This window comes from Tripterygium wilfordii, chromosome 6, assembly GCF_013401445.1.
Source record: "Tripterygium wilfordii isolate XIE 37 chromosome 6, ASM1340144v1, whole genome shotgun sequence".
Classification (NCBI taxonomy): domain Eukaryota; kingdom Viridiplantae; phylum Streptophyta; class Magnoliopsida; order Celastrales; family Celastraceae; genus Tripterygium; species Tripterygium wilfordii.
The window spans coordinates 339,792-824,870 of NC_052237.1; the positions used below are offsets into that span (position 1 = coordinate 339,792).

The 485,079-nt window shown below is 38.2% G+C and overlaps 94 protein-coding genes, 3 long non-coding RNA genes, 2 other non-coding genes and 7 pseudogenes across 146 annotated transcripts; 48 read left to right on the top strand and 58 right to left on the bottom strand.

Annotated features, from left to right (window-relative positions):
* The first annotated feature begins 8,082 nt into the window (after positions 1-8,082).
* On the top strand, positions 8,083-11,136 carry LOC120000046 (annotated as a pseudogene).
* Positions 11,137-13,199: 2,063 nt separating this feature from the next.
* LOC120001134 (SNW/SKI-interacting protein-like) lies at positions 13,200-14,697 on the bottom strand. Of its 4 annotated transcripts, none has more exons than XM_038849400.1 (3): positions 14,538-14,697; positions 13,488-14,156; positions 13,200-13,457 (listed from the first exon to the last, which is right to left on the bottom strand). In XM_038849400.1, the coding sequence occupies exon 2, from the start codon at positions 14,127-14,129 to the stop codon at positions 13,488-13,490; it is 642 nt and encodes a 213-aa protein (XP_038705328.1). In that variant the 5' UTR covers positions 14,130-14,156; positions 14,538-14,697; the 3' UTR covers positions 13,200-13,457. The 4 variants fall into 4 exon arrangements, with proteins under 4 accessions (XP_038705328.1, XP_038705327.1, XP_038705329.1 ...); XM_038849399.1 differs by having other exon boundaries at positions 13,200-13,445; positions 13,476-14,156; XM_038849401.1 differs by having other exon boundaries at positions 13,200-13,427; positions 13,458-14,156.
* Positions 14,698-16,605: 1,908 nt separating this feature from the next.
* Positions 16,606-20,804, bottom strand: LOC120001130 (GDT1-like protein 3). Its single transcript, XM_038849395.1, has 9 exons — positions 20,413-20,804; positions 20,262-20,330; positions 19,930-20,061; positions 19,508-19,606; positions 19,240-19,312; positions 18,765-18,850; positions 18,041-18,124; positions 17,836-17,895; positions 16,606-17,032 (listed from the first exon to the last, which is right to left on the bottom strand). The coding sequence occupies exons 1-9, from the start codon at positions 20,509-20,511 to the stop codon at positions 16,844-16,846; spliced, it is 891 nt and encodes a 296-aa protein (XP_038705323.1). The 5' UTR covers positions 20,512-20,804; the 3' UTR covers positions 16,606-16,843.
* A 1,921-nt stretch (positions 20,805-22,725) lies between these two features.
* On the top strand, positions 22,726-28,446 carry LOC120000318 (zinc finger CCCH domain-containing protein ZFN-like). Its single transcript, XM_038848344.1, has 7 exons — positions 22,726-23,136; positions 23,638-23,795; positions 24,508-24,570; positions 25,254-25,373; positions 25,492-25,779; positions 26,858-27,184; positions 27,881-28,446. The coding sequence occupies exons 1-7, from the start codon at positions 23,040-23,042 to the stop codon at positions 28,166-28,168; spliced, it is 1,341 nt and encodes a 446-aa protein (XP_038704272.1). The 5' UTR covers positions 22,726-23,039; the 3' UTR covers positions 28,169-28,446.
* Positions 28,447-29,428: 982 nt separating this feature from the next.
* LOC120000319 lies at positions 29,429-30,800 on the top strand. The gene is made up of 2 exons (XM_038848345.1): positions 29,429-30,220; positions 30,378-30,800. Exons 1-2 carry the CDS (start codon positions 30,125-30,127, stop codon positions 30,633-30,635), a joined length of 354 nt encoding a protein of 117 aa, XP_038704273.1. The 5' UTR covers positions 29,429-30,124; the 3' UTR covers positions 30,636-30,800.
* A 1,895-nt stretch (positions 30,801-32,695) lies between these two features.
* TRNAE-CUC lies at positions 32,696-32,768 on the top strand. The gene has a single exon. It is a non-coding gene; the product is annotated as a tRNA-Glu (tRNA).
* An 81-nt stretch (positions 32,769-32,849) lies between these two features.
* Positions 32,850-38,190, bottom strand: LOC119999557. Of its 3 annotated transcripts, XR_005468471.1 has the most exons (15): positions 37,794-38,190; positions 37,072-37,194; positions 36,761-36,820; positions 36,578-36,673; positions 36,395-36,478; positions 36,183-36,301; positions 35,983-36,084; positions 35,291-35,404; positions 34,685-34,753; positions 34,236-34,302; positions 33,897-33,950; positions 33,713-33,802; positions 33,529-33,567; positions 33,134-33,324; positions 32,850-33,080 (listed from the first exon to the last, which is right to left on the bottom strand). XR_005468471.1 is itself a non-coding variant. In XM_038847182.1 (14 exons), exons 1-14 carry the CDS (start codon positions 37,809-37,811, stop codon positions 33,220-33,222), a joined length of 1,131 nt encoding a protein of 376 aa, XP_038703110.1. In that variant the 5' UTR covers positions 37,812-38,190; the 3' UTR covers positions 32,850-33,219. The 3 variants fall into 3 exon arrangements, 2 of the variants coding, with proteins under 2 accessions (XP_038703110.1, XP_038703109.1); XM_038847182.1 differs by having other exon boundaries at positions 32,850-33,324; positions 37,072-37,185; XM_038847181.1 differs by having other exon boundaries at positions 32,850-33,324.
* Positions 38,191-38,902: 712 nt separating this feature from the next.
* On the bottom strand, positions 38,903-46,100 carry LOC120000047 (COBRA-like protein 7). The gene is made up of 3 exons (XM_038847917.1): positions 45,587-46,100; positions 44,131-45,494; positions 38,903-39,301 (listed from the first exon to the last, which is right to left on the bottom strand). Exons 1-3 carry the CDS (start codon positions 46,098-46,100, stop codon positions 39,131-39,133), a joined length of 2,049 nt encoding a protein of 682 aa, XP_038703845.1. The 3' UTR covers positions 38,903-39,130.
* Positions 39,289-43,271, bottom strand: LOC120000013 (CBS domain-containing protein CBSX6-like). Its single transcript, XM_038847878.1, has 3 exons — positions 42,759-43,271; positions 42,280-42,644; positions 39,289-40,376 (listed from the first exon to the last, which is right to left on the bottom strand). Exons 2-3 carry the CDS (start codon positions 42,621-42,623, stop codon positions 39,449-39,451), a joined length of 1,272 nt encoding a protein of 423 aa, XP_038703806.1. The 5' UTR covers positions 42,624-42,644; positions 42,759-43,271; the 3' UTR covers positions 39,289-39,448.
* A 308-nt stretch (positions 46,101-46,408) lies between the features above and the next one.
* On the top strand, positions 46,409-55,014 carry LOC120000048 (annotated as a pseudogene).
* A 1,795-nt stretch (positions 55,015-56,809) lies between these two features.
* LOC119999439 (probable galacturonosyltransferase-like 7) lies at positions 56,810-58,777 on the bottom strand. Its single transcript, XM_038847003.1, has one exon. It carries the CDS (start codon positions 58,227-58,229, stop codon positions 57,135-57,137), a length of 1,095 nt encoding a protein of 364 aa, XP_038702931.1. The 5' UTR covers positions 58,230-58,777; the 3' UTR covers positions 56,810-57,134.
* A 7,704-nt stretch (positions 58,778-66,481) lies between these two features.
* Positions 66,482-66,904, bottom strand: LOC120000049. The gene has a single exon (XM_038847918.1). It carries the CDS (start codon positions 66,902-66,904, stop codon positions 66,482-66,484), a length of 423 nt encoding a protein of 140 aa, XP_038703846.1.
* Positions 66,905-69,562: 2,658 nt separating this feature from the next.
* On the bottom strand, positions 69,563-70,452 carry LOC120000544 (leucine-rich repeat extensin-like protein 3). Its single transcript, XM_038848659.1, has one exon. It carries the CDS (start codon positions 70,308-70,310, stop codon positions 69,810-69,812), a length of 501 nt encoding a protein of 166 aa, XP_038704587.1. The 5' UTR covers positions 70,311-70,452; the 3' UTR covers positions 69,563-69,809.
* Positions 70,453-71,192: 740 nt separating this feature from the next.
* LOC119999768 (leucine-rich repeat extensin-like protein 6) lies at positions 71,193-72,478 on the bottom strand. The gene has a single exon (XM_038847507.1). The coding sequence runs from the start codon at positions 72,087-72,089 to the stop codon at positions 71,463-71,465; it is 627 nt and encodes a 208-aa protein (XP_038703435.1). The 5' UTR covers positions 72,090-72,478; the 3' UTR covers positions 71,193-71,462.
* A 111-nt stretch (positions 72,479-72,589) lies between these two features.
* On the bottom strand, positions 72,590-73,797 carry LOC119999766. Its single transcript, XM_038847506.1, has 2 exons — positions 73,538-73,797; positions 72,590-73,258 (listed from the first exon to the last, which is right to left on the bottom strand). The coding sequence occupies exons 1-2, from the start codon at positions 73,718-73,720 to the stop codon at positions 72,719-72,721; spliced, it is 723 nt and encodes a 240-aa protein (XP_038703434.1). The 5' UTR covers positions 73,721-73,797; the 3' UTR covers positions 72,590-72,718.
* Positions 73,798-74,973: 1,176 nt separating this feature from the next.
* LOC120000529 lies at positions 74,974-76,802 on the bottom strand. Its single transcript, XM_038848644.1, has 3 exons — positions 76,357-76,802; positions 75,884-76,261; positions 74,974-75,645 (listed from the first exon to the last, which is right to left on the bottom strand). The coding sequence occupies exons 1-3, from the start codon at positions 76,760-76,762 to the stop codon at positions 75,278-75,280; spliced, it is 1,152 nt and encodes a 383-aa protein (XP_038704572.1). The 5' UTR covers positions 76,763-76,802; the 3' UTR covers positions 74,974-75,277.
* Positions 76,803-78,684: 1,882 nt separating this feature from the next.
* LOC120000431 (importin subunit alpha-like) lies at positions 78,685-84,214 on the bottom strand. Its single transcript, XM_038848517.1, has 11 exons — positions 83,876-84,214; positions 83,323-83,419; positions 83,154-83,245; positions 82,908-83,039; positions 82,604-82,789; positions 82,311-82,474; positions 82,134-82,212; positions 81,696-81,824; positions 81,294-81,421; positions 80,788-81,162; positions 78,685-79,156 (listed from the first exon to the last, which is right to left on the bottom strand). The coding sequence occupies exons 1-10, from the start codon at positions 84,092-84,094 to the stop codon at positions 80,790-80,792; spliced, it is 1,599 nt and encodes a 532-aa protein (XP_038704445.1). The 5' UTR covers positions 84,095-84,214; the 3' UTR covers positions 78,685-79,156; positions 80,788-80,789.
* A 1,775-nt stretch (positions 84,215-85,989) lies between these two features.
* On the top strand, positions 85,990-89,348 carry LOC120001060 (methionine aminotransferase-like). Of its 2 annotated transcripts, none has more exons than XM_038849293.1 (9): positions 85,990-86,298; positions 86,396-86,526; positions 86,604-86,689; positions 86,782-86,876; positions 87,550-87,646; positions 88,226-88,340; positions 88,539-88,693; positions 88,826-88,951; positions 89,054-89,348. In XM_038849293.1, the coding sequence occupies exons 1-9, from the start codon at positions 86,051-86,053 to the stop codon at positions 89,276-89,278; spliced, it is 1,278 nt and encodes a 425-aa protein (XP_038705221.1). In that variant the 5' UTR covers positions 85,990-86,050; the 3' UTR covers positions 89,279-89,348. The 2 variants fall into 2 exon arrangements, with proteins under 2 accessions (XP_038705221.1, XP_038705222.1); XM_038849294.1 differs by having other exon boundaries at positions 88,539-88,728; positions 89,054-89,123.
* Positions 89,349-89,657: 309 nt separating this feature from the next.
* On the bottom strand, positions 89,658-90,795 carry LOC120001061. The gene has a single exon (XM_038849295.1). The coding sequence runs from the start codon at positions 90,587-90,589 to the stop codon at positions 89,996-89,998; it is 594 nt and encodes a 197-aa protein (XP_038705223.1). The 5' UTR covers positions 90,590-90,795; the 3' UTR covers positions 89,658-89,995.
* Positions 90,796-93,328: 2,533 nt separating this feature from the next.
* On the top strand, positions 93,329-94,160 carry LOC120000462 (serine/threonine-protein kinase SRK2H-like). Its single transcript, XM_038848553.1, has one exon. The coding sequence runs from the start codon at positions 93,463-93,465 to the stop codon at positions 93,991-93,993; it is 531 nt and encodes a 176-aa protein (XP_038704481.1). The 5' UTR covers positions 93,329-93,462; the 3' UTR covers positions 93,994-94,160.
* Positions 94,161-95,151: 991 nt separating this feature from the next.
* LOC119999714 (CTP synthase-like) lies at positions 95,152-102,093 on the bottom strand. Its single transcript, XM_038847431.1, has 22 exons — positions 101,692-102,093; positions 101,298-101,377; positions 101,020-101,106; positions 100,895-100,945; positions 100,657-100,774; positions 100,494-100,550; positions 100,179-100,243; positions 99,946-100,029; positions 99,496-99,546; positions 99,350-99,412; positions 99,189-99,235; positions 98,790-98,859; positions 98,641-98,703; positions 98,082-98,171; positions 97,963-98,001; positions 97,402-97,551; positions 97,176-97,253; positions 96,986-97,071; positions 96,378-96,426; positions 96,219-96,299; positions 95,871-95,964; positions 95,152-95,512 (listed from the first exon to the last, which is right to left on the bottom strand). Exons 1-22 carry the CDS (start codon positions 101,819-101,821, stop codon positions 95,448-95,450), a joined length of 1,698 nt encoding a protein of 565 aa, XP_038703359.1. The 5' UTR covers positions 101,822-102,093; the 3' UTR covers positions 95,152-95,447.
* An 841-nt stretch (positions 102,094-102,934) lies between these two features.
* LOC119999629 (cell wall protein RBR3) lies at positions 102,935-106,684 on the top strand. Its single transcript, XM_038847312.1, has 4 exons — positions 102,935-103,374; positions 103,620-103,717; positions 105,401-105,984; positions 106,357-106,684. Exons 1-4 carry the CDS (start codon positions 103,228-103,230, stop codon positions 106,368-106,370), a joined length of 843 nt encoding a protein of 280 aa, XP_038703240.1. The 5' UTR covers positions 102,935-103,227; the 3' UTR covers positions 106,371-106,684.
* A 1,275-nt stretch (positions 106,685-107,959) lies between these two features.
* On the bottom strand, positions 107,960-110,549 carry LOC119999781 (annotated as a pseudogene).
* Positions 110,550-113,483: 2,934 nt separating this feature from the next.
* Positions 113,484-115,578, bottom strand: LOC120001022 (myb-related protein 308-like). Its single transcript, XM_038849235.1, has 3 exons — positions 115,421-115,578; positions 115,202-115,331; positions 113,484-114,502 (listed from the first exon to the last, which is right to left on the bottom strand). Exons 1-3 carry the CDS (start codon positions 115,551-115,553, stop codon positions 113,665-113,667), a joined length of 1,101 nt encoding a protein of 366 aa, XP_038705163.1. The 5' UTR covers positions 115,554-115,578; the 3' UTR covers positions 113,484-113,664.
* A 5,284-nt stretch (positions 115,579-120,862) lies between these two features.
* Positions 120,863-125,275, top strand: LOC119999584 (dnaJ protein ERDJ3B-like). The gene is made up of 10 exons (XM_038847247.1): positions 120,863-121,186; positions 121,270-121,418; positions 121,516-121,645; positions 122,941-123,055; positions 123,696-123,812; positions 124,019-124,105; positions 124,279-124,338; positions 124,419-124,496; positions 124,601-124,672; positions 124,791-125,275. Exons 1-10 carry the CDS (start codon positions 121,116-121,118, stop codon positions 124,947-124,949), a joined length of 1,038 nt encoding a protein of 345 aa, XP_038703175.1. The 5' UTR covers positions 120,863-121,115; the 3' UTR covers positions 124,950-125,275.
* A 3,369-nt stretch (positions 125,276-128,644) lies between these two features.
* LOC120000430 lies at positions 128,645-131,608 on the bottom strand. The gene is made up of 3 exons (XM_038848516.1): positions 131,337-131,608; positions 130,805-131,220; positions 128,645-130,161 (listed from the first exon to the last, which is right to left on the bottom strand). Exons 1-3 carry the CDS (start codon positions 131,400-131,402, stop codon positions 128,949-128,951), a joined length of 1,695 nt encoding a protein of 564 aa, XP_038704444.1. The 5' UTR covers positions 131,403-131,608; the 3' UTR covers positions 128,645-128,948.
* Positions 131,609-139,660: 8,052 nt separating this feature from the next.
* On the bottom strand, positions 139,661-140,664 carry LOC120001042. Its single transcript, XM_038849255.1, has one exon. The coding sequence runs from the start codon at positions 140,331-140,333 to the stop codon at positions 139,749-139,751; it is 585 nt and encodes a 194-aa protein (XP_038705183.1). The 5' UTR covers positions 140,334-140,664; the 3' UTR covers positions 139,661-139,748.
* A 1,060-nt stretch (positions 140,665-141,724) lies between these two features.
* Positions 141,725-142,488, bottom strand: LOC119999708. Its single transcript, XM_038847421.1, has one exon. The coding sequence runs from the start codon at positions 142,425-142,427 to the stop codon at positions 141,945-141,947; it is 483 nt and encodes a 160-aa protein (XP_038703349.1). The 5' UTR covers positions 142,428-142,488; the 3' UTR covers positions 141,725-141,944.
* A 755-nt stretch (positions 142,489-143,243) lies between these two features.
* Positions 143,244-145,072, bottom strand: LOC120000434 (GTP-binding protein SAR1A-like). The gene is made up of 3 exons (XM_038848520.1): positions 144,802-145,072; positions 144,323-144,454; positions 143,244-143,933 (listed from the first exon to the last, which is right to left on the bottom strand). The coding sequence occupies exons 1-3, from the start codon at positions 144,928-144,930 to the stop codon at positions 143,613-143,615; spliced, it is 582 nt and encodes a 193-aa protein (XP_038704448.1). The 5' UTR covers positions 144,931-145,072; the 3' UTR covers positions 143,244-143,612.
* A 146-nt stretch (positions 145,073-145,218) lies between these two features.
* Positions 145,219-147,178, bottom strand: LOC120000433 (DNA mismatch repair protein MSH6). The gene is made up of 2 exons (XM_038848519.1): positions 146,241-147,178; positions 145,219-145,906 (listed from the first exon to the last, which is right to left on the bottom strand). Exon 1 carries the CDS (start codon positions 146,939-146,941, stop codon positions 146,249-146,251), a length of 693 nt encoding a protein of 230 aa, XP_038704447.1. The 5' UTR covers positions 146,942-147,178; the 3' UTR covers positions 145,219-145,906; positions 146,241-146,248.
* Positions 147,179-147,340: 162 nt separating this feature from the next.
* Positions 147,341-149,656, top strand: LOC120000302 (pentatricopeptide repeat-containing protein At3g62470, mitochondrial-like). The gene is made up of 2 exons (XM_038848325.1): positions 147,341-147,635; positions 147,796-149,656. Exon 2 carries the CDS (start codon positions 148,061-148,063, stop codon positions 149,423-149,425), a length of 1,365 nt encoding a protein of 454 aa, XP_038704253.1. The 5' UTR covers positions 147,341-147,635; positions 147,796-148,060; the 3' UTR covers positions 149,426-149,656.
* Positions 149,657-152,298: 2,642 nt separating this feature from the next.
* LOC119999420 (ribosomal RNA small subunit methyltransferase-like) lies at positions 152,299-154,479 on the bottom strand. The gene is made up of 2 exons (XM_038846971.1): positions 154,065-154,479; positions 152,299-153,265 (listed from the first exon to the last, which is right to left on the bottom strand). Exons 1-2 carry the CDS (start codon positions 154,377-154,379, stop codon positions 152,522-152,524), a joined length of 1,059 nt encoding a protein of 352 aa, XP_038702899.1. The 5' UTR covers positions 154,380-154,479; the 3' UTR covers positions 152,299-152,521.
* A 145-nt stretch (positions 154,480-154,624) lies between these two features.
* Positions 154,625-156,757, top strand: LOC120000507 (probable small nuclear ribonucleoprotein F). Its single transcript, XM_038848602.1, has 5 exons — positions 154,625-154,782; positions 155,091-155,178; positions 155,309-155,346; positions 155,608-155,672; positions 156,488-156,757. Exons 1-5 carry the CDS (start codon positions 154,777-154,779, stop codon positions 156,555-156,557), a joined length of 267 nt encoding a protein of 88 aa, XP_038704530.1. The 5' UTR covers positions 154,625-154,776; the 3' UTR covers positions 156,558-156,757.
* Positions 156,758-157,363: 606 nt separating this feature from the next.
* On the top strand, positions 157,364-173,536 carry LOC119999582 (bromodomain and WD repeat-containing protein 3). Of its 3 annotated transcripts, none has more exons than XM_038847243.1 (25): positions 157,364-157,515; positions 158,614-158,988; positions 159,702-159,856; positions 160,562-160,801; positions 162,513-162,622; positions 162,718-162,795; positions 162,878-162,984; positions 163,233-163,324; positions 163,411-163,541; positions 163,657-163,760; positions 163,834-163,908; positions 164,054-164,132; positions 164,419-164,587; positions 165,799-165,869; positions 166,959-167,039; positions 167,139-167,209; positions 168,793-168,889; positions 169,021-169,080; positions 169,272-169,326; positions 169,410-169,810; positions 169,882-170,687; positions 170,863-171,781; positions 171,872-172,438; positions 172,538-172,596; positions 173,061-173,536. In XM_038847243.1, the coding sequence occupies exons 2-25, from the start codon at positions 158,636-158,638 to the stop codon at positions 173,254-173,256; spliced, it is 5,076 nt and encodes a 1,691-aa protein (XP_038703171.1). In that variant the 5' UTR covers positions 157,364-157,515; positions 158,614-158,635; the 3' UTR covers positions 173,257-173,536. The 3 variants fall into 3 exon arrangements, with proteins under 3 accessions (XP_038703171.1, XP_038703173.1, XP_038703172.1); XM_038847245.1 differs by having other exon boundaries at positions 157,386-157,515; positions 158,651-158,988; XM_038847244.1 differs by having other exon boundaries at positions 157,389-157,589.
* Positions 173,537-173,711: 175 nt separating this feature from the next.
* On the bottom strand, positions 173,712-180,108 carry LOC119999583 (DNA replication licensing factor MCM7). The gene is made up of 15 exons (XM_038847246.1): positions 179,950-180,108; positions 179,802-179,869; positions 179,468-179,527; positions 179,165-179,388; positions 178,533-178,710; positions 178,145-178,267; positions 177,947-178,036; positions 177,388-177,530; positions 176,587-176,764; positions 176,218-176,409; positions 175,751-175,923; positions 175,361-175,564; positions 174,755-174,920; positions 174,251-174,472; positions 173,712-174,162 (listed from the first exon to the last, which is right to left on the bottom strand). Exons 1-15 carry the CDS (start codon positions 179,978-179,980, stop codon positions 174,058-174,060), a joined length of 2,157 nt encoding a protein of 718 aa, XP_038703174.1. The 5' UTR covers positions 179,981-180,108; the 3' UTR covers positions 173,712-174,057.
* A 432-nt stretch (positions 180,109-180,540) lies between these two features.
* LOC120000075 (vacuolar protein sorting-associated protein 51 homolog) lies at positions 180,541-189,053 on the bottom strand. Of its 2 annotated transcripts, none has more exons than XM_038847948.1 (20): positions 188,665-189,053; positions 187,879-188,018; positions 187,732-187,798; positions 187,488-187,595; positions 187,046-187,144; positions 186,777-186,854; positions 185,779-185,856; positions 185,401-185,541; positions 184,710-184,810; positions 184,498-184,565; positions 184,223-184,296; positions 184,040-184,106; positions 183,725-183,837; positions 183,208-183,465; positions 182,960-183,076; positions 182,201-182,272; positions 182,051-182,101; positions 181,713-181,943; positions 181,443-181,619; positions 180,541-181,288 (listed from the first exon to the last, which is right to left on the bottom strand). In XM_038847948.1, the coding sequence occupies exons 1-20, from the start codon at positions 188,833-188,835 to the stop codon at positions 181,169-181,171; spliced, it is 2,331 nt and encodes a 776-aa protein (XP_038703876.1). In that variant the 5' UTR covers positions 188,836-189,053; the 3' UTR covers positions 180,541-181,168. The 2 variants fall into 2 exon arrangements, with proteins under 2 accessions (XP_038703876.1, XP_038703877.1); XM_038847949.1 differs by having other exon boundaries at positions 187,744-187,798; positions 188,665-189,052.
* Positions 189,054-191,108: 2,055 nt separating this feature from the next.
* On the top strand, positions 191,109-192,425 carry LOC120000077 (bZIP transcription factor 53-like). The gene has a single exon (XM_038847950.1). The coding sequence runs from the start codon at positions 191,603-191,605 to the stop codon at positions 192,041-192,043; it is 441 nt and encodes a 146-aa protein (XP_038703878.1). The 5' UTR covers positions 191,109-191,602; the 3' UTR covers positions 192,044-192,425.
* A 577-nt stretch (positions 192,426-193,002) lies between these two features.
* On the bottom strand, positions 193,003-193,758 carry LOC120000078 (calvin cycle protein CP12-1, chloroplastic-like). Its single transcript, XM_038847951.1, has one exon. It carries the CDS (start codon positions 193,693-193,695, stop codon positions 193,303-193,305), a length of 393 nt encoding a protein of 130 aa, XP_038703879.1. The 5' UTR covers positions 193,696-193,758; the 3' UTR covers positions 193,003-193,302.
* A 2,431-nt stretch (positions 193,759-196,189) lies between these two features.
* LOC120000074 (histone-lysine N-methyltransferase EZA1) lies at positions 196,190-204,707 on the bottom strand. 7 transcript variants are annotated; one of them, XM_038847941.1, is made up of 17 exons: positions 204,578-204,707; positions 203,986-204,096; positions 203,131-203,411; positions 202,408-202,569; positions 201,430-201,514; positions 201,144-201,299; positions 200,978-201,025; positions 200,830-200,901; positions 199,274-199,929; positions 198,814-198,964; positions 198,399-198,619; positions 198,142-198,273; positions 197,432-197,519; positions 197,282-197,329; positions 197,077-197,205; positions 196,815-196,892; positions 196,190-196,748 (listed from the first exon to the last, which is right to left on the bottom strand). In XM_038847941.1, exons 1-17 carry the CDS (start codon positions 204,614-204,616, stop codon positions 196,557-196,559), a joined length of 2,649 nt encoding a protein of 882 aa, XP_038703869.1. In that variant the 5' UTR covers positions 204,617-204,707; the 3' UTR covers positions 196,190-196,556. The 7 variants fall into 7 exon arrangements, with proteins under 7 accessions (XP_038703869.1, XP_038703870.1, XP_038703872.1 ...); XM_038847942.1 differs by having other exon boundaries at positions 203,986-204,087; positions 204,578-204,701; XM_038847944.1 differs by lacking the exons at positions 203,986-204,096; positions 204,578-204,707 and adding an exon at positions 202,799-202,983 and having other exon boundaries at positions 202,408-202,574; positions 203,131-203,272.
* Positions 204,708-206,369: 1,662 nt separating this feature from the next.
* Positions 206,370-209,922, top strand: LOC119999591. 8 transcript variants are annotated; one of them, XR_005468477.1, is made up of 9 exons: positions 206,370-206,425; positions 206,498-206,536; positions 206,796-207,040; positions 207,184-207,223; positions 207,682-207,741; positions 207,915-207,974; positions 208,364-208,436; positions 208,639-208,693; positions 209,476-209,922. It is a non-coding gene; the product is annotated as an uncharacterized LOC119999591 (long non-coding RNA). The 8 variants fall into 8 exon arrangements; XR_005468480.1 differs by having other exon boundaries at positions 207,688-207,741; XR_005468475.1 differs by lacking the exon at positions 207,915-207,974 and having other exon boundaries at positions 206,492-206,536.
* Positions 209,923-209,939: 17 nt separating this feature from the next.
* Positions 209,940-214,510, bottom strand: LOC120000050 (DELLA protein RGL1-like). The gene is made up of 7 exons (XM_038847919.1): positions 214,479-214,510; positions 214,052-214,184; positions 213,854-213,952; positions 213,315-213,332; positions 212,629-213,030; positions 211,172-212,520; positions 209,940-209,982 (listed from the first exon to the last, which is right to left on the bottom strand). The coding sequence occupies exons 1-7, from the start codon at positions 214,508-214,510 to the stop codon at positions 209,940-209,942; spliced, it is 2,076 nt and encodes a 691-aa protein (XP_038703847.1).
* A 102-nt stretch (positions 214,511-214,612) lies between these two features.
* LOC120000290 (FACT complex subunit SPT16-like) lies at positions 214,613-220,495 on the top strand. 4 transcript variants are annotated; one of them, XR_005468604.1, is made up of 4 exons: positions 214,613-214,779; positions 215,695-218,923; positions 219,566-219,636; positions 220,412-220,495. XR_005468604.1 is itself a non-coding variant. In XM_038848309.1 (3 exons), the coding sequence occupies exons 1-2, from the start codon at positions 214,628-214,630 to the stop codon at positions 218,915-218,917; spliced, it is 3,375 nt and encodes a 1,124-aa protein (XP_038704237.1). In that variant the 5' UTR covers positions 214,613-214,627; the 3' UTR covers positions 218,918-218,923; positions 219,272-219,489. The 4 variants fall into 4 exon arrangements, 3 of the variants coding, with proteins under 3 accessions (XP_038704237.1, XP_038704236.1, XP_038704238.1); XM_038848309.1 differs by lacking the exons at positions 219,566-219,636; positions 220,412-220,495 and adding an exon at positions 219,272-219,489; XM_038848308.1 differs by lacking the exons at positions 219,566-219,636; positions 220,412-220,495 and having other exon boundaries at positions 215,695-219,232.
* Positions 220,496-221,053: 558 nt separating this feature from the next.
* On the top strand, positions 221,054-222,582 carry LOC120000292 (probable WRKY transcription factor 69). Its single transcript, XM_038848313.1, has 3 exons — positions 221,054-221,433; positions 221,542-221,679; positions 221,892-222,582. The coding sequence occupies exons 1-3, from the start codon at positions 221,351-221,353 to the stop codon at positions 222,424-222,426; spliced, it is 756 nt and encodes a 251-aa protein (XP_038704241.1). The 5' UTR covers positions 221,054-221,350; the 3' UTR covers positions 222,427-222,582.
* Positions 222,583-223,584: 1,002 nt separating this feature from the next.
* Positions 223,585-227,869, bottom strand: LOC120000291. Of its 2 annotated transcripts, none has more exons than XM_038848312.1 (7): positions 227,394-227,869; positions 225,800-226,518; positions 224,736-225,366; positions 224,544-224,644; positions 224,357-224,446; positions 224,131-224,258; positions 223,585-223,953 (listed from the first exon to the last, which is right to left on the bottom strand). In XM_038848312.1, exons 2-7 carry the CDS (start codon positions 226,448-226,450, stop codon positions 223,938-223,940), a joined length of 1,617 nt encoding a protein of 538 aa, XP_038704240.1. In that variant the 5' UTR covers positions 226,451-226,518; positions 227,394-227,869; the 3' UTR covers positions 223,585-223,937. The 2 variants fall into 2 exon arrangements, with proteins under 2 accessions (XP_038704240.1, XP_038704239.1); XM_038848311.1 differs by having other exon boundaries at positions 223,585-223,982.
* Positions 227,870-228,385: 516 nt separating this feature from the next.
* LOC119999664 lies at positions 228,386-229,742 on the bottom strand. Its single transcript, XM_038847363.1, has 2 exons — positions 229,652-229,742; positions 228,386-229,000 (listed from the first exon to the last, which is right to left on the bottom strand). Exons 1-2 carry the CDS (start codon positions 229,725-229,727, stop codon positions 228,618-228,620), a joined length of 459 nt encoding a protein of 152 aa, XP_038703291.1. The 5' UTR covers positions 229,728-229,742; the 3' UTR covers positions 228,386-228,617.
* On the bottom strand, positions 229,426-235,918 carry LOC119999663 (receptor-like serine/threonine-protein kinase ALE2). 2 transcript variants are annotated; one of them, XR_005468493.1, is made up of 9 exons: positions 235,419-235,918; positions 234,208-234,630; positions 233,599-233,970; positions 232,495-232,707; positions 231,047-231,418; positions 230,669-230,912; positions 230,439-230,586; positions 229,858-230,334; positions 229,426-229,693 (listed from the first exon to the last, which is right to left on the bottom strand). XR_005468493.1 is itself a non-coding variant. In XM_038847362.1 (8 exons), exons 1-8 carry the CDS (start codon positions 235,444-235,446, stop codon positions 229,957-229,959), a joined length of 2,178 nt encoding a protein of 725 aa, XP_038703290.1. In that variant the 5' UTR covers positions 235,447-235,917; the 3' UTR covers positions 229,572-229,956. The 2 variants fall into 2 exon arrangements, 1 of the variants encoding a protein (XP_038703290.1); XM_038847362.1 differs by having other exon boundaries at positions 229,572-230,334; positions 235,419-235,917.
* Positions 235,919-237,365: 1,447 nt separating this feature from the next.
* On the top strand, positions 237,366-242,484 carry LOC119999665 (DEAD-box ATP-dependent RNA helicase 24). 2 transcript variants are annotated; one of them, XM_038847365.1, is made up of 6 exons: positions 237,366-238,133; positions 238,546-239,774; positions 241,076-241,115; positions 241,489-241,894; positions 241,989-242,074; positions 242,364-242,484. In XM_038847365.1, exons 1-5 carry the CDS (start codon positions 237,536-237,538, stop codon positions 242,038-242,040), a joined length of 2,325 nt encoding a protein of 774 aa, XP_038703293.1. In that variant the 5' UTR covers positions 237,366-237,535; the 3' UTR covers positions 242,041-242,074; positions 242,364-242,484. The 2 variants fall into 2 exon arrangements, with proteins under 2 accessions (XP_038703293.1, XP_038703292.1); XM_038847364.1 differs by having other exon boundaries at positions 242,234-242,452.
* Positions 242,485-242,898: 414 nt separating this feature from the next.
* Positions 242,899-244,124, bottom strand: LOC119999668. The gene is made up of 3 exons (XM_038847370.1): positions 243,947-244,124; positions 243,732-243,820; positions 242,899-243,287 (listed from the first exon to the last, which is right to left on the bottom strand). The coding sequence occupies exons 1-3, from the start codon at positions 243,974-243,976 to the stop codon at positions 243,140-243,142; spliced, it is 267 nt and encodes an 88-aa protein (XP_038703298.1). The 5' UTR covers positions 243,977-244,124; the 3' UTR covers positions 242,899-243,139.
* A 25-nt stretch (positions 244,125-244,149) lies between these two features.
* On the bottom strand, positions 244,150-247,835 carry LOC119999667 (beta-carotene isomerase D27, chloroplastic). Of its 3 annotated transcripts, none has more exons than XM_038847366.1 (9): positions 247,685-247,835; positions 247,503-247,595; positions 247,295-247,399; positions 246,772-246,871; positions 246,555-246,646; positions 246,351-246,431; positions 246,176-246,244; positions 245,523-245,654; positions 244,150-244,348 (listed from the first exon to the last, which is right to left on the bottom strand). In XM_038847366.1, the coding sequence occupies exons 1-9, from the start codon at positions 247,811-247,813 to the stop codon at positions 244,298-244,300; spliced, it is 852 nt and encodes a 283-aa protein (XP_038703294.1). In that variant the 5' UTR covers positions 247,814-247,835; the 3' UTR covers positions 244,150-244,297. The 3 variants fall into 3 exon arrangements, with proteins under 3 accessions (XP_038703294.1, XP_038703296.1, XP_038703295.1); XM_038847368.1 differs by having other exon boundaries at positions 247,503-247,556; positions 247,644-247,813; XM_038847367.1 differs by lacking the exon at positions 244,150-244,348 and adding an exon at positions 244,939-245,171.
* Positions 247,836-248,263: 428 nt separating this feature from the next.
* On the top strand, positions 248,264-249,118 carry LOC119999670. 2 transcript variants are annotated; one of them, XM_038847372.1, is made up of 2 exons: positions 248,264-248,614; positions 248,681-249,118. In XM_038847372.1, exons 1-2 carry the CDS (start codon positions 248,407-248,409, stop codon positions 248,932-248,934), a joined length of 462 nt encoding a protein of 153 aa, XP_038703300.1. In that variant the 5' UTR covers positions 248,264-248,406; the 3' UTR covers positions 248,935-249,118. The 2 variants fall into 2 exon arrangements, with proteins under 2 accessions (XP_038703300.1, XP_038703301.1); XM_038847373.1 differs by having other exon boundaries at positions 248,699-249,118.
* Positions 249,119-249,279: 161 nt separating this feature from the next.
* LOC119999669 (peptidyl-prolyl cis-trans isomerase CYP21-4-like) lies at positions 249,280-252,538 on the bottom strand. The gene is made up of 8 exons (XM_038847371.1): positions 252,344-252,538; positions 251,871-252,061; positions 251,351-251,390; positions 251,038-251,088; positions 250,757-250,842; positions 250,244-250,381; positions 249,981-250,131; positions 249,280-249,555 (listed from the first exon to the last, which is right to left on the bottom strand). Exons 2-8 carry the CDS (start codon positions 252,020-252,022, stop codon positions 249,469-249,471), a joined length of 705 nt encoding a protein of 234 aa, XP_038703299.1. The 5' UTR covers positions 252,023-252,061; positions 252,344-252,538; the 3' UTR covers positions 249,280-249,468.
* A 1,052-nt stretch (positions 252,539-253,590) lies between these two features.
* LOC119999671 (ribonucleases P/MRP protein subunit POP1) lies at positions 253,591-258,448 on the bottom strand. Of its 2 annotated transcripts, none has more exons than XM_038847374.1 (10): positions 257,900-258,448; positions 257,683-257,779; positions 257,156-257,263; positions 256,848-257,078; positions 256,403-256,521; positions 255,803-256,324; positions 255,358-255,466; positions 254,693-255,279; positions 254,146-254,313; positions 253,591-254,028 (listed from the first exon to the last, which is right to left on the bottom strand). In XM_038847374.1, exons 1-10 carry the CDS (start codon positions 258,343-258,345, stop codon positions 253,830-253,832), a joined length of 2,586 nt encoding a protein of 861 aa, XP_038703302.1. In that variant the 5' UTR covers positions 258,346-258,448; the 3' UTR covers positions 253,591-253,829. The 2 variants fall into 2 exon arrangements, with proteins under 2 accessions (XP_038703302.1, XP_038703303.1); XM_038847375.1 differs by having other exon boundaries at positions 257,679-257,779; positions 257,900-258,219.
* A 1,783-nt stretch (positions 258,449-260,231) lies between these two features.
* On the bottom strand, positions 260,232-264,991 carry LOC120000191. Its single transcript, XM_038848133.1, has 8 exons — positions 264,644-264,991; positions 264,464-264,531; positions 263,994-264,060; positions 263,735-263,889; positions 263,545-263,615; positions 261,909-261,977; positions 261,104-261,204; positions 260,232-260,732 (listed from the first exon to the last, which is right to left on the bottom strand). The coding sequence occupies exons 1-8, from the start codon at positions 264,902-264,904 to the stop codon at positions 260,439-260,441; spliced, it is 1,086 nt and encodes a 361-aa protein (XP_038704061.1). The 5' UTR covers positions 264,905-264,991; the 3' UTR covers positions 260,232-260,438.
* A 2,347-nt stretch (positions 264,992-267,338) lies between these two features.
* Positions 267,339-280,091, top strand: LOC120000009 (nodal modulator 1). Its single transcript, XM_038847871.1, has 27 exons — positions 267,339-267,676; positions 267,930-267,995; positions 268,123-268,209; positions 269,225-269,281; positions 269,409-269,473; positions 269,597-269,766; positions 270,079-270,140; positions 270,289-270,372; positions 270,767-270,926; positions 271,976-272,091; positions 272,630-272,758; positions 272,894-272,965; positions 273,186-273,281; positions 273,359-273,436; positions 274,076-274,204; positions 274,605-274,781; positions 274,984-275,187; positions 275,285-275,398; positions 275,509-275,759; positions 275,888-275,933; positions 276,024-276,269; positions 276,478-276,708; positions 277,139-277,230; positions 278,338-278,566; positions 278,874-279,230; positions 279,501-279,574; positions 279,694-280,091. Exons 1-27 carry the CDS (start codon positions 267,578-267,580, stop codon positions 279,797-279,799), a joined length of 3,597 nt encoding a protein of 1,198 aa, XP_038703799.1. The 5' UTR covers positions 267,339-267,577; the 3' UTR covers positions 279,800-280,091.
* An 809-nt stretch (positions 280,092-280,900) lies between these two features.
* On the bottom strand, positions 280,901-282,359 carry LOC120000051 (probable pectinesterase 29). Its single transcript, XM_038847920.1, has 5 exons — positions 282,121-282,359; positions 281,841-282,003; positions 281,496-281,702; positions 281,074-281,311; positions 280,901-280,974 (listed from the first exon to the last, which is right to left on the bottom strand). The coding sequence occupies exons 1-5, from the start codon at positions 282,357-282,359 to the stop codon at positions 280,901-280,903; spliced, it is 921 nt and encodes a 306-aa protein (XP_038703848.1).
* Positions 282,360-283,565: 1,206 nt separating this feature from the next.
* LOC120000052 (probable pectinesterase 55) lies at positions 283,566-286,575 on the bottom strand. The gene is made up of 7 exons (XM_038847921.1): positions 286,388-286,575; positions 285,588-285,649; positions 284,839-285,106; positions 284,550-284,712; positions 284,201-284,413; positions 283,831-284,078; positions 283,566-283,728 (listed from the first exon to the last, which is right to left on the bottom strand). Exons 1-7 carry the CDS (start codon positions 286,573-286,575, stop codon positions 283,566-283,568), a joined length of 1,305 nt encoding a protein of 434 aa, XP_038703849.1.
* Positions 286,572-288,372, bottom strand: LOC120000054 (basic proline-rich protein-like). Its single transcript, XM_038847922.1, has one exon. It carries the CDS (start codon positions 288,162-288,164, stop codon positions 286,572-286,574), a length of 1,593 nt encoding a protein of 530 aa, XP_038703850.1. The 5' UTR covers positions 288,165-288,372.
* A 3,144-nt stretch (positions 288,373-291,516) lies between these two features.
* LOC119999515 (stachyose synthase) lies at positions 291,517-294,891 on the top strand. Its single transcript, XM_038847127.1, has 4 exons — positions 291,517-293,340; positions 293,427-293,604; positions 293,696-294,063; positions 294,137-294,891. The coding sequence occupies exons 1-4, from the start codon at positions 291,859-291,861 to the stop codon at positions 294,701-294,703; spliced, it is 2,595 nt and encodes an 864-aa protein (XP_038703055.1). The 5' UTR covers positions 291,517-291,858; the 3' UTR covers positions 294,704-294,891.
* Positions 294,892-299,722: 4,831 nt separating this feature from the next.
* On the top strand, positions 299,723-300,386 carry LOC119999392 (transcription factor UPBEAT1). The gene has a single exon (XM_038846919.1). The coding sequence runs from the start codon at positions 299,753-299,755 to the stop codon at positions 300,152-300,154; it is 402 nt and encodes a 133-aa protein (XP_038702847.1). The 5' UTR covers positions 299,723-299,752; the 3' UTR covers positions 300,155-300,386.
* An 8,200-nt stretch (positions 300,387-308,586) lies between these two features.
* On the top strand, positions 308,587-310,367 carry LOC120001143 (WRKY transcription factor 23). Its single transcript, XM_038849413.1, has 3 exons — positions 308,587-309,057; positions 309,401-309,544; positions 309,702-310,367. Exons 1-3 carry the CDS (start codon positions 308,639-308,641, stop codon positions 310,081-310,083), a joined length of 945 nt encoding a protein of 314 aa, XP_038705341.1. The 5' UTR covers positions 308,587-308,638; the 3' UTR covers positions 310,084-310,367.
* A 1,093-nt stretch (positions 310,368-311,460) lies between these two features.
* Positions 311,461-317,895, bottom strand: LOC120000299 (flowering time control protein FCA). Of its 2 annotated transcripts, XM_038848322.1 has the most exons (14): positions 317,466-317,893; positions 317,228-317,298; positions 316,579-316,657; positions 316,016-316,101; positions 315,820-315,913; positions 315,602-315,669; positions 315,178-315,244; positions 314,610-314,689; positions 314,458-314,522; positions 313,972-314,031; positions 313,564-313,882; positions 312,784-312,939; positions 312,367-312,564; positions 311,461-312,025 (listed from the first exon to the last, which is right to left on the bottom strand). In XM_038848322.1, exons 1-14 carry the CDS (start codon positions 317,692-317,694, stop codon positions 311,972-311,974), a joined length of 1,626 nt encoding a protein of 541 aa, XP_038704250.1. In that variant the 5' UTR covers positions 317,695-317,893; the 3' UTR covers positions 311,461-311,971. The 2 variants fall into 2 exon arrangements, with proteins under 2 accessions (XP_038704250.1, XP_038704251.1); XM_038848323.1 differs by lacking the exon at positions 313,972-314,031 and having other exon boundaries at positions 317,466-317,895.
* A 201-nt stretch (positions 317,896-318,096) lies between these two features.
* LOC120000301 lies at positions 318,097-321,811 on the top strand. The gene is made up of 2 exons (XM_038848324.1): positions 318,097-319,442; positions 321,392-321,811. The coding sequence occupies exons 1-2, from the start codon at positions 318,348-318,350 to the stop codon at positions 321,707-321,709; spliced, it is 1,413 nt and encodes a 470-aa protein (XP_038704252.1). The 5' UTR covers positions 318,097-318,347; the 3' UTR covers positions 321,710-321,811.
* Positions 321,812-322,519: 708 nt separating this feature from the next.
* Positions 322,520-326,228, top strand: LOC120000171. 11 transcript variants are annotated; one of them, XM_038848103.1, is made up of 8 exons: positions 322,520-322,666; positions 322,794-322,894; positions 322,979-323,151; positions 323,518-323,959; positions 324,104-324,109; positions 324,333-324,631; positions 325,266-325,635; positions 325,950-326,228. In XM_038848103.1, the coding sequence occupies exons 2-7, from the start codon at positions 322,855-322,857 to the stop codon at positions 325,608-325,610; spliced, it is 1,305 nt and encodes a 434-aa protein (XP_038704031.1). In that variant the 5' UTR covers positions 322,520-322,666; positions 322,794-322,854; the 3' UTR covers positions 325,611-325,635; positions 325,950-326,228. The 11 variants fall into 11 exon arrangements, with proteins under 11 accessions (XP_038704031.1, XP_038704034.1, XP_038704025.1 ...); XM_038848106.1 differs by having other exon boundaries at positions 322,813-322,894; XM_038848107.1 differs by having other exon boundaries at positions 322,543-322,666; positions 322,774-322,894.
* A 954-nt stretch (positions 326,229-327,182) lies between these two features.
* On the bottom strand, positions 327,183-328,064 carry LOC120000055 (putative ubiquitin-conjugating enzyme E2 38). The gene has a single exon (XM_038847923.1). It carries the CDS (start codon positions 328,062-328,064, stop codon positions 327,183-327,185), a length of 882 nt encoding a protein of 293 aa, XP_038703851.1.
* Positions 328,065-328,741: 677 nt separating this feature from the next.
* LOC119999269 (Werner syndrome ATP-dependent helicase homolog) lies at positions 328,742-329,368 on the top strand. The gene has a single exon (XM_038846749.1). The coding sequence runs from the start codon at positions 328,770-328,772 to the stop codon at positions 329,364-329,366; it is 597 nt and encodes a 198-aa protein (XP_038702677.1). The 5' UTR covers positions 328,742-328,769; the 3' UTR covers positions 329,367-329,368.
* Positions 329,369-331,338: 1,970 nt separating this feature from the next.
* LOC120001070 lies at positions 331,339-334,957 on the top strand. Of its 2 annotated transcripts, XM_038849311.1 has the most exons (5): positions 331,339-331,623; positions 331,719-331,851; positions 331,949-333,050; positions 334,178-334,325; positions 334,459-334,957. In XM_038849311.1, exons 3-5 carry the CDS (start codon positions 332,510-332,512, stop codon positions 334,520-334,522), a joined length of 753 nt encoding a protein of 250 aa, XP_038705239.1. In that variant the 5' UTR covers positions 331,339-331,623; positions 331,719-331,851; positions 331,949-332,509; the 3' UTR covers positions 334,523-334,957. The 2 variants fall into 2 exon arrangements, with proteins under 2 accessions (XP_038705239.1, XP_038705238.1); XM_038849310.1 differs by lacking the exon at positions 331,719-331,851.
* Positions 334,958-336,197: 1,240 nt separating this feature from the next.
* On the top strand, positions 336,198-340,717 carry LOC120000403 (mannan endo-1,4-beta-mannosidase 2-like). Of its 2 annotated transcripts, none has more exons than XM_038848482.1 (6): positions 336,198-336,576; positions 336,762-337,317; positions 338,129-338,326; positions 338,779-338,901; positions 339,532-339,743; positions 339,912-340,717. In XM_038848482.1, exons 2-6 carry the CDS (start codon positions 336,958-336,960, stop codon positions 340,345-340,347), a joined length of 1,329 nt encoding a protein of 442 aa, XP_038704410.1. In that variant the 5' UTR covers positions 336,198-336,576; positions 336,762-336,957; the 3' UTR covers positions 340,348-340,717. The 2 variants fall into 2 exon arrangements, with proteins under 2 accessions (XP_038704410.1, XP_038704409.1); XM_038848481.1 differs by having other exon boundaries at positions 336,201-336,581.
* Positions 340,718-340,851: 134 nt separating this feature from the next.
* Positions 340,852-344,138, top strand: LOC120000406 (annotated as a pseudogene).
* An 81-nt stretch (positions 344,139-344,219) lies between these two features.
* LOC120000404 lies at positions 344,220-345,192 on the bottom strand. The gene has a single exon (XM_038848484.1). It carries the CDS (start codon positions 345,077-345,079, stop codon positions 344,378-344,380), a length of 702 nt encoding a protein of 233 aa, XP_038704412.1. The 5' UTR covers positions 345,080-345,192; the 3' UTR covers positions 344,220-344,377.
* Positions 345,193-345,630: 438 nt separating this feature from the next.
* LOC120000405 (phytohormone-binding protein CSBP-like) lies at positions 345,631-346,771 on the bottom strand. The gene is made up of 2 exons (XM_038848485.1): positions 346,600-346,771; positions 345,631-346,116 (listed from the first exon to the last, which is right to left on the bottom strand). Exons 1-2 carry the CDS (start codon positions 346,769-346,771, stop codon positions 345,833-345,835), a joined length of 456 nt encoding a protein of 151 aa, XP_038704413.1. The 3' UTR covers positions 345,631-345,832.
* Positions 346,772-347,692: 921 nt separating this feature from the next.
* On the bottom strand, positions 347,693-351,692 carry LOC120000402 (arginine-glutamic acid dipeptide repeats protein). Its single transcript, XM_038848480.1, has 3 exons — positions 351,353-351,692; positions 349,652-349,939; positions 347,693-349,149 (listed from the first exon to the last, which is right to left on the bottom strand). The coding sequence occupies exons 1-3, from the start codon at positions 351,509-351,511 to the stop codon at positions 347,989-347,991; spliced, it is 1,608 nt and encodes a 535-aa protein (XP_038704408.1). The 5' UTR covers positions 351,512-351,692; the 3' UTR covers positions 347,693-347,988.
* A 541-nt stretch (positions 351,693-352,233) lies between these two features.
* LOC119999271 (CASP-like protein 1C1) lies at positions 352,234-352,993 on the bottom strand. Its single transcript, XM_038846751.1, has 3 exons — positions 352,827-352,993; positions 352,640-352,742; positions 352,234-352,549 (listed from the first exon to the last, which is right to left on the bottom strand). The coding sequence occupies exons 1-3, from the start codon at positions 352,979-352,981 to the stop codon at positions 352,316-352,318; spliced, it is 492 nt and encodes a 163-aa protein (XP_038702679.1). The 5' UTR covers positions 352,982-352,993; the 3' UTR covers positions 352,234-352,315.
* Positions 352,994-355,145: 2,152 nt separating this feature from the next.
* Positions 355,146-355,908, top strand: LOC120000056. The gene is made up of 2 exons (XM_038847924.1): positions 355,146-355,357; positions 355,516-355,908. Exons 1-2 carry the CDS (start codon positions 355,256-355,258, stop codon positions 355,618-355,620), a joined length of 207 nt encoding a protein of 68 aa, XP_038703852.1. The 5' UTR covers positions 355,146-355,255; the 3' UTR covers positions 355,621-355,908.
* Positions 355,909-357,151: 1,243 nt separating this feature from the next.
* LOC120000905 (GPI-anchored protein LLG1-like) lies at positions 357,152-358,203 on the bottom strand. The gene is made up of 3 exons (XM_038849072.1): positions 357,948-358,203; positions 357,778-357,834; positions 357,152-357,671 (listed from the first exon to the last, which is right to left on the bottom strand). Exons 1-3 carry the CDS (start codon positions 358,027-358,029, stop codon positions 357,304-357,306), a joined length of 507 nt encoding a protein of 168 aa, XP_038705000.1. The 5' UTR covers positions 358,030-358,203; the 3' UTR covers positions 357,152-357,303.
* A 6,337-nt stretch (positions 358,204-364,540) lies between these two features.
* On the top strand, positions 364,541-367,483 carry LOC120000459 (E3 ubiquitin-protein ligase RMA1H1-like). The gene is made up of 2 exons (XM_038848548.1): positions 364,541-364,777; positions 366,489-367,483. Exon 2 carries the CDS (start codon positions 366,535-366,537, stop codon positions 367,258-367,260), a length of 726 nt encoding a protein of 241 aa, XP_038704476.1. The 5' UTR covers positions 364,541-364,777; positions 366,489-366,534; the 3' UTR covers positions 367,261-367,483.
* Positions 367,484-368,952: 1,469 nt separating this feature from the next.
* On the bottom strand, positions 368,953-370,855 carry LOC120000034 (annotated as a pseudogene).
* Positions 370,825-371,612, bottom strand: LOC120000057 (annotated as a pseudogene).
* A 1,462-nt stretch (positions 371,613-373,074) lies between these two features.
* On the bottom strand, positions 373,075-376,309 carry LOC120000033. The gene is made up of 4 exons (XM_038847903.1): positions 374,416-376,309; positions 373,962-374,225; positions 373,489-373,608; positions 373,075-373,386 (listed from the first exon to the last, which is right to left on the bottom strand). Exons 1-4 carry the CDS (start codon positions 375,586-375,588, stop codon positions 373,336-373,338), a joined length of 1,608 nt encoding a protein of 535 aa, XP_038703831.1. The 5' UTR covers positions 375,589-376,309; the 3' UTR covers positions 373,075-373,335.
* A 1,623-nt stretch (positions 376,310-377,932) lies between these two features.
* Positions 377,933-380,405, top strand: LOC120000058 (protein ACCELERATED CELL DEATH 6-like). The gene is made up of 4 exons (XM_038847926.1): positions 377,933-378,539; positions 378,581-378,788; positions 379,061-379,479; positions 379,533-380,405. The coding sequence occupies exons 1-4, from the start codon at positions 377,985-377,987 to the stop codon at positions 380,403-380,405; spliced, it is 2,055 nt and encodes a 684-aa protein (XP_038703854.1). The 5' UTR covers positions 377,933-377,984.
* A 1,180-nt stretch (positions 380,406-381,585) lies between these two features.
* On the top strand, positions 381,586-385,063 carry LOC120000059 (protein ACCELERATED CELL DEATH 6-like). The gene is made up of 3 exons (XM_038847927.1): positions 381,586-382,570; positions 382,881-383,410; positions 384,374-385,063. Exons 1-3 carry the CDS (start codon positions 381,625-381,627, stop codon positions 384,983-384,985), a joined length of 2,088 nt encoding a protein of 695 aa, XP_038703855.1. The 5' UTR covers positions 381,586-381,624; the 3' UTR covers positions 384,986-385,063.
* A 4,617-nt stretch (positions 385,064-389,680) lies between these two features.
* LOC120000060 (protein ACCELERATED CELL DEATH 6-like) lies at positions 389,681-391,233 on the top strand. Its single transcript, XM_038847928.1, has 2 exons — positions 389,681-390,470; positions 390,641-391,233. The coding sequence occupies exons 1-2, from the start codon at positions 389,681-389,683 to the stop codon at positions 391,231-391,233; spliced, it is 1,383 nt and encodes a 460-aa protein (XP_038703856.1).
* Positions 391,234-395,138: 3,905 nt separating this feature from the next.
* Positions 395,139-395,969, top strand: LOC120000010. The gene has a single exon (XM_038847874.1). It carries the CDS (start codon positions 395,200-395,202, stop codon positions 395,797-395,799), a length of 600 nt encoding a protein of 199 aa, XP_038703802.1. The 5' UTR covers positions 395,139-395,199; the 3' UTR covers positions 395,800-395,969.
* Positions 395,970-398,376: 2,407 nt separating this feature from the next.
* On the top strand, positions 398,377-402,778 carry LOC120000061 (protein ACCELERATED CELL DEATH 6-like). The gene is made up of 4 exons (XM_038847929.1): positions 398,377-399,509; positions 399,828-400,354; positions 400,482-401,092; positions 402,190-402,778. Exons 1-4 carry the CDS (start codon positions 398,585-398,587, stop codon positions 402,743-402,745), a joined length of 2,619 nt encoding a protein of 872 aa, XP_038703857.1. The 5' UTR covers positions 398,377-398,584; the 3' UTR covers positions 402,746-402,778.
* A 1,920-nt stretch (positions 402,779-404,698) lies between these two features.
* LOC120000394 lies at positions 404,699-406,548 on the bottom strand. The gene is made up of 3 exons (XR_005468615.1): positions 406,370-406,548; positions 406,164-406,227; positions 404,699-404,962 (listed from the first exon to the last, which is right to left on the bottom strand). It is a non-coding gene; the product is annotated as an uncharacterized LOC120000394 (long non-coding RNA).
* A 1,618-nt stretch (positions 406,549-408,166) lies between these two features.
* Positions 408,167-415,470, top strand: LOC120000062 (ankyrin-1-like). Its single transcript, XM_038847930.1, has 6 exons — positions 408,167-409,147; positions 409,262-409,716; positions 411,969-412,257; positions 412,558-413,577; positions 413,873-414,411; positions 414,650-415,470. Exons 1-6 carry the CDS (start codon positions 408,271-408,273, stop codon positions 415,286-415,288), a joined length of 3,819 nt encoding a protein of 1,272 aa, XP_038703858.1. The 5' UTR covers positions 408,167-408,270; the 3' UTR covers positions 415,289-415,470.
* Positions 415,471-415,560: 90 nt separating this feature from the next.
* Positions 415,561-419,813, bottom strand: LOC120000392 (guanine nucleotide-binding protein-like NSN1). 2 transcript variants are annotated; one of them, XM_038848471.1, is made up of 9 exons: positions 419,673-419,813; positions 419,353-419,597; positions 418,460-418,592; positions 418,196-418,369; positions 417,797-418,014; positions 417,393-417,657; positions 416,775-416,954; positions 416,419-416,627; positions 415,561-416,146 (listed from the first exon to the last, which is right to left on the bottom strand). In XM_038848471.1, the coding sequence occupies exons 1-9, from the start codon at positions 419,689-419,691 to the stop codon at positions 415,769-415,771; spliced, it is 1,821 nt and encodes a 606-aa protein (XP_038704399.1). In that variant the 5' UTR covers positions 419,692-419,813; the 3' UTR covers positions 415,561-415,768. The 2 variants fall into 2 exon arrangements, with proteins under 2 accessions (XP_038704399.1, XP_038704400.1); XM_038848472.1 differs by having other exon boundaries at positions 415,953-416,146; positions 416,400-416,627.
* Positions 419,814-420,897: 1,084 nt separating this feature from the next.
* Positions 420,898-423,506, top strand: LOC120000063 (protein ACCELERATED CELL DEATH 6-like). The gene is made up of 3 exons (XM_038847931.1): positions 420,898-421,869; positions 421,995-422,521; positions 422,687-423,506. The coding sequence occupies exons 1-3, from the start codon at positions 421,059-421,061 to the stop codon at positions 423,326-423,328; spliced, it is 1,980 nt and encodes a 659-aa protein (XP_038703859.1). The 5' UTR covers positions 420,898-421,058; the 3' UTR covers positions 423,329-423,506.
* A 916-nt stretch (positions 423,507-424,422) lies between these two features.
* Positions 424,423-427,581, top strand: LOC120000065 (annotated as a pseudogene).
* An 86-nt stretch (positions 427,582-427,667) lies between these two features.
* Positions 427,668-428,930, top strand: LOC120000393 (mycothiol acetyltransferase-like). Its single transcript, XM_038848474.1, has 2 exons — positions 427,668-428,030; positions 428,591-428,930. Exons 1-2 carry the CDS (start codon positions 427,787-427,789, stop codon positions 428,818-428,820), a joined length of 474 nt encoding a protein of 157 aa, XP_038704402.1. The 5' UTR covers positions 427,668-427,786; the 3' UTR covers positions 428,821-428,930.
* Positions 428,931-429,719: 789 nt separating this feature from the next.
* Positions 429,720-431,413, top strand: LOC120000469. The gene is made up of 3 exons (XM_038848558.1): positions 429,720-429,975; positions 430,178-430,427; positions 430,768-431,413. Exons 1-3 carry the CDS (start codon positions 429,766-429,768, stop codon positions 430,995-430,997), a joined length of 690 nt encoding a protein of 229 aa, XP_038704486.1. The 5' UTR covers positions 429,720-429,765; the 3' UTR covers positions 430,998-431,413.
* Positions 431,414-431,618: 205 nt separating this feature from the next.
* TRNAV-UAC lies at positions 431,619-431,691 on the bottom strand. Its single transcript has one exon. It is a non-coding gene; the product is annotated as a tRNA-Val (tRNA).
* A 293-nt stretch (positions 431,692-431,984) lies between these two features.
* LOC120000573 (tetraspanin-19-like) lies at positions 431,985-436,029 on the top strand. Its single transcript, XM_038848706.1, has 6 exons — positions 431,985-432,295; positions 433,784-433,883; positions 434,563-434,643; positions 434,785-434,889; positions 435,506-435,700; positions 435,818-436,029. The coding sequence occupies exons 1-6, from the start codon at positions 432,129-432,131 to the stop codon at positions 435,827-435,829; spliced, it is 660 nt and encodes a 219-aa protein (XP_038704634.1). The 5' UTR covers positions 431,985-432,128; the 3' UTR covers positions 435,830-436,029.
* A 1,693-nt stretch (positions 436,030-437,722) lies between these two features.
* Positions 437,723-439,840, top strand: LOC120000572 (expansin-B3-like). Its single transcript, XM_038848704.1, has 4 exons — positions 437,723-438,026; positions 438,151-438,451; positions 438,575-438,704; positions 439,334-439,840. Exons 1-4 carry the CDS (start codon positions 437,870-437,872, stop codon positions 439,526-439,528), a joined length of 783 nt encoding a protein of 260 aa, XP_038704632.1. The 5' UTR covers positions 437,723-437,869; the 3' UTR covers positions 439,529-439,840.
* A 1,086-nt stretch (positions 439,841-440,926) lies between these two features.
* LOC120000305 (bifunctional epoxide hydrolase 2-like) lies at positions 440,927-443,000 on the bottom strand. Its single transcript, XM_038848329.1, has 5 exons — positions 442,781-443,000; positions 442,485-442,699; positions 442,068-442,238; positions 441,723-441,958; positions 440,927-441,441 (listed from the first exon to the last, which is right to left on the bottom strand). The coding sequence occupies exons 1-5, from the start codon at positions 442,848-442,850 to the stop codon at positions 441,192-441,194; spliced, it is 942 nt and encodes a 313-aa protein (XP_038704257.1). The 5' UTR covers positions 442,851-443,000; the 3' UTR covers positions 440,927-441,191.
* A 119-nt stretch (positions 443,001-443,119) lies between these two features.
* On the bottom strand, positions 443,120-445,608 carry LOC120000304 (bifunctional epoxide hydrolase 2-like). The gene is made up of 5 exons (XM_038848328.1): positions 445,399-445,608; positions 445,087-445,301; positions 444,320-444,490; positions 443,973-444,208; positions 443,120-443,681 (listed from the first exon to the last, which is right to left on the bottom strand). Exons 1-5 carry the CDS (start codon positions 445,466-445,468, stop codon positions 443,432-443,434), a joined length of 942 nt encoding a protein of 313 aa, XP_038704256.1. The 5' UTR covers positions 445,469-445,608; the 3' UTR covers positions 443,120-443,431.
* Positions 445,609-446,080: 472 nt separating this feature from the next.
* Positions 446,081-447,410, top strand: LOC120000311. Its single transcript, XM_038848337.1, has one exon. It carries the CDS (start codon positions 446,366-446,368, stop codon positions 447,143-447,145), a length of 780 nt encoding a protein of 259 aa, XP_038704265.1. The 5' UTR covers positions 446,081-446,365; the 3' UTR covers positions 447,146-447,410.
* A 165-nt stretch (positions 447,411-447,575) lies between these two features.
* Positions 447,576-449,521, bottom strand: LOC120000310 (bifunctional epoxide hydrolase 2-like). Its single transcript, XM_038848336.1, has 5 exons — positions 449,308-449,521; positions 449,002-449,216; positions 448,420-448,590; positions 448,101-448,336; positions 447,576-448,022 (listed from the first exon to the last, which is right to left on the bottom strand). Exons 1-5 carry the CDS (start codon positions 449,375-449,377, stop codon positions 447,767-447,769), a joined length of 948 nt encoding a protein of 315 aa, XP_038704264.1. The 5' UTR covers positions 449,378-449,521; the 3' UTR covers positions 447,576-447,766.
* Positions 449,522-450,221: 700 nt separating this feature from the next.
* Positions 450,222-453,878, bottom strand: LOC120000308 (probable polyol transporter 4). The gene is made up of 2 exons (XM_038848332.1): positions 453,185-453,878; positions 450,222-452,071 (listed from the first exon to the last, which is right to left on the bottom strand). The coding sequence occupies exons 1-2, from the start codon at positions 453,402-453,404 to the stop codon at positions 450,708-450,710; spliced, it is 1,584 nt and encodes a 527-aa protein (XP_038704260.1). The 5' UTR covers positions 453,405-453,878; the 3' UTR covers positions 450,222-450,707.
* A 652-nt stretch (positions 453,879-454,530) lies between these two features.
* On the top strand, positions 454,531-457,945 carry LOC120000306 (protein STABILIZED1). The gene has a single exon (XM_038848330.1). It carries the CDS (start codon positions 454,584-454,586, stop codon positions 457,656-457,658), a length of 3,075 nt encoding a protein of 1,024 aa, XP_038704258.1. The 5' UTR covers positions 454,531-454,583; the 3' UTR covers positions 457,659-457,945.
* Positions 457,946-458,974: 1,029 nt separating this feature from the next.
* On the bottom strand, positions 458,975-461,289 carry LOC120000309 (protochlorophyllide reductase-like). Its single transcript, XM_038848333.1, has 5 exons — positions 461,150-461,289; positions 460,927-461,025; positions 459,849-460,383; positions 459,323-459,681; positions 458,975-459,242 (listed from the first exon to the last, which is right to left on the bottom strand). Exons 1-5 carry the CDS (start codon positions 461,201-461,203, stop codon positions 459,087-459,089), a joined length of 1,203 nt encoding a protein of 400 aa, XP_038704261.1. The 5' UTR covers positions 461,204-461,289; the 3' UTR covers positions 458,975-459,086.
* Positions 460,221-461,629, top strand: LOC120000313. 2 transcript variants are annotated; one of them, XR_005468605.1, is made up of 3 exons: positions 460,221-460,361; positions 460,434-460,600; positions 460,851-461,629. It is a non-coding gene; the product is annotated as an uncharacterized LOC120000313 (long non-coding RNA). The 2 variants fall into 2 exon arrangements; XR_005468606.1 differs by lacking the exon at positions 460,434-460,600 and having other exon boundaries at positions 460,223-460,361.
* Positions 461,630-461,753: 124 nt separating this feature from the next.
* Positions 461,754-465,129, bottom strand: LOC120000307. The gene is made up of 7 exons (XM_038848331.1): positions 464,864-465,129; positions 464,670-464,753; positions 464,451-464,583; positions 463,918-464,021; positions 463,624-463,795; positions 463,388-463,519; positions 461,754-463,292 (listed from the first exon to the last, which is right to left on the bottom strand). The coding sequence occupies exons 2-7, from the start codon at positions 464,708-464,710 to the stop codon at positions 461,910-461,912; spliced, it is 1,965 nt and encodes a 654-aa protein (XP_038704259.1). The 5' UTR covers positions 464,711-464,753; positions 464,864-465,129; the 3' UTR covers positions 461,754-461,909.
* A 2,568-nt stretch (positions 465,130-467,697) lies between these two features.
* LOC120000312 (NDR1/HIN1-like protein 6) lies at positions 467,698-468,882 on the bottom strand. The gene has a single exon (XM_038848338.1). It carries the CDS (start codon positions 468,415-468,417, stop codon positions 467,713-467,715), a length of 705 nt encoding a protein of 234 aa, XP_038704266.1. The 5' UTR covers positions 468,418-468,882; the 3' UTR covers positions 467,698-467,712.
* Positions 468,883-470,756: 1,874 nt separating this feature from the next.
* Positions 470,757-471,467, top strand: LOC119999318 (protein EPIDERMAL PATTERNING FACTOR 1-like). Its single transcript, XM_038846819.1, has 2 exons — positions 470,757-470,924; positions 471,012-471,467. Exons 1-2 carry the CDS (start codon positions 470,831-470,833, stop codon positions 471,284-471,286), a joined length of 369 nt encoding a protein of 122 aa, XP_038702747.1. The 5' UTR covers positions 470,757-470,830; the 3' UTR covers positions 471,287-471,467.
* Positions 471,468-472,204: 737 nt separating this feature from the next.
* On the top strand, positions 472,205-473,742 carry LOC120000930 (desmethylxanthohumol 6'-O-methyltransferase-like). The gene is made up of 3 exons (XM_038849097.1): positions 472,205-472,386; positions 472,477-473,072; positions 473,323-473,742. Exons 1-3 carry the CDS (start codon positions 472,218-472,220, stop codon positions 473,626-473,628), a joined length of 1,071 nt encoding a protein of 356 aa, XP_038705025.1. The 5' UTR covers positions 472,205-472,217; the 3' UTR covers positions 473,629-473,742.
* A 6,740-nt stretch (positions 473,743-480,482) lies between these two features.
* On the top strand, positions 480,483-481,928 carry LOC119999881 (xanthohumol 4-O-methyltransferase-like). Its single transcript, XM_038847670.1, has 3 exons — positions 480,483-480,803; positions 480,879-481,468; positions 481,538-481,928. Exons 1-3 carry the CDS (start codon positions 480,629-480,631, stop codon positions 481,832-481,834), a joined length of 1,062 nt encoding a protein of 353 aa, XP_038703598.1. The 5' UTR covers positions 480,483-480,628; the 3' UTR covers positions 481,835-481,928.
* Positions 481,929-485,079: the final 3,151 nt, after the last annotated feature.

The following is a 485,079-nucleotide window of genomic DNA, read 5'->3' on the forward strand; positions in this document are numbered from 1 at the left end:
GCGAAGGTTCTATTTTATTTAAAGAGATGGAACAGAAATCGTTCTTAAAATGTGGGAAAGTTGCATCATGATTTGATTTGGAAGCACAATGTTGGAAGCACTTATTAAGGCGGAGAATATAGGGTTTCATGTTCCAGAGTTGTCAAAGCAAGTGAGACTGGTCGACAAACTTCTAGTGCATCAGGTGATGTTGTGAAACTGACTGTCAAGTTCAAAAGGAGTTTGAACTTGACCGGAGTTATTCTCTAGATTTTGACATTCTTTTATTGGAAGAGACAACATGAGGGAGGATGTACACAAGGAATGATGGAGTTTTGTCGTGGCTCAGTTTGATTGGTTTGTTTGCATCTCAGTGGTTGCATTGGTTTGTTCCCACTTAGTAGAGTTTGTTTTTTGTTTTTTGGAGTAGGTGAAGATGGTTGGTTGCTATTTTTTCACCAAGGTGGAAATCTGTGTTTTTTGGCTAAAAAAGAGCCATCTGCTAGTGTTGTCCAGACAGCTCCTCGAACAGCTTGATCGATTTCAGTTACAAATTGCTGCGGTTTTTTGTACCTGTCCAGACCGCTCCTCGAGTCTTCCGGACAGGTGACGCAGATATCAGTTTTGAGAATTTCTCTATAAATAGGCTTTTATTTATAGGGTTTCGTAGGTCGATTTTGGGGAGTCCTTTTGAGTTGCAAACATTGAGAGAGTGTCGTTTAGAGTGAGAGAGAGGGATTTAGGTTAGTTCTTGAGTTCAATAACTTATCTCTTGTATAATATTCATCATATTAGTGTATTTCTTCATTGTTCTTCACCCGATGACGTAGTCAAGCTTGCCGAACCTCATTAAATTGTGTGTTCTTTTTTTTTTTTTTTTTCTTTCTCTCCTTTGTTTTCGTAAGCTTTATATATTTGAATTTTGTTTCGTTATAGCACAACAAATTTGGTGTAAATAAGTATTGGACCTAATCGTTGCACTGTACTTATTTTTTTAGAAAAATTTAAAAAGTAATAGATTGTATTGTATTTAGCATGAAAAATCAAATGGTATATTTTTGTACGAAATGAAAATCAAACTCATCGTGAAAAAATCATAACTTTTAGATCATAGGATATAAGCTCATGACATTTGATTTTAGATCGTGATAAATTAACTATTGTGATTTTTTTGTTAGATTGTGATTTTTTTGTTAGATTGAATGGTGAATCGAACAAAAAAATTTTGCATCAGAAGAATTTTTTTTTTTTATAAAGTTCAGGATATATTGCAACAAAAGAGGTATAATAGGACATTAATATGGATGGCCTAGCAATACATGTAGGATAATAGACTAGTAATTTAAAAATCATAGTGGTAGGGATTCAAGATAAAGGACAAACTGCCTTTTGACTTAATATCTATCTTCTTCATTCTCATTCAAATGTCTAAATTGACTTCTGACCTTAGATCTTCCTAGGCCCGCCCGCTTGTAGAACTCCGATTAGCGGATAAGGTCATGCACAGGCTTGCATTAAACCCAAGCCCCATTACAAGACAAGCCCGACCACCCAAAACCCTCATGATGGGTTCCCGGGAGGAGAGCATAGGGTTCCCGCTTAAACGAAAGGGTTTAGAGGAACTGCAAGGGTTTAGGGCGTTCTCCATTGAAGGTGCAGGGACGGCAGAGACAACTTGGAGGAGACATTCTATCAAGAGCATCTTGGGGTTCGTTCGAAGATGGCATATCATCAGCGGTGCTGGGCGAATCTGCCAGGGAATGTGCTGACCAATATTTCGGGGCGATTGATGAATGTGAGCGACTTCATGAACTTCCGGAGGGTTTGCAAACCATGGAGGACAAAAGTGACCGAGACCAATGTCACCATGCCTGTTTTTGTTGTGTTAAATGGTGATGGTGAGATCGCCAGCATGCTGGACGTAGGTGACCCATCAAGGGATATCTTCCGCCTTCAAGATGGTGATGGGGTGTGTTTCTTGGGTTCCTCGTGGGATGGTTGGTTAGTCATAAAAAATAGAAAGGATCCTTTCAGATGCTGGCTTTACAATCCGTTCAACCAATCTAGAATTGATCTGCCCCCTTGGTCCTCCTCCGGATTTCAGGTCTGCCTGTCATCCTCTCCAACATCACCAGGTTGTAGGGCTTTGTTGATCGGGAAACATTTGCCATACTTCGGGTTCTGTAGTCCAGGAGACCCATCTTGGTCTTCACGGTTTCTCATGTTCGCATCCGTGCTTTTGGCAAACGACTATCCGCATAGTGTTGTAGCCACCTTTGACGGATTGTTTTTCTGTGTATTGACTTATCGGGGCTACTTGGTAACTTTAAATTGTTCTGATCCCCAATTGGAAATTTTTCATGAATCAATAACGCCTGTGGCTCCTGAGTGGCCAAGGAAGAGAGGGTTAGAATATGAGAGAAGGATTATGGTCGTTTTCCGATTAGCAGCAGTCTTCGTTGATGACGTTATTGATGAGTTCCAAGTCTTTGCATTCAGCTATGCAACCAGATCCTGGTCTAGGTTAAATGATATTAAAAGATTCTGATGTATCTTGTTTGTGGGATTCAAGTCATCCTTTGCGATTGCTAGGAGGGATGGATGGGATGACGATGGAGATATTTGGATTCCTGATGATGGAGGGCACTTTAAGTTCAAGTCGTACTGCCTGCGACATAAAACCACGAGGAGATATGTTCCTAGCAATGATTTCGAGAACCCGGGAATGGGCGGCTGGTTGTTGGCCTCGTTTAAGAAGGATGGATGAGTGCGGATAGTTTTTTTTCTTGTATCGGATGGTGCAAGTGCAAATAGTAGTAGGGATTAGTCTTAACATGTTAGATTATGCATATCCTTCTTCAACTATTTTGGATGTGACAAGAAGGATAGTCATCTCAATCAAATATTTTATGGTGCTTTGAATCCAATTTGAGAGTTACATTACAAATGAGGTTTTCGTTCGATCCTAATGTGATGTACAAAGCACTGCAAGGGTCATGGTTTTATCTTTATACATTTATTACCATTTTATGATGTTTGAAATGCCAGTAAACAAAAAACTTACCCAATTGGTGTTGCACAATTGGGCAAAAATCTGTTGGAGGATTAGGATGATCCTGTGTGCTTCAGTTTTACGTGGTTTTTCCTAGTTATGAAACTGGTTGATGCAGTGGGTTTGTTGCTTTCAATTAACTTTATGTTCTTGTTTTCCGCAGCTTATGGTGTTGACATGTTGAACACAATTGGCTACATATACGTGAGGCAGGCAGCCAAAGAGCTTGGGGAAAAGGCAATATATCTAAAGAGGAGAAGCCCAGTCCGTCTACAAAGGCCCAATCTAAGGCCCACACCTAACAAGACCAGCTCAACTATTTCTGTAACCATCTTTAGTTTAGTTCAAACCTATATTAAGTCTCAACGGCTCTCTAGTCAGTTCGCACAGTCTTTGTGCAGTCCTCTCTGTACCTATGTCAGTGTTTTCCAACCGTTACCTCTGTTATCAATCCTTTCTATATATGCTCTGTAATATCAATTGTTTCAAGAAATGAAAATCATCTCTTCATCTTCTTTATGGTATCGAAGCCGTGAAAGCTCCAACGAGTTTCTCACTGACTCAGCCATGGCTTTAACACCTGCATCATCTCTCACTACCACTATTTCCATACCCACCTCTGGCACACCTATTACGGTGCATGTCATCTCTCCCATCCCTACGAAACTAACTTCTACCAATTTTATTTCCTGGAGGCTGCAAATTGTTTCTCTTCTAAGAGCGTATAACTTACTTGGATATGTTGATGGGACAAATCCATGTCCCCCTGCACCTGAGGCAACCTCCACTTCTACTTCTGAGGTTTCATCCTCTACTGCCTCTGTAGCAACTTTGCATCAGACTTGGCTCAGCCAAGATCATTTTATTCTCCACGCAATTGTTGCCTCTATTGATGGAGCGATATTGCCTCTTATCGGTGAAGTTACCCGCAGTGCTGCTGCCTGGGATAAAGTTCATAAATTGTATGCAAATACATCACGCTCGCGTATTATTCAACTCAAGTCACAGCTTTCACGCTGTCTCAAAGGTGACAAAACAATGACCGACTACTTACAAGATGTCCGCCTCCTTGCTGATGAACTCACTCTGGTTGGTCAGCCAGTCGCTCCAGACGACCTTACTCTTTATATTTTGGATGGTTTGGGTCACGAATATGCTGGTATAGTCGGCTCTATTCGCACTCGTGAAACATCTTTCAGTTTTGAAGAGCTGAAGGATGTCTTAGTGGCCCAAGAAGGCTTTCTTCAACGTCTTCTTCCTGTTCACTCGACCTCTGTTGCCACTGCCAATTTTCACCAGAAAAGACCACCCTCAAATAATTCTTCAGGCCGTGGTAACTCAAACTGGCAAGGCTCTAAGTATAATCAAAACTGGACAGGCTCCCGACCTCCATTTAATCAGCATCATGCGAATCGTGGTCGTGGCAAACCACGTCTCATCTGTCAATTATGCGATATCCCTGGCCATCCAGCTTCTAAATGCAGAAAATTTCGAATCTCTGCAGCTCCTCCCCCTGCCTCTGCCAACTATGCTTCCACTACGGCTCCTTCATCTCACAATATCTACTCTCCTGCTCAGACTTGGCTAATGGACTCGGGCGCGAGCCACAACATGACTCACACTCTTAACAATCTTTCAACTCACTCTGAGTATGATGGCTGTGATGAAGTTCATGTTGGTGATGGCACAGGTTTGAAAATCACACACATTGGCACCACTCAATTGCACACTCCTACACGACCCATTCATGTCACTAATACTTTATGTGTTCCTTTCTTACAAAAGAATCTCTTATCTGTTCATGAGATAACTAAAAACAATAATGTGTCAATTGAATTTTTCCCTTCTTCTTGTGTGATTAAGGATCGAGTTTCGGGGGAAGCAATGGCTTGGGGGCATTGCACTGATGGCTTATACCTTTTTCAACCACATCAAATGTCATGTTTTGCTGTCTCTACTGGATCACCAGGCATTAAGACAAGCACTGAAGGATGGCATCACAGATTGGGTCATCCCAATCTTAAACTTTTCACTACTATGATGCATTCTGTTAAATTGCCTTGTACTAATATTGCATCTATTTCTAAATTTACTTGTGAATCATGCAATATGAATAAAAGCCATAGGCAACCTTTTGGTACATCCAGTATTACCAGTGATTCTCCTTTACATATTCTATATAGCGACGTATGGGGACCAGCTCCTGTAAACTCCATTGATAATTTTCGATATTATGTGATTTTTGTTGATCATTACACTAACTATACATGGTTGTTCCCTTTACAGCATAAATCTGAAGTTCACTCTGTCTTCATACAGTTTAAAAGTCTGGTGGAAAAACAATTTCAACACAAGATACGATCTTTATACACGGACAATGGTGGGGAATACCAGAAAATGCACTCATATTTGACTCAAGAGGGCATCAGCTGGTTTACATCTCCACCCCACACCCCTCAACATGTAGCCTTGGCCGAACGCAAGCATCGACATTTAACAGAAACTGCCCGCACACTTCTACACCATGCTAATCTCCCTCTATCCTTTTGGACATATGCATTTCAGACTGCTACCTTTCTTATCAATCGCATGCCTCTGACTTCCACCACTCCCACCACTCCATTTGAGCTTTTATTTCATCAAAAGCCTAACTACCTTAAATTACGTACTTTTGGTTGCAAATGCTATCCTTGGCTGCGGCCCTATACAACAAACAAACTACAACCTAGATCCAAAGCCTGCCTTTTTGTTGGATATTCTACTTCTCAAAGTGCCTATAAGTGTTTTGATCCTACTACCTGTCGTCTTTACATCTCGCGACATGTTGTGTTTCATGAAAATGACTTCCCTTCCTTTGTCCATTTTCCCAATCCTTCTGTTCCACCAATCCCAGCTTCCTCTATTCCCGCCTCTTTGATTGTTATATCTCCCCCCAATCCATCACCGTCCTCCTCTCCAGCAATGTCCGCCCCTAGCTCACAATCTTCCCTTCCCCTCAATTCGCTTCCTACTGATGCACCTTCCTCTACTCCTGACAACTCTAATCCTTCTCTCCCATTCTCCCATCCAGTTGTCACCACTACAACTTCACCATCTCCTCCTCCTGAACATCGCAGTCACCAAATGACTACTCGCTCCATGAATAACATCTTCAAACCTAAGAATATTCATATGACTACCCTACACCCTTTACCTGAAGCTCCCGAACCTCGCACCGTTGCAGCAGCCCTCTCCAATCCTCACTGGCAGAAAGCTATGCAACAAGAGTTTGATGCCTTAATTCACCATCAAACCTGGCAATTGGTTCCTCCATCCGCTGAACACAAACCGATTGGTTCCAAGTGGATCTTTCGCATCAAGCGTCATCCCAATGGCACAGTTGCCCGTTACAAAGCGCGCCTTGTAGCACTAGGCTTCGCTCAACGTCCCGGCATCGACTACACCAATACATTCAGTCCTGTGATTCGTCCTGCAACTGTCAAAATTGTCTTAAGTATTGCTATCTCCTGCCAGTGGTCCATTAAACACTTAGACATCAATAATGCTTTCCTAAATGGGATTCTTCAAGAACAAGTGTACATGAAACAACCAAAAGGGTTCGAAGATCCCACATATCCCCATCATCTGTGCAAACTCCGTAAATCTATCTACGGACTTAAGCAGGCTCCTCGAGCGTGGTACACAGCCTTAAGCGGATGCCTTCAGCAACTTGGGTTTATCAACTCACTTGCTGATCCTTCTCTGTTTATTTTACAAGAGTCTCATCAAATTATGTACATACTTGTTTATGTTGACGACCTTATACTTACCGGTTCTTCTCTTACTCTAATTAACAGAATTGCTACAGCTCTGGCTGCCAAATTCTCACTCAAGGATCTAGGCGATCTTTCATACTTCCTTGGAGTTGAAGTCTTACCGACACCAACTGGTTTATTTCTCTCTCAACAAAAATACACTCGTGACATTCTTGAACGTGCTGGAATGGAGGGCGCTAAATCAGTCCACACCCCTCTACCTGCACACTTCTCAGTCAGTGCTGATGATGGAACCCTTCTGTCTGATCCGTCCATCTACCGTCAACTTATTGGCTCTTTGCAATATCTTAGCCTCACACGTCCCGATGTATGTTTCGCAGTCAATCGTCTTGCTCAATTCATGAGCAAACCCACAGACGTTCATTGGTCTCTTCTCAAGAGAGTCTTACGGTTTCTGAAGGGCACCATCACTCATGGCATCACTCTCACCAAATCTCACAATCTCCAACTTAATGCTTACTCTGACTCAAATCTTCAACTTCATGCTTACTCCGACTCCGACTGGGCCGGCAATCCCGATGATCGTAGCTCTACTTCAGCGTACATCATCTTTTTCGGCAATAACCCCATCTCTTGGAGATCTCAAAAGCAGCGTGCTATCGCTCGATCATCAACGGAGGCCGAGTATCGATCGCTTGCTAGCACTGCCTCTGAGGTTGCTTGGCTCCGGCATCTTCTCACCGACCTTCGCTGGAAACTTCCTCAACCACCTACACTTTATTGTGACAATCAGGGAGCTACTAATCTCAGCCTAAATCCAGTTCTCCACTCACGTATGAAGCACATCGCGGTTGACATTCACTTTGTTCGTTCTCTGGTTCATCAAGGTATCATCACGGTCCGACAAATCTCCACCGAACATCAGCTGGCTGACCTTCTAACCAAGTCTTTATTACGCCGTCGTTTTGAACATCTAAGCTCCAAGATTGGAGTGACTTCCAGCCTCTCCATCTTGAGGGGGTGTAAAGAGGAGAAGCCCAGTCCGTCTACAAAGGCCCAATCTAAGGCCCACACCTAACAAGACCAGCTCAACTATTTCTGTAACCATCTTTAGTTTAGTTCAAACCTATATTAAGTCTCAACGGCTCTCTAGTCAGTTCGCACAGTCTTTGTGCAGTCCTCTCTGTACCTATGTCAGTGTTTTCCAACCGTTACCTCTGTTATCAATCCTTTCTATATATGCTCTGTAATATCAATTGTTTCAAGAAATGAAAATCATCTCTTCATCTTCTTTAATATCTTGGTGTGCCATTTATTGCCGACTGGTTTAGAAACAAAAGGCCACTCCGTTGAATCTCAAGTAACAGCAGCTACAGGTAAACAATGCTATAAGTCTACAATTTTAGTGGCCAATAACCATGTTTAGATTGTGCTCTTTTGTTCCTACTGTGGTCAAATTATGCGCCAGCATCTTTGTCGATTTTCAGGATTGGGCTATGTGCTGCCAACATAATATTGAGTTGGGTGTTTTTCCTTCTCCCATGTATGTGTATAAAGTATGTGAGATCCAAACTGAAAGTTCTGATTTCTGCTTTTGATATATTCTAGCTAGCCAGACTATACATTTAAGTTTATTGTTTTTCGTGGGAACCTGAAGAAAATCCTGGCTCTAGAACTACTTTTTTCTTATTTGGTTTTTTAGTTCAGGAGTACATTATTTTCAGGAAGGGTTCCTTGAATGCGTGTGGGTCAGCATTTGCATGGCCGCTTCTTGGAAATATTCGTTTAAACTTATAGATATGCCTATGTTGTGTAGCAAGGTTGTTTACGGGACCAATGCCCTTCTGTTTGGACATTCATTATGATTGCATCTCTTTCGCTGTTATTGCCTCTCTCTGTCTGCATGGTTTTATGAGTAAGCTTTTTACAAAATTTGTCAGCTGCAGTTCTGCGGTGGAGAGGACGTTTATGCTAATAAAAGTGGATGGAAATAAATCTTGTACACATAAGGAAGCATATCTATAGGCTAATGTTTCACTTCCTTTCTGGCGGTGTTAGGTGCTATTGCTTTGATCCAGCTCCACTGCTCCAGGAAGATATGAAAAAGCAACAGAGTGCAGAAGGAAACTACAGTGAGGAAGAGCTTGAAGAATGCATGCAATCCGACAAGAAGTTAATGATTGATTCCCTGTGGAAGCTCAATGTTGCTGATATTGAAGCCACTCTTTCCCGTGTTTGCCAGGCGGCTGTTATGGTAGTCCATTGTTTGGCTTGTTCTGGATTAAATGCCAAGTCCAAATTGTTTTTCCTTAATTTAATGGTTTGTTTTAGGTCCTTCAAGACAACAAGGCAGAGAAAGAAGAACTCCGTACGTGCACGGGCAAAGGGGTTTATAAAAACTCTTGGGAAAATATTCCAGGTGCTGTTTCTTGAAATTGTTTCATAGTTTGCCCTGAACTCTGAAGAATTATGTTCAATTACATGCTTGACTTATTTTGGGAATTGTCTTATATATATAGAGGACCAAATCAGCCAATGGAAATGAGAGCGAAAGTGTGTTGAGTGGCAATTAATTTCCATAAACTGAATGGAAGCGAACGAACCCATGACGCTACCTCACCCAGCGCATCACCAAAATCTTCAAATCCTGAAGAGCCATCATATAGTACAGTGGCACCACAGGTACCTCTATGTGCTCTGATTAAACTTGTTACTTGTCTGCTCACAACATGGATTGGATGGGGTCATTTGAAATGTTTTTGCTCGCAGTCCACCATTTGACATCTATATCGGTTAACCTGTTGAGCATATAGGTAAAAGCAATGACTGAAACCCTGTTGTAGGAGATTTCTTCTGAGAATTACTAATGGGCTGGAAATATTGTATTGCTTTCTACAACTTGAGCACTTGTTACCTATTTATTTGTGAGATTAGAAAGCTGAGGAGATCTAATGGAGAAGTTAAAAGTCATTTGTGATTGATAAGCCCATCAACCTGCAATACAAGAGACGAGACCCTCAGAAAGAAGCTGGCCCGGCTGCTGTTATTAGTTCAGCTGTCTATCTTTTATTAGTTAATGTATTGTAAGACTGATATTTTGTATTTTGGGGCATTGAGGGGTGTGAGTTATGTTGGGTTTTGTCTGTGAGGGTTCTAGCTCCTGTAAGTGCTAGGTGGATGTGTTTGTGATTGGTACTCTGTTTATCTATTCTGTATTGTGGGTTGGAGATCTTATCAGCGATATACAAGCGATTTTCTTTATGGGAGAAAAGTGGCTGCTAAAGTACCTGGAGTAAAAAGACAGTTTGGTTTTTATCACTTATTGGGAAGGAAGAAAAGAACTAGTGGCGATCAGTTACACGTCCGATTACCTTTTACTTCGTCCATATCATTGAAGTATTGTTTTTCTTCTTCAATTTAACCCTTTTGAATCTCTTGGACATTTTAGGGCCCCTTTGTCGAAGCCCCCCACATATCGTGGGTGCTCAGTTTAACTGTAATTCCCCAATGTCAACTGCACCACCTGGTGCCCAGGGACATCCCTCAACGGGCAGGGATTGAGGAAGGAGAAGCATTGCCCCATCACTGGAAATGCTTGTAGCATAGATAATGTGCCATGTTCTAGCATTTTGGGGAAAGTTTTAGTTCTCAATTTACGGAATCTGTTTTCATCAGCAGAATATCTGGACATCACATCTCAACTTCACGTGCGAGAGAGCAGGCATCTTGTAACGTCTCGAGGTGGCTACCATTGGAATGAACTTTGCTGTATTCTCCTCTTTCTTTCTTTTTCATATGCTCATGTGTGTGATTTGGCTGCACGAGTATGTTTAGAGTCAGGCTTTGGTTGGACATCCTTGTCCAAAATTCCTGGATTATTGATTCTCAAGTAGACAAAACAAACATGATTGCATTATAATGTTTGTTTGAGGATGTTGTCCTTTCGCTATGTTTGATTGAAATCATTCATGTGCAGGCAGCAGGTTATTATAAAAGCCGAGTGCACCAGTGGTCTGATCAAGAATGTTTTACTGATAACGCTGCGTTTTCTGATGGTTTTCCAAGCAATAGTCAACAGAGTATCAATGGTATCGGTATCACTCATGCTGTTGCGCCTGGTCTCCAAGCTTGCCATTTGGATAACTCTTTAAGACAATTAGGGGAGTGAAAGGGGCTCGAATTCGGGATTCGAGATCTCGCCGATTAAGTTACTAGGCGTTTGTACTAGTTAGTAGTCTACCCTCGTCTTTTTAACATTATTATTTACTATGAGATTTTTCCTTAATATTTTGTACTCGGTCTCCTTCCACACAAGACAAGTTATATTCAGTTAGCATTATTTAGTGGAACCATATTACACCGATTCAAAATACGATTCCATTTTACTTTTATGTGATATGTGAAACACATCCAACACTCTATTAATATAGAAGTTAAATGGAAAACTTATTTTGAAAATCTCAAACATTATCTTATTTACTGTTATTGATTTTTTTCCGGGGGCTAGGCCGAGTTATTTGAGCCTCTACTTGTGCCTATGCCCAGTCCCATGTAACTTGTAATGATCCAAGATCGCCCACCAGCCCCATGTACAATGAAATGAATAAACAAGGTTTAATGGGACGAGGTCTTCCAGGAATTGAACATCATTAGAATATTGATGTAAAGTTGTAAACTGTAAGAACATTTTGTTTGTGACCTCATCTATGGTTATGGTACGTACAACCACAATATCCAAAACCTATAAAAGTGTGGTCATCTTCCTATAAACTTTTCTCTAATTTTTTCTTTTCCTAGTACAGCGGTTAAGGTATAATAAACTTCGTCCCTCGGGTATGCGAAACCTAGCGAGGGAAACAAAAACTATAGGAGAATTATGCAACAGAATCAGCATGCCTAAAAAACACTCGAAATCGAAGCGGCTGAAGCTCATGCTCGGGAATAGTAGCACCAACAGGCTCATATGTACCAATTGCACGTTGCCTATGCCTCCAAACCAACCACACCCCTATAATTGACACAGCAACAACCAGAGTTACCAGAACTCCAACAGCCACTGCCAAGAACTGCTGCTTCCACCATGTCCATAAATGTCAAAAACGTCGATGCAGCAAAAGTTACCTATAGCTGAACCCTTGTGAATAAAGGTAACTACAAATACATAACCATTAACTAGAGAAAAACACTTGAAAATTGAAGAATAGGAAGAAAACATACTGCTCCCCCCTTGGAGGCTCTACATTCCATTCAAGCAATTGATAACTCCCAAATCTTTCAGGAAACTGCAGACGATGTTCCTTTAATCGAAGAATTATGCTCTAACGCATTGAAATGACAAAGCATCAGCTGACACATATTCAACACAATTTGCAGAGCAAACCAGTTGCATACTTCACTAAAATAGAATGATTACCGCTGTCGTACTATTTGAGATGCATCTAGCAGATTCATGTGGAAAGATAGCCTATCTAACAAGATATGCATTTTCTTTGAGAGAAAAATTTAACAGATGAACCTGAAGATCAAACATTGGTATAAGTCTTGAGCCCAATTCAGCCGATATAGCTTTCAGGATCAGGATCGAGAAGAGAAGAGAAACTGCTGCTATAATTATATCAATGTTGTAATGTCTTAACCGTACATCAATTGACCTCTCAATATTATGTTTTTATTCACTTTTGACTTCCTACATTGTGTCCTCGAAGGGTTCAATTGGCAGAGGATCATAATGACCTTGCAGCAACTCCAACCCAGCCACCATAACTATATGGAAAAACATCATTGATTTCAGCTGAGTCTTTGCTTTACGTTCCCTCTCTATTGATTCTTTGTATTATCTATTTTGTTTGGCTCATTTAGTTATCTTTTTTTTTGCTTGCAGGCTTTGGGTTACTTTCAATGTGCTTTTTCTTGGTGACTAAGGTAAGCATGCTGTTTTTTGGGCGCTTTTTCTGCATCTCTCTCTTGCGTTTTCCAGTCTCCTCTCTGCGTCGAATGCCTTCCAAAAAACTGTGGTTGTTCGCCTGCTTTGATTAAGTTGCTTTGGGGTTCTGCTGTAGTTACAAGTTATTGAAATTTCCGTCGTGTAGTTGATCCATTGCTTTTGAGGCGATTTTGCCTAATCTTGAATACCATATTTCATCCTGATTTTGTTCAAATGCTGCTATACATGGTTGTTTACAAACCAGTCTCTCTCATTTGTTGTCACTATGTTCTGTTGAAAATGCTTTGGTGTTGTTAAGCTAATCTTTAGATTCTTCATGATTGGCAGATGTGAAGACGACATGGTTGGACGATATGGATTGTATAGTACCTTTTTTTTTTTTTTTTTTTCCTCTATAAAACCAGCCATTGACATTTGCTTCTAAAATTTCTTTGACGCGAAGTGACAGAGATGGCAAAGCAAAGGGAACTACAGTTCTGGACTCGAACAAAATTTCATTGGATTTTGAACAGGATGTCACTATTGACTACACCCCTTTTTTGGTCTCAATTGCTTCATTATCATGCTAAATATAAGGGATTACAAAGAAACACTGGGAGATTTACATCAAGCATCAAACTTATTATTTAAGGACTAGGAGGTGAAGCTAAGTTAAGTAAGAACCAAGATAGCTATCAGGCCCAGCGCTTGCCCTTCCCTCTACCTCTACCTCTACCTCTACCTCTACCTCTACCTCTACCTCTACCTCAACCTCAACTCAAACTCCATACCACCCCAAACCAAATGGATCATCAGCTCCTTCAGCATCATTGTCCACAAACCCACCTACAGACATATCTATATCATCAGCATCTATCCTTGGCCTAGACAAGGTTTGATCCAACACGAACAAACTTCGATCAAACATTGTAATCTTATTATGTCCACCTCTTGCAGCTCCAGCTGAAGCCACGGCAAGGTCAGCCTTCTCACTAATATCACATTCCCTGTCTCTTGTAATCTTACGCCTTTTTCCCATTGCAGCATCTTCGGCCTCCTCTAACCTTCTTTCCCTCTCCCTCTCTTGAGGTTGCTCTTCACAAATTTCCTCCCGCCGTACCTGCTCTTCCCTTTCCTCCCTTGTCTCTTTTGGCATGTCCTTATCCCTCCTCACTGTTTCATAATCCCCTGTCATACTGGCACCATCAATCACACCATTCTCAGATGCAATTGGAATGGCAGATGGGGGAGCCACACCAGTTTTCTCATCAGATTGTGCCTTTGCTGCTAATGCCTGTAATTCTTGCTCCTTCCTCTCCTTCCCCTTCCCCTTCCCCTTCATAAGCATTTCTTTCTGAAATTTAGCGACTGCTTCTTCTCTAGCCTTCTGCTCAGCATCGTAAAGCGCCTCTGATAGCATGGCTAAATTATAATTGATTTGAACGTCCTAAGAAACCACAAAGTGAAAATACAAAACCACCAGGATAAGAACTAATCAGAGGACAGCGTAAACTATTTATAACAAAATTAAAAAAAAAAAAACAAAAAGCAGAGAAAAATGGATTGAAAATCTGCAACGGTGGCAATCTCGGAACAAAGAAAATAGTCGGCTATGAAACAATTAACTAGACAGCTAATATCGAACTATCGGATCAGAACAAAAGGGTTATTGATGAGAACTACATCACATAATCAACTCAAATTTCTTAAATTAATCCAAACACAGCAACTAATTTTGAATTAAACGAACCCTAACCCTAACCCTAACAACAACAAGGCTACCACTATCAAAAAAGAAACCCCAACCCTAACAACAAAAGCTGCATACCTGCAAGGAGATCCGGACACAAGCAACGAAGCGTATCGATCGATAAAGAGACAGATTAGCGATCTGCTTCCTCCTAATTTCGAAGCCGCCTCCGTTTACTTACTTCCGATATCTGTTTTTGTCGAATACATGATGATGGCAGGAGGATGAATATATAGGCATAGATCAAGAGATCTTGACCGTTCAATACTCTTCCACTTTTAAACAGATCCGATGCGGACTGGGATTTAAAAAACGGTAGTGATACATATCCCAACAAAATATATCCCAGAGTATCCCAGTCTATGTGGCAAACACACATCATGTGATATGGAAAGTAGATATTTTGTTATTTTTTAGGGACAAAATTACCCTTCTTTCTTGATTTAATTTCCTTTACTGCTGCTGACATCATCTTATAACATCACATGTTTTTACCTTTTCTTTTTTAAAAGAAAATTCAAAACGTTTTATCTCTCAAAATACATGTTTGATTTCGAAAAAAATTACATATTCGAAATCAACATGTAAAACTATTTCCAACAAGATCCATTGTCGATATGTTTTATTGGATCGTTATTAATTGCATTATTTTGAAAAACAATGCAATTACACTATTTCATTATCATATTGTAATTACATTAATTTTTAGTTACAAAGATTTTTATTACATTGTTTTATTGCTATTACATTGTTTTTGTGTAACTACATTGTTTTAGTAATAATCTAGAAAATTAAAAAATATGTAATTAAAGTACATTTCATTATCAGACTATAATTAAATTGTTTTTGAATTACACATACTATAATTACATTATTTTTGAATTACTCAGATAATAATTACATTATTTTTTTAATTACATGTAATAACAATCTTTAACTATAAAAAATAATGTAATAAAAAAAAAGCAATAATAGGTTGTACTCTTGCTACAGCTTTCTAATTGTACTTTAGCCTTCTCTCCCACAGCTACCTTCGTCCAACCATACCCAATATCCACTTTTTGTTTTGCAGCTCACCACCGCTCACAACTTCAATCAACGTTGTCGTCTTCTTTTTTTTTCCATACACAGTTGACCGTGAGGTGAGGTGAGGCGTGCGAGGAGGAGGGAGAAGAGATAGGGAAGAGAGAGAAATGATAGAGGAAGAAGAGGAAAAGAAAGCAAGGATATGTGGGGAAATAATTTAAAAAATTTAATTAATGTCATGTTTGGCATGTACAGTTAGGATGTCACATAGTATATTGTTGGGATGTAAATTTGTTGGGATATATAACTTTTTCGTTTAAAAAAAATTGAGGCCTAATGGAGTAAATTGAGCTCATGAGAGTCCTGGGCTCAGAAATAGTCCTTTTTTTATTTTTATTTTTTGGAGATTGTTGGCCGGTTCCCTATATTAAAAAATTACTGATCCCAATATATCGGTCCAAACCCTATTGGAAATAAGTCCACTTCGGTGTCATTTAACGAAATAAGTAACGACGTTAAATGTGATACTCTTATGTGATATTCTTCTATGAATCCTTTCTCAATCAGAGTGGGGCACCAATATCAAATTCTTCTTGATATCTGGGACATGCTTAACATTCAGCAGTGCAAGCTTGTTCCTAGAAATGAACTTCAAGATTATCTATCCGACTCCCTCAATGGTGGTTGGAGCAGAGTTGGTCATATAGACCTTTTCACTATTATCTTTCTTCTCGTATGTTGAGAAGAGGCTCTTGTGGACGTAGATATGAGGGTTTGCGCCTATGTCCATCCACCAGTCTTTGGTATTTGTCACCATATTCACTTGAGAAATGATTGTAGCAAAATCTCTTGGTCTTCCTCCTGCTCAACCTGGTGGGCTTGTTTCTTTCCCTTGCTCTTGGCCTTGTCCCTCCTTGTTAGGACGCTTGTTTCTTTCCCTTGCTCTTGGCCTTGTCCTTTTCCTTGTTAGGACTCTTTATGCAATCTTCGGCCGATGTCCAGGTTTTTTTTTTTTTTCCTTTTTCTTTTTTATATGCTGTTTTTTTTTTATAAGCTTCATGTACCTGTTAGCAACAACATACAGAATATCACTGGCCTAAGTCGTAAAAAGAAAACCATCAACAAAAAGGCAACATCTTCCATTGCAGTTTTTACTATCACGCGTGGAAGTTTTGTAGTAAACAACTGAAATATATTTATCTACACTGATTACACAAAAAGAATTTGCTGTAAGATCTGGTGTCAAACATGGGTTCAAAATCTTTGTCTAACATGTGAATAAAAAAAAAGAAGATGCAATTTTTGCAGTATAGAGCATTGAGTACTCTATAAAGAATCTGGTTAGCCTACAAAATCAGTTATAGAGGAGGATAGAAATAAGAAGAAAAAGAAAAGCCAAGGAAAAGCAGGCCTCCGACTGTAGCAACCGTCTTTTGTGAGATCTTAGATGCTAACATGCTTCCACCTATCACCGCCAGTGACGTACAGACAGTATGTCCTATTGTAGCCCCAATGGCGACTCCAACTGCATTTTTGTGTGTTGCCAGCTGCAAGATAAGAAGAAGGAAAACATTACAAGAAGTGTTTTTGAATCTATACAAGAGCTTTCACAAATGCTACAGAATAGGAAATAGTTTCGACTGGGTTGTCACAAAAACATGATGTAAAACTGCAGACTATTCACTCTTGGGCTGTCAATTTTTGCTAGCTGCTAAAGGTGCCCGACTTTTTGCCTTTTCCAGCTTCAGGGGATGGCGCTGAAATAGGTGAGTATTGTTCAACTAGAATGGGTTTTAAGGGACTCAGAAGTCTCAGTTACAGATTATGGAACTGCTACATTTTGCTAGCTGTAGTGCTTATAGGATGCATGAGAAAAGCCCAACATTTCATGCGCATGAGAGTTTTTTTTTCCCCAATAGGCGAAAGTTAGTCATGTTCCACAATAGGATTGTTGTTTCCCCATGCCCCAGTAACAAAGTTGTCATCATCAGTATCATGCAACAAGTTAACCATAAAGGAATTCAAAGTTTCATACATCATCCAGATTCCTCAACCCCCATATGGTCCCACACATTATGCAAAGAAACAAACAAGAATAACACAGGCGACAAAATATACTTAGAGCGGAAAAAATTGGTCGACAACATCTCAAAAGTTGAAAGCCGAACCACATTAACATCTCCAAAAATTCTTACATATCATCTACCATGGGAGTAAGAGGAACAAATACAAAGGAAAAATCACAAAAAGGGACATGGGAAGTTATGAACAAGAAAAATCAGAAAAGAGATAGACTCCTAATAGAAACCAATAGCAACAAACAGACAAACGAAAAAAGCAATCATCTTACCGCAATTGTTGCTATCTGGCTACGATCGCCCCACTCAGCTAGAAAGGTTAGAACAAATGACTGGACAGTGAAAAAGACATGTCAGCTTAGATAGTGATATTAGCTAAACATACTTCATGTAATTGTAAGCTGCTGCCAACAAAATTTTCAACAATTTGATTCAAGCATCTAAATACTACAAAAAGTAAAAAGGCAAATAACACACCTCCAAAAATATGGGGGTGCAGAATCTTGAAAAGAAGCGGCGGAAGGCTGTTTTCCCCTGCCCTGACTCAAGTTTCTCTTCTACCTGAATGATCAACTAGAAGCAATCAGGAAAGTACAATTAAGCTCACAAGTGACAAGTGCAACCTAATGCAATATCCTCCATCAACTAATAATTAATGTTGATACTGTCCTTTAAAGCCCAATGTACATATAGACTATTTAACCTGCGTTGTTTTGATGTTATGGTATTAGAATACCCCTCTAGGATACTATCTCTCGCAAGCTAGAAAAAGGTACAAATATCCCAATCAACCATTTCTGCAATGGAATGCCAGTTGCTTTAGTATGAGTTTCTTTGTCTGCCCTAAGGAGAAATTAGAGCCTCTACAACATCACACAACTATCAGTAAGCAAAAAAAAATAAGTGGAAGGCAGTTTTCTTTTGACACTTGAATCATCTGTATGTGTGTTTGTGTGTATGAGAGTGAGAGTTCTAAGAGTCAGCTACACGCCGTAAGACAGGACAACGGTTTATAAATGAAGGTATCTATAGCAGAAAAGGAATGGCACCTAATAATAGCTGTAAATGAACCAAAAATAGAGAACCAGCAAATATGAACCACCCTGACATCCTAATCAATTTGTTTATTAATAAGTCATGCAAAAAAGTAAAATATGTTTTACTGCAGGAGAAAAATCTTTTGAATACTAGGAAAACATACCTCCTCCATTTCTTTTTTCTGGGAGGATTTTGAATCTGATCTCCAAGCAATATATAGTAATCGCAGCCCAAAAAATGCATAAAGAACTGCGTACAATAAAAAATAATATTTAAAAAAAAAACAAAGCCAGTTTAATCAAATGCCACTAGCTCATATAAGCCATTTTAAAAGTGACGAGGAATTGATGCAATAAAATATTTAAAATTAAAAGGAAAAAAAATCAATATATTTTCCTATCTTGGCATGCATGTAAGAAGGATTTACTTTCTATTAAAAGAAGATGTTCCAAGAAAGTTAAAATTCATGAAGAGAACAGCTACACATTGTAGTGCAACCTACAAAAAAGATGCCTCTAAAGTATAAGAGTTCAAAAGCATAGTAAAACATCAATTTACACCTATTCTAAAGCATAAAAGTTACAATAGACCAGTACCATCCACAAACAAATTACAATGAGCTAAGAAATATACTATACCTGTAGCTGCACTATTTGTATGCTTCCTTGAGATCAAATTCGGCACAATCCTACCTAGTCCAGTGGAAAGTACCTATGTACAACAGCTTTAAGCTTGATCAGATTTGGGAATAAGAGAAAGACCTCGTGTATTGCTGGGGCCATTCACATTACTTCACCATGCAAATGCATTACATTTTAAGAAATAAATAAGCAAAAGGGAGCCAAATAAGAAAGATAATTCTTCTGGTAAAAATTTGAAAAGAGATTGGAGAAATAATTAACTTACTGTCATAACAACCAATGCAGTTAGTGCTCCCGATAATACAGTTGATTTGGGATGACGCATTGCCATAAGAGCCGCTATGATAAAAGTCTCATCTCCAATCTAGCCACATAATTTACGGTTAAAAAATACCCATTAGATGAGCACAGAGTAAGAGGATTTGCAGTAATTATATCAATACAATATCAGCTCCATTAGAATGGAAACTCCCAATATTGGGCTCAATTATAAACTTACTCCAAGAATTTCAATCAGTGATTCCACATTCCAGCACATGATAAAATATAAGTACATCAGAATCAATTTATTTGAGATTTGACAGCCTCGTATAAGCTCATTGGATTAAAATGATCTTCATCAAGAAATCTACCCGTTAATGTTCCGAAATGATCACATCAATTTCAGATATGAGAAAGTGCACACACCTCGCTGACCATAATCATTGAAAAACTTGCAAATAATGCATCAAAAATTCCAAGACCGTGATCCAAATTAATACTTAAATCAATGGAATCCACATTGTTCTTGTTTCTTACACCAAGAGCACTCTTATCAATCTGCACCAAAAATTCTTCCGTTAGTATGCATCCAATAGCAAAAGAAACTAAAATACGGCAAGACCTAGCTGCCAATTCAACTTCATATGAAAAACCATGCACGCAAAAGACTGAATGTAAAACCTAATATCTTGCAACTCTACAAACTGTTTGAGATTTTCATTTCAATTGAAACAATCCAAAAAAAATCCAATTCTCACCATGCCACGCCGGCCCAGATCTTTACCCCAGTCGCTCAATTCGTCCTTCACGGAATCATTCGCAGACTCCTGTAGAGAGCAAGCAATTAGACCGTATCAAAACCCACAATACATAGCAGAAATCCCAACACATAGAGAGAGATTTAGGGACCTGAGCAGATACGCGAACAACAGCCAAGAGCAACAAGCCGGCGACAAGGAGAAGATAGACACAGGAAGTGGGACTCGCACATCCTGAACGAAATCCCATGATAAAAGGAGAATTGTGCAAGTGAGGATATGTTTGGCGAGCCAGAAAATAAGATTGGAAAACTCAGAAACTTGTTAGTTCCTCTGTTTTCTTGGAAAAGTTTGATCTGACTGGAGAAGAAAAGATGTCAGAGATCGAATTGAGATCTGAAAAAGTATCTGCTTCGGTGAAATTACACAATAGAGTACAAGTGGAAACGGTGAGATCTGATAACCGGAGAGAGAGCTCCAGTGAAGGAGCGAAGATCCCAATTGAGAAGCCTTTAATTGGGATATTCGGTCGCTATAGAAAAAACTAATGAATGCGCGTTGAAATTAAATTTTAAGGAACCGGTAAACGATATAAAATTTGGGCTGGCCTATGATTGGGCTTCGTGTAAAATGGGCTACAGAAAGGGTTCCAGGCCCACTATGCATATCCATGTGAGTGTGAGGCCCCTAATCCATGTCAAAGGAAGGGTTAGTTATGTAATATCACATACTCCAATACAAACAAGAACAGCCCCACCCAAAGATCCCTCCACACGTATGTTATGGCTCTCAAGTCTCAACCGTTCTTTTTTTTTTTTTTTTTGCGCTTACTTTTTCATCTTTAAAAAGTATGGAATAAAAGAAAAGACGTTGACGAGTCCCTCTGTCTCTCTCACACTCTCGCAAAGGCAGTGCGTGCAAAAATCCGCCGCTTAAATAGGCAAAACCACGCAGACGACGTTTAATGGTGGTCATCACAACTTACAGATGCGCGTTGATGAAATTTCTGCAGGCCCTCTTAACCCCACAAGTGGGATATATGCGCCTGTTCAAAGGACAAAAGACCACTAATAAGTAATAAGATATGATAACCCTTCAATTCCATTGGTCAATAAGGTTCTGGATTGAAAATTGAAAGAGGAGGACGTAGAGTTAAAAGTGTGAGCGAAAGTTATGGAAGGGATCATATTTACTCACCCTTATTTTGATATGATAGAATGTAAATTATAAAAATATTTTTATTAGAGAGTAAATGAGTGAAATTTTTTATTTGTTTATGGATTATTTAGGAAATTAAAAACAAAATTTTATCTCATCTCACAAACCATCAAAATTGAAGGGTTACAGAATGTTGGGTTAGAGACTTAAGGGGAAACTTCTCTTATCCTGCACGGTTGCACCCCATTTAACTCTCATTATTTCAATCTAAGTAAGATGGAGTTAATCTTCATTTAATTCTATAAAACATCAATTTAAACACGTCCTAAGAGACACTTTCCCTCCATATTTTATAAGGTTGACATTTGTTTTTTTGTCATGTGGGTTTTGATTAAACGTCGTATTAATATTTATTCATTTTGAAAAAAATTTAGAAAATAAAAAAGTTTTGAGCTTCATGCCTCAGTGCTTTAATAATTCCATGTTGACGTGAGTTTTAATTCTTTATCAAAGGATTCAAGAATGCATAGTAGTAAAGGGGTCCACTTTTGTTGGTATATGTAATTATTTACAAAAGTATATCATACACAAGTGCCCCTTTTATTATGTCATTTTGTTACAAACATTTTTATTATGTCACGGGTTGCAATTGTTCAACTCTCTATGAACGATCTTACATTATCAAATTGATTATCTTTAGGGATATAATACTCTATGATCTCGTATAAAAGATTTGAAAATCATCACAAACTTTCCTACGTACGAGAAGGAGTTATAGCTCGTTTACAATATATGATCCATATTTTTAACATGAGAGTTGCTTTGATTCTTCCACGTAATTCTTATGATTGTTTTGTTGTATATGCGTATGGATATATTTTTGTGGGACATAATAGTGGTTAAGCCATGAACATCAAATGGTAAATAGAATAACCATTCCAAACAAAAATAGAATAACAATTTACAAAAGATCGGCAAGGCAAAAATAAATAAATAAATAAATTACCCCGAAATAGTAAAAGCAGCCGTGTGAAGCGATCCGAGTTTCTGGTACCCGGTTTGACACTTCCCACACTCGACAACTATGAACTCGCTTTCCCAACGCAACACGTGTCGGCAATAAAATATGGAATCATCGTTGACGTAAAGCCCAAAAGCCAAGGATTTTCGAAATCAAACGTAAGGCTTCGACTACGTGTCGAGAAAGACAAGAGAGTGGCCGAAAAATTCTATACGCGCGCGATTGGTTGATTGAAGTAATGTCGTCAGTGTTAGTGCAAAAACGCGGGTTTGCAAAAGTTGAGGAAGATAGAGCGAGAGCGAGAGATATGTCTGTGGATGGTTGGCTTTGATTCGCTCTCTCTTTCTCTCTCTTGTTCGTTGTTTTGTGGAGAGGAGGAGGGTGCGTTTTTTTTCTTTTTTTCCTCTATAATTTCCCCTCTCTTTCTCTCTCATTAAAATGACAACGACCCTCTCGTTTATCTCTCTAAAAACTCTCTTCCTTCTCTCTCGGTTTGGTTTTCGGTTCTGGTTTTGGCGGAGGGGATTGATACGGTGACAGAAGTGTGAGGGGGGAGGGAATGGGGAGAGGTGGAGTGAGAGCTTGGTGATGGAGCAGGAATGGAGTTCGACGCCGGAATTCATATGTCCCGTGTTGGTGGTGGTGGAGGAGGAGCTTTCTCTGAGGGAACATCAGTGCCGTCTTCTTTGAACCAAGGTCCTTTTCTATGCCATGCTACTAGTCGGTGTTCTTTTTTTGGTGGTGTGGAATTGTCCATTTTGCCCTCTTATGTCATCGAATTTCCATTCGTCAATGCTTTGATTCTCCAGAACTAACACTTGGGAGATTCAAGTGTTCCAGTGTTGATCAGCTGTTCACTTTTTTTTTTTGGGTTTAATTTTACTTTGTATGCTTTATCTTTTACAAAAGTAAATTGAGCTCGATCATGATCAATGTTGTATTTGGATTTGTCTGAATGATAAGTCAATCAAATTTCGTGAATCGAAATTATGATTTCACGAGCCATCACTATGATCCATGTTGAAAGTATTAATCATCTATGAATCAATTTGTGCCAGAAACATGAACGCCAAGAACAATTTTATTTTTTATTTTTTTGGAATAGATTTTGGATGACATATTTGCGGTGGAACTATTCTACTCTTTTTGATTGGTTTTATGATTGATATTGACCCTCTGGTTTTAATGTATGTTTAGATGCATTATGGCAAATGAGTTTGAGACCAAGTGAAACAATGGAGTCTGGTCCTTATCCTGAGCGTCCTGGAGAGCCAGATTGTTCATATTACATCAGAACAGGCCTTTGTAGGTTTGAGGCAACTTGCCGGTTTAACCATCCCCCGAACAGGAAGCTGGTATGTATTGCAAACATGCATGGAAAAATTTCAGTGAGCATTGATACGACACAAAAAATATTGTTATATACCAAGAGCTCCTGATGCATATAAGTTGGCCTTATTATTGCTGTCGTGGAATCAATAAAAGTGGTTGAAGTGCTGGAGGCGTCAACCTCTGGCCGGTATTGTGCTTGTTTTGTGTAATTCTGCATTAGTGGGTATCATGATTCGGTCAAGTATTAAACCCAAGAAAGCCTTAATGATGGTTATGACTTATGTCGAATACGTGGCTAAAACCCACATCCGTGTATGACATGTAGACTTCATATTCAATTTATCTCCTTTTACTGTTATCTTTCTTATACAACCCTGTGAACGAAAGCATAACAAAAGAAAAAGATTTTGTCGGAAGGAAGAAAACAAATGATGGCAGTTACCTGTTAACTGGCCCTGAACTTGGACGATTGCTATTATTAGGAAATGGATTTCCATTAGTTTTGTTGTCCATTAAACATATATATTTCACTCATCTCTCTTCCTCTGCAAGTGTATGTGTGTGTGGTTTGCTCTAACCCTTTTATCTGCGTATGCTTTGTCAAATAGTAATATTAGGTTGAGAAGCACACTTTGCGCAAAGCATGCTAGTATATTTAAGTTGTCACATTCTTTACTACATGAGAAAAATGATGGTCAAAATGAACTTATTGAGGTAGATTCTGTTGAATTTCAGGCTGTTGCTGCTGCAAGGATGAAGGGGGAGTATCCAGAACGAATTGGACAACCTGAATGCCAGGTAAAAGTCTTCTCCAGTTTCCACATTTCTGGCACCTTAATTGATTTTATCCTTGCTATCAGCATGTGCCATATATCTTTTGCTTCATACCAACACCTCATCCGTGTCTCTTCTTTATTTGTGGTTAAACCTATATGTTTACGTTCTGAGCATTGTATCATCCATGAAAATGTGTTATTTTTATGCCTAAGTTGTTTAGCTTGTTATCGAAATATAATATAGAACTTCAAAGCTCCGCTCGGAGATCTATATTGTAAAGAACATATGTTAGTTTGGTTCTTCTCATTCCTTGCTTCTTCATTTCCTTGAGTGTAATACCACGATGATGGATGATTATGCAGACATTGATTTAGACAGATGACTTAAGGCAACTAAAGAAATAGAGAGACACATATAAGAGGAAATAAGAAGACAGTTACTAGACATATATATTTTGCATATGAATGTTATATGTAGAAAATAGAAATTACGTACTCGTTTGAATCTTTGCTGTTAATATATATTTTTACTTGTTGTATAACTCTGTTAGAGAATCAAGTAAGTTGACTTTCAGTTTGTGATTGTGAGTCATGTTTGTGCTCTTTTGTATTTATTTTCCACGTTTCATGTGGAAGTTCTGCACACTCAACTTCTTGTATATGTGGGGTTTTACAAACTAATTTTTGCTTTGAACCACTGTGCAGTACTACCTGAAGACAGGAACTTGCAAATTTGGGGCCACATGCAAGTTTCATCATCCTAGAGAGAAGGCTGGCATTGCTGGAAGAGTTTCCTTAAACATTTTGGGCTATCCACTTCGTCCGGTTTGGATTTTGTCTCTGGCTGATTTTTTTTTTTATGATTATATGCACTCAACAATGTGTCTTCTTTGATTGATAAAAACTATTTTTTTTTTTCCATTTCCGTTTCTTTTCTTATCAGAATGAGATTGAATGTGCTTATTATTTAAGAACTGGACAATGCAAGTTTGGGAGTACTTGTAAATTCCACCATCCTCAACCGACTAATATGGTGGTTCCATTGCGTGGTTCGGTATATCCTACTGTCCAATCTCCAACAACTCCTGGTCAGCAGTCGTATCCAGGAGGGATAACAAATTGGTCAAGAGCGTCATTTATTACTAGTCCACGCTGGCAGAGTCCTTCTAATTATACACCTCTAATTCTTCAGCAGGGAGTTGTATCTGTTCCAGGATGGAATGCATACAGTGTAAGCCTTTCTTTACCCTGAATGAATTTGGGTACAACAAGCATACTTGTTTACATTAGTTGAGCAGATGCAGTCTTATTCAAAGTAAATATTTGTAATGATTCATTTACAGAGGTTTCTAGTTATGATTGTTTTACTTGTTTATTACTGAAGTTTTTCCAAGTGCTCAGTGCCATGTTTAGATATTTTTATTATCTGTATCCACTTTTCATATTGTCTCCTTTTATATTTATGATGGCATAGAACTTATGCCAGGCAACCTTTTTGCTGAAATGGGACTTGGATTCCTCCAGTGGTAACAACGAGAGAGATTTGCTTTGCTTTCCTGAAATTTGGAAAGAGCATTGGTTTTGATCTGCTTGACTTCCAATTCAATTTTAACCTTCGAATTACATTCCTTGTCTGCCTAATATTGAATCTAGTTAGGCGTTGCTGTATGACAAGAGCCATGATACTTGAAGCTGTAATGGATTGATATGGTTTTGGAGTTTGGACATCAAAAGCCGAGGTCTTGGAACGTGTCTTCATATGGTTTGGATTAAATCAGAATGAAATGTAGAAGTATGGTAAAACATATATCCAGAGCACAGCTTGAAAAGTTTTAGAAATTCACTAAAACAAATTGCTGGCCTGACATTACCGTGGTTATATCTAAGCATTGATTATGAAAGGTCCATTAGCGGCATAGAAGTGAAGTAAACCACTTAGTAGCCTATATATAATTTGAACTTTTATGCCAGTTGGTCGAAATACCATATTATGCAACTTGTAAGAATAGGCATTCTTTGGTATTAGACTTGTTCCTATCTCAGAAAAATTAGTTTTTGTTGGTTTACTTGTGGTTGTAATTTTTTGTCATTTTACCAATAGATTTAAAGATGTTTTGGGTTTAGGTGCCCATAATTGAGTTTTGAGCTTCAACTAGAGGCTCATTAGTATTCTCAGTTCTCCTTTATTGTGCAATTGGTATTTAGTATGCATGTTTTTTTCGTTGAACACTTGAACTTTGGGTCATTTCTGGTTGATTAAACTGGTAAAAATTGAGAAGGGCTGACAGCCATTCTGTCCCTTGGTACAGGGCCAACTTGGGTCAGTCTCATCATCGGATAGTCAGCAGCAAACAATGGGAAACAGTCAGATCTATGGAACATCCCGCCAGAGTGAATCTGGAGTAGGACCTCAAGGCACATATTCTCCTCTGCGCTCTGGCTCTGTCTCAATGGGGTTTTATGCATTGCAAAGGGAAAATGTGTTTCCTGAGAGACCCGGTCAGCCTGAATGCCAGTTTTACATGAAAACCGGAGACTGTAAGTTTGGTGCAGTTTGTAGATTCCATCATCCAAGAGAGAGACTTATTCCTGCTCCAGACTGTGTCTTGAGTCCCATAGGCCTGCCCTTTCGACCTGTGAGTTATATTACCTCCAGGCGTTTTTTTAATATTGTTTTATTAAGCCTTTTGTGTTAATTTTGAAGACTGCTGGTCGAGTTAAAACTGGTCTGTATTTGCATATTCATGTCCCAACTAACCGAGGTTGTTTTTGGACTTGCCTTAGTATTTGTTGCTTGCCTAATGGTAACCTGCTTATGTTCTTAAATTTTTGGACCACTTTCTTAGACATATTGCTTTGTTGGAAAATATTGCTGTAAATATGTCCTTAAGCTGAATGTGACCCTTTTTGCATTTTTTTACTATTTCCTTTATCTTTGGTTTTTGAATAGAGCACCTAGTTGGTAATAAGGCTAGATAATGGTCACAATTGAAGGACAGCACATGCAACTCAATAATGACAGAATGGTTGTTCTTGTTTTGACGAATGTCTTGAGAGACTGTAGGATGATCCAATAATAAAATTGACCAATATTATATTGCGAAGTACTGATAAATTTTCACTCAAAGCCACTTTTCTTGTCAATTCCATTTTACTCTTTGTGAGTGTTTTTTTAGCTTTACTTACCAAAAATACAAATGCTAATGCAATAAAAGGTTTGCCTCACCAAGATGTTTTTGTATGCTCTGTGGTCCTAAGTCCTAACTGGATTGTGTTTATATTTTCATTTTTTGCCACTGAAACTGAGAGTGCCTCTGTTTAATTTTCGACAGGGAGAACCTGTGTGCATGTTCTATTCTCGTTATGGTATATGCAAGTTTGGTCCTAGTTGCAAGTTTGACCACCCTATGGGAGTTTTCACATACAATCTCTCTACATCGTCATCCACTGATGCCCCTGTTCGACGATTGTTAGGGTCATCATCAGGATCTTCAGCATTGAATTTATCATCAGAAGCGCTGGTTGAAGCAGGCCAGACAAAGCCTAGGCGACTTTCACTATCACTATCGGAGCCTAGAAAGCTGCCTTCTAATGATGATAATATTGACTCCGAGGAATGAATGCTGACTCAATATATGGATCAGCCATTTCAATCTCTAGGAGGAAATACAAGAGTTATCTGTAATTCATTTCCATTGTGGAAATGTATAGTTTATGGCAAGTTCGTACTGCAATTGAGTTGACAGATAACTCCTCTGAATTTCTTTTTGTGCCTTGTATAGAAATCTTCAAATATTGTCACATTTGGTAAAGCCTGATGTGAACGTATCATTTGTCTCATTCCCAGCTTTCTTGTTTCTTTCGTTTTATTCAGTATATTTAATGAATTTCCTTGCAATTTTTATGGCTTCACTTTGACTATCCAGAGAATATTTATGCTCTGCTTGCTTTTCACATTTGTGGACTAAACCATCCGCCTTTTTTGTCTTTTTTTTTTCTTCTTCTTCCCGTAACTCTTACTGCTGTTGATGCAGCAAAACTTCCTACAATACAATGGCTTCTGGATCTAGTTACCTGGCATCTGCAAGAAATTTTTTTTTATCTTAAAAAGTTCAGCTCCATTATTTGATTTTCCATTATGGAACTGACGATAAAAGATTAGTGATTGTATTTCCTGTCAAGTTTTGATTTAGTTTTCATACAGGCCTCAGGTGTGGGACGGTGGTAGTATGCCCAGAGAAGTCCGGATTCTAGGTAAGCAAAGTTGGTAGTTTTTTTTTTAATTTTTAATGAGGTTACAGTGTTTTTGAATATTGTCTTGTGGACCTTAACCCTAATAATGCTTCGTCTTATTATAAGTTTTCAATGCGCTAGACTGTTTGATATCTGTGTGAGTTGGAAACTTAATCATGAGATGAGGAATTCATGGTGCTCAAAGTTCCATTTAGAAAAAGCAATTAATATACTATGAGTATGATACAAGTTTCAAATGTATTTCTCAAGTTTCATGAAGCTTGTTCTAGTTTGAAAGTTTTGACATCCAGTTGATGCTGATAAACCTTTCATTGATTGTGAATTGTCTCTTTGTGTTATGAAGGTGAGAGGATCAGTGAGCAGTGAATATATCATTACATTCAGAGTTTTTTCAACATTGTTGCCTTGTGTTAAGTTTCATTCAGATTAACGGACATTTTGCTGTCTATCAGGTTTGGGATCAAGTGTGTGAAATCAGGGTTTTGATTGGTTTATTTGATGGCTTATATATTTAACTTAATTATGACATACATTCATTATCATAATATATTTTTAACTAGATATTTTTGAAAATGGACTATTATTCTATACAAATAATATACAATAGAATTTGGGCTCAAATATCTTGATGAGCTTAATTGAGTGGAATTAGAGGTGGAGTAATAGTTAATCAAGCTGCTGTGCTGGAGTTGAAGAGAGAATCCATCCTAAAATTGAGCTATATCGTGGTTTTTACAGCCTAAAATTGAGCGCAATGGCAAGAGTGGCCGAGCCTTAAAATTTTCCCTAAAAACATATCCCCTCCCAAAAGCAGCCTTTTAGCCAAAGAAATTGGGCCTGGGCTTATAATATTTATTGGGCCTCATGCTTTCATAGTTGAGATGATGTAGCTTTCCTTTAATCAGCAAATGAGGAAGCCTCATATTGCCACGTAGCACCGGCCTTGAAGTCAACAGTAGGGACTAGGGATGGGTAGGTGTGTATCTATACTTCTGTGTACCCCACATTGTCTCCGGTGCTTCACAGTTCACATGATGATACTCACACTTGTAAGAGAGTGAGTGAGTGACGGTGCCAAACCCTCTCTTCCAAAATTCTCAGCGAAGCTGGAGTCCTCTTTTCTCTCATATTCTCTCTCCTTGAATGTATATGCATTTCCCTAATTTAACGCCACCTTAGTAATTGCCAAAATCAGTAGAGCAGAAAAAAGAACCCTTTTTTATGCTCCGACAAATCAAAACAATACTTGGTACGCAGAGCATCGAAGGAACTCAGTCACCAATTCCCACCTATTTAGCAGCCCAGCAGAAGAAGGAACAATCATGTCTTCTTCTGGGTTCAGTTCCTCTTTCTTGTTTCTTATGCTGCTGCTATTTTTGGCGAATGTGTTCAGTCACAGTGAAGCAAGCATAGCCCAAGTGAGTGTCTTTTTAATTATAAAAATATATTATTCTTCAATTTTGGCATCTGGGTAAAACCCATATGTAATTCATAGATCTATGCTTCTTTCTTTTCAAATTGGTCATGATGCAATGTGGGTATTTGTTGGTTGACTCTTGGTTTCTTGATTTGGAGGCAAATGGGTCACTGGTGGAGGCAGAAAAGCTGGTGCCATTGTTGGGGCAAAGGAAGGTAGAAATGGTGTTGAATGAGAGCAGGAGGAAATTGGGGGGCTTCCAGATATGTGCACTTTGCACTTGCTGTGGAGGTGCCAGGGGAGTGTGTGTGCCATCTCCCTGTTGCTATGCCATTAATTGCCACATTCCAAACAGGCCCTATGGTTTCTGCTCTTTCACTCCCAAGACCTGTAATTGCTTTGGATGCCATATATAGTCTAAGTCTTTCTCTCTTTCTCTTTCTCTTTCTTGATATAATTCGCTTTCTTTAAATTGGGGGTAATCTTGATTTTTAAGTGTGAATGGGCAGGAGAATATCTGTTCTTAGATTTATTTGTTGATAAGTTTATTATAATTTATAAAATTATTACTGTTCGATTAAGGTTGTTTTGCTATTTCCAGTTGGAACTGTCCATATGATTTTTTTTTTCAGGAAGTAGCAAATAACAATGCTTAGACATTGCAATGCTAGGGGTAATGTTATATTCGTATTTATGTGACTCGATGATAGAGTTGCAGGGGTGCAGCTAGAAGTCTCATATTTAAGTATGTGCACATTTCATATGTTTCCGATCCCGATCATTGCGGGAGTCTTGTATACGGATGTTGATTGCTGTTTTTACTTGTATTTCTGTAGACAGTTTGACTGGGAAGGAGTATATATGTTCTTAAGATTTGCTTCTAATTTTGTTAAGACTAGTATCATATGAGTATGTTAGTGAACAAATGCTCTTCTCCTATCAAGCAGTTGGGTATGATCTTTTGTTGATAAGCTTAATTTATTTGCTTGGCTAATATATTAATGTTAGTGCTCAGTAGGGTTGCTGGGTTCATGATGACAAGCATTAAAATATGTTTATTATCATGATTAATTAAAGCTTGTCTGGTTACTTTCTTTACTACTTGTCTGTTCTACTAGTGTGGTAAGTAAGACTGCAAGATGTGAAGAACTAATTTTTTTTATAATCAATGTGATTATCTTAATATCCTAGTCTCAAATAGAACTTAAAACATGTGATTGCTGTTAACTTATAAATACTATTATTACTTTCTTAATTACTTGTTGAGTATAGGATGGGTGATCTTGTTTTGAGCAAGTAGAAATAGATATAGATGTGAGTTATGATTGCTGTTGGATAGGATAGATGTGATATTAATGCATGCATTTAGATGTATCCAACTCAGCTCTAGAGACTAAGGTGGGTGGGAGTTGGTGGGGGCAATTAAGCCTATAGCAACAGCTTTGCCAGAGTTGTGTGGTAGTGATATTATACATATATCTTGAATGAACATTAATGTATATACCTCTATATAAGTATATTTAGCCAGAAAAGAAGGAAGGGAATCCAATGAATGAATGCTGAAATGTCACTGGTCATGTGAAGTTGTTTATGTGTTATGTGTGTGGATGTTTTTCTCAATTGTTCAACTGGAGGAGGGGGTTTTCATTGGCAGCAGTAAGGGTTTTGCAGACTCGAATCTGAAATGCCTGGTGCCTTAAGAAGAGTGTTTTGGGGATCTCATTGACTTCATCTGTGTGATGAAACTATGCAACAACCCATGTGCCTCTCTCTCTATTTCTACTTTGTTTTTGTCAATCATATATATTCATAATTGTGGGTGTTTTTCTTCTTGTCCACAGAAATAATTCATGTCAAAAACATTTGTGGATGGAATGAATTCAATTCATGTTGAATGTGAATTCAGATGCAGCTGTTGTGGACACTATGACATTTCATCTCATCTATAATCTATCTGGTTTTAAAAATAAATTGATCTTTTAGATGATATTCATTTACTACCTTATTATTTTGGTGCATGTTTTCAGACTTTCTCCTCGAATATCATTTTCTTGAGGAATAAAACGAAATAATACTTTTCTTTTACATCTACCAAACAACAATGGATAAAGTTGTTTCTTGTCATGGCAACCAAAACATTAACAAAAAAAAAAAGCATATATATCATTACAGGAATTTTTTTATGAATTAATTACTCTATTAATGGATTGATTATCACTCAATTGAGTGCTACTGATGATATGCTTATAGTTGCTTTACTTGTACACTGACAATAGCTTACTTGTCCTTGCAAAATCCGGACAATGATTCTCTTTGAAACATGTATTTTAGGGATTTGCTAAAAAGAATTTTAGGACATCGGTTGAAAAGTTATATATTTTGTGATCTGTAATGAAAATAGGAGAATCTAACCAACTTATATTTTTAAAGCTTAAACAAAGATTATATAACTTAACATGGCATCGTAGCTCAACAATCCGTTGTAGTCTAGTTGGTTAGGATATTCGGCTCTCACCCGAAAGACCCGGGTTCAAGTCCCGGCAACGGAACTTTTTCTTTACCATAATTTTGTTTTTCCCTTTTTTTCTTTATAAATCAAGCCTCAACGAAGCAAACAAACTCTATATTACCATATCAAGAACCATATATCATCTTCCCAGGAATCAAGGTGAGTAGGAAGGTTACTGCAACCAACAGTTAATGATCATAATTCAATTACCACTGGATTTTATTTGTTTTGATAAACCAAATGACTACTTTACAAGACCTGAAAGGAATTGTAGAATATCTATTCACAGCTTCGAATGCTTTTTTACTTATTTCATTCTGAATTTTCGTATAATTTTGTGTGATCAACCTTCCTCATCACTGCCTTGAAATCTCAGTCTATGATGAGAATCATATGAAAACATCCCCCCGGCCCTGGGCTTCTGTCTTGAAAACGTTCACCTATAACTTAATATGGTTACACAATCTGCACAGCTTTTAAACAATCCACTGCTATAATGGTCGTAGAAACGGATCCGTCCAACATTTGTCCTCCTCAGCTGCCTTTTTCCATCGCTGCTCGAAAATATTCAACTCGATATAGGACTGTCTCCTCACCTGCATATATATTAAACACTTATGACTTATACCCAACTAAAGGACACGGTATGTTAGGATAGATCGCTTCGATTGGCTCCTAAAAACCATGCTAGTATTGCATTAACGTTCAAGAGTTTACAATGGCTTTCCATGAAAAAAAAAATCATGAAAGCTATGCTGTTTCAGGCAGTGAACAAAGATAAAGTTGGTTTCGATACTTACATCCAACCTAGGATTTTTATAACGCGAATAAGGTAACGCCTGTAATACAGGAAAAAAAGTCATATACTCAGTCCCAGAAAATTTAAAGTGACGCAATGAACAAATTCTAAACAAATTCCAATGAGAACATAAAATGATTGAAGTATTTGTAATATCAAGATGCGTAGACTGATTGCAATCTCACCTTCTTGTCACTAGTGCCTCCAAGCGTTGGGCGGTTGTGATGGACTATGTACTCGGCATCCACAACACCAACATTTTTAGTTCGATCGCCCTATCAAATGAGGGAACAAAACAAGGCCAAGCAGAGTTAGAGGAGAGGAAAAAAAAATATTAACAAATAGAACACATTTTCGAATAGAGCTTGCCTGTGAACAGTAACCAAGCTGCTTATCGAGACCCCAAGCATGAATCAAGTCGTTCTGTAAACATGATTAAAGATGATGAGACGAAAAGAATCAATGGAATTTAACCTAATATTTAACATTTATATCGTGGACAATAATAAAATGCGTCATTACAGCTCTACAGATGTATTTTCCACTGAACAGCTGATCTATGTATTGTAAAGAATTAGCTATATCCCATTTGACTTCCTTTTAAAGAAACCATTCAAATCAAGTCATTACTTCGACTGCATCTGCATTGCTTTTACATACTTTGTATCCAAATTGACCGCACTTGGTAATATGGAAAGAATAACACACCTGGACCATATACCATACGCAACGCCAGGCAGCTTTAGAGAAAACAGGAGCCATCATTTCTATCCACCTGTAAGATCAAACTCAGTGTTGAGCGTAACGATAGTCTTTGTTTTTTCATTTGTCTTTATCATTTTTGTCATATCAAATCATGAAAGTCTTGTTATGCTAAAAAAACAAAGTTCAAGGAAGAGTGGGTGGAAAGTTTAATCAATTAATCATTGAGTCTTACAGTGGTACCTGCAAACCATAACAGTTTTGAGTATGTGGGAGTGAAGAACTATATCCAATAACCTTGCGTGGTCATAGATTATCAGGTATTAGTAGTTATTTTTTATTTTCAGGGTTTTAATTTCTTCTTCTTCTTTTTTTCCGAATAAAACATAACATAAAGTTGAAACATATCAAATTTAAACAATACATTTCAAACATTATTAAATGAGAACTTTTACCCAGTACAAGGAGGAGCTGTGCTGCTGCTATCACAACCAGTCCCATTAACCATAGTTTTGAAAGTCCTTCTGCCAATGATTAGCCAACCACACAACATACTAAAAGAGTTAATTGATTGCCTCGGTGCATATTATTAAAGCCAACAACATCTAATACAAAGTCGATCAAAATAAAGTGGATGAACTCATGATGGCAGTAAAACCAAAATTGCTTCAACTAAACAATCGTCGTCATCATCCAAGTCTTTATTCTAGAAGTTTAGGCTCGGTTATATAAGTTTATGAAAAAATCAACGGAATTCACAACGTATATTCATTTCCACCATTCATTTCTATCTAGGATCATACTTTTATCATTTCTTATTACTTCAGGTCATGTGTTTTTATGTATTTCACTTAGCATCGTAATATCTCATATACAAATTCTTTCGATTCTTCTCACCTCCATATGTCTTCTCCAAGTTTATAAATACCAAGTGAAATTTTATTTCATTGTCTATATTTTTGTACAACTCCCCAGTTCATAACTATCATCTATCTCTTAGACCTAATTCCTAAAACACCCACAACTAAAACAATAAATGAGGAAATAGACTGAGAGAAAACCTGTGCACTGTTGAGTTCCTTGAGCGCACAGTAAGTTGATGATGCACCTCAGATCTGGGATCAAGTGCTGGCTGTGATATCTCAAGCCCTTCCTTCTTAACAATTGATAAATACCTAAAATGTTTTAACAGACATCAAGAAAATATTCAAGTTCAAGCATCTATAGTGTAAATATCACACAATGTGTATCAACCATAATATTTATATTATTCTGTACACAAATACAGACTTCAGTGGCTGAAAATGTTCAGAAAACTAAGTTCTCATCAGGTTGCTGAAAGGTTGAAGCAAATAAGGGCAGAAAGATTGAAGCATATATAACTACTTCAAGTTATACATCCTGAGCCATGATAGTCCCTTACAGACATGATTCAGGCACCTCTAGCAACACTTTAAGCTCAAGGATGGTTAATCACCACAACATCAACAACAATGAGAAGTACATAATTCAACTATCAAAACATAGAACACAGTGAGTGGTAAATACTTGCAACATGCTAATCTTACTTCTCAGACTTCTTTGAATAATGACACTTTAGAGAGAATAAAAAAGTGTCGCATTCATGGTGACAGACCACTTCATTTCACTCATTTCCCAAATATTGAATCCAGTGACACCCACAATTTCCGAAATTCCAATTAAGAATATGTTTTATTCTTCTATATCAAACAAGTAGTTACAGTTACTTTACCTTCTGGGGTCAAAATGGTTGACTCCAAGATCCTCGTCCCAGAGAAAAATGTAGCTGTATTCTGCAATTATATCAGGATGCAAGAAACGCTTTGCAAACCACCTGTTCATTGCCAAAAGCCAAATTTCCAATAAAGAAAATCCTAGAAGGACATAACTTGATTAGAAGTTGTGATTGGATCAGACAACAACAGAACTTACCATTTAGTTTGATTGGGTACAGAAACATGTATGACATGATCATACCATTCAAAAGTCTTCCATTCATCAACAATACCATCATAGTGGAAAAGCATCACAACGAAACCACTTGATAGAAACTGCAAAATGGAACAATAAGATCAATTGAAGCTATATACAATCAGGAAAAACAAAACATTGCAATTACAATAATTTGTAAGTTTGATAAATACCTTTTTGACCATTCTATTTACAAGATCTTTTTGCTTTATTCCAGCGGGCAATGTGAATAGGTGCTTTGACGCATTTTTATCATCCTGTGAAGAAAAGAAAATGCTAATACATCAACTATATAAAACAACAGCAAAATCAAGGAGACAAGCAAAATTCCTAAAATAAATCATATGGCCCTATACCTCTGGAAAGCCCCATAATGGTCTCATTTTCAAGTCACTAGTCTTCACGGCAATGCCTTCAGGCAATGCCTCGCTTCCCGGAGGCCTGCATTGACTCTAAAGCAGAAAGGAAAACACGAACAACCTAAGACGCTTCATTTGATAGTAAGACTTAAAATTACCAGTTAGGTGGCGAAAATAAACCTTGCATTTTCTCGATTCTGAGTTCTGATAACTATCTTCTCTTGCCCATCTAGATATAATCTGAACAAAGAAATTTAACTTTGGACATCATATCTTTAAAAATATAGGATCTAATAAAAAAAATAAAAAAAATATCTTAATAGAATCTGTTAGAAAATAGAAGTAACTGAAATTCTTCATCAACTTCTAACCTAAGAATTCCGGTTAATGATCCATCACATACAAAAACTGATGTCTTAAATATTGTGGAATCAGAGAAGTAAAAAGAGCATAAACAATGCATGACTGTAAAATTGTGATGCATTACTTACCAGCTTACTGTCCGGGGCTACAAATGCACTTCCAAAAAATAAAACAAGACAGAACAATGAAGCAGCGGGGAAAATTGTGTATATATATGGTCTCCTACTCTTAGGATCTTCGGCCTGAGATACCTGAATAAGTGAATCCAGCAAAAATTGAGAAACAGGATAAGGCAAAGCAATTCAATTAATGAAGGCACAAAGATTGAAACATCAATACAATGGACAACTTCCCTTGTGGCTTCGCACTAGTGATTATAATTAACTAGAAACTCAAACGGAGAACTTTCAGACCATTAATAGTCCTCAGTTACACCGATCATCATGACCAACTGAGCTATTTCACTTTTTCTGAACATTGAAATTGGGATTTTCTTTTTTTAAAAAAAAAAAAAAAACTTCACAACTAAAGACTGCATTTTGAGCATGTTATTTGAACTGGGTGTATATTCAAAATTCACATTGTGGATGTATATGTACAAAGAAGTAATAGAACAATAATCAATCCTCATATACAATTGAAAGACTAAAATCAATGAATTTTCGATCAAATTTAGCCACAAAAACGCCGAAAGATGTTCAAATTCAGCTACCCCTGTATTTCCAAATCGTCTTTTCAATTCTCTTCATTTTCTGAAACTCATCTAATATCCCCCAAAAGAAATATCAAACATGATCTGAATATTTTGTTCCCGCACATATACTGTAATAATGACCGGAAGTCGACTTACCGGATTTTGAGACTTCATATCCTCACAAACCGAAGCAGAGAGCCGAAAAACGACGACGCTCTGTTCAGTCCAAAAGCACTGAAAGTAGGTGCGTGGTTTTGAAAACCACGTTTTATCACAATCTCCCGGAAGAAACTGTCTCCGCCATCAGCACCACAATCTCAGGACCACGAAAGAGAAAGAAAAGGAACGGTTTCGTTTTCTCGGCAGTGGAAACCGAATCAATCGAGAATCGAAACGCAAAAAGAACAAAACACAGAAATCGAAGATGAAACTGTGTCTGCAACGATTTCAATGCGTGTCGTTTGGTTTCGTTTAATTGTGATGTGAGAGAGAGAAGCCCGCGTAGAAATGGAGAATGTGGAGAAGGAATGGTGGGAAGTTCTCCAATAGAAAAATAAATTATACGCAATCCTGTTCCTGTGTTATATAATTAATGAATTATTATATATTTATATATGATAATGCTGTTTCATGGTGTCATGGTCTTCTTTACATGCCAGCCAGCTTTTGATTGGTTGGATATGCTCAAAATTAGATAAATTTGAATCAAATTCTAATTACTCTTTCAATTCAGTTCTTGATTATTGTTATTTTGTTTTTTTTATTTTTAGCCTTACATATACTCTGGAAATTACCTGTGTAATTGCCTCAATCATCTCTAATTAGACTGAATTGGAAGAGAATAAACGATATGGACATCATTTTCAATTTGGTGAACAATTAAAGAGCACCGTTTTTCTTAAATTGGGTTCTTGTTTAATTTGTTTTTAGTGCTTCTAACCATACCCATAAATCTTAATCAACTAATAGCCTTAAAAAGGATTAGGAAAAAAAAAAAAAAGAAAGTGGATAACCATCACATTCATTAAGTGGAGAAGACTTTTGCATAGTGGTTGAAAGTAAAAACATTGCATATTTGCATCCTAATGCTAAAACAAGAGCTGCCATAGCGTGATGAAGGTGGCATTGTATATTAATCACATAATCCATAACAACTTGACATTCAAAAAAAGTTTTAGATTTTGTAATCATATTTTAAGGCAAAAGGCCTTACTTTCATGAACAATATCCATGGATTTATATTAATATTACATTACATATTTAGATGGTCAAAAAAACTAGGTGGCCTTAAATTAATTAATGAATGAAATGATGGAGGAAAAAAAATAAAAGTGACAGCATACAGTATGCCTTAAATAACAACAATGAATGCTCGACCCTCTAGGCTCTGTCTGTGACTATAGAGATTACAAAGAGTGTCCTACGGGACATTTAATATATCTCCAATTTGTGGGGCTTGGACGATTCATAACAATAATTTGGACTATATATTATTATTCTTTTTTTTTTCTTGCCCGGGAAATATAGAGAAAGCCCATCCTCCACACAGGCCTGCCTCGGGGCCCATAATCTTCTGGCTCTTTCTCAAACACAAGGCCCATAGAATAGACATAGTATGAATCAACACATTCCGACATGAAACAAGAAAGCAAGAGGAGAAGCAACTCTGGCAAGTTGCAGGGGATCATTATTCAACGCCACAGCAAGTATTGTGCAATGCAAATGTCTATTTAAATCTTCAAATCCCAACAACAGCATACATAAAGATTCACAATTTTCGTCTGACAGAATCAACAGAGGAGGTAGAGAGTTCAATTTTGAATCTCAGTTGCAAGGGCTTCCACTGATCGATTTGCAGAAATAAAGGCTGCAGGTTGTTTGGTCACAGCAACCAAAATGTCTGCATAACCCACCACCCCAACTAAAACGTCGTCGATTTCATCCTCAGTTACCCATACATGGGTTGCCCTGTGAGACAGCATCTGAGCCATCACTGCAGCCAACGAGCTTGTCATTTTGCATGTCAAGGGTGCACTTCTGCCCCTATACATGCTCCGATTGATGCCATGGGCTGTGCTCGTCGGACTAAAGCCTATACTTCTGCTACTGAACTTCTTCGGTCGCATTGATCCCGACCCATTACTTACTCTACCATCTCCAACCGCAGAATCAACTGAAAAATCGGGGAGTGATCTTGAGGTCACATTATCCTCAACCCCCATGACAAACTGTCCTGCCGAGAGATTGGCTAAGGCACAGGCCACAGCCAAATAATCACATTTCCATAGTTTGGATGCTGAGATCTCTCCTATGATCGTATACTGACCATCTGGAGTGGGCTCCACAACAGCTACTGCACTGGGATCTCCTGGCCGCTGTTTCGTAACTTCAATAGCTGGGAGGGAGGCTTCAATGGATTGATAGTTCGGGTTGATGATTCCCAGAGAGGAAATGGATGAAAGGGGAAGTGGAGCCAGAGCGCCAAGACAACCAATAAGGAAGCGTATAACATCTTCTCTAGAAAGGCAGCAGAATTTGTCACGGATAGATGTGGCGGAAGACGCAGGCCTGTTGATGTTGGCAGTCAGGTTACCATTGCTGCTAGAGGTGTCAATGTTCTTAAGCCACCTCCCATGATATAGAACTGAGAATCGCTTGCTCATGCCTTTCCACACCACACTCTTCGGAACAAGAAGACGCCTAACACCTTGCTTCATCATCTCCAGTGCATCTATCAATCTTGCATCACAACAAGAAACCGGAAACACCATTGATCCATTAGCACTACAAACAAAATCAAACAAGTAGAAGGAACAAAATCGTACATCAACATAGTCAAATGAAAAACTAGTACAACTCTGTATCCTTCAATCTTTTTTCATCACCTATGTGGCTCATGAGGCAAAATGATTTCATTGATCGGCAGATTGCCATCTCATTTTCAACCTTCTCAAAGTGAGAACAATATCTAAAAGAAATCGTAGCTATTTTTGCCATGGTACTCAAATATGTTATTTCCTTATGCCATTATTGACCAATAGATTATTCTGATCCAAATGCGAGCTCTTCGCTAAAGGTACAAATGGAAGCTCCACATTGTAAACTACGACTCTATGACTAACAACTACAGGCCAAGAGGGAAAAAAAATTCTGAGGAAATCAGATAAACATAAATGACGGTAAATGACTGATAATATAGCGGACCATGCATATTCAAAGGAAAAAAGTAATAATCATGTTTAATCAGCTCATCCTCAATAAGGAGCCATGGCCACACTCAATATGAAAGCAGATACAAGGAGGGTCAACCTAAAGTAATTTTATTGCGGGCCGCATTGCACCCTGTAAAAATTAAATGAGCAAAAAACCAAATAAGACCTTCTCTTCTTCCACTCATATGACAAACTAAAACTTACTTCCAGCACATGACCTAGATGGCTGGATAGCTCACAAAGAAAGCATTATATAATTGTGAAACTACAAAGAAATCACAACAAATTAGGCTGATTTAATATGTTACCGACATCAACCTCCAAATTTTCTCCTCCCAAAGAATGAGCATTTAGTGATAAACATTTATAACAGCTTAAAAGATTTTCCTTATATCAGCCAATATTTTAGTAACTTCAGTCCACCAATTACTGATGGCATTAAGCAAAGAAAGAATCATAGGAGTCACCATTATTCTATAGAAGCATGATATGAAAGGAGCTATTATCCCAATCAGCTTGCCCCAAGATGAACATCTATTTTAAAAGGTACCATTTAAACAATTCATGAATGATTATGCATCTCTTCATTTTTACTCACTTATAATTTTCTATGCGCTCCAGACAGGAAAATGAAAAGGAAAATAAGCAATGATTCAAGACTTCTATACTTCTCAAGCACAAAAAACTCAGTCAGCCAAATTAAGCCCACAGACATGCTATTTCACATAAAAGTCACTTTTCAGTATAGAAATCTTAGCAGTTGATCCTCTGTGAATTAGTTAAAGAAAACAAGTTAAAGTGATGCTCGGTCCAACATTTTCCTTTACAGCACTTAAATCATAGCAGAAATCAGAGACAAATATCGGTCCGAGAATAATCATGCATACATACAAGAGAGCATCTCATCGTGCCTCGGTTCATCCCCGAGAACATAAATATTATAACAATTATGTATAAAGCAATCTGTCACAGAACACAGCAAAGGTGAACCAACGCAATCATATCATATCATCTCATCATAACTTCGAAATGACCCATCAGCCTGCGCATGATTCAGTCATCATTCTTATAATATAAATTCTGGAGAAATTTAATAATCTATATTACATTTCGCCCCTCATTACCAATAAAGCAATCACAAGCATCAACCAAATATACGAGAGCAAAAATCTAAGAGGGCTTTTCAAGATGCCCAACTCATCTCATCATCATTTCCAAAATAATCATAACTCGCACGATTCAATCATACACGCAGAATTACCGCCACATTACAAACTGTAACCCCTAATCGCAATCAAGTAACTCTTTCATCGGGCCTTGGCCTTGCCCTTAATCCTCATACATTATACAACCATAGTCATTCAAATCCAGCTAAAAAGAATTGGAATTCTTGAAAGCAAAAAAAATATGGGAGAACAAGAAAAGCTAACCTTGTGCCAGGATCGACCAATCTCAGTAGAGAATTGTTACGAACAACCACCTCTGAGACTGGGGTTTTCAAGGCCTTCTCTTGATCCTCCAGGCACTCGCTCCTGGCCAAGAACGCAACAATATCCAGAGAATTCAGGATACCCACAAACCTCTGCTGCCTCATTTCACTGCTCTCCACCACACCACCAAGTGATCTCCTCTTCCAAACCGGAATACCACACTCGGTGGATTCTCCTATTGCCCGAATAGCTGACTCCAGCGTCTCCATCTCGCAGAATTCCACCAACTCAGGCTTCCCCACCGTCAGATCGCCCACCACGTGGTACAGAAACACCGAGGCCATAGAAGATCTCTGGCTTAGTATCTGAGAAAAAGAAATGGCATTTACAATAAAAAAAAAAAGTAAACATAAATATATTCAATTATTGATTAAAATTATTTTCACAGGAAATTAAATCGTATGAACAGAGAGCATTACCTCAAATCGGATGAATGCCCCAAAAAATATTAATCAATAAATTCAGATCCCACTTTTCCTAGTCGATAAACAGAATGAATGAAACGAAATTGGGAGAGTCTCTGTTCGTCTTCTTTCCTGCCTCACTTTCCCGGGAAGGTATAGGGTTGGAAAATCTGATTGATTTGTCAGGAACCAAACAGAACAAGAGATGTGTCACATGAAAAAGAACCGGTATTGAAAGGAGAGTTATAAGAGGGAATGAAGAAGAATTAGGAGAAGGTGAAGGCCAGTAAAGGGCAATAATCTGTTGAGGATCAAAAGAGAATTGGCCATTCTTCTTGTTGCTTCTGGAGAATGAGAAAATAGAAGCTGAGGCCCATCAAAGATACCTCCAACTGAAAATTCTCTGACTATTGACTGTGTCTGTGTCCTTGTGGCACGCTGAGATCAATTAGAATTGCTAATAATTGAGAGAGAGAGAGAGAGAGAGCCATGGAAAGGGAGAGAAGGTTGACCAGTGTTTGGCTGAGTTGTGGATGAGATTGAGAAGAATTATGGGTAGGCATGTGCGGGGAGGAGTGGGGACCTACTATCTTAGCGGATTGGGCTGATCATTTAAAAACATGGGCCCCCTTGGCAATTTTTTAAATCTATGAGCCCATTTGCGCTATGAAAGAAGTCATGGGCCGCTTTAGGCCCATGGTCCGTAAGAATTCCTAAAGGACCCAAAACACTTGGTCACTTATTATCAAAAGGTCCAATAGTGGCCCATGTTATCAGCGGCCATTTAGCAATCGCATGTTCCGGCCGATTCACCTTCCTCAGCAGAGATCGCCAAACCAGGGACGCTCAGCTACAAAGCTTTGAATCCTGGGATTCACAACCCAGTTCTTCATCAAGAGAAGGTCCTTGATACCTGGAACGAACTATTTCCTAATCCCCTGCTTTAAACCTCTCCTCTTGGCCTCGTAAACCCCCAATTGAGCTGCCAATGCCTCCCCTGTTGTTGGGTCGATAGTTGTTGACAAGTCTGCCATAGCGAAAACTGCCTGGCCTTCGCCGCTTCTGCCTAAAACAGAAATAGCAGAATGATCCTTCGTGAAACTAACCTTTATAATTTTTTTAAAGCTGGGGAGCATATGGAATGTTTCGTTGGACAACTTTCCCTAATAATCATGTCTAATCGTGATAGACCATTACTGCTGTTTATAGCCTGTTTGATCCATCCGTCACTGATAAATTGGTCTCAATTCTGTAAAGGCGCTGGTGAACTTAAAAAAAAATAAAGGAATTACAAAATCAATAGTTTTTTCTTCTGTTAAGAGAATCTGTAATGAATCTACATTATCACTCAAATCATTGATATGAGAGTAAGAACAAGTGGGAGCACTATTGTTCTTATGAATGCTGCAGTCACTCTCCAGCCATCACTTGGGAATATTGCTGGAAGGGCACACTCTTCACCATTGAATATAACTTTGGACGGGAATCCATCCCCTCCTGCCACATCAATGTCTGGAGTCATCTTTTTACTGAACAAGATCACCGATTGCTGCGATCTCGGAACCTGAGGATCTCTTGTTTTGAAATAATCATCGGTTTGTGCAAGAAGATAATTCTGTCCAGGCAAGCCTTGCATAACTATGGTATTGTTCGAACCAGGCAAGAAACTTGCATTGAAAGAATACACTCGTTCAAGCCCTGCCCCTGCTTTCTCCAGTTGAACTGCTGCAAACCAATCCATAACATCTGTTTCACCCCATCTGAAAAGAGACATTCTGACTTGCCAACCACCTCTGTAGTCTTCAAGTAAGTGCCAGTTGATGCTGACTCCACAATTATCTCCACAAGGAAGTGGGTTTGGCACGGAACGGCCTTTCAAACGAGCCCATGCCAATGCTACTTCAGTCCTGTTCTCAAATGGAACTATAAGATCTTTAGGTCTCAAAAGCAGAGCAGGTTCATTAGCACTACATGTTTGGCTTACACTGTTACACCCACAAGCACACGTGCTACAAGGCACAGCAGAGTCATTGTAAAATGCGGAGAATGACACACAACATCTTGGGATCGATCGAGTTATGTTACAGATTACTTGCCAACTAGCAATGGCAGAGGATCCTGAAGCCACCCCATTTGGGTCAGGGAACTGGGTCGGGCTAACTCTAATTGGAGCTCCACATTGGTAATTCGAACCCATTGTTCCATTGATCATCCAGTTCTGTGGCGGCTTTAGTTCTGTCCTGTTCAAGTCCGGTGGCATCTTGTAAACTTGCATTTGAAAAACTGACATAGCCTTGTTTGGATCCACTGAAGGAGGTAAAATCATGCCGTCTCTGCAACAGAATGGGATTCTTCCGAGGTCTGTATCGTTTGCCTTTGTTGGAGGTAAGTCAATGATGGTTGGCCTTCTCGCACAAGTCAAAACTTCAGAGAAGTCAAGGTCTCTGTAATGCTGACCTTGGCTTCCAAACACACACTCCGAAACTTCAAGTGCGGATGGATAAGCTCCTCGCATGGAGTATATGAACTCTTCTCTCATCCAATCCCAGCTTAGTTTCCAATTATCAAGTCTCCCAAAAGGATTGTGGTTTGAAATTGAAACCTGGGCCCAGTAGTTTGACTCGTATGATCTTATCACGTCATACATAATCACAAGATCACCATCTTGCGGAGACAGGAATTCGTCATCTGTAGTGTTGCTTGGTTGTGAATTTAAATCCTTGATGCAGCACACGAGCATCTGATTGTTTCCTAAGAAAAAAAAAGCCCAAGAAAATTAGACCCATTTTCCAGGAAAATGTTATGTACAACAATAGTCCGCGTTGCAGCAACAATTAACGAACCTTGTGTTGTGGGAGCAGAACAAGAATACCCATCATTGGCAAGACCAAAACTAGCAGGCAAAGGAACATTCGGAGCTCCGACTCCAAACTGGGTACCCACCAACTGTACACGAGCCTCCATCTGGTTCCTATCCCCGGCAGTCTCAACCGCCGATTTAAGATCAGTCTGCGGAAACCCAGTCAATACGGTATCGTTTCCAACGTTGGCGGGCAGGGATGTTCCGTCAGCCAACACAGCATTAGTTAGAGAGACCAACATTTCTCTGTGTTGAAACCCAATGGAGACTCTCCACGACTTGAGCTCATCGAGGCCATTGTTGAGCAGGGTCACACTAGACTCGAACCGGTAAGGTTGGTTGGCTTGGTCAGTTGGTGGGATAGGATAGCCTACGGTGTGGGTGTATGATAAGAAGACACCATTACACGAAGTGTTGTTGGGTTGAGAGAGGATGGTGTGGAGATGAAGTGAGAGTAGTGTAATGAAAAAGGGAAGACGGAGTATGGTGGATGCCATGGTTGTTATTCAGAGGGGTTTGTGACTAATTTCATTTCATGACGAAGACAAGTAAAAGAGGGATTAGTTATTTGTAGTAGAATTAATAATACGGTGTGGTGGACATAGTCTCATTCAGACATGGCTGTGGTTCATTATGGTGCGCCGGCTTGAATTGGAGAAACTGCATGAGAAATAGTCTTTGTCTGAACGAGATAGTTAAGTTTACATATAATTAAGTTATATGGTCCGAGAGTATTTGACTAGTTGTTAATGTGTACCTTTTCTGATGAGATGGCCAGCTTGAGTAGGTAACTGGCAGAGCCGGCATGGAAGATCCATTTGTCTGTTAATTAAGGTCCTAATCAAATGACTTAAAAATTCAAGTTTTTGTAATTGAAAGCTCGAAAGTGAAAGAGTTTGCATGGTGTAAATGTGTAATCAAATATACATTTTACCACATTACAGTTCCAAAGGCTACTTGAATGTCAGATGGTTCTCACTGGCCTGGAACTTGGACTTCTGCAGAGAGAGATCACCCCAGAGGAGATCATGCCGGTATTATTCAGGCAATTCCACTAGCATTTGGTTTTTGTAAAATTTTCATGGCCATGAGTTTGATAGAGATTTGTATACTTTTGTTTATGTGGGCAATGGTGGCTCCACCAAATGCAGAACCAGTTTTTGGCTCAGAAGCAGATGGGGAGAATCTGATTGACACAACCGAAGTAGACATAAGAATGTTGGAAAATAATGATATTAAATATCATTAAGTGTAGTTGAATGAAATATACTTCATTCCAAGACACATTTTCCACTCATGTGTAATTCTCATATACATTGGTGCATAATATGACCAATTTAAAGTTAGTTAAGGTCCACCCACAAATTTCTTGGTTTGTTTATGGTCAATGATTAGTGGAGATAATTTCACCATGAAAATGGGTCAATAATGAGTCCTAAAAATCAGTCCATATTGCTGATTTTGTGGACCATTTTGTTGAAATGCTCTACTATAAATAGAGAGCTTAGTTGTAGAGTTGAGAGACTACAAAAACTATTATTCTCCTCTTATTCTTTTGTTCACAAATCTGAGAGTACATTCATTTTCTTGGTTCGAAAGTGTTGTGTGGTATTGTAGTGTCACTTACCTACACAAAAAGAGCGTTGTATCTTGGGAGGTGCTTGTCCGGAAGTGTTGACACCAAACGGCTGGGGCAAATTCACCTTAAGGAGATTCGGTGCACACCGTACCTCGCTCTTCCTTGCTGTTCTCCTATCAATTGTCTTGACGTTTTGATTTGGTATTCTTTAATATAAGCAATTGCATTTATGTGACTGTTTTGTTAATGTATGTTACTGTTTGTGTAACTTGGTCATTGTTTATGCAATTATTACTATATTGACTTATGCATGCTATATATATATCCAACAATCTTAAGGTGAATTTTGGCTTTTGTATCTTTGTTAAATCTGGCATGCTTGCATATATTGAAAGTGTATTGAACGAACTTTGCATCTGTCCATCTTTATATGTACGTGCATATCAACTTGATTAAAAAAACCGATTAGTGCAGAATCAATGAATTGTCATATAAGTTTGTGCATGTGAATTGTCATATAAAATTACTATTGTTGTTGGTTCGGTGCAATTGTTATAGTTGGATTGATTTCATTGGAACAAAGCATGCTATATGCTTAACTGCTTCTCTGCCAAATGAAAAATTAAATTAAATTTTTTTTAACCGTGTATGTCTCAATATATGTGATACACAAATTCAATCAAGTACTATTAATAGGTTTTTATCATTACTTTAGTTATTACAACTGAAAATTTTTGTTAAGTGTTTATTATTGATTCTAGTTCAATATTCTTATATACTGAATTTTGTCATTGTATGCAAATATTTTGGTAATCTTTTTAGTGATTTAACGATGACTAAGCAATGTCTAGAAAGTTCTGTCTAGGAAAGAGGCTATTTAATTGAGCGCCGTAATATACGGAAGGCCCCCTCTTACCTGGAAACGATCTGGTTGCCAAAGTTGTTAGTCTCTAATTTAGAAAGCCGACAAAGCTTTTTTGTGACTTTAAATTCTGTGTTAATTTTGTGGTGTTATATCTTAGAATTATTTGATCTATTTGTGTTACTTACACTACACATTGATTTGTGTAGAAAGACAATGGCTGAAAATCAAAATAATGAGAAATCCACCGTCCTTCCTGGAGGTGATGAGAATACCACTGGTGGTCTGACCCCAGTTGGTTCTGTTGCCCAAGCTGGCGTGACTACTCAAGATAGCCCTGCTCTTCCTACCAACGTGACCGGTATGGTTGGCCCTAGTGGCGTTGGTGTGACCACTCCGATGGCACCCACTATGGGGACAGCTGATCCCGTGACTGGTCGCGTGACTTCTGTGGTTTTGGGAGAAAAACCGGAGAAATTCAGTGGTACTGAGTTCAAGAGGTGGGAACAAAAGATGCAGTTCTACTTGTCCACTTGTGGACTTTCAAAATACCTCACAGAAGTGTGTCCTGCCATAAGTGCGGATGGGTCGGATCCTTCGACTGTTGCTACTGTGCAAGCATGGATGTATGGAGACTATCTATGCAAAAACCATGTCCTTAATGGATTGGTGAACTCACTCTACGGTGTGTATTGCAAGATACCCACCACTAAGAAATTATGGGAAGCTCTTCACAAGAAGTACAAGACCGAGGATGCCGGCACAAAGAAATTTGTGGTGAGTCGGTTTCATGATTTCAAAATGGTAGACTCAAAGTCTGTCGTTGCACAAGTGGAAGAGTTTCAGCTTCTCCTGCATGAAATTGAAGCAGAAGGAATGAATTTGAGTGAGGCTTTCCTAGTAGGAACAGTCATAGAGAAATTACCTCCTGGGTGGAGCGACTACAAGAATCGCTTGATGCACAAAACCAAGGAGATGAATATGGAAGATCTAAGCCTTCACCTAAGGCTTGAAGAGGAAAATATGAAGAAGAGTGGTAAACTTCCAAGGGTGCCCAAGACAAATTTGGTTGAAACTTCCAAGCCCAATGGGAAAAGGAAACGAGATCACCAAGCCAAAGGCAAGCAGTCACAAAAGTTTCAGGGCAACTGCTATGTCTGCGACAAACCCGGACATAGAGCCAAAGACTGTAGAAAACGCTCAAACAACAAAGGAAAGGGCAAGGGAAAACTTGCTAATCAAGCTCATATGACCGAACAAGAAGGTGAAGAAGATGATGAGATGTTGTGTGCTGTGGTCTCCCAGGTGAATCTGGTGACAAATACCAAAGATTGGTATGTGGACACAGGTGCAACTGCTCACATTTGCACTGACAAGAATCTCTTCGCCTCCTATGAAAAGAAAGATGATGGAGAGAAGATCTACATGGCTAATGGTGTTCCTGCCACTGTAGAGGGAAAGGGTAAGGTGATCCTGAAGTTCACATCCGGGAAATCCTTGGCCCTAATGAACGTGCTTCATGTTCCAGAGGTTCGCAAGAATCTGCTCTCAGTCCCTGTACTGATCAAGAAGGGATTCAAGATGGTGTTTGAATCCGACAAGTTCACTATTAGGAAGGGTGAAATGTATGTAGGAAGGGGTTATGCTAGTGATGGCCTTTTTAAGGCTTGTGTTGCTATAATGGATGAAAAATCCAAATTTGTGTACCCGAAGGCTGTTATTGCCAATAATAATAAAGCAGAGTCTTTAGTTTACTTTGTTGTTTCTCCTTGTCTATGGCATGGTAGATTAGGACATGTAAACTATGGTACAATGAAAAAACTAGCAAACTTGGGGCTAATTCCCAAATTTAATTTGGATGACAACCATAAATGTGAAACATGTGTTGAAGCAAAGTTTGCTAAAAAACCCTTTCAATCAATTGAGAGAAGCACTGAGCCTCTAGCATTAATCCACAGTGATTTATGCGATTTGAAATTTATTCAAAGTAGAGGTGGAAAGAAATACTTCATCACTTTCATAGATGATTGTACTCGGTTTTGCTATGTCTATTTATTAGCGAGCAAAAATGAAGCTTTGGACGCTTTTATCAAGTATAAAAATGAGGTCGAAACTCAACTTGATAAAAAGATCAAATCTCTTAGGTCCGATAGAGGTGGAGAATATGATTCTGCCTCATTTGATGAGTTATGTGAAAATTTTGGAATAATCCACCAAACTACTGCACCATACACTCCTCAGCAAAATGGGATTGCTGAAAGAAAAAACAAGACATTAAAGGAGATGGTTAATGCCATGTTAATAAGTTCTGGTTTACCTCAAAACTTGTGGGGGGAAGCAATTTTAACTGCTAATTATATTCTTAACAGAATGCCCCACAAAAAGACAGGCAGTATTCCATATGAAATGTGGAAAGGAAGAACACCTTTTTTCAAATACTTGAAAGTGTGGGGGTGTCTTGCTAAGGTGGCAGTACCTCCACCAAAGCAAATTAAACTTGGACCTAAGACAGTTGATTGCATATTTATAGGATATGCACAAAATAGTAGTGCATTCAGATTTATGGTACACAAATCTGAAATTGATGACATCCATGTTAATACAATCATGGAAACAAGAGATGCTGAATTTTTTGAGGAAACATTTCCTTATAAAAATACAGAAAACTCTCAGAAAAGGGTTAGAGAATCGAATTCTGAGAATGAGAATCAAGAGGCTGATGAAATAGAACCAAGAAGGAGCAAGAGATCAAAAATCTCTAAATCCTTTGGTTCAGACTATCTAACATACATGATAGATAGTGAGCCTCAGACATTCAATGAGGCAATGTCAACTCCAGAAGCTCCATTTTGGAAAGAAGCTGTAAACAGCGAAATAGAATCCATTCTAAGTAATCATACTTGGGAATTGGTTGATCTCCGTCCGGGGAATAAACCAATTGGATGTAAATGGATTTTCAAAAAGAAGCTTAAAGCTGATGGTTCTATAGATAAGTACAAAGCAAGGCTTGTAGCCAAGGGGTTTAGACAAAAAGAGGGTCTAGACTACTTTGATACTTATTCACCGGTTACGAGAATTACATCCATCCGGATGCTAATTGCCATAGCCTCACTATATGAATTGCAGATACATCAAATGGATGTAAAAACTGCATTCTTGAATGGTGAACTCGATAAGGAGATCTATATAGAACAACCTGAAGGGTTTAAGGTCAAAGGACAAGAACACAAAGTATGTAGGCTTGTCAAGTCATTATATGGACTTAAACAAGCTCCTAAACAATGGCATGAGAAATTTGACCAAGTGATGATTCGGAACGGATTCCAAATCAATGAGTGTGACAAATGTGTTTACACCAAAGTCGTTAACGACGAATGTGTAATTGTTTGTCTATACGTCGATGATATGCTAATTCTTGGACGTAATATTGAGATAATCAATAGTACCAAGAAAATGCTATCAAAAAATTTTGATATGAAAGACTTGGGTGAAGCTGATGTGATACTGGGCATTAAAATTTCCAAAAATTCGGAAAGTCTAGCTTTATCTCAATCACATTATATTGAGAAAGTGATTGAAAGGTTTAAAGGACATGGCATCAAGGATGCTAATAATCCTTTTCTCCCTCATCTAGTCTTACATAAAAATACTAGTAACAGTATTGAACAGTTGGAATACTCTCGGGTTATAGGCAGTCTCATGTATATTATGAACTGCACGAGGCCAGACATTGCGTACTCTGTCAATAAACTAAGCAGGTACACAAGCAATCCTGGACATGAGCATTGGAAAGCTCTATTAAGAGTATTAGGGTATTTGAATAAAACCAAGGAGAATGCTTTGCATTATAGTAAATACACGGCTGTTCTAGAAGGGTATAGTGATGCTAATTGGATTTCAGACTCCGAGGAGTCGAAATCAACTAGCGGTTATGTATTCATCCTAGGGGGTGCGGCAATATCTTGGAAATCCTCAAAACAGACGTGCATAGCACGTTCAACGATGGAATCAGAGTTCATCGCTTTGGATAAAGCTGGTGAAGAAGCAGAGTGGCTTCGTCACTTTTTAGAGGATATTCCCATATGGTCGAAACCCATGCCTACAATTTGCATTCACTGTGATAATCAAGCTGCAATTGCGAGGGCACAAAATATGATATATAACGGTAAGTCCAGACATAGTCGTCGTAGACATAATACCGTTAGGCAGTTGCTCTCAAATGGAATAATTTCCATAGACTTTGTGAAGTCTAAAGACAATTTAGCGGATCCGTTTACAAAGGGGTTGAGTAGAGAGCAAATTGACTGCGCATCAAGGGGGATGGGCTTGAAAGCCTTATAATAACGTGTTATCCAGATGGAAACCTAACCTAGCAATTGGAGATCCAATGAACTAGGTTCAAAAGGACAACACAAGTTTGTGTAACTCAAGTGAGTACTTTGGAATTTTAATTCCAACCCATTCCTTGGATGCACTAAGTGTTAAGCGAGTATCAAGGTTAAGCAATGCTTTTAATGATACCTATATCTTGTAAATACAAGTGGAGTATTAGATGATACTCTTGATAGGATATCACCTATGTGAGTGAAGAGTAAGGCCGACTCTATGAAAATCTTTAAAGGCGGGATTTTCTAAAGCACTCACTGAACCCAAGATGTTCAGGGCCGAAATAATGAACACAACCAAGAACCAATTATGAATTGGATTAGTGCTGTGTGAGATTTATTGACTAGGCTTACATAGACAACTGGCAGTTCAAGACATTAGTCCACTGACTAGTTAAGTGAGTCCAATAAGTTTTCACTAAGGAAGGTTCAAAGCCAAAAGTTACCTATCTCGATGCAGTAATTCTCCTAATGTACTCTCAGACTAACTTCCGTGTCTGAATTATCGTCTATTATCATTCAATGTGGGGGATTGTTGGAAAATAATGATATTAAATATCATTAAGTGTAGTTGAATGAAATATACTTCATTCCAAGACACATTTTCCACTCATGTGTAATTCTCATATACATTGGTGCATAATATGACCAATTCAAAGTTAGTTAAGGTCCACCCACAAATTTCTTGGTTTGTTTATGGTCAATGATTAGTGGAGATAATTTCACCATGAAAATGGGTCAATAATGAGTCCTAAAAATCAGTCCATATTGCTGATTTTATGGACCATTTTGTTGAAATGCTTTACTATAAATAGAGAGCTTAGTTGTAGAGTTGAGAGACTACAAAAACTATTATTCTCCTCTTATTCTTTTGTTCACAAATCTGAGAGTACATTCATTTTCTTGGTTCGAAAGTGTTGTGTGGTATTGTAGTGTCACTTACCTACACAAAAAGAGCGTTGTATCTTGGGAGGTGCTTGTCCGGAAGTGTTGACACCAAATGGCTGTGGCAAATTCACCTTAAGGAGATTCGGTGCACACCGTACCTCGCTCTTCCTTGCTGTTCTCCTATCAATTGTCTTGACTTTTTGATTTGGTATTCTTTAATATAAGCAATTGCATTTATGTTACTGTTTTGTTAATGTATGTTACTGTTTGTGTAACTTGGTCATTGTTTATGCAATTATTACTATATTGACTTATGCATGCTATATATATCCAACAAAGAATGCCAATGCTGGTTTATGTATCAAGGGGAGAATAGGCCAGGACCATAACAAATTAACAAGAAAGCTGGGGCAGTGACTGCTCCTGTTTGAACTAGTGCAATCCATGTCTAATGGTCCATTGATCCTTAGTCTTGACTCTTGACTGTGATCATTAGATTCACAACTCTTTGGCTTTGAGGGAAGGAATGTGCTTCATGCTGGATAGGGGAGACGATGAGATCTATTACGTTCAGTTTCCTCAAAGATTCGAGGGGATGGATCCAAATGATCGGTATGCAAACCACAATACAGTGTGTTCTTTGATGTGTGTATGAGAGCTTTAGATGGTTTGCAGGGTCCAATACATGTAGGAACACGCTGTCTTTAGGAGAACTGTTCTGTATGGATTCAGTCCTCCTCAGGCAGCAGAACATCATGGATGGTTTGGTAGGAGGAAAATTAAGTTGTTGAGGAAACCTAAGGTGACAAAGAAGGAAGAGGATGAGATAGCATTGCCTGATAACTTAGACATTTGAGTCTTTACTTCTTCCAAAAAGGTTTGGGAACTCTACAACTCTGGCTGCATCTACTCTGGAAGCAGAATTCCCAGGAAGGCTTCTTCAACATTCTCAAGGAAATGGAAACCATGGTAGGCCAGTCGGTTCACTTGAGCCTCTAGATACTGCAACTGTTGCAGAGGCAATCAGTGTCATCTCTTGCTTCCACGAGGATAAAACTGAGTGGGGCAAAAGGGTTGGTTGGATTTATGGTTTTGTGACAGAAGATGTGGTGACTGGCTATCGAATGCACAATAGACCATGGAGATCGGTGGGTAACTGGCTAGGTCAAGATCTTTTTCTCAAGGAACAATGCATAGAAGAATGAAGTTCTTGCAGAGAGTGGCATATTTCAATGCAGGAATGCGCCCTTTCACATCTTTATTACTCCTAGTCTGCTGCATTCTCCCTGCAATTTCACTCTTCTCTGGGCAATTCATTGTCCAAAGCCACTGTGTGACCCTCCTCATATACTTGTTGGCAATCAGAATCACCTTGTGCACGCTTGCAATGCTCGAAGTAAGATGGTCAGGAATCACTCTCCACAAATGGTGGCGAAATGAGCAATTCTGGTTGATAGGTGGAACAAGTGCTCATCCTGCAGCGGTGTTACAAGGGTTACTGAAGAAAGGGAAGTGCTCCTTATTTCAGAGAAGCCCTTTTGCTGTCTAATTGTATTTGGTTTATCATGATTTAGTTTATATATACGAAGATATCGTGTACAATGTTGTCATATACTATACCATGGTTATCCTTCAACTACATGAAATGTTACAGAAAGTAGAGACAAAAGAAGTCTCTTTCTTTTTCAGCATGAATACTTCCAAAAGTACCACTAATTTACACATTTCCACTTCTTAGAAGCAAAACCAGTAGGTTTGAATTGTTTTGTTGGGCACTATCAACACTGTCCCTTTGTGGGTTCTTAACTTGTTTCATTGTCCCAGTTGAGAGAAGCTAGCTACCCTCTCTTGTTTTCAGTTAACCTTTTAAGAGAGATGCGCAATCTTAAGGGGATTGTGGAACATGGATGGTCAAATGGTCCCTTCTTCCTTCCTTGAATGGCTGTTTCTAGCTGTAAAGATCCTCTCTTGAGGGTTTAAGCCTCCTTTTGGTACTACCCAATACATGTGTGCTCCTCTCTTTTTTCCTTCTTTTGTTCCCATCAGTCACATGTCTAAATGACAAACTATATATGTTTCAAACCTCCCAAAACGATTACGACTTTGGCTTCCACCGAAGTGGATAAACTCCAGAGAAGAGCCCAATCTCATGTGCCTTTCTTTTTTGTCTGTTCATGCACGTGGTTTTGCATTAGAAATACCATATTCTTCCACTGAGGGGACTAATTGATCATGACTTGTAATGAAATTTTTTTTTAAAAAAAATATCCCAACTGGGTCTTAATCAAAATTCGGGCTTGTTTAGTTACCTTAATTTGGGCACATATTGAAATTTTTGTAAATAGAAGCACCAATGATCCAATTTGATAATGACTTTGAGCCAAAGAAACAGGCCCAAGTTGTTTGATGAAAGGGCAAAAGAAATTGGGTCCCAGGCCCAACTTTGGCCCTTTCGTGCGCAACAATTACATCTGTCCGGGTCCCTCCCTCCTCTATCGATACCCCATCTGATCATTCATTACATTCTTATGCAGCCTACACATTAACAACCTTTTTAGTTATTTTAAAAAAAAATTAGTTAAGAATAATGGGTTTTTAATCTACAAAAAAAACAATCATCCAAGTGGGATCAAAAGAGTCTTGTGCGGCCGCCGCCGAAGAAACTCTGTTTTTAGGTTGTTCAATGCCCACACTCCCTAATTTGGGTCGTCAGCCAGCAGAGATACATTGTCCTGTTTAGAAGAAACCATAACAACTCACATGACAATACCAATTTATTATACATTCTTTCAGAATTGGATGTTCATATGGTAATTCTACGTTTTATTATAAGAGAAATGACACCAAAAGGTCAAATTAAGAGGGAGAAGTTTACAATGGATATATCCAGCTGGATTGTTACAATGTGAAAAAGCCAGTCACTGTATCATAAAGTATGACAAAATAAACCAGAACTAACTGAACTAGTAATAATTTCTGCTTCATGAGCGTAAAATGTTACCACTTGGGAGACTTCAAAATATTAAAATTCAGACTAAACATTAAACATACGAGGACTGTAAGTATATATCACACCCACTTATTATGCACAAAGCTGAAGAAACAATGAACACAAAAGGGAAAAAAAAATCAACTCAATTCAATGTTTCAATTTATCTCTGTTTTCGTAAAAACAGAGTTGAGTCCCAAAACCAAAGCAAGTCAACATCATTTGACAGCAATACCCAGATTTCTAAGCACTGGAGGTATGCAGTTCTCCGAAGCATTAAAGATAAATTAATGTCTCAGTTAAAGTTGCTTATTTGCAGTTGAAGCAATTGAATGAAGTAAATTTAAAAACTACCCCACTTGGGCATTCTGGTTCTGGAAAATCTAAAATATATCTGCCAAATACGGCAACTAATACCAATGTACCCACATCTAGGCATCAACTGTTCACCAGAATCTTCACAGACAAACCACTTTTCATTGACCCTAATAGCAACTGGAAAGTGGAATGCTGAAGTCCAAAACAGAGAGAATGCACAACCTTTTCTTTCTCCCTTTTATTTTCGGAGGCTGGAATAATAGAATGAAATAAAATACAAATCGCCTAAGAGATCATATTGAAAGTAAAACTAAAGAAAAGGCAAAATTTAAATAAAAAAAAATCAACAAAATATGCTACTCTGAGGGAAAGTGGAAGAAGAAGAGGACACGAAACAATGGGGAGAACAAATGGAGAATTAAAGAACAATAAGATGATAAAAACAGTCCTGAAGAGGAATTTAGTAATTTACTAATCTTAGTACCAGTTTTCTTTTTTTTTCCTGTCATTTCAATGCCGGTGTCCGTACAAGTCGTATCGTGCCCATAGTCCGTCGAGCGGGCACGGTTCTTTGGAGTCTAGCCTGACCCAAGGCTTGCCGCTACCGGACCAATGTAGGAGGCTAACTGGACCAGGGTGCAAATTACGACAGCTGCCCCTCACACTATCACCACCTAACCCGTGCTGATTCCACCGGTGCTCGATCGGCTCCACGTGTCCAGCAAAAACCAGGAGGAACGGCGGCAATGATCCAAGCTCGTAGATGCGTTCGTTCTTATGGATCTCCATCCACTTCTCGATCCGTTTCGTGTATCCGGCCCGCCTCCACTTAACCAGATCTATGATCATCACTCCAGTGTTGAAGTAGCACTCTTCCCGGCCGTTAAACGTATCGGAAAACCTCTTGTTCGACCAGAAATTGTCGGTGAAATACTTGGTGAAGTTAGCGTGGCAATATTCCGGAGCTCCGATTGTGCTAGAGCCCAGGCTCGTACTCCAGAGCTTCGCAATATCGTCAACCACGACTAGGTCAGAGTCCAAGTAAATTACTCTGCGCACACACGGCTCCAGCAGATCCGCTAAGTAATTCCTAGCATAATTTAGCGGCTGTTCAAGTGCTTGCCTAACCGAAGTGGAGATCAGGTCCCGTACAATCATCGGATCGAAGTAATACACCTTGAATTTCAATTGAGGGAAAGTGGATCTTACTATGGTTTCCAAATTGGTTTCTGAGACCAGAAAATGAAAGAAAATGCTCTCAGGACACAACGAATGCTGCAAAATCGAATGCACAGCGGCTATCGAACCACGGAGATACTCCACATCCAGAGTAATCGCCACATGAACCAAAGAAGGATCGCATACGCCCGTTTTCCCAGACTTAGTGGAGCTACATTCATCTGCATTGCGAAACGCGGAGGCTTTTCTGAATGAAAACCGGTCCATCGAATCTGCGGTGGATTTTTGACCTGGAAACCGTAGAAATCCGTCGAGCTGAGACGATCTAATAGCCTCGGCGGGAGGAAAGGATTGCAGACTAGGTGACACAAGGATCATCACCATCGCAGCAGTGAAGTACCGCGAGAATCGCCTAATCCACAACATTTCACCTGGAAAATCCCTCGCTTCTTCTCTCCTCCTTTTTCTTCTTCTTAGATTAGAAATCGAACCAATCTACTGTAACCGAAAACACAGGCGATAGAAGAAACGCTTAGGTTGTCCGCCAAAGTTGTACAAGGCTCAAAAGAAAATAAATACAGAGGCAAAAAAAAGTGGAATCGATCTTCTTTTTCTCAGTGCGTCAAAGAATATTTGCCGTAGTAACGAAGCGACGGTTTAAGAAAAGAGAAAGCGGTAGAAGAATCCATGGATAGAAACCGAACCAGGGCGCAAGATTAGGCGCCCGTTGCTAACGTGCGCTCTATTCCCCTCTCCCCTATCGATAGTAGTGTGTCTGGTATGGGATGGGAGGGGAGGTAACAGAGAAACAGAGGCAGAGAAGAAGTGCTGCTACGAGGAGAGAGAGACGGGGATAGAGCGACCTTTTCTAAACTCGCGTTTTTCACCATAGAAATAGCATAAAGAAATTATTAATTTTTTGTTGAAAATAGAAATAAATAAGTGAGGGAAAACAAGAGTGGCAGAGCATTGCAGAAGGAAACGCAAGGGAAGGACCAGCTGTGATTGATGACGATTGTATCCCCATACCAGCATGTATATGTACAGAATACAATAATACACTTGGACATCTTAGTTTTTGTACATTTGTTTGGTATACACGTCACTCATTCTACTCTTTCCTTTTGCGTTCATCGGAATGATTTTTTATGGTATAATATAATTTCAAATTAAGCTTATGCATTTAACAAGATGATCTTCTTTTCACCTCTTGTGTTAAGGGATTAATTATTTGTATTTTAGGTAATAATAATTATTATTATTATGTTCCCTTTTGTGTTGAATATTTCACTTAATATGCGTAATTGACAACACCATTGCTTTTTGTATGATGATTAGAATTCTCATGAAGAAAATTTAAAATCTTTAAAACATTTATACAAAACCCAGAGTAACATATAAACAAATGTAAAGTTCATCTCATACCACGAACGCGTTTAAACACGAATCTAAATACTAAGGGGAAAGCCCATAAAAACAATTTTGAGTCCCTTAGATTTTTATCATATACTCTAGGATATTTTCCATTTCATTAAGAAGAAAAAAAAAAGTAAAATATGTTTAGTCAGAATCAATTACTTTATAGTTCTCCACTTTCTTGCTATTAATGTGATTTTGATAATTATATCAATCAAACATCTTTTTCCGATATGCTTTCCCTATAAAATTTCATTGTTCTGATCGTGTTGGTTGTCAAATACAATCTCTAAGTATTTGTGTATATATAGTTGTCATGAACTGTATCAAGATTGAAGATTCAGACCCCTCTACTCACCCTCTTTTTTCGAATTTCTTTTCTTCAATCAACTTAAATTGAATTTCATATTGATTAATTTCCTTTATTGATTTTATTTTTTTTGAGTTATATATATTATATGGGTGATTGTTCATAGGCTAAGTTACTTGTCCATTAGCAATAGATCTTAACATAAAATGTTCTAATTGAAAACACAAACTCACATGGTAAAGGTGCACTAACAATCCCACTGTTGCATGATATTGATTGGTTACATAAACCATAAAGCGTGCCTGCTTGTCCTTATTGTTGTACGTAGTTTGTCCGAAAATTTTCGATTCTGACAAACAAAAAAAACCAAAATTTTCATTAATTCACCAATTCCTCTTAATTTAAGGTAATGATAATTACGTTTAGTCATCAAAATCTCTGGCATTTTTTGTTATGCATAGTGGGCAAAAAACAAGAAAAGCTAGATGGATGGGTCCCGCAGAGCCCCTTGTCTGGGTCTCTCGCAGGAGTTATTGGGGGTTGTTGTACATCAAATTACAGTAGCCCCGTAGCAATTTTGAATATTTATATTATTTTTAAAGATAATTAAAAAAAATTATATAGGTATAGTATTTTGTTTAACGAATCTAACCATAGAGTTTTTTGTTTGAAACAAAAATCAAATTAATCTGAAAAAAGACATAGAAAGTTTTAAGTTTATATCAAACGGTTCAGAATTATTATATATTTTTTATGTTGAATTTGATTTTCGTTTCTGACAAATGATATATCGTTTGATTCGTATAAACGATCAAAATACAAATATAATTTTTTTGAAATTTTAAAAAAATTTACTCTAGACTATAATAGAATTACAGCGGAGGCTGCTATAAAAAAACTACCGCAGCCCCCAATAACTCGTCCTGTAGAGCCCATGGGCCCCATTTGAGTATCATGTTTTTGCCATTTAGCAGGCATTTAACATGTTAATCTAAGTTTTCGCGAAGATCGAGACCAGATTAAACATAAAAGAGTTGGAAATCCAGTGAAGCCATAAATAAAAGGACACATCAGAAAACACCAGAGTCGAGTCGTTTCAGGCAATCAGAATCAGGCCTGATTCAGTCAAACCAATAAAGCTCATCCACGTGGAAATTCGTGGCTACTGGTGTCAAGTCTTATTAGAGGAACGCAGGTGTACGGTGAGCCTGAGCACATATTACAGCTGTCGGTGATGATTAACACATTTACAGCCCCAACCCTACGTATCCTTCCACCAGCCTGGATCCAACTTCAAGTTAAATATCCGGGTTCGGGTCACGGACCACAGAAAACCCGTTTGCCTGTATGGTTACAAGGATCCATTAAAGTATTAGTACTGTATTATTTAATAAACATGAATGGTTCTCCTCAACTAATGTTAGAACTTAGAAGTAACCAAGTTTTCTATATATATATAATCCGATGACATCATACAAGTTTTCCCTTTAAATATCTTATATAAACATAAATCCGAGCCATTAACCTCGCTATCACACAAATTTTTCAGCTGATGACATTGTGAGTTTGGCTAAAACCTAGCACGTAATCACCAGGATGTTACTCATAGTGGAAATCAAATCCAAGAACTCTCGAGTTTATATAGAGTTTAGCTCAAGAGAGATTCACCAATTAAACTATGAGACAAGTTGTTAAGAAGTCACAAGTCATTATCTTTGTTTGCTTGTCACCATTTTTGATGACATATTTTATAGTATTGATAGGTGTTTTTGGTGGTGTAGCAATTCTGGTTGATAAACAAAATTTCTAATCCCAAGTCCCAACAATGTTATAGAATATTTAATTCCATGAACAAGCTAAGTAAAGTATATTTTTATCTTGTTGAATGAGTCATTTGATCATAAGATACCATAAAAAGAAATGTATATTATTTCAAATTATTGGTTGGGTAGAGCTAGAGTTGTAATATAAAAAAAAAAAAGAAACAATAAAAGAATTGAATAAGAATTATTTGTGGTTAAATTAATTACAGAGCTTAATCAACTTGGACAGCCGTTGGTAGAGCAGTCATTGTTACAAATTTGACTCCCATTTTTCAAAACCAAACTCACATATATATATAGCCGTTGGGTGGCCATAGTCGTGGGTCGTCACCACTTTCTTTTGTGCCTCAACTGATCGATATTGACCTTTTCTTGTCAAAAATAAATAAAATAAAATAAAATAAAATAAAAGGTTAATGGATCATAAGTGACCTGAGTTGGGCTTGAATTAATAGTAAAAAAAAAGGTCAATATCTCATAGTTGATAGGCGTGGCAAGTAAGAATATTTTGATTCAATTATTAATTTATGTGAAATCATGCTTCTCTTCTTTCGTCTACTTTTTCTTTTTTCTTACATTTTTATTTTTGGGTGCATTGTGAATTTGAAAATAAGACTTGGAAAGCGATTCCGAAAAGCCTTCGCGTATGCTTAATGCACAAGCAATTCTAGAGAATACTTTTTAGGTGGTCACTGGAGATTGACTCTAATTGTCTTTTCTTTATTTTATTCACAGATTCATCCAATAATCACCTTTCTTACAACCCAAGACTAAGGCATTATGTGCTAAACGAGTACTACATCATCAAGTTATGATAGCGATTGACTCTACTAGGATTTTTAAAACAGGATACGAACTGAAGTTAAAGTATTAATGCTAGGATTTGAAAAGGCCTAACCGAGATGATTTTAGTCTTGTCAATTATTCAAATTGATTGTTAATTTCTTAACATTACTCCAATTTTCAGTTGAGCAAGTCGTAGTACGTAATAATAATCAATTGAATATATATATAAAGACCATCTGGTGGTCAGGGCCAGTTTGTTTGGACGAGCCCAGTATTAGCCCAACTAATGCATTAGAAAAGTTTCCTATTTGGGCCAATATCCCTCTGAATCAAGATCCACCATGACTTTATAAGCCCAGCTCATTAAACCTACCCGTTGGCCGTCAAGGGCGCCTACTCTAAGCATCAGTCATCAGTGAAGCGGCGCAGTATGTTTTGGGCTAATGATCTTGACAGAAGCCCTCGTCATATTGGGCTCAACACGAGCTAAACCATAAGACCCGTTAGTCACTGAAAGATTTGAGTGATTTCAATGCCCAGTTGAATTTGAAGTTAATAGAACAGTTTCAATTCGGTCATCTTGGGGAACAACCCCATTTTTATTCATATAAAACCAATGTATGAAAAAGGGAGAAAGAAAAGACATTAATAATACTATGAAATTGTTATATTCCACCAAATAAAACCACTACCAAATCAATCAACAAAGGATCACTTTTCTGGGTTCTCTGCAAAATTATGTTTTAAGAATATAAATATTACCAAAGCCATATAATTTTTGCCAGCCAAGGGACGGCAACCAAACTAACATCGCCTGACACACCTTGTCCGGTCACCGGTGTTATGGATTTTGAGAATCATCTTCTTGTCATACTCCTTCAGTGGGACCACCCTTCCAGCCTGACCAATCCCACGCGGACACGTAGGTCCATCGCAACCCGTACTAACCCGCGACTCAAACCCCAACATCATCTTCACATACGCGCCACGCAGCCAAGCAAAGAACCTCTTCGGAGAAGCATCTAACTTCATAATTCCAACCTTTCTCTTCACCCGCCACAACCGCCTCTTCTTACCCGACCCGGATTCCAGAACCACCCCTCTACGGCCAGACCCATCGAGCCTTTCGTATCCCGATCTCCTCCGAGCTAGGTGCCTCCCAAGCTGTTCCATTAAAGAGGTGTGTGGCTTAAGCCAATGGATTTGCATTATCTATATATATTGGGATGGTTGGAACGAATTTGCGCATAAATTACAAATATTATATGATTATATGTGTGTTTAATGGGTGATTATTCGTATGGTAAGTTGCTTGTCCATTCCTGATATGTCCTACTTTGTTCTTTTTATTTCTTGTTTGAATATATTGTGACTTATCAAAAAAAAAATTGCTTGCTTGTCCATTTGCATTATGCTTTTTTAATACAAGAATAAAAACAATACCGGCACAAATCCAACACAAACACATGTTTAAAGTGCCGTTTAACTCTTCAATTGTCGTATTAATATATATCGACTGGTAGTGCTGATAAACACTATAATTGTGTCTGTACTCGTCGTCTGGCCTCAAAACTTTTCTTATTGACGAAAACTTCTAGTTTTTCTTATTTTTTGTACCTGGAAGTACTCGCCAACTATTTGGGCCCTGGCTTATATGCTAGTATTAATGACAAAGAAGACGTGGGCTTTAGCCTTTAGGTTGACGAGGTCACTCACATAGTCCGTTCCAATGGACCCATTATACTATATTTCTCGCTCATTTCAAATTTTAAAACAAATTAACATATGGGCCAGCCCCAAAAGACTATTGGGCTAATTAACACAAAAAGTCCCAATCGAATGGGTAAGTTAAAATATACTCCTAAATTTTATTATGAGGGGGTTACATGCAAAATTGAGATTATTGTACGTAAAAATTAAAAAATGAGAACTTATCATTAATATTCGAATTGGATAAAGAATTCCAAGTGGAACCTCCTTGCCCCGTCATGACCAACGACTTGTAGATCTCAATCATCACCTTCTCATCAAAATCCTTGAGTGGGATCTTTCCTTTTCCATCAATCCGATGCCCACACGTGGTCCGTCCGTACCACGAACCTATCACACACGACTCGGCGAATGCCAACATCATCTTCACATAGACACCCCGTAACCAAGCTAACAACCTACTTGGCATCGCAATCAGCTTCAGAATTCCAAGCTCCAAATTTTTTATCCAGAACCGCTTCCTATTGCCCGGTCCGGGTCGGAGGAGCATACGGGGCTCGTGACCTCGTAGCCAGACCGACCCATCTAACTTTCTGTACCCTTGCATAATTTCCATTCAAGAAAGATTTGTGAGAGATAGAATGAATTGACCTCAAATGGAGTTGCCTTGTAATATATAATGGGGTTGCCGGAGACTGCCGGCTGAGACCTTTTGTGGATTTTTGCTAAATTCCATAAATATACAAGGATTTATATATTGATTAATTTATTAAGAATTTTCAACCCATACACATCAACGATATTGCCTTCTCAGGATGTCATCCATTCCAATAGTGCTATCGCAGAAACATGCTTAACTGCGGAGTTACTAAGGGATGTGGTTCATCTCCTTCAATAAAAAGCATTGTTGATGATAATAAACTTAATTTATGTATATATGTTAACATAATTCGGAGTGATTGAATTATTTAGAAAAATTAAAATTGAGATACCCTAGTATTTATTATAAGAGACGGTAGTTTGTATGTAATTTTGTAGATGTAATTTGTAGACGGTTGAATCTAAGCTTGATAACGTATCGATGGAAGCCACCAACAATCTGCAATAACTAAAGAGAATGTGACTCTTGTGAAGGCCTTTGACACCGATATGGTGCAAACCTATGACAACCAAGTTAGTAATGTGACTGAGAATCTAGCTAGAATGAGAGTGGGAATTTAGGAGAGTAGAGAAATCTAAGTAACAATACTTTTCGACTGGGATTCCCTCAAAGTGTGTGGAAGGACCCTTTCTACTTATAGAAGCTCGGTGAGGCCAAATGATGATGCGAGATATGTTGGGGCACATGGAACATTTCAAGCCATGTCATAAGAAAGTTCGATATAGCGGCCGGATGTCAGGGACAAGATGGACGAGCGCTCGAGGTCGGCTCTGTCCTCTCAATCAGTATACGAGATGACAACTTGAGGTGGCGGCTTTGGTGTTGGGCCAAGCGTTTGGGCCCATGGAGTTCATTGAGGCATGTGAGGCTGTTTGTACTTGGGCTTGGAGAGCCATTGGGCTTTTTTCTCTTGTGAAAATTCTTCAGGATGAATTAAGTTTTAACTTTCCATGTGAATATTTTTAAGATCTCATCTGTCATCAGTACAGCTGGATAAGTTGAAAAGCATTGTTGACTGTGAATGTAGATGAACATAATGGAATCAGATGACGTTGAAGATCCCACAAAAGGCCAAAAACTTATGGGAATTTAGTCAACATAGCACTTAAATCAATTATTATGTTCTAACAACCTTCAATGTTATAGGTTGAGAGGTTCTGTTGATGGATTAAAATAGTTATGATCATGAGATGATTCCATCCTTGTCATAAAAAAAAATAAGAATAATTATCATAAATAAGGACGCAATCATTAATCATCATATAATATTAATATATATATGGGTCGCCTTACATGGCTATCCTTGCAAGTTCAACATACACTTATCCATTTAATTCAACATTATCTCTTATTATATTAGGTAAATAACGGTCATACCACGCAAATTAAGGTCACATTTGATATGAGACCAACATTATACTCTAAATGGAATCCTCAATCTATTGGAAACAAATCGAAAATACCAAGGATCTCAATATTTTTTGTCTTAATTATTCAAAATGTTAAGATGGATGTATATGATTTATGTGAAATCGTGAGTTCCATCTTAACATTTGGGATAGGTGGAACAAAAAATACTCATATACATACGAGACTGCTGTAAGAAGAAGAAAAAAGAGAAAAGGAAAGTCTAGTGACATTTTTATAATTATTCAACCATGTCCAAAACCTCTAAAGATAAAAGAAATTGTTTAAAACCAAATTAGTCAATCCATATTTGCTCTATTGTGATAACATCATTTTGTTCCTTAACATTATTTCATAATATAATAACAATCCTGATCACACAATTAATTGGTGTCTGTATTTATTTGGGCAACAATCAATTCAAATTCCAGATAAAATTAACGATGATATTAAGAGTGTAAACCTAATTAACGGGACTACTTATTGCAATCACAATTTGCAAAATTACATTTTCTATCAAGAAAATAAAAGCACTATAACCACCACCAAATTAAGCAACGTACCACTACTCCTCCTCCACCGGCGACAGACGAGACCCAAGTTTTCCGGCCTCACGTGGCACCATCACGTGACCTTCCGCCATCACAATAGACTTATAGATCTCAACGATCATCTTCTCATCATACTCCTTCAGCCGGGCCTTTCCAATCCCGTTCCCATAAGCGGACCCACCATATGATCCCGCACTCACCATGCTCGACTCGGCGAATCTCAGCATCATCTTCTCATACGCGTCGCGTAACCAAACAAAGAACCTCTTCGGACTAGCAACTAACTTCAAGATCTCAATCCTCGGGCGCCTCACCCGCCAAAACCGCCTCCTCTTACCCGAACCGTTAGCAAGCACCACGCTTCTACGGCGACGTCCGTTACCCGACCCGTCTATCCTCCTGTATCCGGATTTTCTTCCGCCGAGGTACCTTGCCATTTCCATTAAAGAGAGAAATGTGAGGGGATTGGGAAATTTAACTTCAATGGAGGTGAGTTGGGTTGGGGAGATAACATATGATGGATGGGGGATGATTAGATCATTGATGGGGCCCAGGAAGAAGAAGGTGAGGGGGGCGTGTGTGTCTCATGACTGAAGAGCGGCCAAATTACGTACACCATTTTTCTTGCGAGAACTGGTTGTCAGTATTGAATGAGCGCGTGTTTCCCACTTGCTAAGTAATCGAAAAGCCTGGCCGTTGGATGTTATGACTTTTCGTCTCTCTGTCATTGGTCAATTGTTGTTTCGTTGGTCTATGGACGGGGGTGTTTTTGACTGAATGAGATTTCATAATTCCGGTGGGCGAAATTTGTAGCCGTGAAAATATATCTGTTCTTATCTGGACTAATTGAGACAAATTTGTCACAACTCAACCACAATAATAATGTAGTTTGTGAATTTATATGGGCCAACCGTATGAAATCGGGAGTTGTTGAGTTGGATTCCAAATGAGAATAATATTTTTGTGGTCACGCGTTGGATTTTGTCTTAATTTATTTTTTTGTCAGGTGAAAATTTTACGGTCCAAATTTAGCTTCATGTATATCGAATGTCCAAAAAAAAAGTTTATATGGTGTGATTTACGATTTTTAAAAAAAATTATAACAATAGCGAGTTTGATAAAGCTACAGCATAATTTATATCAATTTGAGTTTCTGAGTTAATAGGTTTTTTATTAACATGCCATGCACCAAATCACTTCATTGTTAGGGTTTCCTTCTTTAAAGACTTTGAAGTTAATAATTGAACATTTATAGGAAAATATAAGAAAAAGTGAGTGTGATATTTTACCAAATCATATGAGTGACATATTCTATATATGTTTTTATATCATATACATGTCATAGAATGGTCCACTTATATTTATATCTATGGTCGTTAGCTTGGTTGGCGAGCCCTCTCGCTTCATGCATTTGACATTTTGACGTGGAGAAATATTAGGATGGCTCGTGGACTACAATAAGGTAGACTGTGCTTGTGGATAAAATTTTCGGTGCAATTCTTCTCGGGTGGTTCTCAGAGTACATTCCACTTAAAAAAACATCTTAACGAATTAATGTTTTGAAATTTTCAATTCTAATGTTTATATTATACACAAAAAACAAAGTTAAAACTATGTGCACTATGTAATTAATAGATAATGGTCATGACCCTCCTGATCGTAATTTTGGGATTCATCTTAGTCAGTATTAATCCTTTGTTTGTCGGACAAAAAAAATATAGATTAAAAGATAGATTTTTTTAAAAAAAAAAAAACTGATCGAATTATTTAATATGTATAAGCTTGAAAATGCCAAAAAACACAGGTCATGTATTCGCACGTGCTAAACCAGGTGGGGTGCAGGGACCAACGAATTTAATCTACATAAAGTCTAGCTAATGAACTGTAGCTATAAGTGGGGGGTTACATTAAGATTGACTGTGTAAGAGCAACGTTTACTTTAAAGTCATCCTAGTAATTAAAAGTTGGTGTACATTGATTGTTGCAATAATTTCACCTAAAATATTTCCCCCACCATATTTAATGCTCGCTCATTAGTGTGACAAGGAGAGGAGGAGGAGGAGACGCAGCAGAGTACCTAAAAATATGTTGGATGGAGGGATAAAAGGAGAACTTGTTTGGTGAGTTCAGTTGCTTTCGCTATATCTGAAAGCGAAAATTGATGTGGAAAAGGTTTGAAATTCTCAAAAAAGTGACTCCTAATTAATTTGTAGTGTTGGATTGATAAGTGGATCTCATATGTGTATTTTTAATGTCATATAGATTCGAGGGATTTTGAGGGTATGTAACATTGCTCGATGGTGAATTGCATTCATAAGTTTTAAATTCAAAAGGGAACTTTGGAAGAGATAACACAAATGGATTTTCAAGTTTGAAATTATTTTATTTGGGCTTTGCTTTGGTGGCCCCTTCTTTTCATCGCTAGATCTAACTGATATGGGCTGAAACATGATAGTGGGCTTGTTAATTGTAATTTTGTGGGCTGTGGGTCATTCTGTAACTGTGGGCTCGAGGCTGATTCGGAAAGTTCTCTCTCCAACATGCACCCTTTTATGACTATTCATGAATTATTATTATTTTTTAATCCCATGTCATTATTTTCAAGTCTCCATTTTTTCATAATGATTATATTTCTAAGGAATGCCTTGACTATTATCAAGAGTGAAGGCCATCTCCATCAACAACCACAAGGCACATGGGTTGATGTTGATCCCAGACTCCTCCTGTTGCTCATGCCATCTCCCAAAGAAAGCTATCAAAAGCCATATGTAAATTAATCTTTATCCTATAATATTAGTGCATATTGATTTGAATTCCATCGTCTCATAATTGGGAAAGATCATCAATTTCAAGTTCTATACATGTTACAATTCTTGAATATCAAGTTAACAACTCTCTAAGCAATATTCTTGTGGCATAGCCAAGCACTCATCTTTTACCTAATTTATTATTATGTCGTCGGGTGGAGAATTTCTGTGCATGCGGGCTTGACAGCTCAAATTTAGGTGCATATCAAATGCTTAAAAGGATAAATTTGTACAATGTCGCGGTTAACAAGTTGTATAATTTGAGATCCGAGAAATAAGGATAGTATAAAAAAAAACAATAAGCTCAAATTTATTAATCCAAATTACAATATAATTTTATGCATTATCAATAATGTTAAATTGAGTTATAGTAATTCAGTAACATTGTAAATAGAGGTACATTATGATTACTTAGATGAACAAGGCCTTTTGTTGCTTTTCTCAGATCCATCTATATACTTAAAACAAGCAAATTGACAAAATTTGCAAATAAGTAATAAAAACTAAAAGAAAGATAGACAAAATAGTGATTATTTTAGAAAAATAGGAAAAGTGGAAGTAAGAGAGAGACGGAAAAGACTAGATAGTCCCTTATCAGGCTGACAGATTCGGAGGCAGAAGGTGGAGGGTTATAATAGTAATAAGGGAAATACGGAAGTATTGGATTCGGTGGCGGAGGCGCCGGAAAGTTCTCACCAGTTGGCGGTGGATAAAACTCACCACCACCGGCAGGCGGAGGGTAAACGTACTGTGATGGTGGCGGCGGTGGTGGTGAGTAGTAGTAAGTACCCGAACTTGGCTGGGACGGTGGCGACGGGGGGCATTGAGATTCCTGAGCCGGAGGCGGTGGAGGAGTGTAGACCGGTTGTGGTGGAGGTGGTGGTGGTGATGGCAAAGGTTGACATGGATTGTCACACGCATCACACATTGTGCACGATATTTGGTCTTTGGACGACCCTGCATTCATAGCCAATGCGAAGCAGTTGTATTGCAGGGCGAGAAAATAAGCGACGACGATCCAGTTTTGGGTTCTCATTGAACGACGTCGGAACGATCAAAGATTGACAATTGATGGCTTTGTGGTTTGGGAAGAGAAGGGAATGCAGAACCTGCAAGTGTTGAGCACAGAGACTTGTATGCTGAGTCTTATGATCTCCCACGGCTCCATTAAAAGGAATTAGAAAATAACATCCAATTATTTGTTTAATTTGGTCAAGTGAATGAACTGCTTTCGGTTATTTCTTTTTTCCTTGTAATATACGCGTTTTAGGAAAAAGAGAAGGACACCTCCCCCAGAAATGATGATGGAGGCTGGGATTCCAAGGAATCCAAATCAGCAAGGGTTTTAGTGGGGATGTGGTGGCTTTGTAATTATTCGTTGTAAATAATTTGTAATTTGAATTTAATAGTTTGAGAGGTATGTCAAATCACATTATATATATATTTTTTAAATTTGTATGATTTTTTTTCTTACATTAAATGTGACTTGTAAATTTTAAAGAACTGTAGAGTCTCAAATCCTTTATTAGTGTGTAACTTGTAATTGCATCAAAACTGCTTGATTTTACACGTAAAATAAAGTATGAAGTGATTAAAGCTGGTGGAAGATTAGTTATGGTTGTCATTGTTTACTTCCAAACTAATTAGGATGATTGAGTTGGGTTTGACTTCAATATGTACAATGAATTAAGAAGGAAAGTAGTGTTTAGAAGTTGGCACATGCATAACTTTAAATAAATGCAGCAGTTTGCACAAACTTTCTATATATATATATATATAGAATATTGTAGAGAGAGTGAGAAAGTGTATGATAATTAACAAAATACATTGATTGATGATGGATTCGGGCTCTATAATTCTCGTAGTATAATTTTCATCTAATGAATTGAAATTGTGTTACATCACATCATATTTTTGTATTTTCTTTACCAGACTTTATTTTCTTTACTGAATTTAATAAACATAGCTGGAATTGTCTCGTATAGAAAAGCAAATGAAACGGAGAACATGTAACCAGACAAACGTAGTTGTTGCTTGTCTTGGATTTTAGGTATTTTACTAGTGTAATTCTACCAGAAAATAACGCAGCCTTATTCTTCATCAATCTTTCACATGAAGCTTCAGCGTTTCCAACCTTCATTAAACAGCTGAGCAAACTCAAATTACTTGTCAAATTCAACGCGATATCCTAAAAGAAACACAAACAAGCCACCAAGACACAGACCAAAGGCACGATCCGATTCAATTCAAAAGACACAGAAGCAGAAGATGTCGTAGTAGCCGGAGCCTCTAAATGTGGCGGTGGAGGAGGCGGTTGTTTTTCCACAAAGTATCCTGGCGGGGGCGGTGGTTGATTTCTCACGAAGTATCCTGGCGGCGGCGGTGGAGGTGGTGGTGGTGGAGGCGGAGGTGGTGGCGGCGGCGGAGGAGGTGATGGTGGAGGCGGAGGCGGCGGTGGTGGTGGCGGTGGAGGAGGGGGAGGAGGAGATGGTGGTGGAAGAGTTAGCCATGTTTTGCGCTGATCCTGACAATCATAGAACATTGGACATACTTCTCTGTGGGTGAGTAACGAAATTTTTTGCGGTGTGAGTGATGTGCATTTTCTTGAGAATGCAAAGAAGAGCGCGAGACACACCAACACTGCTTCTCTTGAGGTTTCCATTTCTGTTTTCGTTTTTATGTGACCAATTGAAGCAGGAGAAGCAACCCTGGCCAACAACTTTAATGTTGAATTAACTAACAGAGTATCAAACAGAGTCAATGAAAACAGAGCAAGGGAAAACCCATTTTGTTGCGACACATGGACTTCTTTCATCACCAATTTATGGGGAAACAGAGACTGAGAAGGCTAGTGTGTGTTTATGAGCACACATTCTGTGAGACAATTTTTCATCTAATTAGCAATTAGAAAAGCATGGTTCATGAGGGATAGATTTTCACTATGCTGGCTGTGAAGAGTTCTCAGGACACTTCTAAAATCGACATTTTTGTTCCATCTTTCTTGCCTGTCTATCACACAACAAGAGCAGAAGAGAACCAAGATGGAACTAAAAAAACGTGGTCGTTTAAGGCACGATTTTGGTATCTCCGTCAAACCAAAGAGTTGTTCTTGTTATGCAAGAAAAAGACTCCATAGGTGTTAGAAGTACCAACCCACACACATCAACAGATATCCCGCTCTGGGGTGTAGACATGCACAGATATCCACTTTGGGCCATAGACACGCACAAATTTGCTTCTTAGACCGTCTTCATTAGAATCAACTGGTCGGTTATTTTCAAAAAAATTACCACAACAGGCTGATAACACAAGAAATAAATGGACAAGCATTCTCAGGAAGAATTTGTATTCACAACGTCATTTCTCATTCAAAGCGAGAACACAAGAAAAAAATGAAAATTAGTCATTACCATTACACGTTGGGATTAACAATGAAAATAAGTCTCAAAACCACTCCCCTCTCATAACCCTCAAAACCCTCCCGTGCGGCGTATCCGGATCACCTCGCATTGCATTCTCTTTCCAAATCCTGCTCGCTCTCTCTAGTGCCTCCTCGGCAGTGTCGAGCTGCTCCGGCAGCCAAGAAGTCAGAATCCGATCATCCTCTTCATTGGCAGTTCCATCCGTAGCCTGCGTTATAGGCTTTCTGGTGTCAACCACCTGAATCTCCGACAACGGAGATGCCTTGTGATGCCCAAAGTATTCCTTGTCATCCTCTGTTTTGTATCCTCTCTCTGCGTCCTCAGGCCATGGCGTTCCATCTAGCCCTGCACAACTTACCTCTTCAAGTTCTGGGGCCGTCGTGGATTTGCGCTTTTGTTGAATAATTGGTTCGATTGGGATGTTCGCTGGTGTGCTCTCGAGACGAGGAAATGGGGCAGATGGTGGCTTCGGAGGGACAAGTGGATCTATTCCTCCGATTGATTTTTCCTCTGTTTTAGGTTCTTGTTTGGCAGGTTTAGCCTTCGCAACCTTCTCTATTCCCTGTTTTACAGTGCAAGAGAAATATCGCATAAATGAATTATAAATGAATTGAATTATGGTTAAAACCGATTATTTCTAAATATCTTTTGTTGTTGATGGTCGATGGAGCAAAATTGAGGAACATTTTGCTTCATTGATCAAATCAGGCCACCAACTGTTGGTTTTGGTGAGCTTACAAACCAATCACACAAACGAACAACATGCAATTGGCTAAATCACCACCATACTTGTAATTAAATTTTAAGTGCAAAAAGTAACAGAGGAGATAAAAATCATTACCTCAGCTTCCCCATACTCGACGGCTGGATTAAATTCTCTCTCGTCTGTATAGTGAACTGCAGGGTCAGCAGTCCTGCCACTACCGGAGACCGCCGCAAGTCTCCGAAATAGAGACTGATAGTGGGCAGCGGAGACAGCCCAACACGACCTATTTACGGCGGTGGTTGCTAGTCTTGATTGCATTTCTGGAATTCAGAATCGTTTCCCTTCTTCGGTTGTTCGCCTGATTCGTGTGGGAGGAGACAAATAAGCGCGATCTAGAAAAGGCGCTGAGAAGGGCTTTCTAGAGATGGACTAGTGAGGAACACGTGTCAACTACCGCCACGTGGCAGAAGATGACTTTGATTCGTGTTTCTTTCGTATCTATGTAGTTGCCAGATGGACCTAGAAGCATTAAGAACTTGCTACAAGAGTCAACTTGAAGTGTCAAGCAAAATTGGAAACTGGTCAGCTGAAATTATGGTAATGACGTAAGAAGAGACAAGCTTCGGCCCATTGATTCCAGGCCCATATTCGCCGAACAACTAGGTATGGTTTGTTTTTTTTTCCCCCCCTTTGTACTATTGTTTTTGCCTTTTGATGCCTAATCATAAGATCAAGATTCGCTTCTGTCACAACCTTTTCTATTTGACTATTTGTAGATTAAGGGGGAAAAAATTATTCATCATCTGAAATGTAATGGGCCTTTCTTACACAGCCACAAAAAGTCCCATCCAGAAACAGCTTAATTTGTGGCCCAAAATTAAACCACCAACTTACTGGCGCAAGGTATCTTTCTGGATAACCCATTTTTCTATGTCCTCTTACAAGCCCACGAATATGGGCCCGGCCCAAAATCGTAGAACTGGTATCGGCCCAATCAGTCAGTCACAGCTCAAATTAAGTACCTATCAGTCTGTGTTGACGGCCAGCAAGGGATTTGCCTATTTACACCAGACAACGATCTTCTGCGAGACACTGTTATTACAAAAAAACTCACTCAAATCAACAAATATTATTTACTTTTGGTTTATCGATTTACTATGGAATACATCAAGTCTGTACTGTTTTTTTTCTTTGGATCATATCACTTAACTACACTTGAACCTAGAAAATGTCTTTATTGATTGAAAGAAGTTTGAGCTTTTATTATAAAATCCATCACTTGACGTTATAATTTGGCTCAAATCCAATACACTTTGAAATATTGTCCACTTTAGACCCAAAGTCTACACAATTTTATCATTATTTAAAAAACTCGTCGGTGGAGAATGGAGGTTTGGTCTCACACAATAATATTTTATGCTATGAAGCTATGGTTTACCATGTATCAATTGGATTATTCTCACAATTTTGTTCACTCTTTGATCAGGCCTTGTTGATTGAGAGAAGTTTGAGACACATCGTTTGGTGTTCTTCAAAGGATGTGAGATCATAAGCTTAATAAGTGTTGTGGGTTCAATCAATACTCACAAGAGACTCTGAGTACTTAAAACCTTCAACAATTATTACAAGTCCTATCAATACTCACAAGAGACTCTGAGTACTTAAAACCTTTTACAATTATTTGCAAGTCCCGCAAGAATGTTAAACCGAGCCTAAAGTCACCCCACCAAAAGTTCTGCTAAGAGTAGCCAAGCCCACTAATGTCCTATGATGTGGTGTTCTCAATAGTCAATACACTAAAGTTACATATCAACGTTAGTACTACAGCCTACAAGTGAACCATTGAAGTAGTGTTCATCTGTTATTCTTCAATCTTCACAATCGCTTCTTCAATCCATCCCTCGGTCTGTATTTGGAGCACAAATCAGCAAGAAATGCAAAGAGAGCAGCCATACAGCACATTAGACATGAAAAGACAAGCCCAACCCAGTCAATGATGTTTTTCTTTGGGAAATGGTCTCTGTCCGAGATGAGCAATGCCCTGTATACAGCTTCAGCTAAAGCAAAAGCTGTAATTGGGTCTGATTCTTCAGCAAGAAACCCATACTCTGTGAGGCAGACTATGTCATACACTCCATTTGTCTCTGATATGTCCAAACGTTTGCATATTTTGAGCCTGCCATCAATCCTCTCCTCTGTTGTCAACATGTCTCCATGTGTCAGAATCAATATTGGTTTCTCATCTGCACCCACAGACATGAAAACCCAAATTCATTGGTTTACTGATTATGGCCTTATTTCTATTTAGATATAGTGACTAGTTCATTATGTAATAACAGAAGGGAATAATGCTTCTGTTGATTGATGAGAAGGTACCCATGGCACCAATTGATATATCAGATCAAAATATTGGTAAACTAAGAGTAAGGATTACCTTCAAAAGGAAACCAATTATCAAGAAAAAAAAGGGGAAGAACTTACTGCACATTCTGAGAGCACGGGAGCAGAAGAGTTCTCTGGTGGCCTCCAAAGGCTTGGAATCACCAGCTTTCAAGGCTTTATAAATCTCAGCCATGTTAGCCACCACCATTACACAATTCACTCTCCTTACCACGAACTTTGAAGACGATCTCAAATTAACGATTTCTTCATCATCTTTCATCAATTCCTCATCTCCTGACCTCAAGCATAACTGGTTATGGTAAACCCCATCATGCATCCAACTAGACAGTTCCTCCATAGCCTCTTCCAGATTACCATAATCAAACCCCCTTGAATCATATACACAAAACCCATATCGTATTGACCTCATCACATTGTGCTCTTCCAAGTACATTGTTGTGTAATTGGAAGCACTTCCTGAAAAAAGAAAGCATAACCACATATTCAGTGCTTACCAATATTTTTTTTCTCTCTTTCAATTTAACAAACAGTTGGAATGCAATTATACAAACCTGAAGACGTTTGGGAGAAGGGTACTAGACCAGAGCGGCCAAGGACACTGTACATGAGGTTCACAAGCGAGCTCTTGCCAGAACCTCTGAAACCCACCAAGAGAATAGTGTTCACAGGTGGAATGTCCGTGTCTTCCTTTCTGATTCCTCCAATGGGTACCCAAAAATCACCTGAAGCATACCCAACAAGCTTGTGCCGAACCTCGTTCAAACCATCATCAGCAATCAGAGCCAATCTCTCCATCTCTCTCAGAACTCTAGTTCTAGGTGTGAGCCCTGAAATGCCAGGCGGTTCAAGCTTCTGCTTGACAAATTCTTCGAATCTCGCTGCTGATCTCCACCAACAGCACACCATTTTTGAGGAAACAAACTCTTCTTCATCACTGAAAGATATCTGGCTTTTCATGATTTTTCTACTTCCGCAGAATGATGAAGGGGCAGAGAGTTCACGGCCCCGCTGTAGCCCTTTTGGGTTTTAAAATATTTTTTATTTATTTTTTAAAAATTATATATGTGTAGCATTCGGTCTAACGATTCCAACGAAATATTTTTTGTTTGAAACAAAAATCAAATTCATCGCGATCGAAATATTGAATGTTTTGAGTTTATATTCAACGGTTCAGAATTATTATGCATTTTTCACCTTAAATTTGATTTTTGTTTCGAACAAAAAATATGTCGTTGGATTCGTATAAACGATCAAAATATAAATATAATTTTTTTAAAATTAAAAAAAAATCACTTGAAACTGTAATAAAATTACAGCATGGGCTGCTGTAGAAAAACTACGGCAGCCCCCTCTTACCCAGGGGCAGATACGGTAGATTGTAGAATCCCTTGTAGTTGTAGTGAACAGTTTAAAACTTAAAAAAATAGACGTCATGGTGACAAAAGAGTACTGCACAGCTTCGTTGGATACTGAAGTGAAGGTTTCCTAGCTCTTTCTTTTCATGTCTCCGTACAAGTAGAGCCGCGTATAAGGTCGTGTAATTAAAGTCTCTAGCAAAAAACCAACCAGCTGTAAAGGGTATTTCAGACCGTAATGTATACTTATCCACTTGTGGGTTGTCCCATTCCAATGTGGTTTTCTCTGGTCAAATGAAACTACAGTTTTTTCTCTTTTTTGGTAAGGAAAGGAAAACCATCGTTTGTTTCTCGAGTTTTGCCCAATAAAATGAAGAGTGATTTTATTTGCACACCAAGATTTGTTATCTTTATATCGATAATTTTCTTCATGTAAATTTACACCATTATTATCTAAGTTTACATTAGATTATTATTACTAATCCTAAAATACCTTTGATTTAAGTTTTTAATATAGAAACATGTTATCTTTACACACAAATTCTTACTCACTCCTCTAACATTTGCTTCTTTTCTTTTTTTTTTATAAATCTAAATTTATTTTATTTATGGTGACACTTGTTAAACGGGAACTATTGCCAATATTTACAATTGACATCAGGGTCTTTCATGAATCATCAAGAGTTTAAACAATATGAAAGTTGAGTCAAATTCCAACAACAGTGTAAATAACTAACCCCAGACTTCAATTGTCTTCCATGGACGACAAGCGGTTGATGGACACAATGGAGAAGAGAAGATGATAGTGCCATCCCCAACACAAAAAAGGAAAGTAAATATAATTGCAACACTAAAACTACACCATAAAATGACAAGAGGACCGACGCAATAGGCTAACACTCGATCAAGAGAGTAAGCAAGGTGGGTGGATGCAAAATTTGATTTCAAGAGAAGTGATTCCATATAGAATCAACTAAATCATAAACTCCATTGTTCTACATAAATAGAAATATTGGTAACAACGGATTAGCTAATTAAAATAAACATAAATAGGTATTTTTGATTTCTGTTGATAAACATATATTTTTGCTTTTCGTTCGTATACATCCTGCACTTTATCAAAAGAACAATTTCTAGGTTATGTGTACAAACTTACTTTCTAATCCCATATGTTTTTATATATTTAATTTTTATTTAAGGACATATTAAGTATTTTATATAGAGGTATATATGTAAATAAAAAAATTAATACAAATGGTGTAAAGATAACAAATTTTGATCTGCAAATAAAGTCACTCTAAAATGAAATTGAATGAAAAAAGTAAAAGCAGTACCATTACTCGAAATTAGCAACAAATGCTTACGACCTGAACACAATCTTAGTTTCCTTAAGAGTGATCAAATGACATTATCTCACAAACTACAAAAGAAAAAAAAAAAGAATTCACATAACTCATTATAGATATAATAACAGATGATATTACCAAGCAATTAAGAGGAGAAAGAAAAAGTGAAACATTTCACTCAAGTAACGAAAACCCATCTTGGTTTTCAACATCAAATCAGCAACGCAAAGTGAACAAAATTATGTCTTCTCAATTTTTCTTTTTAAAAAGCTAGGAGCTTATCTGTAAGAAACATGGGAAGGGAGCGCATAAAAACAAAAGCTTTAAAAAAAATGACACTTGTATTCTCCTCCTGTTTCTTTGATGTAATAAAACCCAGTTTAAGCATAGATTGGGATTGCTAGCTGCATTCCCAGCCTCAGCCTGTATAAAGAATAGTTGACTAGGGGGGAAAGGGGTAAAAATGCTGTGTTGCCTGCAACCATTCCTAACCATACAAAATCCCAAAATCTGTGACTTCACGTGCGTTTTTATTCAATTACTGTAAGCAAAAGAATAGAGCAGCAACAGTAATAGACCCTCCCTCTCATTGACTCATCCAACATCAGAAGACCGGGACACTAAAGCTTCATTCCAACAACCGAAAGGTCCTGCAAAAACCAAGCATAAAATAAATACAAAAGAGCAACCCACTCAACTTCAAATAATATGTTAATTGATGTCTCACTCAGTGCTCCATCCTCCTATTATAGATACTCGAAATATCAGTTACAACATATAAATATCCTGTACGCATACAAAAGACTTGAACATATTGTATAGGTTATATTATGTTTAGGGTACAGCTGTAATTGCTGTAGCCTCATCCCACTAAAAGTGTACTTGTCTAATACATAGCATCCAGCAGATAGATCAATTCCATGCAATTAAGGCTCCATGAAATATTAACAATGTTTTAAAAGGCGGGTTCGGAAACCGAAGCGCTCGACTTATTTGAGGCGAGGCGTAAGCCTCGGTAAGAATTAATCTAAAATGTATATGTACACATTCAAATAATATAATCATATCAATTTATCAATTTATGAAGACATAACTCCATCTATCATCAATTCAAGTGATCAAGTCTCTAAATAACAACAATAATATTAATATCATCAAAAATCACCTAATAATATCATCAATTCAAGTCTTAACTCTTAACACAGCTCAATCAACAATTATTGCAAATTTTTAATTCAACAAACCGTCACATATCGCATTGAACAAAACCCGTCAAATATATATGATATATCTGACCTGAATGTGTGTAAAAAACAATATAAATGAAAAAATAATCCAATCAATATATAATATGTATATACACTGCACATATGAGTGTATTTGAATATTTGATTGAACTAATTAGATAATGCAACTATGCAAGTAGCCAAGTACAGAATACAGAAGTACAGAACACAACACAGAGAGCACAACTCTGCAGACTCTTCAAAGGATTGAATCGAAGAACACAACAGCAGAAGCAGACAGATTACAGAACACAATGGTACAAGAATATTAGATAGAATAAAGAACCTGAGTCGACCAGCAGACTAGAACAACCGACTAACAGGAACACCTCTAGAACCGATGAAAGAGAACACAGAATAGCTCCAGCAGAGAGTAGAACAAGCGACAGCAAAGAATAGAACAAATAAATAGCACAGAACCGAGTCAAATCCCAGCGCAACAAGCGAAGAACATTCGTATGTGAATTTTAGGGTTCAAGCATCTGCAATTGCAAGGTTAAGTCGTGCAGCAGAGGACTAGAAGAGGGAGTTACTGGGCTGTTGTGATTGGGTCAAAAGAAGACAATTGGGCCAAAAGAAGAAACCGGGGCAAAATAAAGAAATTGGGCCCAAAATAAAGAACTTGTGCCAAAAAATAAAGTGGGCCGAAATAACTCACGCCTCTTACGCCTTGAGGCTTAACTCCTCGAGGCGTCCGCCTCATGCGACTGAGGCGCAAGCCTCTCCGACCTCCGTCAGGGGCGTACGCCCGGAGGCAGCTGGATTGCGCCTCGCCTTTCAAAACACTGAATATTAATACATGCATACTAGATTATAACCCTCGACAACCAGAAACCGATAAACGGGATTATGGCTATTCGTCAAGCATTCAATACCAACGGCAAAAAAATTAAAAAAATAGAGATTAGTCTCCACTCTTCAGAGTATCATTCCTCATAGCCAAGAGGCTCACTGATAATCAATATATTTGACCTTTCAGTAGTAAAGTTCAATACCTTTAATTGAAGTTGAATCCTCCAGAAGGGACAGGAAGTTCACTGCCTCCAAAGTGAAATGCAGGCTGGGCAGCATCACCTGGTGGCAAAGGCTCATCCTCCTCCTCCAGCCAATATGTCTCAAGTATCTTCACTGTTTTCTCATATATGTCATTGTTGTCATGATTCTGAAGACTTTCAATCTTATCTAAACCCTCAGCATCATCAATCATTTGGGCATACAGATTAACATCTCCTGTTTTACCCAAGCTCTTCTCAGCTTCCCCAACCTTCAGAATGTTCTCAAGGCCTTCCAAGCACACAGAGATAATTCTTACATCAGGACAAATCAAGAGATCACACAGTGGCTTAATACATCCCTGGGTTACCAAGAACCTGTGTTTCACAAACAAACAAATATTTTACTTTAAAACATGGGTTAAAAGATGCCAGTATGTCGCTCAAAACAGGAGAGGGGGTGGGGAAATAACGATGTTTAAATAAAAGGATATAAAGAAAGAATATACATGATTTGCTCATGAGTACCACCAGATGTGGCATTTGAAATAGCCCAGGCAGCTTCTTTTTTGATCTCAAACTCGGCATTTTGAAGCAATTGGACAAGCGGAGCAATGATGCCAGCCTCAATCACCGCCTGCACAAATTCAGTGGGCATATACCACAACACGACAAGGCATTAAAAACGACAAAAAATCACTACAAGTTTACAACTCATTAACGCATAAGCATCCCATGCCACTTTTTTTAAAAAAAATTTACAAACTAAACAAAAAGAGAATGCAAAATCTCACCGAGTTCGAACGTTCTAAGAAAAGCTAAAGGAGAAAACAAAAAATGTCACCAAACAATAAATACATCTTAAAATAACAGTGAGAAGTTGTAGTTCATCTGTCACATAGATGAATAACCTGTATTTGATTAACATTTCCAGCTGTAATATTAGAGATTGTCCAGCATGCTTCCTTCTTGATGCTCTTCTTATGATTATTGGTCAGCAGGTTCACAAGGCATGGGAGAGCCTGATGCTCAATCATGCACTGAAAAGAAAAAGGCTAGAAATATCAGATCATTCATTCATAAGATATAGCATTATACAAAGTGAAACTTGAATCAGCCAGTCATTATGAAACATCATTCATTCATTGAACCTCTATTTTCATTGTTGTAAATCACAATAACATGACCGGGGAAAGAAAAACAATACTCATAATTTAAACAACCTGAGCATCATAAATGTGTCAAAACAAATCAGGCGACCCTAAACTGGCATTACCATCTACTAAATTTATCCTGCTAAAAAATAGAAAGAAGTCAAAACAATGGTGATACGGCCCGCATATAAGTACCTGAGTCTGCATATCATCTCCAGTAACAATATTTCCAACAGCTCGCAAGGCAGGAATGAGCACTGTGGGAGATGGATGGCTAAACAATAGATATGTTTAAACGTTCAGTTTTCAGGACAACGACACGGACAAAAATAAAAAAAAAATGCCACATAAGAAAGAAAGTTCAAAACTCACAGAAGAAGATCAACAAGTCGAGGGCAGACTCCTGCATCAATAACAGCTTGGATTTTGTCATTGGTACCATCTGAGAGATATGACAGTGCCCAGCAGGCATCTGTAAGGACTTCCTCATCGTTTGAATGTATAAGTCGCTCCAGAGCTGGGAGAGCAGGCTGTGTCTGCTTAATGAATTTCAAAAGCATGAAGTCACTAGCAATAATATCAACTGTGTGGAGGGTGAGGGTGGGGGAATAGAAGTATTTACGTATTGCTGACAGCAGTTTCGCTTTAGAATCTACTTATCTAACCTGATCAAATGGAGGCTGTGGCTTGCCTCTGCAGAAGTTGGATAATGTCCATGTTGCGTTCCTTAGCATAGAAAGCTTTGCATGCTCATTGAATTGAGCCAACAATGGCATCAAGGCCCCGTGACCAAGGACAAGATTACGACATTCAGGTGAGTCACCTGCAATGTTACCTAATGCCCAAACAGCCTACAACTCCAAAAAAAGAACCATTTAGACAATCAACTAGACAGTTATTAAAGTATTTGTCAAACACAGTACAATATATGAAGTAAATACAGCACCAATGCATAGATGACTGGTTTACCTGTTCCCTGACATCATCATTGGGAGAACTTAGAAGATTAACAAATATCGGGACAGCTCCACTATCAATTACAACCCTGGTATTTAGTGATGTTCCAGAAGCAATATTTGTGAGAGCCCATGCAGCTTCAAACTTCTCAGAAATGAAAATTGAAGACGGCAATTAATAAGGTGAAAAAACAAACATAAACACAAATATATAACTGGATATAACACCAAAACCTAACAACAAGGTATGAGCTCACACCTGAAGCTTCGGCAAGTCATTCTTTGCAAGAAACTGAACAAAACGGGGAACGACGCCAGCTTGTATAACTTCATTAATTGGAGGACTGCGTTCTGAATAAAAACTCGCCATAAGACAAAATTATGCCAGCAAGACAAGAAAGGAAGAGGGTTAAAAAAAGAAAAGGAACCTATGGAAAGAATCTTTCGGAAGTAGGTGGTAGCCTCAAGTTGCGTATTATTGTCTTCTGACCAGATATCAGCAACATTTACCTGGAGACTTTCCAACTGCAATTAAATTATACGTAAGACGTGAGTCCATAGTTTTCAACAAGGATAGATGAATAAACAAATAGACTATGGTCTTTGACAGTAGGAGTTATTCCAATTTATGCGGAATTAGCAGAAGAATTCAATTGATCAGCCAAATACATAATTTAATTTGTTTAAATGCCCCATTCAAAACCAAATTAAAATCCCAGAGTGTACTGCAAAACCTATTATCCAGTAACAACAGAGGTCCTCAAAATTTACGCAATCGCTTCTTCCCCTACTAAATACCCAGTCCTTGCTCTGCAATGGAACAACTATCCAGTTTGTCACTACGAAATTGGGGGAAAAAGAAACTACGAAATAACCCTAATCATCTTAAGGATCACAAGATTCGAAATCAAAGCAATAAAACACATGGAAAACAATATCCAACAAAAAAGTATAATTACTGAGAGATTGAGATAGGGACACCTTCTTCACGGTCGCAGAAGCGGAGTCAGCCAGAGATGAGGGGAGTTGTTGCTGACCGAGGAGTCCTTCCCTTCGCTTCTTCAGCAAGCTCTCTTCCCTCTTGTTCTTCCGGATCTCAACCAGGTTGTCCTCCCTCCTTCTCCGTCCCTCATCGGCGTCCACCGCAACCTTGTACCTGTTCCGTCGGACCTCCGTCCTCTCGCTTGGCCTCAGAGACATGGCTTAATAGAAGCAAAGAAGAGGACAATCGACCGCTAGGGCAACCGAAGCGAAAGATTGATTACTCGCCGAGAGAGGTCGACTGAGGGTAGAAATAATGGTGTATGGAAGTGTCGAAGGGTTTCAACTTTCAACTACATACAGGCAGCGTCGGGAATTTGGGCCTGGATGAGGAACTATTAACGAAAACGCCACTGATTTTGAATTTGAAACTTGGAAGTTCTCTCGCATGCCGTTGCTCTTTAGTTTAAAATTAAAAATATTATATAAATTCCGCCACCGATTTTAAAATATAAAAAAAAAAAACTCATTTTTCAAGTTAAATCTGACAAAGATAAATAATGTTATTTTGGCAATTTGTTTAGTAACAAATTCATCGTTAGCTGGATATTTCTTCCCTGCATGGTTTGCAAATCAATTTTATGTGCAAAATGCTATCAATATCATAGAACAATTAAAACGCAAAAACTTCTTTTTTTTTTTATTTTTTATTCATGAGTAGCAAATGTAGTAGGTTATAGGATATGATTTGGCTCCTAAGCAATTATCTAAGCATGCATAATATACTTGATGATTTTTTTTTTTGCAAAATTTGATGATGGGTTTGAGCCCATACCGGGCTTATATTGTATCCGCCCTTGGAGTGGTTTACCAATTGAGAAACATTGCATTAAAATATTAGAGAGATGGGGTTTAGCTTGATTTAAAGATTTAAATTTCAATATGGCGGAGGTTTATGTAGTAGTTCGAGCACTTACAGTTTAATAACTATTGTATATAAAAATATACAAATGCCACATGATACAATGATGTCGTTTAGTTGACAGAATGAAAACCGATTGAACGGTCAGGTTATGATAGTAATTAGACGAACTGAAAACTTGAGCGAAGTAAATCGACCAAGCAGTTAACATCTAAACCGTAGTACATGACATTTACCTAAACACCTCGAGGAAAGTGGTCAACATGAGAGTTATGGTCCAAAAGAAGTGGAAGAGTATTAGGATGTGGAGAGCATGTGTCAACCTAGGAATGACCATTTATTTAGCACTATTGAGCGGTTAGGAGAACGTGGGACAATTGGCAACAAACCAATGGATCCAATTGTAAATATCAGTGTTAACAATTTTGTAGAACATATATATAATCTTAGATTTTAGATTTTACAAAGGATGATCAATCAAATACTCAAAAAAGAGCATGTAATTTCTGTTTCGTAGCTTTTAATACAATCGCCCTTTTTACTTTTTCTTCCTCTTGTGCTTGCGCCCCTTGGAGGCCACCCTCTTTCTCTCGTTGGCATTCCTTTTTGGGACTTTATTCTAAGAGGTTTGTTCCTGCACACATCGTATGATCTCATTTGTTCGCAACACTCGAATTTCGCTGCAAACAATAACTAATGGAATGGAGAATCACGAGTAGATCAGATGACACTCATGTATGTGGTATCTTATATAGGTATCGAGTTCGAGTCTCCACCTCCTTTGTATTGAAAATAACTAATGGAATGGTTGTTAGGTACATCTCAACTCTTCACATAACAATAGTGTAACATCATAATCATAATTTTGAAATTCCACATGAAAAAGTTTTATGGCAAATCAATACCTTGTTAACAATGGATGTCACATAACCAAATTTTTTTTAATATTGTAAAAATAATATACGAGCCCTTCTTAGTTTTTTTTTTATAAATTTCAAATTTTAAAAAATTAATAAATGATAGATATTAATGATTTTAAATATAATGCCTTATTTTTTGTTAAATATAATAATTTTAACTATGTATTCTTTTTTGAACATTATTAAAAAAAATATTTAAAGAGACCAAAATTGAATTAGAAAGGGCATAAATGCAAATAGGAGGACATAAATGAACGTGCAACTAAATTACAGGGACCATAAAAATCCCGAACAGCAGAACCGAAATCGAAGAAAAACAGGGAAGAGACGAGTATGACCACAACCATAGTTACAGAAGATGAAGAAAGAGCATCTCTCCTCCGAGATTCTGCCAATTACCCTAGTGGGAAGCTATCGAAAGTGGCAAGAACCTTCACGCCTTCACCAATTCAAGAGCTCTCACTCCTCGCTCAGAGAAGCAACGCTATCAACCTAGCCGAAGGCTTTCCAGACTTCCCTGCTCCTCCCCACATAAAAAACGCCGCGGTTTCGGCCATCAATTTCGACTTCAACCAGTACAGGTTGCTCCGTTTATCCGTTTTATTCCCCCAAAGATTGGTTCATGCATAGCTTTTCTTAGAAATTTTAAGTGCCTTATCTTCAATTTCTTATTTCAAGGCATGTGCAAGGGATCTGTGACCTCCTGTCTAGAAAAATGAAGGATAAGCATGGTTTGAATGTGGACCCTTCAACCGATATTGCTATCTGTTGTGGGCAAACTGAGGCATTTGCAGCAGCGGTGTTTTCGAGTACGTTTTCTCTTATTGGGTTTCACTCGAATTTGTATATGTTTTGATTGATGATGTTTTATTGTTTTTTGAGACAGTAATAGATAGGGGGGACGAGGTTGTGCTGTTTGACCCTTGTTATGAAACATATGAAGGATGCATAACCATGGCTGGAGGAGTTCCTGTAAGCGTTTTAGTTCCAATTAGTCCTTCTCAGATTGTTAGTACCAGCAACAATTGCCAGTTGGGTGAGTTGGAAAATTGTTGATATGACAGGTATATGTGGCACTTGACCCACCTCACTGGACCTTGGATCCAGACAGATTCATGAAGGCTTTTACTAGCAGAACAAAAGCTGTAGTATTAAACAGGTTAGTGAGTTTGAGGTATGGAAAGTATGAGTTTGGATCTGAAGTTAGAAGTCCACATAGATGGTGTTATATTAAATAGATAATGCCATGATGGTATGTTGTTGATCATCAGTTCAGTTTAGTGTGGTTAAAAAACTATTAACATTCTTGTCAGCCCCCAATGTTTTGCGTTATGCAGTGATTGTGTTATATATATTAAGCCATAAGTGTGGAATATGTAGGTAAGGGCCTAAAGGCAAACAATTCATGTGCCCGATCTATCCTTTGAGGCAGAATTGGGGAAGAGAAAGATTATTCTCTTTGAAGGAAGGTAGCTATTGCCAGGCTGTGTACTTTTAAAATTATTCGTGGTATATTCATTTTATGTCGAAGTTAGTTATGAAGTTGAGGAAGGACATTAACAGTAAAGATGTGGTAGAGGCACTTAATTATGCTTTTTCTTTATTTTCGTGAGGAATCGAGTGGCCTCATCTATTCAAAGATAACTGGCAAATGACTGCAAAAATTCGCAGATTTTAGATATCTGATTTCAATAGGTATTGACATATACTGCACATGATGTGGTAAATGAAGTCCTAGTGAGCAAATTTTCTTGGGATTTATACCATGTTAATGCACATTTCCAATGATATGTTATGTGTTTGACTAAATCAACTGATATGAAGTGGTGCAGCCCTCACAATCCGACTGGCAAAGTTTTTACTAGAGATGAGCTCGAAATAATTGCTGGAGCTTGCTGCACATGGGATTGCCTAGCCATAACAGATGAAGTACGATAATCCTTTTGCTTGACTTTGGCCCGATTGATGGATTAGTATCACGAACTGACTTTTAGACTCTCGTTCCTTCAATATCTCAATGAAAAACTCAAATTTACATAAGTTTTTTTATCTTCTTTTAATCTATTGGGTATAGTATACCTGTAGAAAGTACATGGAACTCATACAGCATGTTTGCGGAACAGAATTTGTGATGAAACCAGGTGTTGCTTTTGGTTCCTATTCGAGTTATTTTCCACGGTAGTTTCTGAATAAAGCAACATCACTGTAGTAGTATTTGGAAGAAGATGGAGAAATATGCCAAATAGAATGTTTGGTTAATTTTGGGATGCCACTATGGCAAGATATAATTTGTTACCTGGAGAGTCAGTGGAGACCTAGAAAAGGTATCCTTTACGATATATAAACAAGAATTATAGCAACTGAGAAAAGAAAGCATTAGCCAGTTTTTTGCTTCAAAGATTCTGTATTATGTTTCTTCAACATAGAAAAGTAACCTTTGATGATCTTTCTTGTGCTCATAATTGCATGCCTTTCCTACTCAGAAACTCGTTTGCCTTACTTCTGCAGGTATATGAGCACATAGCATTTGACGATGAAAAACATATATCCCTGGCCTCGCTTCCAAACATGCAGGAGAAGACTATCATCACATCTTCTATATCCAAAACATTTAGTGTTACAGGTCTAATACTCAAACTCTGCACCAAGTTTTAAATATCTTATTTTTTCGAATTTACTGTCCTTTTTTGTTCTCCATTGCATCCAATATTCAGGTAATGCTCTGTTGACTGGCAAAGAGTCATTTAATTTTATCTGAAATAGACAACTTCTTTGCTACTTTCGCAATGCAATGTCTCACCATACGTGCATTAATCAATAGGTTGGAGGATTGGATGGGCAATTGCTCCAGCTCTAATTGCTTCTGCAATCAGAAATATTCATGTAAAAGTTACGGATTCTGCTCCTGCACCTTTCCAGGAAGCTGCCTTGACAGCTTTGTCGAGCCCCCCAGAGTTTTATCAATCATTGAAAATAGTAGATTCCAAGACCGAGAAGCTTTACTTCATTCTGTTAAGCTGATATCTTGTTTATCAATACAAGTTTAGTGCATGATGATCGTGCGATTTGCTTTTCATCATTGTTGATCACATTCTTGGTCATTCTCAGGAGTACGAATCAAAAAGAAATTACATTGTGGAGTTGCTTGCCGAGATTGGCTTTCAGATTGAGTTTAAGCCTAAGGGCTCATTCTTTTTATTTGCTAAACTTCCTGATCAATGTGCACTTTCTGATGTAAGTCATTTCTCGAATTAATCATGTTATAGTTCATTCTGATTATCGTCATCATGCTTGTTACGTATTTCGATGGAATATGATTCTTTCTATGGTTTTCAGGTAGAATATGTTAGAGAATTAATAAATCAAGCTGGGGTGGTTGCTGTACCAGGATGTGGATTTTTTCATACAAAAGTGTCTTATGAGAAACCTTCCCTGGAAGATCGTAGCTATAAGGGGAGATACATCAGGTTCGCTTTTTGTAAAAGCATTGAGACATTGACTGCTGCTGCTGAAAAACTTCGTAGGCTTTATCGTACTAAGTGGTATCTCGGTTTACAATAGTTGATATGAAGTTTTGCTGGGGGAAACCAAGATAGAAATTTATGTTATTATATTTAAACTCATTTATGCATAGCCAGATATCTGAAATTATTTTTTCCAAAAAGGTTTTCTTTAAATGTGAAATATTCCATGGAACAATCAAGTTCCATGGTTGCCCATGTCTATTTTCTGGGCACAACCACAAGAGAACCAGTTATGATAGGGATCATGACAGCTGTTGAGTTGTACGCACAAGATTTCATGTAAGACATGTGAAGTCTACAAATTCACTTGGATCTTATGCGTCCAAGTCAACAGCTAGGATGCCAAGGGATGGGATCTTTATCATTTATGAAAGGAGAAATTGGAAGACATGCATGGCTAGTCTATGTTCTTCCTTCCCCAATCTGGAAAATTAGACTAATTAACTCCAACAATTTCTCCTTCATTGACATTGAAACCTAAACGTACAGAAACACAATTGTTGATCAAACAGTTAAAGACAAAAAATAAAAGGAAAAATGGAAAAAAAAGAAAGACCCTTACAAATTGGCGAAATTAACAAACACCAACCCATCATTACAATTACCCCCTACTCCCTGCTCTGCCCAATCCAACTCTTGATTCCTTTATTTTCCACAAAATCACCAAGAAATAAAAAAGTAAAAGAAACCCAGAAGAAAGAACACATAAATCAGACAACGTGAGCATTGCATGAGCCATGCAAATTGACCCTCCTCAACGTAATGACCAATTAGTCCGGTTAGTACATTCCATGTTCTGAAGCCTCATTACTTCATAAAAATGGGCAATAAACTCTTCAGCTTTCTCATCAATCATTGCATCGCCAAGACCATCAGCGTACACTTCCTCCTCGTCATCCTCGCCCTCATCATCCTCGTCACATCGATCGAGCTCTTGAAGGTTAACCGCAGACGCATATTGGCTCATGCCACCATCTACCGAACTGCTCGAGCTAGGAATAGCAGGCGACAACGGTGGTGTGAACGCCTCCTCAATATGCTCAACCACTACATCCAGCGGTGGTGGCATAATTTCGAGAGCCGTGGATGGTAGTGGCGGTGGTGGTGATTGGTCATTGCTCTGGAGATGCAATGGACGCATTGACCCCAACAGTTTCTTCCACAATCCCACATTGCGTGTTGGCTTCGCCCCAGATTTCCTTCGCAGCATATATAATGCTATGCGGAGAAAATTCATCACGCGCCTGCTTTTCTTCTTTGGCTTGCCATTATTATTCTTATTGGCCTGATTTTTGTTGTCGTTCAAATTGGCTGCAGGGATGATGACGGCGGGTGATGAATCCTCCATTCAAAGGAAGAGATAGAGAGAGTCGGAGGTCCCTTGCTCTGATCTATGAATTGTTCTTGTTGTTGTTGCTGCTGTGCCCTGCGAAGAGCAGGGCGAGAAGCGAGAGAAACTTGAGGACAGGAGTTGGGAGATGGAGAGGAATTTATACAAGAAAGAGGTGTATATATAATTTACTAAGAATAGTAATTGTGAAATGAAGAATATTCTGGGGTTAGGGGGTTGCGGTTTAGTCAAAATGACAAAATTACTCCTCAATTTGAACTAATTATTAGTTATAGAACAACCAATCACGTATGGAAACAAATTAAATACTGTTAATTGTCACTCTTTTGGTTATGAAAAAAAAATATATTTTTGATTTATTTACTAAGCATATATACATATAGTTATATAATTGGTTGATGTTTTAATTTGGAGAGAAGAAAAGTCAGTTTTCTTTCATTCATTCATTCATTTTGGTACCGAAAAATTCTCTAATTCATTGATTGTGTACTGGCCATCATTCAACAACAGCCTTGCATGTCGTTCATCCAGAAGAAACAAAATGAAACATAAAAAAAATGCATCCAGAAGAAATAAAATGAAACATAAAAAATTAAAGATTTCCTAATGAAATAAATAATTTTCAAGAGAAATAAATAATTTTCAAATGAAATAAGCAAAAAACATTCGTTTGCATGAACAAATGAACACACCTAGTTTTTGCACTTGCGCGGAGTTCATCACAGCCTCACGAGAAAATATTTAGTGGTTGCTTAGTATCACGTCATCCCTCATACTCACAAATTACACCACTTGCTATTCTTTGATATTGTGCTTTAGCTTGTATTTCCTAAATACAATTAATTATGTCATAATATACAGATTCAAACTAATCATATAGATTCTAATTATTTGCATACTTACATAGCTTTTTAATGAATTTTTTTTTGTTTCCATTCCCATTTCTTTTTTGCCTACCAAAAATGAATTAAGGACAAAAGAATAAAATCTATGCGTGAAAGCAAAGATGTTGTTTTGATTAGCTTTGCACTTTTGCATGTTTTTTTTTTCTTCTTCTTTTTGCAGTGTGCCAAATGATATGTCTTTTTTTGAGCCCGATAACACAATAATTCTAAGGTATGTAGATTATCGCTCTATATTCAATCAAAACTCAAAGTTCCAGGAGTTGAAATTCCCCCTCCCCAATGTAAATATTTGCCCATAAATAAATAAATAAAAATATATATACAAAAATATTTAATAAATGAAAGAGCTGTCACAGCTGTCAACTGGTTGCTTGACATGAGGATTGAGGAGGGGTTGTTTACTAGTCCATTTTTGTTTTCTTATACTATTTCAATTTCACTGCAGCAAAGCTGGAAGTTTGAAGTTTTACGTACGTTTTGGCCATTAAGTTCAGACTTGACGTGTAGTGATATATATCTGGCATGAACCATAAACCAGCTGTACATGCGAGTTAGGTTAAGTTGTGGTAGGGTCCTTGAAAAGAAACAAAAACAAGCCCATCTTCCAATCAAAGCAAAAGTACTCCGGCCAGTTCACTCCAACTGGGCTATGTACCTTGATTGTGATTTATATGTGCCGTTGCTTATAAAGTTTTTTTTTTATATTAAATTTTAGCCCATAAATCCTGTTGCTCCTTTACCTAAGCCAGCTTTTGTTTATTATTGAATAATAAAATACAAACATTTTATTTAGATTTTCTGCTTCTTCTTCTTCTTTTTTTTCTTCTTTTGTTGGGTGGTTAGGACAAGGACTGTACTGTTTGTCTCTGATTGTAAGGAACTAATTAACACAAAACGACACACCAATCTGGATCGGACAACTATAATTAATTAATGTGAATACGAAGTTAATCATAAAAGCTGATCGAGTGGTGGTATCCAAGTCACAAATTATTTGATTTTTCTCTCTACACATCTGCATTGACCAAATCTAGCAGGTCTAGCATTATATTGTACTGGAGTATTTGCTAGGTAACAACTGTCGCTAAGTTTGTCATTTCTTAGAGTGCTACAAGAAGTCTCCCATGTTGATTAGAATATTAAAAACCCAAACCCAATAACAAGAATGAGACCAAATGATTGAGACAACTTGGGATTTTTCCATCTTTAATTGCAACTTTTAAGAATCTGATAAGCAATCGTTTACTTGTACTAATTAAAAGCCCCCAAAAAGGGGATTATATTTCGTAATAACAAAGTTATAATTATATAAACGAAACCGAGTGTTGATTTCATGTTACAGGTTGCGGGCCCTCCCCTTCTTTCCAATCATTTGCTCCAATTTTTCTATATGACCAAAATGACCTTCAACAGCTGATTTTAACATTGAAAATGTTAAGTATCTCAATGTTTTTTGTCCCAATTATCTTTAATAGTGAGATGAACGTACCTGATTTATATGAAATTGTGAGTCTCACATGTTTCATATGATCCATATGAAATCTTGTGCGTGTCTATATCAGTATTTGAGATAATTGTGACAAAAAAACACTAAAATCAAAACAGTTGTTTTGGTATTGGACTTTGAATTTGAGCCCTCCAATCAGTAATAAAATAAACATAGCAGGGATAGATTTGGAAACGTACACGTCCAGGTTGTAAATAACCCGCGTACAGCCGTGTACGGTGTACCCCACAAAGTTCCCACCGCCCACACTCCACATTTTCTAAGATATAACACAACGCGTATCAGCGATTCAGCTGAACAACAAATTCTCAAATATAAATACAAACCATCTCCCATCTCTTCTTTCATCATAAGCTCAACAAGTTCTCATCAAAAAACCAACAAAAACCAACTTCTTCTTCTTCTTATTCTCTTCTAAACAATCACAAATACAAACTCGAGATATATATATAGTCCAAATGGGGAAGAAAAGTACTAGTGATATGGCACAGAAAGCATGGAACGTGGTACGTTTGGCATTGTTGTGGGCAAGAAAAGGTGGCGTGTTCAGGAGGCGTTTGATGATGGATCAGCTACGCCTTGTGCCCAAGTTTCTTAAGAATTTGGGCCACACAAGTACGCCGAGAGGCCAGATTTTCTATCAAGAACGTGAGCTCTCTTTTGACAAGACCCCCATTTTCCACCTCAAAACCCACCGTTTTGCCTCAATGCGGTTTCTCATGTCCTGCATAACTCCACAAGTTGATTTTGAAAGTTATGATTTCAACGCTGATGATGGTGATGATGGAGGTTGTGATCAGTGCGAATATGATGATGATGAGTATGAGAAATGTGGGGATATTAAGGATGGAGAAGAAGAAGAAGAAGAAGAAGAAGAAGAAGAAGAAGAGATTGATACGAGGGCAGAGAAGTTCATTGCTCAGTTTTACGAGCAAATGAGGATGCAAAGACAGATTTCGTATTTGGAATACAATGGAGGCTCTCAGTGATAGTTTTGATTTGCTGTTTAAGTATTTACTTAAAAACACCAGTTCTTTTGATGATTTTTGTAGAGGCATTGCAGATTTTATTGTAAATACCAGAAGCTCTCTATGACTATGAGTGTTTGCAAATTTCTTATAAATAAAAATAAAAATGGCATATATTTGGTGTCGCCCATAGCATGATTTCACTGAGATCTTCGAGTACTAAGAATTGCTAAAGTTGGATGAGAACACAGAGGAGAGGGGGAACCAGTGACGGTGACAAAACTAGTACAGGAGACCAACCAACAAAAAGTCCCATGTTTGGTGACAAGGATTAGTTTGATTCCTGATGAGACATGAATGCGACCCATTCATCAATAATTGCGGTAATTCAAACTTCGATCACAAGATATAACTACTTACCAAGAAACTGCGAACCAAACATGAAACATGTGGGTCTATGTATTAGAAGTTTCAATCACCGATGTTCAGCCTATTTAACCAGTGTGAGGTCCACATAATTTTTTGAATTTGATAAACAGATTGAACATATATGATTGAAACAAACTTCTACTACAGGGGCCCTTGTCCTGAAATATGTGTTTGGACGAGACTGCATATGTACAACGAGTGCTCACCAAATAACATGAAACATGTGGGTCTATGCATTATAACTCACTGTAGTTTCATCACCGATGTTCAACCTATTTATCAATGTGAGATCCACATAATTTTTTGAATTTGATAAACAGATTGAACGTCTATGATTGAAACAGACTTTATTGTAGGGGCCCTCGTCCTGAAATATATGTTTGGAAAAGACTACATATGTACAGCGAGTGCCCACCGCGCGATTCAACTCAATTGATGAGCACTGTAAATCATCCACATTTGCGCCAGATCTGTGTAAAATAGATTGAAAGAGCCGTCTTTCTGTGATGATTTAATAGCTTTACTAGAACTTCAGCAAACAATATAATAAAGCGCCAATAGTGCTATTTTTGATCCAAAACAATTGCGGTCGAGAACAATCTTAAAAACAAGAAGATTGAACCATGCATTTCCCGGCAGTGATCCTAAAGTAGCCACACTTAAGCTTAGAAAAAGGCACAAACACACCAAAGTTGCAGCCTAATGAGCCAATAGACCTTCATTCGATGACAATGATCCTCTAACAAGATCAAAAGAAACAGCTGTAAAAGCTATACCGTTATTTTAATGAGTAAACCCATAAGATGCATTGGGTTTTTTTCGATCTTGTGTACAATACTTTGTCAAACAAGGAAAAATCTACGGCCAACCTGCCTACATTTAATGGCTGACTAAAAATCCGAGCAACGCGGATACAACAAAATCACACTGCCATGTGTATATCACTTAAAGCAAGTGTTTGCTAGGTATCTATCCTCCCAAAATAGTGAAATACGGTTCCCCTTGTAAGAACGATTCTGCAACAATAAGATGGTGGCAGTTGAATATCAACTTCCGTTGCTGTGCCTGTTAAGATATGCTTCCAACTGTCCTGTTGCTGCCAAAACTAGGCCTGCAATAGCAATATCTAAATGTCAACATGGAAAGGAGGTTTAACCAGAACATGAACTTGGAACACTCCATTTGTGATTAATAGTTGCTCAAAGAGCTTTTACAGCCGAAAAAACGAGATATAAAGTATTTGCATTTGACTGAAAATTGCTAAGGGCATGTATAGATCTAGAAAAAAGACCGGTATGATTCTAAATCATTTGTAGCCCGAAGTGTAAAATTACAAAAGATTACCAATTAGCTAAAGGTCATAGAGCTAAAAAATGAGTTGGTTTATCTTCCACACTATGCAATACATCTTTCCTATATCACAGGTTAGTATCTTATTCAACATTGACTAAAAAGTAAGAGATGTGTACCTCTAAATAGAGCTGAAGGCTTCCCAGGCCGGGATTTGAATTCTGGATGGAACTGCACTCCCACATAGAACGGATGGCTCGGGAGCTCTAAAACCTGTTGAGCAAGAGAATCGACGAACTCCAAAATTCAATACTGTTTGCAAGCAGAAAACTAAGTTTTCTTTTGCTGAAAGGTGGGAATTCATGATGTTCAACTGATGGATTTTCAAAGACATGTCGGCAGTGTTGGCTTACAAGTTATGAAAAGTAGGTAATTACTTCTGCAACTATAGACAATTAGATTTTGACACATCTACTAAGACTATGCATAAGCTTCATTGGGGGACAATTATTCAGCAAAAGACCCACCTCCATACGCTTTCCTGTTTCATCCTTCCCAACAAATTTTAGGCCGCCTTCTTCCAGAAGTTCGATCAACTCTGGGTTTACCTGAACCATGGATGCTAAATTATCATACCCATGACCTTGAAAAGGAAATAGGAAAATTCGTTCCTGTTTACAACTAACCTCATATCTATGCCGATGCCGTTCATCCACATACTCTGGATTACAGTACCTAATGACCAAAAGTAGTATGTTGGGTGTAGTGGCAAAGAAAAATATGCAAACATAGTATACACTTCTGAATATGTGACAGGCTAAAGGTTGGACCCCATCAACAAACCTAAATCCAGAAGATCGCGGTAGGTAACTAGTTAAAGCATTATGATATGGAACATAAAAACAGTATGATATGAGAAATAAAAATGGTATGATAAAAGATCGCAGTAGGTAACTTGTTAAAGCGGTATGATAATGGGACATAAAAACAGAGCTGTATCATATGTCTCTCCAAACTATCATTATTCTATATTTCATCTGGCCTTATAAACTACTAGTCCTTGTTAGTGTACATAAGTGGAGGTAACAACAATTCACGTGGTTTCGCAGATGTTGGAATTATCAGCCAAACACATCAATGGAGACACCCCTAAGGTTCATATATGCACAAAACTCCATTTTACATATAATGCACATTACTAACAGACTAAAATGACTTGTTAAGCTATGCTCCAACAGTAAAAGGAGTCCTTTTGGTTTTTGAAATTGTAAATTGCTATTGAGAAAAAACATACAGTTTTGAAGTGATGCAATCGGGGGTTTTGAATAGAGTTCGCCGAGAACCTAGTCTCATCGTGCTTCCCATATGGGTTCTTGAACCCTACACACAAATAGAAAATTCCAAGAGTTAACATCTACAATACATACAGCAGTTGCCTGGAAAACAGCAAGTAGAATTATACGCCAATCACACTAAAGACATACCTCAGGCATGAAAATTACAACGGGATTGGGGGTCTGGTCATCAAACTCTGCGCTGTTTGCTCTTTCCAGACGCAAAACCTTATATAAAATTAGATTAGCAGCTATTCAGTTAATATTGAAAAAAGAAGAAGTTGTTTTTGAATAGAAAAATTTTATGAAGGCACCAACAGGTGCAAACCAGAGATTACACAGATCATTATCATGAAATAATAGAGAAGTCACTCACAGATCTAGCAAATTCAATGACTGAAATTTGCATGCCCAAACAAATCCCTAAATAAGGGACCTTGTTCTCTCTAGCATACTTGGCAGCCAATATCATTCCCTTGACACCACGATCTCCAAATCCACCAGGAACCAAAACACATTTTGCATTCTGCAATTCTATATTTAGTCAAAAACAGCTCACTAAAGTTTCAGTATCAATATTACATATTACTAAAATTTCATCTTAAGAACATGTTGTGCAGTTAAAGAGCCTTTAGCATCATAATGGATTAGCTAAATAAATCCTCAAAAATGGTCTAGCGGTCATATTAAATCTAACATGGATCAAGAAGTTCAAGAACTACTTCTTCTTCTTCTTCCATATGTAATTCAGAACAATGATAAAGTTGTTTCTTCTCTTTAAAAAAAAAGTTACTTAAAAATTTGTCTGTCAAGATAATCGAAATATAAACATGAACACTCAGGCTACTTGAATTTACACAAGCCCAAAACTTCAGAGAAATGTACCAACACTATGGACAACTAAAGACAAATAGAAACAGAAAAAGTTCAAGCTTACCCTCAAAGTACTCCAGGCAGCAGCATGAGCTTCAGGTGCCTGTATGAGATACACAAAGTATTAAGGAAATTCCAGTTATTCAACAAAAACCGCAATTACATGTAAACATTAAGTTCTACCGATGTGGCACTATCATCTTCAAGATCCGAAGCTGCAATCCAGTCAATTGCTGGCTTCAATGAACAAGCAATGCAAGCATGCAAAAGGGCCTGCAAGTAGAATGAAGCAAAACATAACTGGTGGTTGAGATAAAAGTGAAAAAATTATGAACACTTAAACACTCTGTCCAGTAGACCCTCAAAGTAGCAAGAGTTAAACATTCTGATAGGCATATTTTTCAGCAATTAAACATCTTACAATTTTCTAATCAGATCACCATCACCATCACCGTCAAGCCTTTATCCTAACCAATTTGGTTCTGCTGTTTGCATCTATTTATACTCAAATAACTCTCAAAATAAAAGTAAAATGTAGAAATGTGCCATTTTTTTTTACCAAAAGGAGACCACCATTATGCAGCAGATAAAAAAATGGATATTGCATAATCCTTTTCACTAAAGGCATTTATTCTTGAAAAAGGCAACCATACTAACAATTCAATGCAAACAAATTAGTTGCTCTCTCTATTACCCACCCCCCCCTAGACAAACAATTCTCAAATTAAAGCTAGTAGCAAACCTTCACAACAGAAAGATACGAGTCTGTCAGGCCAACATACTTCCCAACCATCGCGATCCTTACCTGCACAAGAGAGAATCTTCTAAATTCCCAAAGAAGAAAGAATATCCCAAAAAAGAACATTACAACCTAGTTAAGATAATACTTACAGAATCTGTGATATTGTCAAATGTCTCAGCCATCTTGGTCCAAGACTGTAACTTGGGAGGTGTAGCAATGCTGGAACAACATTTATGGGCAATTAGTTAACAAAATAAGCCTTCGTGGTTTCAATATCTTCAGTCCAGGTTGATGACACATTTCATCAAGTAGCATTCACAACACTAAGTAAAGATAGAGCATGTGACCATCTGCTTGGCCAATAATTACAAATTTGGGAGAGCGAGCAGCAAACCAATAGTTATCGATGCTCATAAGAAATGAACTGCTCACACATGCTCTTAATAGACTTCGGGCCCTATCTTTATCCCGGTCAACATTATAGCCTTAGGGAAAATAGCAAACTAAGAACGAGAATAAAAACAGTCATTCAGCATAGAGCCACTTACCCGTGCAAGTTCAGCTGCTCTAAAATAGAATAGTGCGCATTTTGGTTCTGAAAAAATAGCGTGCATCAAAGGGTTTTTCAAAAAGAAAAGGGAGGGAGGAGCCTCTGAATAGCTCAAAGAGTTACACCCCAGATGAAATAGAGAACTGCTCTAAAACTCACTCTCAGTAACAGAGGAATATGCCAAATATTTGGAACATCATGAATATTGAGAATATTTTCAGCCTGGAGAAACAAGATAAAAAGGACTGTCAAGAAAACAACATTAATTTGAAACAACTACAAAGCATACTTGAACAATGATTTACCGGAACATGGCAAAACCGAGAAAGTTTCTCCGTGGTACTGTCCAATAAAGGCTGCAATACAATCAGAAGAAGTTGCTTAAATCAACAAGTGGACAGATTTTGAAGATAATCGTCATTAAGCAGTCAAATTAAATAGGGAGGAAACCACAATATTTCAAATGGCTCATTCATGAGACAATAACAATTTGACAACAAACTACACTATAAGTCGTACAATGCAAAAAAGACGAAGTAAACTGGCCAATGCAGTGCAGAAGAAGAATAAAGAGGCTTCAGTATCTGAACAATAGCAATCAAAGAGTGAATATCCCGAAAAAGTCATCCCGGAGCTATAATAACCCACAGAACAACTAAACTGATATCCATCACATACCAACATAACTTTCAGCCAAGACTAACTCGATGGTCTTCTCACACGCTGAAAATAACAGGTCAGAGAAAAAGATATACCTGTGCAGAACGACATGCCAACAGATGTGGCGTCAAACCTAATGCTCTCAACTCCCGGACACTATGTTGTGTAGGCTTAGTTTTCTACAAGTACTCACACAAGGAGACGGGGGAAGAGTTATAACCACTCAAATGCGAGGAAAAGCTCAAAAAAAAGGAGCATAGAAGTTTAGCCTTTATTTATGAAAATTTTGAGCAAAACATAGTATACAGGATAATTAAGGAGTATTTACTTGCTCGCCAACAACACCCAGCACAGGTATGAGGCTCACATGGATGAGGCAAAAATTATCTTGTCCTGAGGAGTAAATTGCAAATTAACATGAGAACTATAATTCAATCAGGGAAACAGTTTCTCATTCTCAATTATTAGCTCTACATCATAGAATGAAATTGCACTCATATATACTAATTATCAATATAGCATTATAACTAACTATCAAAACTTAACAAAAAAACATGATGAGAAAATAATGTTTGAAGAAACAATAGACAATGCTGAAACCTTATAATGTTTGAAGAAACAATAGACAATGCTGAAACCTTACCAACAGAAAAGGATATTTGTCGCAAAGCCTCAATAAATGGCATCGACTCAATATCACCTAAATCAAAAAGGATTTAACTTAGACTATCTATAGACTCTAGCATACAAAATTAAACAAAAGATAAAAGGATGGCACAGACATCTTTCTTCAGAGTGATAGTTACCTACAGTTCCCCCTAACTCAATCACACAAACATCTGCTGGACCCTCCTTTCCATCAACAGGGATGACAGCAACTGATTCAATCCAATCTTTAATAGCATCTGTTATGTGAGGAACAACCTGGATACCAGAAACTTGAGTTTCAAATAATCTTCCCACTTGATAAAAAGTAAAAACAAGCCATTGGAACTACTTGTTACGAAATAAATTTGAAGCATAACCTCAAAGTCAAAAAATCACCTGAACTGTCTTGCCTAGATAATCGCCTTTACGTTCCTTCTCAAGTACAGACTGACCAAGGACGGAAAATTTTAATCATTTGAGCAACTTGGAGGACTCAATTTGAACCAAATAAATTTAAGCACCTGATAAATCTTTCCGGTGGTGATGTTGTTGTCTCTAGTAAGCCTCAAATCCAGGAACCGCTCATAGTTACCCAAATCTAAATCAACCTTTTCCAGGACCCAAAAAAAGAAGTACAAAACAAGTAAAATCCACTAATACAATGATCTTTTTTTTTGCCACAAATTTGCGATATATGCCCCGTCAAAAGTAATGCATTATTATTTCTAACTTCTTTCTTTCATAACATAAAATTTGCGTTGGAAAAAAATAAACGGAGGAAACATGAAAAGGAAAGAACCTCTCCTCCATCATCAAGAACAAACACCTCTCCATGTTCAAAAGGAGACATGGTACCAGCATCCATGTTTAGATAAGGATCTGAAAAACATGAAAAAGTACTGAAACGGAGATTATGAAGAAATTCAAATTTCCTATTGCTGAAAATCAACATTCATAACACTTCAGAAAACCTAGTTAGAAAACAACGTGAGGAAAAATTGCCTGCACCCCACCAAAAAGACTAAAGTTCAGGAGAAAAAGACTATAATTTTAAAAGATAACCAACTGGAGACGACTGCAGGCATTGCCCGAGTTAAATTATTTGATAGGAAACGCATAATCCAATAAAAATACTAATACCACATGCAATAAAAGACAGTGCCGAATGGCGTCAAAAGGGACAGAAAAATAACCAATTTTGATGGAGGTGACGCGAAGGCCGCAAGCTTTGAGGACGACACCTATACTACTAGCTGTGACGCCTTTGCCTAGCCCACTCACCACGCCTCCAGTCACCAACACGTACTTCATTCTCTTCTCCATATATACGTTCCTTTGCCAATCTTTGTCAACTCCTTGTTGCAGGCGAAGTGTTTGTGTTAATGTCCGAGCGGGAAAAGCTTGCCGAGAGCAACAATCCAAAACGTCCAAACGCAACCGTCGTCTTGTGAGTTTAGTCGCTTTCGCTGAGTTTTGTCTTTCGAGTCGGCACACTTTTTAACAAAGTCAATCAAGGATTGACTCACTTTAGGTTTTGGTTCTTGACAACCTTTTTGCCCGCCGCCTGCTGCTCCACAAAGGCACAAACCTTTTCTTTCGCCTCTTTTTTCTTTTTTTTAAATGTCTTTTTATATTGAAAATTGAAATGTGAGTAAATGCATAATAATGATAATATGCACGTAAAAAATAAATGTAACATTCTATTGTTCGAAAAATATTTAGAGGGTCTTTATTTCCTTTGCATGAATAATTAATTACTACCACGTATGGGCATCCTTTTGCTTCATGGGCCGTGTCTATTCGTTCAACTGACTTGACATCTCTTTTTGATGTTTAGATCTTTTATAATTTCGAAGTTTCATGGTCATTACTCATTACTCATTAGGCTTCCATGGTCTCAGACGTGGGAAAAAAAAATCGATTTTTGATTGGAAAATATCACGTGTTTATGAAATATTTATATGTTTGGACCTTAATTCAAATTGAATTTCAAATGTACTTAATTTATCAAATCAGTATTGTTTTAACCCGGGTCGAATAAATTGAATCATCCAAACTGAATAGAGTTTTGACACCCTACGTGCGACTTGGGTTGATAAGGAGTAGTGTACTAGATACACCTGTTCGAGTCCAACCGCTGAGCTATTGGGCCTCTTTGTATTCTTAAACCAGCCAGATAGTCCATTTGGGGTACATTGTTTGGAGCCCAGAATGGCAGAATGTGCGTTTCCTTTTGGGGTACATTTTGTTTGTGGGCCTCTGGCTACATAACGTGGTTAGAGTTCCAAATGGGCCATTGCCCTGTTAGGTGTGAGGTCGGAGTGTCGGACCCATCATTGAAGCTTGAAAGACTCTGTCTCTGTTTGCGACCTTTTCGGCTCTTTGGTCGTTTGCTCCCAACCAGATACAGATAGCGGCATAGCGCTTGTGAAATTTAAATTGGTGGTCCTTTACTACTCGAACTTAAACGACGTCGGTCTATCTCCGGCCCAGCTGCATTTCACGCACCCATCACTCCATCGGTTCATCCGTCCATCGTCGTCACTTCGAAATTACCACGATATCCCTTCACGTTCACGGACACACACCTCTTATACTCTTACCTTCCTCGAATTCCGCATTCCTCTGTTTCAATTTCTTTTGAATTTGAAGTTTAATTAGCAGCAAAAACATTGGTAATATTCATTATTTCTTCTCCGGATACCTGAAATTCGTTCGGGTTTCTATAAATGGGCACTGAATCGAATCCAACTTCTGCACCAGCGTCTGCAACAATTTCAACGCCAACTCCATCGCCGAGTGGGAAGCGAAGTAGAGATCCGGAAGATGAGGTTTATCTCGACAATCTTCACTCTCACAAGCGTTACCTAACCGAGGTTTCTCTCTTCTTTTCTATTTTATAAGCTTTGATTTGAAGTCCTGAAATCTCGCAAACTGTAATCATTTTACTCTTGAAATGCTCATACAAGTCTTTTTTCGCCATTTACACTGCGATTGAGATTCCGGTTCCAGATGGATTTTCTCCAGATCGCATGTACTTTTCTCTTTTGTTGTTCGTGCGAGTTTTTTTTTTTTTTTGCATCTTTTTCTTCGTTTCTTGAAAGGATTTTGTTTCTTCCAGATAATGGCATCTAGCTTGAATGGACTAAGCGTAGGCGACACCCTACCGGATAATCTTATGGATTCTCCGGCCAGGTCAGAAAGCATGTTTTATCTCAGGTGATTTCTTATTTTTCTTGCACTTGATAATGCTTATTTTGCGTATTAATTTGATTTTGGAGTTATTAACCTACCTTGGATTAATTGAATTCTATGTGAATCTATAAAGCTGTGTGTTATCAGAAACAACTGGTGGCCTCATTTGCCTTTGAAAGGTTTTACTGCTATTCCACCAGTAAATTTGAAATTAATTTGTTGCAAGCGTGTCTGGGAGAGTTGATTCAATTAATGGTTTACTCATCTGTAAATGATGTGAGTTTGTAAATGCCATTTTAAATCATGGTGAATCTGCAAATTGTTAGATATCACAAATATTGACCAGTGACTTTAAACTGCAGTTTGCCTCTGCCGTTCATAATAGTCATTCTTTTATTGGTAAGGGAGGAAGATAATGTGGAGTTAGACAGCCTACAAACAGTAATTTACTCGATTAGGTTTTCTGTGTGATCATTTTCAACAACACTTTAAACACATCAACTTATTTCTTACCTAAATTATGATGACTGGATTCTCAGAAAAGGTCCTTGGGCCACCTTATTCTTCAAGCATGCTATGTTAGGGAACTTCAACTTTAGATTATATGACTCATTGGAGCTGCAGAGAAGTTTCCTAACAACTTTTTACTCTTCTGGAGGTCAAAATATGGGCCACTACTTTACTGGCTATCGTCTATTACCCTTATTCATATTGTCATGTTGCCTTAGCAAAGACAAAACCCAGGGTCTACGTGCTCTTATATGAAATTTGCAGTGTTCATAGTTGTACAAAGGTGCATTCATAGTGAGCCTCTACTTCTGTCCAGCAATGTAAGAATCGTACAGTCCAGGAATTGAATTAGCTCCCAGGCATGGAGATTGACAAAGACACCTCTCAACCTTCGTAATTTGGTCTATGTTGCTATTCAAGGATATATTGTGCTGAATTTTATATGCGAGCTCGTTGAATCTTAGGAGACATCAGTATGAGTAGGCTTCTTCTACCAAAGCATTATGTTCATGTTCTTTTTCTACATGCTTATTACTGATGCCTGCTCTGCTCCAAGTGTAGGCCATAAGTGTTATATGTCATATCAAGTTAAGGATGTTTCTTTTTGAAGTTTGTTCTAATCTATGACTCAAATAGGTGATGCCATCTGAGTGGTTACATTTGGCTTGATGTTGTATTGCTTTCAATCCATCTTGTTGGCATGTGGAAAAGGGATCCTATTGGAACTTGCCTAAGTATTCATTATTTGCTAGCTTCCTGATTATCAGACACCAAAACCATTTATCTATTATCCATGGCTGTGAAATGTGAATGATGACTTATAGTAAGTTGAATTGGGGGCAAATAAGTACTTGGAATAGTGTGGAACAGTGGAAGTCATGGAAGTTATGTTTATTCCCTTAATGTGAAAGTTATTATCGTTTCACATGATTAATTGGTTGTTCATCCCGGTATATGTTCGTCTATTTACATATTTCTATAACACGTCTCTATTCTTGTTGCTTGGCAATATAGAGATGTGAATTGTAAATTTGTAATCATCACATTTGATGAGCATCCCTATTCCACACCATCTAGATGGCTTCAATATTTCTCGTTTGTGATTGTTATACCTTTTCCCAATATATTTTCTCCTTCCTAGTCAAAATATCACTTCTTCATACCAATTGACTAATTTCGATTTATCTCTGATCCCAGCAATGATACGCCTCTGCAATACTCACCAATGTCAGAAGACTCAGACGACTCGAGATTCTGTGATACCCCTATAAATACTTGCTCATCTCAGCCTGATAGCCTGTCTTCTAGTCCAGTTTCTCCATATAGGTACCAACGACCACTTAGTGGGTTCCCTCCTACTCCATCCACCAGTTCATACCCTTCATATAGTAGCACAGTCCCCTCTGTCACTGGCTCACAGTCTCGTCATCGAAGCTCAGATACTGATGGTCGATTCCCATCCTCTCCTAGTGACATTTGCCACTCAGCTGACTTAAGAAGAGCTGCACTATTGCGGTCTGTGCAGATGAGAGCGCAACCTTCTGGGCCATCATCATTTGAATCGCCATTCAGGTCTGTGCCGGAGACTGTATCTAATATGGAAGCTGAGGAGCAGCCTTGCTCATTTATGAAGTCTTTAGCTGATGAGAGGGAGTATCAGATTGAGGAGTGTTCTTCTATAGATACCTCAGAGCCTGATTTTGACAAAGAAAAATCATGCACAACGTTGAATAAGTGTATGAAAGTTGATGATGCGGCTGCTCAAATGCATCAGGAGTCAGGTTAGAGAAACAAGCTCTCATCTTATCTTTAAATACGAATACATTGCAGAATTCCCTGGTGCTTGTGGATAGTTTAAACTGATCCGCCCATAATCCCTAGATCTTGCTACTGACTTCTCTCAGCCTCTATTACATGAGGATTGTGCCTGATGCAGGTTTAATACTTGCAATGCCTTTGCAATTCATATTAAGTGTCTTGCATTTAGCCAAGTGAGCACCACTTGAAGGAGTGAAGATTTTAATTGCTGCATTAAACCTTCAAAATGTGAATTGCAAGATTGTTGCATGATATAGAAATTGCAGGGAATATGATGCATTATATGATGAAGTTAGACAATGCATTACTGACCCCCTGCATTGTGAGGATGGCAGACTATGCGTTTTAGCCTCGCATCATGGCTACTAAAGGCCTAATCCCAGGAGGGGGACAAAACCTTCTCGGGCTAATGATGGGATTTATGGACCGAGTTTCTGGTTCAGGTTTGCTCAACAGTAACTTTTTATGGTTCAGTGATGATCGCGAGATGCCACATTAGTTTGTTTGGCCTTCCTGAAAATTGCAGGATGTTTCACCTATGTAGAGTGCACATAAAGAAGTCTGTTCAGGGAGGTTTGAATTTTAGATTTTGATTTGTGTCTTCTCTGAGGTCAAACAAGAACTTTTTGGACTACCATGTCATACATTCAGTTCGGATGGAAAGCAGCCCGCATATTTGAATTGGACCTGGCCGGTTTTTCTGAAATTGGGCTCAGAATGATCAAAATTAATTCCCATCGGCCCATTTTTAATTGGGCCTATCAGGCTCATGAGAGTGGACCTAGAGGCTTAGACTACCATTGCATACATTCAGTTCGGAATCTTCGGATGGATGGCCGCAGCCCACATATTTGAATTAGACCTGGCCCGTTTTTCTTATATTGGGCTCAGGCTGATCAAAATGAATTCTCATGGGCCCATTTTTAATTGGGCCTATCAGGCTCATTAGAGTGGAACTAGAAGCCCATTATCGCCATGATCATCTATATTCAATATCCACGCCACGGGTCCCTCCCTATAAGGCCTCATTACCCCTTTAATTAATATTTAATGGTCGACAAATCAGCCCATTGCATCAATTATAATAATTTGGGCCGCCACCTTAAAAGAAACCTATGACAGACGCAGACCCCAAAAATTGTGCTAAAGAAACCCAAACAGGTATTGGGCCATACCCTTCTGATTGGGCCTCTTAGGCCAATACATTTTGGGCTTCAAAGGCCCATCATCATCAGGTCAAGTCAATCTAAGTCGCTATGTGCTAGCCCAATAATGTTGTTTCCACTTTCAACCGCCCACCTAAGTTGGGACTGACCAGTTCATGCAAATTGGGCCAAGGTGAATCTAAATTGGGGATCGTAGGCCCACCAAAGTTGGACCGTGCTTCAGGTGTGGATCACATCGGATCGCTGATAGGCAGAAGCCCATAATTATATACGGTGCAACATGATAACAATTAACAAGTTAATTTCCTAGAATTGTTAACGACCAAAAGCCACGATCGCAAATCAGAAAATAGGGTCTGGTCATCAGCATGCAAATCTCCTTCTTTGGATAGTCTACGCCTTTCTCCAAACTCCAAAGTACGTCTAGCAGCTTTTAGGTAAATCTTTCCATACCTAGCAAGAACAGGGGAAAATATACTTATTGCTAGGGTCACAAAATAGCTTAGTATTGAATAGAGGTGGGTGCAAAGGAGAGGGACGCTTAAAATTCCCAATACAAACGAGTTCTAAGAATTGGCTAAAGTTCAAATAATATAACAATCAAAAACAACCGATACTTTCAAGCTGTACTGTTGAATTAGGATTGAACTCTGAAGACAGAATAAGTTCAATTATCAATCAGCTACAACTACTGCATACCTTGCGGTGGAATCCTTGAGCTTCTCAACTTCTTCTTCTATACGGGTGAAGAGAGCCTTCTTATCTTCATTGCGAACTCTTTTATCAAGTCATCTAAACTTGCAACTATGCAGCCTATAGACAAAATTAAGCAGTGAATCAAAGATCTAAGCAAACAACTTCAGAAAGCGTCTACCAGTTTCACTGAGTTGGTCACCTATGAAGTGAATTGTCCTTTGCCCCGCACTTTTCATCGATTAAGAGACAAAGTCTTCTAAAGCCTCGTCATCTTCACCAGCTTTGTTGCTCTTTGTCTTTGGAAAGAATTTCAATGTAGGAAATCCATTAACTTCAAAACAATTACTAATATTAATCAGTCACAAAAAAGAGAGTATGCCTGCCATGGTGCATACAACTCTACCAAAGCATCCTTGCTCTCGTCCAGGACCACCTCATTAAAGTTATCACCTGTGAGTACCACTACATCAGACGGTACAGTAGCAATTTCACACTAGTCGCTGAAAAAAATTTAATCAAATTATTATTTGAATATTTTGCAGAAGCTCCATGGCTTATTTAAGTGCAATCAAAACATGAGATAACTTCAACATGGCATTTTTCAGAGAGACATGGTAGTTTAACACTTTGAGACCCGTCAGGACTCAGGATGAAGCAAGTAATAGTCTAACAAGTATATCATCAGAAGAAGGGAGAGCGGACCAAACACAATATTAGAAGGGATGGGTGTGCTTTATAATGACATCCCACTGTCCTCCATATTCATGAATGAGGGCTATTCTGAAATTAATATTAAGATGAAGTTTCCACATGTTGGTATAAGGAAGCACATAAATTCATTACCTCCTTCACCATTCATGAACTCAGCAAGGGCTTCTGATATGCGTCGCCCTTCATACCTATAAGCATGAAAAGAAAATGCATGCATCAAGAGTTTTGTGCATGGTAGGGATAAAATCTGAAAATGACCTAAATGGTATTAAAATAAATGACATCCTCAGTTTATTAAGAAGGTCATAGATTACAAACTGAGTTCAAACTTCAAAATAACAAATTAGCCATTTTTGGGTTCCAGAGTTCCCTTGTGAAACTATTGAAGTGTGGGGTATCCACTCACTGCATATTTGTTGCATAAACTCTTACACTCATCACAGTCCAAATACAACACATGAGTTCAATCAGTATGGTTAAAGAACCAACAGATGTCTGATACACGAAGCTACAATAAAAAGTACCCGAAACTTCAGGGACAGGATAGCTTAAAACCTGACAAGAATGGAATATAATATGAGAAATTTAAGGTACAGTATATTAACGGCATGCAGATGCACACAGCGCCAAGCAATGTGCCAATGTCAATAGATCACAAGTCACAACTGACCTTTCCAATTAAAACACACTTTGCCTTCTTAAACTTTGCGCCAAGCTTCTATAGTGCCCACACCTGCCATATAAAACATAAAATAAATGCAGGTCATAACTGATTAACTTCCATGAACATATTTTGTGAAGAAAACATGCTTTCTGGAAATATCCATAGGCAATTTTACGATGATCCAATGAAAACTTGCAAAGAACACATTCTCTCTCGTCAAGATATGCAAGTTCGTTTGGTTAGTCCAAGTGCATTTCTCAATTTGAATGATACTGAATTCAAATTTATTAGAAACCACAAATTAGAACACATTTACTGATAATTAATGTATTTACATACTCAATTTCTATTTCAAAAACCTATCACAATTCATGCAGAAAACCTCACAAAATCAATTGCAAGACTCAATTGAGGGGAAAAAAATAGTTCTCGACCATCACAGTGCATCTCATTATTTGTTAGTCAAGTGCTATTCTAAGTTTGATTCATATTAAATCAAAAGTTCACAAATATTGGTAACAGTAAGTTGCTTGTCCATCTCATAAAACGTCTCGTAGTTACATTTACAACAACTTAATATGCTTTTCCATGTCTTCAATTTTCTGAGGAGACTTTCGCTAATTCTTTCTCATAAATTGATAAATCAACTAGTCCGACTAAATTTATGAGGTCATACCATGTGAATCTAGATTCAGTTAAACAAAACCCAATCAAGCAACAGCCACTAAGAAATACAAAAATCCGAACAAAGCATATCATCAGAATCAGCAAGTAGAGAACCTAAACAGATCCATATATATAACTATTGATCCTATCATGTCTTTAGGTTTCAAACTATTGCTCATACAAACGAAGAAACTAGATACGCGATAAAATGATAGAAAATGTGAAGGTTAGAGTGAAGGAGATAATCAGATAAATCACCAAGGATCGTAGAACTCAACGAGAGCTCCTCTATCTTTACCAACTTCCTTCTCGAAGTTGTCTTCGGTGAGCACAACGACTTTGTCCGCCAGAGCTGATGACGCCAACAGAGCCATCAACGCAAAGGCCAGCCAGATCTGAGATTTCGCCATTGCTTACTTTCAGAGTTTCATTCTTTCTTCGCTTTCACTCTCCTGTTTGGTGTTGATTTTGTGAGCTCGCGCCGGTTTTGTGGAGGGAGGTAGGACTCTCCTGCGGGAAAAGATCGAGTAAGGAGACCTTCACCCGCATACCCGTCGTCTTAAGTGATTTGGCAGAATATGATAGGTTGTCTGAGTGTTGTCAAGGGTTCCCGTGCGACAAGTTCCATTTTTCTGCTCCTAAGACTTGAGTGATGTTCGGCTGTAATTAAAGTGGTTTGATGATATGGCACGCTGTGAGAGGCAGATTAAGCTTTAAGCCGAAGATAAACGATTTTCCTTATGATTTATTTTTCATTATTCGTTTTCTTCAACGATTCCCAAACATATCATGGGCCGGAGGGCCCTTTATTGCTGCTTTGTTAGAAAACTTTCGGATAATTATCGGCAACAATAAGCCCACTCTAATGAAAGCCCATCCAGTCATCTAAATCAGATTCCAACGGAAAGCCCAATAAAAACAAAAGTTGGGCTCGGCCTGGGCGGGAACTTGTTTAGTTATGTCTAGTTGGTTTCCTTGTTTACCTTTGTCAGTGCTTGTGTTGAGGGGGGGCGTCCGGTCCGCTATTTATTGTATTAATGTCTGGTATTAAATATACATCATTGGATGGGTTAATTGTAATTTTGCCACCAAAAGAAAAAGAAATCAGCAAACTCCTCATCATGCACTGACCAATAAAGTATATAAGGAATCAACTTCTAACTTAATCGATATGGGAATTTTATCCCCTTATAGATCCTGACTTCGATTTTTATCTAAATTCATACATAAAATTACCATGTAAAATATTTCCGTAGAGATCGTGAATTTGATTCCTGTCTAAATTTGTACATAAAATTACAATGTATTTCTTGAATTCGATTTTTATCTAAATTCGTACATAAAATTACCATGTAAAATACTTCCGTAGAGATCGTGAATTTGATTCCTACTTAACTTTGTACATAAAATTACAATGTATTTTACATAACGCACACGTAATTATATGTCACTACACTCCAAGTGTAAAAATTACAGGTTTCAAAAACAACCATAGTCAACAACAATCTTGATTGTGATGCATCCCATCGTACAGGGCAGATAAGTTAATCATGGATTCTTTGAAAGTTGAAACTTGGAAGACATGGCTCTGAGTATGACATCTACATTTGCTTTGGCCACGGAAATGACAGGAACACTTGCCCTATTCTGCTTATCAAAAAAAAACACTCGTCGTTTTGTAACCATTATTTTTTTAAAATCCAAATTTGTTACTTTTTGTTTGTTTGTCTGTGTTGATAAATTCCAAATTCATACATAATCAAATTATCAAACATCCATCCCACAAATATGTGAACATAATCTAAATTAATGGACTATCTTTAATTTTATTTATCTCTAGCTCCCACGTACAAAATGCATGGCACCATCACTCTACATCCATCAAAAAAACGATCACGTGGCAAGATATTTGTGTCCACTTTGTTTTGATCATCTATGGTCCCAATCGCTGATGGCAATAAAATCTATTCAATGTGATTCACATTTCCACGATTCTATGGTAATAAAAAACTGTTTTATGATATATATATATGGTTAAGTAAATTTTTGGTCACCGAAAGATATTTAGGATTTCATTTTGATCACTCAAAGATCAAACATTCTAAGTCAATCACTCCAAAAAAAAATTTTGCTACATTTTTATCACCCGAGTAGATTATGAGTATTTTCGGTCAATCAACACGCTGATGTGTTGTGTTGACTGTTAGAGAACCGTTAATATGGGATGACGTGGCTTGATAGCGTCAATGTTGTATGTACATGTAACATAAAAATAATATTGTATTTAAATGATACAAATTAATATAATAATAAAATTCACTCAAATTAATAACTAATTATCCATAACTCTAAAAAAATCAAATCCATCCATAACTCTAACAAAAAAAAAATCAAACCCAATGTCCGGTGGGATTCCACCGTAGAATCGGGACACTTAATCGACCAAGAAAGAGGTGGAGAAATACCCAAATTCCTCCACCTTTTTTGCACAACAAATTAACTTGTTCATCATACCCGTGGTGTTCCCATCGACCAAGAAAGAGGTGGAGAAATACCCAAAGTCACTCCACTTTCCAATCTTTGAACCCGTGTTGTTCCCGTTGAACCCACCTTATTCTCAACGACGAATTAGAGGCAACTTATTGCGAGCGGGATCGTGGTAGTTGTATTGGCAACAGAAAGTCCATTGAGGAGGTGTGGAAAGAGATCGTGGCGAGCAAGGACCAGAGGCAGCTTGTTGCGGATGTAGTTCCTGGTGAGATGACGTTGAAAGATTTCTTGACCAAGGCGGGACCTTGAGTGAGGAGGATGTTAGGATGCATAATCAGGTGGGTTGGGACTTCGGTTGCCAGAACTGATGATTTTCTTTGTAGGTTTATGTTTGTTCTTTATCATTATATGTAGATTTTTGGTTTTTTTGGGTTTTTAAAGATTTTTTTTAGAATGGGGAAGAAGATAAATGAGGTGTCATACTTAGTTTGTTGACTGATTGAAATACCCATAATCTGTTCGGGTGACCAAAATGTAGTAATTATTTTTTAATAACTAACTTTGAACGTTTGATATTTGGGTGACCAAAATGAAATCTCAAGCATCTTTCGGTTGTCAATATACACCACCAACTGATAGTAGTACTTCAATGTATAGTTCTAAAGGTTCGTAACCCAGATCTAAAATCCAATGTCAATTAGATTTCAACTGCTTAAAAAATAAGCCTTGTCAAAGTGATTCTTTACATCAAAACCACCAACCTTGTTGAAATATGGAGTAGTTGATATTGCAATAACGCCAATGAACCAAATTTATTTCGAGAGACATGAATTTGACCGCAAATATTAATTAGATTTCTCTTTACAAGTAGTAAATTTCTAAACAGTTGTCGTACGTGTAGCACAGCTGGAATATTTAATTCCCACTAAAGTCTAATTAAATATTTCATGTGTAGTACAAAAACCTTGTTTGGTAACGCCGACAGGAATAATTCCCACAGCTTAATAGTTAGCATTGAAAATCAACACAATCATTCTATTAAACGATGAATTTATCCAAAGTAATCCCATTCACACCAACCATGCCAAAAAGATTTTCTAGCAAACATAATATTTTACAAACAAATTGTGGGGACAAAAGTACACAATGAAATCAAAACTTTCGCATACCTAAGAAAAAAAAGAGAGAGAAAACAATCAAGAAAGTAGCCAAGCAGCCAGCCATTGCGTTTTGTTTCTCAACATCTTCACCTAGAAGTCTAGATCTTCCATTCTGAGTTCAGTCTCCCACAACAAAGAAAGCATGGTATCTTGATCATTTTCCTCCGTCTCCAATAATTCATTTCCTTGAAACAAATCGACCCATAAATCATCATCAAACGAAGAGCAAGAGTACCAATCACAAGTAGTACTACTAGTACTACAACCGTCACTATTGGAACTCAAATTATTACCAGTACTCTCAAAGTGAACATTTTCACTTGTTCCCATTTTGTCCGAACTTGAAGCAACCATGTTGACATGATCACTTAATCCCAAATCCCCGTTTGGATCCAGCAGCAATGCAGCTGACCCAGTAGCGGCAGCAGTAGTAGTAGAAGAAGCGTCCATAATGTCATCAAAGAACAAAATCTCTGCATCATTAATGCTCCATAATAATGGTTCTAAAACGTCACCGTCTTTCTCTCCACCACTTGTATTATTACCAAGGCACGGGACCATTGAATGGTCATTCGAATTCCCACGACTGAAGCAGCTACTTGAAGAACCCACCTTATCTTCTTCAATGAGCGGAGTGGAAGGTGGTAATGACACATCTGTAATTACTTCCTCTTTTGAGGGTTCTTCTTCGTTGGTTCGTATTGTTGAGATTGCATTGTCCTTTTTGTTCTTCTTCGCTGTTTTTCTACTCACTCTGCGACCTTTACTTTCAGTTGCCATGGCCTTTCTGGTAATTTGGACCATCATCGGTGAGTCCTCTGTTGATAGCCTTCTAAAGCTGTACATTTTTCTACTCAAGTGAGAGTTCCAATAATTCTTTATTTCGTTGTCCGTTCGTCCTGGTAATTTACTTGCTATCAACGACCATCTACACCCATCAAAATCACAACACTACGTCAACATTTATGAGGAAACCACATAATTTATTTAAGATATATGGTTGAAAATAAGAGTTTATAATCAATGTAGATATTTTCTAATAAAAGTCTGCATTTACTTATATAAAGGAGATTCTTGTAATTAATTTAATTTAAGGAAAAAAATGATAAAGATCTGAACAGTATGTGACACTCTACATTAAATGTGATGACATCATAATAAGAGATTCATTGAAAACAATATTCAATAAATGAGTGTCACAAACTGCTAGGATGTTTTGAGACAATGATTAATGAGATCTCTGACATTGTTGATATAAGAAACATTTAATATTTCACAATATTCATTTTAGTCATAGACGTTAAAGTAAGGTGTCTTCCTAATAAACATGCATGCGGATATCATATAAGTTGAGCTAGACTAAAAGTGTTGCACTGTGTGACAAAAAACGACAATTCTAAGAATCTTAATGTCTTTTATCCATGTTATCTCAAATGTTGATATGGATGCACAAGATGCACAAGATCATTGTGAAATCTTGAATCTCATGTATATCATATAATTCATATGAAATTATGTGCGTCTACCTCAATATATGAGATAGTTGAGGTAAAAAAAAATACTGGGATCCGCATGACTTATGCACAAAAAACAGGTTGAGACAAGTAAATATTTATTTGCGAACAACCTGTTGCCCAAAGAAGCACGCAACTTAACGATAATGTCATCCTCTTCGGCAGTAATGTTTCCTCTCTTCAAGTCATTTCTCAAGTAATTTATCCATCTCAATCTACAACTCTTCCCACATCTCAACAGCCCTGCAAAATCCCAAAACAAAACCCAAATATTTATAAGCATTATGTGGCATAAAGACAAATTAAACCAAGTCACATTTTGCAATAATTACCTGCATTTCTTGGTAGTGATCTCCAAGACCCTTCTCCATGCTCTTGAATGTAGCTTCTCAGCTTCTCATCTTCTTCATCCGTCCATCTCCCTCTCTTCAACCCAACTTTCTCACAGCATGGTGCCCTTCCCATCTCTATAGTAGCTTTTATGTGAACAAAACGAGTTACTCTAGAGCTTCTATATATAAATTTATAAACCTAGAGAAAATATAAACGAGCTACAGCTACTCCGAGTGAGCTTTTAACGCAGTCTACGCAGATAGGTTTAGAGAGTAAATATCTAAGGGAAGGTGGGGCCCATGATTGAGAAATATTTATGGTGTTTGATTTGGCCACGACTGCGATGAAGAAGCAAAGGAGTCGTGGCATTGCCACCGTCGACAAGCTCGTGTTGGGATTTCGATATCCCACGTTGATTAGCTAAGTACGATACACTTTTGTCTTGTCTCCAGCGTGTCCTCTTAAATTGCCCTGATGTTTTTGCCTTAATTTTTTTTTGTCTGAATGTTTTGCGCGCCTTAATTATTTCATCTAAATTACAATCTGGAAAATTAAAAATTAAAATAAGAATATTCAAAGGACAACTTTTCCAGGAAAGAAGAGTTGGAAGAACTCGTCTTTTTGTGAGAAAATGGGGGAAACCATCAAACCAAGGTACCTTCTGAAGTAAAAAGATGATTTTTATAAAAATATATAGACTCTTTAGATGGTGGAGATTTGTTTGTTATAAATTAGTTCGATTGTTAAAAATTTTAGATATTCTTTTTGTTCAGAAAGTTGGCTAGATCTATACACATGTCCTGCTTTTTCTGGGAAAAAATCAATTGGAACTTGTTACTTTTGAGTACCTTTTGTATTGAAGGGCACCCAACAAACCTTCATTGATGAATAATGGCAATCTTTGAAAGGTTTGGGGACAACAATATGAAAAGAAAAATACTCAATGCTCTTGCAGGTGCTATACCAGAACTAACGAGAATGTACAATCCATAGATAATTAGTTGGAAATAATTTGAAATTTAAATTATAATAAACTAACTATTTTCATTCTCTAGTATTTTGATAAATTATTTTTAGTCCCTAATCATTTATGCCATAAGTTTGGAGAACACCAAACGATGCGATTACATGAGTTACGTTTACGTACCAAAACCACTAAATATATCTCCAATATCATAGTCGAATCCCACTTAATTATTTTTGCCGTGAGTGGTCACTGATAAGGCAGCCCTCGCGTTCAGTCTAGTCTTAAATACCCGGACATTTTCCACGTGTGTATTCCAGCACCGGGTGCCACCAAGGCTTGCACACATGGGTTCTATACGTGTTGTCAGCTGGGTAATAAGTACGGCCGTCGTTTTATTTCCAAATAAATATTATGCACTATGGACTATGGTCTATGGAGTATGAGGTATGGACCAACCACCGATCATGAGTTTTCTAGGAAGGCAGGTAAAATGCATGGGCCATGGTCCAGGTTATATAGGGCCCACTGGCCCACAAGAGTGTCATTTCGAAATCTTAATCAATTGGCCTGAAACGTTAGGAGATGGCACCAATCATGCAACCAGGCTATTTATTGCAATTAATGTGAAGCGTTGGATGTAAAATGAGTCTCGCATGTATATTTTCAATCGATAACTAATTTAGTGACAATATATTTAGGGGTCTTTTGGGGTCACATTTTAGGGTATGTAGCATTGCTTAGTTACTAGTTAGTTTTTACATACACCTGTCATAATTTGAAAATGGGTAGAGAATAAAGGTTTGTTCAACAAACACTTGAGGTATTGTCCCACATTGAGTTAAAGGTATATGTGAGTTTTGTTCCTAAAAGGATCTTCAAGTGTTATGAGGTTGGACACCTTTTATTAAGTGAATGGAACTTCCACATCTAACCGATGTGGGTTCCTAACACTCCCTCGCACTTGTGGGCTGATACGAGACTCAATAAGTAAACTATAAGGGTTAGAGTCCATCATGTGCTACCCCTCACCTTGTGGGTGATCCATATTCAAAAGGCCCATAGGTGACCTAAAATGTCATCGGGTGGAGTTCATGATGATCGAGCAAATGCTCTGATACCATGTAATAATTTGAAGAATGGGTAGAAAAAAAGGTTGACCAAACAAACACTTGAGGTATTGTTACACATGTGGGTTTTGTTCCTAAAAATACACTCAAATGTTATGAGATTGGGTATCTTTTATTAAGTGAATAGAACTCTCACATCTATTAACTAATGTGAGATTCCTAAGCACCACCATCGAGTCTCCTTTTCTAGATGGAACCAGTAGGCATGATGTGTAAACATTAGATCTCATATTATAATATTTTCTTTTGGTATCATGTCATTCATCCAAGAAACCACTGCTGCCTTGTCCATTATATTTGATTTGACAATGTTGAGCAAGATCTTAAAAATAACAAAAGACATTTAGAATCGAATTGGAGAATGGATTTACAAAATTAGAGTTGGCCCAATAGATAAACGTGATGGGCCTGTATTAGTATCTTTATGATAGCTCAATGACAAATTTTATCTTCATACAATAAAAACATTATCTTTACACCATTTTTAAATTTTTTTATAGTTTACATAAATATTATGGTATAAAATGACATATAAACCCCTTACACCACTTCATACCCTTTGAAGTCGATCTTCCAACTGGTCCTCAGCCGCCTTCTCTCAATCTCACGTTGGTGAGAGATGGAAATGGCTACTTGCTGCACCTGCAACACCCTAGCACGTGCTCTCTTCTTCTCAGCTTCCAGCAATCCCATTCGTTTTTCTCCGCAGCCATACGACCACAATTTTCATTCAATTTATATCCGAAACATGCAAAAAGGCAATTCATAACACTCGAGAAATTTGATATTTTTTTTATATGCGTCAAAATACTCAACAACTGGGGGTGGGGTCAGGGGAAGGGAGGGAACTGCTCATTCAACACTTGCTTAATCAAGGGCATAACCAATGTCAAAAAAAGTGAATTAGAAAGCTTCAGCTTTTCAAGGACAAATAAGCCTATCAAGATTCACCTTTTCTGCTCAGCAGCATGGAGCTTAGCTTCAAGGTGCTGTCTGAGATCTTCTTCATGAGATGAAGATTGGGAAGGGCTTCTCAACTTTGGTCTTGCCTTGCTTGACACTTTCTTATAAAATTGCCGTACACAAAAATAACAATCACAAATTATTAAATAAATTGAAGGGTAAATTGGTCTTTTCACTACTATTCTATGTGTAGACTAATAATTTTTTGGTATAAACTTATCATGTTCAAAAAGTAGTGTAAAGATAGTGTTTTTGTGGTGTGTAGATAAAATTTTCCTATCTCAATAGCTCATGCCTCATAGCTTAGCAGATCATGGGCCTAGAATGCCAATACCCAACTCTTACCGAGTGTTTTAAACTCATGAAAGGGCAAGCCCAGCCCATTGAAATGTTTATCAAGCCGGTTATTGAATATTCATAGCGTCTACAGTTGCGCCATTGCATCAAGGCTGAATACTTCGACCGACTGCCCATTAACAAATGAGCAGAACGGACCACGGGGCATGGGCTTAGGTTGTCAATATCCAACTAGTGAGTATTTTAATGCCCAATCTCAAGCCCAGCGCATGGAAATGTTAATCACGTTTGTTATTCATTGACTAGTAGGGGTGTTCATCGGGTTGGAGCACCCGGTCCGACCCGGTGACCCGGTCCAACCCGGTGGTTATCGGGCCAGTCCGATAAGGTTTTAATCGGATCGGGTCAGACCCGGCTCGAAAACTATTTTATCGGGCCGGGTTTCGGGTGTTATTTTCCTTATTTTTCGGGTTATCGGGTCACCCAATAACCCGATTGAAAAAATTAAAATAAACAAATTAAAATATATTACACAAACCCGTGAGACACTCAAGACATATTTGGGCCAAAAACTTATTTTTCTTCTCTTCTTCTAGCTTCTAAGTTCTAGCGCACCGCCGTTTGTCATCAAGGTTTCCTACCATCAAAATGATGAAGAAGGCTCAACAATTCATGTTAGAGGAGGTATCGCTTTGCGAGATCAAAAGGACCAAAAGGGATAGAGCTCCTGATCTGCAAGCTTCTCTTCAAGAAATTGGTGAGGGAAAATTTGTTCAAGACTTCAAAAACAGATCTGCAATACTGGATCTGTGGCTTTGCAGGCATGATCGATCTATTTTTTTGTCCTTTTTTTCAACTTTAATCTGAGTTTCAACATGACACGAACAAGAAGAAGGATTTAGGAAGGTGAATCGGGTACATGGGTTAATTCACATTGGCTATGGGATAAGAGAACTATTTGAGGGGTGGTGGTGGTTTCCGTGGCAAATATACTTGTTTTTTTTATAAAAAAATTACTTTAGTTCTTCAAGAAATGGGCTTGGCCTTAAGTATTAAAATGGGCTTGGCCTTAATGTCAGGCGGCACCGTAGCTGTGCAGTAGTCCAGTAGGCAACAGTTACCAAACCGGGTGACCCGGAACCCGAACCCGGTAACCCGATAACCGGGAGACCCGAAACCCGATAACCCGGTAATTCTTAACAGGGTTACCGGACCGGGTTCCTCATCTCTAAAAATCATCGGGTCGGGTCAGACCCGGTCCGATAACCCGGAACCCGGCCCGGTGTACACCCCTATTGACTAGTGAGTAATGACAACTTCAAAGTGTTGGAAATCTAAGTTCAAACATAACAAGTATATTATCCGGTCTGAATCATCGGTCATTTGTCCTAAAATTTTGTTTATGAGTCATGGACATTGATTTCTAGACTTAGGATATGCGTTTTTATGTGAGAGATGCAAAAACTTTACTTTTATGCCAATTGAAATTGGGTTATCCAAATCGGGTTGGGTTAGCCGAAGCATTTGAGTCGTTAGGGCAAATGCAATGGGAATGAATTTGTTGGGCCAACATTTTTGTTGGGCCAACATTTTTATTGGCCCGGTCCCACCTCTATTACACAAAAAGTCAAGTCAAACACGTATTCTAATACAGCCACATCAGTAAAACACAAATTTCTATACACTTTTTCTTCCCACACACTTTCTCTTTCCACCCAACCCAACAACATTCCATTCCTCCATATTATCCACAACAAAACTACACCAAAACATCAAATATCAATACAGCCACATCAGCAAAACACATTTTACAATACAGCCACATAAGCAAAACACATTTTACAATACAGCCACATCAACAAAAGACAACATCTTTGTTGGTCCAATACCACTTCACCATTGCATTTGCCCTTAGCAATTTAGCATAACACTTCTTTAGTAATACCAGACAAAAGTGTCTTCCACGTGGATAGTTTCTGTAGGGAGGAGCACCCTTCTTTGTGGACGAAAGTTTCTTCCACGTGGATGGTTTCTATAGGGAGGAACACCCTTCTCTGTGCCCTCATTGGTCAGTTTCAGCAAGAACACGTTGCAAAAACGGACACACCGGTCAAGTCTTTGTAACTTTGCTGTTGCCTACGGTTGTCAATTTGTCATCGTGTTTAACACTCCACGAGCAGAAGAAAACCAGAGAGGAAGCTGAGATAGCAGAGAAATTATCAGTGATCTCTCACATTTTCGCCCGTCGGAAACCCTACATCTCACAATTTTTCAAACATACAGATTGTCGGTAACCCTAGATTTATTTCGGATTTGGATAGATCCAACCTCTGCTCCTCTATGGCGCATCGAAGAGCGAAGCTCTGTTTCTTCTTATGCGCTCTATTATACGCTCTTACCGTCTCGGCAGGGTATGTTGTATATGTGCTGTTTCAATTATACTACGTACATTTATGCGTATATGTGTGTGCTTATTTGTGGGAAATTGGTGCAGGAAGAGCTATTACGATATATTGCAAGTGCCAAAGGGTGCCTCGGACGAGCAGATCAAGAGAGCTTATAGAAAGCTTGCATTGAAGTACCATCCTGACAAGAACCCGGGCAATGAAGAGGCCAACAAGAAATTCGCCGAGATTAACAATGGTAGTTTTTTTTTTTCTTTGCAATAATATTTTCGCCTTTTATTTTTGTAATTTTGAGAGTTTGAGCTGTTCATTGGTTGTTTGATTAATGTTTCTAGCATATGAGGTGTTATCGGATGGCGAGAAGAGGAGTATATACGACAGATATGGGGAAGAGGGGCTGAAGCAGCATGCGGCAAGTGGTGGCAGAGGTGGAGGAGGAATGAACATTAACGATATATTTTCACAGTAAGTTATTGCTTATGTGCTTGTGCTGTTGTGCTTACTGAGGATTTGGATCATTTTTCTTGTCCCTTGTCAGTATTTGGACGGGATTGAAATTATTAATCCAAGACTGAGATTCATTGATTTAAATTTCATTGATGTCATTGGTGGTTAAGCATAGAACAAGTTTTTAATTTGGTATTATGATCAGGACTTGGATAGTAAGGTGATGTGTTTTTGGTTGTCTTGCAAGGTTGTTTGTTGGGTATATGGACTTTCCTGTTTAGTGATCTGGAGAATAAATATTTCTCTTGAAGTTTTTTCTTTAGCCTTGGTGTTCTCATTTATCTTAGCATCTGCAAGGTGGACTTTCATGCTATTGTGGATGCAGTTTGAAAATTTTCTTCCTGTTTGTTTGCATAGAGAGGTCCTATTCCTATAACTATGCAGCAGTAGCTTTTCTGAATTGTTAAAGAAACGAAAAGAAGGCACCTAATGGATGCTACTCTTTTACAATCAAAAGAAGGCTAAAAGGTTTTCTTAGGAACAGCAACTAGAAAGTGACTTGAATTTATTCAATGAAGAGTATTTGGCCAACTGTTACAAAAGAATGGAACAACAACATTGCGTTACCATACTTCGAAAGATGATTAATTTTTTTCTTCCAAATGGAATAAACGAATTATGACCAGCCTGGCCCTCTTCTCCACGATCAAACTTTCAAGCGTCAAGTTCCTTTTACACTGACCCAGCCACCAGCCACATAGCCCAAGCTTTAATTTTCATTTAGGGTAGAGAATAGCATGTTGTGTATTGTCTGGAACAATTTTTCTATCAAGGTTCAATTGCCAACACAAATGACACAATTCAGTCTTCGATGTTTCATTTTTGTAGATGTTGTGATTCATCACCACCGTCAAAACATTATTCACATAGGTTTTGAGGGTGGTGACATGAATCCTTGGGAAAAAATAGTTAGATCTATTATCGTGGATTCTTTATTTGTGTGAATATCTTCATTACACAAGCAGGATTTGTTTTTGATTCCATATGTTTCTATCCACGCATGCAGGCATAGTAATTTATTACCTGATAGACGATTTTGTCTAAACAATGTCATAGAAAGTGGTATTACTTCCCTACCTTGATGTGATCCTTTACTATGAACCCAATCCATTACTTTTAAGTTGTCGTATACTCTTTGTAATTAGTAACAATGAAAGGCAACGGAAAATAAAATTGCTGATAGTTTATGTTTTTCTGACATTTAAGATTTACCAGTGTGTTGCTAACGACGTGCTGGATTTTCTCTTTCATAGGTTCTTTGGTGGGGGTTCAACGGAAGAGGAGGAGGAGAGAACTGCGAAGGGCGATGATGTAATTGTTGACTTAGATGCGACATTGGAAGATCTATACATGGGAGGTACAATGAAGGTATGCATTTGTCTTTAGATTAATTTATGGGAATTCCAGTACCCAAAATCCAAATGTTAGTCTTGTGATACAATATTCGTATTGTTGGCTATTAGAGTCTTAAGTTATTTGATTGTGTAGATGTTTCAGTTAATACGATAAAACTGGTTGTAGCCTATGTCACTTGAAGTTTTGTGTACGCATTCCATTTTGTGTTTTGGCTGTTAGGTTTGTCTATTTCTCCACACTTACGGTGCCGGATGCCATTTGAATTATTGCTGTGTGCCTTGCTTGAGTTGCTTCTTTGTAACTTGGCGTGTTGCAGTTCTAAGAACCTCAAATCTCTAACATGTCTAAGCACCACAACTCTTTAAGAGACTCCCCTCATCATATCCTTATTTAATAACCGATTAAAAAAGAGCTTTGTGTTCAACATGCTGCTTTTCTTTTTCCAGAAATATGTAATAGTTTGTGATCAAGGATATGCCTCTCGCACATATGTTACATTGTTTGCTCTTGGGATACTCATGTATGATTTACTTGAACTACTTGCCTCATGTTCACTTGTTACCCCTGCTACTTCATATTTTCTGACAGAAATAAGAGAGTGATAAATTTGCTACGTTGTTCATTAATATGGTATTTCATATGTAAATTTCAGGTTTGGAGGGAGAAAAATGTTATAAAGCCTGCCCCTGGGAAGAGACGCTGCAATTGCAGAAATGAGGTCCATCACCGACAAATTGGTCCTGGGATGTTCCAACAGTTCACTGAACAGGTGATTTAATCGCTCAGATAACTTTACAGTGAAAGGTTTTCTGGAGATGTTTATGATGATTAATTCCGTACTTTCGTCAAAACAATAGCAACAGCATGGTGTTATTAGCTGAGGCCTGAGCATAATTTTCTTCTGTTCTTATTATGGTACTGACTACTAGGTTGTCATGCTAATATTTGGTTTCTTTCCTTACTATTTACTCGCAGGTTTGCGAGGAATGCCAAAATGTCAAATATGTAAGGGAGGGATACTTTGTCACAGTTGATATTGAGAAAGGGATGCAAGATGGGCAGGTAAGATTTTGAAGTTTATATTTGCAATAGCTTTTCATGAGGAAATCTTGTGCTTCATAACACCTCCCGCCTATCATATAAGATTCTCAATATTACTTCAACTGCTACGATCTGCACTTTATGTCATTCTTTTCCTTTCAGCCTTAAGAATGATAATTATGTGCATGTTACAGGAGGTGGTGTTCTATGATGATGGTGAGCCTATAATAGATGGAGAGCCAGGAGATTTGAGGGTCAGTCTTTTGGCACTTGTTATGTGATTTTCCCTACATATTGAACTTGTGCAGGCATTAACTCTCACTATATTTCGCAGTTCCGCGTTTGGACCGCGCCCCATGATACCTTCAGAAGGGAAGGCAATGACTTGCACACGACCGTCACCATTACCCTAGTAATTTTTCTTTTTAAATTTTTTTTTTTTGGGATGAATATCTTGAAGGAAAGGGTTGGTCTTTGACATGGAGTTCTACTATCCTGACACTATTTATCTATCAGGTTCAAGCTCTTGTTGGTTTTGAGAAGACTACCAAACACCTTGATGAGCATTTAGTGGATATTGGCACAAAGGTAAGCATGATTATGTTATGCTCTTTGGAGCCCCCCTTCAATTTGTTCTATTGGATGTGATGAATTATTGACCGCGAAATAGAACAAATAAGAAATGATGGCTATATTCATTGAGCAGGGAATTACCAAGCCCAAGGAAGTGAGAAAGTTCAAAGCGGAAGGGATGCCACTTCATTTTAGCAATAAGAAAGGAGATCTGTACGTCACCTTTGAGGTTCTATTCCCGACATCATTAACAGAGGAACAGAAGGCAAAGATTAAAGAAGTTCTTGGCTAGAGTACAGTATTAGACTTTCTTTTCCCCTGGGGTACTAAGGCTTCCCCTAGTAAAATGACGAGGTTCCATACAAAATCGATCAAGTCTTCCAGGTTTTCTTTTTTACATGTCTCAATTATTAACAGAGTAGCTGAGATATATTGCTTTTAGTCCTCTCATGTTTCAACTGTTCTGTGCCGTGAAGGCCCTAATTTTTACATTATTTTTGTCCCCAGTAAGCTCTGTAATAGCTAATCAAAAGAACTGAATTTAACTCATTGGTTTCGTATTTTGTTTATGCTTGGTTTGCCTCCGAAATCTGAAATACAATGATTTCCATTCCAACTTGTTCTCGCTTACAGTGTGTTTGGACGGTATAGAACCATATATTCCTGTCAACTTCAATCTTTGTGGTATCATCTAGAATTAATTAGAAAAAACCAGTATTTCTGGGCTAAGCTGACCTCAAAGCCTTACGTTTATGGCCCGCCATATAGTTGGGCTTTAACATCCCACCAATAAGGCCCATTAACACTGGAACTGGACAAGATCGAGCTGACGGACCTTGATGCATAACCTGTAAGGCCTGCCATGATGAACACACGCGTCTAGTACCACCCTGACAGAGTGTCACATGGCACGAATGAAATTTTTCTTCCGCCAGTACCCGAAATTAAATTCCCCCTAATTAATTCCGACTATCTCTGAGTATTTCTTGTTCGCTGATTTATGGGCTTCATGTTGTTTGGGCCTGAATCAGCTCATTAGCCACTCTCCTGAAGAGATTTTCCACGAGAAGAGAATGGTGAATATTAAGGCCCAATTTCATGGCTTGCCTTGCCTTAAAGCCTTCAAGGTTGCTGACAACATTTTCTACAAGAATTTGCATGTTACCTTATAAACATTATGAACTGAAACATACATTATAAACATTTTCCTGTTCCTTTCGAATTTTACACTACAATGTGGATAACATGGATAGTTTATAAATTTCAGTCCTTTGCTATTATCCTAGAAAACCAATATTCACATGATACCCTCACATGCTGTCACTGATATCATCATATCTGGCCACGACCTTCACCTGCCCTAATTCTCTCACACGCCTAAATTTAAAAGAACTACATGGTCATTACAGAGGAGCAAATTTAGGGTTTTTATATTGGAGTCTTACAGGAATTGCAATGCAGACACAATCTCTGATAATAAAATGGAGTTCACAAATGGTTACCCTCGTGAGAAATCGTGCACAAACCCACCATTTCTTTCTCCACAAGACAATAAAATAAGCTTTGAAATAATAAAATTGAATTTATTATGCCTAGTAAAACAACATCCATATGTTCTTAAATATATTTTGATAGAGGAGCAGCTGAGAACTAATATGTACAAGTCCTTTTTTTTAAAAAAAAAAAAAATGGAGAAGGTGAGAACAAGTACCATTTTTCAACGTTCCATTAAGTACAAATTCTGGCTGGACTAGACAGAAGCAAATTCGTTCGACGGGTTAGTTGGACTAAGTAGAATGCAAATCATTTGAAAATAATTACGTTAGTTTAGAATCTAACTCCCGACTTCCAATTTGATTTTTTACACCTTAAATCTGGAAAGACAATCAATTAGATTATCATAAAGTGATTTAATATGTATTAGGTTCATACCTAAACGGTTTAAAAGAGTCTTAATTGATGGGACAAAAATTTGAAATACCCTCTTTTTGTAAGTCAATTTGTGTAGCCGATGCCATTCATTGATCTCCAATTACAGCCATATATATATACATGTAATTATCAAATATCTATATTTATACAAATTTTGTTTATTTTCTTTCATTGACATAGTCAGCATTGGTTAGTGTTGTGAGTATGATGATGCAAGTCACGCGGAGGCAATGAGTTCATTTGGTTTTGACAGTATAAAGCCATGAATGTAGTCAACAAATATGTTAGTATAAAATAAAGGTTTCAAAAGAACTCAACAGCTATATATTTCTATGTCAACAAATAGAAATGAAATAATGAATTGTAGTTGGAATGGGCTGTGAAACACAACACAAGATAAATTTGCACACAACATGAAAATTGGGTTGTCATAATAATGAAAACATTTGGCATGTTTTTGCATATGATCTCACGAATACTTTTTTTTTTAATATTGATAACGACATTATACAAATTTGCCCATTGGACATTCAATATGAGTTTAAATTCAGGCCATCAAGCTCGCGCACTATAAAAATTTCACATCGAATAATTGGGTAAGTTAGGTCAAAACTCAACACGTTGCTCCCAGTAGATAGAGTAGTACTGGCAGCATTTGTCATCGACTTTAAAAGCTGATGTGTTAATGAATCAATCACTCTCATGTTTTACAACTGTTTAAGAATTGAAAGCAAACCAAATTCATTTCATGTGTTCATACTATTTTTCACATATGGGGATCTTGTGATGGAGGAAAGGTGGTTATTGAGTAGCTTAGAAGAACAAAGCCACAAAGTAATACATAACAAAAAAAAGGGGTTTCAAATTAATCACTTAGAAGGAAAGAAAAGAGAGACAAAAAAAAAAAAAACAATTTAAAAGATGAAGATACCCACTGTTGGAGTGAATTGGGAGGCTTGGGAGACTTTATAAAAAGTATTGAAAAGGTGGCCAAGTATTTAACCAAAGTTTGTATTAGTAGAGGATGCTCCTCTCTCTTTAATGCACATGGTTTTCTTTCTTTTGTTAGATATTCTTATTCAAAGAATAATATTTGAAGCATATTAATTTGTAGTAAATGAAGTGATTTTAGGTCTAGATGTTACAAAGGCAACTAGCTGCATATGGATTTGGGGCTACGTGATTCTCCAGAGTCTCAACCACATAACTGTCAATTTTTTTTCTATATCACATCAGTGTGTCGGATCATTTTAACAACGTAATATGTGAATTTTAGAGTATGTTAATTCCTTCATCCATTCTACATATAATTAATTCTAAATCATTTGTACTAAGAAAGATTATTGTATCATTACATTACTCAAAATTTTGAACTAGGATTACCTAATTTGTTACAAACGTGTACTCCATTATCGTATGATTGTCATCTCTAATTGGCACTGATTAATTAATCCATGATGATAAATATCACCCTACTCACATCAGAATATATTCCATAAATATCCACAACCAAATTCCTTGACAATAATCATGATCTTCTTCTATGGAGCAATCACAGGCTTTATGTTTAAACACATTATTAGGTTTGAGAGGGTTAGAGAGACCACATTGATTCCCTACCCAACAACCTCCCCTTTATGAGATATGAACTTGAAACTGCTTGTTAATAATTGCTTCACGTTCCACTTCTACCAACAACAGTAATTATTATACACCATTGGTACACTGTTGCAGGTGAGAAAGAGAGAAGAAATTAAAGCTGGTACTGTTCTTCATGGTAAAAAAAGCCAAGGCTACGACTATGCCCATTCTCCAAAGCATACTACACAATGATGAATGATGGCAAATGCTTAAATTAGCGGTGAGAATTCAAGTCTCCCTTACTACAATCACACTTTTGTTTTTCTCGTATTGAGTGTAGATGAGAAAGGAACTTTTCCCTTCAAATGGTGTAAATGTAAATGATGACTTGTCAATGTCATCAAACCCCAAGATGGGAAGAAAATGATGGAAAATCTGGTGGGAATGTCAGAAAATACTAGAAAGTTTAAAGACTTGGCAAGAAAATATTAAATGCTATGTTCATATAATACATACAAGAGAAGCCAAAGCCAGCTTCTCTATAGTAAGTAGTCCATAAGACTAAGATAAACCACAAGTGGAGATTTAAGTACTGCAAAATTAAATCCTGTACAACAAAATTAAAATATAAAAGGGGGAAAAAAAGCATAATAGAGTGACAAAATTTCCCGGCAGCAAATTTTTTTCCTTTGTACATGGAGAGAAAATGACCTAGAGATTCGGCTGCCGGTAACGTCTCAAGCAAGTTCTCCAATTTTGAATCCGTAATTACTAGTAATTAGCAGCTTAAAGCCTCGTACTTAACCGGTAACGGCCGGTTAAACCCAACCTGTGACAGTAAGTTCCCAACGGCAGCAATGTCTCGGCAGAAAACTCCTTGGAATGGATTTTGATTAGCAGAAGACGCTGTCGTTTTACTCTCGACCCGAATCTCAACGGTTTGGGTCAATTCGGGTTCTGGCATAGAAACCTGGGTCTGTTGAGCTTGAACTGCTGCCTGTAAAGCAGCCGCAGACTTCCGCTGTCTCTCCGCCGCCTCATCCTCCATAATCGTTGTCATGACACTCGAGTAACCCCTCTGCAACAACCTATAAAGCAACAATGCTGACATCTTTGCTCGGTCCTTGATCGAATCAAGATCACGATCATCAGCAAACACGACCCTTTCCATGAACCCGGTCGCTTTGTCTGGTTTGTGCCGCAACGTTAACAGCAAATGCGCTCTCTCTAATTCTGACCTCGAACAGCCTCTCCTCAGTCCAATCAAAGCATAGTGATCAACATTTGCAGTCTCACCCGATGCGACTCTCTGTTTCAATTGCTGAATCCTTGTTGTCAGAGCACAGAGTCTACCAGGAATTTCACGGCACCTCACGTGGTGGCGCTTCCAAGCTGGACCTGGAAGTTTCCGATCTCGCGATATCGAATTGTACAGCAATTTCAAATGCTCGAGATCGTGCAAACAATCTGGCAAGCACCGGATCGATTCGAAAAGCGAAGCTCTGGTATCAAGAGCCTGAATGCAAGTGGGATCGAGTGCGAGAGTCTTGTTACAGTCCGCGATAGCCTCGGCGATTCTTCCGGATGCTTTGTAGGCGAAGGCGCGGTGCATATAACATTCGGCAAGGAAGCCCTGGGGGGCTGGACGGCGGCCTTCAACTATCTTCGAGAAGTGGCGAATTGCTTCCGAGTAGAGACCGGCGTCGAGGGCCGCGATGGCAGCGGCACGACGACGGAGGAGGAGCTTGATGTGAGAGAGGAGCTGAGATACGTTTTCCGAATCAGCGAGCGCGCGGGGCGGGGACAGAGCGGTAGTGGTCGCAGAGACTTCGCCGGAGATAGATAAGTCCGATAACGAGAAGCTGTCGTCGGACCAGCAGAAGCTCTCCCGACGGAATGCGGCAGAGGCCAAGCGTTTCCCGGTCTGGAGGAGAACCATAGCGTCTTCCATTAGGCCCAAGTGGCAACAAGCTTGGCCCAAAACCAAATACCTGTGCGAAAAACAGAGTTAGCTTGGGGGCGTTTTAGCAAAGATAGTTAATTAATTAATTAAAGTGGTCAATGCAGTGAAAATCTAAAAAGCACATTAATCATTTAAGAAAATGTAAGAAAACAATCTTGTTTTTTCTCTTCTTAATCTAATCCGTGAAGACCATTTTGCAGGATCAACAAAATGCACTATCGGGTCATATCATTTTCTGGGACAAAAAACGAAGGAAAATTAACACAAAGTCAGGAGAAAATGGAGGGGTTTCCTCTAACAATATTGTGCTTTTTATTTTATTTTTTTTATATCCGACTCGTGCACCATAATCTTATAAGTTCCCTACATAAGATTAGGGTAAACCAAGAGCATTTTATCAAACCCAAAATATTTACGAGAGGTATCGAAAATTTACATGAAAGACCAGGAATCCAATAGTATTTCGAAAAGAACCTTTTCTTGAAGGGCTAATTCTACAGGCAAATTAGGGTCAAAAGTTGGACATTCAATGATGGGTTGATGTGCATTTACTGGAACCAATGAAAACATGTCTTCTGATTTACGCAATAACTAATGTCATTAAACCTCTCAACTACCAAAACCTCAAAACAAACACAAAATCAATAGAACTTAGATAACAACGAAATTACCTCCATTGCCCTTCTTTGTTGCAATTTTTACAGAGACCAGTCATCACTTTCTTCTTCAACTCCGAAACAGAGAAGCACTTGAAGATCGGATCCCGACTCGTTGAGTCGGACGACGAGTTATCAGAAGGCAAGAGCTTGACTCGTTCCTTCGATAGCGGCTGCGACGAGCTATCCGACGAAACCGAGCCGGAATCATCGTTAGCCATCTTGAGACTGGGAATGTAGTCTTGAAGCATATCGGCTACATCTCTAAATCGCCTCAGCGAGAGCAGAGATCTCGCTTTGAGTTCCAGAGCGGCTTCGAGACGAGGCGATAGTGCCAGTGCCGCGTCAAGGAGACTCAGAGCCGATGCGATCTCGCTCTGCTCTTGCGTCGCAATAAGGTTCCTAGCATCTTTGATATATTTATCTACAATCTGCGAAGAGCAACGAAGCAAGCGGTTATTGTCATCGTCACCAAAATCGCACAAAATCCATTCGATAAAATGACCAAATGAAGAAACGGACAATGAATCGCAATGAAAATATATACCTTTCTGTTGCTAAGCCACCAGTGCTTCTTTTCAGTACCAGTCAAACAAGGAGAACCAGCAGCCATGGTTGTTCTTTCTCTTCTTCTATAACATCAAACCGTGATAACCACCTCTGCTTCTCTCTCTCTCTCTCTCTCTCTCGTTCTCTGTCCCTTACCCTCTCTCGATATTTCTCCTATAATATGCTCAATTTCCTGCTTATATAGCAAGAGAGGGAAAATGGAAGCAATGTGGAGAGAGCGAGAGAGATGCAATGATAATTTATTTAAAATCTCAATCGATTTGAGGAGTAAATAAGGAAGCTTACGTAGATAACAAAGCCTTTTAATAAGAAGAAGAAAAAAAATCAGGCCAATAAAATAAATTTGCCAGCTTTGACCTTAGAGAAAGCCTTCATAGCTGGCACCACGCCATAGATTCGCTCTCTATAATGTAGGCTTGTGACCCTGATCTTGCTATTACCGCCTGTAGCCGGTGGTCGCATGATTGTTACCAGATATAAACGGTGAACCCGAACCATCACGGGTCCTCGGGGTTCAACTACCGGACGGGAAAAGATAAGAGAATGGCCAGCAATTTGCGCCAAAAGTAAGTTAAAAGATGTTGTAAGAAATATCTTCAGTTATTTATTTCTGACGGCAAGTAATGGACAATTTTGCCTTTCACATCATGAGAAGTTTAGTGTAGTTCACTTGACTCATTAATGTCATCACAGGTTAAATAGGTGTGTAAATAGTATATTACGGTTGTCTTTAAAAAAAATATATTTGACATAAATTTAACTGAATTGATGGACGATTATTGACGGTTATTTTTGTTATGGATCGATTTTTTTGAAAAAATATATATTTTTTAAAATAACCAATCAATCGATTCGGTTATTGATCACATCGGTGTTTTCTTACGACCCTAATTGTGATCATGATTCATTTTTAATTGAAAACGACACCATACAAATTTGTTATTTGCACATTCAATATAAGTTTAAACTTAAATCTTCAGATCCGTGCTCACAAAAATTCCCTCTAACGACATAGTAAATTGGCTAAAGCCTAACACCTAACCACAAATAACCATAATTCACAAATACACTTCAAAATAATATAAAATTGTGTTTGTTTGATTATGCTAAAATTATGGCTTTTTTTTTCCAGGTCTCTTCTATTGACATCACTATTTATTGTATTGGTTATGGGGATTGAGTGACCGAAAAGAAAGAAAAAGTGGCTTTTACCTCATAAAGAAACACAAGTTGATAAGCGAGAATTATTAGAGAATAACATCAAATCAACTAAGAATGATTTACAAAATCCAAAACCTTTATATCAATTGCATCCCAATCAAAACTATGTGATATGTGATTTAAAAGGGTAAATTAGTAATATTAATCAATAGCATATATTTAGAGAGAGAGTGAGAGAGAGAAAGTGACCCTTCTCTCTCGTAAGCCACAAGAATCATGCTTTTGCTTTTTTTGTGGTAAGATTATATTTTGAATTTTTATATTTTCAAAACCCACATTTTTATTAATGAATAGCACATGTATATGGATGGATGGATGGATAAGCCAGATGGGCTTTGGCTTAAAGCGATCTCTCTCTCTCCCTCTCTAAGTTGGCTTTCCTTTTAAGGCCCACCAATCATCCCTTATAAAGGACAGTTCCTACAATCTCGTGCCTTTGCCACGTCAACAACTACAACAAAACCTGTATCCACGTGGCATTTCCTGACGCTGGGCCCCTCTTTTTGGGGCCAGATCAGCCATTGTTGAGCCTTGAGAGCACTTGCCTTGGTTATTGTACTTGTGGTGCTGTCCATAACATTGAACATTTGGATCATACCATTATTCAATCAATTATATAAAGGGTTTTTTCTTTCGAAATGTTAATATTTCCGTATTTTTCTCCTATTTATATGAGATCGTAGGTCTCACATAATTCATATGAAATCATGTTCGTTCGTCTTAACATTTGAAATAGTTGAGAAAAAGAACATTATGATAAAAAGATTATTGTTTTTTTTTTCCTTTCAATTTATTATCAAGTTTGATATTAATTTCTTAAAATATTTCTCGACTAAGAAACAAATTATGTTTTAGAATACTAATTACACATTCATGTTTAAGCATTCACTCAACTAGAAGCTAGCATTCTCCACCATATTTTGCAAAATTACATCTCGGCAAGGGAGACTACAAGGACTAAAATCGAACCATTCACTCTAATTCATTGCAAAACAAATCTCTTCTTGTCCAATAAAAACCAACTAAAACATATTAAAATTTGACTTTGAAGTTATCATAGTACAACAGCACATGAAACCTTAATCATTAACAATATTCCTTGGCAGTATTATTAAGTCCCACCAAGCTTGTGTGTTTCCGTTGTTTTGCTCCAATGGGTTTGGGACCATTAGGACCCATTAACAAGGTTGGGTTGGTTTCTTTCCTTAAAACAGGTCTAGCTTGTTAAGCCTGCAAGCTCTTGTACAGCTAAGGATGTCCAGGTTGTAACAATTGAGTTGAGGGTCCCTTTTATTTCTTGACGAAGACAGGCCTTTTTTATAGGTGGAAATCATCAATTGATGAAACCAATATTGAATGGAATGCTGGATCCCACTCTGCGTTTAATTAGATTGGTATTTGTGAACTACCCTCTTTTTATCTAACTGAAATATTAATCAAAGCCGAAAAATAATAACGTAAACTACTTAAAAAGGGTAATTAATCTAGCAGTGGTTGCAAGATTAAGGAAGGAAATCAATGACACTAATCCAAATATATCGAGATTAGATTGATTCAATTCGTTAATCGAGCTCCAAACTTAATTTATGACCACTTTAATTTGATCTCTTAGTGTTTATGGATGCGATTTCTTGCATCCAATGAATTGTCCGCTCTAGGGGTACCTCTAGCTTAAATGATAATTTGAATACTCGGCTTCTCAAACTAAATAGGTTATATGTTCGATTAAGGTAAACGAGATGATTTCATGAAATAAATCCACGGGAGAGGGTATGAATGCCAATGCAAGTACCTTAGAGTGGATAATCCCTTGGATGCACAAAAGTACTGCATCCACAATACTTTAAATTTTCGAAAATGTGCTCTTCTTTGGTGTGGAGTAAGTACTCATCTTAGCAGGATAGGCTGTTCTGGAGTCTAGAGTACTTGTTTTTTTAGCATGAAAATGGTCCACAAAAATGAATGGAAGAGTGTGAGGGTTGTGCCCCACAAATTGAATTACAATGGAAATTTAGACCAGCATATCATGCTCTTCATATAGGGGCTCTGTTTAGAACACATGCTTTGTCCCTCCTCCTTCTCACATTTAGATAGATAGGTAACTAAGCTTCATTACTAGAGTCCTTGTGAAGGGACAATATAGTCTGCTTTCAAAGGCACACTACCAAGATGACTATAATTGAGTCTTGTTATTTTCTACGTTCTTTTGGGTCTACCTTCTATCCTTTTCTGCTTGCTGTCTTTCCCTATTATTGACAATTATTCATTTTGATGCAGCAGCCAAAACAACATACAACCACAAATTTTTATATATATACACACACACACACATATATTTATTTCTTTATTCCGTATAAAATATATAAATGGTCTACGTAACCCTCCGCACTAGTAACACTTTTGTCTGCTTTGGGCTAGCTCATATTGACTGACACGGTTTTGTCTTCCCAAATTTAGCACCAATCCATATTAGTTTGAGCCCAAGAAAAACGCTTGTTAATACTTTGAAAGTTTGACTTATTATATTGTGTGCTTCACATATTTTCTTAAGTGATGTGGGGTAAGAGGTTTTACCTCATTGTCAATCGATAGTTCACCCGACATCACTAAATTTGATACTGCATATGCTTTCGACCCCGTCCACTCGAGACGGATGCTATAATATATATGTTAGAAAATGTAGATAAAAGTTGACATGAAAATAGGGAAATAAATGCTATGTATCTATCGATACTAATGTCATGTGAGATAATAATTAATTTACATTTGCACATACCCCCAACGCAAGCACACAACTTTCTTTTGTGAATTATGAAATTTACCAAATAAATTGGAATTGTTCAGATCTTTTGATAAACTGCTAATCAGTATGGAATTTGTTGGAGCAAAATTAAGTTAAATTATTGGTAGGTGTACCTCCTCATGATTTGGAAAAGACAAGAAAGCTTAATTGATTTTTAAAAAGATTGGTTTCACCTAAGTACTACGTACATCTATAATTTTCTTTAAGTAGTACATTAATAATTAGCAGGCCTAAATTATTCTCAAAACCTTCGAATCCTATGCTTTTATTCCTTAAAATAATACAACGAAACTATATATAAATATGGGTATCTACTTAATTACAATAATCGAAAGTTTGACTTGGGTCATCTTTTTTCTAATTTAGGTAGCAGAGATACAAGGCACTAAAGGCTACCTATACCGATAATTTAGAATTATTCTCATATTATTTTGATAATCTAAAAATAGTACTTATATATAGTCATAGATTTAATCTAATCTAAATCATTTGACGATAGCTTAGTTGGTAATCTTTTCGGATTTAGAGCGTATAGTGCCCGATGTTAGAAGTTCGAACTAACCGGCCATGATATTTCATCGTGGGATTCTTTGTGCTTGTCCCATTTCCGGGTCCCTATCCATATGGGTTTCAGCTTAGGTTCATGCCCACTCAGCTGTCTGAATGATTGGATTACGTGATTTCTCGATTAAAAGAAATCTAAAATTTGAAAATAATAAAATTTAAAATGAGGTCGCATGATAAAGAAAGGATTAGTGAAGAATAAAAATAAAATAAGAAAATCATAAGGTCCCTCCACCAACTTGCCACTTGCCCTAAACTAACAACAGAAGATCCCTATTAAAAGGGATTTAGAGAATCATGGGATCTCTGTTGAGCTAATCTAAGCAACACATACTGCATTAAAGAAAATAAAATATTATATAATCAAATAATTAATTTTTAAAAAAATTAGGGTTGATGGCATAAGCTCCCATTCTCTATACATGTAACATGTTTGTATGAGAGGGGGCAAAATGGGATGTGAGGCTAAGAAAGATTCTCTCTATTAATAAAAGACAAACATAAACAGATAAGGTTGGTTGTTAATGTGGTTGGCTGTGCACAATTTACATAACCACTTTTGGTATTTTTGACGGCAGAATAATTATTTAATTTTTTTTTGTCTTTATTGTATATAAGTGGATTTACCAATCAACATTGTTGCTTCAACTGTGAATGACCTTTTGTTTTTATAAAATTTAAAAAAAATATTCTCTGCAAAAAGCTCAGAGAGGGCGATGAGGGACGCACGTGCCTTGGATGAGATTTCACGTGATCATGTGCTACTACGTGCAGCTTTATGTACATGATGGTGGTGTCCTAGTAGTGCTTACAATTTATAACCTCCAAAATGGCAAACAAAGCCAGCTTATTCGTGGTGGTCCCTGAAATTCTTTGCTTAAAGCTTAACGAATCAATTAATTATAATAAATAATATTAATCAATATTTACATGTGATAATTTGAAGAAATGAAAAGGGACGAGAAGGAGATGAGAAAGGTTTTAGCCCAATTCACTTGAGGTGTTATATATCCGCACTATGAGTTTAAGGTCTACGTGGCTTTATCCGTCAAAAGATGTCTCCAAACACTGTTTGGAGTTGGATCCACATTTATAAACAATATCGCCGGGTCACATCAAACCGATGAGAGATTTTTTACGAGTCTTAACAACAACACTATATATGTTATATTGGTTTAAGATCTTTGTGTTAATTACTTCTTATTGAATTAAAATCTGGGCTTGTGCAATTGATTTGAATGATTTTCAAATTGGACTTGCAATAAAAAATTACCAATTTGAAATAGAAACGTCGACAATTAACTACACACTTCTAGTTGGGATTGTCTGATTTTAACATGCAAGTTTCTCTCCCTCCAGGCTGAGACATTTGACTGCAAGGGAAAAAATACTATAAAAAAGATTGAACATCAAAACAATGTAGTACAGTAATGAAGTAGAAAGAATATGTGCTAGGGGAGCTTAATGTTCTGACAAAACGTTAACTTCAAGCTTCAAAAATAATTAAGAAATTTTAACATGTTTGTGCGTGTGGATACTACTTTTTAATCGGCCTCTTCTCTCTTTACTTTTTGGCAGAATATGCTTAATTGAAAAATGTTATATTACTAATGCTTATAAATAGAATACAAAAAAAAAAAAAATAGTTTTAAGGCTGAATAAATAAAAGTAATTAATTTATTGGATAAAAAAAAAAGATTAAAAGAGTGAAAAGATTTTTCTGCAATAATTGGCAACGTATTTGCATGTGAAAAAGAGTTCATGAACTGTGAAGCTTTGCTCAATGTCATGGGCTTTCTGCAAGCTCTGAGATTCTTTTCGAGCCCACCACCCTCCTCATTCAGCTTTTTCCGATCAACCTTTCTCATTATTTAACTTACTAATCTTGAAAAAATAAAATAAATAAAATACATATGCATGTATAAAAGATTAAAAAAAAAAATATGTCCCTTTCACATTTAGAAAGAAATTCTTAGTACTTTGAATAGAAGCAAAGGATATAATACTACTTCGTTTGCTTGTGATTCCTCCATTCTGAGCATAGAATTAATTACACATGAATTTCCACTGAAATTACAATTGTTTTGTTTCATATATCATCAATAATTTCTTATAATAGAATTTTTTTTAAAAAAAAAAGAAAAAAAGAAAAAGATGCGAGATGCCTATGACAGTATAGCTATATATATTGAAAAAAGTGTCATGTCCCTTAAGACATATCATAGTCCATGAAAACCAAAAGTGAGTAGTACTAACGTCATGCACCAGAGTGAGGGAAAACGAGAGGCTGGCTGTAGTTGATGATGAAGAATTGTCAGATACAATATTATACATACATACATTGGCCTGGTTGTTGTTTATTGGAGTATTGGATTCTCTGATATTCCTGTCTCAGTTGACGGGTCATGCTCATGAACACAAAAATGTTGAAAATCAGTGCCTTCACAGTTCACACACACATTATTGGTCCTCCTCCCCTCTTTGGGCTTTGCACATGCCAAAGTCAGGCGATTATTAATTTGTGCGTCACATGGAACATGATCTTGTGCAGAACTTATTAGCCTTCCTTGCTTGCTTGCTTGTCTCTACGTGAGAGAGTTTGTGTTTGGGGGGAATGTGGAATTTTTACTTTATTTTGTATAGTTGTATGTATAGATTTGAATTCTCCCGCTTAGTCTCCAATCAGGAATTTGCATAATAATGTACATACAGTACAGCTCATGACATGAGATCCCACAAGCACCTAAAATCTACAGCTCATATGATGTAAAGTGAGGGGTTTTTAAACTCTATTTTGATTAACTGGTTTGGTACTAATTAATGACTGAAGAATGAAGGGTAATCGTGTGTTATGCTGTCATGATGTTCGAACAAGAATTTTAGTGCGATTTCTGTGGTCTATGTGTATGGCCAAACCTCCACATGCTTCTGTAGTCAATGTTTTAAAATTCCAAAAAACTAATGCTGAAAGTCAAAGCGTCCAATAAGAATTTCCATACATGTGTGAGGACATCTTGACCATATCTGTTCCACACAGTACTGAACCACTTGTTGCACAAAGTCATCGGATCCAGATATATTTAAAAATAAAACTAAAATTCTTCATTTTGACGTCATTATGATAGGCAATTGATAGAAGTAGAACCGCACTTCTGGCTTTCTGGGCTGGGCCTTGAGACATTGGGCCATCGAATGTTGTAGGACTGTCTCGGGGCTTCTTATCTTGATGGACCAGGCCTTGCTACCATATGCAGTTTTGGGTCTGCCAAGCTTTTAGCGATTGATTTATGCACCCAAACTAAAATTTGTTAGGTCCACGCATACAGAAGTTTCCCACCTGACCATGCTCTTCCATGCTGGACTATCCTTTTCCTTTGGGTTGGTTAATTTGTGCCAGATTCATCATTTTTCCAGGCCTATGTGATTTTTTTGAGATGAGGCCAGGCCACGCTGTTGGTTCTGACGTTGGGCTATATGCTTAGCAGGTTTGGGCTCGCACAGTTGGGTTCTCTTGGGCCTCATATATATTGGGCCAGATCGGTTCTCTCTGACTGCTGCTTATGAGTTATGATGGCTAGTTTGGGCAGGCCCAGGGCTTCCATTTTCTGTTGAATGACTATATATATATACACGCCAATATAGATTATGGGATGTAATTTGGCGAAATAACGACGTAAAGGTGAATAGTAGTAATCTAACACTGAAAGGACCAATCAAATAAAAATCATATGTTAAAAGATTAAAATTAAAGCATTCAGATAAACATTATAAAGATTCAAGACCAGTAGAATTAAACAGAGTCTAAAACAACCAGTGAGGGACTTTCTTCTCAACCCGTTTTTCCTTAATCGGATCCAAACTAGGCTTCCAACCTTTCCCCGAAATCTGCCTGCTCAAATACTCCGGCCTCTCCTCCATACTTTCTGGCAACAGCTCAGATAATGACACCCACCTATCAATCTCCCCCGATTTCTTCTTCTTCTCCTCTTCACTCCCCTTCCTTTGAACCACAAAATTCCTTCCCTCTCCAACGCTTGCAGAACATATTCTAGCAAACAGTGGAAGGAACCTCGATGTCGATAACAGAGACCTTGTCCTCGCAACATTCAGTAGGATTCTGTGTGCTTGTTCTGCTGGTAATGGCACTGGCTTCCCTCGCTTCACCGGTAGCATTAAATAGACTTTCTTGAAATCGAGCATTTTGTCTGCTGGGAGTGGAATTGGCCTTTTTTGAGTGCGATCAAACTCGACCACTACTTGTTGTGGATGCTCCATCATGAGCTCGGCAACCGTCAATGGCTTGTCGAACTCTTGAATGGATCCGTCCGATAGAATGACTTTTCCGGTGGAGAAGGTTTGAAGACGGTACGTGATGTAGTTGCCCATACCAATCAAACTTATGGACAATTTTCTGGTTCTTTGAACTCAATTTGGTCGATTATGACGATGTTGTAGCGATTTTATGGAGATGGGTTCTTATGAATACGAATTACGAAGTGTTTGTTAAACAGCTCCATAACTGTCATGGTGGGAATTGGTCAGATTGGGTCGTTGGCTTAGTGCCCTTCAAAGTGTTTGGGATATTGTCTCCTAGAACTACTTTATTCACAAAAGTAGGTTTGATCCAATGGTGTGGCTTTTTGGGAGGTAGCTTGGCCATCGATGAAGGGCTGTGATGAATCTATTGTTTCTACCTAATCTGAAATTAAGTCAAGAGAACGGTTCAACTGTAACTAGTTTAACTACTCAATGAATCAAATAGTATTATTATTATATTGTTTGTATATTCAGACTTTGAATACTTCTACAAGTGTTTTCTAAGGCTATGGTCTCAAGGAACTGACTTGTCATATGGGCTAAGAAAAGCATGTGGTTTAGTTCAATTTCATTTCCATATTTTAGTTTGGATTTGATATGAGTAAATAAATATTCCACTGAATTGGGTTTTGATATCTTATTTGATTATGCTTGCCACAATATTAAATTTTCACTGTTTGAATTTAAATTTTATTTGACACATTTTTACGTGTATAGATTGTCGAATGTACGATTGATGATCCATTGAGGGGCATCAGCACCCTGTAGAGTGAAGAGGGAGAACGCCGACATGACTCATGAGTATTTTTGATGTCGGCCAAAAAACCTCTGATGCTCATAGTATTCTCGATCATCTTAGTGAGCGCAACTTTGAATTTGAAGAATGCCTCTGTGATGACCAATGACAGTTTTTAAAATGCGGAACAAGCGAGTTTGGATTGGATTTGATCCTATATCAAATTTGGCCTAAACGAGATGTATCTTAAAAAATATCGGATACATTTTAATTCTATAAGTCAGGTGGGATCCCAGTATTATTGTATCAACTTTCAAGATTCGAGCTCCAACAAAACTGGGAGTTAAATTTTGTATTTGAGATTTTTTTGCGAGTTTCACTTAATTTGCATGAATCATTGATTAATTCGAAACCGGCTAATATTTGCTCGCTCTTTTTTTTCTTCCTTCCCTCCTCTTGGTGGTCGCAATTCAAGATGGATAGAGAAAAAGCCAATGACTCATTTGGGCTGGGCCTCATCAGGGTATAAGCATATAGGTCATGTTGGATTATCCATCTCTTACAAAATTTGGGCCACTCAAGACAAGCCCAGATTGTCCCAAGGTCCATACCAGTCTACCATCACCACTCTCCTCCCACAAGGCTACAACCTTGTAGTGATAAGGTTAAGTGGGTTTTGCTTTTTGAATTGACACTTGGATAGAGATCATAGAACACAACCAAATCAATTGAAACAAAATTCTCCCAAATTGAATGAGAAAACTCTTTAACTACAGAAATTGAATCAACGAATCCCTCAATTGATAGTCATATGAACAATGGTAGCAGATTTTCCTACATTTTTCTCATCAACAATTCCCAGAAGAACCCATAACTTTCTTGCCAGAAGAAGAAATTAAAATTAAATCCTTAAAATTAGAAATTAAAAACTGAATTTACTTTTCTCAAAAGGACTCTGGTATGGGCTCAAGAACTGGATTCCACTGTCGATGGCTCCCCAACCGGTTACCGGGAAACCCCGCATCTCCAAAAACCTTAACATCTCCTTTTCTCTCCTCAATCACAGCCGGCAAAACCTTTCCTCTCCCCCTCCTCTTATTCTTCCCACCACCCGCGGCCGCCGCCGCCTCCACTACTGTCATCTCCGATTCCGAAATCTTACTATGCACTCTTCCCACTGGAACCAGTAAATACAAATTCCCTGCCAAGAGCTCATCGTCGGCTTTCATGGCGGGTACGTGTCGAGTCCGTCGGAGTTCCTCCAGGGGAGAAATCACGTGGCCAGGCTCATCCAGCATCAGCTCCGCTGCTTTCACAGGGACCTTGATTTCTTTAACGTTTCCATAAACGTCAATGAGTTTTGCCGTTTTGGGAGTCACCACGTTCGCCGATGTCGGGCAACAGAAGCACGAGTTCAAGTTTCCCATGTGTTTGGTTCAGAGGATGGAAGAGAGAATGAAAGTAAATGAAGGAGTATTTGTTGACTCCAAAACGTGCTTCATTGGAGTTTTATAGACTTGCCGAATGCCGAGTCGAAAAAGAGTCAAAAAACAGAAAAGAAACGTTGACTGGACTGAAGGGAGTGAAGGACATTATACGCGCAGATTAATGTGGGCCCATTTTTATGTGCGTGGGAGTGGCGACGACGCTGGGCTTTCAGTGTATACCAGCTTAGTGCCATTGATGTGGCAACGACCAATGATTTATCTTTTACTCCAATGATCAAATTCCAGAATGTTCAGTTGATTTATTCACTTGGGAAGGAGTCAAATAATCAAATTACATCTCGTCTACGGAATGGTATAGCTAAGACAATATTGTCTTCTTAGTTGCACATATAATTAATTATTAGAGGCCACAGGATTCAACTTCAGAAATTATATACGCAATTGACAATTAATAAAGGCTATGATGCCTCAATTCAAGGAATTGTTCAAGCAAGCTATGTTGTGATACCGTTCGTTGCTATTGACCTTTTTTGCGGCCATAAACTCAAGGTATTGTTTTAAGTTTTAACTTCACGTGGAAATGATACCTAAACCGTTTTCCATCTTCAGAAAATTGTTCGGTAAGCACTGAACACTATATCCAGATACCATTTCGCAGCTTCTCAGTCAAGAAAGAAGATTCAGTGACTACGAAAAGACTTGAGTTTCCCTCGCACAGAAGAACCAGCATAACCTAACAGGCTAACACATAACTTTTTAATCATAAACAAAGTAAGAAAGCTAATCAGAACGGAGTTCAAGTACAAAAGAATGCCTAATTTGCATGCCATACAATCGTTTTTTGCATATTGTAGTCTTCCATGTATCTTCTATCTCTGCATTTTCATCCTCCTAAGTACAAAAACACATCCCTAAAATTACATCACATGCACCACAACTAGGACAAAGTATTTGCAGACAAAAGTAGCAGAAAAAGACTTGATGCCACAGGCAAATTTTACAGACTTGACGATATTAATTCCTCCTTCCACACAGATCCATAACACAATAGATCGAATTTCAAGGCCATATAAAGACTAGATCAAACATGAATACAACATTCAAGAAGGCCGCGATGAGGTTGGGCTATGTCAGTTGATCTGTTTTACACCTTCGAAAATTGCCTTACTTAATGTATTGTGAGAGCCACTTGAAGCCATCACCATAGCCCATTTTCCGTACAATACTGCACATGAAGACCTCCAATGGACGGACATTTGAGTCTGCCAGGTTTACCTTCCCCTTGCCAGTGGTGAAGTTGGTGAGGCCAAGGTGGTACCGCAACTCCTCCTCCGAAGCAGCATATGGTATGTCTATCTTGTTGCCCAAAATCAGAAATGGAGCATTAGCCACGGCATCATCAGATAGGAGAGCATCCAGCTCCTTCTTTGATTCTGCAAACCTTTCTTTGTCGTAGGCATCAACAAGGTAAATCACAGCATCCACCTTTGACACATCAAACCAAAACCATCACCAAACCATGTCGGCATAATTTTGCACCTTTAATAATCATTTTAATTATTAAAGGCCGAAAACACAAGCCAGACATAATTATCAATGGTGTCCATACACGAATATATATATATTCTCTATTTTTTCATAGCAAATATGGTAGATTGAATTGAAACATGCAACATTTGTGGGAGTGAACGCAGGGCTGTTGATATGCTAATTGGTTGCTTAATTTCACAATGTAAACACTTAATACAGCTGAAGAGTCAGAATACATACGCTGCGCCCAGATACAATAAAACTTGCCAGAAAAATTATTTCACAGGAATTCAGTAACCACCGAACTACTTAATCGTATGGTTTAAGAATATGAGTAAACACACCTTGGCATAGTAATCCTTCCAAACTCTGCGAGCAATCTGGTGACCTCCCAAATCAAATGCCTTGAACTTAATCTTCCCGATGCTAAGCTCTTCTGAAGTAGGGTATTGCGTTGGCTGATGTTGGACCAATCTCTGTAAACAACCTCACGAATAATCAATAGTACTCTATTATAAAGATAACTCTAATTTCTGTTGTTTAAATTGGCCGCAAATCTAATGCTTCCTGATGTTCGAATTTCTGGAAATTGCAATACTAAGTCAATTAAACCAATCAATAGGCCGCCATGAACATTAATTGCTGCTACCTTCGAAGTTCAATTCTCATGTAAATGATTAATATAATCAGATCTAGGGTTACCGCTATCGTCTCCTGATTTTTCAAACGCTAAAAACGCGAATCCATGAGACACCATGATTATAGTCTGGAAAGCAACAAAAACAGAAAAAGCAATTGAAAACAACAAAAACTACAATCGAACCTCGTCTTTCAACATGTGAAGTAAAGTAGTCTTTCCGGCATTATCGAGCCCTAAGAAGAGAATCTTGGCTTCTTTTTGCCAGAGACCGAGGGAAGCTAGGACGCTGTAGAACCAATCGAAGAGAAACATGGCTTCTTATTCAATTTACGAACAAATTCGATCACAATTTCAAGTAGAATCGGCTCTTTCGTAAGACGATCTTAACCTATTGAATGGCGGAAGAGAGAACCAGATCGTCGAATTCAAGTGCCGCTATAAGACGACCTATTCAGTCATTCACGTCCTTAACCGGGCCAGATACAAAAGGGAAACAGATTTGGATCAGCTGACCCATGGGCCTAGCCTTATCCGGTAAATTAAGCCCATCATAAAAGACTACCTTCGTAAATTTTTTTTCTAAAAATCAATTTTGATGGTAGTTCTATTTTTACATAACCCTAATGAATCTCCTATATTTCCTTCAACAGTACCATAGAACCATAATCGGCTAATCGTAACTAGCACTCTGTTCAAGCTTACCATTTCTCTTACCTCCTATCCGGGCCTCTGCTCAGCCTGCTCATGCCCGTAACCTAATTAATAAAATATGTTACATGATTTTAGAAATTGTAGTTTACCCTATTTGTTATGCAAATTGTCGAAATTTCTAACCCAAACACACCAACAATGATTTGGATATACCGGCTCGCTTTAAATAATTGGTTCCGCACAATTTTATTTATCTGAGTCAGGTCAAAAAAAGTGTTCATGTGTGAGGATTGGGGCTTTATTTATAAACCCGATTTATGCCAGGTTTTCTTTTGATAAGCAAAACATGAACTGGGCCAGATTGACGTGGATTTAACTCTTGACATAAACTAACTTGATCAAAAGTTCCCTCTATCTAACAAATAACTAATAGGAGAATGCAAAGTGTATCCACACTATTCTATGGGAAAGTAAGACATTCGCATCGTTTTCATAACAAGAATAGCGTACCAAAAGCAGTAAAGCACATTATGCCAATCCTCGGAGAACTTACTCCCGAGGAAGCGGAACCTTGCAGCTTCACGTAAGCCAATCCTCTCTGTAGCACCATCCTCAAAACCACTAGATACCTTCCCATCTGCATTAGAGCAACGGCAAAAGGATAGGCAGCAACAACAAATACTTTTGAACAGAATTCCACGCTTGTAAAAGGAAATCTTACTGATGAAGACCATAAGTCAATAGAATTTTCAGATGAACGGCAAAATAAATAACGAATCGTGAAGAAACACACATTAGGCACAAGAAACTCCTAAATATGGAAATTCCACTAGTAATATGGTGCACAGGCAAGTCCATTATTTGCAATCCTCTCATGTCTTCAATGAATTCGGCTAGGCGTTCTCAATCATGCCTGAAATAAATCACAAAGCAGCTGGGGAAAAAAAGAGAGCAGAAACTCCATCACTTACTCTCAGCATTATTTAACCTTAAGCCCTCCCTTGCTTGCAATTCCACCACTCTTGCTCTTCTTGACATATCCCAAATTGCCATCCCCGCTCACCTTCCGCTTTCTCGATTGCTTTCCCTCTATCTCTTCCTCCTCATCAATCAAATCTGTATCATCCGCATCGTTATCACTCAGCACCTTCTCTGCATTCTTCTTTCCCCAATCTTCATGACCAGAATCATCGCTGCTATCCTCCAAGTCCTTCACCACCTGGTCCTCTTCTTCCTCAAGCAACAACTTCTTTTCACAAGCCAGAGAAGATCCCCTTCGCAACCTCTTCAATCTCTTGGCACCCTCAGTCCACTGGATCTTCTCCTTCCGCAAATCCAAGAATTCCTCATCGGCATCGTCATGTTGAACCGATTGCTTGCCAGGCTCCTTATCAAAAGACTTTACCGACAGGTTCGGCGCAAGAATAGTGCCACCAACGACCAATAAAGGTTTCTTAGGTTTCGATTGGTCGGGAGAAGGAGTGGTTGGGCTAGGGCTAGGGCTCCGAGTAGGGCTAGGGTTAGGCTTGCGGTTCAATTTTGAGGTTTGTTTGGAGATCATGGGGGATGGAGAAGGCGATGGAGTCGCGGATTTAGAGAAGAAAGCCGTGATTTGGAATCGTTGGTTAACCAAAGGTGTTCGGCCGTTGCTCTGCCGACGTGACGGCGCCATTTGAGAATCTCCCTGCCTTTAAGCTGATGGCGCTGAAGACCTCACAGTTCACAGGGAGGTAACAAAAGCGTGATAATCGAGAATGTCTATGGAGAGAGATTCATCGATGACTTGTTACCACTACGTTTAAGGGTAATTATGCGGGAATTTATGGAATTTTCCCGGGAAAAGTGTCGTGCAATCGGCGCTCTTTGGCGGGAATTAGGGCTATTTCTTTGTTGGGCACAGCCAAAATGCAAATCCCTTGTTCCGCCTGGGCCTTAATTGCCCATGTAACGATTCAGGCCTTAATTGGGCGTTGATTTCTATGGGCCTAGGCCTGATGACCCAACAATAGTCTGATCCAAGTCCAAAATCCAATCCTGGTGATTTGGCAACCACCGTTCGTTGAGACGATTGAAATCATACCTAATTACCAATACATTACTTGGCTAGCCTCCACCCGTCCACCGGAACCACTTCACCGAGTTCTTTCGTCTCCACCGTCCACTGCTCTTTTATGGCCGCTTCATGACTTTTTCTCTAAGGAAATCCATAAGCACTTCAATCTTGCTCCGTCGTCACTGCAAACACCCAAGACTCGGATCAAGTTTACAGAACTTAAATGGCGAACCCACAGAGCTACTCTCTCTCCATCAGAGACAAAACCGAAGAGGAATACGACGTCAAAGAGAGCAAGTGTGCCTTCCTGGCGGTAGCTCTCTGCCCTTGTCTCGTTTGCTTCATTCTTCTTCTAATCGTGCTCTCAATTGTTCTAATCGTCAAATTTCATATATTCTGCCACACTCCTCTTCACTCTATCATCTTCAAGAAACAATGTCACTGATCCTCAGCTCTGGAATCTTTACTTTCAGAGCTTTAGCATCACCCAATCCTGAATTTAGTTTCCAAGTATCGGAATTTACTTCTCGAGGGTTCTGTAGCTTCGGAGTCCATGACGCAGATTCCGATGCCGGAACTGATTCTAATTCTGAAAATGATGAAAGATTTGACGGCGGATGTGAGGAAGATACTTGTGGTGGTGAAACTGAAAGCGATAGGGTGAAGTCTAGCTCAGATCCTGAGGAGGTAAATAGGGTATGCAAGGTGATCGACGAATTGTTTGCGTTGGATAGGAACATGGAGGCTGTTCTTGATGAACTTAGGATCAACTTATCGCATGATCTTGTGGTGGATGTGTTGCAACGTTTCCGTCAGGCAAGAAAGCCCGCGTTTCGGTTCTTCAATTGGGCGGGGCAGAAACCTGGGTTTGCTCATGATTCCAGGACTTACAATGCAATGATGAATATATTGGGAAGGACGAAGCAGTTTGAGACAATGGTGTCTATGCTTGAAGAGATGGCTGAGAAACGGCTTCTGACAATGGAGACATTTACAATTGCAATGAGAGCTTTTGCTGCTGCAAAAGAGAGAAAGAAAGCTCTTGGCATATTTGAGTTGATGAAGAAGCACAAATATAAAGTTGGTGCTGATACTATCAATACCTTGCTTGATAGTCTTGGGAAGGCAAAACTTGGAAAAGAAGCTCAGGCTATTTTTGACAAGTTGAAAGAAAGGTTTACCCCTAATTTGAGCACTTACTCAGTGCTGCTTAATGGTTGGTGTCAAGTGAAGAATTTGATGGAGGCAGGGAGAGTTTGGAATGAGATGATTGACAAAGGTTTTAAGCCTGACATTATTGCTCATAACACTATGCTCGAAGGGCTTTTGAAGAGTAAAAAGAGGTCTGATGCCATCAAGTTGATTGAGGTTATGAAGGCCAAGGGACCTACACCTAATGTTAGGAGTTATACAATTTTGATTCGTAATCTGTGTAAGCAAAGAAACATGAGGGAGGCGGTTGAGTACTTTGTTGAAATGCTGGACTCTGAGTGCCAACCCGATGCTGCAATTTATACATGTTTAATCACAGGGTTTGGGAATCAAAAGAGGATGGACATGGTCCATGGATTATTGAAGGAGATGAAAGAGAAGGGTTGCCCACCAGATGGCCAAACTTACAACGCATTGATTAAATTGTTGACGAGTCAGCGTATGCCAGATGACGCAGTGAAGATATACAAGAAGATGATTCAGAGTGGAATTGAACCTTCAATCCACACTTATAACATGATAATGAAATCCTACTTCCAGGCAAGGAACTATGAAATGGGTCGTGCCGTATGGGATGAAATGAGTACTAATGGTTGTTGCCCTGATGATAATTCGTATACAGTGTTCATTGGAGGGCTTATAAGTCTGGGAAGATCAGGAGAGGCTTGTAAATATCTTGAGGAAATGATAGAGAAAGGAATGAAAGCTCCACAACTTGACTACAACAAGTTTGCAGCTGATTTCTCAAGAGCTGGGAAGCCTGATGTACTTGAGGAGTTGGCTCAAAAGATGAAGTTCTCTGGGAAGTTTGAAGTTTCCAATGTCTTTGCAAGATGGGCTGAGATGATGAAGAAAAGGGTTAGGAGAAGAGATCCAGTTAGAAGTCCTTGACACTGAGCCTACTTTTTTCCTAGATTAAGTCTGGTTTTATTGCAAGACTTGAAAGGGAAGCATCTGGTGTGGTTATGATTATGAACTGCTCACTGAATTTTTTTCGATCTGCATATGAGTGTGCTGTATATTTTTCTTAATGTTATTTCCGTGATTCTCCTCACAAGGCTACTTCTTTTCATTTTTTTTCAGACATTACTGTTTTTATGCAATGCGAGGTATTTCTTGGTTTCTCAAATGGTTTACATTGCCATCCATTCCATGGGATGTGTTCTAGTTCACTTTGAATGGGCTGCGAGTACAAGAAAACTGTTGAAAAACAAGAGAAAACATAGGAATAATCAATGATATTGTTGCTGAAGTATGTACTTTATATATGCAACTGTAAAATATGGGAGTAAATTTCATTATAGGGTTCAAGTATGATGATAGTGTTCATTCTAGAACAAGTCATTCAGACTGTTTAGTGCCAGTTTGGTGAAGTGCGTTGATACTGAAGTAATTTACAGACCAATAAAACGGAGACTACAATGCTCTTTACTTTGTTCAGTGATCAGTTCGAGCAAAGAAGCAGATGAGGCACAAACTTTCGTGCATTTACTCATTATCAAACAACATAATCATATATTGCTAAAACTACATAGGTCTCATTACAAGGAAACAACATAATTCTTCAATATTCATTAAGCATAATAAGCTAAAAACAGGACATTGTGTAAGAATCTGCCTCTCTCGCATACAATGAGGTTTCAAATGCAAATCATGTAAGTTTTGTTTTCTTCGATTTCACATGAGAGTTCTTGGGAATTTCCTCATCCTCTTCAGAGGAGGTCTCAGCGAGTTCATCTGGTACATCGTTGGGTACGTTATGTCTGGTGATGAAGTCTTTCAGTATGCTCATGCTTTCTTCTTTCATCAAAACCAGCTGCTCAGAAAGGGTACCCTTATTGGCAGCATTGATAGGATACGTTTCTGATCCAAGGCGAAGCATGGCTTTGACTCGAGTCCCTGAAGGAGTCTCCATTACCACCTGCTGCATTTTAACCAGTTCAACAATTAAATCTAGATAAACTATAACAAGATGTACTAAACCTATACCGTCTTCAACAGTTCTGTACACATTTTCAAGGGAGTTGGTATGCAAAAGAGCAATATCAGAGTCCAAGAAACAGAATTTAAACAATTTCCTATCATGTTCCATCTGTTAGCATGACTACAGTGACCAATTAAGGGATGTTATGCGTTTCCCACTTCTCTGTTAATTGGAGACTTGGAAAGAATATCCAAAGAGCATCAGATCACTAAAACATCAGAACAAGTCCTACATTATGATAAAGGACAAACAAACCGAAAAAACGAAACAGCACGCTAATGAGTTTTACCTCGCTCATGCTGTGCACAAAGAGGGTAATTGATAATGAAAGGTTTTCATATTCACAAGAACTCAATGCCACAGGCACAAAAGTCCATGTTTTGCATGATATACAGAGGAATGGACACAAATACTGCAGCCCATCGCAGCATTGTTGTCAACGTGGTGCAGAGTATTCTGCCGGCCCAAGGTTTATGCTTTACTCAACTCTCCAAACAGGTTGGGCCGGTGGTTCCTCCTCGGTTATCAAAAAAAAGTGTTCGAGATGTATGACCAGTGCAGCACAGAGAAGGCATCAACTTTAAAACAAGGCACGACTGAAGTTGAGGTTTCTAAGCCACAGAATTAACCACTATTGCAGATCAAAGAAGATTTGGCTGTCAAGTTCCAACACAGACCTTCAAATTATATCAATGAACTCAAGGAGAACCTATCATGCCTAACCCAATACATTCCCGAGACTATCAAACGATATCGAGTTCCACGGGAAGCTTTACATACAAAAGGCAAATACAACATTACCCAACATAGAAGTTGCAAAACAGAGACTTCTTGAGCATACCTGTGCCCAACCGACTAGATTTCTCGCCCAAGTGGTAGAAAAGGCATCGGTTTAAGATCAGTTACATTCATAGACAGTATGCCCATGATACTAAGCTAAGGAATTCCAATTCAAGCGAAAATTGATAGTTCTGTTAGGTTATTTATCGATTCAGGGCTTTCAAATTTCGGATCTCAGAACGTATTACTCTAGAGTATAATAACCAAACCTAGAATACTCGGAGACGAGCAAAAGTTAACTGACCTGTATCGGCTACGGAATAACAGAGGGCCCTGTGAAGCAGAGGTCGGCGGATTGGAGTGTGGAAGTTTCTCCAGTAACAGAGGTTTTTACACACTGTATCCAAATACTTTCATAAATTGCAATTGTCCACATCTATTTTCTCATATTTACACTTGTTCGTAATCTCGTGTTTTTTAATAATACATCAGGCTTTAGGGGTGCCAATGAATTTATTGGGAATAAATTAGATAAGTTACATAATTATAATTCGCAAAAACCATGAATGTTTGATGGAATATGTGAAATAAATGCAGTTGCAGCCTTTCACAGCATTAATAATTCAAAAGGTGCAATTGTTGGATGAAGAAGAAATTCCCACATTAGAAAGTAGAAACTTGTGTTTATGCACATTCATATCTCGACTAACAGAACTATCTAGGAAAATGCCTCAAGCCAACGTTCGAGTACCAGGCCTTACAGCGCTGAAAAAACCCATGCCATATGCCCAGGAAAACAATAGATAACCTCTGCAATTCCTGTTCCTCCCTCTCACTAGTTAATGCAAGGATAAAGAAGTGAAAAAGCAGAGAGATGGGTGTTTGATATCACATCCCATGACCACCATGGGAGCTTGCTAGCAGTACAGCTCTCTGCATAGTAACTCATGACTTCTAAACTTAGCAGTGAAATAAAACTGATTCAAGTTAACATAATGGGAGGGGAAAAGAGAAAGCAGGAATCAATACTTAGATTGATACTCTTTTTGCACGAGCTAAATTACATTATTCTAAAGGGAATCACTCATCAACCTATATCATAGAACAAAAAGAAAAAGGAACATAATTAATAATAATCACTACAAGGGAGAAGTGACAAACAAGCTAGCTAATAAAATTGGGCAAAATTTTGTCCGAAAAGGGAGGGCACAGTTATCCTGGAATCAAGAGAAATGTATGCCAGCCTTGTTGAACAGAGAGAGTAGGTATAAGAACTCCTGTTGTGTGAGCTTAGAAGATCTCTTTTCTTCAAAATTTCCCTCCTTGAGAACATTTAAGACCCTATCTTTGAATTCAGATCCCTCGCACTCTGCATCTCCTTCGTCCATCTCCATTTCATCATCTGATCCATAATCCATGTCCATACTTTGATCCTCCTTTGAACCCCCAAGTCTTGAAATATCCATCTCACTATCAGCATTATCTATAGAGCCACTTTGTGAGGGCTGGAGTGCCTGCAATGTCTTGTAGTTCTTTTCCATCAAAGAGAGGACATTTTTTATTCTAAATATCGAACCAAGGGTTTTATTCTTCCGGATGAAACAGATCCTTATAAATCCGTCCCACTCTTTAGCATTCACTTGGGGGCGTGGCTTCCTGGGTTCAATTCGAACTACAGAGGAATCAACCTTCGGTGGAGGTCTGAAATTATTCTTTCCGACTTTGAGGAGATGGGACACTCGAGCATAGAGTTGAGTGTTCACGGAAAGACGGCAATAAAGATTGTCACCGGGCTGAGCTACCAGTCTCATAGCAAATTCCCTTTGGAACATAATGATGGCACACCGGAAGGCCGGTTGATGGGCAAGCAACTTGAATGTAAGTGGAGAGGAAATTTGATAAGGGATGTTGGCTACACATATATCAAAGTAGGGAAGATCTGTCTTAAGCACGTCACCTTGAATAACCTGCAAGAATCATTACAGTAACATAAGTAATTACTTTCAGACGAACTCCAGAACTACACCGCATTTAGAACCAGAGGTAAAAAAATTGCTCTCAATATAACCATCAGACTAAAAGCACATCATGGAAGCCCACACAGTACCAAATTAAAGTAACATGACCATCGCATTATAAATAATTGCCTAAAAGAATAGCTGAGGAGTTGGAGCACAAATTTTGCAGTTTAAGGGAATTCCTCTTCACAGATCTTCATTTTAGAAAAGAAAATTGACAGGTAAAAGAGACATTCTAATAAGGTTCTTTGACAAGTAATAATTTTTTTTTTCAAAACTAGCAGCTTGCACGATTCTATATAATAACCAGATGAAGTATCAATGGTTGCAGATGGACGGACCACACGAGAAGAAAGAGAACCCTAACATAAATCCAATAGAAGTCCCTTTGAAACAAACCAATATCACCGTAAACAATGACACAAAACCCATTATACAACCGTGGATAAACAATGATATAAACGCGCATAAGATGGATGATCAAAATACACAACCTTCACAATTAACACACACCAGAGGCAACTTTCACAATTATACAAACCACAGGCGGTGGGGTTTGCATAAACACCAATTCCAATCCCAAGATTTCTCACTCAGAATATCATGAATCATAAAACCTTAGTTTATAACACATAAGAACATCAATCAAGGATTCCAACGGCAAAAACTGTAATTTTTTTTTTATCAATTTCCTCACTTTCTCGGCAAATTAAAATAACCATAGTAAGTCATAGTAATAATAGAACACCTTCAAACGATTGGACTGTGGGGTGCCCTGAAACCGGCGCTGCAACTCAAGAACCATGCGAGGGTCGAGCTCAATAGCGATGACCTGCTTTCCGGCTTCTAAGAGCTTCTTGGTCAGGTTTCCCGTTCCAGGACCCACTTCGAGGATCACATCAGTGCTCATGATCCCGGATTTCTGCACAATTGAGTCCACCAGCAAGGGGTTCTTCAGGATATGTTGCCCCTTCGATTTGTGAAATGAAATCCCTCCTTGGTAATGATTCGACGGTGCTCTTGCGCCCTTCGCTTTCTCCTTCTTGATCTTGCCTCCCGCCATTGTTGCAGCGTAACAGTTGCTATGGGGGTTTTAATGTACGATTGTTGAGGAGCTAGGGTTTTGTAGATGAGCAAGAGTGAGGAGGACGGAACCGAAACGTGAATGCAAAATCCTAACAGGCTGTTAAGATTTCTAAACATTATTGGGTTTATAGGCCCAGGTCCATTAAGGTCCATTTGTCCATTAATTAAGAGGCCCAGATTCCTTAGGGCTTCAGCTGGTTAGGACTGAACTGTTCAATAAAAAATAAATAGTCTGGTGGAGCAACATTGGGTTTGTTAAAAACCTCCAATCGTCGCTCAACGGAAACATAAAGCCATCCTTGAGCGCTGATTAGTGTCAGAGACTCAGAGTCGTAGCTGTCGAGGCCCGATAAAGCTTCCCCGTCTAGTTTTCAATGGCTGTGAGTACTCGTTTTTTCTATTAGGGTTCTGTGCATCCGTTCTGATATCTACGTTTTCGCTTTCTAAGTTCTCCAATTTTTCTTTACAGTGCCTTAGTGTTAGGGCAGAGGGATTTCTAAATCTCTTTGGATTGTTTTTGCCGTATCTTTTTGTTAATTATTTTTTTAGGAAGATAGATTAGGCTGATAGATTGGCTCTGTTGCATGCTTTGTTCTTCTCTTACAAGTTTATTGTGGAAAATACAGTGTGCTTCTCCTTCGTTTTTCTTGTTTGACCTGGGATTTTGTGCCCTCATTTGAAATTGCAGACTATACCCGTTAACCCTAAGCCTTTTCTGAACAACTTGACTGGCAAGACTGTAATTGTGAAACTGAAGTGGGGAATGGAATACAAAGGTATTTTGATTGTAGATTTGTAGTCTGTTTAAAATTTTTCAGTTCATCTATAATTTATCTTTCCTTTTTGGTTTCATCAGAAGTTGTGAATTTTGTGATTTAAATATGTATATTTTGTTGGTTGTTTCAGGTTTTCTTGCTTCCGTGGATTCGTACATGAATTTACAGGTACAGCCTTGAATTCAATATTACTTTACTTCCAATGTATTTGATTAATGTGTCGTTTAGATATAGCTTCGTATCTTTTATGCTGCATATCTTCTTTATTAGTGCAATTTTGTTGAGTGTGAACTTGTGGTTCAATGGTTGTGGTAATGCTTGAATCTGGAATAACTCTTATATTGGGGCAATGGTGCTGGTGTAAGCTTTTTGAATGATTGAATCAGCGTTTTTTGCTAACACTCCTTTGAAATGGAACCTTATCTGCAGTTAGGCAATGCTGAAGAATATGTTGATGGGGAATTGACAGGGAACCTAGGAGAGATTTTGATCAGGTAACGAACACCAATTGCCAACACTCTCTCTTTAAATATGCCTGTCTTTGGTAATGAAGTGTCACGGGTTGGCTCATATGTTACAACACATGCTTTGATTAGTACTGTTAAGAAACTACATAAAAGGAAGGAAGACTTGATTTTTAAGTTTCTGGTGATAACGGATGAAAAATGAAAATTTGAGTTTTTTTTTACAAGTAAAAATTTATTTGGGACCGTGAAGGATTCTGTGGTATTTCGTGGCTGGCATATATCTCTGCTTTCTACTCACCGGCCTAGCATGAGGGTGCACAAAGATGAGGTTTCTAACCTTTTGTTAAAAAAATTTCCCTTGCCTTGCCAAACACCTAAGACATAATTTCATGGAGGGTATTCTCCACATATCATTTTTTACTCAAATCATCTTCTATGAAACTATGACAACCTAAACATGTGGGTCTTTCTTTTTTTGATTGTAAACAAACCATAATTCAGGCCTGAAAATAAACAGGCAAAAAACCTTGACAACAAAAGTATATAGTTCCCTAAGTTGGATTGCTTTATCGGAGTTAGTTTGATTCCATGATTGTTTGTGCATAAATGAACTGTCCAAACTATTGCAGATGAAATGCTGTTGCATGTTAAACTCACAATATCTAAAGTTCTAGACTATTTGTCAAAAATTGCTAGTTTATCAGCATTTTTGGTGCTTCTACTGCAAAATACAAGGCTTTCCTTCTTTGATTGGTGTGATGCAAAGCATTATTATATTTTGCCAATTTAGGAGATTTTCATGTTCTGCGTCCTGTTTTTTTTTTTTTGTCTTTTGTATGCAGATGCAACAATGTTCTTTATCTTCGTGGTGTTCCAGAAGATGAGGAGATTGAAGATGCTGACCGCGACTAAAGAACTCGACTTTCGCTACTGTTCAGTGGCATTTGATTATTACGCTTGCTCTTTGTTGCTAGTTTTTTGGACTTGTATTGTACTTTAGTGGAGCGGTATGCCATGAGACTTGGCTTATAGTGTCCCATGTCATCTATTGAGCAAACCTGAGTTAAAACAAATCTTTTCCATTGCAAATCTCATATGATTTTGCTTCTAAATGTGGAGTTAGTACATTTAAGTTTCAGTTCGTCATACTGTGACGTATGAAAAGTAGGGTGAACTGATGTTTTTTTGCTTCGCATCGGACTCTTTTATGTCCAACCGTCAAAGAGTCCGATGGACTGATTTGATTTTACAAGTCTTACTGCCGGGCCGGTTCAGATTGAAGAGCCCAATTCAAGACCTTCAAAAGGCCCATATATCGTCTCAAACAGGTACAAAGAGTCTTAATTCACGCATATCAATCAAACTATAACTGGTAAGATCTTTCAAAATATAGGGTAAATTTTTTTTTTTTTAAAAACAAACTGTTTTGGATAAAATCCAAATTTATAAGTCAACAAAGGGAAAAAATGGTCTGTATGTATTAAATAAATAAATTTAAATTAGAGACATCTGAAAAAAAAAATAAAAAATGGAATTTTTAAATCTAGAACCAAAGAAATGGAAATGTTTAGATAAAGAAAACATATTACTAATTTGGATGGAAAAAATGAATTTTGAATGCTGTTTATAGTATCCACCAACGGTGCCTATATTGTTTTATCGAAAAGACGATATTGGCCTCTCTAATCCTGCGTTAACATAACTCTCTTACCATCTTCCTCTGCATTTCTTCCTTCTTTCTTCCTTTCTTTCTTTTAATTTTTTTTTGTCCAAATCATCTTACTTTCCTCCATTTCTTCTTCTCTTTCGAAGTTCTGGTCTATGGGCTGCTGAACCTGAGTAGAAATCTTCGGAAGCAGAAGAAAAACATGTAAAGTGCTCCTCCATCTTGCTCTATTACGCTTTATCTTGACCTAGCAAAGAAGCTGAAATTGCGGACATATGGTTTGTTCTTTTGCGTTTTTTTGTTTAATTTGCTTTTGATACGGGAATTTGAAGTTTCTGTGCTCCTGTTTGCAATTTCTCAATCAGTTCTGTGAATCGGGGTTCTATATAAGAGGGGGCTTTCTTATTGAAACAGACAATTGTATGATGTAATTGTCTTCATCTTGTTGGCTGTGAATGGAGATTCGATAGATTATACTTAGTTATTTTGCATGTACGTTCTACTGGATCTTTATTTTGTTACATATTTACATATTTAGGGGTATGGTTTTATGGGACTATTTCTTTCACATTTTTAGTAACTGCATTAAGAATTTGAAGTTCGTATTCTGAGTTACAGGTCGCTTGTTTCGTCTCTTTTTTAGTTTTTTTCTTGGTAAGTTTTTTTTTTTTATGCGCGATATTCTTTCATGGCATGTAATCTTCATCTGTGGATTGTCTTTGTGCGTATGCGACTTTTATTCCATAAGTCTTGTATCTTAAAAGAGCTATCAATCAGATTACCGAAGTTCAATAATGGGATATTGCTTATGAGCTTCCCCTTGATAGCTTTTGGCATTAAGTGAAAGTTTGTAGTTAGTGCTTTTAAATATGCTGCTGCAATCCCATTGATTGCTGGTTGCTAAGCTCTAGTGTTTACACACAAACATAACCCGCTATCTGATATGATCTTCTAGATGTAAACCTGTGTTATCTGCATGTCATTGGATTCTCATACTAGGACTGTTTCCATTTCTAGTAATCAATTCTTAACTTTTTCTGTGCTTTTCCCCCCCTCCTGTTATAGTTTTATTGACTGGAGTTTGTGTTACTTTATGATTGTGGTTAGTTAATGCCAATTTAATGAATATCCCCTCAAATAAAGTTATGTATATGCTAGGAAAATTGTTTTAATCTTGTACATTATTCGCATCTCTTTTGAATTTCTACTTAGGATGTCTTAGCTAGGTTCAACTGTGCGGGTAGACAATAAATATTCATCCATTATGGAAAGAATTTGATAAAGTTTCTTTTGTTGTGTCAGACATTCTGACTGTACCACAAATATGGATTTCTTGAAGTTTAAATCTTCAGGTGGTGCTTCTCTTTGTAACGCATCTTCAAATTTCAGTAATACAATGCTTGAGAAGAACCATTTTGAACAACCGGGGAGAATTAGTCATCACGCTGTTGAGACTGATGTGGATGTAGATCTTAGAGAAGTGTACTTTTTGATTATGCATTTTCTATCTTCTGGTCCTTGTCAGAGGACTTTTGGGCAACTCTTTGATGAACTTCTGGCACATCAGCTTCTGCCTAGACGATATCATGCTTGCTATTCAAGTAACAGTGTCGGCAATGAAAATGATGACGGTGATGGGATCTCTCTCCCGTTGAGTTACAGTAAATTGGTGGAAAGGTAGATGCTTCTCGCCATGATCTGCCCTCATCACAATTGGTTTTATATGAAACTTAGAACCAAAAGTAGGAAGCTCTGTGTGGTATTTGTCTGAACTTCCCATTTTCATATTTCCTTGATCTTTTCATTTTTTATGCCTCTCACTTATAATTTGCATAAAATAGACTCTCTTACCATGTATTCTTACTATTATAACAAGAATGTAAAAAATCAGTCTTGATACTCACCTTTTGTTTTCTGAAGACAAACTGACTTCCCAAGGAATGGACTTTTCTTTTTGAAACCAAAACTTCTGCCCCTCTCGGCGTTGATTAAGAAAATTGACTCCTTCCCCAATATTTGGGGAACTTTCTACTGGGACTTTTCACAAAGTGTATCAGGTACTGCCTACATATCGTAATTGGCCTATTCACGAGTTTATTGATGACGTGCAACAGTTTCTCTGTTGAATGAATCTAGTTATAATTGATGCTAACTTGATCACTTAGTTGTTAGAATCAGTAAAAGCAAATGTGAATAACAACCTGAAGTGAAATCCATGTTATTTTCAAAAATTTTGAGGAGTTTTACTAACTCTGTGAAAATTGGTTGCTGTGCTCTTCTCTTCCTATGCAGTGGGACTTGCATTTTGCACTAAATAAATCTTTTCTAAAACTTTCTTTTTGGATGTCTTATCTCATTTTCTTAAATCTGCTATGTCATATTTACATCAGGTATTCTCATATTGAGAAGGATCATTTGGTGAAGCTTCTAAAGCAATTGATAATGTTTACAGCCTCTCCTGGGCATGGCAAGGTTGGAGACAGTGCTCCAAATGCAGCTGATGTTCCTACATTGCTGGGATCTGATTCCTTTTCGCTTCTGAATTGTATGTGAAGCACAATAATTTACTTTACTCAATGCAACTTGTTTGTTAAGGGAAACTATTTGGAAAAAGAAATGAGCAATACACTTCCTATATATGTAAAGTCATCTTGGATAAGAAGGATCTTTGTTTTTTGATCCCTTTCAACTGTTCGTGACACTATATTTTGGAATAAACTATTATATCTTAAGAAATTTGCTTGAATGATTATCCCGAGGCTTAAAAATCACTGCATACCATTCATTTATTCTCTCTCTCTCTCTCTCTATATATATATATATATTTATAGAGAGAGAGAGAATATATATATATAGAGAGAGAGAGATGTTCAAACAAGGGGAATAAAGAATGCAGCTGTGCTTTAATGATAGGTCATGGTTTGAACATTTTACTTCTTTAATGGTATAAGAGTACTTTTGTGGCAATAGCCTGGATGAGATCTCCTCAATATTGATGAGTGATGTTTTTAACTGACTGACAGCTGCAAAAATCCATAGTAATAGCCATAGAGCATGCCAAGTAAGAATATTCTGGAAAATTTATTAAGCCTCTATTTCTGTCAACTGCTCTTCATGTTATTACCCCAAATTACTTAGGTTATGAGCATCTATTTGTTTTTCTATACTAGGAGGTTCCCTAACATTTTTATTCTTGTTCTTCAATATTTATTTATTTCCCTTTGAAGTCCTTTATTTCTTTTTTTCTCAGGTGATAGGAGGGTGGAGAATAAGCGAGTTAAGCCTCTACCTGCATACATGCGGTGGCCTCATATGCAGGCCGATCAAGTGCGTGGGCTTTCTTTGAGAGAAATTGGAGGTGGTTTTACGAAGCATCGTCGTGCACCATCTATTCGTTCTGCATGTTATGCCATTGCTAAACCGTCGACGATGTTCCAAAGGATGCAGAATATGAAGAAATTACGAGGGCACCGAGATTCCGTCTATTGTGGTATAGTTTTTTCATCTAGTTTGAAGTTGACAGGCGATTTTTTTTTTGGAATTAGACAATGCCTACAAATTATGAGTGGATGTTAGAAGCATGCTGTTGCTTTAATTGGTACATGGTTGATTTAGTATTTTTTTCCCTTTAGTATACTTCAATGACACAAATATATCTTTGTGGGGCTTGCTGTAGATTATTCTCTTGAACAGAATACCACATTTAATTAATTTTTGAAAGTAAAAAATAAGTAAATGCATATGATGGCTCTTATGTGTTGGGAAATGTTGACTAGGGTTGGTCGAAAATTATGTAAAACCTTTTTATTTCGGAGGCAATTCACCTGGTAGAAAGTAGAAAATGTCTTACTTGGTATTCTCAAGAGTAAGAGTTAAATTCGTGTACTTTTAAACTCAATGTTAAATAACTGTTTAATTCGTTTTTTAAAATCAAAATACAGTTTTTTTTAGCGTATCATGTACTTTTATTATCTTAAGGATTGTGATATCACAGATATCAATTGCTTTTAAGATGGCATGTGTTTGTGATTTTTGGGCTTATGGGGTAAAGAAAGCGGTGAAAGTTCTTTAGTCCTCTTCCATTCCCCCATAAGGTAACTTTTATTCCTACTTTGGGCTCTTGGGAGCAAACATTACACATGTTGAACATCGAGCTTGAGACACGTCATGGTTAAAGGTGGGCACAATGAGTAAGAGAAAAGAATGATTGAGCTTTTGGGGGGATGTCTATTACCTCATGGTGGTTATTAATTGTAGCATTTTGTAGGTTTTTTAGGGATGTGCTTGAGACTTGAGTTTCAAAGATTTGGATTTATGGGATTTAACTTGTGAAAACCAGTTATGGATGAATGTACGATCCATGATAGAAATAAATGTAGAAAACGAGTACACGTGGTGGATTGCCGTTGATGTTTTCATAAACTCATGTAGTTAACCCCAAACTTTTGGGATAACTTGTGAAAACCAGATCTGATTGTGCATGGAAAATGCACACAGATGCAGTAGATGGAGCAAGACCAATGTTTTTCACAGCATTGCACCTTGACTCATTTGGCTTACTATCGTTGGCATCTTAACTAGGTTTAGAATTGAATATACAATCTTAAAGAAAGCCGCTAGACTAGTGACATTTTTGTGAACGTTTTGTCAATTAGAAAGCTCTTTTTATGTATGTTACCATATATATATAAGAGCGGCTAAGAAAGAGAGTTTTTCTGATATTCCATGGATAGAAATTCCTGATACTAGTAAATGGACTATAAATCAATCTTTCACGTTCAAAACCCGGATAATGCAACTATAGATCCTTTATAATCTATAGTCTATTCTCTCATAGGCCATCATCAGGGCCCACACCAGCAAGTGAAAAGTTTCAAGATATCATTGACAGCTAATAACTAAAGGAAACCTAAATATGCAAAATTAAAAATATTAGTCTAAATGAATATTCCCGAAATTACCTGAAAGATGACCATGTTGAAGAAAATTTTAGAAGTTCATCAAAATTGTAATTTATGATGTTTGAATACCATTTGATTTCTATGTTAAGTATTTTTATTTTTATGTTATACTCTATCTTGTTTACTTTACTGTTTTCGATCTCGGTGCACTTTTTTAGTTTTATACTTCCTTCTTGGGATTTGTTAGATGAATGATTACACATAATAGATCTTGAAGGATTCTATATTGTGCTTCTTCAGCTATATTTGATCGCACAGGGAGATATGTAATTACTGGTTCAGATGATCGTCTTGTTAAGATTTGGTCAATGGAAACGGCTTACTGCTTAACCAGTTGTCGTGGACATGAAGTGAGTTTGAATTGCTTATATTGTTCTAATGCCAGTATATATTTTAATTCATATCCTGCATAACTTGTTTGCCCTTTTCGTTATATGGACTTCAGGGTGACATTACTGACTTGGCCGTTAGTTCTAACAATCTTTTGGTGGCTTCTGCTTCAAATGATTTTGTCATTCGAGTTGTGAGAACATCTGACCTCAACTTCTATATATGCCTGTATTTAATCCTTCGATGACAGGGATTTTCTTTGTGGTATATTGCAGTGGCGAATACCAGATGGAGCACAAATTTCGGTTTTACGTGGGCATACTGGATCTGTTACTGCCATTGCGTTTAGTCCCAGGCCTACCTCTGTCTACCAGCTTTTATCGTGAGCCCTACCCTTTTGTTGCTCCTGTATAGTTATTTTCTATTTCAGCTGCCAATGACCGACTTAAGTCTATTTGGACCTTGTTCCTGTTTGATTTTCAGCTAATTATCATTACTCTTTTGATCCTTTAAAGTGTATTTTTCTAATGTGTTGCATGTCTAGAAGGCAGCGACTATGGATTGCAGAAAATTCTTTTGTTGTAAACTTATAATTCTTTTGGCATTCTCTGTTACTTCATTAATGTGTAGGTCATCAGATGATGGAACTTGTCGAATCTGGGATGTAAGGTCTTCCCAATGCAGTCCACTCATTTACCTACCAAACCCTAGCGCTGCTATTGGTTAGATGATTGTTTCTATATTGTTTCTCGATTGCTAACTGCATTACCAGTGATATCGCGAATTAGTGCTGAGAAGTTTCGTACAGGTAAGAGCAATGGCTCATCTATCCATGGATCCTTATTCAGTAATGGTTTACAGAGCCACCAAATTCTCTGCTGTGCTTATAATGCCAATGGAACTTTTTTTGTCACCGGAAGCTCTGACACGTATGCAAGAGTGAGTATAGACATGGGATATCTTCAAAATTTGCATGATTCGTCAGTTATTCTCTTGCTTTCTGTGGCTAGAGCTTTTATGTGTGACATCTTTACGAAGAATTAGGTATTTCCAGGTCTGGAGTGCTTGTAAACTTAATGTTGAGGACTCGGAACAACCCATTCATGAGTTAGATTTACTATCTGGCCATGAAAATGATGTCAATTATGTGCAATTTAGGTTAGTAAGTCCTTTTTTGTTGATGGTGTCTTTTTGCTGAATCTTGTCTGACTAAACTGCTTCACTTCTGCAGCGGTTGTGCAGTGCCCACAAGATCATCAACTTCTGACATTGTGAAGGAGAACATTCCAAAGTTCAAAAATTCCTGGTCTGTTCATTGTTTGTAGAGTGTTAGGTTCAGCGTGTATTCTTCATTCAATCTGCTCGCAATTTTTTTATTTTTCGTATTTAATAGCACAGCATGTTGCATGCTTCTTGTCTGATAGTTATTCCTTGAATCGAATTGTCCTTAGGTTCTGTCATGACAACATAGTTACCTGTTCTCGTGATGGTAGTGCAATAATCTGGATTCCAAGATCACGTAGATCCCATGTGAGTCCTATTCTATTTGTTTATGTTGACATTTTGGACCTTGGGGGAGCCCCTTACATGAGCCTATAATTGGGAGGCAAGGGGATGGGTGGCCCATTCTTTCTCAAAAGTCATGGCTCATGAGTTGGATCCAAACACTCACCTTATAAGCCACTCACCATCTCCATATTTTTTTTCAATATGGGATTCTTGTGTGGGTTCCAACAGTTTACAATGGAAGTGATTGTCGATAATGCTTTCTTTTGAGGATAAGTGTTCCCTTGAGTTCATCTGTTCATTGTTTTAGGGAAAAATTGGACGCTGGGTACGTGCTTATCATCTAAGAGTTCCACCTCCACCGTTGCCTCCTCAACCTCTTCGAGGAGGGCCGCGCCAGAGATTACTTCCAACACCTCGGGGTGTCAATATGATCATATGGAGCCTGGATAATCATTTTGTTCTTGCAGCTATAATGGGTAAAATAATTGCTATTGGTTTGTGCTTATGTGCTTAAAAAGTTAGTTTAAAGATAGAATGTTTCTAGTCCTAAGATAAAATGTTTATTAGTGTTTTTTCGTCAACTGTTAAGTCAAAAACTGATGGTATATCTTGACTGCCACGGATGCTTACAGAAATTAATTCTTTGTCTAATGATTTATGTAGGGCCAAAACTTGTTATTTGAAAATTAAATGGCTTCCTTTTTCTTTTCTGTTCTTTTCTTTTTTCCCTCTCTTTTACTTTATTATTCGTTCTTGTTTGTGGCCCTTCATCAAAGCAACTGATATTTAATTTCTGCAGTTGGGCCACCTCTAGGACATAATCATGAAGTAATTTGTTAATCTGCCTCTAATTCTATATTGGCAAAAGGAAGTAAACATTAACAGTGTCTGCCATAATTCTGCACCATATGTGATAGATGGCATTCGGGTTCTCTAATAGTGTGGGCTGGGGTTTATGGGATATGGGAGATTATTACCCCAATTTTATTGCCAGGCCAGCGGCTTCCTGATAAACCAAGTAACTTTTTCTTGATAGTTAGTTTTATGATGCAACGTTCTAGAATCTACTACCTGCTTCACCAGTCCAACTTCCCCTCTAACATTATGGGAATGGTTCTTCAAAGACTGACTGCATTTGTATTTAAAGGTCTTTTTTAACCGCCCTCTGGTAAGACACCCAATGTGCTTCAGCCAATTAAGGGAAACAATAAAGCGAAAAACTCGTGCTAAGTGCCTGGTGCTTTGAATTTTTTTAAGAGTAGTAGGCTTGTACCTCTTCAGGAAAAAGGGCTGAGGCTTTTTTTTTGTGGGGGGGGGGTGGGGGGGGGGAGCTCATGGCTGAAGTGATACTTGATTTGAACTTTTTTCGTAACATCTGAGTGTAATGGTTCTTAGACTTTAAAATCCCCATAAGAGAAACACCAAGCATGTGTGGAAATGTTAATGTTGTTGCTAATTTGGATCTGTTACTATTATAGCTCATCGAGAAAAAATGTATCCAAAGTTTTATCTCGATCTACAACCCTGAGTTGACTTTATAAAGACAAAAGGTTGGATACAAATTCTTCTCTTTTGAGAACTTCATCCTTGGATAATCTTTCAGTCAAATTGGTGGTTGTATCTTTCAGGATGTTGGCTTTATAGTTTTCTTTACTTTTCTTCCCTCATATCCTATTATTGGTTGCAGATTGCAGAATATGCGTTTGGAATGCTGTTGATGGTAGCTTAGTTCATTCCCTGACTGGTCACACTCAATCTGTAAGCAGTTTCAAGACTTTTGCTCTATGTATTGTTTTCTCTGTACTTGATGGTTGTCAATATTTTGGGTCAGAAATCTGTGTAGTTAAATTCAACACAATACGATTTTTGACGAAATTGATGATCCAATAGCCAAGGTCCAGTTCTCGTTCATTAACTGATTATAATTGGATAGAAAAAGCTTCAACACTGAATCTGGCAATTAACTAATTATAACTGATTATCTTTGTGTATTTCATTTCATTCTATTCATTAGAATCATATTTTGTTGTTATATATCATGTTACGTGCACTTTCTTTTAGGTTAAGGATATTGCGACAGAAAACTTAGAAAAATGAAATTATCATCTCACAAATATTGTATTTGAGTTCAAGTTTGGAACAAGTTGATGGATTCAAATTCTATATCTGATTCTTATGAAATTTGAATTTGAATTTCAGTTTTTGAATTTGAATCAAATTTGAAATTCTATATTTCAGTTTTAATAATATGATTTGGGTTTTGATATTTTCCAATTTCTTAATGTAAATATAGCTGACTAATGAACCAAATTGCAAATATGTACGGGTTCAACGTTAGTGATGTCATGATCATTACCATATCATATCTAACCTAAAAGCTGGAAAAATAAGTGAAAATATATTACTAATATATATGCTGATATACATATAGGAGGTTAAAGAGTATCAAATAAAATAATTTATGATTGAATATTCTAATCACTTGTATGGATGTCTGTCAATATATGAACTGCTATCCTAAGCTTGTTTTTGCTCATGAATAAGATAAACTGGTTTTCAGGGTGACATTGGGATGTTGGGAACTTGTTGAAAATATATCGCGTGTTCTTATTTTAATATTATGCCATAGGTCAGGTGGTCAAATGCCTTTTAATATGGATTTCATTTTTAAACTCTTGTAAGAATCGTCTTGCTGTCTTGGTTACCAATTGGGATCCCTAGATATATAGCTCTTTATGCATGGTGACATTAATTTATTTGTGCTACTTGTGCTGCTCCAGCGGGATTAAAATTTTGTCCTTGTTTTGCTTTAATGTCTTACTGATATTTTGTTTGAGTTCTTGGCAGTCTTATGTTTTAGATGTTCATCCTTTCAATCCTCGGATAGCCATGAGTGCTGGCTATGATGGGAAAACCATAGTTTGGGATGTAAGCTTTTGTTTCTCTTTAAGTATTTCATGCTGAATGGCTGATATTTTTATTTCATTTCCAACTGTTTTTTAGCACTTTAATTTGCTTTATTTCCAGATATGGGAGGGCTCTCCTATCAGGACATATGAAGTTGGGCCCTACAAGTTGGTTGATGGGAAGTTTTCTCCGTAAGTGGAATGTTGAATATCTTATGATTGGATCCTGTGTTTTCTTTTCTTACTTTAACAAGTAATTCATGACGTGTGATATTTGTGCATTTAATAGTTGTTATTCTTTAGACCTATTATGGTAGCACTCTTAGGGTTAGTAACTTGTCATTTTAGTTGAAGCAGATGGGCCATAAAGCTAGTCATGCACTAATACTTGACTTAATAATAATATAGGTTAAAGGCGGATACCGAATATGTCTCTGCCAGCATTCAAGGAGTCATATGAGCATTTAAGAGTGTTTGGTATCTGTTAGATTAATAGTTAAATAACGGATTCTTTCATTTTTCATTTGCCTTAACTTCTGGAATACATGGTGTTTCACATGTTACAGGGGCCCATGGTCACTGCCAAGTCCTGAGTTCAGCATTTAACAGCTCCCAATTAAAATAAATTGTCAGTTGTTGAGCCTCTCAATTTAAGTGCAAGTTCAGCCCACATCTGAGGCTCAGTGTTAGAATAAATAGTTATCTTAGACAAGTAACATATTCACTACTAGCTTATTGTTAGGTCTCTCAATTTAAGAGCAAGTTCAGCACACACTTGAGGCAGAGTGTTAGAATAAATAGTGATCTTAGACCAGTTCATATTCACTACTTGCTCCATGTTCTCTAATTTGCTTCTGAGTTTTTTTTTTGATCCATTGGCCTTGGAAAAGTGCTATTGCGAGACTTGCTCTAGAGAAGTACATTGAGTTAAATATACGGAAATTTCCCTCTTAGTTCTGGCCTCATATGGTGTAGATAGTAATAAAGCCTGGTCTTCATTCCTTGAACAGCACCAGCCTTATGATTCCTGCCTTTTGCAATAATTGAATATTTATTAAATGTTTTGTGTTTGTGTCGAGCAAATCGCTGATAAATCAAACCTTAGCTTTGCTTTGTTCAGCTGCATCTTGTAATTTTTTATCTAAGAACCATTTTGAGAAATCATCTCTTTTTATTTGAGGGCTATTGTAAGAGCATTTTTATTTGGGTGGACAGAGCTTGATTTTGATCCTGGCACTATACAACATGGACTCACCTAATTTAGTGGAATGTTTATTAATCCATATAATTGGTTTATTTTAATAGGATAATTATCAATATTGGGAAAGATTTATTGGAGGGAGTGTTTTTATTCTTGCTCAATTTCGACCAGAAATCATTGAGCTGTTGCGATATTTCCCCTGAATGTTGTATCATTCAATGCTTGGATCCATTAGCAGTTGAACCTTTGGTTGTTAATGATACAGAATTAATTTATTATGTGACGATCTAATTTGTCTTGGCTATGTGTTCTCTGGATGATGCTTTTTATTCCTGTTTTGGTTCTCTCATCCTCTTTTTTGTCTGCAAAATTTTAATTGATCTTTCAAAGTTGGGTAATTTGATGTCTCCCAGAATTCCCAACCTGCAAACTTTTATATGGATTCTTGACATGGCATTGCTGTATGTCTGTTATTTGCACTGTTAATACATAGTTGTTGCAAGACCTTGGCAGTTAAGGGTCATTAGATGGTAGTGTTGCTTCTTTATGTTAAGAAGTGTTCTCTGTTACATAGGGATGGGACATCGATTGTACTTTCTGATGAGGTAGGGCAGATATATTTACTCAACACAGGTCAGGGTGAGTCTCAAAAGGATGCCAAGTATGATCAGGTACCTACAAATTTTGATCAACTAGTTACCTTCTTTCCCTCGTCCTCTCTTCTTTTCCTTCCTCTTTTATCTTTAAGCATGCTTTATGCAATTGATTTATGATGGTTAGTCATTTGCAATATGTGTGGCAGTTCTTTCTCGGGGATTATCGCCCCCTTATCAGAGACAGTTCAGGAAATGTTCTTGATCAGGTTAGTTTCCGCTCATCACAAGGACATAATTGAATGCCTCTTTTTGTAAATAAATTTTTTATCGGAAACTAAAAATCTCAAGATTTGACATCATTGTGATGGATAATGTCCATTCTTTTTTAATTCTTATTGCAACTGATATTACTTCTCGAGAGTTTTTAATCTTAGTTATGAGCTATGTATTGATGCAGGAGACACAACTTCCTCCTCATCGAAGGAACATCCAAGATCCTCTTTGTGATTCAAGTATGGTTATGGATTTTTCATCAATTCTTTATGCTATTCTTAGAACTTATTGACATCTGTTCTGATATTATTGGAAATTCTAGGTCTAATTCCTTATCCGGAACCTTATCAAACCATGTACCAGAATCGTCGACTTGGTGCCTTGGGTCTTGAGTGGCATCCTTCATCTATAAATCTTGTTGTTGGCCAAGATATCAGTTTAGGCCAAGATTATCTAATGCCTCCTTTGGAGGATTTGGATAGAATTTTTGAGCCACTACCACAGTTTATAGAACCCATGTACTGGGAACCAGAAAATGAAGCTGTGAGTGATGACCCTGATTCGGAGTACAATGTTGCGGAGGAATGTTTCAGTGAAGGCGAGCGAGATAGTTTGGGTTCCCACTATTCTAGTGAACCTGAACGTAGTGCAGATGACAGTGATCCAGTGGCAGGTAATAAAGATGGTCTTCGCAAGTCAAGAAGAAGAAATCATGCCACTGGAGTAAGTAGCTTTCACCTAGTTCACTTTGTGTTTGTGTGCACCGGTGTATATCTGATTCTTTTGATTTTCAGATGGAGATGACTTCAGGAGGATGTGTCAGAAAGAGAAATTCTGATGAATATGATGGCTCTTTATCTGGAAGCAACAGAGTTAAGAAATCAAAAAGTTGGCGGAAAGCTTCCAAGAGGAAGTCCTCCACAAAATCCTTGAGACCACAACGAGTTGCCGCTCGCAATGCTCTAAGTATGTTCTCAAAAATGAATGAAAGGTCTACGGATGGGGATGATGTAGATGATTCTGAAGATGATTCTTCAGACAGTGACTTGGTGCTGCAAGATTCAGGGAGCTGGAAATTGGATAGAAACTTCGAGCATCTGAAGGATACACGCAAAGATCAACCATCATTGGTTGGTTCTGAAGATATAGTAAGGACTTCTGAAGTTTCTGAGTTGCAATTAAATTCTGGAAGCAGGAAGAGATTAGTTGTTAAGTTTACTCGTCCTAAAAAGCCCGTCCCTTCAGAAGAAGGCAGACCAATTAGTGGCAAAGAGGCTGATTCTACGAACCCGTCTTTTCAAGAACATACAGAAGAGCACATGGTTGGTATAAGCTCAAAATATGCAGAGTTATCTTCCTCAAATGGCATGGATGATCAGCCATGCCAGAATCACAAAGGTGTTTACACTGCAGAAGGTAGGCATCCTGATAGGGCTGAGGACTGTGCGGTTGAATGTGCAGGTGAGAAAGGGAAAAAAATCGGATGGAGAGAGGTTAGGATTTGCACCTCAAAAAGCTCACTATTGGAAGGTGGCATGCCATCTGATGCATACACTGAAAATTTTGATACCCAGAAGGAAAGCTCAAGAGACGTGAATAGGTAAGCTTAACGTGTTAGGCTTTTGAATTTTTTTTTCAATTGAGAAATATTTATTATGGAGGTATGCTTTTGTTTCAGGGAATCCGCTTATATCTAATTTCTCTCATGGATTAATGCACCTAACCCTAAATTGTTTGGGGTCAAAGGCTTTAATGACGATGTTGTTGTGATGCAGGGATGATAAGCAATTTGGAAGTGATGCATTGCAGGAAGCAACTGTTGTGGAAATCAGAAAGCCTTCTCCTGATACTGAGTCGTCACCTCTGATTGACTGTAAACAGAAAGCTGATACTTCCACAACCTCACCTCTAATTGACCACAAACTGAAAGGGAAAGCTGATGCTTCCACAGCCTCCGGTACTGAAAATCTCAAAGAGAACGCTCTACCTAAGTTAAAATTTATAATAAAAACGAAAAGTACTTCACATGACTCTAGAAGTCTTTCTAATGTAATAACTGCAGTAGATGAGCAGCACAATGATAGGAGGTATGATGTAATGTCTGGAAGTCACTCATGCATGGTGCATGATCATACTCTGACAGAATCAGAGAAAGGTTCTGGTAGATCAAGTTTTCAGCATTCACTTCAAGCAGATTCAAAGTTGAAGATCGGCAATGTTGTTCAGGAAAAGGAAAAGGCACATGTGGCTAGAACTGATCCATTAGGTTTTTACGGTATTATTGGAGAAGAGACTTCAAGTTTGGCACACTACCATCACTCAGGAACTGATTTATCCGAAGCATCAAGTGACATATTACGTAGGACAAGATCCATGACAATGAAGGCAACTTCGCAAGGGCCAAATTCCAACTGTAGTTTTAAGATGCGAGAAATGCATGGATTCGTGGGATCGTCAAAGAATGAAGGGCGGTTCTCCAAAAAAGCATGTGATCAACAATGGGTATCTGGTTCAAAAGGAGCAGTTAGGTTAAGGTCTTCTAGAAACAAGCAGGGTGACCCAGGCATTTTGACTGGAAAGGAGTCGGAGTCAAATCACGCCATCAGAAAATTATCATGGCTGATGTTGTCAAAGCAGGAGGGGGGTTACTCTTATATCCCTCAGCTTGGTGATGAAGTTGCATATTTAAGACAGGTATTTTCTGATCATTCTCGAATAATTGTTTTATTACTTTCTATTGATTAGTCTTAAGTGTAGCTTTATATATATATAATTGTTTTTCAGGGACATCAAGGTTGTATTAGAATGATTGGCTTACCAGATGTAGGCCCTTGGACTAAGGGTAACGTACGTGCGGTTGAGATCTGCAAGGTTAAAAAGCTTTCTTATGCCACTCTTCCTGGTTCTGGGGACTGTTGCTGTAAAATAACATTGAAATTTGTTGATCCTTCATCTGATTTTTTTGGTCAAACATTCGAGTTGACCCTACCTGACCTCATCAGTTCTCCTGATTTTGTCGTGGAGAAAACATGGTTTGATGATTCCTGCAGTAGAAATTGGGCCAATGGGGATAAATGCTGGGTGTGGTGGAGATCGAATGAGAATGGGGAAGGCGGTAGTTGGTGGGAAGGCAAAATTATCTCTTCATCGGCTATGTCTGATAAATTTCCTAATAGTCCATGGGAAAGATATTGTGTTCAATATGAGGGAGATGATGAGTTCCATCTCCACTGTCCCTGGGAACTTCATGACTCTGTCATTCCATTGGATCATGCACATATAGATTTTGGAAACCGAGACAAGCTGCTGGATCTATTTGCTAAATTGGAGCAGTCAGTGACTAGACACCAGGTTCTTTTGCATTTGTTCCTTTCCTTAAATTCTGAAGGTGCAGTTGGATATGGAGGGCTTCTCAGTTTGATATGCTTGACTCTGCTTTAAACATTGCAGGATTGTTATGGTTTCCAAAAATTGAATGACGCTGCTCAAAAGGTGGATTTTCTCAACAGGTATCTCCATTCTTTAATCAAAGAACATAATCAGACAGGAATATTGAACTGCGGAACTTTAGGCTGGTAATTTGAAAACATGTTATAGCAATTCCTGGTACATCAGCTTGCATTTCTCTGAGTTTTGTCATGTCCTTGTTTGGTCTCTTGTCGTTTTGACTAGCTTTCGTATGGTTGGGAAAGTTCGGAAAGCAATTTAAATTCCTTTTAGTGGATTAGGATCTGGTTCGTTTCATAGGAATTTGGAGTCTATTCCTTTACAATGAATATACGCACTATGGATGTTAATATATCCTACATGGAGGGGCCATGAAAAACTGTTGGGTCTTCTTTGGTTTGATGTAAAGAAAACACTCGTATGTAGAAGAAGGTTTACTTATGCAAAGATTTGTCATAGGAAAGGAACCTTTGAGATATGGTTTCACTCAACTCTAATGATGATTCAAATCTTTTAACTCTTGCAGGTTTGCTGTCCCTCTATATCCTGAAATAATCGAGTTGAGGTTAAAGAATAATTACTACCGGAGAGTTGAAGCTCTGAAACAGGATATAGCTGTGATGCTGTCAAATGCCGAATTATATTTTGCCAAGAGTGCTCAGTTATCTGCGAAAGTGAAGCACCTAAAAGATTGGTTTACGAGGAAACTGTCAAGATTTTGAGGAAGTTATGATGCAGATGTCCTAACTTCTTCATCTTTTTGATTGTAGTTGATTCGGTTTTCATATTTGAACTCGAGGGAGTTTTGTTTTTTTCCACACTTCCTCACGATTGTTGCAATGACCACAGTGATAAAATAGAAGGGAAAAAAGGGGTAGTTTTTTCCATTTTAGCAAAAAAAAAAAAAAAGAAAAGAAAAGAAAGGAGGAATTCTGCATCTGATGTTGAGAACCCTTTTATTCAGATCTCTCGCCATCGGTTTTGTCGGCTTTGTTCTTGCAACTTTCATTGGACTCTCAATTGAGGGCTTGGCTACCTTATTCAGGGAGATGGAGAAGGCCGACTGTGTTGGAACGTAGGAGTCCAACTGTTCAAATATTTCTTTGCCTGAGAAGCCAAGTCCTAACCCTGGAACGTGTACACTTGTTCCCTATCCCCATTGATATCATCTCAAGTCTTAAAACAAGATCGACAGGCCTCTATTTGATGCAAACCTATATGTTCCACAGCTCAAAACCGTATGTGGAACAATTATTATTTTGACACAAGCCAAGGTTGAGTAATAGAAAACTGGAAGCTTAGTCTAACCTTTTCCGGTACAAAGTTCAAATTTGCATAAATTACCAACTGCAGAAACTGTCACAAAGCACGAAGTATGGTTTCTAAAAATTTGACGGTATGCTTGGAAGTCATGTGCAACCAGTAATTCGAAATATATAACTCGAAACCTACTGATATCTTGATTCCATACTGCCCGAAAAATTAGAAAAGGATCAATAAATCTGATATCAAAGCATCACTTGTCAAGCATCAATAAATCTGACATCAAAGGTGTGGGGATGTATCTGCCACACATTTAAGGCTGCATATTCTTCTAAACATTCTTTCAACTGGGGTTCGCTGTACCCCTGTCAAACAAATAAATAAAATCAGGAACTTCGACGAAAAAATGACATAAGGGGAAAATTGGTCAGATTGAGGAACTTCATAACTGACCTTTCTCGAGATCCAATTGAGAGCATGGGCATAGCTGACGTCCATCTTGTTAGCTCTTGCAGCTTCATCCCGCAGGATAGAATAGATATCAGAGATGGCATCCAGACCTGATCTCTGACGATCATCAGAGTACAAAGAAAATTTTGACATCTGCATTAACCTTAAGGCTTCATCAACATCACTTTGGGCCACAGTATCTGAGAATCTGAGTCTAGCAAGGGCCTGCAAATAAATGAAAACAATTTCAACACGCATATTAGACATAAGTCAAGTTATCCTTAGTGAGAATAGTGACTTAATCCTCTGGATCAACCCTTGCCCTAGAAGATTAAATTTGTTAGAACATTAAAAGTGCATAGATAACAGAATCAACCAGAATGTCTCTCCCAATAAAGCTCATAAAGAGCAGATCTAAGTGCCTAAAAACAGGTTCTAAACAACGGGTTGGCCACAGTCTTTGCTAAGGCAAACAGTAGGAGAAAACAAACAAAAATGAGAACTTACAGCTGATATACGGAGAATACTAAGCAGCGTTCTAACAGTGGTGTACGAGTGAGGAGCATTTGATTTAGCTTCATCTTGTCGAATGCTGGAGTAGGCGCTCGCAATGTACTCCTCCAATTCCTTTGGGACACAAGGTGATAATTTCCTAGCAGCCGAAATGTACGCACTACAAAGCATAGTTCAAAATTCATGTACAAATAACAAAAATAAAGTCATAAGTAAATTGCATGAAATTACAAATGCCTATAAGAAAGTTCAGGAGTCCCTAATTAGCCCGAAGAAATTTGGATGCTGAAGACGGGTTAAACTGACAATGCTTGGCAATTCAAACACAGTTCATAACCAGGTATAAAAAGAAAAAAAAACGCATCTATGTACACATAGGAAATGGCAGGAAACACTAAATCTTTTCAACCATATAGCATATATCTGCCTCTTTAATAGCCTATCATGATAACTCGAGTGTTCAGCATATCAACGATAACCCTTAAACAATATAAGGAACCATGACGACTGTAAATAGATAGAGAAATTCTAAAGCAAGTCATACAGAGTACAGAACTAATCACCCATAATCTATTTTCCTACTTTAAAGTCTGTACTTACCGGAGAATAGATGGTTCAAGTGGAGCGAACCCAAGAGCAGGTGATTCTTTATTCTGGTGCACATAAACGATGTGCCTAGCCATTTCAAGATCACTATCCATATCTGCACGATCAAGGATCAACCACAGAAGGTCAAATCTTGACAGAAGAGCTGGAGGAAGGTTTATATTTTCAGCTGGAGTTCTCCGTAGGTCATATCTTCCCCTTCAACATAGATTAAAACACCATCAGTAACTTAAATGTTCATATATGGCTAGTCCATTACAAGATATGAAAACGGGTTTGCTTCAAGCCATAAAGGCAGCCATGTATGTCTCAACCAGGACAAAGCAGCGTCAGCAGAAACATAAGCATACAATAATAATAATAAAGCATCAGGAAGATATATACCAGGCTGGATTTGCAGCAGCAAGAACAGCAGTTCTTGCATTTAGAGATGTAGTGATTCCGGCCTTGGCAATGCTAACAGTCTGCTGCTCCATAACTTCATGGATTGCAGTACGATCAGATTCATCCATCTTATCAAATTCATCAATGGCACATATACCCATATCTGCCAGCACCTGAAACAGATGAATGCCTTTCTATTATAGCTAGAGAAGCTCTAGACAATAACCATATAATATGGGGTTATTTAGACATGTGAAATAAAACTATCAATGCTTACTGACTCAAATGGCAACAGAAAAAGGCATCCTTCAGGAGCAAGCTTTTGTGCTTGGCATTCAATCATTTTACGCAAGAGAAACACAAATTCCGTATGAAAAATTTCCACAATCTTCTATGTAGCCAATAATAAAGTATCAGTGTCTTTTCAGTGAAATAATTTAATGCAGAAAATGAGGTAAGAGTCTCACCAAAGCTCCCCCCTCCAAGACCATCTCATTTGTCACTGGATCCTTCTGAACTGCAGCAGTTAGACCAACTCCACTGCTTCCTCTGCCTGTGGTGTATACTCCTCTAGGCGCTACATTTATTATGTGCTTGAGAAGCTGACTTTTGGCAACCCCGGGATCGCCCATCAAACATATATGCAAATCTCCTCTAATCTGCATTCCAAAAATTAATATACATACAAAAACCATAATGAGCAAAAACCCCATTTTGTCATATTTTGATTGTAGAAGGAGCAAGAGAATACTTGTTGACAAGGCGGAAAAGCAATAACGAAGGAAAAGCCAAAAAAAATGGAAAAGACTAATTATATAGCAAAGCGACCCATTTACCTTCATCCCATCCTTCAACTTCCGGTGAGGAGCACCCACAAGGAGCAGCAGAAGAGCCTTTTTGATATCTTCATGTCCATAAATTTCGGGTGCCAGGGATCGCGCCAGCTTATTATAAATATCACCATCCTCGGCTAAACGGGCGATCTGCTCTTCCTCATCGCCTTGAAGTTCATACCTGCAATAGAACACCACAACGTCCAATGAACACTTTAAACATTACATTCAAGTTCATAAAGAACGCCAAAAGACACCATATCATTTGAGTATATACCACAAAATTTATTTTATCTTACAATAAGCCTCGCACGGCTTTCTTCTATCATTCATTATTAGAACTCATAAAGCTGGATTTCCTTATTTGGATGTTAGAAATTAGTAAGGCTTGTTTTTCAACCAAAAGGTCAGCCATTAAACTTTTGGCACCTAAAGAATTATCAGAGTATTCAATACAATTAGTAGATTCATAAAAGTCCACATTTATTCACAGCTTGTAAAAATTCACTACCAAGTGAAGTGAATTGAAAATTACTACAAAATTCCCTTCGCACTCTTATATCTCACCCATTTTTTCTGTTCCCCATTTTTCCTCATGAATGTAAATGTCAAGAACTGAACAAACAATGATCTCCAGCAGAAGTGCAAAAACTCTTCTATGTCTTGCCTATAAAAGACCATCATTAAGAATTCTTGCATTATAAGAACTATTATATTGAAACTTCTTAACTGGGAGGTAAAATAAACCTACAAACTTCGAGACCACAGTTACAGGGGTAGTTGAGAACAGGGAAAAGGGCTTACTCCTCATATTTTTTCTTAAAGTGAGTTACTGACATCGCCTCCAAGTATGTATCTGCAACTAAGCCAGCACGCAGTGCTCTGAATCCAGTGTAAGGAATAGGAAGAAAGATCCCTGATAATTCAACAACATCTCCTGGAGCAACCTGACAACATACAGAAATAGATATGGAAAATATAAATGCATCACCTGTGACTAATATCTATTTTATAGTGTTAACAATGCAAACTATTTAAACCAACAAATCTTAGAAAGTGAATGAAACAAAATTTTGACTGGAAGTGGATGATGTCAAGTTGCAAGCTGCACTTCCTTCACACGACTCATTTACTTTACAATTAACAAATAACTACACCAAATGTCCCTTTGTATTGTAGCCACGGTGAGAGTATGAGACTGCATAGCACTATAAAGGTAACAAAATTTTTTGCTGCCCATTTATTGGGAAAAGTTGCATTTTAGTTAAAAGTTACTATCAGTGAAATTATGATTATTACTAGCACTGATTCAAAGAACTAATTTCATTCCAATTCATGAAAATTGATGCACTAGATCACCAACCTTTCTGGTGAGTTCTCCTCTAAAATGAATCGTCATTGACCTTGGAATATGGCCTTTTGGAACATGTTCAGCCAACTCTTGTATCTTGGCCTGAAAAAAAAATATCGCTTAAAGTTACAAAATCATGCATAGAGAATTCTTGCTTAGTAGTTAGTACAGCATGCATTTACTGAGTAAAACATCAGACGAAGATAAAACCTCCTGAAACTTCAAAAACTTTGATGCTCTAAGTTGGAGAATGAGATTCCCCTTTGTGTTGTTTGTTTTGCATCTTCTGGATGGGCATTCGAACAAGGGCATGAAGACCCGGGCAGTTACTTCCTGTTTGACATATGAGAGGATCCAATTTTTCCTTTATGTCTTTAGAGAGGAAAAAAGAGAAAGACAGATCATATATTCATGACTTCGTAAAACAAGCAAAATAAATACCTCTCTCTTTTAAACTTCCCAGAAAAATAAATAAACAAAATTTTATAATCAGTAAAAGGGCGCGGGCAACTGTCTAAAATCATATCAAGAAAATTATATTTCTGCAAATTAAATATGAGAGGTTTTTGTACTGTTAAGAAGGATGTGAGCTCAGTACCTGGTAAATTTCAAATCCGCATTCTTCACATGTATATACAGCAACCTGCATCAGTGGCTTAACATCTGAACACCGGGTCACAATACCAGATACTTTAACAAGCTGGCCAATATGGGAAGCCTTCACCTCCCTGATAGTAAATGGTTGCCCCTTTGAAGGTGCTCTGATATAAACTTCACTGCATCAATAATGGATTTTGTGTCAGGCAATTAAGTATTCTCATCATATTAAACAGATACGATTATTACATTTGAAATGGAACATATACTTCACAGATCACATCAAGCATGGAACAAAGTAAAAGGACCAAAAGCCAGCAACAACTGACATGACCATCTGTCTAAATGGAGACCACGTTCTTTGTGCATTGCATTAAACTTATGGGTCATCTGTGCCAATTCCTAAAGATGTAATCCGATGAAAGTATGAAACCATTCAAGCCTTACAATCAAACCTTTAAACTTTAAAGTCGCCAGCCAGATATTCATCCAGTGGGCGTACACAAGTAGGTTAAACAAACTTTTAATTGCCACGAAATGTTGATGAACGGCCTATATAAATGCAAACACTATGTAAAAAGGCAATTAATCACAAAGAACAAAAAATCATGAAGGGGGGCTCTCTAAGCTTACAAATAACGCTTGATCTCTGGAGGCATCTTCTGATGTGGATCAGAACCATCCACATTCTCTGTTCCATCCTCAGTCCTCTGTGTCATCAATATGTCATGATCATCATCTGGAAAAGGCTCTGTGGAATCTGGCAAAAGTTCATCAACAGCAGACGCAAGAATTCCAATATATCTGCGGGTATTCTCAGTAACCCGCCTGAAAAACTCTTCGTCTAAATCCTTGTACTGTAAGAGCAACCCAATAATGCCAAAATTAGGATTTACAAACATCATATTTTCAATTCAAACAAAACATTTAACTTACATTAAACAGGTCCTCCAGATCAACCTGGACGGCTCGGATCTTGTGATTTGCAACGTCTTGCTGAAACGGAAATAAGGACTTGAGATGAGATTTTCCGGCAGAAGAAAAACGATTGTAATGTTAATCTAGCCAAACGAACAACGGAACATTCAATTCACTCGCCTACAACTAATAATAGACTCTAGAACCCTGAAACTAGCCGAAGGTTGAAAACGTTAGGATTCTTTCACTACAATTTTCGGTAACCGAAACGAAGATCTAGGGTTCTTGAATTATGGTAGTTATCTACTTCTACTAAACTGATTAAACTATTGCGAGAATTAAGAGAACTCACAAGTATATTCATGTACTTGGCCTCGCCATTTGCGTCAGCGAAATTCAAAAGAAAATCCTTCGCCAGACCTGTCGCAAATAACAGATCAAACTGTTGACACACGACAGAGAAGGAGAGAGACGAAGAGCAGCTAAATTTCCAGGCTTACCTCTCTCGGCGTCCAAGTCAAGGTCCTTCATGGCTCAACTACACGTGATGAGAAAGAGAGAGTTGCAGCGAGAGAAATAGAGAGGTAGAGGAAGATGAGGCTGAGAGAGATGGATTTGGCGGCAAAGGGGGAGAGGGGAAAGAGAGTTTTGGCGGGAAGTCAGCGTATTATATAAACTGTGACTCGGTGTCTTTATACCAAGCATTGCGGTACGATGATCTACGGTCCTGATTCAAGCTCTTTGATAAAGCATCCAAATTGTGCAGGCCGAGTGAGTGGGTCTCCTAACCTAATTGGACCTTAACCATATGAAGGAGAAGCCCATAAGTGTCGCTTTAATCATTGTTAGTAAAGCCTTTATTTCAAATTTTTTGAAGGTCCAGTAACAGCTACATGAATCCAAGCAATAAATCACTCCCTTAAAAAAATTCATTAATAATGCACTTCCATATAGCTTAACACAAAATTTCAAAAATAAAATTCACAAATACAAATGAAAGATGAAAGTGTATTAACTTCTCAAAAAAAAAAAGTGCATTAACTCAACTTAGAATAGATTAAAAAGTTTTTTTTGGTAACCCAAGGAATCACTGCCGGCAAATACCCTTTGGATAGCTGAATAGACAAACTTTGAGTCACCAAAACATTCCACACCACAGTTCTAACATAAAATTTGACCAAAATCCATACGTATAGAGACCCAAAAGCGAGACAAGCCCGTAAAACCAAGATTTCACAAGAAAAAATCCCAACTGGTGCTCGAACTTCCAACCTCAAGGCACCCAAGCCCTAAATCCAGAGACAAGCCCACAGAACCTTGATTTTACATACAATACTCAGAATATCCATCGCACACACACACAAGAGGTATATTTGTGGACCACAGATACATGTAAAGGAACCACAACAATTCCACACAAGAGGTAGCATCCCCCTGCCCTAACAGTCTAACAACCTGTCACACCACTTTAATTTCTCATACATATACATACACAATCCGGAGAGTCCCCTATTATGCATGACCGCGAGGAAGATATTCCCAAGGTACACAGCTAAGCGAAACAAACAGCCATTCCATCGAATCAGATAAACTGACAAATGGATGCGGATGACCAAGAATGCTTTTTAGTTTGGAGATTAAAGAATAGATCTCTCCATTAAGCTGTGCAGTTGAAGCTATTGCCTGCTGGATTTTAATGACAATTTGGGCCTATTATAATCAGGTAGACACTGGATTCCGTTCCTTCGTTTTTGCCAACTTTGCTTGCATGAGTTTGTCTAGGATGGAGGGCTCCAGAGGAATTGGGTCGAGACAACGCTCTGATGTTCCTACAATCACCTGCATGAAAAAGGGATCCTATTACCATAATTTGTAACCACATATCTAATGTATTGAACACTGAGGATTGCTTCCACTAAGAACGTTATATGTCTGATGAACTCAAAGATTCACCAGTACAGATAAGCTTTTTTTTCCCCTCTAACGGTCTAACCTCATCAAGCAGAAAGTCAACGGCTGCTTCATCTTCAACGGTTTCTTTTAGAGGAGTCCTTAGAAACTGAATGTCCAGCTGGATTTGCTGAAAACCACTTCGGTTAAAAGTCTGGAGTCGGACATATTCTTGCAAGCTTTTAAGACACAGTTTTACTATAGTTGTTATTACAGATTCCTGCACATCAAATGCACAGCCACAGAAGTTAGTTTGCATAATCAACAGCTAATAACTTCTTCCCCCAACATGGTTGAGAAATCAGTCTCCTACCTGTGTATATTCCATTTTCGTAAAAATCTCGACTTTCTGCTTAAATAATTTTGCGAGATGGGTTTCCAGAAGCTGGCTCCTTGCCCGTTGGGTATTTGAACGACTGAGTTTATCATCTCTCAGTGGATTGCTTCGTGAAGAGGTAGTGCTACCATTGCTATCTGACCGATGATGCCTTCGAAGAACCCCTCGAGGTAAAATCTGCTTCACTTCGGTTGCTATGGCTCCCAACTGGTGCAGAAGTAAGCAGAAGTCATCAGTCTCTTCTTTCGTTCCCAATTCTTTCCCAAAACGAAATAACCTAAAAGTTGGGAGAAAAAGAATGGCAGTGCACAAACCTCCTGAAGAAATAAATCTACAAACATATGAACTTCTCTAGGCTCCTTGTGCTGCAAAAAGATTTTAAGTATTAGAGAAGTATGATTTAAAAGTATAAATATTGGATAACATTGAATCATGAGCAGATACTCTGTTATTTATCCACTGACCTTGACCCAATTCGGTGTTGTAAACCTCTTCCTTAGGAGAATTGATATCCGCCGAGTTCTCATATTTACATACTGAATAAAATGCAAATACGACTAAGCATTCAGGATTTAAGTCTAATCCATAACTACGAAATTAAAAATGATTAAAGGAATAAAAAAAATGGCAATCAAATTAAATGACTATTTCACCAGAAATAGCAAAAAGAAAAAAAAAAAAGACATCCTGAGTAAATCCCTAGCTATAAATCCAAAACAAACTTATAGTACAGCCAGTCAGCCACAATGGGGTATAGTAATGAGTGCATTCCACATGCCAATGCTATTGGCTTCACATAAATACATGATTTCCAATGACAAACAAAAATTTATGAAAATCAAAGATAAATAATGGCAGCATCCAATAGTGTACTGGGGGTGGGGTGCAGTGGGTGGGGGGACGAACACAGGAAGTAAACATCTAACAGATTGGATTTCTCTCCATCTCCAAGAGTGCTACAATGAGAATGAATCGGGTGTTCGTAATATAAATCAGTATGAGAAAATCTTTTAGTGCCTAAAGCACATCTCAAAAGGGTTTGACAGATCTAGAAAAACTGGCACAAGGCGTTCACAAAAAACAGACATCTTAAATTGATCAATTCTTTTCAAGACATTGGTAATGGATTGGCTTGACAACGATAAGTAACTGCTATCCAGCTCATAGGAATTAACAAAAATAAACCCATATTCTCAGAAACTAAGAGAGGTCTTAGTTCATACTTGGTTCAGGAACTTCTCACCAGCCGATCGGAACATTCGACAAATTTCTCCAGGTACAAAGGCAGGTCCATTTTCATAGCCTCGAATACCACCTCCAGAGAAAGAAGAAGCTATTTCCTGACAATCAGAAAGAAATAACTTTAACTCGAGCCCTATAGCTTTGGGCAGTTTGGAGAAAGTGACGATTGTGAGTAAACTGTTTTTTACAATAAAAAAAAAGAACATTAAACTGCTAATTAGCTACTTGCCTCAGTAACTCTTGGCACAGCAGTTTGTTCAGTAAAAACAGAAAGTTGAGCCAGCACCAGGACAAGTCCAGGAAGAACTTTGTCAGCCCCCTCAGTCAAACCTTGATGTTGACCCGAATTGTTTCTTCCCGAAAGGGACACAAAGTGATATTCAAGTGTCCTGAAGAAATCTTGAAATCCTTCTTGAACCAAGTCAATAATGAAGTTCCTCAATTTAACTAGTAGTTCTAAGGTAGTATCAAGAAGTTGGTGGAAGTCCTGAAATGGATAGGTTATAATATAAAAGACAGACAAGAGAGATGAGAACATGCATGGGAAATAAAGTGTGTTATCATCAGGTGTAGAAGAATTTCATGATGTACACAGTAAGGAAAAGAGGAACAGAAAAAAAAGGAACTGATAAAATGTGCAAGTGAATCTCGCAGAAATTAATCGAAAGAGCACAACGATACAGTATATGATGGAAACAGAACTGCCATTGGTTTGAAAACGCAGAGTGAAGTACAGTTTTCATTACCATTAAGACTTCCATGCAGCCTTGAAGCAATGCCTTTTTGCTGGCCTCCAGGGCTTCTTGCAAAGGATGTTCTTCCACTCCCCCCTGTACGTTATGGACCTTTGAAAGACAAGCTGCCAATACGATGTAGGTGAAGTAATATGGCATTAAAAAACCATCAAATTACACTAAATTCTAAGAATTTATATCCCACGTCCTTCACAAAAAATACGCATGTACAAAAAAACTAATCCAAACTATTTAATTCATCATATTTTCTTCTTTGACATGAAACAATACAAGTTAAAATTAAAAGCTTTCTAAAGTAGAATGGACCTGAAATCTCATGCAGAAGAAGAGAAAATGTGCTGGTGAGATACTGTTTGATAGCAACCTGACCAGCCTGCAATCACGAATGCTCAATCAGAATATTAATTTCCATTCTTAAGTGTAGGGAAGCATATAATTCAATCCAATTGAAACAAATGGATAACTCATAAAGTCAGGGTGATGGGTGACCTCGAGACAATAATTGGGGAGAGCAGCCTCATGTAACACTTCATCAATCAGAAGCACATCTGTCCATATAATTCCTGTATGCAACAGGTGTTTGGTAAAACAATTCAACAATCACTTCTACACAAAACATTATTGTCAAGCATGATTTGTAATCATCATTTTAGTCTTTAGATGAGACAAATAATCTTAAGAAGTTACATAATAATGTAGTACTTTAGTGCACCAAAGTCAGCATGGTTAAGAGATGATGGCACAGCAAAGTCATTATCACTTACGAAGAACATCAAGAAAATCTGCTGAATTAATCCTTTTCTTTACACACCGCTCAACAGCTTCAAAGTGCCTAAAAGAAGCAACAGCCAATCAAACTACATAAGCGGAGGAAAATGCTTCCATGCTTTTACATTCAATCAACAAAAGGGCATACGGAAAATAAAAGTAGATAAAAGAAACCAATTAGAATACATCGACAAAGATGACGCCTTACCTCCTAATCAGGTCTTGAGAAAGTTGAATCAGTTGCATTTCGGAATCGGGAAATATTACTCGATAAGCTTGGATAGCTTTCGAAAATTCACGAACTGAAGCCTGCTTATAGAAAATAATATAAAAAGGTATTAATTTTAAAAGAAGAGAATGTAGCTGCAAGAAAATAACTAACACAAGCAGAGATAAATACAAAGTGCAAATCCTCTCTTTAGTAAGAAACATGATTTGGGAACAAAAGAAATATCATTCAGTAGAATACAAAGTTTTGCTAACCAATGGAAAAAACGCCCACCAAAATTCTTCAAGACTATTTTCCACTTCGTTGATGGATACAACAAAAGTAATGGAATAAGACCTATATAGCGTCACTATTGTCATCTGGCAAGGATTTTTATTACCATAACCCATTATCACCATAATCTAGGCAAAATATATCTCCTCAGGGCCTAAACTCAAATTATCTACAGAGGGCATCGGTTGAAAATGAAAGATTGAAAACCTATCATGGATATCATCAAACCATTGGCAGCGGCATGATCCAACACATTAAGATGAGTTAACAGTAGAATTTGCTTCATTTTTTGTACGTACTCCTCTATGTTCCTCTCATTCTCTAACTTACAATCCAGTTCCAAATAATCCCTCCCCATGCCAATTTTAAGAAAACACAGCCATTCAGAGCAACTCACCTCATGTTCAGAAGGACTATTTTCTTGTTTGGAAAGATCCTTGACCTCTGCCAAAACATTGGTGATGTCATCTGATTTAAGCTGAAGGTCCGCAATGGACTGTTCTAACTTTTCAAGTAGTTTTGCCTTTAAGCTGTCCACCTAACAGTGAATGGGCCATGAGAAGATAACGGCTCAATAAAACAGATAGATAGAAGAACAAAGTGGAAATGTAAAGGCTCAATTTATATATTAGGAGAAAGTAGACAGAAAGTTATACAATGTTGTGGCAATTACAAGATCGCAGGCATTAACAGAGTCCCCAAAGTAGTTAAATCTCCAGAATGTTGACAAACACATTGAAAATCTGAACTTATAATTAAAAAGTACTAAACAAACCGGGAAATCCAGCTGCTTAAGAAGCACTGCAGCCTCAGCTCTTGCTTGTATTGATTCTGAATCTGAGAACAGTTTTCCCTGGAAAGAAGTAACTGATAGCTTAGTATGAAAGAGAGCACGCCTATTGACTCTTGCAGCTGATCTTTAGCTGGGTCAACAAAATTACACAGGATAAAACCGTATTATAGCATTGCACTAAAGTTAAACCAAGCACTTCTGCCCCCACTATGCAGACAGGGGAGGGTGGATATATGTAGATTTAACAGCATTCCCATTGACAAGGGGAAGTTTATATAGGGTTTGAAGAATGATTTGCAATGATAACAATTTATCCCTGTGTCAAGGTTTATGCTTTCACATAAAAAAAATTTCAAATTCTCATTTTGGAAATGTGCTCTCCTATCAAAAAGCATAGAATTCATCAGATATTTGAGGGTTTGAGGAAGTCATGGAACTCATACATTTCAACAACTAGTGTCAGGATGAAGTAACACATCTATTCAGCTACATATATAATTAGCCACGTAGAAATACGGCACCATCTGAATACATCAAAATCAGTGTCAACATAATAGCACATATTTCACCAAACTTCACTAGTGGATATAACATTAAAAAAATAATTAGAACTAAGTTGCATCCAACATGCCGAATGAATAATCATCATCACCTAAACCTTTATCCCAAAAGTATGAGTTCGGCTACATAAGTCTATGAGAAAATCAACCGGAATCTACTACGTATATTCGTTTCAGCGATTCGTTTTAGTCTAGAATCATACTATCATCAACTCCTATAGAATCCATATCATTTCTTAGTACTTCAAGCCATGTCCTTTTAGATCTTCCTCATCGCTTCCTACTCTCTCCTATACAAATTCTCTCGGCCTTATCGTTGCACCACTATCTCTACGTTATAGATATCCATACCATCCAACAAGCCAATTGAGCAACAGCATTAAAAAAAATCCGGCATATGCCTGATATTGAAATTTATACCTGCAAATTACTAATTATAATGGCCACTGCTTCTTCAGATGCTTTCTTACAGTCCTGAAATGATGAATCCCCGTATGCCTAGAAATGAACACAAAGATTCAACATTTGAAACAATAATTTCTAAAAAGTAAGACAGCTTTCCTCTATCTTGTATTCATGGTAGTTGTACCAAAATAACAACAATAACTCTCTGAAAGAAATAAAGCACACAGAATAATATCAGAAAAGGGTAAAGTGAAACACCAAAAAAAGAGTACAAAATAGCTAACCTTAAAAATTGGCATTGCCCCAATATAAAACCTGACTGCATCAGCATAAGCCTCCGATTTGATACACTTTCCAAGTCTGGCAGGTAGATCATAAATGAACTGCTCTTTTCCACAGAAGATGTAATCCATGTGACCATACATGACCAAAAACCAATCTTATATTTACTATTGGTAAGTAAAAACATGCATAAAAAAAAATGTGTATCAGTATTGAACCCAATGGAAGGATGAATGGAAGCAACCCTTGCATAACCCCGCCCCCACCCCCACCCAAAAAGTAACAAAAGGATGCGGATGAACAAATTTGTGAAATTCCATATTCAACAGCCACAATCTTTCCATGTTACCCAAACACATGGAGGAACAGGGAGGAGGGTATTAAAAAAAAGGAAGTTAAATGGCAGAACACAGAGTTAAAAAAGGTGTGACAGCTTTCCAATACCTGAACTTTACGCAAAAGCGTACGTGTGCGATGTAATTTCTCTATATGTTCTCTCTTCTCAAAAAGAGATGTGTTTACCCCATCGCTTCTGGATTGCACGGACTTTATCTGCAATGAATATCGGATTCAATGATATCTGCAGCGATTTGATTCATCACTATCCTCCGTTTTCGTACTTGTTTTTAAATCAAAAACTGACCGTACATATTCAAAAAACATTAAGATTAAATAAATAAAAAAAAACCTCACGAGAGACCTTGTCAAGGAGTTGCTCAATATTTGCTTCCATGCCGACAATATTATTCTTCATCCTGATTTAGAAAAAATTCTATTACATTAAAGAATACAGATCATGACCACGACAAATCAAAATCCAAATGGAAATTACTACCTTTTAATTGTGTCTGTAGCGCTGATAAACTTGTTGTAGTTTTCATAAACTAACATTTGCAAGTCAGTGTCAAGATTCTTAATCTCAGCAGCCATTTCAACATGCCTCTGCAGTAGCCCCTCCAAATTTGAATTTTCGACCTGCATGTTTTAAGACAGGTTTTAGAAACCAAAATGACCCAATGCCCGATGATTCCTTCAATTGCAGGGTCTCCATGTAAAGTATAGCAAAGCAATTGTATGAGCTTCTGATTTATCTTAAAAATAGGACAATTTGATTGCAATGTGTGGACAAACTTAAGAAACTTGCACCAATTCTAGATAACACGCCACCCAACCCAGAACAGAAAAACTATTAGTCAACCCTTTCTGCATATTGAATCGTGAAAGTTTCAGATCAGCATCAAGACGAATAACATGTCAGTCCCGCCATTCAAAATGCAATAACAATCATTCAGTTACATAAACCCTGTCGTAATTCCTCAACACAAAAAGGGTAATCAAAAGAATCCTCCATAAACAGATTTCTCAACAAAAAAACTATCATATAGATATTCTCCTTCGTAAGAATCACCTGTATCACATATGCAAAATCAAAGGCAAATCTCACGATGCAACAAACTCGGAAACCTTCAAGTTCAAAATTCGGTCATAACACTCACAAGGAACTCGATCAACCGCAGTCAAAACAACACGCAGGTGCACGAGCAAACATATCTACACTACAATAGCCAACATTATAATTCTCTATACAATATATCTACACTACAGCGTAACAACTTCTTACAAGGAGATTCATGTAGTGATCGGGATCAAACGAGACGGTGTTAATGGCATCAAGGGTCCCGTGTTTCGAAGAACCGTTGGCAGACATGGTAGGATCTGTAGAGTAGAAGCTCGATAGTAGATCCCTCATTCTCTTCGCTTTATCATCCAATGGGACGTCGTCCAACGCCATCTCTTCTAATCTATCTGTGCAAGGCTCTCAATCGATTCGCCTCCGCGTACTGTTTAGCTTTTGAATCGAAGACCTGGAGAGTATGAACTGGAAACTTAGAACAGACGAGACTCGAGTGTTTTCGAGCAGTCTACGGACAATGTTGAAGGATCAATTCGTGAACTTTCTCTCTCTGTCCTCTGCGACGCTCTTTCCTCTCCTAATTTAGGCTTCCCTCTCCTAATTAGGAGTTGTAATCTAATTGGACATAAAAATATAGCCCAACACTTGAACAAAAAAGCCGCCCCATAAAAATAAAGCCCGAAACCCTAGACCTAGTGCTTAGTGACCTTCATACCGCCCCAGATAAGTAAAGCCCTAAACCATATATGTAATGGGCTTTATGCCAGGACTCCAACGAGCCCGACACGAACAAAAAAGTCCCCCATATAAAGAAAGCCTGAAAACCTTGGCTCTAATTAGCTTTTTGCAGCCACAAAAGGAAGAAGCCCTAAGCCCTTGGCCTAGTGGGCTTGAGCCGGACCCGATAAGTAAAGCCCTAAGCCCTAGATCTAATGCCCCCAGGGGAACACACGCTAAGCCATGCTCGAGGGGCATGAAGGCCACCACAGCGGATGGAAAACTACCCAAATCCCAAACCCTCCTGGTGAGAATAGAACCCTGGACCTCAAGTTCCTGGGCAAATAATCAGACCAACCAGGCTATCTCCCATTCTCAGCTTCAATACAAGTTATGAAGCCACGTTCACCTGCATTTTTTTGTTAAACATAATAATCTATATAATATCCTAATTAAATTTTTTTAAGTTATGGATTTGGACCATTTGGTTACCAGTAGTGCTAGCTAACTCATGAGAGCTCAAGTATTTTAAACAAAATTTTAAAAATTTTAAAACGTTTTAACTCTTAAAATACATGTTAAATTTTTTAAAAATTACACATTCTGAATCAGCGCATAAAACTCTTTCTAACAAGATCCATTGTCTATGAGTTTTATCAGATGGACCTTAATTCCATTTTTTTTCAATGGAATTTCAAAAACAATGAATTTAAAACTAAAACAATTAATTATAGCTTTAAAAAACAATGTAATTTATATTAAAACAATAAAATTTGGATAATGAATTATATGATGAAATAGTTGAATAAAATTACTCCATTGATTAAATCAATAGAATAAATATGTTGAGCTCTCATGAACTATCAAACTGATAGGTTACATGTCAATTATGTTTGGTTACCTCTAGACTAATAATGTTTGTGGGAAATCACCACTTGGTTCAATGATATAATTTTATTATATTGGTCCAAGTTCAATCCCTGACCCATTCCCCCCTTGATAAATATTAAAGAAAAGGACAAATGGTGGCACTGGTGCATGTCAAGACTATAATATAAAAAGGTTCATTAACTTCTGTTGGCAATGAAAATTTGTACTACGTAAAGACTTCTTGCACCATACAAGATTTGGACAAAAAAAAAAAGGCATATTTATTTTTCATGTTCAATGTCCTAAAAAATGGAATTTAATCCATATTTATTTTTCTTATCATTTATAGATAATTTTAAATTAAAATATATCATTCATCTATTTTCGGAAAAATAACAAAAAGAATAATTTTTTTCTAGAATATAGCTTAATCAAGGAAACTTTTTTGTAAGCAAAAATTTTATACATATCTAAATCAATCCATTGAACTTTATTATTATTTTTTGCTCATAATCCATTGAACTTAATTGATTATATCACATACATTAGGGAATTCCCCAAAAAAAATAATATTTTTCAACATAGACATTGACAATGCCTCCTAATTTTTCGATTTTTTTAAAGAATTTAACTTAATTAGAAAATTCGAGAAGATTTTTTCCTTGAATATATTTTTCCCCAAAATTTCGCCAAATTAGGTGAAGATAATTGTTATCACCAAATTAGGTAAAGTTAATTGTTACTTTCCTTCCAACTTTACCCTTCCATTTGACAAAATTTGGATATTTATATAAATCATAACATGGCTTTCACGTTTGGACCGAGCAAGAGAATCTCCCGAAGAATATTCCAATTTCCCATGAGAGATTTCGTTGGGGTGCCTTGAAAGTTGAACCTTGCACGCGCAGCTGGCGTCACTCTGTACGCCAGCGTTTTACACCTACACCTACACCTACACCTACACCGACACCGACACTATTAGTCCAGCTCAATACCATAGGAAAGGTAAAATGACAAAAGCACCCTTCTTTCTTTATCTATAAAGTCGCCCCTTCCCCTCCTTGTAAAACCTTCCCTCTTTCGCTTCTCTTTTGCGAACCCTTTTTTCTTCTGTCTGCGCGTTTCGTATCTTCGACGCCGCCAGCTAAGTATTTTTCTCTTATCCTGTTTCTTCTCTGGATATCTCCGCCAACGCTTTTTCTGATCTGTGCTCTTCGTTTTGGATCTTCAGATCTGATCCAGATTTAGGGCTTTTGTGTTTGAGATTTTCGTCTGGAATTTTTATTGTCTCCGTTTCTTCGATTTAGGGTTAGAAATTGGGGGTTTTCAGAAAAAAGAACCAATGATTCTTGATTTTCGATGAATTACGCTATCCTTATGTGTCGAATTCGAATTCTGCACTCTTTCTCGGTTGTGTTTCTCTACTGGTTCTACCATATTCTGTGATTCCTATTTGTCTCTGGCAATTCAAATTATTTCGATTAGTTTTAATTAACGATTTAAGGATATAGAATCCGATATATTAAGTAAAAGAGAATTTGAGGAAGAACGGCTGGAAATGGCATCCAAGCAAAGGCCAGCAACCAGCTCCGGATCCGACAGCGATCCTCGTTACGCAATGTTCGATGAAAGGAAGAGGAAGAGGATGATCTCGAACCGTGAATCGGCAAGACGTTCACGAATGAGGAAGCAGAAGCAGCTGGAGGATGGGATCAATGAAGTGAGCCAGTTGCAGAACGAGATCAATAAACTCACACAGACCATCAATACTACCACACAACGGTACGTGGAGATAGAGTCCGCCAACAACATTTTGAGGGCTCAAGCGATGGAATTGACTGATCGGCTGCGGTCCCTGAATTCAGTGCTGCATATTGCGGAGGAAGTCAGCGGGATGGCCCTAGACATTCCGGAGATTCCTGATCCTCTGCCTAACCCATGGCAGGTTCCTTGCCCACTACAGCCCATTATGGCCTCTGCTGAAATGTTCCAGTATTGATGATTGGTCATACTCATTGTTCTTGCCTCTTGGAAGGAAGGAGTATTGCTGTCTTTTTCTTCTTCTTTTTTTGTCTCTGTCAGAGTGCTTTTGTAGGAGTTATGCTTCCCATTTAAGTTGCTTTATGTTGTCTATAAAGTCAAGTCAAAGCTCACCATTCTTCACAAGACATGGTGGATTTGGTTTTTTTCTATCAATGTTTACAACTTGGGTTTTGGTTTTGGTTTTTATTGATCTGTTCCTGATCTCTGCATATTTGCTGTTGTTTTGAATGGATTCAGCATGCTTGTGATATACGTGGTGGGTTTGAATTATCTGGATGTCTATTTGGCGTTGGTTCACATTGGAGACCAGCGATTGTTTAAAGGGAAATGTTAAAGAATCTTTTGATATCTTGCTCTCTCCTCTTTTCATGCCGGACTATAAATTGGATAAGAAATTTACTTGTGTGACAGTGAGTGGTTGGGATTTGGGCGATAAGGATCCCCCTCTGAACTTTCAAATGATCAAATCCTGAAACTAAAACCCATAGGATTGCGCCTACTCAATATGATATCTTGAATCAAATCAAAGTTTAATAGCAAATTCTTGTTGACTAATGAAATCCTAAACAAGAACGAAGAATTTCTCGCATCAATCGTATCATTGGCATATCTGCAAATATCTCACAACATCCGGAATCCTCTCAGTACCATTACCTCATTTATATTAACATCACCGGTTGTGATCATCTGACAATTTTTTCCTTTTTTGGGGTTCACACAGTTACATAATCAGACTTTTGCACATTCATGAGAAAAACAACATCAAACTCTGCAATAAGAAAGCTTTTCTCCATCACTCCGCAATAAGAAAGCTTTTTCTCCATCAACCAACAATTTAGTGAAACCCTCAAAAGGAAAAAAAGAAAAAGAACAATCACCACAGGTAAAATCTCACCCTAAAGTACACGTTCAGAATAGCAAGATTCTTCATAGGGTCCTTGAAGGATTTAGATTCGGTACCATCAATCTTACTGATGAAGGATGTGATTTTCTTTCTGATAGTTTTGTGTTAATCATACATCAAATTACATATTCACAGGAATGTGATTTCAATTCTGATTTAAATTTTACTGTCGGATAACAATCTTATAAGAAGTAAACTACTTATAAAATTTGAAGATGGTATCGTATAAAGAACAGGACCATAATTCCAATAGCATGAACAAAAAAGAGAGAGATTTTACTGAAAAACAACATGCTATTTGAAATTACTAACTAGTCTTCGTAAGTGCGACACTCGACAGTCTCCGGGTTCTCCTTACAGAACTCCTCCAACGGGTCAGAGTCGGACGCCTTCTTCTTCTCCCTGGCGTGACTCGCTGCCGCGCTAAGCTCCTCCACCTCGTCCCACGCCGCCACACACTCACCGCTCACCGGGTCACCCGCGCACGCCTCCTCCGCTTCCTTAATGCTCTTCTCCACTTTCTCTGATATCCCTTCCGGGGCTGCCTTCATGGGTCGCATCTGAATTCGACCCGGTCCGACTTGCCACCTCTTCCATGGCTGGTTAAGAATACATGGACTCCCGAAGGATTGAGCCTTGGCAGAGTCTGGTGTCCTAGCTAGTGCTCTTGGAGTTGAGAGGTTGAGACTAGCTATTGCTGCCATTGTTTAACTGCTAAGTTCGCTGGCAATGGTGGTGTTCGCAGTCCAAGTGATAAGGGGATAACATATAACTGCGGGTTATGATTGTTCTCGAACACAGATCTCTTATCGGGTCACCACCAATTGTTTCCTTCCACGTTAGATCGAGTTTGGGATATTTTATTGGGAAATACCGAAATATCAGTCGAGGAGAAATCGAAGCAAAAGCAATATTTCTACGGCCCACGGCAAAAGAGTGGCCCAATAGCAGACTTCCAATACGGGCCCCTATTTTGCTAAGCCCGAGTCCCTATCTTACACGTAAAATATAGGAGCCGTTAACATACGTGCCCCTATGGCACATCAAAAATGATATGTGTCCCTAAATTTTCCATCCATAAACTTATATAATCTATGTGGCTGTCCAACTCAACATGCCACATAGATATTCAATTAAAAAAATTATAATACTAACACATGATTTTCTTTGTTCTCTATCATCAAGGTTTTGTCTTTTCTTATTCTTATCTTTCTCAACTCCGTCGCAACATTTACCGCATCATATGCGAATAGGTTTAGCTCATATGTAGATACAAGTTCAAAGTACTAATTTGCAATAGATCACATGGCCTCACCCTTTTCCCATTCAAAGTACTCATTCACACGACTCAACTTTATGCAGGTGGGCTTCTTCCATGGCTTTCAGTCTAATTTCACAAGTCAAGCTTCTAAAGTTTCCTTATGCTCCAATTGATTGATTCCCTTATTTTTCAGCTTCTTCAGCCCGAGACTCAAGCCCCAAAGCCATTTTTTTCCCTCTTTGCGGATTCCTCAACAGCATGAGGATAATTGTCAGCATCATCGGAAGGCTCAATCAGAGACTTAGAGAGGCTTAAAACATGGTTGATCGGAGATCAATGAGTCCTTCCAAATCTTGTATTTGATATTGTTCTGATTTGAGCCCCACACTATAAAATATGCCTGGAATGTACTAGATTTCCCCAAAACCAAGTGTCTGATGCTATAATTGAATCCAAAAAAATACATATCATCCCAAACTTAACCATATAAAGTCCATGATTACAAGTCAATGGCCAATTACATTGTGAAAATAGCACAATGTAATAAATTATGTGAACAACGCAATTATTTACACTGTACAAACTCACAATGTAATTAACCCCTGGCTCATATCTATACAGACAACCACAATGGAATGTTCCTATTAAACTGTTCAATTATCCACATGACAAACAAATGTTCCTATTAAATTGTTCAATTATCCACAAGTGGCTTATTACATTAATAGCGTAACTAATTACATTCAAAGTGTAATAAGCTGATACCAAGCTTACTAAGACACCAATGCCAAGTTTAATCACAATACCAAGTTGACTAAGACACCGAGGTGTAGAAAATGCAGAGTTTCATTGAATATTCAAGGTGAGCCTTGTCATGTTGGACAATCATGACAACGTAACTTATTACATTGACAGCGTAACTAATTACATTCAAAGTGTAATAAGTCCCTGTCATCGCCTTCGCCTTCTACTTGGGTCTGGTTCGACAACTACAAAGATGATAGAGGGGTATGTCGTTGTTAAAACTTCTTCATTCGGTGGGTGTTTGTCATTGATTGATGTACCAAACATAAACTTTTTTCACTATCACTCAAGATTACGATTCAACGCAAGAAAGAGGCACATATTTCTAATAAAAAAATGCATATTCGCTAGTTGGGAGCAACTGCTTGGACTGGATGTACGCCTTTAAAGAAAGAAAGTAGATAAAAGCTATCACTTTAGAGTGTAAGGCTATCTCTCAGTAAACAAAGTTCGTCGGAAGTCGAGTGTTCTTCGAAAAATCCATGGATTGGAAGTTTAATCAGACTAGAAATCTTGGATTTCGAAATCGAAAAGCAAGCTTCATCCGAAAGTGTGAATGAATTTCGAGCTTCTTCTGATTTTTGAGAGGGTAAGGCTTTTTAGGTTTTTGTGAAATATTGTTTCTCATGCCTAGTCTAGCGTGTAATGCAATTTTGATTTTTTTTTAAACGAAAACCTATTTGAAATTGTCATGTTGGATGTCCTAGGTGACATGCCACCTAAGTTATGTAAGTTTATGGATGTATAAATTATGGACGTGTTGTATTACCGATGACACATAGATGAAAGTTCAGCAATTATCGGATATGAAATTGGTCGGAATTAGACTGGACCGGAGCCACCCTATAGCTGAAATTCAGAATATTTAGTGACCCAATTTCAAAGGTGTTTTTTTCCCCTTCCAATGACCTAATTACAAATGCCCATATCTTTCCGTCATCTATACGAACTTAACCTCATTTTCAAGTCGAGAAGTCGAGAACTTAACCCAAGGATATTCCCATTTCAAGTCCAGAACTTCCGGTGCTCCTCCCTCATGCCTCTTGACATTCCTCTCGTCTCATGTATATGTGCGTAAAGGGACGAAACCACATCTGAAAGTATAAAATATTTATAAAAGAAACCATAAACAATACCTATAATAATTTCATTTATTATCATTATAATCGGATATAGGTCTTCAACAGTACACTGTACATACAACTGCTATAACATTACAAACCTTTTCCAACAAACAGCTATATACGTTGCTCTATTAGAGTACTGCCAGAAAAATCTCCAGCTTATTGCTAAGTTAAATCACAAAGTTCGATAAACATTATTGCTTGACACCTATGTCTTGAAGAACAATTCAACAATAAATATATAAATGCTTCATGAATAGGTACCGGCTTGCCCACAATGAAGATCTCCATTGCTCGTAGCTGACACAAGTGAGCCAGTAGAATACCGCCAGAAACATGCTCTGAATATATAAAACAAAACATTGTCAGTACCTCGTCAATGCGATTGGTGCTTCTTTGCTCTACCTTGGGACACTGACGAATCATCTCTCTTGGAACCCTCGGGTTTCCGGGCCCATGCAGGGGCTTGATCAGGACCATAGCGATAGTCGTAGAACAGCTCTTCACTGGCTTCAATATGCTCCTTGGCAAAAATCCCAACTCGATGATCTCCAGCCACAAGCATTACCTAAACAAAGCCCACATATTAACCAACAATAACTGACCCTATAGGGGAATAACCAAACATGTATACCTTGGCATAGCAGTTAGGGTTGGACGAGTGGTTTGCAAATTTCAGCTTGTCTCCTTTACGATAAGCATCAAGAACATACTGCACAGAAGGCAGTAGCTTTAAGATCTACAATCACGACACTGATGATCTTGTATGCTAAAGAACTCACATTTTGGACCAAAATGTAGTGTTCCGACAGATCACAATTTATGTAATTTTTCAATCCAATTCTTTTATTTTCATTGGCAGGTCATTGTCCGCATTGTAAATGAGTATCACCTACCTGATCATTCAAGTCAAAAAGGAATGACGAATTTGCACGATCATACATTTTTCCACGCTTATCTGCTTCTCTGTGAGAAATCAGTTCACCAGTGTACTCTCCAAGATAATCATTTTTGTTGACTGGATTCTGAAATCAGATCATGCAGTTCATTAAAGCACCATTGTTAGTCAATTAATGAGAGGTAAGAGAAATTTCCACTTACCTTTAGAAAGGCTCCCCATCCAGCAATGTCGGACTTTGCCAAGAGGATCTAAGATTGGAAAAGAAAAGGGAAAAAAAAGGAGAGGAAACACCACAGCAGAGCTTTTAGTTAACCATAAAATTACCAGAGAAAAGTTTCCGAAGTGCTCACCCTCTGCTGCTGCCTAAGAAGAAGCTGCATGTTGCCACATTGGCCATCTCCTCGCCTTGGTGGCTCACCTAATGAACCATCTCCACAACTGCATAAAAGCATGAATTACATAAAAGCAATGCCAGAGACAAAGGGAACTCCTAACACTCAAAAAAAAAATCAAAATCATCCCAAAAAAAGAAGACAAGGAAAATGGAAAGTATGATAAGAAAAACCTCCATTAAATTATTACAACCCCAGCACACACTACATCAACCCTAAGAAGCGAACATAACTACCTCCACGTGCTGGCTACTAACCTTAGCAGTAAGACCTCATCCACCAACTTGAGCTGATGTGAATGCCTAACATACCCATTAGCAATGTCTCACATCCCAGATAATACGCTTCTAATAAATGCGGTGAAATGCTGGGTCTTATACACAGTAATATCAAATTATTCCTCCATCCATCAGTCCATCTTTAGTTAAATATCAGCGTCAGGGTCTCTGTTTCTAATGAATTTTCAGTTGTTAACTAAGACACGCTCTTTTAGGATACCAATGTAACACATATATGTATATATGCCCATTCTGAAATCCTCGAGGGATATCAAAAACTGCGTGAAACCCATGATTAGCCATGTAATTGGAGGAAAACCTTTTAACATAATGTTCCAAACATCTATTAAACTAGTATTCACAACGTAAGCATGGAGAGAAATTTAATACCTAACCCAGCAGTTTCGACAAACATCCGGGTCACATTCACGTCCAGCAGCAAAACATGGACATTGTCTGCTTCTGCATTGACTCTTTGCACAGTGGCATCCCCGAAATCGGTTTTTACAGCTCTTTGAGCACCTGGTGAATTGTAGCTCGTTGCATAATTCAAAGTTTGATAGCACTCAACAAATTTATTAAAAGAGATGCAAATTTCCTCTTCTACTGAAAAGGATTCTACCTAATTGATATGCAATTCAACATACCCACAATATTTTTCACAGCATGTTCCATTATGTAGACAAGGGCATTGCTTTCCACACATAGACTGGCATCCACATGGGGAGTACTGCTTACATGACTGGCTTTTCCCATCAGCAATTCTTTTCCAAATTGATGGATGGCCTGCAGACTTCCAGGAATATTTAAGCTTTCGTGTTCTGCCCCTTCTACGAAGTAAACGTGACCTTGTTGGCATCTCTTGCTCCTGAAATAGCACAAAGTAGGATGTATAAGTAGCAAAGAATTTGCTTCCCAGAACCGCCTGTGAAATTTAATAATGCGAGGAACACAGATATTGTTTAATATATTGTGCAAACTACAAATAATCTCTAAATGTCTTTTAAAAAGGCCATACGACTTTCTTAAAGGAAAGGACAGGGAAATTATGATAATGCTCACCGTATTGTCTGTTTCACTCTTCCCATATTCTTCCAGAGACAAACTTGGTGCAAGAGATCTATGAGGTGCTGTAGCTCCACTGCTACATATGTAGTTTGATACTTCTATGCAAGTCTTCAAGCCCAAGAGCAAATTCCTGGCTATAAGGCAACTGCAAAAGAGTAAAGTTATATCAAGTAATTACGTGGAAACATATGTTAGCACACAGAACCGCAAGAAAAATGAAACAAAATGTAAAACAACTGTCTGTATCAACTATCAAGTACACCATATGCTTTTGGAGAAATGTCAATTATGAAAGGGGTCCCTGAATGAATAAATCACAATTCACAGGTCTATGAATTCTATTATATTAAAAGAAATCAAGAAAAAGTCAACATTAATTCTCAACCATGATTATCAATGTGCACCTAAGACTACATAAGCAGAGGAAAATGTTGCAGAAATTGGAAACCCATACCTGTTTTTCCCGAACATCTCCACTCCCTTGAAGTATAATTCTTTCTCAATAGGTTTCCACTCAGAACCAACTGCAGTCCCTCCAAGATATCCTCCTGGAGAAGAAGAAGAGCTTGGTTCATGAACTTCTGTAATGTCTTTGGCTCCATTAACATCCACGCTCTCCTTCGACATGTGTGCAGTAGATTCACTTAGAGCGCTTTTTCCAGTCATCTGAAGTTCAATTTTTCCGACAACACCAGTGGAATTGTGATCCAAACTTGGCATAGCTCCACTAGCTGCAGTAACTACATCCAAAGGCAATAGTTTCCTCTGTCTTTTACTCGAAGAATCCTGAAATTCCTTTGGAGCATTTGCTGAAGTATCTTGTGCAGCATTAGCATGTCGTAAGATTTTTCGCTTTCCCACATGTTCTCCAGTGTCTATTACCTCTGCAGTTTCATCCAAATTACTATTAGAAGCTTCAGCAGCATCTTCGGAAGTACTAACAGGTGTCACTGTTTCTGCAACTTGTGTGCAGTTGGTCTCTTCAGCAGCTTTTGGCTTGTCAGCATCACTGGCCATAATCACCCTCCCATTATCTTCTAAAGCCATAACTTTCTTCTCACGCCAGTCAGAGCTAAATGAACCTTCTGACAAGTTTTTAACAACTCTTACCTGCAAACATATTCATGGGCATGAAACTGACAAGACATGCAGAAATCGAACTAAGACACTTATTTCAAAACCATGAGGCAGCTTCAAGAAGGAAATAGTCGAAATACCATGCTAATTTTCGAATCAAAGTATGAACCTGGGTACACGTAATCATTTGATCCCTACAGATTCTTTTTGCCGAATGGCATATGCAAAGTGCAAAGAAGAGTTTTATCTCATGGTTTACTAACACAATAAATTCAGTGAGAGGACGGTCTTGAGACTGTCGAAACTGTTTTATGTGCGAGTACTATAGTCTTATACTAGGCCCTAATTATAAAAAAAGGAGCTTGTATTTTGCAGCAGCTTTGTAATCTGTGATTTTGGCCTTTGGTCATAGTGGAATCCCGCAATCTGTGATCATAGCCCTGTCCTAGGGTGAATCACGTAAAAATCTTATATCTCTGTCTTTATTTTCAATTCTTGGTATTGCTTTGTTCCTAAGAGACGGAAGTAGGGAAATTCCACCTCTTGAATTGGCAGAGAAAACTACAGGATGTAAAGAGCATATTAAATTATTAATCCACAAAATTTCATGGACCAATCTTCTGCACAAACCTTGTTCATATATTTTCTTCATTTCGCAAGTATTTTACCCCTAAACTGTTGTAAATGTGCTTTATTTGATTTCAGACATTCACTGACAAAGTTTTACAAACTCTGCCTGTAAACAATTTGGGATTTCATTTGAAAGATGCTGGCCATATTTTGAATAATGTTAGCAGAAAGATCACAAATCATCATACAAAGAATATTAAAGAGCTATAGATAAGTTAGATGATTAAACATTCAAACCTTAATTTCACAATAAATAAATAAAACTTTCATCTCAATATATCAAAAATAATAAACCATTCATACCTGAAGGTAACACTGATCACTGCAGGGTTTTCTGTCATCTTCGTATTCAGACCAATACGTCTGCTTTTCACTCTGTCAGATGCAGTCTCTAACAAGATTAATGATAAAAGAGACAGGAGACGTAAAACATTACAAATCTGCTACTTACAGGATTCATCAAAGTTTGGGAACAGCCATGCAGTCGACAGTCAAATAACTGTTAGATGCAAATAATAAGCACATTCAGATGTTGCAGTTAGAAATTATCTCAGACACTGTCAAATCATTATCTTAAACAGATAATCTAAGACCAGAAATGGTCAGAGACCCAGTACCAAACAACGACGACAAAAAAGGTTATCAAAAGAGTCTAAAGCAGCACTAAGGCTCTTATCCAACATTATGCTCCTTTCACATCCAGAGTCCCCAGAATCTTTCAAGTTCAGGTCATGTTTCTCATGGAATTTTTTCCTAAGCGTGCTGTAACGCTCCTGCAAATTTCAAATACAATAATCTATAGCAATATGAAAACTAATTCAGAAATTTTAAACTACAAAAAGGTAAAAAAAAAAGTATTAGTGACAGAGACAATAGGAATGCTTTTATGCTATCCCAGATTACCTCAATTTCTGTACTAGTCACTCCAATAAACTGACTCACAATGTTCAGTACTTGCTCATCGAGGCCATGGTCCTCAAAAGCCATCCTGTCAAAAGGGACCAACGAAAATAAAAAATACTTGAACCGGCTCCGATTTAAGTTGGACACCACTAAGATTAGACAATAAACATCTTCTATAGTGATAGCATTTCACTTCTGCTGGAGAAACTTCGTAGCTAGACCGCACATAGTATGGAAGCCCCATAAGTGGTAAATACTAGAATGAGCACACTATCAATGGAATTGATCTCCAAGTATTAAATTATTAATACCATATTTTAGATTTGACCTCTTCACACTCTCTGATTACCTTCCCCGGCTCAAATTTCAATAATTAGAAATAGGTCTTCCTCTTCTGCTTCTTTAAGTTGAACTCTGGAATTCAAACTTCTCACTCAATACTGCAACATCAAATTTTGATAGGCCTACTATAGGCCCCACCATGATATATGAGACTCAATATTGGACTATTAAGAGACAGCATGCTTGAAAAAGAAAAATATTGTGTTCTCTGTGCAGCAACACCAGAATGATATGATAACAAACAAGATTATCTAATCTACATAGTGCTGAAGAAAGCCAATATGAGAGAAAATCATCCAGGATGATCTGGGCAACATATAAATTGTGACAGACTGAAGATTTTAAGAGAAAGAGTAGGAGATACTAAAAAGAGAATAGGAAAGCCAAAAGATACATAGATGAAGTGATAAGAAAGCACAAGAATGGAAAAGGTATATCCAAGTGGTGGATTCCGACTAACTTTCTTACAGATCACGTGATCGGCCTTGAATTGCTTGGGGTTAAAGCATTGATGATGATGATGACAAATACAGTAGCACACCTCTCATATAAATATTTGAAGTAGTAGCTATACAACAATTTTCTTTGTACTAGATTAGATATGATTCTAGCAGTCTAGTATCAATTTATACTTACTGTAGAACACGATCTTCGCCCTCAGTAAATTCGTGTTTTGCTTCTTCTGGCTCTACAAGATCTTCTTCACTGTCACTACAAACAAGTGCCTCGCTACCATGCTGATCATAATAAATGCGTCTCCTACCAACGATAGATTGATCCTCGGCCATTCTCTGATTTCTGTGCTGTGAAAATTATATTTGAGATATATCTTCATATGAAACAAGTAGAGAATAAAGTTAATAAACCACAAAAATCTTCAATCACATCCCCCCTCCCCAAAATTGAAAACTCCCTATGCACTATTCAGTGTCAACCACAAGGAACTCAACTTGGTGTTATCAACTACAGCTGTTCGTTAACAATGATTAACGACTTTGTGTGGGGAAGGTGTAATGACACTGCTTACCCTGCAGATATTTTGGAAATTATATTTCGTGTCATAGTATGAGGCCGCATCACTTGTGTGGGAAAAAAAATACTCATGCTCTAAGTCCTTGAGCATTGTCAATATAAAAGAATCCGAAACCGAATTAATGCTAGCGACTGCATCTGGACCAAATGTATAATGACTAAAGCCTTAATCAAAACTGCCTATAAAAATTGAAAAGGCAACAAGTAACAAGTTAAATCCAGGTCTAAGTTTCAATTCATAGGGAGAGCATTTGGCCCATAATGATCATGTGCAAATTAATTAAGGGTTAAGAACGAGATATAGAACTTTCATTCTTAATCGCATACCGATCCAAGAATATCCAGGTGGTATACGGGGGTATTTTCTCAATATGTGGAAGATTGATACTACTACTAGTAGAGTATACGATTTCATGACCATTCATAAAGTATCCATCTCCTGGTCCTTGAGTAAATCCTCCATACTTGCAGAGTGGATAATTGATTCTTGAAGAAAGTATTCTCCCATGTCCGTTCCATTCTGCAGATGAAACATTATTTCTTGATGTCGCCAGTATAAGCTGGGAAACATGAGTTTCTAACTTCCTCCTGTTCTTCTCAACTTTTTCCTGCATGAATTATTAACATGGCATATCCATCAGAAACTAAAAAACATAATTGACCCTTCATAATGCATCATTTGACTGATACAACGAAGTATGATATGCACTTCAACTTTTCCAATCAATATGAAGTGTGGACAGTAGATCCTCATAACAGAGACAAATACACCTTGAATCCAAGAAGAAATATAACAGGGGGAAATCATCTGAATGGGACCATTATGCTAAATTTAGCTATACAGCTAACTGGCCAAGGCAAGGACTTAATGAAACATATATAGCAACCATTTAGAGAGCTTAAATTTCCATATAACCAAGCACTGGTGAGGCAAACTGTTTTAGGGTGATGGTCACTTTTTTAGGGTGATAGTCACTTTTCTTGCTTTTCACCTTATCAAAGCAAAAAACAAAAAAAAAAAATCAGATTTTATTTATCTGTGGCAGAACATACATTTTTCTATAAGAAAAGGATTTTAAAAAAAATTAACTCAAACTACATTATTTAAGAGGCATTGAAATGTGATACCATGAAAATTTTATAATAGGAAAACATAATAAAAGAAGACCAGATTAGACTCACTTTTACTGCAATAAGCCTCTCCGCTTGAATTTGCTTCTTAAGCTGATTTAGCTTGTGAGACAAGTTCCCAATGCCCTCATTTGAATGTTCTCCATGGGATTTCTGGAAATACTGAAGCAGAGTTCATCAAAAGTAGCAATATCCAATAACATAACGAAATGCAAAATCAGATATACTCACTAATAATCATTAGTAGATCAAGCAAGACTACTAATAATCATTAGATTATGATGTATTATTCCTTTAGATATATTTATCCTAGCTCAGCAAGCCCTAAGCCTCGCAAATTCCTTCCAATTCAGTTATAAATTCTCAATAACCAAACAGGGGATTGGTTCAAGAAAACAATAACTAGAATCCAATTCTCCTGAACAAATTCAAAAATATCTAAGAAAACTGAGATCATCAGTTTGCAGCTCCACCGCAGTGTTCAATTAAAAATAAGGAAAATCAATAGATATATGAGAGGATACTATCTGCGATAAAAGCGAATAATCCATAAGTCTCATAGAAAATTTGACAGAATAGTAAAAACTGCCCTAATTACTATCAAATTCAGCATCGAAAGATATAGATAGGAAGGAAAACAAACTTTGGTTTTAGAGGAAGAGTCGCTTGCTTTGGACACCATGCTTGCTCTGCTCCGCGACACGATCGAAAGAGAGAAACGAAGTTAAAAGTCACTTGGCATGGATTGCACGTGTAATACGAATAATCATTACTTTATTCTATTCTTCAGTTTTTTGGGGTGTTCTCCCGACGAGTTCTCTTCTTTTTTCATACTCTCGCGTGTGTGGATGTTTTCATTTTCATACGGACCGTTGGATTCCTATCACTCTCCTTTCATCCAGGTCGTACACGACGATACATGCACCTTAAATCACGAGCTCCGTCTTCTCTTTCTTCATGTTCACGTTTCACGATTTCAATCCCAACTTTTGTCTTTCTTCGGTTTTGCCTCTGCTTTCTTTCGTTGATTCTATGTGACCTGCAATCTCCGTTGTTCGAGAATATGCCAAATCACAAAATACCTTTTTCCCGTTCATGCATCTTCCCGGTCAGCCTCATTCGGTTTTACCTCTGTCCACAATCGCTCTCAATTTCTCGAATCCTGCTTGCAACGGGTTATTGGGGTGGATTTCGATTATATTGCTCTCAATACTTGCTCCGATTCTTCCGCCGTTACAGGTGATTTGGGTGTGTTTCGACACTTCTACTTTTCATACTTCTCATTTAATTTTGATTTAGTGAATTTCGTTCGTTATAATTTTTTTGTTGTTTGGAGTTTATTTCCCTATTCTAGCAATTTGTTTTCTATCTCTAAATTTTCAGACGATGAAAAGAGTATTTTGCATGCCTGGGTTCTTCGATTTAGGTATACTGTGGTGTACTCCGTTACTTTGATTTTGTTAGCTCTTTCTGTTGGTTTATCGTGCTTTGTTTCTGCTGGTCAAGAAAAAACACTGGATTTGTGCAGTTGTTCTTTTACCTACAGGTTCACTTTTTGCTTTGATGGGTTTGGTGTTTGGTCTTTTATCTGTTCTTCTTCAATCTACACTCCAACTCTGACGGCTGAGGTGATATTTTTTTAAGTTTTTTCCATGTTTAATTTCGCTTAATGCCCTCTGTTTTATTTATCCCCGTAACACTGAATCTGTGCGGTGTCAACCATCCATGTGTTAATACCTAACAATTGGTATGGCAAAACCTAACAATTTAGAAAACATAGGATTTTATCCTCTGTTACCACAATCTCAATGAGATCTTCAAGATTTTATGCTTTTTTTTTTGGTTGATTTTGTAGCTACTACGAATTCTGGTGCGTGGTGTTTTTCTTTCCATGAAGAATTCTATGAATTTGATTTTACAATTAAAATGCGAACTTGCGTTAGTCTTGATGGTGTGGATTGAGATTTTGAAGTTATTGCTCATTGAATTAATAGTCAGATTGTTGATATTTCATTTTTATTTATCTCCTCCTTTGATTGAGGAGGTTCGGCCATTGAAAAGTAAACCAGGTGAAGATGGAAGGGTAATTTTGGTGAAGTTGGATCAAAAGAACTGAATGAGCTCTGCTCAGCTTTGGAGCGCTGACATGGAGTTTGATTAGAGAAAACAAGAGCCAATATCAGAACTCTCACTGATAAAGCCCAAAGCTCCCTTCTTTTTGGGTCTTTTCTTTTTTCATCAATGGCTGCAATTGTTGTGAATATTGTTTTTGCGGACAGAGAAGGAGAGAAACACTTGGTTTATGCTGTCATGTTGTGTAATAAATAAGTAGACTAAATATTTTGCCTCTCTCCTATTGTTGTGGCCTTCATTTTCTTTTTGTTTGTGCGCGTTTCACCTGAGACTAACTGCTGCATTTTCCGATTTGGAATGCAGCATTTTCTACCAACACCATAAGCAAGAATATATCTTCTTTGATCACTGCTATAAGGTATATGATTTGATTTGAATACAGACTACTCATTAAAAGGGATTTCCTAAATGTAAAATTTGCTAGGGCCAGAACTCAAGCATGGGAGTACTAGATCTATGCCTTTCTCTGGTGAGTATTTATGTAAATAGTTATACCTGGTATGGACTGAGTTTATAGGCTTTCCTAGCATTGGGGTTTTTTTCCAGTACCCAATTTTACCTTCATGTCACTACACTGGTTCCGCATTTATGCTAATTTGATTTATTGAAAATTATCAATAATTGTAGGCCAGTGTTGATGTTGTTGTACCCATTGTAAGTAATTGTTTGTCCCATCGGTTCTTTACATTGTTATGCTAAATTGATAATGTATTTTTTGGGTGATTTAGGTATGCATCAGTGGTGGCAATAGAGTCATTCAAGGGTGGACTATGACCAGTGACTTGCATATTGGATCCTATATTCCTTCCTAACTGTTACAGATACTTTCCTTCAATCCATTCTAGAATGGTAATTAGGAACAAAGTTTCTCTATCTATATTTAATTTTCATTTTCTATGTAAGTTTCTTTTCAGGTTTCTCTTTTGGACCTTTTGGTTGGTGGTCTGATTATTTGCATTAGACATTAATACAGGTAAATGCATCTTCATGAGTTAGTTATTGGTGTTCTTTGTCTTTCTTTTGTTTCTTTGCATGCTGCATCAGATCTTGGAATTAAGTTGGTCGTTAAACTTTGGTGACCATGTTCATGTCTTTGTTTTCTATCTTTTTTTACAGCCAGTACTTTGTTAGCATGGATGACTCTATTCCACAAAAAGTAAGTATTTCTTTGCGACAAATAAATCTTGAATTTTGTGGGGCCTGTGATTCTAGCCTTTTGAACTCCACAAATGGGAGTGAACTTAATTTGGTTTAGGAACTTTTGTCGGGTAAGGGAGATGATACATTGTTTTATTTTATTTCAATTTTCTCTATAACCTGTTGTAGCCAATTCAAATATGAAAATCCATACTTTCCCTTGGGGATGGGATAGAATTGATATGGTTATATGCCCTTCTGTGTTTGTCTGTATGCAGTGTATTGTTTTGATTTTGAACTGGGCTGATAAAACATGCTCTTAGTAACCAATGTTGGATTTCACACACTTGCTTTGATGGTGGGGCTTTCACTTGGTATCACTTATTATGACTTTTTATAGATTGCCTGATGATTCTAATATTGTAAGAATAAGGTAACCAATTATCCTTCATCCAACACTACCATTTCCATGCACAGTCACAGGACGCAAAAGGGAAACTTACCATGAACCTCTGCTAAGCAAAAGTCAAAACTATGGTATGTATGTTTGTTTTCCAAGTTTTTTTTACAGCTCTTTGATGGTGGGGCTTTCAATTGGTTTTGTAGTGAAATTTGTTATGACTATTCTATGTAGAACCACAGAGCTATGTCTAAAATATTTTCCTCTTTTATTAGGTGTATTGGTTAATGATATTCTTATCTAATTGCAGTAAATTGTGAGGGGAGGAAGGGATTTGTTCCCTTTGCTGCCAATGCAAAATGCATTCAAGGTTGTTAATGCTTATACTAATTATTGGTTTTAGGATAAGCTGCAAGATGCAGTGGACATGATAAGCTTATGTTTTTTGCTCTAACATTTTAGCTCACCAAATTGTTTACTTAACAATGCATAGAGTTTTCTAGGTTTTTTAAAACTCACTACCAGATTAAATTGATAAGCACAAACTGGACTTAATATTTAGAATTTTCGATTTTGATTTACTTTATGACTGTTTGTTTGGATAGAAAACAAGAGAAAAATCATTGTGCCTTCTCTCTCAAAACTTTATGAAGCATTTCATTTGTTCAGATGTAAATGTGCATTTTTGTTTAATTCCACAATGGATTATACAATAATCCATTATTTTTGTTTTGCTCATATACATATTCTTTTGATTAGGTGGACATGATAACACTTGACAATGCTACAAGGGCATTGCTTGGCAATGGCTACGATTCAACAGCTATGAGAAGTAATGCCTAACCCTCATTATTTTTCTGCTGAATTTTCTTAAGAATGTGAAGCAAAATAAGAATATCTGGAACATAATTCTGGTGTCTGTCTCTGCATATAGATATGCAATGTCGTGGTTGTGGCGAAATTTTTTTATCATATGATGTGAAGCAAAATAAGAATATCTGGAACATAATTCTGGTGTCTGTCTCTGCATGCAGATATGCAATGTCGTGGCTGTGGCCAAAATTTTGAGCGCCTGTGTTAGGATCAAAGGTGAGCTATCATGCTTATGGTATTGTAGTATCCAGAGTAAACTGTCACATCATTACAACATATTGCAGTTGCAGCCTTAAAAATAACAAGGGAATGTTGTGAAGCAAATAATTCCCGTAATTTATATGGAATGGGTTTATATACCGAGAACATAGAAGCTGTGTTTTTCGTCATTTTTTATTTCTCATCTCTACTTTGATTATAAGCTGACATCGTGAGCACTCTAGAATGGATTTATACTTATCGCTCGCTAAAATTACTACTCATTGCCCTTTTGTAAATCCGAGAAGGCTTTTTTTCCATGTTTCAGTGCTTTATTGATAGACTGACAAGTGATATAAAAAAACTATTTTACATTTTTAATGATGTGAAAAATAATTAAAAATTCTGCTCATAATGTCATTCATATATAAAGCTGCTGATGTAACAATGGAAGATACAAAGGAAGCTGATAATCTGCTGTTTAGGTAATTGTGAATTTCTAATTTCGTGCAGATATAACTTTCCCCATGTTTTCATCAGTATGCATATATGGGTGTTTAGTACCTATGTTATTTAGTAGTATTTAATCCCAAGGTTGCTTATGTACCACTCACTTTCGAGTAATGGTTCCTGTGTCTTAGGGTGGAGTCAATGAAGAATAATGATCAAATATCATTTATATAATTGCTTTTTGAGAGAGAATAACTTATACTAATTTTTATAAAGCAAAATACTAATTTTGCTTCATGCTTGATGGTTGCTGTCAATTTCTTACAACTTTTGATCCTGTCAACAAGAAGTTCTGCTGCTGCTGCTAAACAAGAAAAAATATATCAGAAGAAGAAAACAAGTGGTGGGTTAATTTCTTGCAAATAAGAGCCAAACCCAGTTGTAGAAAGATGTCATCACTTGAATTTAAGCATAGAATTAGTCCTCCACACCATACCGTGACTGATCAGCCAGTGAATATTAAGACTCAAGAAAGGAGCAGTCACATTGATATGTGTTTCCATTGTAATGAAGCTCCATCACAAAGAAACATAACATACATCCATTCTAGAGAGCATGTTTTCCCTCCCCTTTGTTACATGAATTTTGAACAGAAAAATTTGTAACTCCTGTTTATAGGTTTTGCAATCGGGAGCAGATGAACTGTAATCCTTAGTTTTTGCAGACTGTTTTAAGTTTCGACTCTTATGACCGTTCATACGTGTCAGTAGTACTTATACCCAACTACTCCAACACAATTTAAGGATAATTTTTGTCACCTCTCACGATCAGTCCCGCCGCAAGGCGCGGGCACTGACCTAGTTAATCCATGATTTTTTGGTTATTGAGTTTTTCTATTAAAATTAAAATTAAAACTAAAAATATTAATAAATTAGTAAATCACTCTAGAGTCTAGATGATGAGATGTTGAAACATTAAGACATAAAAAAATAACTAAAAAAATGATAATCCAAAACAGGTAAATACAATTTGTGAAAAATTAGGATGGTATATAAGCTTTAGTGAAGGAAATTTATCATTTTTATATTTTTTTTAATCGAGACCAACACATATGAATTTACCTTTTGAATATCTAATATGGGTCTAAACTCATATCATCATGCTCATGCGCATATAATTTTTTTCTCATCATGATCAAAGGATTTTATTTTGAATTATATAAATTCACAAGAATAATCAGCGGTAATCTGTCATGCATAATCAATAATAAATTTAAAATATATTTTTATAATTATGTAGAATCCAATTATAATTATCACATAATAAAACAAAAATATTCTATATGTATTATGCTCACCTATTGGGCATCTTAGATATGTGTACATATCTAAGATGAGTTTTTTTTTTTTCCCTTACTTTTTAAAAATGAGTTGAATGAAATATATCATCAAACTATCAAAGATCTTTTAAAATAGACAATGGATCCAATTCAGATTGATAATTTGATCAGGTTTGTTAGAAATTCACAAAATTCATTAGTGTGTTGAGATTGAATTTTACCTTGAGGCTTTGGAAGGTCATCTTTAGGTTTCTTGTCTTCGTATCATTTGTATGGCCACAATTTGATATTCATTGAAATCATTTATCTACAAATTGACATTCTCAAATCAATACTAAACATATATCCTTCAATCGGTTTATCTTTTGAGGGGAAGACCTAATGTTAGGTTAAGGAGTGATGCTTATAACGATATGTGTTTCTTAGAAGTGTAACTCCATGAGATTTAGTTAAATATGTATTCACTTATATTAATGTATATTTTTCAACGGTATTTAAAAAAATATAAAATCATAATAATAAATCAAGCCAGAGTTTGTGACTTATTTGGTGGTTACCTTACCTCAGTATTAAAAAAAAAAAAAAAAAACTACTTTGTAAAATTTATTCATTCTCGTAAGAGAATAGATAAAATAAACAATTAATTAACGAGAAAATAAATATCCAACTATTTTGGATTTTGAAAATTATAATTAAAAAATGTCCGCCGTCTCTCTCTTCCGAACTTCCAAGCAGTAACAGAGTGCAATGGCGTTCCTTTCCACCCAACAATAAAACCCTTGCCGTTGTTTTGAAGGCTAACCGATCTTCCACTCGGAAACTGCTTCACGACCAAGCTCGCTAGGTACAGAGACGACTCGCTAAACCCTATCTCTACCATCTTAAACCTAGCGAAGAACGCCCTCCACACCTCCAACTTAACTTTTCTCGATTGTCTCTCGCTGCCCTCCATCGCGACAATGTTTCGAATTCCACTGCATAAGATCTCTTCGTTTCTGATTCTGTGCGCATTGCTCCGATCCATACATGTTTCGAGATAATCGAAATAAGCACTGTAGAAGAACAAGGCTTCAATGAAACGATTCACGAATGAAGGTGAATTGTGGTTGGCTTCGACCTCTTGAATCACCATTATACAAGGATTGAGGTTTCTGATTACTCTCATTAGATTTTCCAAACATCTCGGCCTGGAAATCAACGTGCTTAGAAAGAATTGGGAATGGACAGCTAATGTTTCGTCGTTTCTGATTTCGAACATTTCTTCTCTGATGTCGTTCACGTCTAGGACATAGACAACCTTGAATGCGAATGGTAAGTTCATGGATTTTGCGAAGTTTGATAGTCTCTTCCCGATGTCTTCTATCTGATGAATTTTTCCTATTGATCCGATTGCAGTAATTTTAAGCAACTGGACTCGGTTGATCTGTTCACGCTCACAAAGCGCGTGCATAAATGCCGTCCAATGAACTCCACTTCTAATTGCAAGATCAATCAAGTGAATCTTTTTAGCCGATCCAACATTATCAATCAAGGATTGAATTGCTGTAAACTGCATTACTTGACTGAAAGGAAGATCTTGGCGATGCTTTAAGATGGACACCTCGTAACCCGACCCATCATTTGATGATAAATTCTCCTGAACCAGATATGATATTCTTGGGAAAATTCCAGTCTCTCTGTCGATTCTCTCCCGGAGTGCAACAGAGAAGTGGTGGACGATTCTCTGCACAGAATTGCCCTGCTGCGATGCAACCCATTCACAACGAGACAGCAGCATGCTTGCTCGTTCAAATTGTTGAGAACCAACCTTCTCTGCTGCATTTAGAAGAAGATGAGCGAGCTCCACATCTCTTGTTTCCTCTTCAGACAGGCCTGATAGAGCGTGCCCAAAAGGGTGCATGAGCATGGAGTAATCATCGTACATCGAGTCGGAAAACTGTATGTACCTTGCTCCAGCTATTCTCATGATTTCTTCTGTTGATATCTTCTTTCGATGATTTTCATTGTTGCTTGTGTTGCCACCTGCTAAAATAAAATATACGAGAATGTCATATTTCTAAATTCTAATAATTGAATTGATTGACAGTTTGTATAACTCTATAGAAAACTAGCACAAATAGGGAAGTTAACATTTACCGAACTGTTTCCCCGTTAACTTCTCGACCCCACTTCCGTAGTTCATAAGAAGCTCTAGACTTGATAGAGAATATGGCAGAGGAGGCGAGATTTCATTTCCGGGTTCTTGATGATCACTTCCTGTTTGGCTAGTTAGAAAATTTGTGGTTTTCTGGATCGGTTGTGGTTGTGGTCGTGGGAAAAATTCAAACAACGCACCCAATTGTTGACAGCATTGGGAGGGTGCTTCCATCAGTTCCATGGAATGACCAATCTGTTGTGCTAAATCTTCGGAAAATAGGTCTTGTTTTCCTTTCATTGCCACCTTCTCTTTCTCACAATTGTCAAAAGGAGGATTATAATCACCTTGAACTCCAATAGTGAAATCAAATGGCGTAAAAGAGAACATATCATGACCAGCCTCAGCCGTAGTAGGAACTAACGAAGTTTGCTCTCAAAATGTAGATAATATCATCGATAATTATATCAACGAGTAAAACAAACATTCCAAGGTATCAATATTAGACATGTATATACAGCAAGGATTGTGAATGTGAGGTTCACTTATCGATGTTTCCAACACAGTCTGCAGCCTGCATTAATCTTTTGAAGGCGGCTTATTGAACTAAGATAATAAGGACTGTTCTTGCATTTATATATATAGAAATATATATGATTATCATGTTTTCATAGATGAAGACAATAAGGGGGCAACGGTGGCAGGGAATTTTGTACCTCGTATGCAGTCCGAATCTGCAATAGAGAAGTAGAGCCAACAAAGAGTAGACAAAGAGAGATTACTGCTTACATGATAGAATGAGACATGATTTGCCGACCAATGCGAACTTGCGAAGTCTAGATCATTAATTAAGTACTATAACAGAGTTGTGCTGTATCTGTTCTGTGTTTTTGCTAATTTATTTTCTTCAAAGACATTATTTTAATCCGATCCAATGACAGTTCTTTCGTTGCACATCAAAACAATCAATTGATGATTCTCACATCTAAAAGCCAGAGAAGCAATTGCTCTATTAACATGCCAGCATCAAATTGTCCCTGAACCAGGGAGCTTGTGGGGTACCATGCAAACAAAGATCTTAGACGTGTAACATATTTTATTTTTCTTAAATCTATTGTTAACTGGTATATGAGTTGGATATTTTTCTTACTTAAGATTCGACATCAACGATTTACTTTCTTTTTTTGTTTAGCATAGAAGAACTGTATTAATACATAACTGTGTCCCTAACTCTTTGTTTTTGTTGCAAGATTACCAGAACATCCCTTTCATTTTTCAAAGCTGGAAGGTGAAGTACAGAATCGAAGAAAACAACTACGGGGATTGTGTTGTATGCATCTACATGAGCCTCTCCCTTAATATGGTTAGGCCCAAGATTAGTGGTAAAATAAGCTCAATTTTTGGGCAGGCCTAAGATAAGGCCAACGGGCAAGTCTTCTGTAAAACTAGCTACACTGGACCTCGATGAGATAAGAAGGTAGAAAAGAGCAGGGTTGGTGTAGAGGATTATAGAGAAGAAGAAGGAGGGTTTGGAGGTGGTGGCAGTGACGGTGATGGTGGTGAGGAGAAAGTTGGCGTAGGAGAGCCTGGAGAGGAAGAAGAATGATAGAGGAAGTAAGAGGCATAGGAGAATGATTGTGGGGACATGGAAGGTGTTTTGTGACGTTTTGTTGAAGCTTTTGGTGCCAATTCTGGTAACCTATTTTTGGCTTTGGATGAAGTAATCAATATAGTGAAGATGAATATGTATTGAGGTTTGATTACATGACAAGAAATATGAGTTTGTCTATATATGTATATATGTGAACAATGATCCATAGTTGGAGCAAGAAGGAATCTAGAGTGGCTACCACGTCCATATTGTTTGTTTTTATGCTTACATCAAATTACAAACCAGATAAGGACCAGCCATCTTCAAAAGCTAATCAACCATGATTAAGAAATAGAAATCAAATAAAAATCCAAAATTAATAATTTAATATCAAGTAAAGAAAAAAAAAATTCTAATAAAGGGATTACAAAAAAAAAAATGACAGATCAGTCCCCGCGCCGCGAAATATCTTTACGAGGACGTATAAAAAGTCCACCAAGGTCTCGTCTGTTCGTTCCATTTCGTGCTTCTGTCGGTAATTGCTCGATTCAAGCTCAACGAAGTACCGTTTATGCGACTTTCTATTCTCCGTAATCCCTCTCCCTCTGCTCATGCATATATGTGTACCACACTTCTTAGATGTTGAAGAGAGATGTATATTTTGCTTATATTTGATTATTTTAGCTTTGAGTGGAATGAATATTGCTTGACCAAAGTTTGAGTGTGTTAGGGTTTACATCTATGGTTTATTTGATATTATTTTTCTTTTTGGAGGGAAAGCCCTAGCCATTGAGCTTCTAATTTTCCTTTTTAAGTATCAGTTATGAAAATAATGTATGCGTGTTCGTATTTATTACTGTTATAATTTAGTTTTTTAAAGGTTAGGGTTCAAAGATTAATCGTTGGGTTTTGATATTTTTTAACTACCAAAGACTGAATGGCATCTACTGGTTTATGTTTGCAAACAACTGGATTGATTACGTTGTAGTTCTTTCGTTTGAGCTCGTTGCAGAATTTGTGGTCCATGAGGGATATTACTGTGTGAAAAAACTGGGTAAAAAAATTTGTGTTTCTTTTTATCATTGCCTCTTGTGTATCACAGATGGGTTTTGTGTACTTTTTTCGTTGATGAAGTGGGATGAAGTTAATAAGCAGCCGTAGTAATATCGGCATTGGACTATGATAAGGATTATAATCACTATTTATATGAATAATATTTTTTTGTTGAATGAATGAAGGGAGGAGTTCAATCATTTTGTATTGTTGTTCTTTATTTATTGTGTGGTGCTTGAGAGAACGGAATACAATATCCAACAATTGTTTAAGGTACAAAAACTCCTTGATAGAGGTTCCTGCTATGGAGTGAGCGGATGTTTAGCATGATTAAAGCTTTGTTATAGGCGTAGAAATGGTTTTATTAACCTTTCTGTTGGCTCTAGTGTTAATGACCTTGTGATTAGTTTTGGTTATTGTGAATTCACTGGTATAAATGTTATGCAGAATAGTTGTAGACCTAATACGCCCTCAATGTTGGATCATCGGAGTGGAAGTAGCCACCCTCCAGATGCAAGAACCTCTGGAGCTGGAAACGCTTACTCTATTAATCTGGACATCTTCAGCAAACGATTGAAGAAGTTCTATTCGCATTGGAGTGAAAACAAATCCAACTTATGGGGATCTAGTGATGTCCTTGCAATCGCAACACCTCCTGCTTCTGAGGATCTGCGGTACTTGAAATCCTCAGCGCTGAACATTTGGTTGCTTGGTTATGAGTTTCCAGAGACAATTATGGTCTTCATGAGGAGACAGATACATTTCTTGTGCAGCCAGAAGAAAGCTTCATTGCTTGAAGTTGTGAAATCATCAGCCCGGGAGGCTGTCGAGGTGGATGTTATCATACATGTGAAGGCAAAGAATGATGATGGGACTGCACTCATGGATTCTATTTTTAGTGTTATTCAGACTCACTTTAAGGAAGACAGTCATAATACAAAGGTTATTGGGTACATTGCAAGAGAAGAACCTGAAGGGAATCTATTGGAAGCATGGGCAAAGAAACTAAAGAAAACAAGTTTTCAGCTTATTGATGCAACCAACGCACTATCCGACCTGTTTGCTGTCAAGGATGATGGGGAAATTTTGAATGTGAAGAAAGCTGCATACTTGACTGTTAATGTGATGAAGAATGTGGTGGTTCCGAAGCTTGAGAATGTCATTGATGCGGAAAAAGAGGTAACACATTCTTCGCTAATGGATGACACTGAGAAGGCCATACTGGAACCTGCCAGAGCTAAAGTGAAGCTGAAGGCAGACAATGTTGATATATGCTATCCTCCTATATTCCAGAGTGGAGGCGAGTTTGATCTAAGGCCTAGTGCTGCCAGCAATAATGAACTACTGTATTATGATTCTGCCAGTGTGATTGTATGTGCTCTTGGATCCCGATATAATAGTTATTGTGCGAACATAGCCAGGACTTTTCTGATAGATGCCAATGGCCTTCAGAACAAGGCTTATGAGGTTCTTCTCAAGGCTCATGAAGCAGCAATCAATGCTCTGAAGCCTGGGACTAAGGTTGGGGCTGTCTATGCAGCTGCACTGTCTGTAGTTGAGAAGGAAGCTCCTGAATTAGTTCCGAACTTGACAAAATCTGCTGGTACTGGCATTGGTATTGAGTTTCGGGAGTCAGGATTGAGTTTAAATTCCAAGAATGATCGGGAAGTGAAAGCAAACATGATCTTTAATGTGTCTCTTGGATTCCACAACTTGCAGAACCATACCAGTAACTCAAAGAAGAGGAACTTTTCTCTGATACTGGCAGATACAGTCATTGTGGAAGAAAAGAAGTTAGATATGGTGACTTCGTCTTGCTCTAAAGCTGTTAGGGATGTGGCTTACTCATTCAATGAGGATGAGGAAGATGACGAAAAGGATAAAGTGAAACCTGTGGCTCATGGCGCAGAAACCATCTCTAAGACTACTCTCAGGTCTGTCACACAAGAGGTTTCAAAAGAAGAGCTTAGGAGACAGCATCAGGCTGAACTTGCCCTTCAGAAGAAGGAAGAAATTGCCCGTCGGCTTGCTGGTGGTGAAACTGGTGCAGGGCATAATCCTGCTGCAAAGTCTTCAACGGACCTGATTGCCTATAAGAATGTTAATGATCTCCCTCCTGTAAGAGATTTAATGATTCGAGTTGATCAGAAGAATGAAGCCATTCTTTTCCCCATACATGGAACAGTGGTACCCTTCCATATTGCTACTGTGAGGACAGTTTCTAGTCAGCAGGACACAAATAGAAGCTGCTACATCCGCATCATATTTAATGTTCCGGGAACTCCTTTCAATCCTCATGATGCTAATTCATTGAAATTCCAGGGTGCTATATATCTGAAGGAGGTATCGTTTCGCTCAAAGGACCCAAGACATATAAGTGAAGTAGTTCAGCAGATTAAAACCCTTCGGAAACAAGTTATGGCCAGGGAATCTGAAAGAGCTGAGAGGGCAACATTGGTCACCCAGGATAAATTACAACTTGCCGGCAACAGATTCAAGCCAGTGAGGTTGCCTGATCTTTGGATCCGTCCTGTTTTTGGTGGCCGTGGAAGAAAGCTATCTGGCACATTAGAAGCTCATGTAAATGGGTTTCGATATTCCACTTCTCGAGTGGAGGAGCGATTGGAAATTATGTATGGGAACATCAAACATGCATTTTTCCAGCCAGCCGAGAAGGAGATGATCACTCTTATTCACTTCCATCTACACAATCACATAATGGTGGGAAACAAGAAAACTAAGGATGTGCAGTTCTTTGTTGAGGTGATGGACGCAGTCCAGACCTTGGGAGGGGGGAGGAGATCTGCCTACGACCCGGATGAGATTGAAGAAGAGCAAAGAGAAAGGGACCGAAAGAATAAGATTAACATGGATTTCCAGAGCTTTGTAAATCGTTCTAATGATATCTGGAGACAGCCCCAGTTCAAGGGGCTTGACATTGAGTTTGATCAGCCATTGAGAGAACTTGGCTTCCATGGTGTACCCCATAAAGCCACATCATTCATTGTCCCAACTTCAAGCTGTCTTGTTGAACTGATAGAGACACCTTTTCTTGTTGTGACTCTTGGTGAGATTGAGATTGTGAACCTTGAGAGAGTTGGCCTTGGACAGAAGAATTTTGACTTGACAATTGTATTCAAGGACTTCAAGAGGGATGTGCTTCGGATCGATTCCATTCCTTCCACATCACTGGATGGTATTAAGGAATGGCTTGACACAACAGACATTAAGTACTATGAGAGCAGGATGAACCTTAACTGGAGACAGATACTGAAGACGATTAACGATGACCCACAAAGCTTCATAGATGAGGGGGGATGGGAATTTCTGAATTTGGAAGCTAGTGATTCAGAATCTGAGAATTCAGCAGATTCGGACAAAGGTTATGAGCCATCAGATGTGGCATCTGAGTCAGTCTCAGACGATGATGATGATTCTGATAGTGAATCGCTGGTGGAGTCTGAGGATGATGAGGAGGAAGTTTCGGAGGAAGGCTCAGGGGAAGAGGAAGGAAAGACATGGGAGGAGTTGGAAAGGGAAGCCAGTAATGCTGATAGGGAGAAGGGGGCTGAGTCGGACAGTGAGGAAGAAAGGAGGCAAAGGAAGATGAAAGCTTTTGGGAAATCTCGAGCTGCTCCTAGCAGTGGCATTCCAAAGCGCTCCAAATTGAGATAGATTGAGGTTGACATTAGTTTTCGTACTGGTTAATATTTGTCTTCGTAGTTGTAACACCTTACTGATGTTACACGCTGCTGCTCTGCTTAGAAAATGTTGTGGTATAGCTCTAGCTTAGAGTGGTTTATTTTGCTGTGTGTTTTTTTTTAAATGTATGTTTATGGCTAAGATGGGATTAGAAAACTTCTCGCGTGTAAAGTGGCATCATTGGTTCACCTGATGCAGTCTAGCTAATGCAGCTTTTATATTTAAATTTGTACTCTTTAAGTATTCTGTCTCTGACTTCATTTTTCGAATTAAATTCTATTGCTTTCATCAATATCTTTCAAATTAAGCTTGCCTTGTGTGTTGCAGGGTCCAAAGCAATTCATCAACATGTAGAAAGGAGAACAGGGTTACAGGAAAACACACCCACCTTCAATTATGAATTTTTTTTGCTTGATAAAACAACGAGAACGCAAAATCTGCACTCATTTAGAGGGATAGGAAGGATTTGTGTATGCATGATTTAACTTTTCATACAATTTAGTTGCATATATGGTGATTAAAAGCATGTGCACTTCGTCAGTATACATTCCTCAGTTCAGTTGCTATTTGTGTTTAAAGTCTAATAGCAATTGCTGTGAATCCTGTACTACCTTGGTGCAGATATTCAATGCAGCCGGAGAAGTTAAGCTTTGGTACTGACAGTGGTATCACAGAATTCTTTCCTTACGCAGGTAGCTCAAAGAGCCATCACTAGAGTTGCTGTTTGAACTATTTTAAGTTTTCTTCTAACGAGTCATTTGTACGCAGGGTTGATGATGCTCTCTCATGAATTTAGCTACCTCAGTCTAGCTTAAATTTGACTTGTTTATAATTCCTAAAGAATAATCTTGCTTGTTCCAGGAGAAATAAATAATGAAAAATAATCTTGCCTTGGAAGAATTTTTTTCCCTCCTGTATATTGACTAGAATGGACACACTCTGTTTGGATAGGTAAAGTAGCACCTATGAAGCTTTGGATCCATCCCTGCCCATTTTGGTGCAAAATCTTTTAAGCCTCTCCACATGTTCCATTGATGTCTAATCAGTTGACTTCCAAGTGCTCCATTGAATGCCTTAAAAGAGCCCATCTGCAGGGACCTTAAAACGATAGTTTTTTCATCGAGTGACTGAGTCACCACTCCCAACTCTTTGAAGCAAGAAATGTGTCTTGTGCGATATGTCAATATCCAGTGACTAGTCTTCAGCCCTCAATTACCCCATATTGTGGGTTAGTTCTCAGAGCTTAGTGACTGGAGGACTGTTGAAGTACTTTTTCCTGGACTCCGGCTCTCCATGCTTGTTTTAATATGGTTGGTTTGCATCTAGAAGCCGTGCCTAATACGATGACGACTTTTTTTTTTTTCTTTTTTTTTTCCTGGGTCAAAATCGCTGAATTTTATCACATTCTCTATGCCTCTTTCTCGACTTATTGTTCATCTCATTGTCTTATTTGTTTGCATGTGTCAGGTTTTTTTTGGTGCCTGACGGAGTTGGAAGTGGATGATCTAGTTTTATTATTTTATACTCTCATGATTCATCTGATTTCTTCTTCTTCCTTGGTGAGTTCCCCCTTCAATTAACTGTTAGCTTTGATCGCTTAATTCATACATTCTTTTGTGTACTAGATAGGAGTGTGAGTTTCATAATCTGACAAAACTTCTTAAGCAATAACCTTATTGATTCCCATTACTAGCTCCATTGAGAGATCCATCCATGATACATACATCATCCATAATTATGAATCCTGAAACAAGAATCTTGCAGATGCCAAAGCAGGATTTTCTGCTTCTCATCATACCTCGCCTAATCTTTGGTTATTTTAGAAATATGTCATGACATAGCCTGATAGCCGCCCCCACCATACGCCCAATCCCCAAGTCCAAATGCATTTCAGATTTGGTGTTTGAAAGTTTCCAAATGTTTGTTGATTCCTCTATTGCATACATAAGAAAGCAATTCCTGCTTTGGCATATTCCGCATGGTAATTCACACGTGGCAACTTGTAGGGGCCCACATCCAATCAAATGGTGCTTGGGCATGCCTTTCCTTGACATGAAATATCTCCACAATTAATCCACATTTATGTGCAACTGTGGGCTGTGAGCTGTGGAGATGTTTTATTTTATTGCAACGTGAAGGGAGTGGGGTCTGATGGTGTTGGGTATTGGATATGGACATATTGTTCATGACTTTGTAAATATTAACTGAGGGAAAAAGAAGCCAGAAAGCAACTTGAAAGCTTTGTCATCTATGCCGAACCTCCTTTGCTTTCCCCTTTCTCTCTCTCTTAATCCTCTTTTTCTGATCTCCCTGCAGAGTTTCTCTCTCCATAACAACTCCCTTCGTCTCATTTATGTTCTTTTGCCATAATATAGTAATAAGAAGCACAGGCAAAGGCAGGCTGTCATGGTCATGGATGGATCTCTCTCCCCAAAATTGGACTCCGAAGTTTCAGAAATCAAACCAGAAACTCAGACATCCAAGAAAAGGTGGGTGGTTCGGTGTATAGTTTTTTTCCCCCCTTTGAATTCTTGGTTGCAATTTTGTTCTTTATGTAACATTGCTTTCTTTGAAACTTCTGCTATGTGCTTTTGCAGGAAGGTGGTTCAGAAGACTGTAGTCACAGTGAGAACTGGAACCCATGTTGGGAAACTAAAGAATGAAGGGCCACCTTCTGATTTCTGGTCTTGGAGGAAGTATGGGCAAAAACCTATCAAAGGATCTCCATATCCCAGGTTTATTTCTCATTTTTTTCATGTGAATCAGTTGACAATTTTGTCTCTTCTTCTTGATGGATGTCTCCTAGACACTTAACTCCAATTGTTCTCGAGTCTCGACTCTTGTAACTTCACTAGAACATGAATATACTTGGTTTTTCAATTGATCAGTTTTTCATTCCTACATAACTTCAAGATTTCTCACAAGTCCTAATTCTTCTTCCTTGCAGGGGCTATTACAAGTGCAGCACATCAAAGGGTTGCTCAGCCAAAAAACAGGTAGAGAGATGCAGTACAGATGCTTCAATCCTGATCATCACATACACTTCCAGCCATAATCATCCAGGCCCTGACATATCCACCACAGCCAGCTTGACCAAACAACCAAAAGAGACTCAAAATTCACCAACTACTGAAGATCACCCCACATCCCCTAAAGAAGAACAGCTGCAAGAGCAAGAACTAGAGGATGAGAGGCAAGAGCAGCCCCTTATGACAACCAGTGATGGAGATACAAGTGAAGATCATTTTCATTACCTACAGTCACCAATAAGTAGTTCTCAAGATCTAATATTGGTTAACCAAGAACCCTTTTTAGAAACCCTGGACAAAACCAGTGACACAGATCTGGGTTTCCTCTTGGACAGAGAAGCCGTCTCCCGTCCTCATCTCGTGACATTTCCAACAGCACCTAGATCAGAAGAAAATGACTTCTTTGATGAGCTTGAGGAACTGGATACATTTCAACTTTTAACTAGCTTCTGATCAAAGTGTTTTTAGTGCTTTCTTTCTTTGCATCCTAGAAAAATGGTACTTTTAGTGTTCATATGTGATAATTTATATAGACCCACTACTCGTAGTTCCACGTGGCATCTTATAGTACTTTTAACTTTCTTTCTTCAATAATAAAAAGTTTCACTACTACGGCAAAAACCAAGTAGTAGAGGTAGTGTGGAGATGATGTTATCTCTAACTGGGTTTCTTGAGACATGGATGTAAATGCTTCTGAAATGAAGATAGAGAAAGGGTCCCTTTTGGTAGTTGATTCATGGCATATACTAATTAAAGAGGGCACGGGGTTCACGAATGAGTGGTAAAAGATGTTATAGAGAGAAGGTTTTTCTTTTCTACTCATTGTCGAGTGGTTGATTTGGTGGAAGAGAGGTTCCACCATTTCGGACTTTTATTGAGGAATTTGTGTTATGTCCCTACTACAAAGGGAAGAGTAGGTGTGTGTTTATTAGCAGTTGTAGATTCCCTTGCAGAAAATGCCAAAACGATACCTCCTTTTGAAGCCTCAATTATCAAAATCCAAATTTATCCACTCCACTGTCCAAATTTATCCATTCTATTGTACGACCTGCAATGGGCATGCGCCGAGTGTGATGTTTGACAAAGAAGCAAATAAACACAAGGGTTGGCCGAGTTGGTTTCTTTAAGTTTGATATCTCTTACCAATACTCTGGTCCGGAAGTTTAGGAGTCATAAGAGACGAAGCTTAAAACCTATGAGAATTTCATAGGAATGAGATCAAAGCTTGGAGTTCGACTAAAATAACAAGAAATGAAGATCTAAATCCCGTCAAGTCGGGTCATTCTATGAGTGATTTTGAACCAAAGAAAGCAAAAAGGTTCCAAAGTATGTCGCTGGCAAAATGAGTAGAGAGATGATGAATGTTTTGATGTTAGAAGACTTCCAACTGAAGGCATTGATCAAAGAGGTCTCTTTCCCCCTTCAATATTAAACCCTTCAATCGAAAACAAAACCAAAAAGAAAAAAAAAAAAAAAAAACACCATTTAAGAGAGACTCAAATGTATAATCTAATTATCTTAAACATATCAGGTAAGCCTCCTAGACCAAAACGTTTCCGATTATTTTGGATTGGATCCCAAACAAAGTAGCATCACAAGTATTTCCTGGCGTTAGAATCCACAAAAAAAGCTATGTTTAATGAAAGATTAACAACATGCATAGCTTGGCACAAAGTAATGTAATGAGCCTCGCTTCACCTTTAGTTCGAAACCTTTCATAAAGGTTGCCATATAATAATATTGGAGCATTCTTTTCTACAATAAGTTCAGAATAAGTTCTAACCTCTGATAAGAAGGTGTGTTATTCACAAGGACGTGCAGGAATGCCTGCACGAACTGACGCAAAGCAAAATTTTGGAAACCCTCAATTGATAGTTTTGGTCAACATTTGTTCCTCAACAGCCTTGTAGCACTTGAGACTGCAAAGAGGAACATTGAGCTTCGAATGCCGGTATTTGTATGGGTTAGCACATGATGGGCCTGCACAAAGTTCACGCGGAGGAGGATAGCTGAACATCCCAAACACAAAGAACTCAGACCATTAGAAAACATGCATCGCGATCACTCACAAAATAGATTCTTCAAATATAATATATACCCTCCCAGGTCCCAGCTCTCAAAGAAAAAAGTAAACAAAACTAGGAGAAAATTCATTACCTCCAGGGTTTGGAGTCGAATATATTGGGGAGGACCATATCATTAGAAAATGTCACCACAGTCCCGGATGGACCATCGACACACCTGATGGTGTTTGGTCCCACCTTAAGTGCATTGGCAGCCTTCTCCTATACAGAAAACCACAAATTTTGTTTAGATATTGAAAGTATGAAAAAACATTGTACTGGGCATTATCGAAAACAGTGTGGCTAAAAATGAAAGGTACCTGTGCCAATTCTTCTTGCCGTTGTTTAATTTTATCTTCCCGCTTCTTCCGACCAGAATCTTGCCCTAGTATTTTTCTAATAGCTTCAGCCTACAAAATTTAATCCAAGATGCCTATTTCAACCTATGCAGACATCAAATGTCAAATAAACTCAATATAGAGTGAAAAAAGGAAAAAAAAAAAAAACCTGAGATTCCTTAGCAGCCTTCTCAACCTGCATTCTACGTCTCTGAGCCGCCTCCGTTTTCTTCAGTTGCTCTTCCCCTACTGAAAGTTTCTCCTTTTGCTCTGTAATTAACAAAATTAAAAGAGACTAGTATAGTTAAATTCCAAATAGATTACTCAGAAATGGTTCAACATGCAGTCATAGAGATAATACTTCTTGATGGAGCAGGTGGTAATCCATCCGGAAACTCAATTAAGCTTGATCCACGTGTAGAAGAGCCATCTTTGTTCGATTGAAGAGCCCGTTGACGTGTTGTGAGAGCAATTTCCCTCTTCCCATCCATCGATGTATCAACAGAGTCCTCCTTCTGCTTCTCATCACTTTCAAGCTCACCATCAGAGACTAGTTCTTCATCTTCCTGGTAATCCACGCCATCAGATGCTCTCTCTGGCCCCAATTTCTTCATCCTATCTTTAACTGACTTGGAAGAACCACTTTCTATGTTACCAACCTTACCGAGTTCCCGCTGTCTCTTGCCTGGCCCTTCCTCTTCTTTATATGAAGCATCAACATTCAATTTGAGTTTCTCCAGGTAACGGATCTCATCATCATCATCTTCCTCGCCAAATTCTCCATCAAACACGCGCCTCTTAGGAACCCGCCTGCTTTTACGAACTGGTTCCAACTTATCTCCTACCTTTCTAGAGGTTTTCTTTCCAGACATATTCACCATTGAAGACTCCTCCTTTCTGAAATTAAAACCACCATGCGAGGAATCCTTCCGACGAATTCCTTGCAAGCCGCTTCTCCTATGTAGCGCATAATGGTCATGCCATAAATCCCCCTGCCATAAAGCAAATTTCAATGAAAAGATTAGGAAGGATTCTGTTTGTTACCAAATTATGCATACAATAGATAAGACATGACAAAAAAAGGTTAACATACCGGATATATATATTTTTTTTTGAATGGAAATTTTTTTTATTGAAACACCAAAGGGGTGCAACCCCCAACAATCACAAAGAAGAACATACCGGATATTATTCCATAAGAGGCAATTAAGATAAAAATTCATATTGAAATCATAGATATCCTTGGGAGTTGGGACCAACATAAATAATCTATTATTACACAAGTAGCTCAGCTAGGAGTTATGTACCCATAATGAAACCTTATGAATAAAGAATAAGTGTAAAACCACACACAAGCAAATATTTAACAAGAACAAGAAGCCACACTATGCTGGTCAAGCTTACAAGAGACGGCTCTAAAAGTACCTGAGGATTCTCTGGCCCTAATCCAGAGGCCTCTGAGGATTGATAATTCTTCGCAGAAGGCATGTCGCCATATGCAACTTTAGATGAGGAGTTGGCATGAAATGTACTTGTGACACCACCAACCTTGAGCTTAACAACCTTTTTCACCTTGTTCTCATTTTCTAATCCTACTGCAATTCCACCATATTTCCCTGAATCCTGACTTTCAACTTTCCTTCCAATGTATATTTCGGCCCCTGCTGTGAGTGGGGCCAAGCCAGCCTTCACCTTGCTTGTGTTTTTACGATTAGCAGAGGCAAGGATACCTTTACCAGATGGTTTGTTCTCACTTTGTCCTTCCTCACAACTGACAACAGCAGTGAATAGTCCATTCTCTTCATTCTCCACATGGGACTTTTCATATTCACCTCCTACAGCACAAGATGGAGAGAAACACTGACTAAGATTGGGCTCTTTCCTCGTAGGATTAATATCAAAACAATTCTCATGACTGGAAACCTTGCTCACATCATCCAAAGATGGGGTAGATGACAAGGATGAACGATCATGAAATTCGAGATATGGCAGTGACTCAGGCCGAGGCCGACGAGAAATTCGACTCCTCTTCTTCCTTGCAGCACCATCAAAAATAGTGCAATCAAACCCTTCCATGGAGTAAAATTTGTTAAAACCAGCAGCTTGTGGTTCTACCACTGGCCAGCCATGAGGATCACACCATGCTTCACAACCCAAGAAAACGATATGTCAGATAAATATGGAAGGTAAGTGCTTGCAGTGGATAATTCATCATAAACAAAATCACTCATACTACTCTGCATTGAAATGCTGAAAGAGATCTCCCATAGTGGACTCCAATTAATTTTCATTACAGATTTCACATGACAGATCTCCACATCTTTGGGTTCAATGGATTGATGATAATGATGACAATGATCCCAGTAAATTACACAGACGGTATAAGGGATCAAGTGAAAGTTGTTGACAAAGGTATAACTCAATGACAACAACATCAACTATCAAGAAAACCTATCACCTCACCTATTACACAATTCACTAGTAGAGGATATTAGGATGTCTACCAATGTGAATAACAAAGAAGCTCATACCCATAAATTTTCTCCAGCTTTAAAACGAAAATTAAATCCACACAGAAACACTAAAATCTCAAAAGTATAGTGATACAGGTACAATTAAGTTGCAATAGAAGATTACAAACATATAAGAGCTAAACATAGTAATTAAAGAAAATTATTTAAAATTTTTGGTAAATACAACAACGAGATTACACATTTAGCAAATTTACAAAATCAAACCCACTAACAACTACGTCAAACAATATCAACACACTGTTAACCAAGGATCACACAAACATCACAACAATCCATGAGAATCAACTTCAAACCTAAGAAACCAAATCCATCAAACAACATCTAGAAGTAAAACCATAACCAAATTCTCCCAATTATGACCAGAATTATGAACAATAAAAATAACCCAAAAGGGCTAAAACCCAGAAAATAAAAATTAAAACTAAAACAAATCATGACTAAATAAATAAATCAACAAAAGAATTATTGAAAGGAAAATTCACTACCTTCATAACATGATCACTCCCCAATACTCCGTGAAAAGAAGAACTCCAAAAAAGGAGAGAACCCGTGCCAGAGAACAAAGAGAGGATGAGAACAGAAAGAAATTAATCGGATACGGTGGTGTCTGGTTATTACGACTCGGGTAAAAGCTATAAATAGAGACAGAAGAGTTAGGGTTAGAGAAGGAGAAGTAACAATGGGAATGTGAGAAACAGGAAGTAAAGTGAGAGAAAGGGCTGTATTGCCAATTATCTTCGTCTTGTTGTTCTCCATATTTGGGTATTGCCACACCAGCCCCAACAAGCGACTCACTCACCCTGTTCTATTTTTTTTCTGAATTTTTTTTTTCCAAAAAAGATTTTTGTAAAATCGGCCACTCGCGTCGTGACTCGCCGTACCAACTCAGTATCCCGTTTGGTCTCTTTTCTCTCTCTAGAAGAGAGTCTCCCTTTTCTTATGCCTCGCGATTTAATTCCTTCCCTCCCTCTTCTTCTACTACTCGGTTACGCTGCAAGTGCGTGCGCAGGTTAAAACCTTGCGCATCTGTTGCTTACGTTAGTGGGAGTCCCTCCGTTGGGGTCTGCTACGCGTCGAGGCTTGAATGGATAAACCATTGAAATATTCAAATGAGTCCTTTTATTTTATTTTTTTATGAATTGGACCACTAGATTCTTTATTTGTTAAAATATACCCTCTATATTCTTATAAGTAGAGACGACTTCATTATTTTATTTTTGGACTGTTGAGGTAATCAAAGTTTCAAACCCCTTCAAATCTTATCTAGTACATTTTAAGCCAATCTGCACTGGCGCATCATATGTTTGTTGTAAGAAAAATATGATGAATATTGTGTATTTATCTAATAAAATTTAAAATTTTTGGTTGGGATGGTGAAATTGAATGTAATAACTCTCGTAAATGATAAAGGTGATAAATTTTTGTGTTATTCTTAATAATTTTGACGTTATTTCTTTATATGGACTGTAAGGCTTTCTTTTTTATTTTTAATGAAGTCATTGCTTAAAGCTTCTTCTTTTTATGCATATGTTCACAAAAGAATGGGTACATTTAATGTATTTTTCTCAGCAATCATACTTTAATCTTCTTAAGGTAAGTTATCTATCCATTGGAGGAGTTTACCAATGGCCAAGCAGTTGCCTGCCAACTTCAGCAGCTTCTGATCAATCTCCCACACCGGCGCCTTCAATCCGGGTACTTGCAACTCCTCAAAGACCGCAAGTAGAAATCCCAGTCAAAGCCGCGCTAAGCTCACTGTTCATCAAGGTGCCAATGTCATGAGCAGCAATGGCTTCCCATGCCTTCTTGAGGCTGTCTTGTGAATCTGTATAACTCTCAACGCAGGCATCAAGGATGTTGGCAATCATTTTATCTGTTGAAGGATCCTTCAAATTTGTGGCATTAGCGATTGCTTGTTCGATTGCTTTGCTGAAGGCTTCCATCTGAAACTTGACAGCAGAGATGACATCCAAGGAGTCATATCCGCTAATGTGTGGAAGGAGGGAGTCCATGCATTCAACAGGGTACGAGGTGGACTCACAGATCTTGTGAACACCAGCGTCAATCGTCACCGGCAATGAAGGCAACAAGGCTGAGACATGAGGGCACCATTAAAGAAACATGTGGGTTCTTGAAAGGACTGGCTACATATCAGGGAATGGTTGCGGGGATTCCATGGGCTGTGAGGATGGGGTGGGAGACAGAGATGGCGCAGAGGTGGAGTTGCAAGGGACACAAATGGCATCGACCGAGAGAAGAGAGGGTGATGAGGAGGAGCAAGAGGAAGGACTTCTGGTGCTCCATGGACATCTCTCCTCTTTGAGAGGAAGAACTGAAGAGAAGAGGCAAAGGGAGAGTTTAGAGGTGATATGAGAGAATAGAGAGACCTAGACGGAAGAAGCAATGCAAGGAAATAGGGGTGGTCCTATTTTAGAATAACTATTTCTTGTGCACAGTTGTTATTCCCAACAATTAGTTTCTTGCACATTCACATTGTTAGATTTTCCAAAGAACAAATACCGAAAATATATCAGGCAGTTAATGTCACAGGGTTTAGGGTAAGAATCAACATAATTAGTGTCATATGAATAGTCTGGGAATGATAATCGTATTCTAGAATGAATAAATTTCACTTTAAACAAAAAATTAGAACAGAAACCCAATTACGATGAGGTTTATATTGTAACTATTTTTGCTTAATAAAACAATAAAGGTCCAGAGAGGGAAAAGGAACTGAGATTACCTGAATTTGGAAAGTAGGACGATGGAGAATCCAACACGCAAGCTACAAGGATTATGTACAAAATTTCATTGAACATGTAGGAAATAATCACTGGCTAGAGGAAAACTGCACAGTGGATTCTCTACAAGTCATTATAATTCCCACCAATCAATACTAGAAACCCTATGCAATTTCAAAGTCGAACAAAAACAAAACCTACTCCATACCTTCGAAGCTTCAATAACAAACTTCCCACCCGAAAGTCGTGTGGCCATAAAAAGCTTCTGATAGGAAATGTTCTTCTGGTTAAACTAATTTTTGAAGTGTCACCTCCCTTCATGGAGATCTTCAGAGAAAACTGCAGTCCGGGAGAGGGTGTCATTTTCAAAGGTGCTCATACCAGAATATGGACCAGATGAGAAGATTGAAGATGTCCCGTCAGACTCGAAAGTGGTAGATGATTGTCTTGGGTTGGGCCGATTATTGGAAGAGGTTAACACAGAATCTTGATATTCTGTGATACGCTGGACCATTTTGAGAGATTGTACCACTTCGCCCATTGTGGGACGTTGGCTTGCTTCAGGGGCAGCACAAGCAGCTGCAATTGTGCATACGCGTAAAAAATCATCTTTTGGGTACTTCCCTCCAAGCTTTGGATCAGCAAGTTCCTCTAGTCGATCCTTGTCCCTGAGAATCGGTCTTGCCTGAAAACAAAATGAACAATTCCTCTTACCTCGCTCAATATAATTATTTGAAAATAAACATAATAAACAAATACATTAAGAATTGTCAGACAGAGCCCGCTTACCCAAGTGACAAGATTCTCCTGCCCAGATGGCTGTGACATATCCACAGGCTTTCTGCCAGTCAGCAACTCAAGGAGGACAACTCCATAACTGTAAACATCACTTTTTACCAGTAAATGTCCCGTCATTGCATACTCAGGTGCTACATACCTATAAGTCGGTTCCAGGTCATTTAAAGCAGATTTAGGCTAGAAATGCAATGGAATTTGCAGGAGGAAGAGCTGAAACTAACCCAAATGTACCCATAACACGAGTGGACAGGTAATTTGCACTGCCTTCTGGAGCCTGTTTGGCAAGGCCAAAATCAGCCACTTTGGCATGGAAGTTATTCTCCAGAAGAATATTGGACGCTTTAAAATCTCTGTGTATAACACAGGGTTGTGAGTCCTCATGAAGGTAGGCAAGTCCACGAGCAGCATCAAGTGCAATCATCATTCTGGTATCCCAATCCAAAGGGCAATTTACTCCCAGGGGACCTAAGACAAAAATGGGCCAAAATGTGCATGAATATTTACATATAAGATTAATGCATCCTCAATGGAATACGCACTTTTGTGAGAAACCAGCTCCAGTTGGAAGAATCTGATAAACATTCAAGAAAGTAAATTACCATGGAGCCATGCCTCTAAGTTTCCATTAGAAACAAGTTCATAACAGAGTAGGTTTTGTGAAGAATCGCGATTGCTATAGTAGCCAACAAGTTTTACAAGATTACGGTGATGCAACCTGCTAAGCATCTCAACCTCAACCAAAAATTCTTTATCCCCTTGTGGCCCTCCATTAGTGAGCCTCTTAATTGCTACAGCTGTGCCATCCCTTAAGACACCCTTGAAAACTCTACCAAACCCACCCTCTCCGAGTATGCTTGCAGATTCAAAGTTATTTGTAGCTGCTTTAAGTTCTTCATAGGCTAAAAACCGTGTACTGGTTGGGTGAGGAAGAGATCCTCCTACAGGACCTCCATCAGTAGTTTTTGGCTTTTCTGGAAAAATGATAAAAAAAAATGAAGCAAGAAAGAAAATGAAAATTGTAAAATATATCAAGTAGAGTTGAACATACTGCAAGTATAAACTCAACTCAATACAAGTACGCTCAACACAAACTAGTAGGCATGTTACCAGACAATTGTCAAGAATTTCAACCAGCATTAAATGTTGATGGTCAACCAGTAAGTTACCCAGTCAAGGCAAGCAACCAACAGGTAGATACGTAGAACAATAATTTACCATTAGGCCGTATGAATTTAATAAATCAAGCATTCATTTTCTTTCACAGAAGTCAAACATAAGATCTTTCCCCAGCTTATGAGTAAAGTTCAAAAAGGCAAACCAAATGAGAAACTGATAAAATTCAGTTTGCAAAATAAATCCAGTTTTTAGAAATGCTGCACCAAGAAAAGCTAGGTCTATTTGTTTTCGATTTTGTGCGAGTTCAAAGTGCCTAGCAATTCCAGAGGAATGGACTTTGGTTTCACCAAAGGAACCAAGGTATTTATTGAATCTTCAAAAGCACAACCTATTCCAACATTAAAAACACAAGAAAAAAACTGAGAATGAAAAAACCAATACGAACTAAAAAAGTTCCATTGTTAAACCTAAAAGAGAAAAAGGAGCAGTGGCAAGATAGGCAGAAGAGCACTTTAAGAAGGCTCCATTCCAATCTCCACATTCGGTTCCCCAGGATATCTTTGCAATTCAGAACCTGGTCCCAACAAAAAAACAAAATCCAAAAAAAAAAACCAAAGCCCATCTTTTAGAGGAATAGGCTCTATGAGAAGTTCTCCGGTCAACTTCCATAACTTCACAAAGTTATCCTTAAGAAATTGATGCCAGTCCTTTCATTGTTCTTCCTTTTCCAGAGGAGGATGTATTCATCAAAATCATTTCTCTAAAATCCTAAAAACTAAAATTCACATACCTTTCCCCCTGTCATTTATTCCACTTGCAAATTTTACAGGGGTCAAGTCAAGTCTACTCAATTACATTCTCGTAGGTCCTTTTTCAAGGGAGACTTGTTGAAAGAAATTAAACAAGTAATCGAAAAAAGTGAAGTATGTACCAGTCTCTTTCGGAAAGCTTTTAGGCTTCGCTTCACGGAACGCACATGACCATATTATAAGCACAGATATAATGAAAATGATCAATATGCCAGCACCAATACCAATAAGAAGAATCAAATTTGAGTGTTTCCCTTTGTCTGGTGCATTATTTGTTGCAGAAGCTGATGATTTATACATTGGAGCTCCCGCAGGAGATGAAGCAATAATAGGAGCTGTACAGCAGATGCAGTGCTATGTCAATATACAAAGATTTCCAGTGATATAACATTTAAAGCTAAAGAAGAGACTTAATAGAAACTACAATATTTTGCCTACAAGTAAAAAGGGGATTTAAATAAAGTGATAGTTACGTAGTTATATTGAAACATGTCATTGAAGTTTAAAGACAACCCTCCCTCTTCATAACTCCTTACCGAGCCCCAGGCTAGGCAAGGGTGATGTTAACAACTAATTCTTATAAAATATCCATTAGGAGGAATCAGAAATTGCGACAGCAGAATTATCACATGTAAGAACCTCGCTTATTCTTAATATTTTTTTAAGAGAAAAACTTATTGATTATTGGAGCAGTAAGGATGGCAGTTGATCTTTTTTTAAAATGGTGCTGCATGCTCATCTGCTTTAAGTGAACACATGTTAGGCATACAATAGCCACATGGAAAATTCATGGTTCCATCAGCCATTCTATGCACCAGTGACTTGGGGAACATTATTTTACACATTGATGCTATATAATGACAAGATACAAATAGTAAATGAAAAGTGAAAAATAGAAAATTATCTAGAAGAAACAACAGATTAAATCTACCAACAATTAACCATCATGAAAGTGAGTTGTACAACAATAATGGTCATGCATCATATGTATCATGTACAACCTGTGTTCTCAAACAAACAATGAAGCATGTACACAAGCAAACAAATGTGAAGACAACACTGTAATCATCTTGAAATGATTCCTATCTAAATGCAAGGAAAAACACATAAAATAGGAAAAACAAAAACGGCATGATCATCAAAGCTTCACATAATTGATATAGCCATACCAGTACAAAGAGACAAATCACAGTTAATGCAAGAATTGAGGTACATTTTGAAATTACCTGGTGATGATGCTGGAGGTTCAAACAAGGTAAAATTGAGTAGTTTGTAATCACCCACCAGTGAAGGATCAAAGTGAACTTTATGTGTGGCAAGAGAAGAGTTTATCTGGGATGCATCAACAACAGAGAAACTGATTCCCGTATGTGGTGTAATATCCATTGAGATATTTAAACTTGATAAGCCGACTACATAAAAGTTTATGATCTCTATTTGAGAATTCTGCAAACTAAGTTGGAATGCTAATTCGTCTAGAAACGTATTCCAGTTACGAGTTTGTGAGACATTCATAAGGAGAAGGTCAAGTTTTACAGGATACACGCAGTGACAACCATGACTCCCTCTTTTTGACACCATATCTGGTTTGCAACAATCTGACAAAACAAGAAATTTACCCAAGTCAATATTTGTACAAAGTACATACAAGTTTGGATAGTTACAATGACTTTATGACAAAGTTCAGCAGTAATTGAAGGTGTTGCCGTACAAGTTTGGTTAGTTACGAAGAATAATCTGCCTTCTATTCCATTGACGAATTTCCACACAAGATGGAAACATAATAAAGGGAAAAGACTAAAAAAGATAGAGAAAAGTATCAGAGAACAACTTACTGGAGTCGTTTGGAGATAATGGTGGTTGCACTAAACCAGGAGCAAATGCACCATCACCAGACTTTGTTGGGGCAACACTTGGAGGCACTGAATTCCTCTTCATTGATGGTTCTGAGAACAATGAACTCCTAGGTGGCTGACCCGAAGTTACCAGCGGGCTATTAAGAGGAGGCTGTGCTGGTCCTACTGCGGCTGCTGGGGTACCACGAGGAGACAAATGTTTTCGTCGATGTCTTTGTAGCGGGGACAGTTTGGCTGGCATGGGATGAACAGGAACAGCCGGTGCAGCCAGAGGTATTATAGTGGGAGATTCTAACGGGGCTTCAGGTAGACGATCAGCCAAAATGGCATCCATAGTGTAAATTATGAAACATGAAATGACCAAAACCTGGAGCAAAACACTTGGGAACCTTTGCAATGACCCTGAAGTTTGTATTCAATAAAATATTTCAATCTACCAAGAGCACCAATCCATACCAAAATTGCAATAAGGTATATGTAAATTTCCATTAGTAAAGAACACCAAAACATGAGATAGTATGCCAATTGCATTATCGAATATTCGCAATTCATCTGTCTTTTAAAAGACATTACAGTGAATCCACTCTAAGCAAGTGTCTACAAGTTTATTAATCTCAATCTCTCTCAATGACCAACAATCAACATATACACTAACTTTTACAAATCTAACAACCTAAAGTGCCGATTTCTAATGTGTCTGATGCATTCGAATGAACAAATTGAGAGTTTTGAATCTTAAATCCCTTAATTAGCCGACAAAACAAAAACTCACAGTAAAGCAATTGTACATCATCTGTTTACCTAAATAACTCTCTACCTTTTTCATATGCTTCTTCTCCTCCCGATTCCACAACCAAATGGAAACCCGATTTTCATATTGCTTATGATTAACATACCTAATCATCAATCCACAAAAATCGTAGCTCAAGCAACTCTAACTTCCGCCAGATAAGCTATCCATATTCGTGCCAAGGAAATGCTCTGCTTATACTTTACAATTAATTACTGTCCATCTTTCACTAAAACAGAAATCCAAGAGTTGTATCCACATTTTCTTTACTCTATACTTCATGGAAATTACAGTATTGAAATATTGAGTTGTTCAATTTCAGAGGGAAAGAAGGAAGCTAAAATTTAAGATCTGATCAACAAGAGCGCGGAATTTTAAATTATTTATTTCCATTTATTACCAGAGAGAACTGAAAACACCGACGCCATTGATCACCACCGACACCTCAGATCTATGAGTCTTCAACAAATCAACGGCGAGATCAAACTCTAACAAATCATAACGAGCAACAAACAACCCTGTAGTCACAACTTATTTCCGACGTCCAATGAAGCAGGATCAAACGGCGGAGACATCATCCCCGAATTCGCAACTCGGAACCCGTGACTCAGACCACGCCCGGCCATAACTGAGTTGAACCCCGGTACTAAAGCTAAGTTATAGCGACAGAATAGAAGTCTTTCAGGTGGAGATATTGTTGGCTTCACTGAGCAATCAGTGCTGGAGAGGCCGTTGGCTTTGCGTTTTAGATTGACTTCTATTTCTATTTCCGTATTTTGTTCTGGTTTTGCTTTCCGATTCGTGACCAGAGAAACGCACGGACTTTTAAGTTTCAACGTGCGCCGTTAACGGTAAAGAGCACATTAACGGCTAAAAAACGCACCGGACGTCGCTGTTCACATGTCTGCAGGTAGGGACAATTAAGGACTCCGCACTGCCGACACATGGTGCTCCCGTGCGCACCCAAATCATATCCGCTCCAGTCAAATAAATCCGACGCCGTTTGGTGAGGTTAAAAATTAGTAAAATAAAATATGGGACACTCGTCCCAAAATATATATGGGACACCAGTCGCAATTGAAATAATGACTAGGTAGGTGTTAAGCAAACTGCACTTTATTTTTTGTTTATCCCCTAAATAATACGACACCTTCTCAATGAAAAGTACGTATTTATTTGTTTTCATGGGAAAATGTGCATGCGTGTCACGTGGGATGGGGCATAGCCATGAATCTTGGACGACTTTAGTTGAGGTGTGGTCCAATTTGACAACTAAATAAGGCATCGTAATCTTTGAAAAAACGACCCTTTGGGGATACTTTGGAAATTGCAATGCATATTGTTAAATATATACGTATTGACAAGGGCATACCCACGTTTGGTCAAGGGTCGGTATGCCCAATTAACGAAGAGGGTGACCAACTGCCCATGGGTTTTTAAATCCGAGAAAATCACTTCATGAGAAAATTTAGGCATGGTTTGATAAAATATTTGTAAAGTAACATATATGTCAGTAGAAAGTTTAGATCCTTAGTGATTATGGCAAGGCAATTGTTTGGACCAAGTCCAATCTGGCTACTTTACGTGTAGAACCCAACTAAGGAAGCGACTGAGAACAAATCCTCTTTATGGAGCTCTCCTTCTCGTGAAACTTGTTTGATCTCTCCTATCATCCTCTTTCTGGAACTCTCATTCTTGTGAATCTTGTACCAACATATCTTCTATTTCTTAGTCTCAGGTAACCACCAAAGTAATTTCATTGATAATCGGTTAGGTTTAATGCAATTATGTTAAAGATTCGATTCCAACCAACATTGTATTTTTTGGTGGCCACCTGCATGTATGTGAGTTTCGGCATGTGCATGGAGACTTGCTAGTGGGTTGTAAATCAACTTTCAATCATTATTTATAATGATTCTATAAACTTCTGAATTTTGAATGCATAGTTAATAAATTATCAAAAAAACAATTATCGCACCCCCATTCCATATCTATTTCCCAACCATCTTATAACACCTCATGCCAATCACAGCCTTAATCCGACAACTCCTCCTATTAAAGAACATATCTTAACGAAGATACTCATGTGTTGATCAATATGATGCACAATTTGAATACACCATACCGCATGCACCATTTGATGGACCCGAGGACAAGATTTATGTTCAGTACACAATTTATTTCATACTGTTTTTTATAATTAATATTCAATTACCTATTCAAGGCCCACGATTTCAAGACCGGGCCCAATTCGTTTCACTGCTGGGCTATATCCACACGGGGCAGAAAACGGGCTAAATGGTAATCATATCTGGCCCAATTAGCCCACACAAGCAAGAGTCGGCAACAGAGTCGCCCACAATTGTGACGCATGAGCTAGCTCCTTCCGGCCAGCGATTCTGGTTTTGGATCTAAAATCCCCAAATCCATGACCGACTATTCCAATTAGGGTTTATATACGCCAATCTAGGGTTTGTTCTGTACCGAAAGAGAGGAAACAGCTGCTGATAATTATACATGTCGAAGAGAAAATTCGGATTCGAAGGATTTGGGATAAACCGCCAAACGACCTACAACTTCGAGCGATCCCAAGCTCCCCAGCGACTGTACGTGCCTCCGTCTTCGCGCGGCCGTGGTCATGACAACTACGAAGATAACGACATCGACAGCATCGAGTATGATGATACCGAACTCACTGTCGACAATAGTGCGCCAGAAAACGGTGGCGTTGAGAATGACGAGATTGACCCTCTCGACGCATTCATGGAAGGCATTCACGAGGAAGTGAGGGCAGCACCGCCCCCGAAACCTAAAGAAAAGATTGAGAAGTACATAGATGACGAAGAGGACGATCCGGTGGAGAGCTTTTTGAGGGCAAAGAAGGACTTGGGGCTCACACTGGCCGCGGACGCGCTGCAGGCTGGTTATGATTCAGACGAGGAGGTTTACGCTGCTGCAAAGGCTGTGGACGCTGGGATGGTGGAGTATGATTCAGATGATAATCCAGTGATCAAGGACAAGAAGAATATTGAGCCAATTCCGGCTCTGGATCATAGTACTGTTGACTATGAGCCTTTCAACAAGGATTTTTACGAAGAGAATCCGTCAATATCTGGTGAGCACTGTGAAGATATAATTTGTGACTCATGCATTAGTAAGGTTTTTAGATGTCATTCTGAGTATCATGGAAATTCTACATTGTTAATTTGTGTGGTTATGTAGCTCTGTCTGTGAATTTTTATAATCTGTGTTGGTTACTGAACCGCCTAGTGTTTGGGAGGAAAAAGTATATACGTATTGAAAAACTTCAAATGCAAAGTTGTGTTTAATAGTGAGGCGGACCAGAAGCTGCAAATTGGTACCTTTAGATGGAGGATAATCAATGAGCAAGAGTAAAAAATCTTGCACTTTCCTTTTTATTTATAGTATTTTCATTATAATGTTCATTTGCATCACTGTCGTTGTTGTTGTTTATCATTTCTTAGTTTTGAGTGAGTGTAATTCTGACTTCGATTGTCCCAATTTAGGAATGAGTGAGCAGGAGGTTGCTGAATACAGGAAGATGTTGGCTGCTCGCGTTTCTGGTTTTGATGTTCCTAGGCCACTTAAGACATTCAAAGATTGTGGTTTTTCTCCTCAATTAATGCACGATATATCAAAACAAGGGTATGAGCAGCCGACCCCAATACAATGCCAATCTTTACCAATTGTACTTTCTGGAAGAGATATAATCGGAATAGCGAAAACTGGGTCTGGTAAAACTGCTGCATTTGTGCTTCCCATGATTGTGCATATTATGGATCAGCCTGAACTTAAGAAAGAAGAGGGCCCGATTGGAGTAATATGTGCACCTACTAGAGAGTTAGCTCATCAAATATACTTGGAGACTAAAAAGTTTGCGAAAGCACATGGAATACGTGTCTCTGCTCTCTATGGTGGAATGTCGAAACTTGATCAGTTCAAAGAACTCAAGGCAGGATGTGAAATAGTTGTAGCAACTCCGGGGAGGTTGATAGACATGCTAAAGATGAAGGCACTTACAATGTTAAGAGCAACTTACTTGGTACTTGATGAGGCTGATCGTATGTTTGACCTAGGATTTGAGCCACAAGTAAGGTCAATTGTTGGTCAGATTAGACCAGATCGTCAGACATTGCTGTTTTCAGCAACGATGCCTCGCAAAGTTGAGAAATTAGCTAGGGAGATTCTCGCTGATCCTGTAAGAGTTACAGTGGGGGAGGTAGGGATGGCCAATGAGGATATTACTCAGGTTGTTCATGTTATTCCATCTGATGTAGAAAAGATGCCCTGGCTTCTTGAGAAGCTACCTGGAATGATTGATGATGGTGACGTTTTAGTTTTTGCTTCCAAAAAGGCAACTGTAGATGAGATTGAGTCTCAACTGGCTCAGAGGGGGTTTAAAGTTGCTGCTCTCCATGGTGATAAAGATCAGGCTTCTCGAATGGAGATATTGCAAAAGTTTAAATCTGGTGTCTACCACATTCTTATTGCAACTGATGTTGCTGCTCGTGGTCTTGACATCAAGTCGATTAAGTCAGTAGTGAACTTTGATATTGCAAGAGACATGGACATGCATGTTCATCGTATTGGTAGAACAGGTCGGGCTGGTGACAAGGACGGGATTGCATATACTCTTGTAACTCAAAAAGAGGCACGGTTTGCTGGTGAATTGGTAAATAGCCTTATTGCTGCCGGCCAGAATGTGTCCACTGAGCTGATGGATCTCGCCATGAAGGTAACTTTGTGTGATTTGTGGTTTTATATATTTTTAATGGATATCGTATTTGCATACTGAAGAGCTTTCTGCCATTTTAGTCCTTTTACATGCTTTCTGGTTGCAGATAAGCATCCAGAAGGTTGAAAAATGGAAACTTGTTGATATGGTTTCTAATATATTTTTGAACGAAATGCCCTTGCTGAGTGACCCTAGCAACTTATTTGATGTGCTAGATTGAAATAATTATTCAAGTTAAAATTTTCTTTAGCATGTCTCAAGCGCGAATGAGGATAAACAATGTACAGTTAGGTAATAGAAAGTTTGAGAAAGAAATGTCTACGGGTGCATGTGCGGCCATAAATAATTATTGTAAAAGGTAAACAACACCCATGTACAAGGCTCCCGATTGGGTAGGGACAGTCAAGATGTAACAGACCTTACCCCCCACAAATGCTGTTTCCAGGAATAATTATTGTAAAAGGCCATAAATAATCATCGTATGCAGACAATTTCTTAACAATTATTGAAGTTAAAATGTTGATGAAGTAAGAAGTTAAGGTGAAGACCCGCCTCTAAAAATGCTGATGTTTGTTCACCTCTCTGGATACTTGGGTTCAGGTTACCATATCCTTGTTCAAAATGTGGGATTTACATTTTGAATATTAGTAAAAGGTCAATGAAGATGCTAAAGTAAGAATAGTTTATCCTTTTTAAAGTGTTCCAAACGGTGAAATACAATAAACAAAAAAATCATAAAGGCATAAACTGGAAACCAAGTCTGGAAGCTCAAATCTATTTAAAAAAAAAAGGTCTGGAAGCTCAAATTCTAAATGCGAACTGAAAGTAGGCTGCCACTGTACTTTCGGTTAAAAGACTTCCTGCCTAGCTGAATGATGTAATAGTAGTTCCAGGCTTCCAGCAATATTAATTTCATACTAGATCACTCTGAAGCCTGCATAATTTATGCTGCATCATGTCATGTTAGATGCAAAGAGTACAAGTTGCACAAGATTGAGAGGTTTGGAAAAAGTAAGCAATGGATTTTTCTAAAGGGTTTTTCTCAAGGATTTCTCCAATTGTCGTTTCTGATCATGTTTCTGGACTCTTGTTTATCTGGTATGGATTACATTGTAGTTCGCTGATTTGGATGTTTGTCCTCTATATTCTAATTAATTATTATTAATCTGGATGGCATAGTCTTGGAGAGCATTCTCATTTAATTTATTTTATTCAATTCTTCCTGTGATATTAATTGATTTTTTAGTTTTGATGTACATCCACCATGATTATTGAGTGACATTTACTTTGTAAATCATTAGGATGGGAGATTCAGGTCCAAACGTGATGGAAGGAAAGGAGGTATGGTTTTTCTACCACGAATTGACACATTGATGACATGAAATTAGTTGCTTGTACAATTGCTGTCGTGTGCTAGAAAATTACAATGCTTTTGTGATCAAGAGAATGACATCTTTTCCCAAAATATCTAAAGGACCTGAACCTATTTGTCAAATATCATAGAAAATTAATTGTCTGATTTTTATTTTTTTTAAGGTTGATTTTAGACTTTTGCTTTATGTTTCAGTCCTGGAGTAAACATATGTTTTGCATATGAACTGTAGTTTTCACTGGTTAATTTGGCTATTCAATTTCATTTGCAATTGATGGAATCTCTTATACTGGATTGAAAAGCTTTATCAACATTTTACATGATATGTAATATCTTGTGCAGGAGGGAAAAAGGGCAAGGGGAGGGGTGGAGGTGGCGGTAATCGAGGTGTTCGTGGAGTGGATTTTGGGCTGGGTATTGGCTATAATCCAGAATCTAGTAGCACTCCATCACATCCCGTTCAAAGTCGATCAGCCGCTGTTAATTCACTGAAGACAGGAGTGATGGCACAATTCAAGAGCAAATTTGTTGCTGCTTCATCAAACTCACAAGGTCAGGGGTTGAGCAATAGCTCGAATACCTATGCCAACAATAGACCATCTTTGCCCGGATTTGTGTCTGGGGGTACTATTGGAGGGGATGCAAAAAGAACTTTGACAACTAGTTCATTCAATTCTCCTATTTCAAAAGTACCTAATAGTGGTGGTCAGAGCTCTGGAGAAAATGAAAGTCGGAAACCTGCAGACAGGTTACTTTGCTTGGCTTTTCCTTGAATCATATGATTTTGCAGATTTTATGTTCTCAAGTGACAAGTGTTTTTAAATGTTTGCTTGTTCATGCAGTTCCAGGGAAAGGGGAAGAGAAAGGCGGAGGTCTTCTGGTTGGGACCGATAATAATCCTGCACGGCTGCACCAATCTCATATGAATGTAATTTTTTCTTCTCTTAAAAGTTTTTGAATGATCTTGTTTTTATAATTATCATGACCGGCAGGTTCCTTCTGAACTTGTTTATTTAGTTTGTAATATAGAATTTACAGCTGCTGGGTATTGAATGATTCTATTTTACTTGTTGACCTTGCTGAGCAGGGAGGGAATGACACTTTTGTTGGATTTCTGGACGAAACACCCACCCAGAGACATATGTTTGGAGTGGAGTATACAGATATTTTGTACAAGTATTCTTCTAATACTTTTTTTATGTTGGTGTGCATTTCAGTTCTGTTTATTGTACCTTGCAAGTTCTACTTTGACTGGATAATCAAAAGGCGCTATACATTAGAACGAATTTCGTTCTGGTTATTGTCACTCTCTCAGCTTTTATTGGAGGATCTTGCACATAGCTTGGTTCGAACACAATTGGTAGATGCACTGTTCCTTCATGTCAGTCACAGGGCCACTTAGATTGCTTCAAGGATAACAAATTTTTTGTCCACGATTTACTTTGTGGACAGGAGAAATTATAATACTGTATTAGAAGGGGATGAGAGCATTCTTTACAAACACTTTAAATTTCACATAAGAAGATGGTGATGATGAAGAACCATGTGTAAATGGTTGAGCTTGATGGAACCTTTTTACCTCCACATTATTGTTATTGCCAATGTATAACACAAAACAGAGAATGAGAAGTAGCTTGGTTGGTCAGGTTGTCTGTCAAGGACCTTGAGGTTAGTTTTTCATCTGTTGTGGTGGTCTTTATATCTCTCGGGCATGACTTAATGTGTGTATGGCATGTGGGCCTTTAAAAAAAATCATTTTTCACATAGAAAAATATAATGTGTAACATAACAGTTCATGAAACTAAAATACTTATATTCAAGCTTCAAATGTTGAAGCAGTGTAGTTTTATTTCACGTCATTTGAAAACAAGTTTATTCTAAATCGAAACCCATTCAGAGCACATCACGGCTCAAACATATGAAATCCAAACCAACCCAGAACCCAGAATCAATTATTCAACTTTGTGCGCGAACAGAAGCAGATGAGAATTAATTATTTAGGATCAGAGAAGGAGCTGTTGAGGGAATGCATGATTTCAGGTGCCCTGCCGCGAACAAACTTTCTCACGGCATGCTCAGCATATCTTTCTCCCTCATCCTGGTTTTCCAGCACTCCAGCAAGCCTGTTCTCTTTGGTCACCCTAAACCCCAAAAATAAAAGAATCAGAAACCCATCATTACAAACAAAGAGAGCAAATAAATAATTAGATAATGTCGAACCCAAAAATATTAAATATTTTAAAATATGAGTGAGAGAGAAGAAAAAAAATGAACAAAATAAGAGAGAGATGCGAGAGAGACAAATGAAGAGATGAGAGAAATGATAAAATAATTTTGTAAAGTAAATCAAAATACATGGATACTGGTTAAGATAATGCTCATATCAAATAAAAACAACAAAAAATAATTTTTTTTCTTGACAAGTCATTATTTTTTTATCAGTTAATTAATCGAAAACTGATTTGCGATCCCATAGATTCAGCAACTAATTAGTCAAAACAGTCTTGTGCCATAAAAAAAAATAGTAAAAACAGTCGAGGTCAAAGTGACCAAATAGCACGAGGAGAAAAGGGGGAGAGGGAGACCTGACTTCAGGGTTGGTGAAGATATTTCGCACCAACTGAATACTGCACATCGTTACAGCAACACCAACAGCCGCAAACAATGGATACACCTATACACACAATATAATAAAATAAATATAGAATCAAATCAAAGAGACGGAAACAATCAGATCTGGCACTATTGAAACAAACAAAAAGGAAAAGGGAAACTGAATCAACAGTAGATCCGGGAAAACCTCAGGCCTGATCCATGGCGAACCACCCATTGAAAGCACTATACGGTCGAAGATCCAATCAAGTGAGGTTAGAAATCGAAGGAAAGATAGGAGACGCGAAGCAGATTTTGTCTTCGAATCTTTGACGTATGTTGGCTAATATACAAGGGAGACAGCCGCCGCCGCTGTCCACATTCATCCACATCGGTATAGCGTCCGAATAGCCAATAATTTGCTGCCATCTGGACGGGAATGTACTGGGAATCATTTAGTTGTCCTGTTATGGTATGATACTATGATGTCATAAGTTGACGTAGAGATTGATGCCGGCCTGGTATGATGTCATAAGTTGGCGTGGAGATTGATGCCAAATTATGGGAATGGGTTACGGATGGCGATCCATCCGGGGGTCCAACCAATGCACTGAAGAATTTTGAAAAAATTATAAATATGTTATATTTAACATGTCGAATTTAATGATATTTTTATTTTCGAAACAAAAATCAAACATAAAAAAAGAAAAAGCATGACAAGTCTAGACAATTGAATATAAATTTAAAATATTTGATTTTATATCACGATAAATTTGATTTTAATTGGATAAAAAACTATATTGACGGATTAGTCATAATAAATATTACACATTCACGATTTTTTTTGAAATTTTTTAAAATATGTTGGTGCACCCATTGGTCCAGTATTTTTCAATACTAAAACTATCCCCCATCCGATGAATGATGGATGAGATTTATAATTTGAATTATAAACTAATTACTTTCACTCTTAACTACCCATGATTTGACATTCTCAACTACCCACGATTTCATCCCCAACTACTTATGATTTGGCATCACCAACTACCCATAATTTGATATCCCAACTTATGTGATATGACATACCAAGACCACCGAATATTTTCTCAGATTATACTACCCAAAGTAGCGTTACAATAGCATATTTATCATGTTCCGTCAATTTCCTTCTGCATAGATAGATTGCCCGTATTTGGTATCAAGTGTTGTTTTGTTTTTTTATTTTTTGTCCACAGCACAACTTATTTTACACACTACCAGTTATTAATTCATTAAATATCGAATAAAAACAACATTGAAATTTTGAAATACATATTTGATGTAGAATCTTATGTTTTAAAGGTGTCAACTTTATTGTCTGGTTAGAAGAGTTCCCTTCATGTATCGGCCCCTCTTCTGAAAGATCTTGTATCTCATGCTGTTTCTTAATATATCTCGTGTTTCATAAAAAAAAAAAGAAAAAAAGAAAAAAAAAGGTGTCAACTTTATTTTAAGAATTCTCAAAAAAATAATTTAATTAATGTACACACGGAACAAATTGAAAAATTAACTTATCGAAACCGCATCAGAAGTATCAAAAAAAAGGGGAAAAAAAATCAAAACGACAGCGGAGTCAAACTTTTGGTATATGTAATATGGCATTATAGTTGACCTTTCGTGTTTAAGCAAATCACATTTAGGTGCTGTCCGGCAATCGGACATTGAACTGCATCATTGATTAACATATGGCAACACGAGCAATCAATGATTAACATATAAATCAAGAATGGGTGAGCAACCTATGCCTTTGGACATTGAACTGCGTCATTTTGTCTTCGGACTTCCTTGCGTCGTCCGGCAATCGGACATATCTCCAGGCAAGGTTCCTTCAGACTGCTATCATTTTCAGGCAGTGGTGGAGGGACCCCAAATTTAAACTGAAATATTAGAGATAGAAGACTTTAGCTGGTTACACAACTTGGATTTCTACCATTGCTTTGATTACCAAACTAAAACATTTAAACAAAACAAAACTGGGTTTGGACTCACACACATCTTTACTCATGGATTTTACTCTAGTTGCCTATGCCATTGGCAATGATTCCTTCCCACCGTCTTTTCCCTGCCGTATTTTAAATGCAGTAGATTATGGAGAAGGAAAGACCGAACAGTAGTACATTGGGTTTGCGGTTTTGGCAAATTAATCACTGTGGTAGTGATGGCAGTAGAGGTTAGCAATCATGCGGCTGAAGCCACTGATGAAGCTTTTGGTCAGAGTTGAAAAGAATTTGATGAAGAATTCCCCTCCACCCTTTGTTAAATATTCTTCAATTTCATTCTCAAGTTTGAAGCAGAATGATGCATGGAGGAATACATCCCAAACTACCATTTAGACGGAATACATGTTTCTAATTAATCAAAATGCCTAAAGGTTTTAATGCAAGCAAATGTTAATTACCTGACAGCTATAATCATTAAAATTTGGCTCCATCAGCAGGGGAACCCCCATGTAATCCTTGAAGAAAGTCTACAAGCCCACATGAAGAGAGTAAGGAAAGTCATGTATGTTGAACGCAGATAAGAAAAGCATGCACACGGATATTGCGTCTGTAATAATTTGAATGATCACTTACCTGTGTTGGAAGCTTACAAGTATTGATACAAATCCCAACACACTTACTTTCCTCCAAGTACTTGCATCTTTCCACAAACACCTAAAGGAAAGACAAAACCAGTCAATTTTAGCAATCCGAACTGCCAATTAGTAGACATACCTTTGATTAGAAACACATATCACGTCAAATCATACCAAAAGCTTGTGAATCTCAGATAATTACCCCACTCTTATATGATGTTCCATCTGGAAGTTCGACATCATTCACTGTGCAAGTGCCCATGAGCCATTGACAAGTAAGAGCAGTCACCCTTGCTTAAAACCATAGAACAGTTAGGTGAGTCCTGGAGCTTACGATATTTTTGAACCTATCTGATTGATATGAAAGAAAAACAGACAGATATAATCTCTCTTTGTAAGCTAAAGGACTCTTAACTTACCAACCATCAATGCAGCTACTTTTCCTCCTCCTATAGGTGCTATGAGCATTTTGTAAAGCTCCAACAGAAGTGGAGGAAACAGCGACTTCAGTATCCTAACCTGTTCTCAAAATTTTCAATAACCAATATACCATAGACCAGAACATACAAAATCAACAAGGCACATAATGAATGGCTTACATTCGATTTACATTTCACACTCAATTTCATATACTCACTTGTCTATATAAAGCTCTCCACAATCACATGAAGCCTTTGTAGGTTCAGGAACAACCAAACAAACGCATGTTCTACTAAATTGCCAAACAAATGTAATCAAAACCTAAAGAACACACAGCTCAGTTTCATATACCTAATTGTCCCTATCAGGCACACAAGCACTTAGATAATTGTCACTGAGGTGCATATATGAAAGCATGTCTTATTAAATCACCAAATACATGCCATCAAAACCTAAATGACACAGACACAAACAGAAGGGGAAAAGAAAAGGAGTGAGAAAAGTGAGTTGTGATTAGGATACCGCGGTGTCTCTGATATCAGAATTGCTCCTGCCCTTGGTCACAAGACGGTTTGCAACATCAATTAGCCCATCGTATCCAGGGTTCTCAGAATCCCATCCAACCTCCTTTACACCCGTTAAAGGAAACAACAATGATAACAATCACAATCACAATCACATAAAATTGCAACAATAGAAAGATAATAATCCGTACTCAGAGCGTGCTCACCTTGATCATTTTGTTCCGAAATAAGCTAAGGAACAGATCATCGATAATTCCCGGCTTGTATTCAGTTTTTGGAGAAGCATCTTCAGAGTTTATCTGAAACAATTGATCTGAAATTGCGTAAGAATCAAAGCAGAGAGTTACCTGCCGAGACGATTGACTCATTTAATATACAGAATTCCCACCGCGGGGGAGCGGATCGAGCAGCAAGAGATACGATAGTTAGGGTTTTGGAGCAGAGGTTTGTGTTTACGGTGAATGTTTGAAGGACAGGAAGGGATAGAGAGAGGACGAAGTAGCGCCAACATCTCCATTTTCACGCACAAATTCGCGAAAAATAACAGGCTGTGAGTATTTCAATAATAAGAATAAAACGCTGCGTTTTGGGAGAAAAAGGAATAGACAAACAGAGAAGCAGTCCGCACTCCTCAGTGAACAACGGGCTCCTATTCTTGGGCTTGGGTTGGACAAACAATTGTAGGAAACAACGGGCTCTTATTTTTGGGCTTGGAGAGGACAAATAATTCTCTTGAATAACGGGCTTGAATTTGTGGGCTTAGTCTCAGAAATAACGGGCTCCTATTGTTGGGCTTGGGATGGACAAACAATTCTCAGAAATAACGGGCTCTCATTGTTGGGCTTGGGTTGGACAAACAATCTTGGAAATAACGGGCTTATATTATTGGGCTTGAATTTATTTGTATTCGGCTTTTATAGATAAAACGCTGCGTCTCAGCGAAAGGAAGAGACGAAAAATTATTGAGAATTAATGGTCATCAGTGACAGTCAGTGATGCAAAATGGCAAAATCCTTATAAAACCCATCAGCTTTACAATGCGACACTGCTGATGATGATGAAGAATCCTGGCCGTCTGGTCTCCGATTCAGCGTCGCTAATCAGAAGGCTATGTACGGTGGCGGCAGTTTATGGGGAAGCGCCGTTGTCAAGGAAGAAGGTAGGGCTGTATCCTTGATTGTCGGCTTTGCCAATCAAGGGAGAGAGCGTGTCAAAGATAAACGAATTCATGAAGGAGGGAAACGCTGTGAGGAAAGACGAGCTAGATACGTGCGTCAGACACCTTCGCAAGTACAAGAGATACCAGCACGCTCTAGAGGTATTGTTATTTGTAGCGTGTTTCTGATTTCTGCTCCATTTGGATTCACTATGATTCATCGTCCAGTTTTCATGATATTCAAAGGGTCAATGATCAATTGCACGTTTGCTGCGTCTACAAAAAATGTCGACGGTGCTGAGGGGTTCTGTAAGATTTTGAGGAATCTTAATGATCTTGATTCTTTTGCCTACCTTATGTTGTTGAAGACTAATGTAGCTGCCAACAAAGAGGCTTCAGAGATGCGCCGGAGGTTAGATGAAGACAACATTGAAATGAGTAGTGAGATTGTCAATTTACTTGAAAAAGTTTGCCCCAAATAGGTTTCATGTTGAGCAGTTTCCACAATAATTTTTTAAGCAAATATCTTGGTGTAGATTTGGAGTTTTAATAGGGACTTTTGACAGTATAATACAGAAAATGTTGTGGCATTCATCATAACAAGCCTAAATTATGAATTTCTATACGAAATTATGCAAACTGTTAAATTTTCCTTCTATAATTTATACAACCACCAAGTGTATCATATTGCAATTAGAATTTCTCTTACACCTTGAGTAGAGTTTTCTCGGAATTTCCTGCACAGTTTGTCAAACATTCCATGCACTGTATGGCAGTTCTGTAAACTGTTAACACGAGAACCTGAAGTGAAAATCAGCTTTAACATGGAGAACCCAAAACCAGCTTTGTTGGACGTATGCCACAAATTTAATAAACCAAATACAAGAATTCAGTACACTTTGACAAAATGATAGTCTGCGTGAATGTCAAAAAGATGAAAAACTGAAAACCAAGCGCACACTAATTATCTATCAGCGTTGGAAAAGCTTCTGATGAGCAGGAGTGCCAGACATCTTTCAGATTTTAAGTTTCAAAGTCACATTGTTGATCCCTACAGGTGATTTTGGTTGATAATGCTCATTCGTATCAACCTCTTCAATTTCCTGGGCAAATACAAATTACATAACACAACCAATATTAGATATGTGTTACACAGAACAATCAGAACAGCTGTAACTACATCAATCATCATTGTTCCCAAACAATTAAAAAGGTCAAACGTGTGTAAACATGAATAAAGTCATAAAGACAATCATCAGATTGAGTTGTTACAATTTCAAATCTGCATAATAGTCACCCGGAAAAGAAAACCCCGCAATTATATCAGGTCCAATCAAATTGCCAAATGAATCATGAAAATTTTGCGCGTAGTCATCTAAAATATGAAGTAGATAAGAAATTATGCTTCTAGTCCATCTGTTTAATGAAAGGTCCAGATTCGCAGTGAACAGAAAACTATGGAAAGCTACAACAATTTCCTCGTGCATATAAACATCACAAATGGAAAGAAACTAACACTAGTGCTCACCTGAACAACATCATCTCCTTTAATGACCCTACCGAAAACTGTAAGCTTCTCATTTAGTATTGGGAGTGGTGCTGTTGTAATGAAGAGCTCAAATCCCTTGCTATCATGTTTAGTCTTAGAGGTTCCAAGCATGAATGCCCCATGTTTTGAACTGGAGAAAAATAGCAAGATTCAATTTTCAGAAAGTTCCAAAAAAAATATAATACCATCATATAGGATTGTGAACAAGAATTAAAAACATGGGAAAAAAAGATGCCGGCCACCTCGTGTCTAGATGACTGTCACGCTTTCCTCTCAAAGTCCACTCTTCTGGCGCCCCTAGATTATTAACACTCCCTGCTCGAATCACCACGTGCTTCATTACATGGTGAAAAAGCATCCCCTTGAAGTGCCCCTTTTGACTGCAGAATCAATAATTAGATTCTTATTATAAAGGATGACTGAGCTTCATATATCATTTGCATTACAAGTACATTTTGTTATCAAATTGACAACCTAGCTATCCATGAACATACAACCACTAGTTATTTAGACAGTAAAAATAGAGCCAGTTAGCAAGATTGTATAGATTTTAGCCTGTACATCTGTAGCAGATAGCCTTATGCACTGGGTTGTCACAATCAAAAACTGAGATAAATAATCATTTAAATGTATGCCGTAGCGGTTCGTAAATAACAAAATGGACACAACATGGTTCATATCAGTAGGAATGCTAACATTAGAAAAAGTAATCTTGAGCTGAATTAAATCTCAAAAGTGGCAATTCCCATACTCACCATGAGTCTATGAATTCAGCAACAACTTCAGGAGAACTATCCTTGAAAAGTTCCACTGTTATAGGGCCTTTTGAGGTATTTATAATCTAGTAACAGAAAAAGAAAATCATAACAATATTAAAATGGAGTTGGTTAAAAAATATTGGGGGACGTATATGCAAGTAATAAAATCCAAAGCAATTAAATGGATAAGAAAAGCCAAAAGTCACATTATGTTCTCTCCCCAAACCAACCATTTTAGACTATACACTAATAGCAATTAACTGCAGGGCCATACGTACAGCATATTCAGGAGGATTGTATTTCTTTGAGCCAGTCAAACGATTTTCGTCCTGCAGAAGAATCACAAAGGAAGAAAAGAAACTAGTTAAAAACGTTTTCTTCTGATGATTTTTTTTGAAAGAGGCAAAGTTGAATGAAACATCAAGCTACTTAAAAGCATTAGTGCGTTTATATACAAAAACATATTTGAACCTGAAAACGTCTTGTGTCAAACATGAAACGAAAACTATGAATGGTAATTGGTTGACAACACAAAGAAATGCCACAATAAATTTAAGAAAAAAATACAAAAGGCTATCGTCAAAATTGTACCTCAAACCCAGATTCTCCAAGTTCTCTCTGATTTCTTGACCTAAACACAAGCCACAAATATCCATTGTTAAAGAATAGTGTATAGTGTACTTATCATTTGCATATACATCTATGTAAAACCCCCACTGTCTTAAAATCTTGGATCATTGTCTAACATCCAACATAAACTGCAGTTATGCAACAGTTGGATGATTATATCGCTAATACAAATGGCCCCAGGACATTGTGAAACACCAAAGCCATTGAGTCTGCCACAAAAACTTGGTGAAACGCGCCTGTAACCATTTCGCTTCTTAACAGTAGGTATACAGGATTGCATCTAAAAACACACACAGTGGCTATATAGGACACCAAACTCGCAACCGGGTTACAACACTATCTAAGCTAAAAGAACTATCAAGTTCAGTCAAAACCAAACTATGGTTATACAACCTAACCAGTTAACTGAGCCAGCAATATGTTTTAAACACCAGAAAGTAACTAAACAGTAGCCATAACAAAAATATAAAGACCAACGAACCTTTGGGACCAATGTCTGTATGTAGCAAAAAGGGAGAAGACAATCAAGACAACAATCAAGCTGTACAAAAGAATAGTAGTGACACTAATTTGACTCGGCACCTTCTTCTTCTTGCTTTGTTGTAGCAAAGCTTGAGGTTTGATCCTTGCCATTAATTGCAGACCTCAAGGAATCTGCAACAAATTCCCACTCTGCAGCATACCATCATTAACAATTCATAGCATATCATCAAAATAATAATAATAAAATATAGCAGTAACAATCGCATATTCAAGATAACGTTCGCCTTCGTTGCTAGGAACTTCAAATTGTTTGGAAATGACTCATTTACGTGATCTGGAGTTTCCAGCATCAATTTCATCGTAATTAGAATATTGGAGCTCAAATCTTCAAACTAAGAGGCAACAAATTCAAATAAATACAAAACCAAAAACTACTACGCTGAATTGAGCCCAAAGAATCGATCGACAAACCTTAGAACAATATCTCACGGTATGAAATCAGTTAGAAACCGAAGTACGCAACCGTAGAAATGCACAATTTTCTCGAGAAAAAATGGAGTATTGCTGGAAAAAGTACGAAAGTATTCAAACGAACAAATCAAATTTCTAGGTTGAAGTTGAAAAGCGAGACGTGGCTTATTTGCTGATTGATTCCCCCGATTCAAGTCAATGAATCCAACGGTTTATGATCTCTGATTCTACATTTCTAATATCATCGATCAGCTGTATAGAAATTGGACCGCCAGCACAAAGCCTGTTTCACCCCGGTGGGCCTAAATTAAGGACCGGGAAGACCATCTTGACTCTTGAGGGCTGGTTAATGATAGCTCACAGTACTAGCTAAAAAATCCAAGTCCTGAAGGGGATTTCCCGGCCCATTGGGCCGATGGTCACTAATAATATTGTTTTAAAAAATAGATATTTTGGTTGATGCAATAAAAAAAAAGAATAGATTATTGTGAAAGAGGGTTTCCTATTATACTACACATAATATTTTGGTCACGTCACATTTTTTGCCATTTTCAACGTTTCTTCTGTAACGTAACATTGTTTGGCGACCGTTACACTTGCTTCCCATATTAAATATGATCTCCACACTACTCTTTTTATTACAAGCAAATATGAGCACTACAAGGGAACGGAAGCAGGGAAAAGAAAAGACATCAATGGAGTCCAAGGCTCTCTCATTGCAAGAGAAAAAAGACTTATTAAATAAGGAAGAAGAGGTTTTGCAGAAGGAAATCGAAGAACTTGCTACATGGGTATGATACATTCAAGTTTAATATATTGTAATTTTTTCTCTAATGAGTTTAATCAACCTTAACAATATTCACTTTTGGCGTATATATATATAGACTGATATGATAGATGGAATGAATGATGAGCAACTGAAGGAGTACCTGCAAAATAGACCTGATAAGTTGAAGACTGTGAAGGTACAGAAGAGCAAGGCAAGAACAAAAGTAAGAGAGAGTTCTTAACTTATAATTTCTTATTTTAATTTTTCAAATTTTGAATTCAATAATGTAACTTATTTTCACCATAAGAATATATATATATTTGCACATTTCGTCGGTTGGATGTGTGTGTGATTTTTAACATCATGCGTGGTGGTTATGTAGGTTCAGAGGGTTGGAAGACCTAAATTATCTAAAACAAATGGAATAATGGCTTCAGTGTTGAAGTTCCACACACAAGATGATGATAAATAGGTGGTCAAGTCTACATAGATTATGAATCAAATTTGTATATGCATTCACTTAATCATATCAATAGACACTACTTATATGATCTTATTTACTTATATATGGTAGCTGAGTTGGGGAATATCTAGTTTATAAGCTGCATAAACATGGCTTTCTTCCCAAAAAAAAAAAAAACAAACAAAACAAACAAAAATTTTGAACACATTCTGTGTCATCTAAATATGTATCTAGAACCAGAGTGAATAAATGTGTCACAGAAATTCCACATCGTCTTCCTGTTGTTCCAGAACAATGGAGGCAAGTGCAAGTCTATATGCTGAAGATTTTATGTTCCTAACAAGAACATATATCTCCTTTCTCCGCCGCTTCACGGGGAAATCATTCCATTGCTCTTTCCTAAGACGAGCTAACATCGATGCCTCACAAAAAGCCACTGCTGCTGGCTTCTTGCTGCAAAAAAGTCAAATGCAAAATCAAATGATCTCTTAGCAGAAAGACATTGATGTATATGACGAGAGAGAAAAACCATAGTTGTCATTCATAATATAACAAGAGTTATTGACTGACCTCCCTCGAACAAATCCAGTTGTGACAAACCCAATTGGCCATCGGTGAGATTCCATTAAAGCAAGGTCATCTGGTATTTGGAGTTCCCATTTACCGGAGGACTGTTCTTTGAAGTATGATCTCACAGCAGACTGAGGCATTTGAAGTTTGCCATCAAAGCTTTCCGAACTGTAGAAGGATACACATCCTTAGATGTACAAACATTTTTGAGTAAGAGATACCACAGATAGAAAGCGGGAGGGCGAGGGGAATTCGTTAATTTCAACATAACTTGTATGACCAATAATAAGGAAGGTGACTTAGAGGCCAAATCCTGCTGATACCATATATCATATAGTGCCAAGCACCTGAATATATATATAATATAACATGCTTTAAAAAATCTTTCAGCTTATCCATCTATCCTATTTATTACTTGGAAATCTATCAAGCTTGTTAGAACTAGAATTAACTTTAAATGGCAAAAAAACCAAAAACCCTAGCACCTTACAAGCTTATAAACAATCAAGTTCATATCAAGTAATAGAAAATTTCGCAAGGAGATTACCTAGATATCCACAATGATATATCACTAAGACGAGGTGCGCAAACAACTGCTTCTTCCTCAAAAGCACCCTCCTTAAATGCATGGATAAGAACTCTAAGAAAACACAACTTATTGCTGCAGTCGATGACAGCTTTTCCATTTTGACCCTGACAAAGCTTACTTTCATCCTTCATAAATTTTAAAAGATCTGCATTGCTATTTGGAGCTTGAGGAAATAAAAGTAACCTATCCCCATGGGTTTCGTTCAAGAAATGAGTAAGCACACAGGATGCCCTTGCCACAATTCCATCAAATGAATTGCCATGATGGTTGATTGATGCCACATCGAAATTATAGTTCGAATTTGATGGTAAATTTCCGTGAACCACATCTTTCTGGCTAGAGGTTTGGGTAATTCCTATCTCAATGCCTCTACTAATAGAGAAACCGCGGACACAATCCCATGGGGGTGGCATAGGAGTTCTGAAAGGTCGTATAGCAGGAGGACGTCTCTCTGCTTTACTGTCATTTGCAGCAGCTTCAGTTGCCATAAGGGACGAGTATGCATTGCAATCAGGGAAATCAGAAGGAAAACATGGCAAGCCAACCTGCAAAACAAGAAAATTAAAGAAGAAATTCAAGGACAACAATATACTCAGCTACATAGATTTACGATGCATACTTACTTCACATGCTATCCAATGTTTCTCACGAAGACCAATTGGATGAGCCCCCTTGGATACAAAACTAGTCCAGAAAACCTTGGCCCAACTTAAGGGGAGCACAAGTGACCACCTGAAACATGAAGGAAGACTAAGTCCACATAAAAACAATAATTTCTTTTCCTTTTGAAAAGGAAGGACAAGAAGCTGACCAATGTATGTGTAATATATATGTAGGCTGCTATTTCCAACCATGACAAGGCAATAACATCAGACTCACTACTGAAGAGCGAAGACAATGATAATAGCCAAGATATAATCACAATAAGTGCCAGTAACTGCTTATGTGTAATAATCCTCTTAAAAGAAAAGAGATAAGAAAAGCAAAGCCAAGAAATTAGATTCGACCTGCAGCAAAAATAAACAAGTTACACAGGAAGCATGAATAAATCAAGGAAAAAGGGATCACCTTGGAAGTGAGCCCTTCTGCTCATAAGTTTTAAGAAGCATAACAGGGCAAGATCGTGAACACTGTGTATTCTCTGATGTCTTTAAGATCGTGGCTTTAGGATCATCGACGCAGAAGGAATCCATGAGTAGGCAATGTCTCTCCAAACAAATAACAGTCTCTTCCACAGGGGGATCTAATCCATTGCAAACATCCCACAAACTTTTTTTGTCAGAAAATCTCTCATTTTCCTCAGGCACTGACTGTGATAGAGGAAATAACCCTTTATTCTCCTCCACAACTTTGGGTACAGAGACATGTCCATCAATGTCTGGCGTATTATTGACTACAGAAGTATTCGGCAAATCTGGATCATCTGAAGTTCTTTTCTGTGGCAATGCACGAGGATCCTTGACGGTTAGAGATAAAACTTCAAGAGAAGAAACGCTCTCCTCATCTTTAAGTATGGAAGAATTCTTAACTTGAGAACATGTATCAGCCTCAGAAGAACAATGCTTCAATTGCCAATAATTATCCGGAACACTGCAAATCCATCAGTTAGTCACCGGCAAATTCTCAACTTGGTTCAAAATGGTCTAAATCTAAGTTGAGGTAACTCACCAAGTAACAGGGTGTAATGTTTTTTGAAGAAGTTGAAATGCATTTGATCCCATAACTTCTATTTTTGCAAGTTGACCCTCAAGTGAGAGACAATTAATCAAGATGCCTCTCTCACCCATCTGAGTAATAGGTATATAGAACTTAGAAAATAGCATACTAGAACTGAGTGCCAAGGAACACACCCCAAAAAAGAATGCTTGGAGCTAAGTTTAAGAAGGATGTATATTCACTTAGCATCATGTTCATACCGGAACAATAGAATCACATTCCCAACAACAAGCATATGCTCAGAAGCTAATAGTCAAAATTTATTGTCCGAATGATACAAATGAAGTATTTCCTTATTCACCACTCCCAAAAACTATGGAAGAATGGTCAAAGACAGTAGCTATAATTAAGTTGTATGCTTCTATACACATATGAAAGACAACAATCAATTATATACCTCCTTTTGACAAGCAATTTTTAGGGTATCATATCCCTCAACAAAAGCAGAAGCATGTATCCACACCCAAAGCTGGCGAAAAGTTGAACAGCAAGCAATCCTCTGTGGTTCCATACTTCCATCAGCAGCAGAGTCATTACCATCATTTTCTCTACTCTGCTGGTGAGAAGGCCGCCACATATAGGTCACAGGAGCAATTGATTGAGAAAGAGGTGCTCCAACATGATGAAGCTGACAAAAGAATGAGTTAATTATAAAATCCTTTGCACATCCTCAGTCATAAGAGAAAAGGCACTTGAGTAACCTACCATGGCTCTTCTGTAGGTAATGCCAGAAAGAACAGACTTCAAATCATCTTCAGATTGAACAGATGGTGAAGGCACCAATGTCATGCTTAGTATTGACATTAATGAATCCTGTGAGCAATATTAATTAAAATCTGTCAGTAACCAAAGTCAATGTGAAATTCCATGCAATTTCAAACACACTTAACATGGAATTCATTTGCAAAACGACTGGAAACGAGTTCGTATGCTGCCTGCTAATTTTGCATTATGGAATTCAATATTTATTGTTCCCAATAATACCTAATAGATACTTTATAACTAAATCCCACATTATTCCAATTACCTGGCCTTGTTTTCTGTAAACAATGTTCTGCAATGAGAGTTGGTCAACTTGGAAGGGAGAGAGGGATTTACGCTATCTTGTTCACTAAAATGTCAGTCTCAATAATATGGAATTAATCTTTCAATCTATTTTAAAGGGAAGGATAACGAAGGACAATTCACAGTCCACAATATGTTAACAGCGCAAGGAAAAAAGGAATACCTGCCTCTGGACCTTCCAACTGAACAGCAACATAGTAGCTAGAATCATGCAAAAGCACTCCATCTTTGAACCACTTCAAGAGTGCCCTAGACCCCCTTCCTCTGCATCACATATACTCGAACTTTAAAAGGCATAGCAAGTTTGGTATTAAACAACACACACCCAAAAATAAACATGCTCATTAATAATCCTAGCAACAGAACAAAAGATATCCTTATTACCTGCCCTGTAAACCCAAAGGAAGGTGGAAACCCCACAGCTTTGTCATAGTGAACCGCTTTGCATGCCAAACATGTGTTCTGAGTCTCTTCGTCCCATCTCCTGAAGTACAGAACCCACTTATAGGATTCCTTCTAAGCTCATATCTCCGACGAACGCGTCGAGAAACCTTCTTCTGGTCCTGTTCCATGGCCAAGTCATTGCTTTTATGGCCAACACCCAACTTCTGCCTCTTTCTACCTCTCTTCTTCCCCGCTTGCTTGTTGTGCGCGGTGGTTCTTCTCCTCTTGTTTCTCCGAGACTTGAAATCACCGTCCAATCGACTTGCTACAATTGACTGAAGAGCCTCAAGCTCAGATCCCCTGGCCTCCGCAAATTTATGCACATTGATCTTTCGAGGTGGAACTGAAGTTGAAACTTGAGAGCATCTGCTTCGATCTGTAGCCATTGAAGAGTTACAGATTTTTTGCTGAGTTTTTTCAGCGAATTAGCTAGAGTCTGGTTTTTTCACTACTTAGGGCTTTTGTTCCGGCGCCATTACATAACCGCGGGAGCGGACAAGTCCGATGGTGAAAAGACTAAACTCCATACGTTATTGGTTATTCAAGGGGTTTCCCCTGCGTGGGCCGTATGATTGGGCCATTAACGGTTAATTGAAGAAGCACGTTGTAAACTTATTGGGCTTCAGTATTGGGCCAAAATTTTCATGCAACAAAATCTCTTTACAGACTAATCAAATAGGCCGCTGTCAGGTTCTACTACCATACAATTGACACTAAAAGCACTTTAAACAAATTAATTGTAAAAAGGTCGTGGGTCTATTTAAAATTGTAAAAAAATATAATTTAAGAGTAATTTGGTCATCTGACTTAAGATATTTTTTGGTTTATACCTACAATACCATTCTTCTTCTTCTTCCTCCAACTATCCAACTCCTCTTTCTCTCATTCTTCTCTACTAAAAGTTATCTCCTTCTTTCTCTCCTTCTCCTTCTTCTGGTTCTCGATCTGAATTGTTCTTCATTGCCTTCTTCTTTGTTTTTGGCCGAGCTTCTCCTCTCTTCATCGCCTTCTTCTTCGTTGCTCGATCTGGACTGCGTCGAATTACTATTGTCTCTGTTTTTTACAGATCTGGACTATGCTTCGTTGCTCAATCTAGGCTGTGCTTCGTTCTCTCTTCTCTCCTTCCCTTCTCTGTCTGGTTTGTACCTGGTTTGTACCTCTCTTGCTTGTTCTAGAAAAATATTTACAGTTGCAGAGATGTACCACTATAGTATCACCAACACTAAAAATCCACTAAAATGATACAATTGAACCAATATTCATACTTCCTCTTCCTAATTACTTTTCATTTTCTTGGTCACCTCTCTTGCTCGTTATGAAAAAACATTTATAGCTGCAGAGATGTATCACTATAGTATCACCAACACCAAAAATCCACTAAAATGATACAATTGAACCAGTATGCATACTTTATCTTCCTAATTACTTATTATTTCTTGGTTTTCTTTTCTTGGTTTGTACCTCTCTTGCTCGTTCTAGAAAAATATTTATAGCTACAGAGATGTATCATTATAATATCAGCAACATAAAAAATCCACTAAAATGATACAGTTGAACTAGAAAGACATGTAATGTAATCAAATTTACATTCCAACATTTGTATAATCATTTTAAGAGCAAAAGATATAAATTGAACACTAAATTTGATCTTCTGTTTAAAAGTATCGCTATTGTATCGCAATTCATGGAGAGAGAAAATCAAATTTGAGGTTATTCTGATAAAAATTGGTCCCCAATGTACTTTTTTAAAATGATGTTTTAATGGTTGTACATTTTTACAATTAAATACAACCTAGTGTACCGATCTCCAAAAATCCCTTCTAGTAACTCGACTCATTAGTCATAGATTAAGCCTCTTCATACAAATAAGAGGCCCATAATTAGAGCATAATGAGATGACATAGTTCATTTCATGAAATTTGTAGTGTACCTACAAAAAAAAAATAAAAAAATAATCGAGAAGAAGAATATGCAAGTTTATCATTTGAACATCCGATATGCATCTAAACTCAAACCGTCAAATCCACACACAAAAATTTCCACCAGATGACAAAGTAAGTTGGTCTAAGAGCCGAGCGTGACCATAAGAATATTGCTCCGAATGGTAATATATGTATACAACCACCTCTCTTAAGAACAATCACATGCAAAAAGCATTATCAACCCAATTTCAGTCATAGCATTCCACATATACATTTTAACAAACTAGTTGCACCTGAAAATTTCTTACTGAACAAAGGGATTCGTTGAGACCTAAAACCAAACAGCCATATCACAAGCCAAATAACAGGTCGTATGTCGATAGGGCACCATTGGTCCTTGCCAAACAAAGATACAGACACTCAAAAAAGTCATTTAAAAGGTGACAATACATTATAGATTTCATTTAAAGAATTTGGAACGAACTAAAGTGATTGTAGTACAAACCTAAGAAGTACAAACCCAATGAATAGTACAATCAAAATCCTTACATGCTACCTTAAAGATTTTCCATGGGCGTAAATGGGACACTCTTGGGTCGCATGACTCGATATCCTGTGTAAACAGAAAGGCACAAGGAGACTACTGACAGTAGAAGGGCAAAAGCACTGCCAACGTCCGTTGAGCTGCCTTCGGCCGACTGGGTCAGCATGGAACTTCCTGAACTAATATCCAACGGCACCCAGTCGCAGTTAACAGAATAATGTCCAGATCCATGCCATGGACTCCCATCGACTGGATACCAGAATGCAACAGACATCTTGCCAGTTCCACCAATTGTAAACTGAGCATCCTGCACACACCAAGTGGGAAGCTCATTTAGATCCTACAGATGTAAGGTACTCTTTTACTACAAAATACAAACTTATTTAGTGATAAAAAAAAAAGAGCAATCAATGAACTGTTAAGAAAAAAGCAAAATGTTATATCCAAATTACAGATGTATTTTTGGCGCCTGATTCTTACAGTTTTGCATGATCAATGTGAATTGCTAAGAAGAGCAAGGATATGCTCGCCAGTTACAAATTTTTTAGTCCAAATCCTATTGTTTTCTAACAAGCAAACAGAAGAGAAATGGGTGAAGCTAGCAATTTATAATAGATCCTCAAAAATTGAACACCAAGAAGCTAAAACTTGGGCATGCAAAAGATAATAGCTCTTAACCTGTTGTAGGCGATCCATGGTTCTCAAAGGCCTTGAGAATTCAAAATAGTATGTCCCCTTATGTCCAGATGATGAATATGGACTATCTTCCTCTACAAAACCTGTCAGAGGTAAATAATAAAAAAGGAAAGATAAGGCTCATTGATTACTCTTATGACTCATGTAGCCGACCTCAAATGATTTGCAATAAGGCACAGATGATGACAATGATGATGATTGACAAAAGAAAGATCGATCTCTAGTTACATAGAAAGGGTGAATAACGGTTAGATATGAGTCATCTTATCAGAAGCACGCACAAGAGGATCTTTTAATGCTAAAAATAAGAAACAACAACCAGGAGACAAAGCACAGCAGGATATAAGAAGGGAGGATCTTTCTTGTTTTTGAACCTATGATGCCTAGATTGCTATGAAACAACATTACCACTACACCAAGGTTCACCCTAAGCACAAAAATCAGAGTGCGCTAATGTATGGAAAATGAATTACTAGATACAGAACAATAATAAGATTAAAGCCGAATGTTCTTCATTGGTCCAAATCAATCTTGTAACCACAAAACATTGCAAACAAAGTAGATCTTGCTTTTCCTTTTCAATTTAAAATAGCAAGTGGAAAACTCGGGTAGATTGGCCTACGCACAACTCGTTAGGAAAATAAAATAGAAACCAGCCACTACTTAAAAAATGCAGGATATTCAAAACAATAGTAATAAACTTGACAACACAACTGATTTAAGCTTCTTTCCATGGCCAAGCAATCTTATACATGGCAATCACTTATATGAGGAAAGAGTCAATTACCTGAAGGAACCGTGAAACTACTGTGCCACCAAGCCCCTTCCCAGTTATTTTGTGCACTTGTATCATTACCTGATAATTGAACAAATCAACTGTCACTTTCGTGCTTCCACTACTTAAATATATAATGTATATAGATGTATGTACGTATGTTATCATAAAGAGAGAAAAGCAGACTATCTTTAACGCGAATGACAAAATGCAAAGTGGAAATTGTGGTTACGTGCATTGCTGAAAAGGGTATTTATTAATGTGTATATATAAGCTCTCCTCCTTAATATACATATATAAAAGATGAAAGATACATGTTCTTCAATTTAAGCATATCACTAATATTCTGACATTTCAAGGTAATAACGCATCTTAACGGTTGGTAAACAATTAATTCCTTTGATGAACCGAAAAATTAGCAATACGAACAAAAAGTCACACTTAATTGACGTCATATTTTTTATAAAGCAGAAAGTTAATTAAGTATTTCCTACTAGAAGGAGCCAGGAAAAAAATATGAGAAAACTTAAACGTACTAGAACAAACAAGACTTCTCAAAATATGAAAAGCTACATGAACAAAAATAAGACTACATTTCAATCAACAGAAACTAGAAGCCTTTCATTTTAGTTTGCAAACATATTGATAGCTGAAAACACTCTCCCTGATTGTGAACAAAAAGCCATACAACCATAAGAAATACAACCTTTACGAAAAGCCAATTTCACTACGAATGAATATAAAAACTCTCCACTATAGAATTTAAAAAAGCAAGGGAACTTCCCCCTCCTGCTCGAGGGCTGACTCACTTCTCCGAGCCTTACTCACTCCAGGAGAGAAAGAAGCACATATATTTACCCAAAAGCTAAAACTCAAAGGTAAACTTATCTTTTGTAAAACCATTCAGAATCTAACCTCAGAGTTGAGAATCTGAAATCTGATAGGACGGAGGTCGGAGAAGGAACATATCTTTTGTAAAACTAGCTCAGAATGCTCTCTGAACTAGTATGTCTATGATATTTTCTTTCGGCACACAAGGATAGAAGTAGAGACAAGAAATTATGAAGTTATGAACCAGGAACATCATCATACTAAGCGGTGGTGTATCGCTGACAAGGAACTCTTTAAAGATTGCTATTGAAAGAGTATGAATCTAAAATAGTTGAGGATGGCTGAAAGAATAAGGAGTAGATGCAGTAAGATTTAACTGCTATAAACAAAGGAAGTACAAAACGTGGAACTAGCCGTCTTTAATGGGCATGAGGGATGGAAATTGTTTAAACTTCATTAAAAAAAATTAGAAAGTGTACTCAAAAAATTAAGGATAATGATGGATGTCCCTCAGAGATTATTTAAGGCTGAATTTATTTTTCTCCTGATAAATATTTAACAATTAGGTTCACTGAATTAATTTATCAATGTCCACTGAAAGTTCAGTGTCTACAAAGCATGAAATTGTCCACTTCATGCTTTAATACTTTGACTGTGTAGGAGACAATTTGTAGTTACTTTCTCTAGTGCCTTTCCCTGTTTCCCACTTTATTTTCTCCCTTAAAGAAAGTCCCATCCCTTTCGCGTCAATGCATCATAAACAGGCCTTTCATATCCTATCAAGAAAGAGCAAATGGATGGTAAATTCTAGTATTACCAGAAGGACCAACTCCATCCAGGTATCTGCAATGCGGGTTCCAGGAGTAAAGATCAACCAAATGACCAAACCTGTTCAAATAGCGAGTGAAGAAGAAATTAAGTATAAATTGAGCAAATTATGTAATTCCAAAACTCCATCCATTTTTGTGGTGATGATCACTGATGAAGATAATGTTTCTCCACTCCACCTGTCACCTCCATTTCCTTCTTTGTTGTCTATTGGATTGCCACCATAGATGCGTCCTGGTATAGCATTTCCAATTGAAAAGTGCATAATGTCAACTTCATGGCCTTTGCAACTCTTCTGGGTGCAAGAGTCGGTACCTTCCTTACAGCCACCCATCTTACAAATAGATTTTCTCAATTATAATCCAAAATTAATAAAGAGAAGACAAATATAATTCACATGAAAAAACCATTGCACAAAAGAAAAACTACGTAACTTACATTATGATAAGTTGCATCACCCCCAATTTGAAACATGAGAGCAACAGATGGGCATTTGCTATTGTCACTGCAATGAATAAGACAAAACCAGAGCATTTTGAGCCCCCCCCCCCCCCCCCAATAAATCAGCAGTCTATAACTGTCCCCAAAAGCATGAAATGACAAATCAAAACAAAAGAAAAAAAAAAGCCAACGAAATAAAGTTGAAAAAAAAAAAACTTACATCGTTATGCCATTCAACCACTTATCTAAGCGATTTACTATGTTGCATAAAAGATTCTCAAAAACAGAGTACAAGAGGTTTTGAATTATGATAACTTTATGTTAAAAATTCAAATGGGTCCATAAGAACTTCACCAAAACAACCATATCATCCCAAAATTATGGAACTACGTAAAACACCCAATACGTCTAACTCAATCCTCAGCTAAAGAGACACTCTAAATCTTTCTTCCCAAAACAGAACTTACCCTTTCGAGTACGCATAGTCCCCATCAACTTGCAACAAGAAGCGTACATCCTTGCCGTCATGTAAAGCCTGCAACAATCATCATCCACACAACATGACCTCACCGAATCAGAAAATACAAAATAATTAAAAATTCAACCAAATATAAATAAACTTGCATGAGATTGGGAACCACATATACCTTAACATTCATTTTACCTCCTTTGTACTCCTTATCCTCGTCAGGATCCAGAGCGGGGAGGAGAGAGAACTCGAATCCTTCAATGTCCTTCCAGTCATCGGGGCGCCCATCGATGGTGACGAGTCCAGGTTTGAACTCAGCCTGCACTCGGATCTCCGAGTCGGAGTCGCAGTTCCACTCGCCCGATTCCTGGTGCGAGTTGACCCGTCCGACGATCAGTGCGCAGCCTAAGACGGATAGCACTGAGAGAAGCCGAAGCATTGTAGAACGGAATCGATCTTCAGGCGCAGGACCGAGTCAATGAGAAGGAATTGCTTGCGTTAACGGAATGGAATTCACGGTTTGGCTTATATAAATTTTAATTGATTACTCCAAAAAATGTAATCTGTTTAAAAACTATTTTTTTAAAAGAGATTACTAATTTTATTTCTTACATCAATTAATTATTTTAACTTTCCTTTTTCCTGCTAATTATTATCATATTATGTCCCATTTTTTAACAACCTGATAGTCATACCATTTTGTTATTTTTCGGGTTGTCATATTATCCGTATCGAAATTTCTCATCCAAAACCCAATATTTGACAACAAGACAATAACATCGATTTTAATAGGAATCAAACTCATGATCATTTGAATCTATACGTTTTACTCGAGAGACATTCACAATTAAATTAGTGTCAAATAATTAATTATTATGTTGCATTTTTTTTTCAATCATCCCTAAATATTTGAAAAAAATTTACTTCTGTTGTACTAATTGTTACATGTTAGTACCAAGTGTACTACAAAACACACGTCATGAGATTGAGATACGACTTGGTCGTATATTAGGAACTCGATAAGGAGTGACATGCTCCTCGAACTTTCTGGACTTCTATTGTTGACCAAAATGGAGATGTTAATGGGTTTTTTCGACTTAAGAAACAAAACTAATGGGCTTTCCAGAACCCAAAACTAAAATACTTAATTTTATCGAATAGAATAAGAGAATCAATGAATCATAATGGTCAATGGACATTGCTCCAGGTCCATTGGACTGAAGTGGCCCATTTACCCACCTCATGGGCTAAACAGTTCACTGAGCGACGCCTTATCGAAACTCCAAGACCAGATTTTCGAATGGTGCCAAACAAGGGAAATGAACGGGCTTGGGCTGTTGGGCCTTTTGTTCCTATCAAAGCTGGCTCTGAAAGAGGTGCGTTTATTTGCTCAATTAATGATTTAATTAGGAGTACTTAACAACCCCATTAAAATGCTTCTTATAAATGATTGAGTTCTCTGGGCCGTTCCATTAATCATAGCTAATAAGGCCCACTCAAACTGATAGGAACCATTAGGATTTAGGATACACTTAGGTCCATTATTTTTGTTCGGTGATGGAAAACCCACTTGAGAATCGGTTTACTCTGAGACCCAACCGTGAATATAATATTAAGAATGGAAACAAACCCAAATACGTGCGTCTAACTCACACATGACAAAATATGCTACGCCACTCAGGTCAATTAACATCTAATTTATTCTCAACTTCCTTTTTATCTTGACAAGGTGGATCTAGCTCAATCTCAACTGATCGGTTTGCTTGATTTATGCCAAGTGAACAAATCAGTGGTGTATGTTAGACGATCAAGATCAGAGCATGATCCGGAAGGGTAGGAAGGTCGTGTGGCTGGGAGGGGGCATTGTGAATTTGTGATCAAAGGTCCGGCCCCGCAAGCGGCTATTCTCGAACACTGAGCCGTTGGTGCCTACTTGACGCACTGTGGTTGGAACTCGGTGCTTGAAGCGCTACTTAGTGGGGGGGCTATTTTGCTCGTGTGGCCAATGCAAGTTGATCACTTCTCCAATACAAAGCTATTCGTTGATGAATTGAGGGTCGCAGTCAGAGTTTGTGAATGCTTGGAGGCTGTCTCCGACTCGGACACATTGACTTGAATTTTGACCGATTTAGTGAGTCGGAATGCACCCGAGAGGATCAAACTTGTGGAGTTGTGAGAAGCACTCGAAACCATTGAAGAAGGTGGAAGCTCTTACAAGACTTTACATGCAATGTAGCAGTGGAAGACTTATACAACCTGTGATTCAAGTAACTCGTTATACATATTTGATTTGCGATTTGTTCTCTTTCGAATAAAGGGCACTACTATTATATATGTAAATACAATTAGGGATGACAAAACTCTGTCATGATGATCAAATTTGTTCGACTCGAATTAAATCAAGTTTAGACATTGGTTATATGTCCGAAATTCAAGTTTAAACACAAAAATATTATATGGTTTAAAATTGAGTCGGGATGACATTTGAATAAATTGGACAAATCGGACAATCCGGAATAAATATGAGTTTTATCAATTAAGCACATTTAAAATTCAATCAAAACTAGGGTCCAAACATATAAATATTTCGTAAACCGTCTAATATTCTTCGGGCCGAAACTTTTTTTCCCCACCCCTAAATGGTAAATACAATACAGGAACAATTTTTCGTTTTTAAAACTGACATGGACATATTGGAGCAAAGACGGCCCATCATATCCAGCCCAATAATGACAAAGAAAGTCCGTTGAAAGACATATAGTTCTAAATCCCTAAAATTTAGGGCCCATCGGGGCCCAGGTGTATATGAGTCAATAACCACTAAAAAAGTCCGTTGAAAAAGTTCGAAACCCATAAAACCTTCCCAAATCCTAATCGGAAGAGGAGTAGAGGGCTAACGAAAGTGTACGTTGAACTCACAATTGGAACCCAATAAAAGCCCTCTAAATACTGATCGCAATAGGAGCGCAAAGGCCCTCCTGTAAATCCTAATCGCAAGAGGAGAGTCGAGGGTTAAGAGCATCGGACAGAGGAGATTTATGGTGCACAAATCTATACACTTCTCACGCTAAACACAGATATCTGTATTCGTCTTCTGAATCAGATCAGGAGAATGAAGATCAGGAATGCGTTATTTCACTTATTGAGTATATTTTACTCGATATCAGTAGCTTCCGCCAATTCAATCGTCGGTTGCGGCGGCTTTGTTGAGGTGAATCGTCAGTGTTTTCAATTTTTTGTTTCGTGAGCTCCGTTTGGTTGCCTGGAAAACGAGAGAAAAGCAAATAAACTGGATTTTTCAAATTTATATTTGAGCTGAGTTTCTCTAAGATTAATGTGGATCTGAACTAGAGGAGCTCCTTAGCGATGTGCTAGTTCGTTTCCCTTCTTTTCATCTCTATTTCGTTGGAAATATATTTTCGATTTGTTGCCGTATAATTTTAGCAGGAGCTGCTCTTATGTAGGCGAGTTCGTCTCTTATCAAGTCGCGCAAGCCAACGGATGCGAAATTGGATTATTCTCATATCACGGTACTTGATTTTGCCTGCGATTTTGTTTCAGTTTCGAGTATCAAATCAATTTGATCCTTAATTTGTTCTATATGCTACTTGGGGATCGAGATTTATTCTAAATCGTACTTTGTTTGTCAAACTTCAGGTTGAGCTTCGCACGGTCGATAATTTGGTGAAGGACAGAACTCAGTGTGCTCCGAATGGTTACTACTTCATCCCAGTATACGATAAGGTAATCATTAGCTATTCTGATGCGATACTTATTGGATTGAGATTTCGGGGGTGGTGAATTTTTCTTGTGATGATTCTTGCTTACTCCTTAAAATTTTCACGAGTCCCTTTAAATTGAAAAATTCTCGTGAAACATGAATGAAGATATTGAAACTTACAAATTATAATGGTAAAGGAACCTTTATGTTGGCCTTAAATCTGCGTGTCTGAAGAAATTTTCGTATGTTGTCGAAATATCGTGGATTTCATAGTGATCTGGATTCTTTTAGGTAGCTGCACATTCTTGGAAGGGAAACTAATTGATGGGGGTTGTGACTTGTCCCTTAACTAGTGGTTTTAAGAGGTGATAGAGTTTGAGTTTACTTAGTGATTTTTCGGGATTGCATGCCAGAGAATTCGGAGCCTGATGATTTCTCCTATTCTTGGAACCAGAAATCTGATTCCACTGTGGTTGATTAAGTTTCCCCTTTTCTATTTGACAATGTAAAATGTAAATAACCTGCTGGAGTTGTTTCACCCTGGAATCTTGTTTTCAGCATTCAAAGATGCACTGTCTTTGTAGATGTTAATATGCCTTTTAAGTTTATTTCCTTGTATTTCACAGAGTCGAACATTGAACAGTTATCTTTATGAGAAATGATCAGGGATAATGGAACATCTAGGTTGTTTTCAACTTATTACCACTAGTTTGTTCCACCCTCATCTTTTGCATACTATTTACTATGAGTTTTAGTATCCTTATGACAAACAGTTTAGAAGAAGTTTGCTTGATGTTTTGATCTTATTTTTGTAACTTAGGTTTTCCACCCTGTACCTTTCTTTGATTAAGTATTTGTGTTGGTAATGCTGCATGCTATCTTGAACATGATCTCACCTTTAGATTGTTGAATTTATGAACATTTCCTTGCATAACCATCTCATAGTGTCATCTACTGATATACATTAATACATGCCTTAACTGACTCTCCTCGTGTGTTATTGGTCGCTTGTGGCCGTCCTATTGTTTTCATTTACAGGGTTCATTTGTATTGAAAATCAATGGACCGAAAGGATGGTCTTGGGAACCAGAAAAGGTCTGTAATTCCATTGTTACTTCGAAAGTTTTCTGTTCCAGAGACCTCTACCTCTCTCGGCACTTTGGCATGTGCTTTACTCAGACCAACTTGATGTCACATCTGACGAAATTCATGCTTTTAATAGGTTCCTGTGATAGCAGATGACAGTGGGTGCAATAATAATGAAGATATTAATTTTCGATTCACAGGGTTTGTTTTCTTGGTCCTTTATCTCTGTTTATTTTGAGTCAACTCTAATGTGGGACCTCTCTTTTTGCTTATGCTAGCTCTTGGGTTCAGTGTAATTATACTCTGCATGTTTATATGTTGCAGCTTCACCATATCTGGTAGAGTTGTGGGTGCTGTTGGTGGAGAGAGTTGTTCCCATAAAAATGGAGGTCCTTCAAATGTAAAAGTTGAACTTCTGTCTTTAACCGATGATCACATCTCTACGGTGTTAACTTCTTCTACTGGCAGTTACTTGTTCAGGAATATCCTTCCTGGTATGAACATAACGTTTTTGATAGAAGCACACACTTTATCTTTTTCCCCTTTTCTCACTCTCTCTATGCAGCAACTTCTTAATAGAGTTCTTCATGTAGCATGAATTGTATATTTGTATTGAATTAGACCTCTTCTTCACTGTAGCCAATGCGGTGACTGAAAGATACCCAATGTTATTGCACTCACAATTATGTACCTGCAACTGGCTTTCGATTTGTCAATTGTTGCTTTTACTACTTTTTTGTCTATATCCTCCATCTTATTAACAATTACTTGATTATCATTTTAACAAAATCTTTTCAAATGCATAGGAAAATACAACATACGTGCTTCACATCCTGATTTGAAGGTTGAAGTTAGAGGTTCCACTGAGGTCGGATTCTTTTTGTTTTACCTTCTTTTTAGTTTTTCTGGTGTTTATATGATGCAAATTGATTCATCCCCTCTCCCTATTTGAGGAGGAAAAAGAATCAACCACTGATTATTGTTGCCATCTTCTTTTTGGAATTTACTTCTTGCAGGTGGAATTGGGGTTTAAGAATGCTGTGATTGATGATGTTTTCTACATACCTGGATATGATATTCATGGATTTGTTACTGCTCAGGTAGAGTTTCCATGTGATTTTAATCATTTTATATGTATTTTCAATTCATGCTTCCCCCCACCGGCCACCATGAAGTTCAAATTTTTAGCATATTAAAATCTATAGCATGCGAAGCATTCCAGCTTATTAACAACACAGTTGCAACATAGTTGGTCTCTTTCCCCCCTTTCCCCCCTTTTCTGTATTTTCTTTTTTTTTGGCTGAGTATGTGCTTGTGATAAGAGAAAGAGTTGTTATTTTAGAGGTATTCTCATGCTAGAGTAGGATGAAAAATTTTCCATTCATTGTGCACCAAGATTAGTTAACCTCTTTCATCCATTTTAGCAAGTAGAAAGAGAATGTATGAAACATTTTTTGATTCGCATATTTGATATTTTCACTACTGTTTTGGTAGGGGAATCCAATATTGGGAGTTCACATTTTTCTCTATTCAGATGATGTCGTTGAGGTAGAATGCTTCCAGGGTTCTGGTAGTGCCCCTGGACAAAGAAAACCTCTCTGCCACGCTGTGTCTGATGCTGATGGGTTGTTCTCTTTTAAGTCAATACCTTGTGGTAATTCCTTTTAGATGTCTGATTGCTCTAGATGTTGCATATATCTGTCTATATATTTGTGAAGATTTTCCATTATGTTCGGAGTTCTAATTTGAACCAGTTTGATCCTTTTCGTGGATAAGCGCGGACAATCTTAAACTGGTGTATGTGCGGGACTTGATTTGAATTATTTCATGGTTGACTATGCCACTAAGATCAATTTCTTCTGCACTTCTCTGTTAGTGTTAGTGTCCTTGTGCTGCTTATCAAAAGTGAGCTGAGATGGGTCCATTTTGATGGCACTAAGGAGTATTGTTAGCTCTGGTCAAAATAATTTAGTTTATTTATATTTCAAGGTAAATTGAATTTGGTTTTACTTGTTGCCTAGCTGTAGGCCTGTAGCAATAATATCACATTTTTCTTATTTAATCAGCATAGTTAATTATATTTATACATCTATTAGATTGATATTTTATCCTATTAAGACATTATTGTGGTCTATAAAGTAAGACTGAGTTATATTGACGATGACTTGTGTGAGGATCTGAAACCCATTGTATGAATTGGCTGCACTTGAGCGAGGAGCATGAGCTCTTGCCCTAACGAGAATTTTTTCTAATTACATAGGACAGTTGCCCTTGGCCTTGGTTGGCGAACTCTTGTTCTTTATTGTAATTTATAAGTGTGTTGCTCTGTTCGCCTTTTTTTTCTTCTTCTAGAGTTCATTTTGGAGCTTTGTTTTCACCATTACAGGGGAGAAGATGCAAGTTAAACTTGGAAGGTTTTGTGAGTTTTACGCCTTGGAGCGTGATAAATATTGGTCATGATGGATGTAAAATTAGTCGCAGAAGTTATTTGGAGAACATTGGATAAAATATTTCACATTTGTTCTGGATTATCTGTGGCTTTTGTTTTCTGTATTATATTTTTGACATTGATGCGTTATCTTTTGTTCCTCTTGCTCATTTCTCCCTTCAAGCTTGCAAGATGAAATGCAGTTTGAAGGCTCTGTGTAGTTGTTTTTTCTATATCCATGAGTTTAGTTCTCAAGTCCTTTATATTACTGACAGGGGTTTACGAGCTTATGCCGTACTATAAGGGTGAGAATACAGTATTTGATGTATCACCTTCAATTGTATCAGTTTCTATGGAGCATCAACATTTAACAGTTCCCCAAAAGTTTCAGGTATGCTAAATTGTTATCCAATTGGTGCAGAATTCACATGTTTTCCTTGTATTGAAGTTTTCTGACATTCTTTTGTCCTAGATTTTCTTTTTATGTAATTATTATGCTTTTTACATACAGATTTTTCTTTTAGCTTAAGAATGTATATGTGGAAGAAGCAAAATCATTGCTTTTGAAGGCCTTTTTTGTTGCGATTCAATTTGTGCTTCAATCTCAAAGTACATATTTTCTCTTTTTTGTGTCTTTGTCTCTAAGTATTAACTATAATTTTAAGAAACTTTTATTAATATCAAGCTTCATACCTCTCCTTCCTTCTTATTTCCTTCCATGGACTTGTTTGCACAATCTGTTCATGGCACATGCGCACTTGAAGTATTTGTTATTTGAACGACTGCTTGTCGCTATGCATTATGTAAATGTCTACAACTATTACTCTGTCGTTTCAACTTTGTCATCACTTTTGCAGTCCTCATTTTAATCCCGCAACCATGTAAATGTCTTCAACTATTACTCTCTTTTCCTCCTTTTTGATATTAAGGTAACTGGATTTTCCGTTGGAGGCCGTGTAGTTGACGGAAATGATGTGGGAGTGGAGGGTGTCAAAATTATTGTTGATGGTTATGAAAGGTCTATCACCGACAAAGAAGGTTATTACAAGCTGGATCAGGTTTGATTTTTTTTTTTTGCTTCAGAAACCAAGTTCAGTATATATGCATAGTTGCAGCTAATTATTTTAAGGTTTATGACATTTTAGATCTAGCTCCTTTGCTGGATTCATAATTGATTATTTCAATACTTATAGGTCACGTCAAATCGTTATATCATAGAGGCCAGAAAGGAGCACTATAAATTCGACAGTCTAAAGGATTATTTGGTAAAGTAGATTATACACAGTCTCTCAACTTTTTATCTTTGATTTTCTTGAGACAGCAACTCTACTTTCTGATGGTTAAAGGGGGAAGTATTCATCCACTTATGCCTGCCTTGTTATGACGTGTACAAAGCCAGCTGTCGGCTGTATTCCCTCGAATATTTTATTATTTTCATTTCTTGTTATTCTTTCTTCTCATTTCTAACTTGCTGTTTTGCTTCAGGTTCTACCAAATATGGCTTCAATTACAGATATCAAAGCAGTCTCCTATGATGTTTGTGGTGTAGTTGAGATGATTACTGCTGGTTACAAGGCAAAGGTAATTTTGAAATGGCATTCCCCTCACTATGTCTCTTGTAATGCACGTTGATGTACCTTTCCACACTTGACTCCTAGGTAGCTTTGACTCATGGACCAGTGAATGTTAAACCTCAAATGAAGCAGACAGATGGAAGTGGAAAATTCTGCTTTGAGGTAAGTCGGCCAGAGGTGAAAGGTTTTACCTTTAATTGCTGCCTTTATTGTTCATTCCTTGTATTTGTGAGAGATTTGGCCCATGATGTCAGTGCTAAACATTCTCTCTCTCTCTCTCCATATTCTTCTTGGAGAATGATGCATTTAAACCAGCAGACATCTTTGTCCCCGTATGTTGATGTCTTGCTATTTGGGATTTGATTATGATCCTTGATTACTGCAAGTGCACGTGCACGTGCACGTGCATCTTGGTGTAAGCAGTTACTCTTATCTGGATGGTTTATTCAAGATGTCTTTGTTGTGAACATGTGGTGTTCTAAAACTCTCGGCTGTTCAGCCTTTGAGAAATCAATCACTCCAGTAGATTTCGAAGCACTTACTTAAGAGGCTTGATAAGCTTTAACGAAACTTTAATACATGTAATTCCATTTATAATTTTGGTGGTTCAGAATTGATGTTGGTGTGATTGTCCTTTACTGCATTGGATTCACAATCGCAAGTTTTCTTGAACAACTTGTTAAAGTTACCAATGATTATGTCTCTTTTTGGTTATTCTTTTTTGTTGTCATTATGTTTTCAATTTATTTTGTCAGCACTCCCCATCTGGATTCCTGTCTTTCCTTTGACATTATTCTTCAGGTTCTACCTGGTGAATATCGCTTATCAGTCTTAGCTGCTACACCAGAGAATGCTGCCGGCCTTCTGTTTTCGCCACCTTTTCTGGATGTTATGGTCAAAAGTCCATTATTGAATGTCGAATTTTCTCAGGTAATATTCCTCACAAAATTTGTTTTAAATGAACTTTGTCATTTTGTGCTATCTTCTTTATTGGAATGCTCTTTGTAGTATTGCATCATTGTCTCCTGGCAATCGCAACACGTGAGCTTGTAGTGTGTGATTGAATAGATTATATTAGTCTTTAGTATCAAGTTAGTAAAGTTGACGCTATAATTACCTAGTGGTTGGATAATAATTTTTCCGTTTGCAATTGAGGCCTAATTTTTTTAATAAACTGAAGTGCAAAACAGGACACGTTGATCATCCAATTTCCATGTTCTTTATTTTGGGTTAGTTTGTAGAGTTATTTTAAGGAGCTCAGATACTTATGGTGATCTGATATTCTCTGCTGTTATTTGAACCATTTTATTGTGTTTTTCTTTTGATGTAGGCCATTGTCAATATCCTTGGCAGTGTAACCTGCAAGAAGAAATGTGGCCCCTCTGTTTCTATCAAGCTTTCGAGATGGATTGATGGACGCAGGAAAGAGGAAAGAACTATTAATCTAACTGATGAAAGTGATCAGTTTTTTTTCCGTAATGTCATCCCTGGAAAATACGGGCTTCAGGTAACTTGTATTGCTGTAATTTCCTTGAAGTGTTATTTTTCCCGTGTATTGTTTTCTTTTGAAATGCAAGTCAATATTTTTGCTTGAAGAGCATATAATTTTATTTTCTGCTGCTGTGTCAACCAAGTCTTGTGCTCTTCAGTTTCTAATTGTGCTGCTTATTTTATGTGGCATTGTCTTTTAATGTTTGTATCTCCTTTAGGTCATGCACAACCCCCCAAACTCCATTGCCGGTTCGGATGTGTGGTGCTGGGAACGGGACTTATTGGAAATAGTGGTTGGAGCTGAGGACGTTAATGGAATTGAATTTATCCAAAAGGGTTACTGCATTAATATCGTCTCCACCCATGATGTCGATGCTTATATGACTAAACCAGATGGTTCACATGTGAATTTGAAAATTATGGTAAATTCTTTCCTTAGAAGTCTTAAATTTTGGAACTATTAAGTTACATCAATCACTTGCATCTTTTTGTGAACTCATTCTCTTACTTGCACTGCAGAAAGGTGCCAAACTTGTATGTGTAGAATCCCCTGGAGTGCATGAGCTCCAAGTTGTCCATCCATGCATTTCCTTTGGGGACTCGTTGAAGACGATTGATACCTTAAACCCATTGGTATGATTCCTTATGGTTTTGCATTTTTTCAGCCTCTCACCTTTTTAAATTTTCCAGCTTTTCTTTAACCTTTTCTGTTTCTGCTTACAATGTACTTTTAATTTCTGTAGCCTATCTACTTGAAAGGAGAGAAATATCTAGTGAACGGACAAATCAGCATTGAGCCAAGCTTAGTTAATGGTTTGTACGAGTTACATCAGAGTATCATTGTGGACATTCTAAATAGCCAGAACAGTTTCATTGGTAGTACCGGAGTCATGCTTGCCTCCGATGGAGGTCATCAGTCCGGGAATGTGGTGTATGAGTATTCTACATGGGCTAATCTTGGTGAAAAGATGACCTTTGTGCCAAAGGACTCAAGGTACTTGTTTTTGGAGAGCTTTTGCTGGGCACGCCATGTTGGGATAAGTTCATAATTTTATTCCATTTTTGAGAAAAGAAGATTACTGGCCCTTTTATGCCCTTAACACTAGCTCCTTACCCTTGCAGGAATAATGGAGAACAGAAGATTTTGTTTTATCCTAAACAACATATTGTAAGCCTGAACAAAGTGTTTCATCTGCAAAATTGATCCGGATGTTTTGTATATCTTTGGTTTCTTATCTGTTTTTCTTTTTATCATTAGGTCTCAGTGACAAATGACGGTTGTCAAGCTTCTCAGCCATTCTTCGGTCGTCTAGGGTTATATATAGAAGGATCAGTTTCTCCCCCTCTTGCTGATGTTTACATTAGAATTGTAGCAGCAGAAGATGGCCACATTTCTTTACTGAAGAAAGGAGAAATAGCACTTGAAACCACAACAGGGATAGACGGTTTGTTTGTTGGGGGTCCTTTATATGATGACATCACTTACAGTGTTGAGGCTTCGAAGGTTTGGAACAATTATTTTATTTTTTGAAATATTGTTTCTTCTATATGATACGATATGAACAGCTTGAGCTTTATTTATTTCTAATGTAGTCAATGTTGTAGGTGATGTTTCTGAATCTTTTGTTCATACAAGATGGTTTTATAGTTTATTCTATTATTATTCTTAATTCATTTCTTTACATTTCCTGATGTTCCTTCCATTCATGCAGGCTGGTTATCACCTTAAACATGTAGGACCTCATTCTTTTTCATGTCAGAAGCTTGGTCAAATTTCTGTACATATAAATTCTAAAGATCATGCAAGAGAGCCAATCCCTTCTGTGTTATTGTCATTGAGCGGCGATGAAGGTTACAGGAACAACTCAATATCTGGGGCTGGCGGAAGTTTTCTTTTTGATAGCTTATTTCCAGGCAGTTTCTATCTGCGTCCGCTGCTAAAGGTACCTTATCAGAATGCCTGCTATTAAAAAAACTACTTTGAATTCAACCTCTTTTTTACTACACTTTCTCTAATTGCTAGATGGTAGTGATAACATTTTGGAGTTTGAATAAAACTTATACAATACATGCAAGTTTTTGTCATTCGGCTAAAGCCATCCTTTTTCTGGTCTTGATTTATAATATGGATGCTTTGACATATATAATATATATTTGACAAGCATATCACAAAGTTTTGAATAACCGCTATCATATTTATTTTTAAAAAAATTATATTCATTGCCTAAAAGCTGGGATTTTGAATGTTGCTTCAAGTGTTGATACTTCTCTTCCAAAAGGAATATAATGTAGCCTCAGTTGTTTGTTTGTATGTGCTTAAAGCTAATGTTATCATTAGTTACCTCTTCTAACAAATCAGTTGTCTTTTTTTAGGAGTATGCCTTTTCTCCTCCAACACTTGCTATAGAGCTTGGTTCGGGGGAGTCTAAAGAAGTCACTTTTGAGGCCACTCGTGTTGCTTACAGGTTTATGTCAACTCCTTACTTCTGCCATTTGTTTCTGTTATTATGATTTACACTAGGATACAATACATGATTTAAATTCTCATTAATCTGCCATTCTTCCCTGGCAGAAATTCAAATATACCAAAACACTAATCCAAGATCGAGTTCTACAATGTGGAAAAATTTCCTGGCATGTGTGTGTTTGTATATTTGAAAGCTGTATCTGGCATATTAAGATATCCTAATTGAAAATGGCAAAGCAAAAAATGCCAATGGGAAAATATGGAATTTTGATTATACAGGAGTGCCAAAAGATTGAAATTTGATATCAAATTGTGTGTCTAAGTATCATTCTTATAGGTAAAGGTAAACAACTCTACAACTGGGTCACATGTTCGCCCGTTCTAAGTATCGTTCTTATGTGATATGGTTTATTTTTTTCTCATTTGCTGCCCCTTAAATGCCGAGATTATTCAGTGGTTGGTTGATTGAAATGCTGATGTAACCTGGACTTTCAGAAATACATCCAGATGATATAGGTGGTGGGTTGTAAGTATGTCGTAGGGTGTTTCATGATTGTTTCCATTCTACTGGATCTTCATCTTTTGTGCAATCAATCATTAATTGATTCCCAGCCTCAAATTATTACACTGCCTTTTATTTATCAGGCATGCATAGCCTAGTTTTTGTTTTTTTTTTGGCCCAATGGTAGAATTGCAGGGGTGCAATCTAAAGGCTACAGTTCAATCTCTGAAAATAGCTTCTCCATTATGGGGGAATGTCTGCATACATTGTCTGTCCCCAACTGCGCAAACTTTGGGAGTTTTGTGCATGGGAGTTGTTAGCCCATTTTTCAAAAAAAGGTTGCCATGGATATTTCCCCTTTTGTCATTTTGTGACAATGCTATTGATGAATATATCTATTATTTGTTGCTAATGGTGCTTAATAATTGTTTTTCTTGTCATCAAGATGACATGATGTGTTATTTTCTTGAGCTTCTTATTCTTTTATAATTTTTATTTTTTTCCCTTTCGACTTGTACTGTCTGGGATGCACCCAATTGGTGCCCAATAATTTTCCGTTTTCAAAAAATTCCTGGATTCTAAGGCAATGGATCCTCTTTGCAGTGCCATGGGTATGGTTACTCTTTTGTCTGGCCTGCCAAAAGAAGGTGTTTCAGTTGAAGCCCGTTCAGAATCAGAAGGCTACTATGAGGAGACAATAACTGATTCATCTGGAAGTTATCGTCTGAGAGGACTTCTTCCGGACATAATTTATATGATCAAAGTAGCGAAGAAGGATGGCTTGGCTAGCTCTGCAATTGAACGTGCATCTCCAGAATTTGTTACTGTTGAGGTCATTCTATTTGACATTGACATTGATTTTTATTTGTTGTGATTACTTTTCTAGGTTTATTCATGGGGCATTTAATGGTTGAAAAACCAACGGCATTGTCTTTTATATTGTTCATTTGATGCAAAAGATCCGAGACTGCTTTGTTTGCTTGTCTGATGTTTTTTATTCTGTTCCATTTATGATAATGTTTTTCAAGGAACATCTTTTATGGACATTTGGATGCAGTGAAAACTATCCTTGTGTAACGTTTTCTGTGGTGTTGTTGTCAATACATGAATCCTGATGTCCATGTTGATTGGTGCTGTAGGTTGGGTCTGAGGATATTAGCGGGTTGGATTTTTTGGTCTTTGAACAGCCGGAAAAGACCATCTTAAGTTGTCACGTTGAAGGAAAAGGAATGGAAGAGTTAAATTCGAATTTACTTGTGGAGATCAAATCTGCCAGTGACACATCTAAGATTGAGTCAGTCTTTCCCCTGCCACTTTCTAACTTCTTCCAGGTAAAAGACTTGCCTAAGGGGAAGCACCTTGTGCAGCTCAAATATAGTATTCCATTAAGCACCCACAAGTTTGAATCAGAAATGATCGAGGTTAACCTAGATAAGAATGCCCAAATTCACGTGGGCCCACTCAGATACAAAGTTGAAGAGGATAATCACAAACAGGTTTGTTTTGCTATCTCCATGAATTTTTTTGGTCTTCCTCTCCTCCCTCTGTTTCTTTCATCCCAAGCATACCGTCAGTGTTTGGTTAATAACATTCTTCAATTACTTGTTGGTTGTTTTTACATAGCCTTATATTACATTTGCTTTTGGGCCTTTGGCTGGTTTTTTGTAACTATGTTTTTCAGTCAATATTAGTAAATAAGAGACAGACAAATGAGCTGATCTTCTTCTTTTCTCATGTTTTCACCCCTTCCTTTTCTAACGCTGCAGGAATTGACTCCAGCACCCGTGTTCCCTCTCATTGTTGGAGTTTCAGTGATTGCCCTTTTTATCAGTATCCCAAGGTAACTTGACCGACTTTTCCCAGTGGTATTTTTTCCCCCCTTCTTCAATGCTTATAGGACTTGAAGAATGGCAACTTACTTTAATTATTTTCGTTATATGATTATTGCATCATGTAAAGATTAAAAGATTTATATCAAGCTACGGTCGGAATACCAACACTGGGATTCATAACTTCTGTTAAAAAGGAAGCTCGGAGGCCAGTTGTGAGGAAGAAGACGTATTAAGATCCCTGTTACCGCTGCAACACTAGGAAGAACCAACATGACCATTGATCTTGTTTTCCGCATGCTGTTCAAGAACTGGTTGATTACAAGGCAAAATTGGATTCTAACGTTGTTACTCTTCAGATTCTTGATGGAGGTTCTTTCCTTCCTTACTTTTACCTCATCCTTCGTTTGTGTTTTTTATGTAGAATTCCCGGGTATTTTCTTTAGGTAGAAAGTTGTAAGGTTTTGGATGGTTTGCAGGATCAAATGCAGTTGTTAATCAACGAATCATTCCTCATTATTTGCTTTATTTCTTTCTTTGGTTGCATTTCATCTTTTCATTAAGAGAATAAGACATGAGAAGCTCAAGGCGAGAGCAAAACTACAGTCATAATCTTCCCAACAACTAGGCATAATATTGAATTAATGGTCATACATAGTGTTTCATCCTTTCGAAACAGACTTGGGCATATTTGTTGGACATATATATATATATATGCACACACGGCGGCAGGAGGCTCTCTCCTACGGTTGCACTATCGGTAGCATTGCTGCATGAGGAGCCCCCTTGGATGAGGGACCATATACAAGTGTCAGCTGTAGTCTCCTTATACAAGTGCTCGTTCTACACTGTAGATACCGTAGTAGACATTGTCTCTGTGCCCACGAGTCTCGACTTAAAGCATGTCTGGATTGTGAGATCCGTAGTGCAATATAGATTTGAAGTTTTTTACCTTATTTTATATGGATTTTTTGGGAAATGGATCTCCGCGTAAAATCGGACTTTGTTTTTTGTTTGCTCTTTTGATTTGGTATATTGGAAGTCTTGCCTATTATTAAGAGAGTGACTCTGAATCTGAATGGGTAAGTGTTGTGAGAATGTATAATTTATCTTGAATGAGATTAAGCTCTTATGTATTCAAGCAGAGTCATGGTTTACATGTGCAATTTTTTGCAAGGTTTACGACCTTAACACGGATTATAAAAACAAGCAAAATTTCTTATTAATCAATTACACTGGAATTACTTATAAATAATTCGGTAAGTTCTTCATCCAGCCTTCTGGATCAACGTACGAAATATCTGTGAAATTTCTCAACTCAGGCCCACCAAGTGTCTTCATCCATGGCACACGATGAGAAGTATCCGCTCCTGCTCCACTATTATCGTACTATACATACTCAATATTGTTTCTGCAACAACAGACACACCAAAAACATGTCAATGGTTAGTTCAGTTAAACGTTTCTGTCAATGTAATAAAGTATAGGTGTCTTTCTTACACTGCTTTACCATAATTCCAAGAATCCCAACCTAGAGGGACAACCACATCTGATAGAACCGAATTGACAATAATTACTCTCGAAAAACCTGACCAAGCTCTCCCAAGATAAGCTTTGCCACTCCCACCAATTCTACACGATTTGAACACAAACCCACTCGTATCTTTTGCTGATACTCTTCCATTTGCAGTTATATAACCAGTTAATTGTGGTTCATATACCCCCATATTTACATTGATTGTACAATCCTGCACCCAAAAAAATGACTAATTAACTAAATTATATCACGGATCTCGTTAACCAGATAGAGAGTCTTTTCAGACTCCAAAGAACCTTTATGTCATTTATCCAATCCCCTAAGACACTGGATAGCATTCTCAATAATTACATACATAAGAATAAGAAAAAGAAAAAGAAAATATATCCACAAACCTCATAAATAGACTGGGCATAGCCAAAAATGAAGTCAATACCACCTTCAATATAGGATTTATAGAAGTAATGGCGACCTGTTGCATCCCACAATGTGTCTTGTAGTCCATAAAATGAACATTCATAGAAAACACTTTTATCTCCATGGATTTCTGCTGCCAATGCTTGCTTTACCGGCGGAGTAACTGGTGGTATATTATGTGTATTCTATCAAAAACATATGTACAAACAAACAAATTAAAAAAAATAAAATAGATTCTTTTTTTTTTAAAAGAAGAACAACGATACCAAACTCATCAACCTATATGTATATATGTAAATATATAGCTACTTTGAATAATTTACTTTGAATGTAATGCCTTTCATTAGAATGTTATCTGGGTATGAAGTGATGGTGCCAGATTTATTCATCATTTCTGGTCCGCTGGATTCAATGATTGTATAATTTTGACCTCTCGATCCTTCAAGAAAAATGCACGGTTTGTCATATGGGATTACGACTTGCTCCCTGCACCAATCAAATAATAATTAGCAAAAAGAAATAAATATGTTCATTAATCAAATTGATAAACATATATACACACACGTATATATACATACATATATATAATATGTCATTAATTACATATATTTTCCAGGAGAAATTTGAACTCGAATCCACCGATTGTTTTGACCAGGAATGGAGTCTATAGCTTTTTGAACTGTTGTGAAATTTCCATGGCCAGACTGATCAACAACGATGGTGTATGCAACTTTGTATGGATTTTTAGGATTTAGGGCACAATCAGGGGAAGAATATACAAAGAAACATTCAAGTAACAATGTTGAAATGAATAATAGAAGAGATTGGTTCATCTTCAACATTTCTGCTAGATTACCACAAAATTCTCTTATGGTATGGAGGAGATTATATTGATCATATATCTTGTGGTTTATATATAGATAGACATTAATTATTTGCTTAGGTGATCCAGACGCTATAATCTAATTTATTTCCATAAACTATTAATTAATATTTTTTTTTGTTTAAGCAATGTATTAATTATACTAGTTGGATACTTGGATTTTATACATGACAGTTGGCGTACACTCATATGCATGCCTTGATGTCCTTCATGCATATCTTGGGTGTGAGAAATGATATAATTTACTTTTTTACGGTCAATTATATGATAGATATCCCAACAGTTGGTATTTCAGTTATCCCAATAGCTGAGTTGTACGTACATGATTTTAAGTGCATCATGTGGCACATATGGAACCCATGAATTTATTTGAATCATGTGCATCCAACTCAGCAGTTGAGATAATTAATTGGGATATCAACTGGTAGGATTTTTATCATTTTCATTTACGTAAAAAAAAATGTGTAAAACTATTTTTGGGAATAAATACATGTTTAATTTTTTTAAAAAAAAAAAACTCTCAATTTTAAAGAATAATTAGTAAATCTTTTTTTAGTATAAGGCCATTATGTTTTTTTTTTTCCCTTTTTCGTGCAAATTATGAGAATTTGGCAGTGATTTTCATGTAAATTTTAAGTACTTAGTTGGACTCAATATAAATAGACATTGTGACTATCAATGGAAACGGATTGGGCTCAAATTCCTCTGGAAGTTTAGACTCTAAAATTGCTTTACATGAGATATTTCAGACATTTTCACTACCTAATTAAGTTTAGCATTTCTTATTTTTGGGTTTTAGTTTGTTTGCAGATTCATGACAGCGATTGTTGAATATGAAGATTGAGATTTTATATGTAATTTGATGATACTTTCGGACGCGACAATTCTAAGAGAATTTTTTTTTTGAAACAGGGATTTGGAGAGGGATAGGATTCGAACCCACGACCTAATAGATGGATGATCCTTTACATACAATGTGATTGTCGTTCAACTAATGGCTCACTTGCACAATTCTAAGGGAATTACAAACCCCAAATCTCAGTGAAACCAACCAGAAAGAGAAAAGATTATTTTTTTTTTATATTCCACGTGTTTTTGGTTTTACATCTGCAATTTTCTGCAAGCCGTCTCATTCTCAGCTCATCCAGCCTTCTCGAAAATTTACTTAGAAATAATTTGGTAACTTCTTCATCCAGCCTTCTGGATCAACGTATGAAATATCTGTAAACTTTCTCAACGCAGGCCCACTAAGTTTCTTCATCCATGGCACTCGATGAGAAGTTCCTGCTCCTGCTCCACTATTATTATACTCCACATACTCAATATTCCTTCTGCAACAGCACACATGAACACCAAAAACATGGGTCAATAATTAGTTGAATTAAATGTTTCTGTTAATGTAATAAATTATAGAGTTTTTTTTTTCTTACACTTCCTTGCCATAATTCCAAGAATCCCAACCTAGAGGGACAACCACATCTGATAGAACCGAATTGGCAATAATTACTCTTGAATAAGCAGCCCAAGCTCTCCCAAGATAAGCTTTGCCACTCCCACCAATTCTACACGATTTGAACACAAATCCACTTGGGTCTCTTGCTGATCCTCTCCCATTCGCAGTTATATAACCAGTTAGTTGTGGTTCATATACTCCCATATTTACACTGATTGTACAATCCTGCACCCCAAAAAAATTGACTAGACTAATTAATGCTCTAACGGCACTGGATGGATAGCATTTCCGATCCGAATAATCACATAGGAGTACATAAGGACAAGAAGAAGAAAAAATCCACAAACCTCGTAAATAGACTGGGCATAGCCAAAAATGAAGTCAATGCCACCTTCAATATAGCATTTATGGAAGTAATGGCGACCTGTTGTATCCCACAATGTGTCTTGTAGTCCATAAAATGAACATTCATAGAACACACTTTTATCTCCATGAATTTCTGCTGCCAATGCTTGCATTACCGGCGGATCCTCAAAAATTGGTGGTATATTATGTGTATTCTATCAAAAACATATGTACAAACAAACAAATTAAATCAAAAAAAAAATAACAATACCAAAGTCACCAACGGTCAACCTATATATATATATATATATGTATATATATTTATATATATAGTTGTTTCAAAAAATTTACTTTGAATGTAATGCCTTTCGCTAGAATATTATCTGGGTATGAAGTGATGGTGCCAGAATTGTTCATCATTTCTGGTCCGCTGGATTCAATAATTGTATGATTTTTTCCTCTGGATCCTTCAAGAAAAATGCACGGTTTGTCATATGGGATTATGACTTGCTCCCTGCACCAATCAAATAATAATTAGCAAAAAGAAATAAATATGGTAATTCTTTCATTAATCAAATTGATAAACATACGCACACATATATACATGCATATATATATATATATATATGTCATTAATTACATATATTTTCCAGGAGAAATTTGAACTCGAATCCACCGATGGTTGTTACTAGGAATGAAGTCTATAGCTTTTTGAACTGTAGTGAAATTTCCATGGCCAAACTGATCAACAACGATGGTGAATGCAACTTTGTATGGATTTTTAGGATTTATTGCACAATCAGGGGAACAATAAACAAAGAAACATTCAAGTGACAATGTTGAAATGAATAATAGAATAGATTGGTTCATTTTCAACATTTCTGCTAGATTACCACAAAATTTATCTCCTGGTATGGAGGAGAATATATCACATACCTTGTGGTTTCTATATATAGATAGATGCAGACAAGAAAATTAATACATCCTTCAAGAACAAATATGCTACAATCTGATTTGTTTCCCTAAACTATTAATTACTATTTAAGAAAGGTATTAATTATATGAATACAGATTTGAGTTAAAACAGTTGACGTACATTCATATGAGAGGGAGGAGAGAAGTTAGGGTTTATTGCATATTTTTGGGTTGTGCTAATAGATTGGTAATATGGTGCCCAAAGTCAAAGAGGCCAAAACCCTAGTTTGGGCTGTTTTAGGATGGGCCGGCCCAGGAAACCAACCAAAAAGAAAATATTTAATTTAAAATGATACAATATTCCATGTGTTTTTTGGTTTTTGTAGTAGTTGACTTGCATCACATTTGCACATCTGTAATTTCATATTATCAATTAAGTAAAGTTAGTGGGAATGTTAGCTGGGCATGCAAAACCTGCTGCACTAACAAGTAGTAGTGGAATCCTTCTTTTGGCTAAGGCCGTAACTCCCGTAGTACTATAGACACGTATATAGTTATATCCACTAACTCAGACACCTAGGCCTCCAAATTAGCATTGCTGTAATGATCTTGCTCCTTCATGAATGAATTGGTGTATTAACTGTATGTGAATACCATGATCTTTCAGGCTACACTGCCACGTTTGTAATTTCATTTTCTTGGTTACCTTATCAAGAAAAGTTAGTGGGAATGTTAGCGTGGCATGCAAAACCCCTGTTGCACTAACAAGTAGTAGTGGAATCCTTCTTTTGGCTAAGGCCGTAACTCCCTTACGGCCTTACTATAAAAACGCATATAGTTATATCCACTAACTCAGACACTTAGGCCTCCAAATTAGCATTGCTGTAATGATCTTGCTCCTTCATGAATGAATTGGTGTATTAACTGTATGTGAATACCATGATCTTTCAGCCTACATTGCCACGTTTGTTTGGTAAGAAAATGAATTGGGTTGGCAGGAAGTGGCTATGGTGGTCGATTTTATAGGTGTCACCAGCTATGGTCTTCCATGTCAAAACGTGTTAGACTTAATTTCGAAGCACTAATGTGATTAATTTATTGTGCTTTCAAGTCTATCATGATTGTGATTAACACGGGCACTTCAAATCTTCTATAAATACATCGTTTTGCAATTGTTATGTGCTATAATGTTAAAGTCAAGCATTGTTAACCATTGTGAGTGAGTGTATCGTGCATATATAGAAGGTAATTAGCGAGTGAAGTTGGTTAGTTACTCTTTTTGAGTTGAGCTTGAAAACAAATTAGCATCAGGAAAATGTGGGGAAATGTTGTAGCCTCTACTCTTGTGATGGTGTTTGTGGCGATGATGATGGTGGAAGGAATAGTAGAAGGAAGGCGGCTGAGGGAAAAATATTATTGTGTCCATGATAAGGGCACTCTTAGTTGCGGAGGAGGGGGTCATTGGGGTGGAGGAGGCGGTGGTGGTGGAGTTGGTGGTGGTGTAGGAGGAGGTATAGGTGGTGGCGGTGGAGGGGTTGGTGGAGGTGCAGGCGGTGGCGGTGGCGTTGGTGGGGGTGGAGGTGGAAATGGTGGAGGTGCGGGTGGTGGCATTGGTGTTGGTGGTGGCGCAGGAGGAGGGATTGGTGTTGGTGTTGGTGGTGGTGCAGGAGGTGTAGGAGGAGGTGGAATTGGTGGAGGTGCGGGTGGTGGCGTAGGTGGGGGAGTAGGAGGAGGTGTAGGTGGTGGCGCAGGAGGAGGGATTGGTGCTGGTGGTGGTGCAAAAGGAGGTGCTGGTGGTGGCGTTGGTGGGGGAGCAGGAGGAGGTGTAGGTGGTGGCTCAGGAGGAGGGATTGGTGTTGGTGGAGGTGCAGGAGGAGGTGTAGGAGGTGTGATTGGTGGAGGTGCGGGTGGTGGCATTGGTGCTGGTGGTGGCGTAGGTGGGGGAGCAGGAGGAGGTGTAGGTGGTGGCGCAGGAGGAGGGATTGGTGCTGGTGGTGGTGCAAAAGGAGGTGCTGGTGGTGGCATCGGTGGGGGAGCAGGAGGAGGTGTAGGTGGTGGCACAGGAGGAGGGATTGGTGCTGGTGGAGGTGCAGGAGGAGGTGTTGGAGGTGCGGGTGGTGGCATTGGTGCTGGTGGTGGCGTAGGTGGGGGAGCAGGAGGAGGTGTCGGTGGTGGCGCAGGAGGAGGGATTGGTGCTGGTGGTGGTGCAAAAGGAGGTGCTGGTGGTGGTGTCAGTGGGGGAGCAGGAGGAGGTGTAGGTGGTGGCACAGGAGGAGGGATTGGTGCTGGTGGAGGTGCAGGAGGAGGTGTAGGAGGTGTGATTGGTGGAGGTGCGGGTGGTGGCATTGGTGCTGGTGGTGGCGTAGGTGGGGGAGCAGGAGGAGGTGTAGGCGGTGGTGGTGCAGGAGGAGGGATTGGTGTTGGTGGAAGTGGAGGCGGGGGTGGAGGGATTGGTACTGGTGGTGGGGTAGGAGGAGGTGCGGGTGGTGGCATTGGTGCTGGTGGAAGTGGAGGCGGGGGTGGAGGGATTGGTGCTGGTGGTGGGGTAGGAGGAGGTGTTGGTGGAGGTGTAGGAGGTGTGATTGGTGGAGGTGCGGGTGGTGGCATTGGTGCTGGTGGTGGCGTAGGTGGGGGAGTAGGAGGAGGGATTGGTGGTGGTGGACGTGGAGGCGGAGGGATTGGAGGAGGTGGTGGTGGTGGTGGGATTGGTGGAGGTGCAGGCGGAGGAATTGGTGCTGGTGGTGGGGTAGGAGGTGTTGGTGGTGGTGGTGGTGGCGCTGTAGGTGGTGGCGTTGGAGGAGGAATTGGCGGAGGTGTTGGTGGAATTGGAGGTGCGGGTGGTGGAGCTGGTGGTGGTAGAGGCGGAGGAGGTGGAGGAGGAGTTGGTGCTGGTGGGGGAGCAGGGGGTGGTTTAGGAGGGGGAGTTGGTGGAGGCGGTGGAGTAGGAGCCGGAGGACGAGTAGGCGGAGGAGTTGGTGGTGGCGCAGGAATAGGAGCTGGTGCTGGGGGCGGCGCTGGCGGTGGGATTGGTAGCCATATATAGGCGTCCATAAATGAAAATGCAATGCAAGAGCCTTCAAATCATTATTTACGTACCCGATTGTAAGGCCATGCAAGTGCATGATAATTATTGTACTAAAAATAAGTTTTGTGTGATGTAGTAATGGGAATAAATTAAATAAACGAAAGGCTAATTAAGTATTGTGTGATGTAGTAATGGGTATAAATTAGTAAATAAACGAAATGCTAATTATTATCATTTTAATTGGTCTAAATTATCTATTTAATTTTCAAATGCAATCATTACTCCTACTTCTAAAAAGGCCACCCTTTCATGATTAGCAATAATAAAAAAAAAAACCCTATTTTCTAGTATTTATTCAAAGAGTGGAAACACATGTTCAGTTGCCCCAATTAATTACATGAATCAGCCTATTCGAAACATGGGTTCTTTCCTTTCTCACAATCCAAAATCCAAATACCACAAAGGAAACTTAAGTAACCTTAACCAAGACCACAAAGGTTTAGGTGCAATTCCGACCCTAAACAGACAAGGCTCTAACGCCTGTTTAAGAAATGGCCCGCAAGAGGCTGTGCTGGGCCTGTTTTATTGAGTTATATGGGCTGAGTAGGATTGAAAAGGCCCAATTTCGTTTATGATCTCATTTTCAAACAAGCCCACCTGAATAGGCCCAGACTAATCGTCAATGATGGGCCTAACTAAAAGTACCAATTTTGGGCCATTGTGTTGTATTCAAAATTGTGGTGAACATCGATGTATTATGATATCATGGGTGCATGTAAGCAACATCAACAAAGTAAAAACAAAGTTAGAAGAAAACAACATTGAAACAAAATAGTTATCTAATACGATTTTACTTGTCCTAATTCCTAAATCATTATCTGTTAAGAGTGTAATGGTCCCTATTGGGCCGACCAAATTGTGAAAAAGGAACGGATAGAATTCCCATCCTAAAATCTTTGAACGCGTGTTTGGACTTGGGATAATGATAATTCCTCTTCGTTTTTCTTTAACTCCTAAAAGCGAAGCGAAGATTGATTGACGGGCTAAACAACAAAACGACGCCGCACTGAATGTCATGCTCCACGTGCCTCCTCACCCCTCTTGCTAGCGATATATACTACCACCTACGCAGCTGTATTCCTTTGGATTATTACACGTAATCCGACACCGTTTTTATTATTCTATGTTTTTATTTCTGTTTTTTATGTATTGGGATTTAGTTACACTCTCTGAATTTCTGAAATAAAATGGATTTAAAAAGGACCCATAAAAGGAGGATTAATTGAGATTCTACAAGGAACCTCAAAAAATGGAAATGAATATACCAAAAGATATTTAATGGGGAATCTTAAAAAACAGGACAACTTTGAGTATAAAGGCTTAATACAGAATCATTTACATGTGTGTGTGTGTATATATATATATATATATATATATACATATATAGATATATATATATATACACGCACACACTCATCTTTTTTTCCAATTGGTTTAGCGAAATTCCATAACCTAAATTCTTTAACTAAAAACAAGGATATAAAAAGAAAACTTTTTCCCCACTTGTTATGAAAATAATATATTCACAGAATCTTCAGGGGCCTAAAATTAATATATTCACAGAATCTTGTGGTCCCAATAAAAAGTTATTTTAGGGGAGAAAAAAGAAAAAGAAATACCAACTTTTTTGAGTTAACAATATTGCTAGAAGAATGGGCCTTAATTAGATTGTTACTATTTCTTAAAATGTTTGAGAATCTTAATTATGATATTATTAAGTATACAAAAAAAAAATATAAATGAAAAGTTAGATTCTCTCGAATTTTTCATGCGAAAAAATAAATAAAAAAAGGAGAACCACAATTTAAAGAATTTCCATGGCAAAACTGTATGCAATATATATGATGGCATGGCATGTCATTAATGTGGCTAAAATTATTTAATTTCTATCAATTGATTAAAGTATTAGATTCTATTATTAAAAAATTATATTGGTCTTTTATTTGCATATTTACGTGGGGCCTCTTAAGGACACCTTATGTTATTGAATAATAAATTAAATATATTATCTTTTATTTTATTGGTTTGATCACTTTCTAACGAAGTCAGAGTTCAACATAATTAACGAGAGAAACTTCAAGAGAAAGTTTTCATTTGAAAAATGAAAATAATTACCGAAGTCTTACAAAAGCCACCACCTACTCCATTGTTCCAGAGGAAAAACCCTTCACACCTACATTCGTTTTTATTAACATTTTATATGATGTTATAATAACATTCGAGATGTGGTTGGATTGACAATCGTTCAGATTAAGTTTATCTTAGCCCAAATTCCATTCAAATGAGAAGTATATTTCTCAATGGTATTTTAAAAAATATATATATATATAATCCATTACAAACCCTAATCCCCAAATAAAGAAATAAATGTACAGAAGATGAGGAAAGTTAATCCCTAAAGACCAGAAAAACTAATGACACAAAATCAGGACAGTAAATCAGTTAAGATAAAGAAAGTAAATCAGTCCTGGTTTCAACTTTCAATGCAAGACCCTACTCTTCTTCCTTAATTAATATATTGTTTGATGAGAATAGGGTGACTGGTTTCTTTTGGGGATAAAGTGGACGGCTCATCACTTCAAATCCCTCAAGAAACTTCTTGTCTCTTGGTTCTCTAATATAAAAAAATCAATGAAACTTCTTTAGATAGTTGATTGTTAGGTTTTGAAACTTAGAATAACTACCTAACGGTCTTTTTGGACATATCAGTCTGAACTGCCTCTGAATTTTCTTAATTTTCAGAAAGAAAACTGCTATTGAATCCAATCACAAATTTATTCTAGAAAATATATAAGATAATTAATGTCAATATATATAGAGATCTCTATATATATGTATATATCTTCAGTATCTCACTGTGGGAGAACTTTCTAGTCATCTATTATTTACCATTTTTAGCATCCTATTTATTCCCATAATCATATAACTTCTTTGAGAAATTATAGCCCCGCAAAATCAGATAATCCACCTTTCAACCCACCAATATACATATACATGTATAATGTATAATATTATATATATATATATATGCATGCATGCATGCATGCATGTCTCACACGTGATTTGCCATTATTTTATAATATATTACTTTTCAGGGAAAAAAATAAATAAAAGAGCTTTCAATTCATCTTTGAAGCGTATCTGATCTGAAAGAATTGAAGCAACTAGTCTCTTGTTTCTCTCGTTCAAGCAAAACACAGAACTAGAAAGAGCACTAACCGCCCAAACTTCTTATCTTGATAGCTTTTCTTTGATTCTTTTCTTAATCAAATTCTTACACTTTTTCTCCCTATAAATTGGATATCCTGCATTTCAGTCTCCGCAACAGAAAATCTTCAGTTCTATCTCCTCTAGTGAAATCTCTCATTGAATCCTCTCTCTATATATGTTATGTGTATCAGAGACTTCTGTAGTTTCCATTTCAGTTTATGATCTCACTTTGATTACTAGTTCCCAGTTTTAGAGTCTTTGATTGATAAAAATCTTCACTGATTGTGATATCCCAAATCGACTTCTTCTCCTTCCACCTCAATATAAGTCCAATAAGTATTCTGTTTTTTCACATTATAAACCAAGTTTTCCTCAAACCCTTTTTGCTCTTTTGCTTTCTGTTCTTGTTTCTGCTCTTCACCTCTCTGTTTTTCTCTGTTTTCCTCTGAGATGGCTCCCCCTAATGACCCAGCAAACCCAATCTTTAAGGTCATCAAATCAAGTATGTTCGACAAGTTATTTGACTTGTCAGAAGGAAAGTTGTCTGTCAAAGGCTTCCCAGTCCTCTCTGATGTTCCAAACAATGTCACTTTCACTCCCTTTCTGTCACTCCGCAAAGCATCTGATGCTCCACTTTCACTGCAACAGAAAGTCCAATCAAACTCTCAAAAGGGTGGGTTTCTTGGATTCACCAAAAAAGAACCCTCTGACAGGTTGGTGAATTCATTGGGTAAATTCATTGGGAGGGACTTTTTGAGTATTTTCAGATTCAAAACATGGTGGTCTACTATGTGGGTTGGGAATTCTGGGTCTGAAATACAAATGGAAACTCAATGGGTTCTCTTAGATGTCCCTGAAATCAAGTCTTATGTGGTAATAATACCAATCATTGAAGAGGGTTTTAGGTCTGCTCTTCATCCTGGCATTGATGGGCATGTCATGATTTGTGGTGAAAGTGGTTCTACAGAAGTGAAAGCATCAGCTTTTGATGCAATTGCTTATGTTCATGTATCTGACAACCCATACAACGTGATGAAAGAAGCCTATAGTGCAATTAGAGTCCATCTCAATACATTCAAAGTTATTGAAGAAAAAACAGCCCCTGCTCTCGTTGACAAGTTTGGCTGGTGCACTTGGGATGCATTTTATTTGACTGTAGACCCAGTTGGTATCTGGCATGGTGTGAAGGACTTTGCAGATGGAGGTATCTCTCCAAGGTTTTTAATCATTGATGATGGATGGCAAAGTATCAATCTTGATGGAGAAAACCCAAATGAGGATGCCAAAAATCTCGTTCTTGGGGGGACTCAAATGACTGCAAGGCTTCACAGGTTCGACGAATGCGAAAAGTTCAGGAAGTACAAGGCAGGCACCATGTTGGGTCCTAATGCTCCTTCTTTTGACCCAAAGAAGCCAAAGATGCTGATCAATAAAGCTATTGAAGTCGAACACGCTGAGAAGGATCGCGACAAGGCAGCTCAATCCGGAGTCACCGATCTTTCCAGTTTCGAATCCAAGATTCAGAAGTTTAAAGCAGAAATAGATGAGATGTTTGGAGTAGAAGAAGAAAGCAACACCACAACCAGCAAAGGCTGTGCGAATTGTTCTTGCAAAGCTGAGAATTCTGGGTTGAAAGCATTTACTAAAGATTTAAGAACAAAATTTGAAGGCCTTGATGATATTTATGTGTGGCATGCACTTTGTGGAGCCTGGGGTGGTGTGAGACCAGGAGCTACTCATCTTGATTCAAAGGTGATTCCAGTCAAAGTGTCTCCTGGACTTGATGGAACAATGACTGATCTTGCTGTTGTGAAGATTGTTGAAGGAGGAATTGGACTTGTTCATCCGGATCAAGCTGAAGATTTCTATGATTCCATGCACTCTTACTTGGCCAAATCCGGCATTACAGGAGTGAAAGTTGATGTCATTCATGTAAGTTTAACTTCACTGATTTCATGCCTCCTATTTTGTTTTTGAAAATACTGTATACTTAGAATGATTGATCTTCTATATTGCAGACTCTTGAATACATTTGTGATGAATATGGAGGCCGAGTTGAGCTTGGCAAGGCCTATTACAAGGGACTTACAGATTCCTTGGCAAAGAATTTCAATGGAACAGGACTCATCTCCAGTATGCAACAGTGCAATGACTTCTTCTTCCTTGGTACAAGACAGATTTCAATGGGAAGAGTTGGTAAGATTGTCCAACCAAACATATATAGTCTTTGAAACTTCTAATCTTGATTTTGTGTTTTAATCAAAAATTGGGTTTTCTTTTTTCACAGGTGATGATTTCTGGTTCCAGGATCCAAATGGGGATCCAATGGGGGTGTACTGGTTACAAGGAGTTCATATGATTCACTGTGCTTATAACAGTATGTGGATGGGTCAGATAATCCAACCTGACTGGGACATGTTTCAGTCTGACCACTGTTGTGCTAAGTTCCATGCTGGTTCGAGAGCCATTTGTGGTGGTCCAGTCTATGTTAGTGACTCTGTTGGTGGTCATGACTTTGATCTAATCAAGAAACTTGTTTTCCCTGATGGAACCATCCCCAAGTGCCAGCACTTTGCTCTTCCCACCAGAGACTGCCTCTTCAAGAACCCACTCTTTGACAGCAAAACAATCCTCAAGATTTGGAATTTCAATAAGGTACCCAAAATTCAATTTCTTTATGTGTTTAATGTCCAAACTGGGTTTTGGTTAATTAGTACTTCTTATGCAGTTTGGAGGAGTGATTGGTGCATTCAACTGTCAAGGAGCTGGTTGGAACCCAAAAGAGCAGAGGATCAAGGGATTCTCTGAATGTTACAAGCCAATGTCAGGGTCAGTTCATGTGTTTGACATTGAATGGGACCAAAAACCTGAACTAGCTGAGTTGGGTAAGGCAGAGGAGTATATAGTTTATCTAGATCAAGCTGGGGAAATTCACTTCATGACCCCAAAATCTGATGCAATTCAAGTCACTATCCAGCCATCTACATTTGAGATCTTCAGTTTTGTGCCGCTGAAAAAGGTCGCCCGCAACGCCAAATTCGCTCCGATTGGACTGACCAACATGTTCAACAGCGGAGGAACAATTCAGGAACTGGAGTACAATCAATCTGGTGGTGTCAAGATTAAGGTTAAAGGTGGAGGCAATTTCTTGGCCTACTCAAGTGTGGCTCCTAAGAAGTGTAGCTTGAATGGTGTTGATGTGGGCTTCCAGTGGCTCACTGGTGGCAAATTGGGCTTGAATGTGCCTTGGATTGAAGAGGCCCTTGGAGTCTCTGATTTGGTTTTTCAGTTTTAAGTAACTAATTATTAACTAATGGAAATAAAGACCATGGGTTTGACAGTTAAAAATATTGTAATGTAATGGATGTGTATAATAATACACATCTCTTCTATTATTAAGTCAAGTAAGCTGCAGATAAATTGCAGCTGCTTTATTATGTGTATTTTTGGTTCAATTTAAATAACAAATTTTCAATTGTATAATCTGCTTCTATCCATCATTGACCGGACGAGCGCCCCTACAATAGAACTGTAGAAATCACTACAGCTTTAATCACAAACATCCAATAGATATGTGTTATTATATCTGTATGAAAATTGCAGTGACTTCCCTATTGTAGAGCTCCTTAATTCCATTATTGACTTGCTTGGAACACGTGGAGCCAAGCTGTCACACTCTCGTATTTAGTAACCGTTATCGTGCGACTTGGCAGAAATTTCGCATCAAAGACAAAACTCTGAACAACACGGTGTCGCATCCTGGTATTCGTCATGAGAAATATGTGAACCAGCTGGCACATCAAACGCCACGTGTGTTTGGCATGCTTGTCGTTTTGTGCTGTGTTGTCCGTCTGCACGTCGGTATCCCGTGGAATGAAGAACAGTTGAACAGGATAATCCAAATTTTCTCAAGACGGACAAAACGCGTTCAAATAACACTTGTGAAGAGGATTTCTATCCGGTTTCCTACTTTAGTCTTGGTCGGCCCAATAGCATTAACTTAGACCAACTACCATAACTAACAAAGTAACTAACAAACAACCATATCTATGACTCTGAAACAAGAATGGTCATTCGTCCCCACTTTGATAACCCATCGAGGTTTATTGTCGGTGGAGTGGATTAGTTTTTTTTCTTGGGGTTTCAATTTCTTTTTCCAACTTTGACCAGGTTAAGTGGTTCCGCATGCATGCATGAGTGGATCGTAATATCGTATTCATCATAATATTCCATGATCAATTACTAAAGAAGGATTATATAAGTTTCCACTACAACACACTTTTTTGCCTGGATGTAATACTCTGGGTAGTGTGTTGTAGTATAGCATTATATCTACTTTAGTTGTATCTCAAAAAAAAAAAAATTACTAAAGAAGGATTAGCTTTAGGGGACAAGAAAATTAATGTTAAAGTAGCGAGAGTGTCGAATCATATGGATATGCCTTGGCTTGAGGGGAAGCGAAAGCGAAAGCTTATCAAAAAATATATGTTTTTTTATATAAATATTGTTCACATATCTCTTAATGAGAGAAAGGAATGCAAAACTGAGAGAAACATCCTTCAAAAATCTAATAACTTCAAGTATACATAAATTCCATTAGGTAAAATTATAGGGCTTTCTGGCTTCCCAAGCCCATAGTTTTAAGTGGATCTTAGCCCATGGGCTTTTTACTCACATCAACCACAAACCCACGAACACTCTTAATTACCCTGATATATAAGTTGCGGAGGATCAACAGATTGTAGAGTCACAGCTTGAACATCACACTCAAAAATTTTGGATTCACATAACTCAATTGAGTGACATATATGCAAAAGTACAAGGGACTTTTGGAGGCCGGTACACCAGATTATACTTAATTGTAAAAAAGTGCAGTCACTAAAACATCCTTTTAAAAAAGTACACTGGGATCATCTTTTACCAAAATAACCTCAAATTTGATTTTCTCTCTCCACGAATTGTGATACAATAGTGATACTTTTAAATAGAAGATCCAATTTAGTGTTCAATTTATATCTTTTGCTTATAAAATGATGATATAAATGTTAGAATGTAAATTTGATTGCATTACATGTCTTTCTAGTTCAATTATGTCATTTTAGTGGATTTTTGGTGTTGGTGATACTATAGTGATACATCTCTGCAGCTGTAAATGTTTTTCCAAAACGAGCAAGAGATGTACAAACCAAGAAAAGAAAACCAAGAAAGGAAAAGTGATTAGGAAGAAGAAGTATGCATATTGGTTCAATTACATCATTTTAATGAATTTTTGGTGTTGGTGATACTATAGTGATACATCTCTGCACTTGTAAATGTTTTTCCAAAACGAATAAAAGAGGTAACCAAGAAAAGAAAATCAAGAAAGGAAAAGTAATTAGGAAGATGAAGTATGCATACTAGTTTCATTGTATCATGTTAGTGATTTTTTGGTGTTGGTGATACTATAGTGATACTATAGTGATACATCTCTGCAAAAAACGAATCAGAGTTCAGATCTGCAAAAAAACAAAGCACAGCCCAGATTGAATAACGAAGCATCGTCCAGATCTGTCAAAAACAAGGCAGAGCAACTCGACGCAGTCCAGATTGAGCAACGACGAAGAAGGCGATGAAGAGAGGAGAAACTCGACCAAAAACGGAGAAGAAGGCAACGAAGAACAAATTCAGATCGAGAACAAGAAGAAGAAGAAGAAGAAGAAGAAGAAGAGAAAGAAGGAGATAACTTTTAGTAGAGAAGAAGGAGAGAGAGGAAGTTGGATAGTTGGAGGGAGAAGAAGAAGAAGAAGAAGAAGGAGGAGGGTATTGTAGGTATAAACTAAAAAATATCTTAAGTCAGATGACCAAATTACCCTTAAATTGTATTTTTTTACAATTTTAAAAATGTTCATGACCTTTTTACAATTAAGTTGTCTAAAGTGCTCTTATTGCTAATTGTCCGAAAGTACAATCATTCTCACACAACCAAAGTGTTTTATGGGCTTAAGAACAGTCATCCAAGAAGAAGAAAATTATGCGGGCTTATGGCCCAAAACATGTAATATCGATTTGTAGTGTTTAGGCTGGATTATCTAACGAAATCTCTTAATTTAACATATTTGTTAACTTCCTAGCTCTATTTTTTACAATTTAAAAAAAAAATTAAAATTTTATTTATTGTTCGCTGAGGATGCATAAATGTGGGCCAAACATAAATGATCTTAATCTCTGAAACCAAAACCAGCTCGACTTGAACTTGGGCCTAGTACTTCAAAAAGGAGACTAGTCCAGATATGAACTCCGGCCCACTAGCACAAAAAGGGCACGAGACGTCAGTAACTCGTGAGCCGTGACCCATATATACATATTTGGGCTCACTGTTCTACAATTGAAAAACCCAAAAGGCCCACGACAACAGTGAAAAAGAAAGAGATGATGATGCATGTGTGTCCACCTCATCATCCATATCAGAAACTTCCTTTTTCACGTGCCATATAGGCATCCACAAAAAACAACATAAAAGAACAAAGACAGCAAGAACAACATCAATAATATTTAATGTAACTAAATTAATTAGAGATAATATTTAATTAGAGATAATGTTGGGTTGGTTAGTCTTTCTAAGCACATGGTGAACATGGTGTGCTAAGGACCAATTACGATCTATGATCAAGCCTTGTATCATCAATTAATTCATCATTTTATCGCACGTGCTACAGCGGTCCAATTGGCTGCCAAGCATATGTCAAATGGGTCACACCATATGGTGGTTACAACTATCACTGACTTGGGTGCTACGCTACTTTTGCAATATCGAATAGAGGAAGAACATGTCAAAATTTGCAATCCACGTTCTATTGACATAACCCACTTGTGTGGAAGTTCAAACACTTCTCTCGTAAAAAACTTGTTTTTTTCTCTGGGCTTAAGTATTACGGGAACGGTTCAGGAGAACAAATCTATGTTGTACGAGACTCAGAACAGACAATATTTGTTGATGTGTTTAGACTTTGATTTCTAACACAAATATTTGTAGATTGGAATTTAATTTTGATTGAACTTTAACACCAGCATCAGATAATTAAGCCACAGAGGTACATTATTAAGGTTTGGAATCGAATCAGTATTCATCGGCTAGAATTCATTCTTATTTCTTAACCAACTCAATTGCCTACTGATCGAGCCCCGACTAGCTTATATTGCTTTTTTTTATTGTAGAAATGCATCGGAAGAATTCGTAAGAAAAATCTAGGGCTTATACAGTGCATGCACCTGTTTACTTACAGGGGTTATACCGTTCATGTACTTATGCTTACATTTATTAATTAATGACATTGCAAGAAATTGAATGGATTATGGATGCCGTGTTTCCTTCTTAGCCACACAGTCACGATTTATTTAACATATATATACTCGCACATAATATTGATCAATATGGAGATACATATGCATGAATTAATGCCTCTTTGTCTCTAAGACTGTCTCGCCGATTCTCATTAGTACATGTACTTAAAACCAGACATGTCAGAACATGATTGCTTGATAAAATCCTTAAAATTATATAACATTCGTCATTCTCTAGGGAAATGTGCACTTGGTTCACGAATGTCAGAAAAAGGAAAATCTACGTTAATCCCCCAAACATGATTTAAGTATCTAATAAGTCTCCGCTGTTCACACAATTGAGTATATATCTATACATCTAAGAATTCATTTCTTATCGTTGTTCTCGCTAGGGTTTTCTGTTTGGAAACATGGGCTGCTAACCACTATTCATGAACTTGTGCAGATTATATATAAATAGATATTTGTGGAAAATGGCTTAGCCCATGTTTATTGATCAGCTGGAATGACGAGAAGTATGTATATATATATATATATATGTAAGGACCCCCATAAACTTAAATTATATATGCATTGAATTTGGAAAGGGAAGAAGAGAATAATCCAGAGTGTTTTGATGAGTTGGTGGTGGTGATGGTTGTGGCTTGTAGAGGGAGTTGGGGTGTGGTGGTGGAGGTGGTGAAGAAGAATCATGTGAGTGCATGTGGATTGAGTTGTGAGAACATGCACTAAAAGCTTATATAACAAATTAAGACCAACACTAACACTTGGCAATTCCTCGTTCACTTATATTTCTCCCCCATTCCTTTGGGAGCTTTAGTGTCCTTCTATGAAGTTGTGTCTAGTGGGTCCCAATCTTTGTATTATATATATTTTGAATTATCCATCCTCAATTCCTCATCGGCTACCAACCCATTAATACCCCTCAAACAACACCCATATTATATAAACCCTAACTAGCTACCTCAAATTGTTACCAAAACATCTTATTTTTCAAGCCTCAATAGCTTTTGAATCAACAATTATGGGAATTAGTTCCACAAATCCTCTTCTTGTGTCCCTTAACTTGAAGGGTACAAGTGTTGATGGAAACAACAAGGAGATTACATGCAAGGCTTTGGAAGCACAAGCAAGGAGAAGGTGGCAAGTGAGGATCATGACCAGAAAGATGAGGCCTAGGACTAGGAGAAGCATCTTGATGAAGAGAAGGGCATGTCCAGACGGAGCGAGATGGCCCAGGCGGAACGGTGTCGAAAAAAGGGTCAGAACCTTGAAGAAGCTAATACCAAATAGTAGTGATCAATCCAATGGTTTGGATGGGCTATTCAGAGAGACAGCTGATTACATATTGTCTCTCCAAATGAGAGTGAAAGTCATGCAGATTTTGGTCAAGGCATTGAGCACTACAGGTTCTGATGATCAGTGATCGACTCATGGTCATCTAGCTCTTCTCTCTTATTGTGTAAATTGAGATTGATGATATAATTCTTTCCATTTGTGATTCATAATTTCTATTTTTTATTTTTATTTATTTATTGTGATGATGATGATTCTTCATACCAAGATCGATCGATCGATCATATGAAGGACCGTAGGAGATTGTTTTTATTACCACTCCAGATGTGCTCATGATGATATGTCTAGCTAGGCTTAACAACTCATCATTTCTTTTGCGTGAAATATTAGTGACTTTGAGAATTGCTGAATTCACTAGCAGTTTCTTTGTTAGTTTTGTCTACGTTGATTTAATTATTTACTCATTAATTAATTATTTTCTTTTATCTGGTCATAATTTGATATAACTCGGTGATAACGTAGCCAGTTATCTCACCGGACTTAGGTTGCTAAAGAATCTCGCCGAAGATCAAGAGTTCGATTATAAATTGGCACAATTATTTTCAAATGGTTTGTATTTTTGTTCTCTACCACATAGCGGGCTCTATAAAGCCTTGTGGTTTTCAGTGATTAGGGCCTGGGTGGGATTCATGGGCTGGGGAAAAAATGGGCCGAGATTAAGCAACACTCATCCAAACCACGCCCAACTAGGGTTGGTTGGCCCATCGGATTGTGATCACAAATGAATTGGTTATTTGGACAGTTGGACTGACCCGAACATGTTAGTCCAGATGTTCTTGGACTGGGGGACTATATGGGCCACGACTTAGATCCAATATGGGCTGCCCTTCGGCCCTTTTACTGTTGCAGGGCTAGTGGCACTACACCGACAAATAACGCACGAGTTGGCAAGGAACCGGCTAGTAAACATATGGTGGGTCCAGGAGACAGTCTTGGCCCAAAAAAAGATTTGTCGGCAGAGCAAAACTCAAATCATAGTGTCAATGGTGTCGACAACATCGTTAAATTTATCTTCTTCATGATCAGTAATTCGATCAGTATTGCAATAAAGTGCAACTTGGCACTCCTTTTCTATTTATTACCAATATCAAAACTTTTTTTTAATCGAAAACGACACTATACAAACTTGTCTTTGAAACATCATATATGAGCATAAACTCGAACTATCAGATATGCTCGCACATAAGTTTTTCACTTGACTACAAGTAAGTTGGATCAAATCTCAACACATGTCACAATGATATTGATCAAATGCTGATGGAACTCAAGGCCTCCAAGTGTTTACCAATATCAACAACCCAATTAACCAAGTATATGAACATTTATTTTGGCTCTTGTACGACGATAAATGTAATGATGATGAAATGGACAGTGCAGGCCTTTATGGCGTTATGTGAAATTGAAGTGTAGGGAATGGAAATGGACACAGACAAATTGGAGAGTACTTTGGTCTTTAAAACTTCCTCTATCTGGGATGTAATAGAGGCAGTTGCAGGCACCAACCAATCAATTTTTGGTCCGCACCAACTTATTTATAACAAATATGACAATTGCATTCGAGCAAGCAATGTGGGCTTGCATTGATATTTTGGGGGTACATGATTCATCAAAGTATGGGCTCATCATGTCTTTTTCACCTTCCTTGTTCAAATCCAGTTCAGGAAGCAAGGTAGGGGGTGCTTTTCTTGTCATTTATTTATTTCATTTATAACAGGAAAATAAAGCATGCCTGTATATGGTTGCCTAGACAATATCCAATTAAGTGGTATATAAGTAAAGTCTTAGCATCTTTCACATAAGTGTCGCGTTTTTTAAATCTAATAACCAAAATGAATGGTCGACGACGGTCCATGAATAACAAATCCGTCGCCTAGCGCGGACAATATACTTAATATATTTGGGCCTAAATTTCCAACACCAATCGAGAACTTGTCAGATACTGCTAGTATATATAGGTTAGCCGTTTAAACCATTAGTACTGCTATTATATATTGAAGAGAATGTCCATGCATACACACATACATGCACTATATTTTTTGCCTACTCTACACATTCACATGCACTATATTTTTTGCCTACTCTACACATTCACATGTACAAAGTGGCCACACACTAACAGAGAGGGTTGAATACATCAATACACACATACATGCACTATATTTCTTGCCTAATGCCTCTACTCAGCACATTCACATCTACAAAGTGGCTCTTGCACTGTGAAGACCCCCCTGGGCCCCCACGCATAATCCAAGGCCCAACCCTCACACCCACGAATGGGCCGGGCTGTGGCCAAGGCTCTCATGGGCAGGGATAGGGGGAAGAGAAGCCCATCCCATGAAAACCTTGGTTATAGTGGGAGGAAGGCTCTCCCACTTATATACTACACTGGCATGCCCACATCTTCCGATGTGGGATCATGACAATACCCTCCCCTTCTAAAGACCAACGTCCACGTTGGTCAGGCACCATGGCCGACCCCTCCGGCAGTACAGTCGGGCCGCAGCCACACACCATACCAGTTTTTCATGGGCTCTGGTGGTCAATACCCCGTGGGTCGAGCACCATGGCTGGCCACTCCGCAGACGCGGCCCCAAGGTCGGGGCACTGGACTCTCAACGAGAGCACCAAATGTGAAGACCCCCCTGGGCCCCCACGCATAATCCAAGGCCCAACCCTCACACCCACGAATGGGCCGGGCTGTGGCCAAGGCAGGGATAGGGGGAAGAGAAGCCCATCCCATGAAAACCTTGGTTATAGTGGGAGGAAGGCTCTCCCACTTATATACTACACTGGCATGCCCACATCTTCCGATGTGGGATCATGACATGCACACACAAACTTATATATTTTCCACCATTGAATGTCGATAATATATATTCAATATCTAATGGGGGTGACTAGAAAGGATTGGATTTTAGAGTTTAGACTGGGGTCACCATTTTTCTTTTTCTTTGACCAACTCACATGGGACATGGCTCACGCCTCACGAGACCAACCTAACATATATACATATATGATACAGGTGTCATATTGGTCAATGGTCATACTCAGCAGTCAACTCTCTCGTGTTGACTTACCCATGTGCGCATTCAAACTTTTAATCCTAGTAATACAAATATGAGGTCAATATTATTGACCATGATTTGCCTCAAAAGTGTGAAACGCATTAGTCACGAATTGGATATATATCGGACCTCGAGCTAGGTTTACTTAGTCAACGTTCGAGAAGGACTCTTTAGCTAGTGAGAATTGAATTGTGTGAAGTTGGCCAAGAGGGTTTTGTTTATATATATATATATATATCATGAACAGGATTACAGGATAAGTTCACGGCTTGAAGTAGGTGAGGATGCAAATAAAAGTGAAGGTTAGGTAGGTTAAGAGACATTAATTATGAGAGAAAATAAAATATGAAATCACGAGCAAACCCCTAACCCTAAAGGAATTATTAGCTTGTGAATTGTGATCCTCCAATAATAGAGGTTGTAAGGAACAACTTTATGCATGGAGTCATGGAGATTTTCTTTTTTTTTTTGATAAGGGGATTAGTTTTATTTATATATATGTATTTATATTTGTTTCTAATAGTCTCGAACCAGTTAAAAATAACCGCATATCATGATATTTAATTTCTTAAAACTATATAATGAATCTAATTTTGACCCATGGATGCAAAATCAAGCTTTCTTATAGAGACAAGATTGTTTTCTGAAATAAATACGTGTATTTCGATGAGAATCGAAAGTGCACAACACCTTAACGAGATTGAAATGTCGCGTAAGAACGTTGTTCTGCATTCACATAACCCAATAAAAATAACATCCAAAAAAGGATAAAAACTTGAGTTTTTATACTACTAAAGTAGTCTAAATTGAAGCCGTATAGTCAATAGAAACGTTTGTAAAAACTTTGACCAAGTTGCTTACAGAAGCATATTAAATACTCCAGATAATGCCCAAAAACGGCCGATTAGGAGCGGAGACTGGCGACTCTCAGTCAATGTCTTGGGCTTTGTGTCCAAAAACGGCCGATAAGGAGCGGAGACTGGCGACTCTCAGTCATTGTCTTGGGCTTTGTGTCCAAAACAAATGCTTTCACAACAAAACAAAAACAAAAAACCTTTAATATCTTTTATTTTAGATGAATTTATTTGTCTTTTTTTGAGCTCCTAAAACGTATCCAAGAAGATACACTAGTCAAACAGTTGCATCTTATCTATATTTATACATTTTTTATTTGTCGTTTTGTATGGTGTCCTTTCTTTCTTGGGTATTCTGTCTCATTGTAATTTAATTGGTTTATTTCTGGCTCTAAAAACAATTTAATATTTTCAAAAAAGGTTCCACCACTAACGCCTATGAATTTGTTTATAGAAGAAGGTTATATATATAAAATCTTGAGAGAGCGTGTGTTAGAAGCAACCCATTAGTATATTCTCAAAACGCGTAAAATCCCTGCATTCTCTCTCCAATTAGTGTCACCCCGTTATCCAGATATCAAGATTGGCTGATTAATAATTTAATATTGATAAATAATATATAGTGATGGTTGCTTTGAAGTTTGAACTGGTATATTATTCAATAGAAGTTTGATAATTTTTCTTTCACATAGATTACTTACGTTATGGCTTCTTAATTGAGGAAATTTTTGGGATCAAATTGTATAGAATTTGGAGGTCCCGAGTTATTAATTCCGACTAGAAACAATATCATCGTGATCACGTGCTGAACTTTGACACAACTTATTATGTCATCAGTTGCGAAACATTTTTGCGCGTGAATCTAATGGTCTGAAATTTAAATCCATATCGAATGTTCAAATACCAAATAACAAACTTGTATTGTGTCCTTATCAATCTAAAATAGTGTTTTGTTTCATTAACTCTCTTTTGCCAAATTGCCAATGGCATCTAAATTAAATAAATTCTATTTGATATCAATTTGTAAACAGTTGGGTTAGGTGTAATTACGCTCAAGGTTCGATTCCAACGGATAACATATCTTCAAACGGTATTTCTTCACAGCGCTTCAATCCAATCAGGTCTGACTCATAGTGGAGATGTAGCTTGACATTTGGATTTGACATAGGGATCACAAAGTGGTGGTTGCGCTGGAGATTTTCCAGGTTATAAAAAAAAAAATTGTAGCGAAAGTTGATCAATTGAAAAATCAGGAGTCCCTCTCATACGGTGCCAGATTGCCTGAACTCGCAGAACAATCAAGGGGCATGTGTGCTATGATGTTACGCAAACACACGATTGATCGTGCGATCCACTGTGTGTGTGGTGACGGCGGCTTCAAGTGGGTCCCACGAGACATGAAAAGAGCACGTGTGCGTTAAAGAGAGGGCAGAGCATCAACAGTCTCTTTTAGGTATCGATGTGTGTCGACATAGCGACCGTCGGCCGCGTATCGTGACTGTGGTTTTGGTTCCATTATGATAAGCTTAACGCGGATTACGCTAATATTTCATTTTGGATTCTTCTTCACAAATTTTTTTTCTTTAATTTGTGTCTCAATCTCTCTCTCTCTCTTCATTATTATAAGAAATCACATGGATAATATATATGAGATGGAGGATTAATTGCTCGATGTCTAGGGATATTATCTCTATACTTTGATTCAGTCTGATGGATATCATGTGGTTTGCTTCTCATCACATCTATCATTGTGTGGAGGATAATATATTTTATAAGGACAAATCCACCCCTAATACAATAACAAGATATTTTCATAGCTACAAATCTCTTCTCACAACTCTCTTCCATTACATACAATTATGTGTGGAGAGAGGTTAATTCTATAGCTCATATTCTTGCAAAACAGGGGGCTCTAAGGAGTGACATGTTCGTAGCTTGGTTAGATTGATCGCTTTGGTGTTTTAGGGCTCTGTTATACTTGGTTGTATTGCTTTTGTGCCATGCTTACCAATAAAATCAATCATTCTATCAAAAAAAAGAGAACATATTTTCATAGCTTAAGTGAGTTGGAGTTTGATCTATGAGTTTCGGTCTGTAGTAATTGTTTAAAGAGGAACAAAGACATGCGGACTTGATGTATCTACAAAAATCGAATAATCTAAAGCGGATAATATTGTTGGCTTGTATGGGGGTGGGTTAAGAAGGAACAAAGTCGTGCGGAGATCGATGTTTTCACAAAAATCGAACAACTTAAAGGGAACAATATTGTTAATTTGTATGAGGGTGTGGATTTGCACAGGAGAAAATATAAAAAGTTTGAAATTCGCATCTAAAAGTATCGTGGCGCCGGATCTAGAAAATATTAGTGCACACCAGCTTTTATAAATGTGAGAAACCAAATAATTTTGAAAAGGTCGTGGTGGATTGAGATAAAGCTAGGTATCGACTCCCATGTCATGCTCATTAATTCGGTCGATGCACGTGCATAAACTTTTTCCATAATCCATACACACCTTCTCACCGAAAGAAATGTGCAATATGATTATTATTCATCCTTTTTTCCCCTTTTCTTTTTTCTCCTTGGATTTTCAATTTGATGCAAAATAAAAGGAAGGAAAAGAAAGGGCAAAATTAAACTTTTCGTCCCTCAACTATACCTCAGGTTTCAGTTTCGTCCCTAAACTATTTTTTTTACCTATTTCATCCTTCAACTATGAATAAATACCCCGTCTGTCCTCAAAGTTATTCCGGCAACCCAAAAATCTGATTTGGCATACAAGTTGGTATTATTTGTACATGTTGGCATCTTATGTCAGATGCCACCTAGGCAAGGGAATACACGTGTGTCAAAGCTCAAAAAAATAAAGAATATTAAATTCTTAAAAATCCCCATTTGCACGAGCTGTATACGTCAAAGCTCAAAAAAATAAAGAATACTAAATCCCTAAATCTCCATTTGCACGAGCCGTATGCGAACACCTCTGCATCTTCTTCCTCTTTGTACCAAACCAGTTCTTCTTTGCGACCCAAGTGGGCAGCCATCAAATGAAGACTTATATTTGAGGCCCAATAATGATGCAGCCTTTAGTGACGCAAAATATGAATCAGACTCGCTTCGAAGTTATGATGGTTCTACAAAAGAAGAGGATGAAGGGGTCCCAAGAGAAGTCAATCCTTTGTTCAAGTCAGTGAAGCACATGGACAAATTCAAGTGGCATCCGGGAATTAGATTTCCATCCAGAGATATCTTTAAGGATGCAGTCGCGACGTATGGAGGGTCGTCCTCAGGTTCTATAGCAGGCTTTGGTTCGCAGGGGTCCGTAAACAAATGATGAAGATGATGAATGACATGGAAGCTGTTTGTTAGGACTTGCTTTCTTTTATTTTATATTATGTTTTATGTTTGTTTGAGTTATGGATGTAATATTTGTAGCAATTGCCAAACAGTAGGGACAAAACAATCACTTTTAACAAAGTTCAAGGACAAATAGTAGACTAATCTAGTAGTTCAGGGACATATCGTTCATAGTGGGCATAGTTGGACACATCAGATTTTTCCGATTTGCCACTTAGGTGCCACGATGGAATTTTCCTTCGTCTTTCTCACTTTGATGATAGACGGGGTACTTATTCATTGTTGAGGGATGAAATAGGTAAAAAAAATAGTTTAGGGACAAAACTGAAACCTGAAGTATAGTTGAGGGACGAAAAGTTTAATTTTCCCGAAAAGAAAGAAATAAAATTAAAGGGATCCGTCTCTAACAAAGCATGCGATTGTTTGTTTATTGTCCCATTTCACACAATTGATTGCACACTCTTTTTCAAGCACATCAATAACTTTCTTAGGAGGAGCTTTTCATGAGATACGTTGGAATCAGTTTCTTATGCGATTGTTCCTCCAAATATACCTAGCTTTATGTTAATGTTTAAATGTTAGACATATAAATATGAGAGATCCAATTCTCCATACTTATTTAACTTAAAATTAGTTGAAAAATATTAGGTGATATGATTTATAAGAAAAGCCCTAGAACCTCTCTTATATAATAAGCATTTTTTTTGTTGGGTATAAGTATCATAGGCGACGGTTTACAAGAACAAAGTCGTATAAATTCGATGTATTCATTTTGAATCGATAAATCTAAAATGGACAATATTATTGATGGGAGACGGGTGAGATTTCTGAAATACTTGTAGAAATAACAAAATGAAACACATATTAAATTAAACAAAAAAAGGAGGATAAAAAGTGGTAGTGAAGAATATATTTAGAGGATTAATTTTTTATCGAACGTAGTTCACATGCACACGAGCGAGGCTTACGTGCTCTCTTTTCACGCCGTAAGAATCTCACGTGCAACAACCCTTTTCACATTGTTATCTAACAACCGGTTAAACTGGTCAACCGGTCAAAATACCAGTATGAAAGCGTCGACCATCTTGTCGGAGTAGTGTATGCTCATGCATTGAATTGCCACCGGAACTGTAATGAGTCCGTACACAATATTGACTTACAATTGTCGGTTAATCCCCTCTCTTTTTAAGTGTCCATTTGAATGCTCACATCGATCTCACTCTTTGCTTCCATTCCCAAAACCCCCCCCCCCCTTTTCTCTCTAGACAATAGTTGTAGATATGGAGATGAAACAAGCGATGAAGATTGGGGGTACAGTTGGATCCTCTTTTTCATTTCTTGATCAAGTTCATCAAGGTGGTTACTTGCAGAGTGTGTTTGATATGTGTGAAGGAGGAGAGAAAGGGGGCTCATTAGGGTTTATGGAGCTTTTGGGTATGCAAGACATTGAACCTTCTTCTTTGTTTGATATGATTCAAGTGCCTTGTATTCCACAGGAAGCTCTCTCTCCTCCTCCTCCCCTTCCAAATCCAACTACTGTTGCAGCAAAGATGGAGTATTATTCCTCATCAGAAATCTTGAATCCTCCTGCAACACCCAACTCTTCATCGATCTCATCGGCATCAAGTGAGGCCTTGAACGAGGAACAAACTAAGCCTGCAGTTGATGAGGAAGATGGGCAACAAAAGACCAAGAAACAGTAAGTGCTTTTGTCTCGTACTCTTGTTTGGGTGAACTATTTGATTTCTTGTTTAATTTGAGTTTTAGGGAGAAAAAAAAGACTGGCATAGATTGTGATGCTGAAATTACGAGATTTTTCATGTTGTCCGGAGTTTATGAACCCAGTTGTACGGTGGATAACTGGGTGATTCCACGTTACAAAAAAAAAAATAGTGATGCTGGGGAACAATGGGTCCATTCCTGTCTATGTACTCCCTACGTTGATTACGGTTTTGGTGATAATTCATTGAAAGATAAAAATGGGTATTATTAATTTGTTATGTTTGTGAATATGAGGATTTAATGGTTTTGTGGGTGTATAGGTTGAAGGCAAAGAAGGCTAATCAGAAGAGACAGAGAGAACCCAGATTCGCATTCATGACTAAGAGCGAGGTTGATCATCTAGAAGATGGCTACAGATGGAGAAAGTACGGCCAAAAAGCTGTTAAAAACAGCTCCTTTCCCAGGTATTAACTTGGATAATTGGGATACCGACTATTGAGATCTTATCATTTTTCGCTCCTCTAACCCATTTTGGTCCCCATCTCTCTATTATGTGTTTTAAAATTCAATCATATTTTAGTCCGAATCTTGATGGGTTTTGTTTGAATTTGTTAATTATAGGAGTTACTATCGTTGCACCACTGCCTCCTGCAATGTGAAGAAGAGAGTGGAGAGAGCATTCAATGACCCAACCATTGTTGTAACCACCTATGAAGGACAACACACTCATCCAAGTCCAGTCATGTCTCGTCCAAATCTTGTCACAAATACACCGGACTCGGTCATAGCCGCCACTACTACTAACTTTTCTATGCCAATGCAGAGTGCTCAACAACCCTATGTGAATGGCTTGTCTAGTACTAATCCTTTGAGTTTTGGTTCAACAAGTGCGGCTGGGTTTCTTCAAGAGAGACGCTTTTGCACCCAAGGGGCTTCTCTGCTGCTAAAAGATTATGGACTTCTTCAAGACATTGTTCCATCTCATATGTTGAAGGAAGAGTAGATGAGAGTAGATGAGAGATTAGAGAACAGGACCAATATCACTGACTTTGTCAATGGTTGTGTAAATGAGAACCCACCCATCGTTGTAATCTAGTAATTTCTTTGCTGACAGGTTAATTATTATTTCTTTTTCTTTGTTTCTTTTTCACTTTTACTAGTTTAAAAATTAGAAGAGGCTGAGGTAAGCCCTTTATGATATATACAAATCCTTATGGAAAATCACTGTAGTAATGGGCTTTTGATTTTGATTCAACGTAGAAGGACTCGTTACCGAGTCTGCTTTTCGATATCTTTCTACCTTTTATGGTTTTGGATTTGTGATTTTAATTTCCCCATAGTTTCATTAGTTTGTCCTATTTGTTTGTCTATAATATAGTAGAAGGAATGTGCATTGATTTCATTAATTGAGATTCCATTCAAGATATGAGGGCTTGGCCTCTAGGGTTTCCTCTATAGAACAATTAATACCCTAGGCCTAGGGCATTTCTTACTTTCAAGCCCATATTCGCCATTTCCTTAGTTTGGAGATTGTGTCCAAGGTGAGAATTTGGTGAAGACAATAAATGTCAAGTCTTTTAAGCGTATTCTGGGAAGGTACAACAAAGAAGAATAAGTCAACTATTACGAACCCACTTTTAACTTTGTCCGATGACCTGGTTCTCTTGTGCATGTCATGCAGCCCAACACGAATTTTGGGGCTCATTAAAGAACGGTGTGTGCTTGGGTTACCCAAAAGGGCAAAAGAACATCGAGAAGAACATGCCTAAATGTGAGAGTAGTGCGATTCTTTGATTCTGACTTTTGGCTGAGAGAGATTAAAGAACAGAGTGAAAGGGTTAAGGGAGGGGGTGCCAAATATGGGTTTGGGCACTGTCTGCAGTCAGTTTGTACATTGGCCATGTAAAGTTGTCATTACAAGGAATATTTGGTGCATATCTGATCCACAGCAAATTAAGAAAGTTGTTACACAGCTATTTTCAAATTGTTTGTGCTAGATTTCAACTCAACTAATCTATCGAGCGAGTTTATGAGTGTCTAGCCCGGTCCAAATTTGGACTTAATGGACTGTCTAAAGTACATGTTTGCTTAGTTATCCTCGTTTACCCTAAAAAGAGAGATAATTAGCTTCCACTTGATGATTCTTAGATTCTCATCACAATGGGCCGACAACTGAGTCACCCGCATAGCAATACACGTTCATAGTGAGTGCACGCAACATAAAATGAAAATGAAATGGAAAATTTCACTCTCAAAAGAATTCCATTCAAATATATGTCTCTCTTATTTTGAGCAATGTGCGGCTGCTCTGTAGTTTATGAAACTAAATCCCTTCACAACACAAAGTCCTCATTGAATATAAGGTTCACAATATATAGCATAGCCAAAGATCTTAATAAGCCAATATAGAAATGTTTTTAATGATTGATGAAGGAAATCAATAATTGAAAACTTCACAAATTAATACTAGTTGTGGCATTGATTGTTTCATACTGTCATACCTGATTCTTGCAGGTTGAAACTCTACTTCACTTGCTGACGCCTGTGACTGTAACCATTCATATGGACTAGGGCAACATTTACTTACTGAGCAAAAAGGAGATAAGGAAACAACCTTACATTTAGCTAGTATCTCATTAATTCAACGACATTAATACTGACACATCACATATATTTCTGGGAACTTCTCTAATGAAAATTATCATGTTAGAGCTAAAAAAGAATTCAAGGTGATAAATAAGAAGACAAAAGCAGCAAATTTTCACAATTGAATTGAAGAACTCTATTCTGATCCACCCCACTGCCCTAGAGCCCCCAAAACCAGTGCCCAGAATAACTAATCCAGTCCCCAACAAATATTAAGTGAATAAAAATTTAACACCTCATACCAATTATACACAGGTAACTGGGCTTCTTTCTGATCTCACTAGGGGATGGTGCATTTCCTGCAAAAGCATTGTGTAATGAAATGAGCAAATTCATACTTAACACCTATTCAATACGCGGGCAGCAACAAAAATCCAAAACTTGCTGATATTATTATAATTATGATCAAGTTTAAGTGTTAAACAATTCAATGAAATGAAAAAGGAAAAGAGCTACGCAGCTCTGACAGCATTAACTTGTACAAATGATCAATGTGGCAACAAAAAGATGAAAGATACAAATCGTTTCTCATATACAGCATGGAAAATTTCTCAGACGGACAGAAGACCATCAATAAAACAAAACGAATGAAAAAGATTTTCCACGAAGTTAAAAAAACAAGTAAAAGAAATGTACTGACCAATGAGGAAGGTTCTTCCAGTTGGTCCTTGAGATTTAGGACATCCATTTCCATCGGAAGCTTCAACTTCTGTGTTTCCACAAGTTGTTGGGCAGAGATATGCAGCAAAGGGGAGTGGAGCAGCTGGCTAGGGTTTTGCAGCTTTTGTTGCTTCTCTAGCTGTTGCTCAAACAAGACAAACTCTCCAGGCTTCTCCCACTGGAAATCAATATTCACAGGCATTGATCATTTCCTCAAGAAGTGTACTATTACCCTTTTTGTTGTTGTTATAATTATTATACTATTTTGGTTATACGACATAGAATACGAGTGAAGATATAAGCTTGGTTCGGAGATTCTTATATCATCCACAAGAAAGATTCATAAACTATCCAAACATCAGGACCCAAAGAAGGAATGAAGGTTGATATAACTTACTTTGCTTTCGCAAGTCATACAATTATAATAGTACTTGCATCCATCAGGACAGGTGTGCTCACTCCAATCACACTCAAGAGAATATGTACTTGTCAGTTGATTCGAAGGTAATCCAATTGTGGAAGAAGTGGCGGCAGTCTGAGGATTGCATACCGTCTGCAAATATTGCAGGAAACACAAAATTTTAATCAAACATTGAGCACCTCTAAATTTAGGAGATGCTGGTAATAAATGGAACAGGTCAAAAATCCCTCCAGAAAATTTCTGATAACCCTTCACTTAAAACACTGAGAAATATGTTGTCAACAAAATCATGGAATAGTTGTGTTTACTTTTCGACCAAAAGTTAGACAAACCTCTTAACTTTCAATTTTGCCAAAGCTTGACAATGTCAATAATACAAGCCCCTAACATCATAATATTTCACTTAAAAAGTCCCTGGAGCAACATTCCCATTCCGCATGTATTTAGACTTAAATGATAAAATAAAGTATGACAAAAGAGAGTTGCATAGTGGATTCAAATGGATAGCAGTTGTAGATTCATGTATTGACCCTAAGTTGTTTGGGTAAAAGGTTTCGATGATGGGGTGACTTGATAAAAAAAAGCACTCACTCTTAGTACCTCGCAGATACACATCCATATAATTTGAATTAATGAATGTAAAACTCATATGTGTCAAAAAGCAACCAGAAAATCACTCATAATTCATTTGAGCCAGCCATGCCTCGAATACTCTCTCTCATAGAAACTAGAGAAACTATGTGTTTATCAAAATACCTCTTGTGCAGCAACCTGTACACTCTGCTGCTGCTTTAAATTTTGAGTTGATATTTGTATTGGATGCGACTGTTTCTGAATCTCAGACATTGATTGTTGAGATGACTGACAACTTCTTGGAGTCTCTATCTGTTGCGGTGCCTTTGGAGTCCACTGTAAAGGTGACTGGAGTGGTGGTTGCACAACGCTAGGATCTGCCATTTTCTGGTTTCCTAAACTGGAAACAGGCTGCAACTGCGAATTCGAGGAATTTGCTACAGAATATGAAGTATTAGGCAGAAAGTGGCCTCCCATTGAATCACCAGTACCAGGTCCCGGCCTTTAACAAGCCAACCAAAACAGAGAGAGAGACAATCATGAACTAGCGTGAATGTAAAGGAAATAAAAGAATGAGGATGCAAAACATACCTGCTAATTGATTCATGTGAAAATGAAGCAAAACTTGGGCTACTAAAAACATAATTGCCCCTGTATGTGTGTGTGTGTGTGAGAGAGAGAGAGAGAGACAGAGAGAGGTCATTGACGGTGTCTGAAACTTAATAGAACCAAAACTTCAAAACTGGCCGTAAGTGTGGTAATCAGAAATTGGTAGCATCTACTATCTAGCTAGTCCTAAGTTAAGTAAGAAGAGAGTAAAGAGCCTAGGCAAAAATAAAAAAAGGAAACATGTAGTCAGCAACTTTGCTCTAGTGAATTTGTGAAGTTTCAAAAGGTAATTCAATAGTGCAGCCAAGTCAAAGTGTAAATGCACCTCTTTCACCAGAACAAAAAAAAATCAGACGCTTGTGTAATCACAAATAACTTATGATAAATAAGTGAAAAAACATAACACAGTTTAATAGTATTCACAGCTAGTCAGCTACAGATAAATTGATGTTGCAGAGGAAGTAGAACCTTGATTCTCCAGTTCTGGGTTTCTTAGGATCTGCAAAACGAACAACCAATGGCTGATGACACCCCTAAATCAGCCAGGAAACAGATGATTAGATAAGATTCAAAGTCACCATTAATGTGAAAGTATATAGCTGTTAAAGTAATACACTTACTCTCATAGTAAAATTTTCGTTCAGAGCTCTTATTGCTGCTAGTGCCATATCTCTATGAGAAAATTTAACAAATCCGTATCCTTGAGAAAAGAAGAAATATCCTCATCAGAAGAAACACATTCAAAAGTTGAACACCTCAAATGAAAATCTCAAATACTGTCGTGGCAGCAAAAGAAGAACAACAAGACAAATCACTTTTGGCTTACAAGTGATGTCATGCAAGCTTGAAAAAAGAATGATGTTAAAACACAAGTAGATACAATTCTTCAGTCTTTATTATCAACCCATTCTGAAGTACTCTTTTGACATTTCTTTGTCTTCTTCTTCTTCCTTTTTCAGGGTTGGGGTGGGAGTTGGTTCAGCCTATTATTTATTACTTCACTCTTAAAGCTAATGATAGAAGCCTCCAACATAAAATGAACTGACACAAAAAAAACATTCCTATTAATTGATATATTCTGCATATTGAAGCTAGCATGGGAGTCCACTGCATATCATCTGTATAGGAAGTGTACTACAAAATCTAGGACAATGGGAAAAGAAGAAGAGCATTAAGCCATTAACATACCACGACTTTGGTTCATCTCATCAACAACAATGTAGATATCTTCCACAACACCATAAGCAGAGAATACCTGACATAGGAACATCAATAGTCAGGAACCTAAAACATGAAACTGAGCATTCAACATCCATAGAAAAGTTAATTTCTCACAACCATATATAGACAAACTCAATTTTCAGTTTTCAGTAAACTAAATTATCGAAATAGAAATGATAAAAGGTACAAGCTCCGGCACAAGGGATGCATGTGGCAAACTCTTTTACATATTAATAATGCTTACAATAAACAAAACACATAAAGCCAATGATCCAGTTGGACAGTTACATGCCAAAGATGCTGGAAGCCTGGAACCTATGCAGTATAATCCATCACACACAACATACATACGCCCCCATAGAAATGAATGCTCAGTAAACAATGTTCATACTTCCTGAATTTCTTGCTTTGAAGTTTGTCGGCTAAGGCCACCAATATACAGATTCTCCACAGATGCCCCTACAAAAATGAACAACAAGAAATAACGTGAAGAAGAAATGTAGGTCTTGAACACTTGTAAAGCTTATCAGTGGTTGATTGTAAATTCCAGATAAGATGTGCAGGTAAAGTGATGATAAGTTCCAAAAAAATAACTAGTCACCTCCTCACCTGTGTACGGTCCGGGTACAGGTGCTCTGGCCAAAGGCTTACTAGCATGTCCCCTTTCACCATCAGCATATTTAACTCTGATAGGAGCCATTTCCTGGATAAAGCAAAGTTTTAAAAGTAGAAAATCGATTACATAATCAATAATAGAATAAGCAAGTAGCTCCATATCTGTCAATATACTAGATAAGAGGCTGACCCCATGAAAAGTATACTGATTGTCCAAAGCCCTAATAGCAGTGTCAGCTTCCTCAGCCGTTGCGTATTTCACAAAACAATATCCTCCTGGAAATGGTATATGCACATATGTAATTATATAAAGCACAGAAATAACAAAACATGGGAAATATTTGTTCCAGCCTTCCAGGAAATGTTCATAGAAAAGTAAAGGAACAAGAACATACAAAATTCTTCTAGAAAATAATCCAGCTCTGAAATGATTCATGCTAAGACATCTTAAATATATCCCCAGCACAGAACCATAACAATGGAGCGAAATATCAGACACAACAGCTGAATTAATATTTAGCCGTTCAGTTGGCAAAACAAATATTTCAGGACTGAAACTTCTCAGATTAACTAGGAATGTGCCCAAATATCATCGGTGCTGAAATTTGCTCCTCAAGGACAGAAGGGATGCACCCAGTCCCACATCATCAACAAGTATAACATAAGCAGGTTGACAACTCAGTCAGGTCCTCAGAAGAAATGGAAAGAGACACTGAGCCAGAAATAATATACAGGCGATAGCAATTTACACACCTAGTCGTTGGTTGGTTCTCTTGTCCCTAGGCAGAATAACCTCAAAGACTCTTCCGTAATTTGCGAACACTGGCCATACCTGACATACAAGATACAAAGTAATCAATGATTCCATTAAAAAAATCAATGATTAAACATTTTAAAAATAAAAAAATACGAGGATAGGGCAAAGTTAAGAATAATATTTCATGGTCATGTTTATTTCAGTCACTTCCTCGGGGTTTAGCATGTGTGAAAATATAAATGCCCAAATAATCAACACTTAACAAAATGATACCTCACAATAAGCCTAGAAAGCCAATTCCCGTGTTTGCATGACCATTAGACATGTAGTAATACATAGTATTTCGATTGTTTGACAAGGATGGGGGAATGGAACTCAACCCTCATGCGAGGAACAGCCCTCATTCATGTACGTATACTTAATCATGTAGTGACACTAGAATTAAAATTTGAGATATTGTTATTAACTAAATATGGATTGTAGTTGAACATCCCTTTAGGTATCTGAGTGTTCCCACGTCAAAATATGCATAGTATTCGAGATCATTAAGAAGTGGTAAATGATTGAAAGAGAAACTGTGATAGCTAAGAAACAACAATTGCATCGTTACTGGAGATATCATAGATTAATGGAAAGCACACTTACATCTTCTTCGTTTGCTGCTCTTGGAACTGGTTGAATATAAAGCTTCGCATGACTGCCACTGTCAGTGTGAGCTAAGGAGCAGATACGAGGAAAAATTGAAGGTTTTAGTAACCTAACTTGCAAAAATTGACTTCAAATTGTGCAGATAGTAACAATTTTAGCTCCCGATATTGATGGGAGAGTATAATGAGATATGATCAATAGCCTCTTTCAAGTTAATGAGAGAGAGAGGGAATACCGTCATTTGCAAAATTTTGCCATCGTCTTTTGCGGAAGTGCGAGCCGAATCCGCCACTTCCACCGTCATATGAAGCAATAGGCTCGTCATTCAAGTGGTGGTGGTGGTGGCCGCTGTGGTGATAATCTTGATGGTTTTGCTGGTAGTAGTCGTAATGGTGGGCCTCTTGGTGGTTGCCAAAGCCGTATCCTCCGTGTCTCTCCATCGTCGCCGACTGCTGATATTCCATTAAAACTAGCTAGACCTAAAATCCAGTGATTTACCTCGGCGAATACGAAGACAAACACCAAGTCGAATAGAATATGGCCGCTGAAGGAGAGGGACCATGTAAGGAGAACGTATGGATACCCGTACCCGATTTCTTCCCACTCGACTTTTCAGCTTTTCGCTACGTTTGAGTCGGTTGAACCAGAATTGATAGGCCAGACCGTCTGACTAACCGGAATGATAGATCAGACCGTTTGACTAAGTTCACGTGATGTGGATTTCATTCATAAAAATAAAAAAAAATATACATGTTCATGTCGTTTGCAGTCTTGTGGTAGTGAAAGTGAGAGTAAAACAACCCTGATATGATAGGCTAAAGTAAATGAAGGCAATGCCCGAGCAAGCGTGTCGGCTGGTCAGCAGCTTCCGGGAAAATGCAGATGGGAAGTTGATGAATTATTTTAAGAGAGTTAAAGTATTGATGGAGCAGGTAAAGTCAGATTAGTCAATTGTTGTTTGTATATTAACGATTAAAAGAAAGACCAAACAATTGAGCACAACTCTTTAAGAAAGCCATGTGCTCAAGGTGTACAATCAGAACTAGTAAGAATCCTCTCCATATTCATCTTTGCTCTGATCTGCCCAGAGCACAAAGGAATCCTCATAAAAAGAAAAATGGCGAAGCCGAAATTGATTTCCATGAAGGGTTTACCATGTACTGGAAAAACCACTCTAGCCAAGAAGTTAGCAGTGGAAAACGATTGCTTGCTTGTCGAACTGGATGACATCCTCTATCCAATTGCCGATGGCTCCCGAAACACACTAAAAGATGAAGTCATCAACGAAATCTCCTACCAAGTCGCCCGCAATATGGTTGCAAAACATCTAAAGATGGCTCACAATGTTCTCCTTGACTGTCCCCTCTCTCATCAATCCCATTTTGATCTCTTGAGACAAGTAGCAGTACACGCGAATGCCGAACTTGTGATTGTTGAATGCAGACCACAAGATTTCAAATGGAAAGAGTGGATAAATCAGCGGCAAGGAACCAGTAGCAGCAGTGGTGCTCAATTCAAGACAGAGACGTGGGAAGAGATCAAGAAGCTAAAAGGTGAAAGGTATGGTGATTACGAGACTGGAAATATAAGAAAAGTTATTGTAGACACTACTATGCCCAGTTTAAAAGCGTTTGATGAACTGCTATCATCAACTTTGCCATCTAGAGGCAAAAATAGCAGGCGATCACCACGATCACGATCACCATCTCATAAAATTAAGAAGGGCGTCCGCATTATTGATAGCAGGTCAAATAGAGATAGCGCAAGGAGGTCAAATAGGGATGGAGATCGTAGGACGAAAAGTGGACCAAGGCAAGTGGGAGCCTTGAACCACCATCATGTCTTAAACATCGTTAACCAACCAAGTCAAGAAACAGATAAAAGAGCAAGTTGCAGTGGCTGCCGGAAATCCATCCCAGGTGATTCAGCCTTTTATCGCTGCAATCAGTGCAGGTTTCAGTTACACAAATCATGTGCAGAGGCACCGGCTAATTTGGAGCGTCAACTTGATGAGAAACTTCCTTTCCTCGACCCAGAGACAAATGACTATCGGTTTCCAAAGAAGTATTGGTGTGGTTCCTCCGAATGCGAAGAAAAGCAGTTCTCCAAAGATTGCTTGGGATGTCTCTTTAAAACCCAACTCAGATGCGGTTTCTTACCGCCCGTTGTCCCGAACCATCCGTGCCATCCAAAACATCCCCTGCTCCTTCACATATTTCGAGGTAGAGACAATAAAGATTTCAAGTGCCGTGCTTGCAGCGAAAGAGGTGACTCTGTCTTCTACAAATGCAAGGCCTGTGATATCTATCTTCACGTTAACTGCACCCTTTTACCACGAATAGTCAAGAGTAAATGTCACATGGACACTCTCAGCCTCTTCAAGTCCTCACCAACTGATGACCCCGACATGTATGATGAATTCTATTGCGATGCTTGCGAACGGGAAAGGAATCCTAAGAACTGGATTTACTATTGTGAAGGTTGCGACTTTGCAACACACTTAGATTGTGCCTTTACTTACACTGATTGAGCTTTTGGCTCCTCCGGGGAAATGCAGACGAGAGGTTAATAAATTATTTTAAGAGAATAAAAATATTGATGGAGCAGGAAACCTCAGATTAGTGAATTGTTGTGTGTTTGTTTTACATATATTGAAGGAATAAGCAATAAAACAATTATACGTTAATGATCAAAGAAATACCAAACAATTGAGCACATGCCGGACTCTTTAAGAAAGCCATATGGTGTCCCGTGTCTGTGCTTCTTAGCGGCTAAAAGACAATAACTTTCTCAAATTAAAAGATTAAAAGAATTATCATTGGCATAACCCAAAACCGATCCGAAAAAATACTTTTTTTTTTTTTTTAATTTGGTTATCATATATATTTCCTAGTTTAGTTACAGGTTGTTAAATATCATAATGGAATCAATTCTGACATTTTGGTTTCAATTAAAAACCGAACCAAAATCTAAATGCACCCAGTGAAAGTGAGAGCAAAACAACCCTGATATGATAGGCAAAGTCACTTGAGGCAACGCCCGAGCAAGCGTGTGGCTGGGTCAGCAGCTTTCCGGGGAAATGCAGATGAGAAGTTGATGAATTATTTTAAGAGAATAAAAATATTGATGGAGTAGGTGAAGTCAGATTAGTCAATTGTTGTACATATATTGAAGGAATAAGCAAGAAAGCAATTATACGTTAATTATTAAAGAAATACCAAACAATTGAGCACAAGACACTTTAAGAAAGCAATCAGAACCAGTAGGAATCCACTCCATATTCATCTTTGCTCTGATCTGGCCAGAGCACAAAGGACTCCTCGTAAAAAGAAAGATGGCGAAGCCCCATTTGATTTTAATGAAGGGTTTACCATGCACTGGAAAAACCACTCTAGCCAAGAATCTAGCTGCGGAAAACAGGGATTACTTGCTTGTCGAACTGGATGACATCCGCTATCCAATTGCTGATGGCTCCCGAAGCACACTAGAAGATGAAGTCGTCAACAAAATCTCCTAGCAAATCGCCTGCAATATGATTGCAAAACATCTAAGGACGGCTCACAATGTTATCCTCGATTGTCCCCTCTCTCATCAATCCCATTTTGATCTCTTGAAACAAGCAGCAGTACACGAGAATGCCGAACTTGTGATTGTTGATTGCAGACCACAAGGTTTCAAATGGAAAGAGTGGATAAATCAACGGCAAGGAACCAGAAGCAGCAGTGGCGCTCAATTCAAGACAGAGACGTGGGAAGATGTGAAGAAAAGTTATGGTGAAAGGTATGGTGATTATGATACTGGCAATATAAGAAAAGTTATTGTAGACACTACTATGCCCAGTTTAAATGTGTTCAATGAATTGATATCGCCATCTTTGCCATCTAGAGGCAGTAATAGCAGGGGATCAGGATTATTATCTCGTACAATTAAAGAGTTGAAAAGTGCACCAATACAAGTGCAAATCATGAACCACCATCATGTCTTAAACATCGTTAACCAGACAGGTCGAGAAACAGATAAAAGAGGTTATTGCTATGGCTGCCAGAAAACCATCGCATGTGATTCAGCCTTTTATCGCTGCAATCAGTGCAGATTTAGGTTACACAAATTATGTGCAGAGGCACCGGGTAATTTGGAGCGTCTCATCCCCTGCTCCTTCACATCTTTCGAAGTAGAGACAATAAAGATTTCAAGTGTCGTGCTTGCAGCGAAAGAGGTGACTCTGTCTTCTACAAATGCAAGGCCTGTGATATCTATCTTCACGTTAACTGCACACTTTTACCTCGAATCGTCAACAGTAAATGTCACATGGACACTCTCAGCCTCCTTGAGTCCTCACCAACTGATGACCCCGATGCGTATGATGAAATCTATTGCGATGCTTGCGAGAAGGAAAGGAATCCTAACAACTGGATTTACTACTGTGAAGGTTGCAACTTTGCAACACACTTAGATTGTGCCTTTACTTACACTGATTGAGTTTTTGGCTTCCCAGGGTTTCAATATTGTTTTCCCATTCCAATAAAGTCTTCGAAACTACCCAAGTATACATTGTTAATCAGTTGTGCAGTTGTGCTTCAGAATGTTGTGGGTATGAGTTACCTTCAATTCTAATTCTAGTTTGTGAGAAGAGGGGAGAGAAGGAGGGTGCTAATTTGTAACGTGAAATCTATCCAACTATCCACCGGCCACCAAATAACTAGCTGATAAACTTGAGTTACATGGAAGATCTTGCATCCTTCATGTATTAATTGAGACTTGAATCGAGACCCAATGGACAATTTGAGACTAAGATCAAGACCCAGTGCGAGAAAATAATGCATGATCAAGTTCATCATCTCATCCAACAAACTATTGGGTGATTGGTGAAGATGATATTGCTAATTGCTAAAACCATAAAACAAATTAAGACTAAACATTTCCCAATTTTCACTCAACTCGAAGGTACTTGGCATCCAAAATATTTTTATTGGGCAGTTAATAAAATTAACTAAGTGTTTATATAACTATAAAAAAAATAAGTTTGCATCACTATCAGACAAGAGAAGAAAAGTTTGATTAACATTGAGACTGATTAAGTGATTATCGTTATTTATCAGGAAAAAAAAACAGATTGATTAACGGTAATTTTAACGGGGAAAGTGAACACTATCTGAAATTAAAGACGCATATACTACATAAGGTTGTGAATGGGCTCCATTTTTTTAAATGGGCCAATGAATGGGCTCCAACTTCTTGTAAATGGGCCTCTTCTCATTCCACAGTCCACACCATTTGGTTTATGCCAGGCATGCTAGGGTTTGGTATTTAGACTATTATCTGGCATCTCGTACCCTCGCGGAAGGGGAAGAAGGAGTTCAGTCGATTTGTATCCGTAAACTTCTAATCAAAATCTTCACCGCAAACTTTCCGCACTGAATCGTGTCTTCATTACTGGTATGCAATTTTTATCTCTGTAACAATTTCATTTCTACTCTGTCTATTTCTCTGTACCGGAACGATTACTGCTTTTGATGCTATCGATACATGCTTAATTAAGACAGCTAAAGCTATGGAAGGGCAGTTTTTATTGATTGAGACAGGAATTCCAGCTCTTCTGGTCTAGTTAGGGTCACGAGGTGTGGATGGCTAATAGACCGGATCCTGACAACGACGACGATTTCAGTGAGCTTTATAAGGAATATACTGGTCCTCCGGGGTCTTCGACGGCACAAGATAGGCCTAATCCAAACAAGCGTTCGAATGCAGGTTCTGACGAGGAAGAGGAACAGCGGGACCCCAACGCAGTCCCCACAGATTTCACCAGCCGAGAAGCCAAGGTCTGGGAGGCGAAATCTAAAGCTACTGAGAGGAACTGGAAGAAGAGGAAAGAGGAGGAAATGATTTGCAAAATATGCGGAGAATCAGGTCACTTCACTCAGGTATTGTTGGCTTGCCCTTTGAAGTTCTTACTTGTTTTATGGTTTGTCTCGAGTATCAGGAACTGGAAACTACGAGAGTGTATAAGTATGTAACCTGTGTCTGCGGATGCATAATCATACTTTATTTGTGTGCCAATTCTGTACTCTAATTGTTGTGATGGAAGGGTGACCAAGTTAATGCCACAATAATGAGAGGCATATGCTCAGGCAGGGGACATGGAGCAAGGGCCAATTACACTATTATTGTCTGTTTTTATGTACATTGAATATATTTGAGCAACATGTACAGTGAAAATTCTAGAGGAGGATTCTGTTTTACACACTTGCTTTTTGTTCAAAATTTTCTGTTATCTGGCACATGTATAGGGTTGTCCTACAACTCTGGGAGCAAACCGCAAGTCCCAAGATTTCTTTGAAAGGGTACCCGCTAGGGAAAAGCATGTAAAGGCACTCTTCACAGGCAAAGTGATCCAGAGGATTGAAAATGACGTAGGCTGCAAAATCAAAATGGAGGAAAAGTTTATAATTGTCAGTGGTAGAGATAGGTTGATTCTGGCCAAAGGTGTTGATGCTGTGCACAAAGTGATCAAGGAGGAGGGTGGTCAAAAGGGTGCATCTAGTTCTCAGACGAGTATGTCTAGGTCACCAGAGCAAAGCCCCAGTGATGGACGATTTCGCCGATCTGAATCCCAAAGGTCTCAGCCACGTGATTCACCACATTTCCAGCAAAGGTTTGGCAGACAAGATAAAGTTGCTGAAGACCGTGTCCGTGAGGATATTCGTAGGTTCCCAAGGGGTTCTCCACAAGGTAGGAACAGCATAGGAATATAGGATATGTTTACGGCATCCATGAAAAGATGGTAATCTCGTGTTCGTAGCTTCTTAGAATACAATTATACTCGCAATTCTGAACCCTCAATAATGCTGCTTGTTGCTTATCATTTGTTTGCAGCAAGAGGTAAGTTCTTATCCTCAAGCATTACGTGTTCGATTGTGAAGTAACTTTCCTGGGTGGATCTGACTTGACCGGATTCTCTACAAGTTGAAATTATTTACTGAATTGCGGTTTGTTTGCAACGGATGAATTCCCTGTATGAGTTTTAGGACAACATGTGTAGTTAGAGCTACCATCTGTGTTGCATGTTAAATCACATGCTTAACATACTCTTGATTTTGTGAAGCTTATGGTAATAATGGAGCTAGAGGTCGCCCAAGCCGCTCTAAATCTCCTGCACGTCCTTATTACGCCGGTAACTCAGTCAATTCATATGATGGTCACAACCCGAGCTTAGGTGGTTATAGGACTGATGGGCTGGATATTGAAAGACGGGGTTCTAATTTACCATATGGCAATCAAGTTGAATACTCCACTATCCCTCAGACCTTAGAAGCTTTAGAGTTGGAGTATAAACGAGAGGCAACAGAGCTTGTAAGAATTTGTGACAAGGAAGAAGATGAAGAGAATAAGAAGCATCGTGAGGTATGAATCTCTCTCTCTTGTTAACCTTTTGCAGCCACATGCATCCTTATAATGATAGAAGACTTTATTTTTAGACGTGTCTTTATTTGATGATTACTTTCAGAATTTTAAGGCTTGATTAATTTTTTCTTTTGATCTTTGATATTTTTTGTTATTTTTGAATTTGCATTGCATTATTTGAGCGACTATCTTGTGTGGTGCACTGTGTCTTGGGCAATATGTGGTTTTTGCTCTTTAAAGAGTCTCAGCTATTGGGGCACTTCAATGTAATTATCTTTTTTGGTTGTTTACATTAAAACACCTTTTCCAGTGTTGATGAGAACTTGGAGGTTGTTATCTGTTGCACTTAGAATGGATGTTGGTTCCCGCTCCTAAATTGAAAAATATGATTGTCTTATGGGACTCCATACTCTGTCATTAGTCTAGACGTGTTAAATTGAAATTTCAACTCTGTGAGTGCTCCAAAGTTTATTTTCCATGTCATGATCGCATCAAAGTTGGTTTGTTTTCCAATTTTTTTTTTCTCTCACTAGGGAGTTTCTTTTGTGCAGTTCTCGAAATTTGGTATTACTTTTGAATTTTTAATTTGTTGATCTTGAATCCTGGTGCCTAATTTCTGGTTCGTGGAATCTAGACTATCAGGGATATGAGAGAGAGTTACATGAATAAACTTGCTTCCTTAAGGGGCATGCATGCAAAACAGTGGGAAGAGTTTCTTCAACTTGACGCCCAAAGGCGTCAACAAGAAGCAGGGACCCAAATGTCTGCGTCAGGTTTTGGTGGTTATAAACAGCATGCTTATTCTGTCTCTGATGGCCCCTCAGTTAATCATCACTATGCTGGGGCTAGTTTTCCTATGGATACAAGGGGAGGATATCCGAATTCTATAGATAGTTATCCTTCAAGGACTCAAGACACGTACAGTGACTTCCAGCGTCCTGGACGTGAGGATTTCAGGAAAGCTTACAACAGATACTAGATTTGTATAAATGAAACTGATTTTGGTGAGTCCGTCTCAACTTCCCCATTAAGTAAAGATTTAGTTGTTGCCTTCTTCTATGATTGCCTTTTAAAACATCCATGATTACCTGTTTTGAGTTGATGCTAAGGCTCAAGCCATTAAAATGCTCTGGTGCCTCACTATCTGCCAAGTATGCACGATTGTAAAGTACTGGTGCAGCTTTTCTTTTCTTTTTTTGTAAATTTTATTAGTTTCTTGGTTGGTTGCAAAGCAGATGCTTGGCCAGTGTTGTGGGTATAACGAATTTTATTTTCATTATTATGCTTAGCTTAAATTTTCACTTCAAAAAAATTTCAGGGTCCAGACTTTGGCTGGATAGAAGTAATGCAGTGGAGCCTCTAATCTAAGGTAAGTTAATGGGGACTCGAATGGGGCTAAAATTCAATGGGATTGACGTGTTGCGTTAGTTACATTTTCAAGTCGGAGATTCGGTTTCTTGCTTTAGTTACATTTTCAAGTCGGAGATTCGGTTTCTTTCTGGACTTTTTTGTTATAAGGTGGCATGTTTTGTTTGAAGTTTGAAGGTCCACTGACTTTGAAAATGCATGAAGTTTGCCTCTTTGAGTTCAGTTTACAGCTAATGATCCCTGGATATGATGTTGTTATGTTTACTGAACTACTTAAAAACTTACGGACAATGCTAGAGACCCTCAAAATAAGACTCTTAAAAGTCTTTCAACTCTATGTGACATTAAAATAGTCACTGATTAAAAATGTACATGTAGAGTTCATTTCACATTCAGTACTCCACATTAAATCGAGGTCATTTTTTTAGTCTCAAGCATTATCCAAAACTTATTGGGAAGAAATGTACAACTAATGGTCACTGGTGATTGCAAACTCTAACCCTTTCTACAATCTTGGAAGTTTATAGATTTAACATCTAATTGAATTGTGGGAATGTTTAAATATCTTTCACGAATTATTAGAACCCATGGGAGCCATCTGTGCTCTGTATATGCGATATCTAATGCATTGTCAAATGCCCACCGGAATCCTTTTGTATTACTGGGAACTGAAGTTGCTGTTGCCCTGGGGAGGAGCCTGACTAATTATCGTGGGCTGGGCTTATAATTATTAATTTGGCCAGGATTATTTTGTCTGAATGCCCGCAATCGCATCATGGGCGGTAGGCCTGCCGACATGGTCAGGTTGCCTTTAAAGTTTAAACAAATAGTTTTCACCCTCGTCGAAGTTGGAATATGCCCTCTTATGACATCTCTCCCCATCCCAACCCCATGATGTTGTTATGGAACTTCATAGATTTGATATCTTTCTCCCCATCCCTCCCCAAAAAGAAAAAGTTTATATTATCCATTTATACACTCTTCGAGGCCGTGCCATTCCTTGGACGGTGACATGGTATGGCAAAAGTACATTGGGGTTTAGATCAAGAACTTGGTTGAGGGAAGGGAAAATAATAACTAAACCTTCTTAAACAGATAATACATAATATAATACTTTTGCTATGACCAAATCTGTGTGTGGGTAACTGGGTTTTTTGAATTCTTTCGAGAGAGAATCAAATACTTATGATGGTGAGAATAGAAACTCGAAGAAACAATCGCAGCACAGCAAGTACATCAATTTGTCCACGATCTTCACAGCTATGGATCCCCTGACCTTATCCATCTTCTTCACTTGGTCAATCTCTTCTCTACAGTCTGACCCATTTACCTCAAAAGCTTCCGCAAGATCCAGGAACAATGCCTTCATAGAGTTGCTTCTCAGTCTCATCTTGAAGTTGCTGAGAATGTTGTTCGCCTGCGAATCAAAATGTTTGGCAACAAAATATTGGAATTGGTCAGGTGGGTTTCTGAGCATATAAAGCATGGACTCATGGGTTCTGGCGAAAAGCTTGCGATTGAATCTACAGATTTCAATGGTAGTGAATGGATGGACACTGTTTGGATCATTCAAATACGGGTTTTCATGCAAAACCAAACCTTGGATCGAAACCAGTACTTGAAGAATTGTTGATTTCTGTGGATTCCAGGCCTCATCTTGATTTCCTGGCCAAGTGTTTATTATGCTGAGACAAACCAATCCGTTTGAATGGAAATTTGGGTTCATGTAGAGACCTGGACGAGGATGATAGACGACAGTAGGAGGGTCGTTTGGGTAGTTGTAAGGGAATCCTATGTCGAAGAAGAAGAGGCCATTGTAGTAAGGAGTGCCCTCTGAACCCACTATTACTGCTCTCATAAGATCAATTCTTGTCTCGAAAGCTCTCACCAGAATTGAGTCTGGTAGACTTGTTTGCAGTATGCTCCATTCTTTGTAGATTGCTCTTGCTAAATTGGGTCGTATTGATGTGGTGGTGGCGTTGTCAGAGAGTGATTTTGGCTTCATGAAGTAGTGGTCCTTTGGAGGGTCAGCGTTTACATCGAAGTTCTTGAACTTGTAATCCATGTTCACAAGTTTTCTCTGACTCTACAGTCTGTTTCTTATGCTTTGAAGATATAAATCATAGTTAAAGTATCAACAATCTTACGGATGCCAGTATTTTTTTTTCAGTTATCCCAAATGCTGAGATGGACACACCATTTCATATGGGGCATGTAGGGCCCACAATTCTACATGGATCATGCACTTCCATTTCAACATTATCAATATAAAATCCTGTACATTCATATCAACATTAAAGATAACTGTGACAAAAAGCATTGAGATTCTTACCATTTTCATTGAAGTATTGGAGTCATATTAGGTTATTCTTTGTGTTGATGAGATGGGCTCTTAAGGCCTGATCTTTAAGCCCAATTACAAGCCCACGAAATGAGATTCAATTATGTTTGTCTGTGAACTGGGCCAGAAACACCACAAGGTTAAAGTGGGCCTTATGAATAGCCCGGCCCCCAATAAAATTATGGTTCAATGCATGTTCTTAACTAATGTGGTAATTACTAATTAATTTCAGTAACTCCAACGATTATAGAATGGTTCCACTTCTTAAGAAGAGTCTCTTGGAAACAACACTATTGATTCTCATACTTCAATTCTCTCTCTCTCTCTCTCTCTCTCTCTCTCTCTCTCTCTCTCTCTCTCTCTATATATATATATATATATATATAGACAACAAACACACACACACTATAGTGATTAATTTAGACTGAGATGGCTAGAACGGCACAATTGGTTTCTTTCTGTGGAAAATTCATTGAAACAACAGTGACAAACAAAGCCTCTGAAGCAGAGAATTGGATGCATGATAGTATGTCGAAGTACACTGACCAGAAAATCATTGTGGGATTCAACTGTAAATGGAGGCCGCATCCTATACCATCATTGAGCAGCAAACTTGCCACATTGCAATTATGCACGGACACCGAGTGTCTAATTCTACAGCTTCTCTACATGGACAGCATTTCTGAAACCATGAAGAATTTCTTCGGAGACAGTAACATAATATTTGTGGGAATTGAGGTTAAGGAGACTCTGTTGAAGCTGGAAACAGAGTATGGGCTCTGCTTCAAGTACAAGATTGATGTTCGAGCACTGGCTAAGATGAATTTCCCACTCAGCTTCAGTGAAAATGCAGGATTGAAAGCACTGGCCCTTCATATTGTGCAGCTTCAATCGTGGAAGCCAAAGAATTTGAGCCTGAATTGTGGTATGGAAGCTAGAATTCTTGGCGTTGAACAGGTTAAGTTTGCTTGTGTCGATGCCTATGTTTGTTATAGAATTGGTCACAGACTTCTCAAAGAGATATAGTAGATACTGTAAAGAGCAAAAAGATAAGAATGCAATAAGATTCAAGATTATTTTTTTTCACTAGTATATAGATTTCACTACAAGATTATATGTATTTACCTGAGAACCACGCGTTAGGTATGTCTTTCAGCCTCTCCACTCACTGTAGATTCTACGAACTCTGAGTATACACAAGTGCAAAGATAAGAAGCTGAAGAGTAGTGTGAGCATTCATGGAGAGTGGATTCTTAGAAGACTGAACGAGCATTAAAACACACCTACAAACATAAATCCAGTTGCCTTTTGGTCTTCCAAAGCATGCATGGGCCTCATATTTTCAGATAATCTATCGCTCCCAGTAACAATTAAATGGCCTCCTTTACAAGACTAATTCAATTCAAAACTTCAAATGTCAACAAAAGGGGTACGTAATCAACGGTCCAAACAACGGCTAGATATTCAAAAGCGCGGGTGAAGCTGGGTTGGGCCTTGTGGGCCTACAAGTAGGGCTGTGCACAATTCGGTTTTAACCGATTAACCGAACCGAACCGATCGACCGTTAACCGAATTTATCGGTTAATGTTAACCAATCGGACGGTTCGGTTAAAGGTTTATGAGTATTTCAGTTTTCGGTTAATGGTTCGGTTAACATAAAAAATTAACCAAATTAACCGAACCGAACCGAAAATATAACATATTATATAAATATATAATATATATAATTATGTTATTAATTTTCCACATATTAATAATTTAACACTTATATTCTTCTAAAAAAATCTATTAATACTTATATAAAAAATTCAAAATAAATATAATATACATCAATTAATAAGTATTAATTCATGTTACCAAGTACCAACTTAGTAACTTACCATGTAATGTAACACCTTCAATATATTATATATTTATATTTATCAAGATTAAATATGATAATGAAATTAATAATATGACAAAACAAATACTATAAAAACCATTAAACCCTAAATTCTAAGGTTAAAGGTCCCAATAATATAAAACCTTAAACCTTTTTTTTTTTGAATGGAAACCCTAAACGCTATAAAATCTTATGAATGTAAACCCTAAACCCTATGAACTATATAACTATAGTCATATTATAAACTTAAACCCTAACTAATAAAACACTAAACCTATAAAACTATACTCTAATAATATAAACCCCAAACTCTAACACTATAAAACATTAAACCGTTTATTTTTTTAAAATGGGAACCCTAAACCATATAAAACCTTGTGAATGTAAACCCTAAACCTTATTAACTATATAACTATAGTCATGTTATAAACTTAAACCCTAACCGATAAAACACTAAACCTATAAAATTACACTCTAATAATATAAACCCTAAACTCTAACACTATAAAACCTTAAACCTTTTGTTTGTTTTTACATGGGAACCCTAAACCCTATAAAACCTTATGAATGTAAACCCTAAACCCTATTAACTATAATATAGTTATAAATTTAAACCCTAAAATTATAAATCATAAACTCTAACATTATAAATCATATTATATGCTAAATTAGTAACATGACTTTGACCTAAAATATTTGGAATTAACCGAACCGATCGAAATTTTAGGTTAACCGAACCGATAGTTAACCCTCTAAAAAATATTGGTTCGGTTAAATGGTTGAAATTAACCGAAAAAATTTGGTTAGGTTAAAATATGTCAATAACCGAACCGACCGACCGATGCACACCCCTACCTACAAGTTCCTTATGCCTGATTTAAAATCACCCATGGCTATCTCTTGGGCCTTGGCAGCGGGCTTCATCAGTAATTGGGTCTTGGACTCAATTCTAGAAGAATGGATTGGGCTGACTGGCACGGGCTATGGGCCTTTGGCTCTTAGGCCTATGTTGTAGCCCATTTAGAGTTTAACTTAAGTGTCAATGGGCCAATCCGTAGAGGTTGCCACGTCTTTGATAAATTACAGGAAACGGGGTAGTTGCCGTCTCAGATCAAAGCTGACACGTTCAAACGTTTCCCACTCGACTTTTCGGTCTCGTCGATCGGCAACAAAACGACAAAACCTGTTTGCCATTTGCTATTCATTGATTTGCTTTACTATTTTAAAATCTTTTTCTTTCCGAATATAACAATCAAATACCTGATTGATTGATTTCATCTTATCCTGGAAAAAAGACGCAGGAATTCGAAATATCTGTCTGTTTCTTTTAAGGTTTATTTTAGTCGGAGAAATCAACGTCGCTCCTCGTTAATAATCTCGTAATTTTGCGATTTTATTCAGGTATACTTCTCCTCTTCGTCTGAATTAAATGTTTTGTCTTACAGTTGTAGTAATTTTTTGGGGGAATTATACTTTCGGTTAATCGCTATCTGAAGCTGCATTGTGCATCTGCGCCGCGTTTGGCTGCCGAGAAAATAAACGAAAGATTTTAGGTTACGGAAATTCGGTGGTATATAGCGTAAGAAATGTTAAAGAAGAACATAATTTCAAGTGCTAGGAAATCAAAAGGTAGTCATGTTTAAATTACAACGTACCTGGAGATTACAGAACATTTTTTTTCTTTCGAATTTCGCTTTTATTTTATGATGCTGTTTGTACATTGCAGAGTTTTTGTTGATTTCATCAACGTTCGGAGGCTTACATGCCATCAAAGTATCCAACTAGGGTTTGTTGACTCGTCGATTTTGCATACTTCATTATTGATTTGGGTTTGTTGACTCGTCGATTTTGCATACTTCATTATTGATTTAGTGTGATGTGGGGGGTTGATTGGACGTGGTTTTGAGTGTTGTTTACGGTTGAGGACTTTGATATACAAAGAGGCGTGTTGTTTGGGAACCTAAAGCAGGAAAGTACATTTTCTCCCTCCGGAATTTCTAAATTTTATTCTTGCAGTTTACGTTTGCAGAATTTAGGTTTTGGATCCCTTTAGATTCAGTTACCGCATGTAGCTCCAAAGTTGTTGCCAACAAATTGAGCTCAAATAATGGCGGAGGGGCAGGTGATTTTTGTTAATGAGGTTTCTGACTAGGGTATTGAATCTATTGATTGATGGGTGGTGTCATGGAAAAAGGTTGGTTTGTGTAGATATGAGTGTTTGACATTTGGGTCCGGATTGAAAAGATTTGTTTGCACAACTTCATTGTCTAAGGTGCGAGAGGGCATCATGTGGTCTAAAATCAGAATGGATAACTTGATTGCACAGGAAAGTGATCTTGAAGTAGACCTTGAAAGTGGCGGGACAACCAGCGAAGAGGATAGAGGCAAAGATTCAGTTTCAAATAGTAGACAAAGGGACCAGTCTCGTAATGTGTTTTGGAGTGGGTCATCGAGTCATGATGGATTGGTGAATTCCTCAAGAGTTTCTGAGGTTGTAGATGGGGATGTAGAGTTGTTGATGGAGAAGAACTCTGAAGGAGAAGAGAATCAAGAGCACAATGTTGCAGCAAAGACACGCGTAGAAGAAAAACGCAAGAAGAGGACCTCTAGAAAGGCTCCCAAGCCACCTCGGCCTCCAAAAGGTCCATCACTTGATGCAGCAGATGAGAAGTTGGTCAGAGAGATTGCTGAGCTTGCCATGAGAAGGCGTGCAAGGATGGAACGGATCAAAACATTGAAGAAGATGAGAGCAGCAAAGTCTTCATCTTTGAATAGCAGCCTTCCTGCCATGGTCATCACACTTCTCTTCCTCGTCATAATCTTTCATGGTATTTTTGCTTCTTAGAGATTTAGTTAGACCCTTTTTTTTAATGTCTTCTACGGTGTATTCTTAGAATTTGCAGTTTGGGCTTTGTTTCCTGAATGGAAGCTGGGGTTGATTCTCATACAAGATTTTGATTACTGACTATAAAAGACTTAATTACAGCAGTTTGCTTAAAATGTTATGTTTCATGATTTCATCTACATATTATTATGCCATCTAATCATATCTCATGAACTATCAGCATCATTACTCTTTCAAGTACGGTCGATCAGCAATATATTTCCTGTCATACTGCGACAATGTTGACTGTCATTTGTGCAAACTGTTACAATTTCAAGCTTATTTTCAATTTTCAGGTTCTGTGAGATACCTTATATGATGCCATAGACCTCCTCCATATACTTCTTGTACCAGGCCCAAATGGGTTCTTCTTTAGTTCAATAAGTCTACTTTTATCTATTTAAAACAGCCAGAGACTTGTATTTCTTTCACAGTTCCCCTGTGTAAATTTTCGCACCAAATTCTGTGAAAGTTGTTCCATTTGTTTATTCTGTCTCTTATTTCTCCGCTCTTTTATTGTAATTCAGTGCTTTATTTGTTTCTTTTGTAATGTAACTTGCGAGTGTTTTCCTTGCAAGCATAATTCTGATGTGGTTTTGGCAAAATGCTGGTTTTGAAGATTGCCTTCTTTTTTCTTTCACCTTGGTTAGTTACTATTGCCATAGGGGACTAGCTGGACTAAACTCTGCATACGTTTTCAGTCTTTGTGGCAAACAAGGTTGGTTTGCATTGATCTCACATGCAAATTTTGTTTGGCCAACTTTCAGTGAAGAAGTGTGCGTCGACATGCTAATGGAAGATGGAAAGGAAATCTACATCTTCCAATAGTCATAGACCATTATGTAGCACATATTGTGGGTGCTGCATAAGGCGGTTCCTTAATGAATTGGGTTTGGAGTGGCGCTTGATATCATTTTGTTATATCTAGGGCCTATTCTTATCTGCGCGAGAAGGCCATAGAACTTTGAACTCCAGGATTCAAACTCTAGATGTCTCTCCTATACAAGATTTTTGAAAGAAATTGACTATACATCACTGCATGATCAATATATGATTGAATCTTCTCTCCAGGAATATGTTCGAGAGGCAGTCCAAGTTCCGGGGCACTTGGATCTCCTGCGCCAGCAATTGCCATGAATGAAGGCTTGATCTCTATTCAATTCCACAAAAACTTCAACATGGATGATGAAAGAAACGGCCCAAGCTTTGGCACTTTTAGGTACATAGCCTCCTCATTTCATGTCTTGGAAAAGATCCTCACCTTGTTTTTTCATGCATTGTGATTGTGAGAAACCAGTAGCGTTTGTTGTATTTCCTATCTCATATCTTTCCTGCACTTGTCGTTGTTGCAGTTCGGCTGAAGAACAGGTCTCTAGTTCAGGATCCACGAAAGAAGTAAGTAGAATCGGGGGCTGATATCAAACTATCGTTGCTGAAGGTAAGAACTCCAATTTTATGTATGTTCAATTTCAGACATACATGCTGCAGCAGTTCAGTTACAAGTAAACAATTCTCTCTCCAATGATATTGGATGCGGAAGCTGTGGTCACCATCCAAATCATTGTATTGACAACCGAATTTCCGGACTTTTTTTAAAATGTTAGTTCTTTAAAGCGGTTTTGAGGGTACTTCCCACTTGCGGATTTGAGATGGATGATGGTAGGAATATTTTGAGATGGATGTTATGATGTTTGTGTATATATTTGTTGAATTTCCTTGCCAAACTATCTTAATAAAGCAAACAGGGCATCCATCTGGAGATGCCTTGATCTGATGTTGGAATGCTGGCATGTAAAGACACAACTTACATGCACTCACCGATATATGGTATGGGAAGATGCTTATCAAGCACCTAAAGCTAATTTTATTTTCTACTAATTTTCCATTTTAGTTCTTGCCGACAAATACAACTACTATTTGGATTTGGAGGTTCACGGGCGATATTGAATCCCTGAATCCCACAGATTTGACAACTCTTGATGTGGGACCATCTTTTGTTTTTCTGCGTTGGTGGGTAATCTTATCTCAACAATGGGTTGGTGGTTGAGATACTGAATTTGACTGTGGTGACTCAACTCTTCATGAGTTCAAGTCTTGTGGGTGTTTCTATTATTGTAATTTATGAGATGAATTCTTGTTCAGCTTAGGTCTCAATTGGTCCATGAGAGTTGTAGGATTTTTCATGTAGCTCGGAATTTCCTAGCCAGTTTCTCTCCTGCATGGATGAATGGTGGTTGTGTTCAGTTGCTCTATCATTTCATATCTTTCACCCAAATATATGAAATTAGTTTGATATGCGAAGATCTTTAGTTAGCTTAATAGCTGGCTATCATTCGATCGTCACTTATTCACTCATGCTACTCTTCTACTCTTCTTTACCATCGTCGGTGGCCTTTGTTTTTATGCTGTCATGCGTTTTTATGCTGTCATGCGTTCATTAGTTTGTGATTGCTTTTTAGGGATAACAATAGGCGTTTGGTGAACAATCAAAGGCTAAAATAGTGGCCACGTAAATGGAGGATTTTATGCAAGTGTCCATACTAATACACTGTATGTGAATCCCTGTATGTTATTGTGTTCGGTTGCCTAATTTCAACTAAGCATGTAAAGCTGACAAGCGATTGTTGATTCTAATCCGCAAATCTCTAAACATACATGTGTACACAATATTTGGCCACGTGCTGCGTTTAAGACAAATTTATTTTTTTGTTGGACGAAAAATTTATGTGTATGCGAGTTTTGACTGAACTAATATAGGTGCATAATGTGTAAAGCAAATTTGCATAGTGTGGATAGTCATGTTACAACTATATTCCTCACTCGGTTTAGCCAGCCAATTAATGATGACTTTTTTGGATGAACGAGAAAGAAGCTAAAAGTTTTTCTTCATGAGAAAAAAGACTCCAAAGCATAATTCCTGTCATTATACTCTTTAATCATACGAATCAATGCCCTTCAAGGCTTCAACCATCCACAAAAAAAGAGAGTGATTGACTCGTTGTGGTACAATTTAGAGATTTGTGTTTATAACCCAAAAGAGAGAAACAAAAAAAGAAGTTAAAAACTACAAGACATGATTTCGGTGGCCTTTGGCCCATTGTCTGCCACTGGCTCTCACATGGCAGCAGTACCGAGACGAGATCTATACAAAACTTTAATTTATCATCCGAAATCATCTGAATAAAGGTGGGAAATTAAAATCATTTTTCACTGATTTATTCTTTTTTCCAAGTTTGACGAAGAGGCAGAGGTTAAGATATCAACAGATGGCCTCATTTGGTGTCGAATTGATTTGATGACTTGACCAGAGTCTGGAAATATTAAAATTAAAGAAAAAGCTTTCGAAATCAGGCGTACTCAGATCCATTTACACAAGCATCACACGGGTTGAAACCAACATTCCACCTCACACAACCACCATCCTCCATATTCTTCTCTGTTGATGCTTTGGCAGTCTTCAAGGGAGACAAGTTAGGTGGGCTTTCTTTTGCTATCGTTTCTAACTTGGCACTCACATGATTTGAACCCTCCTCTATTGCTCATTTATTTACTCTTCTATTGTTGTTTGATGTATTTGTGTGAGAAATTGAGCCTCATTTTGGATTCCTGGTATTTGGGTGCTTTAAAGTGGAATTTTTGTGGCTATTATTTGCAGATAGATCTGGGTTTTTCTTTAAGAATGGCAATTGACACTCTGCTCGAATCTGAGGCCTAAAGTGTTACAAAGCTACTTACTTCTCATCTGGGTGTTCATGGTTCGACGATTTGTGTGAGAAAGGGCCAAAAGTGTATCCGAGAATTACGAGGCATTGTGTTTTTTTAATCATTTGGAGCTCCTCTATTGAGAGATAATGATGGCAGGCAACGGTCTTTTGTATCCAATTATTGGTTTTGCTTCATGTGTGGCTTTCCTTTACATGTCTTTTGGTGACTTGGCTGCTGTTAATTACCATAAACAACCCGAGTTAGATTTTGTGAGAAGGAATGGGACTCATTTTGTGGTTGATGGTCGACCCTTATACGTCAATGGATGGAACTCTTACTGGTTGATGGGTTATGCCGTGGAGGGACATGGCAGACCAAAGGTTCGCGCAATGCTGCAAGCAGGGGCACAGATGGGTCTCACTGTTTGTAGAACTTGGGCCTTCAACGATGGTGCCTACAATGCCCTCCAGATTTCCCCTGGTCGATTCGACGAGCGAGTCTTCAAGGTAAAAGAATTCCTGAATTGTTTGTACTTCACTTCTTTATGCAAATAACTAACCTGAGTTTTGTTCAGTGCACCAATTATCCCAGAGGATTTAGGAAATTGATTGTTTGACATCAAGCTTATTTTGAGCATTGTGAAGTGTCTGTTTGGCATCACTATAGAACTGTTTAATATTTTACGTTTTATTCTACTTGACAAGGTCATTGTTTGTTTTCTGAAATCAATCAGATGTCTCTCTTTTAGCAGAGGTGATATGGCTCCCTGATACTGTTAATAGAAAAGAAACAGAACTAATGAGCATAAAATTGAAAACTATCCAGTTTGTTGTAGCGTTTGGGAAAGAAAAGATTGCTACAATGGCTACCAAAACTTCCCCAGTCTACTTCAAATCAATTGTGCTTATTTGTCCTCGCCTTTTGTGCTTTCCTTGTCAATTAATGAAACTAGGATTAGATTTTTTATGGTTCCATTTCATTTTTCATTTTTTTTGTCATTTTCATTGTATTGCCATTCTATTTTTTTGGGTGATCCTTCTTTCTACCTTGCATCAGCAGGGATGAGTAATTATGGGATTTATGGAAACAAGAAGGGAGTGCATGTGTTCTGTCATGATCTGTGAAATGCTTACATCTTACCTTATAAATGGCATTTTGTATCTTCAAAGTCCTTGGATATCTCAAAATATCATGCTATTAACTGATTGAAAGAGTGGGTTGCCTTTTGTTGCTCTGCATTTTATCCTCTACAGTTTCACTGAATAAAATGCTAAGCTTTTTCCGTTTAATGATCTTGAAAAATTGATGGTGTGTCAGGCCTTGGATTATGTCATTGCAGAAGCAAGACGGCATGGAATCAGGCTGATTCTAAGTTTAGTGAATAACTTGCAAGCATATGGTGGGAAGACTCAATATGTCAAATGGGCATGGGAAGAGGGCATTGCTCTAAGCTCTTCAAATGACTCCTTCTTCTTTGATCCATCGATCCGCAAGTATTTCAAGCATTATGTCAAGGTACCTGTTTATTTATTTTCAAAAAGCAGTGAAGGAAACATATTAAATTGATAACAGAAACATTCATATCATTTGTATTGCACAGGGATCCTTCAAAAATCTAGTTGACATTTTCTGAAGTAGGGAACTCAGCAGATATGAATTTCTTATTGTCATGATAAGAACTTTTTGTGAATATAATTTCGGCATAGCTCTGTAAAATCTACTCTTGTAACCCAACATGTTTTAAGACAAGACTAAGTTACATCATGTGAATATTCATCACCTTGTAGTTAGTACTAAGTTGTTGCTAGGAAAATATGTCAAGTGGTTCCAGCCTTCCAGGTTGATGGCAATGCAGCGGCATGCAGCCTACCAAACAATCACCAATCATTTGTTATTTTGCTATCTTTTTTATTGTCTAGGTGTAGAAAATTTCAATTTTTGAATGTCTTACACTGATCCTTTTGCAGACTGTGCTGACCAGAAAGAACACCCTAACAGGAATTGAGTATAGGAATGATCCTACCATCTTTGGGTGGGAATTGATAAATGAACCCCGGTGCATGTCTGATGCTTCAGGTGACACTCTTCAAGTAAGTTGTGAACTCCTTATTCTTTTACCCTATTATCAACCATTGTACGCCATCTGACCTTTATCGAACATCTAAGCAATCTTAAATCTTAAATATTTTTTCACAACTTAAACCAGGTATTGCTTATATAATAAATATTATATTCAAAGCTACTATTTGTAATTTTATGCAACTATTCCATATCGGTGGGCTGATATGGCTAGCGTTGGTTAATGTTGCCGTTTACTGAGCTCTCTTTTATTAGCAACTTTTAGCATACTTGAATTGCAAGGAACTAACCTAGTTGAGGAAAGGGCCCTCTCTAAACCCACTTCTACAGTTCTACTCCACCTTTTTTCTTCTTCATCGATTTATTTTTTTCTACTGATAGGCACTACATACTCGGGAACAAATCATTAGAAAAACCAAAAAAAGAAATCGGCCAAGGATTCAAAAGACTATCGGGATTGTATAAACTCATTTTAAAAATGTCTTCTATGGTTGGTTGGTCCATTTATGTATTATGCATTCATGTGAAAACTGGCTTATATGTACACTTGAAGGATGCAGTTGCAGTCGGAAGAGTGTAGGCTATGTGTATTGTTATGGTTTTATATGAGTATTCATTAACTGTATGGTGTATAATTGCAGGAGTGGATAGAAGAAATGTCAGCTTTTGTGAAAAGAATTGACAAGCACCATCTGTTAACAGTGGGTCTTGAAGGATTCTATGGTCCTACGAACGCCAAGAGGCTATCTGTGAATCCAGAGCAGTGGGCTTCTACGCTTGGGTCTGATTTTATTCGCAACTCGAAGATACCAAACATCGATTTTGCCTCGGTGCATGTCTACCCTGATCATTGGTATGTATTGGAAGTTAATAAATTAGTGCTTATCAAAAAAAAAAAGTAGTGCTCCAAAATACATGCATAGAAGGGTGCTCTTTACCTCTTTTCATATTTGCAAATCAAAACTAGTTATTTCCTTTGTGCATATCTGACCTATATGCAACTATTTTTTCACCTTTGAAGGTTTCACAACCAGGAATTTGAGGACAGACTGAATTTTGTCTCGAAGTGGTTGCTTTCTCACATTGAAGATGGTGACAACGAACTCAAGAAGCCCATCATGTTTACTGAATATGGATTGTCGAGCGAGAACAAGGACTTCCTACCATCTCAACGAGACCGATTTCACAAAACCATTTTAGACATCATTTACAAATCTGCCAGGCAAAACTGGTCTGGCGCAGGCTCTTTAGTTTGGCAGTTTTTTGCTGAAGGAATGGAAGAGTCTCATGATAGTTTTGCCATAATCCCATGGAAAGATCCATCAACATTTCGATTGACTGTCGAACAATCTTGCAGGTTGGCTAGAATCCTGGGATTAAATCAACAGAAAGTGGATCTTAACGATCTGTGCTCGCTGGCAAAGTGTTCTGAAAAGACATGCCTGCAACTGAAATAGAAGTTTTAACTGTTTTGGTGGGAGATTGGTTGTGAGGCAGAGATGTGTGTTTTATGAATCCTTAACACATTCTTTGTATGGCCACAAAAAAACTGATACCATGCTAGATGAATCAGATATAAGTATACCGGCTGTACTGCACTGCAGCCAATACTACATTGAGTTAGACATGAAGGGGAAAAAGAGTTCAGTATCAGATTGCAGATTCTGATAGCTTGTAATCACTGGTATCATGAAAGGATTGGAGAAGCTATTGGGTCGAGAGAAAACTCCCAAGCTTTGATAATTGTCTTACCATGTTTCAAGTTTGAAGTTACTCTTATTTACCTATTTATTTGAACAATAATATATACAAAGTGTTGTTGATGGATATGATGATTGTTAGATGCTACATTTCCCTGGAGGGAGTTGTGGAAAATGGGCACTGACAGTGAAGAAAGCGTGCATTTGCAAAAGCTTTGATCTGATGGAGAAAATGGGCTTGAATTTGAAATTGACAGTGAATTCGATAAAAAATATTACAATCTCCGACTGCGGTCGATTGGGCCTATACGGCCCGCTAAGAAATTTCGCAATAGACCCCGTTTTGGGGGTTCAGGAAGTCTCTTAGGCCCGCTGTGAAATCAAATAATTTAGCCCACAACGGTTTTGGCCTCTGAATCAGATGGTGTTGGCCATTCTTAGGCCCACTGTAAACAAAATTCTTGGGCCATCAAATTGGAAAATTTGGCCACACGTTGGTCCATATCTGCATTCATTTGGGCTTGCCCCTTCGTTTCTCTTGTCATATGGGATATGGGCTTTTGCAATTTTCTAGAATCTAAGGAAAGAGTCAACAAAATTTACAGTATTTGACTATTTTCGACCTATAGGCAAGTCAAAGTTTAACCGACCCTTTCCCTTTCACTGCTTCACTTCAGTCTTCATAGTTCACCGCTGAACTTCGTCGACGATACACAGATACAGAGTACAGACACCTTCGCTGAACAGCTTCGTCTTCCCTCTTCAGTCTTCAGAGTTCATATTTCTATCAGTTGTGGGGATATGTATCTTTTTTAATCTCTTCATAGTTCATACGACATCATATATCTCTTTATCTGTTTTTTAGCTGGTGTCTACTTGCTGACCCCGTAATCATTTAGCTAGCACTAATTTGTGATTCTATTACAAGCTTTGTATTGGAGCTCGGTTGATTTTGTAGTTATTCATAAGAGAACAAAAAGAAAATGTGCCAGTAGACATGAAAGAAAAGAAAAAGGAATCTTGGAGATAAGATTCTTTCTCCTTTTTTTTTTGATCTCTTTCATGTCTTTACTGGGCACATTTTTATGTTTGTTCTTTTAATAAGACAGGTTGGCTGTGTTTGTTTTGCTGTTGCTTTCCTCTGTCTTATGGAAGGCCATTTGTATACATTTGTTTTTTCCCTGTCCAAGCCTTTCATTGAAACCAGAGTAAAACAGAGAGCAGGAACCAAGAACGATGAGCCCACACCCACTACAGAGTCTGGCATTAATCCTTCTTTCATGCTCTTTTTTCTTGTGCCTTGCCTTGTCTTCACTTTGATCAACTTCCTTCACAAGGTATGGTGGACTCCATTCCGTACACAGTCTCTGATGGCTTCCCAGAGAATCAAAGGTCCTCCTTACAAATTCATGTATGGAAACACCAAGTCCATGGCCAGCATGAAACGAGAATCATCAGCCAGACCCATGAAGCATCTCTCACATGACATACTCTCCTATGTCCAGCCTCACCTACCTTCCTGGTTCAATAAATATGGCAAGATTTCTTCTTCCTTTTTTCTTTCCCCCTTCAATTTCAGTTCCACATTAGTTCTATAACAGTTTTCATTCATTTGTATTTTGTTTTGTTTGTGTGTGTAAATAGGGGTGAATTTTCGTATTTGGTTTGGTCCTCAAGCTTCCTTAGTGGTTTCGGAGGCAGAGCTGATCAAAGAGATGCAGAACAATAAAGATATAACTTATCTAAAAGCGCCCGTTCCTTTCATGAAAAAGTTGCTAGGAGATGGCGTTGCGACAACAAATGCCGAAAAATGGACTAAAATGAGGAAACTCGCCAACCATGCCTTCCATTCTGAGAGCTTAAAAGTGAGAACTTAATTATGATCTTCTACCATTGTTATTACTGTGGTTCTTGCTGTTGCAATAATTTTGCAGAATATGATACCAGCAATGATTGTTAGTACCGAAATGATGCTAGAAAGGTGGAGAAGTCATGAAAGCAAAGAAATAGAGGTGTGTGAAGAATTTAGACTACTTACATCTGAAGTGATTTCAAGGACAGCTTTGGAAGCAGTTACATTGAAGGGAAGAACATTTTTGACAAGTTAGCCAAGTTCATCTTGATAGCATCCAGAAATGGTCTCAAAGTTTCACTTCCAGGCATCAAGTATGCAGATGTCGATACAAATTGGAAACAATATATCAGTTGTGATATCTTTACTGCATTTCCAACTTCAATATCTGGACTATTTTCTTGTTTAATGCATTCATTTTTCTCTTGCAGTAAGATTTATAAAAGTAGAGATGAAATAGAAGCAGACAAGCTTGAGAAAGGAATAAGAGCTTCCATTTTAGAAATAATCAAGAAGAGACAGGAGAAGGTGAGGACAGGAAGAATAGAAGACTATGAAAGTGATTTTCTTGGGGTATTGATGAAGGCATATCATGAAAAAGACCAATCCAAGAAAATATCAGTCGAAGATTTGATCGATGAGTGCAAGACCTTTTATGTTGGTGGACAAGAAACCACAAGCTCCCTGCTTTCTTGGCTTATTATGCTCCTAGCAATTCACACAGATTACCAAGAGGAAGCAAGAAAGGAGGTGCTCGTGATTTTTGGCAACCAGAATCCGAATTCAGATGGCATTCCAAAACTAAAGAACGTAAGCAACTCCATTCAATTGAATGCACAGCAGCAAATCAATCAATATATTGCAGAACCTTCAAAAACCCAGCTACTTCCTCCTTTAATCTCTGCTTGTCTTTACAGATTGGTATGATGATAAATGAAACACTGAGATTATATCCTCCGGTGTTGGGGTTAACCAGAAAACCCAATAGAGAAGTTCGAGTTGGGAAACTCACTCTGCCTGCTGGTATACAGTTGCATGTCCCAATTCTAGCACTTCACCATAACTCTTAAGATATGGGGAGATGATGCTCATCTATTCAAACCAGAGAGATTCTCAGAAGGGGTTGCTAAAGCAACAGACAATAACACAATTGCATACATTCCCTTTGGTGTTGGCCCTCGAAGTTGTGTGGGATTCAATTTTGCAATTGTTGAAGTAAAGATTGCTCTCTCAATGATATTACAGCGCTACAGGCCTACAGCTTCACACTCTCCCCTGCATATGTCCATTCTCCACACCGGCTTCTTACCCTTTGCCCAAAGCATGGAGTTCAGGTTGTTCTTCACTCATTACATAATGCAGATTAGAGTTTGCACTAAAATAAAATCTGCATTCAAGTCTAGAAGATCCCTCAGCAGATGGCATGTAATTCAGAAGCTAATAGATAATGCAACTAAAATTTACCAGCAGTGAAGCTGGCAAATTAGTGACTAAAGGTGAGGATTTCTATTAGATCTGCATATCGAGTTTAACTTGTATATTTTTATCTGCTTATCGCTGTCGAAACTTTCGAATTCAAAGTGTATAACTTAACATAGTAGTTAGAAATCTATTATGTTATCCAGAAATCTATCATGGCCCTAGATCTTTCAAGTTTCAAAGAAAGCAATTAAGAAATCCTCACATTGGCATTTTAACAAGCACATTGTTGGCGCATCCTGCTTCTTTCTCAACTCATTGTTTCAAAAACACTTCACCCATAACAACGATAACCGAGATGCCAATATCAAAATATATGATACTTCATTGAAAACCCAGATCACTGGAACATTCAAATCCACAGCTATTTATACAGCAAAAGAAAGAGGACCAAAGGAAAAGCTGAAAGAACAAAGAAAAGTAGACTACAGTACATAAGACTAAACAACACTGATACTAAGGAGATCTTCGTTTAGCTAATCTTGCTGAAGTCCTTGTCCCACTAACAGAAACAGAGGAAATCTCCTCACCTTCGATCTTGCCCTTCCTTCCACGCTTCAACTTATGGCCCTCGGAATTCTCCTTATTTAATATCTCCACTACCTTCATCACCGCATCACCAACACCGCGACCACTCTCCTTTGCTACACGATCGAAGTCATCCCCGAGCTTCCTCACTGGAAATCTCTCTGTGCGGCGCTTCCCTTTTTCCCCATTTTCTTGTTCCACCAGTTCTTGCTCCCTGTCGCTATCATCGTCGTCCTCGTCCATCAAAGCCAGCCGTCTCCTTCGCTTAATTGCAACTGGAGCCGGAGGAGGCGAATCAGCACTAACCCTCCTTTTCAAAGCTTCTTTTTTGCTTTTTAGATCACTAAAGGCCGGGATTGTAATTTTGGACGGCGGTGATCGTTCTTTGATGCGTTTCTCGACCTCCTTGCGGAGTTTGTCGACGTTACCTTCGATGCGGCCCTGAAGGCGTAGACGGTTGAAGCTGAGCCCACCCATAGACCAATGGGCCTCCCGAGCCCAGGAGAGGAGGGGATCTAGTACAGGTGTCGGGGGATCGACGCGCTCCGGATTAAGTTTGACGTCAGTGAAGAAACGTGGCCGAGGGAGGCCGCGGCCGTAGAACTTTCCCGGGCCCAAAGGGACTACCATGTCTTGTGGTTGAGACGTGGTTAGTTTTCTCTCGGGAATTTTCGCAAACAGATGGAGGTATCGGCTTTAGATGGGTCTTTCAGATCTCCGCGATCTCTGCTATTTTTCGTTTCGGGGAGGTTTTTATGTTATAGGAAAAGAGACTTGGCGGGCTTGGAGTTTTTGGTGGGAAAGATTAGCGCCAATAGTTGGCGCCACTGCTTTTTTGGTTGGGCTTTGGATGATGAGTCGGATCCAGTTGTCCCTTTATGGGCCTCCAGTTTGGGCTTTTGTTTTCATAACGAGACGGCCCAAAAGGTAACAATTATGTGCAAGGCCTTGCCTCGATTAACCTTGGGAAATTAATCGAAATGGCCAAATAAGAGTTTAAGACCTGTACTATTTCCCCCTAAAACAAAGTAACAAACCCTTGTCATTTTGGCGGCAAGTTTCTCACCTAACAATGATAATATAAGTTGAGCAAATACCCAACACATTGTCACTAGAGCATTAATCCTTGTGGGAATCGGAATCAAGATATTTTCTGTTTATACGATTTGATTCCAGAGAAATTCACCACCACAACATTACCCAAATGGTTTTATTATCTCTAACGAGTAGTTTATAAACTCAGTTCTTTCTGAGATTTAGCTTCAAATACAGTACGATATACCCGTGAATGATAGACATAAGCAGCCTTCATGTAGACATAATAAAAGCATATATAGATCGGACACACACACATATATGATTAATGGCTAGCTAACACGTGAGCTAGTAGCTTAGTTGGACCTTGTCAAAGAAGGTGAGGAAGCCTAGAGCAGCATCTCTTGCTTTTTCCGGTGGAGGTGTTGCCAGAGTAAGTGGCCGAAACTCTGCCTTCCACTGAGCAACACACTTGTCCTTCTCTTGTCCTTGAACGGGTGTGAATGAAAAGGTGACTCTGTAAGGATCATACATCTTTGGCAAGTCCCCCCCAACGACATGGTATGTAACAGACCTTCCGATCTCCATTTGATCAATCTTTTGGATCGATTCCTTCACATAGTCTTTCACTGCTGCATGCATACGATCAGTTCAGTTCAGTTGAAAAATTAAGGTGGTGAAGAAGAAAGCTCACAAGAACCAACCCAACTTCCCTACACAGTTCTTTGCCATTTAAAGATATTATCACTGTACAATTCAACAAACCCAAGATACAAACTTTGGTATGCTTTTTTTTTTAACCGACAAAGATACCATACAAACTTATTGTTTGGACATTCGATATGGGCCTAAGCTTAGTTCGTCAAGCCCGTGCGCACATGAATATTCCACCCGACAACATAGGAAGTTGGACCAATGCAAATCAAACTCAAGATCTCTTAAATCCATACAGTTTAGCCCCTGATAGATTCACTACTAGGCTTTGGCATGCATGTTGATGCAACTTATATATCATGAAACTATAAAGGAACTCATTACTCATCCATATTTACACAATTTAGATTGATGCTTGCAAAAGTACCATCTTACAGGAAAGCAGGGAGAGACGTACGTACCAGGTCCAAGCTTGAAAAGCCTAACGCTTCCTGGGCCACCATCTCCTTCGATGAACTTGGCACTGGCTAGCATTTCTGGGTTGATCTTGCTGATGACTTGATCGTTCATGAACATATGCCAAGCTCTCTGTGCAGGGATGTTGAGCACCACTTCTCCTCTCATGCTTTCCATGTCCTCCCTCTCTAGTAGTTTCTTGTGATTATGGTGAGACTATAAATAAGGACCAAGTGAATCCAGAGACAGCCCCTCTTTCCACTTATTGTGAAAAAAAAGAAGAAAAAGAAAATAGAAACAGACTCCCTTTCCATCCCCCCTCTTACCAATTGATTTATTTTAGTGAGTCATAGGTGAGGTCAGGTAGTTGGTGCCTTTAAATGCTTCTAATGTCCATTAGCTATAAACAACAAAAACGAAGGAAGAATTCAACTTGGTTCTTCCTTATCACACTCAAAAAAAGTAGATGCTAATCTCTTCATATCTTCCATATATTAATGAAAAAGATGGTTACTGACCTCATAGACCTTGTGGGTTTGGCCTACAATCCAACATGAGACAGAAAAGCTATTCATTTACAAGATGACACCGATGTGCCACCTAGGAAAAAAAAATCTTGATCTTGAAGGTTCTAAATCCACAACCCAAAACCTAACTGAAGTCATTATCAAGTACCCAAAGCATGTGTATATGGGTCTTCATGAAGAATATATATGCTATCTAATCATATTTAAACACTCCGGAATCGATTAAGTGCATTCCAATTAGAATCTGATGACAAAAGAGAGAGTAAAGAAGTTCAACCAATTAACAAAGACGCACCACGCAATTATAAAAACAAAGTAATGGTGTGATGCTTAAAACAATAATTCCACTGGCAAAGAAAGTGTGTTAGCATGCATGGAGATCTCAAAGAGAAGAAAAATCGGCCTTCATGAAACAAACTGATTAACAGAATTTTATGCAAGCAAAACAAGATTCTGAGTTGCTAACAAATAATACGACTTCTTTTACCTTACTATTGTAGCTATCTGCATCCAAACACACGAGGCCCAGTCAGTAAGAGATTCCATGGCAAGGAGAGAGGAGTTTGAACAATTTAGCGAGAGAAATTTGATGTAAGAAAGTTGTGGTTTCGCTTTGAATACATAACTCTCGGTACCGTAAGAGTTGAGGTGTTATGGGATCTCCCCATGTACAATAATATTCGAACGAAGGGAGAGGAGCCCAACACAAGAGATAAGCAAGCAAGAACCATTAAAATATAGGTAACGCGTGCACAAAATATACAATAAGTATGCACACCGATCTACTAAGAAGTAAGAAGGTGCGCATGACGCCAGACTTTATTCAAACGCTAGAAGCACACAATCACGATCACACCACCTTTCTCTTCACCACCCTCTCTGAGGCTGAGAACTCCCAGAAGAATGCACATTCAGCCTGTCAAGTACAGAATTAAAATCCACAAGCTGGCCGCTCTCCTCCATCCTCTGAATTACACTGACAACATGATCACCCCGGAAACCCATGCTCACCAATTTCTCAATCAATTCATTGAGAGGATGGTTGCGTGTAAATTGCGAATGGTTTGGAGTTTGCACCATAGCAGCTGCAGATGGCTGTGGATTCTGAAGAGATAGATTCGTGGGCGGATATCCACCCTGTGGGAAGTGAGGTTGCTGAGGTTGATGATGTGCTCTAGCTCCTTCACTGTCATACATCATATATGCACTCCCAGGAGGTGGGGGCAGCCCTTGGTGGGGGCCAGCAACTGCATAACCATCACCTGGTTGTACTCCAAAAGGAACCTTCACTTGTTGTGTAGGCTGCTGTGGACCAGTCCTACCTGCTGCAGTATACCCATAAGGCATGGCATCAGCACGGCTGGATACAGGTTGCGGAGTGGATGAAAATGGCACTTGCATTGACATGCTGCTGGGCAGCGTCTCTGGAGATGCATTTGTTGATTGTCCAGTAGGGTAGGAAGGATAAACTGTTGATGATTGGGGTCTAACCTGTGGTTGAATAGAGGGCTGCTGGGGTGGTGGCACCTGCTGAGGTACTTGCTGTGGCCATTGCTGCTGATACTGAGGGAAGGATTGGACGGGCGGTGTTTGATTTACTTGAGATTGTGCTGGCTGCGGTACCCTCGACATCTCCTGCATTGGAGAAGTCCGATATTGAGGATCAGAAGGCAGGTACTGACTCTGGGAGTGTTGGGAATGGGGTACAGGAGTTGGTAGCTGGTTCGCAGTTAAATAATAGGGTTGTTGCTGGATCACATTCTGGGGAGCAGGCTGAGAGGGGAATACTATCGGCTGCTGCGGCGGAGCAACCTGATGAGGCAGGGCAAGAGCTAACTGCTGGTTGTGCACTTCCAGAGAGTTTTCAGTTTTCTTGGCATCAGAGGCAGGTGGTGAATATTTCTCTTCATTGGATTGAGACTGGCTTGAAGAAGATGACTCTTTCTGAACAAGCTGAAGCTTGGCCAATTCTTTCTGAGTATCAGCAAGCTCTTGCTTGTCCCTCAGGATCTGAACAGACCTGTGGACCTGCGGAGAGCATTATCCAACAAGCCTCTTAATCACAAAGGTTAAACTTACATAGTTACCAAGGAACATAGCGGTCAGAAGAATATAGAGGAATCATAGCCCAAGGCAAAACAGACTACCATCCTGCTTAAAGGAACCATTTAAATCTTCCCTTTCCTCCAGCAGTCCAATTTAAAGAATGGAGAGTTATAATGAGTGGGGGGAATATAGATATCCTTTTGTTTCTGGCATAGATGAGCAGATACATGAATCATGAACTTTTTTTGAATGGTGTGAATCAAGAAATATGGTCGTAGAATAGTATCTATTTTCATTTGATGCAGGAAGATACAGGAAAAACCAAACACCATATGAAATGCACACAACTGCATCCCCTTTTTCCCCTTTTTTCCCTTACCAAAAAAGGGGATGCCAGAATTTATATAAATTCATAATGAATAAACATTAGATATAAAACTTCATAGTTTCAATGCACAGAATCACTTTCCTAGATGTAACTCACCTCTTGAAGATGTTTCTCAAGAGATTTAAGCTTTGAATCTGCCTCCTCATGGTCACGAGCTAAATCAGATCGCATTTCTCCAATTGATTTATCAACGTTGTAGCAGTAGAGTTCCAACTGCGAGAGCCGTGAACTGATTCCTTCAAGAAAGCGCATGAGATTGTCAGCATATTTTTTCATGCTTTTTTCAACAATAGAAGATACATCTTGGTTGAAAGAGTCCTCTGGCTGACTATAGGAAGTAGCAGGAAACACTGAAGATCGGGTCATTCTGCTTTTATGAAAATCCTGCCAGAAATTGAATACGGAATTCTCTGGTCAGTGCATCAACACTTAAAAATGCACATGTAAAGAAACAACGAACACCGCCAAATTATACAAATTCAAAATTGAGTCCAGTTGAGCAAACAACCTCACGAGGAAATCATTTGAAAGATTGAGTGAAGTGACCATTACCAAAACATTCAAGGTAGCAAAACAATTTTTAAAAAGTTAAAAATCCATGTCACTGATAATACTATAACAATGGCTCCCCTAAATTATGGCCACCTAATTGTTACCTAAGTTCCCTTCTTTTTCCTGGTCGAGTTTCTGAAGGACAACATTTTAGCATTATGAAGGCAGCACAAAACTAGAGTCATGTGGAAAGAAAAAATATGAACATCATAAACCGAAATAAACAAATGCCAAGGTGGCAGAGCCAACAGAAGAATGGTACCTTAACCAGAAGTTTTAAGGCTAATATAATCATTTTCACTATATTTCTTTAATCTTGGGGTGGGAAAGCACTTCTTATGACCTGATACTTGGCCAGTTATCAATGAATAGTCCAAATCACTTCTTTTTTGCTACCATGCATTTATCAAACATTTTAAAAGGAAAAGACAAAAGAAATGGAGCACTACCCGCTTAATGTAAATACACAAATGTGCAAATCATCATAGGCATAAATGCCTTACAAGCAGTTATCATAATCTCCACTGATCAACTAATATTTGGGTTCTTGTTCCTTCTACAATGAGTAATTTTACTTTCAGAAGGAACAAAATGAAGTGTGTCATGAAAGCATGACATTATACATCAACTCCCGATGCAATGCTCCAAAATAGTCTTCCCAAGTATCATCATTATCAATATGCCATTACAAGCTGAAGGTATCTTTACTCATCTTATTCGAAAAAGACGCTGGACCACAATGAAAAGTGGGATTAAAATTCTCTAAGGCTGATTAGGTACATTGAGTACTAACTAAGTCAATAGATTGAGTGGTTTGGCAACCATTAATCACTTTAAAAAAGGTGGATTTGATAACTCTGCAATCTTCAGACAAACAAACTAACCTACCTTATACCCCTCAGCTTCTTCCCCCTTCAAGCCACCAGGAGTTCTTTGGTTTTCAATTTTACCAGACATTTCACTTCAAATATATCAGAACTATTTATGGATTCTTGTTATACCCAAAAGACTCATAAATCTCCCGACGTCCACACTGAAACTTCAAGACTTCACTTTCCTTTCCTCAAATTTTAGAATTACTAAAAAACAAAATTAAAAGGTCAACGAACTTAAATTGTAACCCATATCAAAACCCTAACCACATATCCGGAAACCCAATCTCCAGATTTCCAAAACCCCCCAACAAAAAACCAAGAACTATACATCAACCACCAAAACCCAACAACGAAACGATCAGCGCAATACCTTGCTGGAATTAGTCCCGACAACAGGATCGGACGAGTGGCCTCCGTTGGAGGCGTCCTGGTTATTAATATAGTCCTCATAAGAACAAAGAACGTCATCAGAAGCGAAATCGAAGCCCTTGGAACCGGAGTTGGGCCGACCCGATGAGCCAGATGCCATTACTCTACGAAGATCGACGGTCAAATAGCAGATCTCGGGTTCGGAGAGAGAAACTGATTACGGTTTCAACACAGAAACTCGTAAAGATATAGAGAGATAAAGATAATGTGAAAGGATATAACACACAGAGAATATACTTGGCTTGAGGGCAAAGGAAGGCTCTTCGTGTTGTGTTGAGTGAGTTGAAGAAAAACGGTTTTAAAGTGAGAATTTGCTCTGCGCGGATAAGGACGAGCCTGACCGACTTTGCTTTTTTACGGTGATGGCCCTGGTGACTATGGGCTTCTTTTTACCGTTAATAAATGGGTTTTTGATTTTGAACTGGGCTGGGCTTATTCACAACGGGTTCGATCTTTTTCGGCTCAGTCTTGGTAAGACTCATCTTGGCCACTTTGCGTTTTGCTGATAGAACGAGTCCTCCAGATTCTTTCATAAATCACGCAGAATGAGTAGGTAGCCCTAATCATACTTATTGGGATAGGCATGCTGCGTGCAACTTTATATTTTTGCTCAAACCCACTCACATTTGAAACCAAATTTTCTTTTGGGGAATTTAGAATATCCAAAAGTTATAAAACTCTGATGTTGGAAGGGGTGAATGTAACTTCCGAAAATCAAAAGAGTTGTCAAATCCCAACTTTATCAACAAATGTTCAACATTTCAATTGAATAATCGAAAATTCAAATTTATTCATATCCAATAACTCCGATAGATCTTTCGACTTTCGGATAATTAACCGGCCCGTTTACAAAGACAAGACATGAACGTCACCATTTCATGCTGGCAAAATTGACATTTAATTGCTAGAACTTAAGAACGAGAAGAGGATTCAGTGCTCCATATATGGAATACAGAAGGAGCACCACATAGATTATGAGTCCAATGAACCCAACAGCTAGAGCTCCAGTTACTTGGTCACAATATTTGGGTACTTGACCACACATGGGCAGCCAACCTGCATGAGAATTCCCCTTCTTCCCCACTTCAGCTATTGCTAATGCCGCAGATATGCTTGACGTCAATATTACAGTGAAGACCTAAATAAAATTCCATCAATGATAGTTAGTGCATAATTGGATTAAACCAGTCAATTAAGATTTTATAAACTAGTGTTTGTAATTAATTACCGCATCGAGAGCAACTACTAATCGCCAGAGCAAGCTCTCCCAAGGAAGAAACAGAACTAATAGTCCATAAGCACTCACTATTGCATTAGCTATCACAAAGAACCTAAACCGAATGAACTTCTTTTAATTTGTTAACTAATCAATACCAATATTAGTTAAGCAGATGAAATATAAGAAATTCACTCACTTTAAGGCTGATGCGTCTGTATACTTAGCTTCAAACGAGAATCCAAGAATGTTGACTCTCTCATGGCTTGTAGCCATGACAATTGTTGCCGAAAGGGTTGCACCGAAGGCCAAGAGCCTCGGCAAAAGGCCCAAGACCCTCTTGATCTTGGTCATGGTGAAAATCCGTTTGTTGAACACCGAGCGAGGATGGTGAATTGGTGGACAAAATATAGGGTGGTGGGAAGGCAGATAGATTGATGTGCTTTTTGTTAGTTGAGATGCGTTCAACTGTCACCAGCACCGTCCACTGCAAAACTACAAAGTTTTTGCTGTTTTTTGTGCTAAAAATGAGGACTTCCGAAGTATGTAAGCTTTGCTTTTTGTGACTTTTGATGTACTGAACTGGTTCTTCTAAGGAGCAGGTAATCAGTATTCATGCTATTTACTTTATTTGATTTGGTTACCTGTATGTTCACGTTGTGCAACCAGTGAAAGGAAGTGCGGAGAAGTATAAGGCCTCTTGCCATATAGAGAGAGAATGCCCAAAATTTGAGGCTGAAAGCCTGAAACGCGCAGAGTGAATTGCATTGCGATTGGAAGGAAGTTGTGCTTCTTTTGCCAATTTTAGGCAAATAGATCACCAATGCCCGCCCATATTAGTCTTGCTTAGTGGGCCTTCAAAAAAATGAAGGCAAACAAAAAGTGTTGGTTCAGCTAAGCCCATAGGGGGTGGGTCATTATGGGCTCGCGGAGCACCGGTCCGTTAACCTTCCACTGCGAAGAGCGGGAGGTAGTCGCTGCTCTGTGAAACCAGCCTGACGCTGTTCCCTCCTCTCCAGGGACCGTGTAACCATGGGCCTTCGCCCAGGTCACACGGCCCAACTCCTAACTTGGAATGGGCGGGCCAGTAAATTGCAACCACAGTCCCGTCCACGCATTATGGGTTAGTGTCCCAACACCTTAGAGCCCCCACTTGGGTTACAAGCTTGCGTTGCCAAGCTCGGCGAACAGTGCTGGCTTATCCAAAGCTTATATTCGAGTTATTTCACTCTCTTTTTATCGATGTGGGACATTTGGATAGAGACTAATTTAATTTGTGTAGTCATCTTCAATCCAACATCAAATGCCCACCGCCCTACTTGCCAATGGCATGGTCATGCCCTCCCACGTCTTGTGGCTTTTGTCGGCATTAACACCATCATCACCACTCCCCAGTGACCAATATGTTATTCTTATACTACTCCTATTATATGATCCAATCATGAATCACCTTCAACTTTTAAATTTCCAAGGATTGATTGATGGCAGTTTTACAGATTATTTTTTTTTCCTTTTGTTTCTTTAACTAACAGTTGATAACTTGATATTGCTTTGACTGAAAAAGACACAAACTTTCATAGCTTTGAAAGGAGAAAACTTCCATGGACAACCACCCATTTATGAACATATTTTTATTCAAAAGATTATTGGTCCATTTTCTCTGGAAAACTCCCTTATTGTTGCACTTTCTGGCGTTGTAAAACATGCTGGATCTCACTCTCTAAGTGGAGCATATATTCAAATATATCTCGAATTCCTTTATATTTTTAACTCAAGAATCTCAGACTATTATTATTATTTAATTTTATTCTTGTGAAGTGGTTTTCCAACTTATCTCTACCATCCACCCGAGCCATTAATTAAATTGATGAAGATGATGTATATCAAGGTTCGAATCCCCTCCCATAAATCCCCAAACCATTTGAAAGGAAATGAATAGTAATTGACATATAGGTGTCATGCATTGAATGGTTGATTGGCATGTGTAGAAGCATCGATAATATCATTTTGGATGGTTGATTACGTACACATGAAGGACTGTAGATGAGTGAAACTGGAAAAAATTCAGATCATAAAACTTCCAAAGGTGTGTATTCCTTGGTATATTCCCAGTTAGGAATGAATATCAAGGCCATTTTCATGCGATTGTGTGAAGGAGATTGTGCTTGCGTGGTGTTATCAGGACCATCCACGTGTTATTCAATTATTGAATGCTACTTCAAAAATATCAGCCTATCAACTACTAACTCCTTTAACGTGACGTCCAGGAAATTTCGCCATCGACATTCCGCGAAGCGCCTTTATTGTATGGGTTTATTACGATGTTACCCCTTTGCGCCACTGAAACTAAAATGTGATAGCGGAGAGGGGTAAAACCGTAAAATGGGAGACAAGTGGAGATAATCGCCGCGTAAATGTTTGAAATTTTTTTTTTCTTTTTTTGAAACAAAGTTTGAGGTCCGGGGTTAAACATTGACCAAACACTCTCCTGTATATATATCCCGTCAATTTTAACATTATTTCCATACTTTCTCTCTTGGTTTAATTCTCTTTCCCATTACGTCTTTCTCTCTCTGTTTCTATTCCCGAGGCTCAATTTTATTTGGCTCACCCAGATTCCCGGAAACGATGAAGAAATCCGGACTTCTCGCTGCCACAGTAGCTGCCGCCTCTGCCTCCGCCATCTCTGCTTCTTCCTCTTCCAATTCCAACTCTCAACGTTCTCAAGCGGTAATTTGATTTTGGACTTTTCTTCTTTATTTTCGATATCCCCTGTTTTGTTTGCTTGTTCACTTTCTTCTGGATCAAAAAGATTTCTTCAACAATTGAATTTAGATTTTTCAATCATATTCCATTAATTTTCTCTGCTTTTAATTTATTTCTTTTAGGAGAACGCGAGAGATCAAGAAAATTCCTCTGCTTTGAAGGATAAATTTGCGCCAAGGTTTGATGGATTGAGGTTTATTGAAACTCTGGTCACCGCTCACAGATAATATATGCTTTGAACTGCTTCTTGGCCTCAAAGGAATGAAGAAGAATCACTAATTTCTCCTATCTTTTCTCGTTATTTTTACATAATTGGTGGAACTTTTTACTTCTTTTTTTTTCCTAATTTGTGGAATTTTATCTTTAGCTGGATAAGTAAGAAGTGAAAAGAGAGAAACTTGTACTTTGCGAGATTTAACGCAAAAGTTAATTATTCTATAGTGTGTTCTTATTCCTCTGTTAATACCATGTGTTTTTTCCCTGATCTTTACTATGCAAAAATCATGTGTTTCTTATTCGTTTATTAAAGTGATCCTTATTTGACTACTGTAATACAACTACAGGGGGAAAAAAGTCTAATGATTGCATCATCTTGGAAGAGATTGGTATGGAATTTTTTTAGTGCTCTGACCAATATTAATTAATGGGGGTCGAAAAGGTGTAGTAAGGGGTGGACGAGGGCTTAGTGGAAGTTACTACGGTAGCCATTATGGATGTCCCGTCTGTAATTAAAATTGCAGAGAAACTGCAGTGATTTTTACGTGAGGATCCTAAACCCGTAGTAAGGGGAGGTTGCCAAAGAACATAACAGTTAGATCTGTCGCGGTTGTAGCCAACTGAGAATTGACATGTTGAGTTTCCAAGCTTGACTCTAACATGTTCTGTTGAGCTTGAAATGGAACAACAACAGCCTAATAAATCATTTCAGGGCACCAAACTTTTCTATAATTATTTGAACCCAGATTCTTCCACGTGAATGGAAAATTTGAGGTCAAAACACATGTATTGGCCATTGCAGTCTTTTGCCTCATTTTTCTTGTTTTTGCTCTGATGGTGTTGGGTGACTTTAAAAAGCAAATCTTGACTAACAACTCTATTGAGATCTAATTTTAGAAAGTGGGATCAAGTTCTGGACTAAGCAATTTTGCTTTCAACATCACTGTTTGATTCCACAAAAAACCCATTTCACATTCAGATTACTATTCCTCATCCTTGACCTTTAATTTTGAATGTGCTGTCTTTTTCGCTTCTTTCGGTGATTGATCTTCCAGAGCCACTCTTGTGGCACTTTAAAGCATGCTCTTTCTGTGCATGACAGAGTATCTACGATGTGGAAATCCAACATAACATGGTGCTATGACCAATTAAAAGAAAACAGAGAGAATAAAAGCTAGTTTTGTTTCCTTTCTCATATATATGTTTTTGGTAATCGAGTAACCACCTAACATGTCATTCGGACAGTTGAGTGAGCATAAATCTCAGGCTATGAGAAAAGTTAACATCGCGTTGACGATAGTTAAGACTGGACCAAAACCCGTGTGAATAGAGTCCCGGAAGTGGGACAAACCCACGAAACCAGGATTTCACAAAGAAATATCCATGCCGATGTGTTCGAACTCTTGATCCATATGCTATACACCTTAAGTCCAGAGCGATAACATACTAAATTGTAGTCCCAGTGGTTTTTCTCATCTTCCACTCACATATTATATGCAGCATATCCATTTAGGCTCAGGATTGTAATACATTTAAATATACAGTCAAGTCCAGACTATGACATTGTATGCATAGGAACCTTGCAATAGAAAGTATGATGAAAGATCACGTAAGATTAACATTGTAGAGCCGTATAGGAGAGGAAGAATAATAGGGAGAGATGCATGCGTAAAAATTTAACCTCATTACATCTTCTAGAACAGCTGGAATACTAAAGCCAGGAAGCCGGCCTCAAGCATCAGCAGTTTGGACAGAGTTGCTGCTATGTGAGCGTTGTTTGATTTGACTGAATTCTTTTGCACCGTTTCTGCATCGCTGCATTTAAGACCCTTATCATCTCCTTTGCACAAATTGGCAAAAAGGCCAGGTGGGTATTTGCCGTAGAGGTTTATGTAGCTGAACATGGTCGAAGCACAATCATTTGTCATGTCGCTTACTTCATCTGCGAATGGGCAAGCAAATTCCTTCAAACCCGAACAACATTTATCGGCTGGGTATTGAGGTCCTTTGCACGTGCTTGTAACAATTGTGTAATTCATACCTTCAAAGTTTACGGGGCATTCTGCAAACCATGAATATGGAAAGATCATCCCAACACTCTTTCACATATCAGATCAATCAAATAATGACTTAAAGGGGTTAAAAATAGAAAGGAAAAGAGGGGTTACTCTTTTTGGCCTGAAGTAGGGAGCGGCCAGAGTGTTTGTCATCTTCAAATGCGCCATCTGCACAAACCCAATTAAACATGATGAGGAAAAAAACAAGAAAACTACCCAATTAAACATGATGAGGAAAATAACAAGAAAACTATGCCAAAAAGAGAGGAGAGGAAACTTACTGGAAATATAAGAAGAAGAAGCGGCGAAACCCGTCAAAAGGAAGAAGCAAAAAAGACAATAGAACAGCGAATTGGAAGCCATTCTGGTTATTGTTTTTGTTTTTCTTGGGAGACCGATTGCTCAATCGATCTCCAGCCAAAACGAAAGAAATGGGGATTTGAATCTCTCTTTTTCTAGCATTATAACAGAAAGGGAGAAAGACACGGAGAATGTAAGGTGAGGCTGTGAAGAAGAGGCAATGTCGTCGGGTACCCACATAACCCGCCTCAACTCAGACGGGTAATTAAAAGGTTGGGTACGGGTATGAGTATTTTTATGGGGAAAATAAGCGGGATAGATACGGGGATGGGTTTGTCAAAATCCACCCCGCTCCATACCCATATATTATTAATTACGTATACATTACATATAATATTTATAACTTATTATATATATTAGTTATAATAAAATATCTAATTTACGATCTTAGTAGAAGTTTAGCTTATTCTACAATGTCTCAATTGGGCTATATCATGTTAGCTTTAGGTCTGGGCTCTTCTCAAGCCGCTTTGTTTCATTTGATTACTCACGCCTATTCAAAAGCTTTCTTTTTGTATGATTGTTAAGTTAAACTTTATTTGTCATATTCATAGGATCAAATTTTTTTTTTTTCAATTTATCAATTTTTTTATTTACAGTTAAAGGTCGCGGGGTGGATAAATAAACGGGGATTACCCACCCCGACGGGTAGAGGATGGGGCAAATATTAAAATATCCGATCGATATTTTAACGGGGACGGGTAAAGATTTATCTAATGAGGACGGGACGGGTAAAGGGGTCCCCGCCCCATTGACATCCCTATTGGCACCTGCCACTCGTGTAATGAAAACGTTAAAATATTGGATTTTCCAATGCCTAATCCACACGCACAAAATATATAAAGGTTTCAGGATATGAAACAAAATATAACTCCAGAAATGTTAGTACTTCGAAAATGATTAAAGTTTATATACCACTTATCCGTGCTGAGTTTGATGCACATGATGAAAAGGTGCTAAACTTTGAAACAAGTTTCAGTTTAGAAAGGAGGCCAGCATGTTGGGCTGTAAGGATGCGATTCCAAGATGGTTGGGTCCTGCCCCAAAAGCACCATGTTCAATATGACTGATTGCTTTCCGTCCCGACCAATTTGGAATAGAAAGTCAAAGAAATATGCCCAAAATGATATCAATTCAATGTGGGCTTGACTTCCACCCTATTATGCTTGCGATAATAGGCCAACAAAATTTTGGGTCAAGCTTAAATGGACAGAAAGTAATTGAACAGGCCTCTCCGTAATGGATTTCTTATAACAAGTAATGTTTAGCTCTATGTCCTTGTCTTTTTGATTGGCAGCTTTGTGTTCTGATGGGCTTTTAGGTAGAATCTCTTCTCGAGGCCCATTCACACATTGACAGGTGACACGCAAGTCTTTAATCGTGATTAACTTTTTCAAAGTTGGGTCTTTGAATGATAACTCTCCAGGCGAACTCTTTGAAATTAGGAAAAATACCACACGCATGAAAAGATGCAATTACCGCATAAGGTAGGCGTGGTGGAATGTGATCATGTTTTTAAAGTTTTTCCTAAAGGAAAATAACAAAAGAGTGAAGAAAGATCAAGGAAGAATGAAGATGCCTTACGAGAGATTGAAGGCATCACAAACCAAGATATATTTTTGGGAATCTTTTTTTTTCCAGGGGAAATTTTGATTTTCCTTTACTTTATTTCATGGACCAATGATACTATGTTATAAAAAAGAAAAAGGTGTAAGCAAAACCACCCAAATACTACAAGTTAATATTGTCAACTCTAGATCTAAATCCGCACGATTTTGTTCTTATGGGTCGTTTCTTATGATATTTAAACTCAGAAAATACATTGGTTATGTGAAAGAGAGTTTATCTTTGTTTATAAATCACTTAGTTATGTCAATTTTGCTATAAATCACTCGATCAGATTATGACATTTCGATCTAAAAGTTTTATTCTTTGAAAAAAAAAGGGCTCGCATCATTATTGGTCTATTGCACTATGGGTGGAAGGCACGTAAAGAAGAATGTTTTTAATGTACACGCAATGGAACTGAAGTATATATAGCAACAAGGGGAAGGCAATTAGGTCGACTATAACCATCAATATATTATGTATTAACTATCATATATATATATATATATATATATATATATATATATATATATATTTACGCATAATTATTGGAAGGTATAATTAATTCTTGTCACCTTTTGGACCATACTTATGAATAATATTGAACTTATTATATGAACATGTATGCCATTCTTTGCATAAGTCGGTACTCGCATGCTATTGAGCTCTTACAATATTAATTTGCCAAGCATCATGATTCATAATAGTCACTCAATAATATTAATTTTGTCCAACTCCAATTAATTAGCAATGTGTATATTTTAGTGGGCGGCAGTTGACTTTCTCGACACCGCCTTCAACAAACCAAATAAAATAGAAGCAGGATAAAATCTCCACTCTCTCCAACCGCCATGATGTTGGGGTGGGGATGATGAAAGTGCATCTATTCTATTCGACTTTGGGATCTCGAATTGTGTCTCGAATTTAATATAGTTTGAGGGTTCTTAAGAAATTTTATCTGCACCTGCATCGTCGCCATGCTTGCTTGGTTTGCACCACAGTTAATTAAAGATAATGTTTGAGACCTCCAAAAAATGATCCCAAAATACTCTCATTTAATGTGGAGGGTTGGATGTGAAGTGAGTTCTACATGTGTGTTTTTTAATCAATAATTATTTAAATGTCACATAGATTTGGGGGAATTTTGAGTGTCTCCGTTAATTAATTACAACGAATCTAGTCCCATATGTATATGAGTAACCTGATATGGGCCAAGCAATTATAAATATATGAGTCCCAATCAATCCAATCCTTCCATATCATATCATATGATTAAAATAGTATCTTTACATATATGCCATATATCCCATGCAATCCTCCACCATACAATGTACATACACCAATAAAATATGCAAGCTTTTCACTGTATATATCTCACACTGAAAGATGGGGAACAATTAATTTTTGTTTATAATAAAAAAAATATATATATATCCTTGTATTCTTCATCTTAAATATAACACAATTATGTTTTAATTTTTTTTTAAAAAAATTGTGAGTCCTACCCCAATCCCACAATAAATTACAAAAAAAAAAAAAAATCCAAGTCAGACCCACATTATATTAATTTAAGCATGATGAAATATTTTTCTCCGGTGATGGAAGACTTTATTAGTGCACATATTTTAATTAATAAAATCAGTGCGCACCCGAATGATAGTGACTACAGATTTAAATTGTAGCTATAACAATGTGTTGGAATGATCTAGTCGTCACGCACAAGCAAAACTAATGTATTGGTTATTTTTTATACAAAGAGGAGAGAAAGTGACTTTGTACCTATCCAACAATATTAGGAAATGTACATTGTGTCTACATACTTACAAAAAGGAAATGGAACCCAACTTTGCAACCCCTTTGTCACCATCACAATCCATTAGTCTACACTATCATCCACCAACCAATATTAATTAGTGTAAATTCGGTCATAATCTAGTTTACTTTCTACTCCAAAATGGACACAAATTCTCATAAATCCAATCGAAGATTCTATGTAGAACAAAAAAAAATCAATGGCTTGTTTGAATCAACAACATTAAAGAGAGAAATTGCCACTAATTCCCCATCAAGTATTAATAAAGTAAATATATTTTCTGCCACGTCAAACGCCTGGTCTATGTTGTCTGTTGACGGTGGAGACTTAACCCCTAAAATTCTGCCATGCATGTTATTGCAAGGAAAAAACACAACAGAAGGAACCCCCCTCGTGTATTATTGTTATTTTTCTGCAATTCAAAGTTTCAGTTGAAATTTATCTTCTAGAAGAGGAAAAGAAAAATTAAGATCCTATTATGTATTAGGATGTTGAAATACAAGTCGAAACACATCAATGATATTGCCCGTTCCCTCCAGGCAAAATGCACGTATGAAGTTGTTCTTCATGGATCGTTGGCATTAGTTCTTAAACCCAAAAAACAAGTACATGTGCAAGAGACAGTGGCGGAATTAGGATTTTGATTTACCTGGGCTGAACTTAAAAGTTGAGGGTTTGGGGGCAGTGTCCCGAAAAATTTTTAGAACTTCAGTAAAATCTCAAAATGGTAAGAACTTACCATGTCTTCCAAGATCATTAGATCTTTTTTTTTGATAAACCTTTAATGTATTAATATATAACAAATTGAAACTTTAAAAATTGTAGTTTACAGGCAGTTCTAACAAAGCCAATCAAGTGTAGGATCAAGGAGGCCAACCCAATCAAATAGTAGTGTACAACAAAATAAAAATCTCATTTGGAGCTTGCCTCTTGTTTGTCTATTGCCAACACAAGTCAAAAACTCAAATACTCTTAAGTTGTACCTTATAACCTCAAGAGAAGAGACGCATGATGAACTTGATAAACTTTAGAACCCAAACAGAACACACAAATGAAGAGAAGAATTAGCAGCAACAGTTATCACGCAATAGCACGAATTGACGATGGTGTGGTGTGGTGTGGTGTGGTGAATGAGAATCAAATCAACCTGTCTTGGGTCAGCCCACCTTAGTGGCATAATGTCTAGGCTGGTGGGCTTAAGTATATTTACTAATTTTTTTTGATTTTTTTTTCACACGGGCTCAAGCCCACCGTAGCCCAGCTGTAGATCCATCCGTGGCAAGAGATGCAATGTTTTTTTGTTTATATATCACTCGATTGAATTATGTTGATACGATGTGATATATTAGTTTTGTCATATTGTAGAACAAATTGATTGCTGACGTTCAAAATGATAATATTATTCCAAAAGACCACCCTCAGTTCAAAGAAAATAACAATGACTAATCTAATATATCAAAGACTGCTGCTACAAATTAAACCCCAGTTAAGACTCATTTGTTCTTGCACATGAGTTATTCTAATATTTAGTCATCTAGAGACATTATTTTGTTTGAAATTTTGACCCATGACTCCTTGTAAATGTTGCACGTGGACTTCCAAAAATCGGGGGTACATCACCAATGAATAATAAAACTATATATTCAGTAAAGTTCTTGTGAACCATATATTCCAAAGAGCTTCTAGATTGAAAAAAGACCCACCAACTAAATTGTCAAATTTGGATGCGCAACCCATGCAGGCTGGCTGGCTGGCTGGCCAGTTCACTGTGGTGGAAAAATAATAAAACACGAGAGAAAAATCAAAGCGGGGAAGACATTTTATTCTCTGCTTCTATACAATTCTACATTTCTGGGGGAATGGTCAACTACTTTTGCCTCTCCTCCAATCAAATCCTGCCGCGTGATAAGGTGAATGAAAGCGCGTTCACTCGTTGTCTTTTTCCGAGTATTCTAGAATTCAGACGCGACAAATGAGAGATGGAAGGAAAAATCTCTCTTCTAGAACAGAATTATTAGGGCCCATTTGGACCGGGCTGGGCCCAGCCACATTGATTGTTCAACTATTTATTTTTAAATTTTCTTTTACTATTTTTGGAGTGGGGAAAATAATATTTTTTTTATAAAATTGTGTACATGGATCTTGCCTGTGCCTCTTCTGTGAATTTTTTTATGATGGAAAAAGCACATGACTCCATCCATATCTTGCTTGCCGTTGATGTACATTGTTTATGTCAACCAATAATTTAAATTATTAAATGAACAATCTCCAGATTCCATCTCATTTGTTTAAATCCAATATGCTGCCCTGTTGCCATGTCATATAACTTTTTTTTTTTTTTATATTTAACTTAAGAGTTTATATTCTAATAAGATTATCTACAATCAACATAAATATGGATAATGTTACAATCCTAAATGCTTGTTTCTTATTTTTACCCCAAATCTATGTAGCATATGTGATATCAATTAGTTATGAACACAACATTTGAGATAATTTGGATAAAAAAATGTTGAGATTCGTAATATGATGTGCATTATATACATACATATATTCTAATAAAAATTTGTATGTTTATTGATAAATCAACACTCTCAATGAATCAATTATTATAATAAATTTAATTATAACAACATATAGTATTACTCATAATGATTGGGACTTTTATTACTTATAATAGATTTTATGAACACAAATTGCAAGTTGTCTAGTAATTAAAATAATAATTTTGATCAGCAAAATCAGTAATAATTCTTTCTCAAATTCAGTTCAGGTGAAACAACCTCACACTATGACAATATTAATGGTAAAAATCTAATAGAATTTTTTTTTTAAAAAAAGGAAAACTCATGTTTTATTTTTTATAATAGCAAGCTTGTTCCTTGTGCTTTCTAATCACCTTCATGAAATAATTTGTACAAAATAATGAAAATGACTAATATAAAATCTATTAAAAAACAAATAAAATTCCCAAATCAACTCACCGCCACGTCACGCTGTAAAGAAATGTGGGATGTTTATCCTGTTCAGTTGTTTGTTTGATTTTTTTTATACAAACACATACATACATGTGTATATATACACTCCTCTGATATCTATCCATCGATAATTCGATAGAACCCAACACCCCATTCCACTCGCCATCTCCTCCCACACTACCAGTCATTCTCATCCGACTCAACTCTTCTTAACGTATTCTTTCTCTCTCTAACGTTCTCTATCGAAGACGCCATTGTCGTTCGTTAAAGCTCTGATTCTAGATTAAAGGCTTCGAGAAACGCGCGGAAAGAGAGTGTTTTGGAGCAAACGCGACCTTTCTTCAGTTTCTCGGTACGTAATCGTGATCCCGTACAGCTAGATTTGGCTACTAGATTTGGCTATGGAGGGTAGGAAGTTTAAATTTTTGAATCTTTATTGTTTGTTTCGTTTTGACATGTTTGTTTTGTAAGGGACGGGTCTCTGTTTTGGGTCATGTGCCCACTCAGCGAATTGATAGCGAGCTGGCTTATTTTGTTGTACTTCATGAGTCATACTTGAACTTGGGATTTGCTGTTTTAGTTGTGAAGATTTTGATATATAATTGTTGTTGTTCTTGATAGCTTTTGGTAAAATCATTCAAATGCTTTCTCTTTGATTGTTGGCAATTGTAGGAGAAATCACGTTGCTTGTGTATTAGCACCTCTGTCTGAGTATAAATTTCTTGATCTCTATCTATTATTTATGCTGTATCCTGTATCATTCAACGGAATATATTTCCTCCATAAGAAGATTTCAATCCATCTGTTCCCGGAATCATTGGCTAAAACTTCGATTCTATGGAGAAATCTGTGTGTGGAATTTGACGGGTCTTGTTTTTTCTTATGTTGAATTGGGATTTTTTTAGGCAAAGAAGAATTTCCAGATTCTTACGCCAGCTTGGCATCTTTCTTTTTCTTTTTTATTCTTCTTCTTTTTCATACTTTTCTTCTGCCTGGCTTCTACCTATGTTCTGGATGTTGTGTCTTCCTATTACTGTGCAATTTCATATGAAAAAGAAACTTCTACTAAGGTGTCTTGGCTGTGTTTCTGAAGAGTAATTCGGCTTCATAGGTCACCAGGACACACCAATAGATGATTATTTTATCCCTCTTAACTGTGGCTGATGATCTCCCTGGAAAGGGATCATCAATTTTTGATAAAAAATGGGAAATTTTGGCATAAAGGCTAGAAGATTGATCATTGTTATCATATTTTCCCAGAAATTAATCAGACTACTTAAATTTGAGATGGCAAGTTAGTTGGATGGTAGCTGGACACCATTAATCAGTGGATGCTTATGTGAATTTTGTTTCCATTAATCAAATCACCTACCAAAATCATGCACTCTTTTACACAATTAGAAAACAAGGATGGTGGGTGACTTGTGTATTTCTGTACAGAGTTGAGCCTTTCTAGAAAGATGTTAGCAGATACCATGTTACAATGTTTTAGACAAATCAATTCTGATTAGAATGCTCATTGATTAGAAGGCATGGGGTCCTCCAATGTCTTATCTGTTTCAACTTTCTCGAGAAATCCAATCCCAATACAGATATGCTTGTACTTTGTGTATGTATGTACATCATTCGAAAAGCATTCAACGATCCTCCTGATCTGCAACTTGCCCACTTGCTCAACTCTCCTGAAAATTGAATTTGGGCCCCATAATATTGATGGTTTAGGTAGAGGTGGGTCCTGTGGGGGATGGAGACTGTGGTCTGCATACGTATGGTTTGTTTGGCGTTTCCTTTTTTGGTGTTAAGTGTGAGCCTTACTTTGGATACAATTTATTCATGCTGGTTATTTGTACATTGGATTCTAGCGCGTAAAGTTCAAGTCGCTCTCTAAACTGATTTCTCAATGGAGACCTGTTTGTCTGCTAGAAACAATATGTTCATTTTCTATCTCCGATGACTTCCATGACCTTGAATAATTTAGAGGGACTCTTCTGTGAAAATGTAGTCTGCTGTGATCAATATATACATAGCCCTAACATTGCTCTGTATATGCTCATGATTTTCAGTTGTCGTAGGTACGGAAAGATATTGTGAATTGTGATTGAGCTTGCCATGGCCACAGATCTGTACTTTGAAGATACTGTTGCTCAGGATAACTTTAACATAGACGAGAAGTCTTTCCCCGGGAAATGGAATTCTGTTCCGGATGATGGTCCCTCTGGTGGTTTTGATTGCAACATCTGTCTAGACTCTGTGCAAGACCCAGTGGTCACACTCTGTGGTCACCTCTACTGCTGGCCTTGCATCTACAAGTGGCTTAATTTCCAGAGTGTTTCTTCTGAAAACCAATACCAGCAACAACAACAGCAATGTCCTGTTTGTAAAGCTGAAGTTTCTCACACAACTCTAGTCCCTCTTTACGGGCGGCATCAAACAACTAAACCCTCCAAAGGCAAAGCACCCCATCTTGGCATAATTGTACCGCGGAGACCTCTTGGTCCTGTGTGCGGGGTGGACTCTACGAGATCACCTATTTCCAGGGGTAATCCACCTTCAGCTCAGCAACTCAATGGTGGCTACCCAGCTTCGGGAATGCTGGGCCCCGGTGGCACGGAAATGAATATGTTTAGTTCAGTGATTGGACCGTATGGAGAGACTTTATATGCAAGGGTATTTGGCAACACAATTACTAACATATATACTTATCCGAACTCTTATCATCTTGAGGGAATCAGCAGTCCAAGAGTTAGGAGGCATGTTATGCAGGCCGATAAATCGCTTGACAGGGTCTCTTTCTTCTTGTTGTGCTGTCTATTTATATGTCTCCTCTTGTTCTAACTTGATCGTCTGTACTTTTTTGCGCAATATATCCCTGTAAAAATATGAGTAGTAGTGTACCACAGCTCTTTAAGAGTCTTAGAAATGTTGAATCTCTCTAGATGTATGAGTTCCATCTTCAATTCATCTGGAGTTTCATATACTAGCTATTTGAAATATTCATTGTAAATCATCATTTCTGGTTATGATCAAAACTTAGGCAGAGGATTCGCCATGTTTCTCACTGTGAAGCTTGAATTTCACTCTAGCCTATGTAGCACGGACACTCTGTTTTGGTCAGAGTGTCGGTGTCCGACACATGTCGGACACGGACACGTCCCGACACGCTCAAAATACGTCTGGGACACGTGAATCTGAGTATCCGAATTTTTTTTTTTTTTTTAATATTGGACACGTTGAGGACACGTTGGGGACACGTTTTTGTCTTTTATTTTTAATTTACTGAAGGATTTTTTAATTTGTTATAAGATATTTGATTTTTTAAATACTTTAATGAGTCTTATATTATGTTTGATTTTTTAAATACTTTAAGGATTTTTTAATTTGTTATAAGATATTTGATTTTTTGAACTATCGTAATTGAATTATATTATGTTTTAATGTATTGTTGTTTTGGACCATATTGATTGAAATGAAATATATGTATATATATAAAAAATATAAAAAAAATCAATCAACGTGTCCGTATCCTACTTTTTGGAAAAATCACGTGTCCGCGTGTCCGTGTCGTGTCGTGTCGCGTGTCCGTGTCCGTGTTCGTGCTACATAGACTCTAGCTAACGGAGCCTCTGAGCTCTTGAAATATGTACTCAATAGTGCTGCCTGCTGGAATGACTGTGTGTGCTCATCTTTTAAGTAAAACCCACAATTTAGCATGTAATATTGGATCAGAGGTCAGGGGTGGAATAATAGCATTGATTTGTTGGTATTCGTTTGATGGGTGTCTGAAGTGGTCATATAAGACCAGCAGCCTCGATTAACAAACATCCAATTGAACATATATATATTATTTGTGTTGTAGTGAAGTGGGTGGTGAACCTGCTGATGGCGGTGGCGGCCACGTGTTAATATGGCGGTGATAGAAAATAACAACCATTCAAAGAAGAAGATATACCATATTGACTATTCGCAAGGTCACCGACGTACTGGCAAATCTTTTGCAAATCGTTATCATCATAATTGCATTAAATAATCACACCAAAAACAATACATACATATATATATAAACATATATATATAATATATATAGAGGGATTCTCAAGTGCGGGATTCCACACTTTATTTAAAGTGTGGGATCCATTTAACACCATTCATGCGTGGGCCCCATCACGTGTGGGGACCACACTTACACATAATGAATGGTGTTAGATGGATCCCTTATTTTAAATAAAGTGAGTATCATCCTCACTTGAGAATTTTCAAATATATATATATATGTGTATATATATATATATATCGGACGGTACAAAGTTCGACGCGACAGAGTCGGGGAATACGGAGGTGAAAGTGGGGTTCAAGGAGGGCTTAATGAACTGGAGAGATAAAAGCCCATACTCACTGGGCCAAGTATGGCCCATTAATAAAAGGCCATAAACGGCTCAGAAAGCCATAAACTATTGATTGGGAACATGTGGTGATAGCAGGCCCATCAATTCCAATCAAAACCAAGAAAAGAATCAAAACCAAGGCATATTTCCACCTCAAACATTCAAACAGTAAATCACAAATTCAAAAGCATAGATTTCCAAATCAGATCCACAATTATTATTCAATGTGAAGAACATTATAAGAAAAATACTAAAATAGCATATCCATGAATCATTGCTGCATTACTTAGCTTCCTACCCTCACAGTTGTTCTATTTATTCCCTCAGTAATCCATGCCAAGAATGCTCCATCATTTGAAGATTTAAGCTTTATATGATGAAGAAACTGAATTCTGATACCAGCTTTGTCCTACAAGAATCAACAATATTACAAAGAAAAAAAATATATGATGAGAATTCATGATGTAAGGAGAAGCCAAATTGAAATGCAGAACACAATGCTTAATTATCCATCACAAGTGAAATACAGTGTACAGTACCTCTGCTCCAAGGGCTATGTTTCAGATAGACTTTGAAGGATTTTATGCGTTTCTTCATCAGGGGTAAAACTATCCATTTTCATCCGATCAAGAATCTCAGAAACTGGTTTGCCAGCTATAATATGGGTTCTCAACAATTTGTGATATATATCCTTTGTCAAAAGCTCCAAATTCCTACAAACTCCTCCATCTCTTCAACATCTCCTTGTTCTACCAAGTAATTCAAACAGCTCGCCAAAGTGTCAGACGCTGGCCTCCACCCTTGTTCAATTAACATTGCTCTCTTCAACATCTCAACTGCCTTTGCCATTTGGTTGGATTCCATATAACCAAGAGCTAACACATTCCACGTACTGGCTTCAGGTGTTCTTTCTTCCACAGCCTTCTTTGCAATTGATTCAGCCTTTTCAAAGAGACCCTTCTTGCAATAAGCACTGAGAAGCCCGTTCAATACTTGAAAGTTGTACACTGTACATCCTGACTCCCACTCCTCAAAAAATTTTTGAGCCCCCTCTATATCATCTAACTCTGCAAGAGATGAAATCATATCAACATAAGAGGTATCATCTAGCTTCTCTGACTTGTATGTGTTCCAAACACGGTAAAGCTCATCCCTATTGCCAGCTCTAGCATATAGAGGAAGAAGAACTGCACAGACGGTTTCTCCTCCTGAAGGAGCATCTTTTCCTCCATTTTCTTTAGGATTGGCAAAGCCTTTTCAACAAATCCACCATTCAGATACCCGGTTGCCACCTGCAAATAAAGAAACCAATCCGTAACAAGTAGGGAATCCTCCTCCTCCATCTGAAAGATCATTTCTATCCCAGAAATGTTAGATACAGCAACATAAACTTTCATTTGATGCTTCAATGTCCACTTATCTTTAGGAATTCCCTTGCTTTCCATTTCTCCGATTAATGCATCAATTTTATCAAATTCTTCCGCTTCAGAGTAAAGGCCCATCAATACATTATATGGTTTTGATGATTTTGCCATGCCCGCCTCTCTAATCTTCTGCATAACAGCTTCAGCTTTCTCAGTAGACCTTCCCTTCACATAAGCGTACATCTGACAAGTCAGCGTAAACTCATTTGCAGGAATTCCCTTCCCTTCCATTTCTTGAATTAATGCTTCAATCTTATCCAATTCTCCCGTTCCAGAGTAAAGACATATTAATGTTGAATAGGGGAATGATGATTCTGCCACACCCAATTCTCTCATCTTCTGCATAACAGCTTCAGCTTTCTCAGCAGACTCTTGTCGCACATAAGCAATCATCTGACTCGTCAATGTAAACTTATCTGCAGGAATTCCCTCCCTTTCCATTTCTTGAATTAATGCTTCAATCTTATTCAATTCTCCCGTTCCAGAGTAAAGACGGATCAATATTGAATAGGGGAATGATGATTTTGCCACCCCAATTCTCTCATCTTCTGCATAATAGCTTCAACTTTCTCAGTAGACCTTTTCTTTGCATAAGCGGACATCTGACTCATCAACGTAAACTTATCCGCAGTAATTCCCTCCCTTTCCATTTCTTGATTTATGCTTCAATCTTATCCAATTCTCCCGTCTAGAGTAAAGATCTATCAATATTGAATAGGGGAATGATGATTTTGCCACACCCAATTCTCTCATCTTCTGCATAACAACTTCAACTTTCTCAACAGATTCTTGTCGCACATAAGCAATCATCTGACTCGTCAATGTAAACTTATCTGCAGGAATTCCCTCCCTTTCCATTTCTTGAATTAATGCTTCAATCTTATGCAATTCTCCCATTCCAGAGTAAAGATGGATCAATGTTGAATATGGGTATGATGATTTTACCATACCCAATTCTCTCATCTTTTGCATAACAACTTCAGCTTTCTCAGCAGACTTTTGTCGCGCATAAGCATTCATCTGACTCATCAATACGTACTTATCTGTGGGAATTCCCTCTCTTTTTATCTCTTGCACCAATGTATCAATTTTATCAAACTCTCCCCTTTTAGAGTAAAGATTCATCATTTGAGCATATGGGTAAGATGATTTTACCATACCCGCCTCTCTCATATTCTGCATAACCGCCTCGGCTTTCTCAGCAGAGTTTTCACGCACATAGCAGGAAAGAAGATAACAATGTGCATCATATATTTTTAAATCATCAGGAATATCACTGAAGTAAGTTTCTGCTTGCTCTAGCCCTTCCAACTCTATGGATTAACCTTAGCCTCATTACAATGTCCGATGTAGATGGTGTAAAATATCCAGAATCAGTCATCTACTTCAATAACTTGAATGCATAACAAAAAATATAAAGATCAATAAGTGGTTGTATAACTATGCTCTAGTATAATTAATGGAATCAATTCAATGCCAAACAAAAAAACACCAAAACAGGGCTTTACATCATATTATTCGAGTCTATGCGATGAAGTTTCCGCATTCTTCGAAGAATAAACGATAAAATTAGAAACATTAAGACGAAATAAAGAATGCATTGCTTTTTGGTACCTCTAAAGAGTGATTGTGGCGTCCGGAGTCGTTGAAAGTCCGAAGCTCTTTCCGCTCGACACTGTTTCCTTCAGTGACCCATTGGTCGAGGACAGGGAGAATCGAGACTTTGGGGTCTCGAATCAGATCAATGCGGTCACAAAGTTTCTCCTTTAAAGGTAAGGTTAGGGTTTGAGTTGAGAAGAGTGATGCCACAACCCTGTAACAGGATCCACGGCTTTGATACATCAATGGAAGAGATTTGTTGCCGAAAAGAAAATTCATCTTCTTCGCCTCTCTGAAATAGCTAGAACGAATAGGGTTTCACCACTCCAATTGCGTATTTAACAATTAACACTGGAGCTAATCTTTTCTTCGTTTGCAAGAAATAAATATTTTTTGTAAAATACGATACGAGTTTCTGTTTTTTTTTTCATAATTGGGATAATTATCGTATATTTTTATATTTTGTAATTAATATTGATTGATATAATCAATCATGACATATGTAACATTGATCAAATACCCTAAAATCAATTAACTACTTATTTATGATTTATTCTTCCTTGTCAAAAATATGATTACAATCAAACTTAAATTCCTTTTGATTTGTTATTTTATCAGTTAGTTATATGAGATAACATTAAATTTGTTTTATATTTTCCAAAAAATAGAGAAAAATTGTAAATCAAGTATGTATAATGAAATCTAACCTAGAACATACATTTCATAGTAATTGCAGGCCTTTCTATACCGAGCCACTATAAACTCTTTTGTCTCTCCTTTTAATATCTTTCATTGTTTATATTTCTATCATTGCCATTCAATTATAAATTTCTTTACAAACAAATCCAATGCATCATCATATAAAACTCAAAAGTCTGAAACTAAACATTGGATTGACATACTCGGATCCTTTGTCGCAGTACCAGACTCCATAGAATATACTCTCAGTTCATATTAGGGATTGGTCCGGACGGCGGGTAAAGTGTTCCAATGCTGGTTTCCTGTGAGCTCTCATATTTGGGTCCTGAAATCAGTGATTCATGAGTCTGTGAAGCAGCAACCCATCCTTGATACAGTGGACGAGCCTGCCAAAGAGCTCCACAGAGAGAGAGCGGAAAAAGCATGGCCAGAGCCATTGTGAAGCATAAACTGTTGCAAAACTAACAAGATAAGTAATAGTAATTGAATAGAGGAGAACATATAATTCTCAAGTAAGAACCTAAATTTTCCACAAAACAGAGGAGTAACGTGCAAAAGAATTCATCGAGTCAAACCATTATCAACAACCCATTCATTCACAATGATATGCAAGTAATGTACAGTGAAATATTCCACTCCATTTGTCAATAAGCCTACACGTTCTTTCATATCAGCCATCCACAGCGGTAATGCATCCATCTTTCTACAAACAGCTTACACACATTTGTTAGTGTTTATATGCTACATATTATCGCCTAATCTGAGTTCCATTTCAGGGTGCCTCGAAGATAAATTTGCCCCCAACTCTACACACCAGCTCTGTAGAAGTGTATCACCTTTAGTGGCACCACCTTTTCCTGCAGCCACAAAGGTTGTAAAAGGGGAAAAGAGAGTGAGAAGGGTGAATTTAACGACTTTAATTAATCACCGGTGAAAGACTTAACCAGAAACCAGAAGACCTGAACAGCCTTTTCAGACGGGGATGGAAAACGAAAACCCGTAGAGCAATTCTGCAGTAGTTCTGGACTTTTCATCCATGCCCTTTGTGCATCACTGATTCTGATCTTATATTTGAACATCTACACTTGGTGAAGAAGACCAAGAGACATTAGAAAGAGAACTGGCAGAAAATTCTATTTGGCTTTGTTTTTTGTAACAGACTATAACTTCCAAAGATGTTTGAAAGGAAAAAAAAATCATCAACAAGATGTTTAAATAACTCGTAAGTCATAACTTCGTCCATTTGGTGTTGAGAAGCAAAATAAATACTTCTTTCACTATAAACTGTAAATTCACTGATGCAGAATAAAAAGGTTTATTCAAAAATTTACATCCACCGCTGCAATAAGGTGCGAATGAGAGAGAACAAGAAAAAAGAAACAGTAATATCGAACATGAACAGGATAAAGAAATTGTTCCAGAAAACACAAACCTCAGAGAGACGGATAGACGGTTCCTCCAGTTCATCTCCTTCAACGATTATACCACTGCCCTGACACTCTGGGCAGAACAGAGAGTTGATTTGGGTTTTCGTAGCCATACTCTCTCCATCCATAGCCATTTCCTTGTTCTTAATACCATTCTTTCTTTTAGATTTTTGTCCCACTTTCGCAGCAACCAACTGATTTGTAAATATTTCATTCTCACAAAGAAGTATCCAATTTATAAGGCAGGATGTGTGAAATACATGAAATGCCTACATCAAATAATTTACAAGGAAAACAACTAATGAAAATATAATACTGACTGAGCAGAGCAACACAAATTCAATTTTTTTATTTTTTTTTACCTCAAAGAAATAGCTCAAAGAAATGTGAGCGCAAGCAAAGCTATTAGCAAAAACAGAAGAAAAAAATCAGAGGGAGAGAGGAAACATAATTTCTTACCCCATTCACATTTCTACTACTGCAAGCAAGTTTCCCTGTCTTCATGTTCAACAGGGCAGCTACATCTTTCTCAGGAAGCATCTTATGCTGACAGATATCACACATTCTTTCAGCTGCTATCCGCTGTTGCCGCCTCACCTCTCGCCTCACATGCTTGTTGGATATGGATCTTGTGTGAAGAAGTTGATCATCAAATCGGTCCAACAGCAACATTGAGGCACCAGTGGAAGCAGAAGATTCCTCCCCGGATGAATCACACTGATTACTCAACGATTCACTAACATCCTCAGGATCAGAAAAAGATTTCTTTCTTTTCCTACTAAATCCCCCACCATTCTCAGATTCTGCCATGGGGTTAGATGTGAGTAAAAGCTTCACATCCTCGAGCAGATCCTTTCTACCTAATTCATAGTTATAAGAGAAAGTAACAACAGCAAAATCATGCTCTGGGACCCTGATAGCACTCTCATCTCTACCCCCCTTTCCTCCCAACCATTCACACCATATTCTGCTAATGCTGTGTGAACCATCATCCTTCTCACAGAACCTTGCAGCAATTTGTCCAAAACCAATGCAGCTCACTTTTAAATTCGAAATTTTGTCTTTAATCAGTACATCTGGAATCAAAAGACCATCATTTCCTCCATTACCGTTCAAATCCTCCACAGAGGGGCTAAAAGCAATATCATCATCTGTCCTAGTAGAATCCAAATCCTCATCACACACCCCATCCAACCCACCATGTTTGTTGCCTTCACCTTTCACATTCTCGCCATATTTGACAATAGAAAGACTGTTACCATCATTTTGAATCTCTACAGACATGTTTCTTTTACCATTTGATATTGCCAAGGGTTTCTCAATCTCTGTTGAATTGCGAAAGAAGTGAACACCATCATTAAAAGGCCACGGGTTAGGTTTTAAGAGAGTAACCTTAGCCGTAGCTAACCTCTCAGTATGTAGACTACCCTTCAAGTGTTCAAACAACACAGAATCACTATAGCATGGAGCAAGACACAATGTACAGAAGAATATGAACCGCCTCCCATCCTCACGAAGTTCCACATAGGTGTGTCCTTGTGATCTTACGTTGTGAAGAGTAGTCCTAGCCATTTGTTCCCTTAAACTAGAAGAGCTCGTCTTCGAAAACCCCAAGTCCATCCTCCCTGCCATTTGAATTTCCCGCAAAAAAAAAACCCTTAAATCCAGTCAATTTCCCCAAACTTCAAAAACCTCCTAGAAATCTTGTTTTAAAGATTCAAAGGAAGCCCTAGGATTCCAAATTTCACGATAACTGCTCGAAAATGCAACGGAATATTGAATTCTTACTGGATCCAACACCCAGAGCGTCCCATATGAACAGGAAACCCTAAGTATATCAAACTCAAACTTCACCGAAACCTGAAATAAAAAATCAACGAACCCGTCCGCCACAAACTTCGACAAATCGTGATACACAAGTGAAATTGACCCTCAAAACTCCACCAAACCCTAGCTAGATCCTTCAAAGTTGATGTCCAAACACAGTAAGATCAAGACAGAAGGGGAAAAAAACACAACCTGAGCGCTTAACAGACTCGGAATTTACATATTCGTAACGTACTCGGTATATGTTTCCCAGGAGACCGTCGAGAGCGTGCATCCTCAGCGAAATCCTTGCAAGCCATGGAGAGAAGAGCATGCGAAAACGAATCTTCAATGGCCATCTTCATCTAGCGCAGAAGAGAAAAAAAAAACTGGAGGCTGTTTGGATTGGGAGAAAGGGGAGAAGGGCGAGAAAATCAGAGAGAGGGAAGGAAAATTAGAACAATAAAACGACTCTTAACCGATTTTTGTCGAGGGATTATATCTTGGTTTATCTAGTGAAGGAGAGAGTCGAACGCAAGAACCGCGAGTTTTGATCCAGTTCTTCTTACAGATAACTACTGTTTTTGATCCAGTGTTGCAGATCTATGGTTACCAAGTATCTAACATGAATTATGGATCGTTCGATGGCCTGTTAATGTTATCGGATTCCAATCTAATGATTGATGAGAAGGGTATATTCGAATTTTGGATTAAAACGGTCCTTGTGTAGAAGTTTATTGCGTAAGCTAGTAGCCAACTGTTATGTTTGTTAGGGCAACAACTTTATAGATAATTATAAAAGCACCTTAAAAAGTTTGTAATGTCAGCAATGACTCCTTTGAATTTTATTAATTAGTTTAGGTGCCATTGCCAAGGAAGTTGCATGATTGGTTTGATTTTTACCAAATAAAACATATAAGAAAAATGTTATAATTAGTTTAGGTACCCTCCCCTCCAACAGATGCTCTCCTGGCTTCCCCAGGTTTTCTCCCACTTTCACTCAAGCCCATATACACAAACACCATGCTTTGGCATTGCTATTGTTAGAAGGATACCGAACAGGTAGTTTTTGATAAACAAAAGTTACAAAAATTATTATTTCATCATCACTAATCCTATTCAAAACTGAATTACAAGGTTATATAGTTCTGACCCAAGTGTCAAGTGGACAAAATTAAATGGTTTTTAATGCTAAATCCTTCTTTGTTGCAAACCCAAGCAAGAACAAGCAAAGAGGTTTAAATCTCTTGATTTAGGAGATAAAAAGGAAGCAAATCAAGTTTGTGGGTTGAACTAGGAGGGGTGGATATAGATATAGATATAGATAGACAGGTGGAGGTGAACAGCCTTTCGTACAGAGGGGGCGCCAAGCATTAAGGTGGGCTTATCTTGGTTTGCGGGCTGAGAAAATCCACGAAACAGCAGATGAAATGGCACGTAACCAAACTTCCTCAATGGGCCGCACGAGTCCAGTGGACTGGTTGCCTCCCCACCGACCTTCTAGAAATGCAGAATATATGGAATAATGTGGGCTCTGTCTAAAACTAAAGCCCAAGCCCAAATAGTTGGTTTCCACAAGGTTCATATTTAATATCTAGGAGTAGGCCAAACATTGTCAGTCTTTAGGTGACCCTTTGTAGTATTTTTAAATTCATTATTCATGTATGTATACATAGGTCTGTAAGTTATCTTTTATGGCTGACAAAAAAAAAAAAAGTTATCTTTTATGGCAATGCAAATCCTTTCTTTAAAATTACTTTTATCAAGAAAGTTAAATTTTCACCTACACACGGCAATATGGCATTGCCTACTTCCTTGGTTCAAAAAGAACGAAAAAGAGAGGGGAAGATATATAGCCCACAAAGAAAGAACAAAGAGTTAAGTATGATGTAAAGGAGTTAGTTAAATAATGCTGTTTTTGTCCTCTAGTGTCTAGAAATATCCCATTGGCCATTACCCAGATTGTGATGGTGCCATGTGTGGTACGTACACAGAACACACGGTTTAAGATTTTTCTTTATCACAATTCATGTCCTTTTTTTCCTGTACAACAATGGGACCATGGACATATGTGATTTATGTTCAACCATGCAATTTTTTTTTAAGTCTTGGTCGGCCTTTAATATCTTCTTACTGTTGAAGTATTATATAAGACTGAGCCAGAGGAGTGTCTGCCATAAACAAACGAAATTGAAGGATATCAACATTTGGATACAAAAAACATGGCAAAGAGCGACTCGGAGATTGATCTGGAGAGGGGTACTACTTCTCCAGGCAGAAGCAATAGCAGCACAACCGACAATCTAAAGACGACAAGATCATTGCCTAGCATGGGTACGACAAGTTCAGTCTCAAGTGGTGAACACATGAACATTGAACTTCAGAAAGCTGCTACAGAGGACGTGGATAAATTCAAAAAGCTCCTTGACGAACTTTCACAGAAGCGGGAGCAAACTATGCCATCAATTTTTGAGACTGTGAGTCCATTTCACAACACATTGCTTCATATAGCTTCATTCCATGGTAGTAAAAACATTGTAGAACTAATAGCTCTATGGTCTCCACCGACGCTTAAGAAGACAAACTTAAGAGGTGAAACGGCTCTTCATACTGCTGCAAAAGAAGGAAAGTCAGACATTGTGTTAAGTCTAATTAAACTACAAAAGGAGTCTGCATCTTCCGATGATGATGAAGATCAGAATTTGTTTAAAATGAGTAATGTGGATGGGAACACAGCTTTGCAGGAGGCGTTGATAAATGGACACCACGGTAAGTGGGTTATAGATTTGATCCCGATGTTTCATTTTGTGTGAACAAGGAAGGTAAGTTTCCTCTGTATCTAGCTGCAGAAGGTGGGTACTCTGAATGTGTTAAAGCTATGATAGAGTCAGAAGCATATAAGACACATACTTGGCCTTGTCAGAATAGTAATACCAATGATGAAGCAACCAAACAAGATGGAGTGCTACAATTGAAGTTACCCATACATGCAGCTGTAGTTCATGCTGCTAACAAAAATAATTCGGGTAATCTATTCTCCAACTATATTATCAGTGACATGTTATTTGTGTAGAAAGGCTTGAAATGATCATGAAATCATATGTTTATAGCAATTAATACCCAAAACTACATCCTCTGTTTTGAACCTCTAGATTATCAAAATATACATGGGTATTTTATAGGGTAGTTCTCCTTGTATATGAGTTGGGAGTGTCAAACCCAACCCATCACATGCTATATATGTATAGATATATGAATTTCCTTGAATCTTGAGTGTTCTTTGTGTTTGAAATGGTAGATCTCCTGAAATATATGTTGAATAAGGATTCAAAGTTCATCGATTTAAGAGATGAATATGGGAGAAGTGCACTTCACATTGCAGCAGCTCGAGGTTATGTTGAAGGTGTCAAATGCTTCCTAAGGAGAGATCCTCAAGCTGCTTTTCAAAGGGACAATGATGGATTCTTTCCAGTTCATTTTGCAGCTGCAAGAGATCATGTTGACGTGATTAAAGAGCTCCGACCCCATCGCCTACATCTTGCAGAGATGCTTAGCCATAATTACCAGAACATTCTACATTCTGCTACAAAGAATGCTTGCTCCAATGTAGTTTCATATGTTCTTAAAACTGAAGAGTTGGAGAAGCAAATAAACCAGAAAGACAAGGATGGAAATACACCCCTGCACTTGACCGCCATCTTTTGTGATGCATTATGCGTCTCTCTTAGCAAGGGACAGCAGAGTGGATAAGAAATTGCTTAACAATGAAGACTGGACAGCACTCGATGCTTGCAAATATCTCAACGAGCGATTTTTCTTTCAGGTATCGGCGAATAAAACTATACTACCGATATTATCAAACCCCATTTCTCTTAGAAGTTCATGCCCTGATAACTGTTGTTCAACAAATATTTGTTACACTACTTAGTTATTCACTTGGTATGTTGCAGCGCTCGACAGTAATGGTACTAAAGAAGTCTGGAGTTAAACCATCTCCAACTGGGAAGCCAATTGACAAAGAAGCAAACAGTACTAACAAAGATGAGGACAAATTTAAGGACATATCAAATGCACCCCTAGTGGCTGCAACGCTAGTCGCCACTGTGACATTCGCAGCAGGTTTCACAGTGCCTGGAGGTTACAATGACTCTAGTGATGAACAGGGTATTGCTACTATGTTGAGACAAGCCACTTTCCACGCATTCCTCGTCTGCGACACAGTAGCCATGTTTAGCTCCATCATTGCTGCAGTGATCTTCACTTGGGCGCAATTAGGTGGGGAACATTTGGTGTCTTTTGCTTATCAATTAGCATTGCCATCGCTGGCTCTCGCATTAAATATGATGTCCTTTGCCTATATTTTTGGTATATATGTGGTGGTAAGTAAACTAAATTGGCTTGCCAAACTTTTTTTGGGTATGGGTTTGTGCTTTCAGTCTATTATCGCGCAGTCATTCCTTCTATTGTGCTTCCTGTTCATTGCAGACTGGAGTCTCATCGTACTCCTTAAGATTTGTAATTGGGTTGCCTCGATAATTATATGCATTCACCGACTCTGGTCGATGATGTTGATGTTTGTAGAGGTTGTGAATGTCTTATGTTTCGAACTCAGATTGTGTAGTTGTAAGATAGATGATATTTAGCTATTGTTACATTGATGTATCAATATACGGAGTGACTGCGTGAATTAAGTTAAGTAGTGTTGTTAGTTCATAATGTAAGATTGTATTGGAATAAACTTATATAGCAATCCTATTGTTCTCTACTGAACTATTAAATTGCTTGCAACTTCGCATGGAACCATCAATGAACAGTGCTAGACTCACGAAACAGCAGATGAAATGGCACATAACCAAACTTCCTCAATGGGCCGCAAGAGTCCAGTGGACTGGCTGCCTCCCCACCTACCTGCTAGAAATGCAGAATATATGGAATAATGTGGGCTCTGTCTAAACACTAAAGCCCAAGCCCAAATAGTTGGTTTTCACAAGGTTCATATTTAAACCAACTATTTGGGCTTGGGCTTTAGTATTTAGACACCATACTCATACGCTAAAGTGGGGGTTTTCGAAGCCATCAAATTTACTGTTCATGAGCGACCAAGAAGATTCCGCCGTCCAAGCCCAAATAGTTGGTTTTCACAAAGAAAGAACAAAGAATAAAAGGAAAATTTCAAGCCGGTACCACTTGTGAAACTTTTGGATACTTAAGTCCAGTCTAAAAAACTTTATCCCTCATAATTACTTTTTTACCCTTATCTTCCTCCCATAACTACACTTCTTTTCTTTTATTACAATAACTTTCTCTCTCCTACTACATCTTTCTCATCACAACAACTTTCTCTCTCCTAATGAATCTCTCTACTACATCTCTCTTTACAACGTCTTTCTCTCATCTCTTTTTATGGCTATCGTTTTGGTCCAAATATGATTGGGCATTATGCGTCTCTATGGGAAGATTATAATGATATGATAGAATTTACCCTAATATAATACCATCCAAGTCATGGCCCATACGCACATGGCGATTCGCATTTTCACAAAGAAAGAACAGAGAATTAAGTATGATGTAAAGGAGTTAGTTGAAAATTGATGTTTTTGTCCTTTAGAGTCTAGAAATACCCCACCACATGGTTTAAGATTTTTCTTTGTTATCCCTACAAGACAATTCATGCCCTTTTTTTCCTGTACAACAATGGGACCATGGACATATGTGATTTATGTTCAACCATACAATTTTTTTTAAGTCTTGATCGTCCTTTAATATCTTCTTACTGTTGAAGTATCATATAAGACTGAGCCAGAGGAGTGTCTGCCTTAAACAAACAAAATTGAAGGATATTAACATTTGGATACAAAAAACATGTCAAAGAGCGACTCGGAGATTGATCTGGAGAGGGGTACTACTTCTCCAGGCAGAAGCAATAGCAGCACAACCGACAATCTAAAGACGACAAGATCATTGCCTAGCATGGGTGCGACAAGTTCAGTCTCAAGTGGTGAATACATGAACATTGAACTTCAGAAAGCTGCTACAAAGGACAACGTGGATAAATTCAAAAAGCTCCTTGACGAACTTTCAAAGAAGCGGGATCAAACTATGCCATCAATTTTTGAGACTGTGAGTCCATTTCACAACACATTGCTTCATATAGCTTCATTCCATGGTAGTAAAAACATTGTAGAACTAATAGCTCTACGGTCTCCACCGACGCTTAAGAAGACAAACTTAAGAGGTGAAACGGCTCTTCATACTGCTGCAAAAGCAGGAAAGTCAGACATTGTGTTAAGTCTACGTGAACTACAAAAGAAGTCTGCATGTTCCGATGATGATGAAGATCAGAATTTGTTTAAAATGAGTAATGTGGATGGGAACACAGCTTTGCACGAGGCGTTGATAAATGGACACCACGATAAGTGGGTTATAGATTTGATTAATGCAGATCCGGATGTTTCATTTTGTGTGAACAAGGAAGGTAAGTCTCCTCTGTATCTAGCTGCAGAAGCTGGGTACATTGATTGTGTGAAAGCTATGATGGAGTCAGAAGCATATAAGAGATATACTTGGCCCTGTCAGAATAGTACTGCCAAAGATTATCAAATCTCACCATCGACCGTTGAGGTTGTAGATGATCAGAAGGACATGAAGCACAAGGATGAGGTTGGAGATGAAAAGAACAACATGAAGAAGGATGATGAGGTTGGAGATTATCAGAAGAACGATGAAGCAACCAAACAGGATAGTGTGCTGCAAGTGAAGTCACCCATACATGCTGCTGTAGCTTATGCTGCTAACAATGAGAATTCAGGTAATATATTCTCCAATTATACTATCAGTAACATGTTTGTGTAGAAAGGCTTGAAATGATCAAGAAATCATATGTTTATATGAAGATCCAACTATATAGATGCTTGTTTTGTAGCAATTAATACCTAAAACTTCATCCTCTGTTTCGAACCTCTAGATTGTCAAAATATAAATGAGTATTTTATAGGGTAGTATATTAGTTGGGAGTGTCAAACCCAATCCAACACAAGCTATATATGTATAAATATATAGATAGATAGATAGATATTATGGATTTCATGAATCTTGAGTATTTGTGTTTGAAATGGTAGATCTCCTGAATTATATGTTGGATAAGGAGTCAAAGTTCATCGATTTAAGAGATGAATATGGGAGAAGTGCACTTCACATTGCAGCAGCTCGAGGTTATGTTGAAGGTGTCAGGTGCTTCTTCGAAGGGAGAGATCCTCGAGTTGCTTTTCAAAGGGACAATGATGGATTCTTTCCAGTTCATTATGCCGCTGAGGGAGATCATGTTGACGTGATTAAAGAGCTCCAACCCCGTTGCCTACATCTTGCAGAGATGCTTAGCCATAATTACCAGAACATTCTACATTCTGCAACAAAGAATGGTTGCACCGATTTAGTTTCATATGTTCTTAAAACTGAAGAGTTGGAGAAGCTAATAAACCAGAAAGACCAGGATGGAAATACACCCCTGCACTTGGCCGCCATGGATTGTGATCCAGTATGCGTCATTCTCTTAACAAGGGACAGCAGAGTGGATAAGAAATTGCTCAACAATACGTACGAGACAGCACTCGATGCTTGCAGAAATCTCAAGGAGCGATTTTTCTTTCAGGTATCGACGAATAAAATTATACTACCGATATTATCAAACCCCATTTCTCTTAAAAGTTCATGTCCTGATTGTTCGGAAAAATGATGGGCAACCATAGTTTGATCATTATTAATTGAAAGCTCAATAATAATTATTGAATGAAATTTATGAGGAATTAATCCTTGTTATAAGGACAATAAATTAGAGTAATTAGTGCGACCAAATCATGTTTTGGTTGAATGTAAAAAGACTCCAAAGTGACCATGATGAGCATGGTGAACATAGTGCAAGAAGTGTGTGTATGGAAATCCCACATTTTATGTGGATATGTAGTTTATAAGCTAAGTGTTGAAGTAAGACTTTGGACCCAAGGGGACCCAAGCTTTTGTAGGAGTGCGAGGCTCCACATTATAGGCTTTGATTAAATGCGCGCGCGAAGAGAAATCCCAACACTTGTTCCTAATTGGGTCGTTTGTACTACCTGTTTTTTAATTGGGTCGTTTGTACTACCTGTTTTGGAGTGTCACTAACAAGGTGGTGAAATGAGCGTTGTATCTTGGAGAGTGATTGCTTGGAGTTGCTCGTTTGTACTACCTGTTTTGGAGTGTTACTAACAAGGTGGTGAAATGAGCGTTGTATCTTGGGAGGTGATTGCTCGGAGTTGCTAGACACCGATAGGCAGGAGCAAATTCACTTTAAGGAGATTCGCGTTAGCGTACCTCGTTACCTCATCTAATTCCGGTTTTGGTATTTTAATTCTAGTATTTATTCTTGTATGTGATACTGTTTTGATCAATAGATGACACTGTTTATGCATGCAATTTGTTATTATTAATGTTACTGTTTGTGTAACTTGGTCATTGTTCATGCAATTACTACTGTTAGTTAATTATATGCATGCACGTTTATATCCAACACTGATAACTGTTGTTCAACAAATATTTGTTACACTACTTAGTTATTCACTTGGTATATATATTGCAGCTCTTGACAGTAATGGTACTACAGAAGTCTGGAGTTAAACCATCTTCAACTGGGAAGCCAGTTGACAAAAAAGCAAACAGTTCTAACAAAGATAAAGACAAATTTAGGGACATATCAAATGCACTCTTAGTGGTTGCGACACTAGTTGCCACCGTGACATTTGCAGCAGGTTTCACAGTACCTGGAGGTTACAATGACTCAGGCGATGAACAGGGCACTGCTACTATGTTGAGGCAAGCCACTTTCCATGCATTCGTCATTTGCGACACAGTAGCCATGTATAGCTCCATCATTGCTGCAGTGATGTTCACTTGGGCACAATTAGGTGGGAAAAATTTGGTGTCTTTTGCTTATCAAATAGCATTGCCATCGCTGGCTCTTGCGTTAAATATGATGTCATTTGCCTATATTTTTGGTATATATGTGGTGGTAAGTAAACTAAATTGGCTTGCCAAACTTATTTTGGGTATGGGTTTGTGCTTTCAGTCTACTATCGCGCTTTTATTCCTTCTATTGTGCTTCTCGTTCATTGCAGACTGGAGTCTCATTGTACTCCTTAAGATTTGTAATTGGGTTGCCTCGATAATATATGCATTCACCGACTCTGGTTGATGATGTTGACGTTTGTAGAACTTTGGTTGTCAATGTCTTATGTTTCAAACTCAGATTGTGTAGTTGTAAGATAGATGATATTTAGCTATTGTTACATTGATGTATCAACATACGGAGTGACTGTGTAAATTAAGTTAAGTAGTGTTCTAAGTTCATAATGTAAGATTGTATTGGAATAAACTAATATAGCAATACAATTGTTCTCTACTGAACTATTAAATTGCTTGCAAACTTCGCATGGAACAATCGATGAACGGTGCTAGACTCGCCCACAGCTAAAAAACTATCATGAGTGTGTGGAAATTGGCTCCTTTTTTTTTTGGTGTTTTTGGTGGGTAGTCTTTTGGGGTTCCGATTATCTTGTGGTGTTGTAGGTAAGTGGGTTTCTTGTCTTTGTTAGTTTCTCCATTGGTTTTCTTGTTGAGAGAGCTTGTAGGAACAAGATTGCACGTAGGGTAGGTTTGTTCTGCATGTATTGGATAGTCTCTCTAGGTTTGTAATTTTTTCCATATAGTGAAATTGAATTCTCTACTGCCCAAGGACGTAGGAAAATTTGTACCGAACCTTGTAAAATCGATGGTCTTGTCTCTTTATTACTTTGATTTGCTTGGATATTGTTGATTCTCTACATACTTGGGTTGGATTAAATGGTTTAGTCAATCGATTTGGTGCTATTGATTTGTGGGTATTGGTGATTATAGCACAACAAAGGGATTGTTGAAGGTACTCCAATTTTCTCGTATATCCCCCTCTTATTTTTTTTGTGTTCGGAAGTACTGCTGTCCAAACTTCTCCTTGAAACAAAAATTAGAGCAATAAACTCAAAGGATTCAAGAAGGCCCACAAACACAGGAAAAAAAGAAGGACTTTTGGAGGCCGGTACACTAGATTATACTTAATTGTAAAAAAGTGCAATCACTAAAACATCCTTTTAAAAAAGTACACTGGGGATCATCTTTTACCAAAATAACCTCAAATTTGATTTTCTCTCTCCACGAATTGTGATACAATAGTGATACTTTTAAATAAAAGATCTAATTTAGTGTTCAATTTATATCTTTTGCTCATAAAATGATGATATAAATGTTAGAATGTAAATTTGATTGCATTACATGTCTTTCTGGTTCAATTATGTCATTTTAGTGGATTTTTGGTGTTGGTGATACTATAGTGATACATCTCTGCAGCTGTAAATGTTTTTCCAAAACGAGCAAGAGATGTACAAACCAAAAAAAGAAAACCACGAAAGGAAAAGTAATTAGGAAGAAGAAGTATGCATATTGGTTCAATTGTATCATTTTAATGAATTTTTGGTATTCATGATACTATAGTAATACATCTCTGCACTTGTAAATGTTTTTCCAAAACGAACAAGAAAGGTAACCAAGAAAAGAAAATCAAGAAAGGAAAAGTAATTAGGAAGATGAAGTATGCATACTAGTTTCATTGTATCATTTTAGTGGTTTTTTAGTGTTGGTGATACTATGGTGATACTATAGTGATACATCTCTGCAAAAAACGAACCAGAATCCAGATCTGTAAAAAAACAAAGCACAGCCCAGATTGAACAACGAAGCATTGTCCAGATATGTCAAAAACGAAACAGAGCAACCCGACGCAGTTCAGATTGAGCAACGACGAAGAAGGCGATGAAGAGAGAAGAAACTCGACCAAAAACGGAGAAGAATGCAACGAAGAACAAATTCAGATCGAGAACCAGAAGAAGAAGAAGAAGAAGGAGGAGGAGGAGGAGAGAAAGAAGGAGATAACTTTTAGTAGCGAAGAAGGAGAGAAAGAGAGGACACACTAGAGTTGGATAGTTGGAGGGAGAAGAAGAAGAAGAAGAAGGAGGAGGGTATTGTAGGTATAAACTAAAAAATATCTTAAGTCAGATGATCAAATTACCCTTAAATTGCACTTTGTTACAATTTTAAAAATGTTCATAACCTTTTTACAATTAAGTTGTCTAAAGCGCTCTTACTGCCAATTATCCGAAAAAAGAATGCAAAAGGCTAAGGGAGGGTAAGATGACCCACAAATAAGAAAGCCCGATAAGCCCGAAAGGGGAAAAAAGCCCAGGAGCAAGGGGAAATAAGCCCAAGAGCAAAGGGAAAGCCGAAGTGGAGCATAAGTGGTTATTTTGCAAGCAGGAGAATTTTGGAGGAGAAGTCGGAAAATTACAAGAAACATTATTTTTTTTCTCTTATTTAAGGCTTCGAACCAAAATGATATATGTCCATAATTTTTCCATCCATAAACTTACATAATCTAAGTGGCAAGTAAAAAAGGCATACCACATAGATTAAAAAAATAAACAAACTTTATTAAAAAAGTCACATAGACATGCCACATGTTTATGTAAGTTTATGGATGTTTATTTTATAGATGTGTAGTGTTTTCGATATTCGGAAGGACCCAAAAAAAAAGAATGGGTCACGACGTGATGTAGTACATGCGACTAAGGTTATTTGATGTTGCGCTGGTATTATCACATTAAGGTTATTTGTTTGATTTGGGTTCTTTGTGTTATTGGGCTGAGCTACATCAGTTGGGTCCGGTTTTCATCGACCTGGTCCACAATTCATTCAAACAGCACATAATTTGAACTTTATATTATTTCATTTATTTTGTAATATCATAACACCACATAAGAACGGATGTATTCAAGTGGAAGCAATTTTTGATAGAGGCATGTCGGTTTTAAGGGGAAGGCCCGACTATGTCATATGGTGGAATTTCGGGTTTCGGTTCGGCTTAGAATTGAAGTCTATGATATCAAAAAATATTGGTTTGACCTTATTGCAAACTGAAAATAAAACTAAAATTGAAATTTAGGGTTTTTGCAATTAAACACGAAAATACTCTAATTTTTTTTAGAAAATCGAGTATTCCATCGTTCGGCCCATCAACTTGTCAACCAGGTTTAACAGGGGATAACGATAGATTCTTTCCATCGTTAATATATGCATTCACTGATTCCGGTTAATGCAGATGTTTGTATAAACTATAATGTTGGTCGTGATTGTCGTTTGCCCCAAATTTAGATTATGTAGTTGTAACATAGATGATATTTTAGGTATCGTTACATTGATGTATCAACAAATAGAGTGACCATAAATTAAGTAATGTTCTTAGTTCGTAACGTAAGATTGTATTTCAATAATCATCTTCTTCTTTTTCCTGTACTAAACTATTGAATTGCTTGCAACTTTGCGTGAAACAACCAATGAACTGTGCTAGACTCACCTACAGCTAAAATCTATCACAATCTATTGTTGAACTTATTCCAATTTTCTCATATATCCCCCTTCTTTTTCATTTTGTGCTCGGAAGTTCTTTCCAAACTTCTCCTTAAAGCAGAACTTAAGAGATAAGCTGAAAGGATTCAAGATATGCAGAGGTGGCCCTACAATCTATCATTTACTCTTTTTGCTGATGACGGAGTCCTTTATGGAGCATCTACAGTCAAAAGAAGCTAGTTCTTTCAATGTTTACTAGCAATAACAGCTGTAGTGGTCAGGCCGGAAGATAAATATTAGTAAGTCCCTACAAGAGCCAATGACCAAATCTTCCATATGCTTTAATTAGAAGAACATTCCTCCTAAGGGTAGATACTTAGGTCTTCCCTTCAACATGCATGCAAGGGAGGATAAAAGACCAACGACCTACATAGTTGGAATTAGAGGTGTGGGTCCCAGGAAGATCTAATTTACTAATCTTGCATTGGTGTTAAAGCTCTTTGGGCAGGTTGCTACAAAAAAGGAAAGATTACAGGTTGGGGTCAATGCTTGGTGGCTAAATATTCGCAAGCTAGGCCCTCTTTGATAATATCATGGTTATGACTGTTTAATCTGGAAGGAGATGTTTAGTATGGGGCGAAGCTTAATCAATCACGACATGGAAATAATGAGTTTTGTGGCTACAATCTTGAGGATAAGATTGTTTTGAAGGGGATGGAAATGTTAAGTATGGGGCTCCATGTATTTTAATGTGTATGATATGGGTATTGAGGGTATTAGTTGGGTAATTATTAGGTTAATCTAGGGTCTTTTCTGTCTTTTGGGCTTGTGTATTTAGCCTAACTTTTCTCTGTGTTTGGGAATCAATCAACCAAAACTTTGTAACTCTTCTCTTTAGAGAATTCTCACGATCGATCCTCCTTGGATCGTATCAGGAGACAATTGCATGAAAAAATATACTTCAACAAGGGCCGTGCTAGCAGATTAATAATGGAAATGTATGGACATCTCCCTAGATACCGAGTCAACGCAATTTCTCTCCTTCTCCAATCTTGAAACTAGGTCTTTAATTGTTGCGGTCAAAAATGGTACACGGCCCATGACCGAAGCTAAACTCTCAAGACTAGCTTACACAGCCCATGCGACAATCAATATTTGGACAGTCAACGTGTCACACATACAGTATGACTGTCTCAAAGTGTTTCAATGACATATTTTCTCACTTTGAGACAGTCATACTGCATATTTGACACGTTGACTGTCTCAAAGTGAGAAAATATGTCATTGAAACACTTTTTTCATTGGGTGATCAAATTAAAATATTTTAAATAACAGTCTACAAATTAAAACATTAATTATTTTTCGGTGTGTAAAAATGATATTAACCCCCTCTCTCTATATACCATTGTCTCACCCAATATTCTACAAGAGAAAATAAACAACATTTATGAGCTCAATGGGTTATGTTGAGCTAAATATGGAAGATTCAAATCGGGGAAGATGGAACCCAAGAATAGAGTACCTAAAGGAAACAGTGTTCCCCACCACGACCTCTTGGGCTATCGAAACAATGGAACCTACGCTATATGAAGCTGTGGTAGCAGGCGATATTGATGGCTTCATTGAAAGGCTAGAAAGGTTCGTGGGGGAGAAGCAACTGGCTGCAATTGTCATTCTCGAGCAACCGAGCTTGATAGGGAACACATTACTTCATGTTGCAGCAGATTCAAGCAATGTTGAGATTACTCAACTCTTAGCTCATCACTTCCCGAGTCTACTTACTAAGAGAAATGAACAAGGTGATACTGCACTTCATCTTGCTGCTAGAGCTAAAATGCCTAAAACGGTTAAGGTTCTCGTCAACATCGCAAAGACTCTTCCTCCTCCGTCTAGTGATGATGATGCATTTCTGAGGATGAAGAATGAGAAAGGAAACACTGCGTTACATGAGGCAGTGATGCAAGAAAGTCAAGAAGTAGCAGCCTCCTTTCCTTTACCTGAGGCAATGATGCAAGAAAGTCAAGAAGTTGCATATTGCCTTCTTCAAGCAGACTATGAAGCAGCTTATTGTGTCAACAACGATGGTAAATCTCCTTTGTACGTGGCTGCAGAGCTTCGCAACACAAACATCCTGACGCGGCTTTTGGAAGACGAAATAGCTGCCGATGGCCACCCAGTAGCAGTACTGGAAAAGTTAAGAGGAGAGAAGTCCCCCGTTGATGCAGCTCTTCTGCATAAAAACTCAGGTAATCAATCAACCAATATATACATGTGCATTAAGGATACAAGTACACTTGATAATGTTGAAAAAATAGCTTGGATGACCGTGGAATAGATTATGTTCTTGTCATGTATGGCTCTTAATTTTAAGTATCAATGATGTAAACCTATTCAATTTGTACTTTCCACATTTCAGATATGCTGATAGAAATAGCTTCCAAAACGCCTGAACTCCTACACAGCATTGAGAAAGAAGGGAAGAGCCCAATTCATTATGCAGCATCCATAGGTTATGTTGAGGGAGTCAAATTCATCTTAGAAAAAAAGCAAGGCAGTGCCCTGGTAAGGGACAATAATGGCTTCTATCCGATCCACGAAGCATGCAAAAATGGTCACGTTCAAGTTGTCATGCTGTTGCTTGAACGGTGGTTTGATCCAAGAGAGTTTCTCACTAGGGAAGGCAAAAATATTTTTCATGTTGCGGCCGAGAGAGGAGAAGATAGTGTGGTGAAGTATCTACTCCGTGCTCCACGGCTCGCAAAATTTGTGGCGCAGCCGGTGAACCAGCAGGACAAGGAAGGAAATACACCTTTGCATTTGGCGACTTTACATGCCCGTTCTAGGGTAGTGTTTGGGCTGGTGCGACACGACAATATTGTTAACGTCAGAATGAAAAATGGTGCAAACTTGACTGCCTATGATCTCGCTGTGGAGAAATCAAGGATCGCAGCTATGTGGAGCTCGGAAAAACCCAAGTTAGAAGCAAAGGTAAAGCTAGCTAGCTATTAATTTGTCATTGTTCCTTCTAATTAGTCCTAGCTATAACCCTAAACCCTATATATATATATAATTACTACGACTCGTGCAGTTCTAGCCAACAGAGTCGGAACTTCAGGATCATAAAACCTGGATGGTTGAAGATGATCAGAAGAAATTGATGCAAGCAGAGTATGGGTCTTCAACAGCACAAAGAAATTGGTCCAACTAACAGCTGATATATATATATGTGGATAACAATTCCAAAGGAATTACAAGACAGATAACTCAAATACAACCAAGAACTGAGACTCTCTCTCAGGAAGATGAGATTCACTCTCATGAAAGATAGGTCGAGAATCACTCTCAGAAGGAAAGCTAAACAGTAATAAAGAGAACGAAAATTCAAGCATCATCCAAAGTGCCCTATTACCAGTCTTCAGGTTGCATATATTGCTATTAGCTTGGACTGGGCTTGGCTTCTAGAGAAGCTTCATGGGCTTCTGACTTGGACCCATAGCAACTCCTATTCCAACTCCCATCTGCATCATTCCCTCCCTCCCAATTGAATTCGACTCGGTCGAATTTGGACTGCAAACTCCGCCGGGGTCCCATTGTAGTGTTCCAGGAATGAGAAACTTTAGAGATAGAGGAAACATACCCATAATGCCATCAAACTCACTATCAAGAACTTCACATACAAGTTTCACGCCATGATGGCCAATAATCTTGATAGGTACCTCCGATTGACTCAGCATTGTTGGGAAAATGTCATTTGCAGTGATCCTCTCATACACTTTAGGAAAAGCCTCAAACTTAAAGAATGAAGCCCACAAATGAGCGCTACTGATCAACAGTCTCGGATTCCTAACATAAAGAGTAACAACAGCGCAAGCCCTTCCACTTGGGCTTCCTATTTGCACCCTTCCCACCACCCTTGAAACATTCGTCTCCGGTGATTGATAGTCAAGATATTCACTAAGCCATACTTCGATCGGACAAATGCAAGGCCTCAACAGAACACCACCACCCAAATCAAAAAGGAATGTGTTTACAGCCGCGACTTGTTTCACCAGATTATGAGAAGCACCAACTTGAACTTGATTCACCCATTTGGGTTTTAAAACAGAGCTATGTTTCTCTCCCAGAAGGCAGACTTGAGTTCTATGATGATGCACCACCTTGCCTTCACTGTACACACAACGCCTCACTTGTGCAAACCCCAAGTACCTTTTTGGTGAAGCAACAACCATAAACATATTTGTTATAATAGCCTCACTCCCCTCAAGAAAAGTATTAACACTTTCCATTTCCCGGAAGTACATATCAAATTCAAGAATGAATTCTTCACAGCTACAAGGTAACACCAACGCACCACATTTATCAATTCTTTCAAACAAACCAACCATATGAGTGGTCCCTAGAGAAACCACAAGGAAAGTATGACCACTAACATAGCCACCAAAACATGCTTCCAGAGTTGCAAGCCTTCCACTTTTGCCTTCAAAAAGATAGTTGGACCATGGACTCACGTCCAGGACATGTAAATTCTCATAATTTGCAAGGTATGGGATTAGTTCCCCACATGTGTAATATTCATAAGTCCAAACGTTGCCTCCTGGCTCCCATTGATAGGATATCATTTCATCCAAGATGTGAAGTAGACCAATGAAACATAGATCAAACAAAGCCAAATTGACTAACAGATGGGTACCATGCATACTCATGCCATACTCAATCATACAAGGATCTTCATGCCTTATGAAAACAACTAGAATAAGGAGTGGGTTTAGCATGTTCTCAGAGTTCAAGTCATCTCCAGAAACAACAAAGTTCCAAAGAACTAGGACTTGATAAAACACAGAGCCGGAAGTAAAGAAAACACATGGATGCAAGGCTAACTTGTCTTTCCTAAGATCACATGCAGTCCACTTCTTAATACCACTTGTAAGCAATGCTATTTTGCCTGGAGCAGGACCCACAATGCTATTACAAGCAGTTGCCAAAGATATTGGCTTAGCCGGCACAGACAAGTTAGTAATCCCAGAAGTACTTGACTCAACATAAGTAGATATCCCATTACTTTGCAACTTAAGATCACAACTTACGTCAACAAATCCGTCACAAATAGTATTTACACCAGCAAGGATTCTTTTCTTAGGTTCCCTAGAAAGAGGATATATCACCCACAAAAAGTTGTTAAGAGAATGGCAGAGTACCGTACTGGTGCTTTGATGAATGTTTTTGCTAGTGGTGACTGTAGCTTCTGTCCAAAGCAAAGCAAAAATTACACCAATCTTGTCAAGAAATAATGCGACCCCCTCCCCTATCTTCTTAGTCACAGTAACATCAACTTCATCCCCAATCTCTTCAAAGCACAAATCATAAGAGAATGCGAAAGTCCTACTATAGGCGAAGTTTACGAATTTTCCCACAAGCAGCAATGTCATGGTAATTAATTCTCCACCAAATAGAAAATGAAAATAAGTGTCAGATTGCAGAACCTCAACTCCCAATTCACCTAAATTTACTTCCTCCCCAACAATACGGCTACCAAGAAACTGTGTTAAGTCCTTTGTCCTAAAAACTTGAAAACCTTTTGAAGAGGCAACTTCACAAACTATTAGCACTAGAACACCCTCTAGAAACTGGTTTGTAGCGTGACAGTTCTTTCGTCGAGAAATACTTTCTGCAACATTTTCCATGGCAGTTAAAAATTCTGAAATTGGCATTATCAAGTGCAGACCTTCAACATGTATACTCATGAATTGCAGCCAACGTTTGGGGATATCGCATTTTGCTTGTGTACCAGGATCAAAAGTAGGGGGTAAGAATCCTCTTTGACCCTCATATTGCACATAATACATAAAGGAAATTGTACAAGGTTTCATACCCAGTTGAGGCCATTCGTCGAAAACCTTGTGTGCACTTGGTAGCAACTCAAAAGGTAACTTAAAACATTCAAACTTTTTACCGTGATCTATTGTTAGAGTGGTACCTCGAGTGTATGCAGCTTCCAAACGGTCCTTCTCACCATCAACAAAAGGTGTACTAAACCCCTCATTTGGAGAAGAAAGCTCATCCTCAACGCTGCCCCCTTTTAGTTGAGTGGAGGACTCCACCGCAAAATCTTCATGGAGCAATGGACCTTGAACACCAGAGGCAGAAGGAAAAGTATGCTCCCATAAAATGTCGACTTTTTCGGACAACAGGTCCAGTCGTCGGACCAGGGCTTCAAGGCACTGCTCAATGTGCAAGTTGTTTGCGTCATATGACCAGCTGCGGCGTGTGGTACTCATGGCAAGCACACGCTAATGCTTCGATACCAAAATTGATGCAAGCAGAGTATGGGTCTTCAACAGCACAAAGAAATTGGTCCAACTAACAGCTGATATATATATATGTGGATAACAATTCCAAAGGAATTACAAGACAGATAACTCAAATACAACCAAGAACTGAGACTCTCTCTCAGGAAGATGAGATTCACTCTCATGAAAGATAGGTCGAGAATCACTCTCAGAAGGAAAGCTAAACAGTAATAAAGAGAACGAAAATTCAAGCATCATCCAAAGTGCCCTATTACCAGTCTTCAGGTTGCATATATTGCTATTAGCTTGGACTGGGCTTGGCTTCTAGAGAAGCTTCATGGGCTTCTGACTTGGACCCATAGCAACTCCTATTCCAACTCCCATCTGCATCAGAAATCTACCTCATCAGGATGGAAACTCCGAGAATCATATGAGAGGGTATGCAAGATCTTGTTATTAACATACTAGTCATAATGTTTTAATTGTTAGAATATAAAAAAAGTAAACAACTAAACCCTTATAGTAGATGCAGCCACGTAATTCTACCATTGGGTCACGTGCTCACCTGTGCAGCAATCATACTATTAGAGTATGATTATAAATTCTCCCTTACTCGATGAGGTAAGAATTGACAATTTAGTACTACTTGATTACATGATGTTGCCTAAAACTAACCTTTTTTGTGCAGATGATGACTCTATCTATCTTACAATATGCGGCTCCTCCTGTACCTTTATCTGATAACCTACGCATTCAAGCTCAGCCACCAAGTAAGGAAGAGGTTTCAGCAAAGATCAACAGTCTTATTGTTGTAGCAACAGTAGTTACTGGTGCAACATTTACTGCTTCAGTCGATGTACCTGATGGCGATTCAGAAAAAGAAACAAAAAAATGGAGATATGCATTTGTGATTTGCGACACTATAGCTATGAATATGGCCTTAATTGCAGCAATGACATTGTGTTGGGCGCAACAAGTTGATATTAACACAGCATCTCTGGCGGCTTGGGCTGCCTCATGCCTTGTTGGAGGTTCACTCTTCATGCTTTGCTTCGCATTCTTAGCTGCAGTACTTACAGAATTTAACAAATACCCAACATTTCAATCAATTGTTGTTATCATAGAAGCCTTGTCTATTCCTTTCCTCTCGGTGGTTTTGGTTCCACTGGTTATGCCATCCAGGATCAAGCATATGCTCTTACGACTCTTTTACATGGCTGTATTTCTTGTATGCTACATTGTTGAAAACTTTGGGAAAGGATTTGCTCTTCTGAGGCAAAAAAAATAACAGCAACAATAGAAAGACTTGTTGGATCAATATGATCAAGTGGCTGTAACATTAATTGCATGCGTCTGTTTGAGTGTTTATTCGGGTCTACGTACTTGAGAATTGTATTCATTCAAGTTGTATTGCTCTCATCAGCACCATTGATGTGGAATGAAAACAACATTTTAATATTTCATCATCTACAATACTGCACTGTTTATCTCCAATGATTAGCTGGGTGGATTACGTTAAAAAAAAAACCCACAATAATATATTCGATATCAAACCCTTCGTACTGTGAGGGAGGTGAGGTCAATCGAGACAAAGAGTCACATGGAGGTGAACAGCCTTTCGTACACAGAGGGAGGAATTATTAGAGAGTCACATAGAGATGAACAGCCTTTCGTACAGAGAGGGAACAAAATGGTCTGGAGATGAACGGCCTTTAGCACACAGAGGGAGGAAAATGATACAGAGACTAATTATTAGAGTCACATGGAGAGGAAGGTGATTTAGTGTTACAGCTGCGAGTTGCATCAATGGAGTGAGCAGTATAGACATTGAGTTGCCAAATTGAAGCGATGAAAGAGACTGAAATTTGCATCGCTGTAGGCAATCAATCACCCAAATTTAGGGAGAATCTAAATACTGATTTATTTTTACTTTCTTTAGACCTATACTAATAGATACTAAGCTTTCTTTTGGAACTCCCTATAAAATAATATAATTTTTTTTATCTAATATATAATTTAATCATTATATAAGTTAATGTATAATTTAATCCTATCCAATATTTGAAAATAATATGATATTATGCTTTTATAGTATAAGATTTTTGATAATATGTCTGGATTACCCTCAATTAAAATGAAAGTAAGGGTATTTTTTCTCATTTGCATGTTATTTTTTATACTAAACGCTTCGTATAAAATAAAAATGAATTGGAGGTGTTTTAATATTATACGATCGACATCGTATAAGAACCACTTTTGTATAAAGCTATACTATCTCGAGTATTTTAAAAATCGTCCAAACACCCAATAAATTTGTTAAAAGATAATTTTATACTATACAAAGTTGTATCCGCTCATCCAAACGGAGCCTAATATGTTTAAAGTGATATACTAGTCTTCAATAATCTCTATTACATCAAATGGAGTAATTACATAAAAAATAATTATTAAGATTGTACTTTGTACATGTCTTTTGATTTGATGTATTTGTTTGTTTCAACTATTCATTCAAGTGTTCTTTTTATTTGATTTTTCATATCCGGTTTTTATCTGTACATATTCAATTATTTGATGTAATTATACATATTTGTACTAAAAATAGTGAAATTTGTCTTAATTATAATTAGTGGATCGCAATCCATGGCGTTTCTTCTATTGTGTGTTTCTACTGTACAGTTAGATTCAGATTAGTATTTTATATGGAGGAGTATTTCCACTCATACGCAATATTAGTTATTAAATAAAAATAATCAATTTTAACATTTATGGCTGCAAAAATAATTGATGTTTCAATTCTTGGACCTTTAACAGAGTCGTGTCGTCAAAACTCAAAAGCGTTAAGGTGGGCTTATTTGCCCATAAGTAACCTTGCTCAATGGGCCTTGAGAGTCCAATGGACTGGTTGCATCCCCACCCACCCGCTAGAAATGAATAATATATGGAGTAATGTGGGCTCTGTCTAAACAAATCCCATCTAAACACCAAAGCTCAAGTCCAAATCATATTTAATATCTAGGCCAATCATTGTCAGTCTTCAGCAGACCCTTTGTAGTCTTTTTAAATTCATTATTCATTATTCATGTATGTGCTATGTAGACGTAGGTCTCTAAGTCATCTTTTATGGCAATGAAAGTCCTTTCTTTAATATTACTTTATCTGAAAGTGGAATTTCCACCTACACAATGGCATTGTCTACTTCCTTAGTTCCAAAAGAGAGGCAAGACAGCCCACAAAAAAAGAAAAAAGTTTAATCATGATTTGAAGGAGTTAGGTAAATCTTGGTGCTTTTTTCCACTAGAATCTAGAAATACTCATTACCCAGATTGTGATGGTCCCATGTGTGGTACACATAGACGGGTGTTTGGGGGCTGCCGTAGTAAAAACTACAGCCGCCCCGTTGTAGCACATTTGAGGTAGTAAAAAAATTTTATTTATTTTTTAAAAATTATATATGTGTAATATTCAGTCTAACGAATCCAACGATATATTTTTTGTTCGAAACAAAAATCAAATTCATCGTGATCGAAACATCAAATGTTTTGAGTTTATATTCAACGGTTTAGAATTGTTATGTCATTTTTATGTTAGATTTGATTTTTGTTTCGAACAAATGATATATCGTTGGATTCGTATAAACGATCAAAATATAAATATAATTTTTTTGAAATTAAAAAAAAATCACTCGAAACTGTAATGAAATTACAACATGGGCTGCTGAAAATCTACAGCAGCCCCCTCTTACCCTACATAGACCTCCTTGCTTTAAGATTTTGTCTTTGCTATACTACAGGACAGTTCAATCATGCAATTTTTTTAAGTCTTGGTCGTTCTATAATATTTTCTCTTGGTCGTTCTATAATATTTTCCCATGTGTGGTACATACAGACCCCCTTGGTTTAAGATTTTTCTTTGCTATACTACAAGACAGTTCAATCATGCAATTTTTTTCAGTCTTGGTCGTTCTATAATATTTTCTTACTGTTGAAGTATTATATAAGTCTGAACCATGAACCAGAGGAGTGTCTACCTTAAACAAACAAGATTGAAAGATATCAACATTTGGGTACCAAAACATGGCAAAGAGTGACACAGAGGTTGATCTTGAGAGGGGCAATAGCAGCACAACCGAGGATCTAAAGACGACAAGATCATTGCCTAGCATGGGCGTGACAAATTCAGTCTCAAGTTGTGATTACATGAACATTGAACTTCAGAAAGCTGCTACCGAGGACAATGTGAAAAAATTCAAAGAGGTGCTTGATGAACTTTCAGAGAAGCAGGAGCAGACTATGCGATCAATTCTTGAGACTGTAAGTCCATTTCACAACACATTACTTCATGTAGCTTCAATCCATGGTAGTAAAAACATTGTAGAACTAATAGCTCCACGGTCTCCACCAACGCTTAAGAAGACAAACTTAAGAGGTGAAACAGCTCTTCATACTGTTGCAAAAGCAGGAAAGTCAGACATTGTGTTAAGTCTAATTAAACTACAAAAGGAGTCTGCATGTTCCGATGATGATGAAGATCAGAATTTGTTTAAAATGAGTAATGTGGATGGGAACACAGCTTTGCACGAGGCGTTGATACATGGACACCACGATAAGTGGGTTATAGATTTGATTAATGCAGATCCGGATGTTTCATTTTGTGTGAACAAGGAAGGTAAGTCTCCTCTGTATCTAGCTGCAGAAGCTGGGTACTCTGAATGTGTGAAAGCTATGATGGAGTCAGAAGCATATAAGAGATATACTTGGCCCTGTCAGAATAGTACTGCCAAAGATTATCAAATCTCTCCATCGGCCGTTGAGGTTGTAGATGATCAGAAGGACATGAAGAACAAGGATGAGGTTGGAGATGAAAAGAACAACACGAAGAAGAATGATGAGGTTGGAGATTATCAGAAGAATGATGAAGCAACCAAACAAGATGGTGTGCTGCAAGTGAAGTCACCCATACATGCTGCTGTAGTTTATGCTGCTAACAAAAAGAATTCAGGTAATATATTCTCCAATTATACTATCAGTAACATGTTTGTGTAGAAACGCTTGAAATGATCAAGAAATCATATGTTTATATGAAGATCCAACTATATAGATGCTTGTTTCATAGCAATTAATACCTAAAACTTCATCCTCTGTTTCGAACCTCTAGATTATCAAAATATAAATGAGTATTTTATAGGGTAGTTCTCCTTGTATATGAGTTGGGAGTGTCAAACCCAATCCAACACAAACTATATATGTATAGGTATATAGATAGATAGATAGTCTGGATTTCCTGAATCTTGAGTGTTCTTTGTGTTTGAAATGGTAGATCTCCTGAACTATATGTTGGATAAGGAGCCAAAGTTCATCGATTTAAGAGATGAAGAAGGGAGAAGTGCACTTCACACTGCAGCATATTTTGGTTATCTTGAAGGTGTCAAGTGCTTCCTAAAGAGAGATCCTCAAGCTGCTTTTCAAAGGGACAATGATGGATTCTTTCCAGTTCATTCTGCAGCAGCAAGAAATCATGTTGACGTGATTAAAGAGCTCCAACCCCATTGCCTACATCTTGCAGAGATGCTTAGCCATAATTACCAGAACATTCTACATTCTGCTACAAAGAATGCTTGCATCAATGTAGTTTCATATGTTCTTAAAACTCAAGAGTTGGAGAAGCTAATAAACCAGAAAGACAAGGATGGAAATACACCCCTGCACTTGGCCGCCATCGGTTGTGATCCAGTATGCGTCATTCTCTTAACAAGGGACAGCAGAGTGGATAAGAAATTGCTCAACAATAAAGACTGGACAGCACTCGATGCTTGCAGATATCTCAACGAGCGATTTTTCTTTCGGGTATCGGCGAATAAAACTAAACTACCGATATTATCAAACCCCATTTCTCTTAAAAGTTCATACCCTGATAACTGTTGTTCAACAAATATTTGTTACACTACTTAGTTATTCACTTGGTATGTTGCAGCGCCTGACAGTAATGGTGCTAAAGAAGTCTGGAGTTAAACCATCTCCAACTGGGAAGCCAATTGACAACGGAGCAAACAGTACTAACAAAGATGAGGACAAATTTAAGGGCATATCAAATGCACTCCTAGTGGTTGCAACGCTAGTCGCCACTGTGACATTCGCAGCAGGTTTCACAGTGCCTGGAGGTTATAATGACTCAGGCGATGAACAGGGTATTGCTACTATGTTGAGGCAAGCCACTTTCCATGCATTCATCGTCTGCGACACAGTAGCCATGTATAGCTCCATCATTGCTGCAGTGATCTTCACTTGGGCGCAATTAGGTGGCGAAAATTTGGTGTCTTTTGCTTATCAATTAGCATTGCCATCGCTGGCTCTTGCGTTAAATATGATGTCCTTTGCCTTTATTTTTGGTATATATGTGGTGGTAAGTAAACTAAATTGGCTTGCCAAACTTGTTTTGGGTCTGGGTTTGTGCTTTCAGTCTACTATTGTGCTGTCATTCCTTCTACTGTGCTTCTCTGTCATTGCAGACTGGAGTCTCATCGTACTCCTTAAGATTTGTAATTGGGTTGCCTCGATAATATATACATTCACCGACTCCGGTTGATGATGTTGATGTTTGTAGAACTTTGGTTGTGAATGTCTTATGTTTCAAACTCAGATTGTGTAGTTGTAAGATAGATGATATTTAGTTATTGTTACATTATGTATCAGCATACGGAGTGATTGCCTAAATTAAGTGGTGTTGTTAGTTCATAATGTAAGATTGTTTTGTAATAAACTTATATAGCAATCCTTTTGTTCTGTACTGAACTATTAAATTGTTTGCAACTTCACATGGAACAATCGATGAACTGTGCTAGACTCACCCACAGCTAAAAACTATCACAAGTGATTGTTGAACATACTCCAATTTCCTCATATATACCCCTCTTATTTTTTTGGGATAAGTATGAAATTGGCCCTCGTACTTTGTCTTTTGGTTCAAAAAAGTCGTTCAACGTTGTTTTGGATCAAAAAAACCCTTGTACTTACAAGAATGATAAATGTCAATCCTTCTATTAAAAGCCTGTTAAAAATAACTGATTTCGCAGTTAAGTATATTTTTTTTTATTTCTTCATTTCTGATGTGGCGTGCATATGGATGTAACCTATCGAATGGTGACACATGACTATTTTTTTTAAAAAAAAATCTAGATATGCCTCTGCCTCCGACAATTATCTCCGACAAAAAGACTCCATCTCCGACGAAATTCCTAGAAAACATGGCTTCTTTGCCTGCTCATCAAATTTCGCGATTGTTTAAGTAACGTTATATTGAAAGTTTGAAATATAGGAATCATTCAAGAAAGGCAGATAATGGAGCATAAGAATCTGGATAAAAAATGGAGGGATTCGACATATTCAACAATTAAATGAAAAACAAGCCCTTGGTAGGGACGGCTAATGGAGCTTTAGTTCCTGTTCAAGGAGTTGGTTCTATTTCCTTTCCCTTTATCTTTTGATTTCAATCCCTCCCCATCACCCTTGAAATCCCAATTCCACTAAACCTAGATTTTCAACAGCATATTGACTTGAAATCAACGTATTGTTAGAAGGTGAAATTGCTCATTTTGATTCAAATCCCTTTTCCCTAGTAGCAGATGGGAGCATACAAAAGGAAGCCCATACCCTAACATAACTTGAATGGTGAGAACATCAAGTGGATCGACCCAAAATGCAACAACAACAGTACTAACAAAGAAGTCTGGAGTTAAACCATCTCCAACTGGGAAGCCAACCAACAACGGAGCAAACAGTACTAACAAAGATGAAGACAAATTTAAGGACATATCAAATGCACTCTTAGTGGTTGCAACGCTAGTCGCCACGGTGACATTCTCAGCAGGTTTCACAGCGCCTGGAGGTTACAATGACTCAGGCGATGAACAGGGCATTGCTACTATGTTGAGGCGAGTCACTTTCCATGCATTCATCGTCTGCGACACAGTAGCCATGTATAGCTCCATCATTGCTGCAATGATCTTCACTTGGGCGCAATTAGGTGGGGAAAATTTGGTGTCTTTTGCTTATCAATTAGCATTGCCATCGCTGGCTCTTGCGTTAAATATGATGTCCTTTGCCTATATTTTTGGTATATATGTAGTGGTAAGTAAACTAAATTGGCTTGCCAAACATATTTTGGGTTTGGGTTTGTGCTTCCAGTCGACTATTGCGCTGTCATTCCTTCTTCTGTGCTTCTCGTTCATTGGAGACTAGAGTCTCATCGAATTCTTTACGATTTGTAACTGGTTTGCCTCGTTAATATATGCATTCAACGACTCTTGTTGATGCTGATGTTTGTATAAACTATAACGCTGGTCGTGATGGTCGTCTGCTTTGAATTTAGATTATGTATTTGTAAGATAGATGATATTTTAGATATTGTTACATTGTTGTATCAGCAAACGGAATGACTACCTAAATTAAGCAATGTTCGTAGTTTCGTAATGTAAGATTGTATTCCAATAAACTTACATAGCAATAATCATCTTCTTCTTTTTTCCACTACTGAATTATTGAATTGCTTGCAGCTTTGCATGAACACAATCAATGAATTGTGCTAGACTCATCTACAGCTAAAATCTATTGTTCAACTTACTCTAATTTTCTCATATCCCCTTTATTGATTTTGTGCTAGGAAGTACTGTCCAAACTTCTCTTTAAAGCAGAACTTAAAGAGTATAAGCTGAAAGGATTCGAGATGTGCAGAGGTGGCCCTACACAATTTACTCTTTTTGCTGATGACAGAGTTCTTTATGGATGTGCTGGCACATGAATAGTGGAATTCAATTGATATACATACGGAAATCTCCCTGGATACCGAGTCAACACAATTTCTGTCCCTCTTCAATCTTGAAACTAGTCTTTGTTGAGGCCAAAAATGGTACACGGGCAATGACCCAAGCTCAATACTAGCTTTAAGATAGTCCATGACCCAAACTAGAGACTCCACGGGTCAACAATCAACGTGATGGGTCAATTGCGATTTACGCCATTGCTGTCCAAGGCCCAATTTTTGCCTATATAGGCCCATGGCCTAGACAAACTAAAGAACCAATAAGGGCCCACAGCCCCAATGCTCACAAGCCTCAGGCTCAACGATTCAGCCCGAGCACCAAGGTTTGCCTCAACAAATCGTGAGATTCTAGAATTGGGTCAGATCCATAAAGCCCAAGAAAAACCCTAGCCCTTCAACTTTTAAACAACCAAAATTAACAAGCCACCGAAGAAAATTGAGCTAGCCTCACATGAATGTTGAGCGAAACTTCCCTCAATTTCAATGGGAAGCCGAGAGACCGCGGGCCAATGAGGATATCGATTACTTATTGAAGTCACTGCTCCGTGCTATCCTCAGACTTTTTCCCGTCGTTCGTCCCTACTCTAATTTCTACAAAGGAAACGACTTGGCTAACTGTTGGTGGTCCTCATCAAGATAACACGGCAGGAATCAAACTCCTGATTTCAAATTTTGGTTCTTGGATTCAATTCCCAACTCGGGCAACAAAGGGTCGGCCACAAAATTGGAATCAATATTGTGGGACAATTTAGTTCTAGATGATCACAAAGTAGTAGGTATGATGGGTCAGAACTCAGAAGCTTTGATCTTGTGCAAGCCCTGAAAGCTATTGGTGATGACTGATGAATTAGCAAGGAATGGCTGTCCTTGATGAGAGAGAGTTCACACCTCTGAAGACTGATGAGTCTGTGGGCCCAAATTTGTATTCTTAAAACCCAATAGTGGTTGGGCTTCTAAATGCCCTGAAGCCCACATGCTTGCAAATATCCAACAATAGCCCAAAACGCACAACATTACTCCCTCCGTTCTCTTTCAATAGCCTTCCAAGAAACATTTTTCTTTTTCATTTTTGTTAACCCAACCTCATCTTCACTGTTAGCAAGTGTGCATGCACTACTCCTCGTAATGTAAAGTAAACAGTACATTTATGTCCAGATATTACAAGGACAAACCTTGCTTTTCTTTCCCCACTAGATATTTGATATTTCACACATGATGCTCCGTGAAAGCTACATAGATCCACCGGATTTAAGATTCTTTTTTGGAACTGTCACGCCCCGTTTTGGGTGGGGTCGTGAGATAGGAAAAACACATATACAAATTCGACAGACGGGGCGCAACTTTATAGAACAATGCGCCATCCTGCACAACAATAAACAATTGTCCTAAAGAGGACTCCAATGGCATTAAGCCTCCATAACACAATTCAATACTACCATACTAATTAAGACCTCAATGGTCCATATCGTAGCGGAAACAAGCAATTGCTCAAGTCGAAGGTGATTGAGTCATACATGACATTCAACAATTTAAACGTCTAACCATCCTAAATAAAGGTAAGGAAATAGACATCTAGTAAACACAGGCTACACCGCACTGTCACGCCTCCGGCAGTCGATCTTGAACATTTTCCTGACCTGAGGGGGGGAAGAAAAGAAAGAAAAGAAGGCATGAGCGAAAGACCCAGTAGAGAAATAAAAATAGAACGATAAACAACGAGCTATAGAAATACAATACCAGAAGGAACCGTACTAGATTCGGGCCCCCATAAAGATTCACAACGCTCAAAGTGCCATAGAAAATAAACATGGCACATGACAACAAGAATATGGATAAATGGTTACAAGGTACAATATCGAATATGCAACAATGAATGCAATTTACAACATATATATACATTTAAAATATTGTATATATTTAAAACAACAGGTAGAACAATTGAGGCACACCAAACACCGAAGCACTCGTTGACCAAGTGTATACAAGTACACGTAAGGTCCAATCACACACAAGGGAGGATCCATTTAAGGAAAGTGTACTCCCCAAACAACAAGGATATCCGGACACCTAAACCGATAATGGGTTGTACACCCCACACCGAACAATGTGATTCAAGAACAACACAACCAACAATTGTCCACAAAACTTGGCTCAATATATGCCACATTACAATACATTTCAAAACATTTACCAATGATATAATTTTTATATCATTACAAGAATTTACTTTAGCAACACCATTACAACTAGGTTGTACCCAAAACAGTTTACAATACAGTTTTCTAAAATCTCCTCTTGCGGTCCAATAAACTTGGGATCCTCCTAGGAGTCGCACAATGTCCAGGCCGAAACCCCGGCGTCACTCCCGACCCCTCATCCATTGAACTCCACAAGGGTGTAAAATATGCAAATTATTTGCTTGAATAAATTTACAATTTTCCTCTTTAATGCATTAAAAGAATTTGATGCAAATAAAAGTATTTATACAACATCTTTGTTACGAAAATTCATACTAAAACATGATAGATGCAAGACGGTCTAAACCCACAAGAATGGCTTAGGCCACAACATGTCCATGGAGGAAGACAAAGAATAATAGAGGTCAACAATTATCCATGGACAACAATCAAACAATTGTAGGAACAAGGAATTTAAGAATTTAGGAAGTTCCTACAATGATTCAATACAAGGAATAAAAGAATTATCAAAGAGAATAGAAATTTTCCTAAAAGGATTAAATACAAGATATACAAAGAATTATTAGAGAGGGTGGTAGTTTCCCTACAATTAATACAAGGCATAGAAGGAATTATCAAGGGGGGTAGAAGTTTCCCCTACCTCTTGTAGAAACAAACTTCACAAGCTCAAACAATTAACGTCAAATAATATCCAATGAGCCAACCTAGTCATAAATAACATATTATGACTTAATTTATCAAGTCTAATATTAATTTAACAAAAACCCCAAATTGGTTCAAATACCCTAAATTTGTAATCTAACAAATTTTCAATTAACTTGTATATAATGAGATCATAGTTCTTACCAACTTCTAAAGACCTTCAAAGATGGTTCCGGAGAGTGGTGGTTGCCGGTGGCTGGAGGTGACTGGTATGGGTGGCTGGTCGGATGGGGTTGTGGTGATGGTGGAGAAGAGAGTCACGGCTGCACAAGTAATTTAGGAGAAAAGAACAAAAGAACAAAAGAAGAAGAAAATAGAGTGAGGGAGGGGTTCGGGCACTGTAGGTTTAGGTTTTAATATTTTTTTTTTCAAAGACTATTATGACCCTTCTGTATTTACTATTCTGCCACTTGCATAATTACAATCCGGCCATTATGTATTATGTTGAATATTCTTATGATTAATCCCTTTTATTTTTAATATTCTAAGTTTACAATTACCACATCTATAACACTATATGGCTCAATGGATGATACTACTAAAGATACTTGTCCGCTTTAACGGTCTCACAAATACGGGGTATTACATCCTTCCCCACTTAACAAAAATTTCGTCCTCAAAATTTATACAGCTATCTAAACTTAAACACTCGTAAATAACAATACACAACACTACATGTTCACCAGTAAAGAGTTTACCATATAAAAATTTGTAATATTTGGGGTGTAACAGGAACTCTATGAGATGAATTATTTTTGTAAATTTTGTCTTGTCGAACAATAAGACCATTAAGTTTAATTATGCAATCGTTTTAAGTCTTGGTCATTAAAAAAAAATAAAGTCATTGCCATTGATTAATATGGCATCCCTTAATAGTTAACGTTGGCCTTCCAACTTGGTCCACTTGGGAAGTTTTAATTAATTAAAAGACAAGAACAACCAATCAATCCAATTAGTCTACTTATAAAAATGATTTCAAGTTTCAACAACTACACGCTATTGTGTGGTCATTTTTTTAAAAAAAAGATATGAAACCAATCAATCCAATTAGTCTACTTATAAAAGTGATTTCAAGTTTCAACAACTAAACACTATTGTGTGGTCATTTTTTTTTTTTTAAGAGATCTGAATCGTTGAATATATTCAAGAGCCTTAGCAGGAGGGTAAAATAATTAGATGTCAAAATAGGCACTCGGGCCACCAAAACGGTGGAATGAGAATGATACAGCTACAATAATAACAAATCTAGACTCAAACTACACGAAGAGTTCTAAGAAAGACAAACATGAAGAAAACAATTAAGAAGAAGAAAATTTTAAGGACAGAGCAGAAAACAGTTCTAACAAAGATGAAGACAAATTTAAGGACATATCAAATACACTCTCAGTGGTTGTGATGCTAGTCGCCACGGTGACATTCGCAGCAGGTTTCACAGTGCCTGAAGGTTACAATGATTCTAGCGATGAACAGGTTATTGCTACTATGTTAAGACAAGCCACTTTCCACGTACTCCTTGTCTGTGACACAGTAGCCATGTATAGCTCCATCATTGCTGCAGTGATCTTCACTTTCCACGCATTCATTTGATTATTTGTCTTCAAGGGCTTTTGATTATCATACTAACTTGAGTGTCGGAGTGTTTTGACAAGTACCACATTGCTGCTCAAATCTTTTCTGGATTCTTCTGTCCATATCAGAGATTGCTGATGGCTCAATAATACAAAGTTTTTATTGTAAATTCTACCCTCTACATTTGGTACAATTTCGGAAGGACCCCACGAAATAAGAATGGGTCACGACCGTCCCGTGTAGTATATCTCATATGCGACTTTTTCTTTAGATTGACAATTTCGAAAGGACCCACATATATCACCTTCGCTAATAACTGTCATATTTGAACAAGTCAACAAGCTCATCAGATAAAAATATTTAGTTTTCTTTCTAAAATTTCAGACATCTTAATCCTTGATATTCCCGTTCCAATTCTCCTTCCCGATCCCGTTGTAAAAGAAAGAAAACCTTGTTATACCCTCTCAATATTGGAGATGCTTATTGATTATGAGATTCGTTTAGCACGAAGGAGGATGTGTAGGACTAATTCTACATTAAAATTTTCACTTCCCAATAGGCGCATCAACAAATCAATCGCAGAACAGGGAATATGGGGTTTAAATGGTCCAGAGTTTGATGCATCCGATCCGTACTTGAACCAACCGCTCGCCACAAGTTCTGATTTGCTGGATCATGAAGAGGAAGTCACTTCTATGGACATGGAACTGTTCCAGGCAACAACTTCCGATGTCAATGACTTCATTGTTGTCCTTGAAAGGGTATCAAGGCGTATGGATCGAACTTGTTCTGACATTTTTGAGAGCTTATGTATCTCAGGCAATACACTGCTTCATAAAGCGGCAAGCTATAGAAATGTAGAGATTGTAAAGCTGATAGCTGATCAATCTCCATCCATCCTGACCAACATGAACTCTGAAAATGGCGATACGGCTTTGCATCTTGCTGCCAAAGCTGGACATCTTGACATAGTATCAACTCTCATCGAGTATGATAATCGGAATTATGGTGGAGGAAGAGGGACGGATTCAGAGCTGGGTCAGGACAACAGTTTACTTAGGATGGATAATAACGACGGAAACACCGCCTTGCACGTGGCCTTGATCAATGGACACCAAGATGTGGCTCAACTTCTGAGTAATCAAGATCCTGAAGTTTCCTTCTACTTAAACAAAGATGGCAAGTGCCCTTTATATCTTGCCGCTGAAGCTGGGTTTATGCAGTGTGTTGCTGCCATGTTGGCTAATTGGCCTTTTACCGTTAGCGAAGATCGTATACAGCCTTTCATTAATCCAGATCAAAGCCCTAAACCCAAGTCTCCAACACATGTTGCAATGCAAAGGGAGCACATAGGTAATTCGATCCACTGAAATCTATTGTCATATGACTCGTTTTAAATAGTAGAATTTCATCCCATTGAATTCATATATATCTTACATGATCTTCAACAACTTTAAAAAATGACAGAGATCCTGGATTACATGCTGAACAAGGAGCCAAACTTTATTTATTTAACGGATGAAGGGGGGAGAAATTTAATCCACTATGCAGCATGGAGTGGTTATCTTCAAGGTGTCCAATACTTGCTAAGCAAATACCCAGCCTGTGCTTCCCAAAGGGACAAAAAAGGATTATTTCCTATCCATATGGCATCCATGAAAGGTCATGTCAATGTGATCCAGGAACTGATACCTTATTGCTCGTATCCTGTTGAGATGCTTTGCCACAACAACTGGAACATCCTTCATGTAGCTGCCATGAATGGAAGACTCAATGTAGTTCGCTACATAATCGATATTCTTGAAACATCGCAGCTGGAGAGCCTAAAAACCCAGAAGGATACTTATGGGAACACACCCCTGGACTTGGCCATTCGTTACAGGCGTACCAAAATCGTCCATCTTCTTAGGGCCAGTGAAGCTTGAAAGAGGATGATTCAAGTTACTGCGTCTTTAGCTCTGTCTTAGTATATATCCTCGCTTGTGCTTTTCTGTCCGTTTGATTACAGAAACAGTTTTAACTTTCAAGGTGTGATCTGGAGAGATGATATAGACGTTATGTATCGACTTCAGATTTTGCATTTGACTTCCTTTTATCTTCCTAGTTCATCAATAAAGATTTATGCATGTTAATTTGAGTTTCTGCAGCAGAACTTATGTTTTTGTTTTTGAGTCTGAGTCTGGTATAAAATACAGAAATTTAGTGCACTCGGTAAAGGTTTCATGAAATACATAAGACGCGAAGAATGCAAAGGAAAGAAAACTCACCTTTCTTGCTTCTATTACTTCGATCAAAGGCCCCATATAGCTCATATTTCGATCAAAAATTACTTAAAAACACATGGATCGCTGATAGCTCATTGAAAAGTCAAATTGGAGCAAATTATCTTTGAAGGAGACTCTGAGATTTGCATTGCTGCATATTGGAATGTAGAGCCAGGATTCAAAATGAAGGGGCATTGGACGAGTTCGGGGTAGTACCCCTGAATTATTTTTTTTGTTTTTTGTTATTTATACGTTGTTTGTCATTAAATTTAGAATACTGTATATCAAAAATCATAGCACAAACATCAATCATCATCCAAAATTTTCAAACAATAATATGTCTAAATCCATACTAATTAATATAGGATAATACTTGAGATCCTTAAAAAGTGACCCCCAAAATCCCTCATTTAATGTGTAGTGTTGAATGTGAATTGGGTCATATATATTTGTTTGTAATGAATGACTATTTTAATGCCACATGTGTTTGAAGAATTTTTTAGGATCATATTTTGGAGGTTTCTAGCATTGTCCTTCGTGGCAAAGAGTGGTTTTCCTTTCATGACTTCTTCGCATGATAATCCAACTATCCAAACAAAAATTCAAGAAAAAATCCAATTTTCCATTCCCGAAATAAAATACGTTAAAAATTGAAAACACAAATTTTATTTTTAGCTGTAGATATTTTTTGAAAGGGTTAGTTAAAGATGAACACTATTTGCACCCGATTTTTTGCTAAGTACACATCAATCTAGTGTGTTGTCAAAAGGTAAATAAGGTGTACTTAACAAAAAATCGGGTGCAAATAGTGTTCATCCTAGTTAGAGTGTCCTTTGTTGCCAATTTTTCTTCGAGTTAATATAATGTATCATCACCAAAAGATGATGAATCTTATTTGCACCCAAACTTTTGCTAAGTACACCCTGAAAATCATAAAAACTCATCATCTATTCACACTCCTCTTGACCCTACCATTCCCCTTTACTATTTCTTTTTTTCCTTCGTTTTCCTCGTCTCTCTTCTGCTTTGGCTTTGCCCTCTGCAACACCTCATCAACAGTGCTTGTTCTCCTCCTCAAAGCCATGCTCCTCAAGCTACCACTTCCCCATTTTGCAACAACATCACCTTGCCTCACCTTATCCCCACCATGATCTTTCTCCTTCAAATCCCCATTTTTGTTGCGGTCAACCACTTTTCTACTCAAACCAACACTACCCATTTTATTTCTCGATCTCAAGCCACCAATTACCTCACCAAGATCATCACTTACTTTCCGCTTTGAACCCACACTGCTCCTCGGTCTCTTACTCCAAACCCTCCTCCTTTAACAAATTATGCCCCAAATACCTCCTCTCAAACTGGTGCAACAACCTACACCTCGAGACTCTCGGTTGTATACTTGCCTGTGATGACCTCGTGCACAACTTGGTGAGCACCGGAGGTCAAGTGAGCACCGGAGGTGAGAAGGTTGGGAGGGTAGAGAAATGGCTGCCACTACAATGGACAGGGTGCAAGTAGTAAAATCTAAAAAAAAGAGAAAATGGAGTGAACTTATAATTGTTTTAATTTAAATTGAGGTTTATTTAGAATATGATGTATTTAGCAAAAGTAAGGGTGCAAATAAGGTTCATCCCAAAAGATAGGATTTTTTTTCTTCCATTTCAAACATTTCAAATCACTCACAATAAAATTTGTTTCAACTTCATGACTCAAGCAGAATCTCTCTGTTTGGGTCGGTCTTTCCCCTCTTTTTCAAGCACCAAGCCTCTCCTCAAACCCTAGTTTGATGTGAACAAGCACTGCAAGGCGAGAAAGAGAAGCGCGATCCGAACCAACCAAACAGTTTGGGGCCGAAAATCTCCGATTGGGATGAGCATAACTTTTTGTTGACCTTCAGCGACTGCTGAAAGAGAGTTTCAACTGTTGGTGCTGCAGATCAGAAACCCATGGAAATGCAGGACGCAGAGGAAGATGTTGAAATGGGTATGTATTCGACCAGTGGGGAGACAGAAAGGCGAATGGAAAGTAGAGATTTTGCAGGAACCAAACAGTCCATTATAAGAAATATGCAGAGTTCACATTCCAATATTCAGTTAGGAAAACAGAAGGTAGACTGGAATCCTTCCAAACCAGTCTCCAACTTCGACAACAATGCATCAGCCTCGACCTTCGAGTTTGCCGCACAAGATGATGAATCAGGTACGTAATGAAGATTTGCTGGCGAACTTTCTTGGACTGACTCATTTTAAACATTGATGAACATATTCACTGTGTAGGAGAAATTGGCTTCTATAGGCTTTTCATTTTGACTTCACTAGAAATAATCCACTACGCATAGCACTTAAGTACAAGAACTTGATTGACTTGAAAGGTTATATATTTGGAGTGCTCTTCCATTATATTATAAGCTGATTATATTCTTAAATGATTATAGCAGTGAAATAATTTGTTTTTCATCTTTCGGGAGGTGGGCTTAATTGACAGTACCTTTTGATGCAGGAAGAGTTGCTAAGGAGAAGAACCGGAAAATCGAAAGTGAAAACTGGAGCACTACTTCTGGAAATATCCCAACTTGGGGCTCTTCCAAAACACCTTCTGCAGAGAATTTCCAAAACTCGAATCCCTGGCGTTCAATTTTTCATCCATCCAGTAAAGAGTCAGCCTCAAAGTTCAACGGACGGTCATCTCCCAGTTTAGTTGTTAAGCCTAGAGAAGAAGAAGCTAAATATATGGACATTGAAATGTACCAAGCTGCTACGAAGAACGATGTGGTTGCATTCAATGATGTCCTGAAGAAAGTATGTGGGAGAAAGAATCTAACTGTATCTGACATTCTTCAGAGTGTAAGCCCCTCCAGCAATACACTGCTTCATGTAGCCGCAAGCCATGGAAATGCAGACATTGTAACAATGCTGACAGGTGATGATTATCCAGACATTCTCAAGAAAACCAACTCAAAAGGTGATACGGCTCTACATGTTGCTGCCAAAGCTGGACATAATACTATTGTTGAAACGCTCATCCAACAAATTAACAAAAGGAAAGAACTCATTCATGATCAAACAAAGAATCAGCATCTGTCTTCTGGTCAGGATAGTTGTCCAGTAAGAATACCTAATAAGCAGGGGAACACTGCTTTGCATGAGGCATTGATAAATGGCCACGAACCTGTGGCTCAGTCTTTGCTCAAGGGTGACAGTGAAGTCGTCTTCTTTCTAAACAAAAAAGGTGAGTCCCCATTATATCTCGCGGCTGAAGCTGGGTATATGTCATGTATTAGAACTATGTTGGAGTCTCGGCCTCGTTCAGGAACAGGAGATCCTTTATCTAATGCTGAGGTGCTGGCCAAGTCACTGAATCACACTGCTGTTCTTAATGCTGCCAACAAAAAGAGGAAAACAGGTAATCCCAATCATAACCAGATTTCTTCTTCTGCCTTTGCTAGGAATGCAGTGTTGAATTCAAAGTCACCAATTCATGCCGCTGTTGTGAATGCTGCCACCAATAGGAGAGAAACAGGTAATCCCACTCATCAACATATCTTTCCTTTTGCCTATGTTAGGAATTTAATTACTCATTACCTGCATGTGGTGGTGTCGAATTCATAACATATAGGCTTTTATGGTTCTGTTATTTGAAATAAGAAAGACCATGTCCATATATGAGGGAATTTTCTAACTAGAAAAATGTATAATGGGAATTGGGAAACTTATTCTGGTAACATGTTTCTCATCTCACATTATTTACGTAACTTGGAGACATGATATATTGTATAATCTTGGTCCAAAATCCGAATCCTTATTATGCTTCCAAGTGCCAGATATCCTGAAGTACATGCTGAAAATGGTACCGCCTATCATCGATTTAAGGGATGACGCTGGGAGAACTGCACTTCACTGTGCAGCGTGTCTTGGTTATGTTGAGGCTGTCAAATTTTTTCTCGGAGAAAATGATCATATTGCTACTCAAAGGGACAACAATGGGTTCTTTCCACTCCATATAGCGGCTATAAAAGGCCATGTTGATGTGATTAGAGAGCTTCTAAAATTTTGTCCAGATCCTGCAGAGATGCTTACCTATAATGAGCAGAACATTCTTCATGTTGCTGCAAAGAACGGAAGAGTCAAAGTAGTCCGCTACGTTCTTGAAACCTCAGAGCTCGGTAGCTCAATAAACCAGAAGGACAAGAATGGGAATACACCCTTGCATTTGGCCACCCTGCACTGGCATCCCAAAGTGGTCAGTGTTCTAATATGGGATAAGAGAGTGGATCTTAAATTGACCAACAATGAAGGCTTCACAGCCTTGGATGCTTCATATGCGTACATCGGCGAAATGCCCTCCTTCAGGAAGGTATGCAGCTAATTAAAACTAAGCGACTCCAGAATGTTCTTGACATCCATATGTTTATATAGGATTCAAGACTATAAGGAGACAGATCAATAGACGTGCCCCGGCATTTTTTGTTTTTACTTAATGGGGTGGTTGTGCTAGTTTCGTTCCTCATCTTAGAGAATATTTCAAATTTTAGTGACAATACAAAAGAATAATGGCTGCACTTCTTAATTAGATCTTTTCGCAACATTTGCAGCGACTAACTTGTATGGCATTAAAGGAGTCAGGAGCACCACGAGCTCCAAGGTGGAATGTAATTGAAGAAAGTGAAGAGATTTATACAAAGAATGACCAGAGACAGCCACCCAAGATTGATGGTGTTAAGGACAGAGTAAACACTCTTATACTGGTTGCAACGCTTGTTGCCACCGTAACATTTGCTGCAGGATTCACAATGCCTGGTGGATACAACTCGGATCTAGATAAGGGCATGGCAACTATGCTGAGACGCAGCATGTTTCACATGTTCATTTTCTGTGACACAATAGCTATGTATAGCTCCATCACCGTTGTTGTTGCCCTCATTTGGGGGCAACTGGATGATCTGCGTTTGTCAGTCAATGCCCTTAAACTTTCTATGCCATTGCTGGGAGTTGCGATAGCTTCGATGTCCTTGACATTCATGTCTGGTGTTTATATTGTAGTTAGCAGACTCAATTGGCTTGCCAATGCTGTTCTGATTGTGGGTTCACTCTTCCTTGTGGTTCTGTTCATGCTGTTCTATCCTCTGTTTCCTAAAGTTTCTTCACGTCACGTCATCCTTCGCTACCTGTTCTACTACACCTTTTGTCTACTGCTATTTGCTACTGGGAATGGAAATACTGCCAATTATTGAGACGAGTAATTGGCTATGGTTGTGCGTCATTTGTTTTGTATTAATAGAACTAAATCTGTGTTAAAATGAAAGAGTTATCTGTAGAGATTTCATAAACACAAATCTCTCAATTATTGGAATTTGTTAACATTTGATATCGTTCACTTAATTTTATTTTCTGAAGATTCTGAGCTTGAAACAAAGACAAAAGTAAAGTATGAGTGCGGAAATGCAGATTGTTTGGCAAGTATTCCTCTTTTCTTTTATTCTCACTATGCCTGCTAGTTTGAGCCTTTGAACATGATTTGAGTAAATATGATTGATCAGGTTCCTAGAAAAAAAACTCCAGATATCCTATCAGGATGTTCAGGTTTTCCCCTCCCTACTCATTTAAGAGGGAAAAGTATAAATTGTCTCACAAAGTTTAACATGTGTAACATCAAACTTGCTCAAAACTGAAATGGCAAGATTAATGTTTGACTAAATAGGTGATGGCTTCTGTCACTCATCATCAAAGTTGACACCAGACATGGGGACCTCCGCAGCGATTTGAGTATCCTCATTTTCCTCTTCGTATCCATCTCCAACATCCATATCAGAACCTTTCTTATTGAAATAATCCACTGTAAAGTCATAGTTATCATCATCCATAGCATCCGCTTGATTCGTCTTTTTCCTTCTTTTCTTCTCTGCTTTTTTCAGCTTCGTATTAAGTATCCCTTCTGCTGTGTATAGCTTCTCATTTTGCCTGCTGCTAGCAGTCTTTGCCCTGGCATCACCTTTTTGTTCTTTTTCTTCCATTGGCTGGTCACCAACATCATCAGCCACATCTTCAGGTCTCTGGTCACCTTGAGTTGATGGCTGGGGTTTATCATTCACCTGAGGTAGGACCAATTCAAAATTAACAAGGTGCAATAAAATTCAAGACTTGGTGATACAACAAAAAATGACAATACAATGAAATACCTCACAACGATCTTTATTCCGAGAGCTAAGTAACTTCATAACTCATTCAAAATTAATCAAAATTGCAAACCCAAATATTACTTAGTCCTTCGCAAACAATTAACAGACATGGATTCCAGGCAGTAAGCCACAATTAACAATACTTTCAAGACCAAACAATTCTTACCGTGAGACACTTGACTAACCTCTAGCATATTTTCATCAAAATTGAGAGGGCAACTAGGAGGAACTTCAACAGGATTGAAGTCCTCAACAGATTTGAGACTTCCGATGAATGAAGATTCAATGTTATAAACTTCATCGATGTTGAACTCCTTCCCAAGCTCTGAAACTATGTTTGCCTCTGAAGGTTCTTGTTTCCTAGTTGGAGGCATCGTGAAATATGGAATTTTACCTGAAAAATGTCATAAAATTTGTGTCACTTCTAACTGATTAATGAATGTCTTGGGGATAAACTCTTGTCTTAATGTTTCCATTTCCCTGTCTCTGTTGGAGTATAAACAGGTTAGACAAACTGCCAGAGTTAGACACAACAGCATACCCTCATTCCAGTCATGGAGAACAATTCTTGCAGCAGCCTCCACATCCACAATGCCACCCTTTTTGAGCTTACCCCTGACAGTAGCCACCTTGTATAAGAAATCATCTACCAAATCAAAGCTGGGGATTTTGTACAGGGTTACCAACAATGTGGCAGGGCAAAGCTTGAGAATTTCCTTCACTGCGTGGTCCACAAGGAATTTTAGTTAGTAGATTAATCAAGCTCCAACCACAATGATCACTATAGTGACAACTTCAAGGACTTATTCAAAGAAAAACAGTAACTATAATCCTAATCACAGCAGTTTTCTCACAGAAATGAATTGCCACATAGAAAAAGAAAGCTCACTTAGCAGCACCAATGGAGGATTTAGTGAATATCATAGCATAACCTTATCTCAATTCTTAAAGCTAATGATATAACATCCAGAACAATTTCGAGGAGCCACCATATCATTGGCATTTATCAAAGTGCAAGAATAATTTCCTCACAAAGGGAAACTTACACACAAAAATCACCACCTGGGGTTGAAGGGAAGAGGAAATACAGAACAACACCCATCCACCTTTTTTGCACACAGAGAAGCCAAGACATGAGACAAAGAAGAGGTTCATATACCAGGACCAACGGGATCGTCTAGCTTCTCAATTCTTTTACAGTTGCGTAGCGCTATAGATGCATCATTCTCTCCTGATCGAAGCATTACAACACCCGGGCAATCCAACAATTTAACATTCTTGTCCAAGTGAACTTCTTGCATCGATCTAGTTAGTCCTGGAGTAGCACCAACATTGACAACGTGGCTCCTCTTCAAGCTATTGATTAGACTACTCTTACCAACATTTGGCAGACCAATAACACCAACTGTAATAGAAGTCTTGATCTGCAATAGACCAAGATACACAACAAAGTCAGACTTGTAAAAATTTCAGTTAATAGTCATATCTAGTGAGAAACAGAAATGAATAGCTGCAACCCCCAACCCCACAACAAAAAAAAACGAATAAAATAAAGAAAACTACCTCGTGACTTCTTGAATAATTTTTCAGCAATTTAATTAGAGTTTCAGCGCCAAGACAATCACTGGTTTGCAAAAGAGTGCTCGCCTTTGCTGCCTTTTTTGAAGATTTCCACCCTAAGTTTGACCTCTGCTCCTGTGTGCTGCACTTAAAAGCAACTGTCGGTAATTCTTCTCTAAGATACTTGAGCCATTTCTCAACAGCTTCCCGAGGCACAAGGTCTGAGATACAAGCATTAATTAAAGCAAATTTTAAGTCAGAGAATGCAGGTAACAGGAAAAGTGAACTGCCCAATAATCCGCTGTTAACAAAGCAAATAGTCAAAGCCCTCTACCATCTAATCATATCAAGACAGTTCAATACCACTTCGCCCAAGGCCACGATATTAGAGCAGGGAAATACCAATTTTATTTAGAAGCAACACAAGGTGCTTATTAGGACCCGACTTCATCACCATCTTTTCCATATCAACACAACGGGTCCCAAGGGGATCTCGTGCATCAAGAACTTCCAATATGACATCTGATGCTTCAATGACTTTAGCCAACTCCTTGTAGAATGCCCTATCGGAGTTGTCTGAAATGAAGGGGAAAATAAATTAAGGCAAAGAAAATGGGAGATTATATGCGCTTATCTACATAACTTTTCAATTAAGCTATCATGTACCCCATTTTTTTCCAATGGCAATGTATTCAGCATTTTCGCTTTCCTTAGCAAAAAGCTGCTCTTTCATAGCCGCTATATCATCCACCTTGGAGATATCACCATCGTCCAGTGAGCCCAACTTCCTTTTTCGAGCCTACAGAAGTATCACCGATAGGAAATCAATGTTTACTAACCTACTTTATCATGAGATTCTATGTTAGAGATTGACTAGCGTTGAAGACTAAAATTCAAGTTCATCAAAATGATAAAACTGATGTGTTGCACAAAAAAGCTTCAAATCAAAATCCGGGAACCAAACCATCCAAGTATTTAATTAATGACTGGAGATTCTAAATAAGGTAAATAAATACTCAAACTTCTGGAAAAAAAAATGATGCAGAAGTGAAGCTATAACCATTACCTAGCTTTAGCAACAAGGCACAATAACATCAGCTGGCACAATTGGTGGAGTAAAGTCAAAAGTATCAACAAACTAACAATATGAATATGTTCCATCTAAGCTCAAATTGAAAGACCTACACCATGTGATTATTTTCATACTTAGGCAGTAGGCACGAGTTCAACATCCTTATTTTTACTAGCTTTGGCTCATCTCTGCATACCTTTGCACTGCTTCCCTTTTATTTCAAGCATAAGCAATCAAAGTAAAAGTCCAAAACTCAACTTTAGATTGTTACCACGTGATCCAAATTTCCCCCCACAATACTTGCATTTCACATCCACATATTAAAGCCCTCAGATGAAAAGGCATACTAATTTACCCTAGATATGTAAATTCCGACCCCAAGCTCCAACATTAAAGAAAAGGCCGACTCACCATGCCACACCATACAATTAGAAAACCCAAAAACATCAATTAATGATCATTATTAGGCAAAACTGAAAACGAATACCCTCTCTTTGCGAGCAGCTTTCTTTTGCTCCAACTCCTCGACAGCACGGGCGCGGCGCTCTTCGAGAGCCTTGAGTTCCTGTTCTTTGAAGGGCCAATCATTGGGAATACCTGGGTCCTTCTCGACCTTCCGCTTGTGATTCAATCCCAGTTTCTTGGCCTCCTTGGCTTTCTTCTTGTGGTGCTCCTTTACCTTCTTTATAACCTTGTACTTCTTCTTCAGCGACACTCTCTTGCTCTTGCTCTCTGTACAGCACAAAACACAAATTAAAATTTTTGAACAGTTAAAAAAATCAAACGAAAACGAAACTAGCAACTCACTTTTGCTCTTCTTCACCATCTTGTTTTCTTCGGGAAATTTTCAGTGGGAGACACAGATTGGGGATCTCTTCACGGGTTTAGGGTTTTGGAGGAAATTGGAAAAACGAGAAGGGCAGAAGGGCGGTAGTCCACGTGTTTTTAAAAAAAATATTAATTTAGTGATGGAATTAGGATTTAACTCGGCCCAAAGGGTTAGGTACCTTAAGCCCATGGATCCGATCCAGCAGTATTCTCAGCCCAGTGAGTTGATTTATGATCGAAAGCCCAGTAGAGTCCAATCCATGAGGATCAGGCCCACTTGTGGGTCCGCGTACTTTGACTGTTTGACCTTTGTTGCTGTTTTTTCAAATTTGTAATCGTTACAGAGGCTCAACGGCTAGTCTGTAATCTTGGGTTGGGGAAGTAGATTGGACTATCTGTGCAAACTTGTCCTCTGAGTAGATATGCCTCTGTTTTTAGTTTTTGGGTTAATAGTTCATGTCTTCATGAATTGAAAGGTTCTTCTTGGCAATCATTCTTTGTTTTATTGTTGCTATTTTTCATTATATTCTGGTTATTGTGGTCGTCCTTGCAGTTGCAGTACAATCTTACATCAAAAGTAGCTTCCAAGCAAGACATATATAAACAAGAGGAAATAACTTCTTCCTAGCTTGCAATTATAGAACCCTTTAGAAGCATCGTTGTTTCAGTGGCAAGAATTTCTTTTTCTTTCTTTGATCTTTTTCTTGGTCTGGGAGAAAAGGAACAGTAACACTAATAAGACTCTGTCTGCAGAGATAGTTGTGATTGCGATGTGATCCACGTTCACCCCAACTTGAGTGAACTGAAGAATCTATTGAAGAAAGAAAAGCTAAATATAGAATATATTGACAAGAAATAAAGTAGGTGTGCAATTGTGTATGATAAGATATGCGTGCATCCTGTTCCGGATTCTATCCACTCAAGTGTATGAGAGTTGAACTATTTTCATGTGTTCCACATAATATGCTAGCTTAATCTTTAAGAAGAATAATCTAAAGCCATTAGTACGACAAAGTAGCAAACTTATCAATGAGTGAGAATTACATTTTAAGAACTTGGTTCCCAGGTGAATCCAATCAAAGGAAGTCTCACACTGCCTAGTGTACTGTATACTATGTACTCCCTCTCTATATATAAAACATGCACACATTGTATGCACCATTGTCTCTACCAATTCTACAAGATATATTTGAATCAATAAAAAGAGAGAATCAACAACATTTTTGAACACAATCATGCAATCTTTCTAAGTCTTGGTCATCCACTAATATCTTTTACTGTTGAAGTATTATATAAGACGGAGCAAGAAGAGTGTCTATCTTACACAAACAAAACTAGAGGACACCAACAATAGGGTGCAAAAAAATGGCAAAGAGTGACACGGAGGTTGATATGGAGAGGGGTATTACTTCTCTTGGCAGCAGCAGCAGCACAACTGACAATCTCAAGACCACAAGATCCTTGCCTGTCATGGGTGTGACAAGTTCAGTCTCAAGTGGTGAATACATGAACATTGAACTTCAGAAAGCTGCTATAGAGGACAACGTCAAAGAATTCATAGATGTCCTTGACAAGCTTTCAGAGAAGCAGGAGCGGAAAATGCTATCAATTTTTGAGACCGTAAGTCCATTTCACAATACATTACTTCATGTAGCTTCACTGCATGGTAGTCTAAAGATTGCAGAACTAATAGTTTCACGGTCTCCACTGACTCTTAAGAAGACAAACTTAAGAGGCGAAACGGCTCTTCACACTGCTGCAAAAGAAGGAAAATCAGACATTGTGTTAAGTCTAATTAAACTACAAAAGGAATCTGCATCTTCCGATGATGAAGATAAAAATTTGTTTAAAATGAGTAATGTGGATGGGAACACAGCTTTGCACGAGGCGTTGATTAATGGACATGAATCGGTGGCCAAAGCTTTGATTGTGGCAGATCCTGATGTTTCATTTTATGTGAACAAGGAAGACAATTCTCCTCTGTTTCTAGCTGCACAAGCTGGTTACCTTGAATGTGTTAGAGATATGATGGAGTCAGAAGCATATAAGATATATACTTGGCCTTGCCAGAATAGTACTGCCAATGATGAAGCAACCAAAAAAGATGGAGTAGTACTGCAAGTGAAATCACCAATACGTGCTGTTGTAGTTTATGCTTCTGACAAAAAGAATTCAGGTAATCCATTCTCCAACTATACTATCAGTAACATGTTATTTGTATAACCTAACTCATCAACTGATGTATATATATATAGTATGGATTTCCTGAATCTTGAGTATATTTTGTGTTTGAAATGGTAGATCTCCTGAATTATATGTTGGACAAGGAGTCAAAGTTTATCGATTTTAGAGATAAAAAAGGGAGAAGTGCATTTCACGTTGCGGCATCTCGTGGCTATCTTGAAGGTGTCAAGTGCTTCTTAGAGAGAGATCCTCAAGTTGCTTTTCAAAGAGACAATGATGGACTCTTTCCCGTTCATTTTGCAGCTTTAGGAGATCATGTTGACGTGGTTAATGAGCTGCGACCCTATTGCCTACATCTTTCAGAGATGCTTAACCATAATTACCAGAACGTTCTACATTCTGCTGCAGACAATGCTGGCTCCCGTGTAGTTTCATATGTTATTAAAACTAAAGAGTTGGAGAAGCTCATAAACCAGAAAGATAAGGATGGCTATACTCCCTTGCACCTGGCCGCCATCAATCGTGATCCATTTTGTGCCATTCTCTTGACAAGGGACAGAAGAGTGGATAAGAACTCGCTCAACAATAAAAACTGGACAGCACTCGATGCTTGCAATTATCTCAACCAGCAAAATTTCCGCAAGGTATCCGCGAATAAAACTAAACTGCTGATATTATCAAACACACTGCACTTCTCTTAAAAGTTCATGCCCCGATAACTGTTGTTAGACAAATATAAACTAGGGAATGATAGGCATGGTTGTGTTGCTTTCGTTACACTACTTAGTTATTCACTTGGTATCTTGCAGCACTTGACAGTAATGATACTAAAGAAGTCTGGAGTTAAACCATCTCCAGTAATGATACTCAAGAAGTCTGGAGTTGAACCATCTCCAACTGGGAAGCCAATTGACGAAAAAGCAAACAGTTCTAAGAAAGATAACGACAAATTTAAGGACATATCAAATGCACTTCTAGTGGTTTCAACCCTAGTCGCCACGGTCACCTTCGCAGCAGGTTTCACAGTGCCTGGAGGTTACAATGACTCTGGCGATGAACGGGGTATTGCTATTATGTTGAGACGAGTCACTTTCCACGCATTCCTTGTCTGCAACACAGTAGCCATGTATAGCTCCATCATTGCTACAGTGATCTTCACTTGGGCGCAATTAGGTGGGGAAAATTTGGTCTCTTTTGCTTATCAATTAGCATTGCCATCGTTGGCACTTGCATTAAATATGATGTCCCTGGCCTATATTTTTGGTGTATATGTAGTGGTAAGTAAACTCAGTTGGCTTGCCAAACTTATTTTGGGTGTGGGCTTGTGCTTCCAATCGACTATTGCGTTGTCATTCCTTCTTCTGTGCTTCTCGTTCATTGCTGACTGGAGTCTCACCGTACTCCTCAAGATTTCTCCCTTGGACTCTCGTGCAAACTTGTCCTCTGAGTAGATATGTCTCTGTTTTGTGTTATTGGGTTAATGGTTATTGAATTGAAAGGTTCTTATAGGCAATCAATCTCTGTTTTATTGGTGCTATTTTCATTATACTCTGTTTATTGTGGCCATCCTTGCAGTTCCAGTACTACAATCTTACATCAAAAGTAGCTTCCAAGCAAGACATAAACAAACAAAAAAGGGCGGAAATAACTTCTTCCTAACTTGCAATTGTAAAACACTTTAGAAGCATCATTGTTTCAGTGGAAGGAATTTCTTTTTCTTCCTTTGATCTCTTTTTTGGTCTGGGAGGAAACAGTAACGCTAATAAGACTCTTTGTATGCAGAGATAATTGTGATTGCAATGTGATCCACGTTCACCCCAACTTGAATGAACTGAAGAAGCTATTCAAGAAAGAAAAGCTAAGTATAGAATAAATTGACAAGAAAGAAAGTAGAGGTGCAATTATGAATTATGTAGGGTAAGATCTGCGTGCATCCCGTCTATCTCAAATTCTGTCCATTGCCAAAGTCTTGTGGATGAGAGTTGTTACCTTTATTTATTATATTTTCTTGTGTTCCACAACGTGCTAGCTTAATGTTTAAGAAGAATAATCTAAAGCCATTAGTACGGCAAAGTAACAAACTTATCAATGAGTCATAATGACATTTTTAGGAACTTGGTTACCTAACATAAGGAGGGTCCATCAAACGCTTATTGTTGAATGATCGAATCATGTTAAATTGTAACGCCAATGCTTCATTCATTAATCTTAGTCTTTGCATGTGCATGACTTCCCCTCTCTCCCTCTCTCTTTTCCCTGGCCTTTTTTGATTCAATTGGTTTAGTACTCCCTTAGCCAAAGTATATAGTTTCTTAATTGGCGTCTTTTTCTCGAAAGTACTCTCTCTTTGATAGAAGGTTGAATAGAGTAAAATGGAGTTAAGGTATTGTTGCAGGTGATCAACCCAATCAAAGTAAGTATCACACTGCCTAGTGTTCTCCCTCTCTATATATATACATCATACATGCACACATATTGTATGGAGCATTGTCTCACCAATTCTACAAGAGAAAATAAACAACATTTTTGAGCTCAATGGCTCATGTTGAGCTAAATATTGAAGATTCAAATCGGAGAAGATGGAACCAAAGTATAGAGTCCCTAAAGAAAAAAGTGTATCCCACCATGACCTTTGGGGCTAGCGAAACAATGGAACCTACGCTACTTGAAGCTGTGGTAGCAGGCGATATTGATGCCTTCATTAGAATGCTTGAAGGGATCATGTCGGAGAAGCAACTAGCTGCAAATGTCATTCTCGAACAACTGAGCCCGATAGGGAACACATTACTTCATGTTGCAGCAGATTCAAGTAATGTTGAGATTACTCAACTCTTAGCTCATCACTTCCCGAATCAAATTACTTAGAGAAATGAACAAGGTGATACTGCACTTCATCTTGCTGCTAGAGCTAAAATGCATGCAATAACAAATCATCAAGTTAAGACTGCGCTTTATCTTGCTGCTAGAGCTAAAATGCTTGAAACGGTTAAGGTTCTCGTCAACATCGCAAAGACTCCTCCGCCTAATGATGATGATACATTTCTGAGGATGGAGAATGAGAAAGGAAACACTGCGTTACATGAGGCAGTGATGCAAGAAAGTCAAGAAGTAGCAGCCTCCTTTCCTTTACCTGAGGCAATGATGCAAGAAAGTCAAGAAGTTGCATATTGCCTTATTCAAGCAGACTATGAAGCAGCTTATTGTGTCAACAACGATGGTAAATCTCCTTTGTACCTGGCTGCAGAGCTTCCCAACACAAACATCCTGACGCGGCTTTTGGAAGAAATAGCAACCGATGGCCATGCAGTAGCAGTACTTGAAAAGTTAAGAGGAGAGAAGTCCCCAGTTGATGCAGCTCTTCAGCATAAGAACTCAGGTAATCAATCAACCAATATATATACATGTGCATTAAGCATACTAGTACACTAGATAATGTTGAAAAAATAGCTTGGATGACCGTGGAAACTGGAATATATTATATTCATGTCATGTATGGCTCTTTTAAGTATCATTGATATTAACCTATTCAATTTGTACTTTCCACATTTCAGATATGCTAAGAGAAATAGCTAGTAAAAAGCCTGAACTGCTACACTACATTGACAAAGAAGGGAAGAGCCCATTTCATCATGCAGCATCCATTGGTTATGTTGAGGGAGTCAAATTCCTCTTAGACAAAAAGCAAGGTGGTGCCCTGATAAGGGACAATAATGGCTTCTATCCGATCCACGAAGCATTGTTGTAAATCCACACCCCCATACACACCAACAATATTGTCCGCTTTGGGTTATCCGGTTCCCATGGATACATCGGGCCCGCACGGCTTTGTTTCTCCTTAGTCCCAAGCAGGTGGGCTAGGCCCAACCCACTCAAGCCTAGGAAAAGGCCTTGATTGGTTGTAAGAGGGTGTGGATTTACAACATGGTATCGAAGCAATTCGTTCCTGTTGGACATGACCTCTACTCCACTTGTTGGGTCTGGCATAACCCAACCCACAAGTGCGGGGGAGTGTAAAAGTCCCACATCTAAAGATGTGGGCACTCATGCCTTGTTTATAAGGCTAAGCCCACCTCTTACCACCATCAAGGCCTTTTCCTAAGCTTGAGTGAGTTGGGCCTAGCCCACCTGCTTGGGCCTAATGAGAAACAAAGCCGTGCGGGCCCGATGTATCCATGGAAACCGGACAACCCAAAGCGGACAATATTGTTGGTGTGTATGGGGGTGTGAATTTACAACAGAATTGTCACGTTAAAGTTGTCATGCTGTTGCTTGAAAGCTGCGGGTTTGATCCAAGAGAGCTTCTCACTAGGGAAGGCAAAAATATTTTTCACATTGCGGCAGAGTGTGGAGAAGAAAGTGTGGTGAAACATCTACTCCATGCTCCGAAGCTCGCAGACCTTGTGGCGGAGCTGGTGAACCAGAAGGACAAGCAAGGAAATGCACCCTTGCATCTAGCGACTTTACAAGCCCGTTCTAGGGTAGTGTTTAGGCTGGTGCAGAACCACAATGTTAAAATCAAATTGAAAAATGGTGAAGACTTGACTGCCTATGATCTTGCTGTGGAGAAATCAAGGATGGAAGATTCCGGAAGCTCGGAAAAACCCAAGTTAGAAGCAAAGGTAAAGCTAGCTATTTGTCATTAACTGTTCCTTCTAATTAGCCGTATCAGTACTATATATTTACTGTGACTGGTGCAGTGCAAGGCAACAGAGTCGGAACTTCATCAGGATCATAAAACCTCGGTGGTTGAGGTTGATCAGAAGACATCTACCGTATCAGGATGGCAACTCCGAGAATCATATGAGCGGGTATGCAAGATGTTGTCCATTAACATTCTAATCATAAATTCTCCCTTCCTCAATGAGCTGAAAATTGGCAATTTAATACCACTAGCCTAGGTTACATGATGTGGCCTAAAACTACTCTTTCCTGTGCAGATGATGACTCTATCAATCTTACAATATGCGCCTCGTGCACCTTTATCTGATAAACTACGCATTCAAGCTCGTCCACCAAGTAAGGAAGTGGTTTCAGCAAACATCAGCAGTCTTATTGTTGTGGCAACAGTAATTGCTGGTGCAACATTTTCTGCTTCAATCGCCATACCTGGTGGGAATTCAGAAGAAGAAACAAAAAATTACAGATATGCATTTGTGATTTTCGACACTATAGCTATGAATATGGCCATAATTGCAGCAATCATAGTGTGTTGGGCACAACAAGGTGATATTAACATAGCATCTCTGGCTGCTTGGGCTGTGTCATGGCTTGTGGGAGGTTCACTCTGCATGCTTTGCTTCGCATTCATAACTGCAGTACTTATAGCATTTAACAAATACCCAACATTTGCTTGGATTGTTGTCGTCATTGAAGGCTTGTTTATTCTTTGCCTCATAGTGGTTTTGGTTCCACTGGTTATGCCATCCAGGCTGCGGCATATGCTCATACTACTCTTTTACTTGGTTGTATTTCTTGCACGCTACATTGTTCAAAGCGTTGGTAAGGGATTTGCTCTTCTGAGGCAAAAAAAGTAACAGCAATCCTAGAAAGATTTGTTGGATCAATATGATCAAGTACTGACTGTAACATTAATTGCGTCTGTTTGAGTGTTTATTTGGGTACGTACTTAGCTTGAGAATTGTATTCATTCAAGATGTATTGCTCTCATGAGCACCATTAATGTGGAATGAAAAGAACATTTTAATAGTTTATCATCTACTATAATGTACGGTTTTATTAGACAGTTGTCCGATGAGCCACTGGATGAATTGAGTTCTACGTTAGGAAAAACTACAGTAATGCAAAATATTCACGGTTGGACTTGAATTGGGCGCTATATAAAATCCATAGGAGAACAGAACAGAAGAGATAGACAATAACATATCCGATATCACAGTGGCACTGTAGCGATGGGAAGCGTAGCGGTGATGGAGCTCCAAGAATACTCAAGAAACCGGGCTAACATAGTGAAAGAGATAGTGAAGCTGGAGAGAAAGATGTTCCCCAAGCATGAATCCCTCGCTAGATCCTTTGATGAAGAACTCAAGAAGAAGAACTCCGGATTGCTGTATGTGGAAGTTGAGGGAGAGATTGTAGGCTATGCTATGTATTCATGGCCTTCTTCGTTGTCTGCTTCCATAACCAAGCTTGCAGGTTCTATCCCTGGTTCTTGGTTTTACTACCACTTTTGTTAATGACTCCATATTGAAATTGATTTGCGAAAGTTCAACGATCTTGTTTAATTTTTTTTTTCTGTATGATCGTCATGTGATCACTCTGGTTCACCGTTGGAGGGCTCATAACCTGTTTGATAAAAGTACCCAAAGAACTTTCTTTATGACCCTGACAATGTTTTAGATACCCACTCCCTGAAAATACATGGATGCGGTCCTGTGTCCCTGAATTGTTCAGAAAAATACATGGATTCTTTCCTCTTTTTTTTTTTTTCCTTTTTTTTGACATATGGGTGTTTACTCTGGTTCATCGTGGCATGAATGGGACTATGAGAGTTTTATTGGAGGGCTCATAACCTGTTTGATAAAAGTACCCAGAGAACTATCTTTATGACCCTTACAGTGTTTTAAATACTCACTCCCTGAAAATACATGGACGCGGTCCTGTATCCCTGAATTGTTCAGAAAATTGATTCTTTCTTCTTCCTTTTTTTTGACATATGGGTGCTTATTTTCTCATTTTTCGTGATCCTCGTTTAGTGAAAGAAAGCTGTAGGAGGCAAGGGCATGGAGAGGCGCTGCTGAAAATGGCAATCAGTAAATGCAGAACAAGAAACTTGCAGCGTATAATGCTCCACGTCGATCCCTTGAGGACTCCTGCCTTGAGTCTCTACAAGAAACTGGGTTTCAAAGTGGACAATCTTATAGAAAGTTACTACTCTGCTGATCGAAATGCCTACAGAATGTACTTGGAATTCGATTGTGCTTAGCCATTTGTTGACTAAATGAATCTACGTTGCTTGTGTAAGAACATCATGATGAAATTATCGAGCTTTGGCATACTTTTTGAAGATTTTGAAAGAAAATATACTGCTATATCAACAACGTACATGTCTGTTCTATGCGCTAAGGAAACTATACAAAGATTTCTCAGAACTTCCAGTTATCAACACGATTAAGCAGCAAAAATCAAGAACAAGCACTTGATTCACAGTAAAGAAGAATTCACAGTTCCCAGTATGATTCAGTGATTCACAGTAAAGAAAAGAAATAGAAGGGCAAAAAGAGCTTCAGAGCTTTAGTTCACGTTCAGCCCAACCTGGGCGTTGAACTTAAAAGCCCCGAATTAGCCCAGAATGTGTTGGGCCTTGGGATTAAGTTACTTTCATATTCATATTTTGTTGGGCCTTCAAAGTCCAGCTCAATGTGACTAAAGTTCCCCACAAGAAAGAGATGGTCATTGGCGAGGGTCGGAAAAAGTGTGGCTGTAGCTATTTTGGCCCTAAATCCCTCAAAAAAAAGTGTTCTTTTTGTTATTAGGATTTACAAGTTATGATTTATTGTTTAGAGTTCATGATTTAGGATTCAGCGTATGGTTTAGAATCTAGAGTTTAGGGTTTTAATATTTAGTATTTAGATTTTATGATTTTTTTTTAAATCATCTACATTCTAACATTATTATGATGATTCAAAATACTAAATAATATAAAAATAATTAAAAATAATATAATTTTGAGGGGATTTAGGGTAAATTATATTCTGGTTGGTCAGGTTGTCTCTCCAAAACTTTGAGGTCTAAAGTTCTATTCTCATTTTTTATCCGCTGTGATGATCTTCATGCCCTTATGACATAAAAGTCAACCAGGGAAAATTATTTGCCCAGTTGTCTTGAGACTTGGGAGGCACGCTCCTCCTTTTCTGTGTGTCTGACTAGAATGGAGAAACAGGGGTTTGGGGTTTCTGCGTTCCTTTTAAGCGACAGAGAAAAAGGCTCGACGCAATCTAGTATATCTTTGAAGAAAGGAGAAGTGAAGCAAGCCATCAAACTCGTCTCATATTATCATATCCTGCTCGAGATGTTGACTCAACCACCAAACTCGCCAGTCAAATTGATACACGATTCAGCCGATACATTGAAATCGGAGGTAATTTCTTCTTCGAGACACCGATTTCGGATGATTGTAGTTTTCTTTATGATTATCTGTGTTTAGGTATTGAATTTTAGGCTATCTTCAGGCTCAGGGTACTGTTGTCTAAATTATTGGTTTGAGTTTTGAGTAAGTAATCAAATAAATCCCATTTTTTGGAAGTATATGCCCAATGATTAATTTGAATATTGTATTTCAGGCGACGGAGAATGGAGTGGTGGTGGTGGATCTCCAAGAAAACGCAGCCAACTGGGCTGAGGTAGTGAAGGAGGTTGCGAAACTGGAGACAAATATCTTTCCTGGGTACGAATCACTATTTACATACACTGAGGAACAACTCAGGCACAAGAAATCTGAATTACTCTATGTGGAGGTTGATGGAGAGATTGTTGGCTATGTGATGTATTCTTCTCCTCCTTCATTGTCTGTTACCATACTCGAACTCGCAGGTTCTATACAGATACTTTGTCCTTAAAAATTCATTCTTTCAAGATATTCAATATGGTTGTTTTATGGTTGATAGATGCAACTCCAGGGGAAAGAAAAAAAGAAAGCAGATTAGTTGAAGCCTTGGAAATCAAACTATGTTCTTATATGAGGATATATATATATTTATTAATGAGTCCAAAAACAAAATCTGAGATGCTGTATCTTGGATTTCTTCTGGATTCAAAGTCTACCAATCAAGTGTCTGATTAAAGTCTCCAAAGAGTAATCTTTTAGATTACGAGATTGCTTTAGTTTGCTATATCTTTGTTTGTTTACTAATTGTTGGAAATCTTAATTTAGTGAAAGAGAGCTGTAGAAGGCGAGGTTATGGAGAGGCATTGCTGAAAGCTGCTATCAGTAAATGCAGAGCCAGAAATGTTAAACGTGTATTGCTCCAAGTCGATCCCTTGAGGATTTCCGCTATGGAGCTCTACAAGAAACTTGGTTTCCAAGTTGATACCTTCATAAAAGGATTTTACTCTACTGGTCAAGATGCTTACGCAATGTACTTGGAATTTGATTCTGATTAGCAGGTTATAATTTCGGTTTATTGTTTGAAGTGATCCATTCATGCACAACATGGATTTGAACTTGTATGTTGAGGTCACGATAACATGACCATGTAATAAACCATGTATTGAGCTCCCAAAGTTGGGCACTGAAAAAGCATTTCGTCTTCATCTTCCAACCCTTTTAAAGAGTTCCATCACATTTTAATGCAGAGGAGCAGCAAGAATCGGGAAGAAATAATAAACATAATTATGTATAGAGAATGGAAACTGGGCTTCCAAATTGATACCTTCATACAAGAATATTACTCTGCCGATCGAGATGCCTAGGCAATGTACTTGGAGTTTGATTCTGATTTACAGGTTATTGTACACAATTTCAGTTGCTTGTTTAATAAACCATGTATTGGGCTCCCAAAGTTGGACACTGATTAGCATTTCGTCTTCATCTTCCAACCCTTTTAAAGAGTTCCTTTACATTTTAATGAAGAAGAGCTGCAAGAATCAGGAAGAAATGATAAGAAAATGGAAGCTAATTTCTCTTGGTTTGTTCTGTAGGCAAAATAGCAAAAACCAGGAAGACGTAGTGAGACATACAAGGTAAAAAAAGGTAAAGAAGGATGGTTTAAATGAAGAAAAAAATGTTGCTGCCCAGGATCGAACTGGGGACCTTCAGTGTGTAAGACTGACGTGATAACCACTACACCACAGCAACTGCGATGAAATGCGTCTGTCGCCTATATTATAGAAACCTAGTCTGGATAAAACTTGAGGCTCTGCAGTCGCAAAAATACTGCAGCCCCCCTCATCCCAGACAAGCGAGAAAACTCAAATGAAAAATAGCTATTGAGAATGCAGCCAACAAATCCCCCAGCTGAGGCCCATTTATGTTAGAAGCAGACCAAGGCTGAAGCCCATGCAACAACTGCCAGGCTTCAATGATGGGTTCCTCCGCAGCCCATTAACGAAATAAATACAAGGTTTAAATCAGCAAAATCTTAAAACTGAAGATCAATTACCATAGTTGAATTGTTGGTGACGACATCCGCGGTTCTCCAACCTCCTGTGCCCAAGCCCTAAATCATTCGATTTGATTTTCTGGAAATTGTTAGTCAATTGGGTTTGGGCATTGTCATAGTAACGTAGAACAAGATGGTGAGGGTGGTGAGAAGTTGCGTACAATCGCTGTTGAAGTTCGTGAATTCTCTGATAGGGATGGTTGGGATCGCCATGATTTTGTATTCGGTTTGGTTAATTAGGAATTGGCAGAGGCACACTGGTGATTGGCCCTTTCCTGCCTCTGATCATCCCGCTCCATGGTATCGTTGGTTTTTTGAGTTGTGTATGTTTGTCTCTTTGCTTTTTGGGTCTATTTGTGGAACATGGAAATGAAAAGGAAAAGATTACAGTTTGGCACTTGGGTAACTTTCTTTTTGCTATGAGCTTATGTGGGGTTTTTCGGGCTTCTGGAAAAGTATTAGACATTATGATTTTTGGGTATAAAGATATCTGGGTTTTTATTGCTCCGAAATTAGTCCATTTGAGATTTTGAGTATATCGGTTTTCATTAGTCTGGTTTCTGAGCAGCTGTGGGTTTCAGCCTTTTAGGTTAATCAATTTTTTCTTGTATTAACCTTTTTGGATTGGCCGGTTTACTTTTTGCAACAAATTCTGTTTTTTTTCCCCTTCCTGTTTACATTTTTGTGCCCTTATTTGACTATTCCATCTCTTTGGCGCTTGACTATTGGTTGGTTCTGAAGTGAATAATGGGATAGATTAACACTTTGAATTCCTACTTTTTTCCAAAAGAGAATGAAAAAAAACATTTTCTAATTGTTTTGTGTGTGGTGGTGCTGCTTGTGGGTATGGGTGGGCAAGGTGGGTCTGCTGCTCAGGGAGTGTTCAGAGTTGTCTTTTTTACTAGCTTAATTGGAATGCCGGAGGTGCTGTATGTTTGAAAGAACAAATATGATTTAATTTTGGTTAGAAATGGCAATAAATAACAATGTCAATTACCTAGGAGGGCAAGTGAACTGATGGAAAATTGCATCAATTTCTATTGTTTGAATATCAAAGTAGAAAAATGAGGGGAAGTTTTTAATCTCACTCCAAATCATTTATAATTTCTATATTAAGTGGAGAAAAACAGAGGAAAATCATGGGCAATAAGAAAATAGTGCTGAGAAGTTCGTCTTAGTAGTCAACCATTCGTTCTTCCCTTTCACTAAATGATAATGGCTTGCATGCTAATTCTTGGGAAGATTAGTGGGAAGAAGATGTTCCATTATTTTGTTAAGATGCAATAGCTGGGTGTTGGGCTCTAGATAAGTCTGCAACACTATCCTGTAATTACAGATTAATAGGATTAATATGCATAATTTGTTGTGAGGGAGACCTATACACCATGGATTGGGGCAATGGATTATGCTTTTGTGTTAGTGATGATTGATGAGAAATGGAATTGTGATGAACATTTTGATGATTTTCTAGTGACTAATATTGGGGTATTTAGTTGGACGAATGAGATAAGGTGGTTATAGTGTTTCTATATATTTCCATTTGGTTTAGTGAACGGGAGGGGGACAACAGAACTTTCAAGGCTCAATATCTGTATCTGCAATTATTCTGGGAAATATATTCTTTTTCTTGCTTCTCTTTGCCATCATGCTTTTGAATGTTCTAAAGGAGTGTTGGTAGATGACATTTTCAAAATGCATCTCCCTCTCTCTCCCTCTCTCATTTCCCCTCTTGTCCTGCTTCTATATGAATTAGTTTTAAGTGACTACATCATTATGTTTCAATTGCAGGTTCATTTACACTTTCCTTGGCCTTGGAGTCACTTTGTGTGTGATCACATGCTCAGGTCATGTAGCTGCTGAAACTGCAAATGGTTGTTGCCTTTATATTGTATCCTTTTCTGGATCTGTGATGTGTGTATTACTAGCCCTCCATTGGAATCTAAAGTATGTACTTTAGTTTTCTGGATGTTGTATCTATTGCATGTCGTTGCAAGCCTAATGGTGTATTGGTGTGGTTTTTAAACTTTGTCTGTTTGCTTTTTAACTTTTGCATTCTGTTTCTTTACAGTTGTGCATATCAGTTTGAGTTTGTACTATAATATCTTCACCACCCCCCACATGAACTTACGCTCATTTGCTTGTTTAATCTAATGGTTGTTGAGATGGATTAATGCATAACTGCTGGAATTCAGCAGGTTTTTTCTGAAGGAACAACTATATTATCAATATGGTTATCTTTCTTTTGGTAGTGAACTTGCATTACCAATATTTTATGGCATTGCACCATAAGGTTTTGTCGTTAATCCCGTGTCCTTTTAAAATATATGGCTTATTTGTGAAAGTTCAATTTTGAGTATTGCCGAATTCTTTGATTTTAGCAGTTATAGCCTTATAGGATTATGTTTCTTGATATTTCATTTACAATATCTAGCAATCATTAATATTTCTTTTGTACTTATTATTATGATACAAATGTTCTTTGAAGACCTTACTTCTCGTTTTGTAGTCCTTTGCTTCTGAAATACATTAAATATATTTAGTCAGCTGTTTAGCCTTAATTTATCCAGTATATGATGTTCGTCTTCTTGCTTCTTATGCTGGAGGCTGGAGTTATTGCAGATGTTTTCCTAAACCCCAACTGGGAGGAGGTAAACTAGATTCATGAACACTTGCTCATTGAATTTGTCATATTCTTATCTGGTGACTTAGGAGTTACAGCTTACTAAAGATGCCTACTAAATATTGTGTTGGTAACCGGTAACTTAACTGGTTTGTTCCAACCTCTGCAGGACTTTCCAGAAGACCCAAGTGGCAGTTTTCATAAATTTAAGCGCTTTGTTCAGTCAAACTTTGAGATATGCAAATGGGTAGGCCTATCAATTCTGTCCATTCAGGTAACTCTCCAACCTTGTTATTTCTCTCACTGGGCATGAATGTGCGTCCAATGCAACATGTAGCAAGTCTAAAACTGATGAAAATGCCAGAACTACCTGAACAAATTGAGAGAAGCGCAATATGTACAGATTATAATCACAGATTGGATTTTTCAGAACCAGTGTAACTGAGTTCTGGATAATCTGTATTCTCATTTCATCAGAATAACTTTATTCTGGATTCTCTCTGTCTGGGCTTAAGACATCTTTGTTATCTGGTAGATCTTGCTCACTAAGTTTATTTTGAAGCAAATGAGATACAATACCAACAATCAAATACAAGTATGGACTTAACATAGATGTACATAAGTATCTTACCACCATAACCCCACCTCTCTATCACTTTTTTAGTGATTATATTTTCAATGAAAGCCTGATCCTAGGGTTCAATGAAAATATGTAAAGTTGTGCCGAAAAGTAAAGCCATGGTTTTAAGAGGGGTTTAGCTTGATGTAATTGATATGTTTTCTTTTCTTTGGTGTTGACGAGCAGAATTGTACATTCTTAAATTTAGAGTACCTTCTTGACTACTCTTTGATCCTCAGTATGATTGACTAGTAATGCCATCCATCTGCAGGGACTATCTTTTTTATTGTCAATGGTGCTCAAAGCTCTTGGACCGCATAGATATTATGACAGCGACGATGAATATTATTCTCCTGATAGGGTTCCTCTCCTGAACAATGCTGTTGTTCATTCGCCACGTTGTGTTGTCGGTGACCCTGTCTATGGATCCAGAAAAGATGCATGGAGTATCAGGATTAATGACAAGGTATAATGCTTTTCATTTGGAAGATGATTACTTTTCACTCACAAATATTAGGTTCTGATGTTACTTTTGCCTAATTACTCTTTGATTTTTCTTTCTCAATTTTCTGCTCTTAATCAGATAAACAGGTGATTGGCTTAACTCAAGAATGGTTGGGTCATGGGTGTGAAAAGGTACAAGCAATCAAAAATGAGCATCAGAGTCTGAAGACCAAAAAGGCATGTACATGATTGTTCCTCGCCAACTTTTATACGTAAAAGTTATAACAGTACTCGTGAATTTGCAAACCTTCCTATGATTATTGATTCTTAAGAGAGTTTAGTATACTGGTGGTATATGTGTCGTCACTTATATGAGCTATGTGTTCTTCTGTTGTTCTACTAATCATGCTTGTGAATTATGTTCTAAGAATCACGGCTGTCTTAGTGTCATTCAGTTCAAAGCATGTGTTCTGTATTTGAACAACCTAGCATTTCAGTTCTTACAACCCCTTTAAGCCTCCATAACTCTTACCACACCATTCAAGAAAAACTAATGCCCAACAAAAATATTGAAAGATAAAGCCTGAGGAAAAAATTATGGACTTTGTGGAAGCTCTTTCTCTGTCTTATGTGTATTAGGCTTTGTAAAAGCAGGGATTCAGAATCTTCAGAGACTCCCATGCTCCTCCTCTCTTCCATACAGCATACAATTACACACCCAATAAACTGAATTGTTAATTTGCAGCATAATAATGGAGAAAGTTTGCGTCTTTGTGCGCACTTTTGACTACTTTAACCACCAAATGTTATGACTCTGTGAGTGCAAAATCAAAACGATCTTCTTTAATGTTTATTATTTTGATTGTCTGTTTTTTGAAAAGCTATGTAGTGCATGCTTTTGTGTAGTATTTATATATTTGTCGACATATGGTCCCCATAAAGAAGAGACTTGGAGAGGAGCGTGGGAAGTAGTATTAAACTATGCAACTATCTTTACACATAATGATCGATCTCTTGCTCTCTCAGTCGTTGAGTTTTGTTGGTGTAGAAGGGTCATGGCGGCCGGCAAGTGACTGATCACATGCATTGTCCAATGAGTCATTTTCCACACTATCCTATCCCTTATCGGCTTAAATATGTTAGATTAGATTATAATTAGATGGGAGAAATTAGTGGAGATTCCTTTCCAATCAAATAAATTCATTCATATCAATGTTCTAGAAATGTTCCTAAAATCAAATCAATTGGTCATTGACAAACCTCTACCCCGTAATTTTCTCACATTAACTTTTGTCTTCACAATGCATAAAATAGGATATATATATATGTATGTATGTATTTTGAAACCGCAATCCACAAAAAATCAAAGAATATCTTGAAAAACTTGCAGTCCTTTATTAGAATTGACAATTCACATGTATGTATCCAGGATCCTTACATTTTTCTCTTATGGCCCTTCACTTTTTTGCTACCTTTGTCAACACATTTTTCTTAATGAGTACTTATTTATGTCCAATAAGTCAAATTTATACATGCATAAAAGTAGTATGCAGTAAATATCAGTTTGATTGATGATCCAGTCAGTATTCAATTATCATTGCAGAAGCTCAGTACTACCACCACCGACACACGCCAAACTAGAAATAGTTATATTTTTTTGGCGCCAAAACTGACATTGATTTCCGGGGAACACCAACCAAAAAGACGACTGACTCTGTCAATAAAAACGGCTCCCCCTGCATTCATACCTGACGCGCGGACCAAAAACGACGTCGTGCAACTGACTTCACCAGTTCACACTTCACATGGCTCGGGAAGAAGAAAACAATACTAACGGTATGTAAATCATAGAATGACAAAAACACCCCCGGACCTTTTTCTCCAGGCCCAAACAAACCAATACGGATGCGGGATTAACGCCTTAACTGTCGGTGGGCCCCCAGAAAAGACCTAGTGGCAAACCCCGTAAATAACACCCAAACCAACGGCTCGAAAAGGTAGAGCGGCCTCTGTTGTTCTATATAGTATTACTCGCACCTGACACAGGCTTCACACACCACAGTGACTTAACAAAGCAGAACTGTCGGCAGAGGCAGAGTGAGCTTGCTTGCTTTCCTTGCTAACAGTTTTTCTCGGAGCCTCCGCCGGGCGGAGGATAGTCGGTTGAGTTAATTAGAATCATAAGAACACAATGCAGTACCGCAGTGACTACCGTTGGTTCGTTAGCGTATTCTTTTTGGTTCTGTGGACGTGTTTGGTGGTGGTGTCGGCTCAATTAGCGGCCGACCTCCGTTGGAAGTCTGGCGTAGCCACCTGGTACGGAGAGGCCGAAGGGGACGGCAGTGTTGGTAAGTATCACATTCTCAATTTCTCTCTTAATTTTGTAAGATTAATCTTCGGAATGTTGACTCAGTAGTAGTCCGAGTCAACTCGGTAATTAGGGCTTAAATTAATCGTGGGGTTTTTGTGAAGGTGGAGCGTGTGGGTACGGGACAATGGTGGATGTTAAGCCATTGAGGGCTCGAGTTGGTGCGGTGGGTCCATTGCTGTTCAAGAACGGTGAGGGCTGTGGGGCCTGCTATAAAGTGAAGTGCTTAGACCGGAACATATGTTCGAGGAGGGCCGTGACCATAATTGTGACCGACGAGTGCCCGGGGTGTCCTATTGGGAGCACCCACTTTGACCTGAGTGGTGCAGCCTTCGGTCACATGGCTATATCAGGTGAGGGTGGCCAGCTCAGGAACCGAGGCCAGCTCCCTGTCATTTACCGCAGGTACCTATATTTTCACTGCTTTCTGTTATTTCTCTGTTTTGGCTCCTTGTGCTTAACAGTTAGTTAATTAGCAGTCATGATTAGTGGTCACTTTTTCATAGTTCGATGCATTGACTATTGCAGGACTCCGTGTAAATATCCAGGGAAGAACATAGCTTTCCATGTCAATGAAGGTTCCACAGACTACTGGCTGTCCCTACTAGTGGAGTTTGAGGATGGAGATGGAGATGTTGGGTCAATGCACATCAGAGAAGTAAGTGTGCTCTTCTCCATTTTTTTTACAGCTTTTAGGACTTAAATTATGAATCTATGTCCAATAAAGTAAAGGTAAAATTTAAAGGAACAGAGAAAGTTAAAGTTGCATCCTTTGCAACTACACGGGCCCAACGTTACCTTATTAGTGTTGCACTTTCTCACTAACCTAAAAAGACCAGGAGCACAAAAGTGGTGTCAAGGCAGGGGGTAATGGGTCATATTCCTTGAAAAATGATGCACAGTATTGTACTTTTTGTGTCATTTTAGTTGTTGTCGAGAGCAGAGAATTCCCCATAATTGCGGATATGTTCTTCTAATTGTGGCATAATTGTCCCACAGATGTGACCTTTGTTAATTAAGGTAATATTTATAGGGTCACAAGATTGAAGATTCTTTGATTTCATATGTTATTGGACAAGGGTCATTATCTTCCGGTTTTGACTGACTGCATGTGACAAAGTGGGGAAGTCACCGTCTAAAGCGGCCTATTGAGAATTGTCCTGACAGGGGTGGCCATTCCTTTTGTTTGTAGGAAATTGAAGGCAACCCTTTCTCTTAAAAGAATTGATAATAAAAGAAAATTTCATCCATTTCTAACAAAGTTTTGATTATTTTTTATATTGGCAGGCAAGTTCTAGCCAATGGCTACAGATGAACCATGTATGGGGTGCTAATTGGTGCATTACTGGGGGGCCATTAAAAGGTCCATTCTCAGTGAAGCTAACAACACTTTCAAGAGGAAAAACACTATCTGCAACAGATGTCATTCCCAGGAACTGGTCTCCAAAAGCCACTTACACTTCTCGCCTCAATTTCTTCTAATACACATTTCAAGGGTCTTTCAAGTTAAAATTTAGACTATTGGTGGGTTTTCAAAAGAAGGGCAGCCGTTGGATTGCAAATATATATGTGTTGCATCCAAGGCTCTTTCTTTTTTTCTATTTTTTTCCCGACTTTTGTAGCGTGAGAGTGTAGATCCATCTGTGTAGCCCTCTCCAAAGGAGAGAGAGCGAGTAACTTGGTTATCATGTTTTTTGTTTTGTTGCAAGTGTGTGGGTCGTTCCAGCCTTTAATGGGTTTGGACTGTTGAAATCTATTACTAATGAAAGTCAGTTTGGTTATCATCTTCTCTAATCAACTGTGGACATATCCTTTGATCATTGGTTGGATTGCCAAACTCTGCTTTTTTAAGTTTGAAAACAAACAAAAACAGAGAATTAGATCAGAGAGATTTCTTCTTGGCAACAGAAACAAAAGCGGAAGGCTGAATCCCCATGTGATTGATGGAACTCATCAGAAGTTGCACATTTATGTTTGTGGTCCTGTGAACTGGTCCACATGTCTTTGATGTTCCAAGATTAATGGTGATTTGAGTGGACAAGAAAGAGACGAAGAAGAAGAAGAATCAGGTGGGGATCAAGTTTGCGGATTCGGTCACATGCAGAGTTATAGAGACAAACCCAGTTCTTTGTGTTGGTGTGTGAATGGTGACAAGAGACCGTGAAGGCCTTGCACGTGGTGGAGGTCCCATACATTTATTGACTTCACTTCTCTTTACCCTCTATAATGTGTATGGATATCGACTTGCTTGCTGCCTCGCTCCAACTACCGACAGGAGCTATCTTTGCCATATCAATGCTTGGTCGTTTGCATTTGTTATGCATTCCTTATCCCGTTTAATTGGTCAAAAACAGAGGTCAGAGGGTAGTTAGATAGTTGATCGCTATCACATTTGCCTATCTTTAATCTCATGTATTCACATTTTGTTTCTGGATTCTCATTACATTGAGTTGGGCTTGAACTTGATAACTTAAGACTGAAAATTTCACGATATAACTCAACCGAGTGGTTTATAAATAAACTTCAGCTCCTCCTCTTATAAGTAAACTCCAGCTCCTCTCACATTGTAGACGTGATTTCTGGACTTAAGAATCAATTACGATAACCCATAAAAAACAAATTCGTGTGGATCTATAATCCAAGGTAGACGATATCTTCAAATGTTTTTAAGCTGAGAAGTTCAACAAATCTGTGTGGACCTGTGGCCCATAGTGAACGATATCATCAAATGTTTTTGAGGGGACAGAGAAGCTGAGGGCAGCTCAAACTTCTCTGCTTTCAGATAAGTTGGTACCTACCTAAAATGGTCTAGAATCTAGATGACAAACTAGGATCCTATTACATGAATATTCACAGCAATTCCGAATTAGCAAAAAGAAGTCAACACCACCCAATGCATGAACTTTTAACAATGTAAGCATAATAAAAAAAAAATTACTGTGCTTGCCATTGATGAAGCAATAGCTTCATCTTTCATGGCATCTCTAGATAGAATGCATAGTAGCATGAGCGGTATAATGTGCACGAGTGCGAAATCTTCATCAGTCACGCCCTCTATTTTATTCTGACTCACAAGACTTAAAACACCTCAAAATAAAGAAAATTTATTCTGCCTTGTTTTTTGGGTTCAAAGGGATCATCTTCTTCAGTTGCTATGTTTGTTGAGGAAGCTGATAATGAGTGGATTCACCTGCTCTGGAAGTTGTTCATGAACAAAGTGGCCCCCTTCTGCAAGGTAGGTGATATCCAAGTCTGGCACAAAATGCTTTACTTGTCCGCTACGAATGTAGTCCCCCATCCCCGGAAATTTCAGGAAATAGTCCTTCTCACCGACGATTAGCAGTGCTGGAGCTGTGACTTTTGGATCAGTTGTTTCAAACTCTGATTTAATGCACCTGTACAGAATGATAGATATATCAAAAGCCTGATATTTGATGAATTTCATCATCTCCGGTGATGATATTGGCATGATCAACACAAATATTGATTTGATACAATGCTTTTAGTGCTTGATTTTGCTCATATCCTACAAATTGAAGATTCAACTTACTGACAAAAACGCGGAGTGATTGCTTCAAATACCACAATGAAACAACTTGTCAAATTTCTCATTCAGGAATCATTTCAAGGTTAGTTCTCAGCAGCATTCTTGCCAAGTCAATGATTTATCTTTTACCTGTATGGAACCTGCAATGGGAAACGAAATCCGGACTTCTCATATAGGGATGCATATTCATGAAGGTCCTTCTCAGAGAACCATGGGGGTAGAGGAGTAGATGAGTCAACCAAGTCCATGATCTCCTGGTCAGGACTAGCTACTGGAACTTCCCAACCAGAAAAGAGAGTATAGATGTTTTTAATCACTGTCTTAACATCTAAGCGACCAAAATCTGCTTCAGCCCGTCCTGGCACCTTATATGAGTTAAAACTCACAAGTCAATTGACAGAAATTTATCATTGTTTAAACTGGATATCAACTGAAGATGACAATTGAAATCCAGGAGAGCGATAGCATATTTACCTGCCACCTCGATATGTAGAAACCTTCAGGCATGAGATCAGTTAGGACAGCTTTGGGACCTGGAACAATGAAAGGAATACCTAATGTCACCACTCCATGAACCCTCTCAGGATGCAAGACGGGCACCAGGTATGCTGGCATGGCACCAAAGTCCTTCCCCACGAGAAAAGCCTGGACACAACCATTATTCCAACACAAACACAAAATATCAGAAATGTCTTTCGATCAGTATCTTCTAATCGAGACTAAATTAATAGGGGCATGGTTTTTACTTTTTTCATTGGTCACTATGTTTCTATGCTGAAACTACAGTGCAGTTTCTAGCAAATAAAACGGTAAAGGAAATGAATTGAAAATTATAAGATGTAAAGCTACTGAAAGTTTAGCTACACATAGCAGTTAACGGACTAGTACGACCTTACTGATGCCAAGAGCATCAAGAAGGGCAACTACGTCTTCAACAAGGTCCAAGAAACTTCCCTTTTCAGGCTCAGGTGGTTGATCAGAGAGGCCATAGCCCCTAAAATCGATGGCTATCGCTCGATAGCCAGTGTCTGCAACAGCAATCATCTGGTGTCTCCAGGTGTACCATATTTCAGGGAATCCATGCAAGAATAGTACCACCTTAGGACCTAGCCAAACAAGATTCAGCACAAACTAATGAACAGCAAGTTAAATTGAACAACTGAAATACTTCACAACTTTATGCTTACCAGTGCCGATCTCGGCTACATGAAGCTTCAGACCTCTGACTTCTACATGGGTGTGCTTGATCTGCTCCATGGTAGAATCAAACACTCGCACAGAGACAGATAGAGAAAGAGAGAGATGACTCTCTTGAAACACGTTATACTCAGGTAAATGATGGGCCAACTACTCCAAATTTATAAAATTTTGTATAGGCTCTGTTGACTTCATTATTGCAGAGAGAGAACCAACCACATTTATATAAACATAAGCTTTTGTCTCATACTATCGCTTCCCATATGAAGAGGATTCGCAGGAATCATTAATAATAAACTATGATACCTCGGGAAATATATGTATATCAATAATTGAACATTGAAATCATCCATATAATGATCTGCAGATACATAATTTTGGATGTACATGACAAAGCTATAGACTTTGGATAAAGGCGTATTCTTGGAGAGAATAGGAATTCAAAGGGTCATTAAGTATATCAGAGCTCTCTCAAATGCAAAGATCAGATGGATGCGTACCCTCTGATCTGAATCAAATCCATTTGATTGACCTACACATTTTATTCTCAATCTCAAGACTTAAAAACACCTCAAAATAAAGAAAATTTAGTCTTCCTTGTTTAAGGCTGCACTGTTTTTGGGTTCAAAGGATCATCTTCCTCAGTTGCCATGTTTGTTGAGGAAGCTGATAATGAGTGGATTCACCTGCTCTGGAAGTTGTTCATGAACAAAGTGGCTCCCTTCTGCAAGGTAGGTGATATCCAACTCTGGCACAAAATGCTTCACTTGTCCACTACGAATGTAGTCCTCCATCCCCGGAAATTTCAGGCAATAGTCCTTCTCACCCATGATTAGCAATGCTGGAGCTGTGACTTTTGGATCGGTTATTTCAAACTCTGATTTAATGCACCTGTACAGAATGATCAATATATCAAAAGTATGACATTTGATTAATTTCATCATCTCCGGCGATGATATTGGCATAATCAACACAAATATTGATTTGATACAATGCTTCTAGTGTCTGATTTTGCTTATATCCTAAAAATTGAAGATTTACACATCCAACTTACTGACAAAAACACGGAGTGATTGCTTCAAATGCCACTATGAAACTACTTGTCAAAGTCTTCTCATTCAAGAATCATTTCAAGGCTAGTTCTAACTAGCATTCTTCCCAAGTCAAGGATTTATCTGTTACCTGTATGGAACCTGCAATGGGAAACGAAATCCGGACTTCTCATATAAGGATGCGTATTCTTGAAGATCTTTCTCAGAGAACCATGGGGGTAGAGGAGTAGACGAGTCAACTAAGTCCATGATCTCCTGGTCAGGACTAGCCACTGGAACTTTAGAACTTGAAAAGAGAGTGTAGATGTTTTTAATCACTGTCTTAACATCTAAGCGACCAAAATCTGCTTCAGCCCGTCCTGGAACCTTATATGAGTTAAAACTCACAAGTCAATTGACAGAAAATTTATCATTGTTTAAACTGGATCATCAACTGAAGATGACGATTGAAATCCAGGAGAGCGACAGCATATTTACCAGCCACCTCGATATGTAGAAACCTTCAGGCATGAGATCGGTTAGGACAGCTTTGGGACCTGGAACAATGAAAGGAATACCTAATGTCACCACTCCATTAACCCTCTCAGGATGCAAGACGGGCACAAGATATGCTGGCATAGCACCAAAGTCCTTCCCCACGAGAAAAGCCTGGACCCAACCATTATTCCAACACAAACACAAAAGATCAGCAATGTCTTCCAATCAGTATCAGCTAATCAAGACTAAATTAATCGAGTCATGATTTTACTTTCTTCATTATTCACTATGTTTCTAGTTTCTATGCTGAAAATCTTTCCATCTGAAGGCCACACAAGACAAAAGACCAGCAGTCACATGCACACACACACAATTGCAACCATACTAGATGATTCTAAAATTAAGAGCAACTAGTTCTGTTCTGGTTGCTCTATTTATTCATACTCTGAGGGCAGATGGTTGCGAAAGGGCAATTAAGAGGGCAACCCTTTTTAATCAATTGCTGTTTGAGTACCATTGTAAACAGAATTTCCTCTTTTAATAGTTAAATAAGCATTAAAACTACTCTCAAAATGATATGTGTTAAGGAAAGGTTCCTCTCCAGTGATAGTGATTGTAATTGTTCAACATATGTTAGTAAATTAGAAACTCTAGTAAAGTACTAAAGTCTCTAGCAAATAAAAGGGTAAAGGAAATAGATTGAAAATTGTAGGATATAAAGCTACTGAAAGTTTAGCTACGCAGAGCAGTTAATGGACTAGTACGACCTTACTGATGCCAAGAGCGTCAAGAAGGGCAACAATGTCTTCAACAAGGTCCAAGAAGCTTCCTTTCTCAGGCTCAGATGGCTGCTCAGAGAGGCCATAGCCCCTAAAATCGATGGCTATAGCTCGATAGCCAGCGTCTGCTACAGCAATCATCTGGAGCCTCCAGGTGTACCATATTTCAGGGAATCCATGCAAGAAGAGCACCACCTTAGGACCTAGCCAAACAAGACCCAACAAGATTCATCAGACAGATGAACAACAAGTTAAATTGAACAGCAGAAATACTTCACTGCTTTATGACTTTGTGCTTACCAGTGCCGATCTCGGCTACATGAAGCTTCAGTCCTCTGACCTCTACATGGGTGTGCTTGATCTGTTCCATGGTAGAATCAAATGCTCACACAGAGACAGATAGAGAAATAGAGAGAGATGACTCTATTGGACACAAAATGTGTGGTTTATATTCAGGTAAATAAATGGCCAACTACTCTAAATTTATGAAATTTTCCATAGGCACTGTTGAGTATTGACTACTTGACTTCATTATTGGAGAGAGAGAATCAACCACATTTCTATAAGAAAAATGATGCCTCGTTTGGTATGATTGAACATTGAACATTGAAATTATCCATATAATGATCTGCAGATTCATAATTTTGGCTGTACGTTATAGACTTTGGATCATAAAGGCATCTTCTTGGAGAAAATCGGAATTCAAAGTGTGCTCTCAAATGCAAAGGTCAGATGGATGCGTACCGTCTTATCTGAATCAAACCCATTTGATTGATCTGTGCCAACTGCCAAGATCAATGTCAAATGGAATAGGTGTTAGCTGTTAAGCACTTAAGCCTGTTCTTCAGAGTTCAGCAGGAAACAAAATGTGTGGGCCGAAAAACTGTTGTGGGCTGATGGACTGTTCAAATGGGCCAATTAAAAGATCCAGTTAGTAGTTTTTGGGCTTTTCTTGTTCAGCTCTTCTACAGTTCTACGCTTATTTTGTTTATTCCCCTTTTACCCCTCATTCACTCTACACAGGAAAAGAAGATCCTTTTGGACTGATGTCTCACCCACTTCTCTCTTCTCTCACCAGCGGAAATCCACCGCCGGCAGGTCTTTAAATTTCCATCTCGATTGAAATTTGAACCCTGCATTTAGCCGGGAAATTATACAGAGAAACAAAGAAAGACTGAGAGAAAGAAAGGGACCTGAATGGAGATGAGTGTTCTTGATTCTGTGTGACGAGGAAAGAAAGACTGAGAGAAAAAAGAGAGGGACCTGAATGGAGACGAGTGTTCTTGAGATCAACTTGATCTCCGCGCAAGGCTTGAAGCTGCCCTCGTCTCACCTGGGAACCCAACAGACCTACGCGGTGGCATGGGTCGATTCGTCCACTAAGCTTCGAACCCGAGTAGACCGAGTGGGCGCCGAAAACCCTACCTGGAACGACCAGTTCTTTTTCCGAGTCACGCCCGATTTCCTCTCCAGTGAAACCTCTGGCGTCTCCGTTGAAATCTACTCCGTCGGGTACCTCCGTGACCGGCTAGTTGGAACTGTCCGCTTCCTCATCAGCAACCTCCCTCGTTCTCCCCTGAAAACCCCCTCCTTCAGCGCCCTCCAGATCCAACGCCCTTCCGGAAGGTTCCATGGCGTTATGAACATTGCTGCCATGCTTATTAGCTCCTCCGATTTCGTCTCTCTCGACGGAGTATCGGCGATTGGGTATCGCGATCTCATGGGCAAGGGCAGACGTCGTTTGAGCCGCCGTGACAACCGCCGCAAACCGTCCAATTCTTTGAGCATGGATCTCTCCGGAGAGAATCCTCACTTCACCGCTGATTCTGATTCGATAGATTCATCAGACGGCGCTGATTCGACGACTTCTTCTTCGTCAACAGCATCGACGGCGTTAAGGGACTGGAATGGGGTACGAGATTTGGCGGGAACGAATCTCATGAGGTCATCATCTGCTGCTTGTGGGCTCTCTCTCTGTGGTTTACTCTGTCAGAGTAAAGTTGGTTTCGGAACGTTGGATCAGAACTCTCTGAAAGACAGAAACTAAAGGTACGGTCGAGATTGCTTTGGGGAGACTACGAAGATAGCCGATGAACCGTAGAGATCGTTTTTGTACTGTTACATTGATTCACCTGGTCCGTCCAATCAGTGACTTTTAGGCAATGAACTGTAGAGATCTCCTCTCCTGTCTACTACTCTACTAGGCATTGTGATTGGTTGTGAATTGTTTCTACAATTTAATCTTTTTACTTGTGAATTCTTGGATTTACAATCTCAAGGCAATAAGAAAAATTCATATTGCTTTGTTTGAATCTTATTCATTTTTCATATCCTTGCCTTCAAGTTCCATATATGGTGAAAGAACTAGAGCTTGTGTAAACGATCGGTTTTCACAAAAATTTAATCGATTAATCGGTTATCGACGGTTAATTGTTTGGTTTGATTTTTCGGATAATTTCTTACAGAAAGAACAAACAGGAAAAGAAAAGATATAACAGAGTAGTTTGATGGATAGAATCATGACAGTCTGTTCAGTGTTCACGAATTATTTCTCACCAAAAGACAGCAAAAGGAAAACAAATCACTGATTCACTGGGAGAGATGAAGACGTAGAAAATATGGCACACTTGCTCTGAGCCTTTATTTTACCCTTCTGGGTTCATCTTCTTCATATGCTATTTTTGTTGAGGAAGCTGATGATGAGTGCATTCACCTGGTCTGGAAATTGTTCTTGAACGAAGTGGCTCCCTTCTGCGAGGAAAGTTACATCCAAGTTTGGTATAATATGCTTCATTTGCCCACCCCTTATGAACTCTTCCATCCCTGGCATTTTTAGGACATAATCCTTGTCACCCATGATTAGCAGTGCTGGAGCTGAGACTTTGGGATTGGGATCACTTATTCCACAATCCAGTTTTAAGGCCCTACACAGAATCAGACCAACTGCTATAGTGAATTTGATACATTAATGTCTATTTCTAAAGTTGTGAAGAAGATATTACCTGTATGGAACCTGCAATGGAAAACGAAAGCCAGAATTCTCGTACAAGGATCCATAAACTTCAAGATCTTCCTCCGAGAACCATGGCGGAAGAGGAGTTGAAGGGTCAACCAAGTCCATTATCTCCTGGTCATCACTAGCTACAGGAAGCTCGGCTCCAGAGAAGAGAATGTAGATGTTTTTAACCACTGTTTTAACATCTAAGCGGCCGAAATCTGCTTCAGCTCGCCCTGGCTCCTGTTATTAGTTTGAAATCACAAGTAATTGGTAGAATGTATATGGTTGTGATTTTTCTCATTGAAAAGTTTATGCATTTTTACCTCCCACCTTGTCACATAGAAACCTTTAGGCATGAGATCGGTTGGGAGGGAAGCCGGACCTGGTAAAATGAAAGGAACACCTAGTGTCACCAACCCATAAAGCCTGTCAGGGTGAATGACAGACAGCATGTTTGCTGGTATGGCTCCAAGGTCCTTCCCTACAAGAAAAACCTGCTACCAACATTGAAGAAAAAAATGTTCGATCAAAAATTACTTCTAATCAGTATCTGCTAATCAAATCTAATCTCGAAAACACTCGCTAAGTTTTATGCAAACTGAAACATCTTCATCAATGTCTCTGTATTTTCCAGTCTCTGAATTAGTAGATGGCCATGTGAATAAATCATCATAAACTTTGCATGCAATTATATGGAATTTTATCAAATTTGATTGTAGAAACATCTTCTCTCACCATAAGTGCTTGTAGACTGAGTTCTCTATTGTTTTTTCAATATAAATCTATAGAACAGATGATTTTCAAATTAATTCAGAGTTCATACCAACAAGTTCAGTTTAGTGTTGACTACTCATACTATATGTATGAAACTTGAAAGACTTTAACTTTGTGTTGCTGCTACTTACCTTGCTGATGCCAAGAGCATTGAGAAGGCCAACCACATCGTCGACAAGGTCCATGAAGGTTCCTTTCTCTGGCTCAGGAGGCCGCTCAGAGAGGCCATAGCCCCTAAAATCGATGGCTATTGCCCGATAACCAGCGTTTGCAACAGCGATCATCTGGTGTCTCCAGGAGTACCATATTTCAGGGAATCCATGCAAGAACAGCACCACCTTAGGACCTAGCCAAACAAGACCCAACAAGATTCAGCACAAACAAATGAACAGCAAGTTAAATTGCAAAGCTGAAATATTTCACAACTTTATGCTTACCAGAGCCGATCTCGGCTACATGAAGCTTCAGACCTCTGACTTCTACATGGGTGTGCTTGATCTGTTCCATGGTAGAATCACTCACTCACACAGAGACAGATAGAGAAATAGAGAGAGAGAGAGAGAGATGACTCTCTTGGACACAAAATGTGTGGTTATATTTAGAACTACTCTAAATTTACGAAATTTTGTGTAGGCTCTGTTGACTTCACTATTGGAGAGAGAACCAACCACATTTATATAAACACAAGTTTCTGTCTTATACCATCGTTTCCCATGTGAAGAGGATTCGCAGGTATCATTAATAATAAACTAAATGCCAGATGTGGAAAGAAAATTTATGTTTATGTTATTGGTTGGTTATTCACAGGATCACTAGTATCAAGATGGCTCATATGGTCAACACTTTGAAGCTCATGATGAAGATTTTTCTAATCTCATTCGTCATAAACTAGGACAACTTCTGAAACGAATGAACAATAATAAAATGTGTAGGAACTATGTGCACAGTTGTCCGAAGACCACATTTTTGGCTGTCTATGTCAGGGGTAGGCCAGTTTGGATCAAGGCATATTCTTGTCCAAAGCAAATCAGATGGACCAAAACCATCTGATAGAATTTGACCAGTTACAATAGTTCATTGATTGAATAAGTAGAGAAAAATTGTTTTCATTTCTTGGCTTCCACATGCACTCTGCAACTGCAAGGACATGCGAAGTGAGGCTAGCAGGAAACCTAACAAAACGAATGTAACGAAAACAAACCAAAAAAAATACAAAGGGGAAACCAGCATCCACTACATCACATCCCTGTGAAGTGAGGTCTCTAAATTACGAAGCAAAGCACGCAACACGGTTTCTGTTTCATTGAAAATAATTGAGATGAATACTGTAATGAAGCAAAGCAGACTGAAATAACCACAAACCAGGAAAATCTTAATGTGGCTACCTGTTGTAGCACAAAGTCGTCAAAGAATCCATCTCTTGCGATTGCAAACTTTATTAAAAAGTGTATCATAATAATCAGACAGTAACAACGGACATGGTCTGCCTAACACCCATCCAATACCATGGCAGATACAATTTTCATACGGATTTTACAGTACAGATCCTACAAAGGGAATGGTGCAACTCACAATGAACTTGGGAATGCTTCTGAGTTCTGACTGACAACAAGCATTAAAGTGAGTGAAGTTATACTCTCTGCCTATGGCTGCCTCTGCACTGATACTTCTGGCTACAGGCACCAGCAGTGTTAGATTCAACTCAGAACTCATTTACATGGGCTCTCATGACATGCTAATCATCAACTTAATATGATTTGTGAGCATCTTTCAATCCAATTGCCTGGGTAGAAGAACTGAAAAATATTGATAATCTGTTGAGTCTACCGGCTCCTAGTTATTCTTTCTGCACAAGATGCTCAACATCACCTAGTTCCACTTCACTTGCTAGGCCTCCAGTTTCATTTTGAAATAGCATCTCAATCTGCTCTAGTGACTTTCCTTTAGTCTCAGGAACAATTGTGTAAACAAAGACAACAGAGAGAGCTGAAATTGCTGAGAAAATGAAGAATGTTCCACCCACTGTAATTGCACGGGAAACGGAAAGGAAAGACATGGCGACCAAGCCACTGCAAACCCTATTTCCCACTGCCCCAAGTGCTACTGCTTGGGCACGCAGCCTCAATGGGAATATTTCAGATGTCAAAACCCAGCAAACAGGGCCAACCCCAATGGAAAAGAAAGCCACATTCCCACAAACGAATAAAATTGCTGAAGCAATCCCAACCTGTCCTTTTCCCAGTACTGAGAGACAGAGCCCCAGACTGAATAAACAAATAGTCATTCCAATTGTGCTTATGTAGAGCAAGGGCTTTCTGCCAAGTTTGTCGATGAGAAATATAGCTACCAAGATAAAGGCCGTCTTCGACACACCCACAGCAACTGTTGCAGCAAGAACATTTGAATTTCCCTCAACTCCAGCTTCTTTGAAGATTTCAGGGCTGTAATAAACAGTTGCATCTATTCCTGTGATCTGTTGGAAACACTGGATTCCAACACCAACGGCCAACATCCGTCTAACTGAAGGAGAAGGGCTCAACAGTTCCCGCCACACAGCTTTTTCTTCATGCTTCTCTCCATTAGTAAAACCAGCAGCTTGTTGTATTTCTGCAAGTCTCTCCTCCACCTCTCCTTCATTCTCATTTGTTTTCAACAGCACCAATTTTGCTTCTTCAACTCGATTCTGCATGACCAACCACCTCGGTGACTCAGGGATTACGAAGAGTGCAAATCCGATAAAGATTGAGGGCAAAATTCCCACAGCAAGCATTACTCTCCAGTTTGTATGCACTGGAAGACCTGAAAATGCATAGTTGGAAACATATCCAAGTAAGATACCGAAATTAATGAAAATCTCTGGGAAGGAGGTAAGTGAGCCTCTAGCTACACTGGGTGATATCTCAGCTATATAGACAGGAGCAATCATGACTCCAAGGCCTATTCCAACCCCAGCCAAGAATCTTCCTATCATTAGTACTTGAAACGAAGGAGCAAGTGTCATTATAGCTGCACCAATTTGGAAGATAACTGCAGCTAAACCCATTGTCCATTTTCTACCAATAATATCGGATGTTCTTCCACCAGCCAAACTACCAAAAAGGGAAACAACGCTCAGAATTCCGACAAGTACTTCTTCCTGTACTTCAGTTATCTTTAAATCTTCTTGAATGAATATGATGGCTCCACTCATGACACCTACATCTGCATATTGAATCAAATTACTCAATTGTTATAGCATCTCATTAATTTCTTTCAATACACAAGAGGAAACAATAAAAACAAGTATATGGTTTTTGACTTGTTTATAGTTCTATTATACACAGTACATAGAAGAAACAGTGAAAAATCAAAATCAAAAGGTAATCAACAAACATTGGAGTTCCATAAACAGATTATGGGACGAAAGAAAAACTTCAATTCCTTGAGTGCATAGGAACGAGGAAAAATATGCAAACCAAGAAACAAAATACAGGATCATGACTGAATTTCTCTGCAATAATCCAAAATCCTTGGTGATTTCGCAAGTGTTTTCTTGTGATCTGCAAGGCTCTTACGCACCATCCGGTCTGACAAAATACACAACCGATACTCCTTCCACCCTTGAGTTGTGGAATGCCACTCACAAGATCGAATGTAGGCGTACAGTTGTATGTGGGGTAGGGTAGTTCAATTAAATAAGTGATAACTAACATTGAAAAAAACAACAGCGTAAACTGGTGGAGCAGCAGGATTGACAAGTGAGAAATGAATTGACGCGTAAGCATACTGCAAATATGCTTCTTCCAGACCAGGTTTCAGTGATATTGCAATGTCTCGCACAAAAGATCTGTTGTAAATACACAAGATCTGCATAGAAGTCCAACTCTTTCACCATGGGGACACCTCAATGGCTTGAAATTGGCAATTCTAACTTAGATGCCTCATGTACAACTCCCAGAGTAGTGGAATGTGGCATTTATTGAATTGGAAGAGGATAACCCTAGCCTTAGAGCCAACTGACCTCTTGACAAACCAAAACAAGTTCATAAAAACATTTATCCTTGTGAACCTATCATTATTGCTCAGTCAGTAAGGCAAAGAAGTTAATTCAAATCCTTTGATGACTGAGAAAACTTCAAACTTCATATCCTAACATGATTAAGGTTTGAAATTTTTTATTATCCTTTTATTAGACAACAGAAAAATCACCAAAAGAAACAACAATTGGCCTCGAATCAATAGAGCATAAGGGTAGACAGATCAAAGGCAGATCACATTAGGCCACAAACAGAAAGAATATTTTTGTGAAGAACAATGTAAATAGCAGCAACTTACCATATCCAAGAAGAACATTATTGAGAGAAGCGAAAACAGCACAGGCTATTACATATTTTCTGGTACTGCTCCTCCTGTCTTGATAAACATGATGTGAAGCATCATCACCATCCTCAGGGAGCTCGGAATCCATTCTCCTGTATTTGTTCTTGCTCCCAAGAGACACCCCTGCCAACCCCATCTCTGTCCTCCCATTTTCTTGGACACCCACCATTCCCATTTCTCCTACCCCCTATTTCCCCCCTGTATTCCCCCAATCCAAAAACGGAGAGACACAGCAAACCCAGTAGCTCCGGCGACCGGGGATTAAGCCATGGATTTGGGTTTTCTTTCCTAGATCCAGAAAAGAAAGACGAGAGGAGGAATAGTCTAAGGCAAGTGGGTCCTTTTTCTTTTTCCTTTTCAGTTTTCAGACAAGCAAGCAACTCACTTGCAACTTCTTTGGCTTTATCTACCGTTTAATAGCTAGAAAAACGTTAAAACACATCACAAGGCCTTGACCTCCTACTTTAATTAAGGTTTAATGGCGCTTTCGAGGCGACATCAAGAACTCGCAGCTGTTACCATGTGTGGTAAACTGGTAATTCTCCTCCTGACTCATCTCTTTGAAAATTCACCTACTATTTTTGTTCAAGCAAAGATGACGATGGACTCTTGACTACTATCAATCTAGTACATGGCTTGCATCGCCATGCCTGTCCATCTCCGTTTGTCGTTTTGGGATTTTTCTTTTCCTAATCCTCTCTTGTTTAACACTAATTAACTTGAGCTTATGAGATGAAAGGACACCACTTGCTGTTGCTGTCATTACATCAAGGTAACATTCTAACTTCAAAACACCAAATATCAATACATCCACATCAACAAAACACTTCTCTCAATATAACCACATAAGCAAAACACCTTTTATAATACAATTATATCGACAAAAGACAACATCTTTGTTGGTTCAATAATTATCTACCATTGCAAGTGCCTAAGTGGAATTCACAGAGACATAGCCACCAACTTCTTGATCTGGTCACTGGTCAGTTTTCTAGTGCGTTGATGAATCAACTCTCTCCTCCGTTGACTTTGACCTCCGTTGATGGCCAAAATGTACGCGAGGAGCACTAGCCATTTTTGGGCCTTGGCCCACATTTCCTGATGGACCTGGTGCTCAAATGCGGCCCATACCTTCTTATTTTTGTGCTGGAGCTGTGATGGACTCGTTGCTTTTATAGGTTAGAATCAGGACCTAGGCCCAATCTATTCGATCATTCTATGGGCCTAAAAGCCCATATGTGCTTTTTCGCGATGACAGTTTGGAAATTGGAACTGGATGTCGGTTTTCTTATATGTGCTTAACAACCTTGAACCTTCCCTTGACTGATCCATCAAACCTAATTCTCCAACAGCCATGGTTTTGATCGCAATCCCCAACTCCAAAACCCTAACGCTCGACCTAAACCCTAACACCACCACTCTTTACGCCTTCAAAGAAGCCATTCAATCCCAATTCCACATACCTATTCCTCTGCAACGCTTCCTCTTACCGACTCGTAACCCTTCCGAATCCGACTCAGTCGTCCTTACCCAATTCGGGATCACTCGCTTCTCAACCGTCTCCCTCCATGTCCCCCACCTCGGTGGTATGCAGGCCCCGCCTGCTCCACCCAAGCCTCGCCTCGATTTCCTGAATTCCAAGCCGCCTCCGAACTATGTCGCCGGTCTTGGACGTGGTGCTACTGGGTTTACGACCCGGTCTGATATCGGTCCTGCGCGTGCTGCCCCGGATTTGCCGGACCGATCTGCAACAACTATTGGGGGAGCCCCAGCGCCGGGGGTCGGTGTTGGTAGAGGACGCGGGAAGTCTGGGGAGGATGAGGAAGAAGATGAGGGTGAAGAGAAGGGTTACGATGAGAACCAGAAGTTCGATGAATTTGAAGGGAATGATGTAGGGTTGTTTGCATCAGCGGAGTACGATGAGGACGACAAGGAGGCTGATGCCGTTTGGGAGGAGATTGATAAGCGGATGGATTCACGGCGGAAGGATCGAAGGGAGGCGAGGTTGAAGGAGGAAATCGAGAAGTACCGTGCGTCGAATCCCAAGATTACAGAGCAGTTCGCCGATTTGAAGAGGAAATTGCACACGATGTCAGCTCAGGAATGGGATAACATTCCGGAGATTGGGGATTACTCGTTCAGGAACAAGAAGAAGCGATTTGAGAGCTTTGTGCCCGTCCCTGATACGCTTCTTGAGAAAGCGAGGCAGGAGCAGGAGCATGTCACGGCGTTGGACCCAAAGAGTCGGGCTGCAGGAGGGACGGAGACGCCGTGGGCACAGACTCCTGTCACGGATTTGACTGCTGTAGGTGAGGGTAGAGGGACTGTTCTGTCGCTGAAACTGGATAGGCTATCAGACTCTGTTTCCGGGTTAACAGTGGTGGATCCTAAAGGCTATTTGACTGATTTGAAGAGCATGAAAATTACAAGTGATGCTGAGATTTCAGATATTAAGAAGGCAAGGCTGTTGTTGAAAAGTGTCACTCAGACTAACCCCAAGCACCCGCCTGGGTGGATTGCTGCAGCAAGGTTAGAGGAGGTGGCAGGGAAGATTCAGACGGCAAGGCAGTTGATACAGAGAGGTTGCGAGGAGTGTCCGAAAAGTGAGGATGTGTGGTTGGAGGCTTGTAGACTTGCTAGCCCTGATGAGGCAAAGGCAGTTATTGCCATGGGAGTGAAATCGATTCCACATTCAGTGAAGCTGTGGCTGCAGGCAGCGAAACTGGAGAATGATGATTCAAACAAGAGTAGAGTGTTGAGGAAGGGGTTGGAGCATATCCCAGATTCTGTGAGGCTGTGGAAGGCAGTGGTCGAGTTGGCGAATGAGGAGGATGCTAGGTTGTTGCTCCATAGGGCTGTGGAATGTTGTCCATTGCATGTGGAATTGTGGCTGGCTTTAGCAAGATTGGAGACTTATGATAGTGCGAAGAAGGTGCTTAATAGAGCGAGGGAGAAGTTGTCGAAGGAGCCTGCAATTTGGATAACCGCTGCTAAGTTGGAGGAAGCAAATGGGAATACTTCTATGGTTAGTAAGATTATCGAGAGAGGTATAAGGGCTTTGCAAAGAGAAGGATTGGTGATTGATAGGGAGGCTTGGATGAAGGAGGCTGAGGCAGCAGAACGTGCGGGCTCTGTGGTGACTTGCCAGGCTATCATACATAATACCATTGGGATTGGAGTGGAGGACGAAGACAGGAAGAGGACATGGGTGGCTGATGCAGAAGAGTGCAAGAAGAGGGGTTCTATTGAGACAGCTAGAGCTATTTATGCTCATGCCCTTACTGTGTTCTTGACAAAGAAGAGTATTTGGCTCAAGGCAGCTCAACTTGAGAAGAGTCACGGAACTAGAGAGTCTCTTGATGCACTGCTCCGGAAAGCAGTTACTTACAGGCCGCAAGCTGAAGTTCTTTGGCTCATGGGTGCTAAAGAGAAGTGGCTTGCTGGGGATGTGCCTGCTGCACGTGCAATTCTGCAAGAAGCTTATGCTGCTATTCCTAATTCGGAAGAGATTTGGCTTGCAGCCTTTAAGCTGGAATTTGAGAACCATGAGCCTGAAAGAGCAAGAATACTTCTTGCTAAGGCTCGAGAAAGAGGAGGCACAGAAAGAGTTTGGATGAAATCCGCCATTGTTGAGAGAGAATTGGGAAACACTGAGGAGGAGCGAAGATTGCTTGATGAAGGGTTGAAACACTTTCCTTCATTCTTCAAATTGTGGTTAATGCTTGGGCAGCTTGAGGAACGTCTTGGTCGTTTGGATCGAGCGAAAGAAGTGTATGATTTGGGGTTGAAGCACTGCCCTAATTGTATAGTCCTCTGGCTTTCTCTTGCTAATCTCGAAGAGAGGATGAATGGACTTAGTAAAGCTCGAGCAATACTCATCATGGCGCGGAAGAAGAATCCTCAGAACCCCGAGCTTTGGCTGGCTGCTGTTCGAGCTGAATCAAAGCATGGGAATAAGAAGGAAGCTGATATATTGATGGCAAAAGCATTGCAGGATTGTCCAAATAGTGGTATCTTGTGGGCTGCATCTATTGAGATGGCTCCCCGTCCACAGCGTAAATCCAAGAGCCATGATGCTGTGAAGAAGTGTGATCATGATCCCCATGTCTTCGCTGTTGTGGGCAAGCTGTTTTGGCATGAAAGGAAGGTAGACAAAGCTAGGATCTGGCTAAACAGGGCAGTGACTCTTGCTCCAGATATTGGGGATTTTTGGGCGTTATACTACAAGTTTGAGCTTCAGCATGGGACTGAGGAGAATCAGAAGGATGTGCTAAAGAGATGCATTGCTGCAGAACCCAAGCATGGTGAGAAATGGCAAGCAGTCTCGAAGGCAGTGGAGAACTCTCACCAGCCAACTGAAGTCATCTTGAAGAAAGTTGTGGTTGCCCTGGGGAAGGAAGAGAGTGCTGCTGAAAATATTAAGCAATAGTTACTTTCGAGCTTCTAGGTTTACAAACTCCCCTCTTTTTTGCACTTCATTGGTCAGTGTTTCAACATTATGTACTATGATTATAACCTTTTAGTACCTAGCCTCATATATCTTGATGATCCAGTTTTATAATTTAATATCTTGAAAGATGATTGACATGTACGTGGATATAGGGTGTAGATTATTTCTTGGAAACCTAATGTTTGAACTGCTATGTATCTTCTTATCCGTGACTATAAATCATCCTCTTTTTTCGGAATGGAATACATTTCCCTGTTCTTTTTTGATGCTTTTCCTACCTCTGTTTGCTCTCAACTTTGTTCTGTTGTCCCAGTACCATATTTTTACCTGTTGTGCCCAGTTGCCGCATTCTATGGGAGTTAAGCTTCAGCCCTTTGATTATTTGAACTAGAAAGTATCATTATGTTGAAGTAGGGAATGTGTTTTGCTATTGTTGGCTATTAAAATTCCTTTTCAATGGTTGGGGATATGTTATGTGAATTCTACTTGAGCTTGAAGCTAAGCCAAGCATTTTAAGCCCGTTCAAGGTTTCTTTCCTTTATTAGTATGATCATTTTATGACCTCGAGAATGCATGCCCTTAAGGAAGTGTTGGTGCTTAGGATGTACAGCTTGATGAGGATTCTAAAAAGGTCCGACTTTGGGGAGCCTCAGTAAAACAAACTTTTTTTTTGGGATATTCTTTCTTAAGTAGGCTGGTGTTGCTAGTGACCTCCTTGCTTTATTAGGTTATTTCTTCTCTTTTTATAAGTTCTCTTTTGTTGACATTTATTACATTCTTGATAGTATTTAGAGGGATGACTTAATTCTGGTAGCAATGGCTTCTCCATTGATGCCTGGTACTGTCATTTCAAGCTTACATCGTCATAATTTTCGCATTTCTTTTATCAAGTTGGAGTTCCATAAATGTTTTGATATCATTTGTTTCATCAAGTTGGAAGCTTCTCGTTGATTTGGCAGGTGCTGGTTAATTGTTAGATACCTGTACTGTACGGTGGTCCAGATCATTACGGTGTGCCTGTTTTAATTTTGAAATTGTTTTGTTCCTCTTTGCCATTCCTAGAAAGTGAAAATGCTTGCGTTGCAGGAGTAATAGTGTAATACCCTACTCAGAATCTGGGAGATTTAATTTGGTGCAAGATGGACAAGACAATTGGGATTTTATAAGCCAAGAAATGCTTGGCTCTTACATCTCTGCCGGAGTCTGCCCTCTAAAATGCCTTCATACCGGTTAGTTTCCAAATTAAATCTCTCATATGTATTTATGTGGTGGAAATTGATGTTATGAGCAAGAGACGACTAAACATCCTAGAACCTTTTATCGTTCTGCATTAGATGCATAATTTAATGTGTATTTGTTCACAAAAGTGCATCTTTTTGGCTGCTCTACTCTCCTGTTTGCATTCATTTAAGCCAAGCCAACAAGCTTCTCACTTATCTCCCACAACCGCCGTGCTTTCTCTGCATCACTCGCTTCTTTAGAAAGCTGGTTTTCAAAAGAAGCAGAGTTCTTGTTCCAGCTCCAGTAAACCCCTGATTTTGTAAGGCTTGGATCACTCGCAACCTGAAACATGAAAATGTCGATTAGTTTGAATGCAAAATTGTATTTCATTCATGTCTTCTCCACGATGTTTACCAACTGACCTGTGCGAGTCTTTTCCCAGCTTCCTCTTCTGAAACGTAACCTTTGGTAATGTACTTTTGGAAAGGCGGGAACAGAAGTCGGAATAAAGGAATGTGCTCCCTGAACAAACCTGTGGTAGCGATGCATCCAGGATAGAGAGAAGCAAAGGCAATACCCGTCTCCTCATGGTAGCGCCTGTGAAACTCTTGCATTGTGAGCATGTTGCATACTTTACTGTCTTTGTAGGCCTTGGCACCATCAAACTCTCCCCCATCTATCATGGATGAGCTGTTAAGCCCAGCCAAGCCAGCAGCAAGACCTCTCAGATCTCCAAGGTTAGCCTTAGGGGGAACGTTTCCGGCCAATGTATTTGTATTTCCTAGAAACACACAACAAGAAAACTCAAAATCAGAAAAAATCATCCTCTTGTTGTGAGGCAGGAATTATTTACTACATTTTTGTTTATGTAAGAAAGTTATTTAAATTTACAGAATGAACTTTCCTTGTAGGTTATCAATGTTTATGTGGACTCATTTTTTTCAGTACCTGTGATGGAGCCAACAATGATGAGACGCTTGGACTGGTAGTCAGACTGCTTCATGTCATCAAGCAGCAGCCGCGCAAGGAGAAAATGACCAAGGTGATTGGTCCCAACACTCAGTTCAAACCCTTCAGCAGTGAAAGATGGCTCCTTTGCTGTTGGCTGGTACACAGCAGCATTGCAAACCAGCACATCAAGTGGTCTACCTAAACGATGGAAGTTATCAACGAATTGTCGAACACTGTCGAGGGAGGCAAGGTCAAGATGCAACACAGTATAGTTTTCTTTGGTAATGCCAAAGGATTTAGCTGCCCTCTCAGCCTTGAGAAAGTTTCTGCATGCCATAATTACGTGCCATTCTCCCGTCTCGGCTAGTGCCTTGGCTGTGGCAAGACCCAGGCCAGAGGAGGCTCCAGTGATTATCACATTGCCTTTCCTCGCAGTTTTCTTTCCTTCTGTTGTAGTCTGGTCAATAGCTGGATCTACAGTAGCTGTTTGGGCTCTTATGGCGCCAAGAGGTAGTTCTCTTCTCCTGAATTCCTGCACACAAAGTAAAGCCTATTGAGTCATTGACTTTCTCCTCTGTTCAGGAACATGAGGCCTATTGGTAACATGTAGAGAAACTAAAAGTCTTAAAGTGCGTAGTGTGTCTATCAATAAGGTCTTGAACCAATTGGATCAATGCAAGCTAGCTGAGTGTGGACTTAAAATGTTGAGATCATTGCGGAAGAGCACTTCACTATCCCTAGAATTATATGTAAGTCCTGCCTCTAAGTCCATGGTATAGTATGTGTCATGGAAACAGAATTCCTTCTTGTGTGTGGATTTTTGGATTACAAAAGCTAACTTCATACTTTCAACTTTCAAGAAGCATAATCACTTGATCCTTCATGCAATCCAATTGGAAAGAAAGAAACAGAACTCTTTCTGCTTTATATGTGTCGGATTGCTTTCTACTTTCTGCATTTTCTGTGTTTTGTATTGACAATCTCTTTCTTCTATTGCAGAATCCAATCTCATAAAGAAGACTAGCATGCCAGAATACCAAATGGAAGAAGAGACATCATAGTTAGGCAAGCCTACCTTGCTCCTTATCAAGTAATTGCTGAATTCACCTGCTGGGTGGTTTGAAGTTGATATCCCGGAAAAAGTAGTCTCTCTGAGTGAAGCATTGGACTTTCCCTGTTAACACAAACGCCTTCACATGAATCAGATTGATGGGAAAGACCCATAGAATACTAATCAAGAACATACCCAGAAACTCCATGAAAAGACAGAAAGCAGTACAGACTGAACCGATCCTTACATTTTTGCGGATGGAGATGCTATGAGGAAGTAGAGAAGCTGCTTGGAGAGCCATAAGTCTGTGTTTGTGAGACTGTGAGTGGAGCTTTCAAATGGAATCAGGTCAGGACTCTGAACTTTTGCAGGGAGAGATAAGACCAGTCTTGGGCTGCTGACAATTTTGCCACGTGGACTTGTTTGTCCAATTGGGTTTTGAGCTTGGATTTTCTTCTGATATATGATGTCCAGCTGGACATAGACATCCAATTGGCTTGTCCACTGTGGTTTTCCGGAATGTTCCTCATCCGTTCCCAGTGATGGGCTGGGCTTCATTTTTTACAGTGGGTTTGTAATGTGGGCTCTATTATCTAGCACAATAAGACGGTGTGGGCTCAGTGGCTTAGATTTAGGCCGCATAATTCATACTTTTGGCTCTGAAATGGAAGTTGGAAATGCTAGACAATTTCTGACCTACTTTTTATTCACGAAAAATCATGAACTACCCATTTCTCTGCTTCCATCCAGTATATGAACTCAACTCCCTTGTTTTTGATATAAAATGGCAATTTTCCATGTCTTCATTTTAGAAAGCAAAGAAGATTGCTTTTTCTGATTCTGGAGTTGCATCACAGTCGAAAAAATCAGATGCTTCTTGCACTAAGATTTGAACAAATTATTCTAGTTTTCCTAAATAAAGACACAGAATGGTCTCAAAACCAGTTCACTATACACAGATGTATGAATGAACTAGTCCACAGCGGCACATTGTACCATACCAAGCTTCAATGGTGTTTTTTCTTCTGATGCTCATTCTTGAGAGCCATGAATTTATCTGCTAGATCATCATAGTCCGGCAACTTTGGATGGACATGGTTGGGGTATTGAACTGGGAATGACTGGGATCGGATAATGTTGTCAACTACACCATCTTTTGGCCTTTCTTGGGGCATTGTCGCCGCTCTCAAATATGGAGGAAATCTTCTTTCATCTGTTGAAGAACTAGCTGCTTTTGGACAGGAGCGATTACATGAAGCCTGGCTGCCTGGAGAATTGAATCCTTCCTCCTCCCATTTTGTTTTCTCACACTGCTTAGGCTGGCCATCTGCATAGGTGAAAATACCATATGTTGAAGAAACGAATTCGCAGCTTCTTCTTTTCGGTTTCTGAGGCAGTGCTGTCCATTCTGTTTTCTTCTTCTCTGTTTCTGAAACAAATTCACATTCCTGTTCAAGAACACTAGTACTTGTGATCCCTCTATTGGACTTCCAAGGTATATTTTCTCTTTGATTTCTCTCATCACCGGGGCAAAGATAACGTGGATTGTCCAAGCTACAGTTCTCCAACTCATGGTGTGAGCAGCATGAGATCTCCAGATCATGTTGATATTTGCAGGATTCCACACAACAATGTTTCCTTTCTTCATTCCTGACATGGTACAATTTATTAGTCTCTGATTTCTTTTGAAGCTTACCTTGATAACGCGGTCTATGTTGGTCAGTTGGAGAACTCCTGCAAGGCTTCTCATAGTAAACCAGGTAACCAATGTCCTTCAGGCTGCAGTTCTCTTGGGAGACCGACCTCCTTTTCGGTCTTTTAACTGATTCCCTCCTACTCCTTCTCGAGCTCCCGATACTTGAACTTGTGTTCAACGATTCATAGTGTTGTTCTATGTAGCTTTGATCTAAGTTTTCATTTTTAGGCTGGACATCCTGCTTGAACTTGAATAATCTTTTGTCCTGGCAGCTTCCATCTTTTGATATGGCAGACTGGACCTCCTCTATGTCATCAAGATACACTATTGTTTCATCAGGCAACCAAGGCAAACTTTCCGAAGAAGACGCTGCAGTTTTTCCTTCTTCCTTTCGTTCTTGCAACGTACTACGACATGTATCCGTACCCAGATTTCCATTTGAACTGAACTCGACTGTTTTAGAATTGGCATACACTGGAGACACAACTGAATCTGGAGATGACTGCTGCACAATAGAACCGCTAACTGAAGTAGAGATCATATCAGAATTTGGGGAGGACTGACATGATCTATTCTGTAAATTTTGGCTAACTGATGAAGAATCAACATTAATCTCTCTCTGGCTACTTTCAGTTTTTCTGTAACAAACTGAAACATCTTTATCTAGTATTTCTTGTTCACCATTTCCATTAACCTGTAATTATATAGAAGGGAATTGACATAAAAGTTGGTAAAACAACATTGAATCCGTAGTCTTATAATCACAAGCGATAGAAAATTCTGAAGCACCTGTTGTTTCCATTCAGAAGTGTATTCAAGTGTCAAAATCTCTGGCTTCATGCTGTAATCCCTTGCTATTTCATCCAGTAATCTGTGCTTCAAATCATCAGGAACTGACTCAATGGACAATTTCTCCTTTATCTGCAATTAGTTCCCCAACAATCTGAGTTTCAACATTATAAGAAATGGAACAAAACTACACCAAATAATTTTGTTATAAATGTACTGTGAATGTGATTGCCAACCTCGTTGCTCACAAGATTCCCTGGGCATAAATCAACCGCAGCCTTTGCAAACCCCTGACCGTAACGCTCTTCAAAAAGCTTCCGCAATGCAGGAAGCTCAGGCAGATCCCCACGTCTTGCAGAGGCATATATGAGACTTGAAATCGCTTCATTGATGTCATTAGGGATATCCCTGGAACCATGAAAAATCAAGGAAGGTCATGTATCTATATAGATAAACAGGACTTTTATAAAGATGCGGCATAATTTGATTCTGTTAGCTGCGAAAGAATCATGTTTTCACTCTATACATACTTGTGTTTTCGTATATAGGGAAGCTGTAACTTGATGAATTCACAGAAATGGTCCAACAGTTCATACACTTGCATTGTGCTCTCATCTTTGAGTAGCTGCTCAGCCTTGAAAGTTTAAGAACAGTTGTTAGAAGAAAGTGAGCAGATACAACACAAGGAATAATCAGATTGAAGAACTGCAAAAATCAGCTTGTTAACAAATGGCATCAAGAACTTCCATCTTCCCATCAAAAATTTTGATTAACATGCCCTTGTCAAGCCCACTATAATCCCAAAAGTTTTAGTTCCGCCCAATAAATCCTTCATTGAAATTACTCTGAAATCCAGAATCCACTACATGAATTCTCAATCATATCATGTTCAAAGTTGTTGATAAAGTTTTACAGTGAATCAAGGATTGTAACTTCAGACGGATTTATTGATGTGACAGGAGTATATTGTCTAACCCAAATTTGCAGAAAGCAAAAAAGGAGCAATCTTGAACAAACTAAGCATAAAATTCATGGATGAGATTATTTTGGCCTGCGGGTTTACCCGGTTGAAGGCAATATCTTCATATCCGCCATTGATGAGCTGACCCACATCATCCCTTAACTGCCTCACAATTGAATACCTCTTAATCTTCAGCAATTTGAGGCGACACTGAACCCGCTTGATCAACTTCTTACTGCAACATCAACAAAAAGGAAATTACACATAAGAACCAGAGTAGAAAACATACTTGGGGAATTCCACAAACTTGTATCAAATTACCACTTAGAGGCTTTTCTCCACCCAAACAATAACTCAAACATGTCCGGCTCTGATTCTCTTTAACAAAAGTGATGGTATCAGAACCTACAGAAGAAGCTAATTAAAGATTGTAAAGATAGCTCAAGTGACTTGTAAACACAAGTGAAAAGTGAAAAGGAGACATTGGGTCTGATTCAGTATTCCTGGTAAATTACTTGAAGGAGCTGAAGGAGAAGGTGAAACAGATGTGCTAGGAGTAACTGAACCAACCAACTAGAAGAGCAGGGCACGAGTTGATGAAGGTGGGCATTAGTTTTAGGAAGAGTGGGTTTGAAAAAAGGAGAGAGAGTGGCACGAGACAGTTGGACTAGTGGGTTCTCCTCTAAATAAATAAAAACTACTCCATCATTTTCGGGGATCCGACACCTGTGCTTAAAAGTTCAGAGTTTCCTATTATTATGCCAGTAGTTGCACACTTGCACTATAAGAACGAAACATTGACTCAAAACAGAGCATAATTATGTGTAACTTGATCGTTTAAAGAACTGTGTTTTACTGGCAATTTGATCTTCTTCTATGTTTGGGTTCTGATAGATCAGTTGGAATCTAATGGGGCTGTTGCTTAGTTCATACGCATTGACAAAACAACAACGACCCCACCTGCAATTCATTGGTTCTAATCGGATAAAGTTGAAAGGACGAACGCGGAACGACTAAACAAGGAACTTAAGTCTTCGTCGTTGTTAACATCGCGGTCAAAGGAAATATGTAATCAAACCCACCTCTCCTTTTCTCTCTTTAATGTGGGTACAGCTGGTGACCAACTGATGGCTTTGGTTTTGGTTTTGGCATGCTAGTGAGTGCAGAGAAGAGGTGGGGGTCCTTGCTTAGGCATGGAGGGATAATGATGATACCCAATCGCACAGGTGACTTGCTTGTCTACCTTTATCGAGTAAACTGAGGGAATCTGTACATTTATATTAATGAATTGATTTTCATTCTCCATAGTTAACTTGCACGCCTCTGTGTTTCTGCGAAGTTTTATAAGTTGCATTGGAGGTGTTTGTTGTTATGCTTGTGAGAATTTGATTCTCTTTGTTTTTTGTAACGATTGATGAAGATAAACATGAAGGGTTTTTCCTTCCCTTACTTTCTTCTTTATTTAAGTTACAATGCAAGATTTGACAAATTAGATAAGAAATTTAGCATTACAGATAAGTTCTCCAGTAATTGACACCCAAATACACTTCAGTTCATTCTTAATGCATCAGAGGACTAATTTATGTGTCTGCGATAGCAAATCCCAACTAAAATGACTGTCTTGTCTCTTCATGCTGTCCTCCTCCCTCCTTACATGATTCAACTGATGTAAATGGGATTATCCATCATTGGCCTGGTCCAGGGCTTAAAGTTACACATGTTTGGTCAGGGAAGTTGATATATACATGAATACTCTGTAAATTTGTTGAAATGTGCTTAAATAATCATGATTTCCCACATCGAAATGGTGTAATACTAAATGCAAAAGAAGAAGAAGAAACGAGATCTGAATAAATTTGTCTTGAAAAGAAGAATCTGTGGACTACACTCTTATTGATTACTTACCAACTTACATGGTCTACAAACAGAACAAGAATTTCCCACTGAGCTCCAAAAGAATTAGTGCGTTTTGTTAAATATAGCAAAGCATTGGCGGAAATATGACAATTTCATAGAGATTGCTTTGAGTTGATATTCTCTGATCCGTCTTCTGCATTATCTACAAAATTCATAATCCACCAATGATACTTGGTTCATATGTGGTAGGTTCTAAAAACATCGTAAAGATAAGTGAAATTCCTGTGCGAATATTTTCTCTCGGATTGCTGATTCATGATATTAAAAATATTACTGGTATTATTTCATTGTTGGTGAATGCACCTGATATATTGAAGTTTCTTTTATTTCTCAGATCAACTTACAGGTTCAACATTGGTGCAGACTATGCGGAGATCCTGTACTGCTCCAATAGCCAGCCAGCCGGCAGAGGATTCATAACAAGAAATATTCAGAAAAGGAAAAGAAATTTTGAAATGAGTAACCTGTGGAGCTGCAGTAAGTCGATGGAAGAGCACCTCAAAAGTCGGAGTCATCGCAAGGATGGAGATCAGTGATCTCTTTGAAGGTTCGTTTTTTTGCTTCTGGGGATCAATAATTAACATGAAATTTCATTGGTCATTTCCAAGAATCCTTTACACATGGTGCATTCATCTCATTTCTCATTTGTGTAGGACCATACGAGAATTTTTCGCAATAATTTCTGATTTGAAACTCTCCTATTCTCAATAAATCCTCTTGTACAATCAAGCACACTAGTAGAACTTCATAAAAAAAATGTAACACCACTACCGCACCTGAAAAATCATTCAATATCATTAGGTACGAATTTTCGTATAATACGGTGATAAAACTTTTAAGTACAATCACTTTGACTAACTGCGTACAGAATTTACATTAATTTTCTAGTTTAACCTTTCTTATGGTCATGGATATGACGAATTTTGAGTTATTCGTTGGTATAACTTGAGCAACAAGAATCAGATGTTGCTTACAAGAAACATTGATTACATAATCCTATGTCGTGCTAACTACAACCTGCGTACATCTTTGTAGCTACACACCCTTGATAAACAATCAAAGATATTGTATGCATACATAAAAAACGCTGCTCATATGACATCTGAAAAATAAGCTCTGTTCATATGACGTCTGAAAGGAGAAGCAAATGGTTAGTGCTAAAGCCAATTCTGCTTCTCTTCTCCCTATAAGAGAACTCTATTGATGACAAAGATACAGAAACAAATGTTGCTAATACACTGGCCTCAAATTTCAAACCCGTAGCTTATTTGGCTCGACAAAATCTTTGCTTTTTTGTGTGGCGACAATGTCAGAATATCCCACATCGGGTAATAACCCAAGCAAAGTGCTGTATATATGGGGCAAGCCTTCCTCCCCTTAATAGGCCTTTTAGGGGGAGGGCCAAAGGGCCCAACTTGTTGACATGGTATCGGAGCAGGTGTGGGCTCTATAACGGGTCTACTCCACGTGTTAGGCTTTGGCCAAAGATACCCAGTCCACACGTGCGGGGGAGTGTCAAGTTATCGACAACCAAAGAGTTATTCACACGAGCGATGACTTCCCTTAGTGGAAACTCCCCAACAACCACGGTAACAGGTGCTTTAACCTGCACAAGCAAAGGGATCTTTCCCGAATTTCGGTTATCCATGAGAGCTTCTTGAAGGCCATTTCCAAACTCACTCTTTCCTTTCAAAACAATGTTCAGCATACTCGTGTTCTTTCCGGGTTGACGAAAGTTCGGAATCTTGCCAAAACAAAGTTTTGAACCTTGATACGATACAACCACCAAGCCATCCTTGCCATAAATAAATCCTATTTGTTCATTAGGGTTTTCAGCTTTGACAGCCATCACAAACTTTGTATAGAGGCTAAAATCAGGTTGCAGATCAAATGCCTGTACCCCAAAATTACTAACGCTGTAGACAGGCCGCTGGGGCTGCAAAATTGCGTAGAGAAGAAAACCTAGAGGTCCTAGACCAGTAAGAACAATTATCAAGATGATGAAGGTGCAACAGCAACAGCATATACATCTCAGGCAACAATTCCCTCCAGAAGATTGATGGGAATGGTACCTAGGAATTTTTCGCCGGTGAGGAGGGGGCTGGAGGCTGTACTGGTCATTGTTGAGCATGTAATATTTTGATGGGTCCATGATGAATTCTGATGATATACCAATATGTCCACGGATGGACCCTATGGTGGGCTTTGTCCATTAGAGAAGAGAGAGAGGGTCATCTCCTTCTTCTCGGCCAAAATCTGGACTGGAGGTTGAGGAAAATTATTTGGGATCCCTCCATTGATTGAGAATGTTGTTACATGTGTGTGGACATGGGTTCAAACTAATTTCTACTTTTGTCAAAGCCTATATTTTCTATGTCAGTTTTAAGACCCTTAAGTCATTATTGCAATTCTGGGTTTCATTTTTCTTTCTCAACCAGTCTATGAAATAGAAAATATCATATCAAACCAAATAATTCGAAGCCCCTGTTGTAACTGTAAAAATGCTTGAGCATATATGTATGAGTAAGAGTAAAGAAGAGTCAAAACTGATATTAGCCTAAAGAAAAAGATGAATACAATTCGGTAGAACTGATTACATGAACTTTTTGATTGCAGTTGGAGAAGATGCAGAAATGGATGATCTGGAATTGCAGGATCTTAAGGAGCCAATTCGCAGGAATGACACTAGAGACACCACCACTGCCCTTACTTTTAGAACAGTCTTATTGAGCTTCCTTGTCCTTGATTGTCCTAATTTGTCCACCATTTCCAGCCTGTATGACTTGAGAAAAACTCCTCTTTGCTTAGCTCTCTCCCTTCTATGGCTCAGTGAAGTCACCATGCCATGAGGTTCCTTTCTTCTCTTAGACAACACTCTCCGGCTCCGGCCATGACCATCTTCACCCTTTTGAGCCAACGGGAGGTATCCATCGAACCGGCGGCCCAAAGTAGAGGTGGTGCTGCGGACAATGGTGTCCATGGCTCTGCGCAAGAGGAAAGTATGCAGGGTTCTCCTTTAGTCCTTTTATATATAGAGAGAGGGTTTGTAATCTTATAATCTTTTGTATGTTTGTCTTACATAGGAATTAAATCCGACTTTCTTTCATGCTTCTAGCTAGTTGTTATTAAACAGTCTGTCTCTTTGACCATAGTTACCACGTTCATGTCTAATGTCTTTCCATTCTTGGCGGGCGCTAGTGAACTAATACGTTGTTCTACTTTGTACAGAAAGTCAGCAATCACATTCAAATTCCAATCCAACGTTAAATCAACAAGAAGATTGAAATCCTTGGTTGGCGTAAAAATATCAAACTGCAAATCAACGGTTAGATTATCATATAGTTTGTGTTCCCGTTGGTTAGGTGGGGCCACGTATCGTTGACCCTTGACCAATCAATTGTATCTACATCATCAAAATAAATACACTCCACATTTGCGTGGGTGAATGTGAACATGAAGTTTCCAAGAATTTTTATCTCTGTAAATTTCTTCTTGTTTTTATTGGGGGATTCATCTAGAGAGTCTGCCATTATTGTCTGGTTGTAGAATTTAAAACCATTTTTGAATTGATGGGTATGTTTGATCCACTCTTGTTTAATCTAGTCGACTTGGATGTGTACATTTTACAACTCTATCTAAATCCTTGAGCTTTCACAACCCTAGAAATATGAGTTTTGGCATGTAATGTTAAATTAATCATGGCGTAGTTAATTCTTGATTTTTCTTAATATCTAAACAAGAATCACCAACCCCAAAGTAATTGATATTTCTTGGCTTATATGATTATATCGCGTTCCGTCGTCTTTCATGTAGTTTCACCAATCACATCGTTTTTCTTTTTTTTATTACAGAGAAGGGAATTAGAGATACTCAAATTCAAGACCTTTATAAGATAGCACAAATATATGTGCCATGTGAGTTATTCGTGGTTGTCTCACCACCACATAGTTGCTATGTTATCAATAGCATAGCAATCGACAACTTTGCCACGTCAGTCAAAATTTGACTTTCTATGCCACGTAAGCAGCTCTCAATTGATGAAATCATGAAAACCCAAATGGAAAGAGAGGATCGAGTGTACTTTCGTGGTCCAGGCCCAGGCCCAGGCCCAAGTCCACCAAATAATACTTAGATACATTCATTCATGGGCCTAACGGCCACGTGTACTTGGGTCAGTGGGTGGTCGAAGGCCAAGTTCATCAAAGATCAAACAAAAGAAAGCTGAACAACAACATTAATGGCAGTCACATTAGACCCTCCGTGCCTAATTTAATAGCTGCCATGCGTTTTGGGCTTAACCTCTCTCAGAGTTCACGTAAAAAGAAGAAGCAATTTCAATTCAGTAATTCTTTCATTAGTCATCCTTCTTTCCATTGCTCGAGTCCTGTGACTTCGTGACCAAATCTTGTCAAACACCCAACTTCATGTGATCACACACTCATGCCTGTGATTTGCTTCAATACATTTACAATCTTCTATAATTCACCAACCTTTATATTCTCCTCTCTTTCTCCATCTTCCTTTCACTACCATGCCATTGAAGTTACTTCTGCATAACCTGAGAAATGAAGCACTCTGTTTTTGTTTCTGCAGCAATCATTGTTCTGTTATTTCTTCCAATTTTTGTGTCTGCAAGACATATAGGACGGCCACGCATACGTATGATTCTTTCTCTTTTTCTTTTTTTTTGGGTAAAGATTGATCACAAAACAACCTTGAATTTACTAATTTGTGTTTGATGAACAGATCATGGTCATCATCACCACTCCTCATCAGAACAGAGTATCAGAGAAGGAAAAGTGGCAAAACCCAATTTGAATTGGGAAAGAAAGCGAATTAGAGGGGCTGATACGCTAAAAATTGCCGGGTCAAGCTTACCAGATTGTTCGCATGCTTGTGGATCATGCTCACCTTGTCGACTTGTTATGGTCAGCTTTGTCTGTGCGTCAATTGCAGAGGCAGAGACATGTCCCATGGCTTACAGGTGCATGTGTCATAACAAGTCTTATCCTGTTCCATGACCTTAATACCGGCAAACCCATATCGTAAACATAGTAGATCAGTTGACTAATCCTTTTTTTTCAACAATTTTTTGTCTTTTCAATCCTAGATTGTAAGATAGGCGTGACTTCCTGTTTGTAATCGGAGAGGTTAATTAATTTTCCAAGTTGTCTTCCTTATTTTTTGCACCTTCATTATTGCTCCATCCATGGTTATTCACTTACCCTATCTACAATTATTGCTTTCTTTAAGGTTTTTTTAAGTTCTTAAACAAACCCAAGTTATTGAACAAAAAATATATGGGCCGAAGTCGAATGAACATAGTGAAAATACTCGAATAGCACTGAAAACCCTAACGCAAAATCATGCAAAACCGCATGGTAACGTGATCTCATATGGAGTTTTAACGTATGCTCTCGCCTCCCTCTGTCTCTCTTGTAATGCTAATTATCGCTTTATTAGATGAAGTTTAAGAAACCAGAAAGCTTTTCATGAATGTTTTTAATCTACGGCGACCTGAGTAGTGCCTTTTTTGATTAATTCATTCACTTTTCCTCCGGACCAAATGCTAAAGAGTGTTTTTTGCTGTAAAGAAAATTTAGAAATGAGTTCCCATTTGACTATGATTAATGGTTAGGTGGCCAATGTTACTTAGCAACCAACATGCAATCCAATATCAGAACTAGCGTGGCACTGACAAACAAGAAGTCACTTTCTAGGAAGCTCACTCTCTATCTCTCAGGGATAAGGGCCTGCAGTGGCCATCATAGGCGTCCAATCTGTTTGCCAAATTCAATAACTGTGTCTATCGCAGAGGCCCTTAACCCTTGTCTCTCATCTCTGCTATTTTTCAATGCTACGCAACCCATCACTAATGAGATAGTGTATATATTGATACACTTTGGCCTAGAGAGTGTACATATAAATAGAGAGAGAGGGAGAGAGAGAGAGATGGGTTCAATAGAAGAAGAGACATTATTGCTAAGAGGCCAACAACAAGTATGGCAGCTCATGTTCGGCTTTGCAGACTCTATGGCTCTCAAATGTGCCATACAACTCCGAATACCTGACATAATATACTCACACGGTGCTCCAATCTCCTTATCCCAAATTGCTTCAGGTAATTTATAACTCACATGTTATGTTCTCGTTCAAACAATTAAGTTTAACTGTGAAGTTTCTGATATCTTGTTGGTTGGGATTTGATTAGGAATTGATTCGCCTAGCCCTGACATGGGGTATCTTGATCGGATAATGAGATATTTAGTTCGAAAAAACATTTTCAGTTCTCATCAATCATCAGACGGTGGAGAGACACTCTTTGGCTTGACTGACACATCAAGATGGTTACTACATGACTCTGATCTCAGCCTCAATTCAATGGTAATTATGCAAAACCATCCATGGCTACTAGCACCATGGCACTGCTTTGCTCAATGTGTTAAAGACGGTGGAATTGCTTTCAAGAAGGCTCATGGTTGTGAAGTTTGGGATTTTGCTTCTCAGAATCCAGAATTCAACAATCTGTCCAACGATGCCATGGCATGCACTAACAAAGCTATCATGAAAGCTTTCTTTTTGGGATATAAAGATGGGTTAAGCAGTAGTACTGTGCAGACATTAGTCGATGTGGGAGGAGGGACTGGAGCTGTATTAGCTGAGATTGTGAAAGTTTATCCTCATATCAAAGGCATAAACTTCGATCTGCCTCTTGTTGTTGCCACAGCACCTGAGTATGTTGGGATTTCACATGTTGGTGGTGACATGTTTGAAGCCATACCTAATGCTGATGAAGTGTTTATGAAGGTTATTAGAACAATTTTTTTCTCTTAATAGCAATCGTATGGATCCAGTTTTTTTTTTTTTTATCCCAGTTATCTTAAATGTTGAAATGTATGCATATGATTTCATATATAGATCATATGAAGTCACTATTTCACATTATTACGTGCGTTCATCTCAACATTTGGGATAGCTGAGACAAAAAACACGCACGCACTTTTTATTTTTTTTAAATGGCCCAAATTGTGTCTTATTAATTTGATGTGTCTTGCAGTGGGTGTTGCACGATTGGAGAGATGAAGACTGTGTGAAGATACTGAGAAATTGTCGAAAAGTGATACCGGAGAAGACTGGAAAGCTTGTTTTGGTAGAAGTTGTGGTTGATGAAGATGAGAATGAGAATGAGAGTTTTGGGAATACTGGTTTTGTGTTTGATCTGTTGATGATTGCGCATGCTTCGGGTGGTAAGGAGAGGACAGAGCTTGAATGGAAGAAATTATTGAAGGAAGGAGGTTTTCCAAGATACAAAATTATCAAAATCCCAGCTATAACCTCCATTATTGAGGCCTATCCAGAGTGATTATAAATTATTCTCTTCTTTTTTTATTGATAAAATATTTTGCTAATGTATGTATTTTGCTCTTTCATTCTGTAATTAATATACCAAATTAAATAATCATAACCCCACCTGCATTATAAATTGTCTTTGTAAATTAGAAATTCTCTCATTTTCATTGTCAATTAGAAGAGTACCAACGTCAATATCAACCGTGGACCCAATCTTGGTTTCAAAAACACTTGGATTTTAGTAATATAGTCACCTGATTTGTGCATAAAAAAGGCCATTATTGGAGAATCGAAGTGAGGTGGCCACCTTTGGTATGAATTATTATTTTTATATAAAAAAATAAAGTATGGTGTTGTACTATAAAGACGAGCATCATTTACACATCACATCTTACTAAGTACACATTAATGTTACAAAAAAATAAAATAAAATCTTTCAATACCCCACTCACCCTACCCACACGCAAACCCATTCGATAGGTTAGGACACTTGCAATGGTATATAATTATTGTACCAATAAAGATGTTGTCTTTTAAAGATGTTGTCTTTTGTTGATGTGTCTGTATTGTAAAACGTGTTTTGCTTATGTGACTGTATTGGGAGAAGTGTTTTGTTGATGTGAATGTATTGGTATTTGATGTTTTGGTGTAGTTTTGTTGTGGATAATATGGAGGAATGAAATGTTGTTGGGTTGGGTGGAAAGAGAAAGTGTATAGAAATTTATGTTTTGTTGATGTAGCTGTATTAGAATACGTGTTTGACTTGACTTTTTATGTAATAGAGGTGGGACTCAAGATTAATTTTGTTGGGGACATTTCCCCCTAAACCATTGCAACTGCCCTTAGTGATGCAGTGGGATTAGAATGCTCTTTGGAGGGGCATTGGAGGAAGATTGAAAGTTAAAGGCACATTATCCTTTCTCGAAGGACTTTGATTTATGGAATTTGTTTTTTTTTTATTTAATTAGAGTTTCTTTTAATTTAATCATGGTTGTGAAGTTTGGGATTTTGCTTCTCAGAATCCAGAATTCAACAATCTATTCAACGATGCCATGGCTTGCACTAACAAGGCTATTATGAAAGCATTTTTCTCGGCCTATAAAGACGGGTTAAACAGTAGTACTGTACAGACATTAGCCGATGTGGGAGGTGGGACTGGAGCTGTATTAGCTGAGATTGTGAAAGTTTATCCTCACATTAATGGCATCAACTTCGATCTGCCTCATGTAGTCAATGCCGTATAATAAACACTAATTTGATGGGATTGTTTGCATAATATGATAGGTTGACCACAAAGGGAACTCAAATTATTTACTAGGTCAATGTCATATAATCTACTCTAATAAATTTTTATTTTTTTACGAGGAGAGAGTTTGCATAGCATTAACCGCTTGGTTGATAGCCTAATAAGGAACCTCTGTAAGACCAAATCATATAAAATTGGAAGGTTCAGAATTTCGATTTACACTAAAAGTAATAATCTTATGATCACATGTTGAGTTTTGATCCAACTTACGATGTCGTCAACTTGAAAATTTTTGTATGTGTGGACCTAATGGTCAGAATTCAGGCTCATATCAAATATTCAGTTGTCAAGTTTGTCTGAAATTGTTTTCGCTTAAAAAAGTTTGCATAGCATTAGGAAAATTCAAGATTGTCTAAATGGGCCGGATTGGTGAACAATTCAAGGCCCATGATTTAAGCCCAATGGAAGTACGCCACTATAGCGTCATCCTGATGCAACACACAGACAGCTTGCAGAATCTCCTCTTTTTTGGTGGTTATCACTTAAGGCAATTGTAATGGTGTCCTATTTGTTAGTCCAATAAAAATGTTAGTCCTATCTCATCTCTATTATACAAAAAATCAAGTCATCCACGTCTCTCAATACAATCACATCAGCAAAACACATCTTCCAATATAGTTACATCAGTAAAACACAAATTTCTATACATTATCCCTTCCCACCCAGTATGGAGATCAACAACATTTCATGTCTTGATGTTGTCCACAACAAAACTATATCAAAACACACAATCTCAATACAACAACATCATCAAAACATTTCTCTTAATACAATCATATCAACAAAATATATTTTTTAATACAATCACATCAATAAAAAGAACATCCTATTGTCCAACAATAATTTATCATTCTAAATTTGTAAGTGCCTTTATCAGTTGTCACATTCGTTTTTGATATTTACCGACATTTTTTTTTGAGGAGACATATTAATATTTCGTCAGTACAGGGTTGACATTTTGTGTCGTGTCAATAAGGATATGGCCGATATGCTCTGCTGGTGCTGCGACTCTGTTGGCCCAGTAGCTTTCACTACCAAACGGCCCATAACCAACCACTCATTTACTAAAATCACATTATTCAGGACATTTTGGTCCTTAACTAGGCTTAAATTTCAACTTTTTAGACCATAATCAAAAAGATAAGCACACACAAAAAATGGTGATGGTTTTCTGCTTGGTTTTTTCCTGTCTTGGTTTGTTTCCTTCGTCTTCTCTGCGGGAAGAAAAGGTGTTCTTTGTTGATTGGGTTTGCTCCCAGGTCTAGATCTTCCCAAAAAAAAGTGTAGATGATAAAAATACATTCCACTAAGATTTCGGCATGTGGCAAAGTAACGCTGAGCTGACTCATAGCAAAAGGGTAAGAATAGAAGACACGTTGATACTAAAATTGAGCAGCATCACCTCGGAATAGGTGACGGAGAATGGAGAAGCTTGAAGGAATTAGGAGAAGATACATCTTCCGGAAAATCTTACTGAAAATCCTCTTAGAATATCTTTCATTCTCACTAAAACTCATAATTAATAGCATTCCGATCGAACTGACTTGAAAGTCAGAGCATCCCCTAAAAATTCGTCTCGAGGACTCTTTAACTCACGTTTTTCTCTTTTGCAGATCCTCATAGACAGCCAACAAGCCAATTTCTGATGCTAATCCAATTTCCAGATCACCAAGACCAAGTTAATTTTGGTCGCGGTGAGTTTAGATCGAGCTGCAGCCCTTTTTAGTATGTAGGAATTGGATAGTTTGGCATTTCCTGGGGTCCACAAGATATTTTCTTTTGATAATGTAGGACTACAGATGGTAACAGCTGACATTCGCAATACGCTCGTCATTCGTCCTTTTCTCTTTTCAAACAAAAACTCATTAGGATGCCTTTTGTGGGTGACAAAAAATTTTATTTTTATTTTTAAAAATTATAAATATGTAGTATTTTTCATAACGAACCCAATGATATATTTTTTATTTGAAACAAAAATCAAATTTGTTGCGATCATACATATCGAATATTTTGAGTTTATATCCGATGATCTAGAATTGTCATGTTTTTTTTCATGATGAATTTGATTTTTGTTTTGAACAAAAAATATATTGCTGAATTCGTTACGATGAACACTACACATTTATGGTTTTTAAAAAATATATCGTTGAATATTACATTTCTAATATTTCAACACAATGGTTTCAGAAGGAAACCTATGACGCATACACCGCATGTACGCATGAATTCGCCCCGCATATGGGGTAGCCCATACAGTTGCGCAAGCATGCCTGAAGTGAACCCATTGAGGCATAATGGGAGGTATCAGGTAACCCTCTGTCAATGCAACCTGGATGTAGTGATTATTATTTACGTACCTGATAGCGATAGCAATATATTATTTACGTACCCTTTTACAGAGAATATATTCTCTGCAACTAAATAGTTACACACTTTAAGAGATAATATATTCTCTTCAAACAGATAACATATGACAAGACAAGACATGAGCATGCTTATCACTAGGCTTGGCAAAAACCTAAGATTTTTATAAAATTCAATAATAAATTCGAAATAAGGCCCAAAGGCTTAAATATGTTTTGGAAACCCTAATCCAACTAAATTAAAATAGAATTAAAATAAAACATGTTAAACTCCGAGCTTTGACTGCAAATATGAGGCCCTAAACGAACTCGGATGACCAAAATCCATTGAACGTCTAAGCCAAAAGGCATAGTGTATGATTTATGTCGTCGTTCCACTTCCGACAAGGTATGGTTTGCCCGAAACAGATCTCGTCAATAATTACTAAAATACCAGCTATGGCCTTTTCTAATGACAACTATGTGCCTTTTGTATTTTAAGCTTCTTCCTCTCCAATTTTATACAGAGCCGACAAGTACAACTATGATCTGACTGTAGAGGCTATCACCACTTGCTGTGTCTTGTTAATTATGTATTAAACTTACGTTTCATATTTAACTATGTACTGAAATGGAGTTTAATGTGTAACTATATACTAAAATGGAGTAATTGTACTTTATTTTTAATGATCTTCTTATGAAATTAGGATTAAATTAGAAAAGAGTAAAACATTCTTTACAAATATATATTGTTATCCGACCCAGAAATGATTTTTTTCGCCCTAAATAGAACCAAAGACAAGTTGGCAGGGGAATGTGCCTTACACGCACCTCGTATGTGACATAAATGTACAAATAGTAAGAAAGAAAATCGTGGGAGTGGAGCGAGCCACAGTTGATGAATAGTAAACACACATCACATCAATAGGGTTTGGTACCTTCATGTGGATTTGTGAAACACTGACTCAAGGAAGAAATCACAAAAACATAGATTCATAGATATAGGTTAGAGTGGGTTTATATAGCAACACCCTTTTATGACTTTTGTGACTAATCTTTGATATATATCTCACGTATATGTATACATATACACACATTATGTTGCATTCTTCAACATAAGAGTCGTTGGCAGTTTATATATCAGAAGTGTTACGCATTTCAACAATTATCATCTCAAAAATATCTCAACAACGTGTGCTACTCATTTATTGAGTGGGTGGACGTGATACATCATATTAAGCCAATACCACACACTCTGTTGGGATGATATCTTTTAGCATCTTATCATTTTTTTTTATATATTGGCCGGTTTGCTTGTACACACATTGATACTAAAATTGAGCAACATCACCTCAGCATAGGCGACCGAGAATGGAGAAGCTTGAAGGAATAAGAAGAAGATACACCTTCTGGAAATTCTTCCTGAAGATCCTCTTAGAATATCTTTCATTCTCACTAAAACTCATAATCAATAGCATTCCGATAAAATTGACTTGAAAGTCAGAGCATCCCCTAAAAATTCGCCTCGAGGACTCTTTAACTCACGTTTTTTCTCTTTTGCAGATCCTCATAGACAGCCAAGAAGCCAATTTCTGATGCTAATCCAATTTCCAGATCACCAAGACCAAATTAATTTTGGACGCGGTGGGTTTAGATCGACCTGCCCTTTTTAGTATGTAGGAATTGGATAGTTTGGCATTTCCTATGGAGATTATAGAAGCCTGGGGTGCACTAGAGATTTTCTTTTGATAATGTAGGACTACAGATTGTAACAGCTGACATGCATAATACACTCGTCATTCGTCCCTTTCTCTTTTCAAACATGTTGTATACACGTGACATCAGCACCCTTTTTATGACTTTTGTGACAAATTTTTGATATATATCTCACGTGTACGTTTACATATATGATGTGCCAAATATATACATACATTTGCACAAAACTATATTTGCATATTGTAGGTGCTAAGACAAAAAAGGGAGGAAAAGAGTGCAAAATGAAGATTTGGACTCCAGAACTGATTTCCGATCGATCGGAGCCATTCCCGATCGATCGGAGCCATTCCCGATCGATCGGACCTGCCAAAACACTAAAAAATATTGGAGGCAGATTGTATTTCCGATCGATCGGAACAGTGTCCGATCGATCGGATGTACTATTCACAGCACGCGTAGTTTCGCGAAAAAGTTCCGAATTCATTTGTTTTTAAGCCAAAACGACCCCAACTTGTTTTGAAAACGACATAAGAGTTTGAGGAAGTATAAAAGGGCATAAAATAGGGTTTTGGGGGAGTTCTTGGAGGGTTTTTCATTCTACCACCATTGAAGAGCTTGGAGCCACCATTGAAGCTTGGAGAAGAAGAGGGTCTACAAGGGGGTTTTCTCTCTCCTTTTCTATCCTAGTTTCTATGGTTGATTTCCTTTATTTAATGATGTATTTTGCTTCCATGAGTGGCTAGATTTCTTACTAGGGTCTTAATGTAACCAAACCTTGAAGATTCAATAAACTTGGTTTCCTTATTTCTTGATTTCTCTCTCTCTTGATTGTCTATGGGTGTGATTAATGCTTTTGAATGTTTGGCCATCATTCAATTGATTTGCTGCCTAGATTGAGACCGGAAGGAGATATCTAGGGTTTGCCTCAAGCCATAGATGACATAGGGTGCATAAACCATAAGAATATAGGTTTGTGGCTTATGCAATCGCTAAATGATTTCCATAGTTCTTAATGGGTTTTTGATATATTAATCCGATTGTTAGGAATAACAGGGATTTATGTTGAAAATACGTTTGATGTATCTAGGAATAGAACATTGAATAGGTTGGGAAATCGATTGTCATTATAGAGAGAGGAATTAGGGATTAAGGGACCAAGGGAATTGAATTGGATAGGTGAGGTGACGTTAAGTACCCTAGTGCTTTCCATCCTTGACTTCACACTTGTGTTTGATTTGTTTTTGTTCTTTTGCTTTAGTTTAGTTTAAAAACAAAACCAATCTCGAATCCTCTTACCCAATTTGCATAATTATAGCTTGTTTGACATTGATTTCTATTGTCAATACGTCCCTAGTGGAAATGATAATTTACTCTATATTACTTGTGCGATTTGTGCGCTTGTAATTAAATCCATATCAATATACACATGTTATGTCGTATTCTTCAACATAAGAGTCGTTGGCAGTTTATATATCAGAAGTGTGTGGTATTCATTCATTGAAAATTATGCCATTACCGCACACTCTATTGGGATGATATCTCTTGTTTCATAATCATTTTTGTTTATATATTGACCGGTTTGCTTGTACTCTCAGCATTATAAAAAAACAGACTTTTTTGCAGTAAAGAGAGGGATTTGCGAGAGAAAAATGGAATCACAAGAAGCCCAAGGGGATCACACACTGCTGAGAGCCCAAGCAGAGGTATGGCAACTCATGTATGGTTTTGCAGATTCAATGGTGCTCAAGTGTGCTATAGAGCTTGGAATACCTGACATAATCCACTCACACGGTGGTCCAATCTCCTTGTCCCAAATTGCTTCAGGTACTCTGTAGTGTACATCATAACTTGTTATTATCTTCATATTTTCTTTACTTAATTATTTTGGATATTGAACAGGTTTGAATTCATCTCATCCTGACCTTGCTTACCTTGAGCGAATAATGAGATATCTAGTTCGAAAAAAAGTATTTAGTGTTCATAATCAAGCAAATGGTGGAGAGATTCTGTATGGTTTGACACATATATCTAGATGGTTGTTAACTGACTCCAATCTGTGTCTAAGTCCAATGGCGATTATGGAGAGTCATCCATGGCAACTAGTGCCGTGGCATTGCTTTGCGCGGTGTGTGAAAGAAGGCGGACTGGCTTTTGAGAAGGCTCATGGCTGTGGAATCTGGGACTTAGCTTCCCAAAACCCAGAATTCAACAACTTGTTCAATGATGGCTTAGCAAGTTCCTCAAAGGTTGTTATCAGTGCACTGATTTCACAATACAAAGATGGATTTGCTGATGTGAAGACTTTGGTGGATGTTGGGGGTGGCACTGGAGTTGGCTTAGCTGAGATTGTGAAAGCTTATCCTCACATCAAAGCTATAAATTTCGACTTGCCGCATGTACTTGCCACAGCACCTGACCACACCGGGATCTCTCATGTCGGCGGGGACATGTTCGACACCATACCTAATGCAGATGCAGTTTTCATGAAGGTTGGTTTTGATTTCAATATATTTATTCTCTTAACTTTGCCAGATTTTTACAATTTCCAATCCTTTCAGTGGATATTACACGACTGGAGAGATGAAGATTGTGTAAAGATTTTGAAGAATTGTCGAAAAGCAATACCGGAGAAGACTGGAAAACTTGTTCTGATGGAAATTGTTGTGCAAGAAGAAGAGGACACCATGTTTGGAAATATGGATTTGATATTTGATTTGGTAATGATAGCACATACCTCAGGTGGTGAGAGAACTGAGTCGCAATGGAAGAAATTATTAGCTGAAGGAGGTTTCCCTCGCTACAAAATCATCAGAATCCCAGCTTTCCTATCCATCATTGAGGCCTATCCAGAATGATTAGCAAGAAATCTTGTTGATAGTATTTGTTGTTGTTTTTATAGTTGGACCATATTGTACTTTGTTCTGTTATATAACTCTATTATCATTATCTAATCACTGAAAGAAGAACCTGAGACAGAAAAGGGGAGACAAAGTATGAATCATAAACCCTATTGAAGTCCATTACATAAACAGTGCATAAAGGTCAAGTTGCCTTCGAATTCAAAAGCTAGTTTTTCCAAACAACCACCTGAATGGATGATAACTAATTAGTTGATAAATTTTTCTGAGGCCAAACCGTATGAAATTGGTAGGTCTTGAGTTCGATTTTCATGAGCTAGAGGAATACCCTTGTGGTCACGTGTTGGGTTTTGGTGCAACTTAACCTGTCATCATGTGAGAAATTTTTATACTCACAGACTTGACGTAATCAAACTTGTGTGATTTGTTCTCGGTTTAAAAAAAAGATTTCCAAACATATTTATGCTGCATTTCGGCCTTTTGGTTTGGGTAGCTTTTGAACAATAAGATGATTAGACAGCCCTTGCGTTTTGATTTATATGGACTTTAGTGGGTAGTCCAACTTGGAAACCCATTAAGAGAATGTCTGGCCTGCTTAATCATATGGGCTTCGGCTCCAAAAATGTGGCCCAATAACAGGCCTAGTCAGGAACCGGGCCAAGATAAGTAATATCGGGGTCTAGTCAGTAAACGGCCACAAACTTAAATTAGGGTTCAGACAACCCATATGTACCCAGGCGAAGTTAGATTTGGAAGAACCAGCAGCTGCCGTCGCTTCGAACCAAAACGGTAACTTTCGGCTTTGACCTCTCGCGCTGTATTTCAGTTTTGTTTTTCTTTTTATGTTGGATGACTGGATCTACCTGTTTTCTTGCTTGATAATCCCTGTAAATCAGCAGATGTAATGTATGCGAATTTACTGGTTTTATTTTCAGTGTGTTTCTTTTGCTGTTTTATGTGTACGTGTTAGCTAATGCTCGGTTTTAAGTTCTTTTCTTTTTACCATTTTGTTTGGTTTAGATTTCTTGGATGATTCCGACTTTTTTTGGACGTATTTGATGTGTATTATATATTTGCATTCAGTTTTGTTGCTAGGATAATCACTATTCTGAATGGTTCTTTCGACTCTACGCTGTTTGCATAGCATGACATTAAAGTCTCTGTTTTCTCTGCTTTTTTTTTTATAATTTTTTTTAGAGTTCGTTTTGGAGAGAAAAAAAAGATAGTGTGCATATCAAGTATAACGGGAGAACCAAAAAATTATATATTTTTCAATCTGGATAATGTGTTCTTCAATCTTAATTAATATTTTAATTATTTTATTGTTTTAGGCTGAATCACGTTTCAAGTAGTATTTCAATCAGCCAATTTTATACGTTGGTCATGTGTGGCCCTAATCTCTCATTAAAGCCCACTACGGCCTACGGCTTTAAGTATCTTTTAGTACATAATTTTTACTTCCATAACTTGTGGGCTCATTTTCTAAGTGGGGATATGTCTCGAATTGCATCGCCATTGGAAAAATGAGCCCACAAGCCATGTTGATGAAATACTTGTTCCTATTGGTTACTCAAGTTGTGGGCTTGTGCTGCGGACAGATTAGGGCCACCACCATGATCAATTTATAAAATAGGGTTCCTCGATTTGGGACTTTTGCACAGGGTCAAGAATGTGCTGAATCCAGGTCGCAAACGAATGATCAACAAAAGCCATTTTGCTTGGGACCAGATAATTTTACGCAAAGAACAACCGAGGAACATGTGATTAATCGTCTCTTTTGCAGCTTTGCATGTAAGTTCCTGATTCGATAGTGTTAGGCAAGAACCAAGGAAAATGTCATTAATAATCTTTTTTGCTGATTCGATAATTTGATGCAATTCTCCTACGCCGACTTTGTTGGTGAGCAACCATGAAGGATTCTCCATGTGATTAATTTAAATCTGGCAATCCCCTGTAGATTCATTCCATAGCTGCCACCAGTGTGCTTCTGAAAAATATGAGGATTAGGGGTACGGGTTGTTACTGAAATTTTTTTTTCCTTTTTTTTTGTCGAGGCCCAACCTTCTTATATGGTGTGTTCCATTCACCTGAGGATAGTTGGCGACGGATGCTGCTGCTGGTTAACAACCATGAAGGAAAACCTTGAACTTAACAACGATGGAGGATGCTCGTTTGGTAAAGATTTAAGAGAAGTAAAGGTGTTGTTAAGTTCAAGGTTCTCTGCCTCATGTATCTCTACACCCTGTGTGTATTTTACTCAGAAAAGGGTGACAAGATGAAGCAATCTCTTCCACCAGGTATATTCTATATATGTTTTTCCTTTCAGTTGTATTACTTCCTTAGTTCCTTGGTTGCCATAGTTTCTCTGGTTGTTTCTCATCTATCTTTCAAATTATACATTTATGATTTAACCGTAACCATCTGCTACTATTTATCACGATCATGGTAGTATCACTGCAATTGATTGTATTCATCCCTTGTTTTTTTGCTTGTAGGTGATGTAGTTTTTGAACTACCGATGTAGAATTTGTTTAGGATTGAGCAACCAAAACCCTAACCCCAAATTAAGCTCAAAATTAAGAACCCTAGGACAAAAACTCACAATTCCCAAGTCTGATTCGTCTGAATCTGGAATCAAAATTCTTGTATTTTTTGAATCAAACGACAAACAAAAACAACCCTAAATCTCTCAGGTAGGGTTGGATAAACTCACCTTCCCCTCTCAGCCTCTCACCGAGTGTGTCTAAGGAATCTCTCCTATAACAAATTTGTATAAAAAACTCTCATTATTATTTATTCTTGACTTGCATCCATATATATAGACTCCGAGCAATCCTAATTACATAAGAAATTTCCTTCAAATAAAACTAGGATTCCTAAAAGTAAACTAATATAACTCCAATTATAACTAGGACTTGACTTAACAAAATAACCGAATAAAAGACTCTCAAAACAAATAACTATTACTAAATTCGAAATTCCAACATATCTAGAAATTCCGACAATATCCTTGGTATGAAAATTAAAAGAAACTTAAAATTAATCCAATAATAGACTAACTTATAAAGGCCTATATTAATGGTCCTCCTGCAAGGAAATGAGGAGCTGCAAAGTTTTGCTGGGGGGTTTTAGTTGTAGTGGGATTAATGTTTTGCTGGGGGATTTTCAGGTGTCATGGGATTTGATCTTTTATATTTCGTCGACAATGATATGCTTTGAGTTACTTTAAGAATTATGTTATG

Bases quoted from the DNA above. Each gene is read 5' to 3' on its own strand.
- LOC120000056 (XM_038847924.1), top strand. From the start codon at position 355,256: ATGAAGAAATCCGGACTTCTCGCTGCCACAGTAGCTGCCGCCTCTGCC. The intron at 355,358-355,515 runs GTAATTTGATTT...TATTTCTTTTAG, and splicing joins ACTCTCAACGTTCTCAAGCG to GAGAACGCGAGAGATCAAGA.
- LOC120000319 (XM_038848345.1), top strand. From the start codon at position 30,125: ATGTCTTCTTCTGGGTTCAGTTCCTCTTTCTTGTTTCTTATGCTGCTG. The intron at 30,221-30,377 runs GTGAGTGTCTTT...CTTGATTTGGAG, and splicing joins GTGAAGCAAGCATAGCCCAA to GCAAATGGGTCACTGGTGGA.
- LOC119999439 (XM_038847003.1), bottom strand. From the start codon at position 58,229: ATGTTGTGGATTAGGCGATTCTCGCGGTACTTCACTGCTGCGATGGTG.
- LOC119999881 (XM_038847670.1), top strand. From the start codon at position 480,629: ATGGAATCACAAGAAGCCCAAGGGGATCACACACTGCTGAGAGCCCAA. The intron at 480,804-480,878 runs GTACTCTGTAGT...GATATTGAACAG, and splicing joins CTTGTCCCAAATTGCTTCAG to GTTTGAATTCATCTCATCCT. The intron at 481,469-481,537 runs GTTGGTTTTGAT...CAATCCTTTCAG, and splicing joins CAGATGCAGTTTTCATGAAG to TGGATATTACACGACTGGAG.
- LOC120000431 (XM_038848517.1), bottom strand. From the start codon at position 84,094: ATGTCTCTGAGGCCAAGCGAGAGGACGGAGGTCCGACGGAACAGGTAC. The intron at 83,420-83,875 runs GTGTCCCTATCT...ATTTAATTGCAG, and splicing joins CTTCTGCGACCGTGAAGAAG to TTGGAAAGTCTCCAGGTAAA. The intron at 82,790-82,907 runs GTAAACCAGTCA...TTGGAGTTGTAG, and splicing joins ATGATGATGTCAGGGAACAG to GCTGTTTGGGCATTAGGTAA.
- LOC119999515 (XM_038847127.1), top strand. From the start codon at position 291,859: ATGGCTCCCCCTAATGACCCAGCAAACCCAATCTTTAAGGTCATCAAA. The intron at 293,341-293,426 runs GTAAGTTTAACT...TCTATATTGCAG, and splicing joins TGAAAGTTGATGTCATTCAT to ACTCTTGAATACATTTGTGA. The intron at 293,605-293,695 runs GTAAGATTGTCC...CTTTTTTCACAG, and splicing joins GATTTCAATGGGAAGAGTTG to GTGATGATTTCTGGTTCCAG.
- LOC120001042 (XM_038849255.1), bottom strand. From the start codon at position 140,333: ATGGGCAACTACATCACGTACCGTCTTCAAACCTTCTCCACCGGAAAA.
- LOC120000318 (XM_038848344.1), top strand. From the start codon at position 23,040: ATGGAGTTCGACGCCGGAATTCATATGTCCCGTGTTGGTGGTGGTGGA. The intron at 23,137-23,637 runs GTCCTTTTCTAT...ATGTATGTTTAG, and splicing joins GCCGTCTTCTTTGAACCAAG to ATGCATTATGGCAAATGAGT. The intron at 25,780-26,857 runs GTAAGCCTTTCT...CCCTTGGTACAG, and splicing joins CAGGATGGAATGCATACAGT to GGCCAACTTGGGTCAGTCTC.
- LOC120000077 (XM_038847950.1), top strand. From the start codon at position 191,603: ATGGCATCCAAGCAAAGGCCAGCAACCAGCTCCGGATCCGACAGCGAT.
- LOC120000171 (XM_038848097.1), top strand. From the start codon at position 322,855: ATGGCTAATAGACCGGATCCTGACAACGACGACGATTTCAGTGAGCTT. The intron at 323,152-323,517 runs GTATTGTTGGCT...GCACATGTATAG, and splicing joins AATCAGGTCACTTCACTCAG to GGTTGTCCTACAACTCTGGG. The intron at 324,632-325,265 runs GTATGAATCTCT...CGTGGAATCTAG, and splicing joins AGAATAAGAAGCATCGTGAG to ACTATCAGGGATATGAGAGA.
- LOC119999669 (XM_038847371.1), bottom strand. From the start codon at position 252,022: ATGGCAAGGATCAAACCTCAAGCTTTGCTACAACAAAGCAAGAAGAAG. The intron at 250,843-251,037 runs GTACGTATGGCC...TTCTGTTACTAG, and splicing joins ACAATCCTCCTGAATATGCT to ATTATAAATACCTCAAAAGG. The intron at 250,382-250,756 runs GTGAGTATGGGA...TTGATTCTGCAG, and splicing joins GCTGAATTCATAGACTCATG to TCAAAAGGGGCACTTCAAGG.
- LOC119999670 (XM_038847372.1), top strand. From the start codon at position 248,407: ATGTACGGTGGCGGCAGTTTATGGGGAAGCGCCGTTGTCAAGGAAGAA. The intron at 248,615-248,680 runs GTATTGTTATTT...TTCATCGTCCAG, and splicing joins GATACCAGCACGCTCTAGAG to TTTTCATGATATTCAAAGGG.
- LOC120001130 (XM_038849395.1), bottom strand. From the start codon at position 20,511: ATGGGATTTCGTTCAGGATGTGCGAGTCCCACTTCCTGTGTCTATCTT. The intron at 18,851-19,239 runs GTATAGTATATT...TATTGTACGCAG, and splicing joins TACAAATAGTGCAGCTACAG to TTCTTTATGCATTTTTTGGG. The intron at 17,896-18,040 runs GTGTGTTATTTG...TTCACTGTCCAG, and splicing joins GCACCCCCATATTTTTGGAG to TCATTTGTTCTAACCTTTCT.
- LOC120000009 (XM_038847871.1), top strand. From the start codon at position 267,578: ATGAAGATCAGGAATGCGTTATTTCACTTATTGAGTATATTTTACTCG. The intron at 275,934-276,023 runs GTAAGCCTGAAC...TTTTATCATTAG, and splicing joins TTTATCCTAAACAACATATT to GTCTCAGTGACAAATGACGG. The intron at 279,231-279,500 runs GTTTGTTTTGCT...CTAACGCTGCAG, and splicing joins AAGAGGATAATCACAAACAG to GAATTGACTCCAGCACCCGT.
- LOC120000572 (XM_038848704.1), top strand. From the start codon at position 437,870: ATGCAGTACCGCAGTGACTACCGTTGGTTCGTTAGCGTATTCTTTTTG. The intron at 438,027-438,150 runs GTAAGTATCACA...GTTTTTGTGAAG, and splicing joins CGAAGGGGACGGCAGTGTTG to GTGGAGCGTGTGGGTACGGG. The intron at 438,705-439,333 runs GTAAGTGTGCTC...TTATATTGGCAG, and splicing joins GGTCAATGCACATCAGAGAA to GCAAGTTCTAGCCAATGGCT.
- LOC120000306 (XM_038848330.1), top strand. From the start codon at position 454,584: ATGGTTTTGATCGCAATCCCCAACTCCAAAACCCTAACGCTCGACCTA.
- LOC120000403 (XM_038848482.1), top strand. From the start codon at position 336,958: ATGATGGCAGGCAACGGTCTTTTGTATCCAATTATTGGTTTTGCTTCA. The intron at 337,318-338,128 runs GTAAAAGAATTC...ATGGTGTGTCAG, and splicing joins TCGACGAGCGAGTCTTCAAG to GCCTTGGATTATGTCATTGC. The intron at 339,744-339,911 runs GTATGTATTGGA...TCACCTTTGAAG, and splicing joins CATGTCTACCCTGATCATTG to GTTTCACAACCAGGAATTTG.
- LOC119999392 (XM_038846919.1), top strand. From the start codon at position 299,753: ATGGGAATTAGTTCCACAAATCCTCTTCTTGTGTCCCTTAACTTGAAG.
- LOC120000930 (XM_038849097.1), top strand. From the start codon at position 472,218: ATGGGTTCAATAGAAGAAGAGACATTATTGCTAAGAGGCCAACAACAA. The intron at 472,387-472,476 runs GTAATTTATAAC...GGATTTGATTAG, and splicing joins CTTATCCCAAATTGCTTCAG to GAATTGATTCGCCTAGCCCT. The intron at 473,073-473,322 runs GTTATTAGAACA...TGTGTCTTGCAG, and splicing joins CTGATGAAGTGTTTATGAAG to TGGGTGTTGCACGATTGGAG.
- LOC120000459 (XM_038848548.1), top strand. From the start codon at position 366,535: ATGGCCACAGATCTGTACTTTGAAGATACTGTTGCTCAGGATAACTTT.
- LOC120000299 (XM_038848322.1), bottom strand. From the start codon at position 317,694: ATGGAATATCAGCAGTCGGCGACGATGGAGAGACACGGAGGATACGGC. The intron at 314,032-314,457 runs GTTCTACTTCCT...ACACACATACAG, and splicing joins CCCAGAACTGGAGAATCAAG to GGGCAATTATGTTTTTAGTA. The intron at 313,883-313,971 runs GTATGTTTTGCA...GGCTTGTTAAAG, and splicing joins TCACATGAATCAATTAGCAG to GCCGGGACCTGGTACTGGTG.
- LOC120000404 (XM_038848484.1), bottom strand. From the start codon at position 345,079: ATGGTAGTCCCTTTGGGCCCGGGAAAGTTCTACGGCCGCGGCCTCCCT.
- LOC120000507 (XM_038848602.1), top strand. The intron at 155,347-155,607 runs GTACAGCCTTGA...CCTTATCTGCAG, and splicing joins ATTCGTACATGAATTTACAG to TTAGGCAATGCTGAAGAATA. The intron at 155,673-156,487 runs GTAACGAACACC...TTTTGTATGCAG, and splicing joins CTAGGAGAGATTTTGATCAG to ATGCAACAATGTTCTTTATC.
- LOC119999629 (XM_038847312.1), top strand. From the start codon at position 103,228: ATGGGCACTGAATCGAATCCAACTTCTGCACCAGCGTCTGCAACAATT. The intron at 103,375-103,619 runs GTTTCTCTCTTC...TGTTTCTTCCAG, and splicing joins ACAAGCGTTACCTAACCGAG to ATAATGGCATCTAGCTTGAA. The intron at 103,718-105,400 runs GTGATTTCTTAT...CTCTGATCCCAG, and splicing joins GAAAGCATGTTTTATCTCAG to CAATGATACGCCTCTGCAAT.
- LOC120000310 (XM_038848336.1), bottom strand. From the start codon at position 449,377: ATGGAACAGATCAAGCACACCCATGTAGAAGTCAGAGGTCTGAAGCTT. The intron at 449,217-449,307 runs GTAAGCATAAAG...TTGTTTGGCTAG, and splicing joins TGTAGCCGAGATCGGCTCTG to GTCCTAAGGTGGTGCTGTTC. The intron at 448,023-448,100 runs GTAATATCTTCT...GATTCTGTGTAG, and splicing joins CCATTGCAGGTTCCATACAG to GGCCTTAAAACTGGATTGTG.
- LOC120000049 (XM_038847918.1), bottom strand. From the start codon at position 66,904: ATGGCAAGGTACCTCGGCGGAAGAAAATCCGGATACAGGAGGATAGAC.
- LOC119999420 (XM_038846971.1), bottom strand. From the start codon at position 154,379: ATGGCGGGAGGCAAGATCAAGAAGGAGAAAGCGAAGGGCGCAAGAGCA. The intron at 153,266-154,064 runs GTGTTCTATTAT...TGATTCTTGCAG, and splicing joins CACAGTCCAATCGTTTGAAG to GTTATTCAAGGTGACGTGCT.
- LOC120000058 (XM_038847926.1), top strand. From the start codon at position 377,985: ATGGCAAAGAGCGACTCGGAGATTGATCTGGAGAGGGGTACTACTTCT. The intron at 378,540-378,580 runs GTTATAGATTTG...TGTGTGAACAAG, and splicing joins ATGGACACCACGGTAAGTGG to GAAGGTAAGTTTCCTCTGTA. The intron at 378,789-379,060 runs GTAATCTATTCT...TTGAAATGGTAG, and splicing joins TGCTAACAAAAATAATTCGG to ATCTCCTGAAATATATGTTG.
- LOC120000544 (XM_038848659.1), bottom strand. From the start codon at position 70,310: ATGAGAACCCAAAACTGGATCGTCGTCGCTTATTTTCTCGCCCTGCAA.
- LOC120000078 (XM_038847951.1), bottom strand. From the start codon at position 193,695: ATGGCAGCAATAGCTAGTCTCAACCTCTCAACTCCAAGAGCACTAGCT.
- LOC120000433 (XM_038848519.1), bottom strand. From the start codon at position 146,941: ATGGCGCCGTCACGTCGGCAGAGCAACGGCCGAACACCTTTGGTTAAC.
- LOC119999583 (XM_038847246.1), bottom strand. From the start codon at position 179,980: ATGAAGGACCTTGACTTGGACGCCGAGAGAG. The intron at 179,389-179,467 runs GTAAGTTAAATG...TTGCTCTTACAG, and splicing joins ATCTGGAGGACCTGTTTAAT to TACAAGGATTTAGACGAAGA. The intron at 176,410-176,586 runs GTAAATGGGTCG...TTTGGAATGCAG, and splicing joins AGTTGAAGGATGGGATGAAG to ATTAGAGGAGATTTGCATAT.
- LOC120000308 (XM_038848332.1), bottom strand. From the start codon at position 453,404: ATGGGAATGGTGGGTGTCCAAGAAAATGGGAGGACAGAGATGGGGTTG. The intron at 452,072-453,184 runs GTAAGTTGCTGC...TTCAATATGCAG, and splicing joins TAATGTTCTTCTTGGATATG to ATGTAGGTGTCATGAGTGGA.
- LOC120000013 (XM_038847878.1), bottom strand. From the start codon at position 42,623: ATGGCCTCGGTGTTTCTGTACCACGTGGTGGGCGATCTGACGGTGGGG. The intron at 40,377-42,279 runs GTTAGCTTTTCT...TTGTGATGCAAG, and splicing joins TTGGTCGATCCTGGCACAAG to ATTGATAGATGCACTGGAGA.
- LOC120000050 (XM_038847919.1), bottom strand. From the start codon at position 214,510: ATGGCTGGTCCTTATCTGGTTTGTAATTTGAT. The intron at 214,185-214,478 runs GTAAGCATAAAA...CTTCCTCTCCAG, and splicing joins TATCTGGTTTGTAATTTGAT to GCTCTCCTACGCCAACTTTC. The intron at 213,953-214,051 runs GTAGCTAGTTTT...AACCATATTAAG, and splicing joins TTATCTCATCGAGGTCCAGT to GGAGAGGCTCATGTAGATGC.
- LOC119999766 (XM_038847506.1), bottom strand. From the start codon at position 73,720: ATGCAATCAAGACTAGCAACCACCGCCGTAAATAGGTCGTGTTGGGCT. The intron at 73,259-73,537 runs GTAATGATTTTT...ACTGTAAAACAG, and splicing joins TCGAGTATGGGGAAGCTGAG to GGAATAGAGAAGGTTGCGAA.
- LOC119999557 (XM_038847181.1), bottom strand. The intron at 34,754-35,290 runs GTTTTCTCTCAG...AATCATTGGCAG, and splicing joins AGGAACTCAACAGTGCACAG to AAGGACTTTCAAAACTATGG. The intron at 33,325-33,528 runs GTAAGTATCGAA...ATATATATGCAG, and splicing joins ATAAAAATCCTAGGTTGGAT to GTGAGGAGACAGTCCTATAT.
- LOC120000905 (XM_038849072.1), bottom strand. From the start codon at position 358,029: ATGGCTTCCAATTCGCTGTTCTATTGTCTTTTTTGCTTCTTCCTTTTG. The intron at 357,835-357,947 runs GTAAGTTTCCTC...GGGTTTGTGCAG, and splicing joins TTCTTCTTCTTATATTTCCA to ATGGCGCATTTGAAGATGAC. The intron at 357,672-357,777 runs GTAACCCCTCTT...CATGGTTTGCAG, and splicing joins CCTACTTCAGGCCAAAAAGA to AATGCCCCGTAAACTTTGAA.
- LOC120000393 (XM_038848474.1), top strand. From the start codon at position 427,787: ATGGGAAGCGTAGCGGTGATGGAGCTCCAAGAATACTCAAGAAACCGG. The intron at 428,031-428,590 runs GTTCTATCCCTG...ATCCTCGTTTAG, and splicing joins TTCCATAACCAAGCTTGCAG to TGAAAGAAAGCTGTAGGAGG.
- LOC120000060 (XM_038847928.1), top strand. From the start codon at position 389,681: ATGGGTTATGTTGAGCTAAATATGGAAGATTCAAATCGGGGAAGATGG. The intron at 390,471-390,640 runs GTAATCAATCAA...TCCACATTTCAG, and splicing joins TCTTCTGCATAAAAACTCAG to ATATGCTGATAGAAATAGCT.
- LOC120000469 (XM_038848558.1), top strand. From the start codon at position 429,766: ATGGAGAAACAGGGGTTTGGGGTTTCTGCGTTCCTTTTAAGCGACAGA. The intron at 429,976-430,177 runs GTAATTTCTTCT...ATTGTATTTCAG, and splicing joins CCGATACATTGAAATCGGAG to GCGACGGAGAATGGAGTGGT. The intron at 430,428-430,767 runs GTTCTATACAGA...ATCTTAATTTAG, and splicing joins TACCATACTCGAACTCGCAG to TGAAAGAGAGCTGTAGAAGG.
- LOC120000051 (XM_038847920.1), bottom strand. From the start codon at position 282,359: ATGTTGAAGATGAACCAATCTCTTCTATTATTCATTTCAACATTGTTA. The intron at 282,004-282,120 runs GTAATTAATGAC...TGATTGGTGCAG, and splicing joins ATTTCTCCTGGAAAATATAT to GGAGCAAGTCGTAATCCCAT. The intron at 280,975-281,073 runs GTAAAGCAGTGT...CTGTTGTTGCAG, and splicing joins TTGGGATTCTTGGAATTATG to AAACAATATTGAGTATGTAT.
- LOC120000311 (XM_038848337.1), top strand. From the start codon at position 446,366: ATGGAGACGAGTGTTCTTGAGATCAACTTGATCTCCGCGCAAGGCTTG.
- LOC119999271 (XM_038846751.1), bottom strand. From the start codon at position 352,981: ATGACCAAGATCAAGAGGGTCTTGGGCCTTTTGCCGAGGCTCTTGGCC. The intron at 352,743-352,826 runs GTGAGTGAATTT...CATTCGGTTTAG, and splicing joins ACAGACGCATCAGCCTTAAA to GTTCTTTGTGATAGCTAATG. The intron at 352,550-352,639 runs GTAATTAATTAC...AATTTTATTTAG, and splicing joins TAGTAGTTGCTCTCGATGCG to GTCTTCACTGTAATATTGAC.
- LOC120000529 (XM_038848644.1), bottom strand. From the start codon at position 76,762: ATGAAAAGCCAGATATCTTTCAGTGATGAAGAAGAGTTTGTTTCCTCA. The intron at 76,262-76,356 runs GTTTGTATAATT...TTCTTTTTTCAG, and splicing joins CTTCTCCCAAACGTCTTCAG to GAAGTGCTTCCAATTACACA. The intron at 75,646-75,883 runs GTAAGTTCTTCC...CTGTGGGTGCAG, and splicing joins CCGTGCTCTCAGAATGTGCA to ATGAGAAACCAATATTGATT.
- LOC120000392 (XM_038848471.1), bottom strand. The intron at 417,658-417,796 runs GTAGTTTTCTTT...GGTCTATTGCAG, and splicing joins ATTATTCAAGAAGTCACGAG to ATCAAGACTTCTATTACAGT. The intron at 416,955-417,392 runs GTATATGAACCT...TGGACCACGCAG, and splicing joins AGACGATCCCGTTGGTCCTG to TGAAGGAAATTCTCAAGCTT.
- LOC120000055 (XM_038847923.1), bottom strand. From the start codon at position 328,064: ATGGATTACAAGTTCAAGAACTTCGATGTAAACGCTGACCCTCCAAAG.
- LOC120001060 (XM_038849293.1), top strand. From the start codon at position 86,051: ATGACCACAACCATAGTTACAGAAGATGAAGAAAGAGCATCTCTCCTC. The intron at 87,647-88,225 runs GTACGATAATCC...TTACTTCTGCAG, and splicing joins GCCTAGCCATAACAGATGAA to GTATATGAGCACATAGCATT. The intron at 88,952-89,053 runs GTAAGTCATTTC...TATGGTTTTCAG, and splicing joins ATCAATGTGCACTTTCTGAT to GTAGAATATGTTAGAGAATT.
- LOC120000402 (XM_038848480.1), bottom strand. From the start codon at position 351,511: ATGGCATCTGGCTCATCGGGTCGGCCCAACTCCGGTTCCAAGGGCTTC. The intron at 349,940-351,352 runs GTATTGCGCTGA...AATTTCTGGCAG, and splicing joins TCGGGACTAATTCCAGCAAG to GATTTTCATAAAAGCAGAAT. The intron at 349,150-349,651 runs GTGAGTTACATC...TGCTCTCCGCAG, and splicing joins TTGAGAAACATCTTCAAGAG to GTCCACAGGTCTGTTCAGAT.
- LOC120000307 (XM_038848331.1), bottom strand. From the start codon at position 464,710: ATGTTTGAGTTATTGTTTGGGTGGAGAAAAGCCTCTAAGTG. The intron at 463,796-463,917 runs GTATGTATAGAG...TCATGGTTCCAG, and splicing joins CCCTATATACGAAAACACAA to GGATATCCCTAATGACATCA. The intron at 463,520-463,623 runs GTTGGCAATCAC...AACTAATTGCAG, and splicing joins GGAATCTTGTGAGCAACGAG to ATAAAGGAGAAATTGTCCAT.
- LOC120000075 (XM_038847948.1), bottom strand. From the start codon at position 188,835: ATGGCGTTGGACGACGTCCCATTGGATGATAAAGCGAAGAGAATGAGG. The intron at 185,857-186,776 runs GTATAAATTTCA...ACTTCTTTCCAG, and splicing joins TTATAATTAGTAATTTGCAG to GGAAAACTGTTCTCAGATTC. The intron at 185,542-185,778 runs GTTTGTTTAGTA...ATTCACTGTTAG, and splicing joins TTAAGCAGCTGGATTTCCCG to GTGGACAGCTTAAAGGCAAA.
- LOC119999663 (XM_038847362.1), bottom strand. From the start codon at position 235,446: ATGGCGTCGGTGTTTTCAGTTCTCTCTG. The intron at 234,631-235,418 runs GTAATAAATGGA...TACAAACTTCAG, and splicing joins GGTGTTTTCAGTTCTCTCTG to GGTCATTGCAAAGGTTCCCA. The intron at 232,708-233,598 runs GTAATTTCAAAA...TCTGCTGTACAG, and splicing joins ACCTCCAGCATCATCACCAG to CTCCTATTATTGCTTCATCT.
- LOC120001143 (XM_038849413.1), top strand. From the start codon at position 308,639: ATGGAGATGAAACAAGCGATGAAGATTGGGGGTACAGTTGGATCCTCT. The intron at 309,058-309,400 runs GTAAGTGCTTTT...GTGGGTGTATAG, and splicing joins CAACAAAAGACCAAGAAACA to GTTGAAGGCAAAGAAGGCTA. The intron at 309,545-309,701 runs GTATTAACTTGG...TGTTAATTATAG, and splicing joins AAAAACAGCTCCTTTCCCAG to GAGTTACTATCGTTGCACCA.
- LOC120000292 (XM_038848313.1), top strand. From the start codon at position 221,351: ATGGTCATGGATGGATCTCTCTCCCCAAAATTGGACTCCGAAGTTTCA. The intron at 221,434-221,541 runs GTGGGTGGTTCG...GTGCTTTTGCAG, and splicing joins ACTCAGACATCCAAGAAAAG to GAAGGTGGTTCAGAAGACTG. The intron at 221,680-221,891 runs GTTTATTTCTCA...TCTTCCTTGCAG, and splicing joins AAAGGATCTCCATATCCCAG to GGGCTATTACAAGTGCAGCA.
- LOC120000047 (XM_038847917.1), bottom strand. From the start codon at position 46,100: ATGGCATCCACCATACTCCGTCTTCCCTTTTTCATTACACTACTCTCA. The intron at 45,495-45,586 runs GTTCGTTAATTG...TTTTTTTCTTAG, and splicing joins TTCTGCTCCCACAACACAAG to GAAACAATCAGATGCTCGTG. The intron at 39,302-44,130 runs GTGCTCCCACTT...AACTTGCCAGAG, and splicing joins CAGCATTCATAAGAACAATA to TTGCTTCTCCTCTTGCTTTC.
- LOC120000074 (XM_038847941.1), bottom strand. From the start codon at position 204,616: ATGGTGTCCAAAGCAAGCGACTCTTCCTCTAAAACCAAA. The intron at 201,300-201,429 runs GTAATCTGGGAT...TGAAATTTGCAG, and splicing joins TGACTAGTACAGAAATTGAG to GAGCGTTACAGCACGCTTAG. The intron at 200,902-200,977 runs GTAAGTAGCAGA...TGCATCTGACAG, and splicing joins CCCAAACTTTGATGAATCCT to AGTGAAAAGCAGACGTATTG.
- LOC120000054 (XM_038847922.1), bottom strand. From the start codon at position 288,164: ATGGACGCCTATATATGGCTACCAATCCCACCGCCAGCGCCGCCCCCA.
- LOC120000301 (XM_038848324.1), top strand. From the start codon at position 318,348: ATGGCGAAGCCGAAATTGATTTCCATGAAGGGTTTACCATGTACTGGA. The intron at 319,443-321,391 runs ATATTTCGAGGT...CTGCTCCTTCAC, and splicing joins AACATCCCCTGCTCCTTCAC to ATCTTTCGAAGTAGAGACAA.
- LOC120000434 (XM_038848520.1), bottom strand. From the start codon at position 144,930: ATGTTTCTCTTCGATTGGTTCTACAGCGTCCTAGCTTCCCTCGGTCTC. The intron at 144,455-144,801 runs GTTCGATTGTAG...GGTTGTTTACAG, and splicing joins TTCACATGTTGAAAGACGAG to AGATTGGTCCAACATCAGCC. The intron at 143,934-144,322 runs GTGTGTTTACTC...GATGTGTCAAAG, and splicing joins GGAAGGATTACTATGCCAAG to GTGGATGCTGTGATTTACCT.
- LOC120000059 (XM_038847927.1), top strand. From the start codon at position 381,625: ATGTCAAAGAGCGACTCGGAGATTGATCTGGAGAGGGGTACTACTTCT. The intron at 382,571-382,880 runs GTAATATATTCT...TTGAAATGGTAG, and splicing joins TGCTAACAATGAGAATTCAG to ATCTCCTGAATTATATGTTG. The intron at 383,411-384,373 runs GTATCGACGAAT...TATATATTGCAG, and splicing joins AGGAGCGATTTTTCTTTCAG to CTCTTGACAGTAATGGTACT.
- LOC120000312 (XM_038848338.1), bottom strand. From the start codon at position 468,417: ATGGACCCATCAAAATATTACATGCTCAACAATGACCAGTACAGCCTC.
- LOC120000063 (XM_038847931.1), top strand. From the start codon at position 421,059: ATGGCAAAGAGTGACACGGAGGTTGATATGGAGAGGGGTATTACTTCT. The intron at 421,870-421,994 runs GTAATCCATTCT...TTGAAATGGTAG, and splicing joins TTCTGACAAAAAGAATTCAG to ATCTCCTGAATTATATGTTG. The intron at 422,522-422,686 runs GTATCCGCGAAT...GGTATCTTGCAG, and splicing joins ACCAGCAAAATTTCCGCAAG to CACTTGACAGTAATGATACT.
- LOC120000010 (XM_038847874.1), top strand. From the start codon at position 395,200: ATGATGACTCTATCTATCTTACAATATGCGGCTCCTCCTGTACCTTTA.
- LOC120000062 (XM_038847930.1), top strand. From the start codon at position 408,271: ATGCTTATTGATTATGAGATTCGTTTAGCACGAAGGAGGATGTGTAGG. The intron at 409,148-409,261 runs GTAATTCGATCC...AAAAAATGACAG, and splicing joins AATGCAAAGGGAGCACATAG to AGATCCTGGATTACATGCTG. The intron at 409,717-411,968 runs TGAAAGAGGATG...GACTGCTGAAAG, and splicing joins TTCTTAGGGCCAGTGAAGCT to AGAGTTTCAACTGTTGGTGC.
- LOC119999318 (XM_038846819.1), top strand. From the start codon at position 470,831: ATGAAGCACTCTGTTTTTGTTTCTGCAGCAATCATTGTTCTGTTATTT. The intron at 470,925-471,011 runs GTATGATTCTTT...TTTGATGAACAG, and splicing joins TATAGGACGGCCACGCATAC to ATCATGGTCATCATCACCAC.
- LOC119999582 (XM_038847243.1), top strand. From the start codon at position 158,636: ATGGATTTCTTGAAGTTTAAATCTTCAGGTGGTGCTTCTCTTTGTAAC. The intron at 158,989-159,701 runs GTAGATGCTTCT...TATTTACATCAG, and splicing joins TACAGTAAATTGGTGGAAAG to GTATTCTCATATTGAGAAGG. The intron at 168,890-169,020 runs GTACCTACAAAT...TATGTGTGGCAG, and splicing joins AGGATGCCAAGTATGATCAG to TTCTTTCTCGGGGATTATCG.
- LOC120000305 (XM_038848329.1), bottom strand. From the start codon at position 442,850: ATGGAGCAGATCAAGCACACCCATGTAGAAGTCAGAGGTCTGAAGCTT. The intron at 441,959-442,067 runs GTAAATATGCTA...AACTCATATAAG, and splicing joins TCTACATATCGAGGTGGCAG to GTGCCAGGACGGGCTGAAGC. The intron at 441,442-441,722 runs GTAAAAGATAAA...CATTCTGTACAG, and splicing joins CCATTGCAGGTTCCATACAG to GTGCATTAAATCAGAGTTTG.
- LOC120000405 (XM_038848485.1), bottom strand. From the start codon at position 346,771: ATGGAAAGCATGAGAGGAGAAGTGGTGCTCAACATCCCTGCACAGAGA. The intron at 346,117-346,599 runs GTACGTACGTCT...GTATGCATGCAG, and splicing joins GCTTTTCAAGCTTGGACCTG to CAGTGAAAGACTATGTGAAG.
- LOC120000033 (XM_038847903.1), bottom strand. From the start codon at position 375,588: ATGGCAGGGAGGATGGACTTGGGGTTTTCGAAGACGAGCTCTTCTAGT. The intron at 373,609-373,961 runs GTTTGTGTTTTC...CACCAAGTGTAG, and splicing joins CGTCTATCCGTCTCTCTGAG to ATGTTCAAATATAAGATCAG. The intron at 373,387-373,488 runs GTCTTCTGGTTT...TTGTGGCTGCAG, and splicing joins CGTCTGAAAAGGCTGTTCAG to GAAAAGGTGGTGCCACTAAA.
- LOC120001061 (XM_038849295.1), bottom strand. From the start codon at position 90,589: ATGGAGGATTCATCACCCGCCGTCATCATCCCTGCAGCCAATTTGAAC.
- LOC120000052 (XM_038847921.1), bottom strand. From the start codon at position 286,575: ATGACCCCCTCCTCCGCAACTAAGAGTGCCCTTATCATGGACACAATA. The intron at 285,650-286,387 runs GTAACTAACCAA...ACGTGTCTATAG, and splicing joins TCAAGCTCAACTCAAAAAGA to TACTACGGGAGTTACGGCCT. The intron at 284,414-284,549 runs GTAAATTTTTTG...TGTTTTTGATAG, and splicing joins CGAAAGGCATTACATTCAAA to AATACACATAATATACCACC.
- LOC120001134 (XM_038849400.1), bottom strand. From the start codon at position 14,129: ATGCTATCAGAGGCGCTTTACGATGCTGAGCAGAAGGCTAGAGAAGAA.
- LOC119999269 (XM_038846749.1), top strand. From the start codon at position 328,770: ATGGCTAGAACGGCACAATTGGTTTCTTTCTGTGGAAAATTCATTGAA.
- LOC119999668 (XM_038847370.1), bottom strand. From the start codon at position 243,976: ATGGGTGGTTCGCCATGGATCAGGCCTGAG. The intron at 243,821-243,946 runs GTTTTCCCGGAT...TTGTGTGTATAG, and splicing joins CGCCATGGATCAGGCCTGAG to GTGTATCCATTGTTTGCGGC. The intron at 243,288-243,731 runs GTCTCCCTCTCC...TTTGGGGTTTAG, and splicing joins TTCACCAACCCTGAAGTCAG to GGTGACCAAAGAGAACAGGC.
- LOC119999584 (XM_038847247.1), top strand. From the start codon at position 121,116: ATGGCGCATCGAAGAGCGAAGCTCTGTTTCTTCTTATGCGCTCTATTA. The intron at 123,056-123,695 runs GTATGCATTTGT...TGTAAATTTCAG, and splicing joins ACATGGGAGGTACAATGAAG to GTTTGGAGGGAGAAAAATGT. The intron at 124,339-124,418 runs GTCAGTCTTTTG...TATATTTCGCAG, and splicing joins GAGAGCCAGGAGATTTGAGG to TTCCGCGTTTGGACCGCGCC.
- LOC120000573 (XM_038848706.1), top strand. From the start codon at position 432,129: ATGGTGAGGGTGGTGAGAAGTTGCGTACAATCGCTGTTGAAGTTCGTG. The intron at 432,296-433,783 runs GTATCGTTGGTT...TTTCAATTGCAG, and splicing joins TCTGATCATCCCGCTCCATG to GTTCATTTACACTTTCCTTG. The intron at 434,644-434,784 runs GTAAACTAGATT...CAACCTCTGCAG, and splicing joins TAAACCCCAACTGGGAGGAG to GACTTTCCAGAAGACCCAAG.
- LOC120000191 (XM_038848133.1), bottom strand. From the start codon at position 264,904: ATGCTTCGGCTTCTCTCAGTGCTATCCGTCTTAGGCTGCGCACTGATC. The intron at 264,532-264,643 runs GTATATGTGGTT...TGATTGTTGCAG, and splicing joins GAGGTAAAATGAATGTTAAG to GCTTTACATGACGGCAAGGA. The intron at 261,978-263,544 runs GTAATACTAGAA...TTCAATTATCAG, and splicing joins GGATGGAGTTGGTCCTTCTG to GTAATGATACAAGTGCACAA.
- LOC120000290 (XM_038848309.1), top strand. From the start codon at position 214,628: ATGACAGATCAGTCCCCGCGCCGCGAAATATCTTTACGAGGACGTATA. The intron at 214,780-215,694 runs GTAATCCCTCTC...TATGCAGAATAG, and splicing joins TATGCGACTTTCTATTCTCC to TTGTAGACCTAATACGCCCT.
- LOC120000430 (XM_038848516.1), bottom strand. From the start codon at position 131,402: ATGGCTGCTGGTTCTCCTTGTTTGACTGGTACTGAAAAGAAGCACTGG. The intron at 131,221-131,336 runs GTATATATTTTC...TGCTCTTCGCAG, and splicing joins GGTGGCTTAGCAACAGAAAG to ATTGTAGATAAATATATCAA. The intron at 130,162-130,804 runs GTAATTTCGTTG...TTTTTCGCACAG, and splicing joins AACAAAGAAGGGCAATGGAG to GTATTTGGTTTTGGGCCAAG.
- LOC120000309 (XM_038848333.1), bottom strand. From the start codon at position 461,203: ATGGCTCTCCAAGCAGCTTCTCTACTTCCTCATAGCATCTCCATCCGC. The intron at 459,682-459,848 runs GTACTGAAAAAA...GTGTGTTTCTAG, and splicing joins CATTGTTGGCTCCATCACAG to GAAATACAAATACATTGGCC. The intron at 459,243-459,322 runs GTCAGTTGGTAA...TTCATGTTTCAG, and splicing joins CTGGGAAAAGACTCGCACAG to GTTGCGAGTGATCCAAGCCT.
- LOC119999671 (XM_038847374.1), bottom strand. From the start codon at position 258,345: ATGGCTACAGATCGAAGCAGATGCTCTCAAGTTTCAACTTCAGTTCCA. The intron at 257,780-257,899 runs GTAATAAGGATA...TATGTGATGCAG, and splicing joins CCTTTGGGTTTACAGGGCAG to AGGAAGGGGGTCTAGGGCAC. The intron at 255,280-255,357 runs GTAAGTATGCAT...CTTGTTTTGCAG, and splicing joins AACATTGGATAGCATGTGAA to GTTGGCTTGCCATGTTTTCC.
- LOC120000302 (XM_038848325.1), top strand. From the start codon at position 148,061: ATGGAGGCTGTTCTTGATGAACTTAGGATCAACTTATCGCATGATCTT.
- LOC119999768 (XM_038847507.1), bottom strand. From the start codon at position 72,089: ATGAAAGAAGTCCATGTGTCGCAACAAAATGGGTTTTCCCTTGCTCTG.
- LOC119999667 (XM_038847366.1), bottom strand. From the start codon at position 247,813: ATGGAGATGTTGGCGCTACTTCGTCCTCTCTCTATCCCTTCCTGTCCT. The intron at 247,596-247,684 runs GTGGGAATTCTG...CAATTGTTTCAG, and splicing joins GCTCGATCCGCTCCCCCGCG to ATAAACTCTGAAGATGCTTC. The intron at 245,655-246,175 runs GTAATTAACATT...CTAATATTTCAG, and splicing joins TTAATGATTATAGCTGTCAG to TTTAAATTTGGGGTCCCTCC.
- LOC119999708 (XM_038847421.1), bottom strand. From the start codon at position 142,427: ATGGGAAACTTGAACTCGTGCTTCTGTTGCCCGACATCGGCGAACGTG.
- LOC119999664 (XM_038847363.1), bottom strand. From the start codon at position 229,727: ATGTTCAATGAAATTTTGTACATAATCCTTGTAGCTTGCGTGTTGGAT. The intron at 229,001-229,651 runs GTAATCTCAGTT...CTCATGTCTCAG, and splicing joins GTCCTACTTTCCAAATTCAG to CCTTGTTGCCTTCATTGCCG.
- LOC120000061 (XM_038847929.1), top strand. From the start codon at position 398,585: ATGGCAAAGAGTGACACAGAGGTTGATCTTGAGAGGGGCAATAGCAGC. The intron at 399,510-399,827 runs GTAATATATTCT...TTGAAATGGTAG, and splicing joins TGCTAACAAAAAGAATTCAG to ATCTCCTGAACTATATGTTG. The intron at 400,355-400,481 runs GTATCGGCGAAT...GGTATGTTGCAG, and splicing joins ACGAGCGATTTTTCTTTCGG to CGCCTGACAGTAATGGTGCT.
- LOC120001070 (XM_038849311.1), top strand. From the start codon at position 332,510: ATGTGGTCTAAAATCAGAATGGATAACTTGATTGCACAGGAAAGTGAT. The intron at 333,051-334,177 runs GTATTTTTGCTT...TCTTCTCTCCAG, and splicing joins CCTCGTCATAATCTTTCATG to GAATATGTTCGAGAGGCAGT. The intron at 334,326-334,458 runs GTACATAGCCTC...TCGTTGTTGCAG, and splicing joins CCAAGCTTTGGCACTTTTAG to TTCGGCTGAAGAACAGGTCT.
- LOC120000304 (XM_038848328.1), bottom strand. From the start codon at position 445,468: ATGGAACAGATCAAGCACACCCATGTAGAGGTCAGAGGACTGAAGCTT. The intron at 444,209-444,319 runs GTAAATATGCTG...AACTCATATAAG, and splicing joins TCTACATATCGAGGTGGCTG to GTTCCAGGACGGGCTGAAGC. The intron at 443,682-443,972 runs GTAACAGATAAA...CATTCTGTACAG, and splicing joins CCATTGCAGGTTCCATACAG to GTGCATTAAATCAGAGTTTG.
- LOC119999665 (XM_038847365.1), top strand. From the start codon at position 237,536: ATGTCGAAGAGAAAATTCGGATTCGAAGGATTTGGGATAAACCGCCAA. The intron at 238,134-238,545 runs GTGAGCACTGTG...GTCCCAATTTAG, and splicing joins AGAGAATCCGTCAATATCTG to GAATGAGTGAGCAGGAGGTT. The intron at 241,116-241,488 runs GTATGGTTTTTC...TATCTTGTGCAG, and splicing joins ACGTGATGGAAGGAAAGGAG to GAGGGAAAAAGGGCAAGGGG.
- LOC119999714 (XM_038847431.1), bottom strand. From the start codon at position 101,821: ATGGAGAAGAGAATGAAGTACGTGTTGGTGACTGGAGGCGTGGTGAGT. The intron at 97,072-97,175 runs GTATGTCTTTAG...ATTTGTGTGTAG, and splicing joins TTGTAATTTTCATGCCTGAG to GGTTCAAGAACCCATATGGG. The intron at 96,300-96,377 runs GTTAGTTGTAAA...TCCATGGTTCAG, and splicing joins GGCATCGGCATAGATATGAG to GTAAACCCAGAGTTGATCGA.
- LOC120001022 (XM_038849235.1), bottom strand. From the start codon at position 115,553: ATGGGAAGGGCACCATGCTGTGAGAAAGTTGGGTTGAAGAGAGGGAGA. The intron at 115,332-115,420 runs GTAATTATTGCA...GGGATTTTGCAG, and splicing joins ATCACTACCAAGAAATGCAG to GGCTGTTGAGATGTGGGAAG. The intron at 114,503-115,201 runs GTTGTTCGCAAA...TGATGGGTGTAG, and splicing joins CGTGCTTCTTTGGGCAACAG to ATGGTCGTTGATAGCAAGTA.
- LOC120000291 (XM_038848311.1), bottom strand. From the start codon at position 226,450: ATGGAAGGGTTTGATTGCACTATTTTTGATGGTGCTGCAAGGAAGAAG. The intron at 225,367-225,799 runs GTACTTTTAGAG...GCTTTATGGCAG, and splicing joins TAGGGCCAGAGAATCCTCAG to GGGGATTTATGGCATGACCA. The intron at 223,983-224,130 runs GTAATGAATTTT...TGGGATGTTCAG, and splicing joins TTCGACTCCAAACCCTGGAG to CTATCCTCCTCCGCGTGAAC.
- LOC120000462 (XM_038848553.1), top strand. From the start codon at position 93,463: ATGGGGAAGAAAAGTACTAGTGATATGGCACAGAAAGCATGGAACGTG.